At 46.9% G+C, this 570,283-nt stretch overlaps 4 protein-coding genes across 23 annotated transcripts; 3 read left to right on the forward strand and 1 right to left on the reverse strand.

Moving 5' to 3' along the window:
- Positions 1 to 6,335: 6,335 nt before the first annotated feature.
- Positions 6,336 to 414,474, reverse strand: LOC144123075 (uncharacterized). Of its 3 annotated transcripts, none has more exons than XM_077655979.1 (9): positions 414,327 to 414,474; positions 413,997 to 414,030; positions 407,238 to 407,386; positions 398,252 to 398,352; positions 393,490 to 393,682; positions 372,322 to 372,534; positions 366,405 to 366,499; positions 358,177 to 358,411; positions 6,336 to 6,451 (listed from the first exon to the last, which is right to left on the reverse strand). In XM_077655979.1, the coding sequence occupies exons 3-9, from the start codon at positions 407,340 to 407,342 to the stop codon at positions 6,428 to 6,430; spliced, it is 966 nt and encodes a 321-aa protein (XP_077512105.1). In that variant the 5' UTR covers positions 407,343 to 407,386; positions 413,997 to 414,030; positions 414,327 to 414,474; the 3' UTR covers positions 6,336 to 6,427. The 3 variants fall into 3 exon arrangements, with proteins under 3 accessions (XP_077512105.1, XP_077512102.1, XP_077512104.1); XM_077655976.1 differs by having other exon boundaries at positions 413,964 to 414,030; XM_077655978.1 differs by lacking the exon at positions 413,997 to 414,030.
- On the forward strand, positions 118,799 to 135,863 carry LOC144124673 (uncharacterized). Of its 10 annotated transcripts, none has more exons than XM_077657492.1 (7): positions 118,808 to 119,117; positions 120,139 to 120,262; positions 123,438 to 123,505; positions 126,269 to 126,428; positions 129,102 to 129,258; positions 130,540 to 130,697; positions 135,672 to 135,863. In XM_077657492.1, exons 2-5 carry the CDS (start codon positions 120,195 to 120,197, stop codon positions 129,232 to 129,234), a joined length of 429 nt encoding a protein of 142 aa, XP_077513618.1. In that variant the 5' UTR covers positions 118,808 to 119,117; positions 120,139 to 120,194; the 3' UTR covers positions 129,235 to 129,258; positions 130,540 to 130,697; positions 135,672 to 135,863. The 10 variants fall into 10 exon arrangements, 9 of the variants coding, with proteins under 9 accessions (XP_077513617.1, XP_077513620.1, XP_077513623.1 ...); XM_077657493.1 differs by lacking the exon at positions 118,808 to 119,117 and adding an exon at positions 119,138 to 119,791; XM_077657494.1 differs by lacking the exon at positions 130,540 to 130,697 and having other exon boundaries at positions 118,803 to 119,117.
- On the forward strand, positions 172,356 to 189,428 carry LOC144124674 (uncharacterized). Of its 8 annotated transcripts, none has more exons than XM_077657501.1 (7): positions 172,368 to 172,686; positions 173,708 to 173,831; positions 177,007 to 177,074; positions 179,834 to 179,993; positions 182,667 to 182,823; positions 184,105 to 184,262; positions 189,237 to 189,428. In XM_077657501.1, the coding sequence occupies exons 2-5, from the start codon at positions 173,764 to 173,766 to the stop codon at positions 182,797 to 182,799; spliced, it is 429 nt and encodes a 142-aa protein (XP_077513627.1). In that variant the 5' UTR covers positions 172,368 to 172,686; positions 173,708 to 173,763; the 3' UTR covers positions 182,800 to 182,823; positions 184,105 to 184,262; positions 189,237 to 189,428. The 8 variants fall into 8 exon arrangements, with proteins under 8 accessions (XP_077513626.1, XP_077513631.1, XP_077513629.1 ...); XM_077657502.1 differs by lacking the exon at positions 172,368 to 172,686 and adding an exon at positions 172,699 to 173,360; XM_077657503.1 differs by lacking the exon at positions 184,105 to 184,262 and having other exon boundaries at positions 172,366 to 172,686.
- A 67,433-nt stretch (positions 414,475 to 481,907) lies between the features above and the next one.
- On the forward strand, positions 481,908 to 523,127 carry LOC144124676 (uncharacterized). Of its 2 annotated transcripts, XM_077657506.1 has the most exons (10): positions 481,910 to 482,133; positions 485,224 to 485,389; positions 501,814 to 501,940; positions 503,117 to 503,256; positions 511,633 to 511,741; positions 513,945 to 514,117; positions 515,795 to 515,954; positions 517,723 to 517,862; positions 519,454 to 519,574; positions 522,734 to 523,127. In XM_077657506.1, exons 2-10 carry the CDS (start codon positions 485,266 to 485,268, stop codon positions 523,092 to 523,094), a joined length of 1,455 nt encoding a protein of 484 aa, XP_077513632.1. In that variant the 5' UTR covers positions 481,910 to 482,133; positions 485,224 to 485,265; the 3' UTR covers positions 523,095 to 523,127. The 2 variants fall into 2 exon arrangements, with proteins under 2 accessions (XP_077513633.1, XP_077513632.1); XM_077657507.1 differs by lacking the exon at positions 515,795 to 515,954 and having other exon boundaries at positions 481,908 to 482,133; positions 517,698 to 517,862.
- Positions 523,128 to 570,283: the final 47,156 nt, after the last annotated feature.

Genomic DNA, 570,283 nt, shown 5'->3' on the forward strand with positions numbered 1-570,283 from the left:
TCTGTGGACTGTACTGCGGGCAGGAGCACAATATATGGCCAATTGATTCTTCATGGCCGCAGTGGTCACAGGTTGGGGTGTCGGCCATCCCAATGCTGAAGCCATAGGCTTTAGTAAAGGCAACACCCAACCAAAGTCGATATAAAAGCGTGGCGTCTCTACGGCGAAGCTGTGATGGCGCTCGAAGACAATGTTGGATCAAGTGAGTACAGTGGCGTATTTCTTAAATGTGGCTCATTCCATTGCGACTCGGTGCACTGCCGAGCAAGTAGGCGGAGCTTCCGTGCCGCGTCAGTTCTAGAAAGAGGAATTGGGACGTGGGACGTGGGGTTGTATTAATTACCTACTGTCTAAGCCCGTGCTGCCTTAGGCGGTGCGGGCAGGGCAACAATATTTTTCCTTCTTTTTCTTTGTCCACACTAATATATGTCTGAGACAACGAATGCTTCCAAAAGTAATGGTTTTATAATACGGTTGGGTCGTTCCGCATATATTTTATGTAGTATTTATGGTACATGACACAATGAAAGCGGAGCTATTGTTACCGGATGCTTTATTACATTTAGGAGTGCTAAGAGCTTCTTGATTAAAACTATGCGCGAATATGTAAAAGGGGTAGTATATTAAACTAATGATTTCACATCAATCTGAAATGCAATTCTATAGAATAGCAGAAAGCAACTCACAGAGTAACAATAACTATAACAATTGTCTCATATATCGCCGGACACCTGAACCGCACCGTAAGGGAGGGGATAAAGGAGGGGCGAAAGAAGAAAGGAAGAAAGAGGTGCTGTAGTGGAGGGCTCCGGAATAATTTCAATCACCTGAGGATCTTTAGCGTGTACTGACATCGCACAGCACACGGACGCCTAAGCGTTTTGCCTCCATAAAAACGTAGCCGCCGTGGTCGGGTTAGAACCCGGGAACTCACGATCAGTAGCCGAGCGCCGTAACTACTCAGCCACCGCGGCGGGTACTCACAGAAGCGCCAGAAAGTTTTTTTGTAGACATCAGCCATCCTTCAATTTTGTTGTCGCACAGATAGGGTATCATTTTCACAGACAGTTTTCTACGCTCTGTTGTGTGAAAAACTTTAGCTGAAAGAAAATGTATGCTGGGTTGCCAAAAAAGTGGCCCTAAACGTAACGGTTCCTCAGAACTGTTGCACTTGGGGTTCAGTTTCGAGATGACGAAAAAGATATGCTCTCGGTTCGGTTCCGGACAGAAATGCGGGTTCGGTGCCAGTTTTGGTTTTCAGGTTCAGTTTCTGTTCGGCACCCTGGTTTAGAATGATTAACGGACACAACAGCGGAAGAGCAAAACGCAGAGGCAAAAAAAATTGGAGCGGACACTTAAGCTTCGTCTTAGGGGTATGGCGCGATAGCGTAGTGGGTTAATTGTCATATTTGCAGAAGGACATTGTCTACTTTGCATTCGTAGATCCCCGGGAGTCCTTATGCTCGTCCTTGCTCAGCGGTGCAGCGTAAAGTGATTCTGCACTGTGTTCCGATGGAAGGTGCTCCCGGCTGTGGGCCTTATGCAACAGAGTATGCTTTTACCGTGCTGCCAATCATTAATTAAACTGCCACCTGGCAATGTGGGCAGCGTGCCCATAGTCCGGTGAGTAGGTTGTGAAGGCGCCGGAAGGTCGCGTCACTAAAGTGACCCACCTGCCTCCCAGGCTGCCCTCTGGGGACCACCTACAAGATCCATGCTCGTGATTTGTCGCTCACAATGCCGACACCGGATTTTCTGGTGAACGGGGTCTCTAATGCTATCGTGGTCAGTAATGCCGGCGCTTTAAATGTACCTTGGTTGACGACGAGCTACCGTCATTGTCAAAACTAACCAGGCAGGTGCGAACGGTCCGGGAGGGGGGGGTGCGGTCCTGAGGAGGCATGGCGTTCGCCAGCTCTTGCTGCCCAGCGCTTGCCCCGAGACTGCTACTTATGATGTTACTTTGCGCCCTTACGCTCGCTGCGTGGATGATAAACTCCACACAGCATTCACGCAGCGCGTGCGAGGACTCAAAGCAACGTCATCAGCGGTAACAAAGGCAGCACGTGCCGGCGAACGCCGTGCCAACTCACGACCACGCTCACGCTCCAGGGCAGTTCGCACCTGCGCGGTCATACTTTTGGCAAGGGCTGTGCAATTTTGCGTGGACTACGGTTGCATCGCGCAGGCAATTACGACGAACATCGACGGCTATCGACGTTGTCGTTTAGTTGAAAGCAACGAAAGCTGTCATGACACCGATTCCTTACGTGACAAATGTAGTCTCCCAGAAAATGCCGCGAGCGGACGGCCATCGACTAGGTGACTGGCTTACCGATGCGCAGTGTCTGGGCCGAAAGCTGTCTTTTCTTCGGACTGTAAGGAGTGATTAAGCAAGCAATGAAATTATGCCTCCTGGCTTTTGCAACTCGCTGTCATACGAAAAGGCCAGCAGCAGACCTGCGAAGCTTTGTTTTTGCAACGATGCTCCGGGTACGACATCCGAAAGTGCTTGCTACGCAGCACCAGATGCACGCAGCGGGCCTCATTAGGAGGATTCTGTGTGACGGGATCGCTTGCGACCTCAGTATGTGGCGGCTTTGTCGTGAAAATCGGCAATATTCATAGCAAAAATATCCCACGTTCATCTCAATGCGCCTTCATCTGAATGACCAGTTCCCGGCGCCGGCGCAGCATGGCGTCAATTTCTTGAAAACTGCTAATAGGAAGGACGTGTAGCGCCATCAGTCTGCCCGTACCGCAGTTCTAGATTCGAAGAAGCGCTGGCGCACGACTTCCGTGTCAACGCATCTGACGTCCAGCCCCGGACTAGCGGCGCAGGGCAAGCCAGTCTTCGGGACGGCCACGTGGTGACCTTCCAGTCGTCGGACTGACGAACGCAGAGCTCGGTGAGCGAATTTCTTTTTTGTTTGCAGCTCTCATGTATTAGGGTACTGTAGGCGCAAGCTCTACCTTGTATTCTAGCTATCTTGTGTACTAGATTTGCAGATGTTGCATTGTTTTGTAGATCACTTTGTATGCGTTCTTGCGAACGATTTGAATTACTTCTGTATTGTCTCTTTGATAAAGTTTTTCTTTGCCAACGTCTGTCTCCCACGCATTCTCTGACTTGTGACTGGCGAAAGCTGGGCACAAATGACCAACCCCCTTTGTCAGTTAGGAACTTTCTCCTGTCTGAGCTTGTCACGTCGAATCGAGGCCATCCCGTTAGGCACCAGAACCGCTGCCCCACACGCTCTAATAGTGTCTGGGACCACACGCAACAAGTGCGCATCTGTGACAGGGGCGAAATACTCGAACACTGTAAGAGGCTTTGTTTTACGAAAGGGAGTGCTCTAGACGACAGTTTACTTCCTTCTTACCCCTTTCTGTTTAAAGTATACCTTCCACCACACGAGAAAATTAGCAAAGAACAGTTTGTAACACTGAGACAGGTGCTGACCCATTCTGATCACCTATGGAGTAGAAACATGGAGGGTAACAAAAGAGTCGTTTTAAACGTAGGACAACGCAGCAAAGCAAAATAAACTGACAAATGTAACGTAAAGAGACAGGAGCAGGAAAGAGGGCTTTAACGCAGGTTAATGACATCCAAATCCAAATCAAGAAGCAATGGGCTTGCGTAGGGGATATAATCCGAAGGCCAGATAAGTGATAGTCGTTAAGGAACTGAATAATTGATGAATAATTGAACACCTGATTTCCGCTCGATGGAAGGGTTCAGCATAAGTTAAGGAGAACACAGCGAGCTAGGGAGAGAAAAATGATAGGTGGACCGATAAGAGACCGGAAGCTGGTGGAGTGGTTGAGGGAACAAACTTGGGTTAATGACATCCTAGTCGATATCAAGAGGAAGAAATGGGCTTGGGCAGGGCATGTTATGCGAAGGCAAGATAACCACCGGGCCTTTAGGGTAAAGGACCGGATTCCATGAATATGAAAGCTTAGCATGGAGCCGTAGAAAGCTCGGTGGGATGGCGAGATTAAGAAGTTTAGGGGGTACAGTAGGAGTAGCTGGCAAAGAACAAGATTAATTGGAGAGACATAGAAGAGGCCTTTGTTCTGCAGTGGGTGTAGTCAGGCTGAGGATGGTGACTGGATTCTAAGCGTAGTCAAAGCGTAGCTGTGGTCACAGAATGTTAGGTGCGCCGATTAGATTAAGGACTTTGCGGGTGTAACATTACGGCACCTGACACAGGATAGAATTAATTGGAGATATATCAGAGAACTTTGTCCTACAGCGGGCGTAGTCACGCTAATGATCATAACCTATCGAGAACTCAGACTCCTAACCAAAATCCACCCAACTGTGTACAGTAATATATTACCACTATATGGCGGCTACCCCTCGGTATACTGTAATGCATGATCATGTACAAACGATGGCTGTCCCGATTCATTATAACCCTACCCTTGAGCAGCGGGAGTCCACGCTGATGAGCACGAACATTTAGAACCAACTCCGACTTATCAACATGGCGGCGCAGACAGAACAAATTGTTGGGGCCTTTGACTTCGGGTCGCGCCCATGGGGAGACAAACTATTTACTTTCCCCCGAAAGTTTTTCACTCAATCACTCACTCGATCACTCACTCTACTCACTCACTCACTCGGACACCACTGTCTGAGTCTGCTGGTGAACCGGACATGCAACGGAGGAAACGGCGTCGTTCCGCGCGTCGAACTTGTTAAACCAGTTCTCGTAGCCACCTCAGCATAGCGCAGTTCTGTTGGCCGCCGCAGTGGCTTAGTGTTTAGACCGTTTGGGTTCTAATGCAGAGTGCCTGGATTCGAATCCGGCGGCGGCTGCCAGGTTTAGATGGAGGAGGAACGCAATCAGCTTTTTTAGGGAGACAGATTCGTCGCATGACAAACCATAAGACGGTCAAATAAATTTGGTATTTTCTCCGAGTGGAAGGTGAGAAGAAGAGAGGGGAATTCGTAGCACAGGTACACAGCAGTACTAGTCTTAGGAGATGCGGTTGTGTTTGGGAGAGACGTGCTGCCAAACTTTACCTCTAGAGGGAAACTTTTCTTCATTTTTTGGAGGCCACGGAGATGATGATGGGGGTACAATGACTAAGCGAATCCCCCAAGGGAAAGTAGTTTCGTACTAAGGAAGTATAAAAAATCTATCGTCCACAAAAGAAAAAAAAATAAATCGTCCGACCGAAACCCGCCGCGCTGGCTCAGTGTTTAGGGCGCTCGGCTACTGATCCGGAGTTCCCGGGTTCGAACCCGACCGCGGTGGCTGCGTTTTTATGGAGGCAAAAGGCTAACATGGCCATGTACTGTGCGATGTCAGTGCACGTTAAAGATCCCCAGGTGGTCGAAATTTTTCCGGAGCCCTCCACTACGGCCCCTCTTTCTTCCTTACTTCTTTCACTTCATCCATTATCCCTTCCCTTATGGCACGGTTCAGGTGTCCGACGATACATGAGACAGATACTGCGCCATCTGCTTTCCCGAAAAATCAATTATTATTATTATTATTATCGTCCACCCAAACAGAGCCGCACGGCTAGAGAGTAAATATGTATAGCTTCCACAGAAACATCGGCATTAAAAGAAAATTGGTTGTGGTGGTCGGGCCTGGAACCCGAGACCACCGTCTCACCAGGACAGCCGCTCTACCATCGTAGCAAACCACGACGGCTAGCATACGGTATTAAGAGAGTGAATTGATCAATAACTCAAGTGGAAAATCGTCTTTTTCGAGTGGTTAGGGGAATCCAACAGTGTATAGTTGATTTGCACTAATAAAGCACTCAGCATCCACACAAGCGCAGCCATAGCGCTACGAAGAAAAGCTATATAGCTTCCACAGAAACTTCTTAGTTTAAGAAACATTCATCCTCTACTGGCGTTCAAACACAGGACCACCGATTCACCTGCACAGTCGCTCTATAAACTGAGCCTATCCTGATGGGTAGCATATAGTAGCGCAAGAGCAGGAGTGGGAGCGGAGTTGGTGGAGTGTTTAGGGGAATACCCCATGGTGGAGTATATTTCTTCCTTGACCGACTGTACAGGTGTGGCGGTGGTCCCGGGTTCAAACCCCAGACCGGGAGAAATTCTTTTTTACCGCGTAGTTTCTGTAGAAGCCGTATAGGATTTCTTTCTAGCCGTTGGCTGCGCTTGGGTGGACGATAACGAGTAATTACTCTCTTTTGACAATCTAGGTTTGTTTGTTTCAGCTGCATTGCTTGAGTAGTCGCTGGTACAGAAATAAAGGTCTACTAGAGGTACGAAACCGCGAACTTTAGTAGACCAAAAAGGTAATCGTTTATTTGCGCGTGGCGACTATTTTGCGAAGTATCTGAATTAATTTGATACCGGCAACTGATGGCTACTAGATCTTGCCGACTATCTTCAGCAGCATTGAAGACGGCGGTGATTCCGGTGTCAGATGATATCGCCCATGGTTTCCTGCATAGTGTTTCGCAGAAAAGAAGGAAAAATTAGGTGGGGTTCGAATGTAGGACAAATTTTATGGTCAATTGTTTTTCGCTCGTGGTGCCTTAGTTCAACCATCAGTAAAATTTATTCGTGAATGATGGAACACTTTTGCAAGGTGCTCAGCGAATAGAAATAACCTTCCAGATGTATCACAAAAGGAACACTAGTAGCAGATCATTTATACATCAAACTTTCAATATAGATAGGCCATACACTAAGGGCAACCGGCTCACCCAGTAGAGCGCTATCCTTAATAGAGAGCGCTTTTGCAGCCCGCGGAAGCGGTTTAGAAGAGAGTGAACGTTTTCTAATACTTTTCAGAAGTTTAAATAGGGTTGGCTTGGAGCACACTGTCCACGTTAGGCACTGCGTTTGAAGGCGTAGCGAAAACATTAACATATCAACAAAAAATAGTAACAATAGAAGATGAGAACTGGTTGCGAAAGGCAGGACAGAAAACTCTATGAGCTCTTACACAAATCTGCGCATTACAGTCCAAAATATAGGAAAACAAAGAGTGCAAAGTTTCCAGAACCAGACTATGACTTGCGATCAAATATAAGTCATAAGTGTGACAGAAATACATTACGACATCTGAATGGTGAGCACTCCCGTCTCGTCAACGGGGTAAGTGATCAGGACAGGAGCTGTACTGGTTAAGGATTTATCCTGTGTAGCATATCACAGGTACAGAGCTATTGACTATTTCGACACTTATATTGCCGCACGTAATGGCTTTAGCCACCTCCTCTAATAAAATCCACCCACTCATACATACGCTTCTATTTTGTACCAAACAAAAGAGCATTGTGTTTAGGCAAAGTGATGAGGGCGCCACTGGACGCGAGGGTGTGGCTGAGAGCTTCGGACACACTCTCTGTGATATCGTTTGGTATGTTTTTTTTTTCTGGGAAAGCTCATCGCTGCGAAATGGCGCTCGCGATCATTTATTTGTTTTGTGGTGAATGTAGGGGTGGAAATATTGGCGTGGAGAACCTTTAAAGAGTAGAAGTTGCGTAAAATTAGTCAATAATTAGTAAAATTAGTGTCCGGAGGGGTTACAGTAGAGCTGTTCTGACAATGTCGCCTACGAATTTCTCTTACTGGTCGGCACTGTGCTTGCAAGCTCGGAGAAACTTCAAAATGGCAAGCCCACTAACGACTGTTTAGAGTATTTTTTTTCTATGCACTTTTGTAGGATTGAAGTTGATTTCACTTTAACAGCTCCGGCATCTATCGTTCAAATCTGAGATTAACTCCTAAAAAGATGACATCGTCGACCCACCAATCGCTGTAGTTCAGTCTAAAAGCGAGTAGCGTGATTGTTAAATAGAACGTGGGTCATCAAGCTAAGAGTATTGAGTAGATACTTGGACACTTAGTCTAAATTGTAGAGCAGGTAGAGGAGGTGAATAGAGGCTGCTGTGAAACCTGTGGATACAAACTTTTAAACACAAATTTCAGGGCCTCTTTACACCAATAAATAATAATAATATTATTTGGTTTTGGGGTAAAGGAAATGACGCAGTATCTGTCTCATATATCGGCGGACACCTGAACCGCGCCCGTAAAGGAAGGGATAAAGTAGAGGGTGAAAGAAGAAAGAAGTGCTGTAGTGGAGGGCTCTGGATTTATTTCGACCACCTGGGGAATGTGAAGTGACATCGCCTAGCACACACCAATGAAATAAATTATAAAGTACAAAACGGTACTCAAAATTTTACAGTAGGCAAGCCTAAGAATACATCGGTTAGCGATATTCTTTGTACAAAATCAAAGACACCTTCAAAGAAATCGCTGAAACCGAAACAAACCACACGTGGTGTTTTTTTTTTTTACATCCTAGGATGCCTACGTCGCTTGCGGGCACAGTCTAGATTCCTATATCTTCAGTAAACTCATTCGATTGATGGGAAGTGCGTCCTCGATTATGAAGGCAGTAAAATTTTCGGAGCGTTCATCGTTCGTGCACTATTGCTTTTAATGGCCGACCGTGATTGATGCTATAGTGCATTCGTGGTAAATATTTCTGCTTTCCAGATAATCTTGCTTAGGCTTTCTTGCCTTGACTAAGCAGTGGACACAAAGTCTTAAGAGTTGCCGCTGGAACTGGAAGTTTAAAGGTACAAAATAGATGTTGACAAGATAAGGAAGAGCTCCGTCCATTTCATGTGAGATGACGACTAAGAAAGATTGTGATGCTCGCAAATAAAGTACATTTATCGCAAGCCGTTTTTCACCTGGGCTAAACTTTTACCGGCAAACATAAGGCGTAATCTCAAGCGTAATCTCAAGCATGCGCCTTCATACTTCAAAAAATACTTGCTTACATCACGCTAATCCGCCCGAAAGTTGAGTACGCTTCTGTCACATGGGATGATCAACAAGCATACGTCATAAACAATATTGAGTCACCGCAAAACCGCGTTGTTCGCTTTATATTTTCAGATTATTCACGCTTCACCTGTGTCACAGCATTAAAACAGCGTACCGAGTTGGAACCACTATCATGTCGACTGCATTTCGCTCCCCTAACCTTACTTCACAAATTGTACCATCATCACAATTTCCAGGATAACTTCTTTTTTCCACCATCGACAGTGTTTCCTCGCCGTGATCACGAAAGAAAATAAAATGCATAACGTGCCGTTCTTCGCTTTACGCGAAATCCTTCATGCCTCGCACCATAATAGACTGGAACAACCTGCCATAACAGATAGCTACTGAGGTTGACTCACAATCCTGTCAAGCACTCGTTAAAGCAAACCATGGAATAACACATTTTGTATTTTTGTTGTATTATGTGCATTACACTATTAGTGAGCATTTTATTTTGCGTTATTTGTTGTTTTATTTCTGTACTTTACAAGCTTTATTTCATACTTCGCCATTACATGCATTTTTCGCTCTGTTTCTGTATGCCTGTAATACCCTCCCCCTTGCGCAAGGACCCTTAGGGATATTGCAAATAAATAAATAATTGAATAATAAGTAAACAGGCGAAAAACTGTTATTACAACTCCGAATTTAATAAAGAACCTAATAATTATAAAAAGCAAGGAAAACTAAAATGTTTTTAAGCATACCTTCATGTAATCCTCTTACTTCAACATTCAAGTATAATGGAAAAACTGAGAAGAACGCTGCCTGCGTTGTCAATGCATTCAGCGAGTTTTCTGCTGTACTTCGGATTACTTAGCTGGTACATCTCATTTCAACTTGCATCGCTTTTCTTGTTTTTGTTTTTTTACTGGTCCCTGTACCTACCAAGGAAATGTCGTTAATCCTCGCAGACCTCAAGCCTACGAATTCGGGTATAGATAATATTAATCCTCAGGTTCTTGCTACTGCCTTTTCTTGCGTTGTGAGTCATGTGATCAATAACATCTTCAAAACCAGGATTTTCACACCTTTGGAATCTTGTTAATGATGATTCCGGCTTTCGAGGATTGTGACAAACATCTGATTGATAACTAGCGACGAATTTCAAATTATTCCTCACTAAATAAAATAAAATTACTGAGCATTTATTTCTGAACCGTCTAAAAAATTATTTCTCAAAATTCGATTTGTTAAATTCCTCCCACACAGGATTACCTCTTAAATCACGTAGTTATTTGGCTTTTATTTCAATAACTGACCATAAAAAATCTCTACTGATGTGGATGATGTTGGTTCTGTTTTACTTGATTTCACGAAAGCGTTTGACAGTACTTAATTACAGTAGCCTCTTTATCAAATTACAATATTTGGCATACATTGTCCACCACTAGCATTTTTAAAATATTACATATCCAATCGAGAACAGAGCTTTCATATAGCTGGTGCCTGTTTTTAAATTAAAATTATTCATCAACAATTTCCTCAGGGTTCTAAAAAAGGCTAATTACTTCTCACTATTTACATAAATCGTCTTACACCTTATCTCAGCCCATCCAGTTTTTTTATATGTTGCAGATACCACATTTATTTGCGCGAGAAATCAATTGCTGACCTAACCTACAATAAGTACATCTTGCTCATAAATGTAGTCAAATGGTTTTCAGACACAACTTAGCGGTTAATCATTCAAAACCATGTTCATGGTGTTTAGGTTAGTCAAAAAATCTTAACTTTGGTTTCTTTTCCTGAACCTAGATTCGTAATATATTTCCCCAGTGACCATGATTATTTTCTATATATTCAAATCGACGCTCACCTGATGTTTTATTCGCACATTGCTCATTAAAAAAACGCATTCGGCACAAGAGCCCATATCAAAGCACGGCCATTTTTTCCACCATCGTGCATTACTATCTCTTCGCCCCAGCACATTGTAAACTGACATAGAATTTTTGCTTTCGGTAATACTTATCACTGGCACATATCTTCGATCGAGCATATATAAAAATTAGCCATCCATATCATAGTAAACACCTCTTTTGAATATAACATTAGTTTTTTCGTTCAAACATGTTTTCAATTATTAATTCATTTCTTCACCACCGCGCCGCTCTGCTTTTTCAATTTCTCAATGTGAACTACGTTACAAATTAACCGATCATAATCTACTACAGAATGAAAATACCATTACGTTATCAAGAAAAAAGAATTTTCTGCTACCAAAGGATCATTGTTTGATTTGGGTCAGGGGTTATGCCCCAAAGCTAAAAGGGCTATTAGGGACGTCGAAATAGAGAGCTGCGGATAATTTCTCCCAGCTGGGTTTCTTCAACGTGCATTAACATCGTCCAGTGCACGGTCCTCTAGCATTTCGCCTCCACCGAAATCCGACCACCGCGGCCGGGATCGAACCTGGGTCTTTCGGCGCAGCAGCCGAGCACCACAACCACAGAGTCGCCCCGGTGGCCATAGAGGTTCATAGTAACTACGGCCAAAATTTTCCTTTGTTGCCAATAAATTTTGGAAACATTGCCGCTGCCATTGAAATCATAATCGTCTTTTCCAAAATTCAAAAGATGGTTTAGAGGATTTATTTTTAATATGCAAATTTTATTCGACTTCTACTTTTTTGCCTTCTCTCGTTTCGTTCATTCCTTAGGAATTACTTATCCCAATATTCCTTGCGGAGTTAGTGAACGGGATATTTCTTACCTTTTTATATATGCTACTCGTTCGTGGCAACCGTACAGTCTAAGAACTAGGGTACCTTATTCCATATATCAATATGTGTGGGTGCTTTTATGTGGATTCAATTATTGCGACTATATTTTATTTCGTCTTAGGAATTAGAGAAATTGATATATGTTTCACATAAAGAGTCAGCCGATATGCGCTTCTTTCTTGAGAGCTATCCGAGCGAAGTGTCCCATGCAACAAAAACGAGTCTTGAGCTCTTCGGCAAGACTTTTGATGAAATGACTTCTGTTTTCAGGAAATTGGAGCAAGAAAAGTGCAGACTCAGGAAAATAAATAGCTTCTTATCTACAGAGTGCGCGCTTTTGATGAGAAAGAGTGTAAGAAAGAGCAACAAGTTACTCAATAGCGTGAAATGCAGGGCTGGTACAGTCTAACCGTACAGTCTAAGAACTAGGGTACCTTATTCCATATATCAATATGTGTGGGTGCTTTTATGTGGATTCAATTATTGCGACTATATTTTATTTCGTCTTAAGAATTAGAGAAATTGATATATGTTTCACATAAAGAGTCAGCCGATATGCGCTTCTTTCTTGAGAGCTATCCGAGCGAAGTGTCCCATGCAACAAAAACGAGTCTTGAGCTCTTCGGCAAGACTTTTGATGAAATGACTTCTGGCTTCAGGAAATTGGAGCAAGAAAAGTGCAGACTCAGGAAAATAAATAGCTTCTTATCTACAGAGTGCGCGCTTTTGATGAGAAAGAGTGTAAGAAAGAGCAACAAGTTACTCAATAGCGTGAAATGCAGGGCTGGTTGGTTCATATTGCTAGGATGGTGGAACCAACGAAACTGACGCAGGACAAGAATAAGGAGGCAAACACACAACACTGCTGGAGTTACGACTTATTTATTCGGATGAATTAAGCCGCATTCATACGTCATTCCTGCGGAAGAACAAACACCGAACAAGGAGAATGAAAACTTTACAAAGGTAAAAAAAAACACCTTTTCGGTGATTACGATTGAAGGATCACTTAGCATATCTGCGTATTTATCCTGATTAACAACATTTCAAGGGGCTTGCGCTCACGTTTTGATTTCTCCCGACAGATAATCTGGGCAGGCGAAACCGAGGTGAACAGTGGGAGTCCTCGACATGCAAGGCTACATTGCATCCCGTGCCCGAGGACAGAGTTGTTCGGTGCTGCCTTTAAGCTTTCGTTTATGCACGCTCCAGTTTGCCCAATATATATTTTGCCGCAGGACAAGGAAATGGAGTAATCCACCCCCACTGCGCACGTGATGAAATTCGTCTGGTGCTTAGTGATGCAAGCGCCAGTCTGCGGCTGGCCACCAGAGATTTGGGTGGCCAACACAGAGAGCTTTCGCGAGGCAGAAAACACTAAAGTGACGCCAAGATTTGGACCCATCTACGCTTTCGAGCCGTTTCGGTTTTTGTAGCGGTTTGTGAATCCTTGGGGAAATTGAAAAGAAATGAAAAAGCGTTGCGAAGAGCCCGGATGCCCAGTGGAAGAGAATAGGAGGAATATCGAATTGGTCCCATACATTCACATACGTCACATGGGCTGAAAAAAGTGGCTCTGAAATTTGCGTTGCGAAGAGCCCGCATGCCCAGTTGAAGAGGATAGGAGGAAGATGGATGTGGTCCCCTACTTTTAGAAGACTTCACATGGGCTGAAAAAAGTGTCTCAAAAATTTGCGTTTTAGGAAAGCCCGCATGCCCAGTGGAAGAGGATAGGAGGAACAGCGATGTGGTCCCCTGCTTTCACAAGATGTCACATGGGCTGAAAAACGCGGCTCAAAAATTTGCGTTTTAGGGAAGCCCACATGTCCAGTGGAAGAGCATAGGAGGAAGATCGATGTGGTCCCCTACTTTCACAAGCCGCGATAGGCTGAAAATATGGCTCAAAAATTTGCGTTGGGAAAAGCCCGCATGCCCAGTGGAAGAGGACTCGAGGAAGGTCGGTGTGCTGCCCTACTTTCGCCAGACGACACATGGGCTGAAAAAAGTGGCTCAAACTTTGCGCTTTAGGAAAGCCCACATGCCCAGTGGAAGAGGATAGGAGGGAGATCGATGTGGTCTCCAACTTTCACAATACGTCGCATTGGCTGAAAAAAGGGGCTCAAAAATTTGCGTTCGGAAAAGCCCGCATGCCCAGTGGAAGAGGATAGGAGGAAGATTGATGAGGTCACCTACTTTGACAAAACGTCACAGGGGCTGAAAAAAGTGGCTCGAAAATTTGCGCTGGGAAAATCCCGCATGCCGAGTGGAAGAGGATAGGAACAAGATCGATGTGGCCCCTACTTTCACAATACGTCACATGAGCTGAATAAAGGGGCTCGAAAATTTGCGTTGGGAAAAGCCCGCATGCCCAGTGGAAGAGGATAGGAGGAATATTGATGTGGTCCCCTACTTTCACAGTACGTCACATGAGCTGAAAAAAAGGTGCTCGAAAATTTTTGTTGGGAAAACCCGCATGCCCAGTGGAAGAGCATAGGATGAAGATCGATGTGGTCTCCTACTTTCACAACACGTCACGTGGGCGAAAATAAGTGGCTCAAAAATTTGCGTTGGGAAAAGCCCGCATGCCATGTGGAAGAGGATAGGAGGAAGTTCAATGTGGCCCCTTGTTTCACAAGACGTAAATGGGTTGAAAAAAGTGGCTCGAAAATTTGCGTTAGGAAAAGCCCGCATGCCCAGTGGAAGAGGATAGGAGTAAGATTGATGTGGTCTCCCACTTTCACAACCCGTCACATGGGCGGAAATAAGTGGCTCAAAAATTTGCGTTGGAAAAAGCCCGCATGCCCAGTGGAAGAGGATTGGAGGAAGATCGTTGTGGTCGCCTGCTTTCAAAAGATGTCAAATGGGCTGAAAAAAGTGGCTCAAAAATTTGCTTTGGGCAAAGCCCGCGTGCCCAGTGGTAGAGGATAGGAGGAACAGCGATGTGTCCCCCTGCTTTCACAAGATGTCACAAGGGTTGAAAAACGTGGATAAAAAATTTGCGTTTTAGGAAAGCCCAAATTCCCAGTGGAAGAGGATAGAAGGACGGTCAATGTGGTCTCCTACTTTCAACAGACGCCAGATGGGCTGAAAAAAGTGGCTCAAAAAATTTGCGTTGCGAAAAGCCTGCTTGCTCAGTGGAAGAGTATAGGAAGAAGATCAATGTGGTTCCCTGCTTTCACAAGATGTAACATGGGCTTAAAAAAGTGGCTCAAAATTTGCGTTTTAGGAAAGCCGACATGCCCAGTGGAAGAGGATAGGAGGAAGATCGACGTGGTCCCCTACTTTCACCAGACGTCACATGGGCTGAAAAAAGTGGCTCAAAAATTTGCGTTGGGAAAAGCCCGCAGGCCCAGTGGAAGAGGATTGGAGGAAGATCGATGTGGTCTCCTACTTTTACAACATGCCACATGGGCGGAAATAAGTGGCTCAAAAATTTGCATTGGGAAAAGCCCGCATGTCCATTGGAAGAGGATAGGAGAAAGATCAATGTGGTCCCCTACTTTCTAAAGGTACCACATGGGATAAAGAATGTGGCTCAAAATTTGCTTTGCAAAGAGACCGCATGCCCAGTTGAAGTGGATAGGGAGAAGTTCGATGTTGTCCCCTACTTTCACAAGACGTTACATGGGCTGAAAAAAGTGGCTCAACAATTTGAGTCGCGAAAAGCTCGCATGCCCAGTGGAAGAGGATAGGAGGATGATCGATGTGGTACCCCACTTTCACAAGGCGTCACATGGGACCAAAAAAGTGGCTCGAAAATTTGCATTGCGAAGAGACCGCATGCCCAGTGGAAGAGGATAGGAGGAAGATCGATGTCGTCCCCTACTTTCACAAGACGTTACATGGGCTGAAAAATCTGGCTCAAAATTTTGCGTTGCGAAGAGGCCGCATGCCCAATGGAAGATGATAGGAGGAAGATCGATGAGTTCCCCTACTTACACAAGGCGTCACAAGCATAAAAAAAGTGGCTCAAAAATTTCCGTTGGGAAGAGAAAGCATGTCCAGCGGAAGAGGATAGGAGGAAGATCAATATGTTCCCATACTTTCACAAGGCGTCACATAGGATAAAAAAGTGGCTCAAAAAATTGTGTTGCGAAGAGACCGCATGCCAAGTGGAAGAGGATAGGGGGAAGATCGTTGTGGTCCCCTACTTTCACAAGGCGTCACATGGGATAAAAGAATGTGGCTCAAAAATTTGTGTTGCGAAGAGGCCGCATGCCCAGTGGAAGAGGATAGGAGGAATATCGATGTGGTTCCCTACTTTCACAATGCGTCACATGGGATAAAAAAAGTGGCTCAAAAATTTTGCGTTGCGAAGAGACCGCATTCCCAGTGGAAGTAGATAGGAGGAAGATCGATGTGGTCCCCTACCTTCATAAGGCGTCACATGGCATAAAAAAGTGGCTCAAAAATTTGCGTTGCGAAGAGACAGCATGTCCAGCGGAAGAGCATAGGAGGAAGATCGATATGGTCCCTTACTTTGACAAGGCGTCACATGAGATTAAATATTGTGGCTCAAAAATTTGCATTGGGAAGAGACCGCATGCCCAGTGTAAGAGATTAGGAGGAAGATCAATGTGGTCCTCTACTTTCACAAGGCGTCACATGGGCTGAAAAAAGTGGCTGAAAAATTTGTGTTGCGAAGAGACCGCATGCCCAGTGAAAAAGGATAGGAGGAAGGTCGATGTGGTCCCCGACTTTCACAAGATGTTGCATGGGCTGAAAAAAGTTGCTCAAAAATTAGCGTTGCGAGGAGACCGCATGCCCAGTGGAAGAGGATAGGAGGAAGATCGATTAGGTCCCCTACTTTCACAAGGCGTCACATGGGATAAAAAATGTGGCTCAAAAATTTCCCTTGCGAAGAGACCGCATGCCCAGTGGAAGAGGATACGAGGAATGTCGATGTGGTCCCCTACATTCACAAGACGTTACATGGGCTGAAAAAAGTGGCTAAAAAATTTGTGTTGCGAAGAGACCGCTTGCCCAGTGGAAGAGGATAGGAGCAAGATCGATGTGGTCCCCTACTTTCACAAGGCGTCACATGGGTTAAAAAATTGGCTAAAAACTGCGTTGCGAAGAGGCCGCATGTCCAGTGGAAGACGATAGGAGGAAGATCGATGTGGTCCCCTACTTGCACAAGGCGTCACATGGGATAAAAAAAGTGGCTCAATAATTTGCGTTGCGAAGAGACCGCATGCCCAGTGGAAGAGCATAGGAAGAAGATCGATGTGGTCTCCTACTTTCACAACACGTCACATGGGCGGAAATAAGTGGCTCAAAAATTTGCGTTGGGAAAAGCCCGCATGCCTTGTGGAAGAGGACAGGAGGAAGATCAATGTGGCCCCTTGTTTCACAAGACGTCAAATGGGCGGAAATAACAGGCTCAAAAATTTGCGTTGGAAAATGCCCGCATGCACAGTGGAAGAGGATTGGAGGAAGATCGAGGTGGTCCCCTGCTTTCACAAGATGTCAAATGGGCTTAAAAAAGTGGCTCAAAAATTTGCTTTGGGCAAAGCCCGCGTGCCCAGTGAAAGAGTATTGGAAGAAGATCGATGTGGTTCCCTGCTTTCACAAGATGTCACATGGGCTTAAAAAAGTGGCTTAAAATTTGCGTTTTAGGAAAGCCGACATGCCCAGTGGAAGAGGATAGGAGGAAGATCGATGTGGTTCCCTACCTTCACAAGACGTCACATGGGATAAAAAAAGTGGCTCAAAAACTTGCGTTGCGAAGAGACCGAATGCCCAGTGGAAGAGGATAGGGGGAATATCGTTGTGCTCCCCTACTTTCACAAGGCGTCACATGGGATAAAAAAAGTGGCTCAAAAATTTTGCGTTGCGAAGAGACCGCATGCCCAGTGGAAGTGGATAGGAGGAAGATCGATGTGGTCCCCTAACTTCACAAGGCGTCACATGGCATAAAAAAAGTGGCTCAAAAATTTGCGTTGCGAAGAGACAGCATGTCTAGCGGAAGAGCATAGGAGGAAGATCGATATGGTCCCTTACTTTGACAAGGCGTCACATGAGATTAAATATTGTGGCTCAAAAATTTGCATTGGGAAGAGACCGCATGCCCAGTGTAAGAGATTAGGAGGAAGATCAATGTGGTCCTCTACTTTCACAAGGCGTCACATGGGCTGAAAAAAGTGGCTGAAAAATTTGTGTTGCGAAGAGACCGCATGCCCAGTGGAAAAGGATAGGAGGAAGGTCGTTGTGGTCCCCTATTTTCACAAGATGTTGCATGGGCTGAAAAAAAGTTGCTCAAAAATTAGCATTGCGAAGAGACAGCATGTCCAGCGGAAGAGGATAGGAGGAAGATCGATATGTTCTCATACTTTCACAAGGCGTCACCTGGGATAAAAAATGTGGGTCAAAAATTTCCCTTGCGAAGAGACCGCATGCCCAGTGGAAGAGGATACGAGGAATGTCGATGTGGTCCCCTACATTCACAAGACGTTACATGGGCTGAAAAAAGTGGCTAAAAAATTTGTGTTGCGAAGAGACCGCATGCCCAGTGGAAGAGGATAGGAGCAAGATCGATGTGGTCCCCTACTTTCACAAGGCGTCACATGGGTTAAAAAAGTGGCTAAAAACTGCGTTGCGAAGAGACCGCATGTCCAGTGGAAGACGATAGGAGGAAGATCGATGTGGTCCCCTACTTGCACAAGGCGTCAAATGGGATAAAAAAAGTGGCTCAATAATTTGCGTTGCGAAGAGACCGCATGCCCAGTGGAAGAGCATAGGAGGAAGATCGATGTGGTCTCCTACTTTCACAACACGTCACATGGGCGGAAATAAGTGGCTCAAAAATTTGCGTTGGGAAAAGCCCGCATGCCTTGTGGAAGAGGACAGGAGGAAGATCAATGTGGCCCCTTGTTTCACAAGACGTCAAATGGGCGGAAATAACTGGCTCAAAAATTTGCGTTGGAAAATGCCCGCATGCACAGTGGAAGAGGATTGGAGGAAGATCGATGTGGTCCCCTGCTTTCACAAGATGTCAAATGGGCTTAAAAAAGTGGCTGAAAAATTTGCTTTGGGCAAAGCCCGCGTGCCCAGTGAAAGAGTATAGGAAGAAGATCGATGTGGTTCCCTGCTTTCACAAGACGTTACATGGGCTGAAAAAAGTGGCTCAACAATTTGAGTCGCGAAAGCCCGCATGCCCAGTGGAAGAGGATCGGAGGATGATCGATGTGGTACCCTACTTTCACAAGGCGTCACATGGGATCAAAAAAGTGGCTCGAAAATTTGCATTGCGAAGAGACCCCATGCCCAGTGGAAGAGGATAGGAGGAAGATCGATGTCGTCCCCTACTTTCACAAGGCGTTACATGGGCTGAAAAATCTGGCTCTAAATTTTGCGTTGCGAAGAGACCGCATGCCCTGTGGAAGAGGATAGGAGGTAGATCGACGTGGTCCCCTACATTCACAAGGCGTCACAGAAGCTGAAAAAAGTGGCTCAAAAATTTGCGTTGCGAAGAGACCGCAAGCCCAGTGAAAGAGAATAGGAGGAAGATCGATGTGGTCTCCCACTTTCACAAAACGTCACAAGGGATAAAAAAAGTGGCTCAAACATTTGCGCTGCGAAGAGACCGCATGCCCAGTGGAAGATGATAGGAGGAAGATCGATGAGTTCCCCTACATTCACAAGGTGCCACAAGGGATATAAAAGTGGCTCAAAAATTCGCGATGAGAAGAGACCACATGGCCAGTGGAAGAGGATAGGAGGAAGATCGATGTGGTCCCCTACTTTCACAAGGCGTCACATGGGATAAAAAATGTGGCTCAAAAATTTGCGTTGCGAAGATACCGCATGCCCAGTGGAAGAGGGTAGGAGGAAGATCGATGTGGTACCCTACTTTCACAAGACGTTATATGGCCTGAAAACGTGGCTCAAAAATTTGCGTTGCGAAGAGACCGCATGCCCAGTGGAAGAGGATAGAAGGAAGATAGATGTGGTCCCCTATTTTCAAATGGCGTCACATGGGATAAAAAATTGGCTCAAAAATTTTCGTTGCGAAGAGACCGCATGCCCAGTGGAAGAGGTAAGGAAGATGATCGTTGAGGTTCCCTACTATCACTAGACGTTACATGCGCTGAAATAAGTGGATCAAAAATTTGCGTTGCGAAGAGACAGCATGCCCAGTGGAAGAGAATAGGAGGAAGATCGATATGTTCCCATACTTTCACAGGGCGTCACATGGGATAAAAAAAGCGGCTCAAAAATTTGTGTTGCGAAGAGACCGCATGCCCAGTGGAAGAGGATAAGAGTAAGATCGGTGTGGTCCCCTACTTTCTCAAGGCTTTATATGGGATAAAAAAAGTGGCTCGAAAATTTGCGTTGCGAAGAGACAGCACGCCCAGTGGAAGATGATAGGCGGAAAATCGATGTGGTCCCCTACTTTCACAAGCCGTCACATGGGATAAAGGAATGTGGCTCAAAAATTTGTGTTGCGAAGAGCCCGCATGCCCTGTGGAAGAGGATAGGAGGAATTTTGATGTGGTTCCATACTTTCACAAGGCGTCACATGGGATAAAAAAAGTAGCTCAAAAATTTTGCGTTGCGAAGAGACCGCATGCCCACTGGAAGTGGATAGGAGGAAGATCGATGTGGTCCCCTACCTTCACAAGGCGTCACAAGCATAAAAAAGTGGCTCAAAAATTTGCGTTGCGAAGAGACAGCATGTCCAGCGGAAGAGGATAGGAGGAAGATCGATATGTTCCCATACTTTCACAAGGCGTCACATGGGATAAAAAAGTGGCTCAAAAATTTGTGTTGCGAAGAGGCCGCATGCCAAGTGGAAGAGCATAGGAGGAAGATCGATATGGTCCCTTACTTTGACAAGGCGTCACATGAGATTAAATATTGTGGCTCAAAAATTTGCGTTGGGAAGAGACCGTATGCCCAGTGTAAGAGAATAGGAGGAAGATCAATGTGGCCCCTTACTTTGACAAGGCGTCACATGAGATTAAATATTGTGGCTCAAAAATTTGCATTGGGAAGAGACCGCATGCCCAGTGTAAGAGATTAGGAGGAAGATCAATGTGGTCCTCTACTTTCACAAGGCGTCACATGGGCTGAAAAAAGTGGCTGAAAAATTTGTGTTGCGAAGAGACCGCATGCCCAGTGGAAAAGGATAGGAGGAAGGTCGATGTGGTCCCCTACTTTCACAAGATGTTGCATGGGCTGAAAAAAAGTTGCTCAAAAATTAGCGTTGCGAAGAGACAGCATGTCCAGCGGAAGAGGATAGGAGGAAGATCGATATGTTCTCATACTTTCACAAGGCGTCACCTGGGATAAAAAATGTGGGTCAAAAATTTCCCTTGCGAAGAGACCGCATGCCCAGTGGAAGAGGATACGAGGAATGTCGATGTGGTCCCCTACATTCACAAGACGTTACATGGGCTGAAAAAAGTGGCTAAAAAATTTGTGTTGCGAAGAGACCGCATGCCCAGTGGAAGAGGATAGGAGCAAGATCGATGTGGTCCCCTACTTTCACAAGGCGTCACATGGGTTAAAAAAGTGGCTAAAAACTGCGTTGCGAAGAGACCGCATGTCCAGTGGAAGACGATAGGAGGAAGATCGATGTGGTCCCCTACTTGCACAAGGCGTCAAATGGGATAAAAAAAGTGGCTCAATAATTTGCGTTGCGAAGAGACCGCATGCCCAGTGGAAGAGCATAGGAGGAAGATCGATGTGGTCTCCTACTTTCACAACACGTCACATGGGCGGAAATAAGTGGCTCAAAAATTTGCGTTGGGAAAAGCCCGCATGCCTTGTGGAAGAGGACAGGAGGAAGATCAATGTGGCCCCTTGTTTCACAAGACGTCAAATGGGCGGAAATAACTGGCTCAAAAATTTGCGTTGGAAAATGCCCGCATGCACAGTGGAAGAGGATTGGAGGAAGATCGATGTGGTCTCCTGCTTTCACAAGATGTCAAATGGGCTTAAAAAAGTGGCTGAAAAATTTGCTTTGGGCAAAGCCCGCGTGCCCAGTGAAAGAGTATAGGAAGAAGATCGATGTGGTTCCCTGCTTTCACAAGACGTTACATGGGCTGAAAAAAGTGGCTCAACAATTTGAGTCGCGAAAGCCCGCATGCCCAGTGGAAGAGGATCGGAGGATGATCGATGTGGTACCCTACTTTCACAAGGCGTCACATGGGATCAAAAAAGTGGCTCGAAAATTTGCATTGCGAAGAGACCCCATGCCCAGTGGAAGAGGATAGGAGGAAGATCGATGTCGTCCCCTACTTTCACAAGGCGTTACATGGGCTGAAAAATCTGGCTCTAAATTTTGCGTTGCGAAGAGACCGCATGCCCTGTGGAAGAGGATAGGAGGTAGATCGACGTGGTCCCCTACATTCACAAGGCGTCACAGAAGCTGAAAAAAGTGGCTCAAAAATTTGCGTTGCGAAGAGACCGCAAGCCCAGTGAAAGAGAATAGGAGGAAGATCGATGTGGTCTCCCACTTTCACAAAACGTCACAAGGGATAAAAAAAGTGGCTCAAACATTTGCGCTGCGAAGAGACCGCATGCCCAGTGGAAGATGATAGGAGGAAGATCGATGAGTTCCCCTACTTTCACAAGGTGCCACAAGGGATATAAAAGTGGCTCAAAAATTCGCGATGAGAAGAGACCACATGGCCAGTGGAAGAGGATAGGAGGAAGATCGATGTGGTCCCCTACTTTCACAAGGCGTCACATGGGATAAAAAATGTGGCTCAAAAATTTGCGTTGCGAAGATACCGCATGCCCAGTGGAAGAGGGTAGGAGGAAGATCGATGTGGTACCCTACTTTCACAAGACGTTATATGGCCTGAAAACGTGGCTCAAAAATTTGCGTTGCGAAGAGACCGCATGCCCAGTGGAAGAGGATAGAAGGAAGATAGATGTGGTCCCCTATTTTCAAATGGCGTCACATGGGATAAAAAATTGGCTCAAAAATTTTCGTTGCGAAGAGACCGCATGCCCAGTGGAAGAGGTAAGGAAGATGATCGTTGAGGTTCCCTACTATCACTAGACGTTACATGCGCTGAAATAAGTGGCTCAAAAATTTGCGTTGCGAAGAGACAGCATGCCCAGTGGAAGAGAATAGGAGGAAGATCGATATGTTCCCATACTTTCACAGGGCGTCACATGGGATAAAAAAAGCGGCTCAAAAATTTGTGTTGCGAAGAGACCGCATGCCCAGTGGAAGAGGATAAGAGTAAGATCGGTGTGGTCCCCTACTTTCTCAAGGCTTTATATGGGATAAAAAAAGTGGCTCGAAAATTTGCGTTGCGAAGAGACAGCACGCCCAGTGGAAGATGATAGGCGGAAAATCGATGTGGTCCCCTACTTTCACAAGGCGTCACATGGGATAAAGGAATGTGGCTCAAAAATTTGTGTTGCGAAGAGCCCGCATGCCCTGTGGAAGAGGATAGGAGGAATTTTGATGTGGTTCCCTACTTTCATAAGGCGTCACATGGGATAAAAAAAGTAGCTCAAAAATTTTGCGTTGCGAAGAGACCGCATGCCCACTGGAAGTGGATAGGAGGAAGATCGATGTGGTCCCCTACCTTCACAAGGCGTCACAAGCATAAAAAAGTGGCTCAAAAATTTGCGTTGCGAAGAGACAGCATGTCCAGCGGAAGAGGATAGGAGGAAGATCGATATGTTCCCATACTTTCACAAGGCGTCACATGGGATAAAAAAGTGGCTCAAAAATTTGTGTTGCGAAGAGGCCGCATGCCAAGTGGAAGAGCATAGGAGGAAGATCGATATGGTCCCTTACTTTGACAAGGCGTCACATGAGATTAAATATTGTGGCTCAAAAATTTGCGTTGGGAAGAGACCGTATGCCCAGTGTAAGAGAATAGGAGGAAGATCAATGTGGTCCTCTACTTTCACAAGATGTTGCATGGGCTGAAAAAAGTGGCTGAAAAATTTGTGTTGCGAAGAGACCGCATGCCTGGTGGAAAAGGATAGGAGGAAGCTCGATGTGGTCCCCTACTTTCACAAGATGTTGCATGGGCTGAAAAAAGTTGCTCAAAAATTAGCGTTGCGAAGAGACGGCATGCCCAGTGGAAGAGGATAGGAGGAAGATCGATTAGGTCCCCTACTTTCACAAGGCGTCACATGGGATAAAAAATGTGGCTCAAAAATTTCCCTTGCGAAGAGACCGCATGCCCAGTGGAAGAGGATACGAGGAATGTCGATGTGGTCCCCTACATTCACAAGACGTTACATGGGCTGAAAAAAGTGGCTAAAAAATTTGTGTTGCGAAGAGACCGCATGCCCAGTGGAAGAGGATAGGAGCAAGATCGATGTGGTCCCCTACTTTCACAAGGCGTCACATGGGTTAAAAAGTGGCTAAAAACTGCGTTGCGAAGAGACCGCATGTCCAGTGGAAGAGGATAGGAGCAAGATCGATGTGGTCCCCTACTTTCACAAGGCGTCACATGGGTTAAAAAAGTGGCTAAAAACTGCGTTGCGAAGAGACCGCATGCCCAGTGGAAGACAATAGGAAGAAGATCGATGTGGTCCCCTACTTGCACAAGGCGTCACATGGGATAAAAAAAGTGGCTCAATAATTTGCGTTGCGAAGAGACCGCATGCCCAGTGGAAGAGCATAGGAGGAAGATCGATGTGGTCTCCTACTTTCACAACACGTCACATGGGCGGAAATAAGTGGCTCAAAAATTTGCGTTGGGAAAAGCCCGCATGCCTTGTGGAAGAGGACAGGAGGAAGATCAATGTGGCCCCTTGTTTCACAAGACGTTAATGGGCGGAAATAACTGGCTCAAAAATTTGCGTTGGAAAATGCCCGCATGCACAGTGGAAGAGGATTGGGGGAAGATCGATGTGGTCCCCTGCTTTCACAAGATGTCAAATGGGCTTAAAAAAGTGGCTCAAAAATTTGCTTTGGGCAAAGCCCGCGTGCCCAGTGAAAGAGTATAGGAAGAAGATCGATGTGGTTCCCTGCTTTCACAAGATGTCACATGGGCTTAAAAAAGTGGCTTAAAATTTGCGTTTTAGGAAAGCCCACATGCCCAGTGGAAGAGGATAGGAGGAAGATCGATGTGGTTCCCTACCTTCACAAGGCGTCACATGGGCTTAAAAAAGTGGCTTAAAATTTGCGTTTTAGGAAAGCCCACATGCCCAGTGGAAGAGGATAGGAGGAAGATCGATGTGGTTCCCTACTTTCACAAGGCGTCACATGGGATAAAATAAGTGGCTCAAAAATTTTGCGTTGCGAAGAGACCGCATGCCCAGTGGAAGTGGATAGGAGGAAGATCGATGTGGTCCCCTACCTTCACAAGGCGTCACATGGCATAAAAAAAGTGGCTCAAAAATTTGCGTGGCGAAGAGACAGCATGTCCAGCGGAAGAGCATAGAAGGAAGATCGATATGGTCCCTTACTTTGACAAGGCGTCACATGAGATTAAATATTGTGGCTCAAAAATTTGCATTGGGAAGAGACCGCATGCCCAGTGTAAGAGATTAGCAGGAAGATCAATGTGGTCCTCTACTTTCACAAGGCGTCACATGGGCTGAAAAAAGTGGCTGAAAAATTTGTGTTGCGAAGAGACCGCATGCCCAGTGGAAAAGGATAGGAGGAAGGTCGATGTGGTCCCCTACTTTCACAAGATGTTGCATGGGCTGAAAAAAGTTGCTCAAAAATTAGCGTTGCGAAGAGACCGCATGCCCAGTGGAAGAGGATAGGAGGAAGATAGATGTGGTCTCCTACATTTACAACATGTCACATGGGCGGAAATAAGTGGCTCAAAAATTTGCGTTGCGAAGAGACAGCATGTCCAGCGGAAGAGGATAGGAGGAAGATCGATATGTTCCCATACTTTCACAATGCGTCACCTGGGATAAAAAATGTGGCTCAAAAATTTACCTTGCGAAGAGACCGCATGCCCAGTGGAAGAGGATACGAGGAATGTCGATGTGGTAACCCACATTCACAAGACGTTACATGGGCTGAAAAAAGTGGCTAAAAAATTTGTGTTGCGAAGAGACCGCATGCCCAGTGGAAGAGGATAGGAGCAAGATCGATGTGGACCCCTACTTTCACAAGGCGTCACATGGGTTAAAAAAGTGGCTAAAAACTGCGTTGCGAAGAGACCGCATGTCCAGTGGAAGACGATAGGAGGAAGATCGATGTGGTCCCCTACTTTCACAACACGTCACATGGGCGGAAATAAGTGGCTCAAAATTTTGCGTTGGAAAATGCCCGCATGCACAGTGGAAGAGGATTAGAGGAAGATCGATGCGGTCCCTTGCTTTCACAAGATGTCAAATAGTCTTAAAAAGTGGCTCAAAAATTTTCTTTGGGCAAAGCCCGCGTGCCCAGTGAAAGAGTATAGGAAGAAGATCGACGTGGTTCCCTGCTTTCACAAGATGTCACATGAGGTTAAAAAAGTGGCTTAAAATTTGCGTTTTAGGAAAGCCCACGTGCCCAGTGGAAGAGGATAGGAGGAAGACCGATGTGGTCCCCTATTTTCACAAGTTGTCACATGGGATAAAAAATTGGCTGAAAAACTTTCGTTGCGAAGAGACGCATGCCCAGTGGAAGAGGATAGGAGGAAGATCGACGTGGTCCCGTACTTTCACCAGACGTCACATGGGCTGAAAAAAGTGGCTCAAAAATTTGCGTTGGGAAAAGCCCGCAGGCCCAGTGGAAGAGGATTGGAGGAAGATCGATGTGATCTCCTACTTTTACAACATGCCACAAGGGCTGAAATAAGTGGCTCAAAAATTTGCATTGGGAAAAGCCCGCATGTCCATTGGAAGAGGATAGCAGAAAGATCAATGTGGTCCCCTACTTTCACAACGTGCCACATGGGATAAAAAATGTGGCTCAAAATTTACTTTGCAAAGAGACCGCATGCCCAGTTGAAGAGGATAGGTGGAATTTCGATGTTGTCCCCTACTTTCACAAGACGTTACATGGGCTGAAAAAGTGGCTCAACAATTTGAGTCGCGAAAAGCCCGCATGCCCAGTGGAAGAGGATAGGAGGATGATCGATGTGGTACCCTACTTTCACAAGGCGTAACATGGGATCAAAAAAGTGGCTCGAAAATTTGCATTGCGAAGAGACCCCATGCCCAGTGGAAGAGGATAAGAGGAAGATCGATGTCGTCCCCTACTTTCACAAGACGTTACATGGGCTGAAAAATCTGGCTCTAAATTTTGCGTTGCGATGAGACCGCATGCCCTGTGGAAGAGGATAGTAGGTAGATCGACGTGGTCCCCTACATTCACAAGGCGTCACACAAGCTGAAAAAAGTGGCTCAAAAATTTGCGTTGCGAAGAGACCGCATGCCCAGTGGAAGAGGGTAGGAGGAAGATCGATGTCGTACCCTACTTTCACAAGACGTTACATGGGCTGAAAACGTGGCTCAAAAATTTGCGTTGCGAAGAGACCGCATGCCCAGTGGAAGAGGATAGGAGGAAGATAGATGTGGTCCCCTATTTTCAAATGGCGTCACATGGGATAAAAAATTGGCTCAAAAATTTTCGTTGCGAAGAGACCGCATGCCCAGTGGAAGAGGTAAGGAAGATGATCGTTGAGGTTCCCTACTATCACTAGACGTTACATGCGCTGAAATAAGTGGCTCAAAAATTTGCGTTGCGAAGAGACAGCATGCCCAGTGGAAGAGAATAGGAGGAAGATCGATATGTTCCCATACTTTCATAGGGCGTCACATGGGATAAAAAAAGCGGCTCAAAAATTTGTGTTGCGAAGAGACCGCATGCCCAGTGGAAGAGGATAAGAGTAAGATCGGTGTGGTCCCCTACTTTCTCAAGGCTTTATATGGGATAAAAAAAGTGGCTCGAAAATTTGCGTTGCGAAGAGACAGCACGCCCAGTGGAAGATGATAGGCGGAAAATCGATGTGGTCCCCTACTTTCACAAGGCGTCACATGGGATAAAGGAATGTGGCTCAAAAATTTGTGTTGCGAAGAGGCCGCATGCCCTGTGGAAGAGGATAGGAGGAATTTCGATGTGGTTCCCTACTTTCACAAGGCGCCACATGGGATAAAAAAAGTAGCTCAAAAATTTTGCGTTGCGAAGAGACCGCATGCCCAGTGGAAGTGGATAGGAGGAAGATCGATGTGGTCCCCTACCTTCACAAGGCGTCACAAGCATAAAAAAAGTGGCTCAAAAATTTGCGTTGCGAAGAGACAGCATGTCCAGCGGAAGAGGATAGGAGGAAGATCGATATGTTCCCATACTTTCACAAGGCGTCACATGGGATAAAAAAGTGGCTCAAAAATTTGTGTTGCGAAGAGACCGCATGCCAAGTGGAAGAGCATAGGAGGAAGATCGATATGGTCCCTTACTTTGACAAGGCGTCACATGAGAATAAATATTGTGGCTCAAAAATTTGCGTTGGGAAGAGACCGCATGCCCAGTGTAAGAGGATAGGAGGAAGATCGATTAGGTCCCCTACTTTCACAAGGCGTCACATGGGATAAAAAATGTGGCTCAAAAATTTCCCTTGCGAAGAGACCGCATGCCCAGTGGAAAAGGATAGGAGGAATGTCGATGTGGTCCCCTACATTCACAAGACGTTACATGGGCTGAAAAAAGTGGCTAAAAAATTTGTGTTGCGAAGAGACCGCATGACCAGTGGAAGAGGATAGGAGCAAGATCGATGTGGTCCCCTACTTTCACAAGGCGTCACATGGGTTAAAAAAGTGGCTAAAAACTGCGTTGCGAAGAGACCGCATGTCCAGTGGAAGACGATAGGAGGAAGATCGATGTGGTCCCCTACTTGCACAAGGCGTCACATGGGATAAAAAAGTGGCTCAATAATTTGCGTTGCGAAGAGACCGCATGCCCAGTGGAAGAGCATAGGAGGAAGATCGATGTGGTCTCCTACTTTCACAACACGTCACATGGGCGGAAATAAGTGGCTCAAAAATTTGCGTTGGGAAAAGCCCGCATGCCTTGTGGGAGAGGACAGGAGGAAGATCAATGTGGCCCCTTGTTTCACAAGACGTTAATAGGCGGAAATAACTGGCTCAAAAATTTGCGTTGGAAAATGCCCGCATGCACAGTGGAAGAGGATTGGGGGAAGATCGATGTGGTCCCCTGCTTTCACAAGATGTCAAATGGGCTTAAAAAAGTGGCTTAAAATTTGCGTTTTAGGAAAGCCCACATGCCCAGTGGAAGAGGATAGGAGGAAGATCGATGTGGTTCCCTACCTTCACAAGGCGTCACATGGGCTTAAAAAAGTGGCTTAAAATTTGCGTTTTAGGAAAGCCCACATGCCCAGTGGAAGAGGATAGGAGGAAGATCGATGTGGTTCCCTGCTTTCACAAGATGTCACATGGGCTTAAAAAAGTGGCTTAAAATTTGCGTTTTAGGAAAGCCCACATGCCCAGTGGAAGAGGATAGGAGGAAGATCGATGTGGTTCCCTACCTTCACAAGGCGTCACATGGGCTTAAAAAAGTGGCTTAAAATTTGCGTTTTAGGAAAGCCCACATGCCCAGTGGAAGAGGATAGGAGGAAGATCGATGTGGTTCCCTACCTTCACAAGGCGTCACATGGGATAAAAAAAGTGGCTCAAAAACTTGCGTTGCGAAGAGACCGAATGCCCAGTGGAAGAGGATAGGGGGAAGATCGTTGTGGTCCCCTATATTCACAAGTTGTCACATGGGATAAAAAATTGGCTGAAAAACTTTCGTTGCGAAGAGACGCATGCCCAGTGGAAGAGGATAGGAGGAAGATCGACGTGGTCCCGTACTTTCACCAGACGTCACATGGGCTGAAAAAAGTGGCTCAAAAATTTGCGTTGCGAAGAGACCGCATGCCCATGGAAGTGGATAGGAGGAAGATCGATGTAGTCCCCTACCTTCACAAGGCGTCACATGGCATAAAAAAAGTGGCTCAAAAATTTGCGTTGCGAAGAGAAAGCATGTCCAGCGGAAGAGCATAGGAGGAAGATCGATATGGTCCCTTACTTTGAAAAGGCGTCACATGAGATTAAATATTGTGGCTCAAAAATTTGCATTGGGAAGAGGCCGCATGCCCAGTGTAAGAGATTAGGAGGAAGATCAATGTGGTCCTCTACTTTCACAAGGCGTCACATGGGCTGAAAAAAGTGGCTGAAAAATTTGTGTTGCGAAGAGACCGCATGCCCAGTGGAAAAGGATAGGAGGAAGGTCGATGTTGTCCCCTACTTTCAAAAGATGTTGCATGGGCTGAAAAAAGTTGCTCAAAAATTAGTGTTGCGAAGAGACCGCATGCCCAGTGGAAGAGGATAGGAGGAAGATCGATGTGGTCTCCTACATTTACAACATGTCACATGGGCGGAAATAAGTGGCTCAAAAATTTGCGTTGCGAAGAGACAGCATGTCCAGCGGAAGAGGATAGGAGGAAGATCGATATGTTCCCACACTTTCACAAGGCGTCACCTGGGATAAAAAATGTGGCTCAAAAATTTACCTTGCGAAGAGACCGCATGCCCAGTGGAAGAGGATACGAGGAATGTCGATGTGGTCCCCCACATTCACAAGACGTTACATGGGCTGAAAAAAGTGGCTGAAAAATTTGTGTTGCGAAGAGACCGCAGGCCCAGTGGAAGAGGATAGGAGCAAGATCGATGTGGTCACCTACTTTCACAAGGCGTCACATGGGTTAAAAAAGTGGCTAAAAACTGCGTTGCGAAGAGACCGCATGTCCAGTGGAAGACGATAGGAGGAAGATCGATGTGGTCCCCTATTTTCACAAGGTGTCACATGGGATAAAAAATTGGCTGAAAAACTTTCGTTGCGAAGAGACGCATGCCCAGTGGAAGAGGATAGGAGGAAGATCGACGTGGTCCCCTACTTTCACCAGACGTCACATGGGCTGAAAAAAGTGGCTCAAAAATTTGCGTTGGGAAAAGCTCGCAGGCCCAGTGGAAGAGGATTGGAGGAAGATCGATGTGATCTCCTACTTTTACAACATGCCACATGGGCGGAAATAAGTGGCTCAAAAATTTGCATTGGGAAAAGCCCGCATGTCCATTGGAAGAGAATAGCAGAAAGATCAATGTGGTCCCCTACTTTCACAAGGTGCCACATGGGATAAAAAATGTGGCTCAAAATTTGCTTTGCAAAGAGACCGCATGCCCAGTTGAAGAGGATAGGGGGCATTTCGATGTTGTCCCCTACTGTCACAAGACGTTACATGGGCTGAAAAAAGTGGCTCAACAATTTGAGTCGCGAAAAGGCCGCATGCCCTGTGGAAGAGGATAGGAGGATGATCGATGTGGTACCCTACTTTCAGAAGGCGTCACATGGGATCAAAAAAGTGGCTCGTAAATTTGCATTGCGAAGAGACCGCATGCCCAGTGGAGGAGGATAGGAGGAAGATCGATGTTGTCCCCTACTTTCACAAGACGTTACATGGGCTGAAAAATCTGGCTCTAAATTTTGCGTTGCGAAGAGACCGCATGCCCTGTGGAAGAGGATAGGAGGTAGATCGACGTGGTCCCCTACATTCACAAGGCGTCACACAAGCTGAAAAAAGTGGCTCAAAAATTTGCGTTGCGAAGAGACCGCATGCCCAGTGGAAGAGAATAGGAGGAAGATCGATGTGGTCTCCCACTTTCACAAAACGTCACATGGGATAAAAAAAGTGGCTGAAAAGTTTGCGCTGCGAAGAGACCGCATGCCCAGTGGAAGATGATAGGAGGAAGATCGATGAGTTCCCCTACTTTCACAAGGTGCCACAAGGGATATAAAAGTGGCTCAAAAATTCGCGATGAGAAGAGACCACATGGCCAGTGGAAGAGGATAGGAGGAAGATCGATGTGGTCCCCTACTTTCACAAGGCGTCACATGGGATAAAAAATGTGGCTCAACAATTTGCGTTGCGAAGATACCGCATGCCCAGTGGAAGAGGGTAGGAAGAAGATCGATGTGGTCCCCTACTTTCACAAGGCGTCACATGGGATAAAGGAATGTGGCTCAAAAGTTTGTGTTGCGAAGAGGCCGCAAGCCCTGTGGAAGAGCATAGGAGGAAGATAGATGTGGTCTCCTACTTTCACAACACGTCACATGGGCGGAAATAAGTGGCTCAAAAATTTGCATTGGGAAAAGCCCGCATGCATTGTGGAAGAGGACAGGAGGAAGGTCAATGTGGCCCCTTGTTTCACAAGACGTCAAATGGGCGGAAATAACTGGCTCAAAAATTTGCGTTGGAAAATGCCCGCATGCACAGTGGAAGAGTATTAGAGGAAGATCGATGTGGTCCCCTGCTTTCACAAGATGTCAAATGGGCTTAAAAAAGTGGCCAAAAATTTGCTTTGGGCAAAGCCCGCGTGCCCATTGAAAGAGTATAGGAAGAAGATCGATGTGGTCCCCTGCTTTCACAAGATGTCAAATGGACTTAAAAAAGTGGCTCAAAAATTTTCGTTGGGCAAAGCCCGCGTGCCCAGTGAAAGAGTATAGGAAGAAGATCAATGTGGTTCCCTGCTTTCACAAGATGTCACATGGGCCTAAAAAAGTGGCTTAAAATTTGCGTTTTAGGAAAGCCCACATGCCCAGTGGAAGAGGATAGGAGGAAGATCGATGTGGTCCCCTATTTTCACAAGGTGTCACATGGGATAAAAAATTGGCTGAAAAACTTTCGTTGCGAAGAGACGCATGCCCAGTGGAAGAGGATAGGAGGAAGATCGACGTGGTCCCCTACTTTCACCAGACGTCACATGGGCTGAAAAAAGTGGCTCAAAAATTTGCGTTGGGAAAAGCTCGCAGGCCCAGTGGAAGAGGATTGGAGGAAGATCGATGTGATCTCCTACTTTTACAACATGCCACATGGGCGGAAATAAGTGGCTCAAAAATTTGCATTGGGAAAAGCCCGCATGTCCATTGGAAGAGAATAGCAGAAAGATCAATGTGGTCCCCTACTTTCACAAGGTGCCACATGGGATAAAAAATGTGGCTCAAAATTTGCTTTGCAAAGAGACCGCATGCCCAGTTGAAGAGGATAGGGGGCATTTCGATGTTGTCCCCTACTGTCACAAGACGTTACATGGGCTGAAAAAAGTGGCTCAACAATTTGAGTCGCGAAAAGGCCGCATGCCCTGTGGAAGAGGATAGGAGGATGATCGTTGTGGTACCCTACTTTCAGAAGGCGTCACATGGGATCAAAAAAGTGGCTCGTAAATTTGCATTGCGAAGAGACCGCATGCCCAGTGGAGGAGGATAGGAGGAAGATCGATGTTGTCCCCTACTTTCACAAGACGTTACATGGGCTGAAAATCTGGCTCTAAATTTTGCGTTGCGAAGAGACCGCATGCCCTGTGGAAGAGGATAGGAGGTAGATCGACGTGGTCCCCTACATTCACAAGGCGTCACACAAGCTGAAAAAAGTGGCTCAAAAATTTGCGTTGCGAAGAGACCGCATGCCCAGTGGAAGAGAATAGGAGGAAGATCGATGTGGTCTCCCACTTTCACAAAACGTCACATGGGATAAAAAAAGTGGCTGAAAAGTTTGCGCTGCGAAGAGACCGCATGCCCAGTGGAAGATGATAGGAGGAAGATCGATGAGTTCCCCTACTTTCACAAGGTGCCACAAGGGATATAAAAGTGGCTCAAAAATTCGCGATGAGAAGAGACCACATGGCCAGTGGAAGAGGATAGGAGGAAGATCGATGTGGTCCCCTACTTTCACAAGGCGTCACATGGGATAAAAAATGTGGCTCAACAATTTGCGTTGCGAAGATACCGCATGCCCAGTGGAAGAGGGTAGGAAGAAGATCGATGTGGTCCCCTACTTTCACAAGGCGTCACATGGGATAAAGGAATGTGGCTCAAAAGTTTGTGTTGCGAAGAGGCCGCAAGCCCTGTGGAAGAGCATAGGAGGAAGATAGATGTGGTCTCCTACTTTCACAACACGTCACATGGGCGGAAATAAGTGGCTCAAAAATTTGCATTGGGAAAAGCCCGCATGCATTGTGGAAGAGGACAGGAGGAAGGTCAATGTGGCCCCTTGTTTCACAAGACGTCAAATGGGCGGAAATAACTGGCTCAAAAATTTGCGTTGGAAAATGCCCGCATGCACAGTGGAAGAGTATTAGAGGAAGATCGATGTGGTCCCCTGCTTTCACAAGATGTCAAATGGGCTTAAAAAAGTGGCCAAAAATTTGCTTTGGGCAAAGCCCGCGTGCCCATTGAAAGAGTATAGGAAGAAGATCGATGTGGTTCCCTGCTTTCACAAGATGTCACATGGGCTTAAAAAAGTGGCTTAAAATTTGCGTTTTAGGAAAGCCCACATGCCCAGTGGAAGAGGATAGGAGGAAGATCGATGTGGTCCCCTATTTTCACAAGGTGTCACATGGGATAAAAAATTGGCTGAAAAACTTTCGTTGCAAAGAGACGCATGCCCAGTGGAAGAGGTAAGGAAGATGATCGATGAGGTTCCCTACTATCACTGGACGTTACATGCGCTGAAAAAAAAGTGGCTCAAAAATTTTGCATTCCGAAGAGACAGCATGCCCAGTGGAAGAGGATAGGAGGAAGATCGATATGTTCCCCCACTTTCACAAGGCGTCACATGGGATAAAAAAGTGGCTCAATAATTTGTGTTGCGAAGAGACTGTATGCCCAGTGGAAGGGGATAAGAGTAAGATCGATGTGGTCCCCTACTTTCTCAAGGCGTTATATGGGATAAAAAAAGTGGCTCGAAAATTTGCGTTGCGAAGAGACAGCACGCCCAGTGGAAGATGATAGGCGGAAAATTGATGTGGTCCCCTACTTTCACAAATCGTCACAAGAGATAAAAAGTGGCTCAAAAACTTTCGGTTCGAAGAGACCGAATGCCCAGTGGAAGAGGATAGGGGGAAGATCGTTGTAGTTCCCTACTTTCACAAGGCGTCTCACGGGATAAAAGAATGTGGCTCAAAAATTTGTGTTGCGACGTGGCCGCATGCCCAGTGGAAGAGGATAGGAGGAATATCGATGTGGTTCCCTACTTTCACACTGTGTCACATGAGCTGAAAAAAGGGGTTCGAAAATTTGCGTTGGGAAAAGCCCGCATGCCCAGTGGAAGAGGATAGGAGGAAGATCGATGTGGTCTCCTACATTTACAACATGTCACATGGCCGGAAATAAGTGGCTCAAAAATTTGCGTTGCGAAGAGACAGCATGTCCAGCGGAAGAGGATAGGAGGAAGGTGGATGTCGTGCCCTACTTTCACAAGGCGTTACAAGGGATAAAAAAGTGGCTCAAAAACTTTCGGTTCGAAGAGACCGAATGCCCAGTTGAAGAGGATAGGGGGAAGATCGTTGTGGTTCCCTACTTTCACAAGGCGTCTCAGGGGATAAAAGAATGTGGCTCAAAAATTTGTGTTGCGAAGTGGCCGCATGCCCAGTGGAAGAGGATAGGAGGAATATCGATGTGGTTCCCTACTTTCACAATGTGTCACAAGAGCTGAAAAAAGGGGTTCGAAAATTTGCGTTGGGAAAAGCCCGCATGCCCAGTGGAAGAGGATACGAGGAAGATCGATGTGGTCTCCTACATTTACAACATGTCACATGGGCGGAAATAAGTTGCTCAAAAATTTGCGTTGCGAAGAGACAGCATGTCCAGCGGAAGAGGATAGGAGGAAGATCGATATGTTCCCATACTTTCACAAGGCGTCACCTGGGATAAAAAATGTGGCTCAAAAATTTCCCTTGCGAAGAGACCGCATGCCCAGTGGAAGAGGATACGAGGAATGTCGATGTGGTCCCCTACATTCACAAGACGTTACATGGGCTGAAAAAAGTGGCTAAAAATTTTGTGTTGCGAAGAGACCGCATGGCCAGTGGAAGAGGATAGGAGCAAGATCGATGTGGTCCCCTACTTTCACAAGGCGTCACATTGGTTAAAAAAGTGGCTAAAAACTGCGTTGCGAAGAGACCGCATGTCCAGTGGAAGACGATAGGAGGAAGATCGATGTGGTCCCCTACTTGCACAATGAGTCACATGGGATAAAAAAAGTGGCTCAATAATTTGCGTTGCGAAGAGACCGCATGCCTTGTGGGAGAGGACAGGAGGAAGATCAATGTGGCCCCTTGTTTCACAAGACGTCAAATGGGCGGAAATAACTGGCTCAAAAATTTGCGTTGGAAAATGCCCGCATGCACAGTGGAAGAGGATTGGAGGAAGATCGATGTGGTCCCCTTCTTTCACAAGATGTCAAATGGGCTTAAAAAAGTGGCTCAAAAATTTCCTTTGGGCAAAGCCCGCGTGCCCAGTGAAAGAGTATAGCAAGAAGATCGATGTGGTTCCCTGCTTTCACAAGATGTCACATGGGCTTAAAAAAGTGGCTTAAAATTTGCGTTTTAGGAAAGCCCACATGCCCAGTGGAAGAGGATAGGAGGAAAATCGATGTGGTCCCCTATTTTCACAAGGTGTCACATGGGATAAAAAATTGGCTGAAAAACTTTCGTTGGGAAGAGACGGATGCCCAGTGGAAGAGGATAGGAGGAAGATCGACGTGGTCCCCTACTTTCACCAGACGTCACATGGGCTGAAAAAACTGGCTCAAAAATTTGCGTTGGGAAAAGCCCGCAGGCCCAGTGGAAGAGGATTGGAGGAAGATTGATGTGATCTTCTACTTTTACAACATGCCACATGGGCGGAAATAAGTGGCTCAAAAATTTGCATTGGGAAAAGCCCGCATGTCCATTGGAAGAGGATAGCAGAAAGATCAATGTGGTCCCCTACGTTCACAAGGTGCCACATGGGATAAAAAATGTGGCTCAAAATTCGCTTTGCAAAGAGACCGCATGCCCAGTTGAAGAGGATAGGGGGAATTTCAATGTTGTCCCCTACTTTCACAAGACGTTACATGGGCTGAAAAAAGTGGCTCAACAATTTGAGTCGCGAAAAGCCCGCATGCCCAGTGGAAGAGGATAGGAGGATGATCGATGTGGTACCCTACTTTCACAAGGCGTCACATGGGATCAAAAAAGTGGCTCGAAAATTTGCATTGTGAAGAGACCGCATGCCCAGTGGAAGAGGATAGGAGGAAGATCGATGTCGTCAGCTACTTTCACAAGACGTTACATGGGCTGAAAAATCTGGCTCAAAATTTTGCGTTGCGAAGAGACCGCATGCCCTGTGGAAGAGGATAGGAGGTAGATCGACGTGGTCCCCCACATTCACAAGGCGTCACACAAGCTGAAAAAAGTGGCTCAAAAATTTGCGTTGCGAAGAGACCGCATGCCAAGTGGAAGAGAATAGGAGGAAGATCGATGTGGTCTACACTTTCACAAAACGTCACATGGGATAAAAAAAGTGGCTCAAAAATTTGCGCTGCGAAGAGACCGCATGCCCAGTGGAAGATGATAGGTGGAAGATCGATGAGTTCCCCTACTTTCACAAGGTGTCACAAGGGATATAAAAGTGGCTCAAAAATTCGCGATGAGAAGAGACCACATGGCCAGTGGAAGAGGATAGGAGGAAGATCGATGTGGTCCCCTACTTTCACAAGGCGTCACATGGGATAAAAAATGTGGCTCAAAAATTTGCGTTGCAAAGATACCGCATGCCCAGTGGAAGAGGGTAGGAGGAAGATCGATGTGGTACCCTACTTTCACAAGACGTTACATGGGCTGAAAACGTGGCTCAAAAATTTGCGTTGCGAAGAGACCGCATGCCCAGTGGAAGAGGATAGGAGGAAGATAGATGTGGTCCCCTATTTTCAAATGGCGTCACATGGGATAAAAAATTGGCTCAAAAATTTTCGTTGCGAAGAGACTGCATGCCCAGTGGAAGAGGTAAGGAAGATGATCGTTGAGGTTCCCTACTATCACTAGACGTTACATGCGCTGAAATAAGTGGCTCAAAAATTTGCGTTGCGAAGAGACAGCATGCCCACTGGAAGAGAATAGGAGGAAGATCGATATGTTCCCATACTTTCACAGGGCGTCACATGGGATAAAAAAAGCGGCTCAAAAATTTGTGTTGCGAAGAGACCGCATGCCCAGTGGAAGAGGATAAGAGTAAGATCGGTGTGGTCCCCTACTTTCTCAAGGCTTTATATGGGATAAAAAAAGTGGCTCGAAAATTTGCGTTGCGAAGAGACAGCACGCCCAGTGGAAGATGATAGGTGGAAAATCGATGTGGTCCCCTAGTTTCACAAGGCGTCACATGGGATAAAGGAATGTGGCTCAAAAATTTGTGTTGCGAAGAGGCCGCATGCCCAGTGGAAGAGGATAGGAGGAATATCGATGTGGTTCCCTACTTTCACAAGGCGTCACATGGGATAAAAAAAGTGGCTCAAAAATCGCGTTGCGAAGAGACCGAATGCCCAGTGGAAGAGGATAGGGGGAAGATCGTTGTGGTCCCCTACTTTCACAAGGCGTCACATGGGATAAAGGAATGTGGCTCAAAAATTTGTGTTGCGAAGAGGCTGCATGCCCAGTGGAAGAGGATAGGAGGAATATCGATGTGGTTCCCTACTTTCACAAGGCGTCACATGGGATAAAAAAAGTGGCTCAAAAATCGCGTTGCGAAGAGACCGAATGCCCAGTGGAAGAGGATAGGAGGAAGATCGATGTGGTTCCCTACCTTCACAAGGCGTCACATGGGCTTAAAAAAGTGGCTTAAAATTTGCGTTTTAGGAAAGCCCACATGCCCAGTGGAAGAGGATAGGAGGAAGATCGATGTGGTTCCCTGCTTTCACAAGATGTCACATGGGCTTAAAAGAGTGGCTTAAAATTTGCGTTTTAGGAAAGCCCACATGCCCAGTGGAAGAGGATAGGAGGAAGATCGATGTGGCTCCCTACCTTCACAAGGCGTCACATGGGCTTAAAAAAGTGGCTTAAAATTTGCGTTTTAGGAAAGCCCACATGCCCAGTGGAAGAGGATAGGGGGAAGATCGTTGTGGTCCCCTATATTCACAAGTTGTCACATGGGATAAAAAATTGGCTGAAAAACTTTCGTTGCGAAGAGACGCATGCCCAGTGGAAGAGGATAGGAGGAAGATCGACGTGGTCCCGTACTTTCACCAGACGTCACATGGGCTGAAAAAAGTGGCTCAAAAATTTGCGTTGCGAAGAGACCGCATGCCCATGGAAGTGGATAGGAGGAAGATCGATGTAGTCCCCTACCTTCACAAGGCGTCACATGGCATAAAAAAAGTGGCTCAAAAATTTGCGTTGCGAAGAGAAAGCATGTCCAGCGGAAGAGCATAGGAGGAAGATCGATATGGTCCCTTACTTTGAAAAGGCGTCACATGAGATTAAATATTGTGGCTCAAAAATTTGCATTGGGAAGAGGCCGCATGCCCAGTGTAAGAGATTAGGAGGAAGATCAATGTGGTCCTCTACTTTCACAAGGCGTCACATGGGCTGAAAAAAGTGGCTGAAAAATTTGTGTTGCGAAGAGACCGCATGCCCAGTGGAAAAGGATAGGAGGAAGGTCGATGTTGTCCCCTACTTTCACAAGATGTTGCATGGGCTGAAAAAAGTTGCTCAAAAATTAGTGTTGCGAAGAGACCGCATGCCCAGTGGAAGAGGATAGGAGGAAGATCGATGTGGTCTCCTACATTTACAACATGTCACATGGGCGGAAATAAGTGGCTCAAAAATTTGCGTTGCGAAGAGACAGCATGTCCAGCGGAAGAGGATAGGAGGAAGATCGATATGTTCCCACACTTTCACAAGGCGTCACCTGGGATAAAAAATGTGGCTCAAAAATTTACCTTGCGAAGAGACCGCATGCCCAGTGGAAGAGGATACGAGGAATGTCGATGTGGTCCCCCACATTCACAAGACGTTACATGGGCTGAAAAAAGTGGCTAAAAAATTTGTGTTGCGAAGAGACCGCAGGCCCAGTGGAAGAGGATAGGAGCAAGATCGATGTGGTCACCTACTTTCACAAGGCGTCACATGGGTTAAAAAAGTGGCTAAAAACTGCGTTGCGAAGAGACCGCATGTCCAGTGGAAGACGATAGGAGGAAGATCGATGTGGTCCCCTACTTGCACAAGGCGTCAAATGGGATAAAAAAAGTGGCTCAATAATTTGCGTTGCGAAGAGACCGCATGCCCAGTGGAAGAGCATAGGAGGAAGATCGATGTGGTCTCCTACTTTCACAACACGTCACATGGACGGAAATAAGTGGCTCAAAATTTTGCGTTGGGAAAAGCCCGCAAGCCTTGTGGAAGAGGACAGGAGGAAGATCAATGTGGCCCCTTGTTTCACAAGACGTCAAATGGGCGGAAATAACTGGCTCAAAAATTTGCGTTGGAAAATGCCCGCATGCACAGTGGAAGAGGACTGGAGGAAGATCGATGTGGTCCCCTGCTTTCACAAGATGTCAAATGGACTTAAAAAAGTGGCTCAAAAATTTGCGTTGGGCAAAGCCCGCGTGCCCAGTGAAAGAGTATAGGAAGAAGATCGATGTGGTTCCCTGCTTTCACAAGATGTCACATGGGCTTAAAAAAGTGGCTTAAAATTTGCGTTTTAGGAAAGCCCACATGCCCAGTGGAAGAGGATAGGAGGAAGATCGATGTGGTCCCCTATTTTCACAAGGTGTCACATGGGATAAAAAATTGGCTGAAAAACTTTCGTTGCGAAAAGACGCATGCCCAGTGGAAGAGGATAGGAGGAAGATCGACGTGGTCCCCTACTTTCACCAGACGTCACATGGGCTGAAAAAAGTGGCTCAAAAATTTGCGTTGGGAAAAGCTCGCAGGCCCAGTGGAAGAGGATTGGAGGAAGATCGATGTGATCTCCTACTTTTACAACATGCCACATGGGCGGAAATAAGTGGCTCAAAAATTTGCATTGGGAAAAGCCCGCATGTCCATTGGAAGAGAATAGCAGAAAGATCAATGTGGTCCCCTACTTTCACAAGGTGCCACATGGGATAAAAAATGTGGCTCAATATTTGCTTTGCAAAGAGACCGCATGCCCAGTTGAAGAGGATAGGGGGCATTTCGATGTTGTCCCCTACTGTCACAAGACGTTACATGGGCTGAAAAAAGTGGCTCAACAATTTGAGTCGCGAAAAGGCCGCATGCCCTGTGGAAGAGGATAGGAGGATGATCGATGTGGTACCCTACTTTCAGAAGGCGTCACATGGGATCAAAAAAGTGGCTCGTAAATTTGCATTGCGAAGAGACCGCATGCCCAGTGGAGGAGGATAGGAGGAAGATCGATGTTGTCCCCTACTTTCACAAGACGATACATGGGCTGAAAAATCTGGCTCTAAATTTTGCGTTGCGAAGAGACCGCATGCCCTGTGGAAGAGGATAGGAGGTAGATCGACGTGGTCCCCTACATTCACAAGGCGTCACACAAGCTGAAAAAAGTGGCTCAAAAATTTGCGTTGCGAAGAGACCGCATGCCCAGTGGAAGAGAATAGGAGGAAGATCGATGTGGTCTCCCACTTTCACAAAACGTCACATGGGATAAAAAAAGTGGCTGAAAAGTTTGCGCTGCGAAGAGACCGCATGCCCAGTGGAAGATGATAGGAGGAAGATCGATGAGTTCCCCTACTTTCACAAGGCGTCACATGGGATAAAAAATGTGGCTCAACAATTTGCGTTGCGAAGATACCGCATGCGCAGTGGAAGAGGGTAGGAAGAAGATCGATGTGGTCCCCTACTTTCACAAGGCGTCACATGGGATAAAGGAATGTGGCTCAAAAGTTTGTGTTGCGAAGAGGCCGCAAGCCCTGTGGAAGAGCATAGGAGGAAGATAGATCTGGTCTCCTACTTTCACAACACGTCACATGGGCGGAAATAAGTGGCTCAAAAATTTGCATTGGGAAAAGCCCGCATGCATTGTGGAAGAGGACAGGAGGAAGGTCAATGTGGCCCCTTGTTTAACAAGACGTCAAATGGGCGGAAATAACTGGCTCAAAAATTTGCGTTGGAAAATGCCCGCATGCACAGTGGAAGAGTATTAGAGGAAGATCGATGTGGTCCCCTGCTTTCACAAGATGTCAAATGGGCTTAAAAAAGTGGCCAAAAATTTGCTTTGGGCAAAGCCCGCGTGCCCATTGAAAGAGTATAGGAAGAAGATCGATGTGGTTCCCTGCTTTCACAAGATGTCACATGGGCTTAAAAAAGTGGCTTAAAATTTGCGTTTTAGGAAAGCCCACATGCCCAGTGGAAGAGGATAGGAGGAAGATCGATGTGGTCCCCTATTTTCACAAGGTGTCACATGGGATAAAAAATTGGCTGAAAAACTTTCGTTGCAAAGAGACGCATGCCCAGTGGAAGAGGTAAGGAAGATGATCGATGAGGTTCCCTACTATCACTGGACGTTACATGCGCTGAAAAAAAGTGGCTCAAAAATTTTGCATTCCGAAGAGACAGCATGCCCAGTGGAAGAGGATAGGAGGAAGATCGATATGTTCCCCCACTTTCACAAGGCGTCACATGGGATAAAAAAGTGGCTCAAAAATTTGTGTTGCGAAGAGACTGTATGCCCAGTGGAAGGGGATAAGAGTAAGATCGATGTGGTCCCCTACTTTCTCAAGGCGTTATATGGGATAAAAAAAGTGGCTCGAAAATTTGCGTTGCGAAGAGACAGCACGCCCAGTGGAAGATGATAGGCGGAAAATTGATGTGGTCCCCTACTTTCACAAATCGTCACAAGAGATAAAAAGTGGCTCAAAAACTTTCGGTTCGAAGAGACCGAATGCCCAGTGGAAGAGGATAGGGGGAAGATCGTTGTAGTTCCCTACTTTCACAAGGCGTCTCACGGGATAAAAGAATGTGGCTCAAAAATTTGTGTTGCGACGTGGCCGCATGCCCAGTGGAAGAGGATAGGAGGAATATCGATGTGGTTCCCTACTTTCACAATGTGTCACATGAGCTGAAAAAAGGGGTTCGAAAATTTGCGTTGGGAAAAGCCCGCATGCCCAGTGGAAGAGGATAGGAGGAAGATCGATGTGGTCTCCTACATTTACAACATGTCACATGGGCGGAAATAAGTGGCTCAAAAATTTGCGTTGCGAAGAGACAGCATGTCCAGCGGAAGAGGATAGGAGGAAGGTGGATGTCGTGCCCTACTTTCACAAGGCGTTACAAGGGATAAAAAAGTGGCTCAAAAACTTTCGGTTCGAAGAGACCGAATGCCCAGTTGAAGAGGATAGGGGGAAGATCGTTGTGGTTCCCTACTTTCACAAGGCGTCTCAGGGGATAAAAGAATGTGGCTCAAAAATTTGTGTTGCGAAGTGGCCGCATGCCCAGTGGAAGAGGATAGGAGGAATATCGATGTGGTTCCCTACTTTCACAATGTGTCACAAGAGCTGAAAAAAGGGGTTCGAAAATTTGCGTTGGGAAAAGCCCGCATGCCCAGTGGAAGAGGATACGAGGAAGATCGATGTGGTCTCCTACATTTACAACATGTCACATGGGCGGAAATAAGTGGCTCAAAAATTTGCGTTGCGAAGAGACAGCATGTCCAGCGGAAGAGGATAGGAGGAAGATCGATATGTTCCCATACTTTCACAAGGCGTCACCTGGGATAAAAAATGTGGCTCAAAAATTTCCCTTGCGAAGAGACCGCATGCCCAGTGGAAGAGGATACGAGGAATGTCGATGTGGTCCCCTACATTCACAAGACGTTACATGGGCTGAAAAAAGTGGCTAAAAATTTTGTGTTGCGAAGAGACCGCATGGCCAGTGGAAGAGGATAGGAGCAAGATCGATGTGGTCCCCTACTTTCACAAGGCGTCACATGGGTTAAAAAAGTGGCTAAAAACTGCGTTGCGAAGAGACCGCATGTCCAGTGGAAGACGATAGGAGGAAGATCGATGTGGTCCCCTTCTTGCACAATGAGTCACATGGGATAAAAAAAGTGGCTCAATAATTTGCGTTGTGAAGAGACCGCATGCCTTGTGGGAGAGGACAGGAGGAAGATCAATGTGGCCCCTTGTTTCACAAGACGTCAAATGGGCGGAAATAACTGGCTCAAAAATTTGCGTTGGAAAATGCCCGCATGCACAGTGGAAGAGGATTGGAGGAAGATCGATGTGGTCCCCTTCTTTCACAAGATGTCAAATGGGCTTAAAAAAGTGGCTCAAAAATTTCCTTTGGGCAAAGCCCGCGTGCCCAGTGAAAGAGTATAGCAAGAAGATCGATGTGGTTCCCTGCTTTCACAAGATGTCACATGGGCTTAAAAAAGTGGCTTAAAATTTGCGTTTTAGGAAAGCCCACATGCCCAGTGGAAGAGGATAGGAGGAAGATCGATGTGGTCCCCTATTTTCACAAGGTGTCACATGGGATAAAAAATTGGCTGAAAAACTTTCGTTGGGAAGAGACGGATGCCCAGTGGAAGAGGATAGGAGGAAGATCGACGTGGTCCCCTACTTTCACCAGACGTCACATGGGCTGAAAAAACTGGCTCAAAAATTTGCGTTGGGAAAAGCCCGCAGGCCCAGTGGAAGAGGATTGGAGGAAGATTGATGTGATCTTCTACTTTTACAACATGCCACATGGGCGGAAATAAGTGGCTCAAAAATTTGCATTGGGAAAAGCCCGCATGTCCATTGGAAGAGGATAGCAGAAAGATCAATGTGGTCCCCTACGTTCACAAGGTGCCACATGGGATAAAAAATGTGGCTCAAAATTTGCTTTGCAAAGAGACCGCATGCCCAGTTGAAGAGGATAGGGGGAATTTCAATGTTGTCCCCTACTTTCACAAGACGTTACATGGGCTGAAAAAAGTGGCTCAACAATTTGAGTCGCGAAAAGCCCGCATGCCCAGTGGAAGAGGATAGGAGGATGATCGATGTGGTACCCTACTTTCACAAGGCGTCAAATGGGATCAAAAAAGTGGCTCGAAAATTTGCATTGTGAAGAGACCGCATGCCCAGTGGAAGAGGATAGGAGGAAGATCGATGTCGTCAGCTACTTTCACAAGACGTTACATGGGCTGAAAAATCTGGCTCAAAATTTTGCGTTGCGAAGAGACCGCATGCCCTGTGGAAGAGGATAGGAGGTAGATCGACGTGGTCCCCCACATTCACAAGGCGTCACACAAGCTGAAAAAAGTGGCTCAAAAATTTGCGTTGCGAAGAGACCGCATGCCAAGTGGAAGAGAATAGGAGGAAGATCGATGTGGTCTACACTTTCACAAAACGTCACATGGGATAAAAAAAGTGGCTCAAAAATTTGCGCTGCGAAGAGACCGCATGCCCAGTGGAAGATGATAGGTGGAAGATCGATGAGTTCCCCTACTTTCACAAGGTGTCACAAGGGATATAAAAGTGGCTCAAAAATTCGCGATGAGAAGAGACCACATGGCCAGTGGAAGAGGATAGGAGGAAGATCGATGTGGTCCCCTACTTTCACAAGGCGTCACATGGGATAAAAAATGTGGCTCAAAAATTTGCGTTGCAAAGATACCGCATGCCCAGTGGAAGAGGGTAGGAGGAAGATCGATGTGGTACCCTACTTTCACAAGACGTTACATGGGCTGAAAACGTGGCTCAAAAATTTGCGTTGCGAAGAGACCGCATGCCCAGTGGAAGAGGATAGGAGGAAGATAGATGTGGTCCCCTATTTTCAAATGGCGTCACATGGGATAAAAAATTGGCTCAAAAATTTTCGTTGCGAAGAGACTGCATGCCCAGTGGAAGAGGTAAGGAAGATGATCGTTGAGGTTCCCTACTATCACTAGACGTTACATGCGCTGAAATAAGTGGCTCAAAAATTTGCGTTGCGAAGAGACAGCATGCCCACTGGAAGAGAATAGGAGGAAGATCGATATGTTCCCATACTTTCACAGGGCGTCACATGGGATAAAAAAAGCGGCTCAAAAATTTGTGTTGCGAAGAGACCGCATGCCCAGTGGAAGAGGATAAGAGTAAGATCGGTGTGGTCCCCTACTTTCTCAAGGCTTTATATGGGATAAAAAAAGTGGCTCGAAAATTTGCGTTGCAAAGAGACAGCACGCCCAGTGGAAGATGATAGGCGGAAAATCGATGTGGTCCCCTAGTTTCACAAGGCGTCACATGGGATAAAGGAATGTGGCTCAAAAATTTGTGTTGCGAAGAGGCCGCATGCCCAGTGGAAGAGGATAGGAGGAATATCGATGTGGTTCCCTACTTTCACAAGGCGTCACATGGGATAAAAAAAGTGGCTCAAAAATCGCGTTGCGAAGAGACCGAATGCCCAGTGGAAGAGGATAGGGGGAAGATCGTTGTGGTCCCCTACTTTCACAAGGCGTCACATGGGATAAAAGAATGTGGCTCAAAATTTGTGTTGCGAAGAGGCCGCATGCCCTGTGGAAGAGGATAGGAGGAATATCGATGTGGTTCCCTACTTTCACAAGGCGTCACATGGGATAAAAAAAGTAGCTCAAAAATTTTGCGTTGCGAAGAGACCGCATGCCCAGTGGAAGTGGATAGGAGGAAGATCGATGTGGTCCCCTACCTTCACAAGGCGTCACAAGCATAAAAAAGTGGCTCAAAAATTTGCGTTGCGAAGAGACAGCATGTCCAGCGGAAGAGGATAGGAGGAAGATCGATATGTTCCCATACTTTCACAAGGCGTTACATGGGATAAAAAAGTGGCTCAAAAATTTGTGTTGCGAAGAGACCGCATGCCAAGTGGAAGAGCATAGGAGGAAGATCGATATGGTCCCTTACTTTGACAAGGCGTCACATGAGATTAAATATTGTGGCTCAAAAATTTGCGTTGGGAAGAGACCGCATGCCCAGTGTAAGAGAATAGGAGGAAGATCAATGTGGTCCTCTACTTTCACAAGGCGTCACAAGGGCTGAAAAAAGTGGCTGAAAAATTTGTGTTGCGAAGAGACCGCATGCCCAGTGGAAAAGGATAGGAGGAAGCTCGATGTGGTCCCCTACTTGCACAAGGCGTCACATGGGATAAAAAAGTGGCTCAATAATTTGCGTTGCGAAGAGACCGCATGCCCAGTGGAAGAGCATAGGAGGAAGATCGATGTGGTCTCCTACTTTCACAACACGTCACATGGGCGGAAATAAGTGGCTCAAAAATTTGCGTTGGGAAAAGCCCGCATGCCCAGTGAAAGAGTATAGGAAGAAGATCGATGTGGTTCCCTGCTTTCACAAGATGTCACATGGGCTTAAAAAAGTGGCTTAAAATTTGCGTTTTAGGAAAGCCCACATGCCCAGTGGAAGAGGATAGGAGGAAGATCGATGTGGTTCCCTACCTTCACAAGGCGTCACATGGGCTTAAAAAAGTGGCTTAAAATTTGAGTTTTAGGAAAGCCCACATGCCCAGTGGAAGAGGATAGGAGGAAGATCGATGTGGTTCCCTACCTTCACAAGGCGTCGCACGGGATAAAAAAAGTGGCTCAAAAACTTGCGTTGCGAAGAGACCGAATGCCCAGTGGAAGAGGATAGGGGGAAGATCGTTGTGGTCCCCTACTTTCACAAGGCGTCACATGGGATAAAAGAATGTGGCTCAAAAATTTGTGTTGCGAAGAGGCCGCATGCCCAGTGGAAGAGGATAGGAGGAATATCGATGTGGTTCCCTACTTTCACAAGGCGTCGCACGGGATAAAAAAAGTGGCTCAAAAACTTGCGTTGCGAAGAGACCGAATGCCCAGTGGAAGAGGATAGGGGGAAGATCGTTGTGGTCCCCTACTTTCACAAGGCGTCACATGGGATAAAAGAATGTGGCTCAAAAATTTGTGTTGCGAAGAGGCCGCATGCCCAGTGGAAGAGGATAGGAGGAAGATCGATGTGGTCCCCTACCTTCACAAGGCGTCACATGGCATAAAAAAAGTGGCTCAAAAATTTGCGTTGCGAAGAGACAGCATGTCCAGCGGAAGAGCATAGGAGGAAGATCGATATGGTCCCTTACTTTGACAAGGCGTCACATGAGATTAAACATTGTGGCTCAAAAATTTGCATTGGGAAGAGACCGCATGCCCAGTGTAAGAGATTAGGAGGAAGATCAATGTGGTCCTCTACTTTCACAAGGCGTCACATGGGCTGAAAAAAGTGGCTGAAAAATTTGTGTTGCGAAGAGACCGCATGCCCAGTGGAAAAGGATAGGAGGAAGGTCGATGTTGTCCCCTACTTTCACAAGATGTTGCATGGGCTGAAAAAAGTTGCTCAAAAATTAGTGTTGCGAAGAGACCGCATGCCCAGTGGAAGAGGATAGGAGGAAGATCGATGTGGTCTCCTACATTTACAACATGTCACATGGGCGGAAATAAGTGGCTCAAAAATTTGCGTTGCGAAGAGACAGCATGTCCAGCGGAAGAGAATAGGAGGAAGATCGATATGTTCCCATACTTTCACAAGCCGTCACCTGGGATAAAAAATGTGGCTCAAAAATTTACCTTGCGAAGAGACCGCATGCCCAGTGGAAGAGGATACGAGGAATGTCGATGTGGTCCCTCACATTCACAAGACGTTACATGGGCTGAAAAAAGTGGCTAAAAAATTTGTGTTGCGAAGAGACCGCAGGCCCAGTGGAAGAGGATAGGAGCAAGATCGATGTGGTCCCCTACTTTCACAAGGCGTCACATGGGTTAAAAAAGTGGCTAAAAACTGCGTTGCGAAGAGACCGCATGTCCAGTGGAAGACGATAGGTGGAAGATCGATGTGGTCCCCTACTTGCACAAGGCGTCAAATGGGATAAAAAAGTGGCTCAATAATTTGCGTTGCGAAGAGACCGCATGCCCAGTGGAAGAGCATAGGAGGAAGATCGATGTGGTCTCCTACTTTCACAACACGTCACATGGACGGAAATAAGTGGCTCAAAAATTTGCGTTGGGAAAAGCCCACAAGCCTTGTGGAAGAGGACAGGAGGAAGATCAATGTGGCCCCTTGTTTCACAAGACGTCAAATGGGCGGAAATAACTGGCTCAAAAATTTGCGTTGGAAAGTGCCCGCATGCACAGTGGAAGAGGACTGGAGGAAGATCGATGTGGTCCCCTGCTTTCACAAGATGTCAAATGGGCTTAAAAAAGTGGCTCAAAAATTTGCTTTGGACAAAGCCCGCGTGCCCAGTGAAAAAGTATAGGAAGAAGATCGATGTGGTTCCCTGCTTTCACAAGATGTCACATGGGCTTAAAAAGTGGCTTAAAATTTGCGTTTTAGGAAAGCCCACATGCCCAGTGGAAGAGGATAGGAGGAAGATCGATGTGGTCCCCTATTTTCACAAGGTGTCACATGGGATAAAAAATTGGCAGAAAAACTTTAGTTGCGAAGAGACGCATGCCCAGTGGAAGAGGATAGGAGGAAGATCGACGTGGTCCCCTACTTTCACCAGACGTCACATGAGCTGAGAAAAGTGGCTCAAAAATTTGCGTTGGGAAAAGCTCGCAGGCCCAGTGGAAGAGGATTGGAGGAAGATCGATGTGATCTCCTACTTTTACAACATGCCACATGGGCGGAAATAAGTGGCTCAAAAATTTGCATTGGGAAAAGCCCGCATGTCCATTGGAAGAGAATAGCAGAAACATCAATGTGGTCCCCTACTTTCACAAGGTGCCACATGGGATAAAAAATGTGGCTCAAAATTTGCTTTGCAAAGAGACCGCATGCCCAGTTGAAGAGGATAGGGGGCATTTCGATGTTGTCCCCTACTGTCACAAGACGTTCGTTACATGGGCTGAAAAAAGTGGCTCAACAATTTGTGTCGCGAAAAGGCCGCATGCCCTGTGGAAGAGGATAGGAGGATGATCGATGTGGTACCCTACTTTCACAAGGCGTCACATGGGATCAAAAAAGTGGCTCGTAAATTTGCATTGCGAAGAGACCGCATGCCCAGTGGAGGAGGATAGGAGGAAGATCGATGTTGTCCCCTACTTTCACAAGACGTTACATGGGCTGAAAAATCTGGCTCTAAATTTTGCGTTGCGAAGAGACCGCCTGCCCTGTGGAAGAGGATAGGAGGTAGATCGACGTGGTCCCCTACATTCACAAGGCGTCACACAAGCTGAAAAAAGTGGCTCAAAAATTTGCGTTGCGAAGAGACCGCATGCCCAGTGGAAGAGAATAGCAGGAAGATCGATGTGGTCTCCCACTTTCACAAAACGTCACATGGGATAAAAAAGTGGCTCAAAAGTTTGCGCTGCGAAGAGACCGCATGCCCAGTGGAAGATGATAGGAGGAAGATCGATGAGTTCCCCTACTTTCACAAGGTGCCACAAGGGATATAAAAGTGGCTCAAAAATTCGCGATGAGAAGAGACCACATGGCCAGTGGAAGAGGATAGGAGGAAGATCGATGTGGTCCCCTACTTTCACAAGGCGTCACATGGGATAAAAAATGTGGCTCAACAATTTGCGTTGCGAAGATACCGCATGCCCAGTGGAAGAGGGTAGGAAGAAGATCGATGTGGTACCCTACTTTCACAAGACGTTACATGGGCTGAAAACGTGGCTCAAAAATTTGCGTTGCGAAGAGGCCGCATGCCCAGTGGAAGAGGATAGGAGGAAGATAGATGTGGTCCCCTATTTTCAAATGGCGTCACATGGGATAAAAAATTGGCTTAAAAATTTTCGTTGCGAAGAGACCGCATGCCCAGTGGAAGAGGTAAGGAAGATGATCGTTGAGGTTCCCTACTATCACTGGACGTTACATGCGCTGAAATAAGTGGCTCAAAAATTTGCGTTGCGAAGAGACAGCATGCCCAGTGGAAGAGAATAGGAGGAAGATCGATATGTTCCCATACTTTCACAGGGCGTCACATGGGATAAAAAAGCGGCTCAAAAATTTGTGTTGCGAAGAGACCGCATGCCCAGTGGAAGAGGATAAGAGTAAGATCGATGTGGTCCCCTACTTTCACAAGGCGTCACATGGGATAAAGGAATGTGGCTCAAAAATTTGTGTTGCGAAGAGGCCGCATGCCCTGTGGAAGAGCATAGGAGGAAGATAGATGTGGTCTCCTACTTTCACAACACGTCACATGGGCGGAAATAAGTGGCTCAAAAATTTGCATTGGGAAAAGCCCGCATGCATTGTGGAAGAGGACAGGAGGAAGGTCAATGTGGCCCCTTGTTTCACAAGACGTCAAATGGGCGGAAATAACTGGCTCAAAAATTTGCGTTGGAAAATGCCCGCATGCACAGTGGAAGAGTATTAGAGGAAGATCGATGTGGTCCCCTGCTTTCACAAGATGTCAAATGGGCTTAAAAAAGTGGCCAAAAATTTGCTTTGGGCAAAGCCCGCGTGCCCATTGAAAGAGTATAGGAAGAAGATCGATGTGGTTCCCTGCTTTCACAAGATGTCACATGGGCTTAAAAAAGTGGCTTAAAATTTGCGTTTTAGGAAAGCCCACATGCCCAGTGGAAGAGGATAGGAGGAAGATCGATGTGGTCCCCTATTTTCACAAGGTGTCACATGGGATAAAAAATTGGCTGAAAAACTTTCGTTGCAAAGAGACGCATGCCCAGTGGAAGAGGTAAGGAAGATGATCGATGAGGTTCCCTACTATCACTGGACGTTACATGCGCTGAAAAAAAGTGGCTCAAAAATTCTGCGTTCCGAAGAGACAGCATGCCCAGTGGAAGAGGATAGGAGGAAGATCGATATGTTCCCCCACTTTCACAAGGCGTCACATGGGATAAAAAAGTGGCTCAAAAATTTGTGTTGCGAAGAGACTGTATGCCCAGTGGAAGGGGATAAGAGTAAGATCGATGTGGTCCCCTACTTTCTCAAGGCGTTATATGGGATAAAAAAAGTGGCTCGAAAATTTGCGTTGCGAAGAGACAGCACGCCCAGTGGAAGATGATAGGCGGAAAATCGATGTGGTCCCTTACTTTCACAAATCGTCACAAGAGATAAAAAGTGGCTCAAAAACTTTCGGTTCGAAGAGACCGAATGCCCTGTGGAAGAGGATAGGGGGAAGATCGTTGTAGTTCCCTACTTTCACAAGGCGTCTCACGGGATAAAAGAATGTGGCTCAAAAATTTGTGTTGCGACGTGGCCGCATGCCCAGTGGAAGAGGATAGGAGGAATATCGATGTGGTTCCCTACTTTCACAATGTGTCACATGAGCTGAAAAAAGGGGTTCGAAAATTTGCGTTGGGAAAAGCCCGCATGCCCAGTGGAAGAGGATAGGAGGAAGATCGATGTGGTCTCCTACATTTACAACATGTCACATGGGCGGAAATAAGTGGCTCAAAAATTTGCGTTGCGAAGAGACAGCATGTCCAGCGGAAGAGGATAGGAGGAAGGTGGATGTCGTGCCCTACTTTCACAAGGCGTTACAAGGGATAAAAAAGTGGCTCAAAAACTTTCGGTTCGAAGAGACCGAATGCCCAGTGGAAGAGGATAGGGGGAAGATCGTTGTGGTTCCCTACTTTCACAAGGCGTCTCAAGGGATAAAAGAATGTGGCTCAAAAATTTGTGTTGCGAAGTGGCCGCATGCCCAGTGGAAGAGGATAGGAGGAATATCGATTTGGTTCCCTACTTTCACAATGCGTCACAAGAGCTGAAAAAAGGGGTTCGAAAATTTGCGTTGGGAAACGCCCGCATGCCCAGTGGAAGAGGATAGGAGGAAGATCGATATGTTCCCATACTTTCACAAGGCGTCACCTGGGATAAAAAATGTGGCTCAAAAATTTCCCTTGCGAAGAGACCGCATGCCCAGTGGAAGAGGATACGAGGAATGTCGATGTGGTCCCCTACATTCACAAGACGTTACATGGGCTGAAAAAAGTGGCTAAAAAATTTGTGTTGCGAAGAGACCGCATGGCCAGTGGAAGAGGATAGGAGCAAGATCGATGTGGTCCCCTACTTTCACAAGGCGTCACATGGGTTAAAAAAGTGGCTAAAAACTGCGTTGCGAAGAGACCGCATGTCCAGTGGAAGACAATAGGAGGAAGATCGATGTGGTCCCCTACTTGCACAATGCGTCACATATGATAAAAAAGTGGCTCAATAATTTGCGTTGCGAAGAGACCGCATGCCCAGTGGAAGAGCATAGGAGGAAGATCGATGTGGTCTCCTACTTTCACAACACGTCACATGGGCGGAAATAAGTGGCTCAAAAATTTGCGTTGGGAAAAGCCCGCATGCCTTGTGGGAGAGGACAGGAGGAAGATCAATGTGGCCCCTTGTTTCACAAGACGTCAAATGGGCGGAAATAACTGGCTCAAAAATTTGCGTTGGAAAATGCCCGCATGCACAGTGGAAGAGGATTGGAGGAAGATCGATGTGGTCCCCTTCTTTCACAAGATGTCAAATGGGCTTAAAAAAGTGGCTCAAAAATTTCCTTTGGGCAAAGCCCGCGTGCCAAGTGAAAGAGTATAGGAAGAAGATCGATGTGGTTCCCTGCTTTCACAAGATGTCACATGGGCTTAAAAAAGTGGCTTAAAATTTGCGTTTTAGGAAAGCCCACATGCCCAGTGGAAGAGGATAGGAGGAAGATCGATGTGGTCCCCTATTTTCACAAGGTGTCACATGGGATAAAAAATTGGCTGAAAAACTTTCGTTGGGAAGAGACGGATGCCCAGTGGAAGAGGATAGGAGGAAGATCGACGTGGTCCCCTACTTTCACCAGACGTCACATGGGCTGAAAAAACTGGCTCAAAAATTTGCGTTGGGAAAAGCCCGCAGGCCCAGTGGAAGAGGATTGGAGGAAGATTGATGTGATCTCCTACTTTTACAACATGCCACATGGGCGGAAATAAGTGGCTCAAAAATTTGCATTGGGAAAAGCCCGCATGTCCATTGGAAGAGGATAGCAGAAAGATCAATGTGGTCCCCTACGTTCACAAGGTGCCACATGGGATAAAAAATGTGGCTCAAAATTTGCTTTGCAAAGAGACCGCATGCCCAGTTGAAGAGGATAGGGGGAATTTCGATGTTGTCCCCTACTTTCACAAGACGTTACATGGGCTGAAAAAAGTGGCTCAACAATTTGAGTCGCGAAAAGCCCGCATGCCCAGTGGAAGAGGATAGGAGGATGATCGATTTGGTACCCTACTTTCTCAAGGCGTCACATGGGATCAAAAAAGTGGCTCGAAAATTTGCATTGTGAAGAGACCGCATGCCCAGTGGAAGAAGATAGGAGGAAGATCGATGTCGTCCCCTACTTTCACAAGACGTTACATGGGCTGAAAAATCTGGCTCAAAATTTTGCGTTGCGAAGAGACCGCATGCCCTGTGGAAGAGGATAGGAGGTAGATCGACGTGGTCCCCCACATTCACAAGGCGTCACACAAGCTGAAAAAAGTGGCTCAAAAATTTGCGTTGCGAAGAGACCGCATGCCCAGTGGAAGAGAATAGGAGGAAGATCGATGTGGTCTCCCACTTTCACAAAACGTCACATGGGATAAAAAAAGTGGCTCAAAAATTTGCGCTGCGAAGAGACCGCATGCCCAGTGGAAGATGATAGGAGGAAGATCGATGAGTTCCCCTACTTTCACAAGGTGTCACAAGGGATATAAAAGTGGCTCAAAAATTCGCGATGAGAAGAGACCACATGGCCAGTGGAAGAGGATGGAGGAAGATCGATGTGGTCCCCTACTTTCACAAGGCGTCACATGGGATAAAAATGTGGCTCAAAAATTTGCGTTGCAAAGATACCGCATGCCCAGTGGAAGAGGGTAGGAGGAAGATCGAAGTGGTACCCTACTTTCACAAGACGTTACATGGGCTGAAAACGTGGCTCAAAAATTTGTGTTGCGAAGAGACCGCATGCCCAGTGGAAGAGGATAGGAGGAAGATAGATGTGGTCCCCTATTTTCAAATGGCGTCACATGGGATAAAAAATTGGCTCAAAAATTTTCGTTGCGAAGAGACTGCATGCCCAGTGGAAGAGGTAAGGAAGATGATCGTTGAGGTTCCCTACTATCACTAGACGTTACATGCGCTGAAATAAGTGGCTCAAAAATTTGCGTTGCGAAGAGACAGCATGCCCACTGGAAGAGAATAGGAGGAAGATCGATATGTTCCCATACTTTCACAGGGCGTCACATGGGATAAAAAAAGCGGCTCAAAAATTTGTGTTGCGAAGAGACCGCATGCCCAGTGGAAGAGGATAAGAGTAAGATCGGTGTGGTCCCCTACTTTCTCAAGGCTTTATATGGGATAAAAAAAGTGGCTCGAAAATTTGCGTTGCGAAGAGACAGCACGCCCAGTGGAAGATGATAGGCGGAAAATCGATGTGGTCCCCTAGTTTCACAAGGCGTCACAAGCATAAAAAAAGTGGCTCAAAAATTTGCGTTGCGAAGAGACAGCATGTCCAGCGGAAGAGGATAGGAGGAAGATCGATATGTTCCCATACTTTCACAAGGCGTTACATGGGATAAAAAAGTGGCTCAAAAATTTGTGTTGCGAAGAGACCGCATGCCAAGTGGAAGAGCATAGGAGGAAGATCGATATGGTCCCTTACTTTGACAAGGCGTCACATGAGATTAAATATTGTGGCTCAAAAATTTGCGTTGGGAAGAGACCGCATGCCCAGTGTAAGAGAATAGGAGAAAGATCAATGTGGTCCTCTACTTTCACAAGGCGTCACAAGGGCTGAAAAAAGTGGCTGAAAAATTTGTGTTGCGAAGAGACCGCATGCCCAGTGGAAAAGGATAGGAGGAAGCTCGATGTGGTCCCCTACTTTCACAAGATGTTGCATGGGCTGAAAAAAGTTGCCCAAAAATTAGCGTTGCGAAGAGACCGCATGCCCAGTGGAAGAGGATAGGAGGAAGATCGATTAGGTCCCCTACTTTCACAAGGCGTCACATGGGATAAAAAATGTGGCTCAAAAATTTCCCTTGCGAAGAGACCGCATGCCCAGTGGAAGAGGATACGAGGGATGGCGATGTGGTCCCCTACATTCAGAAGACGTTACATGGGCTGAAAAAAGTGGCTAAAAAATTTGTGTTGCGTAGAGACCGCATGCCCAGTGGAAGAGGATAGGAGCAAGATCAATGTGCTCCCCTACTTTCACAAGGCGTCACATGGGTTAAAAAAGTGGCTAAAAACTGCGTTGCGAAGAGACCGCATGTCCAGTGGAAGACGATAGGAGGAAGATCGATGTGGTCCCCAACTTGCACAAGGCGTCACATGGGATAAAAAAAGTGGCTCAATAATTTGCGTTGCGAAGAGACCGCATGCCCAGTGGAAGAGCATAGGAGGAAGATCGATGTGGTCTCCTACTTTCACAACACGTCACATGGGCGGAAATAAGTGGCTCAAAAATATGCGTTGGGAAAAGCCCGCATGCCTTGTGGAAGAGGTCAGGAGGAAGATCAATGTGGCCCCTTGTTTCACAAGACGTCAAATGGGCGGAAATAACTGGCTCAAAAATTTGCGTTGGAAAATGCCCGCATGCACAGTGGAAGAGGATTGGAGGAAGATCGATGTGGTCCCCTGCTTTCACAAGGTGTCAAATGGGCTTAAAAAAGTGGCTCAAAAATTTGCTTTGGGCAAAGCCCGCGTGCCCAGTGAAAGAGTATAGAAAGAAGATCGATGTGGTTCCCTGCTTTCACAAGATGTCACATGGGCTTAAAAAAGTGGCTTAAAATTTGCGTTTTAGGAAAGCCCACATGCCCAGTGGAAGAGGATAGGAGGAAGATCGATGCGGTTCCCTACCTTCACAAGGCGTCACATGGGATAAAAAAGTGGCTCAAAAACGCGTTGCGAAGAGACCGAATGCCCAGTGGAAGAGGATAGGGGGAAGATCGTTGTGGTCCCCTACTTTCACAAGGCGTCACATGGGATAAAAGAATGAGGCTCAAAAATTTGTGTTGCGAAGAGGCCGCATGCCCAGTGGAAGAGGATAGGAGGAATATCGATGTGGTTCCCTACTTTCACAAGGCGTCACATGGGATAAAAAAGTGGCTCAAAAATTTTGCGTTGCGAAGAGACCGCATGCCCAGTGGAAGTGGATAGGAGGAAGATCGATGTGGTCCCCTACCTTCACAAGGCGTCACATGGCATAAAAAAAGTGGCTCAAAAATTTGCGTTGCGAAGAGACAGCATGTCCAGCGGAAGAGCATAGGAGGAAGATCGATATGGTCCCTTACTTTGACAAGGCGTCACATGAGATTAAATATTGTGGCTCAAAAATTTGCATTGGGAAGAGACCGCATGCCCAGTGTAAGAGATTAGGAGGAAGATCAATGTGGTCCCCTACATTCACAAGGCGTCACATGGGATAAAGGAATGTGGCTCAAAAGTTTGTGTTGCGAAGAGGCCGCAAGCCCTGTGGAAGAGCATAGGAGGAAGATAGATGTGGTCTCCTACTTTCACAACACGTCACATGGGCGGAAATAAGTGGCTCAAAAATTTGCATTGGGAAAAGCCCGCATGCATTGTGGAAGAGGACAGGAGGAAGGTCAATGTGGCCCCTTGTTTCACAAGACGTCAAATGGGCGGAAATAACTGGCTCAAAAATTTGCGTTGGAAAATGCCCGCATGCACAGTGGAAGAGTATTAGAGGAAGATCGATGTGGTCCCCTGCTTTCACAAGATGTCAAATGGGCTTAAAAAAGTGGCCAAAAATTTGCTTTGGGCAAAGCCCGCGTGCCCATTGAAAGAGTATAGGAAGAAGATCGATGTGGTCCCCTGCTTTCACAAGATGTCAAATGGACTTAAAAAAGTGGCTCAAAAATTTGCGTTGGGCAAAGCCCGCGTGCCCAGTGAAAGAGTATAGGAAGAAGATCGATGTGGTTTCCTGCTTTCACAAGATGTCACATGGGCTTAAAAAAGTGGCTTAAAATTTGCGTTTTAGGAAAGCCCACATGCCCAGTGGAAGAGGATAGGAGGAAGATCGATGTGGTCCCCTATTTTCACAAGGTGTCACATGGGATAAAAAATTGGCTGAAAAACTTTCGTTGCGAAGAGACGCATGCCCAGTGGAAGAGGATAGGAGGAAGATCGACGTGGTCCCCTACTTTCACCAGACGTCACATGGGCTGAAAAAAGTGGCTCAAAAATTTGCGTTGGGAAAAGCTCGCAGGCCCAGTGGAAGAGGATTGGAGGAAGATCGATGTGATCTCCTACTTTTACAACATGCCACATGGGCGGAAATAAGTGGCTCAAAAATTTGCATTGGGAAAAGCCCGCATGTCCATTGGAAGAGAATAGCAGAAAGATCAATGTGGTCCCCTACTTTCACAAGGTGCCACATGGGATAAAAAATGTGGCTCAATATTTGCTTTGCAAAGAGACCGCATGCCCAGTTGATGAGGATAGGGGGCATTTCGATGTTGTCCCCTACTGTCACAAGACGTTACATGGGCTGAAAAAAGTGGCTCAACAATTTGAGTCGCGAAAAGGCCGCATGCCCTGTGGAAGAGGATAGGAGGATGATCGATGTGGTACCCTACTTTCAGAAGGCGTCACATGGGATCAAAAAAGTGGCTCGTAAATTTGCATTGCGAAGAGACCGCATGCCCAGTGGAGGAGGATAGGAGGAAGATCGATGTTGTCCCCTACTTTCACAAGACGATACTTGGGCTGAAAAATCTGGCTCTAAATTTTGCGTTGCGAAGAGACCGCATGCCCTGTGGAAGAGGATAGGAGGTAGATCGACGTGGTCCCCTACATTCACAAGGCGTCACACAAGCTGAAAAAAGTGGCTCAAAAATTTGCGTTGCGAAGAGACCGCATGCCCAGTGGAAGAGAATAGGAGGAAGATCGATGTGGTCTCCCACTTTCACAAAACGTCACATGGGATAAAAAAAAGTGGCTGAAAAGTTTGCGCTGCGAAGAGACCGCATGCCCAGTGGAAGATGATAGGAGGAAGATCGATGAGTTCCCCTACTTTCACAAGGCGTCACATGGGATAAAAAATGTGGCTCAACAATTTGCGTTGCGAAGATACCGCATGCCCAGTGGAAGAGGGTAGGAAGAAGATCGATGTGGTCCCCTACTTTCACAAGGCGTCACATGGGATAAAGGAATGTGGCTCAAAAGTTTGTGTTGCGAAGAGGCCGCAAGCCCTGTGGAAGAGCATAGGAGGAAGATAGATGTGGTCTCCTACTTTCACAACACGTCACATGGGCGGAAATAAGTGGCTCAAAAATTTGCATTGGGAAAAGCCCGCATGCATTGTGGAAGAGGACAGGAGGAAGGTCAATGTGGCCCCTTGTTTCACAAGACGTCAAATGGGCGGAAATAACTGGCTCAAAAATTTGCGTTGGAAAATGCCCGCATGCACAGTGGAAGAGTATTAGAGGAAGATCGATGTGGTCCCCTGCTTTCACAAGATGTCAAATGGGCTTAAAAAAGTGGCCAAAAATTTGCTTTGGGCAAAGCCCGCGTGCCCATTGAAAGAGTATAGGAAGAAGATCGATGTGGTTCCCTGCTTTCACAAGATGTCACATGGGCTTAAAAAAGTGGCTTAAAATTTGCGTTTTAGGAAAGCCCACATGCCCAGTGGAAGAGGATAGGAGGAAGATCGATGTGGTCCCCTAGTTTCACAAGGTGTCACATGGGATAAAAAATTGGCTGAAAAACTTTCGTTGCAAAGAGACGCATGCCCAGTGGAAGAGGTAAGGAAGATGATCGATGAGGTTCCCTACTATCACTGGACGTTACATGCGCTGAAAAAAAGTGGCTCAAAAATTTTGCATTCCGAAGAGACAGCATGCCCAGTGGAAGAGGATAGGAGGAAGATCGATATGTTCCCCCACTTTCACAAGGCGTCACATGGGATAAAAAAGTGGCTCAAAAATTTGTGTTGCGAAGAGACTGTATGCCCAGTGGAAGGGGATAAGAGTAAGATCGATGTGGTCCCCTACTTTCTCAAGGCGTTATATGGGATAAAAAAAGTGGCTCGAAAATTTGCGTTGCGAAGAGACAGCACGCCCAGTGGAAGATGATAGGCGGAAAATTGATGTGGTCCCCTACTTTCACAAATCGTCACAAGAGATAAAAAGTGGCTCAAAAACTTTCGGTTCGAAGAGACCGAATGCCCAGTGGAAGAGGATAGGGGGAAGATCGTTGTAGTTCCCTACTTTCACAAGGCGTCTCACGGGATAAAAGAATGTGGCTCAAAAATTTGTGTTGCGACGTGGCCGCATGCCCAGTGGAAGAGGATAGGAGGAATATCGATGTGGTTCCCTACTTTCACAATGTGTCACATGAGCTGAAAAAAGGGGTTCGAAAATTTGCGTTGGGAAAAGCCCGCATGCCCAGTGGAAGAGGATAGGAGGAAGATCGATGTGGTCTCCTACATTTACAACATGTCACATGGGCGGAAATAAGTGGCTCAAAAATTTGCGTTGCGAAGAGACAGCATGTCCAGCGGAAGAGGATAGGAGGAAGGTGGATGTCGTGCCCTACTTTCACAAGGCGTTACAAGGGATAAAAAAGTGGCTCAAAAACTTTCGGTTCGAAGAGACCGAATGCCCAGTTGAAGAGGATAGGGGGAAGATCGTTGTGGTTCCCTACTTTCACAAGGCGTCTCAGGGGATAAAAGAATGTGGCTCAAAAATTTGTGTTGCGAAGTGGCCGCATGCCCAGTGGAAGAGGATAGGAGGAATATCGATGTGGTTCCCTACTTTCACAATGTGTCACAAGAGCTGAAAAAAGGGGTTCGAAAATTTGCGTTGGGAAAAGCCCGCATGCCCAGTGGAAGAGGATACGAGGAAGATCGATGTGGTCTCCTACATTTACAACATGTCACATGGGCGGAAATAAGTGGCTCAAAAATTTGCGTTGCGAAGAGACAGCATGTCCAGCGGAAGAGGATAGGAGGAAGATCGATATGTTCCCATACTTTCACAAGGCGTCACCTGGGATAAAAAATGTGGCTCAAAAATTTCCCTTGCGAAGAGACCGCATGCCCAGTGGAAGAGGATACGAGGAATGTCGATGTGGTCCCCTACATTCACAAGACGTTACATGGGCTGAAAAAAGTGGCTAAAAATTTTGTGTTGCGAAGAGACCGCATGGCCAGTGGAAGAGGATAGGAGCAAGATCGATGTGGTCCCCTACTTTCACAAGGCGTCACATGGGTTAAAAAAGTGGCTAAAAACTGCGTTGCGAAGAGACCGCATGTCCAGTGGAAGACGATAGGAGGAAGATCGATGTGGTCCCCTTCTTGCACAATGAGTCACATGGGATAAAAAAAGTGGCTCAATAATTTGCGTTGCGAAGAGACCGCATGCCTTGTGGGAGAGGACAGGAGGAAGATCAATGTGGCCCCTTGTTTCACAAGACGTCAAATGGGCGGAAATAACTGGCTCAAAAATTTGCGTTGGAAAATGCCCGCATGCACAGTGGAAGAGGATTGGAGGAAGATCGATGTGGTCCCCTTCTTTCACAAGATGTCAAATGGGCTTAAAAAAGTGGCTCAAAAATTTCCTTTGGGCAAAGCCCGCGTGCCCAGTGAAAGAGTATAGCAAGAAGATCGATGTGGTTCCCTGCTTTCACAAGATGTCACATGGGCTTAAAAAAGTGGCTTAAAATTTGCGTTTTAGGAAAGCCCACATGCCCAGTGGAAGAGGATAGGAGGAAGATCGATGTGGTCCCCTATTTTCACAAGGTGTCACATGGGATAAAAAATTGGCTGAAAAACTTTCGTTGGGAAGAGACGGATGCCCAGTGGAAGAGGATAGGAGGAAGATCGACGTGGTCCCCTACTTTCACCAGACGTCACATGGGCTGAAAAAACTGGCTCAAAAATTTGCGTTGGGAAAAGCCCGCAGGCCCAGTGGAAGAGGATTGGAGGAAGATTGATGTGATCTTCTACTTTTACAACATGCCACATGGGCGGAAATAAGTGGCTCAAAAATTTGCATTGGGAAAAGCCCGCATGTCCATTGGAAGAGGATAGCAGAAAGATCAGTGTGGTCCCCTACGTTCACAAGGTGCCACATGGGATAAAAAATGTGGCTCAAAATTTGCTTTGCAAAGAGACCGCATGCCCAGTTGAAGAGGATAGGGGGAATTTCAATGTTGTCCCCTACTTTCACAAGACGTTACATGGGCTGAAAAAAGTGGCTCAACAATTTGAGTCGCGAAAAGCCCGCATGCCCAGTGGAAGAGGATAGGAGGATGATCGATGTGGTACCCTACTTTCACAAGGCGTCACATGGGATCAAAAAAGTGGCTCGAAAATTTGCATTGTGAAGAGACCGCATGCCCAGTGGAAGAGGATAGGAGGAAGATCGATGTCGTCAGCTACTTTCACAAGACGTTACATGGGCTGAAAAATCTGGCTCAAAATTTTGCGTTGCGAAGAGACCGCATGCCCTGTGGAAGAGGATAGGAGGTAGATCGACGTGGTCCCCCACATTCACAAGGCGTCACACAAGCTGAAAAAAGTGGCTCAAAAATTTGCGTTGCGAAGAGACCGCATGCCAAGTGGAAGAGAATAGGAGGAAGATCGATGTGGTCTACACTTTCACAAAACGTCACATGGGATAAAAAAAGTGGCTCAAAAATTTGCGCTGCGAAGAGACCGCATGCCCAGTGGAAGATGATAGGTGGAAGATCGATGAGTTCCCCTACTTTCACAAGGTGTCACAAGGGATATAAAAGTGGCTCAAAAATTCGCGATGAGAAGAGACCACATGGCCAGTGGAAGAGGATAGGAGGAAGATCGATGTGGTCCCCTACTTTCACAAGGCGTCACATGGGATAAAAAATGTGGCTCAAAAATTTGCGTTGCAAAGATACCGCATGCCCAGTGGAAGAGGGTAGGAGGAAGATCGATGTGGTACCCTACTTTCACAAGACGTTACATGGGCTGAAAACGTGGCTCAAAAATTTGCGTTGCGAAGAGACCGCATGCCCAGTGGAAGAGGATAGGAGGAAGATAGATGTGGTCCCCTATTTTCAAATGGCGTCACATGGGATAAAAAATTGGCTCAAAAATTTTCGTTGCGAAGAGACTGCATGCCCAGTGGAAGAGGTAAGGAAGATGATCGTTGAGGTTCCCTACTATCACTAGACGTTACATGCGCTGAAATAAGTGGCTCAAAAATTTGCGTTGCGAAGAGACAGCATGCCCACTGGAAGAGAATAGGAGGAAGATCGATATGTTCCCATACTTTCACAGGGCGTCACATGGGATAAAAAAAGCGGCTCAAAAATTTGTGTTGCGAAGAGACCGCATGCCCAGTGGAAGAGGATAAGAGTAAGATCGGTGTGGTCCCCTACTTTCTCAAGGCTTTATATGGGATAAAAAAAGTGGCTCGAAAATTTGCGTTGCAAAGAGACAGCACGCCCAGTGGAAGATGATAGGCGGAAAATCGATGTGGTCCCCTAGTTTCACAAGGCGTCACATGGGATAAAGGAATGTGGCTCAAAAATTTGTGTTGCGAAGAGGCCGCATGCCCAGTGGAAGAGGATAGGAGGAATATCGATGTGGTTCCCTACTTTCACAAGGCGTCACATGGGATAAAAAAAGTGGCTCAAAAATCGCGTTGCGAAGAGACCGAATGCCCAGTGGAAGAGGATAGGGGGAAGATCGTTGTGGTCCCCTACTTTCACAAGGCGTCACATGGGATAAAAGAATGTGGCTCAAAATTTGTGTTGCGAAGAGGCCGCATGCCCTGTGGAAGAGGATAGGAGGAATATCGATGTGGTTCCCTACTTTCACAAGGCGTCACATGGGATAAAAAAAGTAGCTCAAAAATTTTGCGTTGCGAAGAGACCGCATGCCCAGTGGAAGTGGATAGGAGGAAGATCGATGTGGTCCCCTACCTTCACAAGGCGTCACAAGCATAAAAAAGTGGCTCAAAAATTTGCGTTGCGAAGAGACAGCATGTCCAGCGGAAGAGGATAGGAGGAAGATCGATATGTTCCCATACTTTCACAAGGCGTTACATGGGATAAAAAAGTGGCTCAAAAATTTGTGTTGCGAAGAGACCGCATGCCAAGTGGAAGAGCATAGGAGGAAGATCGATATGGTCCCTTACTTTGACAAGGCGTCACATGAGATTAAATATTGTGGCTCAAAAATTTGCGTTGGGAAGAGACCGCATGGCCAGTGTAAGAGAATAGGAGGAAGATCAATGTGGTCCTCTACTTTCACAAGGCGTCACAAGGGCTGAAAAAAGTGGCTGAAAAATTTGTGTTGCGAAGAGACCGCATGCCCAGTGGAAAAGGATAGGAGGAAGCTCGATGTGGTCCCCTACTTGCACAAGGCGTCACATGGGATAAAAAAAGTGGCTCAATAATTTGCGTTGCGAAGAGACCGCATGCCCAGTGGAAGAGCATAGGAGGAAGATCGATGTGGTCTCCTACTTTCACAACACGTCACATGGGCGGAAATAAGTGGCTCAAAAATTTGCGTTGGGAAAAGCCCGCATGCCCAGTGAAAGAGTATAGGAAGAAGATCGATGTGGTTCCCTGCTTTCACAAGATGTCACATGGGCTTAAAAAAGTGGCTTAAAATTTGCGTTTTAGGAAAGCCCACGTGCCCAGTGGAAGAGGATAGGAGGAAGATCGATGTGGTTCCCTACCTTCACAAGGCGTCACATGGGCTTAAAAAAGTGGCTTAAAATTTGAGTTTTAGGAAAGCCCACATGCCCAGTGGAAGAGGATAGGAGGAAGATCGATGTGGTTCCCTACCTTCACAAGGCGTCGCACGGGATAAAAAAAGTGGCTCAAAAACTTGCGTTGCGAAGAGACCGAATGCCCAGTGGAAGAGGATAGGGGGAAGATCGTTGTGGTCCCCTACTTTCACAAGGCGTCACATGGGATAAAAGAATGTGGCTCAAAAATTTGTGTTGCGAAGAGGCCGCATGCCCAGTGGAAGAGGATAGGAGGAATATCGATGTGGTTCCCTACTTTCACAAGGCGTCGCACGGGATAAAAAAAGTGGCTCAAAAACTTGCGTTGCGAAGAGACCGAATGCCCAGTGGAAGAGGATAGGGGGAAGATCGTTGTGGTCCCCTACTTTCACAAGGCGTCACATGGGATAAAAGAATGTGGCTCAAAAATTTGTGTTGCGAAGAGGCCGCATGCCCAGTGGAAGAGGATAGGAGGAAGATCGATGTGGTCCCCTACCTTCACAAGGCGTCACATGGCATAAAAAAGTGGCTCAAAAATTTGCGTTGCGAAGAGACAGCATGTCCAGCGGAAGAGCATAGGAGGAAGATCGATATGGTCCCTTACTTTGACAAGGCGTCACATGAGATTAAACATTGTGGCTCAAAAATTTGCATTGGGAAGAGACCGCATGCCCAGTGTAAGAGATTAGGAGGAAGATCAATGTGGTCCTCTACTTTCACAAGGCGTCACATGGGCTGAAAAAAGTGGCTGAAAAATTTGTGTTGCGAAGAGACCGCATGCCCAGTGGAAAAGGATAGGAGGAAGGTCGATGTTGTCCCCTACTTTCACAAGATGTTGCATGGGCTGAAAAAAGTTGCCCAAAAATTAGCGTTGCGAAGAGACCGCATGCCCAGTGGAAGAGGATAGGAGGAAGATCGATTAGGTCCCCTACTTTCACAAGGCGTCACATGGGATAAAAAATGTGGCTCAAAAATTTCCCTTGCGAAGAGACCGCATGCCCAGTGGAAGAGGATACGAGGGATGGCGATGTGGTCCCCTACATTCAGAAGACGTTACATGGGCTGAAAAAAGTGGCTAAAAAATTTGTGTTGCGAAGAGACCGCATGCCCAGTGGAAGAGGATAGGAGCAAGATCAATGTGCTCCCCTACTTTCACAAGGCGTCACATGGGTTAAAAAAGTGGCTAAAAACTGCGTTGCGAAGAGACCGCATGTCCAGTGGAAGACGATAGGAGGAAGATCGATGTGGTCCCCAACTTGCACAAGGCGTCACATGGGATAAAAAAAGTGGCTCAATAATTTGCGTTGCGAAGAGACCGCATGCCCAGTGGAAGAGCATAGGAGGAAGATCGATGTGGTCTCCTACTTTCACAACACGTCACATGGGCGGAAATAAGTGGCTCAAAAATATGCGTTGGGAAAAGCCCGCATGCCTTGTGGAAGAGGTCAGGAGGAAGATCAATGTGGCCCCTTGTTTCACAAGACGTCAAATGGGCGGAAATAACTGGCTCAAAAATTTGCGTTGGAAAATGCCCGCATGCACAGTGGAAGAGGATTGGAGGAAGATCGATGTGGTCCCCTGCTTTCACAAGGTGTCAAATGGGCTTAAAAAAGTGGCTCAAAAATTTGCTTTGGGCAAAGCCCGCGTGCCCAGTGAAAGAGTATAGAAAGAAGATCGATGTGGTTCCCTGCTTTCACAAGATGTCACATGGGCTTAAAAAAGTGGCTTAAAATTTGCGTTTTAGGAAAGCCCACATGCCCAGTGGAAGAGGATAGGAGGAAGATCGATGCGGTTCCCTACCTTCACAAGGCGTCACATGGGATAAAAAAGTGGCTCAAAAACGCGTTGCGAAGAGACCGAATGCCCAGTGGAAGAGGATAGGGGGAAGATCGTTGTGGTCCCCTACTTTCACAAGGCGTCACATGGGATAAAAGAATGTGGCTCAAAAATTTGTGTTGCGAAGAGGCCGCATGCCCAGTGGAAGAGGATAGGAGGAAGATCGATGTGGTCCCCTACCTTCACAAGGCGTCACATGGCATAAAAAAGTGGCTCAAAAATTTGCGTTGCGAAGAGACAGCATGTCCAGCGGAAGAGCATAGGAGGAAGATCGATATGGTCCCTTACTTTGACAAGGCGTCACATGAGATTAAACATTGTGGCTCAAAAATTTGCATTGGGAAGAGACCGCATGCCCAGTGTAAGAGATTAGGAGGAAGATCAATGTGGTCCTCTACTTTCACAAGGCGTCACATGGGCTGAAAAAAGTGGCTGAAAAATTTGTGTTGCGAAGAGACCGCATGCCCAGTGGAAAAGGATAGGAGGAAGGTCGATGTTGTCCCCTACTTTCACAAGATGTTGCATGGGCTGAAAAAAGTTGCCCAAAAATTAGCGTTGCGAAGAGACCGCATGCCCAGTGGAAGAGGATAGGAGGAAGATCGATTAGGTCCCCTACTTTCACAAGGCGTCACATGGGATAAAAAATGTGGCTCAAAAATTTCCCTTGCGAAGAGACCGCATGCCCAGTGGAAGAGGATACGAGGGATGGCGATGTGGTCCCCTACATTCAGAAGACGTTACATGGGCTGAAAAAAGTGGCTAAAAAATTCGTGTTGCGAAGAGACCGCATGCCCAGTGGAAGAGGATAGGAGCAAGATCAATGTGCTCCCCTACTTTCACAAGGCGTCACATGGGTTAAAAAAGTGGCTAAAAACTGCGTTGCGAAGAGACCGCATGTCCAGTGGAAGACGATAGGAGGAAGATCGATGTGGTCCCCAACTTGCACAAGGCGTCACATGGGATAAAAAAAGTGGCTCAATAATTTGCGTTGCGAAGAGACCGCATGCCCAGTGGAAGAGCATAGGAGGAAGATCGATGTGGTCTCCTACTTTCACAACACGTCACATGGGCGGAAATAAGTGGCTCAAAAATATGCGTTGGGAAAAGCCCGCATGCCTTGTGGAAGAGGTCAGGAGGAAGATCAATGTGGCCCCTTGTTTCACAAGACGTCAAATGGGCGGAAATAACTGGCTCAAAAATTTGCGTTGGAAAATGCCCGCATGCACAGTGGAAGAGGATTGGAGGAAGATCGATGTGGTCCCCTGCTTTCACAAGGTGTCAAATGGGCTTAAAAAAGTGGCTCAAAAATTTGCTTTGGGCAAAGCCCGCGTGCCCAGTGAAAGAGTATAGAAAGAAGATCGATGTGGTTCCCTGCTTTCACAAGATGTCACATGGGCTTAAAAAAGTGGCTTAAAATTTGCGTTTTAGGAAAGCCCACATGCCCAGTGGAAGAGGATAGGAGGAAGATCGATGCGGTTCCCTACCTTCACAAGGCGTCACATGGGATAAAAAAGTGGCTCAAAAACGCGTTGCGAAGAGACCGAATGCCCAGTGGAAGAGGATAGGGGGAAGATCGTTGTGGTCCCCTACTTTCACAAGGCGTCACATGGGATAAAAGAATGAGGCTCAAAAATTTGTGTTGCGAAGAGGCCGCATGCCCAGTGGAAGAGGATAGGAGGAATATCGATGTGGTTCCCTACTTTCACAAGGCGTCACATGGGATAAAAAAGTGGCTCAAAAATTTTGCGTTGCGAAGAGACCGCATGCCCAGTGGAAGTGGATAGGAGGAAGATCGATGTGGTCCCCTACCTTCACAAGGCGTCACATGGCATAAAAAAAGTGGCTCAAAAATTTGCGTTGCGAAGAGACAGCATGTCCAGCGGAAGAGCATAGGAGGAAGATCGATATGGTCCCTTACTTTGACAAGGCGTCACATGAGATTAAATATTGTGGCTCAAAAATTTGCATTGGGAAGAGACCGCATGCCCAGTGTAAGAGATTAGGAGGAAGATCAATGTGGTCCCCTACATTCACAAGGCGTCACATGGGATAAAGGAATGTGGCTCAAAAGTTTGTGTTGCGAAGAGGCCGCAAGCCCTGTGGAAGAGCATAGGAGGAAGATAGATGTGGTCTCCTACTTTCACAACACGTCACATGGGCGGAAATAAGTGGCTCAAAAATTTGCATTGGGAAAAGCCCGCATGCATTGTGGAAGAGGACAGGAGGAAGGTCAATGTGGCCCCTTGTTTCACAAGACGTCAAATGGGCGGAAATAACTGGCTCAAAAATTTGCGTTGGAAAATGCCCGCATTCACAGTGGAAGAGTATTAGAGGAAGATCGATGTGGTCCCCTGCTTTCACAAGATGTCAAATGGGCTTAAAAAAGTGGCCAAAAATTTGCTTTGGGCAAAGCCCGCGTGCCCATTGAAAGAGTATAGGAAGAAGATCGATGTGGTCCCCTGCTTTCACAAGATGTCAAATGGACTTAAAAAAGTGGCTCAAAAATTTGCGTTGGGCAAAGCCCGCGTGCCCAGTGAAAGAGTATAGGAAGAAGATCGATGTGGTTCCCTGCTTTCTCAAGATGTCACATGGGCTTAAAAAAGTGGCTTAAAATTTGCGTTTTAGGAAAGCCCACATGCCCAGTGGAAGAGGATAGGAGGAAGATCGATGTGGTCCCCTATTTTCACAAGGTGTCACATGGGATAAAAAATTGGCTGAAAAACTTTCGTTGCGAAGAGACGCATGCCCAGTGGAAGAGGATAGGAGGAAGATCGACGTGGTCCCCTACTTTCACCAGACGTCACATGGGCTGAAAAAAGTGGCTCAAAAATTTGCGTTGGGAAAAGCTCGCAGGCCCAGTGGAAGAGGATTGGAGGAAGATCGATGTGATCTCCTACTTTTACAACATGCCACATGGGCGGAAATAAGTGGCTCAAAAATTTGCATTGGGAAAAGCCCGCATGTCCATTTGAAGAGAATAGCAGAAAGATCAATGTGGTCCCCTACTTTCACAAGGTGCCACATGGGATAAAAAATGTGGCTCAATATTTGCTTTGCAAAGAGACCGCATGCCCAGTTGAAGAGGATAGGGGGCATTTCGATGTTGTCCCCTACTGTCACAAGACGTTACATGGGCTGAAAAAAGTGGCTCAACAATTTGAGTCGCGAAAAGGCCGCATGCCCTGTGGAAGAGGATAGGAGGATGATCGATGTGGTACCCTACTTTCAGAAGGCGTCACATGGGATCAAAAAAGTGGCTCGTAAATTTGCATTGCGAAGAGACCGCATGCCCAGTGGAGGAGGATAGGAGGAAGATCGATGTTGTCCCCTACTTTCACAAGACGATACTTGGGCTGAAAAATCTGGCTCTAAATTTTGCGTTGCGAAGAGACCGCATGCCCTGTGGAAGAGGATAGGAGGTAGATCGACGTGGTCCCCTACATTCACAAGGCGTCACACAAGCTGAAAAAAGTGGCTCAAAAATTTGCGTTGCGAAGAGACCGCATGCCCAGTGGAAGAGAATAGGAGGAAGATCGATGTGGTCTCCCACTTTCACAAAACGTCACATGGGATAAAAAAAAGTGGCTGAAAAGTTTGCGCTGCGAAGAGACCGCATGCCCAGTGGAAGATGATAGGAGGAAGATCGATGAGTTCCCCTACTTTCACAAGGCGTCACATGGGATAAAAAATGTGGCTCAACAATTTGCGTTGCGAAGATACCGCATGCCCAGTGGAAGAGGGTAGGAAGAAGATCGATGTGGTCCCCTACTTTCACAAGGCGTCACATGGGATAAAGGAATGTGGCTCAAAAGTTTGTGTTGCGAAGAGGCCGCAAGCCCTGTGGAAGAGCATAGGAGGAAGATAGATGTGGTCTCCTACTTTCACAACACGTCACATGGGCGGAAATAAGTGGCTCAAAAATTTGCATTGGGAAAAGCCCGCATGCATTGTGGAAGAGGACAGGAGGAAGGTCAATGTGGCCCCTTGTTTCACAAGACGTCAAATGGGCGGAAATAACTGGCTCAAAAATTTGCGTTGGAAAATGCCCGCATGCACAGTGGAAGAGTATTAGAGGAAGATCGATGTGGTCCCCTGCTTTCACAAGATGTCAAATGGGCTTAAAAAAGTGGCCAAAAATTTGCTTTGGGCAAAGCCCGCGTGCCCATTGAAAGAGTATAGGAAGAAGATCGATGTGGTTCCCTGCTTTCACAAGATGTCACATGGGCTTAAAAAAGTGGCCTAAAATTTGCGTTTTAGGAAAGCCCACATGCCCAGTGGAAGAGGATAGGAGGAAGATCGATGTGGTCCCCTAGTTTCACAAGGTGTCACATGGGATAAAAAATTGGCTGAAAAACTTTCGTTGCAAAGAGACGCATGCCCAGTGGAAGAGGTAAGGAAGATGATCGATGAGGTTCCCTACTATCACTGGACGTTACATGCGCTGAAAAAAAGTGGCTCAAAAATTTTGCATTCCGAAGAGACAGCATGCCCAGTGGAAGAGGATAGGAGGAAGATCGATATGTTCCCCCACTTTCACAAGGCGTCACATGGGATAAAAAAGTGGCTCAAAAATTTGTGTTGCGAAGAGACTGTATGCCCAGTGGAAGGGGATAAGAGTAAGATCGATGTGGTCCCCTACTTTCTCAAGGCGTTATATGGGATAAAAAAAGTGGCTCGAAAATTTGCGTTGCGAAGAGACAGCACGCCCAGTGGAAGATGATAGGCGGAAAATTGATGTGGTCCCCTACTTTCACAAATCGTCACAAGAGATAAAAAGTGGCTCAAAAACTTTCGGTTCGAAGAGACCGAATGCCCAGTGGAAGAGGATAGGGGGAAGATCGTTGTAGTTCCCTACTTTCACAAGGCGTCTCACGGGATAAAAGAATGTGGCTCAAAAATTTGTGTTGCGACGTGGCCGCATGCCCAGTGGAAGAGGATAGGAGGAATATCGATGTGGTTCCCTACTTTCACAATGTGTCACATGAGCTGAAAAAAGGGGTTCGAAAATTTGCGTTGGGAAAAGCCCGCATGCCCAGTGGAAGAGGATAGGAGGAAGATCGATGTGGTCTCCTACATTTACAACATGTCACATGGGCGGAAATAAGTGGCTCAAAAATTTGCGTTGCGAAGAGACAGCATGTCCAGCGGAAGAGGATAGGAGGAAGGTGGATGTCGTGCCCTACTTTCACAAGGCGTTACAAGGGATAAAAAAGTGGCTCAAAAACTTTCGGTTCGAAGAGACCGAATGCCCAGTTGAAGAGGATAGGGGGAAGATCGTTGTGGTTCCCTACTTTCACAAGGCGTCTCAGGGGATAAAAGAATGTGGCTCAAAAATTTGTGTTGCGAAGTGGCCGCATGCCCAGTGGAAGAGGATAGGAGGAATATCGATGTGGTTCCCTACTTTCACAATGTGTCACAAGAGCTGAAAAAAGGGGTTCGAAAATTTGCGTTGGGAAAAGCCCGCATGCCCAGTGGAAGAGGATACGAGGAAGATCGATGTGGTCTCCTACATTTACAACATGTCACATGGGCGGAAATAAGTGGCTCAAAAATTTGCGTTGCGAAGAGACAGCATGTCCAGCGGAAGAGGATAGGAGGAAGATCGATATGTTCCCATACTTTCACAAGGCGTCACCTGGGATAAAAAATGTGGCTCAAAAATTTCCCTTGCGAAGAGACCGCATGCCCAGTGGAAGAGGATACGAGGAATGTCGATGTGGTCCCCTACATTCACAAGACGTTACATGGGCTGAAAAAAGTGGCTAAAAATTTTGTGTTGCGAAGAGACCGCATGGCCAGTGGAAGAGGATAGGAGCAAGATCGATGTGGTCCCCTACTTTCACAAGGCGTCACATGGGATAAAAGAATGAGGCTCAAAAATTTGTGTTGCGAAGAGGCCGCATGCCCAGTGGAAGAGGATAGGAGGAATATCGATGTGGTTCCCTACTTTCACAAGGCGTCACATGGGATAAAAAAGTGGCTCAAAAATTTTGCGTTGCGAAGAGACCGCATGCCCAGTGGAAGTGGATAGGAGGAAGATCGATGTGGTCCCCTACCTTCACAAGGCGTCACATGGCATAAAAAAAGTGGCTCAAAAATTTGCGTTGCGAAGAGACAGCATGTCCAGCGGAAGAGCATAGGAGGAAGATCGATATGGTCCCTTACTTTGACAAGGCGTCACATGAGATTAAATATTGTGGCTCAAAAATTTGCATTGGGAAGAGACCGCATGCCCAGTGTAAGAGATTAGGAGGAAGATCAATGTGGTCCCCTACATTCACAAGGCGTCACATGGGATAAAGGAATGTGGCTCAAAAGTTTGTGTTGCGAAGAGGCCGCAAGCCCTGTGGAAGAGCATAGGAGGAAGATAGATGTGGTCTCCTACTTTCACAACACGTCACATGGGCGGAAATAAGTGGCTCAAAAATTTGCATTGGGAAAAGCCCGCATGCATTGTGGAAGAGGACAGGAGGAAGGTCAATGTGGCCCCTTGTTTCACAAGACGTCAAATGGGCGGAAATAACTGGCTCAAAAATTTGCGTTGGAAAATGCCCGCATTCACAGTGGAAGAGTATTAGAGGAAGATCGATGTGGTCCCCTGCTTTCACAAGATGTCAAATGGGCTTAAAAAAGTGGCCAAAAATTTGCTTTGGGCAAAGCCCGCGTGCCCATTGAAAGAGTATAGGAAGAAGATCGATGTGGTCCCCTGCTTTCACAAGATGTCAAATGGACTTAAAAAAGTGGCTCAAAAATTTGCGTTGGGCAAAGCCCGCGTGCCCAGTGAAAGAGTATAGGAAGAAGATCGATGTGGTTCCCTGCTTTCTCAAGATGTCACATGGGCTTAAAAAAGTGGCTTAAAATTTGCGTTTTAGGAAAGCCCACATGCCCAGTGGAAGAGGATAGGAGGAAGATCGATGTGGTCCCCTATTTTCACAAGGTGTCACATGGGATAAAAAATTGGCTGAAAAACTTTCGTTGCGAAGAGACGCATGCCCAGTGGAAGAGGATAGGAGGAAGATCGACGTGGTTCCCTACTTTCACCAGACGTCACATGGGCTGAAAAAAGTGGCTCAAAAATTTGCGTTGGGAAAAGCTCGCAGGCCCAGTGGAAGAGGATTGGAGGAAGATCGATGTGATCTCCTACTTTTACAACATGCCACATGGGCGGAAATAAGTGGCTCAAAAATTTGCATTGGGAAAAGCCCGCATGTCCATTGGAAGAGAATAGCAGAAAGATCAATGTGGTCCCCTACTTTCACAAGGTGCCACATGGGATAAAAAATGTGGCTCAATATTTGCTTTGCAAAGAGACCGCATGCCCAGTTGAAGAGGATAGGGGGCATTTCGATGTTGTCCCCTACTGTCACAAGACGTTACATGGGCTGAAAAAAGTGGCTCAACAATTTGAGTCGCGAAAAGGCCGCATGCCCTGTGGAAGAGGATAGGAGGATGATCGATGTGGTACCCTACTTTCAGAAGGCGTCACATGGGATCAAAAAAGTGGCTCGTAAATTTGCATTGCGAAGAGACCGCATGCCCAGTGGAGGAGGATAGGAGGAAGATCGATGTTGTCCCCTACTTTCACAAGACGATACTTGGGCTGAAAAATCTGGCTCTAAATTTTGCGTTGCGAAGAGACCGCATGCCCTGTGGAAGAGGATAGGAGGTAGATCGACGTGGTCCCCTACATTCACAAGGCGTCACACAAGCTGAAAAAAGTGGCTCAAAAATTTGCGTTGCGAAGAGACCGCATGCCCAGTGGAAGAGAATAGGAGGAAGATCGATGTGGTCTCCCACTTTCACAAAACGTCACATGGGATAAAAAAAAGTGGCTGAAAAGTTTGCGCTGCGAAGAGACCGCATGCCCAGTGGAAGATGATAGGAGGAAGATCGATGAGTTCCCCTACTTTCACAAGGCGTCACATGGGATAAAAAATGTGGCTCAACAATTTGCGTTGCGAAGATACCGCATGCCCAGTGGAAGAGGGTAGGAAGAAGATCGATGTGGTCCCCTACTTTCACAAGGCGTCACATGGGATAAAGGAATGTGGCTCAAAAGTTTGTGTTGCGAAGAGGCCGCAAGCCCTGTGGAAGAGCATAGGAGGAAGATAGATGTGGTCTCCTACTTTCACAACACGTCACATGGGCGGAAATAAGTGGCTCAAAAATTTGCATTGGGAAAAGCCCGCATGCATTGTGGAAGAGGACAGGAGGAAGGTCAATGTGGCCCCTTGTTTCACAAGACGTCAAATGGGCGGAAATAACTGGCTCAAAAATTTGCGTTGGAAAATGCCCGCATGCACAGTGGAAGAGTATTAGAGGAAGATCGATGTGGTCCCCTGCTTTCACAAGATGTCAAATGGGCTTAAAAAAGTGGCCAAAAATTTGCTTTGGGCAAAGCCCGCGTGCCCATTGAAAGAGTATAGGAAGAAGATCGATGTGGTTCCCTGCTTTCACAAGATGTCACATGGGCTTAAAAAAGTGGCCTAAAATTTGCGTTTTAGGAAAGCCCACATGCCCAGTGGAAGAGGATAGGAGGAAGATCGATGTGGTCCCCTAGTTTCACAAGGTGTCACATGGGATAAAAAATTGGCTGAAAAACTTTCGTTGCAAAGAGACGCATGCCCAGTGGAAGAGGTAAGGAAGATGATCGATGAGGTTCCCTACTATCACTGGACGTTACATGCGCTGAAAAAAAGTGGCTCAAAAATTTTGCATTCCGAAGAGACAGCATGCCCAGTGGAAGAGGATAGGAGGAAGATCGATATGTTCCCCCACTTTCACAAGGCGTCACATGGGATAAAAAAGTGGCTCAAAAATTTGTGTTGCGAAGAGACTGTATGCCCAGTGGAAGGGGATAAGAGTAAGATCGATGTGGTCCCCTACTTTCTCAAGGCGTTATATGGGATAAAAAAAGTGGCTCGAAAATTTGCGTTGCGAAGAGACAGCACGCCCAGTGGAAGATGATAGGCGGAAAATTGATGTGGTCCCCTACTTTCACAAATCGTCACAAGAGATAAAAAGTGGCTCAAAAACTTTCGGTTCGAAGAGACCGAATGCCCAGTGGAAGAGGATAGGGGGAAGATCGTTGTAGTTCCCTACTTTCACAAGGCGTCTCACGGGATAAAAGAATGTGGCTCAAAAATTTGTGTTGCGACGTGGCCGCATGCCCAGTGGAAGAGGATAGGAGGAATATCGATGTGGTTCCCTACTTTCACAATGTGTCACATGAGCTGAAAAAAGGGGTTCGAAAATTTGCGTTGGGAAAAGCCCGCATGCCCAGTGGAAGAGGATAGGAGGAAGATCGATGTGGTCTCCTACATTTACAACATGTCACATGGGCGGAAATAAGTGGCTCAAAAATTTGCGTTGCGAAGAGACAGCATGTCCAGCGGAAGAGGATAGGAGGAAGGTGGATGTCGTGCCCTACTTTCACAAGGCGTTACAAGGGATAAAAAAGTGGCTCAAAAACTTTCGGTTCGAAGAGACCGAATGCCCAGTTGAAGAGGATAGGGGGAAGATCGTTGTGGTTCCCTACTTTCACAAGGCGTCTCAGGGGATAAAAGAATGTGGCTCAAAAATTTGTGTTGCGAAGTGGCCGCATGCCCAGTGGAAGAGGATAGGAGGAATATCGATGTGGTTCCCTACTTTCACAATGTGTCACAAGAGCTGAAAAAAGGGGTTCGAAAATTTGCGTTGGGAAAAGCCCGCATGCCCAGTGGAAGAGGATACGAGGAAGATCGATGTGGTCTCCTACATTTACAACATGTCACATGGGCGGAAATAAGTGGCTCAAAAATTTGCGTTGCGAAGAGACAGCATGTCCAGCGGAAGAGGATAGGAGGAAGATCGATATGTTCCCATACTTTCACAAGGCGTCACCTGGGATAAAAAATGTGGCTCAAAAATTTCCCTTGCGAAGAGACCGCATGCCCAGTGGAAGAGGATACGAGGAATGTCGATGTGGTCCCCTACATTCACAAGACGTTACATGGGCTGAAAAAAGTGGCTAAAAATTTTGTGTTGCGAAGAGACCGCATGGCCAGTGGAAGAGGATAGGAGCAAGATCGATGTGGTCCCCTACTTTCACAAGGCGTCACATGGGTTAAAAAAGTGGCTAAAAACTGCGTTGCGAAGAGACCGCATGTCCAGTGGAAGACGATAGGAGGAAGATCGATGTGGTCCCCTTCTTGCACAATGAGTCACATGGGATAAAAAAAGTGGCTCAATAATTTGCGTTGCGAAGAGACCGCATGCCTTGTGGGAGAGGACAGGAGGAAGATCAATGTGGCCCCTTGTTTCACAAGACGTCAAATGGGCGGAAATAACTGGCTCAAAAATTTGCGTTGGAAAATGCCCGCATGCACAGTGGAAGAGGATTGGAGGAAGATCGATGTGGTCCCCTTCTTTCACAAGATGTCAAATGGGCTTAAAAAAGTGGCTCAAAAATTTCCTTTGGGCAAAGCCCGCGTGCCCAGTGAAAGAGTATAGCAAGAAGATCGATGTGGTTCCCTGCTTTCACAAGATGTCACATGGGCTTAAAAAAGTGGCTTAAAATTTGCGTTTTAGGAAAGCCCACATGCCCAGTGGAAGAGGATAGGAGGAAGATCGATGTGGTCCCCTATTTTCACAAGGTGTCACATGGGATAAAAAATTGGCTGAAAAACTTTCGTTGGGAAGAGACGGATGCCCAGTGGAAGAGGATAGGAGGAAGATCGACGTGGTCCCCTACTTTCACCAGACGTCACATGGGCTGAAAAAACTGGCTCAAAAATTTGCGTTGGGAAAAGCCCGCAGGCCCAGTGGAAGAGGATTGGAGGAAGATTGATGTGATCTTCTACTTTTACAACATGCCACATGGGCGGAAATAAGTGGCTCAAAAATTTGCATTGGGAAAAGCCCGCATGTCCATTGGAAGAGGATAGCAGAAAGATCAATGTGGTCCCCTACGTTCACAAGGTGCCACATGGGATAAAAAATGTGGCTCAAAATTTGCTTTGCAAAGAGACCGCATGCCCAGTTGAAGAGGATAGGGGGAATTTCAATGTTGTCCCCTACTTTCACAAGACGTTACATGGGCTGAAAAAAGTGGCTCAACATTTTGAGTCGCGAAAAGCCCGCATGCCCAGTGGAAGAGGATAGGAGGATGATCGATGTGGTACCCTACTTTCACAAGGCGTCACATGGGATCAAAAAAGTGGCTCGAAAATTTGCATTGTGAAGAGACCGCATGCCCAGTGGAAGAGGATAGGAGGAAGATAGATGTCGTCAGCTACTTTCACAAGACGTTACATGGGCTGAAAAATCTGGCTCAAAATTTTGCGTTGCGAAGAGACCGCATGCCCTGTGGAAGAGGATAGGAGGTAGATCGACGTGGTCCCCCACATTCACAAGGCGTCACACAAGCTGAAAAAAGTGGCTCAAAAATTTGCGTTGCGAAGAGACCGCATGCCAAGTGGAAGAGAATAGGAGGAAGATCGATGTGGTCTACACTTTCACAAAACGTCACATGGGATAAAAAAAGTGGCTCAAAAATTTGCGCTGCGAAGAGACCGCATGCCCAGTGGAAGATGATAGGTGGAAGATCGATGAGTTCCCCTACTTTCACAAGGTGTCACAAGGGATATAAAAGTGGCTCAAAAATTCGCGATGAGAAGAGACCACATGGCCAGTGGAAGAGGATAGGAGGAAGATCGATGTGGTCCCCTACTTTCACAAGGCGTCACATGGGATAAAAAATGTGGCTCAAAAATTTGCGTTGCAAAGATACCGCATGCCCAGTGGAAGAGGGTAGGAGGAAGATCGATGTGGTACCCTACTTTCACAAGACGTTACATGGGCTGAAAACGTGGCTCAAAAATTTGCGTTGCGAAGAGACCGCATGCCCAGTGGAAGAGGATAGGAGGAAGATAGATGTGGTCCCCTATTTTCAAATGGCGTCACATGGGATAAAAAATTGGCTCAAAAATTTTCGTTGCGAAGAGACTGCATGCCCAGTGGAAGAGGTAAGGAAGATGATCGTTGAGGTTCCCTACTATCACTAGACGTTACATGCGCTGAAATAAGTGGCTCAAAAATTTGCGTTGCGAAGAGACAGCATGCCCACTGGAAGAGAATAGGAGGAAGATCGATATGTTCCCATACTTTCACAGGGCGTCACATGGGATAAAAAAAGCGGCTCAAAAATTTGTGTTGCGAAGAGACCGCATGCCCAGTGGAAGAGGATAAGAGTAAGATCGGTGTGGTCCCCTACTTTCTCAAGGCTTTATATGGGATAAAAAAAGTGGCTCGAAAATTTGCGTTGCAAAGAGACAGCACGCCCAGTGGAAGATGATAGGCGGAAAATCGATGTGGTCCCCTAGTTTCACAAGGCGTCACATGGGATAAAGGAATGTGGCTCAAAAATTTGTGTTGCGAAGAGGCCGCATGCCCAGTGGAAGAGGATAGGAGGAATATCGATGTGGTTCCCTACTTTCACAAGGCGTCACATGGGATAAAAAAAGTGGCTCAAAAATCGCGTTGCGAAGAGACCGAATGCCCAGTGGAAGAGGATAGGGGGAAGATCGTTGTGGTCCCCTACTTTCACAAGGCGTCACATGGGATAAAAGAATGTGGCTCAAAATTTGCGTTGCGAAGAGACAGCATGTCCAGCGGAAGAGGATAGGAGGAAGATCGATATGTTCCCATACTTTCACAAGGCGTTACATGGGATAAAAAAGTGGCTCAAAAATTTGTGTTGCGAAGAGACCGCATGCCAAGTGGAAGAGCATAGGAGGAAGATCGATATGGTCCCTTACTTTGACAAGGCGTCACATGAGATTAAATATTGTGGCTCAAAAATTTGCGTTGGGAAGAGACCGCATGCCCAGTGTAAGAGAATAGGAGGAAGATCAATGTGGTCCTCTACTTTCACAAGGCGTCACAAGGGCTGAAAAAAGTGGCTGAAAAATTTGTGTTGCGAAGAGACCGCATGCCCAGTGGAAAAGGATAGGAGGAAGCTCGATGTGGTCCCCTACTTGCACAAGGCGTCACATGGGATAAAAAAAGTGGCTCAATAATTTGCGTTGCGAAGAGACCGCATGCCCAGTGGAAGAGCATAGGAGGAAGATCGATGTGGTCTCCTACTTTCACAACACGTCACATGGGCGGAAATAAGTGGCTCAAAAATTTGCGTTGGGAAAAGCCCGCATGCCCAGTGAAAGAGTATAGGAAGAAGATCGATGTGGTTCCCTGCTTTCACAAGATGTCACATGGGCTTAAAAAAGTGGCTTAAAATTTGCGTTTTAGGAAAGCCCACGTGCCCAGTGGAAGAGGATAGGAGGAAGATCGATGTGGTTCCCTACCTTCACAAGGCGTCACATGGGCTTAAAAAAGTGGCTTAAAATTTGAGTTTTAGGAAAGCCCACATGCCCAGTGGAAGAGGATAGGAGGAAGATCGATGTGGTTCCCTACCTTCACAAGGCGTCGCACGGGATAAAAAAAGTGGCTCAAAAACTTGCGTTGCGAAGAGACCGAATGCCCAGTGGAAGAGGATAGGGGGAAGATCGTTGTGGTCCCCTACTTTCACAAGGCGTCACATGGGATAAAAGAATGTGGCTCAAAAATTTGTGTTGCGAAGAGGCCGCATGCCCAGTGGAAGAGGATAGGAGGAATATCGATGTGGTTTCCTACTTTCACAAGGCGTCGCACGGGATAAAAAAAGTGGCTCAAAAACTTGCGTTGCGAAGAGACCGAATGCCCAGTGGAAGAGGATAGGGGGAAGATCGTTGTGGTCCCCTACTTTCACAAGGCGTCACATGGGATAAAAGAATGTGGCTCAAAAATTTGTGTTGCGAAGAGGCCGCATGCCCAGTGGAAGAGGATAGGAGGAAGATCGATGTGGTCCCCTACCTTCACAAGGCGTCACATGGCATAAAAAAAGTGGCTCAAAAATTTGCGTTGCGAAGAGACAGCATGTCCAGCGGAAGAGCATAGGAGGAAGATCGATATGGTCCCTTACTTTGACAAGGCGTCACATGAGATTAAACATTGTGGCTCAAAAATTTGCATTGGGAAGAGACCGCATGCCCAGTGTAAGAGATTAGGAGGAAGATCAATGTGGTCCTCTACTTTCACAAGGCGTCACATGGGCTGAAAAAAGTGGCTGAAAAATTTGTGTTGCGAAGAGACCGCATGCCCAGTGGAAAAGGATAGGAGGAAGGTCGATGTTGTCCCCTACTTTCACAAGATGTTGCATGGGCTGAAAAAAGTTGCTCAAAAATTAGTGTTGCGAAGAGACCGCATGCCCAGTGGAAGAGGATAGGAGGAAGATCGATGTGGTCTCCTACATTTACAACATGTCACATGGGCGGAAATAAGTGGCTCAAAAATTTGCGTTGCGAAGAGACAGCATGTCCAGCGGAAGAGGATAGGAGGAAGATCGATATGTTCCCATACTTTCACAAGCCGTCACCTGGGATAAAAAATGTGGCTCAAAAATTTACCTTGCGAAGAGACCGCATGCCCAGTGGAAGAGGATACGAGGAATGTCGATGTGGTCCCTCACATTCACAAGACGTTACATGGGCTGAAAAAAGTGGCTAAAAAATTTGTGTTGCGAAGAGACCGCAGGCCCAGTGGAAGAGGATAGGAGCAAGATCGATGTGGTCCCCTACTTTCACAAGGCGTCACATGGGTTAAAAAAGTGGCTAAAAACTGCGTTGCGAAGAGACCGCATGTCCAGTGGAAGACGATAGGTGGAAGATCGATGTGGTCCCCTACTTGCACAAGGCGTCAAATGGGATAAAAAAGTGGCTCAATAATTTGCGTTGCGAAGAGACCGCATGCCCAGTGGAAGAGCATAGGAGGAAGATCGATGTGGTCTCCTACTTTCACAACACGTCACATGGACGGAAATAAGTGGCTCAAAAATTTGCGTTGGGAAAAGCCCACAAGCCTTGTGGAAGAGGACAGGAGGAAGATCAATGTGGCCCCTTGTTTCACAAGACGTCAAATGGGCGGAAATAACTGGCTCAAAAATTTGCGTTGGAAAGTGCCCGCATGCACAGTGGAAGAGGACTGGAGGAAGATCGATGTGGTCCCCTGCTTTCACAAGATGTCAAATGGGCTTAAAAAAGTGGCTCAAAAATTTGCTTTGGACAAAGCCCGCGTGCCCAGTGAAAAAGTATAGGAAGAAGATCGATGTGGTTCCCTGCTTTCACAAGATGTCACATGGGCTTAAAAAGTGGCTTAAAATTTGCGTTTTAGGAAAGCCCACATGCCCAGTGGAAGAGGATAGGAGGAAGATCGATGTGGTCCCCTATTTTCACAAGGTGTCACATGGGATAAAAAATTGGCAGAAAAACTTTCGTTGCGAAGAGACGCATGCCCAGTGGAAGAGGATAGGAGGAAGATCGATGTGGTCCCCTACTTTCACCAGACGTCACATGAGCTGAAAAAAGTGGCTCAAAAATTTGCGTTGGGAAAAGCTCGCAGGCCCAGTGGAAGAGGATTGGAGGAAGATCGATGTGATCTCCTACTTTTACAACATGCCACATGGGCGGAAATAAGTGGCTCAAAAATTTGCATTGGGAAAAGCCCGCATGTCCATTGGAAGAGAATAGCAGAAACATCAATGTGGTCCCCTACTTTCACAAGGTGCCACATGGGATAAAAAATGTGGCTCAAAATTTGCTTTGCAAAGAGACCGCATGCCCAGTTGAAGAGGATAGGGGGCATTTCGATGTTGTCCCCTACTGTCACAAGACGTTCGTTACATGGGCTGAAAAAAGTGGCTCAACAATTTGTGTCGCGAAAAGGCCGCATGCCCTGTGGAAGAGGATAGGAGGATGATCGATGTGGTACCCTACTTTCACAAGGCGTCACATGGGATCAAAAAAGTGGCTCGTAAATTTGCATTGCGAAGAGACCGCATGCCCAGTGGAGGAGGATAGGAGGAAGATCGATGTTGTCCCCTACTTTCACAAGACGTTACATGGGCTGAAAAATCTGGCTCTAAATTTTGCGTTGCGAAGAGACCGCCTGCCCTGTGGAAGAGGATAGGAGGTAGATCGACGTGGTCCCCTACATTCACAAGGCGTCACACAAGCTGAAAAAAGTGGCTCAAAAATTTGCGTTGCGAAGAGACCGCATGCCCAGTGGAAGAGAATAGCAGGAAGATCGATGTGGTCTCCCACTTTCACAAAACGTCACATGGGATAAAAAAGTGGCTCAAAAGTTTGCGCTGCGAAGAGACCGCATGCCCAGTGGAAGATGATAGGAGGAAGATCGATGAGTTCCCCTACTTTCACAAGGTGCCACAAGGGATATAAAAGTGGCTCAAAAATTCGCGATGAGAAGAGACCACATGGCCAGTGGAAGAGGATAGGAGGAAGATCGATGTGGTCCCCTACTTTCACAAGGCGTCACATGGGATAAAAAATGTGGCTCAACAATTTGCGTTGCGAAGATACCGCATGCCCAGTGGAAGAGGGTAGGAAGAAGATCGATGTGGTACCCTACTTTCACAAGACGTTACATGGGCTGAAAACGTGGCTCAAAAATTTGCGTTGCGAAGAGGCCGCATGCCCAGTGGAAGAGGATAGGAGGAAGATAGATGTGGTCCCCTATTTTCAAATGGCGTCACATGGGATAAAAAATTGGCTTAAAAATTTTCGTTGCGAAGAGACCGCATGCCCAGTGGAAGAGGTAAGGAAGATGATCGTTGAGGTTCCCTACTATCACTAGACGTTACATGCGCTGAAATAAGTGGCTCAAAAATTTGCGTTGCGAAGAGACAGCATGCCCAGTGGAAGAGAATAGGAGGAAGATCGATATGTTCCCATACTTTCACAGGGCGTCACATGGGATAAAAAAGCGGCTCAAAAATTTGTGTTGCGAAGAGACCGCATGCCCAGTGGAAGAGGATAAGAGTAAGATCGATGTGGTCCCCTACTTTCACAAGGCGTCACATGGGATAAAGGAATGTGGCTCAAAAATTTGTGTTGCGAAGAGGCCGCATGCCCTGTGGAAGAGCATAGGAGGAAGATAGATGTGGTCTCCTACTTTCACAACACGTCACATGGGCGGAAATAAGTGGCTCAAAAATTTGCATTGGGAAAAGCCCGCATGCATTGTGGAAGAGGACAGGAGGAAGGTCAATGTGGCCCCTTGTTTCACAAGACGTCAAATGGGCGGAAATAACTGGCTCAAAAATTTGCGTTGGAAAATGCCCGCATGCACAGTGGAAGAGTATTAGAGGAAGATCGATGTGGTCCCCTGCTTTCACAAGATGTCAAATGGGCTTAAAAAAGTGGCCAAAAATTTGCTTTGGGCAAAGCCCGCGTGCCCATTGAAAGAGTATAGGAAGAAGATCGATGTGGTTCCCTGCTTTCACAAGATGTCACATGGGCTTAAAAAAGTGGCTTAAAATTTGCGTTTTAGGAAAGCCCACATGCCCAGTGGAAGAGGATAGGAGGAAGATCGATGTGGTCCCCTATTTTCACAAGGTGTCACATGGGATAAAAAATTGGCTGAAAAACTTTCGTTGCAAAGAGACGCATGCCCAGTGGAAGAGGTAAGGAAGATGATCGATGAGGTTCCCTACTATCACTGGACGTTACATGCGCTGAAAAAAAGTGGCTCAAAAATTCTGCGTTCCGAAGAGACAGCATGCCCAGTGGAAGAGGATAGGAGGAAGATCGATATGTTCCCCCACTTTCACAAGGCGTCACATGGGATAAAAAAGTGGCTCAAAAATTTGTGTTGCGAAGAGACTGTATGCCCAGTGGAAGGGGATAAGAGTAAGATCGATGTGGTCCCCTACTTTCTCAAGGCGTTATATGGGATAAAAAAAGTGGCTCGAAAATTTGCGTTGCGAAGAGACAGCACGCCCAGTGGAAGATGATAGGCGGAAAATGGATGTGGTCCCTTACTTTCACAAATCGTCACAAGAGATAAAAAGTGGCTCAAAAACTTTCGGTTCGAAGAGACCGAAGGCCCTGTGGAAGAGGATAGGGGGAAGATCGTTGTAGTTCCCTACTTTCACAAGGCGTCTCACGGGATAAAAGAATGTGGCTCAAAAATTTGTGTTGCGACGTGGCCGCATGCCCAGTGGAAGAGGATAGGAGGAATATCGATGTGGTTCCCTACTTTCACAATGTGTCACATGAGCTGAAAAAAGGGGTTCGAAAATTTGCGTTGGGAAAAGCCCGCATGCCCAGTGGAAGAGGATAGGAGGAAGATCGATGTGGTCTCCTACATTTACAACATGTCACATGGGCGGAAATAAGTGGCTCAAAAATTTGCGTTGCGAAGAGACAGCATGTCCAGCGGAAGAGGATAGGAGGAAGGTGGATGTCGTGCCCTACTTTCACAAGGCGTTACAAGGGATAAAAAAGTGGCTCAAAAACTTTCGGTTCGAAGAGACCGAATGCCCAGTGGAAGAGGATAGGGGGAAGATCGTTGTGGTTCCCTACTTTCACAAGGCGTCTCAAGGGATAAAAGAATGTGGCTCAAAAATTTGTGTTGCGAAGTGGCCGCATGCCCAGTGGAAGAGGATAGGAGGAATATCGATTTGGTTCCCTACTTTCACAATGCGTCACAAGAGCTGAAAAAAGGGGTTCGAAAATTTGCGTTGGGAAACGCCCGCATGCCCAGTGGAAGAGGATAGGAGGAAGATCGATATGTTCCCATACTTTCACAAGGCGTCACCTGGGATAAAAAATGTGGCTCAAAAATTTCCCTTGCGAAGAGACCGCATGCCCAGTGGAAGAGGATACGAGGAATGTCGATGTGGTCCCCTACATTCACAAGACGTTACATGGGCTGAAAAAAGTGGCTAAAAAATTTGTGTTGCGAAGAGACCGCATGGCCAGTGGAAGAGGATAGGAGCAAGATCGATGTGGTCCCCTACTTTCACAAGGCGTCACATGGGTTAAAAAAGTGGCTAAAAACTGCGTTGCGAAGAGACCGCATGTCCAGTGGAAGACGATAGGAGGAAGATCGATGTGGTCCCCTACTTGCACAATGCGTCACATATGATAAAAAAGTGGCTCAATAATTTGCGTTGCGAAGAGACCGCATGCCCAGTGGAAGAGCATAGGAGGAAGATCGATGTGGTCTCCTACTTCACAACACGTCACATGGGCGGAAATAAGTGGCTCAAAAATTTGCGTTGGGAAAAGCCCGCATGCCTTGTGGGAGAGGACAGGAGGAAGATCAATGTGGCCCCTTGTTTCACAAGACGTCAAATGGGCGGAAATAACTGGCTCAAAAATTTGCGTTGGAAAATGCCCGCATGCACAGTGGAAGAGGATTGGAGGAAGATCGATGTGGTCCCCTTCTTTCACAAGATGTCAAATGGGCTTAAAAAAGTGGCTCAAAAATTTCCTTTGGGCAAAGCCCGCGTGCCAAGTGAAATAGTATAGGAAGAAGATCGATGTGGTTCCCTGCTTTCACAAGATGTCACATGGGCTTAAAAAAGTGGCTTAAAATTTGCGTTTTAGGAAAGCCCACATGCCCAGTGGAAGAGGATAGGAGGAAGATCGATGTGGTCCCCTATTTTCACAAGGTGTCACATGGGATAAAAAATTGGCTGAAAAACTTTCGTTGGGAAGAGACGGATGCCCAGTGGAAGAGGATAGGAGGAAGATCGACGTGGTCCCCTACTTTCACCAGACGTCACATGGGCTGAAAAAACTGGCTCAAAAATTTGCGTTGGGAAAAGCCCGCAGGCCCAGTGGAAGAGGATTGGAGGAAGATTGATGTGATCTCCTACTTTTACAACATGCCACATGGGCGGAAATAAGTGGCTCAAAAATTTGCATTGGGAAAAGCCCGCATGTCCATTGGAAGAGGATAGCAGAAAGATCAATGTGGTCCCCTACGTTCACAAGGTGCCACATGGGATAAAAAATGTGGCTCAAAATTTGCTTTGCAAAGAGACCGCATGCCCAGTTGAAGAGGATAGGGGGAATTTCGATGTTGTCCCCTACTTTCACAAGACGTTACATGGGCTGAAAAAAGTGGCTCAACAATTTGAGTCGCGAAAAGCCCGCATGCCCAGTGGAAGAGGATAGGAGGATGATCGATTTGGTACCCTACTTTCACAAGGCGTCACATGGGATCAAAAAAGTGGCTCGAAAATTTGCATTGTGAAGAGACCGCATGCCCAGTGGAAGAAGATAGGAGGAAGATCGATGTCGTCCCCTACTTTCACAAGACGTTACATGGGCTGAAAAATCTGGCTCAAAATTTTGCGTTGCGAAGAGACCGCATGCCCTGTGGAAGAGGATAGGAGGTAGATCGACGTGGTCCCCCACATTCACAAGGCGTCACACAAGCTGAAAAAAGTGGCTCAAAAATTTGCGTTGCGAAGAGACCGCATGCCCAGTGGAAGAGAATAGGAGGAAGATCGATGTGGTCTCCCACTTTCACAAAACGTCACATGGGATAAAAAAAGTGGCTCAAAAATTTGCGCTGCGAAGAGACCGCATGCCCAGTGGAAGATGATAGGAGGAAGATCGATGAGTTCCCCTACTTTCACAAGGTGTCACAAGGGATATAAAAGTGGCTCAAAAATTCGCGATGAGAAGAGACCACATGGCCAGTGGAAGAGGATGGAGGAAGATCGATGTGGTCCCCTACTTTCACAAGGCGTCACATGGGATAAAAATGTGGCTCAAAAATTTGCGTTGCAAAGATACCGCATGCCCAGTGGAAGAGGGTAGGAGGAAGATCGATGTGGTACCCTACTTTCACAAGACGTTACATGGGCTGAAAACGTGGCTCAAAAATTTGTGTTGCGAAGAGACCGCATGCCCAGTGGAAGAGGATAGGAGGAAGATAGATGTGGTCCCCTATTTTCAAATGGCGTCACATGGGATAAAAAATTGGCTCAAAAATTTTCGTTGCGAAGAGACTGCATGCCCAGTAGAAGAGGTAAGGAAGATGATCGTTGAGGTTCCCTACTATCACTAGACGTTACATGCGCTGAAATAAGTGGCTCAAAAATTTGCGTTGCGAAGAGACAGCATGCCCACTGGAAGAGAATAGGAGGAAGATCGATATGTTCCCATACTTTCACAGGGCGTCACATGGGATAAAAAAAGCGGCTCAAAAATTTGTGTTGCGAAGAGACCGCATGCCCAGTGGAAGAGGATAAGAGTAAGATCGGTGTGGTCCCCTACTTTCTCAAGGCTTTATATGGGATAAAAAAAGTGGCTCGAAAATTTGCGTTGCGAAGAGACAGCACGCCCAGTGGAAGATGATAGGCGGAAAATCGATGTGGTCCCCTAGTTTCACAAGGCGTCACATGGGATAAAGGAATGTGGCTCAAAAATTTGTGTTGCGAAGAGGCCGCATGCCCAGTGGAAGAGGATAGGAGGAATATCGATGTGGTTCCCTACTTTCACAAGGCGTCACATGGGATAAAAAAAGTGGCTCAAAAACTCGCGTTGCGAAGAGACCGAATGCCCAGTGGAAGAGGATAGGGGGAAGATCGATGTGGTTCCCTACTTTCACAAGGCGTCACATGGGATAAAAAAATGTAGCTCAAAAATTTTGCGTTGCGAAGAGACCGCATGCCCAGTGGAAGTGGATAGGAGGAAGATCGATGTGGTCCCCTACCTTCACAAGGCGTCACAAGCATAAAAAAAGTGGCTCAAAAATTTGCGTTGCGAAGAGACAGCATGTCCAGCGGAAGAGGATAGGAGGAAGATCGATATGTTCCCATACTTTCACAAGGCGTTACATGGGATAAAAAAGTGGCTCAAAAATTTGTGTTGCGAAGAGACCGCATGCCAAGTGGAAGAGCATAGGAGGAAGATCGATATGGTCCCTTACTTTGACAAGGCGTCACATGAGATTAAATATTGTGGCTCAAAAATTTGCGTTGGGAAGAGACCGCATGCCCAGTGTAAGAGAATAGGAGAAAGATCAATGTGGTCCTCTACTTTCACAAGGCGTCACAAGGGCTGAAAAAAGTGGCTGAAAAATTTGTGTTGCGAAGAGACCGCATGCCCAGTGGAAAAGGATAGGAGGAAGCTCGATGTGGTCCCCTACTTTCACAAGATGTTGCATGGGCTGAAAAAAGTTGCCCAAAAATTAGCGTTGCGAAGAGACCGCATGCCCAGTGGAAGAGGATAGGAGGAAGATCGATTAGGTCCCCTACTTTCACAAGGCGTCACATGGGATAAAAAATGTGGCTCAAAAATTTCCCTTGCGAAGAGACCGCATGCCCAGTGGAAGAGGATACGAGGGATGGCGATGTGGTCCCCTACATTCAGAAGACGTTACATGGGCTGAAAAAAGTGGCTAAAAAATTTGTGTTCCGAAGAGACCGCATGCCCAGTGGAAGAGGATAGGAGCAAGATCAATGTGCTCCCCTACTTTCACAAGGCGTCACATGGGTTAAAAAAGTGGCTAAAAACTGCGTTGCGAAGAGACCGCATGTCCAGTGGAAGACGATAGGAGGAAGATCGATGTGGTCCCCAACTTGCACAAGGCGTCACATGGGATAAAAAAAGTGGCTCAATAATTTGCGTTGCGAAGAGACCGCATGCCCAGTGGAAGAGCATAGGAGGAAGATCGATGTGGTCTCCTACTTTCACAACACGTCACATGGGCGGAAATAAGTGGCTCAAAAATATGCGTTGGGAAAAGCCCGCATGCCTTGTGGAAGAGGTCAGGAGGAAGATCAATGTGGCCCCTTGTTTCACAAGACGTCAAATGGGCGGAAATAACTGGCTCAAAAATTTGCGTTGGAAAATGCCCGCATGCACAGTGGAAGAGGATTGGAGGATGATCGATGTGGTACCCTACTTTCACAAGGCGTCACATGGGATCAAAAAAGTGGCTCGAAAATTTGCATTGCGAAGAGACCGCATGCCCAGTGGAAGAGGATAGGAGGAAGATCGATGTCGTCCCCTACTTTCACAAGACGTTACATGGGCTGAAAAATCTGGCTCTAAATTTGGCGTTGCGAAGAGACCGCATGCCCTGTGGAAGATGATAGGAGGAAGATCGATGAGTTCCCCTACTTTCACAAGGTGCCACAAGGGATATAAAAGTGGCTCAAAAATTCGCGATGAGAAGAGACCACATGGCCAGTGGAAGAGGATAGGAGGAAGATCGATGTGGTCCCCTACTGTCACAAGGCGTCACATGGGATAAAAAATGTGGCTCAAAAATTTGCGTTGCGCAGATACCGCATGCCCATTGGAAGAGGGTAGGAGGAAGATAGATGTGGTCCCCTATTTTTAAATGGCGTCACATGGGATAAAAAATTGGCTCAAAAATTTTCGTTGCGAAGAGACCGCATGCCCAGTGGAAGAGGTAAGGAAGATGATCGTTGAGGTTCCCTACTATCACTAGACGTTACATGCGCTGAAATAAGTGGCTCAAAAATTTGCGTTGCGAAGAGACAGCATGCCCAGTGGAAGAGAATAGGAGGAAGATCGATATGTTCCCATACTTTCACAGGGCGTCACATGGGATAAAAAAAGCGGCTCAAAAATTTGTGTTGCGAAGAGACCGCATGCCCAGTGGAAGAGGATAAGAGTAAGATCGGTGTGGTCCCCTACTTTCTCAAGGCTTTATATGGGATAAAAAAAGTGGCTCGAAAATTTGCGTTGCGAAGAGACAGCACGCCCAGTGGAAGATGATAGGCGGAAAATCGATGTGGTCCCCTACTTTCACAAGGCGTCACATGGGATAAAGGAATGTGGCTCAAAAATTTGTGTTGCGAAGAGGCCGCTTGCCCTGTGGAAGTGGATAGGAGGAAGATCGATGTGGTCCCCTACCTTCACAAGGCGTCACAAGCATAAAAAAGTGGCTCAAAAATTTTGCGTTGCGAAGAGACCGCATGCAAAGTGGAAGAGCATAGGAGGAAGATCGATATGGTCCCTTACTTTAACAAGGCGTCACATGAGATTAAATATTGTGGCTCAAAAATTTGCGTTGGGAAGAGACCGCATGCCCAGTGTAAGAGAATAGAAGGAAGATAAATGTGGTCCTCTACTTTCACAAGGCGTCACGAGGGCTGAAAAAAGTGGCTGAAAAATTTGTGTTGCGAAGAGACCGCATGCCCAGTGGAAAAGGATAGGAGGAAGGTCGATGTGGTCCCCTACTGTCACAAGATGTTGCATGGGCTGAAAAAAGTTGCTCAAAAATTAGCGTTGCGAAGAGACCGCATGCCCAGTGGAAGAGGATAGGAGGAAGATCGATTAGGTCCCCTACTTTCACAAGGCGTCACATGGGATAAAAAATGTGGCTCAAAAATTTCCCTTGCGAAGAGACCGCATGCCCAGTGGAAGAGGATACGAGGAATGTCGATGTGGTCCCCTACATTCACAAGACGTTACATGGGCTGAAAAAAGTGGCTAAAAAATTTGTGTTGCGAAGAGACCGCATGCCCAGTGGAAGAGGATAGGAGCAAGATCGATGTGGTCCCCTACTTTCACAAGGCGTCACATGGGTTAAAAAATTGGCTAAAAACTGCGTTGCGAAGAGACCGCATGTCCAGTGGAAGACGATAGGAGGAAGATCGATGTGGTCTCCTACTTTCACAACACGTCACATGGGCGGAAATAAGTGGCTGAAAAATTTGCGTTGGGAAAAGCCTGCATGCCTTGTGGAAGAGGTCAGGAGGAAGATCAATGTGGCCCCTTGTTTCACAAGACGTCAAATGGGCGGAAATAACTGGCTCAAAAATTTGCGTTGGAAAATGCCCGCATGCACAGTGGAAGAGGATTGGAGGATGATCGATGTGGTACCCTACTTTAACAAGACGTTACATGGGCTGAAAAATCTGGCTCTAAATTTTGCGTTGCGAAGAGACCGCATGTTTGTGGAAGATGATAGGAGGAAGATCGATGTGTTCCCCTACTTTCACAAGGTGCCACAAGGGATATAAAAGTGGCTCAAAAATTCGCGATGAGAAGAGACCACATGGCCAGTGGAAGAGGATAGGAGGAAGATCGATGTGGTCCCCTACTTTCACAAGGCGTCACATGGGATAAAAAATGTGGCTCAAAAATTTGCGTTGCGCAGATACCGCATGCCCAGTGGAAGAGGGTAGGAGGAAGATAGATGTGGTCCCCTATTTTTAAATGGCGTCACATGGGATAAAAAATTGGCTCAAAAATTTTCGTTGCGAAGAGACCGCATGCCCATTGGAAGAGGATAGGAGGAATATCGATGTGGTTCCCTACTTTCACAAGGCGTCACATGGGATAAAAAAGTGGCTCAAAAATTTTGCGTTGCGAAGAGACCGCATGCCCAGTGGAAGAGCATAGGAGGAAGATCGATGTGGTCTCCTACTTTCACAACACGTCACATGGGCGGAAATAAGTGGCTCAAAAATTTGCGTTGGGAAAAGCCTGCATGCCTTGTGGAAGAGGTCAGGAGGAAGATCAATGTGGTCTCCTACTTTCACAAGACGTCAAATGGGCGGAAATAACTGGCTCAAAAATTTGCGTTGGAAAATGCCCGCATGCACAGTGGAAGAGGATTGGAGGATGATCGATGTGGTACCCTACTTTTAGAAGGCGTCACATGGGATCAAAAAAGTGGCTCGAAAATTTGCATTGCGAAGAGACCGCATGCCCAGTGGAAGAGGATAGGAGGAAGATCGATGTCGTCCCCTACTTTAACAAGACGTTACATGGGCTGAAAAATCTGGCTCTAAATTTTGCGTTGCGAAGAGACCGCATGTTTGAGGAAGATGATAGGAGGAAGATCGATGTGTTCCCCTACTTTCACAAGGTGCCACAAGGGATATAAAAGTGGCTCAAAAATTCGCGATGAGAAGAGACCACATGGCCAGTGGAAGAGGATAGGAGGAAGATCGATGTGGTCCCCTACTTTCACAAGGCGTCACATGGGATAAAAAATGTGGCTCAAAAATTTGCGTTGCGCAGATACCGCATGCCCAGTGGAAGAGGGTAGGAGGAAGATAGATGTGGTCCCCTATTTTTAAATGGCGTCACATGGGATAAAAAATTGGCTCAAAAATTTTCGTTGCGAAGAGACCGCATGCCCATTGGAAGAGGATAGGAGGAATATCGATGTGGTTCCCTACTTTCACAAGGCGTCACATGGGATAAAAAAGTGGCTCAAAAATTTTGCGTTGCGAAGAGACCGCATGCCCAGTGGAAGTGGATAGGAGGAAGATCGATGTGGTCCCATACCTTCACAAGGCGTCACATGGCATAAAAAAAGTGGCTCAAAAATTTGCGTTGCGAAGAGACAGCATGTCCAGCGGAAGAGCATAGGAGGAAGATCGATATGGTCCCTTACTTTGACAAGGCGTCACATGAGATTAAATATTGTGGCTCAAAAATTTGCATTGGGAAGAGACCGCATGCCCAGTGTAAGAGATTAGGAGCAAGATCAATGTGGTCCTCTGCTTTCACAAGGCGTCACATGGGCTGAAAAAAGTTGCCCAAAAATTAGCGTTGCGAAGAGACCGCATGCCCAGTAGAAGAGGATAGGAGGAAGATCGATTAGGTCCCCTACTTTCACAAGGCGTCACATGGGATAAAAAATGTGGCTCAAAAATTTCCCTTGCGAAGAGACCGCATGCCCAGTGGAAGAGGATACGAGGGATGTCGATGTCGTCCCCTACATTCAGAAGACGTTACATGGGCTGAAAAAAGTGGCTAAAAAATTTGTGTTGCGAAGAGACCGCATGCCCAGTGGAAGAGGATAGGAGCAAGATCGATGTGCTCCCCTACTTTCACAAGGCGTCACATGGGTTAAAAAAGTGGCTAAAAACTGCGTTGCGAAGAGACCGCATGTCCAGTAGAAGACGATAGGAGGAAGATCGATGTGGTCCCCTACTTGCACAAGGCGTCACATGGGATAAAAAAAGTGGCTCAATAATTTGCGTTGCGAAGAGACCGCATGCCCAGTGGAAGAGCATAGGAGGAAGATCGATGTGGTCTCCTACTTTCACAACACGTCACATGGGCGGAAATAAGTGGCTCAAAAATTTGCGTTGGGAAAAGCCCGCATGCCTTGTGGAAGAGGTCAGGAGGAAGATCAATGTGGCCCCTTGTTTCACAAGACGTCAAATGGGCGGAAATAACTGGCTCAAAAATTTGCGTTGGAAAATGCCCGCATGCACAGTGGAAGAGGATTGGAGGAAGATCGATGTGGTCCCCTGCTTTCACAAGATGTCAAATGGGCTTAAAAAAGTGGCTCAAAAATTTGCTTTGGGCAAAGCCCGCGTGCCCAGTGAAAGAGTATAGGAAGAAGATCGATGTGGTTCCCTGCTTTCACAAGATGTCACATGGGCTTAAAAAAGTGGCTTAAAATTTGCGTTTTAGGAAAGCCCACATGCCCAGTGGAAGAGGATAGGAGGAAGATCGATGTGGTCCCCTATTTTCACAAGGTGTCACATGGGATAAAAAATTGGCTGAAAAACTTTCATTGCGAAGAGACGGATGCCCAGTGGAAGAGGATAGGAGGAAGATCGACGTGGTCCCCTACTTTCACCAGACGTCACATGGGCTGAAAAAAGTGGCTCAAAAATTTGCGTTGGGAAAAGCCCGCAGGCCCAGTGGAAGAGGATTGGAGGAAGATCGATGTGATCTCCTACTTTTACAACATGCCACATGGGCGGAAATAAGTGGCTCAAAAATTTGCATTGGGAAAAGCCCGCATGTCCATTGGAAGAGGATAGCAGAAAGATCAATGTGGTCCCCTACGTTCACAAGGTGCCACATGGGATAAAAAATGTGGCTCAAAATTTGCTTTGCAAAGAGACCGCATGCCCAGTTGAAGAGGATAGGGGGAATTTCGATGTTGTCCCCTACTTTCACAAGACGTTACATGGGCTGAAAAAAGTGGCTCAACAATTTGAGTCGCGAAAAGCCCGCATGCCCAGTGGAAGAGGATAGGAGGATGATCGATGTGGTACCCTACTTTCAAAAGGCGTCACATGGGATCAAAAAAGTGGCTCGAAAATTTGCATTGCGAAGAGACCGCATGCCCAGTGGAAGAGGATAGGAGGAAGATCGATGTCGTCCCCTACTTTCACAAGACGTTACATGGGCTGAAAAATCTGGCTCAAAATTTTGCGTTGCGAAGAGACCGCATGCCCTGTGGAAGAGGATAGGAGGTAGATCGATGTGGTCCCCCACATTCACAAGGCGTCACACAAGCTGAAAAAAGTGGCTCAAAAATTTGCGTTGCGAAGAGACCGCATGCCTAGTGGAAGAGAATAGGAGGAAGATCGATGTGTGTCTCCCACTTTCACAAAACGTCACATGGGATAAAAAAGTGACTCAAAAATTTGCGCTGCGAAGAGACCGCATGCCCAGTGGAAGATGATAGGAGGAAGATCGATGAGTTCCCATACTTTCACAAGGTGTCACAAGGGATATAAAAGTGGCTCAAAAATTCGCGATGAGAAGAGACCACATGGCCAGTGGAAGAGGATAGGAGGAAGATCGATGTGGTCCCCTACTTTCACAAGGCGTCACATGGGATAAAAAATGTCGCTCAAAAATTTGCGTTGCAAAGATACCGCATGCCCAGTGGAAGAGGGTAGGAGGAAGATCGATGTGGTACCCTACTTTCACAAGACGTTACATGGGCTGAAAACGTGGCTCAAAAATTTGCGTTGCGAAGAGACCGCATGCCCAGTGGAAGAGGATAGGAGGAAGATAGATGTGGTCCCCTATTTTCAAATGGCGTCACATGGGATAAAAAATTGGCTCAAAAATTTTCGTTGCGAAGAGACCGCATGCCCAGTGGAAGAGGTAAGGAAGATGATCGTTGAGGTTCCCTACTATCACTAGACGCGACATGCGCTGAAATAAGTGGCTCAAAAATTTGCGTTGCGAAGAGACAGCATGCCCAGTGGAAGAGAATAGGAGGAAGATCGATATGTTCCCATACTTTCACAGGGCGTCACATGGGATAAAAAAAGCGGCTCAAAAATTTGTGTTGCGAAGAGACCGCATGCCCAGTGGAAGAAGATAAGAGTAAGATCGGTGTGGTCCCCTACTTTCTCAAGGCTTTATATGGGATAAAAAAAGTGGCTCGAAAATTTGCGTTGCGAAGAGACAGCACGCCCAGTGGAAGATGATAGGCGGGAAATCGATGTGGTCCCCTACTTTCACAAGGCGTCACATGGGATAAAGGAATGTGGCTCAAAAATTTGTGTTGCGAAGAGGCCGCATGCCCAGTGGAAGAGGATAGGAGGAATATCGATGTGGTTCCCTACTTTCACAAGGCGTCACATGGGATAAAAAAAGTGGCTCAAAAACTCGCGTTGCGAAGAGACCGAATGCCCAGTGGAAGAGGATAGGAGGAAGATCGATTAGGTCCCCTACTTTCACAAGGCGTCACATGGGATAAAAAATGTGGCTCAAAAACTTCCCTTGCGAAGAGACCGCATGCCCAGTGGAAGAGGATACGAGGAATGTCGATGTGGTCCCCTACATTCACAAGACGTTACATGGGCTGAAAAAAGTGGCTAAAAAATTTGTGTTGCGAAGAGACCGCATGTCCAGTGGAAGACGATAGGAGGAAGATCGATATGGTCCCCTACTTGCACAAGGCGTCACATGGGATAAAAAAAGTGGCTCAATAATTTGCGTTGCGAAGAGACCGCATGCCCAGTGGAAGTGGATAGGAGGAAGATCGATGTGGTCTCCTACTTTCACAAGACGTTACATGGGCTGAAAAATCTGGCTCTAAATTTTGCGTTGCGAAGAGACCGCATGCCCTGTGGAAGATGATAGGAGGAAGATCGATGAGTTCCCCTACTTTCACAAGGTGCCACAAGGGATATAAAAGTGGCTCAAAAATTCGCGATGAGAAGAGACCACATGGCCAGTGGAAGAGGATAGGAGGAAGATCGATGTGGTACCCTACTTTCACAAGGCGTCACATGGGATAAAAAATGTGGCTCAAAAATTTGCGTTGCGCAGATACCGCATGCTCAGTGGAAGAGGGTAGGAGGAAGATAGATGTGGTCCCCTATTTTTAAATGGCGTCACATGGGATAAAAAATTGGCTCAAAAATTTTCGTTGCGAAGAGACCGCATGCCCATTGGAAGAGGATAGGAGGAATATCGATGTGGTTCCCTTCTTTCACAAGGCGTCACATGGGATAAAAAAGTGGCTCAAAAATTTTGCGTTGCGAAGAGACCGCATGCCCAGTGGAAGTGGATAGGAGGAAGATCGATGTGGTCCCCTACCTTCACAAGGCGTCACATGGGATAAAAAAGTGGCTCAAAAATTTTGCGTTGCGAAGAGACCGCATGCCCAGTGGAAGTGGATAGGAGGAAAATCGATGTGGTCCCCTACCTTCACAAGGCGTCACATGGCATAAAAAAAGTGGCTCAAAAATTTGCGTTGCGAAGAGACAGCATGTCCAGCGGAAGAGCATAGGAGGAAGATCGATATGGTCCCTTACTTTGACAAGGCGTCACATGAGATTAAATATTGTGGCTCAAAAATTTGCATTGGGAAGAGACCGCATGCCCAGTGTAAGAGATTAGGAGCAAGATCAATGTGGTCCTCTGCTTTCACAAGGCGTCACATGGGCTGAAAAAAGTGGCTGAAAAATTTGCGTTGCGAAGAGACCGCATGCCCAGTGTAAGAGAATAGGAGGCAGATCAATGTGGTCCTCTACTTTCACAAGGCGTCACAAGGGCTGAAAAAAGTGGCTGAAAAATTTGTGTTGCGAAGAGACCGCATGCCCAGTGGAAAAGGATAGGAGGAAGCTCGATGTGGTCCCCTACTTTCACAAGATGTTGCATGGGCTGAAAAAAGTTGCCCAAAAATTAGCGTTGCGAAGAGACCGCATGCCCAGTAGAAGAGGATAGGAGGAAGATCGATTAGGTCCCCTACTTTCACAAGGCGTCACATGGGATAAAAAATGTGGCTCAAAAATTTCCCTTGCGAAGAGACCGCATGCCCAGTGAAAGAGGATACGAGGGATGTCGATGTGGTCCCCTACATTCAGAAGACGTTACATGGGCTGAAAAAAGTGGCTAAAAAATTTGTGTTGCGAAGAGACCGCATGCCTAGTGGAAGAGGATAGGAGCAAGATCGATGTGCTCCCCTACTTTCACAAGGCGTCACATGGGTTAAAAAAGTGGCTAAAAACTGCGTTGCGAAGAGACCGCATGTCCAGTGGAAGACGATAGGAGGAAGATCGATGTGGTCCCCTACTTGCACAAGGCGTCACATGGGATAAAAAAAGTGGCTCAATAATTTGCGTTGCGAAGAGACCGCATGCCCAGTGGAAGAGCATAGGAGGAAGATCGATGTGGTCTCCTACTTTCACAACACGTCACATGGGCGGAAATAAGTGGCTCAAAAATTTGCGTTGGGAAAAGCCCGCATGCCTTGTGGAAGAGGTCAGGAGGAAGATCAATGTGGCCCCTTGTTTCACAAGACTTCAAATGGGCGGAAATAACTGGCTCAAAAATTTGCGTTGGAAAATGCCCGCATGCACAGTGGAAGAGGATTGGAGGAAGATCGATGTGGTCCCCTGCTTTCACAAGATGTCAAATGGGCTTAAAAAAGTGGCTCAAAAATTTGCTTTGGGCAAAGCCCGCGTGCCCAGTGAAAGAGTATAGGAAGAAGATCGATGTGGTTCCCTGCTTTCACAAGATGTCACATGGGCTTAAAAAAGTGGCTTAAAATTTGCGTTTTAGGAAAGTCCACATGCCCAGTGGAAGAGGATAGGAGGAAGATCGATGTGGTCCCCTATTTTCACAAGGTGTCACATGGGATAAAAAATTGGCTGAAAAACTTTCGTTGCGAAGAGACGGATGCCCAGTGGAAGAGGATAGGAGGAAGATCGACGTGGTCCCCTACTTTCACCAGACGTCACATGGGCTGAAAAAAGTGGCTCAAAAATTTGCGTTGGGAAAAGCCCGCAGGCCCAGTGGAAGAGGATTGGAGGAAGATCGATGTGATCTCCTACTTTTACAACATGCCACATGGGCGGAAATAAGTGGCTCAAAAATTTGCATTGGGAAAAGCCCGCATGTCCATTGGAAGAGGATAGCAGAAAGATCAATGTGGTCCCCTACGTTCACAAGGTGCCACATGGGATAAAAAATGTGGCTCAAAATTTGCTTTGCAAAGAGACCGCATGCCCAGTTGAAGAGGATAGGGGGAATTTCGATGTTGTCCCCTACTTTCACAAGACGTTACATGGGCTGAAAAAAGTGGCTCAACAATTTGAGTCGCGAAAAGCCCGCATGCCCAGTGGAAGAGGATAGGAGGATGATCGATGTGGTACCCTACTTTCAAAAGGCGTCACATGGGATCAAAAAAGTGGCTCGAAAATTTGCATTGCGAAGAGACCGCATGCCCAGTGGAAGAGGATAGGAGGAAGATCGATGTCGTCCCCTACTTTCACAAGACGTTACATGGGCTGAAAAATCTGGCTCAAAATTTTGCGTTGCGAAGAGACCGCATGCCCTGTGGAAGAGGATAGGAGGTAGATCGATGTGGTCCCCCACATTCACAAGGCGTCACACAAGCTGAAAAAAGTGGCTCAAAAATTTGCGTTGCGAAGAGACCGCATGCCTAGTGGAAGAGAATAGGAGGAAGATCGATGTGTGTCTCCCACTTTCACAAAACGTCACATGGGATAAAAAAGTGACTCAAAAATTTGCGCTGCGAAGAGACCGCACGCCCAGTGGAAGATGATAGGAGGAAGATCGATGAGTTCCCATACTTTCACAAGGTGTCACAAGGGATATAAAAGTGGCTCAAAAATTCGCGATGAGAGGAGACCACATGGCCAGTGGAAGAGGATAGGAGGAAGATCGATGTGGTCCCCTACCTTCACAAGGCGTCACATGGCATAAAAAAAGTGGCTCAAAAATTTGCGTTGCGAAGAGACAGCATGTCCAGCGGAAGAGCATAGGAGGAAGATCGATATGGTCCCTTACTTTGACAAGGCGTCACATGAGATTAAATATTGTGGCTCAAAAATTTGCATTGGGAAGAGACCGCATGCCGAGTGTAAGAGATTAGGAGCAAGATCAATGTGGTCCTCTGCTTTCACAAGGCGTCACATGGGCTGAAAAAAGTGGCTGAAAAATTTGCGTTGCGAAGAGACCGCATGCCCAGTGTAAGAGAATAGGAGGCAGATCAATGTGGTCCTCTACTTTCACAAGGCGTCACAAGGGCTGAAAAAAGTGGCTGAAAAATTTGTGTTGCGAAGAGACCGCATGCCCAGTGGAAAAGGATAGGAGGAAGCTCGATGTGGTCCCCTACTTTCACAAGATGTTGCATGGGCTGAAAAAAGTTGCCCAAAAATTAGCGTTGCGAAGAGACCGCATGCCCAGTAGAAGAGGATAGGAGGAAGATCGATTAGGTCCCCTACTTTCACAAGGCGTCACATGGGATAAAAAATGTGGCTCAAAAATTTCCCTTGCGAAGAGACCGCATGCCCAGTGAAAGAGGATACGAGGGATGTCGATGTGGTCCCCTACATTCAGAAGACGTTACATGGGCTGAAAAAAGTGGCTAAAAAATTTGTGTTGCGAAGAGACCGCATGCCTAGTGGAAGAGGATAGGAGCAAGATCGATGTGCTCCCCTACTTTCACAAGGCGTCACATGGGTTAAAAAAGTGGCTAAAAACTGCGTTGCGAAGAGACCGCATGTCCAGTGGAAGACGATAGGAGGAAGATCGATGTGGTCCCCTACTTGCACAAGGCGTCACATGGGATAAAAAAAGTGGCTCAATAATTTGCGTTGCGAAGAGACCGCATGCCCAGTGGAAGAGCATAGGAGGAAGATCGATGTGGTCTCCTACTTTCACAACACGTCACATGGGCGGAAATAAGTGGCTCAAAAATTTGCGTTGGGAAAAGCCCGCATGCCTTGTGGAAGAGGACAGGAGGAAGATCAATGTGGCCCCTTGTTTCACAAGACGTCAAATGGGCGGAAATAACTGGCTCAAAAATTTGCGTTGGAAAATGCCCGCATGCACAGGGGAAGAGGATTGGAGGAAGATCGATGTGGTCCCCTGCTTTCACAAGATGTCAAATGGGCTTAAAAAAGTGGCTCAAAAATTTGCTTTGGGCAAAGCCCGCGTGCCCAGTGAAAGAGTATAGGAAGAAGATCGATGTGGTTCCCTGCTTTCACAAGATGTCACATGGGCTTAAAAAAGTGGCTTAAAATTTGCGTTTTAGGAAAGCCCACATGCCCAGTGGAAGAGGATAGGAGGAAGATCGATGTGGTCCCCTATTTTCACAAGGTGTCACATGGGATAAAAAATTGGCTGAAAAACTTTCGTTGCGAAGAGACGGATGCCCAGTGGAAGAGGATAGGAGGAAGATCGACGTGGTCCCCTACTTTCACCAGACGTCACATGGGCTGAAAAAAGTGGCTCAAAAATTTGCGTTGGGAAAAGCCCGCAGGCCCAGTGGAAGAGGATTGGAGGAATATCGATGTGATCTCCTACTTTTACAACATGCCACATGGGCGGAAATAAGTGGCTCAAAAATTTGCATTGGGAAAAGCCCGCATGTCCATTGGAAGAGGATAGCAGAAAGATCAATGTGGTCCCCTACGTTCACAAGGTGCCACATGGGATAAAAAATGTGGCTCAAAATTTGCTTTGCAAAGAGACCGCATGCCCAGTTGAAGAGGATAGGGGGAATTTCGATGTTGTCCCCTACTTTCACAAGACGTTACATGGGCTGAAAAAAGTGGCTCAACAATTTGAGTCGCGAAAAGCCCGCATGCCCAGTGGAAGAGGATAGGAGGATGATCGATGTGGTACCCTACTTTCAAAAGGCGTCACATGGGATCAAAAAAGTGGCTCGAAAATTTGCATTGCGAAGAGACCGCATGCCCAGTGGAAGAGGATAGGAGGAAGATCGATGTCGTCCCCTACTTTCACAAGACGTTACATGGGATGAAAAATCTGGCTCAAAATTTTGCGTTGCGAAGAGACCGCATGCCCTGTGGAAGAGGATAGGAGGTAGATCGATGTGGTCCCCCACATTCACAAGGCGTCACACAAGCTGAAAAAAGTGGCTCAAAAATTTGCGTTGCGAAGAGACCGCATGCCTAGTGGAAGAGAATAGGAGGAAGATCGATGTGTGTCTCCCACTTTCACAAAACGTCACATGGGATAAAAAAGTGACTCAAAAATTTGCGCTGCGAAGAGACCGCATGCCCAGTGGAAGATGATAGGAGGAAGATCGATGAGTTCCCATACTTTCACAAGGTGTCACAAGGGATATAAAAGTGGCTCAAAAATTCGCGATGAGAAGAGACCACATGGCCAGTGGAAGAGGATAGGAGGAAGATCGATGTGGTCCCCTACTTTCACAAGGCGTCACATGGGATAAAAAATGTCGCTCAAAAATTTGCGTTGCAAAGATACCGCATGCCCAGTGGAAGAGGGTAGGAGGAAGATCGATGTGGTACCCTACTTTCACAAGACGTTACATGGGCTGAAAACGTGGCTCAAAAATTTGCGTTGCGAAGAGACCGCATGCCCAGTGGAAGAGGATAGGAGGAAGATAGATGTGGTCCCCTATTTTCAAATGGCGTCACATGGGATAAAAAATTGGCTCAAAAATTTTCGTTGCGAAGAGACCGCATGCCCAGTGGAAGAGGTAAGGAAGATGATCGTTGAGGTTCCCTACTATCACTAGACGTTACATGCGCTGAAATAAGTGGCTCAAAAATTTGCGTTGCGAAGAGACAGCATGCCCAGTGGAAGAGAATAGGAGGAAGATCGATATGTTCCCATACTTTCACAGGGCGTCACATGGGATAAAAAAAAGCGGCTCAAAAATTTGTGTTGCGAAGAGACCGCATGCCCAGTGGAAGAAGATAAGAGTAAGATCGGTGTGGTCCCCTACTTTCTCAAGGCTTTATATGGGATAAAAAAAGTGGCTCGAAAATTTGCGTTGCGAAGAGACAGCACGCCCAGTGGAAGATGATAGGCGGAAAATCGATGTGGTCCCCTACTTTCACAAGGCGTCACATGGGATAAAGGAATGTGGCTCAAAAATTTGTGTTGCGAAGAGGCCGCATGCCCAGTGGAAGAGGATAGGAGGAATATCGATGTGGTTTCCTACTTTCACAAGGCGTCACATGGGATAAAAAAGTGGCTCAAAAACTCGCGTTGCGAAGAGACCGAATGCCCAGTGGAAGAGGATAGGGGGAAGATCGTTGTGGTCCCCTACTTTCACAAGGCGTCACATGGGATAAAAGAATGTGGCTCAAAAATTTGTGTTGCGAAGAGGCCGCATGCCCTGTGGAAGAGGATAGGAGGAATATCGATGTGGTTCCCTACTTTCACAAGGCGTCACATGGGATAAAAAAAGTAGCTCAAAAATTTTGCGTTGCGAAGAGACCGCATGCCCAGTGGAAGTGGATAGGAGGAAGATCGATGTGGTCCCCTACCTTCACGAGGCGTCACAAGCATAAACAAAGTGGCTCAAAAATTTGCGTTGCGAAGAGACAGCATGTCCAGCGGAAGAGGATAGGAGGAAGATCGATATGTTCCCATACTTTCACAAGGCGTCACATGGGATAAAAAAGTGGCTCAAAAATTTGCGTTGGGAAGAGACCGCATGCCCAGTGTAAGAGAATAGGAGGAAGATCAATGTGGTCCTCTACATTAACAAGATGTTGCATGGGCTGAAAAAAGTTGCTCAAAAATTAGCGTTGCGAAGAGACCGCATGCCCAGTGGAAAAGGATAGGAGGAAGCTCGATGTGGTCCCCTACTTTCACAAGATGTTGCATGGGCTGAAAAAAGTTGCTCAAAAATTAGCGTTGCGAAGAGACCGCATGCCCAGTGGAAGAGGATAGGAGGAAGATCGATTAGGTCCCCTACTTTCACAAGGCGTCACATGGGATAAAAAATGTGGCTCAAAAATTTCCCTTGCGAAGAGACCGCATGCCCAGTGGAAGAGGATACGAGGAATGTCGATGTGGTCCCCTACATTCAGAAGACGTTACATGGGCTGAAAAAAGTGGCTAAAAATTTTGTGTTGCGAAGAGACCGCATGCCCAGTGGAAGAGGATAGGAGCAAGATCGATGTGGTCCCCTACTTGCACAAGGCGTCACATGGGATAAAAAAAGTGGCTCAATAATTTGCGTTGCGAAGAGACCGCATGCCCAGTGGAAGAGCACAGGAGGAAGATCGATGTGGTCTCCTACTTTCACAACACGTCACATGGGCGGAAATAAGTGGCTAAAAAATTTGCGTTGGGAAAAGCCCGCATGCCTTGTGGAAGAGGACAGGAGGAAGATCAATGTGGCCCCTTGTTTCACAAGACGTTAATGGGCGTAAATAACTGGCTCAAAAATTTGCGTTGGAAAATGCCCGCATGCACAGTGGAAGAGGATTGGAGGAAGATCGATGTGGTCCCCTGCTTTCACAAGATGTCAAATGGGCTTAAAAAAGTGGCTCAAAAATTTGCTTTGGGCGAAGCCCGCGTGCCCAGTGAAAGAGTATAGGAAGAAGATCGATGTGGTTCCCTGCTTTCACAAGATGTCACATGGGCTTAAAAAAGTGGCTCAAAAATTTGCTTTGGGCAAAGCCCGCGTGCCCAGTGAAAGAGTATAGGAAGAAGATCGATGTGGTTCCCTGCTTTCACAAGATGTCACATGGGCTTAAAAAAGTGGCTTAAAATTTGCGTTTTAGGAAAGCCCACTAGCCCAGTGGAAGAGGATAGGAGGAAGATAGATGTGGTTCCCTACCTTCACAAGGCGTCACATGGGATAAAAAAGCGGCTCAAAAACTTGCGTTGCGAAGAGACCGAATGCCCAGTGGAAGAGGATAGGGGGAAGATCGTTGTGGTCCCCTACTTTCACAAGGCGTCACATGGGATAAAAGAATGTGGCTCAAAAATTTGTGTTGCGAAGAGGCCGCATGCCCAGTGGAAGAGGATAGGAGGAATATCGATGTGGTCCCCTACTTTCACAAGGCGTCACATGGGATAAAAGAATGTGGCTCAAAAATTTGTGTTGCGAAGAGGCCGCATGCCCAGTGGAAGAGGATAGGAGGAAGATCGATTAGGTCCCCTACTTTCACAAGGCGTCACAAGGGATAAAAAATGTGGCTCAAAAATTTCCCTTGCGAAGAGACCGCATGCCCAGTGGAAGACGATAGGAGGAAGATCGATGTGGTCCCCTACTTGCACAAGGCGTCACATGGAATAAAAAAAGTGGCTCAATAATTTGCGTTGCGAAGAGAACGCATGCCCAGTGGAAGAGCATAGGAGGAAGGTCGATGTGGTCTCCTACTTTCACAACACGTCACATGGGCGGAAATAAGTGGCTCAAAAATTTGCGTTGGGAAAAGCCCGCATGCCTTGTGGAAGAGGACAGGAGGAAGATCAATGTGGCCCCTTGTTTCACAAGACGTCAAATGGGCGGAAATAACTGGCTCAAAAATTTGCGTTGGAAAATGCCCGCATGCACTGTGAAAGAGGATTGGAGGAAGATCGATGTGGTCCCCTGCTTTCACAAGATGTCAAATGGGCTTAAAAAAGTGGCTCAAAAATTTGCTTTGGGCAAAGCCTGTGTGCCCAGTGAAAGAGTATAGGAAGAAGGTCGATGTGGTTCCCTGCTTTCACAAGATGTTACATGGGCTTGAAAAAGTGGCTTAAAATTTGCGTTTTAGGAAAGCCCACATGCCCAGTGGAAGAGGATAGGAGGAAGATCGATGTGGTCCCCCACTTTCACAAGGCGTCACATGGGATAAAAAAATGGCTCAAAAATTTGTGTTGCGAAGCGACTGTATGCCCAGTGGAAGGGGATAAGAGTAAGATCGATGTGGTCCCCTACTTTCTCAAGGCGTTATATGGGATAAAAAAAGTGGCTCGAAAATTTGCGTTGCGAAGAGACAGCACGCCCCGTGGAAGATGATAGGCGGAAAATCGATGTGGTCCCCTACTTTCACAAATCGTCACAAGAGATAAAAAGTGGCTCAAAAACTTTCGGTTCGAAGAGACCGAATGCCCAGTGGAAGAGGATAGGGGGAAGATCGTTGTAGTTCCCTACTTTCACAAGGCGTCTCACGCGATAAAAGAATGTGGCTCAAAAATTTGTGTTGCGACGTGGCCGCATGCCCAGTGGAAGAGGATAGGAGGAATATCGATGTGGTTCCCTACTTTCACAATGTGTCACATGAGCTGAAAAAAGGGGTTCGAAAATTTGCGTTGGGAAAAGCCCGCATGCCCAGTGGAAGAGGATAGGAGGAAGATCGATGTGGTCTCCTACATTTACAACATGTCACATGGGCGGAAATAAGTGGCTCAAAAATTTGCGTTGCGAAGAGACAGCATGTCCAGCGGAAGAGGATAGGAGGAAGGTCGATGTCGTGCCCTACTTTCACAAGGCGTTACATGGGATAAAAAAGTGGCTCAAAAACTTTCGGTTCGAAGAGACCGAATGCCCAGTGGAAGAGGATAGGGGGAAGATCGTTGTGGTTCCCTACTTTCACAAGGCGTCTCACGGGATAAAAGAATGTGGCTCAAAAATTTGTGTTGCGAAGTGGCCGCATGCCCAGTGGAAGAGGATAGGAGGAATATCGATGTGGTTCCCTACTTTCACAATGTGTCACATGAGCTGAAAAAAGGTGTTCGAAAATTTGCGTTGGGAAAAGCCCGCATGCCCAGTGGAAGAGGATAGGAGGAAGATCGATGTGGTCTCCTACATTTACAACATGTCACATGGGCGGAATTAGGTGGCTCAAAAATTTGCGTTGCGAAGAGACAGCATGTCCAGCGGAAGAGGATAGGAGGAAGATCGATATGTTCCCATACTTTCACAAGGCGTCACCTGGGATAAAAAATGTGGCTCAAAAATTTCCCTTGCGAAGAGACCGCATGCCCAGTGGAAGAGGATACGAGGAATGTCGATGTGGTCCCCTACATTCACAAGACGTTACATGGGCTAAAAAAAGTGGCTAAAAAATTTGTGTTGCGAAGAGACCGCATGCCCAGTGGAAGAGGATAGGAGCAAGATCGATGTGGTCCCCTACTTTCACAAGGCGTCACATGGGTTAAAAAAGTGGCTAAAAACTGCGTTGCGAAGAGACCGCATGTCCAGTGGAAGACGATAGGAGGAAGATCGATGTGGTCCCCTACTTGCACAAGGCGTCACATGGGATAAAAAAAGTGGCTCAATAATTTGCGTTGCGAAGAGACCGCATGCCCAGTGGAAGAGCACAGGAGGAAGATCGATGTGGTCTCCTACTTTCACAACACGTCACATGGGCGGAAATAAGTGGCTAAAAAATTTGCGTTGGGAAAAGCCCGCATGCCTTGTGGAAGAGGACAGGAGGAAGATCAATGTGGCCCCTTGTTTCACAAGACGTTAATGGGCGTAAATAACTGGCTCAAAAATTTGCGTTGGAAAATGCCCGCATGCACAGTGGAAGAGGATTGGAGGAAGATCGATGTGGTCCCCTGCTTTCACAAGATGTCAAATGGGCTTAAAAAAGTGGCTCAAAAATTTGCTTTGGGCGAAGCCCGCGTGCCCAGTGAAAGAGTATAGGAAGAAGATCGATGTGGTTCCCTGCTTTCACAAGATGTCACATGGGCTTAAAAAAGTGGCTCAAAAATTTGCTTTGGGCAAAGCCCGCGTGCCCAGTGAAAGAGTATAGGAAGAAGATCGATGTGGTTCCCTGCTTTCACAAGATGTCACATGGGCTTAAAAAAGTGGCTTAAAATTTGCGTTTTAGGAAAGCCCACTAGCCCAGTGGAAGAGGATAGGAGGAAGATAGATGTGGTTCCCTACCTTCACAAGGCGTCACATGGGATAAAAAAGCGGCTCAAAAACTTGCGTTGCGAAGAGACCGAATGCCCAGTGGAAGAGGATAGGGGGAAGATCGTTGTGGTCCCCTACTTTCACAAGGCGTCACATGGGATAAAAGAATGTGGCTCAAAAATTTGTGTTGCGAAGAGGCCGCATGCCCAGTGGAAGAGGATAGGAGGAATATCGATGTGGTCCCCTACTTTCACAAGGCGTCACATGGGATAAAAGAATGTGGCTCAAAAATTTGTGTTGCGAAGAGGCCGCATGCCCAGTGGAAGAGGATAGGAGGAAGATCGATTAGGTCCCCTACTTTCACAAGGCGTCACAAGGGATAAAAAATGTGGCTCAAAAATTTCCCTTGCGAAGAGACCGCATGCCCAGTGGAAGACGATAGGAGGAAGATCGATGTGGTCCCCTACTTGCACAAGGCGTCACATGGAATAAAAAAAGTGGCTCAATAATTTGCGTTGCGAAGAGAACGCATGCCCAGTGGAAGAGCATAGGAGGAAGGTCGATGTGGTCTCCTACTTTCACAACACGTCACATGGGCGGAAATAAGTGGCTCAAAAATTTGCGTTGGGAAAAGCCCGCATGCCTTGTGGAAGAGGACAGGAGGAAGATCAATGTGGCCCCTTGTTTCACAAGACGTCAAATGGGCGGAAATAACTGGCTCAAAAATTTGCGTTGGAAAATGCCCGCATGCACTGTGAAAGAGGATTGGAGGAAGATCGATGTGGTCCCCTGCTTTCACAAGATGTCAAATGGGCTTAAAAAAGTGGCTCAAAAATTTGCTTTGGGCAAAGCCTGTGTGCCCAGTGAAAGAGTATAGGAAGAAGGTCGATGTGGTTCCCTGCTTTCACAAGATGTTACATGGGCTTGAAAAAGTGGCTTAAAATTTGCGTTTTAGGAAAGCCCACATGCCCAGTGGAAGAGGATAGGAGGAAGATCGATGTGGTCCCCCACTTTCACAAGGCGTCACATGGGATAAAAAAATGGCTCAAAAATTTGTGTTGCGAAGCGACTGTATGCCCAGTGGAAGGGGATAAGAGTAAGATCGATGTGGTCCCCTACTTTCTCAAGGCGTTATATGGGATAAAAAAAGTGGCTCGAAAATTTGCGTTGCGAAGAGACAGCACGCCCCGTGGAAGATGATAGGCGGAAAATCGATGTGGTCCCCTACTTTCACAAATCGTCACAAGAGATAAAAAGTGGCTCAAAAACTTTCGGTTCGAAGAGACCGAATGCCCAGTGGAAGAGGATAGGGGGAAGATCGTTGTAGTTCCCTACTTTCACAAGGCGTCTCACGCGATAAAAGAATGTGGCTCAAAAATTTGTGTTGCGACGTGGCCGCATGCCCAGTGGAAGAGGATAGGAGGAATATCGATGTGGTTCCCTACTTTCACAATGTGTCACATGAGCTGAAAAAAGGGGTTCGAAAATTTGCGTTGGGAAAAGCCCGCATGCCCAGTGGAAGAGGATAGGAGGAAGATCGATGTGGTCTCCTACATTTACAACATGTCACATGGGCGGAAATAAGTGGCTCAAAAATTTGCGTTGCGAAGAGACAGCATGTCCAGCGGAAGAGGATAGGAGGAAGGTCGATGTCGTGCCCTACTTTCACAAGGCGTTACATGGGATAAAAAAGTGGCTCAAAAACTTTCGGTTCGAAGAGACCGAATGCCCAGTGGAAGAGGATAGGGGGAAGATCGTTGTGGTTCCCTACTTTCACAAGGCGTCTCACGGGATAAAAGAATGTGGCTCAAAAATTTGTGTTGCGAAGTGGCCGCATGCCCAGTGGAAGAGGATAGGAGGAATATCGATGTGGTTCCCTACTTTCACAATGTGTCACATGAGCTGAAAAAAGGTGTTCGAAAATTTGCGTTGGGAAAAGCCCGCATGCCCAGTGGAAGAGGATAGGAGGAAGATCGATGTGGTCTCCTACATTTACAACATGTCACATGGGCGGAATTAGGTGGCTCAAAAATTTGCGTTGCGAAGAGACAGCATGTCCAGCGGAAGAGGATAGGAGGAAGATCGATATGTTCCCATACTTTCACAAGGCGTCACCTGGGATAAAAAATGTGGCTCAAAAATTTCCCTTGCGAAGAGACCGCATGCCCAGTGGAAGAGGATACGAGGAATGTCGATGTGGTCCCCTACATTCACAAGACGTTACATGGGCTAAAAAAAGTGGCTAAAAAATTTGTGTTGCGAAGAGACCGCATGCCCAGTGGAAGAGGATAGGAGCAAGATCGATGTGGTCCCCTACTTTCACAAGGCGTCACATGGGTTAAAAAAGTGGCTAAAAACTGCGTTGCGAAGAGACCGCATGTCCAGTGGAAGACGATAGGAGGAAGATCGATGTGGTCCCCTACTTGCACAAGGCGTCACATGGGATAAAAAAAGTGGCTCAATAATTTGCGTTGCGAAGAGACCGCATGCCCAGTGGAAGAGCATAGGAGGAAGATCGATGTGGTCTCCTACTTTCACAACACGTCACATGGGCGGAAATAAGTGGCTCAAAAATTTGCGTTGGGAAAAGCCCGCATGCCTTGTGGAAGAGGACAGGAGGAAGATCAATGTGGCCCCTTGTTTCACAAGACGTCAAATGGGCGGAAATAACTGGCTCAAAAATTTGCGTTGGAAAATGCCCGCATGCACAGGGGAAGAGGATTGGAGGAAGATCGATGTGGTCCCCTGCTTTCACAAGATGTCAAATGGGCTTAAAAAAGTGGCTCAAAAATTTGCTTTGGGCAAAGCCTGCGTGCCCAGTGAAAGAGTATAGGAAGAAGATCGATGTGGTTCCCTGCTTTCACAAGATGTCACATGGGCTTAAAAAAGTGGCTTGAAATTTGCGTTTTAGGAAAGCCCACATGCCCAGTGGAAGAGGATAGGAGGAAGATCGATGTGGTCCCCTATTTTCACAAGGTGTCACATGGGATAAAAAATTGGCTAAAAAACTTTCGTTGCGAAGAGACGGATGCCCAGTGGAAGAGGATAGGAGGAAGATCGACGTGGTCCCCTACTTTCACCAGACGTCACATGGGCTGAAAAAAGTGGCTCAAAAATTTGCGTTGGGAAAAGCCCGCAGGCCCAGTGGAAGAGGATTGGAGGAAGATCGATGTGATCTCCTACTTTTACAACATGCCACATGGGCGGAAATAAGTGGCTCAAAATTTGCATTGGGAAAAGCCCGCATGTCCATTGGAAGAGGATAGCAGAAAGATCAATGTGGTCCCCTACGTTCACAAGGTGCCACATGGGATAAAAAATGTGGCTCAAAATTTGCTTTGCAAAGAGACCGCATGCCCAGTTGAAGAGGATAGGGGGAATTTCGATGTTGTCCCCTACTTTCACAAGACGTTACATGGGCTGCAAAAAGTGGATCAACAATTTGAGTCGCGAAAAGCCCGCATGCCCAGTGGTAGAGGATAGGAGGGTGATCGATGTGGTACCCTACTTTCACAAGGCGTCACATGGGATCAAAAAAGTGGCTCGAAATTTTGCATTGCGAAGAGACCGCATGCCCAGTGGAAGAGGATAGGAGGAAGATCGATGTCTTCCCCTACTTTCACAAGACGTTACATGGGCTGAAAAATCTGGCTCAAAGTTTTGCGTTGCGAAGAGACCGCATGCCCTGTGGAAGAGGATAGGAGGTAGATCGATGTGGTCCCCCACATTCACAAGGCGTCACACAAGCTGAAAAAAGTGGCTCAAAAATTTGCGTTGCGAAGAGACCGCATGCCCAGTGGAAGAGAAAACGAGGAAGATCGATGTGGTCTCCCACTTTCACAAAACGTCACATGGGATAAAAAAAGTGGCTCAAAAATTTGCGCTGCGAAGAGACCGCATGCCCAGTGGAAGATGATAGGAGGAAGATCGATGAGTTCCCCTACTTTCACAAGGTGTTACAAGGGATATAAAAGTGGCTCAAAAATTCGCGATGAGAAGAGACCACATGGCCAGTGGAAGAGGATAGGAGGAAGATCGATGTGGTCCCCTACTTTCACAAGGCGTCACATGGGATAAAAAATGTCGCTCAAAAATTTGCGTTGCAAAGATACCGCATGCCCAGTGGAAGAGGGTAGGAGGAAGATCGATGTGGTACCCTACTTTCACAAGACGTTACATGGGCTGAAAACGTGGCTCAAAAATTTGCGTTGCGAAGAGATCGCATGCCCAGTGGAAGAGGATAGGAGGAAGATAGATGTGGTCCCCTATTTTCAAATGGCGTCACATGGGATAAAAAATTGGCTCAATAATTTGCGTTGCGAAGAGACCGCATGCCCAGTGGAAGAGCATAGGAGGAAGATCGATGTGGTCTCCTACTTTCACAACACGTAACATGGGCGGAAATAAGTGGCTCAAAAATTTGCGTTGGGAAAAGCCCGCATGCCTTGTGGAAGAGGACAGGAGGAAGATCAATGTGGCCCCTTGTTTCACAAGACGTCAAATGGGCGGAAATAACTGGCTCAAAAATTTGCGTTAGAAAATGCCCGCATGCACAGTGGAAGAGGATTGGAGGAAGATCGATGTGGTCCCCTGCTTTCACAAGATGTCAAATGGGCTTAAAAAAGTGGCTCAAAAATTTGCTTTGGGCAAAGCCCGCGTGCCCAGTGAAAGAGTATAGGAAGAAGATCGATGTGGTTCCCTGCTTTCACAAGATGTCACATGGGCTTAAAAAAGTGGCTTAAAATTTGCGTTTTAGGAAAGCCCACATGCCCAGTGGAAGAGGATAGGAGGAAGATCGATGTGGTCCCCTATTTTCACAAGGTGTCACATGGGATAAAAAATTGGCTAAAAAACTTTCGTTGCGAAGAGACGGATGCCCAGTGGAAGAGGATAGGAGGAAGATCGACGTGGTCCCCTACTTTCACCAGACGTCACATGGGCTGAAAAAAGTGGCTCAAAAATTTGCGTTGGGAAAAGCCCGCAGGCCCAGTGGAAGAGGATTGGAGGAAGATCGATGTGATCTCCTACTTTTACAACATGCCACATGGGCGGAAATAAGTGGCTCAAAATTTGCATTGGGAAAAGCCCGCATGTCCATTGGAAGAGGATAGCAGAAAGATCAATGTGGTCCCCTACGTTCACAAGGTGCCACATGGGATAAAAAATGTGGCTCAAAATTTGCTTTGCAAAGAGACCGCATGCCCAGTTGAAGAGGATAGGGGGAATTTCGATGTTGTCCCCTACTTTCACAAGACGTTACATGGGCTGCAAAAAGTGGATCAACAATTTGAGTCGCGAAAAGCCCGCATGCCCAGTGGTAGAGGATAGGAGGGTGATCGATGTGGTACCCTACTTTCACAAGGCGTCACATGGGATCAAAAAAGTGGCTCGAAATTTTGCATTGCGAAGAGACCGCATGCCCAGTGGAAGAGGATAGGAGGAAGATCGATGTCTTCCCCTACTTTCACAAGACGTTACATGGGCTGAAAAATCTGGCTCAAAGTTTTGCGTTGCGAAGAGACCGCATGCCCTGTGGAAGAGGATAGGAGGTAGATCGATGTGGTCCCCCACATTCACAAGGCGTCACACAAGCTGAAAAAAGTGGCTCAAAAATTTGCGTTGCGAAGAGACCGCATGCCCAGTGGAAGAGAAAATGAGGAAGATCGATGTGGTCTCCCACTTTCACAAAACGTCACATGGGATAAAAAAAGTGGCTCAAAAATTTGCGCTGCGAAGAGACCGCATGCCCAGTGGAAGATGATAGGAGGAAGATCGATGAGTTCCCCTACTTTCACAAGGTGTTACAAGGGATATAAAAGTGGCTCAAAAATTCGCGATGAGAAGAGACCACATGGCCAGTGGAAGAGGATAGGAGGAAGATCGATGTGGTCCCCTACTTTCACAAGGCGTCACATGGGATAAAAAATGTCGCTCAAAAATTTGCGTTGCAAAGATACCGCATGCCCAGTGGAAGAGGGTAGGAGGAAGATCGATGTGGTACCCTACTTTCACAAGACGTTACATGGGCTGAAAACGTGGCTCAAAAATTTGCGTTGCGAAGAGATCGCATGCCCAGTGGAAGAGGATAGGAGGAAGATAGATGTGGTCCCCTATTTTCAAATGGCGTCACATGGGATAAAAAATTGGCTCAAAAATTTTCGTTGCGAAGAGACCGCATGCCCAGTGGAAGAGGTAAGGAAGATGATCGTTGAGGTTCCCTACTATCACTAGACGTTACATGCGCTGAAATAAGTGGCTGAAAAATTTGCGTTGCGAAGAGGCAGCATGCCCAGTGGAAGAGAATAGGAGGAAGATCGATATGTTCCCATACTTTCACAGGGCGTCACATGGGATAAAAAAAGCGGCTCAAAAATTTTTGTTGCGAAGAGACCGCACGCCCAGTGGAAGATGATAGGCGGAAAATCGATGTGGTCCCCTACTTTCACAAGGCGTCACATGGGATAAAGGAATGTGGCTCAAAAATTTGTGTTGCGAAGAGGCCGCATGCCCAGTGGAAGAGGATAGGAGGAATATTGATGTGGTTCCCTACTTTCACAAGGCGTCACATGGGATAAAAAAGTGACTCAAAAACTCGCGTTGCGAAGAGACCGAATGCCCAGTGGAAGAGGATAGGGGGAAGATCGTTGTGGTCCCCTACTTTCACAAGGCGTCACATGGGATAAAAAAAGTAGCTCAAAAATTTTGCGTTGCGAAGAGACCGCATGCCCAGTGGAAGTGGATAGGAGGAAGATCGATGTGGTCCCCTACCTTCACAAGGCGTCACAAGCATAAAAAAAGTGGCTCAAAAATTTGCGTTGCGAAGAGACAGCATGTCCAGCGGAAGAGGATAGGTGGAAGATCGATATGTTCCCATACTTTCACAAGGCGTCACATGGAATAAAAAAGTGGCTCAAAAATTTGTGTTGCGAAGAGACCGCATGCCAAGTGGAAGAGCATAGGAGGAAGATCGATATGGTCCCTTACTTTGACAAGTCGTCACATGAGATTAAATATTGTGGCTCAAAAATTTGCGTTGGGAAGAGACCGCATGCCCAGCGTAAGAGAATAGGAGGAAGATCAATGTGGTCCTCTACTTTCACAAGGCGTCACAAGGGCTGAAAAAAGTGGCTGAAAAATTTGTGTTGCGAAGAGACCGCATGCCCAGTGGAAAAGGATAGGAGGAAGCTCGATGTGGTCCCCTACTTTTACAAGATGTTGCATGGGCTGAAAAAAGTTGCTCAAAAATTAGCGTTGCGAAGAGACCGCATGCCCAGTGGAAGAGGATGGGAGGAAGATCGATTAGGTCCCCTACTTTCACAAGGCGTCACATGGGATAAAAAATGTGGCTCAAAAATTTCCCTTGCGAAGAGACCGCATGCCCAGTGGAAGATGATACGAGGAATGTCGATGTGGTCCCCTACATTCAGAAGACGTTACATGGGCTGAAAAAAGTGGTTAAAAATTTGTGTTGCGAAGAGACCGCATGCCCAGTGGAAGAGGATAGGAGCAAGATCGATGTGGTCCCCTACTTTCACAAGGCGTCACATGGGTTAAAAAAGTGGCTAAAAACTGCGTTGCGAAGAGACCGCATGTCCAGTGGAAGACGATAGGAGGAAGATCGATGTGGTCCCCTACTTGCACAAGGCGTCACATGGGATAAAAAAAGTGGCTCAATAATTTGCGTTGCGAAGAGACCGCATGCCCAGTGGAAGAGCATAGGAGGAAGATCGATGTGGTCTCCTACTTTCACAACACGTCACATGGGCGGAAATAAGTGGCTCAAAAATTTGCGTTGGGAAAAGCCCGCATGCCTTGTGGAAGAGGACAGGAGGAAGATCAATGTGGCCCCTTGTTTCACAAGACGTTAATGGGCGGAAATAAGTGGCTCAAAAATTTGCGTTGGAAAATGCCCGCATGCACAGTGAAAGAGGATTTGAGGAAGATCGATGTGGTCCCCTGCTTTCACAAGATGTCAAATGGGCTTAAAAAAGTGGCTCAAAAATTTGCTTTGGGCAAAGCCCGCGTGCCCAGTGAAAGAGTATAGGAAGAAGATCGATGTGGTTCCCTACCTTCACAAGGCGTCACATGGGATAAAAAAAGTGGCTCAAAAACTTGCGTTGCGAAGAGACCGAATGCCCAGTGGAAGATGATAGGGGGAAGATCGTTGTGGTCCCCTACTTTCACAAGGCGTCACATGGGATAAAAGAATGTGGCTCAAAAATTTGTGTTGCGAAGAGGCCGCATGCCCAGTGGAAGAGGATAGGAGGAATATCGATGTGGTTCCCTACTTTCACAAGGCGTCACATGATATAAAAAAAGTGGCTCAAAAATTTTGCGTTGCGAAGAGACCGCATGCCCAGTGGAAGCGGATAGGAGGAAGATCGATGTGGTCCGCTACCTTCACAAGGCGTCACATGGCATAAAAAAAGTAGCTCAAAAATTTGCGTTGCAAAGAGACAGCATGTCCAGCGGAAGAGGATAGGAGGAAGATCGATATGTTCCCATACTTTCACAAGGCGTCACATGGGATATAATAGTGGCTCAAAAATTTGTGTTGCGAAGAGACCGCATGCCAAGTGGAAGAGCATAGGAGGAAGATCGATATGGTCCCTTACTTTGACAATGCGTCACATGAGATTAAATATTGTGGCTCAAAAATTTGCGTTGGGAAGAGACCGCATGCCCAGTGTAAGAGATTAGGAGGAAGATCAATGTGGTCCTCTACTTTCACAAGGCGTCACATGGGCTAAAAAAAGTGGCTGAAAAATTTGTGTTGCGAAGAGACCGCATGCCCAGTGGAAAAGGATAGGAGGAATGTCGATGTGGTCCCCTACTCTCACAAGATGTTGCATGGGCTGAAAAAAGTTGCTCAGAAATTAGCGTTGCGAAGAGACCGCATGCCCAGTGGAAGAGGATATGAGGAAGATCGATTAGGTCCCCTACTTTCACAAGGCGTCACATGGGATAAAAAATGTGGCTCAAAAATTTCCCTTGCGAAGAGACCGCATGCCCAGTGGAAGACGATAGGAGGAAGATCGATGTGGTCCCCTACTTGCACAAGGCGTCACATGGGATAAAAAAAGTGGCTCAATAATTTGCGTTGCGAAGAGAACGCATGCCCAGTGGAAGAGCATAGGAGGAAGATCGATGTGGTCTCCTACTTTCACAACACGTCACATGGGCGGAAATAAGTGGCTCAAAAATTTGCGTTGGGAAAAGCCCGCATGCCTTGTGGAAGAGGACAGGAGGAAGATCAATGTGTCCCCTTGTTTCACAAGACGTCAAATGGGCGGAAATAACTGGCTCAAAAATTTGCGTTGGAAAATGCCCACATGCACTGTGAAAGAGGATTGGAGGAAGATCGATGTGGTCCCCTGCTTTCACAAGATGTCAAATGGGCTTAAAAAAGTGGCTCAAAAATTTGCTTTGCGCAAAGCCCGCGTGCCCAGTGAAAGAGTATAGGACGAAGGTCGATGTGGTTCCCTGCTTTCACAAGATGTTACATGGGCTTAAAAAAGTGGCTTAGAATTTGCGTTTTAGGAAAGCCCACATGCCCAGTGGAAGAGGATAGGAGGAAGATCGATGTGGTCCCCTATTTTCACAAGGTGTCACATGGGATAAAAAATTGGCTGAAAAACTTTCGTTGCGAAGAGACGCATGCCCAGTGGAAGAGGTAAGGAAGATGATCGATGAGGTTCCCTACTATCACTGGACGTTACATGCACTGAAAAAAAGTGGCTCAAAAATTTGCGTTGCGAAGAGACAGCATGCCCAGTGGAAGAGGATAGGAGGAAGATCGATATGTTCCCCCACTTTCACAAGGCGTCACATGGGATAAAAAAAGTGGCTCAAAAATTTGTGTTGCGAAGAGACTGTATGCCCAGTGGAAGGGGATAAAAGTAAGATCGATGTGGTCCCCTTCTTTCTCAAGGCGTTATATGGGATAAAAAAAGTGGCTCGAAAATTTGCGTTGCGAAGAGACCCCCAGTAGCACAAGGTGGCGGGCCCATGCGGGCCCGACATGGGTAATGAGGGCTGGTGGCTGCCCGCAATAAACCTACATGGGTCCCTCGTGGGCTCAATGCTGGCAAAAAAGTTTTGGGTTGCCCATTTTATGCCTGAGTGGGCCCCTCGTCAGCTACGCATGGGCTTAAAAAGAGCGGCCAGCCCACCTGGGTCCTACCACAGAAACATGCGGGCAACAGTGCGGGCTCTATCATGGCGAAGTGTGGGCAGCCCCTCTTGGGGCTGCCCCTGCAGCGCCTTGAGGAAACCACGGTGGTTTTGTGTGGGCAGAGAGATAGTATTCCCGCCTTCGCCCTACATGGGTCCTGTGTGGAAAATACAGGGGCTAAACTTTGGGCTGCACAGCGGCGAAGCGTTGTAGGCATGCACTTTGGGCTGTCTGAGCAATGCCTACATTGGTCCCGCATGGGCTAGGCGTGGGCACATTTGTCATTTCCGCATATTCCCCGCGCCTCTATCCTAAACAGGTTATGAAAGGGCTAAGTATGGGCTGTATGCATGCCACCACAGATACATGCGGGCAACAGTGCGGGCTCTATCATGGTTCAGTGTGGGCAGCCCCTCTTGGGGCTGCCCGTGCAGCGCCTTGAGGGAGCCACGGTGGTTTTGTGTGGGCAGAGAGATAGTATTCCCGCCTTCGGCCTACATGGGTCCTGTGTGGAAAATACAGGGGCTAAACTTTGGGCTGCACAGCGGCGAAGCGTTGTAGGCATGCAGTTTGGGCTGTCTGAGCAACGCCTACGTTGGTCCCGCATGGGCTAGGCGTGGGCACGTTTGTCATTTCCGCATCTTCCCCGCCTTTATCCTAACCAGGTTATGGAAGGGCTAAGCATGGGCTGCATGCAGTTCGTGTGCATAAAATATGGGGTTACTTAATGGTGAAGTGCGGGCAAACCCAATAGAGGCGGCCCCTGCAGCACCCACAAGGATCCAAGGAGGCTAGCTGCGTGTGGGCAAACATGCAATATTTCCGCCTACAGCCTACAAAGGCACTGCGTAGAAAATACGTGGACGGCGCATGGGCCTATATCAGCCATTCCCACACATTCCCTACATATCTGGTAGAAAAGGGCTATGTGTGGACTAGGCAGTGACAAAATGTGTGTGCGTGAACCTGGGCTATACGACGGTGAATTGCGGGCAACCGCGATGGGGGCTTGCCGTGCATCACTCTGACGACACTGTGTGTGGAAGCAGGAGTATATTTCAGCCTGTAGCCTTCGTAAGTCCTGCGTCGATTATTCTGGTGTTTGCGGTGCAGAAACATCACGCGTAATTTTACCGATCGTTGCCCGGCGACACCTATGGACATGTAGTTCCACTTACATTAGCCTGGCTGCATATCCTACATTACATGTAAAAGGGCTGCATGGGTACCACAGCGATGGAGCATGGGCGCATGGGTGAAGTGCAGGCATATATATATATGCTCAGTATATGGGCTGCCACTCAGCACGTTGATGAAGCCAGACGAATGTGGGCAAATAGCTTGCATTCCCGCCTTTAAGCTAAATATATTCTGCATAGAATATGCAATTAAGCATGTAATTTAAGTTATATGCGCTTCAAAATGGCAAAGCATATAGGTAGACGAATTCCGGCTGCCAGCAATAACTGAGGCGGTGCCCTCTTCCGACCTATACCCTGGTACAAATGGTTCTTGTCAGTTTTGTTGGAGGTCATTTGATAATTTGAACTTTTTATGGTCCCTTGGTGTTCGATTTAATGAGATTTTGCAGTAATACACATTTTGTTGAAATCTACAATAGCACCTTTGAGATTAACCTTTTTTTTTTTGAAGTTGAGTAAAGCAGACTTGTTCTGCAGATCATATCTTTGTAGCATAAGGCGAAATGTGGTTTACGAGAAACTTAGTGCTGTGCTAAAAAATATGCAGTGAAAGCTCTTTAATCCGGTCGGCAAAAGACCAGAAAGAAAAGAGAAAAGCTAAGAAAACAAATTGTAAAGTTGTTCTGCAAGGAGCTGAAACATTGTCGCCTGCTTTTGACATGAAAACTGCACGGCAATGATGCACGGAGGCGCGGAGCGCCTTAGTCTAGCTGCAAGTTTGTAACAGTTTGCAGTATATATTTACCATGACGCCACGCTAATAGCCACGCGCCAGCGCCTAGCGTGCTTCCCAACGCCGTTCAAATCCAGCGCGCTGCTGCCAGGTCACGTGGCAGGACGCAGCACACCTTCCTCCCATCCTCTCTCTCGGTGCATTCGGGAGTGATATCCGGCTAGGCCTTACGCCGCGCCGTGCCGTGCTCCGTGCTGCTGCTGTTCGTGTGCTGTTTTTGTCTGATTTCAAAATCGTTCCTTCAAACTTCCGTTTGGATTTTTTGCTTATAGTAGCTTGCGCCGCGTGTCAGCAATGCAGCCGTTCGCGTACTTTGTGAAAAGTGACAACGCCGAGAAGCATGGAGCCATTTCATATTGATAACACGTTCGGCTTCAACCGTAGCAACCGCGAAGCAAGAGAAGAAAGCGGTTACTGGAATGCGTCGAGTCCTCGTTTCCACAACACGTTCGACTTCAACCATAGCAGCCGCAAAGCAAGAGAAGAAAGCGGTTACTGGAATTCGTAGAGTCTTCGTTTCCAGGTGAGACCCATATTGTAGCGCAAGAGTGCGTGCAATTTGTGACCGCGAAAATAAACGAGCGAGCGCAAAGGCGAGAAGGAGCGGAAGGGACGAGGCTCTGTCAGCTCTGTCCTGTTCGTTTCCCTTCGGCATTGCGCGTGAGTCACTGGTTGTTTCCGCGGCAGCAAAGTGCATTCCACATCGAATCATCAAACTGCTGGTCCGTCAGTGTTCACAGTGTATGCGTTGCGACGCGAGCGCCGAGGTGTATGCATAGATGCGTTTGCTGAATGGCAGGCGCGCGTAGGAGTCCTAAATGTAAATGTGGCAATTGTATACCGCCCAGCAAGGCGCGTGACTATGTTTTGGGCTTTCGTTAAGGTGGTTGCCCGACTTCCTGTTCATTATTCGACGTGGGGCGTGATCGTGCACTGCCTGCACGCGTGTTTTTGACGCCAGTATCGGCCCGTTGCGAACTGCCGATAGCGTGCGCCGCTCGGTCTGTTTAGCGTTCTGTTATTCGCTACGCGTATGTGCGTCTTTATAGTAATCTGATGTGGCGTCTTAAGGTTAGAACACACCTCTACGAGCCGATTACACCAGCTGTCAAGCTCAGAGTGGGAGGGGTGTGACGCGTCAAGGCATGCAAGCGACTGAGTGAATTGAAGCGACGTGTCACTGCGATACCACAACAGGTAGCTGCCTGCTCGATCACTTTTGTAACGTTGGTACCGTTGCCTGCAGCTGTAAAGTTCTTTTAGTTGCTGGCGGCCGTGAATAAAAGTCGTTGCTAAATGATGACGAAGAAGTAGCCATAGAAAAAGAGCGCTTTGTAACCCTTTCAAATTAAGTTGTTTTGAATAACCTAAGTAGTACAGAGCTGATCATAAAAACTAGTGTGGGCAAGTGGCATTATGTATTTGAACTTTGGCTGTTTAAACATTTTCTTGTGGTTGTGTGAAATGCCAGCAATACAAATAATTATCAGGAAGTGCCAGGCATTGTGGGTGCAAAATACACAGCTGGAAATTCTGTTATGCAGGTGAAGTGCCTTCTCTTCAGTAATGAAGAGGTCTGAAAAGAGCTTCATCGGAGAAGATGTCTCCACTGTCGAGATTTGGGGCTGTTCTTGTCTGTGCCTGTTCAGCATACATTGCAGAGCACAAGTATGTGTCGAGTTTTCTCAGATCTGTTTTTTTTCACCTCTGCATTGAGATCAGTGTGTTGCAATGTCTGCTTTGGACCAGAACGTTGATGGCATGTATTGGCATTCCCCTATTCAAAATAACGTGTGTGTCTCTTCTCAATAGGTCATCATCAGATAGTGCCAGTTTCATGCTCAGAAAGAAGCAGTGCTTATATACAGGGGTGTCTCGGCTGGCCTCGGAACCCTTACAGAACTAGCGAGGAATCTGAGACTTCCTGTACTAGAATGCTTATAAGGAGCGTATGAATCCGAAGCAATCAACCAATTTTCTTTTTCTTGTTATTGGTGGTTGGAACATTTCTCCTGTCATTTCTAAAATTTCGTGGTGATTTTTAGCAAGAATCATTAACACGTTTTCTTATAGCCAAAACGCAAAAAATGCAACGTTGACAGCACAACACACAGGGTGGAAGAAAAAGGGAAACCCGCACCCTCATACCACGATTGAGTCCAGAGCTGGCCGCTCAACTCCAAGGCTACAAAGCAACAGCGAGCACAATGGCTTAGCCTCAGCTCAGCCGCTTTCTCTCTGTCCCTCTCTAGTTCCCTCCCCACCCGTTCTCGAGTCACTAGAGACCCCCTTTAATGCAGCCAGGCTTTAAGAAATGCCAATATGAAGTAATGGGCTACAAGGCAGCATTCTAAGGTGATATTACAGCATGAGAACAATGCTTTTATTCTTTTTTCCTCTAGTATCCATCTCCCATGGCACTCCTCATAGACACTCATAGTAGAAGGATAACCATGTCAAGCTTCTGCAGTAATGCCGGTGTCACATGGCACTCCTCAGAGACTGGTCCAGCAAATACGTTTTATTTCACTTGATGAAAAGAATATGAATGGTGTTATATAGTGCAGCTATGAATGCACCTCAAAGATGAGAAACATTAATTGGACTTGAAGCTTGGCAGCTTCTCTTCTGTGGCCTCTCACTGTATAACGAAAGTAAAAACAGCGCTAATTTTTGCACAAACCACACAGAAAGAACAGACAGGACAGCGCCCGTCCTGTCTGTTCTTTCTGTGTTGTTTATGTAAACATTAGCGCTGTTTTTACTTTTGTTACACAATGTTACACCAACTAGTCCAGCAAGAGGTACTGTTAAATGAACTTTTCACTGTAGTTGCAATATTTTTACTGCCTCTAGATCTGAGTGGAAAATAAGCACCGTCTACTGCAAACTACTTCAAGGTCTGTTGAATTATAGCCTGTGCACAAAAAAGCTAAAAGTGCTAAATGAAAAAAGGTGAATGTTCACCATAAATTGTTACCTCTGTGATTATCTTGGTCAGTTCTGATTTTTTTTTTGCCATTTCACTTGCTTGGTGATGACACTGTGCAAGTTCAGTGAATATACTTGCTCTGTTACACTTACAGGAAATTAGGAGCTTGTAGTGACCTGTTTGACTCAGCCTTTCGGCATGCTACCTGATATCATAGTTCAACAAAGCTTGAAAGAAACTGCATATACTATGGACACCAGATGTTTGCTTGCGTCTTTTTTCAAATGCCTTAGACATTAATGTGCAGGCGCGGACAGAAGTAAACGAAGCGCGCCGCACAAGAAAGAACTGCTTTTCAGCGCCGCCTAGCAAAACCACACGTAAGCTCAAAATCGCGACACGCATATGCAGGCCCCCTACCAGCGCAACTCTCATTGCTCCGCTCGCCTCTCATTCGGCCGTAGTCAGGGTCACGCTGATGATGGTTATGATCAGATGGTTGCGCCCTTAGTAGCGAGCGGGCATTTCGGAGCGCACAGACCGCTGCCTTGAAGCCAAAAATCCCGCGGGGGCGACGCTATCATTATGTTGTTTCATCTGTGACAGCTGTGGCGCGTTTCCATTGCAAATAGCACGCGTCCTTCGAACTTTAGTTGCTTCTGGGATTCATTTCCATCTCGCTATAGACCAAATAAACTCAAAAGCACTCGATCCACCACCGCAGTTTCGGGATCTTTTATACAGTTACTGTTCATTTTCGGCTTGCTCCTACGAGGAACCGACGGAGCGGCAAAGCATGCGCCCTGTGTGTCTGTACTGCACCACAGTGCTCCTGCATTGGAACCTCGCCTAAGAGGTCAGCTTAAAAGGAGATGAAACCGCCGCTCTTGGCGCTTTTTGCAGCGCGATCCAGCGTCTCAAGGATAGTGACTGCTTCCAAATGTGCTGGATGCAGCTGTTGGGTTTTCACACCTATATTCTCAAACAGACCAATGTCTATATGTAACCGGTAGCTGTGAAGTAATACAGCTCGTACAGAAGAGTTTGGATCACTTGCTGGGTTCTGTCGTGGCTCATACTCTGATTAGTGGGCGATCACGGATACTTACATGCCGAATTTCGCACGCGGGGCACGCAACAGTGACGCACTGCTGCCGCGGCATTCATGTGGGTGAGACAGCGGGTGCTTGTAGTCATCCTAAGATCCAAAGGTGCATGCAAAGTGATTACCATGAGCTCTGCTCCGCACATGACAGCGCGATACGCAGCGCACTGTCTCAGTGGTGATAAGAGCAGGATCCATTATAGGGGCAGTTTGTTTCGGGGGAGACAGGCAGGGTGCATACACTAGCGCTGCGTCAGCGCCTGGTAGGAACAAGGCGAATCATCAGTGATAACTGTAGAAAATTAACAAAAAACTCCGGCAGTATGCCGAGTGTTTCGAGCGCGTTTGCTTGCAAGTGAGACGCAGCAGAGTCCTAGCGGCAGCAAAAGTTCGAAACATGCGGGTTGTTTGCGGCGCAAACATGCCTCCAGCTGTCTCAAACGAAGCGGCTTAATGGTAGAGCTGTCCCCGCACAATTTGCCTTATCAAGACAGCGGTCTTTGTTTTCCGAAATGTTCACTAGCTACACAGAGCACGACCATCCAATCATGATCATCATCAGCACGACACAGACGCCGGACGAATGCGAGGCAAGCGGAGCATTGAGAGGGTCGCGCCGGAAGCGGGCCTGCACATGCGCGTGGCGATTTCCAGCTCTCGTCTGGTTTGGCTAGGCGGCGCTGACACGCAGTTCTTGTGTGGCACGCTCTGTTTACTTCTGTCCGCACCTGTACATGGACCACCCCGTGATATTTGCTCTATGACTGGTAAATAATTTATAATTGTCTTTCTCTTTGTTGTTTCAGTATTATCAACCGAACGATGGCTGCGACGTGTAGTTGGTTTTCAGGTCATGGCAAAAGCAAGAAAACTGGTAATATAACTGCTGCTATGGCATTTGTTGTCATTCCAGCTTTTGAAACAGGCTGTTTTAGGTGTTGTAGTGAATTAAAACTGCATATCAACATTTATATTGTAGCCTTTTCCATGCCTCAGCAGTCCTAAAGGCCAACTAGGCATCACAGCCATCATTTGGCTGATCAAGCCTAAACAACATCAGAGAAGGAAATGGAATTATAAATTATTTAATGATAGGCAAATACCATTTGGGTATTCGTGTATTCTAATGTCTAATGCAGCGTTTAAAAAAGTATGTGACCAAAGTTGCATTTTTATAGTCCTTGAAACTTATTTTTTAGGTGTTTTCTATTTCACTGTTCTCAATTTGCAGAGGTAGCAGTGTTCAGTACTGCTTACCTTCTTTTTGTTGTTCTCTTTTCATTCATTGGTTGGGCCCTGTTTTCCTGTGTTATTCTGTGTTGTGTAATCGCATAGTGCATCCCTTCTTTTTTGTTTGTGCACCACTTCTGTTCAGTTTTTTTTTTTTTTTTGTGGGAGGCCTCATGACAGCTGGCAGCTTTCCTTTCATTTTTGCCTTCTCCTCTGACGGTGCTCATGGTACTAGACAAATTATAGTTTACTGAAAGGCTGAATTCTAAATTGTACAACATCATTAAGGTGCCCTCTTCCTTTTTAGCACATGCCATTAATGGTGATGCCTACTGTTGCCAAGAATCTTACATTGACACAAATTTGTTTCACAAGTGCAGGGCATGCTTTGCTCTCATGTAGAGTTTGTGCATTTACAGTGTATAGCTTGTACATTGTCTCTTAGTTGGTGACTGACACAGTGGCCTCATTGGTTGGCTTTTATATTATTATGAAGGTTAGAATTCGTTTTTCTCACTGCTGATGAGCTTTACAGGAGCTTATGATGCCTTCAACAGTCATGTCTTTTTTATTGCTTTAGTTAGGATACTGAGGCTCAAATGAGCGAGCATCTGAGACCAAAATACCAGTATAACTTCGTGCCGTTTGTCAGCTTTCTTTATGATGTGCATAACTGTTCAAGTAGGAAATAATTTCAGGTCTTAGTGGTCCTTCATTTTCTTTTGCTTTTCAGCCTTTATGCCAGATGTCAGATTTTGGAGGATAGTTTGTCACATCCTTCATCATTGAAGTAGGTAGCACAATGTACCAGCCGTGACAATTGGTCATTATAACTAAGCACCCCACCTTCCCTTTATGAGCACACCAAAGCTGAGATCTGATGGCAACTTTGATGAGTATTTACACCTGAAGTTGTCTTGTTACAAGCATAATGTTACGGACCACTTTAAAATTTCCTTATGCTATTAGGTTCAAATCATGTTTTTGCTTGCTGTCAAACTCGCTCAACGGCACTTTCATTGTGAAAATTAGTATAACACTTGGAAAAGGCAGCCAGGTCCTTCATTGAATGTGAGTGGTGCACACTGGAATCCTGCTCCTGCAGGAAATCATGTGGGTCATATTGGAGGTTGTGTTAAAAAGTAATGAAGCATAGATATGATAATGGTGATACACAGTTATTACCATTTTGTGGCCCTTGACCAATTTCTGTCTTTTAAAGGCACTGTACTAAAAAGAAACTGAAGTGCACTGGAGCCGCTGGAAACCTTTTGTGTGAAGAAAAGGCATAATGACTGTGCTCATGACAATTTCATGATTGTGCAAAATTTCAAAATGACCATTTTACTACTTCTTTATGAATATGTACTCTCTAGTGTCACATAAGGTGTAATGACAGAACTTGTCTCTAATTTTTCTTTGCACTTCAGTTTTGTTTCTATTTATATTTTGTATTTCTTACCATGAACAGCACAGGCCATGCACTCCTGTATTACTTTGTATAAGGAAACAGTGGCAAGTCAAGTGTCTGCGTGTGGGCCCCTCGTTGAACACTATTCTAAGGCACTAAGTTGTTTGCCTTGGACTCAATAGTTCATGCGCTTCTAGCTGAAAAAATAAGTAATGTTTCGTTCAATTTTGACTACAAGAACTTTGCTAACCAGGCAGCATGTTGAGGATACATTAGATTTACTGCAGGTCAACCGGCATTAGTGCCTTGCTTGACAAGGGCATGGGCAAGAACTGCAATTAGAAAATTGCTCTTAGCAGTCACTGCGAAGCCGCCGCGGTGGCTGAGTGGTTATGGCACTCGGCTGCTGGCCCGAAAGACGCGAATTCAATCCCTGCCGCAGCGGTCAAATTTCGATGAAGGCGAAATTCTTGAGGCCCGTGTACTGTGCGGTGTCAGAGCACTCTAAAGAACCACAGGTGGTCGATACTTCTGGAGCCCTTCATTACGGTGTCTCTCATAGCCTGAGTCGCTTTGGGACGTTAAACCCATATAAACCAAACCAGTCACTGCGTGTTGATTTAAACACTGGCAGTGCTCCTACTATTTTTATTTTCAGCATTTGCTACCACACATACTAATCTGCGATTTTCAAGGATGAAGTCAATTCCTTTTCAATAATTGTGCAGTTAAAGTTGCATGTTCTAAAGTTCGAAGCAAGCAGTTGCCTTTTGTACTTCACACTCCTATCAGAACTCACCACTATTGCATGACACCATCAACATCAAGGTGCAAGTCTTGTGTTGGTAATAAACGAAATGGTTTCTACTTTCTTGTTTCAACAGGCGTTAAAGCATACTGCTGTTGTTGCTGTGAAGCATACAAATACAATTATTATCATATTCCTGGCTGCAAATATGGCTAAGAATTTTTATATGCGTGTTCTTTTTCCTTTAGGTGCATCTGAATTCAAGGTAGAGAAGGCAATGTATGACACCGTGAAGGGAATCTCAATGGATGCAGTATTTCACAAGAGAACTGCCATTCCCATCTGGTCAACAGAAGCAGTTGTACTATGCAGTTCCAGTGGCAAGTGCTCAGGAGGTGACAGCGGAAGGCAAGGAAAAGGTTCTCCACAAGGCTCAGAATAGAGGGCTGGGATAGTCGGTTCTGGGAAGAATTATGAGACATCATTCCAGCGCACAAAAATTATGTCCGGTGTCCGTGGTGTCTATCCTCTTCGTTCGTGTATTTTTGTGCGCTGGAGTGTGAAAAATGGATGCACTGAGAGGTAATTGCTAGCTGTAGCTGGATTTATCTCAGGGGCATATACTCACTCCATCAGTGTATGTGAGAATTACGACTGAGGTTTGTTAGTGGTTTATAATATGAAAGCGCCAAACAAAGGATAATGCCAGACATACAAGACGTGATCAAATAATTGTAGATGTCTTCATGTGAAAGTTTATTTACAGGAGGTTAATTGATGGGTTCAGTTAGCTCGTGTGAAGATAGAAGCAGCTTAAAAGCCTAGGCTCTATGTTCAGTGCGGCAGTGCATAGTCAATGAAATTACTCATAATGAACAACTTTTAGTGAATATGTACTTCTCATGCCATGGAAACAGAAGATGGACGGTACTTAGCAGTCATTTGCCCTGAAGCTTGGATTTTAGCTACTGAGGCCTAAGTGATGCTGATTCAGTATAGGCATACGTGGGTGCCGCCACATTTGCCATCATGAATCCTCTGGTTGCCTCTACTTAACAACGAAAATTTGTATGTTATAACTTGTAGCCATCACTGAAAGCATTTTGCATGAAAATAAGCTTAAATTGAATGCTAGCTGGCCTATTGTTTAACTGTCAGATGCCATGATGGAAGTGACTGTTAGAGTCCATCATGTAGCCCATAATGAACCCCTGTTTGCCCTTACCTTCTCTGCTCTCTTTTCTAGCTGTTATGCATACAGTTTTACAAGTCATGTTCTAACTTCAGCTACTTCATTTTACATGTAAAAAGATTTTGGCTACTTTTTACTCAAGCATAGGTGTGCTTGAGCACTCTTTTGCTAGCTTTGCTGCATGCTTTGTAAAAATAGTTTGCAGCATTGAATATGACAAAGCATATCTTAGCCACTTTTTTTCACACTTAGCACGGACGGCCCAGCGGGGCCTGTAGAGATGGCTCGAAGCGGTTGCAGTACTTTGTTGCATAAATGTTGGGAGGAATCATGCGACTAGTGAGTTACGTAGATGTGTGGCAGTAAACATTGCTACTTTGGAAAAGGCGCCAGTCTGCTATACAATGTCAGCGAAGCTTAACGAACCCCACTTGGTCTAAACTAATTTGGAGCCCTGCACTACAGTGTCCTAAGGCCATTATTGCTTTCTGCCTTGCTGTGAGAAGCGGATCTTGCAAGTGATCTGCCTGCTTAGAACCAGTCAACTTGTTAAGCTTATTCACTTAACTCATAATCAACTCAGGCATTTTTCATAATTGGAACCTTAACGCTTGGATGCACCAAAAGAAGTGCATCTCACTGGAAGACAGGGCGTGCTAGGCACTATAGTGGGCAATGCACAGTACGCAGAATCTAGTGTGGGTTTTGTATGTGTGCAAGTGTCTGCAGGTACTCTGCAGTCAACTGCACCAGAGGCTCAGGATGTGCATAGCAAGCTATACCTAAACAAAACTCGTGCGCTCAGGCAGCTTTGGTTTTAATACATTCAGCAGGAAAAATAATCTGGCAGCTTTTTTTGCGCTTCTGTTGGGGTTTTACCAGTGCCAGAGTTCATCGCATCTTGTTTAAGATTTCCTTTCGAATCATTAACATTCCACCCTTGTCATTTTGTATGTGGCATTCAGCTGAAAATAAATTTCCGCAGTCGGCTTTTTATGATTTGCTGCCACTTTTATGGAAGAAATTAAGAGGAATGGTCTTCTAAATAGATGCAGCCAGCCATGCAGTGCTTTACAGTTCTGCACCCTGTGCGCATAAAGTCTCAATACATGGATTTTGTCACCCTGAAATATACTCGCATCAGATATTTTTTTTGTCGAACTACATCTTGTCTCCTTTTTGTGCCCATCTTTATGGGCATCTTGTAATCATTGCTGTAATTCCTTAATTTCTCTTATTTTTGTTTTCTGCAGCAGTAGAATTTCCATATCAATTTATTTCTCTAGGCTACCAAGTATTAGTATCTCTGAGCCTGGTAATGAATCAAATTACCGGAGATGCTAGAGTGCTGTTGATTGTCTCAGAAAGCCTGACTGTGTTGGAAGGACTGTCATGCTCAATATCAGCTGCAATGCCAAAATATGACGAATTCAGATTATGATGCAGGCGTACCCAACTGTATTGTAAATATATGCAGTTAGCTATGAATACAAAAGAAAAACACAACGCAATAATTCACATTTTCATTCACACAGCATGATGACGAACAGGGGCAAGGGAGGAGGGACCTCAAAGTGTTTTTCGGTGTCTTCCCCCTTGTCCATGTTCATCGTTGTACTGTGTGAATGAAAGTGTGAAATACTTGCTCATCCAGATACTGATTTCAAGCAAATTAATGCAAGTGGGCTGCTTTATGTGAGTAGCATTGATTTACTATAAAGCAGAAGTCAGTTTATTTACTGTAGAGGCATTGCGAGTCGTATTGAATGTGTACTGTATAATTGCACCACTGAGCTATATTTAATAGCAGTATTTGCTGGTTGTCTTTGCACCGTGATTATTATAGTGTATTTCACACAAATTCGTGATTTTGTTCTGTTGTTCTTCAGGCATTGTGGCTACACAGCTGGAGTCAAGCTGCTATCAGGGAAATTCAACCTATTCGACTTTGCCAGAAAAGATGCATGCTATGATGCTTGGGGCCTCCATCTTGACTATACTGCCAATTTTGTCTACCAATGAAGCTAAGGACGCTTTTGTGCAAATGTGAGCACTTTTTCTTTCTTTACGATACGTGCTTGCTCTTCGGCAAGAACAGAAATGATGTGGTTATGTGCATGCTCCAGTGTACAATCATGTGGAAAATTATGACGCTGCGAGTGTGTGCCATACTATGCCTAACTGCGTGCAGGTGCCATCTGATGAAATGCTCGTGCCATCAAGGCCGGCGCAGCGCGATTGATGGATGTTAGTGCACCTGACTCGACATCAGGAGTGCTTGCTGTTTTACACCATTTGGCATGCATTCGCTGGTATCTCTTAATTTTTCTCACGATAGTATGTCCAAACTCACAGCATCTCAATCAAGACATTCTACGGTATACCAACCACACCAAATCGAATGGTACATCGACCACACCAGGAAACACCAAACGAAACCACACCAGAGCCGGTATTAGACAACCGGGTCACAGCACAGAAAACCAGACCAGAACACACTAAAGCACACCACACTACGCCACATCAGGACCCGTGTCTGAAAATCCTGGTCTGGTCGGAACACCAGACACGGTCACACCAGAACCCGTGTCTAAAAAAGCCAGTTTGGTGTAAACACCAGAAACGGGCTGGTGTTTTTTTTCGACTGGGTATATGGCATTTCTTTCAATTGTGCCTAGGAACTACTGGCAACGTATTGATTCCTTTCAATATAATTTTGATGCATAGTGTTTTGTTCAGCTGTAGGTTAATTTGAGCCCTCTACATATGGTGAGTCCACTTCAGATTAAGTTGGGACTTCGAAATTGCCTCATGTTGCATTTGGATTTGTAGACCTGAAAGCTTCATTTTGTACAAGTGTATTTGAAAGAGGATTTGCTGTATACAATATCTAGCCTACTACAAGAAATTAGCACAAGCATTAGCCTTGCTGTTCATAGTGGCAGCTGACGGTTATGTTCTTACATCACTCATTTAGCTCCAGACTACAATTTTGCCATGGTTCAAGGTGGCCTTAAAGTAATGGCTTCACTTTTTCGCCCGTCTTATTGTTTGGGAAGTGTATGCCATTGAGTCGTGCATAAAAGGAAGTTAATATGATGATGCAAAGATGGGCATTTAGAAGACAACAGAGAATTCTGTTATCATTAAGCTGAGTCACACCACTGTGATCATAGGTCTCTGAGTCCTCTGTATTATCCTGTTCTACATCCTTCTGATTTTTTGTTGACTTGCACATGGTTCCTCGAAGAGGGAGTCTTATGAATGGTTCAGTGTATGGTTTTCATGGCATAGTTCACTTTGTATAATCTGTATATTCTATTTCAGATCAAAAAGCTAGCACTCATTGGGAGTGAGCCAGCTGATGAGGCTACAAAACTTATTATGAAGACTAGTGAAGACTCCTGTGGCCCTTATGTACACATTGAAGGGGCGGGGCGAAAAAGAAGCATTTAAGAACCTACGGCTGTACAGCGCAATTTTTGGTGAGTACATGTGAATCTTCTGAAGGTTATAGACACTTTGTGAACACACCATCTAATTGCAGGAAAAAGCTACTTTCAATCTGCCTGGTGTGGTTTTCAGCACTTCCGTTATCAATTACTGAGTAGCCATCCAAATATAAAGGACTATAGGTACCAAATTTTTGCTTGTGCGTTTTTTTCTTTCAAACCATGCGTTAGACATTCTATACATGTACGACCACTAAATAATTTATTATTTAATTGCATAGTGGTGGTTCAAAAGTGCCAACACACACGGACCAAGAGACGAGACACACAAATCAGCACTGATCTTACAACTGATTTTTTTTTATTAGGAAGAAGCACATCATATATATACACACGGAAAAACAGCGCACATGTGCGATGTCAACAAGACTCCTAGTGCTAGTAAAAGGCAAAAACCGCTTTAAAAGCATGTGTGTATCTGCAGAACCGCTACCCACTATGTAGCATATTGACTTCTCGAAGCGATAATGTAACAGATGATGTACTCACGCACCAATTACTTTTTCTGATAATATGAAACGCCTCAGCTACTTCTCTAGTGGGCTGGTCAGAATGAGCGAACAAGATATCAGTATCGGTGCTTGAAATTTTCTTTAGTGCTAAGATGCACAAGCTTAAAGTTCGTTTCCGGGCAAGCGTATCTGAGCACAATTCTTGGCAATTGTTTGTGTCTATCTATCTTCGCAAACATTTGTCGTCACTTCACGTAAAGGATCCGTTTCTCGTACCTACAGTGGACTCCTCTTAAACGGAACTTGAAGGGGATTCAAAGTGTTCCATTTATCAGAAGTTTCATTTAAGCAAAGCACACATATTTCATGTAGAAATATTTATTTACTCTGCACCAGCCCTTACCGATCTGGGCATGAAGAAAAAAAGGAATCAGTTGTGGTCTGTTTTACATTCTTCAGTTGCTTTTTAACAAAGTAACTGTGCATATTTGAAAGGCTTTGCGAAAATTCTGCGCTCCCTTCACGTTCAAAGTACTGTAGCAAAAGTGCAACTGCATTCCTAGCTGCGCTGTCTGGCACCGCACTGGGCACAGGGTCCTCGCACTCATCACTGGAGGATGAGTGGTCCTCGGCTTGCACTTCTGCAATAATTTCTTCAAGGCTTTCCTCGCGACAGGTGCATACATTTGCATCTATGTCCTCATAGTCTTGTCGTGAGAAAGGGGCAGAGGGCACTATTTGATTAAGTATAGTGTCTGCTTCTTCATCAGCAGTACCTGCCTCTTCATGGGCTATTGGATCGTGTGCTTCGAAGCCTGCATGGTGGAAGCACTTCTGCACTGTTGTTGCCTGAACTTGTTCCCAGGCACGGGCCAATATGTGGATAGCAGACAGCAAGTCAATGACATAATCCTTTCCACTGTCAGCACAAAGCAGCATGCGGTGAAGCAGTTGGCGGCGGTAGTGAACCTCGACGTTCTGGATGACTCCTTGGTCGTTTGGTTGGATGACAGCAGTTGCATTGGCAGGGAGGAATTCAAGGCTGATGGACTTCAGCCCTTCCACCTGGCCATGGGCAGGGCAATTATCTAAGATGAAGACAACTTTCCTGCTCTGTCTCGTAAACCTTGCGTCCTCCTCCCGCAGCCAATTTTTGAAAATTGCTGTTGTCATCCACGCTCTCCCATTTGCAGTGTAGGCCATAGGTAGATTTCAAATGCCCTTGAAGCAATGTGGGTGTCTCGATTTTCCTACCACCAGCAGCTTTAACTTTTCATCGCCTGCCATATTAGCGCCCACCAGCACGGTAATGCGCTCTTTGCTGCGCTTCCCACCTGTACAGGCTTCGCCTCTGTAGGCGAGAGTCTTCGATGGAAGTTCCTTGTAGAAGAGGCCCATCTCGTCGACGTTGAATACGTCTCGTGGCTCATAGCTGTTTAAAATCTCCTGCAGCCGTCCGCGTTGCCAGTCAGCGCAGACTTCTCTATTCACTGCATTACTTTCTGCTGAGATGGTTTTGAAGACTAGACCATGGCGCTTTTTAAATCTGCTAAGCCATCCGTCGCTGACGCAGGAATTCTCAACCCCATTTGCAAGGCTATCTCCCGTGCCTTTTGCTCCAAAATTGGTCCACTTATGGGAAAACTGGCACTCCGCGCACGCTTAAACCACAGAAAAAGAACCTTTTCAAGTTCTTCATACGGTGTCGTCCTCATACGCATCCGGTTGGAAGCGAAGGTCCCAGACTTGACAGCTCCTTGAATGACGTCTTTGTTTTTCATGATCTGCGAAAGCGTCGACTTCGGTATGTCGAACTTCTTCGCAACTTCTGTTCTTGAAAGGGAACTTCGCTCAAGCTCCTGCAGAATTTGTAACTTCTTTTCAAGCAAGAGCGCTTTGTGCGGCCGCTTCTTAACGCTTTCCATCACGTCGACGCACCGACAACACCGGTCGCACGTAGGCCTAACGCAGAACGACGACAAAAACAAGATTATCAAGCGACTTACTGGATTGGCTTGTCCCGGCTATAGCGTTGGCTGCGAAGAATTTGTTCATGGTTGCGAGACTGCCGCTGACATATGCGAGCACAAATACGCTTGGGAGGATTCCAAATTTTTAACTTTTGTGCCGTTTAGCCGAGGGTAACACGTTAGTGGTGTTCCAATTATCCGAAGAATTTTACTGCTGCAGATATACGAAACCAACCAAGTAACCCTGCTTAATTTTGTTTATCCATAAGTTTCATTTAACCGAGTTTCGTTTATTGGGCGTCCACTGTAATTCTGAGGCAGTAGCGGATTTCCTCTGAAATCAGAGGCGGGCACTATGTGATGGTTTTAGTGTAGATGTGGTTGATTTGTTTTATTCTCTTCCACACTTTGAACTAATCCAGTATGTGCAGCATTGTATTACGGATGAGAGCGATGAATGCGTGTTCCAAAATGAGTGTGGAATCACAATGGGATTCTTTCTTTATCTCTTATCTTACTACCTGAGTAACACGTTTGTTGAGTGGGATGGTCGTCTTTATATGCAAAAATCGGGTGTGTGCATAGGTGCCAAGGTAGCTCCCATTCTCAGTAACATTTATCTAAGCAGGGTTGATATGAAAGTTGAGACTGATCTAGCCGGTTATTGCATATGCATTTTCTGTTATGTGGATGATTACCTGGTGCTGGCTAGGTCCGTGAATCCCAAATTTGTGTCAAATGTTCATAGTTTTGCATGTAATTGGTTGGAGCTGAGGTTCACACATGAAGTCCCTCAAGAAAGTCTTGCAGTTCCTTAATTAAAATTCTCTTTCGAACCCAACCATATCTGTTGGCAGTATTCCCCTAGAAGTGAAAAGTCCCTTTCGAATTACAGGTCCTTTCATTCAAAGCTTGCAAAAAGTGGCATCTTTACGGGATGCTTAGGCATGGCATTAAAAAAATCTTATCATAAAATGATGTCCTGTCTCTTAGCCCAAATAGACAGATGTAGGTAAGCTGGTTTCTGGGACTCAGTTCTCGTTTCAAGTGCAGACAGTCCTCCATGAGCTGAAATCGTATGCAAGTACCTCGGGGCTGGAAAAGGGGTCGGAAGAAGGGAGAAGAAAGGTAGTGGGTTATGCCATATGTCCACATGCTATCGCACCGGATTAAAAAGAGTGGGAAGCAAGCATGGGGCAAAGGTTCTGTTCCCTGCACATAACAAGCTAGAGAGTGGGGGCGGCAGTTCAAAGAAAGCATAAAGGGCGCAGAAGGAATGCTTGCAACATAAATCATGAAAATAGATGGTGTAAAAGAGAAGACTGGCGTAGCATATCAAATCCCTCAGTCCTGTGGCCTTACCTACATAGGTCGAATTGGCCGCTGCGTTAACGTGCGGCTCATGGAGCACGCTAATTCTTTAGGAAAGAAACTAACCTAGCTAAGCATTGTTTCACGTGCAAACGTGCGCCATTTTTTTGACGATACTGATGTCTTGTTCGCTCATTCTGACCAGCGCACTAGAGAAGTAGCTGAGGCGTTTCATATTATCAGAAAAAGTAATGGGTGCGTAAGTATGCATCTGTTACATTATCATTTCGAGAAATCAATAAGCTACTTAGTGGGTAGTGGTTCTACAGATATTCACGTGCTTTTAAAGCAGTTTTTTTCCTTGTACTAGCACTAGGAGTCTTGTTGACACTGCGCATGTGCGCTGTTTTTTCGTGTGTGTATATATGACATGCTTCTTCCTAATAAAAAATCTGTAGTAAGTTCAGCGCTGGTTTGTGTGTCTCGTCTCTTACATTGTCCGTGTGTGTTTGCGCTTTTGTATGGATCAACACCAACTAGCGCAATGTGCAGTTTTTCTGCAATTTAATTTCTTCTTGACGCTGTTTCGGTTTCATCAGTCGAACGATGACTGTGACATGTAGATGGTGTTTAATTCACATGAGGCATAAAAAATCGGTTATATTATTGCCGACAGGTCATTTTTGTCATTCCAGGTCTTGGAAGAGGCTGGATTAAATGTCGTAGTCAATTAAAGCTACATATCAGTGATTGTATTAGTTTTTCTAGTTGCATCGTGTGACCAAAACATCAACTTGACGACAGTCGGCGTTCGGTCGATGAAGCCAAAACAGCATGAGAGAAGAAATTCGATTATAAACTATTTAGCGGGGTTGTAGGCAAGTAATACCTGGTAATCCATGTATTTTATTATCTAACGCATCATTGGACAGAAGAAAGCACGCAATAAATTTAGGTGTCTATATTCCTTTAATGGCTCATGCACCTTTCGGTTATTCTTATTATGGATATTTATGTTTATTATGGTTACGGATATTAACAGCAAACGAAATTTGCTGATATTTCAAGCATTGCACATTGTAGCATTGCATACGGCTTTGAAGCATTTCCTGAAAGATGTGACTATAATACTTTGGAAAGTGATTTTTATCCACCATACTGAATATCAATTTGATGTGTGTGTTTATTTGTTCACTTTTACATCTGCTATGCAGCGCAGAATCCCAACAGCCACCATGGAAGGCAACAACAGAGTGGCTGCGTTCGTGCTGGGGGCGAGAGACTGGGATGGTGGTCGGAAAGTTCGGATGAAGGGGCGGACCCTTCACCCCAGTAATTGGGGCTTTGTATGCAAGAATGCCCAAAATGTCTTGCAAAAACAAATAAATAAATAAGAAGCATTCTTACTTGCATTGTAATTTCAGTAGTAACATGTACACAAAAAATACTGATGAAGTGAAGAAAGCCTCTCTGGGTTGGCAAGTTGGGCCTTAAGTCTAATTGGGTCGGTGGGCCCAAAGGCATACAGCTATTGGTTTTATATGGGTCATCTTTTTTGACTTCCTGCAAGTTATCACCTAAGAAGCCCACTGGGACCAGAACGGCTAAACCACAGGTGCCCAGTATGGGCTTGCCCACGGGTGCCCAGTACGGGCTAGCCCCCAAAGTCCCGACACGGGCCAGCCCACGGTGGCCCGGCACAGGCTAGCCCACAGAGGCCCGGCACGGGCTAGCCCACGGAGGCCCGGCACGGGCCTGCCCAAGGGGATCCAGCGCGGAGCCTTGTGGGGCTATGCAGTAAGCCAACTGGGCAGCCCTTGAGGGTCCCCCCTGATGCCGAGTTGCAAATCCCGCACATATCCCACGGCGGGCCCCTATGGGCAGCCCGTGCTGGGCCCACAAGGGCCCGCAGTTCAGAGCCCCATTTGTGCTACTGGGGACAGCACGCCCAGTGGAAGATGATAGGCGGAAAATCGATGTGGTCCCCTACTTTCACAAATCGTTACATGAGATAAAAAGTGGCTCAAGAAGTTGTGTTGCAAAGAGACCGCATGCGCAGTGGAAGAGGATAGGAGGAAGATCGATGTGGTGCCCTACTTTCACAAGGCGTTACATGGGATAAAAAAGTGGCTCAAAAACTTTCGGTTCGAAGAGACCGAATGCCCAGTGGAAGAGGATAGGGGGAAGATCGTTGTGGTTCCCTACTTTCACAAGGCGTCTCACGGGATAAAAGAATGTGGCTCAAAAATTTGTGTTGCGAAGTGGCCGCATGCCCAGTGGAAGAGGATAGGAGGAATATCGATGTGGTTCCCTACTTTCACAATGTGACACATGAGCTGAAAAAAGGGGTTCGAAAATTTGCGTTGGGAAAAGCCCGCATGCCCAGTGGAAGAGGATAGGAGGAAGATCGACGTGGTCTCCTACATTTACAACATGTCACATGGGCGGAAATAAGTGGCTCAAAAATTTGCGTTGCGAAGAGACAGCATGTCCAGCGGAAGAGGATAGGAGGAAGATCGATATGTTCCCATACTTTCACAAGGCGTTACCTGGGATAAAAAAGTGGCTCAAAAACTTGTGTTGCGAAGTGACCGCATGCCCAGTGGAAGAGGATAGGAGGAAGATCGATGTGGTCCCCTACTTTAACAAGGCGTCACATGAGATTAAATATTGTGTCTCAAACATTTGCTCTGGGAAGAGACCGCATGCCTAGTGTAAGAGAATACGAGGAAGATCGATGTGGTCCTCTACTTTCACAAGGCGTCACTAGGGCTGAAAAAAGTGGCTCAAAAATTTGTGTTGCGAAGAGACCGCATGCCCAGTGGAAGATCATAAGAGGAAGGTAGATTTGGTCCCCTACTTTCACAAGACGTTGCATGGGCTGAAAAAAGTGGCTCAAAATTAGCGTTGCGAAGAGACCGCATACCCAGTGGAAGAGGATAGGAGGAAGATCGATGTAGTCCCATACTTTCACAAGGCGTCACATGGGATAAAAAATGTGGCTCAAAAATTTCCCTTGCGAAGAGACCGCATGCCCAGTGGAAGAGGATACGAGGAATGTCGATGTGGTCCCCTACATTCACAAGACGTTACATGGGCTGAAAAAAGTGGCTAAAAAATTTGTGTTGCGAAGAGACCGCATGCCCAGTGGAAGAGGATACGAGGAATGTCGATGTGGTCCCCTACATTCACAAGACGTTACATGGGCTGAAAAAAGTGGCTAAAAACTGCGTTGCGAAGAGACCGCATGCCCAGTGGAAGAGGATAGGAGCAAGATCGATGTGGTGCCCTACTTTCACAAGGCGTCACATGGCTAAAAACTGCGTTGCGAAGAGACCGCATGCCCAGTGGAAGAGCATAAGAGGAAGGTCGATTTGGTCCCCTACTTTCACAAGACGTTGCATGGGCTGAAAAAAGTGGCTCAAAAATTAGCGTTGCGAAGAGACCGCATACCCAGTGGAAGAGGATAGGAGGAAGATCGATGTAGTCCCATACTTTCACAAGGCGTCACATGGGATAAAAAATGTGGCTCAAAAATTTCCCTTGCGAAGAGACCGCATGCCCAGTGGAAGAGGATACGAGGAATGTCGATGTGGTCCCCTACATTCACAAGACGTTACATGGGCTGAAAAAAGTGGCTAAAAAATTTGTGTTGCGAAGAGACCGCATGCCCAGTGGAAGAGGATAGGAGCAAGATCGATGTGGTCCCCTACTTTCACAAGGCGTCACATGGGATAAAAAAAGTGGCTCAATAATTTGCGTTGCGAAGAGACCGCATGCCCAGTGCAAGAGCACAGGAGGAAGATCGATGTGGTCTCCTACTTTCACAACACGTCACATGGGCGGAAATAAGTGGCTCAAAAATTTGCTTTTGGAAAAGCCCGCATGCCTTGTGGAAGAGGACAGGAGGAAGATCAATGTGGCCCCTTGTTTCACAAGACGTCAAATGGGCGGAAATAACTGGCTCGAAAATTTGCGTTGGAAAATGCCCACATGCACAGTGGAAGAGGATTGGAGGAAGATCGATGTGGTCCCCTGCTTTCACAAGATGTCAAATGGGCTTAAAAAAGTGGCTCAAAAATTTGCTTTGGGCAAAGCCCGCGTGCACAGTGAAAGAGTATAGGAAGAAGCTCGATGTGGTTCTCTGCTTTCACAAGATGTCACATGGGCTTAAAAAAGTGGCTTAAAATTTGCGTTTTAGGAAAGCCCACATGCCCAGTGGAAGAGGATAGGAGGAAGATCGATGTGGTCCCCTATTTTCACAAGGTGTCACATTGGATAAAGAATAGGTTGAAAAACTTTCGTTGCGAAGAGACGCATGCCCAGTGGAAGAGGTAAGGAAGATGATCGATGAGGTTCCCTACTATCACTGGACGTTACATGCGCTGAAAAAAAGTGGCTCAAAAATTTGCGTTGCGAAGAGACAGCATGCCCAGTGGAAGAGGATAGGAGGAAGATCGATATGTTCCCCCACTTTCACAAGGCGTCACTAGGGATAAAAAAAGTGGCTCAAAAATTTGTGTTGCGAAGAGACTGTATGCCCAGTGGAAGGGGATAATAGTAAGATCGATGTGGTCCCCTACTCTCTCAAGGCGTTATATGGGATAAAAAAAGTGGCTCGAAAATTTGCGTTGCGAAGAGACAGCACGCCCAGTGGAAGATGATAGGTGGAAAATCGATGTGGTCCCCTACTTTCACAAATCGTCACATGCGATAAAAAGTGGCTCAAGAAGTTGTGTTGTAAAGAGACCGCATGCCCAGTGGAAGAGGATAGGAGGAAGATCGATGTCGTGCCCTACTTTCACAAGGCGTTACATGGGATAAAAAAGTGGCTCAAAAACTTTCGGTTCGAAGAGACCGAATGCCCAGTGGAAGAGGATAGGGGGAAGATCGTTGTGGTTCCCTACTTTCACAAGGCGTCTCACGGGATAAAAGAATGTGGCTCAAAAATTTGTGTTGCAAAGTGGCCGCATGCCCAGTGGAAGAGGATAGGAGGAATATCGATGTGGTTCCCTACTTTCGCAATGTGTCACATGAGCTGAAAAAAGGGGTTCGAAAATTTGCGTTGCGAAAAGCCCGCATGCCCAGTGCAAGAGGATAGGAGGAAGATCGATGTGGTCTCCTACATTTACAACATGTCACATGGGCGGAAATAAGTGGCTCAAAAATTTGCGTTGCGAAGAGACAGCATGTCCAGCGGAAGAGGATACGAGGAAGATCGATATGTTCCCATACTTTCACAAGGCGTCACCTGGGATAAAAAAAGTGGCTCAAAACTTTGTGTTGCAAAGTGACCGCATGCCCAGTGGAAGAGGATAGGAGGAAGATCGATGTGGTCCCCTACTTTAAAAAGGCGTCACATGAGATTAAATATTGTGGCTCAAAAATTTGCTCTGGGAAGAGACCGCATGCCCAGTGGAAGAGCATAAGAGGAAGGTCGATTTGGTCCCCTACTTTCACAAGACGTTGCATGGGCTGAAAAAAGTGGCTCAAAAATTAGCGTTGCGAAGAGACCGCATACCCAGTGGAAGAGGATAGGAGGAAGATCGATGTAGTCCCATACTTTCACAAGGCGTCACATGGGATAAAAAATGTGGCTCAAAAATTTCCCTTGCGAAGAGACCGCATGCCCAGTGGAAGAGGATACGAGGAATGTCGATGTGGTCCCCTACATTCACAAGACGTTACATGGGCTGAAAAAAGTGGCTAAAAAATTTGTGTTGCGAAGAGACCGCATGCCCAGTGGAAGAGGATAGGAGCAAGATCGATGTGGTCCCCTACTTTCACAAGGCGTCACATGGGATAAAAAAAGTGGCTCAATAATTTGCGTTGCGAAGAGACCGCATGCCCAGTGCAAGAGCACAGGAGGAAGATCGATGTGGTCTCCTACTTTCACAACACGTCACATGGGCGGAAATAAGTGGCTCAAAAATTTGCTTTTGGAAAAGCCCGCATGCCTTGTGGAAGAGGACAGGAGGAAGATCAATGTGGCCCCTTGTTTCACAAGACGTCAAATGGGCGGAAATAACTGGCTCGAAAATTTGCGTTGGAAAATGCCCACATGCACAGTGGAAGAGGATTGGAGGAAGATCGATGTGGTCCCCTGCTTTCACAAGATGTCAAATGGGCTTAAAAAAGTGGCTCAAAAATTTGCTTTGGGCAAAGCCCGCGTGCACAGTGAAAGAGTATAGGAAGAAGCTCGATGTGGTTCTCTGCTTTCACAAGATGTCACATGGGCTTAAAAAAGTGGCTTAAAATTTGCGTTTTAGGAAAGCCCACATGCCCAGTGGAAGAGGATAGGAGGAAGATCGATGTGGTCCCCTATTTTCACAAGGTGTCACATGGGATAAAGAATAGGTTGAAAAACTTTCGTTGCGAAGAGACGCATGCCCAGTGGAAGAGGTAAGGAAGATGATCGATGAGGTTCCCTACTATCACTGGACGTTACATGCGCTGAAAAAAAGTGGCTCAAAAATTTGCGTTGCGAAGAGACAGCATGCCCAGTGGAAGAGGATAGGAGGAAGATCGATATGTTCCCCCACTTTCACAAGGCGTCACTAGGGATAAAAAAAGTGGCTCAAAAATTTGTGTTGCGAAGAGACTGTATGCCCAGTGGAAGGGGATAATAGTAAGATCGATGTGGTCCCCTACTCTCTCAAGGCGTTATATGGGATAAAAAAAGTGGCTCGAAAATTTGCGTTGCGAAGAGACAGCACGCCCAGTGGAAGATGATAGGTGGAAAATCGATGTGGTCCCCTACTTTCACAAATCGTCACATGCGATAAAAAGTGGCTCAAGAAGTTGTGTTGTAAAGAGACCGTATGCCCAGTGGAAGAGGATAGGAGGAAGATCGATGTCGTGCCCTACTTTCACAAGGCGTTACATGGGATAAAAAAGTGGCTCAAAAACTTTCGGTTCGAAGAGACCGAATGCCCAGTGGAAGAGGATAGGGGGAAGATCGTTGTGGTTCCCTACTTTCACAAGGCGTCTCACGGGATAAAAGAATGTGGCTCAAAAATTTGTGTTGCAAAGTGGCCGCATGCCCAGTGGAAGAGGATAGGAGGAATATCGATGTGGTTCCCTACTTTCGCAATGTGTCACATGAGCTGAAAAAAGGGGTTCGAAAATTTGCGTTGCGAAAAGCCCGCATGCCCAGTGCAAGAGGATAGGAGGAAGATCGATGTGGTCTCCTACATTTACAACATGTCACATGGGCGGAAATAAGTGGCTCAAAAATTTGCGTTGCGAAGAGACAGCATGTCCAGCGGAAGAGGATACGAGGAAGATCGATATGTTCCCATACTTTCACAAGGCGTCACCTGGGATAAAAAAAGTGGCTCAAAACTTTGTGTTGCAAAGTGACCGCATGCCCAGTGGAAGAGGATAGGAGGAAGATCGATGTGGTCCCCTACTTTAAAAAGGCGTCACATGAGATTAAATATTGTGGCTCAAAAATTTGCTCTGGGAAGAGACCGCATGCCCAGTGGAAGAGCATAAGAGGAAGTTCGATGTGGTCCCCTACTTTAAAAAGGCGTCACATGAGATTAAATATTGTGGCTCAAAAAGTTGCTCTGGGAAGAGACCGCATGCCCAGTGGAAGAGCATAAGAGGAAGATCGATGTGGTCCCCTACTTTAAAAAGGCGTCACATGAGATTAAATATTGTGGCTCAAAAATTTGCTCTGGGAAGAGACCGCATGCCCAGTGGAAGATCATAAGAGGAAGATCGATGTGGTCCCCTACTTTAAAAAGGCGTCACATGAGATTAAATATTGTGGCTCAAAAATTTGCTCTGGGAAGAGACCGCATGCCCAGTGGAAGAGCATAAGAGGAAGATCGATGTGGTCCCCTACTTTAAAAAGGCGTCACATGAGATTAAATATTGTGGCTCAAAAATTTGCTCTGGGAAGAGACCGCATGCCCAGTGGAAGAGCATAAGAGGAAGATCGATGTGGTCCCCTACTTTAAAAAGGCGTCACATGAGATTAAATATTGTGGCTCAAAAATTTGCTCTGGGAAGAGACCGCATGCCCAGTGGAAGAGCATAAGAGGAAGATCGATGTGGTCCCCTACTTTAAAAAGGCGTCACATGAGATTAAATATTGTGGCTCAAAAATTTGCTCTGGGAAGAGACCGCATGCCCAGTGGAAGAGCATAAGAGGAAGTTCGATGTGGTCCCCTACTTTCACAAGACGTTGCATGAGCTGAAAAAAGTGGCTCAAAATTAGCGTTGCGAAGAGACCGCATACCCAGTGGAAGAGGATAGGAGGAAGATCGATGTAGTCCCCTACTTTCACAAGGCGTCACATGTGATAAAAAAGTGGCTCAAAAATTTGCGTTGCGAAGAGACCGCATGCCCAGTGGAAGAGGATAGGAGGAAGATCGATGTAGTCCCCTACTTTCACAAAGCGTCACATGTGATAAAAAAGTGGCTCAAAAATTTGCGTTGCGAAGAGACCGCATGGACAGTGGAACAGAACAGGAGGAAGATCGATATGTTCCCATACTTTCACAGGGCGTCACATGGGATAAAAAAAGCGGCTCAAAAATTTGTGTTGCGAAGAGACCGCATGCCCAGTGGAAGAAGATAAGAGTAAGATCGGTGTGGTCCCCTACTTTCTCAAGGCTTTATATGGGATAAAAAAAGTGGCTCGAAAATTTGCGTTGCGAAGAGACAGCACGCCCAGTGGAAGATGATAGGCGGAAAATCGATGTGGTCCCCTACTTTCACAAGGCGTCACATGGGATAAAGGAATGTGGCTCAAAAATTTGTGTTGCGAAGAGGCCGCATGCCCAGTGGAAGAGGATAGGAGGAATATCGATGTGGTTCCCTACTTTCACAAGGCGTCACATGGGATAAAAAAAGTGGCTCAAAAACTCGCGTTGCGAAGAGACCGAATGCCCAGTGGAAGAGGATAGGGGGAAGATCGTTGTGGTCCCCTACTTTCACAAGGCGTCACATGGGATTAAAGAATGTGGCTCAAAAATTTGTGTTGCGAAGAGGCCGCGTGCCCTGTGGAAGAGGATAGGAGGAATATCGATGTGGTTCCCTACTTTTACAAGGCGTCACATGGGATAAAAAAAGTAGCTCAAAAATTTTGCGTTGCGAAGAGACCGCATGCCCAGTGGAAGTGGATAGGAGGAAGATCGATGTGGTCCCCTACCTTCACAAGGCGTCACAAGCATAAAAAAGTGGCTCAAAAATTTGCGTTGCGAAGAGACAGCATGTCCAGCGGAAGAGGATAGGAGGAGAGATCGATATGTTCCCATACTTTCACAAGGCGTCACATGGGATAAAAAAGTGGCTCAAAAATTTGTGTTGCGAAGAGACCGCATGCCAAGTGGAAGAGCATAGGAGGAAGATCGATATGGTCTCTTACTTTGACAAGTCGTCACATGAGATTAAATATTGTGGCTCAAAAATTTGCGTTGGGAAGAGACCGCATGCCCAGTGTAAGAGAATAGGAGGAAGATCAATGTGGTCCTCTACATTCACAAGACGTTACATGGGCTGAAAAAAGTGGCTAAAAAATTTGTGTTGCGAAGAGACCGCATGCCCAGTGGAAAAGGATAGGAGGAAGCTCGATGTGGTCCCCTACTTTCACAAGATGTTGCATGGGCTGAAAAAAGTTGCTCAAAAATTAGCGTTGCGAAGAGACCGCATGCCCAGTGGAAGAGGATAGGAGGAAGATCGATTAGGTCCCCTACTTTCACAAGGCGTCACATGGGATAAAAAATGTGGCTCAAAAATTTCCCTTGCGAAGAGACCGCATGCCCAGTGGAAGAGGATACGAGGAATGTCGATGTGGTCCCCTACATTCAGAAGACGTTACATGGGCTGAAAAAAGTGGCTAAAAAATTTGTGTTGCGAAGAGACCGCATGCCCAGTGGAAGAGGATAGGAGCAAGATCGATGTGGTCCCCTACATTCACAAGGCGTCACATGGGTTAAAAACGTGGCTAAAAACTGCGTTGCGAAGAGACCGCATGTCCAGTGGAAGACGATAGGAGGAAGATCGATGTGGTCCCCTACTTGCACAAGGCGTCACATGGGATAAAAAAAGTGGCTCAATAATTTGCGTTGCGAAGAGACCGCATGCCCAGTGGAAGAGCATAGGAGGAAGATCGATGTGGTCTCCTACTTTCACAACACGTAACATGGGCGGAAATAAGTGGCTCAAAAATTTGCGTTGGGAAAAGCCCGCATGCCTTGTGGAAGAGGACAGGAGGAAGATCAATGTGGCCCCTTGTTTCACAAGACGTCAAATGGGCGGAAATAACTGGCTCAAAAATTTGCGTTGGAAAATGCCCGCATGCACAGTGGAAGAGGATTGGAGGAAGATCGATGTGGTCCCCTGCTTTCACAAGATGTCAAATGGGCTTAAAAAAGTGGCTCAAAAATTTGCTTTGGGCAAAGCCCGCGTGCTCAGTGAAGGAGTATAGGACGAAGGTCGATGTGGTTCCCTGCTTTCACAAGATGTTACATGGGCTTAAAAAAGTGGCTTAAAATTTTCGTTTTAGGAAAGCCCACATGCCCAGTGGAAGACGATAGGAGGAAGATCGATGTGGTCCCCTATTTTCACAAGGTGTCACATGGGATAAAAAATTGGCTGAAAAACTTTCGTTGCGAAGAGACGCATGCCCAGTGGAAGAGGTAAGGAAGATGATCGATGAGGTTCCCTACTATCACTGGACGTTACATGCGCTGAAAAAAAGTGGCTCAAAAATTTGCGTTGCGAAGAGACAGCATGCCCAGTGGAAGAGGATAGGAGGAAGATCGATATGTTCCCCCACTTTCACAAGGCGTCACATGGGATAAAAAAAGTGGCTCAAAAATTTGTGTTGCGAAGAGACTGTATGCCCAGTGGAAGGGGATAAAAGTAAGATCGATGTGGTCCCCTTCTTTCTCAAGGCGTTATATGGGATAAAAAAAGTGGCTCGAAAATTTGCGTTGCGAAGAGACAGCACGCCCAGTGGAAGATGATAGGGGGAAAATCGATGTGGTCCCCTACTTTCACAAATCGTTACATGAGATAAAAAGTGGCTCAAGAAGTTGTGTTGCAAAGAGACCGCATGCCCAGTGGAAGAGGATAGGAGGAAGATCGATGTGGTGCCCTACTTTCACAAGGCGTTACATGGGATAAAAAAGTGGCTCAAAAACTTTCGGTTCGAAGAGACCGAATGCCCAGTGGAAGAGGATAGGGGGAAGGTTGTTGTAGTTCCCTACTTTCACAAGGCGTCTCACGGTATAAAAGAATGTGGCTCAAAAATTTGTGTTGCGAAGTGGCCGCATACCCAGTGGAAGAGGATAGGAGGAATATCGATGTGGTCCCCTATTTTCACAAGGTGTCACATGGGATAAAGAATTGGCTGAAAAACTTTCGTTGCGAAGAGACGCATGCCCAGTGGAAGAGGTAAGGAAGATGATCGATGAGGTTCCCTACTATCACTGGACGTTACATGCGCTAAAAAAAAGTGGCTCAAAAATTTGCGTTGCGAAGAGACAGCATGCCCAGTGGAAGAGGATAGGAGGAAGATCGATATGTTCCCCCACTTTCACAAGGCGTCACTAGGGTAAAAAAAAGTGGCTCAAAAATTTGTGTTGCGAAGAGACTGTATGCCCAGTGGAAGGGGATAATAGTAAGATCGATGTGGTGCCCTACTCTCTCAAGGCGTTATATGGGATAAAAAAAGTGGCTCGAAAATTTGCGTTGCGAAGAGACAGCACGCCCAGTGGAAGAAGATAGGCGGAAAATCGATGTGGTCCCCTACTTTCACAAATCGTCACATGCGATAAAAAGTGGCTCAAGAAGTTGTGTTGTAAAGAGACCGCCTGCCCGGTGGAAGAGGATAGGAGGAAGATCGATGTCGTGCCCTACTTTCACAAGGCGTTACATGGGATAAAAAAGTGGCTCAAAAACTTTCGGTTCGAAGAGACCGAATGCCCAGTGGAAGAGGATAGGGGGAAGATCGTTGTGGTTCCCTACTTTCACAAGGCGTCTCACGGGATAAAAGAATGTGGCTCAAAAATTTGTGTTGCGAAGTGGCCGCATGCCCAGTGGAAGAGGATAGGAGGAATATCGATGTGGTTCCCTACTTTCACAATGTGTCACATGAGCTGAAAAAAGGGGTTCGAAAATTTGCGTTGGGAAAAGCCCGCATGCCCAGTGCAAGAGGATAGGAGGAAGATGGATGTGGTCTCCTACATTTACAACATGTCACATGGGCGGAAATAAGTGGCTCAAAAATTTGCGTTGCGAAGAGACAGCATGTCCAGCGGAAGAGGATAGGAGGAAGATCGATATGTTCCCATACTTTCACAAGGCGTCACCTGGGATAAAAAAAGTGGCTCAAAACTTTGTGTTGCAAAGTGACCGCATGCCCAGTGGAAGAGGATAGGAGGAAGATCGATGTGGTCCCCTACTTTAACAAGGCGTCACATGAGATTAAATATTGTGGCTCAAACATTTGCTCTGGGAAGAGACCGCATGCCCAGTGTAAGAGAATACGAGGAAGATTGATGTGGTCCTCTACTTTCACAAGGCGTCACTAGGGCTGAAAAAAGTGGCTCAAAAATTTGTGTTGCGAAGAGACCGCATGCCCAGTGGAAGAGCATAAGAGGAAGTTCGATGTGGTCCCCTACTTGCACAAGGCGTCACATGGGATAAAAAAAGTGGCTCAATAATTTGCGCTGCGAAGAGACCGCATGCCCAGTGGAAGAGGATAGGAGGAAGATCGATTAGGTCCCATACTTTCACAAGGCGTCACATGAGATTAAATATTGTGGCTCAAACATTTGCTCTGGGAAGAGACCGCATGCCCAGTGTAAGAGAATACGAGGAAGATTGATGTGGTCCTCTACTTTCACAAGGCGTCACTAGGGCTGAAAAAAGTGGCTCAAAAATTTGTGTTGCGAAGAGACCGCATGCCCAGTGCAAGAGCATAAGAGGAAGTTCGATGTGGTCCCCTACTTTCACAAGACGTTGCATGAGCTGAAAAAAGTGGCTCAAAATTAGCGTTGCGAAGAGACCGCATACCCAGTGGAAGAGGATAGGAGGAAGATCGATGTAGTCCCCTACTTTCACAAGGCGTCACATGTGATAAAAAAGTGGCTCAAAAATTTGCGTTGCGAAGAGACCGCATGCCCAGTGGAAGAGGATAGGAGGAAGATCGATTAGGTCCCATACTTTCACAAGGCGTCACATGAGATTAAATATTGTGGCTCAAACATTTGCTCTGGGAAGAGACCGCATGCCCAGTGTAAGAGAATACGAGGAAGATTGATGTGGTCCTCTACTTTCACAAGGCGTCACTAGGGCTGAAAAAAGTGGCTCAAAAATTTGTGTTGCGAAGAGACCGCATGCCCAGTGCAAGAGCATAAGAGGAAGTTCGATGTGGTCCCCTACTTTCACAAGACGTTGCATGAGCTGAAAAAAGTGGCTCAAAATTAGCGTTGCGAAGAGACCGCATACCCAGTGGAAGAGGATAGGAGGAAGATCGATGTAGTCCCCTACTTGCACAAGGCGTCACATGGGATAAAAAAAGTGGCTCAATAATTTGCGTTGCGAAGAGACCGCATGCCCAGTGGAAGAGGATAGGAGGAAGATCGATTAGGTCCCATACTTTCACAAGGCGTCACATGAGATTAAATATTGTGGCTCAAACATTTGCTCTGGGAAGAGACCGCATGCCCAGTGTAAGAGAATACGAGGAAGATTGATGTGGTCCTCTACTTTCACAAGGCGTCACTAGGGCTGAAAAAAGTGGCTCAAAAATTTGTGTTGCGAAGAGACCGCATGCCCAGTGCAAGAGCATAAGAGGAAGTTCGATGTGGTCCCCTACTTTCACAAGACGTTGCATGAGCTGAAAAAAGTGGCTCAAAATTAGCGTTGCGAAGAGACCGCATACCCAGTGGAAGAGGATAGGAGGAAGATCGATGTAGTCCCCTACTTTCACAAGGCGTCACATGTGATAAAAAAGTGGCTCAAAAATTTGCGTTGCGAAGAGACCGCATGCCCAGTGGAAGAGGATAGGAGGAAGATCGATTAGGTCCCATACTTTCACAAGGCGTCACATGGGATCAAAAAATGTGGCTCAAAAATTTGCGTTGCGAAGAGACCGCATGCCAAGTGGAAGAGCATAGGAGGAAGATCTGTTACAGGTTCTATTTACAAATAATATTTACAAGGCTGGTCGAGAGGAGCCTGGTGCGCCGGCGGCAGGATACTTGACTTTCTCTTTCTCTTCTACTTCCAGCCGCCGCACGTCTTCTTTATTCCTGAGAGCCCATGCGCAGCACGTGACATTTCCCCGTTCGCAGACGAAGCCCTCTGGGCCAGTCAATCAATCGGGGTCCCGAGAGTGGAATGGCTTCAGCCGTGCGACATGCACGACCTGGGTTGTCCTTGAGCGGCGTCCTTGCGTTGATTGGGGAGAGATGACATAGTTGAGGTCATTGAGGCGAGCAACAACGATGAACGGGCCTGTGTAGTGGTATAGCAGCTTTTCTGATAAGCCACGCTTGCGTAGGGGCGTCCACAACCATACAACGTCACCGGGCAGGTAGGAGACATCCTTGCGCCGGCGGTCATAACGCTGCTTAGAGCGATGCTGTGATGCCAAGGTGCGTATCCGGGCAATCCGACGGGCTTCTTCAGCGCGACATAGAGTGTTGGCAATAAAAGGCTCGGTGTCGAGAGAGAAAGGTAAGATGCTGTGGAGGGAGCTTCGAGGCGGACGGGCATAAAGAAGGAAGAATGGGCTGTAACCAGTTATTTCATGCCTCGACGTGTTATAGGCGTATGTAATGAAGGGAAGCACGTCGTCCCAGTTCTTATGGCGGGAATCGACATACATGGCCAGCATGGTCGTGAGTGTCCGATTGGTACGTTCAACCAGTCCATTAGTCTGGGGGTGGTACGGCGTCGAGTGGCGAAAATGGCATGAACTAAGACGCAGAAGCTCTTCCACAACGTCTGCCGTAAACTGGCGACCGCGGTCACTGATAACAACTCGAGGAAGTCCATGCCGGAGGATGACAGCACGAAGAAGGAAGAGCGAGACCTCAGCAGCGGTGGCGCAAGGTAGGGCGGCGGTCTCACAGTAACGGGTGTGGTGATCAACGCACACTATAATCCAGCGGTTACCGTTGGACGAGCGGGGAAACGGGCCGAGCAGATCGAGTCCAACTTGTTCATATGGCGTGCTTGGAGGTGGCAAAGGATGCAGGCGTCCAGGCGGAGAAGTCGTGGGAAGCTTGAACCGCTGACACTGCACGCAGGTGGCCACGTAGCGCTGAACCATGTGACGCATTTTTGGCCAGTAAAAACGTTCTTTGATGCGGTTAAGGGTCCTCGCAAACCCCAAGTGCCCAGCCGTGACGTCATCGTGCATTGCCTGCAGAACAGAGGAGTACAGAGTAGCCGGAACGACGAGGAGAAAGCGCGCACCTCCAGGCGAGTAATTCGTTCTGTAGAGTAAACCGTCGCGAACGCAGAAAGGGCTTGCGGATGTCGGGTCACGGGCTTCGGCAAAAAGCGACGCCAAGTGCTGATCCTTGCGTTGTTCCATCTGGAAAGTGCCAAGATCTGGAAACTCTCGGGAAACGGCAGCGAGATAGTCATCGAAGTTTTCATCATCGGAAGTAGTAACCGTGAGCGGCAGCCGCGAGAGGCAATCTGCGTCGGCGTGTTGGCGGCCACTTTTGTAAGACACTTTGAAGTTAAACTCTTGGAGGCGTAACGCCCAGCGGGCCAACCGACCGCAGGGGTCGCGTAGATTGACCAGCCAGCACAGAGAGTGATGGTCTGTGACGACTGTAAAAGCACGTCCATAAAGGTACGAACGAAACCGTTGTACGCCGAAAACAACGGCGAGACACTCTTGCTCTGTTACAGTGTAATTGCGTTCCGACTTGCTGAGGGTGCGACTTGCATAAGTGAAAACGTGTTGATTGCCCTCATGGCGTTGGATAAGCACCGCACCCACGCCGATGCCGCTGGCGTCAGTGTGGAGTTCAGTCGGTGCTGTCGGGCAGAAATGACGCAATATTGGCCGCGAGGTGAGGAGAAACTTGAGCTGCCGAAACGCGGAGTCGCATTCGGGAGTCCAGTGGAAAGGGGTGTCTTTCTGCAGGAGACTTGTAAGCGGGTAGGCTAAATCAGAAAACTTGGGAACGAAACGCCGAAAATATGAGCAAAGTCCTAGGAAACTCCTGAGCTCTTTCACTGATTAGGGTTCTTAGACACTGCTTACAGCTTCAACCTTCTGCGGGTCGGGTCTGAGGCCCTCCTTGTCAACAAGATGACCAAGCACAGTAATTTGGCGTTCACCGAAGCGACACTTCTTCGAGTTCAGCACGAGGCCCGCTCTCTCTATGCAGTCTAGGACAATGGCTAAGCGGCTGTTATGTTCGGCGAAGGTTCTACCAAAAATAACAACATCGTCCAGATAACACATGCAAACTTGCCACTTCAGGCCACGTAAAAGCCTATCCATAAATCGTTCAAAAGTGGCAGGAGCGTTGAAAAGGCCGAAAGGCATAACATTAAATTTATACAACCTGTCAGGTGTCACGAATGCTCTCTTCTCTTTGTCTTGCGGGTGCATCGGGATCTGCCAGTACCCGGACCGTAGATCCACCGAGGAAAAGTAGGAGGCTGAGTGGAGGCAGTCAATGGCATCATCAACGCGCGGGAGCGGGTAAACATCCTTCTTTGTGACAGTGTTAAGCCGGCGGTAGTCGACACAAAATCGCCAAGTGCCATCTTTCTTTTTGACAAGGATCACTGGAGCAGCCCACGGGCTTGAAGATTCCTGAATGATGCCGCGGTGCAACATGTCACGGACTTGTTCATCGATTATCTGACGTTCGGAAGGCGAGACGCGGTATGGCTTCTGGCGAATCGGCTGTGCAGATCCAGTATTGATCATGTGATGGGTACGGGAAGCTGGAATCGGCGGTGGTTGGTCGCGACCAAAGTCAAACACGTCCGCATGCTTCGTAAGAACGGCCACTAGTACCTGGCGGTCGCTAGTGGGTAGGGATTTGTTGACCATGGCTAGGAATTGAGAGTCGCTCAGATCGCGGCGTCTAGTTGGACGAGACACGTTGTCAGTGATCGCGGCAACTGGTACAGAAAAACGTTCTTCAAAGCTAGCAAGTTTTAAACCACATGGCAATACTGCAGGTTCGTTGGAATGATTGAAAGTCCAAAGAGTGGCATGGCCCTTGGTCACATGGACGACGCTGCGGGGTACTAGCACACTTTTCTTTGCACAGTTAAGGGAACAAGGTTCCACCACAGCATCGAAGGCATCAGAAATCGTGCTCGAGGACACAACGGGAACGAATATGGCAGACATTGCTGGAACGACGGTATCTTCAGAGACAGAAAACACTTGGGCAACCACTGGCGAGTCTTCTATGAGAGCTGACCGAAGGCCAGGACTTAACGATATGCCACCACTGCGGAAGTCGAGAGTAGCGCCGCACTGGTGCAAAAAGTCAATACCGAGGATGATGTCATGCGTAGAACGAGGGAGCACCGTGAATTCAGTTCGGAACATGTGGCCAGCGATCACTACATTCACAGAACAAATACCAATCGGAACCAATGATTCTCCCCCTACACCCCGGAATATAACAGCACGATCCCAAGCGAACATTATTTTACGACCCAGACGGTTCTTGAAAGTTGAACTCATCACTGACACCGTGGCACCAGTGTCCACTAAGGCCATGACGCAAATACCGTCCACTAAAACTTCAAGGCGGTTCCTTAACATAACAATGGGCAGAGGAATTGGCACTATCGATGATCCGGCGACCGCACCTCCATCGGCCGCACACGCTAGTTTCCCGGGGACGGTGGGGAATGACGTTGGGGGGAAGGCGAGCGGCGAGAGCGGTGCGGAGGTGGAGTCAGACTTCGGTCAGAGGCAGGGGAGTTGTTCCGTGGTGGCGCGTAACTGGATGGGCGCTGAGACGATGTGAAGACACGGTCATGAACAGGCGCATTGAAACTCAGGCGAGGGTTCGACCATTGGCGCTGGGAGCGGGAAAACTGGCCCCGGCGACGGCAGAATCTAGAGATATGACCGATCATACCACAGCGGTAACAAAGTGGTGGGTCGGGGGGGCACTCGGGATAACACTCCTCGTAGCCAGTGTCGAAACGACCATCGTACTCCGGCTGCCGCAGGTGGCGTTGCGGATGAGATGGCGCCCTGGGGCCGGGGCGGGCGATCCGGGGAGCGTCGCTGTAATCAATGCGAGTAGCACTGGTAGGGGCCTGGGCAGACAAACTCCAAGGGGAGGAGCGGGAGGCGGGAGCCGCCTGCAGAGAACAGCTCCCATACGGGACCTCACTGCGGCGCGCAAGATCTTGATGCCGGGAGAGTTCGTCACGCACGATTTGACGAATCACGTCAGGGAGAGTCGCCGCATTCACAGGCTCGTGGAAATCCACGCTGGCGACGGTGGTGACGTTAGGCAGGCGACCGAACTTGGGAGTAATTCGACGCAGTTTTAGAGCTTCAAAGGTGCGGCAGTGCTTGATGATATCCGTGGGCGAGTCTAAATTTTCTTTACTAATAAGAAAGCTGTAGACGTCCTCTGCGATGCCCTTGAGGAGATGACCAACGCTATCTTCGTCGGACATACTGGGATTAACGACGTTGCACAGCTTCAAGACCTCTTCTATGTAAGTCGTGCAGGTCTCTCCAGGCACTTGCGCTCTCTGAAGCAAAGACTGCTCAGCGCATTTTCGTTTGGCAACAGTATCCCCGAAGCAGCTGCGGAGCTCTTCCATGAAGCGGTCCCAACTTGTTATTGTGCCTCATGGTTTTCGAACCAAGTTAGCGCTGTGCCATCGAGAAAGAAGACGACATTGGCCAGCTGAAGAGTGGCATCCCAGCCGTTGTATTTGCTCACCCGCTTGTAATGGGTGAGCCAATCATCCACGTCTTCGCCAGCCTTCCCGGAAAACGTCCGCGGCTCACGGTAGTGCTGCCAAGCGGGCGTTGCGGCGCCGGTCGGACGTGCGTTGGCTTCCTTGGGCATTTGCACGGGCAACGGTGGCAATCCGGCGATTCTTCGGCTGAAGCAGTTGCGAGAGGGGTCCGTGGTGATCGACCCAGCACCTCCACCACACTGTTAAAGGTTCTATTTACAAATAATATTTACAAGGCAGGTCGACAGGAGCCTGGTGCGCCGGCGGCTGGATACTTGACTTTCTCTTTCTCTTCTGCTTCCAGCCGCCGCACGTCTTCTTTATTCCTCAGAGCCCATGCGCAGCACGTGACAGATCGATGTTGTCCACTACTTTCACAAGGCGTCTCATGAGATTAAATATTGTGGCTCAAATATTTGCGTTGGGAAGAGACCGCATGCCCAGTGTAAGAGAATAGGAGGAAGATCGATGTGGTCCTCTACTTTCACAAGGCGTCACATGCGCTGAAAAAAGTGGCTCAAAAATTTGCGTTGCGAAGAGACAGCATGCCCAGTGGAAGAGGATAAGAGTAAGATCGGTGTGGTCCCCTACTTTCTCAAGGCTTTATATGGGATAAAAAAGTGGCTAAAAAATTTGTGTTGCGAAGAGAACGCATGCCTAGTGGAAGAGGATAGGAGGAAGATCGATGTGGTCCCCTACTTTCACAAGGCGTCACATGGGATAAAAAAGTGGCTAAAAACTTTGCGTTCCGAAGAGACCGCATGTCCAGTGGAAGACGATAGGAGAAAGATCGATGTGGTCCCCTACTTGCTCAAGGCAACAAAAGGGATAAAAAAAGTGGCTCAAAAATTTGCGTTGCGAGGAGACCGCATGCCCAGTGGAAGAGCATAGGAGGAAGATCGATGTGGTATCCTACTTTCACAACACGTAACATGGGCGGAAATAAGTGGCTCAAAAATTTGCATTGGGAAAAGCCCGCATGCCATGTGGAAGAGGACAGGAGGAAGATCAATGTGGCCCCTTGTTTCACCAGACGTCAAATGGGCTGAAATAACTGGCTCAAAAATTTGCGTTGGAAAAAGCCCGCATGCCCAGTGGAAGAGGATTGGAGGAAGATCGATGTGGTCCCCTGCTTTCACAAGATGTCAAATGGGCTTAAAAAAGTGGCTCAAAAATTTGCTTTGGGCAAAGCGCGCGTGCCCAGTGGAAGAGTATAGGAAGAAGATCGATGTGGTTCCCTGCTTTCACAAGATGTCACATGGGCTTAAAAAATGGCTTAAAATTTGCGTTTTAGGAAAGCCCACATGCCCAGTTGAAGAGGATAGGAGGAAGATCGATGTGGTCTTCTATTTTCACAAGGTGTCACATGGGATAAAAAATTGGCTCAAAAATTTTTGTTGCGAAGAGAACGCATGCCCAGTGGAAAAGGTAAGCAAGATGATCGATGAGGTTCCCTACTATTACTGGACGTTACATGCGCTGAAAAAAAGTGGCTCAAAAATTTGCGTTGCGAAGAGACAGCATGCCCAGTGGAAGAGGATAGGAGGAAAATCGATATGTTCCCATACTTCCACAAGGCGTCTCATGGGATCAAAAAATGTGGCTCAAAAATTTGCGTTGCGAAGAGACCGCATGCCCAGTGGAAGAGGATACGAGGAATGTCGATGTGGTCCTCTACATTCACAAGACGTTACATGGTCTGAAAAAAGTGGCTAAAAAATTTGTGTTGCGAAGAGACCGCATGCCCAGTGGAAGAGCATAAGAGGAAGGTCGATGTGGTCCCCTACTTTCACAAGACGTTGCATGGGCAGAAAAAAGTGGCTCAAAAATTTGCGTTTTAGGGAAGCCCACATGCCCAGTGGAAGAGCATAGGAGGAAGATCGATGTGGTCCCCTACTTTCACAAGCCGCCATAGGATGAAAATATGGCTCAGAAATTTGCGTTGGGAAAAGCCCGCATGCCCAGTGGAAGAGGACTGGAGGAAGGTCGATGTGCTGCCCTACTTTCGCCAGACGTCACATGGGCTGAAAAAAGTGGCTCAAACTTTGTGTTTTATAAAGCCCACATGCCCAGTGGAAGAGGATAGGAGGGAGATCGATGTGGGCTCCAACTTTCACAATACGTCGCATGGGCTGAAGAAAAGAGGCTCAACAATTCGCGTTCGGAAAAGCCCGCATGCCCAGTGGAAGAGGATAGGAGGAAGATTGATGAGGTCACCTACTTTGACAAATCGTCACAGGGGCTGAAAAAAGTGGCTCGAAAATTTGCGCTGGAAAAATCCCGCATGCCGAGTGGAAGAGGATAGGAACAAGATCGATGTGGCCCCCTACTTTCACAACACGTCACATAGGCGGAAATAAGTGGCTCAAAAAATTGCGTTGGGAAAAGCCCGCATGCCATGTGGAAGAGGATAGGAGGAAGATCAATGTGGCCCCTTGTTTCACAAGACGTCAAATGGGTTGAAAAAAGTGGCTCGAAAATTTGCGTTGGGAAAAGCCCGAATGCCCAGTGGAAGAGGATAGGAGTAAGATTAATGTGGTCTCCCACTTTCACAACCCGTCACATGGGCGGAAATAAGTGGCTCAAAAATTTGCGTTGGAAAAAGCCCGCATACCCAGTGGAAGAGGATTGAAGGAAGATCGATGTGGTCCACTGCTTTCACAAGATGTCAAATGGGCTGAAAAATGTGGCTCAAATATTTGCTTTGGGCAAAGCCTGCGTGCCCAGTGGAAGAGGATAGGAGGAACAGCGATGTAGCCCCCTGCTTTCACAAGATGTCACAAGGGTTGAAAAACGTGGCTCAAAAATTTGCGTTTTAGGAAAGCCCACATGCTCAGTGGAAGAGGATAGGAGGAAGATCGACGTGGTCCCCTACTTTCACCAGACGTCACATGGGCTGAAAAAAGTGGCTCAAAAATTTGCGTTGGGAAAAGCCCGCAGGCCCAGTGGAAGAGGATTGGAGGGATATTGATGTGGTCCTCTACTTTCACAATGCGTCACATGAGCTGAAAAAAGGGGTTCGAAAATTTGCGTTGGGAAAAGCCCGCATGCCCAGTGGAAGAGGATAGGAGAAAGATCGATGTGGTCTCCTACTTTTACAACATGCCACATGGGCGGAAATAAGTGGCTCAAAAATTTGCATTGGGAAAAGCCCGCATGTCCATTGGAAGAGGATAGGAGAAAGATCAATGTGGTCCCCTACTTTCACAAGGTGCCACATGGTATAAAAAAGTGGCTCAAAAATTTGCATTGCGAAGAGACCGCATGCCCAGTGGAAGAGGATAGGAGGAAGATCGATGTCGTCCCCTACTTTCACAAGACGTTACATGGGCTGAAAAATCTGGCTCAAAATTTTGCGTTGCGAAGAGACCGCTTGCCCAGTGGAAGAGGACAGGAGGAAGATCGATGTGGTCCCCTATTTTCACATGGTGTCACATGGGATAAAAAATTGGCTCAAAAACTTTCGTTGCGAAGAGACGCATGCCCAGTGGAAGGGGTAAGGAAGATGATCGATGAGGTTCCCTACTATTACTGGACGTTACATGCGCTGAAAAAAAGTGGCTAAAAAATTTTCGTTTCGAAGAGACAGCATGCCCAGTGGAAGAGGATAGGAGGAAGATCGATATGTTCCCACACTTTCACAAGGCGTCACATGGGATAAAAAAGTGGCTCAAAAATTTGTGTTGCGAAGAAACCGCATGCCCAGTGGACGGGGATAAGAGTAAAATCGATGTGGTCCCCTAGTTTCTCAATGCGTTATATGGGATAAAAAAAGTGGCTCGAAAATTTGCGTTGCGAAGAGACAGCACGCCCAGCGGAAGACGATAGGCGGAAAATCGATGTGGTCCCCTACTTTCACAAATCGTCACATGAGATAAAAAGTGGCTCAAGAAGTTGTGTTGCAAAGAGACCGCATGCCCAGTGGAAGAGCATAAGAGGAAGGTCGATGTGGTCCCCTACTTTCACAAGACGTTGCATGGGCTGAAAAAAGTGGCACAAAATTAGCGTTGCGAAGAGACCGCATGCCCAGTGGAAGAGGATAGCAGGAAGATCGATGTAGTCCCCTACTTTCACAAGGCGTCAACTGTGATAAATAACTGGCTCAAAAATTTGCATTGGAAAAAGCCCGCATGCCCAGTGGAAGAGGATTGGAGGAAGATCGATGTGGTCCCCTGCTTTCACAAGATGTCAAATGGGCTTAAAAAAGTGGCTCGAAAATTTTCTTTGGGCAAAGCCCGCGTGCCCAGCGGAAGAGTATAGGAAGAAGATCGATGTGGTTCCCTGCTTTCACAAGATGTCACATGGGCTTAAAAAAGTGGCTTAAAATTTGCATTTTAGGAAAGCCCACATGCCCAGTGGAAGAGGATAGGAGGAAGATCGATGTGGTCGCCTATTTTCACAAGGTGTCACATGGGATAAAAATTGGCTCAAAAATTTCCGTTGCGAAGAGACCGCATGCCCAGTGGAAGAAGTAAGGAAGATGATCGATGAGGTTCCCTACTATCACTGGGCGTTACATGCGCTGAAAAAAGTGGCTCAAAAATTTGCGTTGCGAAGAGACAGCATGCCCAGTGGAAGAGGATAGGAGGAAGATCGATATGTTCCCATACTTTCACAAGGCGTCACATGGGATAAAAAAAGTGGCTCAAAAATTTGTGTGGCGAAGAGACCGCATGCCCAGTGGAAGAGGATAAGAGTAAGATCGATGTGGTCCCCTACTTTCACAAGGCGTCACATGGGTTAAAAAATGTGGCTCAAAAATTTCCCTTGCGAAGAGACCGCATGCCCAGTGGAAGAGGATAGGAGGAAGATCGATGTGGTCCCCTACTTTCACAAGGCGTCACATGGGATAAAAAAATTGCTAAAAAACTTTGCGTTGCGAAGAGACCGCATGCCCAGTGGAAGAGCATAGGAGGAAGATCGATGTGGTCTCCTACTTTCACAAGGCGTCACATGGGCTGAAAAAAGTGGCTCAAAACTTTGCGTTGGGAAAAGACCGCATGCCATGTGGAAGAGGATAGGAGGAAGATCAATGTGGCCCCTTGTTTCACAAGACGTCAAATGGGCGGAAATAACTGGCTCAAAAATTTGCGTTGCAAAAAGCCCGCATGCCCAGTGGAAGGGGATTGGAGGAAGATCGATGTGGTCCCCTGCTTTCACAAGATGTCAAATGGGCTTTAAAAAGTGGCTAGAAATTTGCTTTGGGCAAAGCCCGCTTGCCCAGTGGAAGAGTATAGGAAGAAGATCGATGTGGTTCCCTGCTTTCACAAGATGTCACATGGGCTTTAAAAAGTGGCTTTAATTTACGTTTTAGGAAAGCCCACATGGCCAGTGGAAGAGGATAGGAGGAAGATCGATGTGGTCCCCTAGTTTCACAAGACGTTGCATTGGCTGAAAAAAGTGGCTCAAAAATTTGCGTTGGTAAAAGCCCGCATGCCCATTGGAAGAGGATAGGAGGAAGGTCGATGTGGTCTCCTACATTTACAACATGTCACATGGGCGGAAATAATTGGCTCAAAAATTTGCGATGCGAAGAGAGAGCATGTCCAGCGGAAGAGGAAAGGAGGAAGATCGATGTGGTCCCCCACTTTCACAAGACGTTGCATTGGCTGAAAAAAGTGGCTCAAAAATTAGCGTTGCGAAGAGACCGCATGCCCAGTGGAAGAGGATAGGAGGAAAATCAATGTGGTCGCCTACTTTCACAAGGCGTCACATGGGATAAAAATAGTGGCTCAAAAATTTGCGTTACGATGAAACCGCATGCCAAGTGGAAGAACATAGAAGGAAGATCGATTAGGTCCCCTACTTTCACAAGGCGTCACATGGGATCAAAAAATGTGGCTCAAAAATTGCCGTTGCGAAGAGACCGCATGCCCAGTGGAAGAGGATACGAGGAATGTCGATGTGGTCCCCTACATTCACAAGACGTTACATGGGCTGAAAAAATGTGGCTAAAAAATTTGTGTTGTGAAGAGACCGCATGCCCAGTGGAAGAGGATAGGAGGAAGATCGATGTGGTCCCCTACTTTCAGAAGGCGTCACATGGGATAAAATAGTGGCTAAAAACTTTGCGCTGCGAAGAGACCGCATGTTCAGTGGAAGACGATAGGAGGAAGATCGATGTGGTCCCCTACTTGCACAAGGCATCACATGGGATAAAAAATGTGGCTCAAAAATCTGCGTTGGGAAAAGCCCGCATGCCATGTGGAAGAGGATAGGAGGAAGATCAATGTGGCCCCTTGTTTCACAAGACGTTAATGGGCGTAAATAACTGGCTCAAAAATTTGCGTTGGAAAATGCCCGCATGCACAGTGGAAGAGGATTGGAGGAAGATCGATGTGGTCCCCTGCTTTCACAAGATGTCAAATGGGCTTAAAAAAGTGGCTCAAAAATTTGCTTTGGGCGAAGCCCGCGTGCCCAGTGAAAGAGTATAGGAAGAAGATCGATGTGGTTCTCTGCTTTCACAAGATGTCACATGGGCTTAAAAAAGTGGCTCAAAAATTTGCTTTGGGCAAAGCCCGCGTGCCCAGTGAAAGAGTATAGGAAGAAGATCGATGTGGTTCCCTGCTTTCACAAGATGTCACATGGGCTTAAAAAAGTGGCTTAAAATTTGCGTTTTAGGAAAGCCCACTAGCCCAGTGGAAGAGGATAGGAGGAAGATAGATGTGGTTCCCTACCTTCACAAGGCGTCACATGGGATAAAAAAGTGGCTCAAAAACTTGCGTTGCGAAGAGACCGAATGCCCAGTGGAAGAGGATAGGGGGAAGATCGTTGTGGTCCCCTACTTTCACAAGGCGTCACATGGGATAAAAGAATGTGGCTCAAAAATTTGTGTTGCGAAGAGGCCGCATGCCCAGTGGAAGAGGATAGGAGGAATATCGATGTGGTCCCCTACTTTCACAAGGCGTCACATGGGATAAAAGAATGTGGCTCAAAAATTTGTGTTGCGAAGAGGCCGCATGCCCAGTGGAAGAGGATAGGAGGAAGATCGATTAGGTCCCCTACTTTCACAAGGCGTCACAAGGGATAAAAAATGTGGCTCAAAAATTTCCCTTGCGAAGAGACCGCATGCCCAGTGGAAGACGATAGGAGGAAGATCGATGTGGTCCCCTACTTGCACAAGGCGTCACATGGAATAAAAAAAGTGGCTCAATAATTTGCGTTGCGAAGAGAACGCATGCCCAGTGGAAGAGCATAGGAGGAAGGTCGATGTGGTCTCCTACTTTCACAACACGTCACATGGGCGGAAATAAGTGGCTCAAAAATTTGCGTTGGGAAAAGCCCGCATGCCTTGTGGAAGAGGACAGGAGGAAGATCAATGTGGCCCCTTGTTTCACAAGACGTCAAATGGGCGGAAATAACTGGCTCAAAAATTTGCGTTGGAAAATGCCCGCATGCACTGTGAAAGAGGATTGGAGGAAGATCGATGTGGTCCCCTGCTTTCACAAGATGTCAAATGGGCTTAAAAAAGTGGCTCAAAAATTTGCTTTGGGCAAAGCCTGTGTGCCCAGTGAAAGAGTATAGGAAGAAGGTCGATGTGGTTCCCTGCTTTCACAAGATGTTACATGGGCTTGAAAAAGTGGCTTAAAATTTGCGTTTTAGGAAAGCCCACATGCCCAGTGGAAGAGGATAGGAGGAAGATCGATGTGGTCCCCCACTTTCACAAGGCGTCACATGGGATAAAAAAATGGCTCAAAAATTTGTGTTGCGAAGCGACTGTATGCCCAGTGGAAGGGGATAAGAGTAAGATCGATGTGGTCCCCTACTTTCTCAAGGCGTTATATGGGATAAAAAAAGTGGCTCGAAAATTTGCGTTGCGAAGAGACAGCACGCCCCGTGGAAGATGATAGGCGGAAAATCGATGTGGTCCCCTACTTTCACAAATCGTCACAAGAGATAAAAAGTGGCTCAAAAACTTTCGGTTCGAAGAGACCGAATGCCCAGTGGAAGAGGATAGGGGGAAGATCGTTGTAGTTCCCTACTTTCACAAGGCGTCTCACGGGATAAAAGAATGTGGCTCAAAAATTTGTGTTGCGACGTGGCCGCATGCCCAGTGGAAGAGGATAGGAGGAATATCGATGTGGTTCCCTACTTTCACAATGTGTCACATGAGCTGAAAAAAGGGGTTCGAAAATTTGCGTTGGGAAAAGCCCGCATGCCCAGTGGAAGAGGATAGGAGGAAGATCGATGTGGTCTCCTACATTTACAACATGTCACATGGGCGGAAATAAGTGGCTCAAAAATTTGCGTTGCGAAGAGACAGCATGTCCAGCGGAAGAGGATAGGAGGAAGGTCGATGTCGTGCCCTACTTTCACAAGGCGTTACATGGGATAAAAAAGTGGCTCAAAAACTTTCGGTTCGAAGAGACCGAATGCCCAGTGGAAGAGGATAGGGGGAAGATCGTTGTGGTTCCCTACTTTCACAAGGCGTCTCACGGGATAAAAGAATGTGGCTCAAAAATTTGTGTTGCGAAGTGGCCGCATGCCCAGTGGAAGAGGATAGGAGGAATATCGATGTGGTTCCCTACTTTCACAATGTGTCACATGAGCTGAAAAAAGGTGTTCGAAAATTTGCGTTGGGAAAAGCCCGCATGCCCAGTGGAAGAGGATAGGAGGAAGATCGATGTGGTCTCCTACATTTACAACATGTCACATGGGCGGAATTAGGTGGCTCAAAAATTTGCGTTGCGAAGAGACAGCATGTCCAGCGGAAGAGGATAGGAGGAAGATCGATATGTTCCCATACTTTCACAAGGCGTCACCTGGGATAAAAAATGTGGCTCAAAAATTTCCCTTGCGAAGAGACCGCATGCCCAGTGGAAGAGGATACGAGGAATGTCGATGTGGTCCCCTACATTCACAAGACGTTACATGGGCTGAAAAAAGTGGCTAAAAAATTTGTGTTGCGAAGAGACCGCATGCCCAGTGGAAGAGGATAGGAGCAAGATCGATGTGGTCCCCTACTTTCACAAGGCGTCACATGGGTTAAAAAAGTGGCTAAAAACTGCGTTGCGAAGAGACCGCATGTCCAGTGGAAGACGATAGGAGGAAGATCGATGTGGTCCCCTACTTGCACAAGGCGTCACATGGGATAAAAAAAGTGGCTCAATAATTTGCGTTGCGAAGAGACCGCATGCCCAGTGGAAGAGCATAGGAGGAAGATCGATGTGGTCTCCTACTTTCACAACACGTCACATGGGCGGAAATAAGTGGCTCAAAAATTTGCGTTGGGAAAAGCCCGCATGCCTTGTGGAAGAGGACAGGAGGAAGATCAATGTGGCCCCTTGTTTCACAAGACGTCAAATGGGCGGAAATACCTGGCTCAAAAATTTGCGTTGGAAAATGCCCGCATGCACAGGGGAAGAGGATTGGAGGAAGATCGATGTGGTCCCCTGCTTTCACAAGATGTCAAATGGGCTTAAAAAAGTGGCTCAAAAATTTGCTTTGGGCAAAGCCCGCGTGCCCAGTGAAAGAGTATAGGAAGAAGATCGATGTGGTTCCCTGCTTTCACAAGATGTCACATGGGCTTAAAAAAGTGGCTTAAAATTTGCGTTTTAGGAAAGCCCACATGCCCAGTGGAAGAGGATAGGAGGAAGATCGATGTGGTCCCCTATTTTCACAAGGTGTCACATGGGATAAAAAATTGGCTAAAAAACTTTCGTTGCGAAGAGACGGATGCCCAGTGGAAGAGGATAGGAGGAAGATCGACGTGGTCCCCTACTTTCACCAGACGTCACATGGGCTGAAAAAAGTGGCTCAAAAATTTGCGTTGGGAAAAGCCCGCAGGCCCAGTGGAAGAGGATTGGAGGAAGATCGATGTGATCTCCTACTTTTACAACATGCCACATGGGCGGAAAGAAGTGGCTCAAAATTTGCATTGGGAAAAGCCCGCATGTCCATTGGAAGAGGATAGCAGAAAGATCAATGTGGTCCCCTACGTTCACAAGGTGCCACATGGGATAAAAAATGTGGCTCAAAATTTGCTTTGCAAAGAGACCGCATGCCCAGTTGAAGAGGATAGGGGGAATTTCGATGTTGTCCCCTACTTTCACAAGACGTTACATGGGCTGCAAAAAGTGGATCAACAATTTGAGTCGCGAAAAGCCCGCATGCCCAGTGGTAGAGGATAGGAGGGTGATCGATGTGGTACCCTACTTTCACAAGGCGTCACATGGGATCAAAAAAGTGGCTCGAAATTTTGCATTGCGAAGAGACCGCATGCCCAGTGGAAGAGGATAGGAGGAAGATCGATGTCTTCCCCTACTTTCACAAGACGTTACATGGGCTGAAAAATCTGGCTCAAAGTTTTGCGTTGCGAAGAGACCGCATGCCCTGTGGAAGAGGATAGGAGGTAGATCGATGTGGTCCCCCACATTCACAAGGCGTCACACAAGCTGAAAAAAGTGGCTCAAAAATTTGCGTTGCGAAGAGACCGCATGCCCAGTGGAAGAGAAAACGAGGAAGATCGATGTGGTCTCCCACTTTCACAAAACGTCACATGGGATAAAAAAAGTGGCTCAAAAATTTGCGCTGCGAAGAGACCGCATGCGCAGTGGAAGATGATAGGAGGAAGATCGATGAGTTCCCCTACTTTCACAAGGTGTTACAAGGAATATAAAAGTGGCTCAAAAATTCGCGATGAGAAGAGACCACATGGCCAGTGGAAGAGGATAGGAGGAAGATCGATGTGGTCCCCTACTTTCACAAGGCGTCACATGGGATAAAAAATGTCGCTCAAAAATTTGCGTTGCAAAGATACCGCATGCCCAGTGGAAGAGGGTAGGAGGAAGATCGATGTGGTACCCTACTTTCACAAGACGTTACATGGGCTGAAAACGTGGCTCAAAAATTTGCGTTGCGAAGAGATCGCATGCCCAGTGGAAGAGGATAGGAGGAAGATAGATGTGGTCCCCTATTTTCAAATGGCGTCACATGGGATAAAAAATTGGCTCAATAATTTGCGTTGCGAAGAGACCGCATGCCCAGTGGAAGAGCATAGGAGGAAGATCGATGTGGTCTCCTACTTTCACAACACGTAACATGGGCGGAAATAAGTGGCTCAAAAATTTGCGTTGGGAAAAGCCCGCATGCCTTGTGGAAGAGGACAGGAGGAAGATCAATGTGGCCCCTTGTTTCACAAGACGTCAAATGGGCGGAAATAACTGGCTCAAAAATTTGCGTTGGAAAATGCCCGCATGCACAGTGGAAGAGGATTGGAGGAAGATCGATGTGGTCCCCTGCTTTCACAAGATGTCAAATGGGCTTAAAAAAGTGGCTCAAAAATTTGCTTTGGGCAAAGCCCGCGTGCCCAGTGAAAGAGTATAGGAAGAAGATCGATGTGGTTCCCTGCTTTCACAAGATGTCACATGGGCTTAAAAAAGTGGCTTAAAATTTGCGTTTTAGGAAAGCCCACATGCCCAGTGGAAGAGGATAGGAGGAAGATCGATGTGGTCCCCTATTTTCACAAGGTGTCACATGGGATAAAAAATTGGCTAAAAAACTTTCGTTGCGAAGAGACGGATGCCCAGTGGAAGAGGATAGGAGGAAGATCGACGTGGTCCCCTACTTTCACCAGACGTCACATGGGCTGAAAAAAGTGGCTCAAAAATTTGCGTTGGGAAAAGCCCGCAGGCCCAGTGGAAGAGGATTGGAGGAAGATCGATGTGATCTCCTACTTTTACAACATGCCACATGGGCGGAAATAAGTGGCTCAAAATTTGCATTGGGAAAAGCCCGCATGTCCATTGGAAGAGGATAGCAGAAAGATCAATGTGGTCCCCTACGTTCACAAGGTGCCACATGGGATAAAAAATGTGGCTCAAAATTTGCTTTGCAAAGAGACCGCATGCCCAGTTGAAGAGGATAGGGGGAATTTCGATGTTGTCCCCTACTTTCACAAGACGTTACATGGGCTGCAAAAAGTGGATCAACAATTTGAGTCGCGAAAAGCCCGCATGCCCAGTGGTAGAGGATAGGAGGGTGATCGATGTGGTACCCTACTTTCACAAGGCGTCACATGGGATCAAAAAAGTGGCTCGAAATTTTGCATTGCGAAGAGACCGCATGCCCAGTGGAAGAGGATAGGAGGAAGATCGATGTCTTCCCCTACTTTCACAAGACGTTACATGGGCTGAAAAATCTGGCTCAAAGTTTTGCGTTGCGAAGAGACCGCATGCCCTGTGGAAGAGGATAGGAGGTAGATCGATGTGGTCCCCCACATTCACAAGGCGTCACACAAGCTGAAAAAAGTGGCTCAAAAATTTGCGTTGCGAAGAGACCGCATGCCCAGTGGAAGAGAAAACGAGGAAGATCGATGTGGTCTCCCACTTTCACAAAACGTCACATGGGATAAAAAAAGTGGCTCAAAAATTTGCGCTGCGAAGAGACCGCATGCCCAGTGGAAGATGATAGGAGGAAGATCGATGAGTTCCCCTACTTTCACAAGGTGTTACAAGGGATATAAAAGTGGCTCAAAAATTCGCGATGAGAAGAGACCACATGGCCAGTGGAAGAGGATAGGAGGAAGATCGATGTGGTCCCCTACTTTCACAAGGCGTCACATGGGATAAAAAATGTCGCTCAAAAATTTGCGTTGCAAAGATACCGCATGCCCAGTGGAAGAGGGTAGGAGGAAGATCGATGTGGTACCCTACTTTCACAAGACGTTACATGGGCTGAAAACGTGGCTCAAAAATTTGCGTTGCGAAGAGATCGCATGCCCAGTGGAAGAGGATAGGAGGAAGATAGATGTGGTCCCCTATTTTCAAATGGCGTCACATGGGATAAAAAATTGGCTCAAAAATTTTCGTTGCGAAGAGACCGCATGCCCAGTGGAAGAGGTAAGGAAGATGATCGTTGAGGTTCCCTACTATCACTAGACGTTACATGCGCTGAAATAAGTGGCTGAAAAATTTGCGTTGCGAAGAGGCAGCATGCCCAGTGGAAGAGAATAGGAGGAAGATCGATATGTTCCCATACTTTCACAGGGCGTCACATGGGATAAAAAAAGCGGCTCAAAAATTTTTGTTGCGAAGAGACCGCACGCCCAGTGGAAGATGATAGGCGGAAAATCGATGTGGTCCCCTACTTTCACAAGGCGTCACATGGGATAAAGGAATGTGGCTCAAAAATTTGTGTTGCGAAGAGGCCGCATGCCCAGTGGAAGAGGATAGGAGGAATATTGATGTGGTTCCCTACTTTCACAAGGCGTCACATGGGATAAAAAAGTGACTCAAAAACTCGCGTTGCGAAGAGACCGAATGCCCAGTGGAAGAGGATAGGGGGAAGATCGTTGTGGTCCCCTACTTTCACAAGGCGTCACATGGGATAAAAAAAGTAGCTCAAAAATTTTGCGTTGCGAAGAGACCGCATGCCCAGTGGAAGTGGATAGGAGGAAGATCGATGTGGTCCCCTACCTTCACAAGGCGTCACAAGCATAAAAAAAGTGGCTCAAAAATTTGCGTTGCGAAGAGACAGCATGTCCAGCGGAAGAGGATAGGAGGAAGATCGATATGTTCCCATACTTTCACAAGGCGTCACATGGAATAAAAAAGTGGCTCAAAAATTTGTGTTGCGAAGAGACCGCATGCCAAGTGGAAGAGCATAGGAGGAAGATCGATATGGTCCCTTACTTTGACAAGTCGTCACATGAGATTAAATATTGTGGCTCAAAAATTTGCGTTGGGAAGAGACCGCATGCCCAGCGTAAGAGAATAGGAGGAAGATCAATGTGGTCCTCTACTTTCACAAGGCGTCACAAGGGCTGAAAAAAGTGGCTAAAAAATTTGTGTTGCGAAGAGACCGCATGCCCAGTGGAAAAGGATAGGAGGAAGCTCGATGTGGTCCCCTACTTTTACAAGATGTTGCATGGGCTGAAAAAAGTTGCTCAAAAATTAGCGTTGCGAAGAGACCGCATGCCCAGTGGAAGAGGATGGGAGGAAGATCGATTAGGTCCCCTACTTTCACAAGGCGTCACATGGGATAAAAAATGTGGCTCAAAAATTTCCCTTGCGAAGAGACCGCATGCCCAGTGGAAGATGATACGAGGAATGTCGATGTGGTCCCCTACATTCAGAAGACGTTACATGGGCTGAAAAAAGTGGTTAAAAATTTGTGTTGCGAAGAGACCGCATGCCCAGTGGAAGAGGATAGGAGCAAGATCGATGTGGTCCCCTACTTTCACAAGGCGTCACATGGGTTAAAAAAGTGGCTAAAAACTGCGTTGCGAAGAGACCGCATGTCCAGTGGAAGACGATAGGAGGAAGATCGATGTGGTCCCCTACTTGCACAAGGCGTCACATGGGATAAAAAAAGTGGCTCAATAATTTGCGTTGCGAAGAGACCGCATGCCCAGTGGAAGAGCATAGGAGGAAGATCGATGTGGTCTCCTACTTTCACAACACGTCACATGGGCGGAAATAAGTGGCTCAAAAATTTGCGTTGGGAAAAGCCCGCATGCCTTGTGGAAGAGGACAGGAGGAAGATCAATGTGGCCCCTTGTTTCACAAGACGTTAATGGGCGGAAATAACTGGCTCAAAAATTTGCGTTGGAAAATGCCCGCATGCACAGTGAAAGAGGATTTGAGGAAGATCGATGTGGTCCCCTGCTTTCACAAGATGTCAAATGGGCTTAAAAAAGTGGCTCAAAAATTTGCTTTGGGCAAAGCCCGCGTGCCCAGTGAAAGAGTATAGGAAGAAGATCGATGTGGTTCCCTACCTTCACAAGGCGTCACATGGGATAAAAAAAGTGGCTCAAAAACTTGCGTTGCGAAGAGACCGAATGCCCAGTGGAAGATGATAGGGGGAAGATCGTTGTGGTCCCCTACTTTCACAAGGCGTCACATGGGATAAAAGAATGTGGCTCAAAAATTTGTGTTGCGAAGAGGCCGCATGCCCAGTGGAAGAGGATAGGAGGAATATCGATGTGGTTCCCTACTTTCACAAGGCGTCACATGATATAAAAAAAGTGGCTCAAAAATTTTGCGTTGCGAAGAGACCGCATGCCCAGTGGAAGCGGATAGGAGGAAGATCGATGTGGTCCGCTACCTTCACAAGGCGTCACATGGCATAAAAAAAGTAGCTCAAAAATTTGCGTTGCAAAGAGACAGCATGTCCAGCGGAAGAGGATAGGAGGAAGATCGATATGTTCCCATACTTTCACAAGGCGTCACATGGGATATAATAGTGGCTCAAAAATTTGTGTTGCGAAGAGACCGCATGCCAAGTGGAAGAGCATAGGAGGAAGATCGATATGGTCCCTTACTTTGACAATGCGTCACATGAGATTAAATATTGTGGCTCAAAAATTTGCGTTGGGAAGAGACCGCATGCCCAGTGTAAGAGATTAGGAGGAAGATCAATGTGGTCCTCTACTTTCACAAGGCGTCACATGGGCTAAAAAAAGTGGCTGAAAAATTTGTGTTGCGAAGAGACCGCATGCCCAGTGGAAAAGGATAGGAGGAATGTCGATGTGGTCCCCTACTCTCACAAGATGTTGCATGGGCTGAAAAAAGTTGCTCAGAAATTAGCGTTGCGAAGAGACCGCATGCCCAGTGGAAGAGGATAGGAGGAAGATCGATTAGGTCCCCTACTTTCACAAGGCGTCACATGGGATAAAAAATGTGGCTCAAAAATTTCCCTTGCGAAGAGACCGCATGCCCAGTGGAAGACGATAGGAGGAAGATCGATGTGGTCCCCTACTTGCACAAGGCGTCACATGGGATAAAAAAAGTGGCTCAATAATTTGCGTTGCGAAGAGAACGCATGCCCAGTGGAAGAGCATAGGAGGAAGATCGATGTGGTCTCCTACTTTCACAACACGTCACATGGGCGGAAATAAGTGGCTCAAAAATTTGCGTTGGGAAAAGCCCGCATGCCTTGTGGAAGAGGACAGGAGGAAGATCAATGTGTCCCCTTGTTTCACAAGACGTCAAATGGGCGGAAATAACTGGCTCAAAAATTTGCGTTGGAAAATGCCCACATGCACTGTGAAAGAGGATTGGAGGAAGATCGATGTGGTCCCCTGCTTTCACAAGATGTCAAATGGGCTTAAAAAAGTGGCTCAAAATTTTGCTTTGCGCAAAGCCCGCGTGCCCAGTGAAAGAGTATAGGACGAAGGTCGATGTGGTTCCCTGCTTTCACAAGATGTTACATGGGCTTAAAAAAGTGGCTTAGAATTTGCGTTTTAGGAAAGCCCACATGCCCAGTGGAAGAGGATAGGAGGAAGATCGATGTGGTCCCCTATTTTCACAAGGTGTCACATGGGATAAAAAATTGGCTGAAAAACTTTCGTTGCGAAGAGACGCATGCCCAGTGGAAGAGGTAAGGAAGATGATCGATGAGGTTCCCTACTATCACTGGACGTTACATGCACTGAAAAAAAGTGGCTCAAAAATTTGCGTTGCGAAGAGACAGCATGCCCAGTGGAAGAGGATAGGAGGAAGATCGATATGTTCCCCCACTTTCACAAGGCGTCACATGGGATAAAAAAAGTGGCTCAAAAATTTGTGTTGCGAAGAGACTGTATGCCCAGTGGAAGGGGATAAAAGTAAGATCGATGTGGTCCCCTTCTTTCTCAAGGCGTTATATGGGATAAAAAAAGTGGCTCGAAAATTTGCGTTGCGAAGAGACCCCCAGTAGCACAAGGTGGCGGGCCCATGCGGGCCCGACATGGGCAATGAGGGCTGGTGGCTGCCCGCAATAAACCTACATGGGTCCCTCGTGGGCTCAATGCTGGCAAAAAAGTTTTGGGTTGCCCATTTTATGCCTGAGTGGGCCCCTCGTCAGCTACGCATGGGCTTAAAAAGAGCGGCCAGCCCACCTGGGTCCTACCACAGAAACATGCGGCTAACAGTGCGGGCTCTATCATGGCGAAGTGTGGGCAGCCCCTCTTGGGGCTGCCCCTGCAGCGCCTTGAGGAAACCACGGTGGTTTTGTGTGGGCAGAGAGATAGTATTCCCGCCTTCGCCCTACATGGGTCCTGTGTGGAAAATACAGGGGCTAAACTTTGGGCTGCACAGCGGCGAAGCGTTGTAGGCATGCACTTTGGGCTGTCTGAGCAATGCCTACATTGGTCCCGCATGGGCTAGGCGTGGGCACATTTGTCATTTCCGCATATTCCCCGCGCCTCTATCCTAAACAGGTTATGAAAGGGCTAAGTATGGGCTGTATGCATGCCACCACAGATACATGCGGGCAACAGTGCGGGCTCTATCATGGTTCAGTGTGGGCAGCCCCTCTTGGGGCTGCCCGTGCAGCGCCTTGAGGGAGCCACGGTGGTTTTGTGTGGGCAGAGAGATAGTATTCCCGCCTTCGGCCTACATGGGTCCTGTGTGGAAAATACAGGGGCTAAACTTTGGGCTGCACAGCGGCGAAGCGTTGTAGGCATGCAGTTTGGGCTGTCTGAGCAACGCCTACGTTGGTCCCGCATGGGCTAGGCGTGGGCACGTTTGTCATTTCCGCATCTTCCCCGCCTTTATCCTAACCAGGTTATGGAAGGGCTAAGCATGGGCTGCATGCAGTTCGTGTGCATAAAATATGGGGTTACTTAATGGTGAAGTGCGGGCAAACCCAATAGAGGCGGCCCCTGCAGCACCCACAAGGATCCAAGGAGGCTAGCTGCGTGTGGGCAAACATGCAATATTTCCGCCTACAGCCTACAAAGGCACTGCGTAGAAAATACGTGGACGGCGCATGGGCCTATATCAGCCATTCCCACACATTCCCTACATATCTGGTAGAAAAGGGCTATGTGTGGACTAGGCAGTGACAAAATGTGTGTGCGTGAACCTGGGCTATACGACGGTGAATTGCGGGCAACCGCGATGGGGGCTTGCCGTGCATCACTCTGACGACACTGTGTGTGGAAGCAGGAGTATATTTCAGCCTGTAGCCTTCGTAAGTCCTGCGTCGATTATTCTGGTGTTTGCGGTGCAGAAACATCACGCGTAATTTTACCGATCGTTGCCCGGCGACACCTATGGACATGTAGTTCCACTTACATTAGCCTGGCTGCATATCCTACATTACATGTAAAAGGGCTGCATGGGTACCACAGCGATGGAGCATGGGCGCATGGGTGAAGTGCAGGCATATATATATATGCTCAGTATATGGGCTGCCACTCAGCACGTTGATGAAGCCAGACGAATGTGGGCAAATAGCTTGCATTCCCGCCTTTAAGCTAAATATATTCTGCATAGAATATGCAATTAAGCATGTAATTTAAGTTATATGCGCTTCAAAATGGCAAAGCATATAGGTAGACGAATTCCGGCTGCCAGCAATAACTGAGGCGGTGCCCTCTTCCGACCTATACCCTGGTACAAATGGTTCTTGTCAGTTTTGTTGGAGGTCATTTGATAATTTGAACTTTTTATGGTCCCTTGGTGTTCGATTTAATGAGATTTTGCAGTAATACACATTTTGTTGAAATCTACAATAGCACCTTTGAGATTAACCTTTTTTTTTTGAAGTTGAGTAAAGCAGACTTGTTCTGCAGATCATATCTTTGTAGCATAAGGCGAAATGTGGTTTACGAGAAACTTAGTGCTGTGCTAAAAAATATGCAGTGAAAGCTCTTTAATCCGGTCGGCAAAAGACCAGAAAGAAAAGAGAAAAGCTAAGAAAACAAATTGTAAAGTTGTTCTGCAAGGAGCTGAAACATTGTCGCCTGCTTTTGACATGAAAACTGCACGGCAATGATGCACGGAGGCGCGGAGCGCCTTAGTCTAGCTGCAATTTTGTAACAGTTTGCAGTATATATTTACCATGACGCCACGCTAATAGCCACGCGCCAGCGCCTAGCGTGCTTCCCAACGCCGTTCAAATCCAGCGCGCTGCTGCCAGGTCACGTGGCAGGACGCAGCACACCTTCCTCCCATCCTCTCTCTCGGTGCATTCGGGAGTGATATCCGGCTAGGCCTTACGCCGCGCCGTGCCGTGCTCCGTGCTGCTGCTGTTCGTGTGCTGTTTTTGTCTGATTTCAAAATCGTTCCTTCAAACTTCCGTTTGGATTTTTTGCTTATAGTAGCTTGCGCCGCGTGTCAGCAATGCAGCCGTTCGCGTACTTTGTGAAAAGTGACAACGCCGAGAAGCATGGAGCCATTTCATATTGATAACACGTTCGGCTTCAACCGTAGCAACCGCGAAGCAAGAGAAGAAAGCGGTTACTGGAATGCGTCGAGTCCTCGTTTCCACAACACGTTCGACTTCAACCATAGCAGCCGCAAAGCAAGAGAAGAAAGCGGTTACTGGAATTCGTAGAGTCTTCGTTTCCAGGTGAGACCCATATTGTAGCGCAAGAGTGCGTGCAATTTGTGACCGCGAAAATAAACGAGCGAGCGCAAAGGCGAGAAGGAGCGGAAGGGACGAGGCTCTGTCAGCTCTGTCCTGTTCGTTTCCCTTCGGCATTGCGCGTGAGTCACTGGTTGTTTCCGCGGCAGCAAAGTGCATTCCACATCGAATCATCAAACTGCTGGTCCGTCAGTGTTCACAGTGTATGCGTTGCGACGCGAGCGCCGAGGTGTATGCATAGATGCGTTTGCTGAATGGCAGGCGCGCGTAGGAGTCCTAAATGTAAATGTGGCAATTGTATACCGCCCAGCAAGGCGCGTGACTATGTTTTGGGCTTTCGTTAAGGTGGTTGCCCGACTTCCTGTTCATTATTCGACGTGGGGCGTGATCGTGCACTGCCTGCACGCGTGTTTTTGACGCCAGTATCGGCCCGTTGCGAACTGCCGATAGCGTGCGCCGCTCGGTCTGTTTAGCGTTCTGTTATTCGCTACGCGTATGTGCGTCTTTATAGTAATCTGATGTGGCGTCTTAAGGTTAGAACACACCTCTACGAGCCGATTACACCAGCTGTCAAGCTCAGAGTGGGAGGGGTGTGACGCGTCAAGGCATGCAAGCGACTGAGTGAATTGAAGCGACGTGTCACTGCGATACCACAACAGGTAGCTGCCTGCTCGATCACTTTTGTAACGTTGGTACCGTTGCCTGCAGCTGTAAAGTTCTTTTAGTTGCTGGCGGCCGTGAATAAAAGTCGTTGCTAAATGATGACGAAGAAGTAGCCATAGAAAAAGAGCGCTTTGTAACCCTTTCAAATTAAGTTGTTTTGAATAACCTAAGTAGTACAGAGCTGATCATAAAAACTAGTGTGGGCAAGTGGCATTATGTATTTGAAGTTTGGCTGTTTAAACATTTTCTTGTGGTTGTGTGAAATGCCAGCAATACAAATAATTATCAGGAAGTGCCAGGCATTGTGGGTGCAAAATACACAGCTGGAAATTCTGTTATGCAGGTGAAGTGCCTTCTCTTCAGTAATGAAGAGGTCTGAAAAGAGCTTCATCGGAGAAGATGTCTCCACTGTCGAGATTTGGGGCTGTTCTTGTCTGTGCCTGTTCAGCATACATTGCAGAGCACAAGTATGTGTCGAGTTTTCTCAGATCTGTTTTTTTTCACCTCTGCATTGAGATCAGTGTGTTGCAATGTCTGCTTTGGACCAGAACGTTGATGGCATGTATTGGCATTCCCCTATTCAAAATAACGTGTGTGTCTCTTCTCAATAGGTCATCATCAGATAGTGCCAGTTTCATGCTCAGAAAGAAGCAGTGCTTATATACAGGGGTGTCTCGGCTGGCCTCGGAACCCTTACAGAACTAGCGAGGAATCTGAGACTTCCTGTACTAGAATGCTTATAAGGAGCGTATGAATCCGAAGCAATCAACCAATTTTCTTTTTCTTGTTATTGGTGGTTGGAACATTTCTCCTGTCATTTCTAAAATTTCGTGGTGATTTTTAGCAAGAATCATTAACACGTTTTCTTATAGCCAAAACGCAAAAAATGCAACGTTGACAGCACAACACACAGGGTGGAAGAAAAAGGGAAACCCGCACCCTCATACCACGATTGAGTCCAGAGCTGGCCGCTCAACTCCAAGGCTACAAAGCAACAGCGAGCACAATGGCTTAGCCTCAGCTCAGCCGCTTTCTCTCTGTCCCTCTCTAGTTCCCTCCCCACCCGTTCTCGAGTCACTAGAGACCCCCTTTAATGCAGCCAGGCTTTAAGAAATGCCAATATGAAGTAATGGGCTACAAGGCAGCATTCTAAGGTGATATTACAGCATGAGAACAATGCTTTTATTCTTTTTTCCTCTAGTATCCATCTCCCATGGCACTCCTCATAGACACTCATAGTAGAAGGATAACCATGTCAAGCTTCTGCAGTAATGCCGGTGTCACATGGCACTCCTCAGAGACTGGTCCAGCAAATACGTTTTATTTCACTTGATGAAAAGAATATGAATGGTGTTATATAGTGCAGCTATGAATGCACCTCAAAGATGAGAAACATTAATTGGACTTGAAGCTTGGCAGCTTCTCTTCTGTGGCCTCTCACTGTATAACGAAAGTAAAAACAGCGCTAATTTTTGCACAAACCACACAGAAAGAACAGACAGGACAGCGCCCGTCCTGTCTGTTCTTTCTGTGTTGTTTATGTAAACATTAGCGCTGTTTTTACTTTTGTTACACAATGTTACACCAACTAGTCCAGCAAGAGGTACTGTTAAATGAACTTTTCACTGTAGTTGCAATATTTTTACTGCCTCTAGATCTGAGTGGAAAATAAGCACCGTCTACTGCAAACTACTTCAAGGTCTGTTGAATTATAGCCTGTGCACAAAAAAGCTAAAAGTGCTAAATGAAAAAAGGTGAATGTTCACCATAAATTGTTACCTCTGTGATTATCTTGGTCAGTTCTGATTTTTTTTTTGCCATTTCACTTGCTTGGTGATGACACTGTGCAAGTTCAGTGAATATACTTGCTCTGTTACACTTACAGGAAATTAGGAGCTTGTAGTGACCTGTTTGACTCAGCCTTTCGGCATGCTACCTGATATCATAGTTCAACAAAGCTTGAAAGAAACTGCATATACTATGGACACCAGATGTTTGCTTGCGTCTTTTTTCAAATGCCTTAGACATTAATGTGCAGGCGCGGACAGAAGTAAACGAAGCGCGCCGCACAAGAAAGAACTGCTTTTCAGCGCCGCCTAGCAAAACCACACGTAAGCTCAAAATCGCGACACGCATATGCAGGCCCCCTACCAGCGCAACTCTCATTGCTCCGCTCGCCTCTCATTCGGCCGTAGTCAGGGTCACGCTGATGATGGTTATGATCAGATGGTTGCGCCCTTAGTAGCGAGCGGGCATTTCGGAGCGCACAGACCGCTGCCTTGAAGCCAAAAATCCCGCGGGGGCGACGCTATCATTATGTTGTTTCATCTGTGACAGCTGTGGCGCGTTTCCATTGCAAATAGCACGCGTCCTTCGAACTTTAGTTGCTTCTGGGATTCATTTCCATCTCGCTATAGACCAAATAAACTCAAAAGCACTCGATCCACCACCGCAGTTTCGGGATCTTTTATACAGTTACTGTTCATTTTCGGCTTGCTCCTACGAGGAACCGACGGAGCGGCAAAGCATGCGCCCTGTGTGTCTGTACTGCACCACAGTGCTCCTGCATTGGAACCTCGCCTAAGAGGTCAGCTTAAAAGGAGATGAAACCGCCGCTCTTGGCGCTTTTTGCAGCGCGATCCAGCGTCTCAAGGATAGTGACTGCTTCCAAATGTGCTGGATGCAGCTGTTGGGTTTTCACACCTATATTCTCAAACAGACCAATGTCTATATGTAACCGGTAGCTGTGAAGTAATACAGCTCGTACAGAAGAGTTTGGATCACTTGCTGGGTTCTGTCGTGGCTCATACTCTGATTAGTGGGCGATCACGGATACTTACATGCCGAATTTCGCACGCGGGGCACGCAACAGTGACGCACTGCTGCCGCGGCATTCATGTGGGTGAGACAGCGGGTGCTTGTAGTCATCCTAAGATCCAAAGGTGCATGCAAAGTGATTACCATGAGCTCTGCTCCGCACATGACAGCGCGATACGCAGCGCACTGTCTCAGTGGTGATAAGAGCAGGATCCATTATAGGGGCAGTTTGTTTCGGGGGAGACAGGCAGGGTGCATACACTAGCGCTGCGTCAGCGCCTGGTAGGAACAAGGCGAATCATCAGTGATAACTGTAGAAAATTAACAAAAAACTGCGGCAGTATGCCGAGTGTTTCGAGCGCGTTTGCTTGCAAGTGAGACGCAGCAGAGTCCCAGCGGCAGCAAAAGTTCGAAACATGCGGGTTGTTTGCGGCGCAAACATGCCTCCAGCTGTCTCAAACGAAGCGGCTTAATGGTAGAGCTGTCCCCGCACAATTTGCCTTATCAAGACAGCGGTCTTTGTTTTCCGAAATGTTCACTAGCTACACAGAGCACGACCATCCAATCATGATCATCATCAGCACGACACAGACGCCGGACGAATGCGAGGCAAGCGGAGCATTGAGAGGGTCGCGCCGGAAGCGGGCCTGCACATGCGCGTGGCGATTTCCAGCTCTCGTCTGGTTTGGCTAGGCGGCGCTGACACGCAGTTCTTGTGTGGCACGCTCTGTTTACTTCTGTCCGCACCTGTACATGGACCACCCCGTGATATTTGCTCTATGACTGGTAAATAATTTATAATTGTCTTTCTCTTTGTTGTTTCAGTATTATCAACCGAACGATGGCTGCGACGTGTAGTTGGTTTTCAGGTCATGGCAAAAGCAAGAAAACTGGTAATATAACTGCTGCTATGGCATTTGTTGTCATTCCAGCTTTTGAAACAGGCTGTTTTAGGTGTTGTAGTGAATTAAAACTGCATATCAACATTTATATTGTAGCCTTTTCCATGCCTCAGCAGACCTAAAGGCCAACTAGGCATCACAGCCATCATTTGGCTGATCAAGCCTAAACAACATCAGAGAAGGAAATGGAATTATAAATTATTTAATGATAGGCAAATACCATTTGGGTATTCGTGTATTCTAATGTCTAATGCAGCGTTTAAAAAAGTATGTGACCAAAGTTGCATTTTTATAGTCCTTGAAACTTATTTTTTAGGTGTTTTCTATTTCACTGTTCTCAATTTGCAGAGGTAGCAGTGTTCAGTACTGCTTACCTTCTTTTTGTTGTTCTCTTTTCATTCATTGGTTGGGCCCTGTTTTCCTGTGTTATTCTGTGTTGTGTAATCGCATAGTGCATCCCTTCTTTTTTGTTTGTGCACCACTTCTGTTCAGTTTTTTTTTTTTGTGGGAGGCCTCATGACAGCTGGCAGCTTTCCTTTCATTTTTGCCTTCTCCTCTGACGGTGCTCATGGTACTAGACAAATTATAGTTTACTGAAAGGCTGAATTCTAAATTGTACAACATCATTAAGGTGCCCTCTTCCTTTTTAGCACATGCCATTAATGGTGATGCCTACTGTTGCCAAGAATCTTACATTGACACAAATTTGTTTCACAAGTGCAGGGCATGCTTTGCTCTCATGTAGAGTTTGTGCATTTACAGTGTATAGCTTGTACATTGTCTCTTAGTTGGTGACTGACACAGTGGCCTCATTGGTTGGCTTTTATATTATTATGAAGGTTAGAATTCGTTTTTCTCACTGCTGATGAGCTTTACAGGAGCTTATGATGCCTTCAACAGTCATGTCTTTTTTATTGCTTTAGTTAGGATACTGAGGCTCAAATGAGCGAGCATCTGAGACCAAAATACCAGTATAACTTCGTGCCGTTTGTCAGCTTTCTTTATGATGTGCATAACTGTTCAAGTAGGAAATAATTTCAGGTCTTAGTGGTCCTTCATTTTCTTTTGCTTTTCAGCCTTTATGCCAGATGTCAGATTTTGGAGGATAGTTTGTCACATCCTTCATCATTGAAGTAGGTAGCACAATGTACCAGCCGTGACAATTGGTCATTATAACTAAGCACCCCACCTTCCCTTTATGAGCACACCAAAGCTGAGATCTGATGGCAACTTTGATGAGTATTTACACCTGAAGTTGTCTTGTTACAAGCATAATGTTACGGACCACTTTAAAATTTCCTTATGCTATTAGGTTCAAATCATGTTTTTGCTTGCTGTCAAACTCGCTCAACGGCACTTTCATTGTGAAAATTAGTATAACACTTGGAAAAGGCAGCCAGGTCCTTCATTGAATGTGAGTGGTGCACACTGGAATCCTGCTCCTGCAGGAAATCATGTGGGTCATATTGGAGGTTGTGTTAAAAAGTAATGAAGCATAGATATGATAATGGTGATACACAGTTATTACCATTTTGTGGCCCTTGACCAATTTCTGTCTTTTAAAGGCACTGTACTAAAAAGAAACTGAAGTGCACTGGAGCCGCTGGAAACCTTTTGTGTGAAGAAAAGGCATAATGACTGTGCTCATGACAATTTCATGATTGTGCAAAATTTCAAAATGACCATTTTACTACTTCTTTATGAATATGTACTCTCTAGTGTCACATAAGGTGTAATGACAGAACTTGTCTCTAATTTTTCTTTGCACTTCAGTTTTGTTTCTATTTATATTTTGTATTTCTTACCATGAACAGCACAGGCCATGCACTCCTGTATTACTTTGTATAAGGAAACAGTGGCAAGTCAAGTGTCTGCGTGTGGGCCCCTCGTTGAACACTATTCTAAGGCACTAAGTTGTTTGCCTTGGACTCAATAGTTCATGCGCTTCTAGCTGAAAAAATAAGTAATGTTTCGTTCAATTTTGACTACAAGAACTTTGCTAACCAGGCAGCATGTTGAGGATACATTAGATTTACTGCAGGTCAACCGGCATTAGTGCCTTGCTTGACAAGGGCATGGGCAAGAACTGCAATTAGAAAATTGCTCTTAGCAGTCACTGCGAAGCCGCCGCGGTGGCTGAGTGGTTATGGCACTCGGCTGCTGGCCCGAAAGACGCGAATTCAATCCCTGCCGCAGCGGTCAAATTTCGATGAAGGCGAAATTCTTGAGGCCCGTGTACTGTGCGGTGTCAGAGCACTCTAAAGAACCACAGGTGGTCGATACTTCTGGAGCCCTTCATTACGGTGTCTCTCATAGCCTGAGTCGCTTTGGGACGTTAAACCCATATAAACCAAACCAGTCACTGCGTGTTGATTTAAACACTGGCAGTGCTCCTACTATTTTTATTTTCAGCATTTGCTACCACACATACTAATCTGCGATTTTCAAGGATGAAGTCAATTCCTTTTCAATAATTGTGCAGTTAAAGTTGCATGTTCTAAAGTTCGAAGCAAGCAGTTGCCTTTTGTACTTCACACTCCTATCAGAACTCACCACTATTGCATGACACCATCAACATCAAGGTGCAAGTCTTGTGTTGGTAATAAACGAAATGGTTTCTACTTTCTCGTTTCAACAGGCGTTAAAGCATACTGCTGTTGTTGCTGTGAAGCATACAAATACAATTATTATCATATTCCTGGCTGCAAATATGGCTAAGAATTTTTATATGCGTGTTCTTTTTCCTTTAGGTGCATCTGAATTCAAGGTAGAGAAGGCAATGTATGACACCGTGAAGGGAATCTCAATGGATGCAGTATTTCACAAGAGAACTGCCATTCCCATCTGGTCAACAGAAGCAGTTGTACTATGCAGTTCCAGTGGCAAGTGCTCAGGAGGTGACAGCGGAAGGCAAGGAAAAGGTTCTCCACAAGGCTCAGAATAGAGGGCTGGGATAGTCGGTTCTGGGAAGAATTATGAGACATCATTCCAGCGCACAAAAATTATGTCCGGTGTCCGTGGTGTCTATCCTCTTCGTTCGTGTATTTTTGTGCGCTGGAGTGTGAAAAATGGATGCACTGAGAGGTAATTGCTAGCTGTAGCTGGATTTATCTCAGGGGCATATACTCACTCCATCAGTGTATGTGAGAATTACGACTGAGGTTTGTTAGTGGTTTATAATATGAAAGCGCCAAACAAAGGATAATGCCAGACATACAAGACGTGATCAAATAATTGTAGATGTCTTCATGTGAAAGTTTATTTACAGGAGGTTAATTGATGGGTTCAGTTAGCTCGTGTGAAGATAGAAGCAGCTTAAAAGCCTAGGCTCTATGTTCAGTGCGGCAGTGCATAGTCAATGAAATTACTCATAATGAACAACTTTTAGTGAATATGTACTTCTCATGCCATGGAAACAGAAGATGGACGGTACTTAGCAGTCATTTGCCCTGAAGCTTGGATTTTAGCTACTGAGGCCTAAGTGATGCTGATTCAGTATAGGCATACGTGGGTGCCGCCACATTTGCCATCATGAATCCTCTGGTTGCCTCTACTTAACAACGAAAATTTGTATGTTATAACTTGTAGCCATCACTGAAAGCATTTTGCATGAAAATAAGCTTGAATTGAATGCTAGCTGGCCTATTGTTTAACTGTCAGATGCCATGATGGAAGTCACTGTTAGAGTCCATCATGTAGCCCATAATGAACCCCTGTTTGCCCTTACCTTCTCTGCTCTCTTTTCTAGCTGTTATGCATACAGTTTTACAAGTCATGTTCTAACTTCAGCTACTTCATTTTACATGTAAAAAGATTTTGGCTACTTTTTACTCAAGCATAGGTGTGCTTGAGCACTCTTTTGCTAGCTTTGCTGCATGCTTTGTAAAAATAGTTTGCAGCATTGAATATGACAAAGCATATCTTAGCCACTTTTTTTCACACTTAGCACGGACGGCCCAGCGGGGCCTGTAGAGATGGCTCGAAGCGGTTGCAGTACTTTGTTGCATAAATGTTGGGAGGAATCATGCGACTAGTGAGTTACGTAGATGTGTGGCAGTAAACATTGCTACTTTGGAAAAGGCGCCAGTCTGCTATACAATGTCAGCGAAGCTTAACGAACCCCACTTGGTCTAAACTAATTTGGAGCCCTGCACTACAGTGTCCTAAGGCCATTATTGCTTTCTGCCTTGCTGTGAGAAGCGGATCTTGCAAGTGATCTGCCTGCTTAGAACCAGTCAACTTGTTAAGCTTATTCACTTAACTCATAATCAACTCAGGCATTTTTCATAATTGGAACCTTAACGCTTGGATGCACCAAAAGAAGTGCATCTCACTGGAAGACAGGGCGTGCTAGGCACTATAGTGGGCAATGCACAGTACGCAGAATCTAGTGTGGGTTTTGTATGTGTGCAAGTGTCTGCAGGTACTCTGCAGTCAACTGCACCAGAGGCTCAGGATGTGCATAGCAAGCTATACCTAAACAAAACTCGTGCGCTCAGGCAGCTTTGGTTTTAATACATTCAGCAGGAAAAATAATCTGGCAGCTTTTTTTGCGCTTCTGTTGGGGTTTTACCAGTGCCAGAGTTCATCGCATCTTGTTTAAGATTTCCTTTCGAATCATTAACATTCCACCCTTGTCATTTTGTATGTGGCATTCAGCTGAAAATAAATTTCCGCAGTCGGCTTTTTATGATTTGCTGCCACTTTTATGGAAGAAATTAAGAGGAATGGTCTTCTAAATAGATGCAGCCAGCCATGCAGTGCTTTACAGTTCTGCACCCTGTGCGCATAAAGTCTCAATACATGGATTTTGTCACCCTGAAATATACTCGCATCAGATATTTTTTTTGTCGAACTACATCTTGTCTCCTTTTTGTGCCCATCTTTATGGGCATCTTGTAATCATTGCTGTAATTCCTTAATTTCTCTTATTTTTGTTTTCTGCAGCAGTAGAATTTCCATATCAATTTATTTCTCTAGGCTACCAAGTATTAGTATCTCTGAGCCTGGTAATGAATCAAATTACCGGAGATGCTAGAGTGCTGTTGATTGTCTCAGAAAGCCTGACTGTGTTGGAAGGACTGTCATGCTCAATATCAGCTGCAATGCCAAAATATGTCGAATTCAGATTATGATGCAGGCGTACCCAACTGTATTGTAAATATATGCAGTTAGCTATGAATACAAAAGAAAAACACAACGCAATAATTCACATTTTCATTCACACAGCATGATGACGAACAGTGGCAAGGGAGGAGGGACCTCAAAGTGTTTTTCGGTGTCTTCCCCCTTGTCCATGTTCATCGTTGTACTGTGTGAATGAAAGTGTGAAATACTTGCTCATCCAGATACTGATTTCAAGCAAATTAATGCAAGTGGGCTGCTTTATGTGAGTAGCATTGATTTACTATAAAGCAGAAGTCAGTTTATTTACTGTAGAGGCATTGCGAGTCGTATTGAATGTGTACTGTATAATTGCACCACTGAGCTATATTTAATAGCAGTATTTGCTGGTTGTCTTTGCACCGTGATTATTATAGTGTATTTCACACAAATTCGTGATTTTGTTCTGTTGTTCTTCAGGCATTGTGGCTACACAGCTGGAGTCAAGCTTCTATCAGGGAAATTCAACCTATTCGACTTTGCCAGAAAAGATGCATGCTATGATGCTTGGGGCCTCCATCTTGACTATACTGCCAATTTTGTCTACCAATGAAGCTAAGGACGCTTTTGTGCAAATGTGAGCACTTTTTCTTTCTTTACGATACGTGCTTGCTCTTCGGCAAGAACAGAAATGATGTGGTTATGTGCATGCTCCAGTGTACAATCATGTGGAAAATTATGACGCTGCGAGTGTGTGCCATACTATGCCTAACTGCGTGCAGGTGCCATCTGATGAAATGCTCGTGCCATCAAGGCCGGCGCAGCGCGATTGATGGATGTTAGTGCACCTGACTCGACATCAGGAGTGCTTGCTGTTTTACACCATTTGGCATGCATTCGCTGGTATCTCTTAATTTTTCTCACGATAGTATGTCCAAACTCACAGCATCTCAATCAAGACATTCTACGGTATACCAACCACACCAAATCGAATGGTACATCGACCACACCAGGAAACACCAAACGAAACCACACCAGAGCCGGTATTAGACAACCGGGTCACAGCACAGAAAACCAGACCAGAACACACTAAAGCACACCACACTACGCCACATCAGGACCCGTGTCTGAAAATCCTGGTCTGGTCGGAACACCAGACACGGTCACACCAGAACCCGTGTCTAAAAAAGCCAGTTTGGTGTAAACACCAGAAACGGGCTGGTGTTTTTTTTCGACTGGGTATATGGCATTTCTTTCAATTGTGCCTAGGAACTACTGGCAACGTATTGATTCCTTTCAATATAATTTTGATGCATAGTGTTTTGTTCAGCTGTAGGTTAATTTGAGCCCTCTACATATGGTGAGTCCACTTCAGATTAAGTTGGGACTTCGAAATTGCCTCATGTTGCATTTGGATTTGTAGACCTGAAAGCTTCATTTTGTACAAGTGTATTTGAAAGAGGATTTGCTGTATACAATATCTAGCCTACTACAAGAAATTAGCACAAGCATTAGCCTTGCTGTTCATAGTGGCAGCTGACGGTTATGTTCTTACATCACTCATTTAGCTCCAGACTACAATTTTGCCATGGTTCAAGGTGGCCTTAAAGTAATGGCTTCACTTTTTCGCCCGTCTTATTGTTTGGGAAGTGTATGCCATTGAGTCGTGCATAAAAGGAAGTTAATATGATGATGCAAAGATGGGCATTTAGAAGACAACAGAGAATTCTGTTATCATTAAGCTGAGTCACACCACTGTGATCATAGGTCTCTGAGTCCTCTGTATTATCCTGTTCTACATCCTTCTGATTTTTTGTTGACTTGCACATGGTTCCTCGAAGAGGGAGTCTTATGAATGGTTCAGTGTATGGTTTTCATGGCATAGTTCACTTTGTATAATCTGTATATTCTATTTCAGATCAAAAAGCTAGCACTCATTGGGAGTGAGCCAGCTGATGAGGCTACAAAACTTATTATGAAGACTAGTGAAGACTCCTGTGGCCCTTATGTACACATTGAAGGGGCGGGGCGAAAAAGAAGCATTTAAGAACCTACGGCTGTACAGCGCAATTTTTGGTGAGTACATGTGAATCTTCTGAAGGTTATAGACACTTTGTGAACACACCATCTAATTGCAGGAAAAAGCTACTTTCAATCTGCCTGGTGTGGTTTTCAGCACTTCCGTTATCAATTACTGAGTAGCCATCCAAATATAAAGGACTATAGGTACCAAATTTTTGCTTGTGCGTTTTTTTCTTTCAAACCATGCGTTAGACATTCTATACATGTACGACCACTAAATAATTTATTATTTAATTGCATAGTGGTGGTTCAAAAGTGCCAACACACACGGACCAAGAGACGAGACACACAAATCAGCACTGATCTTACAACTGATTTTTTTTTATTAGGAAGAAGCACATCATATATATACACACGGAAAAACAGCGCACATGTGCGATGTCAACAAGACTCCTAGTGCTAGTAAAAGGCAAAAACCGCTTTAAAAGCATGTGTGTATCTGCAGAACCGCTACCCACTATGTAGCATATTGACTTCTCGAAGCGATAATGTAACAGATGATGTACTCACGCACCAATTACTTTTTCTGATAATATGAAACGCCTCAGCTACTTCTCTAGTGGGCTGGTCAGAATGAGCGAACAAGATATCAGTATCGGTGCTTGAAATTTTCTTTAGTGCTAAGATGCACAAGCTTAAAGTTCGTTTCCGGGCAAGCGTATCTGAGCACAATTCTTGGCAATTGTTTGTGTCTATCTATCTTCGCAAACATTTGTCGTCACTTCACGTAAAGGATCCGTTTCTCGTACCTACAGTGGACTCCTCTTAAACGGAACTTGAAGGGGATTCAAAGTGTTCCATTTATCAGAAGTTTCATTTAAGCAAAGCACACATATTTCATGTAGAAATATTTATTTACTCTGCACCAGCCCTTACCGATCTGGGCATGAAGAAAAAAAGGAATCAGTTGTGGTCTGTTTTACATTCTTCAGTTGCTTTTTAACAAAGTAACTGTGCATATTTGAAAGGCTTTGCGAAAATTCTGCGCTCCCTTCACGTTCAAAGTACTGTAGCAAAAGTGCAACTGCATTCCTAGCTGCGCTGTCTGGCACCGCACTGGGCACAGGGTCCTCGCACTCATCACTGGAGGATGAGTGGTCCTCGGCTTGCACTTCTGCAATAATTTCTTCAAGGCTTTCCTCGCGACAGGTGCATACATTTGCATCTATGTCCTCATAGTCTTGTCGTGAGAAAGGGGCAGAGGGCACTATTTGATTAAGTATAGTGTCTGCTTCTTCATCAGCAGTACCTGCCTCTTCATGGGCTATTGGATCGTGTGCTTCGAAGCCTGCATGGTGGAAGCACTTCTGCACTGTTGTTGCCTGAACTTGTTCCCAGGCACGGGCCAATATGTGGATAGCAGACAGCAAGTCAATGACATAATCCTTTCCACTGTCAGCACAAAGCAGCATGCGGTGAAGCAGTTGGCGGCGGTAGTGAACCTCGACGTTCTGGATGACTCCTTGGTCGTTTGGTTGGATGACAGCAGTTGCATTGGCAGGGAGGAATTCAAGGCTGATGGACTTCAGCCCTTCCACCTGGCCATGGGCAGGGCAATTATCTAAGATGAAGACAACTTTCCTGCTCTGTCTCGTAAACCTTGCGTCCTCCTCCCGCAGCCAATTTTTGAAAATTGCTGTTGTCATCCACGCTCTCCCATTTGCAGTGTAGGCCATAGGTAGATTTCAAATGCCCTTGAAGCAATGTGGGTGTCTCGATTTTCCTACCACCAGCAGCTTTAACTTTTCATCGCCTGCCATATTAGCGCCCACCAGCACGGTAATGCGCTCTTTGCTGCGCTTCCCACCTGTACAGGCTTCGCCTCTGTAGGCGAGAGTCTTCGATGGAAGTTCCTTGTAGAAGAGGCCCATCTCGTCGACGTTGAATACGTCTCGTGGCTCATAGCTGTTTAAAATCTCCTGCAGCCGTCCGCGTTGCCAGTCAGCGCAGACTTCTCTATTCACTGCATTACTTTCTCCTGAGATGGTTTTGAAGACTAGACCATGGCGCTTTTTAAATCTGCTAAGCCATCCGTCGCTGACGCAGGAATTCTCAACCCCATTTGCAAGGCTATCTCCCGTGCCTTTTGCTCCAAAATTGGTCCACTTATGGGAAAACTGGCACTCCGCGCACGCTTAAACCACAGAAAAAGAACCTTTTCAAGTTCTTCATACGGTGTCGTCCTCATACACATCCGGTTGGAAGCGAAGGTCCCAGACTTGACAGCTCCTTGAATGACGTCTTTGTTTTTCATGATCTGCGAAAGCGTCGACTTCGGTATGTCGAACTTCTTCGCAACTTCTGTTCTTGAAAGGGAACTTCGCTCAAGCTCCTGCAGAATTTGTAACTTCTTTTCAAGCAAGAGCGCTTTGTGCGGCCGCTTCTTAACGCTTTCCATCACGTCGACGCACCGACAACACCGGTCGCACGTAGGCCTAACGCAGAACGACGACAAAAACAAGATTATCAAGCGACTTACTGGATTGGCTTGTCCCGGCTATAGCGTTGGCTGCGAAGAATTTGTTCATGGTTGCGAGACTGCCGCTGACATATGCGAGCACAAATACGCTTGGGAGGATTCCAAATTTTTAACTTTTGTGCCGTTTAGCCGAGGGTAACACGTTAGTGGTGTTCCAATTATCCGAAGAATTTTACTGCTGCAGATATACGAAACCAACCAAGTAACCCTGCTTAATTTTGTTTATCCATAAGTTTCATTTAACCGAGTTTCGTTTATTGGGCGTCCACTGTAATTCTGAGGCAGTAGCGGATTTCCTCTGAAATCAGAGGCGGGCACTATGTGATGGTTTTAGTGTAGATGTGGTTGATTTGTTTTATTCTCTTCCACACTTTGAACTAATCCAGTATGTGCAGCATTGTATTACGGATGAGAGCGATGAATGCGTGTTCCAAAATGAGTGTGGAATCACAATGGGATTCTTTCTTTATCTCTTATCTTACTACCTGAGTAACACGTTTGTTGAGTGGGATGGTCGTCTTTATATGCAAAAATCGGGTGTGTGCATAGGTGCCAAGGTAGCTCCCATTCTCAGTAACATTTATCTAAGCAGGGTTGATATGAAAGTTGAGACTGATCTAGCCGGTTATTGCATATGCATTTTCTGTTATGTGGATGATTACCTGGTGCTGGCTAGGTCCGTGAATCCCAAATTTGTGTCAAATGTTCATAGTTTTGCATGTAATTGGTTGGAGCTGAGGTTCACACATGAAGTCCCTCAAGAAAGTCTTGCAGTTCCTTAATTAAAATTCTCTTTCGAACCCAACCATATCTGTTGGCAGTATTCCCCTAGAAGTGAAAAGTCCCTTTCGAATTACAGGTCCTTTCATTCAAAGCTTGCAAAAAGTGGCATCTTTACGGGATGCTTAGGCATGGCATTAAAAAAATCTTATCATAAAATGATGTCCTGTCTCTTAGCCCAAATAGACAGATGTAGGTAAGCTGGTTTCTGGGACTCAGTTCTCGTTTCAAGTGCAGACAGTCCTCCATGAGCTGAAATCGTATGCAAGTACCTCGGGGCTGGAAAAGGGGTCGGAAGAAGGGAGAAGAAAGGTAGTGGGTTATGCCATATGTCCACATGCTATCGCACCGGATTAAAAAGAGTGGGAAGCAAGCATGGGGCAAAGGTTCTGTTCCCTGCACATAACAAGCTAGAGAGTGGGGGCGGCAGTTCAAAGAAAGCATAAAGGGCGCAGAAGGAATGCTTGCAACATAAATCATGAAAATAGATGGTGTAAAAGAGAAGACTGGCGTAGCATATCAAATCCCTCAGTCCTGTGGCCTTACCTACATAGGTCGAATTGGCCGCTGCGTTAACGTGCGGCTCATGGAGCACGCTAATTCTTTAGGAAAGAAACTAACCTAGCTAAGCATTGTTTCACGTGCAAACGTGCGCCATTTTTTTGACGATACTGATGTCTTGTTCGCTCATTCTGACCAGCGCACTAGAGAAGTAGCTGAGGCGTTTCATATTATCAGAAAAAGTAATGGGTGCGTAAGTATGCATCTGTTACATTATCATTTCGAGAAATCAATAAGCTACTTAGTGGGTAGTGGTTCTACAGATATTCACGTGCTTTTAAAGCAGTTTTTTTCCTTGTACTAGCACTAGGAGTCTTGTTGACACTGCGCATGTGCGCTGTTTTTTCGTGTGTGTATATATGACATGCTTCTTCCTAATAAAAAATCTGTAGTAAGTTCAGCGCTGGTTTGTGTGTCTCGTCTCTTACATTGTCCGTGTGTGTTTGCGCTTTTGTATGGATCAACACCAACTAGCGCAATGTGCAGTTTTTCTGCAATTTAATTTCTTCTTGACGCTGTTTCGGTTTCATCAGTCGAACGATGACTGTGACATGTAGATGGTGTTTAATTCACATGAGGCATAAAAAATCGGTTATATTATTGCCGACAGGTCATTTTTGTCATTCCAGGTCTTGGAAGAGGCTGGATTAAATGTCGTAGTCAATTAAAGCTACATATCAGTGATTGTATTAGTTTTTCTAGTTGCATCGTGTGACCAAAACATCAACTTGACGACAGTCGGCGTTCGGTCGATGAAGCCAAAACAGCATGAGAGAAGAAATTCGATTATAAACTATTTAGCGGGGTTGTAGGCAAGTAATACCTGGTAATCCATGTATTTTATTATCTAACGCATCATTGGACAGAAGAAAGCACGCAATAAATTTAGGTGTCTATATTCCTTTAATGGCTCATGCACCTTTCGGTTATTCTTATTATGGATATTTATGTTTATTATGGTTACGGATATTAACAGCAAACGAAATTTGCTGATATTTCAAGCATTGCACATTGTAGCATTGCATACGGCTTTGAAGCATTTCCTGAAAGATGTGACTATAATACTTTGGAAAGTGATTTTTATCCACCATACTGAATATCAATTTGATGTGTGTGTTTATTTGTTCACTTTTACATCTGCTATGCAGCGCAGAATCCCAACAGCCACCATGGAAGGCAACAACAGAGTGGCTGCGTTCGTGCTGGGGGCGAGAGACTGGGATGGTGGTCGGAAAGTTCGGATGAAGGGGCGGACCCTTCACCCCAGTAATTGGGGCTTTGTATGCAAGAATGCCCAAAATGTCTTGCAAAAACAAATAAATAAATAAGAAGCATTCTTACTTGCATTGTAATTTCAGTAGTAACATGTACACAAAAAATACTGATGAAGTGAAGAAAGCCTCTCTGGGTTGGCAAGTTGGGCCTTAAGTCTAATTGGGTCGGTGGGCCCAAAGGCATACAGCTATTGGTTTTATATGGGTCATCTTTTTTGACTTCCTGCAAGTTATCACCTAAGAAGCCCACTGGGACCAGAACGGCTAAACCACAGGTGCCCAGTATGGGCTTGCCCACGGGTGCCCAGTACGGGCTAGCCCCCAAAGTCCCGACACGGGCCAGCCCACGGTGGCCCGGCACAGGCTAGCCCACAGAGGCCCGGCACGGGCTAGCCCACGGAGGCCCGGCACGGGCCTGCCCAAGGGGATCCAGCGCGGAGCCTTGTGGGGCTATGCAGTAAGCCAACTGGGCAGCCCTTGAGGGTCCCCCCTGATGCCGAGTTGCAAATCCCGCACATATCCCACGGCGGGCCCCTATGGGCAGCCCGTGCTGGGCCCACAAGGGCCCGCAGTTCAGAGCCCCATTTGTGCTACTGGGGACAGCACGCCCAGTGGAAGATGATAGGCGGAAAATCGATGTGGTCCCCTACTTTCACAAATCGTTACATGAGATAAAAAGTGGCTCAAGAAGTTGTGTTGCAAAGAGACCGCATGCGCAGTGGAAGAGGATAGGAGGAAGATCGATGTGGTGCCCTACTTTCACAAGGCGTTACATGGGATAAAAAAGTGGCTCAAAAACTTTCGGTTCGAAGAGACCGAATGCCCAGTGGAAGAGGATAGGGGGAAGATCGTTGTGGTTCCCTACTTTCACAAGGCGTCTCACGGGATAAAAGAATGTGGCTCAAAAATTTGTGTTGCGAAGTGGCCGCATGCCCAGTGGAAGAGGATAGGAGGAATATCGATGTGGTTCCCTACTTTCACAATGTGACACATGAGCTGAAAAAAGGGGTTCGAAAATTTGCGTTGGGAAAAGCCCGCATGCCCAGTGGAAGAGGATAGGAGGAAGATCGACGTGGTCTCCTACATTTACAACATGTCACATGGGCGGAAATAAGTGGCTCAAAAATTTGCGTTGCGAAGAGACAGCATGTCCAGCGGAAGAGGATAGGAGGAAGATCGATATGTTCCCATACTTTCACAAGGCGTTACCTGGGATAAAAAAGTGGCTCAAAAACTTGTGTTGCGAAGTGACCGCATGCCCAGTGGAAGAGGATAGGAGGAAGATCGATGTGGTCCCCTACTTTAACAAGGCGTCACATGAGATTAAATATTGTGTCTCAAACATTTGCTCTGGGAAGAGACCGCATGCCTAGTGTAAGAGAATACGAGGAAGATCGATGTGGTCCTCTACTTTCACAAGGCGTCACTAGGGCTGAAAAAAGTGGCTCAAAAATTTGTGTTGCGAAGAGACCGCATGCCCAGTGGAAGATCATAAGAGGAAGGTAGATTTGGTCCCCTACTTTCACAAGACGTTGCATGGGCTGAAAAAAGTGGCTCAAAATTAGCGTTGCGAAGAGACCGCATACCCAGTGGAAGAGGATAGGAGGAAGATCGATGTAGTCCCATACTTTCACAAGGCGTCACATGGGATAAAAAATGTGGCTCAAAAATTTCCCTTGCGAAGAGACCGCATGCCCAGTGGAAGAGGATACGAGGAATGTCGATGTGGTCCCCTACATTCACAAGACGTTACATGGGCTGAAAAAAGTGGCTAAAAAATTTGTGTTGCGAAGAGACCGCATGCCCAGTGGAAGAGGATACGAGGAATGTCGATGTGGTCCCCTACATTCACAAGACGTTACATGGGCTGAAAAAAGTGGCTAAAAACTGCGTTGCGAAGAGACCGCATGCCCAGTGGAAGAGGATAGGAGCAAGATCGATGTGGTGCCCTACTTTCACAAGGCGTCACATGGCTAAAAACTGCGTTGCGAAGAGACCGCATGCCCAGTGGAAGAGCATAAGAGGAAGGTCGATTTGGTCCCCTACTTTCACAAGACGTTGCATGGGCTGAAAAAAGTGGCTCAAAAATTAGCGTTGCGAAGAGACCGCATACCCAGTGGAAGAGGATAGGAGGAAGATCGATGTAGTCCCATACTTTCACAAGGCGTCACATGGGATAAAAAATGTGGCTCAAAAATTTCCCTTGCGAAGAGACCGCATGCCCAGTGGAAGAGGATACGAGGAATGTCGATGTGGTCCCCTACATTCACAAGACGTTACATGGGCTGAAAAAAGTGGCTAAAAAATTTGTGTTGCGAAGAGACCGCATGCCCAGTGGAAGAGGATAGGAGCAAGATCGATGTGGTCCCCTACTTTCACAAGGCGTCACATGGGATAAAAAAAGTGGCTCAATAATTTGCGTTGCGAAGAGACCGCATGCCCAGTGCAAGAGCACAGGAGGAAGATCGATGTGGTCTCCTACTTTCACAACACGTCACATGGGCGGAAATAAGTGGCTCAAAAATTTGCTTTTGGAAAAGCCCGCATGCCTTGTGGAAGAGGACAGGAGGAAGATCAATGTGGCCCCTTGTTTCACAAGACGTCAAATGGGCGGAAATAACTGGCTCGAAAATTTGCGTTGGAAAATGCCCACATGCACAGTGGAAGAGGATTGGAGGAAGATCGATGTGGTCCCCTGCTTTCACAAGATGTCAAATGGGCTTAAAAAAGTGGCTCAAAAATTTGCTTTGGGCAAAGCCCGCGTGCACAGTGAAAGAGTATAGGAAGAAGCTCGATGTGGTTCTCTGCTTTCACAAGATGTCACATGGGCTTAAAAAAGTGGCTTAAAATTTGCGTTTTAGGAAAGCCCACATGCCCAGTGGAAGAGGATAGGAGGAAGATCGATGTGGTCCCCTATTTTCACAAGGTGTCACATGGGATAAAGAATAGGTTGAAAAACTTTCGTTGCGAAGAGACGCATGCCCAGTGGAAGAGGTAAGGAAGATGATCGATGAGGTTCCCTACTATCACTGGACGTTACATGCGCTGAAAAAAAGTGGCTCAAAAATTTGCGTTGCGAAGAGACAGCATGCCCAGTGGAAGAGGATAGGAGGAAGATCGATATGTTCCCCCACTTTCACAAGGCGTCACTAGGGATAAAAAAAGTGGCTCAAAAATTTGTGTTGCGAAGAGACTGTATGCCCAGTGGAAGGGGATAATAGTAAGATCGATGTGGTCCCCTACTCTCTCAAGGCGTTATATGGGATAAAAAAAGTGGCTCGAAAATTTGCGTTGCGAAGAGACAGCACGCCCAGTGGAAGATGATAGGTGGAAAATCGATGTGGTCCCCTACTTTCACAAATCGTCACATGCGATAAAAAGTGGCTCAAGAAGTTGTGTTGTAAAGAGACCGCATGCCCAGTGGAAGAGGATAGGAGGAAGATCGATGTCGTGCCCTACTTTCACAAGGCGTTACATGGGATAAAAAAGTGGCTCAAAAACTTTCGGTTCGAAGAGACCGAATGCCCAGTGGAAGAGGATAGGGGGAAGATCGTTGTGGTTCCCTACTTTCACAAGGCGTCTCACGGGATAAAAGAATGTGGCTCAAAAATTTGTGTTGCAAAGTGGCCGCATGCCCAGTGGAAGAGGATAGGAGGAATATCGATGTGGTTCCCTACTTTCGCAATGTGTCACATGAGCTGAAAAAAGGGGTTCGAAAATTTGCGTTGCGAAAAGCCCGCATGCCCAGTGCAAGAGGATAGGAGGAAGATCGATGTGGTCTCCTACATTTACAACATGTCACATGGGCGGAAATAAGTGGCTCAAAAATTTGCGTTGCGAAGAGACAGCATGTCCAGCGGAAGAGGATACGAGGAAGATCGATATGTTCCCATACTTTCACAAGGCGTCACCTGGGATAAAAAAAGTGGCTCAAAACTTTGTGTTGCAAAGTGACCGCATGCCCAGTGGAAGAGGATAGGAGGAAGATCGATGTGGTCCCCTACTTTAAAAAGGCGTCACATGAGATTAAATATTGTGGCTCAAAAATTTGCTCTGGGAAGAGACCGCATGCCCAGTGGAAGAGCATAAGAGGAAGGTCGATTTGGTCCCCTACTTTCACAAGACGTTGCATGGGCTGAAAAAAGTGGCTCAAAAATTAGCGTTGCGAAGAGACCGCATACCCAGTGGAAGAGGATAGGAGGAAGATCGATGTAGTCCCATACTTTCACAAGGCGTCACATGGGATAAAAAATGTGGCTCAAAAATTTCCCTTGCGAAGAGACCGCATGCCCAGTGGAAGAGGATACGAGGAATGTCGATGTGGTCCCCTACATTCACAAGACGTTACATGGGCTGAAAAAAGTGGCTAAAAAATTTGTGTTGCGAAGAGACCGCATGCCCAGTGGAAGAGGATAGGAGCAAGATCGATGTGGTCCCCTACTTTCACAAGGCGTCACATGGGATAAAAAAAGTGGCTCAATAATTTGCGTTGCGAAGAGACCGCATGCCCAGTGCAAGAGCACAGGAGGAAGATCGATGTGGTCTCCTACTTTCACAACACGTCACATGGGCGGAAATAAGTGGCTCAAAAATTTGCTTTTGGAAAAGCCCGCATGCCTTGTGGAAGAGGACAGGAGGAAGATCAATGTGGCCCCTTGTTTCACAAGACGTCAAATGGGCGGAAATAACTGGCTCGAAAATTTGCGTTGGAAAATGCCCACATGCACAGTGGAAGAGGATTGGAGGAAGATCGATGTGGTCCCCTGCTTTCACAAGATGTCAAATGGGCTTAAAAAAGTGGCTCAAAAATTTGCTTTGGGCAAAGCCCGCGTGCACAGTGAAAGAGTATAGGAAGAAGCTCGATGTGGTTCTCTGCTTTCACAAGATGTCACATGGGCTTAAAAAAGTGGCTTAAAATTTGCGTTTTAGGAAAGCCCACATGCCCAGTGGAAGAGGATAGGAGGAAGATCGATGTGGTCCCCTATTTTCACAAGGTGTCACATGGGATAAAGAATAGGTTGAAAAACTTTCGTTGCGAAGAGACGCATGCCCAGTGGAAGAGGTAAGGAAGATGATCGATGAGGTTCCCTACTATCACTGGACGTTACATGCGCTGAAAAAAAGTGGCTCAAAAATTTGCGTTGCGAAGAGACAGCATGCCCAGTGGAAGAGGATAGGAGGAAGATCGATATGTTCCCCCACTTTCACAAGGCGTCACTAGGGATAAAAAAAGTGGCTCAAAAATTTGTGTTGCGAAGAGACTGTATGCCCAGTGGAAGGGGATAATAGTAAGATCGATGTGGTCCCCTACTCTCTCAAGGCGTTATATGGGATAAAAAAAGTGGCTCGAAAATTTGCGTTGCGAAGAGACAGCACGCCCAGTGGAAGATGATAGGTGGAAAATCGATGTGGTCCCCTACTTTCACAAATCGTCACATGCGATAAAAAGTGGCTCAAGAAGTTGTGTTGTAAAGAGACCGCATGCCCAGTGGAAGAGGATAGGAGGAAGATCGATGTCGTGCCCTACTTTCACAAGGCGTTACATGGGATAAAAAAGTGGCTCAAAAACTTTCGGTTCGAAGAGACCGAATGCCCAGTGGAAGAGGATAGGGGGAAGATCGTTGTGCTTCCCTACTTTCACAAGGCGTCTCACGGGATAAAAGAATGTGGCTCAAAAATTTGTGTTGCAAAGTGGCCGCATGCCCAGTGGAAGAGGATAGGAGGAATATCGATGTGGTTCCCTACTTTCGCAATGTGTCACATGAGCTGAAAAAAGGGGTTCGAAAATTTGCGTTGCGAAAAGCCCGCATGCCCAGTGCAAGAGGATAGGAGGAAGATCGATGTGGTCTCCTACATTTACAACATGTCACATGGGCGGAAATAAGTGGCTCAAAAATTTGCGTTGCGAAGAGACAGCATGTCCAGCGGAAGAGGATACGAGGAAGATCGATATGTTCCCATACTTTCACAAGGCGTCACCTGGGATAAAAAAAGTGGCTCAAAACTTTGTGTTGCAAAGTGACCGCATGCCCAGTGGAAGAGGATAGGAGGAAGATCGATGTGGTCCCCTACTTTAAAAAGGCGTCACATGAGATTAAATATTGTGGCTCAAAAATTTGCTCTGGGAAGAGACCGCATGCCCAGTGGAAGAGCATAAGAGGAAGTTCGATGTGGTCCCCTACTTTAAAAAGGCGTCACATGAGATTAAATATTGTGGCTCAAAAAGTTGCTCTGGGAAGAGACCGCATGCCCAGTGGAAGAGCATAAGAGGAAGATCGATGTGGTCCCCTACTTTAAAAAGGCGTCACATGAGATTAAATATTGTGGCTCAAAAATTTGCTCTGGGAAGAGACCGCATGCCCAGTGGAAGAGCATAAGAGGAAGATCGATGTGGTCCCCTACCGTAAAAAGGCGTCACATGAGATTAAATATTGTGGCTCAAAAATTTGCTCTGGGAAGAGACCGCATGCCCAGTGGAAGAGCATAAGAGGAAGATCGATGTGGTCCCCTACTTTAAAAAGGCGTCACATGAGATTAAATATTGTGGCTCAAAAATTTGCTCTGGGAAGAGACCGCATGCCCAGTGGAAGAGCATAAGAGGAAGATCGATGTGGTCCCCTACTTTAAAAAGGCGTCACATGAGATTAAATATTGTGGCTCAAAAATTTGCTCTGGGAAGAGACCGCATGCCCAGTGGAAGAGCATAAGAGGAAGATCGATGTGGTCCCCTACTTTAAAAAGGCGTCACATGAGATTAATAATTGTGGCTCAAAAATTTGCTCTGGGAAGAGACCGCATGCCCAGTGGAAGAGCATAAGAGGAAGTTCGATGTGGTCCCCTACTTTCACAAGACGTTGCATGAGCTGAAAAAAGTGGCTCAAAATTAGCGTTGCGAAGAGACCGCATACCCAGTGGAAGAGGATAGGAGGAAGATCGATGTAGTCCCCTACTTTCACAAGGCGTCACATGTGATAAAAAAGTGGCTCAAAAATTTGCGTTGCGAAGAGACCGCATGCCCAGTGGAAGAGGATAGGAGGAAGATCGATGTAGTCCCCTACTTTCACAAAGCGTCACATGTGATAAAAAAGTGGCTCAAAAATTTGCGTTGCGAAGAGACCGCATGGACAGTGGAACAGAACAGGAGGAAGATCGATATGTTCCCATACTTTCACAGGGCGTCACATGGGATAAAAAAAGCGGCTCAAAAATTTGTGTTGCGAAGAGACCGCATGCCCAGTGGAAGAAGATAAGAGTAAGATCGGTGTGGTCCCCTACTTTCTCAAGGCTTTATATGGGATAAAAAAAGTGGCTCGAAAATTTGCGTTGCGAAGAGACAGCACGCCCAGTGGAAGATGATAGGCGGAAAATCGATGTGGTCCCCTACTTTCACAAGGCGTCACATGGGATAAAGGAATGTGGCTCAAAAATTTGTGTTGCGAAGAGGCCGCATGCCCAGTGGAAGAGGATAGGAGGAATATCGATGTGGTTCCCTACTTTCACAAGGCGTCACATGGGATAAAAAAAGTGGCTCAAAAACTCGCGTTGCGAAGAGACCGAATGCCCAGTGGAAGAGGATAGGGGGAAGATCGTTGTGGTCCCCTACTTTCACAAGGCGTCACATGGGATTAAAGAATGTGGCTCAAAAATTTGTGTTGCGAAGAGGCCGCATGCCCTGTGGAAGAGGATAGGAGGAATATCGATGTGGTTCCCTACTTTTACAAGGCGTCACATGGGATAAAAAAAGTAGCTCAAAAATTTTGCGTTGCGAAGAGACCGCTTGCCCAGTGGAAGTGGATAGGAGGAAGATCGATGTGGTCCCCTACCTTCACAAGGCGTCACAAGCATAAAAAAGTGGCTCAAAAATTTGCGTTGCGAAGAGACAGCATGTCCAGCGGAAGAGGATAGGAGGAGAGATCGATATGTTCCCATACTTTCACAAGGCGTCACATGGGATAAAAAAGTGGCTCAAAAATTTGTGTTGCGAAGAGACCGCATGCCAAGTGGAAGAGCATAGGAGGAAGATCGATATGGTCTCTTACTTTGACAAGTCGTCACATGAGATTAAATATTGTGGCTCAAAAATTTGCGTTGGGAAGAGACCGCATGCCCAGTGTAAGAGAATAGGAGGAAGATCAATGTGGTCCTCTACATTCACAAGACGTTACATGGGCTGAAAAAAGTGGCTAAAAAATTTGTGTTGCGAAGAGACCGCATGCCCAGTGGAAAAGGATAGGAGGAAGCTCGATGTGGTCCCCTACTTTCACAAGATGTTGCATGGGCTGAAAAAAGTTGCTCAAAAATTAGCGTTGCGAAGAGACCGCATGCCCAGTGGAAGAGGATAGGAGGAAGATCGATTAGGTCCCCTACTTTCACAAGGCGTCACATGGGATAAAAAATGTGGCTCAAAAATTTCCCTTGCGAAGAGACCGCATGCCCAGTGGAAGAGGATACGAGGAATGTCGATGTGGTCCCCTACATTCAGAAGACGTTACATGGGCTGAAAAAAGTGGCTAAAAAATTTGTGTTGCGAAGAGACCGCATGCCCAGTGGAAGAGGATAGGAGCAAGATCGATGTGGTCCCCTACATTCACAAGGCGTCACATGGGTTAAAAACGTGGCTAAAAACTGCGTTGCGAAGAGACCGCATGTCCAGTGGAAGACGATAGGAGGAAGATCGATGTGGTCCCCTACTTGCACAAGGCGTCACATGGGATAAAAAAAGTGGCTCAATAATTTGCGTTGCGAAGAGACCGCATGCCCAGTGGAAGAGCATAGGAGGAAGATCGATGTGGTCTCCTACTTTCACAACACGTAACATGGGCGGAAATAAGTGGCTCAAAAATTTGCGTTGGGAAAAGCCCGCATGCCTTGTGGAAGAGGACAGGAGGAAGATCAATGTGGCCCCTTGTTTCACAAGACGTCAAATGGGCGGAAATAACTGGCTCAAAAATTTGCGTTGGAAAATGCCCGCATGCACAGTGGAAGAGGATTGGAGGAAGATCGATGTGGTCCCCTGCTTTCACAAGATGTCAAATGGGCTTAAAAAAGTGGCTCAAAAATTTGCTTTGGGCAAAGCCCGCGTGCTCAGTGAAGGAGTATAGGACGAAGGTCGATGTGGTTCCCTGCTTTCACAAGATGTTACATGGGCTTAAAAAAGTGGCTTAAAATTTTCGTTTTAGGAAAGCCCACATGCCCAGTGGAAGACGATAGGAGGAAGATCGATGTGGTCCCCTATTTTCACAAGGTGTCACATGGGATAAAAAATTGGCTGAAAAACTTTCGTTGCGAAGAGACGCATGCCCAGTGGAAGAGGTAAGGAAGATGATCGATGAGGTTCCCTACTATCACTGGACGTTACATGCGCTGAAAAAAAGTGGCTCAAAAATTTGCGTTGCGAAGAGACAGCATGCCCAGTGGAAGAGGATAGGAGGAAGATCGATATGTTCCCCCACTTTCACAAGGCGTCACATGGGATAAAAAAAGTGGCTCAAAAATTTGTGTTGCGAAGAGACTGTATGCCCAGTGGAAGGGGATAAAAGTAAGATCGATGTGGTCCCCTTCTTTCTCAAGGCGTTATATGGGATAAAAAAAGTGGCTCGAAAATTTGCGTTGCGAAGAGACAGCACGCCCAGTGGAAGATGATAGGGGGAAAATCGATGTGGTCCCCTACTTTCACAAATCGTTACATGAGATAAAAAGTGGCTCAAGAAGTTGTGTTGCAAAGAGACCGCATGCCCAGTGGAAGAGGATAGGAGGAAGATCGATGTGGTGGCCTAGTTTCACAAGGCGTTACATGGGATAAAAAAGTGGCTCAAAAACTTTCGGTTCGAAGAGACCGAATGCCCAGTGGAAGAGGATAGGGGGAAGGTCGTTGTAGTTCCCTACTTTCACAAGGCGTCTCACGGTATAAAAGAATGTGGCTCAAAAATTTGTGTTGCGAAGTGGCCGCATACCCAGTGGAAGAGGATAGGAGGAATATCGATGTGGTCCCCTATTTTCACAAGGTGTCACATGGGATAAAGAATTGGCTGAAAAACTTTCGTTGCGAAGAGACGCATGCCCAGTGGAAGAGGTAAGGAAGATGATCGATGAGGTTCCCTACTATCACTGGACGTTACATGCGCTAAAAAAAAGTGGCTCAAAAATTTGCGTTGCGAAGAGACAGCATGCCCAGTGGAAGAGGATAGGAGGAAGATCGATATGTTCCCCCACTTTCACAAGGCGTCACTAGGGTAAAAAAAAGTGGCTCAAAAATTTGTGTTGCGAAGAGACTGTATGCCCAGTGGAAGGGGATAATAGTAAGATCGATGTGGTGCCCTACTCTCTCAAGGCGTTATATGGGATAAAAAAAGTGGCTCGAAAATTTGCGTTGCGAAGAGACAGCACGCCCAGTGGAAGAAGATAGGCGGAAAATCGATGTGGTCCCCTACTTTCACAAATCGTCACATGCGATAAAAAGTGGCTCAAGAAGTTGTGTTGTAAAGAGACCGCCTGCCCGGTGGAAGAGGATAGGAGGAAGATCGATGTCGTGCCCTACTTTCACAAGGCGTTACATGGGATAAAAAAGTGGCTCAAAAACTTTCGGTTCGAAGAGACCGAATGCCCAGTGGAAGAGGATAGGGGGAAGATCGTTGTGGTTCCCTACTTTCACAAGGCGTCTCACGGGATAAAAGAATGTGGCTCAAAAATTTGTGTTGCGAAGTGGCCGCATGCCCAGTGGAAGAGGATAGGAGGAATATCGATGTGGTTCCCTACTTTCACAATGTGTCACATGAGCTGAAAAAAGGGGTTCGAAAATTTGCGTTGGGAAAAGCCCGCATGCCCAGTGCAAGAGGATAGGAGGAAGATGGATGTGGTCTCCTACATTTACAACATGTCACATGGGCGGAAATAAGTGGCTCAAAAATTTGCGTTGCGAAGAGACAGCATGTCCAGCGGAAGAGGATAGGAGGAAGATCGATATGTTCCCATACTTTCACAAGGCGTCACCTGGGATAAAAAAAGTGGCTCAAAACTTTGTGTTGCAAAGTGACCGCATGCCCAGTGGAAGAGGATAGGAGGAAGATCGATGTGGTCTCCCCTACTTTAACAAGGCGTCACATGAGATTAAATATTGTGGCTCAAACATTTGCTCTGGGAAGAGACCGCATGCCCAGTGTAAGAGAATACGAGGAAGATTGATGTGGTCCTCTACTTTCACAAGGCGTCACTAGGGCTGAAAAAAGTGGCTCAAAAATTTGTGTTGCGAAGAGACCGCATGCCCAGTGGAAGAGCATAAGAGGAAGTTCGATGTGGTCCCCTACTTGCACAAGGCGTCACATGGGATAAAAAAAGTGGCTCAATAATTTGCGTTGCGAAGAGACCGCATGCCCAGTGGAAGAGGATAGGAGGAAGATCGATTAGGTCCCATACTTTCACAAGGCGTCACATGAGATTAAATATTGTGGCTCAAACATTTGCTCTGGGAAGAGACCGCATGCCCAGTGTAAGAGAATACGAGGAAGATTGATGTGGTCCTCTACTTTCACAAGGCGTCACTAGGGCTGAAAAAAGTGGCTCAAAAATTTGTGTTGCGAAGAGACCGCATGCCCAGTGCAAGAGCATAAGAGGAAGTTCGATGTGGTCCCCTACTTTCACAAGACGTTGCATGAGCTGAAAAAAGTGGCTCAAAATTAGCGTTGCGAAGAGACCGCATACCCAGTGGAAGAGGATAGGAGGAAGATCGATGTAGTCCCCTACTTTCACAAGGCGTCACATGTGATAAAAAAGTGGCTCAAAAATTTGCGTTGCGAAGAGACCGCATGCCCAGTGGAAGAGGATAGGAGGAAGATCGATTAGGTCCCATACTTTCACAAGGCGTCACATGAGATTAAATATTGTGGCTCAAACATTTGCTCTGGGAAGAGACCGCATGCCCAGTGTAAGAGAATACGAGGAAGATTGATGTGGTCCTCTACTTTCACAAGGCGTCACTAGGGCTGAAAAAAGTGGCTCAAAAATTTGTGTTGCGAAGAGACCGCATGCCCAGTGCAAGAGCATAAGAGGAAGTTCGATGTGGTCCCCTACTTTCACAAGACGTTGCATGAGCTGAAAAAAGTGGCTCAAAATTAGCGTTGCGAAGAGACCGCATACCCAGTGGAAGAGGATAGGAGGAAGATCGATGTAGTCCCCTACTTGCACAAGGCGTCACATGGGATAAAAAAAGTGGCTCAATAATTTGCGTTGCGAAGAGACCGCATGCCCAGTGGAAGAGGATAGGAGGAAGATCGATTAGGTCCCATACTTTCACAAGGCGTCACATGAGATTAAATATTGTGGCTCAAACATTTGCTCTGGGAAGAGACCGCATGCCCAGTGTAAGAGAATACGAGGAAGATTGATGTGGTCCTCTACTTTCACAAGGCGTCACTAGGGCTGAAAAAAGTGGCTCAAAAATTTGTGTTGCGAAGAGACCGCATGCCCAGTGCAAGAGCATAAGAGGAAGTTCGATGTGGTCCCCTACTTTCACAAGACGTTGCATGAGCTGAAAAAAGTGGCTCAAAATTAGCGTTGCGAAGAGACCGCATACCCAGTGGAAGAGGATAGGAGGAAGATCGATGTAGTCCCCTACTTTCACAAGGCGTCACATGTGATAAAAAAGTGGCTCAAAAATTTGCGTTGCGAAGAGACCGCATGCCCAGTGGAAGAGGATAGGAGGAAGATCGATTAGGTCCCATACTTTCACAAGGCGTCACATGGGATCAAAAAATGTGGCTCAAAAATTTGCGTTGCGAAGAGACCGCATGCCAAGTGGAAGAGCATAGGAGGAAGATCTGTTACAGGTTCTATTTACAAATAATATTTACAAGGCTGGTCGAGAGGAGCCTGGTGCGCCGGCGGCAGGATACTTGACTTTCTCTTTCTCTTCTACTTCCAGCCGCCGCACGTCTTCTTTATTCCTGAGAGCCCATGCGCAGCACGTGACATTTCCCCGTTCGCAGACGAAGCCCTCTGGGCCAGTCAATCAATCGGGGTCCCGAGAGTGGAATGGCTTCAGCCGTGCGACATGCACGACCTGGGTTGTCCTTGAGCGGCGTCCTTGCGTTGATTGGGGAGAGATGACATAGTTGAGGTCATTGAGGCGAGCAACAACGATGAACGGGCCTGTGTAGTGGTATAGCAGCTTTTCTGATAAGCCACGCTTGCGTAGGGGCGTCCACAACCATACAACGTCACCGGGCAGGTAGGAGACATCCTTGCGCCGGCGGTCATAACGCTGCTTAGAGCGATGCTGTGATGCCAAGGTGCGTATCCGGGCAATCCGACGGGCTTCTTCAGCGCGACATAGAGTGTTGGCAATAAAAGGCTCGGTGTCGAGAGAGAAAGGTAAGATGCTGTGGAGGGAGCTTCGAGGCGGACGGGCATAAAGAAGGAAGAATGGGCTGTAACCAGTTATTTCATGCCTCGACGTGTTATAGGCGTATGTAATGAAGGGAAGCACGTCGTCCCAGTTCTTATGGCGGGAATCGACATACATGGCCAGCATGGTCGTGAGTGTCCGATTGGTACGTTCAACCAGTCCATTAGTCTGGGGGTGGTACGGCGTCGAGTGGCGAAAATGGCATGAACTAAGACGCAGAAGCTCTTCCACAACGTCTGCCGTAAACTGGCGACCGCGGTCACTGATAACAACTCGAGGAAGTCCATGCCGGAGGATGACAGCACGAAGAAGGAAGAGCGAGACCTCAGCAGCGGTGGCGCAAGGTAGGGCGGCGGTCTCACAGTAACGGGTGTGGTGATCAACGCACACTATAATCCAGCGGTTACCGTTGGACGAGCGGGGAAACGGGCCGAGCAGATCGAGTCCAACTTGTTCATATGGCGTGCTTGGAGGTGGCAAAGGATGCAGGCGTCCAGGCGGAGAAGTCGTGGGAAGCTTGAACCGCTGACACTGCACGCAGGTGGCCACGTAGCGCTGAACCATGTGACGCATTTTTGGCCAGTAAAAACGTTCTTTGATGCGGTTAAGGGTCCTCGCAAACCCCAAGTGCCCAGCCGTGACGTCATCGTGCATTGCCTGCAGAACAGAGGAGTACAGAGTAGCCGGAACGACGAGGAGAAAGCGCGCACCTCCAGGCGAGTAATTCGTTCTGTAGAGTAAACCGTCGCGAACGCAGAAAGGGCTTGCGGATGTCGGGTCACGGGCTTCGGCAAAAAGCGACGCCAAGTGCTGATCCTTGCGTTGTTCCATCTGGAAAGTGCCAAGATCTGGAAACTCTCGGGAAACGGCAGCGAGATAGTCATCGAAGTTTTCATCATCGGAAGTAGTAACCGTGAGCGGCAGCCGCGAGAGGCAATCTGCGTCGGCGTGTTGGCGGCCACTTTTGTAAGACACTTTGAAGTTAAACTCTTGGAGGCGTAACGCCCAGCGGGCCAACCGACCGCAGGGGTCGCGTAGATTGACCAGCCAGCACAGAGAGTGATGGTCTGTGACGACTGTAAAAGCACGTCCATAAAGGTACGAACGAAACCGTTGTACGCCGAAAACAACGGCGAGACACTCTTGCTCTGTTACAGTGTAATTGCGTTCCGACTTGCTGAGGGTGCGACTTGCATAAGTGAAAACGTGTTGATTGCCCTCATGGCGTTGGATAAGCACCGCACCCACGCCGATGCCGCTGGCGTCAGTGTGGAGTTCAGTCGGTGCTGTCGGGCAGAAATGACGCAATATTGGCCGCGAGGTGAGGAGAAACTTGAGCTGCCGAAACGCGGAGTCGCATTCGGGAGTCCAGTGGAAAGGGGTGTCTTTCTGCAGGAGACTTGTAAGCGGGTAGGCTAAATCAGAAAACTTGGGAACGAAACGCCGAAAATATGAGCAAAGTCCTAGGAAACTCCTGAGCTCTTTCACTGATTAGGGTTCTTAGACACTGCTTACAGCTTCAACCTTCTGCGGGTCGGGTCTGAGGCCCTCCTTGTCAACAAGATGACCAAGCACAGTAATTTGGCGTTCACCGAAGCGACACTTCTTCGAGTTCAGCACGAGGCCCGCTCTCTCTATGCAGTCTAGGACAATGGCTAAGCGGCTGTTATGTTCGGCGAAGGTTCTACCAAAAATAACAACATCGTCCAGATAACACATGCAAACTTGCCACTTCAGGCCACGTAAAAGCCTATCCATAAATCGTTCAAAAGTGGCAGGAGCGTTGAAAAGGCCGAAAGGCATAACATTAAATTTATACAACCTGTCAGGTGTCACGAATGCTCTCTTCTCTTTGTCTTGCGGGTGCATCGGGATCTGCCAGTACCCGGACCGTAGATCCACCGAGGAAAAGTAGGAGGCTGAGTGGAGGCAGTCAATGGCATCATCAACGCGCGGGAGCGGGTAAACATCCTTCTTTGTGACAGTGTTAAGCCGGCGGTAGTCGACACAAAATCGCCAAGTGCCATCTTTCTTTTTGACAAGGATCACTGGAGCAGCCCACGGGCTTGAAGATTCCTGAATGATGCCGCGGTGCAACATGTCACGGACTTGTTCATCGATTATCTGACGTTCGGAAGGCGAGACGCGGTATGGCTTCTGGCGAATCGGCTGTGCAGATCCAGTATTGATCATGTGATGGGTACGGGAAGCTGGAATCGGCGGTGGTTGGTCGCGACCAAAGTCAAACACGTCCGCATGCTTCGTAAGAACGGCCACTAGTACCTGGCGGTCGCTAGTGGGTAGGGATTTGTTGACCATGGCTAGGAATTGAGAGTCGCTCAGATCGCGGCGTCTAGTTGGACGAGACACGTTGTCAGTGATCGCGGCAACTGGTACAGAAAAACGTTCTTCAAAGCTAGCAAGTTTTAAACCACATGGCAATACTGCAGGTTCGTTGGAATGATTGAAAGTCCAAAGAGTGGCATGGCCCTTGGTCACATGGACGACGCTGCGGGGTACTAGCACACTTTTCTTTGCACAGTTAAGGGAACAAGGTTCCACCACAGCATCGAAGGCATCAGAAATCGTGCTCGAGGACACAACGGGAACGAATATGGCAGACATTGCTGGAACGACGGTATCTTCAGAGACAGAAAACACTTGGGCAACCACTGGCGAGTCTTCTATGAGAGCTGACCGAAGGCCAGGACTTAACGATATGCCACCACTGCGGAAGTCGAGAGTAGCGCCGCACTGGTGCAAAAAGTCAATACCGAGGATGATGTCATGCGTAGAACGAGGGAGCACCGTGAATTCAGTTCGGAACATGTGGCCAGCGATCACTACATTCACAGAACAAATACCAATCGGAACCAATGATTCTCCCCCTACACCCCGGAATATAACAGCACGATCCCAAGCGAACATTATTTTACGACCCAGACGGTTCTTGAAAGTTGAACTCATCACTGACACCGTGGCACCAGTGTCCACTAAGGCCATGACGCAAATACCGTCCACTAAAACTTCAAGGCGGTTCCTTAACATAACAATGGGCAGAGGAATTGGCACTATCGATGATCCGGCGACCGCACCTCCATCGGCCGCACACGCTAGTTTCCCGGGGACGGTGGGGAATGACGTTGGGGGGAAGGCGAGCGGCGAGAGCGGTGCGGAGGTGGAGTCAGACTTCGGTCAGAGGCAGGGGAGTTGTTCCGTGGTGGCGCGTAACTGGATGGGCGCTGAGACGATGTGAAGACACGGTCATGAACAGGCGCATTGAAACTCAGGCGAGGGTTCGACCATTGGCGCTGGGAGCGGGAAAACTGGCCCCGGCGACGGCAGAATCTAGAGATATGACCGATCATACCACAGCGGTAACAAAGTGGTGGGTCGGGGGGGCACTCGGGATAACACTCCTCGTAGCCAGTGTCGAAACGACCATCGTACTCCGGCTGCCGCAGGTGGCGTTGCGGATGAGATGGCGCCCTGGGGCCGGGGCGGGCGATCCGGGGAGCGTCGCTGTAATCAATGCGAGTAGCACTGGTAGGGGCCTGGGCAGACAAACTCCAAGGGGAGGAGCGGGAGGCGGGAGCCGCCTGCAGAGAACAGCTCCCATACGGGACCTCACTGCGGCGCGCAAGATCTTGATGCCGGGAGAGTTCGTCACGCACGATTTGACGAATCACGTCAGGGAGAGTCGCCGCATTCACAGGCTCGTGGAAATCCACGCTGGCGACGGTGGTGACGTTAGGCAGGCGACCGAACTTGGGAGTAATTCGACGCAGTTTTAGAGCTTCAAAGGTGCGGCAGTGCTTGATGATATCCGTGGGCGAGTCTAAATTTTCTTTACTAATAAGAAAGCTGTAGACGTCCTCTGCGATGCCCTTGAGGAGATGACCAACGCTATCTTCGTCGGACATACTGGGATTAACGACGTTGCACAGCTTCAAGACCTCTTCTATGTAAGTCGTGCAGGTCTCTCCAGGCACTTGCGCTCTCTGAAGCAAAGACTGCTCAGCGCATTTTCGTTTGGCAACAGTATCCCCGAAGCAGCTGCGGAGCTCTTCCATGAAGCGGTCCCAACTTGTTATTGTGCCTCATGGTTTTCGAACCAAGTTAGCGCTGTGCCATCGAGAAAGAAGACGACATTGGCCAGCTGAAGAGTGGCATCCCAGCCGTTGTATTTGCTCACCCGCTTGTAATGGGTGAGCCAATCATCCACGTCTTCGCCAGCCTTCCCGGAAAACGTCCGCGGCTCACGGTAGTGCTGCCAAGCGGGCGTTGCGGCGCCGGTCGGACGTGCGTTGGCTTCCTTGGGCATTTGCACGGGCAACGGTGGCAATCCGGCGATTCTTCGGCTGAAGCAGTTGCGAGAGGGGTCCGTGGTGATCGACCCAGCACCTCCACCACACTGTTAAAGGTTCTATTTACAAATAATATTTACAAGGCAGGTCGACAGGAGCCTGGTGCGCCGGCGGCTGGATACTTGACTTTCTCTTTCTCTTCTGCTTCCAGCCGCCGCACGTCTTCTTTATTCCTCAGAGCCCATGCGCAGCACGTGACAGATCGATGTTGTCCACTACTTTCACAAGGCGTCTCATGAGATTAAATATTGTGGCTCAAATATTTGCGTTGGGAAGAGACCGCATGCCCAGTGTAAGAGAATAGGAGGAAGATCGATGTGGTCCTCTACTTTCACAAGGCGTCACATGCGCTGAAAAAAGTGGCTCAAAAATTTGCGTTGCGAAGAGACAGCATGCCCAGTGGAAGAGAATAGGAGGAAGATCGATATGTTCCCATGCATTCACAGGGCGTTACATGGGATAAAAAAAGTGGCTCAAAAATTTGTGTTGCGAAGAGACCGCATGCCCAGTGGAAGAGGATAAGAGTAAGATCGGTGTGGTCCCCTACTTTCTCAAGTCTTTATATGGGATAAAAAAAGTGGCTAAAAAATTTGTGTTGCGAAGAGAACGCATGCCTAGTGGAAGAGGATAGGAGGAAGATCGATGTGGTCCCCTACTTTCACAAGGCGTCACATGGGATAAAAAAGTGGCTAAAAACTTTGCGTTGTGAAGAGACCGCATGTCCAGTGGAAGACGATAGGAGGAAGATCGATGTGGTCCCCTACTTGCTCAAGGCAACACAAGGGATAAAAAAAGTGGCTCAAAAATTTGCGTTGCGAAGAGACAGCATGCCCAGTGGAAGAGAATAGGAGGAAGATCGATATGTTCCCATGCATTCACAGGGCGTCACATGGGATAAAAAAAGTGGCTCAAAAATTTGTGTTGCGAAGAGACCGCATGCCCAGTGGAAGAGGATAAGAGTAAGATCGGTGTGGTCCCCTACTTTCTCAAGGCTTTATATGGGATAAAAAAAGTGGCTAAAAAATTTGTGTTGCGAAGAGAACGCATGCCTAGTGGAAGAGGATAGGAGGAAGATCGATGTGGTCCCCTACTTTCACAAGGCGTCACATGGGATAAAAAAGTGGCTAAAAACTTTGCGTTGTGAAGAGACCGCATGTCCAGTGGAAGACGATAGGAGGAAGATCGATGGGGTCCCCTACTTGCTCAAGGCAACACAAGGGATAAAAAAAGTGGCTCAAAAATTTGCGTTGCGAAGAGACAGCATGCCCAGTGGAAGAGAATAGGAGGAAGATCGATATGTTCCCATGCATTCACAGGGCGTCACATGGGATAAAAAAAGTGGCTCAAAAATTTGTGTTGTGAAGAGACCGCATGCCCAGTGGAAGAGGATAAGAGTAAGATCGGTGTGGTCCCCTACTTTCTCAAGGCTTTATATGGGATAAAAAAAGTGGCTAAAAAATTTGTGTTGCGAAGAGAACGCATGCCTAGTGGAAGAGGATAGGAGGAAGATCGATGTGGTCCCCTACTTTCACAAGGCGTCACATGGGATAAAAAAGTGGCTAAAAACTTTGCGTTGTGAAGAGACCGCATGTCCAGTGGAAGACGATAGGAGGAAGATCGATGTGGTCCCCTACTTGCTCAAGGCAACACAAGGGATAAAAAAGTGGCTCAAAAATTTGCGTTGCGAGGAGACCGCATGCCCAGTGGAAGAGCATAGGAGGAAGATCGATGTGGTATCCTACTTTCACAACACGTCACATGGGCGGAAATAAGTGGCTCAAAAATTTGCATTGGGAAAAGCCCGCATGCCATGTGGAAGAGGACAGGAGGAAGATCAATGTGGCCCCTTGTTTCACCAGACGTCAAATGGGCTGAAATAACTGGCTCAAAAATTTGCGTTGGAAAAAGCCCGCATGCCCAGTGGAAGAGGGTTGGAGGAAGATCGATGTGGTCCCCTGCTTTCACAAGATGTCAAATGGGCTTAAAAAAGTGGCTCAAAAATTTGCTTTGGGCAAAGCGCGCGTGCCCAGTGGAAGAGTATAGGAAGAAGATCGATGTGGTTCCCTGCTTTCACAAGATGTCACATGGGCTAAAAAAATGGCTTAAAATTTGCGTTTTAGGAAAGCCCACATGCCCAGTTGAAGATGATAGGAGGAAGATCGATGTGGTCTTTTATTTTCACAAGGTGTCACATGGGATAAAAAATTGGCTCAAAAATTTTTGTTGCGAAGAGAACGCATGCCCAGTGGAAAAGGTAAGCAAGATGATCGATGAGGTTCCCTACTATTACTGGACGTTACATGCGCTGAAAAAAGCGGCTCAAAAATTTCCGTTGCGAAGAGACAGCATGCACAGTGGAAGAGGATAGGAGGAAAATCGATATGTTCCCATACTTTCACAAGGCGTCTCATGGGATCAAAAAATGTGGCTCAAAAATTTGCGTTGCGAAGAGACCGCATACCCAGTGGAAGACGATACAAGGAATGTCGATGTGGTCCTCTACATTCACAAGACGTTAAATGGTCTGAAAAAAGTGGCTAAAAAATTTGTCTTGCGAAGAGACCGCATGCCCAGTGGAAGACCATAAGAGGAAGGTCGATGTGGTCCCCTACTTTCACAAGACGTTGCATGGGCAGAAAAAAGTGGCTCAAAAATTTGCGTTTTAGGGAAGCCCACATGCCCAGTGGAAGAGCATAGGAGGAAGATCGATGTGGTCCCCTGCTTTCACAAGCCGCCATAGGATGAAAATATGGCTCAGAAATTTGCGTTGGGAAAAGCCCGCATGCCCAGTGGAAGCGGACTGGAGGAAGGTCGATGTGCTGCCCTACTTTCGCCAGACGTCACATGGGCTGAAAAAAGTGGCTCAAACTTTGCGTTTTATAAAGCCCACATGCCCAGTGGAAGAGGATAGGAGGGAGATCGATGTGGGCTCCAACTTTCACAATACGTCGCATGGGCTGAAAAAAAGAGGCTCAACAATTCGCGTTCGGAAAAGCCCGCATGCCCAGTGGAAGAGGATAGGAGGAAGATTGATGAGGTCACCTACTTTGACAAATCGTCACAGGGGCTGAAAAAAGTGGCTCGAAAATTTGCGCTGGAAAAATCCCGCATGCCGAGTGGAAGAGGATAGGAACAAGATCGATGTGGCCCCCTACTTTCACAATACGTCACATGAGCTGAATAAAGGGGCTCGAAAATTTGCGTTGGGAAAAGCCCGCATGCCCAGTGGAAGAGGATAGGAGGAATATTGATGTGGTCCCCTACTTTCACAATACATCACATGAGCTGAAAAAAAGGGGCTCGAAAATTTGTGTTGGGAAAACCCGCATGCCCAGTGGAAGAGCATAGGATGAAGATCGATGTGGTCTCCTACTTTCACAACACGTCACATAGGCGGAAATAGGTGGCTCAAAAAATTGCGTTGGGAAAAGCCCGCATGCCATGTGGAAGAGGATAGGAGGAAGATCAATGTGGCCCCTTGTTTCACAAGACGTCAAATGGGTTGAAAAAAGTGGCTCGAAAATTTGCGTTGGGAAAAGCCCGAATGCCCAGTGGAAGAGGATAGGAGTAAGATTAATGTGGTCTCCCACTTACACAACCCGTCACATGGGCGGAAATAAGTGGCTCAAAAATTTGCGTTGGAAAAAGCCCGCATACCCAGTGGAAGAGGATTGAAGGAAGATCGATGTGGTCCACTGCTTTCACAAGATGTCAAATGGGCTGAAAAATGTGGCTCAAAAATTTGCTTTGGGCAAAGCCTGCGTGCCCAGTGGAAGAGGATAGGAGGAACAGCGATGTAGCCCCCTGCTTTCACAAGATGTCACAAGGGTTGAAAAACGTGGCTCAAAAATTTGCGTTTTAGGAAAGCCCAAATTCCCAGTGCAAGAGGATAGGAGGACGGTCGATGTGGTCTCCTACTCTCAACAGACGCCACATGGGCTGAAAAAAGTGGCTCATAAAATTCGTGTTGCTAAAAGCCTGCTTGCTCAGTGGAAGAGTATAGGAAGAAGATAAATATGGTTCCCTGCTTTCACAAGATGTCACATGGGCTTAAAAAAGTGGCTCAAAATTTGCGTTTTAGGAAAGCCCACATGCCCAGTGGAAGAGGATAGGAGGAAGATCGACGTGGTCCCCTACTTTCACCAGACGTCACATGGGCTGAAAAAAGTGGCTCAAAAATTTGCGTTGGGAAAAGCCCGCAGGCCCAGTGGAAGAGGATTGGAGGAATATTGATGTGGTCCTCTACTTTCACAATGCGTCACATGAGCTGAAAAAAGGGGTTCGAAAATTTGCGTTGGGAAAAGCCCGCATGCCCAGTGGAAGAGGATAGGAGAAAGATCGATGTGGTCTCCTACTTTTACAACATGCCACATGGGCGGATATAAGTGGCTCAAAAATTTGCATTGGGAAAAGCCCGCATGTCCATTGGAAGAGGATAGGAGAAAGATCAATGTGGTCCCCTACTTTCACAAGGTGCCACATGGTATAAAAAAGTGGCTCAAAAATTTGCATTGCGAAGAGACCGCATGCCCAGTGGAAGAGGATAGGAGGAAGATCGATGTCGTCCCCTACTTTCACAAGACGTTACATGGGCTGAAAAATCTGGCTCAAAATTTTGCGTTGCGAAGAGACCGCTTGCCCAGTGGAAGAGGATAGGAGGAAGATCGATGTGGTCCCCTATTTTCACATGGTGTCACATGGGATAAAAAATTGGCTCAAAAACTTTTGTTGCGAAGAGACGCATGCCCAGTGGAAGAGGTAAGGAAGATGATCGATGAGGTTCCCTACTATTACTGGACGTTACATGCGCTAAAAAAAAGTGGCTAAAAAATTTTCGTTTCGAAGAGACAGCATGCCCAGTGGAAGAGGATAGGAGGAAGATCGATATGTTCCCACACTTTCACAAGGCGTCACATGGGATAAAAAAGTGGCTCGAAAATTTGCGTTGCGAAGAGACAGCACGCCCAGTGGAAGACGATAGGCGGAAAATCGATGTGGTCCCCTACTTTCACAAATCGTCACATGAGATAAAAAGTGGCTCAAGAAGTTGTGTTGCAAAGAGACCGCATGCCCAGTGGAAGAGGATAGGAGGAAGATCGATGTGGTCCTCTACTTTTACAAGGCGTCACTAGGGCTGAAAAAATTGGCTCAAAAATTTGTGCTGCGAAGAGACCGCATGCCCAGTGGAAGAGCATAAGAGGAATGTCGATGTGGTCCCCTACTTTCACAAGACGTTGCATGGGCTGAAAAAAGTGGCACAAAATTAGCGTTGCGAAGAGACCGCATGCCCAGAGGAAGCGGATAGAAGGAAGATCGATGTGGTCCGCTACCTTCGCAAGGCGTCACATGGCATAAAAAAAGTGGCTCAAAAATTTGCGTTGCAAAGAGACAGCATGTCCAGCGGAAGAGGGTAGGAGGAAAATCGATATGTTCCCATACTTTCACAAGGCGTCACATGGGATAAAAAAGTGGCTCAAAAATTTGTGTTGCGAAGAGACCGCATGCCAAGTGGAAGAGCATAGGAGGAAGATCGATGTGGTGCCCTACTTTGACAATGCGTCACATGTGATTAAATATTGTGGCTCAAAAATTTGCGTTGGGAAGAGACCGCATGCCCAGTGTAAGAGATTAGGAGGAAGATCAATGTGGTCCTCTACTTTCACAAGGCGTCACATGGGCTGGAAAAAGTGGCTCAAAAATTTGTGTTGCGAAGAGACCGCATGCCCAGTGGAAAAGGATAGGAGGAATGTCGATGTGGTCCCCTACTCTCACAAGATGTTGCATGGGCTGAAAAAAGTTGCTCAAAAATTAGCGTTGCGAAGAGACCGCATGCCCAGTGGAAGAGGATAGGAAGAAGATCGATTAGGTCCCCTACTTTCACAAGGCGTCACATGGGATAAAAAATGTGGCTCAATAATTTGCGTTGCGAAGAGAACGCATGCCCAGTGGAAGAGCATAGGAGGAAGATCGATGTGGTCTCCTACTTTCACAACACGTCACATGGGCGGAAATAAGTGGCTCAAAAATTTGCGTTGGGAAAAGCCCGCATGCCTTGTGGAAGAGGACAGGAGGAAGATCAATGTGGCCCCTTGTTTCACAAGACGTCAAATGGGCGGAAATAACTGGCTCAAAAATTTGCGTTGGAAAATGCCCGCATTCACAGTGAAAGAGGATTGGAGGAAGATCGATGTGGTCCCCTGCTTTCACAAGATGTCAAATGGGCTTAAAAAAGTGGCTCAAAAATTTGCTTTGGGCAAAGCCCGCGTGCCCAGTGAAAGAGTATAGGAAGAAGGTCGATGTGGTTCCCTGCTTTCACAAGATGTTACATGGGCTTAAAAAAGTGGCTTAAAATTTGCGTTTTAGGAAAGCCCACATGCCCAGTGGAAGAGGATAGGAGGAAGATCGATGTGGTCCCCTATTTTCACAAGGTGTCACATGGGATAAAAAATTGGCTGAAAAACTTTCGTTGCGAAGAGACGCATGCCCAGTGGAAGAGGTAAGGAAGATGATCGATGAGGTTCCCTACTATCACTGGACGTTACATGCGCTGAAAAAAAGTGGCTCAAAAATTTGCGTTGCGAAGAGACAGCATGCCCAGTGGAAGAGGTTAGGAGGAAGATCGATATGTTACCCCACTTTCACAAGGCGTCACATGGGATAAAAAAAGTGGCTCAAAAATTTGTGTTGCGAAGAGACTGTATGCCCAGTGGAAGGGGATAAAAGTAAGATCGATGTGGTCCCCTACTTTCTCAAGGCGTTATATGGGATAAAAAAAGTGGCTCGAAAATTTGCGTTGCGAAGAGACAGCACGCCCAGTGGAAGATGATAGGCGGAAAATCGATGTGGTCCCCTACTTTCACAAATCGTTACATGAGATAAAAAGTGGCTCAAGAAGTTGTGTTGCAAAGAGACCGCATGCCCAGTGGAAGAGGATAGGAGGAAGATCGATGTGGTGCCCTACTTTCACAAGGCGTTACATGGGATAAAAAAAGTGCTCAAAAACTTTCGGTTCGAAGAGACCGAATGCCCAGTGGAAGAGGATAGGGCGAAGATCGTTGTGGTTCCCTACTTTCACAAGGCGTCTCACGGGATAAAAGAATGTGGCTCAACAATTTGTGTTGCGAAGTGGCCGCATGCCCAGTGGAAGAGGATAGGAGGAATATCGATGTGGTTCCCTACTTTCACAATGTGACACATGAGCTGAAAAAAGGGGTTCGAAAATTTGCGTTGGGAAAAGCCCGCATGCCCAGTGGAAGAGGATAGGAGGAAGATCGACGTGGTCTCCTACATTTACAACATGTCACATGGGCGGAAATAAGTGGCTCAAAAATTTGCGTTGCGAAGAGACAGCATGTCCAGCGGAAGAGGATAGGAGGAAGATCGATATGTTCCCATACTTTCACAAGGCGTCACCTGGGATTAAAAAAGTGGCTCAAAAACTTGTGTTGCGAAGTGACCGCATGCCCAGTGGAAGAGGATAGGAGGAAGATCGATGTGGTCCCCTACTATAACAAGGCGTCACATGAGAATAAATATTGTGTCTCAAAAATTTGCTCTGGGAAGAGACCGCATGCGCAGTGTAAGAGAATACGAGGAAGACGGATGTGGTCCTCTACTTTCACAAGGCGTCACTAGGGCTTAAAAAGTGTCTCAAAAATTTGTGTTGCGAAGAGACCGCATGCCCAGTGGAAGAGCATAAGAGGAAGGTCGATTTGGTCCCCTACTTTCACAAGACGTTGCATGGGCTGAAAAAAGTGGCTCAAAATTAGCGTTGCGAAGAGACCGCATACCCAGTGGAAGAGCATAGGAGGAAGATCGATGTAGTCCCATACTTTCACAAGGCGTCACATGGGATAAAAATGTGGCTCAAAAATTTCCCTTGCAAAGAGACCGCATGCCCAGTGGAAGAGGATACGAGGAATGTCGATGTGGTCCCCTACATTCACAAGACGTTACATGGGCTGAAAAATCTGGCTCAAAATTTTGCATTGCGAAGAGACCGCTTGCCCAGTGGAAGAGGATAGGAGGAAGATCGATGTGGTCCCCTATTTTCACATGGTGTCACATGGGATAAAAAATTGGCTCAAAAACTTTTGTTGCGAAGAGACGCATGCCCAGTGGAAGAGGTAAGGAAGATGATCGATGAGGTTCCCTACTATTACTGGACGTTACATGCGCTGAAAAAAAGTGGCTAAAAAATTTTCGTTTCGAAGAGACAGCATGCCCAGTGGAAGAGGATAGGAGGAAGATCGATATGTTCCCACACTTTCACAAGGCGTCACATGGGATAAAAAAGTGGCTCGAAAATTTGCGTTGCGAAGAGACAGCACGCCCAGTGGAAGACGATAGGCGGAAAATCGATGTGGTCCCCTACTTTCACAAATCGTCACATGAGATAAAAAGTGGCTCAAGAAGTTGTGTTGCAAAGAGACCGCATGCCCAGTGGAAGAGGATAGGAGGAAGATCGATGTGGTCCTCTACTTTTACAAGGCGTCACTAGGGCTGAAAAAATTGGCTCAAAAATTTGTGCTGCGAAGAGACCGCATGCCCAGTGGAAGAGCATAAGAGGAATGTCGATGTGGTCCCCTACTTTCACAAGACGTTGCATGGGCTGAAAAAAGTGGCACAAAATTAGCGTTGCGAAGAGACCGCATGCCCAGTGGAAGAGGATAGGAAGAAGATCGATTAGGTCCCCTACTTTCACAAGGCGTCACATGGGATAAAAAATGTGGCTCAATAATTTGCGTTGCGAAGAGAACGCATGCCCAGTGGAAGAGCATAGGAGGAAGATCGATGTGGTCTCCTACTTTCACAACACGTCACATGGGCGGAAATAAGTGGCTCAAAAATTTGCGTTGGGAAAAGCCCGCATGCCTTGTGGAAGAGGACAGGAGGAAGATCAATGTGGCCCCTTGTTTCACAAGACGTCAAATGGGCGGAAATAACTGGCTCAAAAATTTGCGTTGGAAAATGCCCGCATTCACAGTGAAAGAGGATTGGAGGAAGATCGATGTGGTCCCCTGCTTTCACAAGATGTCAAATGGGCTTAAAAAAGTGGCTCAAAAATTTGCTTTGGGCAAAGCCCGCGTGCCCAGTGAAAGAGTATAGGAAGAAGGTCGATGTGGTTCCCTGCTTTCACAAGATGTTACATGGGCTTAAAAAAGTGGCTTAAAATTTGCGTTTTAGGAAAGCCCACATGCCCAGTGGAAGAGGATAGGAGGAAGATCGATGTGGTTCCCTATTTTCACAAGGTGTCACATGGGATAAAAAATTGGCTGAAAAACTTTCGTTGCGAAGAGACGCATGCCCAGTGGAAGAGGTAAGGAAGATGATCGATGAGGTTCCCTACTATCACTGGACGTTACATGCGCTGAAAAAAAGTGGCTCAAAAATTTGCGTTGCGAAGAGACAGCATGCCCAGTGGAAGAGGATAGGAGGAAGATCGATATGTTACCCCACTTTCACAAGGCGTCACATGGGATAAAAAAAGTGGCTCAAAAATTTGCGTTGCGAAGAGACAGCACGCCCAGTGGAAGATGATAGGCGGAAAATCGATGTGGTCCCCTACTTTCACAAATCGTTACATGAGATAAAAAGTGGCTCAAGAAGTTGTGTTGCAAAGAGACCGCATGCCCAGTGGAAGAGGATAGGAGGAAGATCGATGTGGTGCCCTACTTTCACAAGGCGTTACATGGGATAAAAAAGTGGCTCAAAAACTTTCGGTTCGAAGAGACCGAATGCCCAGTGGAAGAGGATAGGGCGAAGATCGTTGTGGTTCCCTACTTTCACAAGGCGTCTCACGGGATAAAAGAATGTGGCTCAAAAATTTGTGTTGCGAAGTGGCCGCATGCCCAGTGGAAGAGGATAGGAGGAATATCGATGTGGTTCCCTACTTTCACAATGTGACACATGAGCTGAAAAAAGGGGTTCGAAAATTTGCGTTGGGAAAAGCCCGCATGCCCAGTGGAAGAGGATAGGAGGAAGATCGACGTGGTCTCCTACATTTACAACATGTCACATGGGCGGAAATAAGTGGCTCAAAAATTTGCGTTGCGAAGAGACAGCATGTCCAGCGGAAGAGGATAGGAGGAAGATCGATATGTTCCCATACTTTCACAAGGCGTCACCTGGGATAAAAAAAGTGGCTCAAAAACTTGTGTTGCGAAGTGACCGCATGCCCAGTGGAAGAGGATAGGAGGAAGATCGATGTGGTCCCCTACTATAACAAGGCGTCACATGAGAATAAATATTGTGTCTCAAAAATTTGCTCTGGGAAGAGACCGCATGCGCAGTGTAAGAGAATACGAGGAAGACCGATGTGGTCCTCTACTTTCACAAGGCGTCACTAGGGCTGAAAAAGTGTCTCAAAAATTTGTGTTGCGAAGAGACCGCATGCCCAGTGGAAGAGCATAAGAGGAAGGTCGATGTGGTCCCCTACTTTCACAAGACGTTGCATGGGCTGAAAAAAGTGGCTCAAAATTAGCGTTGCGAAGAGACCGCATACCCAGTGGAAGAGCATAGGAGGAAGATCGATGTAGTCCCATACTTTCAGAAGGCGTCACATGGGATAAAAATGTGGCTCAAAAATTTCCCTTGCGAAGAGACCGCATGCCCAGTGGAAGAGGATACGAGGAATGTCGATGTGGTCCCCTACATTCACAAGACGTTACATGGGCTGAAAAAAGTGGCTAAAAAATTTGTGTTGCGAAGAGACCGCATGCCCAGTGGAAGAGGATAGGAGCAATATCGATGTGGTCTCCTACTTTCACAACACGTCACATGGGCGGAAATAAGTGGCTCAAAAATTTGCGTTGGGAAAAGCCCGCATGCCTTGTGGAAGAGGACAGGAGGAAGATCAATGTGGCCCCTTGTTTCACGAGACGTCAAATGGGCGGAAATAACTGGCTCAAAAATTTGCGTTGGAAAATGCCCGCATGCACAGTGGAAGAGGATTGGAGGAAGATCGATGTGGTCCCCTGCTTTCACAAGATGTCAAATGGGCTTAAAAAAGTGGCTCAAAAATTTGCTTTGGGCAAAGCCCGCGTGCCCAGTGAAAGAGTATAGGAAGAAGATCGATGTGGTTCTCTGCTTTCACAAGATGTCACATGGGCTTAAAAAAGTGGCTTAAAATTTGCGTTTTAGGAAAGCCCACATGCCCAGTGGAAGAGGATAGGAGGAAGATCGGTGTGGTCCCCTATTTTCACAAGGTGTCACATGGGATAAAAAATTGGCTGAAAAACTTTCGTTGCGAAGAGACGCATGCCCAGTGGAAGAGGTAAGGAAGATGATCGATGAGGTTCCCTACTATCACTGGACGTTACATGCGCTGAAAAAAAGTGGCTCAAAAATTTGCGTTGCGAAGAGACAGCATGCCCAGTGGAAGAGGATAGGAGGAAGATTGATATGTTCCCCCACTTTCACAAGGCGTCACATGGGGTAAAAAAAGTGGCTCAAAAATTTGTGTTGCGAAGAGACTGTATGCCCAGTGGAAGGGGATAATAGTAAGATCGATGTGGTCCCCTACTCTCTCAAGGCGTTATATGGGATAAAAAAAGTGGCTCGAAAATTTGCGTTGCGAAGAGACAGCACGCCCAGTGGAAGATGATAGGCGGAAAATCGATGTGGTCCCCTACTTTCACAAATCGTCACATGCGATAAAAAGTGGCTCAAGAAGTTGTGTTGTAAAGAGACCGCATGCCCAGTGGAAGAGGATAGGAGGAAGATCGATGTGGTCCCCTACTTTAACAAGGCGTCACATGAGATTAAATATTGTGGCTCAAAAATTTGCTCTGGGAAGAGACCGCATGCCCAGTGTAAGAGAATACGAGGAAGATTGATGTGGTCCTCTACTTTCACAAGGCGTCACTAGGGCTGAAAAAAGTGGCTCAAAAATTTGTGTTGCGAAGAGACCGCATGCCCAGTGGAAGAGCATAAGAGGAAGTTCGATGTGGTCCCCTACTTTCACAAGACGTTGCATGAGCTGAAAAAAGTGGCTCAAAATTAGCGTTGCGAAGAGACCGCATACCCAGTGGAAGAGGATAGGAGGAAGATCGATGTAGTCCCCTACTTTCACAAGGCGTCACATGTGATAAAAAAGTGGCTCAAAAATTTGCGTTGCGAAGTGACCGCATGCCCAGTGGAAGAGGATAGGAGGAAGATCGATTAGGTCCCATACTTTCACAAGGCGTCACATGGGATCAAAAAATGTGGCTCAAAAATTTGCGTTGCGAAGAGACCGCATGCCCAGTGGAAGAGCATAAGAGGAAGTTCGATGTGGTCCCCTACTTTCACAAGACGTTGCATGAGCTGAAAAAAGTGGCTCAAAATTAGCGTTGCGAAGAGACCGCATGCCCAGTGGAAGAGGATAGGAGGAAGATCGATGTGGTCCCCTACTTTAACAAGGCGTCACATGAGATTAAATATTGTGGCTCAAAAATTTGCTCTGGGAAGAGACCGCATGCCCAGTGTAAGAGAATACGAGGAAGATTGATGTGGTCCTCTACTTTCACAAGGCGTCACTAGGGCTGAAAAAAGTGGCTCAAAAATTTGTGTTGCGAAGAGACCGCATGCCCAGTGGAAGAGCATAAGAGGAAGTTCGATGTGGTCCCCTACTTTCACAAGACGTTGCATGAGCTGAAAAAAGTGGCTCAAAATTAGCGTTGCGAAGAGACCGCATACCCAGTGGAAAAGGATAGGAGGAAGATCGATGTAGTCCCCTACTTTCACAAGGCGTCACATGTGATAAAAAGTGGCTCAAAAATTTGCGTTGCGAAGAGACCGCATGCCCAGTGGAAGAGGATAGGAGGAAGATCGATTAGGTCCCATACTTTCACAAGGCGTCACATGGGATCAAAAAATGTGGCTCAAAAATTTGCGTTGCGAAGAGACCGCATGCCAAGTGGAAGAGCATAGGAGGAAGATCTGTTACAGGTTCTATTTACAAATAATATTTACAAGGCAGGTCGAGAGGAGCCTGGTGCGCCGGCGGCAGGATACTTGACTTTCTCTTTCTCTTCTACTTCCAGCCGCCGCACGTCTTCTTTATTCCTGAGAGCCCATGCGCAGCACGTGACATTTCCCCGTTCGCAGACGAAGCCCTCTAGGCCAGTCAATCAATCGGGGTCCCGAGAGTGGAATGGCTTCACCCGTGCGACATGCACGACCTGGGTTGTCCTTGAGCGGCGTCCTTGCGTTGATTGGGGAGAGATGACATAGTTGAGGTCATTGAGGCGAGCAACAACGATGAACGGGCCTGTGTAGTGGTATAGCAGCTTTTCTGATAAGCCACACTTGCGTAGGGGCGTCCACAACCATACAACGTCACCGGGCAGGTAGGAGACATCCTTGCGCCGGCGGTCATAACGCTGCTTAGAGCGATGCTGTGATGCCAAGGTGCGTATCCGGGCAATCCGACGGGCTTCTTCAGCGCGACATAGTGTTGGCAATAAAAGGCTCGGTATCGAGAGAGAAAGGTAAGATGCTGTCGAGGGAGCTTCGAGGCGGACGGGCATAAAGAAGGAAGAATGGGCTGTAACCAGTTATTTCATGCCTCGACGTGTTATAGGCGTATGTAATGAAGGGAAGCACGTCGTCCCAGTTCTTATGGCGGGAATCGACATACATGGCCAGCATGGTCATGAGTGTCCGATTGGTACGTTCAACCAGTCCATTAGTCTGGGGGTGGTACGGCGTCGAGTGGCGAAAATGGCATGAACTAAGACGCAGAAGCTCTTCCACAACGTCTGCCGTAAACTGGCGACCGCGGTCACTGATAACAACTCGAGGAGGTCCATGCCGGAGGATGACAGCACGAAGAAGGAAGAGCGAGACCTCAGCAGCGGTGGCGCAAGGTAGGGCGGCGGTCTCACAGTAACGGGTGTGGTGATCAACGCACACTATAATCCAGCGGTTACCGTTGGACGAGCAGGGAAACGGGCCGAGCAGATCGAGTCCAACTTGTTCATATGGCGTGCTTGGAGGTGGCAAAGGATGCAGGCGTCCAGGCGGAGAAGTCGTGGGAAGCTTGAACCGCTGACACTGCACGCAGGTGGCCACGTAGCGCTGAACCATGTGACGCATTTTTGGCCAGTAAAAACGTTCTTTGATGCGGTTAAGGGTCCTGGCAAACCCCAAGTGCCCAGCCGTGACGTCATCGTGCATTGCCTGCAGAACAGAGGAGTACAGAGTAGCCGGAACGACGAGGAGAAAGCGCGCACCTCCAGGCGAGTAATTCGTTCTGTAGAGTAAACCATCGCGAACGCAGAAAGGGCTTGCGGATGTCGGGTCACGGGCTTCGGCAAAAAGCGGCGCCAAGTGCTGATCCTTGCGTTGTTCCATCTGGAAAGTGCCAAGATCTGGAAACTCTCGGGAAACGGCAGCGAGATAGTCATCGAAATTTTCATCATCGGAAGTAGTAACCGTGAGCGGCAGCCGCGAGAGGCAATCTGCGTCGGCGTGTTGGCGGCCACTTTTGTAAGACACTTTGAAGTTAAACTCTTGGAGACGTAACGCCCAGCGGGCCAACCGACCGCAGGTGTCGCGTAGATTGACCAGCCAGCACAGAGAGTGATGGTCTGTGACGACTGTAAAAGCACGTCCATAAAGGTACGAACGAAACCGTTGTACGCCGAAAACAACGGCGAGACACTCTTGCTCTGTTACAGTGTAATTGCGTTCCGACTTGCTGAGGGTGCGACTTGCATAAGTGACAACGTGTTGATTGCCCTCATGGCGTTGGATAAGCACAGCACCCACGCCGATGCCGCTGGCGTCAGTGTGGAGTTCAGTCGGTGCTGTCGGGCAGAAATGACGCAATATTGGCCGCGAGGTGAGGAGAAACTTGAGCTGCCGAAACGCGGAGTCGCATTCGGGAGTACAGTGGAAAGGGGTGTCTTTCTGCAGGAGACTTGTAAGCGGGTAGGCTAAATCAGAAAACTTGGGAACGAAACGCCGAAAATATGAGCAAAGTCCTAGGAAACTCCTGAGCTCTTTCACTGATTTGGGTTCTTTGACACTGCTTACAGCTTGAACCTTCTGCGGGTCGGGTCTGAGGCCCTCCTTGTCAACGAGATGACCAAGCACAGTAATTTGGCGTTCACCGAAGCGACACTTCTTCGAGTTCAGCACGAGGCCCGCTCTCTCTATGCAGTCTAGAACAATGGCTAAGCGGCTGTTATGTTCGGCGAAGGTCCTACCAAAAATAACAACATCGTCCAGATAACACATGCAAACTTGCCACTTCAGGCCACGTAAAAGCCTATCCATAAATCGTTCAAAAGTGGCAGGAGCGTTGAAAAGGCCGAAAGGCATAACATTAAATTTATACAACCTGTCAGGTGTCACGAATGCTCTCTTCTCTTTGTCTTGCGGGTGCATCGGGATCTGCCAGTACCCGGACCGTAGATCCACCGAGGAAAAGTAGGAGGCTGAGTGGAGGCAGTCAATGGCATCATCAACGCGCGGGAGCGGGTAAACATCCTTCTTTGTGACAGTGTTAAGCCGGCGGTAGTCGACACAAAATCGCCAAGTGCCATCTTTCTTTTTGACAAGGATCACTGGAGCAGCCCACGGGCTTGAAGATTCCTGAATGATGCCGCGGTGCAACATGTCACGGACTTGTTCATCGATTATCTGACGTTCGGAAGGCGAGACGCGGTATGGCTTCTGGCGAATCGGCTGTGCAGATCCAGTATTGATCATGTGATGCGTACGGGAAGCTGGAATCGGCGGTGGTTGGTCGCGACCAAAGTCAAACACGTCCGCATGCTTCATGAGAATGGCCACTAGTACCTGGCGGTCGCTAGTGGGTAGGGATTTGTTGATCATGGCTAGGAATTGAGAGTCGCTCAGATCGCGGCGTCTAGTTGGACGAGACACGTTGTCAGTGATCGCGGCAACTGGTACAGAAAAACGTTCTTCAAAGCCAGCAAGTTTTAAACCACATGGCAATACTGCAGGTTCGTTGGAATGATTGACAGTCCAAAGAGTGGCATGGCCCTTGGTCACATGGACGACGCTGCGGGGTACTAGCACACTTTTCTTTGCACAGTTAAGGGAACAAGGTTCCACCACAGCATCGAAGGCATCAGAAATCGTGCTCGAGGACACAACGGGAACGAATATGGCAGACATTGCTGAAACGACGGTATCTTCAGAGACAGAAAACACTTGGGCAACCACTGGCGAGTCTTCTATGAGAGCTGACCGAAGGCCAGGACTTAACGATATGCCACCACTGCGGAAGTCGAGAGTAGCGCCGCACTGGTGCAAAAAGTCAATACCGAGGATGATGTCATGCGTAGAACGAGGGAGCACCGTGAATTCAGTTCGGAACATGTGGCCAGCGATCACTACATTCACAGAACAAATACCAATCGGAACCAATGATTCTCCCCCTACACCCCGGAATATAACAGCACGATACCAAGCGAACATTATTTTACGACCCAGACGGTTCTTGAAAGTTGAACTCATCACTGACACCGTGGCACCAGTGTCCACTAAGGCCATGACGCAAATACCGTCCACTAAAACTTCAAGGCGGTTCCTTAACATAACAATGGGCAGAGGAATTGGCACTATCGATGATCCGGCGACCGCACCTCCATCGGCCGCACACGCTAGTTTCCCGGGGACGGTGGGGAATGACGTTGGGGGGAAGGCGAGCGGCGAGAGCGGTGCGGAGGTGGAGTCAGACTTCGGTCAGAGGCAGGGGAGTCGTTCCGTGGTGGCGCGTAACTGGATGGGCGCTGAGACGATGTGAAGACACGGTCATGAACAGGCGCATTGAAACTCAGGCGAGGGTTCGACCATTGGCGCTGGGAGCGGGAAAACTGGCCCCGGCGACGGCAGAATCTAGAGATGTGACCGATCATACCACAGCGGTAACAAAGTGGTGGGTCGGGGGGGCACTCGGGATAACACTCCTCGTAGCCAGTGTCGAAACGACCATCGTACTCCGGCTGCCGCAGGTGGCGTTGCGGATGAGATGGCGCCCTGGGGCCGGGGCGGGCGATCCGGGGAGCGTCGCTGTAATCAATGCGAGTAGCACTGGTAGGGGCCTGGGCAGACAAACTCCAAGGGGAGGAGCGGGAGGCGGGAGCCGCCTGCAGAGAACAGCTCCCATACGGGACCTCACTGCGGCGCGCAAGATCTTGATGCCGGGAGAGTTCGTCACGCACGATTTGACGAATCACGTCAGGGAGAGTCGCCGCATTCACAGGCTCGTGGAAATCCACGCTGGCGACGGTGGTGACGTTAGGCAGGCGACCGAACTTGGGAGTAATTCGACGCAGTTTTAGAGCTTCAAAGGTGCGGCAGTGCTTGATGATATCCGTGGGCGAGTCTAAATTTTCTTTACTAATAAGAAAGCTGTAGACGTCCTCTGCGATGCCCTTGAGGAGATGACCAACGCTATCTTCGTCGGACATACTGGGATTAACGACGTTGCACAGCTTCAAGACCTCTTCTATGTAAGTCGTGCAGGTCTCTCCAGGCACTTGCGCTCTCTGAAGCAAAGACTGCTCAGCGCATTTTCGTTTGGCAACAGTATCCCCGAAGCAGCTGCGGAGCTCTTCCATGAAGCGGTCCCAACTTGTTATTGTGCCTCATGGTTTTCGAACCAAGTTAGCGCTGTGCCATCGAGAAAGAAGACGACATTGGCCAGCTGAAGAGTGGCATCCCAGCCGTTGTATTTGCTCACCCGCTTGTAATGGGTGAGCCAATCATCCACGTCTTCGCCAGCCTTCCCGGAAAACGTCCGCGGCTCACGGTAGTGCTGCCAAGCGGGCGTTGCGGCGCCGGTCGGACGTGCGTTGGCTTCCTTGGGCATTTGCACGGGCAACGGTGGCAATCCGGCGATTCTTCGGCTGAAGCGGTTGCGAGAGGGGTCCGCGGTGATCGACCCAGCACCTCCACCACACTGTTAAAGGATCTATTTACAAATAATATTTACAAGGCAGGTCGAGAGGAGCCTGGTGCGCCGGCAGCTGGATACTTGACTTTCTCTTTCTCTTCTGCTTCCAGCCGCCGCACGTCTTCTTTATTCCTCAGAGCCCATGCGCAGCACGTGACAGATCGATGTTGTCCACTACTTTCACAAGGCGTCACATGAGGTTAAATAGTGTGGCTCAAATATTTGCGTTGGGAAGAGACCGCATGCCCAGTGTAAGAGAATAGGAGGAAGATCGATGTGGTCCTCTACTTTCACAAGGCGTCAAATGCGCTGAAAAAAGTGGCTCAAAAATTTGCGTTGCGAAGAGACAGCATGCCCAGTGGAAGAGGATAAGAGTAAGATCGGTGTGGTCCCCTACTTTCTCAAGGCTTTATATGGGATAAAAAAGTGGCTAAAAAATTTGTGTTGCGAAGAGAACGCATGCCTAGTGGAAGAGGATAGGAGGAAGATCGATGTGGTCCCCTACTTTCACAAGGCGTCACATGGGATAAAAAAGTGGCTAAAAACTTTGCGTTCCGAAGAGACCGCATGTCCAGTGGACGACGATAGGAGAAAGATCGATGTGGTCCCCTACTTGCTCAAGGCAACAAAAGGGATAAAAAAAGTGGCTCAAAAATTTGCGTTGCGAGGAGACCGCATGCCCAGTGGAAGAGCATAGGAGGAAGATCGATGTGGTATCCTACTTTCACAACACGTAACATGGGCGGAAAAAAGTGGCTCAAAAATTTGCATTGGGAAAAGCCCGCATGCCATGTGGAAGAGGACAGGAGGAAGATCAATGTGGCCCCTTGTTTCACCAGACGTCAAATGGGCTGAAATAACTGGCTCAAAAATTTGCGTTGGAAAAAGCCCGCATGCCCAGTGGAAGAGGATTGGAGGAAGATCGATGTGGTCCCCTGCTTTCACAAGATGTCAAATGGGCTTAAAAAAGTGGCTCAAAAATTTGCTTTGGGCAAAGCGCGCGTGCCCAGTGGAAGAGTATAGGAAGAAGATCGATGTGGTTCCCTGCTTTCACAAGATGTCACATGGGCTTAAAAAATGGCTTAAAATTTGCGTTTTAGGAAAGCCCACATGCCCAGTTGAAGAGGATAGGAGGAAGATCGATGTGGTCTTCTATTTTCACAAGGTGTCACATGGGATAAAAAATTGGCTCAAAAATTTTTGTTGCGAAGAGAACGCATGCCCAGTGGAAAAGGTAAGCAAGATGATCGATGAGGTTCCCTACTATTACTGGACGTTACATGCGCTGAAAAAAAGTGGCTCAAAAATTTGCGTTGCGAAGAGACAGCATGCCCAGTGGAAGAGGATAGGAGGAAAATCGATATGTTCCCATACTTCCACAAGGCGTCTCATGGGATCAAAAAATGTGGCTCAAAAATTTGCGTTGCGAAGAGACCGCATGCCCAGTGGAAGAGGATACGAGGAATGTCGATGTGGTCCTCTACATTCACAAGACGTTACATGGTCTGAAAAAAGTGGCTAAAAAATTTGTGTTGCGAAGAGACCGCATGCCCAGTGGAAGAGCATAAGAGGAAGGTCGATGTGGTCCCCTACTTTCACAAGACGTTGCATGGGCAGAAAAAAGTGGCTCAAAAATTTGCGTTTTAGGGAAGCCCACATGCCCAGTGGAAGAGCATAGGAGGAAGATCGATGTGGTCCCCTACTTTCACAAGCCGCCATAGGATGAAAATATGGCTCAGAAATTTGCGTTGGGAAAAGCCCGCATGCCCAGTGGAAGAGGACTGGAGGAAGGTCGATGTGCTGCCCTACTTTCGCCAGACGTCACATGGGCTGAAAAAAGTGGCTCAAACTTTGTGTTTTATAAAGCCCACATGCCCAGTGGAAGAGGATAGGAGGGAGATCGATGTGGGCTCCAACTTTCACAATACGTCGCATGGGCTGAAGAAAAGAGGCTCAACAATTCGCGTTCGGAAAAGCCCGCATGCCCAGTGGAAGAGGATAGGAGGAAGATTGATGAGGTCACCTACTTTGACAAATCGTCACAGGGGCTGAAAAAAGTGGCTCGAAAATTTGCGCTGGAAAAATCCCGCATGCCGAGTGGAAGAGGATAGGAACAAGATCGATGTGGCCCCCTACTTTCACAACACGTCACATAGGCGGAAATAAGTGGCTCAAAAAATTGCGTTGGGAAAAGCCCGCATGCCATGTGGAAGAGGATAGGAGGAAGATCAATGTGGCCCCTTGTTTCACAAGACGTCAAATGGGTTGAAAAAAGTGGCTCGAAAATTTGCGTTGGGAAAAGCCCGAATGCCCAGTGGAAGAGGATAGGAGTAAGATTAATGTGGTCTCCCACTTTCACAACCCGTCACATGGGCGGAAATAAGTGGCTCAAAAATTTGCGTTGGAAAAAGCCCGCATACCCAGTGGAAGAGGATTGAAGGAAGATCGATGTGGTCCACTGCTTTCACAAGATGTCAAATGGGCTGAAAAATGTGGCTCAAATATTTGCTTTGGGCAAAGCCTGCGTGCCCAGTGGAAGAGGATAGGAGGAACAGCGATGTAGCCCCCTGCTTTCACAAGATGTCACAAGGGTTGAAAAACGTGGCTCAAAAATTTGCGTTTTAGGAAAGCCCACATGCCCAGTGGAAGAGGATAGGAGGAAGATCGACGTGGTCCCCTACTTTCACCAGACGTCACATGGGCTGAAAAAAGTGGCTCAAAAATTTGCGTTGGGAAAAGCCCGCAGGCCCAGTGGAAGAGGATTGGAGGGATATTGATGTGGTCCTCTACTTTCACAATGCGTCACATGAGCTGAAAAAAGGGGTTCGAAAATTTGCGTTGGGAAAAGCCCGCATGCCCAGTGGAAGAGGATAGGAGAAAGATCGATGTGGTCTCCTACTTTTACAACATGCCACATGGGCGGAAATAAGTGGCTCAAAAATTTGCATTGGGAAAAGCCCGCATGTCCATTGGAAGAGGATAGGAGAAAGATCAATGTGGTCCCCTACTTTCACAAGGTGCCACATGGTATAAAAAAGTGGCTCAAAAATTTGCATTGCGAAGAGACCGCATGCCCAGTGGAAGAGGATAGGAGGAAGATCGATGTCGTCCCCTACTTTCACAAGACGTTACATGGGCTGAAAAATCTGGCTCAAAATTTTGCGTTGCGAAGAGACCGCTTGCCCAGTGGAAGAGGACAGGAGGAAGATCGATGTGGTCCCCTATTTTCACATGGTGTCACATGGGATAAAAAATTGGCTCAAAAACTTTCGTTGCGAAGAGACGCATGCCCAGTGGAAGGGGTAAGGAAGATGATCGATGAGGTTCCCTACTATTACTGGACGTTACATGCGCTGAAAAAAAGTGGCTAAAAAATTTTCGTTTCGAAGAGACAGCATGCCCAGTGGAAGAGGATAGGAGGAAGATCGATATGTTCCCACACTTTCACAAGGCGTCACATGGGATAAAAAAGTGGCTCAAAAATTTGTGTTGCGAAGAGACCGCATGCCCAGTGGACGGGGATAAGAGTAAGATCGATGTGGTCCCCTAGTTTCTCAATGCGTTATATGGGATAAAAAAAGTGGCTCGAAAATTTGCGTTGCGAAGAGACAGCACGCCCAGCGGAAGACGATAGGCGGAAAATCGATGTGGTCCCCTACTTTCACAAATCGTCACATGAGATAAAAAGTGGCTCAAGAAGTTGTGTTGCAAAGAGACCGCATGCCCAGTGGAAGAGCATAAGAGGAAGGTCGATGTGGTCCCCTACTTTCACAAGACGTTGCATGGGCTGAAAAAAGTGGCACAAAATTAGCGTTGCGAAGAGACCGCATGCCCAGTGGAAGAGGATAGCAGGAAGATCGATGTAGTCCCCTACTTTCACAAGGCGTCAACTGTGATAAATAACTGGCTCAAAAATTTGCATTGGAAAAAGCCCGCATGCCCAGTGGAAGAGGATTGGAGGAAGATCGATGTGGTCCCCTGCTTTCACAAGATGTCAAATGGGCTTAAAAAAGTGGCTCGAAAATTTTCTTTGGGCAAAGCCCGCGTGCCCAGCGGAAGAGTATAGGAAGAAGATCGATGTGGTTCCCTGCTTTCACAAGATGTCACATGGGCTTAAAAAAGTGGCTTAAAATTTGCATTTTAGGAAAGCCCACATGCCCAGTGGAAGAGGATAGGAGGAAGATCGATGTGGTCGCCTATTTTCACAAGGTGTCACATGGGATAAAAATTGGCTCAAAAATTTCCGTTGCGAAGAGACCGCATGCCCAGTGGAAGAAGTAAGGAAGATGATCGATGAGGTTCCCTACTATCACTGGGCGTTACATGCGCTGAAAAAAGTGGCTCAAAAATTTGCGTTGCGAAGAGACAGCATGCCCAGTGGAAGAGGATAGGAGGAAGATCGATATGTTCCCATACTTTCACAAGGCGTCACATGGGATAAAAAAAGTGGCTCAAAAATTTGTGTGGCGAAGAGACCGCATGCCCAGTGGAAGAGGATAAGAGTAAGATCGATGTGGTCCCCTACTTTCACAAGGCGTCACATGGGTTAAAAAATGTGGCTCAAAAATTTCCCTTGCGAAGAGGCCGCATGCCCAGTGGAAGAGGAAACGAGGAATGTCGATGTGGTCCCCTACATTCACAAGACGTTACATGGGCTGAAATAAGTGGCTAAGAAATTTGTGTTGCGAAGAGACCGCATGCCCAGTGGAAGAGGATAGGAGGAAGATCGATGTGGTCCCCTACTTTCACAAGGCGTCACATGGGATAAAAAAATTGCTAAAAAACTTTGCGTTGCGAAGAGACCGCATGCCCAGTGGAAGAGCATAGGAGGAAGATCGATGTGGTCTCCTACTTTCACAAGGCGTCACATGGGCTGAAAAAAGTGGCTCAAAACTTTGCGTTGGGAAAAGACCGCTTGCCATGTGGAAGAGGATAGGAGGAAGATCAATGTGGCCCCTTGTTTCACAAGACGTCAAATGGGCGGAAATAACTGGCTCAAAAATTTGCGTTGCAAAAAGCCCGCATGCCCAGTGGAAGGGGATTGGAGGAAGATCGATGTGGTCCCCTGCTTTCACAAGATGTCAAATGGGCTTTAAAAAGTGGCTAGAAATTTGCTTTGGGCAAAGCCCGCTTGCCCAGTGGAAGAGTATAGGAAGAAGATCGATGTGGTTCCCTGCTTTCACAAGATGTCACATGGGCTTTAAAAAGTGGCTTTAATTTACGTTTTAGGAAAGCCCACATGGCCAGTGGAAGAGGATAGGAGGAAGATCGATGTGGTCCCCTAGTTTCACAAGACGTTGCATTGGCTGAAAAAAGTGGCTCAAAAATTTGCGTTGGTAAAAGCCCGCATGCCCATTGGAAGAGGATAGGAGGAAGGTCGATGTGGTCTCCTACATTTACAACATGTCACATGGGCGGAAATAATTGGCTCAAAAATTTGCGATGCGAAGAGAGAGCATGTCCAGCGGAAGAGGAAAGGAGGAAGATCGATGTGGTCCCCCACTTTCACAAGACGTTGCATTGGCTGAAAAAAGTGGCTCAAAAATTAGCGTTGCGAAGAGACCGCATGCCCAGTGGAAGAGGATAGGAGGAAAATCAATGTGGTCGCCTACTTTCACAAGGCGTCACATGGGATAAAAATAGTGGCTCAAAAATTTGCGTTACGATGAAACCGCATGCCAAGTGGAAGAACATAGAAGGAAGATCGATTAGGTCCCCTACTTTCACAAGGCGTCACATGGGATCAAAAAATGTGGCTCAAAAATTGCCGTTGCGAAGAGACCGCATGCCCTGTGGAAGAGGATACGAGGAATGTCGATGTGGTCCCCTACATTCACAAGACGTTACATGGGCTGAAAAAATGTGGCTAAAAAATTTGTGTTGTGAAGAGACCGCATGCCCAGTGGAAGAGGATAGGAGGAAGATCGATGTGGTCCCCTACTTTCACAAGGCGTCACATGGGATAAAATAGTGGCTAAAAACTTTGCGCTGCGAAGAGACCGCATGTTCAGTGGAAGACGATAGGAGGAAGATCGATGTGGTCCCCTACTTGCACAAGGCATCACATGGGATAAAAAAAGTGGCTCAAAAATCTGCGTTGGGAAAAGCCCGCATGCCATGTGGAAGAGGATAGGAGGAAGATCAATGTGGCCCCTTGTTTCACAAGACGTCAAATATGCGGAAATAACTGGCTCAAAAATTTGCGTTGGAAAAACCCCGCATGCCCAGTGGAAGAGGATTGGAGGAAGATCGATGTGGTCCCCTGATTTCACAAGATGTCAAATGGGCTTAAAAAAGTGGCTCGAAAATTTGCTTTGGGCAAAGCCCGCGTGCCCAGCAGAAGAGTATAGGAAGAAGATCGATGTAGTTCTCTGCTTTCACAAGATGTCACATGGGCTTAAAAAAGTGGCTGAAAATTTGCGCTTTAGGAAAGCCCACATGCCCAGTGGAAGAGGATAGGAGGAAGATCGATATGTTCCCATACTTTCACAAGGTGTCACATGGGATAAAAAAAGTGGCTCAAAAATAAGCGTTGCGAAGAGACCGCATGCCCAGTGGAAGAGGATAGGAGGAAGATCGATGTGGTCCCCTACTTTCACAAGGCATCTCATGGGATAAAAAAGTGGCTCAAAATTTTGCGTTACGATGAGACCGCATGCCAAGTGGAAGAGCATATAAGGAAGATCGATGTGGTCCTCTACTTTCACAAGACGTTGCATGGGCAGAAAAAAGTGGCTCAAAAATTTGCGTTTTAGGAAAGCCCGCATGCCCAGTGGAAGAGGATAGGAGGAACAGCGATGTGGTCCCCTGCTTTCACAAGATGTCACATGGGCTGAAAAACGCGGCTCAAAAATTTGCGTTTTAGGGAAGCCCACATGCCCAGTGGAAGAGCATAGGGGGAAGATCGATGTGGTACCCTACTTTCACAAGCCGCCATAGGCTGAAAATATGGCTCCAAATTTTGCGTTGGGAAAAGCCCGCATGCCCAGTGGAAGAGGACTGGAGGAAGGTCGATGTGCTGCCCTACTTTCGCCAGACGTCACATGGGCTGAAAAAAGTGGCTCAAACTTTGCGTTGTATGAAAGCCCACATGCCCAGTGGAAGAGGATAGGAGGGAGATCAATGTGGTCTCCAACTTTCACAATATGTCGCATGGGCTGAAAAAAGAGGCTCAACAATTTGCGTTCGGAAAAGCCCGCATGCCCAGTGGAAGAGGATAGGAGGAAGATTGATGAGGTCATCTACTTTGACAAAACGTCACAGGGGCTGAAAAAAGTGGCTCGAAAATTTGCGCTGGGAAAATCCCGCATGCCGAGTGGAAGAGGATAGGAACAAGATCGATGTGGCCCCCTACTTTCACAATACGTCACATGAGCTGAATAAAGGGGCTCGAAAATTTGCGTTGGGAAAAGCGCGGATGCCCATTGGAAGAGGATAGGAGGAATATTGATGTGGTCCGCTACTTTCACAATACGTCACATGAGCTGAAAAAAAGGGGCTCGAAAATTTGCGTTGGGAAAAGCCCGCATGCCATGTGGAAGAGGATAGGAGGAAGATCAATGTGGCCCCTTGTTTCACAAGACGTCAAATGGGTTGAAAAAAGTGGCTCGAAAATTTGCGTTGGGAAAAGCCCGCATGCCCAGTGGAAGAGGATTGAAGGAAGATCGATGTGGTCCCCTGCTTTCACAAGATGTCAAATGGGCTGAAAAAAGTGGCTCAAAAATTTGCTTTGGGCAAAGCCCGCGTGCCCAGTGGAAGAGGATAGGAGGAACAGCGATGTGGACCCCTGCTTTCACAAGATGTCACAAGGGTTGAAAAACGTGGCTAAAAAATTTGCGTTTTAAGAAAGCCCAAATTCCCAGTGGAAGAGGCTAGGAGGACGGTCGATGTGGTCTCCTACTTTCAACAGACGCCACATGGGCTGAAAAAAGTGGCTCAAAAAATTTGCGTTGCGAAAAGCCTGCTTGCTCAGTGGAAGAGTATAGGAAGAAGATCAATGTGGTTCCCTGCTTTCACAAGATGTCACATGGGCTTAAAAAAGTGGCTCAGAATTTGCGTTTTAGGAAAGCCCACATGCCCAGTGGAAGAGGATAGGAGGAAGATCGACGTGGTCCCCTGCTTTTACCAGACGTCTCATGGGCTGAAAAAAGTGGCTCAAAAATTTGCGTTGGGAAAAGCCCGCAGGCCCAGTGGAAGAGGATTGGATGAATATTGATGTGGTCCTCTACTTTCACAATGCGTCACAGGAGCTGAAAAAAGGGGTTCAAAAATTTGCGTTGGGAAAAGCCCGCATGCCCAGTGGAAGAGGATAGGAGGAAGATCGATGTGGTCTCCTACTTTTACAACATGTCACATGGGCAGAAAAAAGTGGCTCAAAAATTTGCAATGGGAAAAGCCCGCATGTCCATTGGAAGAGGATAGGAGAAAGATAAATGTGGTCCCCTACTTTCACAAGGTGTCACATCGGCTCAAAAAAGTGGCTCAGAAATTTGCATTGCGAAGAGACCGCATGCCCTGTGGAACAGGATAGGAGGTAGATCGACGTGGTCCCCTACATTCACAAGGCGTCACACAAGCTGAAAAAAGTGGCTCAAAAATTTGCGTTGCGAAAAGACCGCATGAAGAGTGGAAGAGAATAGGAGGAAGATCGATGTGGTCCCCCACTTTCACAAAACGTCACATGGGATAAAAAAGTGGCTTAAAAATTTGCGCTGCGAAGAGACCGCATGCCCAGTGGAAGATGATAGGAGGAATATCCATGAGTTCCCCTACTTTCACAATTCGTCACAAGGGATAAAATAACGGCTCAAAAATTCGCGATGGGAAGAGACCACATGGCCAGTGGAAGAGGATAGGAGGAAGATCGATGTGGTCCCCTACTTTCACAAGGCGTCACATGGGATAAAAAATGTGGCTCAAAAATTTGCTTTGCGAAGAGACCGCATGCCCAGTGGATGAGGTAAGGAAGATGATCGTTGAGGTTCCCTACTATCACTTGACGTTACATGCGCTGAAAAAAGTGGCTCAAAAATTTGCGTTGCGAAGAGACAGCATGCCCAGTGGAAGAGGATAGGAGGAAGATCGATATGTTCCCATGCATTCACAGGGCGTCACATGGGATAAAAAAGTGGCTCAAAAATTTGTGTTTCGAAGAGACCGCATGCCCAGTGGAAGACGATAGGAGAAAGATCGATGTGGTCCCCTACTTGCTCAAGGCAACAAAAGGGATAAAAAAAGTGGCTCAAAAATTTGCGTTGCGAGGAGACCGCATGCCCAGTGGAAGAGCATAGGAGGAAGATCGATGTGGTATCCTACTTTCACAACACGTAACATGGGCGGAAATAAGTTTCTCAAAAATTTGCATTGGGAAAAGCCCGCATGCCATGTGGAAGAGGACAGGAGGAAGATCAATGTGGCCCCTTGTTTCACCAGACGTCAAATGGGCTGAAATAACTGGCTCAAAAATTTGCGTTGGAAAAAGCCCGCATGCCCAGTGGAAGAGGATTGGAGGAAGATCGATGTGGTCCCCTGCTTTCACAAGATGTCAAATAGGCTTAAAAAAGTGGCTCAAAAATTTGCTTTGGGCAAAGCGCGCGTGCCCAGTGGAAGAGTATAGGAAGAAGATCAATGTGGTTTCCTGCTTTCACAAGATGTCACATGGGCTTAAAAAATGGCTTAAAATTTGCGTTTTAGGAAAGCCCACATGCCCAGTTGAAGAGGATAGGAGGAAGATCGATGTGGTCTTCTATTTTCACAAGGTGTCACATGGGATAAAAAATTGGCTCAAAAATTTTTGTTGCGAAGAGAACGCATGCCCAGTGGAAAAGGTAAGCAAGATGATCGATGAGGTTCCCTACTATTACTGGACGTTACATGCGCTGAAAAAAAGTGGCTCAAAAATTTGCGTTGCGAAGAGACAGCATGCCCAGTGGAAGAGGATAGGAGGAAAATCGATATGTTCCCATACTTCCACAAGGCGTCTCATGGGATCAAAAAATGTGGCTCAAAAATTTGCGTTGCGAAGAGACCGCATGCCCAGTGGAAGAGGATACGAGGAATGTCGATGTGGTCCTCTACATTCACAAGACGTTACATGGTCTGAAAAAAGTGGCTAAAAAATTTGTGTTGCGAAGAGACCGCATGCCCAGTGGAAGAGCATAAGAGGAAGGTCGATGTGGTCCCCTACTTTCACAAGACGTTGCATGGGCAGAAAAAAGTGGCTCAAAAGTTTGCGTTTTAGGGAAGCCCACATGCCCAGTGGAAGAGCATAGGAGGAAGATCGATGTGGTCCCCTACTTTCACAAGCCGCCATAGGATGAAAATATGGCTCAGAAATTTGCGTTGGGAAAAGCCCGCATGCCCAGTGGAAGAGGACTGGAGGAAGGTCGATGTGCTGCCCTACTTTCGCCAGACGTCACATGGGCTGAAAAAAGTGGCTCAAACTTTGTGTTTTATAAAGCCCACATGCCCAGTGGAAGAGGATAGGAGGGAGATCGATGTGGGCTCCAACTTTCACAATACGTCGCATGGGCTGAAGAAAAGAGGCTCAACAATTCGCGTTCGGAAAAGCCCGCATGCCCGGTGGAAGAGGATAGGAGGAAGATTGATGAGGTCACCTACTTTGACAAATCGTCACAGGGGCTGAAAAAAGTGGCTCGAAAATTTGCGCTGGAAAAATCCCGCATGCCGAGTGGAAGAGGATAGGAACAAGATCGATGTGGCCCCCTACTTTCACAACACGTCACATAAGCGGAAATAAGTGGCTCAAAAAATTGCGTTGGGAAAAGCCCGCATGCCATGTGGAAGAGGATAGGAGGAAGATCAATGTGGCCCCTTGTTTCACAAGACGTCAAATGGGTTGAAAAAAGTGGCTCGAAAATTTGCGTTGGGAAAAGCCCGAATGCCCAGTGGAAGAGGATAGGAGTAAGATTAATGTGGTCTCCCACTTTCACAACCCGTCACATGGGCGGAAATAAGTGGCTCAAAAATTTGCGTTGGAAAAAGCCCGCATACCCAGTGGAAGAGGATTGAAGGAAGATCGATGTGGTCCACTGCTTTCACAAGATGTCAAATGGGCTGAAAAATGTGGCTCAAAAATTTGCTTTGGGCAAAGCCTGCGTGCCCAGTGGAAGAGGATAGGAGGAACAGCGATGTAGCCCCCTGCTTTCACAAGATGTCACAAGGGTTGAAAAACGTGGCTCAAAAATTTGCGTTTTAGGAAAGCCCACATGCCCAGTGGAAGAGGATAGGAGGAAGATCGACGTGGTCCCCTACTTTCACCAGACGTCACATGGGCTGAAAAAAGTGGCTCAAAAATTTGCGTTGGGAAAAGCCCGCAGGCCCAGTGGAAGAGGATTGGAGGGATATTGATGTGGTCCTCTACTTTCACAATGCGTCACATGAGCTGAAAAAAGGGGTTCGAAAATTTGCATTGCGAAGAGACCGCATGCCCAGTGGAAGAGGATAGGAGGAAGATCGATGTCGTCCCCTACTTTCACAAGACGTTACATGGGCTGAAAAATCTGGCTCAAAATTTTGCGTTGCGAAGAGACCGCTTGCCCAGTGGAAGAGGATAGGAGGAAGATCGATGTGGTCCCCTATTTTCACATGGTGTCACATGGGATAAAAAATTGGCTCAAAAACTTTCGTTGCGAAGAGACGCATGCCCAGTGGAAGGGGTAAGGAAGATGATCGATGAGGTTCCCTACTATTACTGGACGTTACATGCGCTGAAAAAAAGTGGCTAAAAAATTTTCGTTTCGAAGAGACAGCATGCCCAGTGGAAGAGGATAGGAGGAAGATCGATATGTTCCCACACTTTCACAAGGCGTCACATGGGATAAAAAAGTGGCTCAAAAATTTGTGTTGCGAAGAGACCGCATGCCCAGTGGACGGGGATAAGAGTAAGATCGATGTGGTCCCCTAGTTTCTCAATGCGTTATATGGGATAAAAAAAGTGGCTCGAAAATTTGCGTTGCGAAGAGACAGCACGCCCAGCGGAAGACGATAGGCGGAAAATCGATGTGGTCCCCTACTTTCACAAATCGTCACATGAGATAAAAAGTGGCTCAAGAAGTTGTGTTGCAAAGAGACCGCATGCCCAGTGGAAGAGCATAAGAGGAAGGTCGATGTGGTCCCCTACTTTCACAAGACGTTGCATGGGCTGAAAAAAGTGGCACAAAATTAGCTTTGCGAAGAGACCGCATGCCCAGTGGAAGAGGATAGCAGGAAGATCGATGTAGTCCCCTACTTTCACAAGGCGTCAACTGTGATAAATAACTGGCTCAAAAATTTGCATTGGAAAAAGCCCGCATGCCCAGTGGAAGAGGATTGGAGGAAGATCGATGTGGTCCCCTGCTTTCACAAGATGTCAAATGGGCTTAAAAAAGTGGCTCTAAAATTTTCTTTGGGCAAAGCCCGCGTGCCCAGCGGAAGAGTATAGGAAGAAGATCGATGTGGTTCCCTGCTTTCACAAGATGTCACATGGGCTTAAAAAAGTGGCTTAAAATTTGCATTTTAGGAAAGCCCACATGCCCAGTGGAAGAGGATAGAAGGAAGATCGATGTGGTCGCCTATTTTCACAAGGTGTCACATGGGATAAAAATTGGCTCAAAAATTTCCGTTGCGAAGAGACCGCATGCCCAGTGGAAGAAGTAAGGAAGATGATCGATGAGGTTCCCTACTATCACTGGGCGTTACATGCGCTGAAAAAAGTGGCTCAAAAATTTGCGTTGCGAAGAGACAGCATGCCCAGTGGAAGAGGATAGGAGGAAGATCGATATGTTCCCATACTTTCACAAGGCGTCACATGGGATAAAAAAAGTGGCTCAAAAATTTGTGTGGCGAAGAGACCGCATGCCCAGTGGAAGAGGATAAGAGTAAGATCGATGTGGTCCCCTACTTTCACAAGGCGTCACATGGGTTAAAAAATGTGGCTCAAAAATTTCCCTTGCGAAGAGGCCGCATGCCCAGTGGAAGAGGAAACGAGGAATGTCGATGTGGTCCCCTACATTCACAAGACGTTACATGGGCTGAAATAAGTGGCTAAGAAATTTGTGTTGCGAAGAGACCGCATGCCCAGTGGAAGAGCATAGGAGGAAGATCGATGTGGTCCCCTACTTTCACAAGGCGTCACATGGGCTGAAAAAAGTGGCTCAAAACTTTGCGTTGGGAAAAGACCGCTTGCCATGTGGAAGAGGATAGGAGGAAGATCAATGTGGCCCCTTGTTTCACAAGACGTCAAATGGGCGGAAATAACTGGCTCAAAAATTTGCGTTGCAAAAAGCCCGCATGCCCAGTGGAAGGGGATTGGAGGAAGATCGATGTGGTCCCCTGCTTTCACAAGATGTCAAATGGGCTTTAAAAAGTGGCTAGAAATTTGCTTTGGGCAAAGCCCGCTTGCCCAGTGGAAGAGTATAGGAAGAAGATCGATGTGGTTTCCTGCTTTCACAAGATGTCACATGGGCTTTAAAAAGTGGCTTTAATTTACGTTTTAGGAAAGCCCACATGGCCAGTGGAAGAGGATAGGAGGAAGATCGATGTGTTCCCCTAGTTTCACAAGACGTTGCATTGGCTGAAAAAAGTGGCTCAAAAATTAGCGTTGGTAAAAGCCCGCATGCCCATTGGAAGAGGATAGGAGGAAGGTCGATGTGGTCTCCTACTTTTACAACATGTCACATGGGCGGAAATAATTGGCTCAAAAATTTGCGATGCGAAGAGAGAGCATGTCCAGCGGAAGAGGAAAGGAGGAAGATCGATGTGGTCCCCCACTTTCACAAGACGTTGCATTGGCTGAAAAAAGTGGCTCAAAAATTAGCGTTGCGAAGAGACCGCATGCCCAGTGGAAGAGGATAGGAGGAAAATCAATGTGGTCCCCTACTTTCACAAGGCGTCACATGGGATAAAAATAGTGGCTCAAAAATTTGCGTTACGATGAAACCGCATACCAAGTGGAAGAACATAGAAGGAAGATCGATTAGGTCCCCTACTTTCACAAGGCGTCACATGGGATCAAAAAATGTGGCTCAAAATTGCCGTTGCGAAGAGACCGCATGCCCAGTGGAAGAGGATACGAGGAATGTCGATGTGGTCCCCTACATTCACAAGACGTTACATGGGCTGAAAAAATGTGGCTAAAAAATTTGTGTTGTGAAGAGACCGCATGCCCAGTGGAAGAGGATAGGAGGAAGATCGATGTGGTCCCCTACTTTCACAAGGCGTCACATGGGATAAAATAGTGGCTAAAAACTTTGCGCTGCGAAGAGACCGCATGTTCAGTGGAAGACGATAGGAGGAAGATCGATGTGGTCCCCTACTTGCACAAGGCATCACATGGGATAAAAAAAGTGGCTCAAAAATCTGCGTTGGGAAAAGCCCGCATGCCATGTGGAAGAGGATAGGAGGAAGATCAATGTGGCCCCTTGTTTCACAAGACGTCAAATATGCGGAAATAACTGGCTCAAAAATTTGCGTTGGAAAAAGCCCGCATGCCCAGTGGAAGAGGATTGGAGGAAGATCGATGTGGTCCCCTGATTTCATAAGATGTCAAATGGGCTTAAAAAAGTGGCTCGAAAATTTGCTTTGGGCAAAGCCCGCGTGCCCAGCAGAAGAGTATAGGAAGAAGATCGATGTGGTTCTCTGCTTTCACAAGATGTCACATGGGTTTAAAAAAGTGGCTGAAAATTTGCGCTTTAGGAAAGCCCACATGCCCAGTGGAAGAGGATAGGAGGAAGATCGATATGTTCCCATACTTTCACAAGGTGTCACATGGGATAAAAAAAGTGGCTCAAAAATAAGCGTTGCGAAGAGACCGCATGCCCAGTGGAAGAGGATAGGAGGAAGATCGATGTGGTCCCCTACATTCACAAGGCATCTCATGGGATAAAAATGTGGCTCAAAATTTTGCGTTACGATGAGACCGCATGCCAAGTGGAAGAGCATATAAGGAAGATCGATGTGGTCCCCTACTTTCACAAGACGTTGCATGGGCAGAAAAAAGTGGCTCAAAAATTTGCGTTTTAGGAAAGCCCGCATGCCCAGTGGAAGAGGATAGGAGGAACAGCGATGTGGTCCCCTGCTTTCACAAGATGTCACATGGGCTGAAAAACGCGGCTCAAAAATTTGCGTTTTAGGGAAGCCCACATGCCCAGTGGAAGAGCATAGGGGGAAGATCGATGTGGTACCCTACTTTCACAAGCCGCCATAGGCTGAAAATATGGCTCCAAATTTTGCGTTGGGAAAAGCCCGCATGCCCAGTGGAAGAGGACTGGAGGAAGGTCGATGTGCTGCCCTACTTTCGCCAGACGTCACATGGGCTGAAAAAAGTGGCTCAAACTTTGCGTTGTATGAAAGCCCACATGCCCAGTGGAAGAGGATAGGAGGGAGATCAATGTGGTCTCCAACTTTCACAATATGTCGCATGGGCTGAAAAAAGAGGCTCAACAATTTGCGTTCGGAAAAGCCCGCATGCCCAGTGGAAGAGGATAGGAGGAAGATTGATGAGGTCATCTACTTTGACGAAACGTCACAGGGGCTGAAAAAAGTGGCTCGAAAATTTGCGCTGGGAAAATCCCGCATGCCGAGTGGAAGAGGATAGGAACAAGATCGATGTGGCCCCCTACTTTCACAATACGTCACATGAGCTGAATAAAGGGGCTCGAAAATTTGCGTTGGGAAAAGCGCGGATGCCCAGTGGAAGAGGATAGGAGGAATATCGATGTGGTCCGCTACTTTCACAATACGTCACATGAGCTGAAAAAAAGGGGCTCGAAAATTTGCTTTGGGCAAAGCCCGCGTGCCCAGTGGAAGAGGATAGGAGGAACAGCGATGTGGCCCCCTGCTTTCACAATATGTCACAAGGGTTGAAAAACGTGGCTAAAAAATTTGCGTTTTAAGAAAGCCCAAATTCCCAGTGGAAGAGGCTAGGAGGACGGTCGATGTGGTCTCCTACTTTCAACAGACGCCACATGGGCTGAAAAAAGTGGCTCAAAAAATTTGCGTTGCGAAAAGCCTGCTTGCTCAGTGGAAGAGTATAGGAAGAAGATCAATGTGGTTCCCTGCTTTCACAAGATGTCACATGGGCTTAAAAAAGTGGCTGAGAATTTGCGTTTTAGGAAAGCCCACATGCCCAGTGGAAGAGGATAGGAGGAAGATCGACGTGGTCCCCTGCTTTTACCAGACGTCTCATGGGCTGAAAAAAGTGGCTCAAAAATTTGCGTTGGGAAAAGCCCGCAGGCCCAGTGGAAGAGGATTGGATGAATATTGATGTGGTCCTCTACTTTCACAATGCGTCACAGGAGCTGAAAAAAGGGGTTCAAAAATTTGCGTTGGGAAAAGCCCGCATGCCCAGTGGAAGAGGATAGGAGGAAGATCGATGTGGTCTCCTACTTTTACAACATGTCACATGGGCAGAAAAAAGTGGCTCAAAAATTTGCAATGGGAAAAGCCCGCATGTCCATTGGAAGAGGATAGGAGAAAGATAAATGTGGTCCCCTACTTTCACAAGGCGTCACATGGGATAAAAAATGTGGCTCAAAAATTTGCGTTGCGAAGATACCGCATGCCCAGTGGAAGAGGGTAGGAGGAAGATCGATGTGGTACCCTACTTTCACAAGACGTTACATGGGCTGAAAACGTGGCTCAAAAATTTGCTTTGCGAAGAGACCGCATGCCCAGTGGATGAGGTAAGGAAGATGATCGTTGAGGTTCCCTACTATCACTTGACGTTACATGCGCTGAAAAAAGTGGCTCAAAAATTTGCGTTGCGAAGAGACAGCATGCCCAGTGGAAGAGGATAGGAGGAAGATCGATATGTTCCCATGCATTCACAGGGCGTCACATGGGATAAAAAAGTGGCTCAAAAATTTGTGTTTCGAAGAGACCGCATGCCCAGTGGAAGAGGATAACAGTAAGATCGGTGTGGTCCCCTACTTTCTCAAGGCTTTATATGGGATAATAAAAGTGGCTCGAAAATTTGCGTTGCGAGAGACAGCACGCCCAGTGGAAGATGAAAGGCGGAAAATCGATGTGGTCCCCTACTTTCACAAAACGTCACATAAGATAAAAAAGTGGCTCAAGATGTTGTGTTCCAAAGAGACCGCATTTCCAGTGGAAGAGGATAGGAGGAAGATCGATTTGGTCCCCTACTTTCACAAGGCGCTACATGGGATAAAAAAGTGGCTCAAAAACTTTGCTTTGCGAAGAGACCGAATGCCCAGTGGAAGAGGATAGAGGGAAGATCGTTGTGGTCCCCTACTTTCACAAGGCGTCACATGGGATAAAAGAATGTGGCTCAAAAATTTGTGTTGCGAAGAGGCCGCATGCCCAGTGGAAGAGAATAGGAGGAAGATCGATGTGGTCCCCTACCTTCACAAGTCGTCACATGGCATAAAAAAGTGGCTCAAAAATTTGCGTTGCGAAGAGACCGCATACCCAGTGGAAGAGGTAAGGAAGATGATCGATGAGGTTCCCTACTATCACTAGACGTTACATGCGCTGGAAAAAGTGGCTCAAAAATTTGCGTTGCGAAGAGACAGCATGTCCAGCGGAAGAGGATAGGAGGAAGATCGATATGTTCCCATACTTTCACAAGGCGTCACATGGGATAAAAAAGTTGCTCAAAAATTTGTGTTGCGAAGAGACCGCATGCCCAGTGTAAGATAATAGGAGGAAGATCGATGTGGTCCTCTACTTTCACAAGGCGTCACATGGGCTGAAAAAAGTGGCTCAAAAATTTGTGTTGCGAAGAGGCCGCATGCCCAGTGGAAGAGAATAGGAGGAAGATCGATGTGGTCTCCTACTTTCACAACACGTCACATGGGCAGAAATAAGTGGCTCAAAAATTTGCGTTGGGAAAAGCCCGCATGCCATGTGGAAGAGGACAGGAGGAAGATCAATGTGGCCCCTTGTTTCACAAGACGTCAAATGGGCGTAAAAAAGTGGCTCGAAAATTTGCTTTGGGCAAAGCCCGCGTGCCCATTTGATGAGTATAGGAAGAAGATTGATGTGGTTCCCTGCTTTCACAAGATGTCACATGGGCTTAAAAAAGTGGCCTAAAATTTGCGTTTTAGGAAAGCCCACATGCCCAGTGGAAGAGGATAGGAGGAAGATCGATGTGGTCCCCTATTTTCACAAGGTGTCACATGGGATAAAAAAGTGGCTCAAATATTTTCGTTGCGAAGAGACTGCATGCCGAGTGGAAGAGGTAAGGAAGATGATCGATGAGGTTCCCTACTATCACTGGACGTTACATGCGCTTAAAAAAAGTGGCTCAAAAATTTGCGTTGCGAAGAGACAGCATGCCCATTGGAAGAGGTTAGGATGAAGATCGATAAGTTCCCATACTTTCACAAGGCGTCACATGGGATAAAAAAGTGGCTCAAAAATTTGTGTTGCGTAGAGACCGCATGCCCAGAAGAGGATAAGAGTAAGATCGATGTGGTCCCCTACTTTCTCAAGGCGTTATATGGGATAAAAAAGGGGCTCAAAAATAAGCGTTGCGAAGAGACCGCATGCCCAGTGGAAGAGGATAAAAGGAAGATCGTTGTGCTCTACTTTCACAAGGCGTCTCATGGGATAAAAAAAGTGGCTCAAAAATTTGCGTTACGATGAGACCGCATGCCAAGTGGAAGAGCATAGGAGGAAGGTCGATGTGGTCCCCTACTTTCACAAGATGTTGCATGGGCTGAAAAAAGTTGCTCAAAAATTAGCGTTGCGAAGAGACCGCATGCCCAGTGGAAGAGGATAGGAGGAAGATCGATTAGGTCCCTTACTTCCACAAGGCGTCACATGGGATCAAAAAATGTGGCTCAAAAATTGCCGTTGCGAAGAGACCGCATGCCCAGTGGAAGAGGATACGGGGAATGTCGATGTGGTCCCCTACATTCACAAGACGTTACATGGGCTGAAAAAAGTGGTTAAAAAATTTGTGTTGCGAAGAGACCGCATGCCTAGCGGAAGAGGATAGGAGGAAGATCGATGTGGTCCCCTACTTTCACAAGGCGTCACATGGGATAAAAAAGTGGCTAAAAACTTTGCGTTGCGAAGAGACCGCATGCCCAGTGGAAGAGCATAGGAGGAAGATCGATGTGGTCTCCTACTTTCACAACACGTCACATGGGCGGAAATAAGTGGCTCAAAAATTTGCGTTGGGAAAAGCCCGCATGCCATGTGGAAGAGGATGGGAGGAAGATGAATGTGGCCCCTCGTTTCACAAGACGTGAAATGGGCGGAAATAACTGGCTCAAAAATTTGCGTTGGAAAAAGCCCGCGTGCCCAGTGAAAGAGTATAGGAAGAAGATCGATGTGGTTCCCTGCTTTCACAAGATGCCACATGGGCTTAAAAAAGTGGCCTAAAATTTGCGTTTTAGGAAAGCCCACATGGCCAGTGGAAGAGGATAGGAGGAAGATCGATGTGGTCCACTGTTTTCACAAGGCGTCACATGGGATAAAAAATTGGCTCAAAAATTTTCGTTGCGAAGAGACCGCATGCCTAGTTGAAGAGGTAAGGAAGATGATCGATGAGGTTCCCTACTATCACTGGACGTTACATGCGCTGAAAAAAAGTTGGTCAAAAATTTGCATTGCGAAGAGACGGCATGCCCAGTGGAAGAAGATAGGAGGAAGATCGATATGTTCCCATACATTCACAAGGCGTCACATGGGATAAAAAAAGTGGCTCAAAAGTTTGTGTTGCGAAGAGACCGCATGCCCAGTGGAAGAGGATAAGAGTAAGATCGATGTGGTCCCCTACTTTCTCAAGGCGTTATATGGGATAAAAAAAGTGGCTCGAAAATTTGCGTTGCGAAGAGACAGCACGCCCAGTGGAAATGATAGGCGGAAAATCGATGTGGTCCCCTACTTTCACAAATCGTCACATGAGATAAAAAAGTGGCTCAAGGAGTTGTGTTGCAAAGAGACCGCATGCCCAGTGGAAGAGAATAGGAGGAAGATCGATGTGGTGCCCTACTTTCAAAAGGCGTTACATGGGATAAAAAAGTGCCTCAAAAACTTTCGGTTGCGAAGAGACCGAATTCCCAGTGGAAGACTATAGGGGGAAGATCGTTGTGGTTCCCTACTTTCACAAGGCGTCACATGGGATAAAAGAATGTGGCTCAAATATTTGTGTTGCGAAGTGGCCGCATGCCCAGTGGAAGAGGATAGGAGGAAGATCGATGTGGTCCCCTACTTTCACAAAGTGTCACATGGGCTGAAAAAAGTGGCTCAAAAATTTGTGTTGCGAAGAGACCGCATGCCCAGTGGAAGAGGATAGGAGGAAGGTCGATGTGGTCCCCTACTTTCACAAGATGTTGCATGGGCTGAAAAAAGTTGCTCAAAAATTAGCGTTGCGAAGAGACCGCGTGCCCAGTGGAAGAGGATAGGAGGAATATCGATGTGGTCCCCTACTTTCACAAGGCGTCACATGGGATAAAATAGTGACTAAAAACTTTGCGCTGCGAAGAGACCGCATGTCTAGTGGAAGACGATAGGAGGAAGATCGATGTGGTCACCTACTTTCACAATACGTCACACGAGCTGATAAAAAGGGGCTCGAAAATTTCTGTTGAGAAAACCCGCATGCCCAGTGGAAGAGCATAGGATAAAGATCGATGTGGTCTCCTACTTTCACAACACGTCACATAGGCGGAAATAAGTGGCTCAAAAATTTGCGTTGGGAAAAGCCCGCATGCCATGTGGAAGAGGATAGGAGGAAGATCAATGTGGCCCCTTGTTTAGCAAGACGTCAAATGGGCGGAAATAACTGGCTCAAAAATTTGCGTTGGAAAAAGCCCGCATGCCCAGTGGAAGAGGATTGGAGGAAGATCGATGTGGTCCCCGGCTTTCACAAGATGTCAAATGGGCTTAAAAAAGTGGCTCGAAAATTTGCTTTGGGCAAAGCCCGCTTGCCCAGCAGAAGAGTGTAGGAAGAAGATCGATGTGGTTCCCTGCTTTCACAAGATGTCACATGGGCTTAAAAAAGTGGCTTAAAATTTGCGTTTTAGGAAAGCCCACATGCCCAGTGGAAGAGAATAGGAGGAAGATCGATATGGTCCCCTATTTTCACAAGGTGTCACATGGGATAAAAAATTGGCTCAAAAATTTTCGTTGCGAAGACACCGCATGCCCAGTGGAAGAGGTAAGGAAGATGATCGATGAGGTTCCCTACTATCCCTGGACGTTATATGCGCTAAAAAAAGTGGCTGAAAAATTTGCGTTGCGAAGAGACAGCATGCCCAGTGGAAGAGGATAGGAGGAAGATCGATATGTTCCCATACTTTCACAAGGCGTCACATGGGATAAAAAAGTGGCTCAAAAATAAGCGTTGCGAAGAGACCGCATGCCCAGTGGAAGAGGATAGGAGGAGGATCGATGTGGTCCCCTACTTTCACAAGGCGTCTCATGGGATAAAGAAAGTGGCTCAAAAATTTGCGTTACGATGAGACCGCATGCCAAGTGGAAGAGCATATGAGGAAGATCGATGTGGTCCCCTACTTTCACAAGGCGTCACATGAGATTAAATATTGTGGCTCAAAAATTTGCGTTGGGAAGAGACCGCATGCCCAGTGTAAGAGAATAGGAGGAAGACCGATGTGGTCCTCTACTTTCACAAGGCGTCACATGGGCTAAAAAAAGTGGCTCAAAAATTTGTGTTGCGAAGAGACCGCATGCCCAGTGGAAGAGGATAGGAGGAAGGTCGATGTGGTCCACTGTTTTCACAAGGCGTCACATGGGATAAAAAATTGGCTCAAAAATTTTCGTTGCGAAGAGACCGCATGCCTAGTGGAAGAGGTAAGGAAGATGATCGATGAGGTTCCCTACTATCACTGGACGTTACATGCGCTGAAAAAAAGTTGGTCAAAAATTTGCATTGCGAAGAGACGGCATGCCCAGTGGAAGAAGATAGGAGGAAGATCGATATGTTCCCATACATTCACAAGGCGTCACATGGGATAAAAAAAGTGGCTCAAAAGTTTGTGTTGCGAAGAGACCGCATGCCCAGTGGAAGAGGATAAGAGTAAGATCGATGTGGTCCCCTACTTTCTCAAGGCGTTATATGGGATAAAAAAAGTGGCTCGAAAATTTGCGTTGCGAAGAGACAGCACGCCCAGTGGAAATGATAGGCGGAAAATCGATGTGGTCCCCTACTTTCACAAATCGTCACATGAGATAAAAAAGTGGCTCAAGGAGTTGTGTTGCAAAGAGACCGCATGCCCAGTGGAAGAGAATAGGAGGAAGATCGATGTGGTGCCCTACTTTCAAAAGGCGTTACATGGGATAAAAAAGTGCCTCAAAAACTTTCGGTTGCGAAGAGACCGAATTCCCAGTGGAAGACTATAGGGGGAAGATCGTTGTGGTTCCCTACTTTCACAAGGCGTCACATGGGATAAAAGAATGTGGCTCAAATATTTGTGTTGCGAAGTGGCCGCATGCCCAGTGGAAGAGGATAGGAGGAAGATCGATGTGGTCCCCTACTTTCACAAAGTGTCACATGGGCTGAAAAAAGTGGCTCAAAAATTTGTGTTGCGAAGAGACCGCATGCCCAGTGGAAGAGGATAGGAGGAAGGTCGATGTGGTCCCCTACTTTCACAAGATGTTGCATGGGCTGAAAAAAGTTGCTCAAAAATTAGCGTTGCGAAGAGACCGCGTGCCCAGTGGAAGAGGATAGGAGGAATATCGATGTGGTCCCCTACTTTCACAAGGCGTCACATGGGATAAAATAGTGACTAAAAACTTTGCGCTGCGAAGAGACCGCATGTCTAGTGGAAGACGATAGGAGGAAGATCGATGTGGTCACCTACTTTCACAATACGTCACACGAGCTGATAAAAAGGGGCTCGAAAATTTCTGTTGAGAAAACCCGCATGCCCAGTGGAAGAGCATAGGATGAAGATCGATGTGGTCTCCTACTTTCACAACACGTCACATAGGCGGAAATAAGTGGCTCAAAAATTTGCGTTGGGAAAAGCCCGCATGCCATGTGGAAGAGGATAGGAGGAAGATCAATGTGGCCCCTTGTTTAGCAAGACGTCAAATGGGCGGAAATAACTGGCTCAAAAATTTGCGTTGGAAAAAGCCCGCATGCCCAGTGGAAGAGGATTGGAGGAAGATCGATGTGGTCCCCGGCTTTCACAAGATGTCAAATGGGCTTAAAAAAGTGGCTCGAAAATTTGCTTTGGGCAAAGCCCGCTTGCCCAGCAGAAGAGTGTAGGAAGAAGATCGATGTGGTTCCCTGCTTTCACAAGATGTCACATGGGCTTAAAAAAGTGGCTTAAAATTTGCGTTTTAGGAAAGCCCACATGCCCAGTGGAAGAGAATAGGAGGAAGATCGATATGGTCCCCTATTTTCACAAGGTGTCACATGGGATAAAAAATTGGCTCAAAAATTTTCGTTGCGAAGAGACCGCATGCCCAGTGGAAGAGGTAAGGAAGATGATCGATGAGGTTCCCTACTATCCCTGGACGTTATATGCGCTAAAAAAAGTGGCTGAAAAATTTGCGTTGCGAAGAGACAGCATGCCCAGTGGAAGAGGATAGGAGGAAGATCGATATGTTCCCATACTTTCACAAGGCGTCACATGGGATAAAAAAGTGGCTCAAAAATAAGCGTTGCGAAGAGACCGCATGCCCAGTGGAAGAGGATAGGAGGAGGATCGATGTGGTCCCCTACTTTCACAAGGCGTCTCATGGGATAAAGAAAGTGGCTCAAAAATTTGCGTTACGATGAGACCGCATGCCAAGTGGAAGAGCATATGAGGAAGATCGATGTGGTCCCCTACTTTCACAAGGCGTCACATGAGATTAAATATTGTGGCTCAAAAATTTGCGTTGGGAAGAGACCGCATGCCCAGTGTAAGAGAATAGGAGGAAGACCGATGTGGTCCTCTACTTTCACAAGGCGTCACATGGGCTAAAAAAAGTGGCTCAAAAATTTGTGTTGCGAAGAGACCGCATGCCCAGTGGAAGAGGATAGGAGGAAGGTCGATGTGGTCCCCTACTTTCACAAGATGTTGCATGGGCTGAAAAAAGTTGCTCAAAAATTAGCGTTGCGAAGAGACCGCATGCCCAGTGGAAGAGGATAGGAGGAATATCGATTAGGTTCCTCACTTTCACAAGGCGTCACATGGGATCAAAAAATGTGGCTCAAAAATTACCGTTGCAAAGAGACCGCGTGCCCAGTGGAAGAGGATACGAGGAAAGTCGATGTGGTCCCCTACATTCACAAGACGTTACAAGGGCTGAAAAAAGTGGCTAAAAAATTTGTGTTGCAAAGAGACCGCATGCCCAGTGGAAGAGGATAGGAGGAAGATCGATGTGGTCCCCTACTTTCACAAGGCGTCCCATGGGATAAAAAAGTGGCTAAAAACTTTGCGTTGCGAAGAGACCGCGTGCCCAGTGGAAGAGCATAGGAGGAAGATCGATGTGGTCACCTACTTTCACAATACGTCACATGAGCTGATAAAAAGGGGCTCGAAAATTTGTGTTGGGAAAACCCGCATGCCCAGTGGAAGAGGATAGGAGTAAGATTAATGTGGTCTCCCACTTCCATAACCCGTCACATGGGCGGAAATAAGTGGCTCAAAAATTTGCGTTGGAAAAAGCCCGCATGCTCAGTGGAAGAGGATTGAAGGAAGATCGATGTGGTCCCCTGCTTTCACAAGATGTCAAATGGGCTGAAAAAAGTGGCTCAAAAGTTTGCTTTGGGCAAAGCCCGCGTGCCCAGTGGAAGAGGATAGAAGGAACAGCGATGTGGCCCCCTGCTTTCACAAGATGTCACAAGGGTTGAAAAACGTGGCTAAAAAGTTTGCGTTTTTGGAAAGCCGAAATTCCCAGAGGAAGAGGATAGGAGGACGGTCGATGTGGTCTCCTACTTTCAACAGACGCCACATGGGCTGAAAAAAGTGGCTCAAAAAATTTGCGTTGCGAAAAGCCTGCTTGCTCAGTGGAAGAGTATAGGAAGAAGATCAATGTGGTTCCCTGCTTTCACAAGATGTCACATGGGCTTAAAAAAAATTTGCGTTTTAGGAAAGCCCACATGCCCAGTGGAAGAGGATAGGAGGAAGATCGACGTGGTCCCCTACTTTCACAAGACGTCTCATGGGCTGAAAAATGTGGTTCAAAAATTTGCGTTGGGAAAAGCCCGCAGGCACAGTGGAAGAGGATTGGAGGAATATTGATGTGGTCCTCTACTTTCACAATGCGTCACATGAGCTGAAAAAAGGGGTTCGAAAATTTGCGTTGGGAAAAGCCCGCATGCCCAGTGGAAGACTGTAGGAGGAAGATCGATGTGGTCTCCTACTTTTACAACATGCCACATGGGCGGAAATAAGTGGCTCAAAAATTTGCATTGGAGAAGCCCGCATGTTCATTGGAAGAGGATAGGAGAAAGATCAATGTGGTCCCCTACTTTCACAAGGTGCCACAAGGGATCAAAAAAGTGGCTGAAAAATTTGCATTGCGAAGAGACCGCATGCCCAGTAAAAGAGGATAGGAGGAAGATCGATGTCGTCCCCTACTTTCACAAGACGTTACATGGGCTGAAAAATCTGGCTCAAAATTGTGCGTTGCGAAGAGACCGCATGCCCTGTGGAAGAGGATAGGAGGTAGATCGACGTGGTCCCCTACATACACAAGGCGTCACACAAGCTGAAAAAAGTGGCTCAAAAATTTGCGTTGCGAAGAGACCGCATGCCCAGTGGAAGAGAATAGGAGGAAGATCGATGTGGTCCCCCACTTTCACAAAATGTCACATGGGATAAAAAAAGTGGCTCAAAAATTTGCGCTGCGAAGAGACCGCATGCCCAGTGGAAGATGATAGGAGGAAGATCGATGAGGTCCCCTACTTTCACAAGGCGTCACAAGGGATAAAAAAACAGCTCAAAAAATCGCGATGAGAAGAGACCACATGGCCAGTGGAAGAGGATAGGAGGAAGATCGATGTGGTCCCCTACTTTCACAAGGCGTCACATGGGATAAAAAATGTGGCTCAAAAATTTGCGCTGCGAAGAGACCGCATGCCCAGTAGAAGAGGATAGGAGGAAGATAGATGTGGTCCCCTATTTTCAAAAGGCGTCACATGGGATAAAAAATTGGCTCAAAAATTTTCGTTGCGAAGAGACCGCATGCCCAGTGGAAGAGGTAAGGAAGATGATCGTTGAGGTTCCCTACTATCACTAGACGTTACATGCGCTGAAAAAAGTGGCTCAAAAATTTGCGTTGCGAAGAGACAGCATGCCCATTGGAAGAGGATAGGAGGAAGATCGATATGTTCCCATGCTTTCACAAAACGTCACATGAGATAAAAAAGTGGCTCAAGAAGTGGTGTTCCAAAGAGACCGCATTTCCAGTGGAAGAGGATAGGAGGAAGATCGGTGTGGTCCCCTACTTTCACAAGGCGTTACATGGGATAAAAAAGTGGCTCAAAAACTTGCGAAGAGACCGAATGCCCAGTGGAAGAGGATTGGAGGAAGATCGTTGTGGTCCCCTACTTTCACAAGGCGTCACATGGGATAAAAGAATGTGGCTCAAAAATTTGTGTTGCGAAGAGGCCGCATGCCCAGTGAAAGAGGATAGGAGGAATATCGATGTGGTTCCCTACTTTCACAAGGCGTCACATGGGATAAAAAAAGTGCCTCAAAAATTTGGTGTTGCGAAGAGACCGCATGCCCAGTGGAAGAGGAAAGGAGGAAGATCGATGTGGTCCCCTACCTTCACAAGTCGTCACATGGCATAAAAAAAGTGGCTCAAAAATTTGCGTTGCGGAGAGACCGCATACCCAGTGGAAGAGGTAAGGAAGAAGATCGATGAGGTTCTCTACTATCACTAGACGTTACATGCGCTGAAAAAAGTGGCTCAAAAATTTGCGTTGCGAAGAGACAGCATGTACAGCGGAAGAGGATAGGAGGAAGATCGATATGTTCCCATACTTTCACAAGGCGTCACATGGGATAAAAAAGTGGCTCAAAAATTTGTGTTGCGAAGAGACCGCATGCCAAGTGGAAGAGCATAGGAGGAAAATCGATGTGGTCCCCTACTTTGACAAGGCGTCACATGAGATTAAATATTGTGGCTCAAAAATTTGCGTTGGGAAGAGACCGCATGCCCAGTCTAAGAGAATAGGAGGGTGATCGATGTGGTCCTCTACTTTCACAAGGCGTCACATGGGCTGAAAAAAGTGGCTCAAAAATTTGTGTTGCGAAGAGACCGCATGCCCAGTGGAAAAGGATAGGAGGAAGGTCGATGTGGTCCCCTACTTTCACAAGGCGTCACATGGGATAAAAAAGTTGCTCAAAAATAAGCGTTGCGATGAGACCGCATGCCCAGTGGAAGAGGATAGGAGGAAGATCGATGTGGTCCCCTTCTTTCACAAGGCGTCTCATGGGATAAAGAAAGTGGCTCAAAAATTTGCGTTACGATGAGACCGCATGCCAAGTGGAAGAGCATATGAGGAAGATCGATGTGGTCCCATACTTTCACAAGGCGTCACATGAGACTAAATAATGTGGCTCAAAAATTTGCGTTGGGAAGAGACCGCATGCCCAGTGTAAGAGAATAGGAGGAAGACCGATGTGGTCCTCTACTTTCACAAGGCGTCACATGGGCTGAAAAAAGTGGCTCAAAAATTTGTGTTGCGAAGAGACCGCATGCCCAGTGGAAGAGGATAGGAGGAAGGTCGATGTGGTCCCCTACTTTCACAAGATGTTGCATGGGCTGAAAAAAGTTGCTCAAAAATTAGCGTTGCGAAGGGACCGCATGCCCAGTGGAAGAGGATAGGAGGAATATCGATTAGGTTCCTCACTTTCACAAGGCGTCACATGGGATCAAAAAATGTGGCTCAAAAATTGCCGTTGCAAAGAGACCGCGTGCCCAGTGGAAGAGGATACGAGGAAAGTCGATGTGGTCCCCTACATTCACAAGACGTTACAAGGGCTGAAAAAAGTGGCTAAAAAATTTGTGTTGCGAAGAGACCGCATGCCCAGTGGAAGAGGATAGGAGGAAGATCGATGTGGTCCCCTACTTTCACAAGGCGTCACATGGGATAAAAAAGTGGCTAAAAACTTTGCGTTGCGAAGAGACCGCATGCCCAGTGGAAGAGCATAGGAGGAAGATCGATGTGGTCACCTACTTTCACAATACGTCACACGAGGTGATAAAAAGGGGCTCGAAAATTTCTGTTGAGAAAACCCGCATGCCCAGTGGAAGAGCATAGGATGAAGATCGATGTGGTCTCCTACTTTCACAACACGTCACATAGGCGGAAATAAGTGGCTCAAAAATTTGCGTTGGGAAAAGCCCGCATGCCATGTGGAAGAGGATAGGAGGAAGATCAATGTGGCCCCTTGTTTCGCAAGACGTCAAATGGGTTGAAAAATTTGGCTCGAAAATTTGCGTTCGGAAAAGCCCGCATGCCCAGTGGAAGAGGATAGGAGTAAGATTAATGTGGTCTCCCTCTTTCATAACCCGTCACATGGGCGGAAATAAGTGGCTCAAAAATTTGCGTTGGAAAAAGCCCGCATGCACAGTGGAAGAGGATTGAAGGAAGATCGATGTGGTCCCCTGCTTTCACAAGATGTCAAATGGGCTGAAAAAAAGTGGCTCAAAGGTTTGCTTTGGGCAAAGCCCGCGTGCCCAGTGGAAGAGGATAGGAGGAACAGCGATGTGGCCCCCTGCTTTCACAAGATGTCACAAGGGTTGAAAAACGTGGCTAAAAAATTTGCGTTTTTGGAAAGCCCAAATTCCCAGTCGAAGAGGATAGGAGGACGGTCGATGTGGTCTCCTACTTTCAACAGACGCCACATGGGCTGAAAAAAGTGGCTCAAAAATTTTGCGTTGCGAAAAGCCTGCTTGCTCAGTGGAAGAGTATAGGAAGAAGATCAATGTGGTTCCCTGCTTTCACAAGATGTCACATGGGCTTAAAAAGTGGCTCAAAATTTGCGTTTTAGGAAAGCCCACATGCCCAGTGGAAGAGGATAGGAGGAAGATCGACGTGGTCCCCTACTTTAACAAGACGTCTCATGGGCTGAAAAAAGTGGCTCAAAAATTTGCGTTGGGAAAAGCCCGCAGGCACAGTGCAAGAGGATTGGAGGAGTATTGATGTGGTCCTCTACTTTCACAATGCGTCACATGAGCTGAAAAAAGGGGTTCGAAAATTTGCGTTGGGAAAAGCCCGCATGCCCAGTGGAAGAGGGTAGGAGGAAGATCGATGTGGTCTCCTACTTTTACAACATGCCACATGGGCAGAAATAAGTGGCTCAAAAATTTGCATTGGGAGAAGCCCGCATGTTCATTGGAAGAGGATAGGAGAAAGATCAATGTGGTCCCCTACTTTCACAAGGTGCCACATGGTATAAAAAAATTGGCTCAAAAATTTGCATTGCGAAGAGACCGCATGCCCAGTGGAAGAGGATAGGAGGTAGATCGACGTGGTCCCCTACATACACAAGGCGTCACACAAGCTGAAAAAAGTGGCTCAAAAATTTGCGTTGCGAAGAGACCGCATGCCTAGTGGAAGAGAATAGGAGGAAGATCGATGTGGTCCCCCACTTTCACAAAACGTCACATGGGATAAAAAAAGTGGCTCAAAAATTTGCGCTGCGAAGAGACCGCATGTTCAGTGGAAGATGATAGGAGTAAGATCGATGAGATCCCCTACTTTCACAAGGCGTCACAAGGGATAAAAAAACGGCTCAAAAATTCGCGATGAGAAGAGACCACATGACCAGTGGAAGAGGATAGGAGGAAGATAGATGTGGTCCCCTACTTTCACAAGGCGTCACATGAGATAAAAAAAGTGGCTCAAAAATTTGCGTTGCGAAGAGACCGCATGCCTAGTGGAAGAGGGTAGGAGGAAGATCGATGTGGTACCCTACTTTCACAAGACGTTACATGGGCTGAAAACGTGGCTCAAAAATTTGCGTTGCGAAGATACCGCATGCCCAGTGGAAGAGGATAGGAGGAAGATAGATGTGGTCCCCTATTTTCAAAAGGCGTCACATGGGATAAAAAATTGGCTCAAAAATTTTCGTTGCGAAGAGACCGCATGCCCAGTGGAAGAGGTAAGGAAGATGATTGTTGAGGTTCCCTACTATCACTAGACGTTACATGCGCTTAAAAAAGTGGCTCAAAAATTTGCGTTGCGAAGAGACAGCATGCCCAGTGGAAGAGGATAGGAGGAAGATCGATATGTTCCCCCACTTTCACAAGGCGTCACATGGGGTAAAAAAAGTGGCTCAAAAATTTGTGTTGCGAAGAGACCGCATGCCCAGTGGACGGGGATAAGAGTAAGATCGATGTGGTCCCCTAGTTTCTCAATGCGTTATATGGGATAAAAAAGTGGCTCGAAAATTTGCGTTGCGAAGAGACAGCACGCCCAGCGGAAGACGATAGGCGGAAAATCGATGTGGTCCCCTACTTTCACAAATCGTCACATGAGATAAAAAGTGGCTCAAGAAGTTGTGTTGCAAAGAGACCGCATGCCCAGTGGAAGAGCATAAGAGGAAGGTCGATGTGGTCCCCTACTTTCACAAGACGTTGCATGGGCTGAAAAAAGTGGCACAAAATTAGCGTTGCGAAGAGACCGCATGCCCAGTGGAAGAGGATAGCAGGAAGATCGATGTAGTCCCCTACTTTCACAAGGCGTCAACTGTGATAAATAACTGGCTCAAAAATTTGCATTGGAAAAAGCCCGCATGCCCAGTGGAAGAGGATTGGAGGAAGATCGATGTGGTCCCCTGCTTTCACAAGATGTCAAATGGGCTTAAAAAAGTGGCTCGAAAATTTTCTTTGGGCAAAGCCCGCGCGCCCAGCGGAAGAGTATAGGAAGAAGATCGATGTGGTTCCCTGCTTTCACAAGATGTCACATGGGCTTAAAAAAGTGGCTTAAAATTTGCATTTTAGGAAAGCCCACATGCCCAGTGGAAGAGGATAGGAGGAAGTTTGATGTGGTCGCCTATTTTCACAAGGTGTCACATGGGATAAAAATTGGCTCAAAAATTTCCGTTGCGAAGAGACCGCATGCCCAGTGGAAGAAGTAAGGAAGATGATCGATGAGGTTCCCTACTATCACTGGGCGTTACATGCGCTGAAAAAAGTGGCTCAAAAATTTGCGTTGCGAAGAGACAGCATGCCCAGTGGAAGAGGATAGGAGGAAGATCGATATGTTCCCATACTTTCACAAGGCGTCACAAGGGATAAAAAAAGTGGCTCAAAAATTTGTGTGGCGAAGAGACCGCATGCCCAGTGGAAGAGGATAAGAGTAAGATCGATGTGGTCCCCTACTTTCTCAAGGCGCTATATGGGATAAAAAAAAGTGGCTCAAAAATTAGCGTTGCGAACAGACCGCATGCCAAGTCTAAAAGAATAGGAGGAAGATAGATGTGGTCCTCTACTTTCACAAGGCGTCACATGGGCTGAAAAAAGTGGCTCAAAAATTTTTGTTGCGAAGAGACCGCATGCCCAGTGGAAAAGGATAGGAGGAAGGTCGATGTGGTCCCCTACTTTCACAAGGCGTCACATGGGTTAAAAAATGTGGCTCAAAACTTTCCCTTGCGAAGAGGCCGCATGCCCAGTGGAAGAGGATACGAGGAATGTCGATGTGGTCCCCTACATTCACAAGACGTTACATGGGCTGAAATAAGTGGCTAAAAAATTTGTGTTGCGAAGAGACCGCATGCCCAGTGGAAGAGGATAGGAGGAAGATCGATGTGGTCCCCTACTTTCACAAGGCGTCACATGGGATAAAAAAGTGGCTAAAAACTTTGCGTTGCGAAGAGACCGCATGCCCAGTGGAAGAGCATAGGAGGAAGATCGATGTGGTCTCCTACTTTCACAACACGTCACATGGGCGGAAATAAGTGGCTCAAAAATTTGCGTTGGGAAAAGACCGCTTGCCATGTGGAAGAGGATAGGAGGAAGATCAATGTGGCCCCTTGTTTCACAAGACGTCAAATGGGCGGAAATAACTGGCTCAAAAATTTGCGTTGCAAAAAGCCCGCATGCCCAGTGGAAGGGGATTGGAGGAAGATCGATGTGGTCCCCTGCTTTCACAAGATGTCAAATGGGCTTTAAAAAGTGGCTAGAAATTTGCTTTGGGCAAAGCCCGCTTGCCCAGTGGAAGAGTATAGGAAGATCGATGTGGTTCCCTGCTTTCACAATATGTCACATGGGCTTTAAAAAGTGGCTTTAATTCGCGTTTTAGGGAAGCCCACATGGCCAGTGGAAGAGGATAGGAGGAAGATCGATGTGGTCCCCTATTTTCACAAGGCGTCACATGGGATAAGAAATTGGCTCAAAAATTTTCGTTGCGAAGAGACCGCATGCCCAGTGGAAGAGGTAAGGAGGATGATCGATGAGGTTCCCTACTATCACTGGACGTTACATGCGCTGAAAAAAAGTGGCTCAAAAATTTGCGTTGCGAAGAGACGGCATGCCCAGTGGAAGAGGATAGGAGGAAGATCGATGTGGTCCCCTACTTTCACAAGGCGTCACATGGGATAAAAAAGTGGCTAAAAACTTTGCGTTGCGAAGAGACCGCATGCCCAGTGGAAGAGCATAGGAGGAAGATCGATGTGGTCTCCTACTTTCACAACACGTCACATGGGCGGAAATAAGTGGCTCAAAAATTTGCGTTGGGAAAAGACCGCTTGCCATGTGGAAGAGGATAGGAGGAAGATCAATGTGGCCCCTTGTTTCACAAGACGTCAAATGGGCGGAAATAACTGGCTCAAAAATTTGCGTTGCAAAAAGCCCGCATGCCCAGTGGAAGGGGATTGGAGGAAGATCGATGTGGTCCCCTGCTTTCACAAGATGTCAAATGGGCTTTAAAAAGTGGCTAGAAATTTGCTTTGGGCAAAGCCCGCTTGCCCAGCAGAAGAGTGTAGGAAGAAGATCGATGTGGTTCCCTGCTTTCACAAGATGTCACATGGGCTTAAAAAAGTGGCCTAAAATTTGCGTTTTAGGAAAGCCCACATGCCCAGTGGAAGAGAATAGGAGGAAGATCGATATGGTCCCCTATTTTCACAAGGTGTCACATGGGATAAAAAATTGGCTCAAAAATTTTCGTTGCGAAGAGACCGCATGCCCAGTGGAAGAGGTAAGGAAGATGATCGATGAGGTTCCCTACTATCCCTGGACGTTATATGCGCTAAAAAAAGTGGCTGAAAAATTTGCGTTGCGAAGAGACAGCATGCCCAGTGGAAGAGGATAGGAGGAAGATCGATATGTTCCCATACTTTCACAAGGCGTCACATGGGATAAAAAAGTGGCTCAAAAATAAGCGTTGCGAAGAGACCGCATGCCCAGTGGAAGAGGATAGGAGGAGGATCGATGTGGTCCCCTACTTTCACAAGGCGTCTCATGGGATAAAGAAAGTGGCTCAAAAATTTGCGTTACGATGAGACCGCATGCCAAGTGGAAGAGCATATGAGGAAGATCGATGTGGTCCCCTACTTTCACAAGGCGTCACATGAGATTAAATATTGTGGCTCAAAAATTTGCGTTGGGAAGAGACCGCATGCCCAGTGTAAGAGAATAGGAGGAAGACCGATGTGGTCCTCTACTTTCACAAGGCGTCACATGGGCTAAAAAAAGTGGCTCAAAAATTTGTGTTGCGAAGAGACCGCATGCCCAGTGGAAGAGGATAGGAGGAAGGTCGATGTGGTCCCCTACTTTCACAAGATGTTGCATGGGCTGAAAAAAGTTGCTCAAAAATTAGCGTTGCGAAGAGACCGCATGCCCAGTGGAAGAGGATAGGAGGAATATCGATTAGGTTCCTCACTTTCACAAGGCGTCACATGGGATCAAAAAATGTGGCTCAAAAATTACCGTTGCAAAGAGACCGCGTGCCCAGTGGAAGAGGATACGAGGAAAGTCGATGTGGTCCCCTACATTCACAAGACGTTACAAGGGCTGAAAATGTGGCTAAAAAATTTGTGTTGCGAAGAGACCGCATGCCCAGTGGAAGAGGATAGGAGGAAGATCGATGTGGTCCCCTACTTTCACAAGGCGTCCCATGGGATAAAAAAGTGGCTAAAAACTTTGCGTTGCGAAGAGACCGCGTGCCCAGTGGAAGAGCATAGGAGGAAGATCGATGTGGTCACCTACTTTCACAATACGTCACATGAGCTGATAAAAAGGGGCTCGAAAATTTGTGTTGGGAAAACCCGCATGCCCAGTGGAAGAGGATAGGAGTAAGATTAATGTGGTCTCCCACTTTCATAACCCGTCACATGGGCGGAAATAAGTGGCTCAAAAATTTGCGTTGGAAAAAGCCCGCATGCTCAGTGGAAGAGGATTGAAGGAAGATCGATGTGGTCCCCTGCTTTCACAAGATGTCAAATGGGCTGAAAAAAGTGGCTCAAAAGTTTGCTTTGGGCAAAGCCCGCGTGCCCAGTGGAAGAGGATAGAAGGAACAGCGATGTGGCCCCCTGCTTTCACAAGATGTCACAAGGGTTGAAAAACGTGGCTAAAAAGTTTGCGTTTTTGGAAAGCCGAAATTCCCAGAGGAAGAGGATAGGAGGACGGTCGATGTGGTCTCCTACTTTCAACAGACGCCACATGGGCTGAAAAAAGTGGCTCAAAAAATTTGCGTTGCGAAAAGCCTGCTTGCTCAGTGGAAGAGTATAGGAAGAAGATCAATGTGGTTCCCTGCTTTCACAAGATGTCACATGGGCTTAAAAAAAATTTGCGTTTTAGGAAAGCCCACATGCCCAGTGGAAGAGGATAGGAGGAAGATCGACGTGGTCCCCTACTTTCACAAGACGTCTCATGGGCTGAAAAATGTGGTTCAAAAATTTGCGTTGGGAAAAGCCCGCAGGCACAGTGGAAGAGGATTGGAGGAATATTGATGTGGTCCTCTACTTTCACAATGCGTCACATGAGCTGAAAAAAGGGGTTCGAAAATTTGCGTTGGGAAAAGCCCGCATGCCCAGTGGAAGAGGGTAGGAGGAAGATCGATGTGGTCTCCTACTTTTACAACATGCCACATGGGCGGAAATAAGTGGCTCAAAAATTTGCATTGGAGAAGCCCGCATGTTCATTGGAAGAGGATAGGAGAAAGATCAATGTGGTCCCCTACTTTCACAAGGTGCCACAAGGGATCAAAAAAGTGGCTGAAAAATTTGCATTGCGAAGAGACCGCATGCCCAGTAAAAGAGGATAGGAGGAAGATCGATGTCGTCCCCTACTTTCACAAGACGTTACATGGGCTGAAAAATCTGGCTCAATATTGTGCGTTGCGAAGAGACCGCATGCCCTGTGGAAGAGGATAGGAGGTAGATCGACGTGGTCCCCTACATACACAAGGCGTCACACAAGCTGAAAAAAGTGGCTCAAAAATTTGCGTTGCGAAGAGACCGCATGCCCAGTGGAAGAGAATAGGAGGAAGATCGATGTGGTCCCCCACTTTCACAAAATGTCACATGGGATAAAAAAAGTGGCTCAAAAATTTGCGCTGCGAAGAGACCGCATGCCCAGTGGAAGATGATAGGAGGAAGATCGATGAGGTCCCCTACTTTCACAAGGCGTCACAAGGGATAAAAAAACAGCTCAAAAAATCGCGATGAGAAGAGACCACATTGCCAGTGGAAGAGGATAGGAGGAAGATCGATGTGGTCCCCTACTTTCACAAGGCGTCACATGGGATAAAAAATGTGGCTCAAAAATTTGCGCTGCGAAGAGACCGCATGCCCAGTAGAAGAGGATAGGAGGAAGAGAGATGTGGTCCCCTATTTTCAAAAGGCGTCACATGGGATAAAAAATTGGCTCAAAAATTTTCGTTGCGAAGAGACCGCATGCCCAGTGGAAGAGGTAAGGAAGATGATCGTTGAGGTTCCCTACTATCACTAGACGTTACATGCGCTGAAAAAAGTGGCTCAAAAATTTGCGTTGCGAAGAGACAGCATGCCCATTGGAAGAGGATAGGAGGAAGATCGATATGTTCCCATGCTTTCACAAAACGTCACATGAGATAAAAAAGTGGCTCAAGAAGTGGTGTTCCAAAGAGACCGCATTTCCAGTGGAAGAGGATAGGAGGAAGATCGGTGTGGTCCCCTACTTTCACAAGGCGTTACATGGGATTAAAAAGTGGCTCAAAAACTTGCGAAGAGACCGAATGCCCAGTGGAAGAGGATAGGAGGAAGATCGTTGTGGTCCCCTACTTTCACAAGGCGTCACATGGGATAAAAGAATGTGGCTCAAAAATTTGTGTTGCGAAGAGGCCGCATGCCCAGTGAAAGAGGATAGGAGGAATATCGATGTGGTTCCCTACTTTCACAAGGCGTCACATGGGATAAAAAAGTGCCTCAAAAATTTGGTGTTGCGAAGAGACCGCATGCCCAGTGGAAGAGGAAAGGAGGAAGATCGATGTGGTCCCCTACCTTCACAAGTCGTCACATGGCATAAAAAAAGTGGCTCAAAAATTTGCGTTGCGGAGAGACCGCATACCCAGTGGAAGAGGTAAGGAAGAAGATCGATGAGGTTCTCTACTATCACTAGACGTTACATGCGCTGAAAAAAGTGGCTCAAAAATTTGCGTTGCGAAGAGACAGCATGTACAGCGGAAGAGGATAGGAGGAAGATCGATATGTTCCCATACTTTCACAAGGCGTCACATGGGATAAAAAAGTGGCTCAAAAATTTGTGTTGCGAAGAGACCGCATGCCAAGTGGAAGAGCATAGGAGGAAAATCGATGTGGTCCCCTACTTTGACAAGGCGTCACATGAGATTAAATATTGTGGCTCAAAAATTTGCGTTGGGAAGAGACCGCATGCCCAGTCTAAGAGAATAGGAGGAAGATCGATGTGGTCCTCTACTTTCACAAGGCGTCACATGGGCTGAAAAAAGTGGCTCAAAAATTTGTGTTGCGAAGAGACCGCATGCCCAGTGGAAAAGGATAGGAGGAAGGTCGATGTGGTCCCCTACTTTCACAAGGCGTCACATGGGATAAAAAAGTTGCTCAAAAATAAGCGTTGCGATGAGACCGCATGCCCAGTGGAAGAGGATAGGAGGAAGATCGATGTGGTCCCCTTCTTTCACAAGGCGTCTCATGGGATAAAGAAAGTGGCTCAAAAATTTGCGTTACGATGAGACCGCATGCCAAGTGGAAGAGCATATGAGGAAGATCGATGTGGTCCCATACTTTCACAAGGCGTCACATGAGACTAAATAATGTGGCTCAAAAATTTGCGTTGGGAAGAGACCGCATGCCCAGTGTAAGAGAATAGGAGGAAGACCGATGTGGTCCTCTACTTTCACAAGGCGTCACATGGGCTGAAAAAAGTGGCTCAAAAATTTGTGTTGCGAAGAGACCGCATGCCCAGTGGAAGAGGATAGGAGGAAGGTCGATGTGGTCCCCTACTTTCACAAGATGTTGCATGGGCTGAAAAAAGTTGCTCAAAAATTAGCATTGCGAAGGGACCGCATGCCCAGTGGAAGAGGATAGGAGGAATATCGATTAGGTTCCTCACTTTCACAAGGCGTCACATGGGATCAAAAAATGTGGCTCAAAAATTGCCGTTGCAAAGAGACCGCGTGCCCAGTGGAAGAGGATACGAGGAAAGTCGATGTGGTTCCCTACATTCACAAGACGTTACAAGGGCTGAAAAAAGTGGCTAAAAAATTTGTGTTGCGAAGAGACCGCATGCCCAGTTTAAGAGGATAGGAGGAAGATCGATGTGGTCCCCTACTTTCACAAGGCGTCACATGGGATAAAAAAGTGGCTAAAAACTTTGCGTTGCGAAGAGACCGCATGCCCAGTGGAAGAGCATAGGAGGAAGATCGATGTGGTCACCTACTTTCACAATACGTCACACGAGCTGATAAAAAGGGGCTCGAAAATTTCTGTTGAGAAAACCCGCATGCCCAGTGGAAGAGCATAGGATGAAGATCGATGTGGTCTCCTACTTTCACAACACGTCACATAGGCGGAAATAAGTGGCTCAAAAATTTGCGTTGGGAAAAGCCCGCATGCCATGTGGAAGAGGATAGGAGGAAGATCAATGTGGCCCCTTGTTTCGCAAGACGTCAAATGGGTTGAAAAATTTGGCTCGAAAATTTGCGTTCGGAAAAGCCCGCATGCCCAGTGGAAGAGGATAGGAGTAAGATTAATGTGGTCTCCCTCTTTCATAACCCGTCACATGGGCGGAAATAAGTGGCTCAAAAATTTGCGTTGGAAAAAGCCCGCATGCACAGTGGAAGAGGATTGAAGGAAGATCGATGTGGTCCCCTGCTTTCACAAGATGTCAAATGGGCTGAAAAAAAGTGGCTCAAAGGTTTGCTTTGGGCAAAGCCCGCGTGCCCAGTGGAAGAGGATAGGAGGAACAGCGATGTGGCCCCCTGCTTTCACAAGATGTCACAAGGGTTGAAAAACGTGGCTAAAAAATTTGCGTTTTTGGAAAGCCCAAATTCCCAGTCGAAGAGGATAGGAGGACGGTCGATGTGGTCTCCTACTTTCAACAGACGCCACATGGGCTGAAAAAAGTGGCTCAAAAATTTTGCGTTGCGAAAAGCCTGCTTGCTCAGTGGAAGAGTATAGGAAGAAGATCAATGTGGTTCCCTGCTTTCACAAGATGTCACATGGGCTTAAAAAGTGGCTCAAAATTTGCGTTTTAGGAAAGCCCACATGCCCAGTGGAAGAGGATAGGAGGAAGATCGACGTGGTCCCCTACTTTAACAAGACGTCTCATGGGCTGAAAAAAGTGGCTCAAAAATTTGCGTTGGGAAAAGCCCGCAGGCACAGTGCAAGAGGATTGGAGGAGTATTGATGTGGTCCTCTACTTTCACAATGCGTCACATGAGCTGAAAAAAGGGGTTCGAAAATTTGCGTTGGGAAAAGCCCGCATGCCCAGTGGAAGAGGGTAGGAGGAAGATCGATGTGGTCTCCTACTTTTACAACATGCCACATGGGCGGAAATAAGTGGCTCAAAAATTTGCATTGGGAGAAGCCCGCATGTTCATTGGAAGAGGATAGGAGAAAGATCAATGTGGTCCCCTACTTTCACAAGGTGCCACATGGTATAAAAAAATTGGCTCAAAAATTTGCATTGCGAAGAGACCGCATGCCCAGTGGAAGAGGATAGGAGGTAGATCGACGTGGTCCCCTACATACACAAGGCGTCACACAAGCTGAAAAAAGTGGCTCAAAAATTTGCGTTGCGAAGAGACCGCATGCCTAGTGGAAGAGAATAGGAGGAAGATCGATGTGGTCCCCCACTTTCACAAAACGTCACATGGGATAAAAAAAGTGGCTCAAAAATTTGCGCTGCGAAGAGACCGCATGCCCAGTGGAAGATGATAGGAGTAAGATCGATGAGGTCCCCTACTTTCACAAGGCGTCACAAGGGATAAAAAAACGGCTCAAAAATTCGCGATGAGAAGAGACCACATGACCAGTGGAAGAGGATAGGAGGAAGATAGATGTGGTCCCCTACTTTCACAAGGCGTCACATGAGATAAAAAAAGTGGCTCAAAAATTTGCGTTGCGAAGAGACCGCATGCCTAGTGGAAGAGGGTAGGAGGAAGATCGATGTGGTACCCTACTTTCACAAGACGTTACATGGGCTGAAAACGTGGCTCAAAAATTTGCGTTGCGAAGATACCGCATGCCCAGTGGAAGAGGATAGGAGGAAGATAGATGTGGTCCCCTATTTTCAAAAGGCGTCACATGGGATAAAAAATTGGCTCAAAAATTTTCGTTGCGAAGAGACCGCATGCCCAGTGGAAGAGGTAAGGAAGATGATTGTTGAGGTTCCCTACTATCACTAGACGTTACATGCGCTTAAAAAAGTGGCTCAAAAATTTGCGTTGCGAAGAGACAGCATGCCCAGTGGAAGAGGATAGGAGGAAGATCGATATGTTCCCCCACTTTCACAAGGCGTCACATGGGGTAAAAAAAGTGGCTCAAAAATTTGTGTTGCGAAGAGACCGCATGCCCAGTGGACGGGGATAAGAGTAAGATCGATGTGGTCCCCTAGTTTCTCAATGCGTTATATGGGATAAAAAAAGTGGCTCGAAAATTTGCGTTCCGAAGAGACAGCACGCCCAGCGGAAGACGATAGGCGGAAAATCGATGTGGTCCCCTACTTTCACAAATCGTCACATGAGATAAAAAGTGGCTCAAGAAGTTGTGTTGCAAAGAGACCGCATGCCCAGTGGAAGAGCATAAGAGGAAGGTCGATGTGGTCCCCTACTTTCACAAGACGTTGCATGGGCTGAAAAAAGTGGCACAAAATTAGCGTTGCGAAGAGACCGCATGCCCAAAGGAAGAGGATAGCAGGAAGATCGATGTAGTCCCCTACTTTCACAAGGCGTCAACTGTGATAAATAACTGGCTCAAAAATTTGCATTGGAAAAAGCCCGCATGCCCAGTGGAAGAGGATTGGAGGAAGATCGATGTGGTCCCCTGCTTTCACAAGATGTCAAATGGGCTTAAAAAAGTGGCTCGAAAATTTTCTTTGGGCAAAGCCCGCGCGCCCAGCGGAAGAGTATAGGAAGAAGATCGATGTGGTTCCCTGCTTTCACAAGATGTCACATGGGCTTAAAAAAGTGGCTTAAAATTTGCATTTTAGGAAAGCCCACATGCCCAGTGGAAGAGGATAGGAGGAAGATTGATGTGGTCGCCTATTTTCACAAGGTGTCACATGGGATAAAAATTGGCTCAAAAATTTCCGTTGCGAAGAGACCGCATGCCCAGTGGAAGAAGTAAGGAAGATGATCGATGAGGTTCCCTACTATCACTGGGCGTTACATGCGCTGAAAAAAGTGGCTCAAAAATTTGCGTTGCGAAGAGACAGCATGCCCAGTGGAAGAGGATAGGAGGAAGATCGATATGTTCCCATACTTTCACAAGGCGTCACATGGGATAAAAAAAGTGGCTCAAAAATTTGTGTGGCGAAGAGACCGCATGCCCAGTGGAAGAGGATAAGAGTAAGATCGATGTGGTCCCCTACTTTCTCAAGGCGCTATATGGGATAAAAAAAAGTGGCTCAAAAATTAGCGTTGCGAACAGACCGCATGCCAAGTCTAAAAGAATAGGAGGAAGATAGATGTGGTCCTCTACTTTCACAAGGCGTCACATGGGCTGAAAAAAGTGGCTCAAAAATTTGTGTTGCGAAGAGACCGCATGCCCAGTGGAAAAGGATAGGAGGAAGGTCGATGTGGTCCCCTACTTTCACAAGGCGTCACATGGGTTAAAAAATGTGGCTCAAAAATTTCCCTTGCGAAGAGGCCGCATGCCCAGTGGAAGAGGATACGAGGAATGTCGATGTGGTCCCCTACATTCACAAGACGTTACATGGGCTGAAATAAGTGGCTAAAAAATTTGTGTTGCGAAGAGACCGCATGCCCAGTGGAAGAGGATAGGAGGAAGATCGATGTGGTCCCCTACTTTCACAAGGCGTCACATGGGATAAAAAAGTGGCTAAAAACTTTGCGTTGCGAAGAGACCGCATGCCCAGTGGAAGAGCATAGGAGGAAGATCGATGTGGTCTCCTACTTTCACAACACGTCACATGGGCGGAAATAAGTGGCTCAAAAATTTGCGTTGGGAAAAGACCGCTTGCCATGTGGAAGAGGATAGGAGGAAGATCAATGTGGCCCCTTGTTTCACAAGACGTCAAATGGGCGGAAATAACTGGCTCAAAAATTTGCGTTGCAAAAAGCCCGCATGCCCAGTGGAAGGGGATTGGAGGAAGATCGATGTGGTCCCCTGCTTTCACAAGATGTCAAATGGGCTTTAAAAAGTGGCTAGAAATTTGCTTTGGGCAAAGCCCGCTTGCCCAGTGGAAGAGTATAGGAAGATCGATGTGGTTCCCTGCTTTCACAATATGTCACATGGGCTTTAAAAAGTGGCTTTAATTCGCGTTTTAGGAAAGCCCACATGGCCAGTGGAAGAGGATAGGAGGAAGATCGATGTGGTCCCCTATTTTCACAAGGCGTCACATGGGATAAGAAATTGGCTCAAAAATTTTCGTTGCGAAGAGACCGCATGCCCAGTGGAAGAGGTAAGGAGGATGATCGATGAGGTTCCCTACTATCACTGGACGTTACATGCGCTGAAAAAAAGTGGCTCAAAAATTTGCGTTGCGAAGAGACGGCATGCCCAGTGGAAGAGGATAGGAGGAAGATCGATGTGGTCCCCTACTTTCACAAGGCGTCACATGGGATAAAAAAGTGGCTAAAAACTTTGCGTTGCGAAGAGACCGCATGCCCAGTGGAAGAGCATAGGAGGAAGATCGATGTGGTCTCCTACTTTCACAACACGTCACATGGGCGGAAATAAGTGGCTCAAAAATTTGCGTTGGGAAAAGACCGCTTGCCATGTGGAAGAGGATAGGAGGAAGATCAATGTGGCCCCTTGTTTCACAAGACGTCAAATGGGCGGAAATAACTGGCTCAAAAATTTGCGTTGCAAAAAGCCCGCATGCCCAGTGGAAGGGGATTGGAGGAAGATCGATGTGGTCCCCTGCTTTCACAAGATGTCAAATGGGCTTTAAAAAGTGGCTAGAAATTTGCTTTGGGCAAAGCCCGCTTGCCCAGTGGAAGAGTATAGGAAGAAGATCGATGTGGTTCCCTGCTTTCACAAGATGTCACATGGGCTTTAAAAAGTGGCTTTAATTTGCGTTTTAGGAAAGCCCACATGGCCAGTGGAAGAGGATAGGAGGAAGATCGATGTGGTCCCCTATTTTCACAAGGCGTCACATGGGATAAGAAATTGGCTCAAAAATTTTCGTTGCGAAGAGACCGCATGCCCAGTGGAAGAGGTAAGGAGGATGATCGATGAGGTTCCCTACTATCACTGGACGTTACATGCGCTGAAAAAAAGTGGCTCAAAAATTTGCGTTGCGAAGAGACGGCATGCCCAGTGGAAGAGGATAGGAGGAAGATCGATATGTTCCCATACTTTCACAAGGCGTCACATGGGATAAAAAAGTGGCTCAAAAATTTGTGTTGCGAAGAGACCGCATGCCCAGTGGAAGAGGATAAGAGTAAGATCGTTGTGGTCCCCTACATTCTCAAGGCGTTATAAGGGAAAAAAAAGTGGCTCGAAAATTTGCGTTGCGAAGAGACATTACGCCCAGTGGAAAATGATAGGCGGAAAATCGATGTGGTCCCCTACTTTCACAAATCGTCACATGAGATAAAAAAGTGGCTCAAGAAGTTGTGTTGTAAAGAGACCGCATGCCCAGTGGAAGAGGATAGGAGGAAGATCGATGTGGTGCCCTACTTTCACAAGGCGTTACATGGGATAAAAAAGTGCCTCAAAAACTTTCGGTTGCGAAGAGACCGAATGCCCAGTGGAAGAGTATAGGGGGAAGATCGTTGTGATTCCCTACTATCACAAGGCGTCACATGGGATAAAAGAATGTGGCTCAAATATTTGTGTTGCGAAGTGGCCGCATGCCCAGTGGAAGAGGATAGGAGGAAGATCGATGTGGTCCCCTAGTTTCACAAGGCGTTGCATTGGCTGAAAAAAGTGGCTCAAAAATTTGCGTCGGTAAAAGCCCGCATGCCCATTGGAAGAGGATAGGAGGAAGGTCGATGTGGTCTCCTACTTTTACAACATGTCACATGGGCGGAAATAATTGGCTCAAAAATTTGCGATGCGAAGAGAGAGCATGTCCAGCGGAAGAGGATAGGAGGAAGATCGATGTGGTCCCCTACTTTCACAAGACGTTGCATTGGCTGAAAAAAGTGGCTCAAAAATTAGCGTTGCGAAGAGTCCGCATGCCCAGTGGAAGAGGATAGGAGGAAAATCAATGTGGTCCCCTACTTTCACAAGGCCTCACATGGGATAAAAAAAGTGGCTCAAAAATTTGCGTTACGATGAAACCGCATGCCAAGTGGAAGAACATAGAAGGAAGATCGATTAGGTCCCCTACTTTCACAAGGCGTCACATGGGATCAAAAAATGTGGCTCAAAAATTGCCGTTGCGAAGAGACCGCATGCCCAGTGGAAGAGGATACGAGGAATGTCGATGTGGTCCCCTACATTCACAAGACGTTACATGGGCTGAAAAAATGTGGCTAAAAATTTGTGTTGCGAAGAGACCGCATGCCCAGTGGAAGAGGATAGGAGGAAGATCGATGTGGTCCCCTACTTTCACAAGGCGTCACATGGGATAAAATAGTGGCTAAAAACTTTGCGCTGCGAAGAGACCGCATGTTCAGTGGAAGACGATAGGAGGAAGATCGATGTGGTCTCCTACTTGGACAAGGCATCACATGGGATAAAAAAAGTGGCTCAAAAATTTGCGTTGCGAAGAGACCGCATGCCCAGTGGAAGAGCATAGGAGGAAGATCGATGTGGTCTCCTACTTTCACAACACGTCACATGGGCGGAAATAGGTGGCTCAAAAATCTGCGTTGGGAAAAGCCCGCATGCCATGTGGAAGAGGATAGGAGGAAGATCAATGTGGCCCCTTGTTTCACAAGACGTCAAATATGCGGAAATAACTGGCTCAAAAATTTGCGTTGGAAAAAGCCCGCATGCCCAGTGGAAGAGGATTGGAGGAAGATCGATGTGGTCCCCTGATTTCACAAGATGTCAAATGGGCTTAAAAAAGTGGCTCGAAAATTTGCTTTGGGCAAAGCCCGCGTGCCCAGCAGAAGAGTATAGGAAGAAGATCGATGTGGTTCTCTGCTTTCACAAGATGTCACATGGGCTTAAAAAAGTGGCTTAAAATTTGCGCTTTAGGAAAGCCCACATGCCCAGTGGAAGAGGATAGGAGGAAGATCGATATGTTCCCATACTTTCACAAGGTGTCACATGGGATAAAAAAAGTGGCTCAAAAATAAGCGTTGCGAAGAGGCCGCATGCCCAGTGGAAGAGGATAGGAGGAAGATCGATGTGGTCCCCTACTTTCACAAGGCATCTCATGGGATAAAAAAGTGGCTCAAAATTTTGCGTTACGATGAGACCGCATGCCAAGTGGAAGAGCATATAAGGAAGATCGATGTGGTCCCCTACTTTCACAAGACGTTGCATGGGCAGAAAAAAGTGGCTCAAAAATTTGCGTTTTAGGAAAGCCCGCATGCCCAGTGGAAGAGGATAGGAGGAACAGCGATGTGGTCCCCTGCTTTCACAAGATGTCACATGGGCTGAAAAACGCGGCTCAAAAATTTGCGTTTTAGGGAAGCCCACATGCCCAGTGGAAGAGCATAGGGGGAAGATCGATGTGGTACCCTACTTTCACAAGCCGCCATAGGCTGAAAATATGGCTCCAAATTTTGCGTTGGGAAAAGCCCGCATGCCCAGTGGAAGAGGACTGGAGGAAGGTCGATGTGCTGCCCTACTTTCGCCAGACGTCACATGGGCTGAAAAAAGTGGCTCAAACTTTGCGTTGTATGAAAGCCCACATGCCCAGTGGAAGAGGATAGGAGGGAGATCAATGTGGTCTCCAACTTTCACAATATGTCGCATGGGCTGAAAAAAGAGGCTCAACAATTTGCGTTCGGAAAAGCCCGCATGCCCAGTGGAAGAGGATAGGAGGAAGATTGATGAGGTCATCTACTTTGACAAAACGTCACAGGGGCTGAAAAAAGTGGCTCGAAAATTTGCGCTGGGAAAATCCCGCATGCCGAGTGGAAGAGGATAGGAACAAGATTGATGTGGCCCGCTACTTTCACAATACGTCACATGAGCTGAATAAAGGGGCTCGAAAATTTGCGTTGGGAAAAGCCCGTTTGCCCAGTGGAAGAGGATAGGAGGAATATTGATGTGGTCCGCTACTTTCACAATACGTCACATGAGCTGAAAAAAAGGGGCTCGAAAATTTGCGTTGGGAAAAGCCCGCATGCCATGTGGAAGAGGATAGGAGGAAGATCAATGTGGCCCCTTGTTTCACAAGACGTCAAATGGGTTGAAAAAAGTGGCTCGAAAATTTGCGTTGGGAAAAGCCCGGATGCCCAGTGGAAGAGGATAGGAGGAATATTGATGTGGTCCGCTACTTTCACAATACGTCACATGAGCTGAAAAAAAGGGGCTCGAAAATTTGCGTTGGGAAAAGCCCGCATGCCATGTGGAAGAGGATAGGAGGAAGATCAATGTGGCCCCTTGTTTCACAAGACGTCAAATGGGTTGAAAAAAGTGGCTCGAAAATTTGCGTTGGGAAAAGCCCGCATGCCCAGTGGAAGAGGATAGAAGTAAGATTAATGTGGTCTCCCACTTTCACAACCCGTCACATGGGCGGAAATAAGTGCTCAAAAATTTGCGTTGGAAAAAGCCCGCATGCCCAGTGGAAGAGGATTGAAGGAAGATCGATGTGGTCCCCTGCTTTCACAAGATGTCAAATGGGCTGAAAAAAGTGGCTCAAAAGTTTGCTTTGGGCAAAGCCCGCGTGCCCAGTGGAAGAGGATAGGAGGAACAGCGATGTGGCCCCCTGCTTTCACAAGATGTCACAAGGGTTGAAAAACGTGGCTAAAAAATTTGCGTTTTAAGAAAGCCCAAATTCCCAGTGGAAGAGGCTAGGAGGACGGTCGATGTGGTCTCCTACTTTCAACAGACGCCACATGGGCTGAAAAAAGTGGCTCAAAAAATTTGCGTTGCGAAAAGCCTGCTTGCTCAGTGGAAGAGTATAGGAAGAAGATCAATGTGGTTCCCTGCTTTCACAAGATGTCACATGGGCTTAAAAAAGTGGCTCAAAATTTGCGTTTTAGGAAAGCCCACATGCCCAGTGGAAGAGGATAGGAGGAAGATCGACGTGGTCCCCTGCTTTTACCAGACGTCTCATGGGCTGAAAAAAGTGGCTCAAAAATTTGCGTTGGGAAAAGCCCGCAGGCCCAGTGGAAGAGGATTGGATGAATATTGATGTGGTCCTCTACTTTCACAATGCGTCACAGGAGCTGAAAAAAGGGGTTCAAAAATTTGCGTTGGGAAAAGCCCGCATGCCCAGTGGAAGAGGATAGGAGGAAGATCGATGTGGTCTCCTACTTTTACAACATGTCACATGGGCAGAAATAAGTGGCTCAAAAATTTGCAATGGGAAAAGCCCGCATGTCCATTGGAAGAGGATAGGAGAAAGATAAATGTGGTCCCCTACTTTCACAAGGTGTCACATCGGCTCAAAAAAGTGGCTCAGAAATTTGCATTGCGAAGAGACCGCATGCCCTGTGGAAGAGGATAGGAGGTAGATCGACGTGGTCCCCTACATTCACAAGGCCTCACACAAGCTGAAAAAAGTGGCTCAAAAATTTGCGTTGCGAAAAGACCGCATGAAGAGTGGAAGAGAATAGGAGGAAGATCGATGTGGTCCCCCACTTTCACAAAACGTCACATGGGATAAAAAAGTGGCTTAAAAATTTGCGCTGCGAAGAGACCGCATGCCCAGTGGAAGATGATAGGAGGAAGATCCATGAGTTCCCCTACTTTCAAAATTCGTCACAAGGGATAAAATAACGGCTCAAAAATTCGCGATGAGAAGAGACCACATGGCCAGTGGAAGAGGATAGGAGGAAGATCGATGTGGTCCCCTACTTTCACAAGGCGTCACATGGGATAAAAAATGTGGCTCAAAAATTTGCGTTGCGAAGATACCGCATGCCCAGTGGAAGAGGGTAGGAGGAAGATCGATGTGGTACCCTACTTTCACAAGACGTTACATGGGCTGAAAACGTGGCTCAAAAATTTGCTTTGCGAAGAGACCGCATGCCCAGTGGAAGAGGTAAGGAAGATGATCGTTGAGGTTCCCTAGTATCACTTGACGTTACATGCGCTGAAAAAAGTGGCTCAAAAATTTGCGTTGCGAAGAGACAGCATGCCCAGTGGAAGAGGATAGGAGGAAGATCGATATGTTCCCATGGATTCACAGGGCGTCACATGGGATAAAAAATGGCTCAAAAATTTGTGTTTCGAAGAGACCGCATGCCCAGTGGAAGAGGATAACAGTAAGATCGGTGTGGTCCCCTACTTTCTCAAGGCTTTATATGGGATAATAAAAGTGGCTCGAAAATTTGCGTTGCGAGAGACAGCACGCCCAGTGGAAGATGAAAGGCGGAAAATCGATGTGGTCCCCTACTTTCACAAAACGTCACATAAGATAAAAAAGTGGCTCAAGAAGTTGTGTTCCAAAGAGACCGCATTTCCAGTGGAAGAGGATAGGAGGAAGATCGATTTGGTCCCCTACTTTCACAAGGCGCTACATGGGATAAAAAAGTGGCTCAAAAACTTTGCTTTGCGAAGAGACCGAATGCCCAGTGGAAGAGGATAGAGGGAAGATCGTTGTGGTCCCCTACTTTCACAAGGCGTCACATGGGATAAAAGAATGTGGCTCAAAAATTTGTGTTGCGAAGAGGCCGCATGCCCAGTGGAAGAGGATAGGAGGAATATCGATGTGGTTTCCTACTTTCACAAGGCCTCACATAGGATAAAAAAAGTGCCTCAAAATTTTTGCGTTGCGAAGAGACCGCATGCCCAGTGGAAGAGAATAGGAGGAAGATCGATGTGGTCCCCTACCTTCACAAGTCGTCACATGGCATAAAAAAGTGGCTCAAAAATTTGCGTTGCGAAGAGACCGCATACCCAGTGGAAGAGGTAAGGAAGATGATCGATGAGGTTCCCTACTATCACTAGACGTTACATGCGCTGGAAAAAGTGGCTCAAAAATTTGCGTTGCGAAGAGACAGCATGTCCAGCGGAAGAGGATAGGAGGAAGATCGATATGTTCCCATACTTTCACAAGGCGTCACATGGGATAAAAAAGTTGCTCAAAAATTTGTGTTGCGAAGAGACCGCATGCCCAGTGTAAGATAATAGGAGGAAGATCGATGTGGTCCTCTACTTTCACAAGGCGTCACATGGGCTGAAAAAAGTGGCTCAAAAATTTGTGTTGCGAAGAGACCGCATGCCCAGTGGAAGAGAATAGGAGGATGATCGATGTGGCCCCTTGTTTCACAAGACGTCAAATGGGCGTAAAAAAGTGGCTCGAAAATTTGCTTTGGGCAAAGCCCGCGTGCCCATTTGATGAGTATAGGAAGAAGATTGATGTGGTTCCCTGCTTTCACAAGATGTCACATGGGCTTAAAAAAGTGGCTTAAAATTTGCGTTTTAGGAAAGCCCACATGCCCAGTGGAAGAGGATAGGAGGAAGATCGATGTGGTCCCCTATTTTCACAAGGTGTCACATGGGATAAAAAAGTGGCTCAAATATTTTCGTTGCGAAGAGACTGCATGCCGAGTGGAAGAGGTAAGGAAGATGATCGATGAGGTTCCCTACTATCACTGGACGTTACATGCGCTGAAAAAAAGTGGCTCAAAAATTTGCGTTGCGAAGAGACAGCATGCCCATTGGAAGAGGTTAGGAGGAAGATCGATAAGTTCCCATACTTTCACAAGGCGTCACATGGGATAAAAAAGTGGCTCAAAAATTTGCGTTACGATGAAACCGCATGCCAAGTGGAAGAACATAGAAGGAAGATCGATTAGGTCCCCTACTTTCACAAGGCGTCACATGGGATCAAAAAATGTGGCTCAAAAATTGCCGTTGCGAAGAGACCGCATGCCCAGTGGAAGATGATACGAGGAATGTCGATGTGGTCCCCTACATTCACAAGACGTTACATGGGCTGAAAAAATGTGGCTAAAAATTTGTGTTGCGAAGAGACCGCATGCCCAGTGGAAGAGGATAGGAGGAAGATCGATGTGGTCCCCTACTTTCACAAGGCGTCACATGGGATAAAATAGTGGCTAAAAACTTTGCGCTGCGAAGAGACCGCATGTTCAGTGGGAGACGATAGGAGGAAGATCGATGTGGTCCCCTACTTGCACAAGGCATCACATGGGATAAAAAAAGTGGCTCAAAAATTTGCGTTGCGAAGAGACCGCATGCCCAGTGGAAGAGCATAGGAGGAAGATCGATGTGGTCTCCTACTTTCACAACACGTCACATGGGCGGAAATAAGTGGCTCAAAAATCTGCGTTGGGAAAAGCCCGCATGCCATGTGGAAGAGGATAGGAGGAAGATCAATGTGGCCCCTTGTTTCACAAGACGTCAAATATGCGGAAATAACTGGCTCAAAAATTTGCGTTGGAAAAAGCCCGCATGCCCAGTGGAAGAGGATTGGAGGAAGATCGATGTGGTCCCCTGATTTCACAAGATGTCAAATGGGCTTAAAAAAGTGGCTCGAAAATTTGCTTTGGGCAAAGCCCGCGTGCCCAGCAGAAGAGTATAGGAAGAAGATCGATGTGGTTCTCTGCTTTCACAAGATGTCACATGGGCTTAAAAAAGTGGCTTAAAATTTGCGCTTTAGGAAAGCCCACATGCCCAGTGGAAGAGGATAGGAGGAAGATCGATATGTTCCCATACTTTCACAAGGTGTCACATGGGATAAAAAAAGTGGCTCAAAAATAAGCGTTGCGAAGAGACCGCATGCCCAGTGGAAGAGGATAGGAGGAAGATCGATGTGGTCCCCTACTTTCACAAGGCATCTCATGGGATAAAAAAGTGGCTCAAAATTTTGCGTTACGATGAGACCGCATGCCAAGTGGAAGAGCATATAAGGAAGATCGATGTGGTCCCCTACTTTCACAAGACGTTGCATGGGCAGAAAAAAGTGGCTCAAAAATTTGCGTTTTAGGAAAGCCCGCATGCCCAGTGGAAGAGGATAGGAGGAACAGCGATGTGGTCCCCTGCTTTCACAAGATGTCACATGGGCTGAAAAACGCGGCTCAAAAATTTGCGTTTTAGGGAAGCCCACATGCCCAGTGGAAGAGCATAGGGGGAAGATCGATGTGGTACCCTACTTTCACAAGCCGCCATAGGCTGAAAATATGGCTCCAAATTTTGCGTTGGGAAAAGCCCGCATGCCCAGTGGAAGAGGACTGGAGGAAGGTCGATGTGCTGCCCTACTTTCGCCAGACGTCACATGGGCTGAAAAAAGTGGCTCAAACTTTGCGTTGTATGAAAGCCCACATGCCCAGTGGAAGAGGATAGGAGGGAGATCAATGTGGTCTCCAACTTTCACAATATGTCGCATGGGCTGAAAAAAGAGGCTCAACATTTTGCGTTCGGAAAAGCCCGCATGCCCAGTGGAAGAGGATAGGAGGAAGATTGATGAGGTCATCTACTTTGACAAAACGTCACAGGGGCTGAAAAAAGTGGCTCGAAAATTTGCGCTGGGAAAATCCCGCATGCTGAGTGGAAGAGGATAGGAACAAGATTTATGTGGCCCGCTACTTTCACAATACGTCACATGAGCTGAATAAAGGGGCTCGAAAATTTGCGTTGGGAAAAGCCCGGATGCCCAGTGGAAGAGGATAGGAGGAATATTGATGTGGTCCGCTACTTTCACAATACGTCACATGAGCTGAAAAAAAGGGGCTCGAAAATTTGCGTTGGGAAAAGCCCGCATGCCATGTGGAAGAGGATAGGAGGAAGATCAATGTGGCCCCTTGTTTCACAAGACGTCAAATGGGTTGAAAAAAGTGGCTCGAAAATTTGCGTTGGGAAAAGCCCGCATGCCCAGTGGAAGAGGATAGAAGTAAGATTAATGTGGTCTCCCACTTTCACAACCCGTCACATGGGCGGAAATAAGTGCTCAAAAATTTGCGTTGGAAAAAGCCCGCATGCCCAGTGGAAGAGGATTGAAGGAAGATCGATGTGGTCCCCTGCTTTCACAAGATGTCAAATGGGCTGAAAAAAGTGGCTCAAAGATTTGCTTTGGGCAAAGCCCGCGTGCCCAGTGGAAGAGGATAGGAGGAACAGCGATGTGGCCCCCTGCTTTCACAAGATGTCACAAGGGTTGAAAAACGTGGCTAAAAAATTTGCGTTTTAAGAAAGCCCAAATTCCCAGTGGAAGAGGCTAGGAGGACGGTCGATGTGGTCTCCTACTTTCAACAGACGCCACATGGGCTGAAAAAAGTGGCTCAAAAAATTTGCGTTGCGAAAAGCCTGCTTGCTCAGTGGAAGAGTATAGGAAGAAAATCAATGTGGTTCCCTGCTTTCACAAGATGTCACATGGGCTTAAAAAAGTGGCTCAAAATTTGCGTTTTAGGAAAGCCCACATGCCCAGTGGAAGAGGATAGGAGGAAGATCGACGTGGTCCCCTGCTTTTACCAGACGTCTGATGGGCTGAAAAAAGTGGCTCAAAAATTTGCGTTGGGAAAAGCCCGCAGGCCCAGTGGAAGAGGATTGGATGAATATTGATGTGGTCCTCTACTTTCACAATGCGTCACAGGAGCTGAAAAAAGGGGTTCAAAAATTTGCGTTGGGAAAAGCCCGCATGCCCAGTGGAAGAGGATAGGAGGAAGATCGATGTGGTCTCCTACTTTTACAACATGTCACATGGGCAGAAATAAGTGGCTCAAAAATTTGCAATGGGAAAAGCCCGCATGTCCATTTTAAGAGGATAGGAGAAAGATAAATTTGGTCCCCTACTTTCACAAGGTGTCACATCGGCTCAAAAAAGTGGCTCAGAAATTTGCATTGCGAAGAGACCGCATGCCCTGTGGAAGAGGATAGGAGGTAGATCGACGTGGTCCCCTACATTCACAAGGCCTCACACAAGCTGAAAAAAGTGGCTCAAAAATTTGCGTTGCGAAAAGACCGCATGAAGAGTGGAAGAGAATAGGAGGAAGATCGATGTGGTCCCCCACTTTCACAAAACGTCACATGGGATAAAAAAGTGGCTTAAAAATTTGCGCTGCGAAGAGACCGCATGCCCAGTGGAAGATGATAGGAGGAAGATCCATGAGTTCCCCTACTTTCACAATTCGTCACAAGGGATAAAATAACGGCTCAAAAATTCGCGATGAGAAGAGACCACATGGCCAGTGGAAGAGGATAGGAGGAAGATCGATGTGGTCCCCTACTTTCACAAGGCGTCACATGGGATAAAAAATGTGGCTCAAAAATTTGCGTTGCGAAGATACCGCATGCCCAGTGGAAGAGGGTAGGAGGAAGATCGATGTGGTACCCTACTTTCACAAGACGTTACATGGGCTGAAAACGTGGCTCAAAAATTTGCTTTGCGAAGAGACCGCATGCCCAGTGGAAGAGGTAAGGAAGATGATCGTTGAGGTTCCCTACTATCACTTGACGTTACATGCGCTGAAAAAAGTGGCTCAAAAATTTGCGTTGCGAAGAGACAGCATGCCCAGTGGAAGAGGATATGAGGAAGATCGATATGTTCCCATGCATTCACAGGGCGTCACATGGGATAAAAAAGTGGCTCAAAAATTTGTGTTTCGAAGAGACCGCATGCCCAGTGGAAGAGGATAACAGTAAGATCGGTGTGGTCCCCTACTTTCTCAAGGCTTTATATGGGATAATAAAAGTGGCTCGAAAATTTGCGTTGCGAGAGACAGCACGCCCAGTGGAAGATGAAAGGCGGAAAATCGATGTGGTCCCCTACTTTCACAAAACGTCACATAAGATAAAAAAGTGGCTCAAGAAGTTGTGTTCCAAAGAGACCGCATTTCCAGTGGAAGAGGATAGGAGGAAGATCGATTTGGTCCCCTACTTTCACAAGGCGCTACATGGGATAAAAAAGTGGCTCAAAAACTTTGCTTTGCGAAGACACCGAATGCCCAGTGGAAGAGGATAGAGGGAAGATCGTTGTGGTCCCCTACTTTCACAAGGCGTCACATGGGATAAAAGAATGTGGCTCAAAAATTTGTGTTGCGAAGAGGCCGCATGCCCAGTGGAAGAGGATAGGAGGAATATCGATGTGGTTTCCTACTTTCACAAGGCCTCACATAGGATAAAAAAAGTGCCTCAAAATTTTTGCGTTGCGAAGAGACCGCATGCCCAGTGGAAGAGAATAGGAGGAAGATCGATGTGGTCCCCTACCTTCACAAGTCGTCACATGGCATAAAAAAGTGGCTCAAAAATTTGCGTTGCGAAGAGACCGCATACCCAGTGGAAGAGGTAAGGAAGATGATCGATGAGGTTCCCTACTATCACTAGACGTTACATGCGCTGGAAAAAGTGGCTCAAAAATTTGCGTTGCGAAGAGACAGCATGTCCAGCGGAAGAGGATAGGAGGAAGATCGATATGTTCCCATACTTTCACAAGGCGTCACATGGGCTTAAAAAAGTGGCTTAAAATTTGCGTTTTAGGAAAGCCCACATGCCCAGTGAAAGAGGATAGGAGGAAGATCGTTGTGGTCCCCTATTTTCACAAGGTGTCACATGGGATAAAAAAGTGGCTCAAATATTTTCGTTGCGAAGAGACTGCATGCCGAGTGGAAGAGGTAAGGAAGATGATCGATGAGGTTCCCTACTATCACTGGACGTTACATGCGCTGAAAAAAAGTGGCTCAAAAATTTGCGTTGCGAAGAGACAGCATGCCCATTGGAAGAGGTTAGGAGGAAGATCGATAAGTTCCCATACTTTCACAAGGCGTCACATGGGATAAAAAAGTGGCTCAAACATTTGTGTTGCGTAGAGACCGCATGCCCAGAAGAGGATAAGAGTAAGATCGATGTGGTCCCCTACTTTCTCAAGGCGTTATATGGGATAAAAAGGGGCTCAAAAATAAGCGTTGCGAAGAGACCGCATACCCAGTGGAAGAGGATAAAAGGAAGATCGTTGTGCTCTACTTTCACAAGGCGTCTCATGGGATAAAAAAAGTGGCTCAAAAATTTGCGTTACGAAGAGACCGCATGCCCAGTGGAAGAGGATAGGAGGAAGATCGATTAGGTCCCTTACTTGCACAAGGCGTCACATGGGATCAAAAAATGTGGCTCAAGAATTGCCGTTGCGAAGAGACCGCATGCCCAGTGGAAGAGGATACGAGGAATGTCGATGTGGTCCCCTACATTCACAAGACGTTACATGGGCTGAAAAAAGTGGCTAAAAAATTTGTGTTGCGAAGAGACCGCATGCCCAGTGGAAGAGCATAGGAGGAAGATTGATGTGGTCTCCTACTTTCACAACACGTCACATGGGCGGAAATAAGTGGCTCAAAAATTTGCGTTGGGAAAAGCCCGCATGCCATGTGGAAGAGGATGGGAGGAAGATCAATGTGGCCCCTCGTTTCACAAGACGTGAAATGGGCGGAAATAACTGGCTCAAAAATTTGCGTTGGAAAAAGCCCGCGTGCCCAGTGAAAGAGTATAGGAAGAAGATCGATGTGGTTCCCTGCTTTCACAAGATGTCACATGGGCTTAAAAAAGTGGCTTAAAATTTGCGTTTTAGGAAAGCCCACATGGCCAGTGGAAGAGGATTGGAGGAAGATCGATGTGGTCCACTGTTTTCACAAGGCGTCACATGGGATAAAAAATTGGCTCAAAAATTTTCGTTGCGAAGAGACCGCATGCCTAGTGGAAGAGGTAAGGAAGATGATCGATGAGGTTCCCTACTATCACTGGACGTTACATGCGCTGAAAAAAAGTTGGTCAAAAATTTGCATTGCGAAGAGACCGCATGCCCAGTGGAAGAAGATAGGAGGAAGATCGATATGTTCCCATACATTCACAAGGCGTCACATGGGATAAAAAAAGTGGCTCAAAAGTTTGTGATGCGAAGAGACCGCATGCCCAGTGGAAGAGGATAAGAGTAAGATCGATGTGGTCCCCTACCTTCTCAAGGCGTTATATGGGATAAAAAAAGTGGCTCGAAAATTTGCGTTGCGAAGAGACAGCACGCCCAGTGGAAATGATAGGCGGAAAATCGATGTGGTCCCCTACTTTCACAAATCGTCACATGAGATAAAAAAGTGGCTCAAGGAGTTGTGTTGCAAAGAGACCACATGCCCAGTGGACGAGGATAGGAGGAAGATCGATGTGGTGCCCTACTTTCACAAGGCGTTACATGGGATAAAAAAGTGCCTCAAAAACTTTCGGTTGCGAAGAGACCGAATTCCCAGTGGAAGACTATAGGGGGAAGATCGTTGTGGTTCCCTACTTTCACAAGGCGTCACATGGGATAAAAGAATGTGGCTCAAATATTTGTGTTGCGAAGTGGCCGCATTCCCAGTGGAAGAGGATAGGAGGAAGATCGATGTGGTCACCTACTTTCACAATACGTCACATGAGCTGATAAAAAGGGGCTCGAAAATTTGTGTTGGGAAAACCCGCATGCCCAGTGGAAGAGCATAGGATGAAGATCGATGTGGTCTCCTACTTTCACAACACGTCACATAGGCGGAAATAAGTGGCTCAAAAATTTGCGCTGGGAAAAGCCCGCATGCCATGTGGAAGAGGATAGGAGGAAGATCAATGTGGCCCCTTGTTTCACAAGACGTCAAATGGGTTGAAAAAAGTGGCTCGAAAATTTGCGTTGGAAAAAGCCCGCATGCTCAGTGGAAGAGGATTGAAGGAAGATCGATGTGGTCCCCTGCTTTCACAAGATGTCAAATGGGCTGAAAAAAGTGGCTCAAAAGTTTGCTTTGGGCAAAGCCCGCGTGCCCAGTGGAAGAGGATAGAAGGAACAGCGATGTGGCCCCCTGCTTTCACAAGATGTCACAAGGGTTAAAAAAAGTGGCTAAAAAGTTTGCGTTTTTGGAAAGCCGAAATTCCCAGAGGAAGAGGATAGGAGGACGGTCGATGTGGTCTCCTACTTTCAACAGACGCCACATGGGCTGAAAAAAGTGGCTCAAAAAATTTGCGTTGCGAAAAGCCTGCTTGCTCAGTGGAAGAGTACAGGAAGAAGATCAATGTGGTTCCCTGCTTTCACAAGATGTCACATGGGCTTAAAAAAAATTTGCGTTTTAGGAAAGCCCACATGCTCAGTGGAAGAGGATAGGAGGAAGATCGACGTGGTCCCCAACTTTCACAAGACGTCTCATGGGCTGAAAAATGTGGCTCAAAAATTTGCGTTGGGAAAAGCCCGCAGGCACAGTGGAAGAGGATTGGAGGAATATTGATGTGGTCCTCTACTTTCACAATGCGTCACATGAGCTGAAAAAAGGGGTTCGAAAATTTGCGTTGGGAAAAGCCCGCATGCCCAGTGGAAGAGGGTAGGAGGAAGATCGATGTGGTCTCCTACTTTTACAACATGCCACATGGGCGGAAATAAGTGGCTCAAAAATTTGCATTGGGAGAAGCCCGCATGTTCATTGGAAGAGGATAGGAGAAAGATCAATGGGGTCCCCTACTTTCACAAGGTGCCACAAGGGATCAAAAAAGTGGCTCAAAAATTTGCATTGCGAAGAGACCGCATGCCCAGTGGAAGAGGATAGGAGGAAGATCGATGTCGTCCCCTACTTTCACAAGACGTTACATGGGCTGAAAAATCTGGCTCAAAATTGTGCGTTGCGAAGAGACCGCATGCCCTGTGGAAGAGGATAGGAGGTAGATCGACGTGGTCCCCTACATACACAAGGCGTCACACAAGCTGAAAAAAGTGGCTCAAAAATTTGCGTTGCGAAGAGACCGCATGCCCAGTGGAAGAGAATAGGAGGAAGATCGATGTGGTCCCCCACTTTCACAAAATGTCACATGGGATAAAAAAAGTGGCTCAAAAATTCGCGCTGCGAAGAGACCGCATGCCCAGTGGAAGATGATAGGAGGAAGATCGATGAGGTCCCCTACTTTCACAAGGCGTCACAAGGGATAAAAAAACAGCTCAAAAATTCGCGATGAGAAGAGACCACATGGCCAGTGGAAGAGGATAGGAGGAAGATCGATGTGGTCCCCTACTTTCACAAGGCGTCACATGGGATAAAAAATGTGGCTCAAAAATTTGCGTTGCGAAGAGACCGCATGCCCAGTGGAAGAGGATAGGAGGAAGATAGATGTGGTCCCCTATTTTCAAAAGGCGTCACATGGGATAAAAAATTGGCTCAAAAATTTTCGTTGCGAAGAGACCGCATGCCCAGTGGAAGAGGTAAGGAAGATGATCGTTGAGGTTCCCTACTATCACTAGACGTTACATGCGCTGAAAAAAGTGGCTCAAAAATTTGCGTTGCGAAGAGACAGCATGCCCATTGGAAGAGGATAGGAGGAAGATCGATATGTTCCCATGCTTTCACAAAACGTCACATGAGATAAAAAAGTGGCTCAAGAAGTGGTGTTCCAAAGAGACCGCATTTCCAGTGGAAGAGGATAGGAGGAAGATCGGTGTGGTCCCCTACTTTCACAAGGCGTTACATGGGATAAAAAAGTGGCTCAAAAACTTGCGAAGAGACCGAATGCCCAGTGGAAGAGGATAGGAGGAAGATCGTTGTGGTCCCCTACTTTCACAAGGCGTCACATGGGATAAAAGAATGTGGCTCAAAAATTTGTGTTGCGAAGAGGCCGCATGCCCAGTGAAAGAGGATAGGAGGAATATCGATGTGGTTCCCTACTTTCACAAGGCGTCACATGGGATAAAAAAAGTGCCTCAAAAATTTGGTGTTGCGAAGAGACCGCATGCCCAGTGGAAGAGGAAAGGAGAAAGATCGATGTGGTCCCCTACCTTCACAAGTCGTCACATGGCATAAAAAAAGTGGCTCAAAAATTTGCGTTGCGGAGAGACCGCATACCCAGTGGAAGAGGTAAGGAAGAAGATCGATGAGGTTCTCTACTATCACTAGACGTTACATGCGCTGAAAAAAGTGCCTCAAAAATTTGCGTTGCGAAGAGACAGCATGTCCAGCGGAAGAGGATAGGAGGAAGATCGATATGTTCCCATACTTTCACAAGGCGTCACATGGGATAAAAAAGTGGCTCAAAAATTTGTGTTGCGAAGAGACCGCATGCCAAGTGGAAGAGCATAGGAGGAAGATCGATGTGGTCCCCTACTTTGACAAGGCGTCACATGAGATTAAATATTGTGGCTCAAAAATTTGCGTTGGGAAGAGACCGCATGCCCAGTCTAAGAGAATTGGAGGAAGATCGATTTGGTCCTCTACTTTCACAAGGCGTCACATGGGCTGAAAAAAGTGGCTCAAAAATTTGTGTTGCGAAGAGACCGCATGTCCAGTGGAAAAGGATAGGAGGAAGGTCGATGTGGTCCCCTACTTTCACAAGGCGTCACATGGGATAAAAAAGTTGCTCAAAAATAAGCGTTGCGAAGAGACCGCATGCCCAGTGGAAGAGGATAGGAGGAAGATCGATGTGGTCCCCTTCTTTCACAAGGCGTCTCATGGGATAAAGAAAGTGGCTCAAAAATTTGCGTTACGATGAGACCGCATGCCAAGTGGAAGAGCATATGAGGAAGATCGATGTGGTCCCATACTTTCACAAGGCGTCACATGAGACTAAATAATGTGGCTCAAAAATTTGCGTTGGGAAGAGACCGCATGCCCAGTGTAAGAGAATAGGAGGAAGACCGATGTGGTCCTCTACTTTCACAAGGCGTCACATGGGCTGAAAAAAGTGGCTCAAAAATTTGTGTTGCGAAGAGACCGCATGCCCAGTGGAAGAGGATAAGAGGAAGGTCGATGTGGTCCCCTACTTTCACAAGATGTTGCATGGGCTGAAAAAAGTTGCTCAAAAATTAGCGTTGCGAAGAGACCGCATGCCCAGTGGAAGAGGATAGGAGGAATATCGATTAGGTTCCTCTCTTTCACAAGGCGTCACATGGGATCAAAAAATGTGGCTCAAAAATTGCCGTTGCAAAGAGACCGCGTGCCCAGTGGAAGAGGATACGAGGAAAGTCGATGTGGTCCCCTACATTCACAAGACGTTACAAGGGCTGAAAAAAGTGGCTAAAAAATTTGTGTTGCGAAGAGACCGCATGCCCAGTGGAAGAGGATAGGAGGAAGATCGATGTGGTCCCCTACTTTCACAAGGCGTCACATGGGATAAAAAAGTGGCTAAAAACTTTGCGTTGCAAAGAGACCGCATGCCCAGTGGAAGAGCATAGGAGGAAGATCGATGTGGTCACCTACTTTCACAATACGTCACACGAGCTGATAATAAGGGGCTCGAAAATTTCTGTTGAGAAAACCCGCATGCCCAGTGGAAGAGCATAGGATGAAGATCGATGTGGTCTCCTACTTTCACAACACGTCACATAGGCGGAAATAAGTGGCTCAAAAATTTGCGCTGGGAAAAGCCCGCATGCCATGTGGAAGAGGATAGGAGGAAGATCAATGTGGCCCCTTGTTTCGCAAGACGTCAAATGGGTTGAAAAAATTGGCTCGAAAATTTGCGTTCGGAAAAGCCCGCATGCCCAGTGGAAGAGGATAGGAGTAAGATTAATGTGGTCTCCCACTTTCATAACCCGTCACATGGGCGGAAATAAGTGGCTGAAAAATTTGCGTTGGAAAAAGCCGGCATGCACAGTGGAAGAGGATTGAAGGAAGATCGATGTGGTCCCCTGCTTTCACAAGATGTCAAATGGGCTGAAAAAAAGTGGCTCAAAGGTTTGCTTTGGTCAAAGCCCGCGTGCCCAGTGGAAGAGGATAGGAGGAACAGCGATGTGGCCCCCTGCTTTCACAAGATGTCACAAGGGTTGAAAAACGTGGCTAAAAAATTTGCGTTTTTGGAAAGCCCAAATTCCCAGTGGAAGAGGATAGGAGGACGGTCGATGTGGTCTCCTGCTTTCAACAGACGCCACATGGGCTGAAAAAAGTGGCTCAAAAATTTTGCGTTGCGAAAAGCCTGCTTGCTCAGTGGAAGAGTATAGGAAGAAGATCAATGTGGTTCCCTGCTTTCACAAGATGTCACATGGGCTTAAAAAGTGGCTCAAAATTTGCGTTTTAGGAAAGCCCACATGCCCAGTGGAAGAGGATAGGAGGAAGATCGACGTGGTCCCCTACTTTAACAAGACGTCTCATGGGCTGAAAAAAGTGGCTCAAAAATTTGCGTTGGGAAAAGCCCGCAGGCAAGTGGAAGAGGATTGGAGGAGTATTGATGTGGTCCTCTACTTTCACAACGCGTCACATGAGCTGAAAAAAGGGGTTCGAAAATTTGCGTTGGGAAAAGCCCGCATGCCCAGTGGAAGAGGGTAGGAGGAAGATCGATGTGGTCTCCTACTTTTACAACATGCCACATGGGCGGAAATAAGTGGCTCAAAAATTTGCATTGGGAGAAGCCCGCATGTTCATTGGAAGAGGATAGGAGAAAGATCAATGTGGTCCCCTACTTTCACAAGGTGCCACATGGTATAAAAAAATTGGCTCAAAAATTTGCATTGCGAAGAGACCGCATGCCCAGTGGAAGAGGATAGGAGGTAGATCGACGTGGTCCCCCACTTTCACAAAACGTCACATGAGATAAAAAATGTGGCTCAAAAATTTGCGTTGCGAAGATACCGCATGCCCAGTGGAAGAGGGTAGGAGGAAGATCGATGTGGTACCCTACTTTCACAAGACGTTACATGGGCTGAAAACGTGGCTCAAAAATTTGCGTTGCGAAGATACCGCATGCCCAGTGGAAGAGGATAGGAGGAAGATAGATGTGGTCCCCTATTTTCAAAAGGCGTCACATGGGATAAAAAATTGGCTCAAAAATTTTCGTTGCGAAGAGACCGCATGCCCAGTGGAAGAGGTAAGGAAGATGATCGTTGAGGTTCCCTACTATCACTAGACGTTACATGCGCTTAAAAAAGTGGCTCAAAAATTTGCGTTGCGAAGAGACAGCATGCCCAGTGGAAGAGGATAGGAGGAAGATCGATATGTTCCCATGCTTTCACAGGGCGTCACATGGGATAAAAAAGTGGCTCAAAAATTTGTGTTGCGAAGAGACCGCATGCCCAGTGGAAGAGGATAAGAGTAAGATCGGTGTGGTCCCCTATTCTCACAAGGTGTCACATGGGATAAAAAATTGGCTCAAAAATTTCCGTTGCGAAGAGACCGCATGCCCAGTGGAAGAGGTAAGGAAGATGATCGATGAGGTTCCCTACTATCACTGGGCGTTACATGCGCTGAAAAAAGTGGCTCAATAATTTGCGTTGCGAAGAGACAGCATGCCCAGTGGAAGAGGATAGGAGGAAGATCGATATGTTCCCATACTTTCACAAGGCGTCACATGGGATAAAAAAAGTGTCTCAAAAATTTGTGTTGCGAAGAGACCGCATGCCCAGTGGAAGGGGATAGGAGGAAGATCGATGTGGTCCCCTACTTTCACAAGGCGTCACATGGGCTGAAAAAAGTGGCTCAAAACTTTGTGTTGCGAAGAGACCGCATGCCCAGTGGAAGAGGATAGTAGGAAGATCGATTAGGTCCCCTACTTTCACAAGGCGTCACATGGAATAAAAAAATGTGGCTCAAAAATTTCTGTTGCGAAGAAACCGCATGCCCAGTGGAAGAGGATACGAGGAATATCGATGTGGTCCCCTACATTCACAAGACGTTACATGGGCTGAAAAAAAGTGGCTAAAAAATTTGCATTGGGAAAAGCCCGCATGCCATGTGGAAGAGGACAGGAGGAAGATCAATGTGGCCCCTTGTTTCACAAGACGTCAAATGGGCTGAAATAACTGGCTCAAAAATTTGCGTTGGAAAAAGCCCGCATGCCCAGTGGAAGAGGATTGGAGGAAGATCGATGTCGTCCCCTGCTTTCACAAGATGTCAAATGGGCTTAAAAAACTGGCTCAAAAATTTGCTTTGGGCAGAGCCCGCGTGCCCAGTGGAAGAGTATAGGAAGAAGATCGATGTGGTTCCCTGCTTTCACAAGATGTCACATGGGCCTAAAAAGTGGCTAGAAATTATCGTTTTAGGAAAGCCCACATGCCCAGTGGAAGAGGATAGGAGGAAGATCGATGTGGTCTCCTATTTTCACAAGGTGTCATATGGGATAAAAAATTGGCTCAAAAATTTTCGTTGCGAAGAGACCGCATGCCCAGTGGAGGAGGTAAGGAAGATGATCGATGAGGTTCCCTACTATTACTGGACGTTACATGCGCTGATAAAAAGTGGCTCAAAAATTTGCGTTGCGAAGAGACAGCATGCCCAGTGGAAGAGAATAGAAGGAAGATCGATATGTTCCCATACTTTCACAAGGCGTCACATGGGATAAAATAAGTGGCTCAAAAATTTGTGTTGCGAAGAGACCGCATGCCCAGTGGAAGAGGATAAGAGTAAGATCGATGTGGTCCCCTACTTTCTGAATGCGTTATATGGGATAAAAAAGTGGCTCGAAAATTTGCGTTTTAAAAAAGCCGACATGCCCAGTGGAAGAGGATAGGATGAAGATCGATGTGGTTCCCTACCTTCACAAGACGTCACATGGGATAAAAAAAAGTGGCTCAAAAACTTGCGTTGCGAAGAGACCGAATGCCCAGTGGAAGAGGATAGGGGGAAGATCGTTGTGGTCCCCTACTTTCACAAGGCATCACATGGGATAAAAGAATGTGGCTCAAAAATTTGTGTTGCGAAGAGGCAGCATGCCCAGTGGAAGAGGATAGGAGGAATATCAATGTGGTTCCCTACTTTCACAATGCGTCACATGGGATAAAAAAAAGTGGCTCAAAAATTTGCGTTGCGAAGAGACCGCATGCCCAGTGGAAGAGCATAGGAGGAAGATCGATGTGGTCTCCTAAATTCACAACACGTCACATGGGCGGAAATAGGTGGCTCAAAAATTTGCGTTGGGAAAAGCCCGCATGCCATGTGGAAGAGGATAGGAGGAAGATCAATGTGGCCCCTTGTTTCACAAGACGTCAAATGGGCGGAAATAACTGGCTCAAAAATTTGCGTTGGAAAAAGCCCGCATGCCCAGTGGAAGAGGATTGGAGGAAGATCGATGTGGTCCCCTGCTTTCACAAGATGTCAAATGGGCGTAAAAAAGTGGCTCGAAAATTTGCTTTGGGCATAGCCCGCGTGCCCATTAGAAGAGTATAGGAAGAAGATCGATATGGTTCCCTGCTTTCACAAGATGTCACATGGGCTTAAAAAGGTGGCTTAAAATTTGCGTTTTAGGAAAGCCCACATGCCCAGTGGAAGAGGATAGGAGGAAGATCGATGTGGTCCCCTATTTTCACAAGGTGTCACATGGGATAAAAATTGGCTCAAAAATTTTCTTTGCGAAGAGACTGCATGCCCAGTGGAAGAGGTAAGGAACATGATCGATGAGGTTCCCTACTCTCACTGGACGTTACATGCGCTGAAAAAAAGTGGCTCAAAAATTTGCGTTGCGAAGAGACAGCATGCCCAGTGGAAGAGGATAGGAGGAAGATCGATATGTTCCCATACTTTCACAAGGCGTCACATGGGAAAAAAAAGTGGCTCCAAAATTTGTGTTGCGAAGAGACCGCATGCCCAGAAGAAGAGGATAAGAGTAAGATCGATGTGGTCCCCTACTTTCTCAAGGCGTTATATGGGATAAAAAAGGGGCTCAAAAATAAGCGTTGCGAAGAGACCGCATGCCCAGTGGAAGAGGATAGGAGGAAGATCGATGTGGTCCCCTACTTTCACAAGGCGTCTCATATAATAAAAAAAGTGGCTCAAAAATTTGCGTTACGATGAGACCGCATGCCAAGAGGAAGAGCATAGGAGGAAGATCGATGTGGTCCCCTACTTTGACAAGGCGTCACATGAGATTAAATATTGTGGCTCAAATATTTGTGTTGCGAAGAGACCGCATGCCCAGTAGAAGAGGATAGGAGGAAGGTCGATGTGGTCCCCTACTTTCACAAGATGTTGCATGGGCTGAAAAAAGTTGCTCAAAAATTAGCGTTGCGAAGAGACCGCATGCCCAGTGGAAGAGGATAGGAGGAAGATCGATTAGGTCCCTTACTTCCACAAGGCGTCACATGGGATCAAAAAATGTGGCTCAAAAATTGCCGTTGCGAAGAGACCGCATGCCCAGTGGACGAGCATAGGAGGAAGATCGATGTGGTCTCCTACTTTCACAACACGTCACATGGGCGGAAATAAGTGGCTCAAAAATTTGAGTTGGGAAAAGCCCGCATGCCATGTGGAAGAGGATAGGAGGAAGATCAATGTGGCCCCTTGTTTCACAAGACGTCAAATGGGTGGAAATAACTGGCTCAAAAATTTGCGTTGCAAAAAGCCCGCATGCCCAGTGGAAGAGGATTGGAGGAAGATCGATGTGGTCCTCTGCTTTCACAAGATGTCAAATGGGCTTTAAAAAGTGGCTCGAAATTTGCTTTGGGCAAAGCCCGCTTGCCCAGTGGAAGAGTATAAGAAGAAGATCGATGTGGTTCCCTGCTTTCACAAGATGTCACATGGGCTTTAAGAAGTGGCTTAAAATTTGCGTTTTAGGAAAGCCCACATGGCCAGTGGAAGAGGATAGGAGGAAGATCTATGTGGTCCCCTATTTCCACAAGGCGTCACATGGGATAAAAAATTGGCTCAAAAATTTTCGTTGCGAAGAGACCGCATGCCCAGTGGAAGAGGTAAGGAGGATGATCGATGAGGTTCCCTACTATCACTGGACGTTACATGCGCTGAAAAAAAGTGGCTCAAAAATTTGCGTTGCGAAGAGACGGCATGCCCAGTGGAAGAGGATAGAAGGAAGATCGATATGTTCCCATACTTTCACAAGGCGTCACATGGGATAAAAAAAGTGGCTCAAAAATTTGTGTTGCGAAGAGACCGCATGCCAAGTGGAAGAGGATAAGAGTAAGATCGATGTGGTCCCCTACTTTCTCAAGGCGTTATAAGGGAAAAAAAAGTGGCTCGAAAATTTGCGTTGCGAAGAGACAGCACGCCCAGTGGAAGATGATAGGCGGAAAATCGATGTGGTCCCCTACTTTCACAAATCGTCACATGAGATGAAAAAGTGGCTCAAGAAGTTGTGTTGCAAAGAGACCGCTTGCCCAGTAGAAGAGGATAGGAGGAAGATCGATGAGGTGCCCTACTTTCACAAGGCGTTACATGGGATAAAAAAGTGGCTCAAAAACTTTCGGTTGCGAAGAGACCGAATGCCCAGTGGAAGAGTATAGGGGGAAGATCGTTGTGGTTCTCTACTTTCACAAGGCGTCACATTGGATAAAAGAATGTGGCTCAAATATTTGTGTTGCGAAGTGGCCGCACGCCCAGTGGAAGAGGATAGGAGTAAGATCGATGTGGTCCCCTACTTTCACAAGACGTTGCATTGGCTGAAAAAAGTGGCTCAAATATTTGCGTTGGTAAAAGCCCGTATGCCCATTGGAAGAGGATAGGAGGAAGATCGATGTGGTCTCCTACTTTTACAACATGTCACATGGGCGGAAATAATTGGCTCAAAAATTTGCGTTGCGAAGAGAGAGCATGTCCAGCGGAAGAGGATAGGAGGAAGATCGATGTGGTCCGCTACTTTCACAAGAGGTTGCATTGGCTGAAAATAGTGGCTCAAAAATTAGCGTTGCGAAGAGACCGCATGCCCAGTGGAAGAGGATAGGAGGAAAATCGATGTGGTCCCCTACATTCACAAGGCGTCACATGAGATAAAAAAGGGGGTCAAAAATTTGCGTTACGATGAGACCGCATGCCAAGTGGAAGAGCATAGGTGGAAGATCGATTAGGTCCCCTACTTTCATGAGGCGTCACATGGGATCAAAAAATGTGGCTCAAAAATTGCCGTTGCGAAGAGACCGCATGCCCAGTGGAAGAGGATTGGTGGAAGATCGATGTGGTCCCCTGCTTTCACAAGATGTCAAAAGGATTAAAAAGTGGCTCGAAAATTTGCTTTGGGCAAAGCCCGCGTGCCCAGTGCAAGAGTATAGGAAGAAGATCGATGTGGTTCCCTGCTTTCACAAGATGTCACATGGGCCTAAAAAAGTGGCTTAAAATTTGCGTTTTAGGAAAGGCCACATGGCCATTGGAAGAGGATAGGAGGAAGATCGATGTGGTCCCCTATTTTCACAAGGTGTCACATGGTATAAAAAATTGGCTCAAAAATTTTCGTTGCGAAGAGACAGCATGCCCAGTGGAAGAGGATAGGAGGAATATTGATATGTTTCCATACATTTAAAGGCGTCACATGGGATAAAAAAAGTGGCTCAAAAATTTGTGTTGCGAAGAGACCGCATGCCGAGTGGAAGAGGATAAGAGTAAGATCGATGTGGTCCTCTACTTTCTCAAGGCGTTATATGGGTTAAAAAAAGTGGCTCGAAAATTTGCGTTGCGAAGAGACAGCACGCCCAGTGGAAGATGATAGGCGGAAAATCGATGTGGTCCCCTACTTTCACAAATCGTCACATGAGATAAAAAAGTGGCTCAAGAAGTTGTGTTGCAAAGAGACCGCATGCCCAGTGGAAGAGGATAGGAGGAAGTACGATGTGGTGCCCTACTTTCACAAGATGTTGCATGGGCTGAAAAAAGTGGCTCAAAAATTAGCGTTGCGAAGAGACCGCATGCCCAGTGGAAGAGGATAGGAGGAAGATCGTTGTGGTCCCCAACTTTCACAAGGCGTCACATGTGATAAAAAAGTGGCTAAAAAATTTGTCTTGCGAAGAGACCGCGTGCCCAGTGGAAGAGGATACGAGGAATGTCGATGTGGTCCTCTACATTCACAAGACGTTACATGGGCTGAAAAAAGTGGCTAAAAAATTTGTCTTGCGAAGAGACCGCATGCCCATTGGAAGAGCATAAGAGGAAGGTGGATGTGGTCCACTACGTTCACAAGACGTTGCATTGGCTGAAAAAAAGTGGCTCAAAAATTAGCGTTGCGAATAAACCGCATGCCCAGTGGACGAGGGTAAGAGGAAGATCGATGTGGTCCCCTACTTTCACAAGGCGTCACATGGGATAAAAAAGTGGCTAAAAAATTTGCGTTACGATGATACCGCATGCCAAGTGGAAGAGAATAGGAGGAAGATCGATGTGGTCCCTTACTTTCACAAGGCGTCACATGGGCTGAAAAAAGTGGCTCAAAAATATGCGTTGGGAAGAGACCGCATGCCCAGTGTAAGAGAATAGGAGGAAGATTGATGTGGTCCTCTACTTTCACAAGGCGTCACATGGGCTGAAAAAAGTGGCTCAAAAATTTGTGTTGCGAGGAGACCGCATGCCCAGTGGAAAAGGATAGGAGGAAGGTCGATGTGGTCCCCTACATTCACAAGATGTTGCATGGGCTGAAAAAAGTTGCTCAAAAATTAGCGTTGCGAAGAGACCGCATGCCCAGTGGAAGAGGATAGGAGGAAGATCGATGTGGTTCCCTACTTTCACAAGGCGTCACATGGGATAAAAAAGTAGCTAAAAACTTTGCGTTGCGAAGAGACCGCATGTCCAGTCGAAGACGATAGCAGGAAGATCGATGTGGTCTCCTACTTTCACAACACGTCACATGGGCGGAAATAAGTGGCTCAAAAATTTGCGTTGGGAAAAGCCCGCATGCCATGTGGAAGAGGATTGGAGGAAGATCGATGTGGTCCCCTGCTTTCACAAGATGTCAAATGGGCTTAAAAAAGTGGCTCGAAAATTTGCTTTGGGCAAAGCCCGCGTGCCCAGAGGAAGAATATAGGAAGAAGATCGATGTGGTTCCCTGCTTTCACAAGATGTCACAAGGGCTTAAAAAGTGGCTTAAAATTTGCGTTTTAGGAAAGCCCACATGCCCAGTGGAAGAGGATAGGAGGAAGATCGATGTGGTCCCCTATTTTCACAAGGTGTCACATGGTATAAAAAATTGGCTCAAAAATTTTCGTTGCGAAGAGACAGCATGCCCAGTGGAAGAGGATAGGAGGAATATCGATATGTTTCCATACATTTAAAGGCGTCACATGGGATAAAAAAGTGGCTCAAAAATTTGTGTTGCGAAGAGACCGCATGCCGAGTGGAAGAGGATAAGAGTAAGATCGATGTGGTCCCCTACTTTCTCAAGGCGCTATATGGCATAAAAATCTGGGTCAAAAATTAGCGTTGCGAAGAGACCGCATGCCGAGTGGAAGAGGATAGGAGGAAGATCGATGTGGTCCCCTACTTGCACAAGGCGTCACATTGGATAAAAAAAGTGGCTCAAAAATTTGCGTTGCGAAGAGACCGCATGCTCAGTGGAAGAGCATAAGAGGAAGATCGATGTGGTCTCCTACTTTCACAACACGTCACATGGGCGGAAATAAGTGGCTCAAAAATTTGCGTTGGGAAAAGCCCGCATGCCATGTGGAAGAGGATTGGAGGAAGATCGATGTGGTCCCCTGCTTTCACAAGATGTCAAATGGGCTTAAAAAAGTGGCTCGAAAATTTGCTTTGGGCAAAGCCCGCGTGCCCAGCGGAAGAGTATAGGAAGAAGATCGATGTGGTTCCCTGCTTTCACAAGATGTCACAAGGGCTGAAAAAGTGGCTTAAAATTTGCGTTTTAGGAAAGCCCACATGCCCAGTGGAAGAGGATAGGAGGAAGATCAATGTGGTCCCCTATTTTCACAAGGTGTCTCATGGGATAAAAAAAGTGGCTCAAAAATTTGCGTTGCGAAGAGACCGCATGCCCAGTGTAAGAGAATAGGAGGAAGACCGATGTGGTCTTCTACTTTCACAAGGCGTCACATGGGCTGAAAAAAGTGGCTCAAAAATTTGTGTTCCGAAGAGACCGCATGCGCAGTGGAAGAGGATAGGAGGAAGATCGATTAGGTCCCATACTTTCAAAATGGTCACATGGGATAAAAAAATCTGGCTCAAAAATTTGCGTTGCGAAGAGACCGCATGCCCAGTGGAAGAGGATACGAGTAATGTCGAGGTGGTCCTCTACATTCACAAGACGTTACATGGGCTGAAAAAAGTGGCTAAAAAATTTGTCTTGCGAAGAGACCGCATGCCCAGTGGAAGAGGATACGAGGAATGTCGATGTGGTCCTCTACATTCACAACACGTTACATGGGCTGAAAAAAGTGGCTAAAAAATTTGTCTTGCGAAGAGACCGCATGCCCAGTGGAAGAGCATAAGAGGAAGGTGGATGTGGTCCACTACTTTCACAAGACGTTGCATTGGCTGAAAAAAGTGGCTCAAAAATTAGCATTGCGAATAGACCGCATGCCCAGTGGACGAGGATAGGAGGAAGATCGATGTGGTCCCCTACATTCACAAGGCGTGATGTGGGATAAAAAAGTGGCTCAAAAATTTGCGTTACGATGAGACCGCATGCCAAGTGGAAGAGCATAGGAGGAAGATCGATGTGGTCCCCTACTTGCACAAGGCGTCACATGAGAATAAATATTGTGGCTCAAAAATTTGCGTTGGGAAGAGACCGCATGCCCAGTGTAAGAGAATAGGAGGAAGATTGATGTGGTCCTCTACTTTCACAAGGCGTCACATGGGCTGAAAAAAGTGGCTCAAAAATTTGTGTTGCGAAGAGACCGCATTACCAGTGGAAAAGGATAGGAGGAAGATCGATGTGGTCCCCTACTTTCACAAGATGTTGCATGGGCTGAAAAAAGTTGCTCAAAAATTAGCGTTGCGAAGAGACCGCATGCCCAGTGGAAGAGGATAGGAGGAAGATCGATGTGGTCCCCTACTTTCACAAGGCGTCACATGGGATAAAAAAGTGGCTAAAAACTTTGCGTTGCGAAGAGACCGCATGTCCAGTGGAAGACGATAGGAGGAAGATCGATGTGGTCCCCTACTTTCACAAGGCGTCACTTGGGATAAAAAAGTGGCTCAAAAATTTGCGTTGCGAAGAGACCGCATGCTCAGTGGAAGAGCATAAGAGGAAGATCGATGTGGTCCCCTACTTTCTCAAGGCGTTATAAGGAAAAAAAAAGTGGCTCGAAAATTTGCGTTGCGAAGAGACACCACGCCCAGTGGAAGATGATAGGCGGAAAATCGATGTGGTCGTCTACTTTCACAAATCGTCACATGAGATAAAAAAGTGGCTCAAGAGTTGTGTTGCAAAGAGACCGCATGCACAGTGGAAGAGGATAGGAGGAAGATCGATGTGGTGCCCTACTTTCACAAGGCGTTACATGGGATAAAAAAGTGCCTCAAAAACTTTCGGTTGCGAAGAGACCGAATGCCCAGTGGAAGAGTATAGGGGGAAGATCGTTGTGGTTCCCTACTTTCACAACGCTTCACATGGGATAAAAGAATGTGGCTCAAATATTTGTGTTGCGAAGTGGCCGCATGCCCAGTGGAAGAGGATAGGAGGAAGATCGATGTGGTCCCCTACTTTCACAAGACGTTGTATTGGCTGAAAAAAGTGCCTCAAAAACTTTCGGTTGCGAAGAGACCGAATGCCCAGTGGAAGAGTATAGGGGGAAGATCGTAGTGGTTCCCTACTTTCACAACGCTTCACAAGGGATAAAAGAATGTGGCTCAAATATTTGTGTTGCGAAGTGGCCGCATGCCCAGTGGAAGAGGATAGGAGGAAGATCGATGTGGTCCCCTACTTTCACAAGACGTTGCATTGGCTGAAAAAAGTGGCTCAAAAATTAGCGTTGCGAAGAGACCGCATGCCCAGTGGAAGAGGATAGGAGGAAGATCGATGTGGTCCCCTACTTTCACAAGGCGTCACTTGGGATAAAAAAGTGGCTCAAAAATTTGCGTTGCGAAGAGACCGCATGCTCAGTGGAAGAGCATAAGAGGAAGATCGATGTGGTCCCCTACTTTCTCAAGGCGTTATAAGGAAAAAAAAAGTGGCTCGAAAATTTGCGTTGCGAAGAGACACCACGCCCAGTGGAAGATGATAGGCGGAAAATCGATGTGGTCGTCTACTTTCACAAATCGTCACATGAGATAAAAAAGTGGCTCAAGAGTTGTGTTGCAAAGAGACCGCATGCACAGTGGAAGAGGATAGGAGGAAGATCGATGTGGTGCCCTACTTTCACAAGGCGTTACATGGGATAAAAAAGTGCCTCAAAAACTTTCGGTTGCGAAGAGACCGAATGCCCAGTGGAAGAGTATAGGGGGAAGATCGTTGTGGTTCCCTACTTTCACAACGCTTCACATGGGATAAAAGAATGTGGCTCAAATATTTGTGTTGCGAAGTGGCCGCATGCCCAGTGGAAGAGGATAGGAGGAAGATCGATGTGGTCCCCTACTTTCACAAGACGTTGTATTGGCTGAAAAAAGTGCCTCAAAAACTTTCGGTTGCGAAGAGACCGAATGCCCAGTGGAAGAGTATAGGGGGAAGATCGTAGTGGTTCCCTACTTTCACAACGCTTCACAAGGGATAAAAGAATGTGGCTCAAATATTTGTGTTGCGAAGTGGCCGCATGCCCAGTGGAAGAGGATAGGAGGAAGATCGATGTGGTCCCCTACTTTCACAAGACGTTGCATTGGCTGAAAAAAGTGGCTCAAAAATTAGCGTTGCGAAGAGACCGCATGCCCAGTGGAAGAGGATAGGAGGAAGATCGATGTGGTCCCCCACTTTCACAAGGCGTCACATGGGATAAAAAAGTGGCTCAAAAATTTGCGTTACGATGAGACCGCATGATAAGTGGAAGAGCATAGGAGGAAGATCGATGTGGTCCCCTACTTTCACAAGGCGTCACATGAGATTAAATATTCTGGCTCAAAAAATTGCGTTGGGAGTAGACCGCATGCCCAGTGTAAGAGAATAGGTGGAAGATCGATGTGGTCCTCTACTTTCACAAGGCGTCACATGGGCGGAAATAACTGGCTCAAAAATTTGCGTTGGAAAAAGCCCGCTTGCCCAGTGGAAGAGGATTGGAGGAAGATCGATGTGGTCCACTGCTTTCACAAGATGTCAACTGGGCTTAAAAAAGTGGCTCGAAAATTTGCTTTGGGTAAAGCCCGCGTGCCCAGTGGAAGAGTATAGGAAGAAGATCGATGTGGTTCCCTGCTTTCACAAGATGTCACATGGGCTTAAAAAGTGGCTCAACATTTGCGTTTTAGGAAAGCCCACATGCCCAGTGGAAGAGGATAGGAGGAAGATCGATGTGGTCCCCTATTTTCACAAGGTGTCACATGGTATAAAAAATTTGGCTCAAAAATTTTCGTTGCGAAGAGACCGCATGCCCATTGGAAGAGGTAAGGAAGATGATCGATGAGGTTCCCTACTATCACTGGACGTTACATGCGCTGAAAAAAAGTGGCTCAAAAATTTGCGTTGCGAAGAGACAGCATTCCCAGTGGAAGAGGATAGGAGGAATATCGATATGTTTCCATACATTCACCAGGCGTCACATGGGATAAAAAAGTGGCTCAAAAATTTGTGTTGCGAAGAGACCGCATGCCGAGTGGAAGAGGATAACAGTAAGATCGATGTGGTCCCCTACTTTCTCAAGGCGCTATATGGCATAAAAAAATTGGCTCAAAAATTAGCGTTGCGAAGAGACCGCATGCCCAGTGGAACAGGATAGGAGAAAGATCGATGTGGTCCCCTACTTTCACAAGGTGCCTCATAGGATAAAAAAAGTGGCTCAAAAATTTGCGTTACGATGAGACCGCATGCCAAGTGGAAAAGCACAGAAGGAAGATCGATGTGGTCCCCTACTTTCACAAGGCGTGACATGAGATTAAATATTGTGGCTCAAAAATTTGCGTTGGGAAGAGACCGCATGCCCAGTGTAAGAGAATAGGAGGAAGACCGATGTGGTCCTCTACTTTCAAAAGGCGTCACATGGGCTGAAAAAAGTGGCTAAAAAATTTGCGTTACGATGAGACCGCATGCCAAGTGGAAGAGCATAGGAGGAAGATCGATGTGGTCCCCTACTTTCACAAGGCGTCACATGGGCTGAAAAAAGTGGCTCAAAAATTTGTCTTGCGAAGAGACCGCATGCCCAGTGGAAGAGCATAAGAGGAAGGTGGATGTGGTCCACTACGTTCACAAGACGTTGCATTGGCTGAAAAAAGTGGCTCAAAAATTAGCGTTGCGAATAAACCGCATGCCCAGTGGACGAGGGTAGGAGGAAGATCGATGTGGTCCCCTACTTTCACAAGGCGTCACATGGGATAAAAAAGTGGCTAAAAAATTTGCGTTACGATGAGACCGCATGCCAAGTGGAAGAGCATAGGAGGAAGATCGATGTGGTCCCCTACTTTCACAAGGCGTCACATGGGCTGAAAAAAGTGGCTCAAAAATTTGCGTTGGGAAGAGACCGCATGCCCAGTGTAAGAGAATATGAGGAAGATCGATGTGGTCTTCTACTTTCACAAGGCGTCACATGGGCTGAAAAAAGTGGCTAAAAAATTTGCGTTACGATGAGACCGCATGCCAAGTGGAAGAGCATAGGAGGAAGATCGATGTGGTCCCCTACTTTCACAAGGCGTCACATGGGCTGAAAAAAGTGGCTCAAAAATTTGCGTTGGGAAGAGACCGCATGCCCAGTGTAAGAGAATATGAGGAAGATCGATGTGGTCTTCTACTTTCACAAGGCGTCACATGGGCTGAAAAAAGTGGCTCAAAAATTTGTGTTGCGAGGAGACCGCATGCCCAGTGGAAAAGGATAGGAGGAAGATCGATGTGGTTCCCTACTTTCACAAGGCGTCACATGGGATAAAAAAGTGGCTAAAAACTTTGCGTTGCGAAGAGACCCCATGTCCAGTGGAAGACGACAGGAGGAAGATCGATGTGGTCCCCTAATTGCACAAGGCGTCACATTGGATAAAAAAAGTGGCTCAAAAATTTGCGTTGCGAAGAGACCGCATGCTCAGTGGAAGAGCATAAGAGGAAGATCGATGTGGTCTTCTACTTTCACAACACGTCACATGGGCGGAAATAAGTGGCTCAAAAATTTGCGTTGGGAGAAGCCCGCATGCCATGTGGAAGAGGATTGGAGGAAGATCGATGTGGTCCCCTGCTTTCACAAGATGTCAAATGGGCTTAAAAAAGTGGCTCGAAAATTTGCTTTGGGCAAAGCCCGCGTGCCCAGCGGAAGAGTATAGGAAGAAGATCGATGTGGTTCCCTGCTTTCACAAGATGTCACATGGGCTTAAAAAGTGGCCTAAAATTTGCGTTTTAGGAAAGCCCACATGCCCAGTGGAAGAGGATAGGAGGAAGATCGATGTGGTCCCCTATTTTCACAAGGTGTCACATGGTATAAAAAATTGGCTCAAAAATTTTTGTTGCGAAGAGACCGCATGCCCAGTGGAAGAGGTAAGGAAGATGATCGATGAGGTTCCCTACTATCACTGGACGTTACATGCGCTGAAAAAAAGTGGCTCAAAAATTTGTGTTGCGAAGAGACCGCATGCCAAGTGGAAAAGCACAGGAGGAAGATCGATGTGGTCCCCTACTTTCACAAGGCGTCACATGAGATTAAATATTGTGGCTCAAAAATTTGCGTTGGGAAGAGACCGCATGCCCAGTGTAAGAGAATAGGAGGAAGACCGATGTGGTCCTCTACTTTCACAAGGCGTCACATGGGTTGAAAAAAGTGGCTCAAAAATTTGTGTTGCGAAGAGACCGCATGCCCAGTGGAAGAGGATAGGAGGAAGATCGATTAGGTCCCATACTTTCAAAATGGTCACATGGGATCAAAAAATGTGGCTCAAAAATTTGCGTTGCGAAGAGACCGCATGCCCAGTGGAAGAGGATACGAGGAATGTCGATGTGGTCCAATACTTTCACAAGACGTTGCATTGGCTGAAAAAAGTGGCTCAAAAATTAGCGTTGCGAAGAGACCGCATGCCCAGTGGAAGAGGATAGGAGGAAGATCGATGTGGTCGCCTACTTTCACAAGGCGTCACATGGGATAAAAAAGTGGCTCAAAAAATTGCGTTACGATGAGACCGCATGCCAAGTGGAAGAGCATAGGAGGAAGATCGATGTGGTCCCCTACTTTCAGAAGGCGTGACATGAGATTAAATATTGTGGCTCAAAAATTTGCGTTGGGAAGAGACCGCATGCCCAGTGTAAGAGAATAGGAGGAAGATCGATGTGGTCTTCTACTTTCACAAGGCGTCACATGGGCTCAAAAAAGTGGCTCAAAAATTTGTGTTGCGAGGAGACAGCATGCCCAGTGGAAAAGGATAGGAGGAAGGTCGATGTGGTCCCCTGCTTTCACAAGATGTTGTATGGGCTGAAAAAAGTTGCTCAAAAATTAGCGTTGCGAAGAGACCGCATGCCCAGTGGAAGAGGATAGGAGGAAGATCGATGTGGTTCCCTACTTTCACAAGGCGTCACATGGGATAAAAAAGTGGCTAAAAACTTTGCGTTGCGAAGAGACCCCATGTCCAGTGGAAGACGATAGGAGGAAGATCGATGTGGTCCCCTAATTGCACAAGGCGTCACATTGGATAAAAAAAGTGGCTCAAAAGTTTGCGTTGCGATGAGACCGCATGCTCAGTGGAAGAGCATAATAGAAAGATCGATGTGGTCTCCTACTTTCACAACACGTCACATGGGCGGAAATAAGTGGCTCAAAAATTTGCGTTGGGAAAAGCCCGCATGCCATGTGGAAGAGTATAGGAAGAAGATCGATGTGGTTCCCTGCTTTCACAAGATGTCACATGGGCTTAAAAAGTGGCTTAAAATTTGCGTTTTAGGAAAGCCCACATGCCCAGTGGAAGAGGATAGGAGGAAGATCGATGTGGTCCCCTATTTTCACAAGGTGTCACATGGTATAAAAAATTGGCTCAAAAATTTTCGTTGCGAAGAGACCGCATGCCCAGTGGAAGAGGTAAGGAAGATGATCGATGAGGTTCCCTACTATCACTGGACGTTACATGCGCTGAAAAAAAGTGGCTCAAAAATTTGCGTTGCGAAGAGACAGCATGCCCAGTGGAAGAGGATAGGAGGAATATCGATATGTTTCCATACATTCACAACGCGTCACATGGGATAAAAAAAAGTGGCTCAAAAATTTGGGTTACGATGAGACCGCATGCCAAGTGGAAAAGCACAGGAGGAAGATCGATGTGGTCCCCTACTTTCACAAGGCGTCACATGAGATTAAATATTGTGGCTCAAAAATTTGCGTTGGGAAGAGACCGCATGCCCAGTGTAAGAGAATAGGAGGAAGACCGATGTGGTCCTCTACTTTCACAAGGCGTCACATGGGTTGAAAAAAGTGGCTCAAAAATTTGCGTTGCAAAGAGACCGCATGCCCAGTGGAAGAGGATAGGAGGAAGATCGATGTGGTGGCCTACTTTCACAAGACGTAGCATGGGCTGAAAAGAGTAGCTCAAAAATTAGCGTTGCGAAGAGACCGCATGCCCAGTGGAAGAGGATAGGAGGAAGAGCGATGTGGTCCCCTACATTCACAAGGCGTCACATGGGATAAAAAAAGTGGCTCAAAAATTAGCGTTGCGAATAAACCGCATGCCCAGTGGACGAGGGTAGGAGGAAGATCGATGTGGTCCCCTACTTTCACAAGGCGTCACATGGGATAAAAAAGTGGCTAAAAAATTTGCGTTACGATGAGACCGCATGCCAAGTGGAAGAGCATAGGAGGAAGATCGATGTGGTCCCCTACTTTCACAAGGCGTCACATGGGCTGAAAAAAGTGGCTCAAAAATTTGCGTTGGGAAGAGACCGCATGCCCAGTGTAAGAGAATACGAGGAAGATCGATGTGGTCTTCTACTTTCACAAGGCGTCACATGGGCTGAAAAAAGTGGCTAAAAAATTTGCGTTACGATGAGACCGCATGCCAAGTGGAAGAGCATAGGAGGAAGATCGATGTGGTCCCCTACTTTCACAAGGCGTCACATGGGCTGAAAAAAGTGGCTCAAAAATTTGCGTTGGGAAGAGACCGCATGCCCAGTGTAAGAGAATATGAGGAAGATCGATGTGGTCTTCTACTTTCACAAGGCGTCACATGGGCTGAAAAAAGTGGCTCAAAAATTTGTGTTGCGAGGAGACCGCATGCCCAGTGGAAAAGGATAGGAGGAAGATCGATGTGGTTCCCTACTTTCACAAGGCGTCACATGGGATAAAAAAGTGGCTAAAAACTTTGCGTTGCGAAGAGACCCCATGTCCAGTGGAAGACGACAGGAGGAAGATCGATGTGGTCCCCTAATTGCACAAGGCGTCACATTGGATAAAAAAAGTGGCTCAAAAATTTGCGTTGCGAAGAGACCGCATGCTCAGTGGAAGAGCATAAGAGGAAGATCGATGTGGTCTTCTACTTTCACAACACGTCACATGGGCGGAAATAAGTGGCTCAAAAATTTGCGTTGGGAGAAGCCCGCATGCCATGTGGAAGAGGATTGGAGGAAGATCGATGTGGTCCCCTGCTTTCACAAGATGTCAAATGGGCTTAAAAAAGTGGCTCGAAAATTTGCTTTGGGCAAAGCCCGCGTGCCCAGCGGAAGAGTATAGGAAGAAGATCGATGTGGTTCCCTGCTTTCACAAGATGTCACATGGGCTTAAAAAGTGGCTTAAAATTTGCGTTTTAGGAAAGCCCACATGCCCAGTGGAAGAGGATAGGAGGAAGATCGATGTGGTCCCCTATTTTCACAATGTGTCACATGGTATAAAAAATTGGCTCAAAAATTTTTGTTGCGAAGAGACCGCATGCCCAGTGGAAGAGGTAAGGAAGATGATCGATGAGGTTCCCTACTATCACTGGACGTTACATGCGCTGAAAAAAAGTGGCTCAAAAATTTGTGTTGCGAAGAGACCGCATGCCAAGTGGAAAAGCACAGGAGGAAGATCGATGTGGTCCCCTACTTTCACAAGGCGTCACATGAGATTAAATATTGTGGCTCAAAAATTTGCGTTGGGAAGAGACCGCATGCCCAGTGTAAGAGAATAGGAGGAAGACCGATGTGGTCCTCTACTTTCACAAGGCGTCACATGGGTTGAAAAAAGTGGCTCAAAAATTTGTGTTGCGAAGAGACCGCATGCCCAGTGGAAGAGGATAGGAGGAAGATCGATTAGGTCCCATACTTTCAAAATGGTCACATGGGATCAAAAAATGTGGCTCAAAAATTTGCGTTGCGAAGAGACCGCATGCCCAGTGGAAGAGGATACGAGGAATGTCGATGTGGTCCAATACTTTCACAAGACGTTGCATTGGCTGAAAAAAGTGGCTCAAAAATTAGCGTTGCGAAGAGACCGCATGCCCAGTGGAAGAGGATAGGAGGAAGATCGATGTGGTCGCCTACTTTCACAAGGCGTCACATGGGATAAAAAAGTGGCTCAAAAAATTGCGTTACGATGAGACCGCATGCCAAGTGGAAGAGCATAGGAGGAAGATCGATGTGGTCCCCTACTTTCAGAAGGCGTGACATGAGATTAAATATTGTGGCTCAAACATTTGCGTTGGGAAGAGACCGCATGCCCAGTGTAAGAGAATAGGAGGAAGATCGATGTGGTCTTCTACTTTCACAAGGCGTCACATGGGCTCAAAAAAGTGGCTCAAAAATTTGTGTTGCGAGGAGACAGCATGCCCAGTGGAAAAGGATAGGAGGAAGGTCGATGTGGTCCCCTGCTTTCACAAGATGTTGTATGGGCTGAAAAAAGTTGCTCAAAAATTAGCGTTGCGAAGAGACCGCATGCCCAGTGGAAGAGGATAGGAGGAAGATCGATGTGGTTCCCTACTTTCACAAGGCGTCACATGGGATAAAAAAGTGGCTAAAAACTTTGCGTTGCGAAGAGACCCCATGTCCAGTGGAAGACGATAGGAGGAAGATCGATGTGGTCCCCTAATTGCACAAGGCGTCACATTGGATAAAAAAAGTGGCTCAAAAGTTTGCGTTGCGATGAGACCGCATGCTCAGTGGAAGAGCATAATAGAAAGATCGATGTGGTCTCCTACTTTCACAACACGTCACATGGGCGGAAATAAGTGGCTCAAAAATTTGCGTTGGGAAAAGCCCGCATGCCATGTGGAAGAGTATAGGAAGAAGATCGATGTGGTTCCCTGCTTTCACAAGATGTCACATGGGCTTAAAAAGTGGCTTAAAATTTGCGTTTTAGGAAAGCCCACATGCCCAGTGGAAGAGGATAGGAGGAAGATCGATGTGGTCCCCTATTTTCACAAGGTGTCACATGGTATAAAAAATTGGCTCAAAAATTTTCGTTGCGAAGAGACCGCATGCCCAGTGGAAGAGGTAAGGAAGATGATCGATGAGGTTCCCTACTATCACTGGACGTTACATGCGCTGAAAAAAAGTGGCTCAAAAATTTGCGTTGCGAAGAGACAGCATGCCCAGTGGAAGAGGATAGGAGGAATATCGATATGTTTCCATACATTCACAACGCGTCACATGGGATAAAAAAAGTGGCTCAAAAATTTGGGTTACGATGAGACCGCATGCCAAGTGGAAAAGCACAGGAGGAAGATCGATGTGGTCCCCTACTTTCACAAGGCGTCACATGAGATTAAATATTGTGGCTCAAAAATTTGCGTTGGGAAGAGACCGCATGCCCAGTGTAAGAGAATAGGAGGAAGACCGATGTGGTCCTCTACTTTCACAAGGCGTCACATGGGTTGAAAAAAGTGGCTCAAAAATTTGCGTTGCAAAGAGACCGCATGCCCAGTGGAAGAGGATAGGAGGAAGATCGATGTGGTGGCCTACTTTCACAAGACGTAGCATGGGCTGAAAAGAGTAGCTCAAAAATTAGCGTTGCGAAGAGACCGCATGCCCAGTGGAAGAGGATAGGAGGAAGAGCGATGTGGTCCCCTACATTCACAAGGCGTCACATGGGATAAAAAAAGTGGCTCAAAAATTAGCGTTGCGAATAAACCGCATGCCCAGTGGACGAGGGTAGGAGGAAGATCGATGTGGTCCCCTACTTTCACAAGGCGTCACATGGGATAAAAAAGTGGCTAAAAAATTTGCGTTACGATGAGACCGCATGCCAAGTGGAAGAGCATAGGAGGAAGATCGATGTGGTCCCCTACTTTCACAAGGCGTCACATGGGCTGAAAAAAGTGGCTCAAAAATTTGCGTTGGGAAGAGACCGCATGCCCAGTGTAAGAGAATATGAGGAAGATCGATGTGGTCTTCTACTTTCACAAGGCGTCACATGGGCTGAAAAAAGTGGCTAAAAAATTTGCGTTACGATGAGACCGCATGCCAAGTGGAAGAGCATAGGAGGAAGATCGATGTGGTCCCCTACTTTCACAAGGCGTCACATGGGCTGAAAAAAGTGGCTCAAAAATTTGCGTTGGGAAGAGACCGCATGCCCAGTGTAAGAGAATATGAGGAAGATCGATGTGGTCTTCTACTTTCACAAGGCGTCACATGGGCTGAAAAAAGTGGCTCAAAAATTTGTGTTGCGAGGAGACCGCATGCCCAGTGGAAAAGGATAGGAGGAAGATCGATGTGGTTCCCTACTTTCACAAGGCGTCACATGGGATAAAAAAGTGGCTAAAAACTTTGCGTTGCGAAGAGACCCCATGTCCAGTGGAAGACGACAGGAGGAAGATCGATGTGGTCCCCTAATTGCACAAGGCGTCACATTGGATAAAAAAAGTGGCTCAAAAATTTGCGTTGCGAAGAGACCGCATGCTCAGTGGAAGAGCATAAGAGGAAGATCGATGTGGTCTTCTACTTTCACAACACGTCACATGGGCGGAAATAAGTGGCTCAAAAATTTGCGTTGGGAGAAGCCCGCATGCCATGTGGAAGAGGATTGGAGGAAGATCGATGTGGTCCCCTGCTTTCACAAGATGTCAAATGGGCTTAAAAAAGTGGCTCGAAAATTTGCTTTGGGCAAAGCCCGCGTGCCCAGCGGAAGAGTATAGGAAGAAGATCGATGTGGTTCCCTGCTTTCACAAGATGTCACATGGGCTTAAAAAGTGGCTTAAAATTTGCGTTTTAGGAAAGCCCACATGCCCAGTGGAAGAGGATAGGAGGAAGATCGATGTGGTCCCCTATTTTCACAAGGTGTCACATGGTATAAAAAATTGGCTCAAAAATTTTTGTTGCGAAGAGACCGCATGCCCAGTGGAAGAGGTAAGGAAGATGATCGATGAGGTTCCCTACTATCACTGGACGTTACATGCGCTGAAAAAAAGTGGCTCAAAAATTTGTGTTGCGAAGAGACCGCATGCCAAGTGGAAAAGCACAGGAGGAAGATCGATGTGGTCCCCTACTTTCACAAGGCGTCACATGAGATTAAATATTGTGGCTCAAAAATTTGCGTTGGGAAGAGACCGCATGCCCAGTGTAAGAGAATAGGAGGAAGACCGATGTGGTCCTCTACTTTCACAAGGCGTCACATGGGTTGAAAAAAGTGGCTCAAAAATTTGTGTTGCGAAGAGACCGCATGCCCAGTGGAAGAGGATAGGAGGAAGATCGATTAGGTCCCATACTTTCAAAATGGTCACATGGGATCAAAAAATGTGGCTCAAAAATTTGCGTTGCGAAGAGACCGCATGCCCAGTGGAAGAGGATACGAGGAATGTCGATGTGGTCCAATACTTTCACAAGACGTTGCATTGGCTGAAAAAAGTGGCTCAAAAATTAGCGTTGCGAAGAGACCGCATGCCCAGTGGAAGAGGATAGGAGGAAGATCGATGTGGTCGCCTACTTTCACAAGGCGTCACATGGGATAAAAAAGTGGCTCAAAAAATTGCGTTACGATGAGACCGCATGCCAAGTGGAAGAGCATAGGAGGAAGATCGATGTGGTCCCCTACTTTCAGAAGGCGTGACATGAGATTAAATATTGTGGCTCAAAAATTTGCGTTGGGAAGAGACCGCATGCCCAGTGTAAGAGAATAGGAGGAAGATCGATGTGGTCTTCTACTTTCACAAGGCGTCACATGGGCTCAAAAAAGTGGCTCAAAAATTTGTGTTGCGAGGAGACAGCATGCCCAGTGGAAAAGGATAGGAGGAAGGTCGATGTGGTCCCCTGCTTTCACAAGATGTTGTATGGGCTGAAAAAAGTTGCTCAAAAATTAGCGTTGCGAAGAGACCGCATGCCCAGTGGAAGAGGATAGGAGGAAGATCGATGTGGTTCCCTACTTTCACAAGGCGTCACATGGGATAAAAAAGTGGCTAAAAACTTTGCGTTGCGAAGAGACCCCATGTCCAGTGGAAGACGATAGGAGGAAGATCGATGTGGTCCCCTAATTGCACAAGGCGTCACATTGGATAAAAAAAGTGGCTCAAAAGTTTGCGTTGCGATGAGACCGCATGCTCAGTGGAAGAGCATAATAGAAAGATCGATGTGGTCTCCTACTTTCACAACACGTCACATGGGCGGAAATAAGTGGCTCAAAAATTTGCGTTGGGAAAAGCCCGCATGCCATGTGGAAGAGTATAGGAAGAAGATCGATGTGGTTCCCTGCTTTCACAAGATGTCACATGGGCTTAAAAAGTGGCTTAAAATTTGCGTTTTAGGAAAGCCCACATGCCCAGTGGAAGAGGATAGGAGGAAGATCGATGTGGTCCCCTATTTTCACAAGGTGTCACATGGTATAAAAAATTGGCTCAAAAATTTTCGTTGCGAAGAGACCGCATGCCCAGTGGAAGAGGTAAGGAAGATGATCGATGAGGTTCCCTACTATCACTGGACGTTACATGCGCTGAAAAAAAGTGGCTCAAAAATTTGCGTTGCGAAGAGACAGCATGCCCAGTGGAAGAGGATAGGAGGAATATCGATATGTTTCCATACATTCACAACGCGTCACATGGGATAAAAAAAAGTGGCTCAAAAATTTGGGTTACGATGAGACCGCATGCCAAGTGGAAAAGCACAGGAGGAAGATCGATGTGGTCCCCTACTTTCACAAGGCGTCACATGAGATTAAATATTGTGGCTCAAAAATTTGCGTTGGGAAGAGACCGCATGCCCAGTGTAAGAGAATAGGAGGAAGACCGATGTGGTCCTCTACTTTCACAAGGCGTCACATGGGTTGAAAAAAGTGGCTCAAAAATTTGCGTTGCAAAGAGACCGCATGCCCAGTGGAAGAGGATAGGAGGAAGATCGATGTGGTGGCCTACTTTCACAAGACGTAGCATGGGCTGAAAAGAGTAGCTCAAAAATTAGCGTTGCGAAGAGACCGCATGCCCAGTGGAAGAGGATAGGAGGAAGAGCGATGTGGTCCCCTACATTCACAAGGCGTCACATGGGATAAAAAAAGTGGCTCAAAAATTAGCGTTGCGAATAAACCGCATGCCCAGTGGACGAGGGTAGGAGGAAGATCGATGTGGTCCCCTACTTTCACAAGGCGTCACATGGGATAAAAAAGTGGCTAAAAAATTTGCGTTACGATGAGACCGCATGCCAAGTGGAAGAGCATAGGAGGAAGATCGATGTGGTCCCCTACTTTCACAAGGCGTCACATGGGCTTAAAAAAGTGGCTCAAAAATTTGCGTTGGGAAGAGACCGCATGACCAGTGTAAGAGAATATGAGGAAGATCGATGTGGTCTTCTACTTTCACAAGGCGTCACATGGGCTGAAAAAAGTGGCTAAAAAATTTGCGTTACGATGAGACCGCATGCCAAGTGGAAGAGCATAGGAGGAAGATCGATGTGGTCCCCTACTTTCACAAGGCGTCACATGGGCTGAAAAAAGTGGCTCAAAAATTTGCGTTGGGAAGAGACCGCATGCCCAGTGTAAGAGAATATGAGGAAGATTGATGTGGTCTTCTACTTTCACAAGGCGTCACATGGGCTGAAAAAAGTGGCTCAAAAATTTGTGTTGCGAGGAGACCGCATGCCCAGTGGAAAAGGATAGGAGGAAGATCGATGTGGTTCCCTACTTTCACAAGGCGTCACATGGGATAAAAAAGTGGCTAAAAACTTTGCGTTGCGAAGAGACCCCATGTCCAGTGGAAGACGACAGGAGGAAGATCGATGTGGTCCCCTAATTGCACAAGGCGTCACATTGGATAAAAAAAGTGGCTCAAAAATTTGCGTTGCGAAGAGACCGCATGCTCAGTGGAAGAGCATAAGAGGAAGATCGATGTGGTCTTCTACTTTCACAACACGTCACATGGGCGGAAATAAGTGGCTCAAAAATTTGCGTTGGGAGAAGCCCGCATGCCATGTGGAAGAGGATTGGAGGAAGATCGATGTGGTCCCCTGCTTTCACAAGATGTCAAATGGGCTTAAAAAAGTGGCTCGAAAATTTGCTTTGGGCAAAGCCCGCGTGCCCAGCGGAAGAGTATAGGAAGAAGATCGATGTGGTTCCCTGCTTTCACAAGATGTCACATGGGCTTAAAAAGTGGCTTAAAATTTGCGTTTTAGGAAAGCCCACATGCCCAGTGGAAGAGGATAGGAGGAAGATCGATGTGGTCCCCTATTTTCACAAGGTGTCACATGGTATAAAAAATTGGCTCAAAAATTTTTGTTGCGAAGAGACCGCATGCCCAGTGGAAGAGGTAAGGAAGATGATCGATGAGGTTCCCTACTATCACTGGACGTTACATGCGCTGAAAAAAAGTGGCTCAAAAATTTGTGTTGCGAAGAGACCGCATGCCAAGTGGAAAAGCACAGGAGGAAGATCGATGTGGTCTCCTACTTTCACAAGGCGTCACATGAGATTAAATATTGTGGCTCAAAAATTTGCGTTGGGAAGAGACCGCATGCCCAGTGTAAGAGAATAGGAGGAAGACCGATGTGGTCCTCTACTTTCACAAGGCGTCACATGGGTTGAAAAAAGTGGCTCAAAAATTTGTGTTGCGAAGAGACCGCATGCCCAGTGGAAGAGGATAGGAGGAAGATCGATTAGGTCCCATACTTTCAAAATGGTCACATGGGATCAAAAAATGTGGCTCAAAAATTTGCGTTGCGAAGAGACCGCATGCCCAGTGGAAGAGGATACGAGGAATGTCGATGTTGTCCAATACTTTCACAAGACGTTGCATTGGCTGAAAAAAGTGGCTCAAAAATTAGCGTTGCGAAGAGACCGCATGCCCAGTGGAAGAGGATAGGAGGAAGATCGATGTGGTCGCCTACTTTCACAAGGCGTCACATGGGATAAAAAAGTGGCTCAAAAATTTGCGTTACGATGAGACCGCATGCCAAGTGGAAGAGCATAGGAGGAAGATCGATGTGGTCCCCTACTTTCAGAAGGCGTGACATGAGATTAAATATTGTGGCTCAAAAATTTGCGTTGGGAAGAGACCGCATGCCCAGTGTAAGAGAATAGGAGGAAGATCGATGTGGTCTTCTACTTTCACAAGGCGTCACATGGGCTCAAAAAAGTGGCTCAAAAATTTGTGTTGCGAGGAGACAGCATGCCCAGTGGAAAAGGATAGGAGGAAGGTCGATGTGGTCCCCTGCTTTCACAAGATGTTGTATGGGCTGAAAAAAGTTGCTCAAAAATTAGCGTTGCGAAGAGACTGCATGCCCAGTGGAAGAGGATAGGAGGAAGATCGATGTGGTTCCCTACTTTCACAAGGCGTCACATGGGATAAAAAAGTGGCTAAAAACTTTGCGTTGCGAAGAGACCCCATGTCCAGTGGAAGACGATAGGAGGAAGATCGATGTGGTCCCCTAATTGCACAAGGCGTCACATTGGATAAAAAAAGTGGCTCAAAAATTTGCGTTGCGATGAGACCGCATGCTCAGTGGAAGAGCATAATAGAAAGATCGATGTGGTCTCCTACTTTCACAACACGTCACATGGGCGGAAATAAGTGGCTCAAAAATTTGCGATGGGAAAAGCCCGCATGCCATGTGGAAGAGTATAGGAAGAAGATCGATGTGGTTCCCTGCTTTCACAAGATGTCACATGGGCTTAAAAAGTGGCTTAAAATTTGCGTTTTATGAAAGCCCACATGCCCAGTGGAAGAGGATAGGAGGAAGATCGATGTGGTCCCCTATTTTCACAAGGTGTCACATGGTATAAAAAATTGGCTCAAAAATTTTCGTTGCGAAGAGACCGCATGCCCAGTGGAAGAGGTAAGGAAGATGATTGATGAGGTTCCCTACTATCACTGGACGTTACATGCGCTGAAAAAAAGTGGCTCAAAAATTTGCGTTGCGAAGAGACAGCATGCCCAGTGGAAGAGGATAGGAGGAATATTGATATGTTTCCATACATTCACAACGCGTCACATGGGATAAAAAAAAGTGGCTCAAAAATTTGCGTTACGATGAGACCGCATGCCAAGTGGAAAAGCACAGGAGGAAGATCGATGTGGTCCCCTACTTTCACAAGGCGTCACATGAGATTAAATAATGTGGCTCAAAAATTTGCGTTGGGAAGAGACCGCATGCCCAGTGTGAGAGAATAGGAGGAAGACCGATGTGGTCCTCTACTTTCACAAGGCGTCACAAGGGTTGAAAAAAGTGGCTCAAAAATTTGCGTTGCAAAGAGACCGCATGCCCAGTGGAAGAGGATAGGAGGAAGATCGATGTGGTGGCCTACTTTCACAAGACGTAGCATGGGCTGAAAAGAGTAGCTCAAAAATTAGCGTTGCGAAGAGACCGCATGCCCAGTGGAAGAGGATAGGAGGAAGAGCGATGTGGTCCCCTACAATCACAAGGCGTCACATGGGATAAAAAAAGTGGCTCAAAAATTTGCGTTGCGAAGAGACCGCATGCTCAGTGGAAGAGCATAAGAGGAAGATTGATGTGGTCTCCTACTTTCACAACACGTCACATGGGCGGAAATAAGTGGCTCAAAAATTTGCGTTTGGAAAAGCCCGTATGCCATGTGGAAGAGGATAGGAGGAAGATCAATGTGGCCCCTTGTTTCACAAGACGTCAAATGGGCGGAAATAACTGGCTCAAAAATTTGCGTTGGAAAAAGCCCGCATGCCCAGTGGAAGAGGATTGGAGGAAGATCGATGTGGTCCCCTGCTTTCACAAGATGTCAAATGGGCTTAAAAAAGTGGCTTGAAAATTTGCTTTGGGCAAAGCCCGCGTGCCCAGCGGAAGAGTATAGGAAGAAGATCGATGTGGTTCCCTGCTTTCACAAGATGTCACATGGGCTTAAAAAGTGGCTTAAAATTTGCGTTTTAGGAAAGCCCACATGCCCAGTGGAAGAGGATAGGAGGAAGATCGATGTGGTCCCCTATTTTCACAGGGTGTCACATGGGATAAAAAATTGGCTCAAAAAGTTTCGTTGCGAAGAGACAGCATGCCCAGTGGAAGAGGATAAGAGTAAGATCGATGTTGTCCCCTACTTTCTCAAGGCGTTATAAGGGATAAAAAAAGGGGCTCGAAAATTTGCGTTGCGAAGAGACAGCACGCCCAGTGGAAGATGATAAGCGGAAAATCGATGTGGTCCCCTACTTTCACAAATCGTCACATTAGATAAAAAAGTGGCTCAAGAAGTTGTGTTGCGCAGTGGCCGCATGCCCAGTGGAAGAGCATAGGAGGAAGATCGATGTGGTGCCCTACTTTCACAAGGCGTTACATGGGATGAAAAAGTGGCTCAAAAACTTTCGGTTGCGAAGAGGCCGAATGCCCAGTGGAAGGGGATAGGGGGAAGATCGTTGTGGTTCCCTACTTTCACAAGGCGTCACATGGGATAAAAGAATGTGCTCAAACATTTGTGTTTCGAAGTGGCCGCATGCCCAGTGGAAGAGGATAGGAGGAATATCGATGTGGTTCCCTACTTTTACAATGCGTCACATGAGCTGAAAAAAGGGGTTCGAAAATTTGCGTTGGAAAAAAGCCGCATGCCCAGTGGAAGAGGATAGGAGGAAGATCGATGTGGTCTCCTACTTTTAAAACATGTCACATGGGCGGAAATAAGTGGCTCAAAAATTTGCGTTGCGAAGAGACAGCATGTCCAGCGGAAGACGTTAGGAGGAAGATCGATATGTTCCCATACTTTCACAAGGCGTCACCAGGGATAAAAAAAGTGGCTGAAAAATTTGCGTTGCGAAGAGACCGCATGCCCAGTGGAAGAGGATAGGAGGAAGATCGATTAGGTCCTATACTTTCACAAGGCGTCACATGGGATCAAAAAATGTGGCTCAAAAATTTGCGTTGCGAAGAGACCGCTTGCCCAGTGGAAGAAGATACGAGGAATGTCGATGTGGTCCTCTACATTCACAAGACGTCACATGGGCTGAAAAAAGTGGCTAAAAAATTTGTGTTGCGAAGTGACCGCATGCCCAGTGGAAGACCATAAGAGGAAGGTCGATGTGGTCCCCTACTTGCACAAGGCGTCACATGGGCGGAAATAAGTGGCTCAAAAATTTGCGTTGGAAAAAGCCCGCTTGCCCAGTGGAAGAGGATTGGAGGAAGATCGATGTGGTCCACTGCTTTCACAAGATGTCAACTGGGCTTAAAAAAGTGGCTCGAAAATTTGCTTTGGGTAAAGCCCGCGTGCCCAGTGGAAGAGTATAGGAAGAAGATCGATGTGGTTCCCTGCTTTCACAAGATGTCACATGGGCTTAAAAAGTGGCTTAAAATTTGCGTTTTAGGAAAACCACATGCCCAGTGGAAGAGGATAGGAGGAAGATCGATGTGGTTCCCTATTTTCACAAAGTGCAACATGGGATAAAAAATTGGCTCAAAAATTTTCGTTGCGAAGAGACCGCATGCCCAGTGGAAGAGGTAAGGAAGATGATCGATGAGGTTCCCTACTATCACTGGACGTTACATGCGCTGAAAAAAAGTGGCTCAAAAATTTGCGTTGCGAAGAGACGGCATGCCCAGTGGAAGAAGATAGGAGGAAGATCGGTGTTCCCATTATTTCACAAGGCGTCACATGGGATAAAAAAAGTGGCTCAAAAATTTGTGTTGCTAAGAGATCGCATGCCCAGTGGATGAGGATAAGAGTAAGATCGATGTGGCCACCTACTTTCTCAAGGCGTTATATGGGATAAAAAAGTGGCTCGAAAATTTGCGTTGCGAAGAGACAGCACGCCCAGTGGAAGATGATAGTCGGAAAATCGATGTGGTCCCCTACTTTCACAAATCGTCACATGAGATAAAAAAGTGGCTCAAGAAGTTGTGTTGCGAAGAGATCGCATGCCCAGTGGAAGAGCATAAGAGTAAATTCGATGTGGTCCCCTACTTTCACAAGACGTTGCATGGGCTGAAAAAAGTGGCTCGAAAATTAGCGTTGCGAAGAGACCGCATGCCCAGTGGAAGAGGATAGGAGGAAGATCGATGTGGTCCCCTACTTTCATAAGGCGTCACATGTGATAAAAAAGTGGCTCAAAAATTTGCGTTGCGAAGAGACCGCATGCCCAGTGGAAGAGGATAGGAGGAAGATCGATTAGGCCCCATACTTTCACAAGGCGTCACATGGGATCAAAAAATGTGGATCAGAAATTTGCGTTGCGAAGAGACCGCATGCCCAGTGGAAGAGGATACGAGGAATGTCGATGTGGTCCTCTACATTCACAAGACGTTACATGGGCTGAAAAAAATGGCTAAAAAATTTGTGTTGCGAAGAGACCGCATGCCCAGTGGAAGAGCATAAGAGGAAGGTCGATGTGGTGCCCTACTTTCACAAGGCGTTACATGGGAGAAAAAAGTGGCTCAAAAACTTTCTGTTGTGAAGGGACCGAATGCCCAGTGGAAGAGGATAGGGGGAAGATCGTTGTGGTTCCCTACTTTCACAAGGCGTCAAATGGGATAAAAGAATGTGGCTAAAAAATTTGTGTTGCGCAGTGGCCGCATGCCCAGTGGAAGAGCATAGGAGGAAGATCGATGCGGTGCCCTACTTTCACATGGCGTTACATGGGATGAAAAAGTGGCTCAAAAACTTTCGGTTGCGTAGAGACCGAATGCCCAGTGGAAGAGGATAGGGGGAAGATCGTTGTGGTTCCCTACTTTCACAAGGCGTCAAATGGGATAAAAGAATGTGGCTAAAAAATTTGTGTTGCGCAGTGGCCGCATGCCCAGTGGAAGAGCATAGGAGGAAGATCGATGCGGTGCCCTACTTTCACAAGGCGTTACATGGGATGAAAAAGTGGCTCAAAAACTTTCGGTTGCGTAGAGACCGAATGCCCAGTGGAAGAGGATAGGAGGAATATCGATGTGGTTCCCTACTTTTACAATGCGTCACATGAGCTGAAAAAAGGGGTTCGAAAATTTGCGTTGTAAAAAACCCACATGCCCAGTGGAAGACGACAGGAGGAAGATCGATGTGGTCCCCTAATTGCACAAGGCGTCACATTGGATAAAAAAAGTGGCTCAAAAATTTGCGTTGCGAAGAGACCGCATGCTCAGTGGAAGAGCATAAGAGGAAGATCGATGTGGTCTTCTACTTTCACAACACGTCACATGGGCGGAAATAAGTGGCTCAAAAATTTGCGTTGGGAAAAGCCCGCATGCCATGTGGAAGAGGATTGGAGGAAGATCGATGTGGTCCCCTGCTTTCACAAGATGTCAAATGGGCTTAAAAAAGTGGCTCGAAAATTTGCTTTGGGCAAAGCCCGCGTGCCCAGCGGAAGAGTATAGGAAGAGGATCGATGTGGTTCCCTGCTTTCACAAGATGTCACATGGGCTTAAAAAGTGGCTTAAAATTTGCGTTTTAGGAAAGCCCACATGCCCAGTGGAAGAGGATAGGAGGAAGATCGATGTGGTCCCCTATTTTCACAGGGTGTCACATGGGATAAAAAATTGGCTCAAAAAGTTTCGTTGCGAAGAGACAGCATGCCCAGTGGAAGAGGATAAGAGTAAGATCGATGTTGTCCCCTACTTTCTCAAGGCGTTATAAGGGATAAAAAAAGGGGCTCGAAAATTTGCGTTGCGAAGAGACAGCACGCCCAGTGGAAGATGATAAGCGGAAAATCGATGTGGTCCCCTACTTTCACAAATCGTCACATTAGATAAAAAAGTGGCTCAAGAAGTTGTGTTGCGCAGTGGCCGCATGCCCAGTGGAAGAGCATAGGAGGAAGATCGATGTGGTGCCCTACTTTCACAAGGCGTTACATGGGATGAAAAAGTGGCTCAAAAACTTTCTGTTGCGAAGAGACCGAATGCCCAGTGGAAGAGGATAGGGGGAAGATCGTTGTGGTTCCCTACTTTCACAAGGCGTCACATGGGATAAAAGAATGTGCTCAAACATTTGTGTTTCGAAGTGGCCGCATGCCCAGTGGAAGAGGATAGGAGGAATATCGATGTGGTTCCCTACTTTTACAATGCGTCACATGAGCTGAAAAAAGGGGTTCGAAAATTTGCGTTGGAAAAAAGCCGCATGCCCAGTGGAAGAGGATAGGAGGAAGATCGATGTGGTCTCCTACTTTTAAAACATGTCACATGGGCGGAAATAAGTGGCTCAAAAATTTGCGTTGCGAAGAGACAGCATGTCCAGCGGAAGACGTTAGGAGGAAGATCGATATGTTCCCATACTTTCACAAGGCGTCACCAGGGATAAAAAAAGTGGCTGAAAAATTTGCGTTGCGAAGAGACCGCATGCCCAGTGGAAGAGGATAGGAGGAAGATCGATTAGGTCCTATACTTTCACAAGGCGTCACATGGGATCAAAAAATGTGGCTCAAAAATTTGCGTTGCGAAGAGACCGCTTGCCCAGTGGAAGAAGATACGAGGAATGTCGATGTGGTCCTCTATATTCACAAGACGTCACCAGGGCTGAAAAAAGTGGCTAAAAAATTTGTGTTGCGAAGTGACCGCATGCCCAGTGGAAGACCATAAGAGGAAGGTCGATGTGGTCCCCTACTTGCACAAGGCGTCACATGGGCGGAAATAAGTGGCTCAAAAATTTGCGTTGGAAAAAGCCCGCATGCCATGTGGAAGAGGATAGGAGGAAGATCAATGTGGCCCCTTGTTTCACAAGACGTCAAATGGGCGGAAATAACTGGCTCAAAAATTTGCGTTGGAAAAAGCCCGCTTGCCCAGTGGAAGAGGATTGGAGGAAGATCGATGTGGTCCACTGCTTTCACAAGATGTCAACTGGGCTTAAAAAAGTGGCTCGAAAATTTGCTTTGGGTAAAGCCCGCGTGCCCAGTGGAAGAGTATAGGAAGAAGATCGATGTGGTTCCCTGCTTTCACAAGATGTCACATGGGCTTAAAAAGTGGCTTAAAATTTGCGTTTTAGGAAAACCACATGCCCAGTGGAAGAGGATAGGAGGAAGATCGATGTGGTTCCCTATTTTCACAAAGTGCAACATGGGATAAAAAATTGGCTCAAAAATTTTCGTTGCGAAGAGACCGCATGCCAAGTGGAAGAGGTAAGGAAGATGATCGATGAGGTTCCCTACTATCACTGGACGTTACATGCGCTGAAAAAAAGTGGCTCAAAAATTTGCGTTGCGAAGAGACGGCATGCCCAGTGGAAGAGGATAGGAGGAAGATCGATGTTCCCATTATTTCACAAGGCGTCACATGGGATAAAAAAAGTGGCTCAAAAATTTGTGTTGCTAAGAGATCGCATGCCCAGTGGATGAGGATAAGAGTAAGATCGATGTGGCCACCTACTTTCTCAAGGCGTTATATGGGATAAAAAAGTGGCTCGAAAATTTGCGTTGCGAAGAGACAGCACGCCCAGTGGAAGATGATAGTCGGAAAATCGATGTGGTCCCCTACTTTCACAAATCGTCACATGAGATAAAAAAGTGGCTCAAGAAGTTGTGTTGCGAAGAGATCGCATGCCCAGTGGAAGAGCATAAGAGTAAATTCGATGTGGTCCCCTACTTTCACAAGACGTTGCATGGGCTGAAAAAAGTGGCTCGATAAATAGCGTTGCGAAGAGACCGCATGCCCAGTGGAAGAGGATAGGAGGAAGATCGATGTGGTCCCCTACTTTCATAAGGCGTCACATGTGATAAAAAAGTGGCTCAAAAATTTGCGTTGCGAAGAGACCGCATGCCCAGTGGAAGAGGATAGGAGGAAGATCGATTAGGCCCCATACTTTCACAAGGCGTCACATGGGATCAAAAAATGTGGATCAGAAATTTGCGTTGCGAAGAGACCGCATGCCCAGTGGAAGAGGATACGAGGAATGTCGATGTGGTCCTCTACATTCACAAGACGTTACATGGGCTGAAAAAAATGGCTAAAAAATTTGTGTTGCGAAGAGACCGCATGCCCAGTGGAAGAGCATAAGAGGAAGGTCGATGTGGTGCCCTACTTTCACAAGGCGTTACATGGGAGAAAAAAGTGGCTCAAAAACTTTCTGTTGTGAAGGGACCGAATGCCCAGTGGAAGAGGATAGGGGGAAGATCGTTGTGGTTCCCTACTTTCACAAGGCGTCAAATGGGATAAAAGAATGTGGCTAAAAAATTTGTGTTGCGCAGTGGCCGCATGCCCAGTGGAAGAGCATAGGAGGAAGATCGATGCGGTGCCCTACTTTCACAAGGCGTTACATGGGATGAAAAAGTGGCTCAAAAACTTTCGGTTGCGTAGAGACCGAATGCCCAGTGGAAGAGGATAGGGGGAAGATCGTTGTGGTTCCCTACTTTCACAAGGCGTCAAATGGGATAAAAGAATGGGGCTAAAAAATTTGTGTTGCGCAGTGGCCGCATGCCCAGTGGAAGAGCATAGGAGGAAGATCGATGCGGTGCCCTACTTTCACAAGGCGTTACATGGGATGAAAAAGTGGCTCAAAAACTTTCGGTTGCGTAGAGACCGAATGCCCAGTGGAAGAGGATAGGAGGAATATCGATGTGGTTCCCTACTTTTACAATGCGTCACATGAGCTGAAAAAAAGGGTTCGAAAATTTGCGTTGTAAAAAACCCACATGCCCAGTGGAAGACGACAGGAGGAAGATCGATGTGGTCCCCTAATTGCACAAGGCGTCACATTGGATAAAAAAAGTGGCTCAAAAATTTGCGTTGCGAAGAGACCGCATGCTCAGTGGAAGAGCATAAGAGGAAGATCGATGTGGTCTTCTACTTTCACAACACGTCACATGGGCGGAAATAAGTGGCTCAAAAATTTGCGTTGGGAAAAGCCCGCATGCCATGTGGAAGAGGATTGGAGGAAGATCGATGTGGTCCCCTGCTTTCACAAGATGTCAAATGGGCTTAAAAAAGTGGCTCGAAAATTTGCTTTGGGCAAAGCCCGCGTGCCCAGCGGAAGAGTATAGGAAGAGGATCGATGTGGTTCCCTGCTTTCACAAGATGTCACATGGGCTTAAAAAGTGGCTTAAAATTTGCGTTTTAGGAAAGCTCACATGCCCAGTGGAAGAGGATAGGAGGAAGATCGATGTGGTCCCCTATTTTCACAAGGTGTCACATGGTATAAAAAATTGGCTCAAAAATTTTTGTTGCGAAGAGACCGCATGCCCAGTGGAAGAGGTAAGGAAGATGATCGATGAGGTTCCCTACTATCACTGGACGTTACATGCGCTGAAAAAAAGTGGCTCAAAAATTTGTGTTGCGAAGAGACCGCATGCCAAGTGGAAAAGCACAGGAGGAAGATCGATGTGGTCCCCTACTTTCACAAGGCGTCACATGAGATTAAATATTGTGGCTCAAAAATTTGCGTCGGGAAGAGACCGCATGCCCAGTGTAAGAGAATAGGAGGAAGACCGATGTGGTCCTCTACTTTCACAAGGCGTCACATGGGTTGAAAAAAGTGGCTCAAAAATTTGTGTTGCGAAGAGACCGCATGCACAGTGGAAGAGGATAGGAGGAAGATCGATTAGGTCCCATACTTTCAAAATGGTCACATGTGATCAAAAAATGTGGCTCAAAAATTTGCGTTGCGAAGAGACCGCATGCCCAGTGGAAGAGGATACTAGGAATGTCGATGTGGTCCAATACTTTCACAAGACGTTGCATTGGCTGAAAAAAGTGGCTCAAAAATTAGCGTTGCGAAGAGACCGCATGCCCAGTGGAAGAGGATAGGAGGAAGATCGATGTGGTCGCCTACTTTCACAAGGCGTCACATGGGATAAAAAAGTGGCTCAAAAAATTGCGTTACGATGAGACCGCATGCCAAGTGGAAGAGCATAGGAGGAAGATCGATGTGGTCCCCTACTTTCAGAAGGCGTGACATGAGATTAAATATTGTGGCTCAAAAATTTGCGTTGGGAAGAGACCGCATGCCCAGTGTAAGAGAATAGGAGGAAGATCGATGTGGTCTTCTACTTTCACAAGGCGTCACATGGGCTCAAAAAAGTGGCTCAAAAATTTGTGTTGCGAGGAGACAGCATGCCCAGTGGAAAAGGATAGGAGGAAGGTCGATGTGGTCCCCTACTTTCACAAGATGTTGTATGGGCTGAAAAAAGTTGCTCAAAAATTAGCGTTGCGAAGAGACCGCATGCCCAGTGGAAGAGGATAGGAGGAAGATCGATGTGGTTCCCTACTTTCACAAGGCGTCACATGGGATAAAAAAGTGGCTAAAAACTTTGCGTTGCGAAGAGACCCCATGTCCAGTGGAAGACGATAGGAGGAAGATCGATGTGGTCCCCTAATTGCACAAGGCGTCACATTGGATAAAAAAAGTGGCTCAAAAATTTGCGTTGCGATGAGACCGCATGCTCAGTGGAAGAGCATAAGAGGAAGATCGATGTGGTCTCCTACTTTCAGAACACGTCACATGGGCGGAAATAAGTGGCTCAAAAATTTGCGTTGGGAAAAGCCCGCATGCCATGTGGAAGAGTATAGGAAGAAGATCGATGTGGTTCCCTGCTTTCACAAGATGTCACATGGGCTTAAAAAGTGGCTTAAAATTTGCGTTTTAGGAAAGCCCACATGCCCAGTGGAAGAGGATAGGAGGAAGATCGATGTGGTCCCCTATTTTCACAAGGTGTCACATGGTACAAAAAATGGCTCAAAAATTTTCGTTGCGAAGAGACCGCATGCCCAGTGGAAGAGGTAAGGAAGATGATCGATGAGGTTCCCTACTATCACTGGACGTTACATGCGCTGAAAAAAAGTGGCTCAAAAATTTGCGTTGCGAAGAGACAGCATGCCCAGTGGAAGAGGATAGGAGGAATATCGATATGTTTCCATACATTCACAACGCGTCACATGGGATAAAAAAAAGTGGCTCAAAAATTTGCGTTACGATGAGACCGCATGCCAAGTGGAAAAGCACAGGAGGAAGATCGATGTGGTCCCCTACTTTCACAAGGCGTCACATGAGATTAAATATTGTGGCTCAAAAATTTGCGTTGGGAAGAGACCGCATGCCCAGTGTAAGAGAATAGGAGGAAGACCGATGTGGTCCTCTACTTTCACAAGGCGTCACATGGGTTGAAAAAAGTGGCTCAAAAATTTGCGTTGCAAAGAGACCGCATGCCCAGTGGAAGAGGATAGGAGGAAGATCGATGTGGTCCTCTACTTTCACAAGACGTAGCATGGGCTGAAAAGAGTGGCTCAAAAATTAGCGTTGCGAAGAGACCGCATGCCCAGTGGAAGAGGATAGGAGGAAGAGCGATGTGGTCCCCTACATTCACAAGGCGTCACATGGGATAAAAAAAGTGGCTCAAAAATTTGCGTTGCGAAGAGACCGCATGCTCAGTGGAAGAGCATAAGAGGAAGATCGATGTGGTCTCCCACTTTCACAACACGTCACATGGGCGGAAATAAGTGGCTCAAAAATTTGCGTTTGGAAAAGCCCGTATGCCATGTGGAAGAGGATAGGAGGAAGATCAATGTGGCCCCTTGTTTCACAAGACGTCAAATGGGCGGAAATAACTGGCTCAAAAATTTGCGTTGGAAAAAGCCCGCATGCCCAGTGGAAGAGTATTGGAGGAAGATCGATGTGGTCCCCTGCTTTCACAAGATGTCAAATGGGCTTAAAAAAGTGGCTTGAAAATTTGCTTTGGGCAAAGCCCGCGTGCCCGGCGGAAGAGTATAGGAAGAAGATCGATGTGGTTCCCTGCTTTCACAAGATGTCACATGGGCTTAAAAAGTGGCTTAAAATTTGCGTTTTAGGAAAGCCCACATGCCCAGTGGAAGAGGATAGGAGGAAGATCGATGTGGTCCCCTATTTTCACAAGGTGTCACATGGTATAAAAAATTGGCTCAAAAATTTTCGTTGCGAAGAGACCGCATGCCCAGTGGAAGAGGTAAGGAAGATGATCGATGAGGTTCCCTACTATCACTGGACGTTACATGCGCTGAAAAGAAGTGGCTCAAAAATTTGCGTTGCGAAGAGACAGCATGCCCAGTGGAAGAGGATAGGAGGAATATCGATATGTTTCCATACATTCACCAGGCGTCACATGGGATAAAAAAGTGGCTCAAAAATTTGTGTTGCGAAGAGACCGCATGCCGAGTGGAAGAGGATAAGAGTAAGATCGATGTGGTCCCCTACTTTCTCAAGGCGCTATATGGCATAAAAAAATTGGCTCAAAAATTAGCGTTGCGAAGTGACCGCATGCCCAGTGGAAGAGGATAGGAGAAAGATCGATGTGGTCCCCTACTTTCACAAGGTGCCTCTTAGGATAAAAAAGTGGCTCAAAAATTTGCGTTACGATGAGACCGCATGCCAAGTGGAAAAGCACAGAAGGAAGATCGATGTGGTCCCCTACATTCACAAGGCGTCACATGAGATTAAATATTGTGGCTCAAAAATTTGCGTTGGGAAGAGACCGCATGCCCAGTGTAAGAGAATATGAGGAAGATCGATGTGGTCTTCTACTTTCACAAGGCGTCACATGGGCTGAAAAAAGTGGCTCAAAAATTTGTGTTGCGAGGAGACCGCATGCCCAGTGGAAAAGGATAGGAGGAAGATCGATGTGGTTCCCTACTTTCACAAGGCGTCACATGGGATAAAAAGTGGCTAAAAACTTTGCGTTGCGAAGAGACCCCATGTCCAGTGGAAGACGACAGGAGGAAGATCGATGTGGTCCCCTAATTGCACAAGGCGTCACATTGGATAAAAAAAGTGGCTCAAAAATTTGCGTTGCGAAGAGACCGCATGCTCAGTGGAAGAGCATAAGAGGAAGATCTATGTGGTCTTCTACTTTCACAACACGTCACATGGGCGGAAATAAGTGGCTCAAAAATTTGCGTTGGGAAAAGCCCGCATGCCATGTGGAAGAGGATTGGAGGAAGATCGATGTGGTCCCCTGCTTTCACAAGATGTCAAATGGGCTTAAAAAAGTGGCTCGAAAATTTGCTTTGGGCAAAGCCCGCGTGCCCAGCGGAAGAGTATAGGAAGAAGATCGATGTGGTTCCCTGCTTTCACAAGATGTCACATGGGCTTAAAAAGTGGCTTAAAATTTGCGTTTTAGGAAAGCCCACATGCCCAGTGGAAGAGGATAGGAGGAAGATCGATGTGGTCCCCTATTTTCACAAGGTGTCGCATGGTATAAAAAATTGGCTCAAAAATTTTCGTTGCGAAGAGACCGCATGCCCAGTGGAAGAGGTAAGGAAGATGATCGATGAGGTTCCCTACTATCACTGGACGTTACATGCGCTGAAAAAAAGTGGCTCAAAAATTTGTGTTGCGAAGAGACCGCATGCCAAGTGGAAAAGCACAGGAGGAAGATCGATGTGGTCCCCTACTTTCACAAGGCGTCACATGAGATTAAATATTGTGGCTCAAAAATTAGCGTTGCGAAGAGACCGCATGCCCAGTGGAAGAGGATAGGAGGAAGAGCGATGTGGTCCCCTACATTCACAAGGTGTCACATGGGATAAAAAAGTGGCTCAAAAATTTGCGTTGCGAAGAGACCGCATGCTCAGTGGAAGAGCATAAGAGGAAGATCGATGTGGTCTCCTACTTTCACAACACGTCACATGGGCGGAAATAAGTGGCTCAAAAATTTGCGTTGGGAAAAGCCCGTATGCCATGTGGAAGAGGATAGGAGGAAGATCAATGTGGCCCCTTGTTTCACAAGACGTCAAATGGGCGGAAATAACTGGCTCAAAAATTTGCGTTGGAAAAAGCCCGCATGCCCAGTGGAAGAGGATTGGAGGAAGATCGATGTGGTCCCCTGCTTTCACAAGATGTCAAATGGGCTTAAAAAAGTGGCTTGAAAATTTGCTTTGGGCAAAGCCCGCGTGCCCAGCGGAAGAGTATAGGAAGAAGATCGATGTGGTTCCCTGCTTTCACAAGATGTCACATGGGCTTAAAAAGTGGCTTAAAATTTGCGTTTTAGGAAAGCCCACATGCCCAGTGGAAGAGGATAGGAGGAAGACCGATGTGGTCCTCTACTTTCACAAGGTGTCACATGGGTTGAAAAAAGTGGCTCAAAAATTTGCGTTGCAAAGAGACCGCATGCCCAGTGGAAGAGGATAGGAGGAAGATCGATGTGGTGCCCTACTTTCACAAGACGTAGCATGGGCTGAAAAGAGTGGCTCAAAAATTAGCGTTGCGAAGAGACCGCATGCCCAGTGGAAGAGGATAAGAGGAAGAGCGATGTGGTCCCCTACATTCACAAGGCGTCACATGGGATAAAAAAAGTGGCTCAAAAATTTGCGTTGCGAAGAGACCGCATGCTCAGTGGAAGAGCATAAGAGGAAGATCGATGTGGTCTCCCACTTTCTCAAGGCGCTATAAGGCATAAAAAATTGGCTCAAAAATTAGCGTTGAGAAGAGACCGCATGCCCAGTGGAAGAGGATAGGAGGAAGAATGATGTGGTCCCCTACTTTCACAAGGCGTCTCATGGGATAAAAAAAGTGGCTCAAAATTTTGCGTTACGATGAGACCGCATGCCAAGTGGAAGAGCACAGGGGGAAGATCGATGTGGTCCCCTACTTTCACAAGGCGTCACATGAGATTAAATATTGTTGCTCAAAAATTTGCGTTGGGAAGAGACCGCATGCCCAGTGTAAGAGAATAGGAGGAAGACCGATGTGGTCTTCTACTTTCACAAGGCGTCACATGGGCTGAAAAAAGTGGCTCAAAAATTTGTGTTGCGAGGAGACCGCATGCCCAGTGGAAAAGGATAGGAGGAAGATCGATGTGGTTCCCTACTTTCACAAGGCGTCACATGGGATAAAAAGTGGCTAAAAACTTTGCGTTGCGAAGAGACCCCATGTCCAGTGGAAGACGACAGGAGGAAGATCGATGTGGTCCCCTAATTGCACAAGGCGTCACATTGGATAAAAAAAGTGGCTCAAAAATTTGCGTTGCGAAGAGACCGCATGCTCAGTGGAAGAGCATAAGAGGAAGATCTATGTGGTCTTCTACTTTCACAACACGTCACATGGGCGGAAATAAGTGGCTCAAAAATTTGCGTTGGGAAAAGCCCGCATGCCATGTGGAAGAGGATTGGAGGAAGATCGATGTGGTCCCCTGCTTTCACAAGATGTCAAATGGGCTTAAAAAAGTGGCTCGAAAATTTGCTTTGGGCAAAGCCCGCGTGCCCAGCGGAAGAGTATAGGAAGAAGATCGATGTGGTTCCCTGCTTTCACAAGATGTCACATGGGCTTAAAAAGTGGCTTAAAATTTGCGTTTTAGGAAAGCCCACATGCCCAGTGGAAGAGGATAGGAGGAAGATCGATGTGGTCCCCTATTTTCACAAGGTGTCGCATGGTATAAAAAATTGGCTCAAAAATTTTCGTTGCGAAGAGACCGCATGCCCAGCGGAAGAGGTAAGGAAGATGATCGATGAGGTTCCCTACTATCACTGGACGTTACATGCGCTGAAAAAAAGTGGCTCAAAAATTTGTGTTGCGAAGAGACCGCATGCCAAGTGGAAAAGCACAGGAGGAAGATCGATGTGGTCCCCTACTTTCACAAGGCGTCACATGAGATTAAATATTGTGGCTCAAAAATTAGCGTTGCGAAGAGACCGCATGCCCAGTGGAAGAGGATAGGAGGAAGAGCGATGTGGTCCCCTACATTCACAAGGTGTCACATGGGATAAAAAAGTGGCTCAAAAATTTGCGTTGCGAAGAGACCGCATGCTCAGTGGAAGAGCATAAGAGGAAGATCGATGTGGTCTCCTACTTTCACAACACGTCACATGGGCGGAAATAAGTGGCTCAAAAATTTGCGTTGGGAAAAGCCCGTATGCCATGTGGAAGAGGATAGGAGGAAGATCAATGTGGCCCCTTGTTTCACAAGACGTCAAATGGGCGGAAATAACTGGCTCAAAAATTTGCGTTGGAAAAAGCCCGCATGCCCAGTGGAAGAGGATTGGAGGAAGATCGATGTGGTCCCCTGCTTTCACAAGATGTCAAATGGGCTTAAAAAAGTGGCTTGAAAATTTGCTTTGGGCAAAGCCCGCGTGCCCAGCGGAAGAGTATAGGAAGAAGATCGATGTGGTTCCCTGCTTTCACAAGATGTCACATGGGCTTAAAAAGTGGCTTAAAATTTGCGTTTTAGGAAAGCCCACATGCCCAGTGGAAGAGGATAGGAGGAAGACCGATGTGGTCCTCTACTTTCACAAGGTGTCACATGGGTTGAAAAAAGTGGCTCAAAAATTTGCGTTGCAAAGAGACCGCATGCCCAGTGGAAGAGGATAGGAGGAAGATCGATGTGGTGCCCTACTTTCACAAGACGTAGCATGGGCTGAAAAGAGTGGCTCAAAAATTAGCGTTGCGAAGAGACCGCATGCCCAGTGGAAGAGGATAAGAGGAAGAGCGATGTGGTCCCCTACATTCACAAGGCGTCACATGGGATAAAAAAAGTGGCTCAAAAATTTGCGTTGCGAAGAGACCGCATGCTCAGTGGAAGAGCATAAGAGGAAGATCGATGTGGTCTCCCACTTTCTCAAGGCGCTATAAGGCATAAAAAATTGGCTCAAAAATTAGCGTTGAGAAGAGACCGCATGCCCAGTGGAAGAGGATAGGAGGAAGAATGATGTGGTCCCCTACTTTCACAAGGCGTCTCATGGGATAAAAAAAGTGGCTCAAAATTTTGCGTTACGATGAGACCGCATGCCAAGTGGAAGAGCACAGGGGGAAGATCGATGTGGTCCCCTACTTTCACAAGGCGTCACATGAGATTAAATATTGTTGCTCAAAAATTTGCGTTGGGAAGAGACCGCATGCCCAGTGTAAGAGAATAGGAGGAAGACCGATGTGGTCCTCTACTTTCACAAGGCGTCACAAGGGCTGAAAAAAGTGGCTCAAAAATTTGTGTTGCGAAGAGACCGCATGCCTAGTGGAAGAGGATAGGAGGAAGATCGATGTGGTCCCCTCCTTTCACAAGATGTTGCATGGGCTGAAAAAAGTTGCTCAAAAATTAGCGTTGCGAAGAGGCCGCATGCCCAGTGGAAGAGGATAGGAGGAAGATCGATGTGGTCCCCTACTTCACAAGGCGTCACATGTGATAAAAATGTGGCTCAAAAATTTGCGTTGCGAAGAGACCGCATGCCCAGTGGAAGAGGATAGGAGGAAGATCGATTAGGTCCCACACTTTCACAAGGCGTCACATAGGATCAAAAATGTGGCTCAAATTTTGCGTTGCGAAGAGATCGCATGCCCAGTGGAAGAGGATTGGAGGAAGATCGATGTGGTCCACTGCTTTCACAAGATGTCAACTGGGCTTAAAAAAGTGGCTCGAAAATTTGCTTTGGGTAAAGCCCGCGTGCCCAGTGGAAGAGTATAGGAAGAAGATCGATGTGGTTCCCTGCTTTCACAAGATGTCACATGGGCTTAAAAAGTGGCTTAAAATTTGCGTTTTAGGAAAACCACATGCCCAGTGGAAGAGGATAGGAGGAAGATCGATGTGGTTCCCTATTTTCACAAAGTGCAACATGGGATAAAAAATTGGCTCAAAAATTTTCGTTGCGAAGAGACCGCATGCCCAGTGGAAGAGGTAAGGAAGATGATCGATGAGGTTCCCTACTATCACTGGACGTTACATGCGCTGAAAAAAAGTGGCTCAAAAATTTGCGTTGCGAAGAGACGGCATGCCCAGTGGAAGAGGATAGGAGGAAGATCGATGTTCCCATTATTTCACAAGGCGTCACATGGGATAAAAAAAGTGGCTCAAAAATTTGTGTTGCTAAGAGATCGCATGCCCAGTGGATGAGGATAAGAGTAAGATCGATGTGGTCACCTACTTTCTCAAGGCGTTATATGGGATAAAAAAGTGGCTCGAAAATTTGCGTTGCGAAGAGACAGCACGCCCAGTGGAAGATGATAGTCGGAAAATCGATGTGGTCCCCTACTTTCACAAATCGTCACATGAGATAAAAAAGTGGCTCAAGAAGTTGTGTTGCGAAGAGATCGCATGCCCAGTGGAAGAGCATAAGAGTAAATTCGATGTGGTCCCCTACTTTCACAAGACGTTGCATGGGCTGAAAAAAGTGGCTCGAAAATTAGCGTTGCGAAGAGACCGCATGCCCAGTGGAAGAGGATAGGAGGAAGATCGATGTGGTCCCCTACTTTCATAAGGCGTCACATGTGATAAAAAAGTGGCTCAAAAATTTGCGTTGCGAAGAGACCGCATGCCCAGTGGAAGAGGATAGGAGGAAGATCGATTAGGTCCCATACTTTCACAAGGCGTCACATGGGATCAAAAAATGTGGATCAGAAATTTGCGTTGCGAAGAGACCGCATGCCCAGTGGAAGAGCATACGAGGAATGTCGATGTGGTCCTCTACATTCACAAGACGTTACATGGGCTGAAAAAAATGGCTAAAAAATTTGTGTTGCGAAGAGACCGCATGCCCAGTGGAAGAGCATAAGAGGAAGGTCGATGTGGTCCCCTACTTTCACAAATCGTCACATTAGATAAAAAAGTGGCTCAAGAAGTTGTGTTGCAAAGGGACCGCATGCCCAGTGGAAGAGGATAGGAGGAAGATCGATGTGGTCTCCTACTTTTACAACATGTCGCATGGGCGGAAATAAGTGGCTCAAAAATTTGCGTTGCGAAGAGACAGCATGTCCAGCGGAAGAGGTTAGGAGGAAGATCGATATGTTCCCATACTTTCACAAGGCGTCACATGAGATAAAAAAGTGGCTCAAGAAGTTGTGTTGCGAAGAGACTGCATGCCCAGTGGAAGAGCATAAGAGTAAATTCGATGTGGTCCCCTACTTTCACAAGACGTTGCATGGGCTGAAAAAAGTGGCTCGGAAATTAGCGTTGCGAAGAGACCGCATGCCCAGTGGAAGAGGATAGGAGGAAGATCGATTAGGTCCCATACTTTCACAAGGCGTCACATGGGATCAAAAAATGTGGCTCAAAATCTTGCGTTGCGAAGAGACCGCATGCCCAGTGGAAGAGGATACGAGGAATGTCGATGTGGTCCTCTACATTCACAAGACGTTACATGGGCTGAAAAAAGTGGCTAAAAAATTTGTGTTGCGAAGAGACCGCATGCCCAGTGGAAGAGCATAAGAGGAAGGTCGATGTGGTCCCCTACTTTCACAAGACGTTGCATGGGCTGTAAAAAGTGGCTGAAAAATTAGCGTTGCGAAGAGACCGCATGCCCATTGGAAGAGGATAGGAGGAAGATCGATGTGGTCCCCTACTTTCACAAGGCGTCACATGGGATAAAAAAGTGGCTCAAAAATTTGCGTTACGATGAGACTGCATGCCAAGTGGAAGAGCATAGGAGGAAGATCGATGCGGTCCCCTACTTTCACAAGGCGTCACATGAGATTAATTATTGTGGCTCAAAAATTTGCGTTGGGAAGAGACCGCATGCCCAGTGTAAGAGGATAGGAGGAAGATCGATGTGGTCCTCTACTTTCACAAGGCGTCACATGGGCTGAAAAAAGTGGCTCAAAAATTTGTGTTGCGAAGAGACCGCATGCCCAGTGGAAAAGGATAGGAGAAAGATCGGTTAGGTCCCCTACTTTCACAAGGCGTCACATGGGATCAAAAAATGTGGCTCAAAAATTGCCGTTGCGAAGAGACCGCATGTCCAGTGGAAGAGGATACGAGGAATGTCGATGTGGTCCCCTACATTCACAACACGTTACATGGGTTGAAAAAAGTGGCTAAAAAATTTGTGTTGCGAAGAGACCGCATGCCCAGTTGAAGAGGATAGGAGGAAGATCGATGTGGTCCCCTACTTTGACAAGGCGTCACATGGGATAAAAAAGTGGCTAAAAACTTTGCGTTGCAAAGTGACCGCATGTCCAGTGGAAGACGATAGGAGGAAGATCGATGTGGTCCGCTACTTGCACAAGGCGTCACATGGGATAAAAAAAAGTGGCTCAAAAATTTGCGTTGCGAAGAGACCGCATGCCCAGTGGAAGAGCATAGGAGGAAGATCGATGTGGTCTCCTACTTTCACAACACGTCACATGGGCGGAAATAAGTGGCTCAAAAATTGGCGTTGGGAAAAGCCCGCATGCCATGTGGAAGAGGATAGGAGGAAGATCAATGTGGCCCCTTGTTTCACAAGACGTCCAATGGGCGGAAATACTGGCTCAAAAATTTGCGTTGGAAAAAGCCCGCATGCCCAGTGGAAGAGGATTGGCGGAAGATCAATGTGGTCCCCTGCTTTCACAAGATGTCAAATGGGCTTAAAAAAGTGGCTCGAAAATTTGCTTTGGGCAAAGTCCACATGCCCAGTGGAAGAGGATAGGAGGAAGATCGATGTGGTGTCCATTTTCACAAGTTGTCACATGGGATAAAAAACTGGCTCAAAAAGTTTTGTTGCGAAGAGACCGCATGCCCAGTGGAAGAGGTAAGGAAGATGATCGATGAGGTTCCCTACTATCACTGGACGTTACATGCTCTGAAAAAAAGTGGCTCAAAAATTTGTGTTGCGAAGAGACCGCATGCCCAGTGGAAGAGGATAGGAGGAAGATCGATGTTCCCATTATTTCACAAGGCGTCACATGGGATAAAAAAAGTGGCTCAAAAATTTGTGTTGCTAAGAGATCGCATGCCCAGTGGATGAGGATAAGAGTAAGATCGATGTGGTCACCTACTTTCTCAAGGCGTTATAAGGGATAAAAAAAGGGGGTCGAAAATTTGCGTTGCGAAGAGACAGCACGCCCATTGGAAGATGATAAGCGGAAAATCGATGTGGTCCCCTACTTTCTCAAATCGTCACATGAGATAAAAAGAGGCTCAAGAAGTTGTGTTGCAAAGAGATCGCATGCCCCGTGGAAGAGGATATGAGGAAGATCGATGTGGTGCCCTACTTTCACAAGGCGTTACATGGGATAAAAAAGTGGCTAAAAACCTTTCGGTTGCGAAGAGACCGAATGCCCAGTGGAAAAGGATAGGGGAAAGATCGTTGTGGTTCCCTACTTTCACAAGGCGTCACATGGGATAAAAGGATGTGGCTGAAAAATTTGTGTTTCGAAGTGGCCGCATGCCCAGTGGAAGAGGATAGGAGGAAGATCGATGTGGTCTCCTACCTTTACAACATGTCACATGGGCGGTAATAAGTGGCTCAAAAATTTGCGTTGCGAAGAGACAGCACGTCCAGCGGAAGAGGATAGGAGGAAGATCGATGTGGTCCTCTACTTTCACAAGGCGTCACATGGGCTGAAAAAAGTGGCTCAAAAATTTGTGTTGCGAAGAGACCGCATGCCCAGTGGAAGAGGATAGGAGGAAGATCGATTAGGTCCCATACTTTCAAAATGGTCACATGGGATCAAAAAACGTGGCTCAAAAGTTTGCGTTGCGAAGAGACCGCATGTCCAGTGGATGAGGATAGGAGGAAGATCGATGTGGTCCTCTACTTTCACAAGGCGTCACATGGGCTGAAAAAAGTGGCTCAAAAATTTGTGTTGCGAACAGTTCGCATGGCCAGTGGAAGAGGATAGGAGGAAGGTCGATGTGGTCCCCTACTTTCACAAGATGTTGCATGGGCTGAAAAAAGTTGCTCAAAAATTTGTGTTTCGAAGAGACCGCATGCCCAGTGGAAGAGGATAGGAGGAAGGTCGATGTGGTCCCCTACTTTCACAAGATGTTGCATGGGCTGAAAAAAGTTGCTCAAAAATTAGCGTTGCGAAGAGACCGCTGCCCAGTGGAAGAGGATAGGAGGAAGTTCGATTAGGTCCCATACTTTCACAATGCGTCACATGGGATCAAAAAATGTGGCTCAGAAATTGCCGTTGCGAAGAGACCGCATGCCCAGTGGAAGAGGATACGAGCAATGTCGATGTGGTCCCCTACATTCACAAGACGTTAGATGGGATAAAAAAAGTGGCTCAAAAATTTGCGTTGCGAAGAGACCGCATGCCCAGTGGAAGAGCATAGGAGGAAGATCGATGTGGTCTCCTACTTTCACAACACGTTACATGGGCGGAAATAAGTGGCTCAAAAATTTGCGTTGGGAAAAGCCCGCATGCCATGTGGAAGAAGATAGGAGGAAGATCAATGCGGCCCCTTGTTTCACAAGACGTCAAACGGGCGGAAATACCTGGCTCAAATTTTGCGTTAGAAAAAGCCCGCATGCTCAGTGGAAGAGGATTGGAGGAAGATCAATGTGGTCCCCTGCTTTCACAACATGTCAAATGGGCTTAAAAAAGTGGCTTAAAATTTGTGTTTTAGGAAAGCCCACGTGGCCAGTGGAAGAGGATAGGAGGAAGATCTATGTGGTCCCCTATTTTTACAAGGTGTCACATGGGATAAAAAATTGGCTCAAAAATTTTCGTTGCGAAGAGACATAATGCCCAGTGGAAGAGGATAGGAGGAAGATCGATATGTTCCCATACTTTCACAAGGCGTCACATGGGGTAAAAAAAGTGGCTCAAAAATTTGTGTTGCGAAGAGACCGCATGCCCAGTGGAAGAGGATAAGAGTAAGATCGATGTGGTCCCCTACTTTCTCAAGGCGTTATATGGGATAAAAAAAGTGGCTCGAAAATTTGCGTTGCGAAGAGACAGCACGCCCAGTGGAAGATGATAGGCGGAAAATCGATGTGGTCCCGTACTTTCACAAATCGTCACATGAGATAAAAAAGTGGCTCAAGAAGTTGTGTTGTGAAGAGACCGCATGCCCAGTGGAAAAGGATAGGAGGAAGATCGATGTGGTCCCCTACTTTCACAAGGCGACACATGGGATAAAAAAGTGGCGAAAAACTTTGCGTTGCGAAGAGACCGCATGCCCAGTGGAAGATGATAGGCGGAAAATCGATGTGGTCCCCTACTTTCACAAATCGTCACATGAGATTAAATATTGTGGCTCAAAAATTTGTGTTGCGAAGAGACCGCATGGCCAATGGAAGAGCATAAGAGGAAGGTCGATGTGGTCCCCTACTTTCACAAGACGTTTCATGGGCTGAAAAAAGTGGCTCAAAAATTAGCGTTGCGAAGAGACCGCATGCCCAGTGGAAGAGGATAGGAGGAAGATCGATGTGGTCTCCTACTTTCACAAGGCGTCACATGTGATAAAAATGTGGCTAAAAAATTTGTGTTGCGAAGAGACCGCATGCCCAGTGGAAGAGGATAGGAGGAAGATCGATTAGGGCCCCTACTTTCACAAGGCGTCACATGGGATCAAAAAATGTGGCTCAAATATTGCCGTTGCGAAGAGACCGCATGCCCAGTGGAAGAGGATACCAGGAATGTCGATGTGGTCCCCTACATTCACAAGACGTTACATGGGCTGAAAAATGTGGCTAAAAAATTTGTGTTGCGAAGAGACCGCATGCCCAGTGGAAAAGGATAGGAGGAAGATCGATGTGGTCCCCTACTTTCACAAGGCGACACATGGGATAAAAAAGTGGCTAAAAACTTTGCGTTGCGAAGAGACCGCATGTCCAGTGGAAGAGGTAAGGAAGATGATCGATGAGGTTCCCTACTATCACTGGACGTTACATGCGCTGAAAAAAGTGGCTCAAAAACTTGCGTTGCGAAGAGACAGCATGCCCAGTGGAAGAGGATAGGAGATAGATCGTTATGTTCCCATTATTTCACAAGGCGTCACATGGGATAAAAAAAGTGGCTCAAAAATTTGTGTTGCTAAGAGACCGCATGCCCAGTGGATCAGGATAAGAGTAAGATCGATGTGGTGCCCTACTTTCACAAGCGTTACATGGGATAAAAAAGTGGCTAAAAACCTTTCGGTTGCGAAGAGACCGAATGCCCAGTGGAAGAGGATAGGGGAAAGATCGTTGTGGTTCCCTACTTTCACAAGGCGTCACATGGGATAAAAGGATGTGGCTCAAAAATTTGTGTTTCGAAGTGGCCGCATGCCCAGTGGAAGAGGATAGGAGGAAGATCGATGTGGTCTCCTACCTTTACAATATGTCACATGGGCGGTAATAAGTGGCTCAAAAATTTGCGTTGCGAAGAGCCAGCCCGTCCAGCGGAAGATGATAGGAGGAAGATCGATGTGGTCCTCTACTTTCACAAGGCGTCACATGGGCTGAAAAAAGTGGCTCAAAAATTTGTGTTGCGAAGAGGCTGCATGCCCAGTGGAAAAGGATAAGAGGAAGATCGATGTGGTCCCCTACTTTCACAAGGCGTCACGAGGGATAAAAAAGTGGCTAAAAACTTTGCGTTGCGAAGAGACCGCATGTCCAGTGGAAGACGATAGGAGGAAGATCGATGTGGTCTCCTACTTTCACAACACGTCACATGGGCGGAAATAAGTGGCTCAAAAATTTGCGTTGGGAAAAGCCCGCATGCCATGTGGAAGAGGATAGGAGGAAGATCAATGTGGCCCCTTGTTTCACAAGACGTCAAATGGGCGGAAATAACTGGCTCAAAAATTTGCGTTGGAAAAAGCTCGCATGCCCAGTGGAAGAGGATTGGAGGAAGATCGATGTGATCCCCTGCTTTCACAAGATGTCAAATGGGCTTAAAAAAGTGGCTCGAAATTTTGCTTTGGGCAAAGCCCGTGTGCCACGTGGAAGAGTATAGGAAGAAGATCGATGTTGTTCCCTGCTTTACAAGATGGCACATGGGCTTAAAAAAGTGGCTTAAAATTTGCGTTTTAGGACAGCCCACATGCCCAGTGGAAGAGGATAGGAGGAAGATCGATGTGGTCCCCTATTTTCAAGGGTGTCACATGGGATAAAAAATTGGCTCAAAAATTTTCGTTGCGATGAGACCGCATGCCCAGTGGAAGAATTAACGAAGATGATCGATGAGGTTCCCTACTATCACTGGACGTTACATGCGCTGAAAAAAAGTGGCTCAAAAATTTGCGTTGCGAAGAGGCAGCATGCCCAGTGGATGAGGATAAGAGTAAGATCGATGTGGTCCGCTACTTTCTCAAGGCGCTATATGGGATAAAAAAAGTGGCTCAAAAATTACCGTTGCGAAGAGACCGCATGCTCAGTGGAAGAGGATAGGAGGAAGATCGATGTGGTCCTCTACTTTCACAAGGCGTCACATGGGCTGAAAAAAGTGGCTCAAAAATTTGTGTTGCGAAGAGACCGCATGTCCAGTGGAAGAGGATACGAGGAAGATCGATGTGGTCCTCTACTTTCACAAGGCGTCACATGGGCTGAAAAAAGTGGCTCAAAAATTTGTGTTGCGAACAGTTCGCATGGCCAGTGGAAGAGGATAGGAGAAAGGTCGATGTGGTCCCCTACTTTCACAAGATGTTGCATGGGCTGAAAAAAGTTGCTCAAAAATTAGCGTTGCGAAGAGACCGCATGTCCAGTGGAAGAGGATACGAGGAAGATCGATGTGGTCCTCTACTTTCACAAGGCGTCACATGGGCTGAAAAAAGTGGCTCAAAAATTTGCGTTGCGAAGAGACCGCATGGCCAGTGGAAGAGGATAGGAGAAAGGTCGATGTGGTCCCCTACTTTCACAAGATGTTGCATGGGCTGAAAAAAGTTGCTCAAAAATTAGCGTTGCGAAGAGACCGCATGTCCAGTGGAAGAGGATACGAGGAAGATCGATGTGGTCCTCTACTTTCACAAGGCGTCACATGGGCTGAAAAAAGTGGCTCAAAAATTTGTGTTGCGAACAGTTCGCATGGCCAGTGGAAGAGGATAGGAGAAAGGTCGATGTGGTCCCCTACTTTCACAAGATGTTGCAAGGGCTGAAAAAAGTTGCTCAAAAATTAGCGTTGCGAAGAGACCGCATGCCCAGTGGAAAAGGATAAGAGGAAGATCGATGTGGTCCCCTACTTGCACAAGGCGTCACATGGGATAAAAAAGTGGCTCAAAAATTTGCGTTGCGAAGAGACCGCATGCCCAGTGGAAGAGAATAAGAGGAAGATCGATGTGGTCTCCTACTTTCACAACACGTCACATGGGCGGAAATAAGTGGCTCAAAAATTTGCGTTGGGAAAAGCCCGCATGCCATGTGGAAGAGGATAGGAGGAAGATCAATGTGGCCCCTTGTTTCACAAGACGTCAAATGGGCGGAAATAACTGGCTCAAAAATTTGCGTTGGAAAAAGCTCGCATGCCCAGTGGAAGAGGATTGGAGGAAGATCGATGTGATCCCCTGCTTTCACAAGATGTCAAATGGGCTTAAAAAAGTGGCTCGAAATTTTGCTTTGGGCAAAGCCCGCGTGCCACGTGGAAGAGTATAGGAAGAAGATCGATGTTGTTCCCTGCTTTACAAGATGGCACATGGGCTTTAAAAAGTGGCTTAAAATTTGCGTTTTAGGAAAGCCCACATGCCCAGTGGAAGAGGATAGGAGGAAGATCGATGTGGTCCCCTATTTTCAAGGGTGTCACATGGGATAAAAAATTGGCTCAAAAATTTTCGTTGCGAAGAGACCGCATGCCCAGTGGAAGAGGATAGGAGGAAGATCGATATGTTCCCATACTTTCACAAGGCGTCACATGGGGTAAAAAAAGTGGCTCAAAAATTTGTGTTGCGAAGAGACCGCATGCCCAGTGGAAGAGGATAAGAGTAAGATCGATGTGGTCCCCTACTTTCTCAAGGCGTTATATGGGATAAAAAAAGTGGCTCGAAAATTTGCGTTGCGAAGAGACAGCACGCCCAGTGGAAGATGATAGGCGGGAAATCGATGTGGTCCCGTACTTTCACAAATCGTCACATGAGATAAAAAAGTGGCTCAAGAAGTTGTGTTGTGAAGAGACCGCATGCCCAGTGGAAAAAGATAGGAGGAAGGTCGATGTGGTCCCCTACTTTCACAAGACGTTGCATGGGCTGAAAAAAGTGGCTCGAAAATTAGCGTTGCGAAGAGACCGCATGCCCAGTGGAAGAGGATAGGAGGAAGATCGATGTGGTCCCCTACTTTCACAAGGCGTCACATGTGATAAAAAAGTGGCTCAAAAATTTGCGTTGCGAAGAGACCGCATGCCCAGTGGAAGAGGATAGGAGGAAGATCGATTAGGTCCCATACTTTCACAAGGCGTCACATGGGATCAAAAAATGTGGCTCAAAAATTTGCGTTGCGAAGAGACCGCATGCCCAGTGAAACAGGATACGAGGAATGTCGATGTGGTCCTCTACATTCACAAGACGTTACATGGGCTGAAAAAAGTGAATAAAAAATTTGCGTTGGGAAGAGACCGCATGCCCAGTGTAAGAGAATAGGAGGAAGATCGATGTGGTCCTCCACTTTCACAAGGCGTCACATGGGCTGGAAAAAGTGGCTCAAAAATTTGTGTTGCGAAGAGACCGCATGCCCAGTAGAAGAGCATAAGGGGAAGGTCGATGTGGTCCCCTACTTTCACAAGACGTTGCATGGGCTGAAAAAAGTGGCTCGAAAATTAGCGTTGCGAAGAGACCGCATGCCCAGTGGAAGAGGATAGGAGGAAGATCGATGTGGTCCCCTACTTTCACAAGGCGTCACATGTGATAAAAAAGTGGCTCAAAAATTTGCGTTGCGAAGAGACCGCATGCCCAGTGGAAGAGGATAGGAGGAAGATCGATTAGGTCCCATACTTTCACAAGGCGTCACATGGGATCAAAAAATGTGGCTCAAAAATTTGCGTTGCGAAGAGACCACATGCCCAGTGAAACAGGATACGAGGAATGTCGATGTGGTCCTCTACATTCACAAGACGTTACATGGGCTGAAAAAAGTGAATAAAAAATTTGCGTTGGGAAGAGACCGCATGCCCAGTGTAAGAGAATAGGAGGAAGATCGATGTGGTCCTCCACTTTCACAAGGCGTCACATGGGCTGAAAAAAGTGGCTCAAAAATTTGTGTTGCGAAGAGACCGCATGCCCAGTAGAAGAGCATAAGGGGAAGGTCGATGTGGTCCCCTACTTTCACAAGACGTTGCATGGGCTGAAAAAAGTGGCTCGAAAATTAGCGTTGCGAAGAGACCGCATGCCCAGTGGAAGAGGATAGGAGGAAGATCGATGTGGTCCCCTACTTTCACAAGGCGTCACATGTGATAAAAAAGTGGCTCAAAAATTTGCGTTGCGAAGAGACCGCATGCCCAGTGGAAGAGGATAGGAGGAAGATCGATTAGGTCCCATACTTTCACAAGGCGTCACATGGGATCAAAAAATGTGGCTCAAAAATTTGCGTTGCGAAGAGACCGCATGCCCAGTGAAACAGGATACGAGGAATGTCGATGTGGTCCTCTACATTCACAAGACGTTACATGGGCTGAAAAAAGTGAATAAAAAATTTGCGTTGGGAAGAGACCGCATGCCCAGTGTAAGAGAATAGGAGGAAGATCGATGTGGTCCTCCACTTTCACAAGGCGTCACATGGGCTGGAAAAAGTGGCTCAAAAATTTGTGTTGCGAAGAGACCGCATGCCCAGTGGTAGAGGATAGGAGGAAGGTCGATGTGGGTCCCTACATTCACAAGATGTTGCATGGGCTGAAAAAAGTTGCTCAAAAATTAGCATTGCGAAGAGACCGCATGCCCAGTGGAAGAGGATAGGAGGAAGATCGATTAGGTCCCCTACTTTCACAAGGAGTCACATGGGATCAAAAAATGTGGCTCAAAAATTGCCGTTGCAAAGAGACCGCATGCCCAGTGGAAGAGGATACGAGGAATGTCGATGTGGTCCCATACATTCACAAGACGTTACATGAGCTCAAAAAAGTGGCTAAAAAATTTGTGTTGCGAAGAGACCGCATGCCCAGTTGAAGAGGATAGGAGGAAGATCGATGTGGTCCCCTACTTTCAAAAGGCGTCACATGGCATAAAAAAGTGGCTAAAAACTTTGCGTTGCGAAGAGACCGCATGTCCAGTGGAAGACGATAGGAGGAAGATCGATGTGGTCTCCTACTTTCACAACACGTCACATGGGCAGAAATAAGTGGCTCAAAAATTTGCGTTGGGAAAAGCCCGCATGCCATGTGGAAGAGGATAGGAGGAAGATCAATGTGGCCCCTTGTTTCACAAGACGTCAAATGGGCGGAAATAACTGGCTCAAAAATTTGAGTTGGAAAAAGCCCGCATGCCCAGTGGAAAAGTTAACACGTTTTGGCGGGCTAGGTGGTTAAGCATCTTGAATAAGCAGCGCGAACAAAGACGAGCACAAAAGACAAGAAAGCGGAAGAGGATTGGAAAGTGGAAGAGGATTGGAGGAAGATCGATGTGGTCCGCTGCTTTCACAAGATGTCAAATGGGCTTAAAAAAGTGGCTCGAAAATTTGCTTTGGGCAAAGCCCGCGTGCCTAGTGGAAGAGTATAGGAAGAAGATCGGTGTGGTTCCCTGCTTTCACAAGATGTCACATGGGCTTAAAAAAGTGGCTTAAAATTTGCGTTTTAGTAAAGCGCACATGCCCAGTGGAAGAGGATAGGAGGAAGGTCGATGTGGTCCCCTATTTTCACAAGGTGTCACATGGGATAAAAAATTGGCTCAAGAAGTTTCGTTGCGAAGAGACCGCATGCCCAGTGGAAGAGGTAAGGAAGATGATCGATGAGGTTCCCTACTATCACTGGACGTAACATGCGCTGAAAAAAGTGGCTCAAAAATTTGCGTTGAGAAGAGACAGCATGCCCAGTGGAAGAGGATAGGAGGAAGATCGATATGTTCCCATACTTTCACAAGGCGTCACATGGGATAAAAAAAGTGGCTCAAAAATTTGTGTTGCGAAGAGACCGCATGCTCAGTGGAAGAGGATAAGAGTAAGATCGATGTGGTCCCCTACTTTCTCAAGGCGTTATAAGGGATAAAAAAGGGGCTCGAAATTTTGAGTTGCGAAGAGACAGCACGCCCAGTGGAAGATGATAGGCAGAAAATAGTTGTGGTCCCCTACTTTCACAAATCGTCACATTAGATAAAAAAAGTGGCTCAAGAAGTTGTGTTGCAAAGAGACCGCATGCCCAGTGGAAGAGGATAGGAGGAATGTCGATGTGGTCTCCTACTTTTACAACATGTCACATGGGCGGATATAAGTGGCTCAAAAATTTGCGTTGCGGAGACAGCATGTCCAGCGGAAGAGGTTAGGAGGAAGATCGATATGTTCCCATACTTTCACAAGGCGTCACCTGGGATAAAAAAAGTGGCTCAAAAATTTGAGTTGCGAAGTGACCGCGTGCCCAGTGGAAGAGCATAAGAGGAAGGTCGATGTGGTCCGCTACTTTCACAAGACGTTGCATGGGCTGAAAAAAGTGGCTCAAAAATTAGCGTTGCGAAGAGACCGCATGCCCAGTGGAAGAGCATAAGAGGAAGGTCGATGTGGTCCCCTACTTTCACAAGACGTTGCACGGGCTGAAAAAAGTGGCTCAAAATTTAGCGTTGCGAAGAGACCGCATGCCCAGTGGAAGAGGATAGGAGGAAGATCGATATGTTCCCTTACTTTCACAAGTCGTCACATGGGATAAAAAAAGTGGCTCAAAAATTTGTGTTGCGAAGAGACCGCATGCCCAGTGGAAGAGGATAAGAGTAAGATCGATGTGGTCGCCTACTTTCACAAATCGTCACATGAGATAAAAAAGTGGCTCGAAAATTTGTGTTGCAAAGAGACCGCATGCCCAGTGGAAGAGGATAGGAGGAAGATCGATGTGGTGCCCTACTTTCACAAGGCGTTACATGGGATAAAAAAGTGGCTCAAAAACTTTCGGTTGCGAAGAGACCGAATGCCCAGTTGAAAAGGATAGGGGAAGATCGTTGTGGTTCCCTACTTTCACAAGGCGTCACATGGGATAAAAGAATGTGGCTCAAAAATTTGTGTTTCGAATTGGCCGCCTGCCCAGTGGAAGAGGATAGGAGGAATATCGATGTGGTTCCCTACTTTCACAATACATCACATGAGCTGAAAAAAGGGGTTCGAAAATTTGCGTTGGGAAAAACCCGCATGCCCAGTGTAAGAGGATAGGAGGAAGATCGATGTGGTCTCCTACTTACAACATGTCACATGGGCGGAAATAAGTGGCTCAAAAATTTGCGTTGCGAAGAGACAGCATGTCCAGCGGAAGAGGATAGGAGGAAGATCGAAATGTTCCCATACTTTCACAAGGCGTCAGCTGGAAAAAAAAAGTGGCTCAAAAATTTGTGTTGCGAAGTGACCGCATGCCCAATGGAAGAGGATAGGAGGAAGATCGATGTGGTCCTCTACTTTCACAAGGCGTCACTAGGGCTGAAAAAAGTGGCTCAAAAGTTTGTGTTGCGAAGAGACCGCATGCCCAGTGGAGGAGCATAAGAGGAAGGTCGATGTGGTCCCCTACTTTCAAAAGACGTTGCATGGGCTGAAAAAAGTGGCTCAAAAATTAGCGTTGTGAAGAGACCGCATGCCCAGTGGAAGAGGAAATGAGGAAGATCGATGTGGTCCCCTACTTTCACAAGGCGTCACATGTGATAAAAAAGTGGCTCAAAAATTTGCGTTGCGAAGAGGCCGCATGCCCAGTGGAGAGGATAGGAGGAAGGTCTATGTGCTCCCCAACTTTCTCAAGGCGTTACATGGGATAAAAAAAGTAGCTAAAAAATTTGCGTTGCGAAGAGACAGCATGCCCAGTGGAAGAGGATAGGATGAAGATCGATGTGGTTTCTACTTTCACAAGACGTTGCATGGGCTGAAGAAAGTGGCTCAAAAATTAGCTTTGCGAAGAGACCGCATGCCCAGTGGAAGAGGATAGGAGGAAGATCGATATGTTCTCATACTTTCACAAGTCGTCACATAGGATAAAAAAGTGGCTCAAAAATTTGTGTTGCGAAGAGAGCGCATGCCCAGTGCAAGAGGATAGGAGGAAGGTCTATGTGCTCCCCAACTTTCTCAAGGCGTTACATGGGATAAAAAAAGTAGCTCAAAAATTTGCATTGCGAAGAGACAGCATGCCCAGTGGAAGAGGATAGAATGAACATCGATGTGGTCCCCTACTTTCACAAGGCGTCACATGGGATAAAAAAAGTGGCTCAAAAAATTTGCGCTGCGAAGAGACCGCATGCCCAGTTGAAGATCATAGGAGGAAGATCGATGTGTTCCCCTACTTTCACAAGGCGTCACAAGGGATAAAATGTGGCTCAAAATTTTCCGTTGAGAAGAGACCACATGGCCAGTGGAAGAGGATAGGAGGAATAACGATGTGGTCCCCTACTTGCACAAGACGTTGCATGGGCTGAAAAAAGAGGCTCAAAAATTAGCGTTGCGAAGAGACCGCATGCCCAGTGGAAGAGGATAGGAGGAAGGTCGATGTGGTACCCTACTTTCACAAGGCGTCACATGTGATAAAAGAATGGCTAAAAAATTTGCGTTCCGAAGAGACCGCATGTCCAGTGGAAGAGGATAGGAGGAAGATCGATTAGGTCCCATACTTTCACAAGGCGTCACATGGGATCAAAAAATGTGGCTCAAAAATTGCCGTTGCGAAGAGACCGCATGCCCAGTGGAAGAGGATAGGAGGAAGATCGATGTGGTTCCCTACTTTCACAAGGCGTCACATGGGATAAAAAAGTGGCTAAAAACTTTGCGTTGCGAAGAGACCGCATATCCAGTGGAAGACGATAGGAGGAAGATCGATGTGGTCCCCTACTTGCACAAGGCGTGACATGGGATAAAAAAAGTGGCTCAAAAATTTGCGTTGCGAAGAGACCGCATGCCCAGTGGAAGAGCATAGGAGGAAGATCGATGTGGTCTCATACTTTCACAACACGTCACACGGGCGGAAATAAGTGGCTCAAAAATTTGCGTTGGGAAAAGCCCGCATGCCATGTGGTAGAGGATAGGAGGAAGATCAATGTGGCCATTTGTTTCACAAGACGTCAAATGGGCGAAAATAACTGGCTCAAAAATTTGCGTTGGAAAAAGCCGGCATGCCCAGTGGAAGAGGATTAGAGGAAGATCGATGCGGTCCCCTGCTTTCACAAAATGTCAAATGGGCATAAAAAAGTGGCTCCAAAATTTGCTTTGGGCAAAGCCCGCGTGCCGAGTGGAAGAGTATAGGAAGAAGATCGATGTGGTTTTCTCCTTTCACAAGATGTCACATGAGCTTAAAAAGTGGCTTAAAATTTGCGTTTTAGGAAAGCCCACATGCCCAGTGGAAGAGGATAGGAGAAAGATCGATGTGGTCCCCTACTTTCTCAAGGCGCTATATGGGATAAAAAAGTGGCTCCAAAATTTGCGTTGCGAAGAGACAGCACGCCCAGTGGAAGATGATAGGCGGAAAATTGATGTGGTCTCCTACTTTCACAAATCGTCACATGATATAAAAAAGTGGCTCAAGAAGTTGTGTTGCAAAGAGACCGCATGCCCAGTGGAAGAGTATAGGAGGAAGATCGATGTGGTTCCCTACTTTCACAATGCGTCACATGAGCTGAAAAAAGGGGTTCGAAAATTTGCGTTGGGAAAAGCCCGCATGCCCAGTGTAAGAGAATAGGAGGAAGATCGATGTGGTCTCCTACTTTTACAACATGTCACATGGGCGGAAATAAGTGGCTCAAAAATTTGCGTTGCGAAGAGACAGCATGTCCAGCGGAAGAGAATAGGAGGAAGATCGATATGGCCCCATACTTTCACAAGGCGTCATCTGGGATAAAAAAGTGGCTCAAAAATTTGTGTTGCGAAGTGACCGCATGCCCAGTGGAAGAGGATAGGAGGAAGATCAATGTGGTCCCCTACTTTCACAAGGTGTCACATGTGATAAAAAAGTGGCTCAAAAATTTGCGTTGCGAAGAGAGCGCATGCCCAGTGGAAGAAGATAGGAGGAAGATCGATTAGGTCCCATACTTTCACAAGGCGTCACATGGGATCAAAAAATGTGGCTCAAAAATTTGCGTTGCGAAGAGACCGCATGCCCAGTAGAAGAGCATAAGGGGAAGGTCGATGTGGTCCCCTACTTTCACAAGACGTTGCATGGGCTGAAAAAAGTGGCTCGAAAATTAGCGTTGCGAAGAGACCGCATGCCCAGTGGAAGAGGATAGGAGGAAGATCGATGTGGTCCCCTACTTTCACAAGGCGTCACATGTGATAAAAAAGTGGCTCAAAAATTTGCGTTGCGAAGAGACCGCATGCCCAGTGGAAGAGGATAGGAGGAAGATCGATTAGGTCCCATACTTTCACAAGGCGTCACATGGGATCAAAAAATGTGGCTCAAAAATTTGCGTTGCGAAGAGACCGCATGCCCAGTGAAACAGGATACGAGGAATGTCGATGTGGTCCTCTACATTCACAAGACGTTACATGGGCTGAAAAAAGTGAATAAAAAATTTGCGTTGGGAAGAGACCGCATGCCCAGTGTAAGAGAATAGGAGGAAGATCGATGTGGTCCTCCACTTTCACAAGGCGTCACATGGGCTGGAAAAAGTGGCTCAAAAATTTGTGTTGCAAAGAGACCGCATGCCCAGTGGTAGAGGATAGGAGGAAGGTCGATGTGGGTCCCTACATTCACAAGATGTTGCATGGGCTGAAAAAAGTTGCTCAAAAATTAGCATTGCGAAGAGACCGCATGCCCAGTGGAAGAGGATAGGAGGAAGATCGATTAGGTCCCCTACTTTCACAAGGAGTCACATGGGATCAAAAAATGTGGCTCAAAAATTGCCGTTGCAAAGAGACCGCATGCCCAGTGGAAGAGGATACGAGGAATGTCGATGTGGTCCCATACATTCACAAGACGTTACATGGGCTCAAAAAAGTGGCTAAAAAAATTTGTGTTGCGAAGAGACCGCATGCCCAGTTGAAGAGGATAGGAGGAAGATCGATGTGGTCCCCTACTTTCAAAAGGCGTCACATGGCATAAAAAAGTGGCTAAAAACTTTGCGTTGCGAAGAGACCGCATGTCCAGTGGAAGACGATAGGAGGAAGATCGATGTGGTCTCCTACTTTCACAACACGTCACATGGGCAGAAATAAGTGGCTCAAAAATTTGCGTTGGGAAAAGCCCGCATGCCATGTGGAAGAGGATAGGAGGAAGATCAATGTGGCCCCTTGTTTCACAAGACGTCAAATGGGCGGAAATAACTGGCTCAAAAATTTGAGTTGGAAAAAGCCCGCATGCCCAGTGGAAAAGTTAACACGTTTTGGCGGGCTAGGTGGTTAAGCATCTTGAATAAGCAGCGCGAACAAAGACGAGCACAAAAGACAAGAAAGCGGAAGAGGATTGGAAAGTGGAAGAGGATTGGAGGAAGATCGATGTGGTCCGCTGCTTTCACAAGATGTCAAATGGGCTTAAAAAAGTGGCTCGAAAATTTGCTTTGGGCAAAGCCCGCGTGCCTAGTGGAAGAGTATAGGAAGAAGATCGGTGTGGTTCCCTGCTTTCACAAGATGTCACATGGGCTTAAAAAAGTGGCTTAAAATTTGCGTTTTAGTAAAGCCCACATGCCCAGTGGAAGAGGATAGGAGGAAGGTCGATGTGGTCCCCTATTTTCACAAGGTGTCACATGGGATAAAAAATTGGCTCAAGAAGTTTCGTTGCGAAGAGACCGCATGCCCAGTGGAAGAGGTAAGGAAGATGATCGATGAGGTTCCCTACTATCACTGGACGTAACATGCGCTGAAAAAAGTGGCTCAAAAATTTGCGTTGAGAAGAGACAGCATGCCCAGTGGAAGAGGATAGGAGAAAGATCGATATGTTCCCATACTTTCACAAGGCGTCACATGGGATAAAAAAAGTGGCTCAAAAATTTGTGTTGCGAAGAGACCGCATGCTCAGTGGAAGAGGATAAGAGTAAGATCGATGTGGTCCCCTACTTTCTCAAGGCGTTATAAGGGATAAAAAAGGGGCTCGAAATTTTGAGTTGCGAAGAGACAGCACGCCCAGTGGAAGATGATAGGCAGAAAATAGTTGTGGTCCCCTACTTTCACAAATCGTCACATTAGATAAAAAAAGTGGCTCAAGAAGTTGTGTTGCAAAGAGACCGCATGCCCAGTGGAAGAGGATAGGAGGAATGTCGATGTGGTCTCCTACTTTTACAACATGTCACATGGGCGGATATAAGTGGCTCAAAAATTTGCGTTGCGGAGACAGCATGTCCAGCGGAAGAGGTTAGGAGGAAGATCGATATGTTCCCATACTTTCACAAGGCGTCACCTGGGATAAAAAAAGTGGCTCAAAAATTTGAGTTGCGAAGTGACCGCATGCCCAGTGGAAGAGCATAAGAGGAAGGTCGATGTGGTCCGCTACTTTCACAAGACGTTGCATGGGCTGAAAAAAGTGGCTCAAAAATTAGCGTTGCGAAGAGACCGCATGCCCAGTGGAAGAGCATAAGAGGAAGGTCGATGTGGTCCCCTACTTTCACAAGACGTTGCACGGGCTGAAAAAAGTGGCTCAAAATTTAGCGTTGCGAAGAGACCGCATGCCCAGTGGAAGAGGATAGGAGGAAGATCGATATGTTTCCCTTACTTTCACAAGTCGTCACATGGGATAAAAAAAGTGGCTCAAAAATTTGTGTTGCGAAGAGACCGCATGCCCAGTGGAAGAGGATAAGAGTAAGATCGATGTGGTCGCCTACTTTCACAAATCGTCACATGAGATAAAAAAGTGGCTCGAAAATTTGTGTTGCAAAGAGACCGCATGCCCAGTGGAAGAGGATAGGAGGAAGATCGATGTGGTGCCCTACTTTCACAAGGCGTTACATGGGATAAAAAAGTGGCTCAAAAACTTTCGGTTGCGAAGAGACCGAATGCCCAGTTGAAAAGGATAGGGGAAGATCGTTGTGGTTCCCTACTTTCACAAGGCGTCACATGGGATAAAAGAATGTGGCTCAAAAATTTGTGTTTCGAATTGGCCGCCTGCCCAGTGGAAGAGGATAGGAGGAATATCGATGTGGTTCCCTACTTTCACAATACATCACATGAGCTGAAAAAAGGGGTTCGAAAATTTGCGTTGGGAAAAACCCGCATGCCCAGTGTAAGAGGATAGGAGGAAGATCGATGTGGTCTCCTACTTACAACATGTCACATGGGCGGAAATAAGTGGCTCAAAAATTTGCGTTGCGAAGAGACAGCATGTCCAGCGGAAGAGGATAGGAGGAAGATCGATATGTTCCCATACTTTCACAAGGCGTCACCTGGGAAAAAAAGTGGCTCAAAAATTTGTGTTGCGAAGTGACCGCATGCCCAATGGAAGAGGATAGGAGGAAGATCGATGTGGTCCTCTACTTTCACAAGGCGTCACTAGGGCTGAAAAAAGTGGCTCAAAAGTTTGTGTTGCGAAGAGACCGCATGCCCAGTGGAGGAGCATAAGAGGAAGGTCGATGTGGTCCCCTACTTTCAAAAGACGTTGCATGGGCTGAAAAAAGTGGCTCAAAAATTAGCGTTGTGAAGAGACCGCATGCCCAGTGGAAGAGGAAATGAGGAAGATCGATGTGGTCCCCTACTTTCACAAGGCGTCACATGTGATAAAAAAGTGGCTCAAAAATTTGCGTTGCGAAGAGGCCGCATGCCCAGTGGAGAGGATAGGAGGAAGGTCTATGTGCTCCCCAACTTTCTCAAGGCGTTACATGGGATAAAAAAAGTAGCTAAAAAATTTGCGTTGCGAAGAGACAGCATGCCCAGTGGAAGAGGATAGGATGAAGATCGATGTGGTTTCTACTTTCACAAGACGTTGCATGGGCTGAAGAAAGTGGCTCAAAAATTAGCTTTGCGAAGAGACCGCATGCCCAGTGGAAGAGGATAAGAGGAAGATGGATATGTTCTCATACTTTCACAAGTCGTCACATAGGATAAAAAAGTGGCTCAAAAATTTGTGTTGCGAAGACAGCGCATGCCCAGTGCAAGAGGATAGGAGGAAGGTCTATGTGCTCCCCAACTTTCTCAAGGCGTTACATGGGATAAAAAAAGTAGCTCAAAAATTTGCATTGCGAAGAGACAGCATGCCCAGTGGAAGAGGATAGAATGAACATCGATGTGGTCCCCTACTTTCACAAGGCGTCACATGGGATAAAAAAGTGGCTCAAAAAATTTGCGCTGCGGAGAGACCGCATGCCCAGTTGAAGATCATAGGAGGAAGATCGATGTGTTCCCCTACTTTCACAAGGCGTCACAAGGGATAAAATGTGGCTCAAAATTTTCCGTTGAGAAGAGACCACATGGCCAGTGGAAGAGGATAGGAGGAATAACGATGTGGTCCCCTACTTGCACAAGACGTTGCATGGGCTGAAAAAAGAGGCTCAAAAATTAGCGTTGCGAAGAGACCGCATGCCCAGTGGAAGAGGATAGGAGGAAGGTCGATGTGGTACCCTACTTTCACAAGGCGTCACATGTGATAAAAGAATGGCTAAAAAATTTGCGTTCCGAAGAGACCGCATGTCCAGTGGAAGAGGATAGGAGGAAGATCGATTAGGTCCCATACTTTCACAAGGCGTCACATGGGATCAAAAAATGTGGCTCAAAAATTGCCGTTGCGAAGAGACCGCATGCCCAGTGGAAGAGGATAGGAGGAAGATCGATGTGGTTCCCTACTTTCACAAGGCGTCACATGGGATAAAAAAGTGGCTAAAAACTTTGCGTTGCGAAGAGACCGCATATCCAGTGGAAGACGATAGGAGGAAGATCGATGTGGTCCCCTACTTGCACAAGGCGTGACATGGGATAAAAAAAGTGGCTCAAAAATTTGCGTTGCGAAGAGACCGCATGCCCAGTGGAAGAGCATAGGAGGAAGATCGATGTGGTGTCATACTTTCACAACACGTCACACGGGCGGAAATAAGTGGCTCAAAAATTTGCTTTGGGAAAAGCCCGCATGCCATGTGGTAGAGGATAGGAGGAAGATCAATGTGGCCATTTGTTTCACAAGACGTCAAATGGGCGAAAATAACTGGCTGAAAAATTTGCGTTGGAAAAAGCCGGCATGCCCAGTGGAAGAGGATTAGAGGAAGATCGATGCGGTCCCCTGCTTTCACAAAATGTCAAATGGGCATAAAAAAGTGGCTCCAAAATTTGCTTTGGGCAAAGCCCGCGTGCCGAGTGGAAGAGTATAGGAAGAAGATCGATGTGGTTTTCTCCTTTCACAAGATGTCACATGAGCTTAAAAAGTGGCTTAAAATTTGCGTTTTAGGAAAGCCCACATGCCCAGTGGAAGAGGATAGGAGAAAGATCGATGTGGTCCCCTACTTTCTCAAGGCGCTATATGGGATAAAAAAGTGGCTCCAAAATTTGCGTTGCGAAGAGACAGCACGCCCAGTGGAAGATGATAGGCGGAAAATCGATGTGGTCTCCTACTTTCACAAATCGTCACATGATATAAAAAAGTGGCTCAAGAAGTTGTGTTGCAAAGAGACCGCATGCCCAGTGGAAGAGTATAGGAGGAAGATCGATGTGGTTCCCTACTTTCACAATGCGTCACATGAGCTGAAAAAAGGGGTTCGAAAATTTGCGTTGGGAAAAGCCCGCATGCCCAGTGTAAGAGAATAGGAGGAAGATCGATGTGGTCTCCTACTTTTACAACATGTCACATGGGCGGAAATAAGTGGCTCAAAAATTTGCGTTGCGAAGAGACAGCATGTCCAGCGGAAGAGAATAGGAGGAAGATCGATATGGCCCCATACTTTCACAAGGCGTCATCTGGGATAAAAAAGTGGCTCAAAAATTTGTGTTGCGAAGTGACCGCATGCCCAGTGGAAGAGGATAGGAGGAAGATCAATGTGGTCCCCTACTTTCACAAGGTGTCACATGTGATAAAAAAGTGGCTCAAAAATTTGCGTTGCGAAGAGAGCGCATGCCCAGTGGAAGAAGATAGGAGGAAGATCGATTAGGTCCCATACTTTCACAAGGCGTCACATGGGATCAAAAAATGTGGCTCAAAAATTTGCGTTGCGAAGAGACCGCATGCCCAGTGGAAGAGGATACGAGGAATGTCGATGTGGTCCTATACATTCACAAGACGTTACATGGGCTGAAAGAAGTGGCTAAAAAATTTGTGTTGCGAAGAGACCGCATGCCCAGTGGAAGAGCATAAGAGGAAGGTCGATGTGGTCCCCTACTTTCACAAGACGTTGCATGGGCTGTAAAAAGTGGCTCAAAAATTAGAGTTGCGAAGAGATCGCATGCCCAGTGGAAGACGATAGGAGGAAGATCGATGTGGTTCCCTACTTTCACAAGGCGTCACAAGGGATAAAAAAAGTGGCTCAAAAATTTGCGTTACGATGAGACCGCATGCCAAGTGGAAGAGCATAGGAGGAAGATCGATGTGGTCCCCTACTTTCACAAGGCGTCACATGGGAATAAATATTGTGGCTCAAAAATTTGCGTTGGGAAGAGACCGCTTTCCCAGTGTAAGAGAATAGGAGGAAGATCGATGTGGTCCTCTACTTTCACAAGGCGTCACATGAGCTGAAAAAAGTTGCTCAAAAATTAGCGTTGCGAAGAGACCGCATGCCCGGTGGAAGAGGATAAAAGGAAGATCGATTAGGTTCCCTACTTTCACAAGGCGTCACTTGGGATCAAAAAATGTGGCTCAAAAATTTCCGTTGCGGAGACCGCATGCCCAGTGGAAGAGGGTATGAGGAATGTCGATGTGGTCCCCTACATTCACAAGACGTTACATGGGCTGAAAAAAGTGCCTAAAAATTTGTGTTGCGAAGAGACCGCATGCCCAGTGGAAGAGGATAGGAGGAAGATCGATGTGGTCCCCTACTTTCACAAGGCGTCACATGGGATAAAAAAGTGGCTAAAAACTTTGCGTTGCGAAGAGACCGCAAGTCCAGTGGAAGACGATAGGAGGAAGTTCGATGTGGTGCCCTACTTGCACAAGGCGTCACATGGGATAAAAAAGTGGCTCAAAAATTTGCGTTGCGAAGAGACCGCATGCCCAGTGGAAGAGCATAGGAGGAAGATCGATGTGGTCTCCTACTTTCAGAACACGTCACATGGGCGGAAATAAGTGGCTCAAAAATTTGCGTTGGGAAAAGCCCGCATGCCCAGTGGACGAGGATTGGAGGAAGATCGATGTGGTCCCCTGCTTTCACAAGATGTCAAATGGGCTTAAAAAAGTGCATTAAAATTTGCATTTTAGGAAAGCCCACATGCCCAGTGGAAGAGGATAGGAGGAAGATCGATGTGGTCCCCTATTTTCACAAGGTGTCACATGGGATAAAAAATTGGCTCAAAAATTTTTGTTGCGAAGAGACCGCATGCCCAGTGGAAGAGGATAAGAGTAAGATCGATGTGCTCCCCTAATTTCTCAAGGCGTTATAAGGGATAAAAAAAGTGGCTCAAAAATTTGTGTTGCGAAGAGACCGAATGCCCAGTGGAAAAGGATAGGGGGAAGATCGTTGTGGTTCCCTACTTTCACAAGGCGTCACATGGGATAAAAGAATGTGGCTCAAAAATTTGTGTTGCGAGGTGGCCGCATGCCCAGTGGAAGAGGATAGGAGGAATATCGATGTGATTCCCTACTTTCACAATGCGTCACATGAGCTGAAAAAAGGGGTTCGAAAATTTGCGTTGGGAAAAGCCCGCATGCCCAGTGGAAGAGGATAGGAGGAAGATCGATGTGGTCTCCTACTTTTACAACACCTCTCATGGGCGGAAATATGTGGCTCAAAAATTTGCGTTGCGAAGAGACAGCATGTCCAGCGGAAGAGGATAGGAGGAAGATCGATATGTTCCCATACTTTCACAAGACGTCATCTGGGATAACAAAAGTGGCTCAGAAATTTGTGTTGCGAAGAGACAGCACGCCCAGTGGAAGATGATAGGCGGAAAATCGATGTGGTCCCTTACTTTCGCAAATCGTCACATGAGATAAAAAAGTGGCTCAAGAAGTTGTGTTGCAAAGAGACCGCATGCCCAGTGGAAGAGGATAGGAGGAAGATCGATGTGGTGCCCTACTTTCACAAGGCGTTACAGGGGATAAAAAAGTGGCTCAAAAACTTTCGGTTGCGAAGAGACCGAATGCCACGTGCAAGAGCATAGGAGGAAGATCGATGTGGTCCCCTACTTTCACAAGGCGTCACATGAGATTAAATATTGTGGCTCAAAAATTTGCTTTGAGAAGAGACCGCATGCCCAGTGAAAGAGAATAGGAGGAAGATCATTGTGGTCCTCTACTTTCACAAGGCGTCACTAGGGCTGAAAAAAGTGGCTCAAAATTTTGTGTTTCGAAGAGACCGCATGCCCAGTGGAAGAGCATAAGAGGAAGGTCGATGTGGTCCCCTACTTTCACATGACGTTGCATGGGCTGAAAAAAGTGGCTCAAAAATTAGCGTTGCTAAGAGACCGCATACCCAGTGGAAGAGGATAGGAGGAAGATCGATGTGGTCCCCTACTTTCACAAGGCGTCACATGTGATAAAAAAGTGGCTCAAAAATTGCTTTGCGAAGAGACCGCATGCCCAGTGGAAGAGGATAGGAGGAATGTCGATGTGCTCCTCTACTTTCACAAGACGTTACATGGGCTGAAAATAGTGGCTAAAAAATTTGTGTTGCGAAGAGACCGCATGCCCAGTGGAAGAGAATAAGAGGAAGGTCGATGTGGTCCCCTACTTTCACAAGACGTTGCATATGATAAAAAAGTGGCTCAAAAATTAGCGTTGCGAAGAGACCGCATGCCCAGTGGAAGAGGATAGGAGGAAGATCGATATGTTCCCATACTTTCACAAGGCGTCCCATAGGATAAAAAAGAGGCTCAAGAATTTCTGTTGTGAAGAGAGCGCATGGCCAGTGCAAGAGGATAGGAGGAAGATCGATATGTTCCCATACTTTCACAAGGCGTCACATGGGATAAAAAAAGTGGCTCAAAAATTTGTGTTGCGAAGAGACAGCATGCCCAGTGGAAGAGGATAAGAGTAAGATCGATGTGGTCCCCTACTTTCTCAAGGCGTCACATGGGATCAAAAAATGTGGCTCAAAAATTTGCGTTGCGAAGAGACCGCATGCCCAGTGGAAGAGGATACGAGGAATGTCGATGTGGTCCTCTACATTCACAAGACGTTACATGGGCTTGAAAAAGTGGCTAAAAAATTTGTGTTGCGAACAGACCGCATGCCCAGTGGAAGAGCATAAGAGGAAGGTCGATGTGGTCCCCTACTTTCACAAGAAGTTGCATGGGCTGAAAAAAGTGGCTCAAAAATTAGCTTTGCGAAGAGACCGCATGCCCAGTGTAAGAGGATAGGAGGAAGATCGATATGTTCCCATACATCACAAGGCGTCACATAGGATAAAAAAGTGGCTCAAAAATTTGTGTTGCGAAGAGACAGCATGCCCGGTGGAAGATGATAGGAGGAAGATCGATGTGTCCCTCTACATTCACAAGGCGTCACAAGGGATAAAATGTGGCTCAAAATTTTCCGTTGAGAAGAGGCCACATGACCAGTGGAAGAGGATAGGAGGAATATCGATGTGGTCTCCTACTTTCACAAGACGTTGCATGGGCTGAAAGAAGTGGCTCAAAAGTTAGCGTTGCGAAGAGACCGTATGCCCAGTTGAAGAGGATAGGAGGAAGATCGATGTGGTGCCCTACTTTCACAAGGCGACACATGTGATAAAAAAGTGGCTCAAAAATTTGCGTTGCGAAGAGACCGCATGCCCAGTGGAAGAGGCTAGGAGGAAGATCGATTAGGTCCCACACTTTCACAACGCGTCACATGGGATCAAAAAATGTGGCTCAAAAAGTTGCGTTGCGAAGAGACCGCACGCCCAGTGGAAGAGGATACGAGGAATGTCGATGTGGTCCTCTACATTCACAAGACGTTACATGGGCTGAAAAAAGTGGCTAAAAAATTTGCGTTGCGAAAAGACCGCATGCCCAGTGGAAGAGGATAGGAGGAAGATCGATGTGGTCCCCTTCTTTCACAAGTCGTCATATGGGATAAAAAAGTGGCTCAAAAATTTGCGTTACGATGAGACCGCATGCCAAGTGGAAGAGCATAGGAGGAAGATCGATGTGGTCCCCTACTTTCACAAGGCGTCACATGAGATAAAAAGTGGCTCAAAAATTTGCGTAGCGAAGAGACCGCATGCCCAGTGGAAGAGTATAAGAGGGAGATCGATGTGGTCCCCTACTTTCTCAAGGCGTCACATAGGATAAAAAAATGTGGCTCAAAAATTTGCGTTCCGAAAAGTCCGCAGGCCCAGTGGAAGAGGTTAGGAGGAAGGTCGATGCGGTTCCCTACTTTCACAAGGCATCACATGGGCTGAAAAAAGTGGCTGAAAAATTTCGCTTCACTTTGGTATTTTCTACCCCGCGACAGATCTCTGGTTTTTGCACCCAATTCTCTGGAGGCCACCAGCAGACTGGCGTGTGCATTACTAAGCGCCAGAAGAAGTTCACCAAGTTCCCAGTGGCGGTAGATTACTCCTGCGGCAAAATATATTGGCGCAATCTGGACCGCGCCCAAATTAACGTTAAGGCAGCTCGGAACAAATTTGGACTCGACCACGGAAAGGAATTTAGCATTGCATTGCAATGAGTCCCACTGTTCCCCTCTGTTTCACATGCTTAGTATTATCGGTCGGGGGTAATCAAAACTTGAGCGCGAGCTGTTCGAAGCGTTTTTGTCAGGAAAACAGAAGCAGATATGCGTGAGCGATCCTTCATTCCTAATCACCGAAAAGTAATTCCAGTTTTTACGTTTGCAAAGTTTCCCTTCCTCTTGTTCAGTGTGTGCTCTTGCGCAGAAATGATGTATAAAAGTGGCTGAATTAACCCGAATAATTCAGTTGTAATTCCAGCGGTGTTGTGTGTGTGCATACTTGTTTTTCTCCTGCAACAGCTTCGCTGGTTCCACCAGGTGTCTAAACGATTACTCAACTGCAACAATTTGTCAGCGACAAAAGTTCTGAAATCAGAAGAATTGCAACTTCTCGGAACGAATGCCTGCCTGACATTATAGCCGCAGGGCGGGGGGAGAGGGGCACCGTAAGAGAACCGTGTTTTAAAAATAATGCCGAAATATGCCATAGGGCATGCGTATTAAACATTACTCTCGTCAGAACATGGCAGTTCTGTGCTTGAAACGGAATGCCCTTTTTCAGAAGGCTAGAAAGAAGTGACTCTCTACCGCAGATTTACAGCGCTAAGCACGCCAGCCGATATATAGAATTTCAATGAACATCGTTGTCCTGCAATGAAAGCACGGCTGGGAAGGAGGATAGAAAGAAAACGAGGAGGAAAGCTGGTTGGCCTGGACGAGACGTGGCGATGCATTTGCAAGCAAGAATGAGTAATACGTTAAGGAAGTGTAAGAAGTAAGATAAAGAAGAGAACGATGAGTAATAATACAAAGAAGTTAAGATAAACAAAAAATAAATCAAACCTTAACCTAGTGTTTTATGAATGATGTAGCAGTCTTCCGTATCGTCATTTGAGTTGGTGGCAGAGTTGCAAATGGTCTTTCACCTAAGCGCACTGTCAGCTCAAAATAGGGAAGATAAATCGACTTGCAATTTTATAGCCTGGATGAAAGAGGGATTTCATTAGAATAACCGGAACCAGGTACCGCTACGATTTTGGAGAAATGAAAGCTCGCTGCTAACATGTACTTTCTAAGCCGGCACGAAAAGAAGGATAGCGCTGCGATGATGCTGTTGAAGAAAACCGCATCATGTTCGGTACTTGCAAAATTTTTCAACAAGACACTCCGGGATGCTAACAATTAGATCACGCTGAAAATTTTAGCCAGTAGTGCGCCACTCACATAGTAGTTTCTTTTCTACACTTCTTTCCGTCCGTAAACCCGCAAGCTACCCGCAGGCAATCCTTGAAATGTCGAGCCTGTCGCCAGTACTCAGAGGTCATGATACGGCACAACCTTCTGATGTGCACGGCGTACGGTTCTGCTGTGCCCGGCGGACGGTGTGCCCGGCTTGCGGGCTTCCGGACGGACAAAGAGCAGTGAGGTCGTCCCGTGGATCATGCGCAACGTCAGACCAGCTCACCGAGTTCCTTTGGAACACAGTGCGTCCCCGACTGCCGCCCAAGAAGAAAAGGAACTACCCCCAAGAAGGCAAGGTTTTCATCTTTTCCAATGAACAGGTCCCGCTGGACATAACTGACGTTCTCAAGCTCGGCCCCAAGCATGCCTTCAAGTCTAGACTAGACCGGGCGGAAAAACTTTCAATGTCAATATCAATTGCAAGAAACGTGGAGGATAACGAAAGACACCGGTGTATTACAGAGTGTGTGCAAGTCCTTTACCGCACAAAGCAGGCAGCGCTCGTCCCGTGTCCTTCTTGTTCGTGTCCGACGTTGTTCGCGCTGTTTTACAAAAGATGCATATATACGAACTCATGCAACTGAACGTTCTCATTAAATTATGCATACAGGCATAGTTTCGAATGGCATATACGGTCTATTATTTGCCTTGAATATACATAATATTGCAGAAATTGTCAGTAGCTTCATATTTATTCTCTCCGTCAGCGATATGTCTATTATGAATGTAACTAACCTGTCCGATCTAAAGAAAAGAAGAAATTTGCATCTTCATCGACTGCTCACGTGGAGCAACCAAATTTGTCTAATAAAAATTGCGAAAACAGAGGTATTTTCCAATGGCCGAAAGAACGTGTCAGTCAAAGAAATCTAAATCTGAAACTTTTTTTTTTCAACTTAACGTGTTTGCGCATATATAAGATACTTTTTGAGCAGGAAGAGGTCATGCTAAAAGCTTTTAAAGCAGTTGGATTACTGGGAAAGCTGGGTTTCGTTCTGCATCATAACGTCAGGCTATTTTTGCAAGCCGCTACTTTTGTCCCATCTTAATTATTATTATCAGTTTCGGGTAACACAATACAAAGAAGAATGAGTAGCACAAACTGCGAATACTACTAGTGGGAACAGCTTCTCAAGGCTCTAAACCTTGCACATGTCACTCTACTGTACGACAGTACGCTGCTGAAACATTTTTAAACATGGGTAAAACAAAATGGCACATACATTTAGCATCTTTCGCGTCCGAGTGCGAACGATGTCCGTTTATTGCGAGTGAACACGCACGGGTGAGTTCCAGGAATGCGCACCGAATACGGATACAAAATAACGTACAATCGGCCTATACTGGTGAACTCACATGCTTAAATGTTTTTAAGCGGTTGTAAATGATGCAAATGTTGTTGTTTTTAGACAATATTAAGACATGTAGTGGCTGGTTTTTGTAAGCTACAGTGTTTTGTTCTCTTGTTTGTAAATTAAGGGAGCGCAAACCTGGTATATCATGCTATGGCTTTTTTGTGCACGCTTCTTCAGTATTTCTGATACACATGCATACACATACACATTGTTTAGCTTAGAATGATGTGATCCTGGCGGACAACTTACACTTATAGTGTTGAAGGAAAGTCCCTTGCTGCGATCCGTAACATTTGCAGACTAATCACGAACATAATTTTTCAATAAAGAAACATTTGCTAAGGCGCGCTTAAAGCCACATCCTGAAAAAGCAAATGTGGAATTTATATCTTGTCTTTATTGAGGCACGTACAGTCAAGCTACTAATTCGGTGGTGAAAAGTAATGTAATCAGTTCCCTACAAAACACACCTAACACCTAGCTCAGAAGGTGATTTTTTCTGCAATCATGAGCAGATCGAAATCGGTGTTGAGTGCCCATTACTACTGCTTCATTTTAGTAAATTTGCTCCACCTCCTCCGAACCGAAAGCTGTCGTTTTGCCATATGTTAAATGTTTACAGGAGCGCGTGCAAGATTTAAATATGTTCTGTGTCAGACAATGTTTGGGAGCTAATAATGAAGTGCAATGTTTTCTGGCTGTTGAATCGAAAATTTGCAGTTTCACAGAATTTGTGAGAATGAGAGCAACAAAACAAAGTGCAATAAAAACTCACCACGAAGACTCGGACTGGCTCTATTGCGTCGAAACGAATCGCGACGGCGGACTTCGTATGGCTTGATATACCCGTACGCACGAACTCTATACCTGGTGTGAACTGCGCAAAGACGCTGCTGTCGCTGACGTTCACTCTCGTCCATTTCATCACGACATTTTCATCCTGCGACCTCAGCTTCGTCTGATAAGGCAGTTTAGTTGGTTCACTTGTGTACCCTTCCATAGCCATGAATCTGTAAATGGGCGAATATACGATAGTTAGTCCACTGTCTGAGTAATATGTTATGGAAGCGTACAGCCCGAAAGTATACAATAAAACAAATTGTTTGGCTGTGAGATATGCAGATTTTGGGATTTTGAACGGCAATCAGAACACAAGCAAGCGACAGCTTTCAAGATCTTTGGAGCATTCCCCAAAGGTCATCACCTGCCCTCTTAATTTCTTTTTTGTTCTCTTGGCGTTTTAACTTATGGACCGTGGAAAATGGAATAAGCAAGCATATTACAGTTAAGATTATTGCGAACATCCCAGAATGGCCGATCATTTTTTTTCAGAAGCCTCAATGATTGAAGCTTTAACACTTGATGTCACTGGATGCGGAAGGAAAATTGGAACTGCTCCTCTGCTTATACTGTAAATCTTAACAAAATAGATTGCATTCCGCACTGGAACGCGAACGTTGTCAGGAGACTAATCAAGCCAAACAAACGTTTCCCATATTTCGCAATTTTAAGCGACATTCGCTGGTAGCAGAATCCACCGTGCACACCCATATTAGGAGCGCTTGTCGATCCTCCCTTCTGCTGGAAAACATCCGGCTTTGTATCCATTACAAGCTTTGGCTTTGCTGGCGTAAAATGTTTAGGAAACAGGCCTTCAGTTTATTCCCCTAAGACGGGTCGTTGCCATGCTGAATCCTGAAAGCCGCTATGTCGGTAAAATTCGTCTGAGATCCATTTGAGGCGCAGTCACAGCGCGTTCTGCACTCGTGTTGCAGTGCGGCTACGCCGCTGCGCTGTCCTCAGCGCCGCGACAGGAGGCTTTCAGGACACATTTTATTTTAGCGTAGTGCCTTTTCTTCCGTAGCCTGCTATCCATACTACAGAGTGATCTTTCCTCATTTCGCTACCGATCATTCTCTTCTGGAGTCGCGCGCGTTCCTGTTTACTACAGCGTCGCGAACATGCAGCTGCCGTGATATCGGCGTCAAGAGAAACAAGTAAAAGCGAAAGAATACAAGATAAGCGTCTACGCGTGGTATAGTGTTCTTCCAAAGCCGTTAACACGACCTTGCCACAGATAGCATTGGGCCTACGTTGATGTAGCGCGCCTTGACGCTTGTCTGCCACTCGGCTGTATTGCTTGCTCGACATTTATGGACGAAACACCTTTGTGCGCTGCCTGGAGCTCACCAAAAAGCGTGAGAAATTCCTGGCGTATCTATGGCAACAACAAGAAGCACTGATATTAGTTATCCTGAATAAGTGCCCCAGTCACCCTGTGAATCTCTTCGACATTTTCTCCGCCACTGCTACGTAGTGGTAAGGGAACGCCAGTTGATCGCCGTCTGTGAATGTTGTCCCGAAGAGGGAAACACTCTCGCTAACTGGCGATACAAACAGAGGCACTGCACCAGTAGGCAGTGCCGTTTATATACATAGCGACCGCACCTCCTACTCGCTTTCCGTGCTGCTCTGTTGCCCGCACCTTGTCCTCTCCGTGAAGGCTGACGAACCGTTATTCATCGACGAGGAAAAAGCCAGGCAATAACATAGAGATATGGGCACCCTTGCGAGAGCGAGCGCTCAGCACAGCGTCCTCATCTCGTGAGTTCTTTACTCACGAGGTGAGGAGCGAATAATTCACTCTGTGAGGCGAGGATGAGGGAGAATTGGTGCAGAAAAATGTGCGAGGCCAATGTAGGGTAGAGGTGGTGAGGAGAGAGCGAAGGAGGGAAAGGTGCCCGTGTTGAGGGTTACGGTGTTTCTCAAAGTTCCTGCTTGCTCTTTAGTTTTTCCGGTCCGGGGCGTAGCCTTTTTCGCAACAGGCGGGGATGACGAATAAAGGAAAAGATGTAAACAAGAACCAGTTTGAAACGAGGCTGCACAAACCGCACAGCCCATTCACTCCAAGCTGCTTACTAAGTAAACACGATATGTGAGGCGGCGATCGACAACACAATGGAACTAAGAGAAGCAAGCAGGTGGCACATGATTCGGCATCCATTTCTAACAGATGAGCCACGTAAGTTGCGCTGAATGCACAAATGCTCACCACCGAGAAAAAGCTTTTCAGCCAAATACATAGTGATTTTACAAATGAGTGGCGATTGCAGTCATATTGAACCGATTTCCGATACAAACGACGGCCAGCGAGGATCAGTTGTCGGATACCAAAAGTGACAAAGTATACATGGGAGCCTGATTGATGCCGAGGAAATGGGATGACATTCTTGTTTCACACGGCAATCTTTTGGAGCCCTGATTAGATACCTATTATGATTCTATTTCCGTTCTGTGTTCTTTGGCTGTCTTTCACTCCTCAGTGTAGACCAATTCTGACTATTTTAATTCCCCCTCTGCAACTACGGAAAATGTATAACATTGTTAGATCGCGGAGAGTCCTCATACCACTACCTTCGCAGTGGCGCAGCTGTCAAGTGATGCGCCACTGCACTGGCTGGCGGCTATTCGTGTTGGGGCTTCAGAAACCCAGGCTCCTGTACAAAGCGACAACGAAAAAAAACTTGTGGCGGGAAAAAAGTAGCAGTGATGAATTGGGTTGATGCGCAAGAAATGCGATCGCATTCCTTCTACCACTCGCTAATCTACCCCAGTCCTGAATATGTTTCCGTTGGCAGTCCATTGTCTTTCACTCATATATCTATTCTGATTCTATTGTAACCAGAACAGCGCGCACTAAGACACGGACACGAAGGGAGACACGACACACACGAGCGCTGACTTTCAAATGGTGTTTATTGTTTGGAACGAGGCATATATACAGTTCCCACAACACAAGGAAACCATACCATCCATTCATAGATTCATAGTCAATTCATGCATGTCGCACAGAACAAGGATTATAACAACATTATCATTTTCCCTTCGCTAAAAATGCCAATTCTTTAGGACTGATTGCTAAAGATGGGCTACTGACGCATGCGTCATTAGACCAGGCGATGTGCGCTGCTTCGATTATTTCGCGTGTTAATTGGTCACTGTGTTTACTTAAAATTTGTGTGCTAGTGAAGTCAGGGTGGCAAGTTTTGCTTTCACAGTCTCTACAATGGATCCCGAGATGCCCTTTTACTGTGTTATGCACGTTGTTATTGTGCTCCTTCAGGCGTTCATTGAGGCATCTCCCCGTCTGACCTACATACAGCTTGCCGCATGACAAGGGAATGGCATACACTACACCTTCTTCACATGATACGAATTGATTTTCATGCTTGATGTCGCAATCTCTGAGAACATATTGAGTGTTAACCATTTTGCACATCTTCCCAAGCTTATCCGGCGCCGAAAACATAACCTTGACACGTGCTCTATTCGCTATGTTTTTTAGTCTGTGGGAGAATTGATGAATGTAAGGCACAACAGCAGTTTTTTATTTTTCCTTCCGCGTCTCTGCCTGCTCCCATTTTTCATTTTTGCTTAAACTACTGAGAAGAGATTCGGACACTGATACTAGTAGCCGCTAGGAATAACCAGCCTTAACGAGCCGATAAGTTTGGAGAAGGGAACTATCTTGCATGGAGTGCATGCAAGATTTGTTAAGCGCGTTGTGGTAGCATGACTTCGCCACGACACGTTTTACCAGTTTAGAATGCGATGACATAAAAGAGAGCAATGACTTTCTGCTTCGTGGCTGGTAAGACCAACACATGTGATGGTGCATTAATCTGAGTTTGAGGTCTAAAAATTGGATGACATTGTTTTCTGGCACTTCAGTAGTTAGTATTAGGGGGTGAAGGCACTCAACAAAGTTAGCTTTGATCTGCGTAAAGACTGCGTCAAATTCTTCCACGTTAGAGTCTATAAGAACAAGAAAGTCATCAACATAGCGAAAACATTGTACAACCTTTTGCCCTTTCAATTTTTCCTGAAGCCTTCTACCCTTTTGTGCTAACAACAAGTCACTAAGCACAGGAGCTATGCATGACCCGATGCAAACTCCTCGTTTTTGCAGGTAAAACTCGCCATCCCAGGAAATTAAGGTAGAAGTTAAATACACTTCAAGTAGTTCTGAAAAGCCCTCGGCGGATATCCCGTTCTTGTTTAGGAATTCAATTAATCCTTGCTGGTCAATACATTCTGCTAAGCACGAGAAAAACTCATCATGTGGTAGTGAATAATAGAAGTCCTTGACGTCAAGAGAGCAGGCCTTCAGTCCCTTGTTCTTGTTAGTTTCTAAAAACTGGATTACATCCTGCGAATTTTTTACCTGGAAAGGATCGTCCAACGTAAGCGAATTTAAGATCTTCTTTAGAAAAACGGCTAAAGTTTTCTGCCATGTGCCTCTCTCAGATACGATCACTCGAAACGGACACTCTGGTTTGGGGGTTTTTGCGCTAAAAAACACTTCTAAACTAAGTCCTTTACTTTTATCGGCTCTTTTCGTTAACAGTTCAAGGTTAAGTTTTTTGCACACTCTCTTGGCCTTAGCTTTAATTCTTTTCAGGTTAAGGTTCTTGGCCACAGAAAACGAAGACAAAATAGCTTCCCTACCCTTCTTGACGTACGTCAAGAACTACTTCAGAACTACTTCAAATGTATTTAACTTCTACCTTCTACCTTCTACCGTCAAAGGTTGTACAATGTTTTCGCTATGTTGATGACTTTCTTGTTCTTATAGACTCTAACGTGAAAGAATATGACGCAGCCTTTACGCAGATCAAAGCTAACTTTGTTGAGTGCCTTCACCCCCTCATACTAACTACTGAAATGCCAGAAAACAATGTCATCCAATTTTTAGACCTCAAACTCAGAATAATGCACCATCATATGTGTTGGTCTTACCAGCCACGAAGCAGAAAGCCATTGCTCTCTTTTATGTCATCGCTTTCTAAGCAGGTAAAACGTGCCGTGGCGAAGTCATGCTACCACAACGCGCTTAACAAATCTTGCATGCACTCCATGCAAGATAGTTTCCTTCTCCGAACTGATCGGCACGTTAAGGCCGGTTATCCCAAGCAGCTACTAGTATCAGTGTCCGAATCTATTCTCAGTAGTTTAAGCAAAAATGGAAAAGGGGAGCAAGCAGAGACGCGGAAGGAAAAATAAAAAAACTGCTGTTGTGCCTTCCATTCATCAATTCTCCCACAGACTAAAAACGATAGCGAATAGAGCACGTGTCAAGGTTATGTTTTCGGCTCCGGATAAGCTTTGGAAGATGTGCAAAATGGTTAACACTGAATAAGTTCCCAGAGATTGCGACATCAAGCATGAAAATCAATTCGTATCATGTCAAGAAGGTGTAGTGTATGCTATTCCCTTGTCATGCGGCAAGCTGTATGTGGGTCAGACGGGGAGATGCCTCAATGAACGCCTGAAGGAGCACAATAACAACGTGCATAACACTGTAAAAGGGCATCTCGGGATCCATTGTAGAGACTGTGAAAGCAAAACTTGCCACCCTGACCTCACTAGCACACAAATTTTAAGTAAACACAGTGACCAATTAACACGCGAAATAATCGAAGCAGCGCACATCGCCTGGTCTAATGACGCATGCGTCAGTAGCCCCTCTTTATCAATCAGTCGTACAGAATTGGCATTTTTAGCGAAGGGAAAATGATAATGTTGTTATCATCCTTTTTCAGTGCGACATGCATGAATTGACTATGAATCTATGAATGGATGGTTTGGTTTCCTTGTGTTGTTGGAACTGTATATATGCCTCGTTCCAAACATTAAACACCAGTTGAAAGTCAGCGCTCGGGTGTGTCGTGTCTGCCTTCGTGTCCGTGTCTTAGAGCGCGCTGTTCTGGTTATAATGAGTTACCAACTCGCCCAAGCATCTGTTTTAACTGATTCTATTGTTTCTCTTTTTTTCCACTGGTGTCTGCAATCGCTTCTCGCCATGCGGAGAAGGAATGGCTCCCGCAAGGATATTTTCTGCTCAGGTAATTCTTCGCGAGGCTGTCTACTACAGCGTACGCAGACCTGCTGTTTGAGAAATTCGTCTTTTACTCCAGCTGTTATTTTTACTCTCTGCATTTTGTGATCTCCGGTTGTTCGTTCATTCCGGATATGGTAACTGTGCAGTGTCATATTGAGAGATCGCTGCGAGTCCTCATACCACTACCGGGGCAGCGCTTCAGCGGTTAAGCAATGCGCCACTGCACAGGCAGGCAGCTGTATGAAACAAAACTGTGGGGCTTCTGAGTCCCAGGGTGCTTTCCCCTTAATTTTGCGCAGATAGTTCTTTGGGAGGGTGATTTTTGCGCGTAGGCCTGTTGTTGTTCAAGACATTTTTATATTTGCTGAGTGTTTCTTAGTTACGCCCCTCTCCTTCCTGCTCCCCACTAGTAGGGACGGGCCTTTCCTCAGTCCACCTGCCAACTGTGGCAGTTGAAGAGAGGCCACCTACCACTATAGGCACCAGGCGGATTGTTCCCGTGGCAACCTGCCTAAAGTTGCGTATTCCTCCACTTTCGTCAGAACTTCCTCTGTCCACGCTGCGCGCCTTTTAGGTGCTTCCCGTGTCAGCCACCTTGCAGCCTCTCCCTACTCTCTAATACTAGCCGGGAGGAGGAATTCCCTCTTTAACAAGCGTCCTGCCAAGCGTGGATATTGGTCTTGCGTGGTAGTGTTTTCTTGCAACTGGTTTCGGAGTACAGTTTTTGTGTGTGCCAATGTTCCGTGTGTGCCCCAAGCGTGCAAAGGTAGTCAAGTCGACACAAATAATTACGGCAGTCTCTTTTCTACCACAGGCGGGAGAATGTCTTGTCTGAAATTCTCGCGGCCCAGTTCATTTAGCCGCGCTCGTAAGTACCGGACTGACCTGGTTCTTGCCAGTGATCGGCTGCAGCATGATCATAGTCCCTCTGTTATTTCTTGCTGGTATTCTTGGCTACTGAGAACATAAAAGTGCTAAGCAAGATCCAACCTGCTCGGCACAGTGGGAAGCGGACGCAGTGAACAATAGTTTGCGCCTAGTGGGACTCACTGCTTGGACACTTATCTGTAAAAACGAAAAATAGCCCCAATGTCAAAAGCGCTGATTTTGAGGGCGACGGTGAGGGAGAGCAGTCGAAGAGAGGTTGAGGGCGAGAGACGGTTAGATAATATTGCGAAGTGAAGATGAGGGCCGGTGAAGGCCATTGATATGTACAGAATGAGGGTGAGGGAGTGACTGCGCGTAGACGGCTGGGCTAGTTGGCGGTTTGTAACAATATGATTCTTTCCAGCACTCATAAAACACAGGGAGAGAGAGAGAGTAGATGCCGTGGACTCTGTAGTTCAACTCGATTTTATTCCACTAAACTAAGTATTCATTTACAATACGCCGCGCTGGTGGCCTCTAGCGCATGCATCCGTTCACGAAACAAAATGATTAAACAGCAACACCAAACAATTGTTTATGTGCCCGACAACTCACGTTCAATTTTTCACATCTGCGTATTTTTTCTACTTTTTGTGTCTCTGAAGCGACCGACAAGTTTGGCTACAGGGAACCTATTTATTTTTTTCCTGAGTGGAACATACGGATCACCGATACAGTCCTTCTCTCCCCGTCTTTTATGTCCACGGGACAGAAGTCACAGAGTGAAGGAGGGCCAATGACTTAATTCTGAGGGAGGAAAGAGAAAAATTAGGGCATTTGCTCAACTCTGCTGGCAGCAGATCTGCCGCTGTGTCTGTGGAAGAAGTTTTCGAACCGAGCTCATAAGCGCCCGTTCCTCGGTTGAGCGTCGGCGCCGGTCTCGGCATAGAGATAACTGTGACCAAAGCGGAGGATGAAACTATGGCAGTAGCACAGAAAACGCCAGAAGGAAAGGGTAGGGCGGGACGATCTTATGACAGGAGTAGAGAATAGCTACGCTAGCGATACGACTGCGGCAGATGCTGCGAAGCGCTTCTGCTGAGCAGAGACATTCTGTACAGCGTGTTTCGTGTGCATTGGCCTAGGGATGAAATGCCTAAGCACGAGAGCTCACATTTTGTACTACCGAGTGTCGTAGTCGGAGGCGAATTTTTGCTTGTAAAAAAACGACTTACCTGTGCTTTTCTGCTTGTTTCCGTATCGACTTGGCTTGTACTGTTATGATACTGCCCGAACGTATGGCCAGGAGACCAGAAGCAGTGAAGTCCACCTAGGTTCATTGTGACAGAGCGAAAGACATTGTGGGGTATTTTATTTTGGAAAAAGCAGTGCGCGTCGGTACGATAAACTGCATACAGCCGCTGGTGTTAGAGTAGGTCAAGGCTTTTAAGGGGAGTTAGAGAAAAACTGATCAAAAAGGGTATTTTACATCGCTCGTTTACAATTTCTATAGAACAGATCCGCGCTTGTACGAGCGATAGAAGCCATTTATTAACAGTGCCAACCATGCCCGCGTGCTCCGTACATAAAGCGCGTCTTCTAGCAGATATTGCCAGAATCGCTGCTTTTGGCCTGAGAACAATAATATCAGAAATGAAAAAGGTAAAAGGGAGTGTAAGAGATTTGAGTAAGCATATTGCGAAAAAGCTTCTGCTTTCTAGTACTTCACTATTGAGCGTATTCGTTCTTTTTCGCAGCGTTGGTCTGCCATGAACTGTTTCGTCTTCTGTGCCGCCTTAAGATTGGAGGTTACAAAACTTTCCAGCTGCGATTAGTACCTTCGTAGGAAAGGATTGCTGAGACATCAAGGAGAGATGCAGCACTGTTCACTGCTTTTACATTGCGGAACTAGCCAAAGCTTGTTTTTCCGCTGATGCACAAAACTTCTCGTTGTACGGAAAACAGTGTGTTACACGAGATACGCTTTGCGTTGTGGCGCTAAAGCGCATAAGACAAGAAAAGAAATGTTTCAAGCCGCCGCAGAGAGCAACCGCAATAAATGGATGAAGCCACCTGTCATTTGAAGGAAATGACTCTGTATGCTGCACACCAGGGAGATTTCACAATAGAATTTAAGCAATCAAACTTCAAACTACTGTGTCTTACCTTTGGGCGCACTGCACGTGTTATTTTCTTTCTTTAGCACCTTTCAGTGATATTTTTTTCATTCTACTCCACAACGTTTGTCCGTGCGCAATGTAAGCGATTGTATCTTCATTCACAGTTAATACGATAATTTTTGCTGCGTCTAAGAATCATTGCCTCTCGTTGGCAAGCAGGTTTCACTACTAGTATTTGCAGAAAAGTCTCATTGCTCCGGTTTGGATAAACATTTCAACAATATTAAAAAATAAAAGAGGCAAAAATTAAACATTTTTTCCCATATTACCAGTATCCTTGAGATTTGAAAGCAAATTCGACTCGAGAGAGCTTGAAAATGAAACATTTATATGAAGTAAATGAGAGTGTTTTTAGGGCAAGTTGAAATGTTCGCTCAACATGAAGAGAGATTTGAAGACCAGTTGTATAAGTTGCAGGCTGTAAGCATGCAACTTTTATAGGTAATACGAGAAGGTGTCCATTGGAAACAAAGCTGGCAATGTGGAATCGTTAAGTGGCAGAGGACGTTCCTAAAAAAGGCAACTAACAAGAACCTGGACACGGCCTACATTGACCGAGAACACGAGGGACAGAGAGCACGCGCCAAGCATGAACACTTCGCTCACTTCCCTTCCGCTCACATCGTCTGTTGCTGGTCGCCGGCTGCAAAACCACCGCCCTGGTGTCGATTACGGAGTTTCAGGGCACACCGAGTCATAGGGCTTCAGGCGCAGGACGATATTGCCAAAAATCTTCGTAGTGTTTGTTTGTTGATTCTTTAAAGTGGCCGCCTCGCCGCTTTATCGCTTTGTTTGTGAATACAAGACGCGACCAGATTTATCTGGATTTTTTGCATCTAAGCGGAGCCAATTCCACATTTTTCCTGAATGTTCTAGTAATTATGACCGCTTTATCTCGAAAGTTAACTATCAGCTTTAAATTGATCACAGCCAGGAGCGCCTGGCATTCTCTGGTCGACAACCGCCGAGCACGCTTGTTGCTACGCCGCCGCGGAGTGATTCGGTCCATTTTGGGCGCAAGTCAGCACAGTAAACAGTTTCCTTTTAAAAGAACTTTTGGCTGCCTTCCTTCCTGCTTCGACTACCCTCACCACTACGTGATAATATGATGCTGAGTGGGACGTGTTGTCGTCTACAGGACGACCACAGCGTTCTCACATATAAATGCGCTGACCTGGAGCACCCCTGTGTACGCGTGATGATAACCGAAAATAAGTTTTGTGAGTGCGATGAGGCGTGGTGACGCCCGCAGCAAACACGAGGCACACCGGTGAGAAGCAGGCCACACACTCGCAGCGGTCAAAGTATCATTTCTTCTGCAAAGCTTGCGATGCCAGTACTCTCGAAATAACGTCGCGAGTATATACATTCCCAGCAATTCTGGACGAAAACATTTTTTAACGGGCAAGTTTAAGAACGCAACTTGTTTTATATATTGTAAAATTTCACTTCAAGAATCAATTTATCGGCAGATATTCCGTCGGCATTCTAGCTTTTTTGCTATTAACGTTTTTGCTTCCGTCAAAAGCGTTTCTCATTGTCTTAACTACTCAATGCGAGCAATGCAGACACTAAAAAAGGATTTTTTCTACATTTCAGGCGACTAGATAATTCTCTCGAAAATTTTTACATAAACACCTTACAGTTTTTCAACATTCCAAATTTTTGTCCTATAATGTTTGATACGTAGAAGGCGAAGCACCATAGATACAAAGGAGCGTGTGTCGGCCTCAAAATAAGATCACGGTTTCGTACGAGGGTGTCCACGCACTAGCACAGGAAACCAGACACAAGGCATGGTATGAAGCAAGCAAGTTCAATCATAAAGTAATTAGTCGGGCAAGTGTTGCTTTTGCGGCGCACCCAAGAGTGGGGGGGGGGGGGGGTTGTTTGCAAGTCCCTCGTAGTGAGGGCACACACGATGTCTTCTGCGGTAGTGGTGGTTAGCGGTTTGATAATTACTTAATCGGCAGAACGGGTAGGTGGGCCCCGATATGCGTCCAGGTCTAGCTCTGAGTTTCGTAGCGGAATGCGTCAAACCGCTCTCCAATTTCTCCCACGGCGTGTTTTTCTTCACCAGGAAGCGGAGTGCTGAGATTCCCTCCTCCGCGTTCCATGATCTCCCCTTTCGTCGCCTCCTCGAGGGTCGGCGTCCTCCTCGCTGGTGTGAGGTGGCACTCGCTGACATGACAACTTCACACTAGGATTTAGTTACGTGGAGGTTTCTCTCTCGCATTGTCATAGCAGCCGTGGCACGACTTGGCACTCGCAACAGTGTTAACCTCACACGTGGTTCTGGCTACGTGGCGGTTTCTCTCTCTCAGCGCAATCGCAGCCGTGGCATGATTTGGCACTCGCTGACGTGGCAACCTCATACGTGGATTTGGCTACGTGGCGGTTTCTCTTGCTCCGCCATCGCAGCCGTGGCGTTCCTTGGCACTCTCTGATGTGGCAACCTGAGAGGTGGATTTGGGCAAGTGGCGTTTTCTCTCTAGCACTGTCATCGCAGCCGTGGCAAGTCATGGCACTCGCTGACGTGGCAACCTCGCACGTGGGTTTGGCTATGTTGCGGTTTCTCTCTCGCGCCATCATCGCAGCCCTGGTGTGATTTGGCACTCGCGGAAGCGGCGACCTCATAGATGGACCTCGCTGGCCCAGCTGTTGCCCCACACACGGCATACATATAAGGCCGGTTACGCTCGTCACAACCGCGCCTCCTTAGAGAAGGCTTTTGTCACTGAAAACATTGTCTGAACAGGGCGAGAACGCACTGATTTTGGCCCACACATCACGGAATCCTGCTGGTCTAGTACGTACGTCGTCACAGGCGAACATTTGGCCCAAGGTTGCTCTCAAAGGCACAGTGGAACCTAAGTGTTTTAAATTTCAGAAAAATAAATCCCAACCGCACGCCACCCAGAATTCTATGACGCAGATTATAATATATAATGTATTCCTCGACAATAATGTATTCCTCGAAATGTTTGAGACGGATGGGCGCACAGTCGGTGGGTCGGTGGGTCCCCTTGATTTGAGTGAAAACCCGTGCGTCGGCCAATTAGTCCGCCTGAGTCGCAAGGAAACCAGGTAACGCCTAATACGACAGCTCCATCTCAATCCACCCATTCCACCTCAACAAGTCTTACACCAGACATGATTTCTTTGCGCACACAGGACCACACATACCCGAAGCCCCTACCGCGCAATATGTCGCTCTGGCCTCCATCAGGGTTGGCGGCAGGCTGGAGCGAGCTAATGCACCAAAACATACAGCAACCGCTCCGATATCCTTTATGTCGAAGCGACAGAAAATTCAAAGTATCATTTTCCACGGCAGTCGCAGCCTGTGAAGACGGCACAATGGGGCCGCCGCCACTATTCCGACTAATTCGCCTGCATAGGCGGAAGGAGCTGCGATCGCACTTGCGATGGCCCATTGCATCATGGGCCCAGTCCACCGTACCGGAAATTTCCACAGACTCCCAGGCCGTATACCGCCACGCCACTACCTAGAGGGCGTGGCGACGCCGACCACAGATCATATTCTTGCCAGAGTCACATCTCTCGACCGAACGGTAACTCTGTCGTGGATCCCTGGGCATGCCTCGATCCCTGGTAATGAGCGCGTTCATGCGCTGGCCCGAGAACTCTCCTCCTGAACCCCAGACGATCAGGCACCCAACCCCGCGCAAAACGCCACACCGGTGGTTTCTAGATATCATACAATAACCACATTCTGCGAACTCAGCCGCATGACACTGCCACCACCCCACAGTACCTTGTACTGTACCTTAACTTAACCACAGTACCTTAAGCAGCGCCACGTGGCGACAATTACAGACGGGCTGCTTTATTTCGTCGTACCCTCTCTCATGCTTTCATTCGAGCTTCCCTTCTCATGCGAACACCTGTAGCGTGCCCAGGTCCACACTTTTCCACTACCTAGGGGAATGTCCTTCCACAGAGGCAGTACCCCTCCTCCCCAATCCCACTCTCTCCTCCTGGGAGGCTGCTTTACGGGCCGCTCAGCCCGCCGGCCAGAAACGGCTAGTGGATCGGGCTTCATGTGAAGCACAAACCTGTAGATATTTTTCGTCTAATAAAAGTTGTTTCCATACATTCAGAAGTCAGTATGCAAAGCCGGCGAAAAATTAGCCCGACCCCTCTCGCCTCCTGCCGCCGTACCCTTTTTCCATCTTGCCCTTCTGCCTTTGTTTTCTGCCGCTCCCCCTTCTCCGCATTTTGACCCAACCCCTCCCCCGCAATACAGTAGGACCACATGTCACCTGGTAGATGGGGCACTTAGTGCCGCAATTTTATGAACATCGCTTCAGGTTTTCCCATGAGTGCGGTGGTCGAATAGCGCGAGAAATGGCAAAATCGAGCAATAGCGGCTACAATAATGGCGTTTTCGAAATTTTTATAACTGATATGGCTACTGCTAACGGTCAACTGAGACCTTCATTTGCAATGAGGCGCCCATCAGTAATAGTAATAAAGTTAACCTTTATAATTTACTTAACCACTTCACTGTGTTACCAGATTTCTTTGTTTTTGACGTCCGGCAACACTGGTAGCCTCTCTTGAAAAAAAAATATGCAAAATTTTTCCTGAAGCATTTCCTAACTTTTCCTGAGATGGCGTTTTTCTCAACGTCACCTGTAAAACCTGTTCTTCTGTCTGGCGGTTTTATATGTAAAAGGCTTGAATGTGAGCAAATAAGTTTTTAAGGGCTCTCTTTTTAAGGCCGTTGCGTTCAGCCTTGGTTTGAAAAAAATCAGTTTTTGAAAGCCCGCTTGGAGATGCCAACCGTAAGCGACAGGGACAAGGTCATGTTGCAATTCCGTCACTATAGGTTGGCGTCTAAGCCGCGAACCCCGCGGTGGCGGCTAGGGGTGTCGGTGTCTTGAGAGAAATATATCTTTAAATCAGGACAACAATAAAAATGGGCGCCGCAGCTGCGCAGACATACTTTGTTAGAACTGTTGCGAGTTTGATTCCAGAAAGCATCCATAATTGAGGGGCTGGGGCTTCCGTCGGAATTATGCAGCCCGTTCCAAGGGACCCAGTGAACCTCGAGGATTTGTACTTCGTGGTAGCCGGGTAGGCCAAGCTTAATGGTTTTCGAATTCGGCAGGTCCTGGACGGGGTAATTGGCTTTGAGAGGGAGGTCGTCGATGCACGGCTGTGTGAACGAAAAAAATACATACGCCTGAATTAGCAACCACCGACCTAGAAAACCCGTTTCAACAGCTCAGTCTCAGTTTCTCTGGTGAGGGTGTACGTTCCATTTGTGCTGCTACGCTTGGGTACAGCAGCAGGTATTTAGAAACGAAACATCACCCGTCCTAAAATTACTCAGAATTCCAAATTCGGAATGGTCATACACGAAATTCTTCCGTAATCAAGGCATCAAATCTTAACTCTTGTTGCCCTCTCCCATCTCCAGTCACCCAACTTGCACGATCTGATTTGTTATTTCAATTTTCTAGTAAGGAATTTGTATTTTTTCAAAGATACGTCTTCGAGTATCTGTTAGTCGTGGCCGTGTTATGGCGAGTCCGCCTATGTGGGCATGCGCCGTTTTTCTTTTGTGGACGACTGCGCTGAACAGCCTGCGCTCTCATCTTAATCGCAATAGACAGCTACTATTTCGGTCTCAACAGAAACTGCGCCATGCTCGGAATAGGCGTCACGGCTGCGCCACTCGGGAATTGCGCGAAACGTGCGCCGTGCGCTTGGTGGCGGCTGACCAAGTGCCTTCTGTTCATAGCACCAGTCCCCGGAATAGCAGAGCTGTGTTCAACTGGGTGCGTTGCTGATTGAGGCAGTGAATTTGATTTCAACGAAAAGATGCACGCTAGTCGGATGGCTTGTTGAGATTTTTTCGAGCAATAAGAAAACCACCATTAAAGAGGCTACACACAGGCGCAGTGGCTCTGCGAGCATAAAAATGCCGCAGGAAGTTATAGGGCAGCTGGTTTTAATTTTACAGATGATTTCCTAGCATGCAAGAGAGCACTAGCGCAAAATCAGAAACGGCTAAAGTAAACAGTCATAATGGCTTTGCATATCTGCTTGTTCTCACGCGTGCGAAAACCCAAGATGGGGATAAAAGCCACCATGGAAATAATTGCATATAATTTGCATAAAGGTGAGTTGTCACTTAAAAGTGAGGAGCGTGTTCATATGGCACAGCATTGTCTAACATACAAGCAACACGATATGCGGAGAGATATAGTGGGGGTGATTGTTTCTCGCCTAAGCTTTGTAGTGCAACAGCGCAACAGCATGAGGCCAAAGAAAGAGAAGGGACAATGGACATTACGGACCCGCTACGGACCAGCCGCGGTGACTACGTGGTTAAGGCGCTCCTGAGCCAGAGTAACCTGGTTCGAACTCGGCCACGGCGGCTGCGTTTCGATGGAGGCGAAACGAAAAAAGTGGCAGTGTCTTAACTTGGCTAAACCTGGAATTCAGCGAAAAGCAAGCACGCTTGCTAAGCGCCTGAGGCTTCTCCATGGTAGCACCGCTACACGCTAGCGACAAGCGTTCTATATATATACCCACATGATCACGTGGCTATGACGTGTATCGCATGGCCTTACGACACCCCCATCGGATGTCATCACTTGACTTCACATCACCCCACCTAATGGTCATGAGGTCAGAGGTCAATATGAATGTCACGTAATCTCAAACGTCAGAGGTTAACTCAAGGACAGAGGCCAAAAAAGGTCACGGGTCAGGGTCATGGGTGAAGGGTTCGACACCATAACTGTAGCACATCTGGCCATACATGGCTAAAATGGTTGGCTGAAGTTCGTTCAAGGTCATTATGCGGCCTTCGCGACAACTGCTGTACCTAGCATAGTGAGAGCTTTTCGCTTCAAAAACAAAAAAAAATATGAACAGCAACAGAAATCCCTTTGAGCATGCATATTTTTCGAATATATAAGGCTAAACTATCGGTCTATAAAATCTAGGTATTTCTTAGAGATAGCGACAAAAGGCGTGCTTGCACAACACCAACCTAGCTTCATAACCTCAGATGCTTTGATGATTCGTTTCGTGATCTTTTCATTGTTTTCATCTAAAATTTGACGGTTTCCATACAATGGTGGAGTGGAACAATGAATTCCAATGTGGCGAGTGGCGTTCTTGGCATTTTATTTGTGCTCCGTGAGCCGGTCTTCCAAACAACGACCAGTTTGGCGAAAAAACAATGTACAAAAACATACAGAAACATCTGTGAAGTGCCCAGAAAGCCTTGTTTATTCAGTCCCTTTGACTTCTGGCGGATCCTATGTTGGAAACTGGTCATCGTGTGTATGAGTGGCTGAGGAAGCTTGTAGACAGCGTCAAGAACGCCGCCCGCTACATCAGAATTCACTGCCGCGATTGCTCCTGTCAGCCATGGTATGAAAACAGTCGAATTGTGGATAAAAGCAAAGACCAGCTCACAAGAGAAATAATCGAGGCATTTGAGAAAATGAAGTTATGTCCGAGTTGTGCAAGCACCCCATCTGTCACTAACCCTTGGAGCTAGATTTTATAAATTGGTAGTTTTGTTTTGTGGATTCATAAAATATGCATGCTCCCAGAGATTTCTCTTGCGACTCTCTATTTTTTGTTTTATCACTGTTTCCTGCGCTCTTATAAGCGTTGGCATCCTGAATTAAATATCTGTCGTTAGTAAGCGCTGCGTATCGTCCCTTCCCTTCCTTTGGCCTCGTGCCGCTGCAAATCACTACGAATCATTCTGACCAACGTACCCACCAGTTGAAGTTGTATAGCCGAAGGTTACCATCGGAAATGTAGCAATGTCTTCTTTTTTTTGGTGTGATTTAACTGATTTCAAAGTGATTATTTATTAACACTGCATCTCCACAATAAGACATTACATGGCTAGAAATGTCTTTATTTAGATTAAAGTGAACTTCATATTTTCTGTACAATTGAAAGGGAATACACTGCTCCTCACTTGTTACCTCCCACCACTCTGACGGCATTGACATGGCCAGCAGTATTTTTTAAGTAAATAAATAAATAAAACTTTTGCAGTGGAACATTACAGGCCGAGTACTTCTTCAAGGATACTTTATTCTTAAAAGCGCGGATTGCACAGACGGTACAGAAATGTGCCGTCGGAGCAGCCAAATGCGCTTCTTCCAAACTGCGAATAAAATATTTTTTTTACATATCTTTTTCCGCATTTTATTATTTCCTCACCGAAAATTTCTTGTGCCTGTGCAGTCCCCTTATGCATGTTTGGGTGAGCCTTGAATAAAAATCAGCTGCAGCTCACAGCATATGTAGTAGTAGACTTTTGCAGCTTTGGCCTTGAAGTAGAGCTTCCGCCCTAAAATCAAATATGGGGAGGTTCAGAGATCTGCTACCCTTGCTTTGCCAGGGTGCACAGAGATACCCACATCCAGAACCTAACCTAACCTAACCTTCTCGAGAGCTTTTTTTTTTTTGGGGGGGGGGGGGGGTACCTCTTGGCCATAGCTGTCGCGTATGTCTGCCCTATGGAGACAGCACCCGAGGGAAAGAGCGCGCAGGGAGAGCAAAAGAAAAAAGAGTGGAAGGACTACGAGGCTATGGTTTATGGTGGTTTATCGTCGCAAGGCGACTTATGCTATGCACTACGCCGTAGTGAAGGGCTCAAGAAATTTCGACCACCTGGTGTTCTTTATTGTGCACTGACATCGCGTAGCACAGGGATCTCTGGAATTTCGCCTCCAACGAAATTCGACCGCCGCGGCAGGGATCGAACCCGCGTCTTACAGGTCAGCAGCCTAGCACCATAACCACTGAGCCACCGCGGCGGCCGACTCCGGGGCTAAATGATGCCATTCCTGCCCGCATCAGCACAGGCCGCAGAGAGCCGGCTGAAAACTGTCAAAAGCTAGCCCAACAGGACCGTCCTTTGTCTAAATAGAACGCTTTGCTTTCTCAATGATACACATTTATTCTGGGTACGGTACCCTACGTGAATAACATTGAGAGATGAGTTCATTGAGAGCTGAACTGATTTCGGCACACAAAAAAATCTAACAGTCGTATTAATGAAATATCTGCTCTGATAAGATGCGGTGTCATAGAGAAAGAGAATGCAGAGAAATGTGCCTTCCCTGGCATGTGTTGGACGCGAGATTACATGATACATATGGTGGTGAAGGTTTCATTTAACAGTTTTAATTGCCTGCTGATTAATTCATTTGTTTTGCCGTCAGAACTCACAAAACAGTTGTAAAAAGAAGATGAATAATAGAAAAGTACGCTGAAATTTCATGTAAGAAATACGGGCCCTTATCAAGCATACAAACGACATTTCAAAATGGGCTATAGACTGAACGCAACAAAATTAATGCAGATGCACTAAAAAGCATTCTCTGCCATGTATCACGAAACACGAAAGCGATGTTTGTCGGTGATTGTGCCTGAGTCACTAGGTGCTAAAGAGTTTCCGATCATTGTATGTTTTCTCTGGAAGTGAATGTGCGCAGCTAATCGTCTTTTTGCTAGGTCTGAAAAGTCTCAAATGTGTAGAAACCTAAGTGGTGTTTCAGATAAAGCTCGTTCTGAGTCGGTCGTTGTGATGATCGATCTCATAGACAAATTCTAGAAACCTTACAACTTGCAGCGAGAGGGAAAATTGTGAATTTATTTTATGTATGTTTTTTGGTAATACGGTAACAATTTGAGATTGAAATTAAGTTAACGATTTTGTACACCCTCTAGAGTCTTTAACAACGATATATGTCTGCAGCCTAAACACGAATGAGCATGCGTGGAATTAAAAGGGGAGTAATCTGCCCTCCCTTTTCAGAGCAGAGTATGCTGCCCAAGTCCGGGGGTAGATTTCGATCACTATTTTTTTTTTTTTGGTAATACATTGTGGGTGGCACAGCGCGAACTAGACGGATTAAAGCAAGATGACAACACAGAAGAGCACTGACTCGAAATAAAATTTTCCATTGAAAAGATTAAATATCTATACGTGAAAATCACGTGACACGACAGATCGTCTAGCACTTTGACAAGCAAAACCGGGAAAGTACCACTACTGCCACTCATCTGACATGCGGCTATGTCCACCAAAGGGGCATTCCAGAAGAATGTGCTTCAATGAGTCCTTGTGGGTGGCGTGAGAGGGTGTACAAGGAGTCCCTCATCACCTCACAGCAGAAAACGAAGTTTTCGTGGGCATCCGCTCCTCCACTCCTTCCTAGGAAGAAGACAGAGGTACCCGCTGGTAAAGGGCAGCTGTTGGGCGACGCTCATCTTCCACCGCAACACCGGAAGACACTTGAGCAAGGTCCAAAGCAAGCCAACAAATCTGTCCTCTCGCCCGTTGAAAGGTAGGCCTTGGCGAGAAGCATCTCCAGGCAAGTCGTTGATTGGGTACGCTCGAGATTCCTGGATGAGTACAAGCTTAACTTCGAGGTATAAAGGTATACGATTGTCTCTATCAGTAGAAAAATCCGGCTTTGTTCTGTTTCCAGGTGTAGGAAGACGTCAAGCACGGTTACAGACAGGCCTTGCTCACTGTTGCATCCACCAATTTAATCACACGAGTTTTCTGGGCGTCATTATTGGCTCCCGTCTACAGTGGCGAAAAGCTGTCTTCGCGACTGTCTCCTCTTTATCTTCGCGTCTAAATGTGATCCGTAGAATTGCAAGTGAGATGTTTGGAAACAATCCTTCTTGAATGATCTATCTTCATGAAGCGCTTGTGGTCAGTCGCATAATGTATCAATTACCTTTTATTTCCCCCTCGGCATCACAGCTTGAACCTCTCGAAGGTTTGCATAAAAACGGCCTATGAAGAGCAATTGGAGTTCCTCAGGCGGCTGCGAACAAGGCAATAGTACTTCATGAGTCTCTATCAAAACATCTTATCCTTGTCGCTTCTCAGAGGCTACTAATGCATCTTGGGCGTCTAGGAGAGACGGTAGCTGGGCAATACCTTCTCCAGCGGCTCTGCAAGAGATGTGAGTCGAAGGCCTACTTGGCACTTAATACACTTAGTTCTTTAGATCTTATTGTTCGAAGGCAAACAAAACTGTCAAAACCTCCCTGGTCTTTCCGACCCTCGACTGTAAGCTCACAATTCCCCATGTGAGCGCAAACCGCAGCTCTCCTTTGGCAGCAACGCGTTTGCTCGTACTTCAACATTTGGAAACAGAGTATGTCCGCCATCTTTAAATTTTCATGGATGGTTCTGTGGACAAGGTCAAACAAGCTAGTGTAGCGGCGTTTTACATTCCTTCTCTGGACTGTAAGTGGTCTGTACGCTTTACTGCTGTCGTATCTCCACTACGGACAAAAGTGGTGCTATTGAGGCGCCTTTACGGAAGTTAGGGTTGTGTCCAGCTCAACCTTTGTCATCGTAAATGATTCAAAATCTGCCCTTCAGAGGTTAGAGCGCGGTTTCCATACTGATGCCTTGTCTATAAGCTCTCCACGCTTGGTGCAGAATCTGCACAGCAGAGGCTTTACTCTATACTTCGAATGGGTGCCCTCTGACATAACAGTCAGAGGCAATGAGGTGGCATACTGTCTCGCCAATACAGCTATGTCAAAAAATTCATCACAAAAGCACCTGAAGATGGAGAAAGTCTCTTCAGAGAAACGGTGCTCCGTCATTTTAGTGCCCTTTGAAGTGCGACGCCCAAGCCATGTGTGACGAAGGCACTGAGAAGATCCCAGTCCACGCTGCTGCATCGAATTCGTACGGGCTCTGCTCGTACTCCTGCCTGGATGCGTAAGACGGGCACAGAATCGTCTCCGTTATGTTGTTTATGTGGAGTGTTGGGGATATAGAACAACATATTATGTACTGCCCAGAGTACAACGCGGAAAGGTATGTGATGTTCGCTTGCTTCAAGAAGACAGGAGCCCTTCACGGTACAGTTCAGGACATTCTCTACGGGAGTGGAAACGACATCCAGAAGGGAGGCTGCATGCCTTCTGTTAACTTTTCTGCAGGACACTGATCTTGCGTAAAAATGGTGACAGTAAGAATGAACTTTGGCCTACTGTGATTAAATGTGTGCGTAGATGGTGTCTTCCGGAGGGGACCATGCTATACTGTGAGTGTATATGTGCATGGATGGTGGCACTGCAATGGACTGTGTACTACTGTGACTGAATATGTGCATAGATGGCGACTTCTGGAGTGGAATTTGTCTGCTGTAAGTGAATGTGTGAAAAGATCGTGACTGCGAGAGTAGAATATGTACTATTATAAGTGACTATGCGCATAGCGGGGCAGATCTTACAGGTTTTAGGTCGTTATTAATATATTAGTGACGCGACGGAGGAGCAATGACCGGCAGACTAAGCACGGATAATGCCACCTGTAGCGTACAAGTCAACTCAACTGAACTCAACTTTGCTAAATTCTTACTGGGTGTAGCTGAAAAAAACGCATTGATTCAGAGAAAGCTAAAGGATTGGTGACTATTGTACGCTGGAATATTTTCCAGCGTATTAATCTCAGGGAGATGGAGGCGATGCCTGGATGGTTTTTGTGAGCCGCCAGTTCTGTGTACTGTTTTCCCATCATTGCGTAAGCACCGGCCTTTCAGGTGCTTAGTGAAAATTAAGTATAAGAAATTCGAGCTGTGTTCAGGAGCGTCCTGAAGAAGTTTTGATATCATTTAATTGTCACAACATGACAACGATTGCTTTAGTTTGCAAATAATTGGTCTATTTCCGGCAGAGTGATATACAACGGATTGCAACAGGAGAATGTCAACATGAAGAAAGGCAGGTACTGCCTGGCTGTAGTATTGCATAGCGAGGTTGCAAACGCATTATTAATAAAAATAATGAGGTTTTAAATGCATTATTAAGTAAAGCAGCACGTAAAAGTTTTGGGGCCTTGTTGCCAGATCTTCTAACTACGGTGACTTTGCCCATTTGGTGGCAACTCGTTCTTCTCCGGTCGCTGCGCTCAACGTAACTCAGTGCTGCTTCGGTACATCATTGGGGAGAAAGTGAATTTAAAATATAAAATTTCAACTTCACCCCGCAGCCACTGGGTAGAGATTGTTGCTTGTATGCAGGGCATCGCCCAGTGTATTACCGCAATCACTCATTTCTTTCCAGTGGAGTACACAGGGAAGCTGCTGAGTGCATCCATACCTAACTACGAGAGACCTCAGTTGCATTTAATTTGCCTCAGAAATCGTTCACCTCTCATTATCGTCGTTTTGTGACACACGGAGTAGGGCAGGACCGTCTCTAGGACCGTTAAGGCCTAAACGAATCCGACAGGTCTAATAATAGCCTCCGGCGCATGAGCTCACAACCGCACTTGGGGAGGCGTAACTAAAACTCGCGTTCTGTAATCTGTGAATACCAAAATTTGGTTATTGTTGACAAACATGACGCATACGGGCCTACGTATATTGCATTTTGAGTCTCCTATGGTCTTTTAACCCGATAGCAGTACAGATTTCGTCACACCATAAACCCACCGATGGATCAGACAAAAATTCCTGAATGGTCGAGAGAAGTCACGTGACTTAGGGACATCACAACCTGCCGTTATGGGCTAAGCTGATGGGTCGAGAGAGGTCACGTCACCTTGTGAGGTAATAAGAACGTGCCAAATATGGTAGGTGGCAACCTGGCCACAGGATTTTCAGGAAGCTATACATCGTGGCAGGAGGCAATTTTTGGCCGCGAGAGGGCACGTGACCTTGTGAAGTCATGGCCACCTGACCACCGGGTTCTGAGCAACCTAGTTTCCATACATCAGCCTAGATAGATAATAAATGAAAAATTACACAAACGTGATATAAGTAAGGATGCAAATATCGGCATCGCCACAGCATAGCAGCTACCTGCTATGGTTAGACGTGTGGTGATGTGATTTTGTGATGTCATTACAATGTGCCCGCTGTAGTCGGAGACAATTAGTAGAGACAAGTCACGTGACCTTGGTACGTCATCAAAGCCTTCCCATCGGGTAGTGTGCAATCTAGCTTTTAAACGGCTAGCCTAGATAGATAACCGACATTCAAATTCTGTAAAAAATGTGATGTTACGTGGCGGCCAGCCCAAGAACGAGGCGCGATGAACTATGGCAATGAGGTGTTTGAAATGCCGTTGGTTTGGCGCGAGCGCTCCGTCCCGCGCCACTGCGAGCTTCATCTTCGTCACACTACCCGGGGCTACCGAGCGACCGTCCCGATCGCTGACAAAGAGACGGATGCGCGAAATGGTGATAGACTTGAGAGGATAATTGAACAGTAAGCAGAAAGAGGTGAGGTGCTGGCCCCCACACTGAGAGCGAATGAGTCCCGGTACACGAAGCTTCTGGGCCGCAGGTTGCTAGGATTTGACGGCCGAGGCCCCGGGACGCGCCTGAACGGCCTGGGCACGGTAACGGTGTTTTCACGCTTGGGCTACGCCTCGTGTTAGTTAGGGCACAGATTCTGGTCGCGGGAGCGTGGTAATTTCGTCGCGTTTTCTGGTCGGGGTGGTGGACAGGGCTGGGGTGAGTAGCGAGTTCGCTTCAAGTCTGGAAGGCAGGGGCGCGGGAACCCGACGAAGGCCAAGAAGTCACGGCGGACGAGCATGGCTCACACAAGAAGCTTCAGGTTAAGGATGCCGATGAATACTGAGCACCTTACATCAAATGTAATTTGGCGGCCAGGCAAAGCATCACGCAATGTGAACGATGGCAGCGAGATGATTTAATGGCCTCTGGCCTAGCGCAAGCGTTCCTTCCCGCGCCACTGCCAGCTTCGTCTTCATCAAAATATGCAAATTTCGGCACCATCAGAGCATAGTAGATATTTGCTACTGTAACAAGCAGTCCAAATGTGGCTGCTGGCGTAGAAAAAATGCCAAGAAGCTGACACAAAAAAGTCAATTTACACCAGAAGCTTCAACAAATGTGATAACTAATGCTATCGAATTCCATTATTAGGGTGCCTTAAGCCTCCCCGTAGTTTTGTCCGCTTAGTTCTGTCGGCAAAAATTGCGAGGCAGGATAATGGGCACAGTTTCATCGGACAGACGTGGTATAATTATTTTGCGTTGTGGAGAGAAACCTGGCGTAAAGAGGTTACGCCCAAAACTAGATTCGTTGCGTAAAGACTGCCGAAATTCTTCTATGGGTTTTGCATACATTAACCTTAAGGTCTTGCATTAACCTTAATACATTAAACTTACATTAACCTGCAGCATACATCAACCTTAAGAGACCTTAATGTCTGCTTTCATCTTGTCAAGTGAAAAGTTTGGTTCATGTTGACATCGCGAGGAGATTTCATGATGGGAACATATCTTCCCCTCGTGCTACTTGGCGACGCTTTTTCGTTCTGGCTCGGGCTGTTGTTGGGGGCAATTGTTGAAGCTCCTTCATCCTACAAGAGGTCATCATTGTGCTCACTTTTCGGACTGAGCCAGAAGTGGCTCGGGTCAGGTAGTATGTGCCGATGATCCTTCTGTCCAGACATGTGAAGAACAGCATCATGGAGCTCATGGGGCGGTTAGATCTAGTGAGCAACGTGGCACAAAACCTGGTGTAGGCCTAAGTTTGTGTCGCAGTGCAACTTTTATTGACTTTCTGCACAGGCACGCTGGACTTGTGATGTGGTGCAAACTGTCGCAAGACGCTCTTTTTTTTTTAAGCGAAAAGCGCTTCTGTGCTAACTAAACTAGTCTTATTTTACCTTCCTGTGGGTAAAGCAGCTTTACTCTGGCTCAGCTTTCAATTGGCAGTCATTATTGTCTTCAATGGCATCTCATCTTGCACACCACACGTTTGTTACAGTGTACCTGAAGAGGGAGAAATTATACGCGCCACTTTTTTCAAAACTGTGAAGATCAATCAACCTGCTGTCCTAGATTACCGTATGTTCCATGATTATAGAATGTTTCTTGGTGTTACATTATGCGCAGTTTAACCATTTTTGCGCATCGACTTTTTAGGCGCGATTTATTTTAGGGCAGGCTACATGAGAGGGTAACTCGAAGTTGCGATGTCGTGAAAGAGCTAAAATGAATATGATGGTATCATTTTTTGCTTGATGGTAATAAAGAAATTATAGTTACATTAAAGATATTTCCTCTTTTTTCTATTTTCTGGGAAGGTACTTATGTAGAAGCGGGAAACACAGAACGCCGAATTCCGCTCAGACGACATGAAAGTTCTGCCTAGGCATCGCCGGTATCATCAAGCATTTTGGTGGCCTCGAACGCGCCACTGGACAGCCAGGGGACCGCAGAAAAGGTCTCGCGAACATGAGGTTAGCAGTTTTCCCGCTGGGCAACAACTTCAAAGTACACAGCCGTGAGCAATATAAAGAGAACAAGCTTTCTGCACAAAATTGCGAATTTTCTGGTCATTTTTCCCTAAACTTCACCATGTCTTTCACAGTATACGCCAGGAGGAAAGCTAGCTATAATACAGAAATACCTGCGCTAGTCACAAACAGTTATTTAGCCATCGATAAATGAATGCTCGAATTTTGTGTCCCTCCTTACGTTCATGAATGCCCATTACGTTCTGACAAAGGAGCAAGAATAGTTCGGTGTGACATTGAATCACGTTCAAAATCTCCTGGTGATATGCCTTGAATCGAAGTGAATTGCATGTTCATTCAACTGGGCTGAACGAAAGGGCAACAAATACGAAACTAAAACCGAAAAAGATCGCAACGAAGGCAGGAAACTAAAAAATATCGCATAGCCAGGCTAGGAGCACAGCCCAATTATGAGGGCGCCTAGACAGCAGTGAGCCATTGAGAAAAACCGTGACGGGTTTTGCATTCCAAAGCCCTCACCTGTAGACGCACTCTCTCTACACTGGGGTGCTGACTCGACATGCCGCCCGGTATGCAGTCATGAAAGGATCTTCCGCGGATGCTCGGCGCTGGACACTGAGAGGGCGTCGTCAGTTACGGCTCGGTTTATTCTGTGTAATTTTGGAACATTTGCACGATGGTGAGGGAGTTGGCCTTAACGTCTACGCAGTTACAAGATGAGATTTTGACAAGAGACGGCTGCAGACATTTTCCTCTCTAGGCATGCTCTCATTTCAATATGCGCAGTTGCGATCGCGACATATTTTCGATAAAGACCGTTGCGCGCATGCATGTTGGCAATGATTATTAAAAGCGATCTCACTTTTGCTGCCAAGACTAGAGCTCTCTAACCGTATGCTCGGTCAGACTTGTTTGACGAGGCTGGCCCAACGACAGCGAGCCTATTGAGTCCTGGTTCTATACGACACCGAAATGGACCTTTTAGCACTGAAACAGGCTCTCGTTTTCTAACGCACCCGTGGTTACGGCGCGTTGTTCACAACTGGAACCTCGCAAATGTTCTTAACGAATTCAGTGTTCACCAACGCTGAGATTTTGGACGGCCATACCGTCAATTTCTGAAGCAGGCGAGCAATATGCTAAATATGCAATGAGCGCTGACGCCAGCCGTTTGAGAACAGTGCGCTCAATTGGCAGCCGTTTCGTGAAATCAGTAACACTATCTCAGCGCAATTGGCACACCCTTTAACTAAGGAGGGTAGCGTACAATGCTTATTTACTTTTGTATAATTCGTAAATTTTCAATATAGGCCCTGATTGGGAACAGCTGGGGATAAAAGCTAATCAAGGTTACCCAAGGCGGTTCTCTGATAACAGTGACATGCTAAGTCACTCAGGAGATGAGGTACAAAGCCTGCTCAATGAATTAGAAAGGTATAGCTGGACAGTGGGTCTGAAAATCAACATGCGGAAAACAAAAAAAATACTTCCGGGGGTTCAACGTCCCAAAGCGACTCAGGTTTTGAGAGACGCCGTAGTGAAGGCCTCCGGAAATTTCGACCACCTGTGGTTCCTTAACGTGCACTGACATCGCACAGTACACGGGCCTCTAGAATTTTGCGTGCATCGAATTTTCACCGCCGCGGCCATGATTGAACCCGCGTCTTTCGGGTCAGCAGCCGAGCGCCATAAGCACTGAGCTGCCGGTGCGGCTCCAAAGTAATGTTGAACAATCTGCCATGGGAACAGCAGTTCACAACTGGTAGCGAGGTGCTGGAAGTAGTAAGGAAATGTCTATTTAGCGCAGGTAGTGACCGCTGATCCGGATCATGAGGAAAATACCTAGAAGAATTAGAATGGGGTGGAGCGCATATAGCAGGTTCTCTGAGATCATGAATGACAATTTAGCAATGTCCCTCAAGAAAAATTATAAAACACTTGCATCTTGTCGGTACTCACCTATGGGACAGAAACGTTGAGGATAACGAAAAGGGTTCAGCTAAAGGTAAGGAAAACGCCGCGAGCTATAGAAAGAAAAATGATGGGTGTGACGCTAGGAGACCGGAAGCGGGCAGGGTGGGTGAGGAAACAAACGCGGGTTAATTACATGCTAGTCTCAATCAAGAGGAAAGAATTGGCTTGGGTAGCACATGTAATGCGAAGGCAAGATAACCCGCGCGTTCTTAAAGGTAACGGAGTGGAAATCAAGCGAAGGCAAGCATAGGAGGGGGCCGCAGAAAGCCAGGTCGGCGGATGCGATGAAGTTTGCGGGCGTGCGGTGGCCGCAGCTGGCGCAGGACAGGATTAATCGGAGAGACAATGGAGAGGCCATTGCCTTGCAGCGGGTTTAGTCAGGCTGACAATGATGATGAATTACTGAATTCGTTGTAATATTATGGATGTATTGTATAGATGCCAAGATAATTAGGAAGGAACAAGGGCGCATATTTTTAAGAACAGAGCAGTTTTGACTGTGTGTAAATAGGATGGTGCACTGAATAAAAAAAATCCCAATCAATGTCATACATTCGTCAGAGTATGCATTAGCATTAGCGTTCCCTCTCGAACGGAGCAGCCGCTGAGTGGCTTAGGGAGTCGGGTGATTCGTGATCAAATCCAGAAATCACAGTGACACGCTCTACTTTCTCTGCACTCTCTTCTCTCCTCGACTCTGACTGGCGACCGCACTTCCCATCTCACCACCTGTCGCCTCCCCTCTATTGCCTTTCCGCCCATCCTCAACCCTTTAATATGGGAAAGGGATTTCCTTCCTCCATTTCGCCTCCTGCAAATCGGGGATTCACACACTAATGCTGCACACTTTTTCTGATGATGAAGGTTGTAATGATAACGCATTAAAAGTGGTGGCTTGCAAACAATGAAGTGCTTTCATGACAAGTTCTTATTACATAAGCGTCTGAAAATGACCACGTGAGGCGTCCAGAATATTTTTCAGCAGTTTCAAAGGCTCCCATCTAGTTTACCTCCTCAAGTGATTCTGTGTGCGAAATGAGCCTCCAGGTGCAGGTGCCTTGTGCTAATCGCGTCGCATTTTTTCTTGTGTCCAACGTCTACGCGCAAGCGAAAAGGAGATATCCATCCGTGCTCCCCCACTACGCGAAACCCTCTCTTCCCCAATGGCCGGCGTGGATGGCCTCGGCAGCGTATGTCGCAGGGAACAATTAAATAATTTTGAGTAGGACGTTCTTGCGGGCTAGTTGGTTCGTAGTTCAAGAATTGCTTAAAACTGTGCAAAAGACGAGGACAAAGGCAACGTGTGTTGTATGTTCCTCGTTGCCTTCGTCCTCGTCTTTTGCGCAGTTTTAAATATTTCTCGCAGTAATTTTCAACATTGGGGTTTTTTTGGGTAATACCATGCCTTTTGCGGCATAGCATTACCAGTACTGGCGGTCATCGGAAAGCCGATGAATTCTCTTAAGCACTAAGCTGGTCAAATAATTTTTATAATTAGCATTTTAACTATCACAGCTTGGAGACTGGTTGTAATTAGAGATTTGTAGCCGATCGTTGCTAACAGCCTTGTCAGTGTTTAGATCCTCGGCGCTTTGTCTGGACAAAATCTGGCTAAACTAAATATGCTTTCCAAAAGCATGCACATAGCAGCCTTTCCAGTGCACAAAGCTAGTTAAGAAAACCAAATTTTCTCTATCCGCTAAAAATGATATGGCTGTTACTAAAACCGGCTACAAATTTTTACTTGCGACTGGACGCCCAACTCTAACAGTTTAAAGTTAATTATTTAAAATAACTTTATTTATTTTATTTTATTTATTTATTTCATAATACTGCAGGCCAATAGATTGGCCCATGCAGGAGGGGCTATACAAGGCATTGAAAATGACAAATACTAAGAAAATACATGGGGTTACAAACAATGAGCGGAATAACGAAATACAACGCTCATTTACTCGAGAAAATGCTTCTCAAGAGCTTTACTAAAATTTGAGGACTGGAAAATGGCCTCGGGAAGAGAGTTCCAGTCGGAAACAGTCCGTGGAAAAAAACTGTGCTTGAATGAGTCAGTCTTTGCAAAAATGGGTTCCAGCAAATGAATTCGTGAATGGTGTGTTCGGCGCGACAATTGTTTGAGAATTTCAGGGCGGGATATGTTTAGTTTATGTGTTAAAAGGCTATGCATAAACAACAGACGGGAAATATTTCTGCGTACTTCAAGGAATGGAATATGGTTGGTTTTCATTAGTGTTGTAGGTGAGTCTAACCTCCTGTATTTGTTATAAATAAAAATAACCGCTTTCCTGTGCACCATCTCTATCTTGTATATGTCTTTCTTTTTGAATGGATCCCATAATACCGAAGCGTACTCTAATTTGGACCTAATGAATGTTGAGTATGCGAGGAGTTTAACTTTATTGGGGCATCTTTGAGCTTCCGCCTTAAGGAGCAAAGCTTAGAAAAGGACGAGGAGCAAATGTCTGCAATGTGTGAAGTCCATGTTAAGTCATGAGTTAACGTTACCCCTAAATATTTATATTGTGTAACCTCGTGGATTACATGATTTTGCAGGGTGTAAGAGAAAGGACTAAGATGTTTTTTGCGCGAAATGCGTAAGAGAATAGTTTTATCAAGGTTTAGTTGCATATCCCATTTTACACACCACTGATGAACAGCTAGAAGCGCATTTTGCAAGAAGTAGTGATTGTTCTGGTTATTTATGGTCTTAAAAAGTATGCAATCATCTGCAAAAAGCTTTAAAGAGACATTTCCGGGGATGGAAGCAGACAGATCATTTATATAGATTAGGAAAAGCAGTGGCCCTAAGACGCTGCCTTGAGGTACGCCTGCAGTAATTGGAAGATCGTTAGATCTGCAGCCATTAACGTCTACGTATTGTTTCCTATGTTTAAGATAAACATGAATCCAGTTGACAAGGTAAGTAGGGACACCAATACTATCTAATTTAGAAATGAGTTTGCCATGAGAAACAGTGTCAAAAGCTTTGCGGGAGTCTAAAAAAAAGGACATCAACCTGCCCGGATTTATCAAGAACAACTTGGAATTCATTAACAGTGGAAACCAACTGCGTCACGGTGGACATACCCTTTCTGAAGCCGTGTTGCAAAGGGGATTAAATGTTATTTTCAGCTATAAACGAAATAAGGTACCCAGAGACTATGTGTTCTATTAACTTACAACAAGAAGTAGTTATTGAAATCGGTCTGTAGTTAGAAATACTTAGCTTATCTCCTTTTTTATGGATTGGTACAACGCGGGCTATTTTCCAGTCCTCAGGCACATCACCAGAAGTTAAAGAGACTTGAAATATCTGTGTTAAAAACTCGGACAATTGCGTTGCAAAACGTTTAAGAAAAGCATTTGCAAGCCCATCAGGACCAGAACATTTCTTATCATCAAGTTTACGCAGCATCGACAGAACACCATTCACAGAAATAGCCGGTACGTTACCAAGATTATCACCTCGAATTCTAGCTGTGGTTTCCCTCTCCGTCAGAAATACGCTTTGAAAGTAAGAGTTAAAACCTTCTGCAATCACTGTGCAGTCGGTCACAATGTCGTCAATAATTCGAACCTTACTCAACTGCTCATTCTTTCGACCTAAAATTTCCAAAACTTTTGGGGATTGCTTCTGGTGAATTCGGGGAGCGTCATTTCAAAATAATGAGACTTTGCTGATTTTAACTTTAAGGCAAGTTTGTTTTAGTAGTTGGAACTGTTGTAATGAAGATATATTTTTCTTCCTAAATCGCGTCCACTTTGCGTTTCAGTTGAAGTTCTCGACTTATCCAAGGATTGCGACGGTTGATATGAACTTTTCTAAGTGGAATAAAATGTTCGGTACAGTACTGCACTGCATTCTTAAAGTGATGCCACAAACTATGAGCGTCATTCCCGGAGGAGTTGCTTAACAGCGACTGTAAGCCATCGATGACTGCATTATCATTAGCACGAAGTCCTTTATCATTTTAGCCTGACGCACCCCAGAAGCACCAGGCGAAACAACAAAAGTATAAAAGACAATGATTTTATATTCCCGGTTCAACGTCAAGCACTCCATCAAAAAAGGTTTGGCTAACAAAGAATAGGTCTAGTACAGATGACTGTCTGGTGTATTCACGAACAGCTTGCTTAAGGTTTAAAGAAAACATCAGATCTAAAACAATATCACATGAGGCACATAGGCCATACGATGGTTTGTCCCAGTCGATGGCAGGTAGATTGAAGTCACCGGTAAGGATAAGATTCCGATTCTGGTAATGTAATTAATGATCGAAAAGACTAGACATAAAAGAATCCGTTGCATCAGGTGGACGATACACAGCGCAAAGGTAAAAGGTGAAGCCATGCGTTACAAGGCGCAAAAATAAGCTTTCATGCTGATCAATTTGGTCAAGGAGCGTTACGTTCACTTCACACCTAGCAATCACAGCAACCCCACCACCACGTGAACCGCGATCACGTCTGTAAATGACGTAGCCCGGTGGCACAATTTCTTCATTAAAAATACCACTGTAACCATGTCTCGCTTATCACCAGTACATGGGGATCATAAGAGAAGAGCACTACCTCAAGGCTGTCTGTTTTATTAACAATGCTTCTGGCATTCAAAGATATCACAGGTAGTTGGCGAATCTCAGGTGGTGGTTTCGTCCGACTGCCAAGTCCGACTGCCTGTCAAGTAGAAGAAGCGGGAGCACATTTCCTTCGCGGACGCCCGGCATTTTTCACTGATTTAGAGGAAGTTGCGTCATTACTCGGGGCGTTTTGACCGATATCACCTGAAACTGCACCACTTACTTTATACATTTGGTTGTTCTTTTCGTCCCAAGCGTACACCTCTTTATTGACAACTAATTTGTCATATTTGAGGTACACTTTATCCTCAGGCTTCTTAACATCCTTAACAGTAGCCCAAAGTAGCTTTCTCGTTTTCCGTAGCGTAGGTGAAAAGTCCTCTGAGATGGACGTTTGGGAACCCTTCAATTTTGAAGCATTCCGGAGAACCTCTTCCTTTTCAGCGAAATCAAAAAACCTCATAATCACGGGACGCTTTTTATCTTCAGCTTTTTTCCCCAAGCGGTGCACCCTCTCCAAACTCCCTACTTTGACTTCAAGTTTGCTTTCAAATATTTCCGTCAGAACATGCTTCTTAAGGTCATCTACTGTTTTAGTTTCTGACTCTTCAATGCCATAAATGAGCAGGTTGTTACGACGAGAGTAGTTTTCAAGGTAGTCCACCTTTGTTCTTAGCGAAACTATTTCTCTGTTCAATCCTGCTAACGAGTGCTCGCATGCTTCCACCCTTTGGGCTGTTTGCGATTGTACTTCCAGTTTGCTTTCAATTGAAGCAAGTCTCTGATTTGTTTCTCATATATGCAAGTCAAGTTTTGCCCCTAGAGATTGAAGTTGGCATGAAGAGACCTTTTGATTCTCGATAATTTCATCGAGTTTCTTTTCTACCTCTGGGCCTGGATTAAGCTCAACGTCACCGCTAAGCAAAAGTGCAAGTAAACAAAATCAATCAAAACACTCTGCAAATGTTTCAAGCAAGACGCCTGGGCAAGGCAGCACGACCAAACAAAGAGAATCGCTTTTAAATTCATAGGAGTAGCGATATCTACTAACCTGCATAAAAATACGAACGGGTTTAGCTGCGACTGCATCCCACGGGTGCTGCCTTGCCCACTGGTGAAGAAAACCTTAGGGGCGGTTCCCGAAAGATTCGATGATGCCGATGTTCCTTGGGATAGCCACTGCGGGCGTCGAAAAAGTTCTGCACAGCGGCCGTCGGTGTCGTTGAAAATTCCGGTGTTGGCGGGGAAAAGCACTGTCACTGGCACATGCTGGTATCGTTCATTCCAAGAAGCAGCACATTCGCCGCCGCCGAGCTGAACAGAAACAGGGTCGATGCACGAAGCAAGGACCTGCACAAAAAAGACGAACGGGTTTAGCTGCGACTGCATCCCACGAGTGCTGCCTTGGCCACTGGTGAAGAAAACCTTAGGGGCGGTTCCCGAAAGATTCGATGATGCCGATGTTCCTTGGGATAGCCACTGCGGGCGTCGAAAAAGTTCAGCACAGCGGTCGTCGGTGTCGTTGAAAATTCCGGTGTTGGCGGGGAAAAGCACTGTCACTGGCACATGCTGGTATCGTTCATTCCAAGAAGCAGCACATTCGCCGCCGCCGAGCTGAACAGAGACAGGGTCGATGCACGAAGCAAGGACCTGCATAAAAAAGACGAACGGGTTTAACTGTGACTGCATCCCACGGGTGCTGCCTTGCCCACTTTACCAGCTTACTACTCAAGACGATTCATCAGTTTTCCGGTGCCCTTCAACAGTGGTAATATTATGCTGAAAAAACCATATCTTTGAGTGTTACTCAAATTCTTACATTAAACACCCTGAATACGACCTCTTATACTGTGCCTCGGCACTGCTTTGTCTTCATCGCTTCTTTTCTGTAAGGCACCGAGTCTCGCCGAGGAAGCGAATAACACCAGCGAGGCATCTGCTGTTGTTCTTCGGGTTCATGTTTGCTTTATTGAACAATGGCAAAGCATATGCGCAGAAGCCGTCATTTTTTAATTTATTTCATGTGCGTGTATGTTATGCTTGTGATTTCGGTCTACATAGTAAATTATTTCTTACTGCTGTAATTCTCGCGTGTAAGCTTCTTCTCTTCCTTCTATCCTGTCCCTTTTGTTCGCGCCAGCTGCTCTTCAGTGCATGGCTTCAGGAAAATATGTAGCAGTTTCGGCTGCTGGCACATGTTGTTTGCCTGCCTGCCTAATTCTTTTATCAACATGGCAAAACACGTTACTAGTCAGCAACATATGTATCCCATCCGTTCGTCGGCATGCTCCTTTATTTTACCTGGTTTAAATATAAACTAGCCAGCCTTCCTGTTCTACACGCGTGCGCGAAGAGCAGCGGGACTGAAAGAACAGGGCTCAAAAAGATGTCGGGCGTACGTCGGCATGAGGCTAGAGCACATCAGCAATGTTATGTCCTCAGAACCCTTACAGCGTGCGCGAGCTGAGTACCGCGTGAAGGCGAAAGAAACTTCGGAGACACTTCAAAAACACTGGCAGCGTTGCAGCTGTCGGAAGTGACATCATGTCATTTGACTGCATTATGTGTGTCGCCTCGAGTCAACAGGAAGTCCAGAGGGTGCTGCTCGAATGCGTTTTCGGCACAACGTTCGGCAATAATCTGCCGGGTACGGCCTGGGTACTGTGTTTCTCATTTGAATGCGATCGAATAGATTGTTTAGGTGCCCATGAAACAAATATCATGTGCATCCACTGCAACGATGAATGATGTCTTGATTTCAGAAACGCATCTCATTTTTCATCGGCCAGTGTGCCATTTTGCCCCATATGTACGGGGTAGGGCACAATGCGACCTTTTAAAGTTTTAAATTTCATTACATCTTACAATATTCCTCTCCACATTACCTTTCCGTATTTAGTTACCATAAAGGCAACGATTTGCGAATGTGGATCGCATTTTATCCCGCTCTCCCCTACATCTTGCCACCAAGCATTGCACTATGGCGCAATGATCACCTTTGTATTCTTTCGAAATGAGAAAGTTTGCTGAACGGTTAAAAAGGAAGATTTTTTATTTACACATTCATTGCTTCTCGAGCATTGAAATATAGCCTTAAAGCTGTGGAAATATAAAAACATATTCTCCAATTGCGCAGAACCCTGAAAGGCAGCACTGTTTATTGTTTTATTAAAAATAGGAAAACTGGTTCAAAGCCATTTTGCTGCTCCTCATCTCATGGTAAGGACATTTGCCGCAAAATGATTGAGTAATATGTTTTGGCCGTTAACTCACCTGAAATCCCGTCTTGCTTGGAAAGTAGAAATAGATGTAATGGTACGTGTTAGCTTCGAATCCCTCGTGTTTTTTATTGTTGTACCCACTCCCCCCATCACGATCACCAGGCTCCTTGACATTGCCAAATAGGCCCGAGAGACCGTTGGCGTTGAAGCCGATGGAGTAGGTGCCGGCAACTATTATGTCAAACCTGCGCAGATATCATGTGGTCTACATTTAGCTCACATTGCCATTTACTTTGAATCTAAAAAAACATGTTTCCTTGTTTATGAACAATATTACTGCATTCCTAATTGTTTCTTATGATATGTACAGAAAGCGCAAGAAAGATTGCCTTTTTTTGGCCAAACCTTTTGGACGTTCGAAACGGGGTCTCCACGATAGAATTGCTTTAGCCGAAGAAATAGCATGATCTGCGTCTGACCAGGGCATTGGCCGCTGATACTGAGGCTTATAGGACGTAGAAGAAGGGCTCTAACGAGCACCAGTAGAAGGAACGGTTGGGGATGATGTGAGAGCTGCCGATCAACACGCTTGAGCAGAGGCGTCCGGAGCTAAATTTCTTAAGTACGCAGCGGATATGCTGGCGTCCGCTATTGAAGTAATACTTCAAACAGTTCTGTGACTACAGTGTATCTCCGAGCCAGAATGTGAGGTTGTTCGTTACCTTCGAAGGCATGTCGGAAAAAAAAAAAGATATTAGAGAGATCTTCAAACAGATACCATCAAAGCGGGTGAACGCAAAGACGTAAAAATGTGCCTGAACCAGTTGTATTGTGTTGCGCAGCACTATGGGCAAATAATGAAACAAAAAGCCGCTACCCTAGTTCTTTCGGGAGGAGGCGATATATACCACGCACTTCAGGAAAGCCCATCAATAATTTTAAAGTACTCGCAGACCGTTCATGAGGCGAAGAGAATTTTTCTACGGCATGGTAATACCTATGTTTGCAGACGTCAAAAAGAGAGTCATATGTTTATTAATAAAGTGAAGAAGTGAGTAATAACAGTTCACTTTGTAACTATTAGGGTGTATTGGCATCTGTGGAAAGACTCCACGGCAAATGTGTTCTACCATGGCCTTTGTCATCACATCTAGACAACCGAAAGTGGCGCTTATTGCCGGCTGTTGAATAGTCTATACCACTTGAGCCATAGCTTCGGGACAATAGAACTGCTTACCGCGAAAAGCTGTTTCAGGGAGCTCACCCACACCGGAAGGTAGGTTCCATCTCGGGCGCGATCTCGCCCTGCGCCGAACTGCAAGTGCTACAGAGAAGGGGGGGGGGGGCATCGCAGTATACCGACAGATGCTTTTGCCACAAATTGGCTGCAGTTGCGGGATCGGCCTGGCTGGTGTGTCTCCGTATCAGCGTTTCGGGCAAGCCCTCTCCCCCCCCCCCCCCCCCCCTTCGGCCAGCGCCCTCCCCGCGCGGAAGGCTCGCAGTTTTTCGTGCCCTCGTTTCGGAGCACTCTGCATTGCTCCCTTGGCCATCACCCCTGAAAAGGCAAATACGGGTAGAGGGAACAGTCTTGGCTTGCAGCAGGGAAACACCACGATTTGCTCTGCTTACTCTACTATAGCATATGGCGGTCAAATCGCAGACGCCGCTGTCGGCCGGCTTCAGAGAGGAACCTGCTGCCCGGGAGGATGTGGGCTGAGACTCAATGCAACTGACTGCGCTAAGAGCGCCTGCTCATATTGGCTACAAATCTTGCGTTTGCCCGTCAACACTCTCCTTCGTTTTAATAAAGACTCTTGGTTGTCATTTAGGCCAAACGCACTGAATTCAGTACTGGTAACTGTCATTCACTCTTCGAATTTCTGTCGCTGGAAGAAGGCAGCTGGTCCGGCCGGCTCTTGGAAGCCGCGGCAGCCATGAAGGAGTCGGGCAGCAGCAGGAACGCAACCGCTGGGACATCTTTTTGCTCAGTTGTACTGTCGGGCACAAAAGTCTCCAGGACCTGTCATCGGGAACCGAAGCTGATAGCTCTGTGATTAGCCACTGGCTGGAGACCACACTTGTCGAGGTGAAAGTCGGACTCGCGTGTTATGATGTGTGCTGGTGACAGTAGCTGACCGCTGAAAAACATGGCACCTATTAGCCAAAAGCGCTTGTCGCGCGTCCTGGAGAAATTTGTCCGCCATAGTGTGTGCTAACCAACTGCTTAGCCAATGTAATTATATAGCTCTCTAGAGAAAATTATGCCCGCCTGAAACTGCTGCTAAAGATGGCCAGAGAAGATGATATAGGAACTTGGGCCAATTATCTTTAACCGGGCACAGGGTAATTGTGTATGCGATAGGAGCCTGACTGGTGATACAATGAGTACAAGCCGCCTGCTGCTTGGCTTCTTCAGGGTGAAATGCTTAGGAAACGGGTCTTTGACCTCACCTTGAGTATGAGAAAAACCTCGTGCCATGGCGCTCTTCGGCCACGGATGCCCTTGAGCCATAAAAATCCATAATAAGCATTTATTTATTTAAGATACCCTCAGGGCCTTTGCGGGGCATTACATAGAGGGTACCGATAAGGCATGCCTATGATCACAGAAGATCAAGAAGAAAGAAAAATAAAGCAAAAATGATGCAGCATTTTGCGACGCATATCAACACATATCTAAACAGCTTTAAAGAATGAAATTTGAATATATGACACATAATAAACGAGTAAGGAATCGCACTAAGATATGTATACACGCGAATCCACTTTGAATTAGAGACTTGTAGTCGCTATTAGTAATAGCACTCAACAAATTTGGGAAATTGCTTCCGTATCTCGAAAACCGTGCGGCTGTGGAGAACGCACAGCGAATTAGCGCCACTGCGTAGTGGAGGTGGTCACTTGACATTCTCTGCCGAGCCCGACGGTGGTGCTCTCCGCTTATCGCCACTTCCCTGCACCAGCACGGGCATAGCAGAGGATATCATGCGGAATGTGCACCATGTGAGATTGTTAAGCGAATGTTTAAGTGTGCTTTTAACAAGACGCCTGCATTTACCGCTTGCGTCATTTCTATCACGTATTTTGACAAGCCAGAACTGGAAAAGCAGAATGCATTGGTGCTGTTAGTGTTGAAAAGAGCGTCGTTTTCGTTAATCTTGACTTGCGACCTCCCGGGCGATAATTTTTCAGTAGGTCTTGTGGTATGTTAGTTGGTACACGATCATTGAAAAAAAGGCGCTTCTGTGCAGTTGTCTTTATGGTTTCGGTGTGTATTCGTCATCTATGCGCACGCTATGTATCTAAAATTAATTCTTCAAGGTATTTAGATTTTGATTTTACTGTTCAAGGTTTTTATTTATCATGATTTCTCGTTTGCTCGGGTCTACATCCAACAGCAATTAAACGCACCCCTTTGTTTCGAATCATCCCCTCGAAAAGCAGTAAAAACAGGCATCGTTCAATGTTGCCTTCAATTGCTCTCGAGAAGTCATGTGTGCATCGGCTACAAAGAAATTTCCACTATCAAATGCAAAGCTTCAGTGGGGTGGGGTTTCCTCATTATTTTGTCAGATCTGTCACAGAAAAAAAATATTTAGGAAGCTTAGGGAATCAAAAACTTATTGCTTCTGAACCATACTCTTAAAGGAAATGCAATAGCAGATGGAGGTTAACCCACCCCTCAATATTCCAAGCGGCTCCCAGAATCTCGGGAGCAGGTACACTACATCAAATTGCTTAGGATAATTTCGTACTGATTAGTGGGTAGTTGAATGTGGATTTGTTGGTGAATTACTGAGGATTAGTGGAGATCAGAAGAGAACAATAGCTGGATTAAGGTGGTAGAGTAGGTATGGTTAATATAGCACCTTATGATAATCTGAACGGAAGGTGCTCGAAGATTCTCGTGCTCAAATTTACAAATTTCGCGGTGATGATAACGCCAGCAGCCCTCGACCAAACAAGGAATTTCGTTGCAAAGAAACCTCATAATTTTTGCAAGACAACCTAAATGCTGTCGCACTATAAATGAAGGTCCCGTTCAAGCAGTCCCTTCTCCAAGAAAGTTTGCTTTTATTCCCAATCTTTGTCATATCTCACAATCTTGAAAAAGTGGGAGACCGAGCTACAAGTGGGAGACCGAGCTGGTGCCAGCCTTTTTTTGCGCACTGAACGGCCTTACAACGATGTGTGCAGCAGGGAACGGATAGCGTAAAATCAAACTAACCATGCGGGACGAAATATGGCCATAAGAATGTTAGCTGCGTAAAGGAAGAGGTTAATACTGTTAAGCTTACATGTGGCGCAGCATATATAGGACAAACAGGAAGATATATAAATGATGGATTGTGTGAGCATCAGCACTAGCATGACAATCATTTTCGCGCCCTCTAATTGTAAACAGCAGGGCACTTAAGTGCACGCCACACATAGAAAGGATCCGCTTCCTATGCTAGACGCACTGTCGTTATCAGCGAAGGAGCTAGCATACTTTGCGAACACTACGTAAACAGAATAACGGTACTGTGTCGCTTTTTCATGCGTGTTCTGCATGATGATAAAGGTTATTTTCTTGATGTTTATCTCTTGGCCGCAGTAATTTTTTGTGTGCAACAATAAATAAAGTATCAAATAGCAGTGCGCCTTGGTGCGTTGTCAACGCTCCGGTTACGTTTGGCGCCGGCAAGTAAAAAGCGTCAAAGCATGTCGACCAACAGCATGTGTTAAACCTAAAGCGGGAACAGAAGTGCGCTCGACTACGCAGACGCAGATGAGAAAAAAAGTATGTATCTCAGTATGAACGATGCACTTACATGGCCTTGGCCTTCGGCATGTACACTAGAAAGGCGATGCAGAGCCCAGGCAGAGGCGGACTCGGGCCATCGTGCTCAAAGCCTGCCCTCGACAAGGGAATCTGCGAGAAGTTATCCGGTGCGCAAATCAACAGGCTCATTTGTACGCACTTGACCTGTACTATTTCATTCTCGGGTCGTCCTAGAGCGAAGCCTATAACATCCCTTGTGAGGTTGCATAAAGAACCTATATGCATGGGTGCCGTGTTGTGCAGGCACTCCATATAAGCTCCATTGCTCACCGCTTTTCGGATCATGCTGTTAGCCGTAGTCTATCTCTACAACTTTATTAGCATATGTTGTCATAGGCTTGGCTCCAGGTGGTTTCTTGCGAGTTTTTTTTCTAGCAGTCACATTTCAATACTTTCAAATTCCCACAAAGTTCTCCCAATTATGCGCCCTTCATGCACTCGAAAACTAGAAAAATTAGCCTCTTTGTTTTGGGACAAAATGTTAACGAACATTAAGAATTTCTGCTCTCTTCTCATTCTGAAATTTTTATTCCGTAATTTCGTTTGTAATAAATATCATTGATATATTTTGAGAGAATAAGGCAGGCCTGGGGCCACGTAAGATGCGCTACCGAATAAAAAATATTGATACTATAGAAAATATAACAATAATTATATTGAGATTAACAATAATAATAGAATTTCGTTTGCATCATTTTACCTGATCCAGAAAGCCTACTGAAAAAGCTAAAGAAGAAAACATAAAGTCTTCAAATCTTGTGCAGAAAAAGAAAATATGTCGACCTAAAATTATTTATACAATAATAACTCTCAGCAAATGTTGGTTGTGTTACACCACTAAACACAACTGATCATTTTCTCAGGCACCTAAAATTTACGGGCGGCACTTATGGCTGCTTACGTGCAATAAATGGGAGAGCACGAACGTGGAGTGTTGTGATTGCGGCGAGGGCGTGCTACTCTAAAGCAATGACCAGAGTCGTTTATCTGCTCGCGCCGCCCGCACGGAAGCTGTAAAAGACAACGATACCCATGCCCAGCGCGATACACTGCCAGTCCGAAGTGTCCATTACTCGGTCTTCGTCACCGCCTGCCTGCTTCGTTTCCTGGTGGTGCCAGGCGTTTCTTTTGCTTGAGCCCTGCCACATTCATGGGTTTTTCGCAAGTGTTCAAGGTAGCACTGCTGACTCGGGTGACGTAAGGTCACCGTCGCGCTGTATGTAGGCATGTCTTTACCCTCCCCGGGAGGAGGCTGGGCAGCTTGGTTCTCCAGCCTGCCGGTCGAAATCTTGCCTTTGATTTCGTTTCAAAAGAATGGTGATGATTCAATTCGGGTGGCGCGTGTACTGAGAGGAGATGGAATTCTGGAAATGAAGAATCTGGAAACAATACAGCAATAACTGAAGAGTCTAACAAGTCACACTGTTTCTACACCTCTGAGGTGCGACCTTTCGGGAGGCGTAGCATTGTCTGTAAATCAGCAAACATTTAGTGTGTGTCCGATCTGCTCCAGTGTAATACCTTCAGTTCGCTGCAGCTTAAAGCCTCCATTCCTGAGCAGCTTGCGTGCATTAAAGGCATTGTACGTGGGGTGGACCCGGCATCTTCCACTCAAGAAATTTTGGAGGAAGTGCAGGATGCCGGAGCAGGAATTATTTCTGTATAACGTTGATCTCGCGCGGCGGCTGTAGTGCGCGTTGCTACGGAGTCAGTCATAACTCTGTTGGTAATGTGCGACCAGCAAAAGTTAAAATTTGGCCACTTGTCTACCGCGCGGACCCACTTCATCCTCGTCCCCTGCAATGTACCAACTGTTGTCAATTTGGACATAGTGGTAGAGCCTGTGAGTCAGTGACCAGATGTAGGGTGTGTGGTGAAGGCCACTTTTCCGGCAGCTGCTCTGCTGGACAACCAAGCTGTAGTCTATGCAGTAACGTCCACAGCGTCAATGACCCCACTTCCGAAAAACGGTCACAGCAGCATAATTTATTGTAAATAATTGAGCAGAATCACTGCTCCAGAGCAGACGCTTGTGCACTCCTTAACCACTAAAAACACTCTTCCGTCAGCCTTGTGCGTTCCTCTGCTCCTGACCTGGAGGCCACATTGCGTGCCTCAATAGTGTCCACCGTCGAAGAAGCCCTCTCAGTAGTGGTCGAGCGCATTCTCAGCAGCTTCACGCAGGCGTTCTCTGATATTGTTGCAAATCAAGTTGCTTCTCAACATCAGCCTGTAGTTTCGCCAGCATCAACATAACATCAAGCCTGTGCCGAAAGTTACACTGCTACATCATCATCAAAAGAGTCCCGGTCCAAAGCGTCCCTGCTATTCAAAGCATCTCTGTCAGTCTTTCTCGCAACAGTGTTTGCCCTACTGAGGAAATGGCTTGTCCTACGCAGAAGCGTCCTGCTTCCACGTCTCCATGTGAGTCTTCCGTTCTCGAGGTCAAGAGTGAAAAAGGCCCTCTAAAGTGTCTTCCAAGTCAGATATGCTGCAAGAGGCTGTCACAGCCTCTATTCTCGAATAGTCATCAAGGCGGATGTAAATGTCTACAATTGTATTGCCGCTCGGTTGCATCTTCTCTTCCTGACTTAAAAACTCTTTTATTTTCTCATAACCCAGATATTGTGCTCTTGCAAGAAACTTGGCTCACCTCTGTAAAGTCATTTTCTTTAAAAAGGTTTCATTTTTTTCTCTAGCGGAACGCATTAATGGTAGGGGCGGCGGGTTAGTGACCCTGATGTCTTCAAAATTGTGTCACCGGGCATTAATAACTAAAAAAGTATTGCATTCTGATTGCGAGATTCTAGCTGCAGATCTCACTTTGCCGCAATTCGCTACTGTCACAGTCGCTAATTTCTATTTCCAACTGGAGTATGCAGAACAGACTATATTGACAGCTTACGTGTTAAGTCTAGCTGGGTCATAATTGCGGGAGACTTTGTCTCAAACTTGTAACGCGTTCCCGACTGCCGAAGGTGAACGCTATTGCGTGCAGGTTAGAACAAGGCCCCAAACAGATCAAACCAAACGAAACCGTATTTATATTTCAAAAGAAAGCCAATAAGAAAAGAAAGCACCAAGAAAGACACACTGAACACGCATACAATACCACACAATAAAAGAAAGAGTTCACCCTATATTGAGTGTCCCTGGTGAATAAGGTATGCCTTGTAGACAGGACGGACGCGGGTTGTAGAACTGCGACGTGTCGCTGGCGTTGGTCGAAGGAACCGGCGGAAAAGGGCCCGATGGTAGTAGGAGCGGAGAGGACCACAGGAAGACGCCGGTGGACTCCCGTCAGCCGGCCCATGAACTTGACAGCAGCAGGAGGACCGTAGCTAGGACCCATCGATGGCGTCGCGAAACGTCGTATGCTTATACAGGCTATCCAATGGAGACTTTCGGCAGCACGGGCCCAACGCCCGACGGCTGTCACCTCCACTCTTGATTGACACGATCTCCGTCGCGCTGTCCCCCTTCACACCTGGGTTTTCTGGCACGTCAGCTCTGCGCTCCTTGTGCTCGCCTCGCACCCACCATTCGCATATCCACACGCACAACGCTGCGCTGGCACGCGCAGCGCTCCGCTGTCCGACGCGCCACTGGGGACGCACCGCGTTCGAAAATCCCTCGACGATTTGGTGTGCACCTCACATATGCCCCCTTCGGAAAAAGGTTCTTCGCAGAAAAAAAAAAACTGACGTCGGTGCACACAACAGAAATATCCACGCGGGAAGCCGGCAAGTTACACGCCATTGAAGTCACCAAAGGCACTTTACAGAGTAACACGTGAAGGCACATAGAGACGCGCACAGAGGGAACTTGTGGCCGAACATTATACATATGACAAAAGGAAAACTAAAACAGCTTACAAATCATCGCGATAACCGTTTTCGTAGAACTAAGAGAAACAAAAACAACTGTGGACAATAGCGGACCGACAATATCGACAGCGACCCGAACAAATGGAGCTCCATCCGTTGCTGCTGTTATCAATTTCCTTCGCAGTTTTGCAGCTGGAGGCTCGTATTCTCAACCTTAACTCCCGTTTTTACCTTTTAACTGTATGATATTTTTGCAGGCATTTGAGTGTGCACATGGTGTGCCTACACCTATTTTTTTCTCCCACCCAGCCCATTTTTCTCACTCCTCATTGGCCAATGTTCCGCATGCCTCAAGTTGATTTTCCTCAGAACCGTTTATCGAACATTGGTGTGCCTATCAATTTTGTATGCAGAGTTGGTTGCGCAACGTCCCCCGTGGATATTGCTTTTAATTATATTATTATATTTTTCTCCAAATGCGAAGCATCTGCCATCTGGGGCACTAACTGGACTCCTCTCGGATCACCTTGACCAATACCCGCACCATAGAGTGATTGCTACATATTCATCTGGGGCCTGCCAGAAGGCAGCGGTTGGTATTTTTTTCATTCTCTCTCGTGGAGCTTTTTGATTCGAGTCGCAGACTACACACCCATATTTGTAGCACAGCTTATGGCTCTCGGGCTGGTCGCTTTGAAACTTCCCACAACTGTTTCTCAGGTGATATTCCTCTCAAATTGTCTCTCCGTTTTGCTGGCTCTGAAGTGCAGATGGGACACTTTGTTGGGCCGCTCAATTAAGTTTTTTTTTTTATTTCTGGATGGGTGAAGGTGTTCCGCTTCCTTTGGATACTAGGTCACTGCGGAATTTTACGAAATGAAGCAGCAGACTTTTTGGCAAAATCAGCTCTGGATGCTCCTCTTGCCTGTATCGTCCCTAATCTTATTCCTTTCGCAACGCCTGGTTTTTAGCGTTTTTTGTTTATAACCGCCACGTTCTACGATCTTTTACTCTATACTATTGACTGGTAACATCTCATGTACCAATGGAAGACACTCACGCGGTGGCACTAACGCGGTGCAGGATATCCTCGCTTATATCTTTACTTATGTAGATGCGGGGTCAGTAACACAATCCTTTGTGCGGCTTGTGGAAAAGTTAATACATTGGAGCATTTCTCTACTCTCTTTACGGAGGCTTGCACATCAGAAGAGAGCGCACCTAGAAATTCCCATTGCAAAGTTAGGACTCACTTTGTCGGTCCCACTTATCCTCTCTGTCGGGGTGAGCTACAGAGGTTTTGCATTGCATCGAGTTTGTGAAAATCTCCACAATTACATAACTGCTATCGGCAGAATGCCTTGCTAAATGTATCCAAATTTGTATCCAAAAAGTAATCTGAATGTATAATTTTCTCAGATATTCTCCCGTTAGTTTTTCCTTCCTTTTTAATTATTCTGGTATATCACCCAAGGCACAATCATTAGCTTGGCACCAGTTTACCTTCTTCTTTCGGCTCTCCTTAGTGAACCCTGACCGATCCCCTACAGCGGGTATGTGCCATGTCACGAAGGCAACAACCGCAACACTGCCAGTTATACACTTGGGGTGTTGTGCTTGCGGCGAGGGCGCGCTACTGAAACGCAGCGGCCAGCGTAGCTGATCTGCTTGCGCAGCCGGAACGGAAGCAGATGACGACACCGTACCCAGCGCGATACACGTGCAGTTTACGTGTTGGGCTGATATATTTAGGCGAGGACCTACAATTCTTATGCAATGGTCAGTGAGCCTGATCTGTTCGCGCCGCCGAACAGAAGCTGATGTAGGCGACGATACACAACCCAGCACGATACACTTGCAGTTCAGCTCCTTGGATGTTGCGCTTGTAGCCAGGGCCAACTATTCTAATGCAGCAGTCAGCGAAGTTGATCTGTTCGCGCCGCCCGAATTGAAGCTGATGAAGACGATGATACCCACAGCCAGCTCGCTACTCTTCGCTGTTTCTTTTAAGAGCGTTAGCTCTTACTCATCACTTTTCGAGATTTAGTGGGGTCTGCTACAACGCTTGATCACAGCGCCATCTGTGGCAGCAACTACTCCTCCCGTTTCGAGACTTTGTGATGTCCCCTACCACCCTGAGATGAAAGCGCCATCTGTGGCTACAACTAGGAAACAGCGCGTCTCGCATTTAGACTTATAGCGCCATCTACAATAGCATTGTAGAAACAACCACCAGCCGTGTGACATTGATGTAGGCCGAGAATTCGGCTTGCGGTACGATATGGTAACACTTAAATTAGTTACTCCACGTGTACAATGTGCACCTATTATGTAATTGTTCTTTTATTTCTATACCACAACCCATACGGTTTTATTTGCCTACTATATTCGGTATACAACTGTCTCGGGATGGGTGCCGGTTGTTGTCGGAGTATATATAACGAAACGAATGTAGGAATGTATAGCGGTCGCGTAACGGGACAGAGTTCTTACCCGTCTAAGGTATTTTTTAAGCAGTGAAGGGGGGGGGGGGAGAGATGAGAGGGCACAAGAAATTTTAATGAGCGCCATATTGGATTCGAGAAACCGAAACTATGCCGCCATTTCGTCCCCTGACGTCACACTCACATAGTTCTACCTCTATCCACCATACTGGACCGTGACGTCGATATTGGCTCGCGGCAGGCGGTTGTTTCTACAATGGTACTGTAGACGACGCTGAATTCTCAATGCGATATGCGCTGTTTTCTAGTTGCAGCCACAGATGGCTCTTTGAGGTAAGTGTGGTCGGAGACCTCACGAAATCCCGAAACGTGATGAGTAGTTGCTTCCACAGATGGAGCTGTGATCAAGGGTTGTAGCAGACCCCACGAAGTCTCAAAACGTGATGAGTAAGGGCTAACGCTCTTTAAAGCCAACAACAACGATTGTTGTTGTGTTTGCGGTGAGGTTCTACTATCCTAATGCAGTGGTCAGCGAACTTGATCTGCTCGCGCCGCCCGAATGGGAAGCTGATGACGACGACCATACGCACAACTAGCACGATACACTTGCAGTTTAGCCTCTGGGGTGTTGCGCTTGCGGCGAGGGCCTACTGTCCTAATGGAGGGGTCAGCGAACCAACCTGATCCTATCGCGCTGCCCGAATGGGAAGCTGATGAAGACGACCATACCCACCACTAGCACGATACACTTGCTGCTTAGCGTTTGAGGTGTTGAGCTTGCGGCCAGGTACTGCTATTCTAATGCAGTGGTCAGCGAACCTGATCTGTTCACGGCGCCCGAATTGGTGCTGATGCAGACGATGATACCCAGTCAAGCACGATACACAAATGCAAAAACAAGAACGATTGCTGTTGCGTTTCTGACGAGGGCCTACTATTCTAATGCAGCGGTCATCGAACCTGATCTGCTCACGCCACCCGAATTGAAGCTATTGTAGATGACGATAACCAATCTAGCACAATACAAAAAGCCAACGACAACAACGATGGGTGTTGCGCTTGCGTCGAGGGCCTACTACTCCAATGCAGCGCTCAGCAAACCTGACCTGCTCGCGCCGCCCGAATGGAAGCTGATGTAGACGGCGATATCCAACCTAGCACGGTATACGCGCAGTTTAACCCGTGGGGTGTAGCGCTTGCGGCGTGGGCCTACTCTTCTAATGCAGTGGTCAGCGAACGTGATCTGCTCACGCCGCCCGAATTGAAGCTGTTGTAAACGACGATACCCAAACCCAGAACGATACACTGTACAAGGCAGCCTGGCCGATCCCCCACTGTGGGTAAGTGCCACTCCAACAGAGGACATCAACAACCTCAACACTTGCCGTTGAGCCCTTGGGGTGTTGCGGTTGCGGTGAGGGCCTAATATTTTAGTGCAGTGGTCAGCGAACTTGATTGGTTCGTGCCGCCTTAATGAAACCTGATGAAAACGACGATGCCCATACCCGGTACCATAGACTTGCAGTTTAGAGCCTAGGAGTCTTGCGCTTCCCGCGAGGAAATAATTTTCTAATGCGGTGGTCAGCGAACCAAATCTGTTCGCGGCGCCCAAATGGAAGCTGATGACAACGACGATGAACCAACCCAGCCCGATACACTTGCGGTTCAGCTCTTGGGGTGCTGTGCTTGCCTCGAGTGCGTACTTCTCTAATGGAGTGGCCGTCGAAGCAGATCTGATCGTGCCAACGAATGGAAGCTGCTGAGGATGACGATACGCTAAACCAGATTGAAAGACTGGCGGCTGAGCGCGCGGCATTTTGCGCTGCGATGATGACGCAGAGCTGTAATTAAGCGGCCAGTGAAGTTTATTTGTTCGCTGCAGCCTGGATTACAAATCAACTTCGGGAGTAATTTTGTTTAAGCAATTTTTTATTTCTTTGCTGATGATGCAGGCACTGAAGTTAATGTAACAAGGTCAGTTGGGACTTCCAAGCGTCTGCCGTGGACAGCACCGAATTTTCCGCCTCATGAGCCAAATAATGAGTTCGCATTTATATCCCTGCAGAAAATTCTTATAATAACAATGCACTTATTGTTGAGCTCCTGGTCCTGCTAACTGAGAAAAGTGGTTTTCTCCCTATAATGTAAAACAAGTCCGGTTTTCTTGGGAATCGCATTCAATTGTGATGCAACCGTGTAACATTGTAAGACACTGTTATGTATATATTATTTAGAATAGTCTAAACTAGCGATGCGCAACAAAACCTTTCTTTTGAGATTGTCCTGCGCTCGCACCGAGTAGCTAAGACTGCCGCTTGAAACCAAATAGGTGCGTTTTTTACAATGAATAGTAGAAAACTACTAGCGTCCCAAGGGGGATCTGTGGATATACTGATTGTTATTCCTTATCTTGCGATGGGCTATACTGCACTCATAAACAAATCCGATTTGAGACGATGCATTAATAGGCAAAGATTTTTCAGGTTACTGTCTAATGGTAGAGAACGTAATAATTAAATACTTTCCATGTATGCACACAACTTTTCACGTGTTTTATATAGCAGTCATTGCCGGTGATTTCTTTGTATCGGCGGGAAGAGTCGATAAAAGCGATTTATGTTTGCGTAGAGGCCGCGGGCGTTGCCTTCAGTACTTCACTCAGTACTGCGTTGTCCAGAAACTTGGAGGGGCGGGGGGTACTCACGTTGTAGATGAGGTGTACCCCTTCTAATTGCATAAGCTCCGAGCGTAAGCTGAGATTTTTGGCGCTCATGGGCCTGAGCAAGTCCTCGCCATATGTTTCAGCCATGTCTCCAGCTATTCCTGGTGTTGGCGTTGCCTTTAGAGGTGGCGCTGCATCAAAATGCGAAGAGAAAATGAGCTCGTCAGCAGTATTAGCACAGGGGCAACGGGCGTCGCACCTAGGCGCCACAGACCTCCGTGCGCTATGAGCGAATGCTAGGAGACTTTAGAACAGGATGTCGAAACATAACCGGAAACAAAACAGAAATTTCGCCTCGAATCGGAACCTCACCACAGCAATAGTTTTTCGCCATCTTGGAACTGAAACGAAACAAATGGGACGAGAAATTCCGAAGCAGTTCTGAATAACGTTCAGCATACTTTTTAGTGCATGTAATGATATATTTTGTTCTTGCCAAATCGGATATGTTACAGCACAGACTTAGCCAATGAATACCATGCCGGGTGGTGAGAAAATGTCACCTCCTGCGTGAGTTGAAAAAATTGTATATTGAGCGGAGCCCAGAAACATACTTGGCGCTTCTAAATTGCGAATTCAACGATTTTAAATTCGTTAATTGTGCAGCGATTGATAAGCTTGACTTCATTAGAATCTGTTCCGTTCACTTGTACTTAGATATAACAGGACTGATGAAACTTCTCGAACTCATAAAGCACCGTAGTGCCAATTGCTTCTCAGCATCTGTACCATGTACCATCACTATTTAAAAAAGGTGCAAAGAACCTACCGCACATTTGCATTATACGAAAATTGCCGTACATCAGCAGTAAGCAACGAATTAAAGGCTGCCCCAATGGAAACTTTTTTTTTCATATTACGAATACACGTTGCTGCAAGCGACAGATGTGAGCACGTAAAGGTGGGATCAGAGATTTGGACAACGCTTGAAGAAGCAAGAATGAAAAGAAACAGCCAGAGCAAACTGTATTTCAGTGACACTTGTCACGTCAGGTTCGTCGTGGTCGGGCCATGGCCTTCTAGTTTTGCCGTCTGGCCACTTAGCGGTCTGGTAATTTTTGCCTTTGCCTTTGTATTGATGTCGGTGGTTTTCTTTTAGGAGCGAAGCTGTTCGTGATCGATGCTTTCATGGGACAAGGCGCGGTAACTCGGGCGTAGCAGTGTGGAGAGGGCAAAGCCTAACGCGGGGGAGAGCAAGCGCCAAGCACAGGTGCAGCGTAGCGGGGAGATGGGGAGCGGGCCCCAGGCACATTTGGGCAGAGCCAGGGCACGGATGAGAGCACGCGTCGAGCGCAGGTGGGCGGAGGGAGTGAAGCAGAGGAGAGAGAGTCGCCAAATTGGAGAGCGTTTCGCCCAGCAGATGGTTCGGAGGAGAATTCATACACTAGTGAGTGCGCTTGGCGGTTGTTTATGAAATGTTCGGAAAATGTGTTTTTAAAATCGCGCGCTGTCCGAAAGAAAAAGCCGGCGATCGGGAGCCCCAGCGAGATATTGCGCGCGAACGGGCACAGCGTCGTCAGCCGAATCCAGAATACCGCGAGAGGGACACCGAAGCCATGCACAAGCGGAGGGTGGAAGATCCCGAGATTTCAGCGAGACAAGCCAAGCGCGAAAGTATTGCGACGAACCTCGAGTTTAAAGCAAGGCAAGTCGAAGCGCGACGGCTTTATGAGGAAGCCAACTGAGAGAAGGGGACCGAATCAAATCGACGACAAAGAAACGCGAACCAGCGTCGTCGAATGCTCGAAGCAGTCGGTAAGGAAAGAGAGATAAGCTTTAGTGGTAAGAAAAGAGCGTATCGTTGACAGATAACCACTCAGCCAATAGAGTTGCTGGCTTTGAGAAGTTCTATGAAGCTTAGCCTTGCGATTAGGGAACGCCAGGCAGTTGCGCTGTCAACATCAGCATTCTCGATGTTAAGTCAATGAAGCTGTGCTACTTTTTCCTTCTTTCTCTGCCGTTTCTTCTTAATAACGAATAGGAAATAACAGGCCTACCTAGCAAGTTTTCTTCATATTACGTTCACAATGGGTTTCGCATTTCGTCCCAGCGGAACTCGGCGACTATGTGCTCGTGGGACGCATTTATTGACTGTCGTCCTCGGTTTCTCTTAAATTACCCTCTGTTTTCCACTTTCTGGAAATGTAGCCTAACTCACTTCAATTCTCTTTCGTTATAAAGACATTCAAAGATAGCACGCTTCCTTGGAGCTAAATTTTCAACATTTCGGAAAAGGCATGTATATAACACAGAAATCGACAATCATACCGGAGCAGGTTTAAGGAAATGTAGGTGCCTGCAAAAAAATTCCGCAATTTCCCACCAAGACATATTGCCACACTCCTGACAATCTGCCGGCGCCACCTGCTGGCCGCACCTTGTCTTCTAGCGCGTAGCCGAGCGTCGTCTTCGTCTCAAATGAGCACTGCTGTTCGCCGAGCCTCGCCTTAGTAAACGGCTCTGCTTCCCACTCCCTGCTACGCTTGTCGGTGACATTTGGTAGAGCCGTGCGGGGTACTATCCCAAGCACACTGACCCCGACAATATCCTTGACGCTTCTCCCCGACGCGCGGTCGCCACTCCTGTCCACAAAGTGAGCCGCCGCCTGCAAGGCCTGTAACCCGAGTTTTAGCCAATGATAAGGCCTGTGCGAGCTACGGCTTCCACGACTGGCAGCCAGACAGGTCAGTACTCCGGCAGTGCCCCGCCGTACGTCCTTCTCGCATCGCGGTCGCCACCATCCTTCCACGGCGACCAGTTCGAAGACGTAGACGATTGGTTGGCCAGTTCTGACCGTGTGGCCGCATTCAACTATTGGGAGGATAAGCGGGAGCTGATCGATGTGTATTTCGCACTGCAAAGATTGGGGAAAACGTGGTTTTGGAACCACGAGGCGTCGTTCTCAACTGGGCAGCTTTCTGCCTTGAGTTGCTCGCCACATTCAGGTCGAGCGAGATGAAGGAAAATGCAATTTTAAAATTCCCTTCGCTCCAGGTCACAGCACTCCAACGAGAGCATGCCCATGTTTATAGAGGGCATGACACGCCTCTTCAATCGGGCGGACCCATCCATGCCCGAAGCTACAAAGGTACGGCACCTTATGCGTGGGGTGCAGCTGTTTGTTGGCCTCATGTGTAACCTTCCTAGAGCCATCGCCGCCTTCCTCAAGAAAGCTACGAGCATGGAACATTCATTGCAGGAACGGGGTGCCCAATACGGCCGTCAGGCATATGTAGCGGCCGCTCTCTACGACGCGTCCTTGCCAGCGCCCGGGGATGAGAAACAGCGGGAGCTTGTGGGGAGCACTGTCCGCGAACTGCGATACCTCCACATGGATGCTCCGTCGGCAAGGATAGCTTTTACAGGGGACGTCCGTAAGCGGCGACCGGGAAATCCCTCGCTCCGTGAGCCGTGAGCGGCGAGCGGGGGGAGGGGGGAAATCCGGCGAGCGGTGCAGCCATCACCAGCACCACTATCGGAGCCGCACGTGATGTCCTACAGCGATGCCCTGAGCGGACCTGCTTCCGCGCCGCAAGCGTATCGCCCCTTCGCCGGACCACGACATCCCCACCGTTACCTGCGTCCCATCGAGCAGCAGCAGGACCTGTGCCCTCCTATCAGTAAATCGCACTTCCAACAATCGCCCGCTCTGCTGCTACTGCGGGGAGCCCTGCCATATTTTTTTGCAGCATTCCATTTCATAAGAAGGTTAGTCCTCACTGGCGTCAAAGGACATAACTGTCACCTCTCCGCGAACGTCTGAGTTTGAGAATAATGCGAACGTGAAGTGGTGCAATAAAACGTGTGGTGCAGGAAGCCGCAAAAACAGGGCGCAGAAAGACGGCGAAAAAACTGCACCAGCTGTAACAGAAGTGAAGCAAACAAAAAAAAAGTTCCGAAAAGGAGGCGCAGGAACGCGAGAGCGTAAGAATGCGTATCTTGGCGGGAAATAATTCCTTAGAGTGAGGGACGCTGCGACGCAAATAAGGGGCGTGGAAGCGGACAGCGAGGCCGATTTGCAGATATGCAACCGCAAGAAAAGCGCACCAGCGACGCACACGCAGGGCGCTGCCGAGCATAAAGAAAAACTACGCGCTGACATGGGATACTAAGTGATCGGCGCGGTTGGTGAGTCGCGTTGTCAGCAGTGTCATGCATAACATGTACCAACGCCGTGTGAGTTCTTGTGGGCGTAACGTGGCATGTAAGGTGCAGAAAACGCAGGTAAATGTGAAGAAGTGGACAACAGATTTCGTGCAGTTATGCAAGACAATGTGTAAAGGAAAACAAGCAAATGCAAAGCGAATCGTAACTTAAAAGACGCTATCTACTGCCCTCAGTCACCTCTGATAAAGGAGCCGAGTCGGCTTCGAAACGTTAGGTTAAAGTTAAAATTTTTGGTTGAAGATGTACAGTTTCTTATAAGTCGTCAAACCCAACCAGACTGGCAAATCTGTCAAAATGTTTAGTTTTCAAAGTGAATCGTGAACATGCTACGCTTATGATCAGCGTTACCACACGTTTAATCGCTCTTAAGTATATTTTTCTGCTCAGTAGTAGCATTTCTGGACAAAATATTTGCAGATCCCTTCTTTTAAGTCATGAGGGAATGACATATCAGAGCCTAGCAAATCATAGAACTGTTATCAATAAAAAAGAATACACTCCAGAAAAAAATCACCACTAAAACTGTGCAGTGTGCCGAGAGCGCAAACGCAGAAAGCAACCTGTAAAAGCCTACACCTAAGACCCCAGCTTATGGCGCTCCCTCCCTTATTACTCAAGCTTGCCACTACAAATGTGCTTAATGACAACCCTAAAGAATTCGTACTGGAAGCAAGATCAGGTAGCATTTGGAAGTTTTGTATATTTGATATTTAACAACGTATAAAATTTTACTGAATATGTGTGGCGAAACCACCACATTGCCTCGTTGGAGTTAGGTAGAATGTACCCATGAAAGAAAGCGGCGGATCCATGCCCCATTCTAATCTAAGTCAGCAGTTTCGGTACAACAAGCAATTCAGGTCACACGATTCGTTACGTTTGCAATTAAAGCAGGTCTCCAAACAACTTTGATGATGATAGTGGATTTTTATTATGCAGTGCTGATAAGGAGGCTGGAACATTACGGTTTTCGTGGAAAAGACAGTGCTTTTATCAATTCCTGCCTATAACACCGTACCCAAACAGTAGCCATAGATGATTCTTTGTCCGACCCACTTCAAGTTTTCTACGGCGTACCACAAGGGAGTATTCTGGGCCCCTTTCTTTTTAACTTGTATGTGAACGATGTGTGCAACATAGCCCCATCCGCTGTATTTATAAACTATGCAGATGACACAAGTATATTTTTTACAGGAGAATCCAGGAATAAGATAATAGCTTCAGCCAATGTAGCGCTAATGAAGCTTGATGAATGGACACAAAAAAATAGCCTGAGGATAAACGCTGATAAAACGAAAGCGGTTCTGTTTCATAGCAGAAACAAAAACATCGGTACACAAAATAAAATTTCACTACACTCAACTGTCATAGAGATTGTGCCTAGCTTTAAGACTTTGGGCGTCATTCTTCAAGACACAATGTCATGGGATGTGCACGTCGATTCCATTGCGAAAAAAGTTGTAACAAATAGTCGGTATAGTTTCTCGAAAACGTCATGTATTGCCTCGCCACATTTTAATATTAACTTACAATACTCCTCTCGACTAAACTATTGTCATTTGGTATGGGCATCAACTAATAAATCCAACATTGAAAGGTTGCTCATTTTGCAGAAAGTTTTTAAGAGCTGTAGAAATTGTTCCAGTGCACTCTCATACGCGTGCGTTATTCACAAAGTAAAACGTTATTCCGGCTGCAAACTGTTACGAACACCGGCTTTGCAAACTCTTCAAATAATATGCTAAATATAATAATGATTTTATTCAGGAAATAGCTAAACTACAAAAAATCTATAGAGTCACAATACACGCCATTTCGAGCCATGGAAAGTTAAAACAAACAGAACATACGGCCTTGAAATGTTGCAGAACAAACTTCCAAGGATAATAAACAGTTTAGAAGCTAGAAACATACAAATTGAAAAAATTACGTTCAAGACATTGCGTGCATTTTTCAAATTGTAGTACACATTTTTTTTTGCATGAGAAATGTAGTTATATGTAATGCCACTTTTCAGTTATCATGTATGCACCTCGTCTTCTTTTATGCACTGCTCCCGCGATTGCTTTTGTTATGACTTAGGTGCTATTTATCTCTACTGAGTACTGCCAACGCAAGGGGGCCTGCGGTCCAGACAAGCTGGCTACTGGAAGCTTTTTCTGCAGGCCTCCTACATCATGTATAGTGATGTAAATAAAGTTTTATTCTATTCTATTCTATTCTTATGGTACAAGGGCATCTGTGGCCAAAGAGCGCCATGGCACAAGGTATTTTCGTTCGCTCAAGGTGAGGTCAAATACCCATTTCTAAAGCATTTTTACCCTGAGTAAGCCGAGCACCGGGCCGGGGAAAGCTTGCACCAATTTATCAACGGCGTGTACCAGGCGGCACTGGGAATCGAACTCCGCCCCTCCCGCATGTGAGGCGGATGCTGAACCACTAGGCCACCGCTACGGGCCCCAGTTTTCAGAAAAATATATACCCTAATGAGAATATTCGAGGGAGGGTTTTTTTTTTCGCAGAGGTTTAAAATATGATTACCAAAGAGGAAGAGTTGCTGAGAATTACCAGTACCAGTTGATGTGGTCGTACTACTGCTGGTTTCTTACTGAAAAAAATTGAAGGAAAAACAAGTCGCCATCTATGTAAAACCACTGCGATCTATGTTAAGCACCTGAGCTACGGCCGGGGGAATTAAGGGGAGGAGAAGTTGGGCGGCGCGAACACAGTGATAGAAGGGAAAGAGACAAGGGACGGGGATAGAGATACATTTGCTATTTACAAACAAACACGATAGAATCACACAGTGCTGAGTAAAAGCGACAACATGGCGAATATAGGCAGACATTGTTGAGTTCTCCAAGCACTGGATTTAAAAAAGTATGACTTAAATTCGGCACTTACAGCAGCTCTCGAGAGTGAACCGCAGAAAGGAAGGAATGAAGGAGTCTGCTCTGTTCGGTGACACTAGCAAAACTACGCAGGAGATCCGGAATGCCGCTCAGGATCGTATGCAAAGCTAATGTGTGCTGGAATAATGACCTAGCAGCAGTCCTTCTCATGGGTTATAATAATATACACAGAATTCTAGAGCATTTGGCGCTCCCGGGAAATGCGCATGGGCATTTCATTTGCGGTAAGCAGATTCAGGAGAATGAAGACGGGCATGTTTACTGCTCCCATCACTCGATGAAGCAGTGTCAGAGGGGGCGCCATAAAATCTCTGCGCAGAAGGAATAACGGGGAAGCCGAATGGTTGAAGCTAGCATACATAATATTCAATTCATCTGAGCTGAATTATTCGACCTTCTGGTGGGTTTCTTTGGATAATATTAGCGGAAAGTTCATTTACTGAACGCAAGTAACGCATACAACTCATAGTTAAAAAAACTAATACGAGATAAAAAATGGCGTTTAAGAGTCAAATTGATATCCTTGTGTTCATAGTATGGTCGCAGCCACATGCCATAACCGGCCAAGTGTGATATCTCTTTATTTTACTGCCTTATCGACGTTCCAGTCTCGAGGTAGGTAGCAGTCATGGTCTTTCTGGCCGATGCCATTGTGCTAATGTGGCCGATGCCGATGCCACGTTGGCACCGCCATGGCGCCTGCGGGGTGACCGGCGTTTTGAATTGCAGCACGAATGGATCGTACAGGACGAAGATGACTCAACGCACAAGTCAACACGCTGTCGGTTGCTGCACGTATGATGAGAGGCTGGAGCAGTATAATGCATTTAACACGTTTTCTGTCTGGATCAGATCCTCGACTGGACAGCATGCGCGGATATTAGGCGCAGCCGATATTTATGCGCGATGAGTGCATGGTTTCTCCTCAGATGATAAGGTACGATTAGTACATTATGAAAGTACGGTGTGCGCTGCAGAAGCTTAATAATTTCTTCGTTGAGATGTAAATTCTATCCGCGCAGTAACAATTAAAATATAATTGGGCGCGTGAACATATCTCGGTAGTTAAAAGATGTATCTTTCACCTTCAGGCGCTGGTTCCACAAATGGGGACGCGACCTAAGCATGCTCATATTTTCGAATAAAAGGTGAATTTCCACCTTTCAATTGCGCACCCAAACATTTTGAGACACCCCCCCCCCCCCCCCCCAAACCTGTAACGGGCGCTTCTATCGCCAGCACAGCTTTCGAGGTGAAGACACACTCTTGAAGACGGCATGTTGGACCCCGCTCCCTCGTTCAGCTGCACTGAGCGCAATGCGGCGGCGGCCTGTTTGGAAGAAAAAACTGCCGTGGCAGAGCGCAATTACGCACATTTGGTGTTCTGCCAAGGCAGGATGGTATCGGAGATTGTTTGAACCATGAATCGCAGTACGTTACGCTAAAGAATATCATCTTTCGCCACTTATCTGCCAAAAAAAAATTGGCGTCTGTGAACAGTCGATAGACTCTGACAACGGGTGTATCATGTTCCAATGCCGGCTCTTGATCCGGATACTCTAATTTCGAATATTTCTCCGACAGTCAGAATTACTTTTTCGAGCTGGTGCTGCATATTCGCCACGCTCTACAATTTACACAGCTTCTTGCTCTCCACTAAATCAAGTGCGAGAAGTCGCCGTTGACAGCTGCCAATTTCAGTAATTATGAAGAAACGTTAATGTGCAGCATTATACCTCCATCCTCAGCAAAAATTGCTCCGGAATGCAAGCGTTCTGCATGCTTCAACCCGCATACCTTGGAGCTGTTGCTAACTTCCAGTCGTCTCGCTTCACCTGCGATTACAAATTTTTCTGGTTGCGCTGTCCCGAGGAAAGTGAAATAGCCACTGGCATTTTCGCAGTAACGGCACAGCACCCGGGAGCACAAAGCCCGTCATAGCTTGGTCTCCAACTGCGGCATTACATGCTCATCGCAAACTCACTTCAAGCAGCCGGATCGGTGAATTATCTTTAATAGATTGGCTTGGTTTGTTTTTTGGAGTTTAGCGTGTCAAAGCGACTCAGCCTATGAGTGACGTCGCTGTGAAGGGCTCTGCATATTTCGACGGCCTGGCGTTCTTTAACGTGCACAGACATCGCAAAGTACACGGGCCTCTAGAATTTCGCCTCCATCGAAAATGGTACGCCGCGGCTGGGATGGAACCCGTGTGTTTCGGGTCACCAGCCGAGCGCCACAACCACTGATCCACCGCGTATCTTTAATAGATTTCTCCCTATTGTAAACAACGCGACGTAAAATGGTTGTGTCCCGACGGGCAAAATCGTCGACTTTCGCCTCGGTTTTGCATGTTTCGTGCGTGTGTCACCGCCTTTCTTCTCCTGATAGCAAATACTACGGTAGACGCCGCGCCTTCTGCACCAGGCTCTCTGAAGTCGCATGTTTCGTCCACCAGAGCAGAACCAAATGCGGCGATCAAGTACGGCGGGAAAGCTGTAATCGTCCCGCAGCTGCACAAATATCAAATGGTGGTTCTTTGTTCGACGTGTGGTCGGCGCTGTGGCATTTGACGTCTTCAGTAGAAACTATGGCGCCTAGAGGAGGCGCTCGAGGGTTAAAACTTGACAGGCCACGACCAAATTTTCCGATCCCTTTCTTCAGAGCCTGCTGACAAGGATTTTTTTTTCCTGTAAGACAGTCGTGATGTTTTGGCACTTTCGATTGTATGCGAGTATGTAAAACTTTCTTCGATGCATTTCGATCAATTTATTTTATCTTTATGCCCCAAAGGCACCGATTACACACACCGAATATACTGGGCCCGTACCTACCTTTTTCGTGCTGGTAACCAAAGTCGTGGCGGCGAGGCGGCAACCAAGGGAGCCTTTTCCCCCATGTAGTGGTTCATTTTCTTTCTTTTTCGTATTGCTCTTAAATAAATCAATACTGAGGAATAAAGGCTCCTTTCGTTGGCGTCACGCAGTCACATCAGCAGAATTTCCCACGCGTGTTTAAGGGCACCCACGGCCTAAAGTTTACTTTTTCTGCCTCTCGATGACCGCAGCGGAATGAGAGCTTGTCTGTCGTGTTCACGCGTCTGTGTCTTTCTGCGCGCTAAACGCCAAACGCAATTTTCCAACTAGCCCAGAGCCATAACTTAATGGCAGATCTATTGCCTTTCCCGGCAATCATCGAGTGAGGTGGCAAGCCAGTGTCTCCTGGCTGCTGGAGCAGACGGTTCCGCGGAAGCGAGGAACGTGGCCTGTGCTGCTCCGACTCCCCTTTGTTAGATCAAGTTGCCAGCACAATGGGACTCGAAGTTTTTATCAGAGACTGGTTTTTTAGATATCTTTGTGATTAATCATGCAATATAAATTGTTTTTTTATTGATGATTTGAAAAGAAGTTGTAGAGAAATATTTCCTCGAATAACGCAACTACGAAAAAACAAGATATCGACGCATCGTATCATCATCTACGTCTATTTAAGAACACCCACGGCAAAGCTCAACCGTCAGCATCATTTCGCTGCCGACCAAACGGCTAAAAAAAGCTATTGAGAAAATATGACCATTTGGTTCCGGGGGTTTCTCAGCTGTCCACCCCAGAGCAGTGTGGCGATAGACCGTTTTCAACAGAAATTTGCGATCACTGAGTAAGACTCGCTGTATATGATGCAGCAATAAGAAACAAATATGCGAGAGCACGTTGTAAAAGGCTGTAGTAACTACGCAAAAACAGTTATATATGGCAGGTCATCCTCCACGTCGCTGGAGAGAGAGTGAGAGAAAGGAATTTGAATGAGAGGAAAGCAGATGTCCGCCGGTGGTAACATGACCCTGGCCTGCTAAACTACACTGGGGAAAGGGTAACGGGAGGAAAGAGAAAGCGCGAATGAAGGTTTATGATGACTTAATACAATAGGTTTCATGGGGTGACGTCGAGACACACACACGGGCTGCCACTCGCGGTGATTAGACGTACGCGAAATTCATGTCTTGAGCACACACCGACACATGCCATTAACACATACTGGAGTAGAAGCTCCATGAAAACACAAATCTGCACACTCACGCATGATGCCAGAGCTGCCACTGTGTATGCACTAACGCGGTACGCTCTTTAAACCGTGTAGGCAGTGCACAGGCGGTCACAGACGAGCATTCAGGCCTGCTTCACATATAAACCTGAGCATGGCCTTCGTCACACACCACTCATCAGTACGTTTCGCCCTGGCGCCTATGAGTTTCTTTACATAGAGTGCGAGAGCCCAGTTGTTTCACGGGCGCTTGCAGTGTTTTCATTTCATAAGTGTAGTTCGGGCATTCGCAAAGATGTCCAGTAGTCTCTGGAGTGTGGCACTGTACGCAATTTTGATTAGTTTCTATTCCGATCTTGTGAAGTTAGTGTTTGGTGTTGGCAATGGCAAGCCGTAACCGGCGGAATAAAATCCCTTGACGTCGCATTACTCTAGATGGCAGATGAAGCTGTGAGTCAACGTCAAGCTTAGAAATACTGTCCTGTTGATGGCTCGAATCGCTCCAGTGCAACCGCATTGCGGCTTGCAATAAATGCGCCAGCAAGGCCCCAATGTCAGATCTGGAAAAGGCTTATTTCAATGAAGGCTCTATCAGCATGAGCTAGCCGAGCCTCGGCATCAGCACGCTCGTTTCCCGCTATGCCGCAATGGCTCTGTATCCACCGAAGCTTTATGATATGGTCGCGGTGAAGAGCCTCAGCTAACAAAAGCACAATCACTTGAAATAGCTGCTCGTATGTCCTGGGTTTTATTTAAGATTGTATTACCTGTAACGCCGATCTCGAATCGCTGAATATTGTGCATTGGCGCGGACTGGTGACCAATACAACGAACGGCCTCTTGTATGGCTGCCAATTCTGTTGCTGTGGAAGATGTTTGATGCATTAGCCTGAAACAGTGACCTTGAAACGGTGATAGTACATTTCTAGGTACTATCACCGCTGCAGCTGAAGAGGTGGTCATCACGGATCCGTCCACAAAACATGCTGGCTGTCACCATACATAGAATAAATATATTGCAGAGCCAGCTGTTTCAGACCAACTGGTGGGATGTGCGTCTGATTTGTTATGCCTGGAATGGTTGTGCGTATGTACGGCTTCGGCACTGTCCAAAGTTTCAGCTCCGCTATCTGGTGAGGCATGTATTGCTTAGGCACCGCATTCCACTGAATCCCGAGAGCTTTGCAAAAGGCTTAATCTGGACGCACGGTACTAATATTGGTCAGGGGATGATGACGCTTCCTGGTCACATGTTGCATATGCACACGAAGTGGCTGCGGTTGAAAATGAAATCGCGCTGGGCGGGCGCGGGCCTCGTAAGATGTGCCCCATGTAGAGTTTTTGCATGGCAAACGCAAGCATACCCTTAAAGCACGAGCATATGCGCTTTGAAGCGCACGCGGGACTGATAGTCGGACCATGTCACATGTCATAGGAAGTTCGAAATAGAAGCATGAACTAAAGAAGTTTGGGGAAGACGACGAGGCTGACGATAAGCATGACGTGTATTAACCCAAGAACAAAGAAGATGAAGAAGTATTCGGTGAGGTAGGAAGACATGACTGGTGGAGAAGATAAGACGAAGACGACAACGACAAGGATGACGTGTACCAACGCCAAGGTTATAAAAGAGTGTGGGAAAGCATGGCACAGGGGGAAGAACAGAAATGCGGAGGTTCCGGCGGGTCAGGAACATCTCGGATGGAAGAGAACAATACCGGCTACTGCTCCGGTTATCTCGAGTTCTACGGTGTCGCACCGTAGACGTCCTGCCGTTCTTGAGCTCGTTCCTGGGAGTCATCAGCTGACGCAACCAACTTCTACAGCCAGGGGCGTCTCCAGCGCTGTTGCCACCCATCCGGGTGGTGTCCATAACGCCAAAATCATCAGCATCCCCTCCACGGGCACTTAGCTCGTACGGTGCCGCCACCGAGGCCAGCCTGAGAACTTCGAATTTCACCTCGACGCCGGCTACCTGGATCATCAGCACCATACCGCTTCATCAGCACCAAACCGTGAGCACGAACGTTGAATTCTAGTATACTGGGTGTTCCCAGGTCGTGTGTATTGGTAGTCCTTGTGTTTTGTGTTTGTTTTGTTAGTTTACTTTGTGTGCTAGTGTTTGTGTCACGTAGGGTGTTTTAAATGTGCGTCTGTGTGGGTACACCTGTCGCCTAGTCCATTCTGTCGGCCCAAGTGTTCTTTGGGGATCCGTGGCAGAGTTAAGCAGGGCTCCCTTTCTGAAGAGATTTTCCATAAAGAACTGCTCACATCATCCCCTTCTTCAAGTGTTCCAGACAACCGACTATCTTCTGTGGGGATTCTGGGGCCAGCACATAACACAGTGCAGATGACAAGCACACACGAAAAGCTCACCACTAACACAGCCCACCAAACTGCATTTACGGTACACTAACACAGCACTGCCGTAGTCCGTACGCCGTCCTTAATATACACGTTAATGCCCACCACACACTCCGTTGTATAAGCACAAAACAAGAACAATAACAAAACATTCGAAGCACGCTTATGCTTCCTCTTTAAGATTGAGACGTGACAGCATGTTGCCGCTTTGGCATGCAGTGCACGGAACGCCATCAACCGTTCGGCGCGACGCGTGGCCCGTTGGACTATTTTAGGAAAGGACGCCTGTCTCACATATCCCGGTAGACACCCGAACCGGGTCGTAAGGTAAGGAAAATGAAATTAAAATTGGTTTTAAGGAAAGGAAATGACGCCTGTCTCATAATTCTCGCTGGACATCCGTACCGCGCCGTAAGGGAAAGAAAATCCCTTCCTCTACGGCGCGGTTCAGGTGTCCGCCGAGATGCGCCATTTTTCGCTGACGGGAAACGCCGCCGACGACACCGGCTTTTCTGCAAAACGAGCTCCTTAACGCTGTCGCGTTAAAAGATCCATCCCAGAGATCGCTAAAGCGGTTAAGTTGGCTCTATCTGTATAGGGATCTAATTTGCATCATATGACCTCCATTTTCCCCGGCACATCCGAAAACACATCCCCCTTCACTTGGTGTAGAGCTGTGATCCTCTGTCATCATTCAAATTGGGGTTCATTAGCACCTCATTCCATCCTACACTTTTCTTTGCACTGCACGTGGGCACCTCGGCTGCCGAGAGTGAACCGCAGACCGGCACGAATCAAGTCGTCTGATCTTCTCAGTGCCTATACCAGAACTGTGAAGATCAGAAATGCCGCAAAGGATCGGATGTAAAAGTAATGTGTGATGGATGAAAGCTGTAGCAGCATGGATTAGCGAAGCATTACTCAAGAATTATATACGCCGCTTTCAAGAGCATTTTCCGCTCAGGATGGTCTCCCCCTTGGGGAATTCAATTTTGTGCAGGAGAATGAAAACACGCATGTTTACCCCTCCCGTCACTTCATGAAGCGTTAACAAAAAGGGGCCCAGAAAAACCTCTATACAGGAAGAATAAAGAAAAAGCCGTATGGTTAACGTTTGCATAAAATCCAATTAATCTGAGGTATTTTATTAAACCTTCTGGGAAATTTTTGTGGAAAAATTACAGGAAAGCGTATCTGCAGAACCTCCGTAAAGCATTCACCGCAATAGTTAAAAAGCTGATACCGTACAAAAAAGGCGCTTGAAAATGAAATCCATATCCTTGTGTTCTAGGTCACTGCAAAATGTTTTGAGAGGAAAAAAAAATGGAAATAAATAATTGCAGTCTACTTCAACCCGAACACTGGCTACAAGCATAAATGCGCTGCTTAGAAGCCACAGCGGATTCTAGACGAGTTAGTACGGTCGCAGCCACACTGAGGTGTCGACAAAATTTACTGCCTCCTCAACACGACCCCTCTCCAATCGACGTTCCGGACTTCTATGGAGCCAGCAGGCACGGTCTCCCTGACCACTGCCGCATCCTCGACACACCTCAGTCATGAGCCATTTTTATTAGCTGGACGATGTCTTCGCATGCTATTGCTGCTTCAGGGTGGGTTCAGGTCCTACTGCTGTCATTTTTGAAAAGAGCGTTCATCACCTCTCGCTGCTTGGTACTAGAAAGCACTCGCCCGCTTTTCACGGAGTTTAGCGATGTGTATAGCCTCCTCCTCACTTTTGTATGCTGCTACATAAAAGCGCATTTTGCAACACCGGCTACCATGGCTGTCTATGGCACAACCACCACATTAGCACCGCCACGGTTGCAGCTGGGCAACCAGCTTAGAATCCAGTACAAATTGATCATAGATTTTGATTTTCATAAATTGCTGATAGATGTTGATGTTCAAAGTGCCACTCGAGACGCTGTCACCTTCCTCACGTACGGTGAAAGGCTGTGGCTGCAGAATAAAATTAACACATCTCCTGCATTCACCAGGTGCTGGGCTAGAAAGGATCTTTTTTTTAGCCGTCTATTCTAGTGTGCGTGGATATCATGTACAAACGAGTTCTTCAGCGATAACTGCATGGTGTCGGCTCAGATATTAAGGTACAGTATCTGTATCATCCAACCTGGACCGGCGCTACAGAAGGTTAATAATTGTAAACTTCGAGGCTTAAATTTCAGGTTTAGTTATCAATAGCTAAAAGATACTTAGTCGCTAGAGTATAACCCGGTCTCTGAAAGATTCCTATATTTAATCGAGAAGACAACCATTTTGTGGTTCAAGCACCAAAAACGAGATATATGTTCGCGAGCTCCGTGAGATGCAGAGTTATTCCATATGGATATGTTATCTTCATCACAAATATTAAATCGCAGTTACCACAGTTATCACATAAAATATTGTCACGAACTAGACGACGAGAAAGCGGGCAAGGGCGTGGCATGGAGTGCTCGCGCTAGGCTCACCGCCATTAAATCGTGTCGTAGCCATCTGCCATGTCCTGTTTTCATCGGCTTCCCGTCACGTAACATTTGGTGTGAGCTACGGTGTAATGATCGCCCTGCTGGTTCTGGAGCTTCGGCGTGCTGCGTGAGCCGGGCTCGTCGTCCTTGTGTTCCTGGTCCGTGCCGGCCAGCTGTACCCATCCCGCCTCACCAGGACCGACCTCATCGTTCGCCCCAGCCCCGTCCCCTGCCGCGACCACAAGACACAAAGAACTGATCCTACTGAACAGACCCTAAGCAATCCGACCGATCCAAGACACTTGAGCAAACAGTCGCTCTCGCTATGCCGTTTGGTGCGCCCATGGTCCTGGGCCGTCGGCACAAGGTGACCTGTGTGCCGCAAGTTTTGTGGACCCAGTGCTCATCCGATCATCTCCTCATGTCTTTCGTCGCCAAGGCAAGCCCTTCGTCTTCTTCTCTTCTGTGTTCACCTCTCCTGTATCGACCATTGTCCCGTAATAGGTTTCATCACCACTGCCATCCTTCTAGATCACGCGATCGGCATGAACGATCGGTGGCCCTGCGTAGTATCCCTGACTATAATACAACAAAGTGGGCAGTGGCGCGGCACGCAGCGGTCGCGCTAGGCCCACGACCATTAAATCGTGCCATAGATATCTGTGATGTAGTCCTGTCTTCATCGGCTTGCCGTCACGTAGCAATATCATCACCATCTGTATCCTAAGTACGTTCACTACAGGGCAAAGGGCTTTATGGCTGCGACTGACCTTGTCTTCCGACAGTCGGAGTCCCATATTACTGAAAATTTTATGATCTCATCCGGCCATCTGGCCTTTGAAGCCCCTTCCACGCTTGCCCACTCTTGGAATCAACTCCGTTACCTTAAGGCACTATCGTTAATATCCCCTTTGACTAATATCAGTTGTCACGGCCTTTTCATTTTGATGACTACTAGCTCACTCTTTTTCTCTATGGTATTGTGCTCTCTTCCTATCGATTATATTGCACCTACCATTTTTCTTTCCATATCTCGTTGCACTGTCATCAAAGAAAGTTCAACCTCTTTCTTTTTTTGAACCTTTTTGCCTCATTGGTTAGTACCAGTAAGATCCTCTCTGAGTCTTCTATAATGTATTATAATTAGGTCCCTTAGTTCGCAAGGAATAAAATGAGCAGTTCGGAGATTACAAATGCATTCTCCATTAACATTTAGCTCCAACTCTTCCTAGTTCAGTTGTCTAAGTATCTCCTGTAAACAAGCGGTAACAGCATTGAAGAGATCGTTTGCTGCTCTCTGGCACTCTTCCTGATTGAGACCATTTCGCTTTCTATATTTTTATTTATTTACTTATCCCTGATACTTCGATCCTTTTGACGAGGCTTTCTTGTGATGGCGCTCTGCACAGGACAAGACGTACACAGGAAAAAGCAGAAGATGATAGATAGGGCGCAATCTACTGCTTTTTTCTGTGTACGGCTTGTCGTGTGCGCAACGCCATGCCAAGAAATTTATGCACCTAATCGCCCAGCAAGAAGTTCTACGTTACTTGACGAGGCTGTGTCAGGTTTGGCGGACAGACGCTAAAAAAGGATGTTCGCAAGAATCAGAACAATACAATTCAAATCGAAAAGACCGAAAAATTCATTGAGGTGAGTAGACAGTGTTTACATGACCTAGTTCGAGATGGTTCAAATTACTGCTTGGAACTGAGTACTTACCTAGAAACGTTGGCTAAGAATGTTGTAGTAGTAAGTACATAAATCAATTAGGTCTAGGGGAAAGCGCTCGATTCAAAAAATGCATATAGAAAAAATGAAAAACGAAACCTCTATTCTTGCATATGCTTCTTTTGTGTTGTGCCTAGTGGTTATTGCCGCTATATAGATAGATACTTGCTACTGTCGATTTGCAATAGTTTGTTGTAAAGCTAGTGAAGTAGTTTTAAGCTGAAGAACTTAGCCCGCGTGCTAATTGTAGGTGAACCTGCCCGAGTCAGGAATCATACAGGTGAAGTGTAACGGTCGTATTTGCTGTAAATATGTCTGGCTGCTTCGTGCTGAATGCTTTTCAATTTAGTTAACTCTGGTTTTGTATATGGCAATAAATATTCTATGCCGTACACAAGCACCTGTCGAACAAATGAGCTATGCGCAAGGAGTTGTGTATCTGCGAAGGCGGCTTTTAACGTCAGTTTCATGGAAAAGTGGTCGAGATGGCTTTGCTAGTAGCGTATAATACAACTTTCTCCCCCTTCAGGCCTTCGGGAATAATTACACAACGATATTTAAAATGAATAATTTTCGGTATTTGAACTTCTGGAGGTCGTAGTAGGGCAGGAAATTCTCTTTTTTTTTTCTGGGTGTGGGCATGCAAGCTGGTTTGGTTACGTTGATAACCATTTCCTACGTTCGCACAAGGCTGGTATCTGCTCAAGTATATTGTTTAGAGCTCGTTCTTATTCGCAGCTATTTATTATCTTATATATGATACATTCATCTATAAAAAGGCAGACAGTAGCGTCGGCGTTTTAAGCGACATCACATCTAGAAGGCAAAAACGCGACTTAGAGCCAGAATTGTACCTTGAAGGACGCAAGCAGACACCTGTGATAAGTTGGAACGTTGGCTATTTATAAATACCTATTAGTAACGTTACGGCAAATAATCTTTAAAACGATTAGTTAGGGATTTGCACCAAGAAGTCTGGTCATTTTTACAGAAGCTTAGCATCCGAAACGCGATTGAATGCTTTTCATAGGCATGAAAATCTCACGTTCACCAGTTCCCTATAGTATAAAGCCAGGGCATAACTACGAATTGCTTCAATTAGTTGTGTCTCGTGCAAACGCCTTTTCTACAGCGATGTTCTTTAATGTCGATTAAATTATTAGCCTGCACAAATGCAGTGATAAGCTTCAGTATGATGTGCTCCAAAATTTTCCTCATAGCGCGTACTAACGTGGTGGGCCTGTAGTTAGAACATTGACATTGTGCCTTTATAGATAGGAATAAGTTGAGCGATTTTCTATTCAGAAAGGATACGACTGTTATGTAAAGATTTCGTATAAATGAGGAATAAATACTTCACAATAAAATCAGTGAACCTTCTCAGATATATTATGGTATATTATTTGGGCCAGTAGACTTTTTGGTGTGGATGTTTAAAAGTAAAGCAGGAATTTATTTCTCCAAAAGGGCTATCTCTTCCAAGGCATTTCAGCCAGTCCAAGACGGCTCTTCAGCTTCTTGTAGAAACCTATTGAGAGTCGTGAACACTGAGCAGTAGTAGTAATGAAATTGTGTTAATTTACGTAAATATTTTGCTGGAGGAAAACAAATCTTAATGTTCTTTGTAGTCATAATAAATCGCCAAATTATTTTGACGATTTTAAAGTATTTAGTGTTTTGCTCAAACAATAAAATTTGTCTTGATTGCTGACCTCAAAGTACGAGACTGAGTTCTCGCATATTCTTATTATATAAATTTTTGAGCTTCCTCCGTCTGGATATTTTTTCCTTCCAATGCATGATGTGTCCAGTCATCCAGGGGTTCGCTTCCTGCTTCTCTTTCTTTTTGGGAAAATGTTGAATGACGGACAGTGCTCGACCCAGCCTTTAAATATACACCGGAGGGCTCATATGTAGTCACCTTTGAATCGGCAGCACTTTTCTGGAAGAGCGAAAAATATTAATCAAGCATGTCGAGAACACACACATCGTTCGCCTTTGCCCAGTCGTAAACACGAGGTATGGATTTCTTTGTATAATTCGGCATGGGTAGCAGTTACCTGCACTTCTACTATTATAGCTACTGTTAGAGATGAGGGGTCCTTGAGCGAGCTGACTCTTTCAGCGCCGCAGGTCCCTTTTCCGAATGACGTTGTCGGACTTGGTTATGAAGGAAACTGTACAGGGGGCTTATTTTACATTATTTACAAGATTTAGGAACCCATTGGTGGGTGATGGGGGAAGGTCGGAGGATCTGAGAAGATCTGAGGATGATCGAGGATTCCTCCCTCACGGCACTCGTCGTCCGGTTTGAAAAGGGTCCGGTCCCTAGGATTCTCCAGGTTCGAGGAGGTCTTCGCCAGGTTGGGCGTGGCCTAACTTGCGTTGTCGCGCGCACACACACAAACACGCACGCACACTCACACACACACACACACACACATGCGCGCGCGCGCGCGCACACACCACTTCACATAGGGACACGCCCCCGTCACATGCCTCGCCGGAGAGAGAGGGTGCCGCTGGACAATCGCCCCCACCAGAGAGCATTGTCTTCGCGTCCGAACAACAGTTCTCACGCTGTCAAGTCGGACACGTCTTCCGGGAAGTCCGAATGGGCGAGGCGCCGGCGAGCAGGCAGAGTTGAAGGGGTATGATCATGGAAGACAGTTGGGCTAGTTGGTGTGTATTCGTAGGCAGGGTGACAGGGAAATATTTGAGGCATTTTGCATTGACAAGGCAGGGGACAAGTGCGTGAGCACACCCTCAGTAGCCCTCACAAAAAAGGAGATAATCTATCTGTTGAAAAACTTGCGCATCAATTTGGTTGAAATGTTTATTCCTTGTTTTGACAACCTGCTTCTTGATAAAGTGGAGGGGGGTGGGGGCACAGTCTCCTGAGCATGCACCGAAAGCAAGTGTTAAAATCTGTTACGTGTGCATTAAACGTCAGCTGAAGTCTAGCGTGCTGTCTCGTCTGTTCCTTTTGCCTCTGTCCTTGTGCTTTTCACGCTAGTTGCAATGTCGCAGTCACTAACGAAAGTTGAAGGGGTGAGCCACTCCTGCTTGCTTTTGGCGGTCGCTAACTGCCTCCGTACCGCACGGTCGATCTTCCAGGAACAATGTTGCTTACAAAAGGCAGCAAAATCCTACGTCTCGAATCCAATAAACCCAGCGAGGACCGGCCGTGGGAACAAAGATGCCTATCGCCGTGCAGTGACCCCGGTTGCAGGTGTCCCGGGCAGAATACGCAGCTGAATCAGACCGGCTGTCGCCAGAAACCTTACACTACCTACTCCCTCTATGACCTCATATGACACTAGAAATACGATCTATGGTGCGTGTGGAGACGCTATAGATATTCTTCACTACGTTGAAGAATCTACACTTCGATTTCATACTACCTGCATGATTGCTGAAGTTTCACGTGATTCCTATGCTTCCTCGTCGTCTAGGAACCTTATATAGATATAATGGTTATGTTGTCCGCATCTATAACTCACCATAGTATGGGTATTTACGTGATCTATTGTTGAGTAGTCGTTAATAAGCAAGCCTGGTCCTTTCGTTGTCTTAAGTGTGAAGTTTATCGCAGCCACCCTGTATACGCAATGCCTTATGACCTCGACCGTATCAGAAGATTGTAAGAACGCAAACATTCTCTTGTTTCGTAAGAAAGGAGACGCCAAGGACATTAAAGATTACAGACCGACCAGCATGCTGTCTGCTGCCTACAAGGTATTTGCTAAAGTAATCGCTAATACAGTCAGGGCAACCTTAGACTTTTACCAACCAAATTATCCAGGCAGGCTTTCGTAAAGGATATTCCACAATAGACCATATTCACACTATCAATGACGTGATAGAGAAATGCGCAGAATATATCCCAACTCCTATATATAACCTTCATTCGTTAAGAGAATGCATTGGACTCAGTCGAAACCTCAGCAGTCATACAGGCAAGATGACAGGATCTCGCCAATGATATTTACCGCTTGTTTACAGGAGGTATTCCGAGGACTGAATAGTAAACAGTTGGGGACAAGAGTTAATGAAAAATACATAAATAATCTGCGATTCACTGATGACATTGCCTTTCTGAGTCATTGAGGGGGTGAACTGCAAATCACGATCAGTGAGTTAGGCAGGCAAAGCAGAAAGGTGGCTCTAAAAATTTGCATGCAGAAAACGTAAGCAATGTTAAACAGTCTATCAGGGGAAGAGCAGTTCACAATTGACAGCGAGGTGCTGGAAATGGTGAAGGAATGCGTCTACTTGGGGCAGGCAGTTACAGCTGATCCAGATCATGAGAGGGAAATAATTAGAAGGATAAGAATGGGATGGAGCGCATATGGCAGTTCCGCTGCGATCCTGAATGGCAGTTAACAAATACCCCTCAAGAGGGAAGTGTACAACAGCTGTATCTTACTGGCACTCACCTACAGGGCAAAAACGTGGAGGCTAACGAGGAAAATTAAGGACAGCGCAGCGAGCTGTGGAAAGAAAAGTGATAGGTTGAACGTCAAGAAACCGGCAGCGGGCAGAGTGGACGAAGGAGCAAACGCTGGTTAATAACATCCCAGTCGGAGAGGAGCAAATGTGCTTGGGCAGGGCATAGAATGCGAACGCAAGATGACCGCTGGCCTTTAAGGCTAACTGATTGGATTACAGGAGAAGGCAAACGTAACAGGGGGCGGCAAGATGTTAGGTGGGTGGATGAGATTAAAAGGTATGCAGGCATAAGGTGGGCGCAGTTGCCAAAGGACAAGGTTAATTGGAGAGACATAGGAGAGGTATTTGCCGTGCAGTTGGTGTAATCAGGCTGTTGATCATGATGGTGAAGGGAGAGTAAGCTGGCTAACGTATCACTGAGATGATATTTGCGTTATTCAAAGATATCGGTAGTTTAGGGTTCGTGAGGCGCGGTGTTAGCAGGGTGGGTGGTTTTGATTTCACAAGGCCCCCACGGTCCTCCAACAATCCTGCAGTTACTTGATCCTCACCTACCGCTTTCACCGTTCCTTTTGCGTTAAGGCCTTCTTTAATTCCTTTTTCTTTACCAGCAGTATGCAAAGTTCGTCCACATCTTTTACTGTTTTATCAGCATCCTGATTAGTTCGGCTACTTGACACCAGTGTAGAAATAACTTTCGTACTTTAACTATTTTAACAATATTGGTAATCACCTGCTCTCCTTGTAGCTTGTGGCATAGTTTTGATTTTATCAAATGATGAATTTCTATTTGACTGCGTTTAGGCCACCTCAGTTTTGTAAAGCAGGGGTTATGCAAACGCATATTCTGTTCAAATGATACCTTGCAATTTGCCTTAATATTCTAAGCAGGACGTCTAATAAAATAGCTGAGATGAATGGAACGATATGTGTGCCGTCATTAATCCAACGGCTTTCCCTGTAATATTCCTGTCCATAGATTGTGTGGGGACTCCCTCGAATACTGCTTTATGGGATGACGAGAGCAGTAAATACGCCTGTCTTCATTCTCCTACATTTTCTTAGCATAAATGAATTGGCCTCGTGGAGAGCAGCACCTGGCAGCGCCGTATGCTGGAAAGTCTCGTATTGATTAATACTTGGCAAGTCCATTGTAGGCCTGATGCTGCGGCATTCATCAGTCACACATTAGCTTTATTGCCGAAGTCTCCTGAGATGCCTGGCCAGTGTCCGACCAAGCCTACCTACCACCTGCGTTCGTTTTGTGCTCCTCAACGGCATCTCTGAGATTATTATTAATCTCCTGAGCACTCAGTTGACTTTTCTGTGTTAAAGCGGAATATCTCTTCCCCAGAAGAATTCCGAATTCTATTTTCTTGATACTGCTATCTCATTCAAGTGCTGCCGCCTCACTAGGTGCTGCTTTAAAAATCTCGCGTAGCGTGTCCAAATTATGCCCTGTGTCGGATGCGAGCAGGTTTTGAAGTCAATTTCATTTTCAGTCTCCCCGTTCGGGCTCTTTTGGGTGACGTTATAAAACCTGGGTGTGTGACGTCATAAAACCACATGACATGGCTCCGCTCTCATTGGTCCACGGAGTTATTCACAAGAGCTGTAACGATGCTGCTACTTTCTATGTTTCGGATTAAGTAACACCTTGAGAAAATCATGATGTTTAGTTTCACGTAAAATACTCCACATTATCTGCTGTACCTCTGCCCTCGCATATAAGTCAAGTCAGTGCATATATGCAATGCGCACTTTCAGTGCTGCTTTTACCCAGTAAGCAATCAATTTTTTGACTACGTCAAGACAAACAAGATGCATCTAGTATATGGAAAAAACTGTGACCATTGGAATGCCAACAGAAGTGAGGGGTGAAATACCGGTATGGTGCTTCTTTCGCTCTTGGCTTGCAAAGAGTCATCAGACGGCAGCGGACTATATAAGTTTTGATAGGTCATGCGTCCAATATAGACTCCTTTTGACAACATTTATCACATACAAAATATCCAGAGTACAACTTGGTAGCTTTCACAAAAGCCTTTGCTGGTGCATTACACAATTGCTTTCAGATGAGCAGTATAGTGAACACCCTTGTGAGAGACTCCATCTCAAAGCAGAAGCTGCAACTCTTCAACAAATTTGATGAGGAAGTCAATGCGAGAAAGCGGCTTTGACGAACCACAGAACAAGCCCACGACGAACACAGAATCAAAACGCTTATTAGAACGGCGATGAAGTTGAACAAAAATAGGCAAAACTTACTGATGGCTGCTTTTGTATAAAGGTAGCCCATCAATGTTCACAGAAAAGAAGAGGCCTGTAATATCTTTCAAAGGAGGGCCGGCATCCAATGTCTGCAAAAAACCCTTGGAAAGTCTAACATGCACATATTCTCCTCTGCCCATCTTCACAACTGGCATAGTGCGGGGAGTAGACAGAAGGCGTTTGTAGTCACCGGGGAGATTGGGAAAATGAGGCGTCTGGAGTTTTAGCAATTGAGCCAATGGCTGTTCTTGTAATGTGATGTTTTGCTGCCCAGGATGCCAGCTGGCTCCGATTACTATCATGAGATCCCTGTGTGGCTAGTAGCAAATGATCTTGAGCAGACTCCGAGGTTCTGCAAGACCTGATAATGAATCCTCAGAATGATATGAAATAGACAATGCATAAAAGTCATCATCTTTGGGCTCTGCAAGATTTGGCAGATAATCCTCAGAATGATCCTGAGAGGTTAATAATGAATGAAAGTCATCGCCTTCGACGTTTTATTCAGAAGCACTCTCTGAAAGCCTACTTCTTGGAGAATCTGTTACTGCTGCGACACCTTTTGAGACCCCTTTCAAGCACTGCAGAGTCGCTTTCGTTGCTATTCTAAGCTCTCGACGACGGTTAGTTTGTAAAATCTTCTCCACGATGTCACGAATGTTAACCTGGTCATACTTGCCCTGCCACGTTGAAGATGGGAGGTCTGTGACAGCCTGAAATAGATCAGAATACTCATTCTTGAAAAGAATGAAGCTGATGATGATTATGGATTTTTATGGCGCAAGGGCAGCTATGGCCAAAGAGCGCCATGTCACAAGTATTTTTTCTTTTTCTCAAGGTGGGGTCAGAGACCATTTCCCAAGCATTTCACCCTAAATAAGCCGAGCACCAGACCAGGGGAAAGCTTGTACCCATTGTATCACCGGTGGGTACCCGGCGGCACTGGGGATCGAGCCCCGCACCTCCCGCATACGAGGCGGATGCTCAACCACTTGGCCACCGCTGCGGTCAAAGAAAAGAATGAAGCAAACTTGTCAATAGCATACGAATCTGAAGACGCTGTCCCAACCGCAGCGAAACGCAAGGTGCCCGTGTACTGTACGAACTCAGAACACGTTTAAGAATCCAGGTGGTCAAAATATCCGAAGCCCTCCACTACCGCGTCCTCATAACCTTAGTTACTTTGGGACATTAAAATGCAACACAACCTGAAACATACTGTACATTCTCCTGTAGTTGGTCACTGCGTTTTGCAAGCAAAAGTGAATGTTCATTGAGATTGTGTGAAATCTGCATATACGTAGCAGGCCTGTAGCCTGTATTGTTCATCGGGGGGGGGGGGGGGGGGGGCAAATGTAATTTCTTGTAAAGGGGATTGAAGTGTTGGCACGATGCAAGCCGACCAAACCTCTGCTAAGAGAATTGCGGATTGCCTGATACATAGCATCAAGAAAGCACTGCACATGGTGAATGAAACAGCAGAAGGAACTTCTGTCCTGTCCTGAAGAGAGTATCAAAAGCTTCGACACAGCAAGAACTTTCACTAGATTTAGCGATGGAATATTTCAAAAATAACATTATATGTTAAAGGTGCTATAACTGACACACTTAATGACATTAATGGCACCGTATGGGCGAAACACTGGCGGCAGAACAATAGGGAGAAAAATATTTGGTGTAGTTGAAAAGTATCGAGATTAATCAGAACCATTTTAGGTTTTTACATGCACTCACGTCGCAGCTAGAACACCAATGTCCCCTACACTTGAATTCTGCATGCAAAAAACATCAGCTAACAGGTTATGAGTTGAAGTGCACAATAGTGTCATTTTTAAATAACTGTACGTGGCATGATCACAAAAAAATGATAGCAATCAGAAAATGTCTGATCTGAGCTCTTAGCAGCACATGCTTAGTGCTGGAAAAGCATTTTCTGCACCGCCTATGGCGCCACAGTGCGACTCTAAATGCAGAGAAATTAGGCGGCGATCGGAAACGGAAACTCCACAGAAAACTCCAGTTTTAAGCAGAACCACGGTAGGTAAAGGTCTAGCTAGGAAATTATTGTACGCCAGAAAAGCACTGCATGCTTGTACTCTCGTGTGCTGTTCAAGTAGCACTAGCTGCGTCCATGAAGTTTTAAGTTTATAAATCACAGCGCAAAAGGTGTTTAGGATAATGATGCGTGTGGCTGAATGGTAAACGACGATCAGCGCAAAGATAAAATCGGTCGCCGCATATATATTTAAGGAACAGGGCCGGGGTGCTACACACACAGCTAGGACCCTAGCATACCAATTCCATCAGATTATATGGTCACCTAACACACATACGCACTACTGAGTGGCAAAAATAAAATTTTAATGCAGCTCCTAACTCGCAAACCTGGTAGCGCACGTTTACCGAGCGGCATGATGCATGCAGTGTATAAGGACAGAAGCGTTCAGCGGCAATTTACTTATTCATGATAGCAACGAAACATATAAATGCCTGGAGAGGACAGAAACAACATGCGCGTTAGAATATTTGACAGCAAGCGAGACATTAAGAGGTGGTCTCTAATCGCACTAAAGCATTAGGCAATACGAAAGTTTGCAGAAGGACAACTGCGCATAAAGGTACTCGATCCTGCTATTCATTCAATCCTCTTACGTTTTCCCCTCATGCCAACAACTTCATCAAGCCCTAAACTTATAAATCTAGATAAAAATTCCCAGACAAAAAAAAATAAATGCACTTGCCTTGCCAGGAGAACCTGGCTGAGTGCTTCCAGCCGCCGGAACACTGAAAGTAACGCAAGATCGGCAAGCACGCGGGAAAGTGATCACGTGGGGCGTTATCAGACACCGACAACAGCCCGCAGTTTCGCGATTCACTTTAGTTGCACAGACAAGTAATTTCGTGGTCAAAAAATATTCAAATTCAGATTCTAAAATTTTGATTTGCATCAATTGTGGTCACGCTTTCTCTTGCCGACCGGGCTCTAGGAACCGAAGTCGGAGAGGGCTATGTGCCCCCCGAAGAGGGCTTGTTTCCAAGCCTCCTCCGCAAGACGGAGTGTCGTCTGCTCTTCCGATGTTCAGACTTTCAGAAGAGCGTCCCACTTTTGTTTATTTTTTATGATGGGATTATTTGGTGATTTTGGTCATTACCTGAAAATGTGGTCTGTAGAGGCCCTGCGGACACATGGAATGCAACGGATGTTTCCTAATTCTGATGTGCCGAATTTTCATAGCAGCCTGAGGCGAATAAAGACACGTGCTTATTCAGCGGCGACTCCTGATAGAGACAAATATCGCTAACCTGGATACTCGGAAAATATGCATTTCCACCAAAAATACGTTATTTGCTAACTTTCATTTTTTATGTATTAGACAGCAAGACATTCACTGAAGCTTGCGGTAAACTGCGGCTGCGTTATATGCGCGGTTTGTGGCGGATCAAGTTGGTTGAGTACTGCCTAAAAGAGATTAGTAAGCACGACGGGCAATTGGTTTCCGCAAGATGTCAAGCCAACCTATCACTCCAACTCCCGGCTGACATGGTCAGTAGCCAACCACATGCCAAGCCTTGCCCATGCATGCCTGGCCAACCAAACTAACCATCAACTAGCCCCGGACCTTCTGCCAACCGTCGGCAAGCGGTCAGCAGTCGGCCTTGTCCGCTTGGGTTCTGGGTTCGCTCCCGAAGATCATCGTCAACTCAAGCATTTTAGTTGCGAACTGAACGAGTGATGGGGACACGTGCATTTTTTATATTCGTCTTTTCTAGCGTATTAGAGCTGCGTTGTCGGTGACAGTGCTCTTTTTGTGATTACTTGGAGGTACCCTATCAGTAAGCAAGGCAGCAATGTGGGCTAGTTGGTTGTACATTTTGGTTGGAATAGCGCGCTACATCCTATCAGTACTAGCCAACTACAGTTTGCCCTCACTTTTCCTTCATTATGCACTTGAAACCTGCGTACGTGTAGATATCGGCTATGTTCGGTTTCGAACACTCTCTTCCGATGCAAATTTCTTCACTAAAATTGTCATTAATGAAGATGCGAGTTCACACGGACAAAACATTTGTGAGTTGTGCGGGTAAGTTGAATCACTACAACAGCGTACACCGTTTTCGTGGCGAGAAAGAATAGAGCCCTGAACTCTGCGCGCGCAGCGATGCTGCTCCTCTCTGGTATCCGCCTGCGGTGAAGACATCCAAGGTATAGTGCGCTGTGTACGAGCGTGCTGAGCGGCCTTTTGCACGATGAAGTAATTACAAACGCTGGCGGTCGACATATCGCCATCAGTCTAGACTCATGGTCGCACGATAATCACGGTGTTGTTGTCGGCTTCGATTACAACCGTCAGAAGCTGAAAATATCATCTGCAGAACTGTGCAAATGCATCGGCAGCCGCGGTGTGCGTGTGTGTGGATGCAGACTGAGTTGCACCGCTTCACATCGGAAGAAGACGAGGGGTGACTTTGGCTTGCTAGCATCAGCTTTTAGCCTAGTATACCTTTCAGATGTTTCTGGAAGAATGAACGAATGAACAGAACGAGTTTCATCCTATAAGCCGCATTTCATGCTTGCGCTAACGCAGTGTTTGTGTAGAGCACACGGTTAAACATTAAATGCCATTTTTTAAGTTTGAGTTTTAATTTTTTAAGTGTAACTATTGGCAACAAGATTTCGAGATGCAGCACGGCTGAAAAAAATCCTTTCGGCGCAGTCACTTATGCTGATCGCCCGGAATTTATGAACGTGCGAGAGGACTTGCGTCTCCACTAGGCGACTTTTTGCAAGGACCACTTACAAAAAATTTAGGAAAACACGAATCCGTTTTTATTTCGTATTGCCGACTTAATCCGTATCAAATACCCCAGAAATTAACCGCGCATGAAGGCGACTTTAGCATATATCAAAACTAGCACGAGACGTGTCATAACGACTGGCTACCTGCGGGGAAAAAAAAGAAAAGCGGTTTAAGCATTTTTCGGAGAGGCTTGGACCTAGATTTGTTCTTCGCACATTTAAAGCAGCGTGTTTTTCATGAGAATTTCGATGAAACATTTCGATGCGCTTTTAATTCACTTTAAATACCAGCTATATCTGCTACATTTCGCAAAGCCATTTGACAAAGCAACTGGGTTACAGCTCACTGACCCTAATTGACAGTGGCTGGTACATTTGAAAGAACACATGCAGTATCCCCTGCCTGGTGGTTTGATCTAGAGTACCATAACTGTTTGTGCAAAGTTTTCAGCAACCGCAAAGCCTTTGCATCCGTGACGGAGATGGCAGGGGCAAAACGCCGCTTGTCACATAGATGCGTTGGCATTTACGAAAAAAAATAAACAACTCTTTGCCGTAGCTACTAGAGCAGCAAACTGGCTGTATGCACACTAAACCCACTCGACAAATTAGGTCCGACTAACATCGCTCTTAAAAACTCGACGAAACGATTAGTTCCGCTAACGTCCAACTGCTTTCCTTCTACCTTTCGCACTCAGTCAGATATTATGCAAAATATATCGACAGCTGCCCTGCATCACTCCCGGTGCTGCCATCTGAAACAGCACTGCGCCTACGGCGCTTAGCACCACGTAGTTAACAAGCGATATTTAGTCATAATTTACTGACTTAAGTTGGTCATGAGAACGATGGCGGAAGCTCCTGCGGCCGGTTTCCGGCCCAGTTGCAGCCTTTTATTGATCTAAATGCATCACTGCTGACTGAAAAGCTGTTTCTATTCGTCGCCGTTTGTGTCGTCCGGATCCACACAACACTAGTCCAGCTGCACCAAAGTAGCAGGAAGTATCAGCTTAGCCGGCACAGCAGCATGAGCCTAAAAACGACAACAAGACACCTGCGGCAGTGTTCCATGTTACCGCAGTGGCTCAGTCTGATGCGTTTGTGTTAACTTGTAGAGGAAGTTAACACAAACGGGAACACAAAGAGGGAGAACAAGCCATTCGGCATCTCTGATGCTGAATGGCCTGTTCTGCCATCTAAGGACGTCGCCACGGCAAGACCAAGACTGGTTGCGACTCCAGCTGACACTGCTGGCAAGCCTGAAAGTCAGGAGGTGAGCACTATGTTAAAACGGCTTGTGCGTTGAATGCGCGTGCTGCTTTCAGGCATTAACACGCCAACATCAAAGATTGTTGTGCAGTTTTTGGATGCACTTGAGCCGCTCTTGGCGAAATTGCTGTAATTCACTATGGCACAACCAAAACCCACGTCCTTTGTGGCATTACATGTGCGCAGCAGTGTAGTAGTGCAATGGGATGCCCGAGGCCAACGTGGTCGTCTGAGTGACTTCCGGCAACGTGTCCACAAGTACCGCTTCCCTGTGCTTTTTATACGTGAGCCCAATATGCTGTCTCCTTTCCGCTTTCTGGGCACATGCTGCTGTGGTCTCGCGAAGAAGACGAAACAAGCAAAGTGTTAGTTGCATACGCCAATACAATGCCCACGTCCGCCACGTCCTACAGCCACACAACACAAACCATTAAATCTGTTTGACAGTCACACTAAAATGAAGGATCTTTTCGATAATCGGGGCCTACATTCCACGTAGAGATGCGTTTGATATTTCGTACCTATATTCAGCTATCCAGACTTGCACAGCTGGTCATATAATAGTGGGCAATTTTAATGATCATCACCCTCAGTGGGGCGGTGCTGTTATGAATAACCGAGGCAGGAACCTTTTTGACTTTATGCACTCACAGAATTTCGTCAAAATCAACGATGGTTCACGTACGTTTCTGCGTGCGCATCGTACAGAAAGAAGCTCCTTGGATCTGGCGTTATGGCGTTTGTTTCAGCAAGTCTGAAGTCTTACGTCAGGTGGTGCAGTGACGTGGAAGCACATGGGAGCGACCCCGTTCCAACGTATCTATGCGTCAAGTGGTACGCACCTACTACTTCGTCTCGCGTACGATATACAGACTGGCCCGCCTTTAGAACGACTGTGGAGAATTCTTGTGCGGGCCTCACAACACCTTCCAAAATAAAAGGCTTGATTACGTCCTCTCTCGGTAAGACTACGTGGTATATATGTGCGCCTACACCAGGATCTGCTATTGACGTGGAATTCGAAAGACTACGAGCAGTCTGTCGGAACGCCGAAAGGAAACACAGAACTAAATCCACGTATGATATCGCCCTTTGTCGCCGAGCTCAATGACAAATAAAGCGCCACCTCGCGAGATTAGGGAGACAACGTTGGAGGCAGTTCTGTTCATCGCTTGACCCTCGCAAACCACTGTCGCGTATTTGGCATGTAGCCAGGAGCTTGCGTTCACCCTCACAAGAACGGTATCCTTTCCATGCCCTCTCCATTTAACAGCGCCGTAATAATGTAGAGGTAACAAAAGAATTCTGCAAAATGGCTGTGGGCAGAGTTGCGGTAGCATCAAAGGGTTTGGGGGCCTTTTTCCCACCTTCACCAGATGAGAGCTACGACATGCTATTTACGATGCCTGAACTAGAACCTGCTCTTTCATTGTGTAGGCGTGGATCTACATCTGGTCCTGACGCGATTTCGTACGCGTCTTTCCCTCACCTTGACATGGAAGGCCGAACTGTGCTGCTTAGGTACTACAGTGATACATGGGCTTCCGGAATCGTTCCAGAACACCAGAACATCAGCCGTCTGGTTGCTCTTTTGAAGCCTGGAAAGCCTCCTTATGAGCTTACCTCATACCGGCTAGTTGCACTAGCAAGCAGCGTCGTTAAGGTTATGGAACGAATGATGCTGGCACGGCTCGAATGGTTTTTAGAGCAGAATGCTCTCTATCCGGATATGGTGACCGGGTTCTTGCGGGGACGTTCTTGGATTGACAGCGTAATCGACCTCATATCGACCGTGGAACATGGAAAACGTAGTCGCCGACTCGTCGCTGCTGTCTTCTTGGACATCAAAGGGGCCTACGATAATGTACTTCATGACGCCATCCTTGATGCCCTTGACGACATAGGCGTTGGTGGCCGGATGTACACGTGGATTGTGAGCTACCTTAACGGCCGGTCCGTTTACATGTCTGCGCTTGATGGAGAGACTACCCGTCATCAGGTTTGCCGTGGTGTTCCTCAGGGAAGAGTTCTCAGCCCAACCCTATTTAACGTGGCATTGATTGCACTGGTGAGTGAACTTCCCACTCACATTCTCATCAGTGCCTATGCTGATGATGTCTGCATTTGGACTTCGGGTTCGACACGTCCGCAAATACGCACGACATTACAACGTGCCGCCTCATCTACTTCAAGGTACCTACGACGTCAGGGTTTGCACTTAGCAGCTGAAAAATGTGCTGTGGTCGCATTCACGCGCGAGTGTGTCTTCCGCATCCCGGTAACGTAACACTTCAAGGGGTTGCAATAACTTATGTCCCCACCAAAGATTTTTGGACATTATTATTGACCGCAATCTGTCATGGTCGAGGCATATATTTATGCTAAAGAAAATACTCACTCTTTTTTGTCATGTCCTTCGCTTCGTAGCAGGCATTAAATGGGGCCCAACGAAGCGCTCCTTGCTAAGACTTTAAGACACTCTCTTTATAGGCTACATTCGTTACAACCTTCCTGTACTCTCTACCATGAGCATTTCCTGCTTGCGGACATTACAGAGTGTCCAAGCACAGGCGCTCAAGATATGCCTCGGATTACCACGTTGTGCTTAGAACAAAGGCACGATTGAGGAACCTCGTGCGTGCCCAATATCGATCTACTTGTCACATGAACCACTTCGTGTATATTTACGCGCGCTTACACGGCACCGCTGTCACCCGCTGACAGAGATTTTTGAAGAGCGGCCGGACAGCAGTTTTGCACGTACACTGCGCTTCCTTCGATCCCAATTGTCATCAAACCATGCCCTGCCGCATTATTCTTTGCAGCCACCATGGGTGATGGCTCAGCCTTCAGTATGCCTGCATGTCCCTGGCATAATCCAGAAATCTGTGATGCCGGTTAGCGGACTGAAGCAACTTGTTCTTGCCTACATTTGGTCAGACTACCAAAACTGTGTTCACGTATACACCGATCGATCTGCTTCACCAGAGGCATCAACAGCAGCTTTCGCAACCCCCGCTCAGCAGACAACCCGCAGATTCATTTTAGGACACCAGTGTACTTCAACCGCTGCAGAGCTTGCGGGCCTTCGGGAAGCAATCCGCCACATCTGCGGAGAACCCCCTCAGGAGTGGTGCATTTTCACTGACTGTAAACCTGCGCTACAAATTTTGGGATGCTTCCTACGCCACACCGCCTACCAAGCTCTGGCTCTTGATATCTTTAGTCTCCTGTCATTTGCTCAGAAAAAGGCCATCGTATAGTGTTTCAGTGGATCCCTGGACACTGCGGACTCGATGGAAATGAGACCGCCGACGCTGAAGCAAGGAGCGCCTTCAGTATTGGCTTGCTTACAGCTGTGCCGTTCTCTAGACCGGACACCACTTGTCTCCTTTCGGAGTCAATGGGGAGTGCGACGGCTAGGTACTGGGCCCTACCTGACAATCGACACATCGGCGTTGACCTTTTCTGTTCCTCGCAGAATACCACGCCCTATTGCGTGCGTAATCCATAGATTACGTTTAATCCTCGCCTTTACGCGCAACTACTTGCACTTAATAGCACAAGCGGACTCCCCGGACTGTACCACATTCGGGATGCAAGAGACTATAGAACATGTTTTAGTGGTGTGTCCAGCATATACACGTGAAAGTCTTATTTATGCTTGCATCTGTTTTGAGGTCTATGGACACAAGGCGCCTCTTGGAGGATTTTATCTTCGGTGTTTGGCCAGATAGTTTGAAAACTGTACAGGCAACGCGAATGCTCTTTAGTTTTTTTAAGCGACACGGACCTTGCCTCGCGTTTGTGATCTCAGAAAGTGTGCATTTTTTATGTAGTTTTCCATCTGCCTCCTGCCATCATCATCACCCCCCATCGTGACCCTCTTTTTTCTCCTCTTCCCGCTCCCCATTGCAGAGTAGCATGCCAGATATCTTTCAGGCCAACCTCTCTACCTTGCAAGTCAGTAAATCCTCTCTCTCTATCAGTCTGGAATATAAGAACAAAAAAAATGAATGTGAAAGCTGGGAAATGTCGGTTTGTGCAACTGCCTACCGCTTGGTGCATGTACCACAAATGTGATTGCTCGTACCAATATAATGGTTGTTGCCGGCCTAGACACTAGATGGCCCCACATTCCCAATATCGCCGTTACCTTGACAAAATGGTCTCTATACTGTACTGCCGACTGTTCGCAGTACATTGCAACAATTGCCTGGAGATCCCCATCACAAGGTCAGTTCTTACTCCATCAGTTCCTGCTCTTCTCTCTGTGCGTCCGCCAAAGGTTTTAATTTGAACATGGTTTGTGAGTATATTCAGAACTTCATCATTGCAGTAAGCCGATTTGCTTATACTGTCACATATATTAAGGGGTCTAAAATAAAATTATGAAGGAAAGAGGTGTGAAGAAGACGACGTAGATTAAGCGAAGAATAAAGACGAAGCATTCGGTGAGGTAGACAGAGATGATTGGTGGAGAAGAGAAGAAGGAGAAGACGACGACAAGGCTTACGTGGACTAACACCAAGGCTATAAAAGGGCGAGGAAGAGCGAGGCACGGGGGGGAAGAACACAGAAGCGGAGGCTCCGGCGGATCAGGGACGCTTCGGCTGGAAGAGAGCGGCGCCGGCTACTTTTCCGGTGAGCTCGCGTTCTACAGATTCGCATCGTGGACTTCCTGCCGTGCCTGAGCCTGTTCCGTGGAGTCAACGGAGGACGCTACCACCTGCTACTGCCAGGGGTGTCTCCAGCGCTGTTGCCATCCATCCGGGTTGTGCCCCCAACGCCAACAACACCGGCATCACCTCCATGGGCGCTTGGACAGGGCACTTATACGACGCAGCCAGCGACGCCGCCAGCGACGCCAGCCCAAGCACGTCGAACGCCGCCTCGACGCCGGCTACTGGATCCATACAACGCCGCAGCCGATCCGAACCAACCGTGAGCACGAACGCCGACCATTAACAGTAGAACGCTAGTAGTAGACGCGGGTAGCAGTGTCCCCAGGTCGTGTGTATTTATAGTCTGTGTTTTGTGTTAGTTTTGTTAGTATTGTGTTCTAGTGTGTGTTTGTCAAGTTGGGTGTATTAAATGTGCGTCTGTGTGGGTACACCTGTGTCCTAGTCTATTCTTTCGGTCCAAGTGTTCCCCGGGGAGATCCGTGACAAAGATAAGTGGCGAGCCTGCCAGGCTCCTCACCGAATGCTTCTTGTTCTTTATTCTTCGGTCAATTCACGTCGTCTTCTTCGCACCTCTTTCCCTCATAATTTTATTTTAGACTCCTTATTATATGTTACTTATTCACACCGCTCAAAGTGGACTGAAATTCTTTCTTGATTTTATTGCTTTTTGCTTGTTCCCGGGCAATTGTGTGATTTTAACATTATTCTTCAATTCCTTTTCAGTTTTAATTGTAATTTTCTTTATGTCTGTACCAATTATTCCTCAACGTTTCGTGCCACTAGAGTCAGCTTCCTCTGCATGCATCAGTACACACTGGCCAGTCGCCCCACATGGTTGTATGCAATGTGAGATGCGGTAAATCAAAGCAAATACTGTCTGTCCTCAGTTCCTGGACCTAAAAATCACAAGTACTCTTAAGGTAAGCAGGGTTATCACAACCATGTAAGTGCAATGCCGCTTTTGAATCGCACCTGGTTTCGTTTTTTCCACAGCCTCAGTCAGAGTTATCATCGCGCCAAATGTCTCTATATAAGGGTCCGTTCGGCAACGGAAGCTGTGTTCACAACAACGCACTGGCTATGTTGCCCAGTTTAACAGCAGGTGATCCCGTGACGTGTTCACACGCGCAGAACGGCATGTGCGGATTTCACCAAGTTTATGTACTGTGAAGTTGCCAAATCTGCAGAACTGAAAGGCGAGGGCATGGGCAGCTATCTCCAGAAACCCATGAAGACTGGTATCTTCGCGCTCGCCTCGGGAACGAACATTGCGGCACTATCTCTTATTATGTAACAAAAACCATGCGTCGAAAGAGCCCTGGTGCCTGAAACATTTTTTTATTACTTCCCTGTGCACCTCGGGTCACGTAGAAACGGTCAAAGGCAACAAATTGTGGAGAGCACTCAAGGCAACTTACACGGTTATATTAAGAAAGATTTTGATTTAATAATTGATTTAATAAATTTTTCCTTCCTTTCTTATGACACAAGAACTTCATCAGTTGGTGCGACTGGCTAAATCTTTTGCATAGAACATGTATTTAATGTAGTATGTTGCGCCCTCTGCAAGCGTGTTTCGAAGCAGCGAAAATGCGCCGACGAAAGGAGTGCCATCCTGCCCTCCATGGCGTCTCAGCTTTGTGACTTCCGAGCGCAGCTATTTTGAGCCGCAAAAAAACATTTCGCGCATTTCATGGAACAACTCGTAAAATAATAGAATCAGAGCGCTATAACTTCAAGAACCTATTCATTCGCACTTTTATGATCGCTCGGTAACAATCCAAAGAGGATTATTAGTTTGTGATATCTTCGTAATAAAGGTTCGAGAATTTCTTCTCTTCTAGCAGCCGATAAATTTCTTGTGTATACATTGCTGCAATTTTTTGTATTAGTTGTTTGTTCAGTCTTCGAAGCTGCCGGCACGGGGCTTTATAGCTTTGTTTGTGATGCAAGACGCGACAAAATTTGTCTCGACTGACCGCATCCAGGCGTAGCCGACTACGTTTATCCGGAATGTTCTGGTAACTTTGCGTGCCGCATCTTGAAAGTTCGCTATGAACATTAATCTGAGCAATGCCTAGGGCGGCGGAACTTCTGAGAGACGACCGCCGAGCACGCTTCTTGCTATGCTTCCCCCGAATCATTCAGTTCTTTGCGGGGGCAAGTCATCCCAGGTAAACAGTTTCTTTTGGAAGTCATTTTCACTGTATGCCTGCTCGACGGACTGCATTCACCACTACGTGACATCTGGTGGTGGTGCTAACGAATGTCTCTGTCACCCTCACCCGTTGGGAGCTGCCAAAGCAGCCCGAGCCATCCCGAATAAGTAGATCACGAGAAAGCCACAGAAGCCATCCGAACCGAAAACGAAGTGCAAAGCAGCCGTCGTCTACAGAGGCGTTCACCCTAATACGGACTATTACCGGACCCTGCGTGAGCAAAGCAGGAGTCCTCAACGCCTACGTCAACCATGGCTACTACTCCAGCCCACATTATTTTGCACCAGCCCCGACTGCCGCCCGCGTTTAAAGGTTCACCGGGCGAGGATCCTCATGAATTGTTGGAAGAGCTTGACGGTGTGGCCTTATTCAATAGTTGGGAGGACCAGACCAAAGTGAGCCACGTTGCTTCACCCTGGAAGGAACAATCAGAATTTGGTTTGAAAACTACAAAAGTTTCTCTACCGACGTAGGAATCATTTATGAGAAAGTTCCTGAAGGCATTCACAATCATCCTAAGGAAAAAAAGAGATCAACTGCTTCTACTGTCACGCGTCCAGCATCCGAATGATACAGTCACGGCATGCGTAGAAGATGTGAAGCGCCTTTTTTCGTCGCGTCGATCCTGACATAACGGAAGAGAAGATGGTGGAGCTTTTTCTGCGATATCGTACGCTATCGATGTAAGAAGCCAGCTCTTCGATGCAACCACGGAGCAGCATGTTGCCTCTGTGTCCTGGATGAACAAATGAGCATCCCGCCCCGATCAAGTGTCATGGTCGTTGTAGCAGGGCGCAATGGAGGGCCTGTTGGTATGGCATGTTAAAGAACAAATATACCAGCCAGAAAAAGACGAACGCATAGCTGCTGAAGTGGTCACCGTAGATAACACGAATGAAAATAACACGGAAGCTGACATCGACGAGAAAAACAGTTTTCTTCTAAAGCAAGGAATCGGCATCGCAAGAGATACTGCATAATGGCAATTTCGGCAGTGGCCAACCTGAAGTGCTGTTGACGAGCTTCCGCAAAGAGTACCGGCGCTTTAACAAAGGGAAGACCATTGCTTTATTCGACGAACTATCTGACGTTCGCGAAGCCTTCGCCCTCTCCTATGGAGCCCCCGAACATTCACGCAACGAATATCACAAAAACACGTCTTCGAGATGAACGCAGCCCTGCCCCGGAACAAATAAGACTGCTTTGAAGCTACAGCGAGTGTTTCTTGTCATCAGCGAGGGTTCGACAAACGCCGAATAACAAGGAACGCATTTTAACCGACCAGCACGCCCGACCTCTCCACCGGTGACCCTACTGTGTGTCTTCGCGAGAACGACAAGCTATAAGGCTTCCAACAGGAATAAATGCTTCGCGACGACGTCATCAAGCCATCGAAGAGCTTTTGGTGAGCACCGGTTGTTCTTGTGAGGCATAAAGACGGCGCACATCGATTCTCCGTCGATTACCACCGCTTGTACGATGTAACACAAATAGACGTCTACCCCCTCCCTAGAATCAACGGCGCACTGGATGGGCTCTGCAATTCCGAGCATTTCTCATCGATGAACTTGAAGAGCGGCTACTCGCAAGTTGAGTCCGATGAAAGAAATCGCGATAAAACCGCATTCATCACTCCGGATGACCTTTTCGAGTTCAAGGTGACGTCATTTGGCATGTGTTGTGCACCAGCAACTGTCGAGAGAGTAATTGATAAGATAATGGCATTCGTGAAGGGCCACATTTCTCTAGTAAATTTAGGCGACGTCGTTGTCTTCACCTCAAACTTTGAAGAACACTAAAAAGGCTTTGAGCGGTACTAAAGGCAATCATGTCGTCTGGCCTAGCCCTGAAAGCACAGAAGTGCACATTGTCTACGAAGAGCTAGTGTTTCTAGGCCACATCGCTAGCAAGGAGGCAGTGCGCCAGACCCGCAGAGAACAGCTGCTATCGGACTGTTTCCGCGGTCGGCCGATAAGAAAGCTGTGCGCCGATTCCTCGGACTGTGCGCGTATTACCAACGATTTGTCAATTACTTTTCACGCATCGCCAAACCTCTGGCCCACCTCACAAAGATAGACTTACCATTTAAATGGGAAGAGCTGCAACTGGAAGCTTTAAAGGAACTTCAGCGTTGTTTACAGCCCCCAACGATCCACGCGCACTTTGATGAAAACGCCGAGACTGAAATTAATTCCGAGGACTGGAAAGTGGGCGTAGGCATCGGCCTCTTTAAGAAAATTGACGGACTGGAGAGAGTAATCGCATGATCTAGCCTTTCCCTGTCCAAGGCCGAGGCTAACTATTCGAAAACTGAGAAGGACTGCCTTGCCATTACGTAGGCTATATCAAAGTTCCACCCCTTCCTGTATAGCCGAGCGTTTAAGGCGGTCAGCGATCACCACGCACTGTGCTGCCTTGTAAGTCTGAGAGACCCCTCCGTTCGCCTCGCTCGATAGTCTGCGTCTAAAGCAGTGTTACGTCTCTGTCGCTTACAAGTCCAGACGCAAGCACTCTAACGCTGACTGGCTGTCACGAGCACCTGTAGGTGCACCGCCGCCGGACGACGATCAGGCTGCATTCCTGGGACCCATCACCTCCAGCTCTTTTGCACAGCAACAGCGCTCGGATCACGACTTAAAACACCTCATCGAGTACATAAAAGGCAAGGTTTCTTCCCCCTCCGGCTTGTTCAAGAAAATATTGTCTTCCTTCTGTGAACAGAATGATGTCCTCATGATGAAGTTCACAGCGAACAAAACTGCCTACCTGCTCGCTGTACCTGCAAGTCTCCGAGAAGAATTCTAGAGGCTGCACACGACCAGCCGACAGCTGGACAACGCGGGTTGTCTCGCACCTTCCGCCGCATAGAAAACAAATATCACTTGCCCTTGCTTTCTGCAGATGTCGCACATTATGTGAAAACCTGCCGAGATTGTCGGCGACGAAACACCCGTCCCAACCGACCAGCAGGATTTCTGAACCCTATTGAATCCCCATGAAGACCCTTTAAGCAGATCGGTATGGACCTGCTTCGCCCGTATTTGAAGTCAACGCCAGGAAATAAGTGGATCATCAATGCGACCGGCTACCTGACCCGCTACGCCAAGGCAATGCCCTACCGAACGGATCAGCCGCAGATGCCGCCAAATTTTGTGTGGAGTGCGTTCTTCTGCGCCACAGAGCCTCCGATGTGCTCCTCACAGACAAAGTAACAGCGTTCATGGCAGAACTGTTGCAAGCCATCCTGCGCTGCAGCCATACAAGCCACCGGAAGACAAATGCATACATTCGCAGATAAACGGACTGACAGAGTGCGAGAGCAAAACCGTCGCTGACATGATCGCCATGTATGTCGTTGCCGAAAACAAGACCTGAGATGTCATCCTGCCGTAAATCGTCTTCGCCTACAACACCGCGGTGCAGAAGACCACCCAGGTGACGGCTTCTAGGCTCGTTCATGGAAAGGAGGCCACTACCACGCTATACTCCATGCTCCCCAACGTTACAAAGCAAAGTAATGGCGACGTCGCTGCCTGCCTTCAGCGCGTAGAAGCCCACCGGCAGGACATATTACGGATCAAAGACCGGCAGCACACGGACGCCAGACGCTACAACCTGCGTAGGCGCAACGCGGAATACAAACTAGGAGACAAAGTCTCGGTTTGGAAGCCCATTGGCCGCTCCGGATTCAGTGATAGACTTTTGCGCCGCAATTTGGGCTCGTACAAGGCTCTTCGCCGGGTTGGTGAACTGGACTATGAAGTCGTCCCTTAGGAATTGACAGCATCCAGGTGACACCTCGCACGACCAAAATTTTTTTCAAGTCGTCCGTCTAAAGCCCAATTATACGCGCTAAATGACGCCGTGTTTCCACTGCTGGTGTTTCTTGTGCACAGTCTGTTTTATTTGTTTGTCTTCACCTTGCTTTAAAGCATCACGTCGATGCTTCTTCAAGATGGGAGTAATGCTGCAATATCTGTTTTCTTTGTTCAGTTATTAAATATGCCGGCTGGCGTCTTTATCGCTTTGTTTTTGAGTGAAGACGCCACCAGATTTATCCCAATTGAGTGCATCCAGGCGGAGCCAGTTCTACGCTGTTTCAGAATGCTCTGGTAATTTTGCACACGGTATCTCGAAAATTCGCTATTAGCTTTAAATTGAGCACGGCCGAGAGCCGCGGGGATTCTGTTCGACGACCGCCGAGAACGCTTTGCTAGGTCGCCGCCGAGTCGTTCAGTTCTTTGCGGATGCAAGCAAGCCCAAATGGGGAGTATCATTTGGAAGCAATTTTCGCTGCCTTCCTGCCTGGCCGGACTGCACTCACCACGACGTGATAATATTTCGTAATTTTTAGGTTGCGAAACGTTTTTCTCAACGTGCGGTATTTCACCGGTGCTTCTCAACATAAGAGTGCCGTGAGAATCTGCTTGAAACCCTGGGATCTATCGCATCCTAAGGACATTGGCTCCTCTAATCGGCACCGTTTTTTGAGGATGATGCTCATTCTCTGCACACCGCACAATACGAAAAAGTACAGAGGCGTCTAAACCTGTCGCATTGCCACCACATAACAGCATTGCAGTAACTAGCTCCGGGTACACGTTCAGACGCGCGCATTTATGCACGTGCTGAACGTGTTTGGCGAGGTGTTAGTTGAGCGCGATGCGAGACCGTATGGTCTTCATTGCGTTCTACGCAGTGGAGAGGCGATCATACTTTGAGGAAAGCTTGATTGATCAAACGTGTCCTTTATCAAAATCCCTCACGAGCACATTGCTCGAGGGATCTCTGCGGGCATATATGTGGCCACACAGTTGCCACTTACGGCAGCCGATCAAGGCGAGCGTTCATTCTGTCGTCGCCGACTGTCGTCCAGCTTGACACTCAGGTGTTCTGGCACAAATGCTTAAAATATCTGAGAAGTACCGTACGCACGCATCTTCTGGCGTTTGGCTCATTGAAGAGATAAAAAGAATTTAACACCTAGGATCATCATGCAAGCACACGCAAGGCCAGAATACTGCACCGTTCGTTCGAGTGCAGCCCTTCACAGTAAAGCTGTATTATTACACACATGATACGCCGCTACGTTTGTAACAGTACACCCACTTGCTCTAGATGAACATTCAACAAGCTGATATGCACTTTTGTCGAGAATATATGCGTGCATTCCTTGCCGGCAGCAAAAGCCGGCGGCCGATAGACTACAGTTTAACGGAACGTATCCCGACTTTTTTTTTATTACAGCCCTCAGAAAGCAGTTCACGACCGAACAAATTGCAACGACCACAGAAGAGTGAATCACCATCCAGGGCGATCGTCTGCGGGCATATGAGTCATATTAACTGCGTTGTAAACAAATGCGCGACAGTCCGAGAGTACGGCATGTCGTTTCATGAATAACGCATGGGTAATTTTTCCATCGATGTGGCGTCGACTGAAAGACGTTAGATAGCGATTGCTCATCAGATGCTATTGAGGATTTCTCGAAGCTTACACAGCACGCTGTGCACCGAAGGCACACGCTCACGTTGTCGTCGCTGATGTATATGGGTGCGAGCACGATAAGCTCTTTGTTCTGAAGTCTACGGCAGCCCTCATTAAATTGAGGCCGTTGTTTTCAATTTCAAGCAGCCAATACGTATGCGTGCGTTTGCCCTCCGTAATCCGTGACGGGCTTGGCGCCGTCATTGACGGTGAGGCTCCGGTGGCCGCCAGCCCATGTGACCTTGAGGCGCTTTCCTTTCAGGGGCGAACATTCTGACAGCCAGCGAGCTGGCCGAGTGCGGTAAATAGAAGAAGCCCTATAACCAATGGACTTAGTTAATGCCGTGTGCTCCCTTTGTGCGCTTCGGACTGAATTGCACACAGGGTGGAAAAATATTCAGATGACGCATCCCTGTCCCTCATAGATATTTTAAGACAACATTGTGAAGAACAGCTGAATTCTCTTAAAGACCAACTTAGTAATAGGGAACTAATATAGGACGAAAAAGAGGTACCAGAAGATAGACAAGAATGTAAACATAGACGTAAACGTAAACATAACAACGCTAGACAACAACGTAAATATAACAACGCTAGAAAGCAACGTAAACACATTCGAGTTAAATTTACGCTAGAAACGAAGACAGCTATACAGCTCAACAGCCCCGCATCAATTTCGATAGGGCCAGAAGATACGCCGTTGACGCTGGAGAGCCCTAATTACGAAATAAGCTCCAAAGTCACAGAGCGTGATGTCAAAATGGCGACAGCATGGCGTGAGACGCCAAAGCGTGACAAAACGGGGAATCAACCAGTTACCAGCAGAGCACCGCCCCGGAAACCTTTCTTTGCAGAAGAGGCTTATTTGAACGTCAAGGGGCCGTATGCTGACTTCATGAAAACATTCATGAATAAAATGAGTAATTTTATTTTTTTTTCAAGGAACTGTATTTAAAGTTTAACAACGTCAAGCAGAACACGAAACATTTATACCTTTCCAATTAACAGTTTTCATAGTAGATTGGTCGCCATAAGGGCGTGCCGGCCAGGTAAACCGTAAACATGGTGGCCTACAGAAAAATAGCTGATCGCACGATTGTTCCTAGCTTTTTTACGCATCGTCTGAAATCAAGGAGCTGTGGCTTCTAACAAGTGCGCGAAGAAATCTGTTCGAAGTCATAGAAGGCCACGGGCCTCCAGAAAGAAACTTGCAAGAAATGCCGGGCGCGAAAATTGACGGAGACAACTTGCTGAGGTTAGTCTGTTATCGGTCGGCCCTTACTACTGATGGCAAAAGTGGTCAGAGAGTAGCATGTGCCAAGTATGTGATTGTGGTTCCGTTTCTGTTGCTTTGGGAAAAACAAGACGACCATGATTCACGGTGTCTTCGATAAAATAAACTTTTTTGCCCGCATGAACATTTGACACGAAAGTAATTTCGTTGAGTACGAGCAAGAAAACAAGTAAGGCTGTTGGGCGCACACCAACAACCTTGCTTGTTTTCGTTCGTTCGTAACGTGTGGTATAAATCGCTGCAACGCAGCGCACACACGTTTCTGTAAGCATACTATGCATTTCTTTCTTATTTACATTGCTTTCTTCTCTGCCAGCCGCAGAGCCATGGTACCATTTTTAGTTTTTTTTATTCATTAAATACAAGCTCTACCAGGTGCGGAAGCTTCATATACTGCATTTTTTTCAATCCTGTATTTAAACATCTGCAAGGTGTGGAAGGTTCATGTTTCATTTTTCATTCTTGTTAGGTATTTTTTGCTCTTTCGGGAGAAGTTCATGTACTGTTTTTTTAATTTTTATTTCGTCCGACTGTATGCCTGCAGCTTTGCCACACGCATAGGGTGCTATTTCAAGTGATCATTATTTTATCTACAACTACAAGTTCTGCAGTCTAATATCCTGAAGCAACTGTGGCTTTGAGGGGCATGACAATGGAAGGTAGTGAATAAATTTCCACCACGTCGGTTTTTTAACGCGCATGGAACTTATAAAGTTCACTGGCCTTTTGCATTTCACATTAATTGAAATGTGGTCAGTGCCATCAGGATTGAACCTGCGTCCACAGTATAAGCATCTGAGCGCCGTAGCCTCAGGCCTACCGTAGCAGTTGGGTTCCTTTTTAGTTTATTCGTATGCTCATGAATCATTCTGCTCGCATTGATTTTTCGTACATCCAATGTGCACGTTGTAGCATATTACATCTTCCACAGACCAGCGAAAAAATCAGTCTTACCCGCATCCACTCAAACCATTTCTGAATTCTGGTTTCAAATTAAATGCAAAAAAAACACGTTCGGGAACGCTAAAGCCGCGCCTTAGAGGGTATGATGCGGCAGTGTTAGTCAATCCTTTCTGCAGCTCGCCTTACAACTTCAGATGTGGCCATGTTGGCAACATGATCTGTGATATTCGTGCGCCTTGTAAGTACATGTAACGTTGTTTTCGACTCCATTGAAATGCACTAAGTGCAATGTTCCGTCTAACGCTTGCTGTATATAACATCAGTTATGTAATATCTTTGGGCACAGTTAAGTGCGAAACTGGGCCTACTATGTAAGCAGAGCATGGCGAAAGTGAAATTGTGGGCACGTAAGCTTGCAGTAAAAATACAAATGTTTCTGTGCACTCTCTTCTCATCATATTTTGTGCGGCAGTTGAAAAAGCACGTATGATTTATTGTTCATTCCTTGTGTTTCCCCGCTGTGTTTTGCAACAGGAAAACTTGTACAAATTGCTGTGGCAGAGAAAATTAAAGCGCACAATTAATAATAAATACGGTGCAAAAACAAACGCTCTGTTGGCGCTTTCCAATCTGCACACTACATTTTTTTGCTTGTGCGCATTCGTCAAACACGTAGTGGCCGCACACAACTCTATAGTTTAATGGGCAGGTCGACGTAAGCAACGGCGAAAGACGGTATACAAGGACACATTTCACTTGTCCGACAAGCTGTTCCGGCGCCTATTTCGACTTGAGAAGGAGAAAGTGCAGTGGCTGCATCGCAAACTTGCCCGATGCACTGGGAGGCACACTGGTAAACACTGCCGGTGACGCAGCAGTGCGCTCTTGATTGCTTGCCACTGAAGCCTTTCAAGCACACGTAGGAACAAAATAAGGCTACAAATGCTGGCACATGGCTACCTGTCGCCAGGGGCACGATGTCACACAGCTGCTCACACACTAACACACGGCGATGGCATCGTCAGTAGCAAGAGTGGCTGTGACAACTCGCCACGCTAGCGCGGTCAGTTTTTTGCAGCCACAGCTGCCAGGTGCTGTGGAGCTTACTGCCAGTGACGCTGCTGTTTCCGCATCTACTGCCGCCACACCATCCGAGGTATGCTTGCCTCTGCAGACGAGTTGTGCCAAACAGGTTAATGATGTGGTCTCGCATGGCTCTACCACGCTGGTAGGCAATCCGGGATCCTGTCCTCACCAACTAACCAGCATGCAGAGGTGGCCGTTGTTGCCGTCAGCAGTGCCGCCTGAATCGTCTGCAGCCATGCGTTCCCCCAGGAAGATGTGCGCGCGGCACCCGCTGCAAAGATGATCACCATTCGCTCCGGATCATAGTGCAGTGTCCAGTACCTTCCTCTGCAAGCACCGGAAGCGGCTTTTGAGAACGCCCATGCAGAGATCCATTACACATCGCATTGAGGCGTGTGCAGCACTGCACTGCCCTTCTGCCAATTTAGCTCCAGGATGTCCCGACACTGGCGTGACGAGCCACAGCTCAAGTGGATATCTACTGTCTTCGGGACAGCAAAAATACGATGTGCACTAAAGCGTGTTATCTAGGTAATGATTAACTTATACCAAGTATCCACAGCCGGACTGCTGAACATAGCATTCACAGACATGCAGGATAAGCTTGACTAAGCAGTACCTATGCCATAGGCAGGCATACCTCGGATGATGTGGCGGCAATGGAACGATGCGCTTTGATAGCCTACACAACACTAGTGAAGTACACCCACTTTTTGCCGTGGTGTTTAAGCAGGGTGTACTATTTATTTTTTTATAATGTGTGTAAATTTTGTATATCTGCTAAAATACGCGACCCACTCGTTATATCGTAGTTAGGTCTTCCGTAGTATTACTAAGGTGCCTGCGCAGTACTGTGGCTTAATTTATGTTATCGAGGTGGCACGATGCTCGACAGGCATGGTAAGATCCCGGCCAGCGAGGGTCAACCGCTAGGAGTTTGAAGAAAACAGGCGCAGCATAATCTCAGCCGTGAACTTGCATTGTCGAGGACCCCGCTCGCGAACACATGGGGTCAAAAAGGCAGTCTACTCATAATCATGGTCTTCACCGTGTAGAGTCCTTTGCTGCTGCAGAATGCTGCTCTTTTTCCAGCATCACCCCGCTGAGTTTTGACTGCAATAACTGTGCCGTCGACGCAGGCGACGACGCGGGGTTGGTGCCGTGAACAAACGAAGGTCGCATGCGCCACCGCCTTTTTCTCAGGGTAGACCGGGAAGCGCACCAATTCCTTCTGTGCATATGGCCTCAGCCACTCGACGAACGCACTTGCTTACCATCGATTGTGTGAGGCCGATGGTCTGCTCGTTGCCTATGAAGACTTGAAGCGTCCGGAGGACAAAAGGAAACGAAGTGCGCAGAGTACCTGCCGCCGCACCGACCGAGCACTCATTCCCACGCCTCGCAGTACGTCGGCAAGTTCGTCGCACAAGCACTCCACTTGATCCTTATCCAGAAGAAATACGCGTAGGAACAGCAGGGCCGACAAGCCGTATGTGTCCTTGTACACTCTCCTTCGTCGTTGCTGGAGCAGACGTTGCCGCCTCCGCCACCAATAGATGATGAACGCCACCGCAATTTTCGCTTTGAAACCGTTTAGAACTACTCGTCGCGCTCTCAAAAAGCAGTCTAAAACCGCGGGCACAATTACGGCGGCAACGTCATGTTTTTTTCTCATCCACGACGCAATCACAGCTTCCCGTGACGCAACTTTTCAATATTGTGCCGGCGGCCGATGGGAGTGGGAATTTTAGAGCGCTCTCAGTTTCAGAGGGTTATATAGAGGGTCATAATTCGGCACCAGAACGATGACAGCAATGTAGAAGGGGTATTTCGGAATCCCTAAATGATAGTGACCAATACGTTTTGCAGCTTGGCCTCACGTTTTGCCCAACGAACAATAATTTCAACGACTATGAATTTTGCCTACATCTCGCACAATTTTCTCGTAGAACGCGTATTAAGGAGCACTTCACCGAATAAACTAAAAACCCGATTCTTAATTCACAAGCAGCCTCTAAAACGTGGCCAACTCGTGTTCACCAAACTGAAGCGGCCACCCTTAACTATATCGCTCTCAAAGCCCACAGCACGTGGACTCCGGACGCGGTACAGATTTCCGAACGAGACTTCTATATTAAATCTGTGTCCAAATAAATTATAGAAAAAACGAGGCAAGCTCTGAAGGGAAAAAAAACCCTCCTCAACAAAACATGCCACTCTAAGGTAGTTTAGCTTCTAGAACAGACATAGTCATTAAGCCGGAAGACAATGTTGGCAGCATAGTCATCATACCAGCCGAAAAATACAAAAAAGTGGCCAGAAGGCAACTGAGCAGCCCTTGCCATTATAAAAAAATTAGATTTCCATCCCACTTTCTCGTCCTTGAATAAAATTGTGACCAAGCTGGCAGACTCATTATCGAGGGAACAAATAACGGAATCAAACTGCACCTTCTTGAATCAGTCAAACAAACAAGCCGGACGCTGCTACTTCCTAAAATTCATGATGTTTCCGCAGAAGACTTGTTTTCAGCAAATATCTCGGGCAGCCATATTGTTTAGAAAAATAACATGACTACCGAGTGCTTGTAAATTTTTCTGAACCACCACATTCCGGACATTTCAAGCCTCCTTCTTTCCTATGTCCAGGACACACTACACTTTCTACGAATAATAGAATAGCTTAATCACGTAGCCATTATCTCAGCAGATGACATTCTGGTTACACTCGACGTCGCCGCTTTGTACAGAAATATTCCTTAAATGAAGAGATCGATTTGCTCTCCAACGCTCTAACTCAGACTCCACACCCGCATGAAGCTCAAGTGTAACTGAATTGGTGCTCACGGTAAACTATCTTAACTTATATTCTTCTTACTACCTTGAAGTGCTTGCAACAAGTACGGGCACTTTCTTCGCTCGAACCTATGGAAACATTTTATTGGGCGGCTGGAATTTAAAATGCTAAATTCATTTTTAAAAAGTTCCTCATATACCTGCGTTACATAGACGACATTTTTTGTGATATGAAAACACGGACCTGTGACCATAAAAGCACTCGTATCGCACCTCGCACTCGTCGCGCATCCAATCTAGCATTAAATTTAGCGTTCATTATTCTACAACGCCAGTAAATTTTCTCGACCCTACCACCCGTTTAGAAAATAGCCAGCTTAAAACCACACTCTACAGGAAGGCTACTGACCGACAGCAATACTTGTATTTCACTAGCCATCGCCGAAGACGCTGTAAGCAAGGCATGATTGTGGGGCAGGCAATGCGCCTAAGAAGAATACGTACCGACGACGACGACGACTATTTGAAACACATTAACTCATTAAAAAACACTCTAATTGGTGGTAACCATCCTCAGAACTTCATTATTAATTCTTTCCAATGAGCACCCAACCTAAAACGAGTGAGGTGCCTAAAAAACGAACGCAAGCTAACAGTGAGCGGCCTTCTGCACATATAACAAAATGCTCGAACGTTTGCGGAATATTCTGCGGAAATACCGCCCTATTTTAACTGGGAACGATCGTCCCAAGGAAACATTTTTCTATGTACCAAGGGTAACATACAGATGAAACAAAAGCCTGAAATATATCCTAATACACGCTAGTCTTCACAAGAAACCCCCGGCGACAGTAAGCCCATGATCTCGACTTAGATGCAATACATACAAGCTTTTACAAAGCGACACTATTGGTGGAAGAACAGCAAGCGCCTTAAGCTTCGATATAAAGACTTGCTTAATTGTGCGTCGTCTAATGTGATCTACATGCTTCAATGCTCCTCTTGTCATAAACAATATTTCGGAGGAGCCGGGGTATCAATGGGCACCAGACTAAACGGTCATGGAGCTGACACACCAAGTAACCTACCGAAGGTATTGGAGGAACATTTTAATCATCGCAGTCACAACATCAATCCAGTTAAAACGTTCATTCTTCAAGGCGGCTTCAAATCTGCTAAGTATTCCTAATCCACAAATTTAAAACCTTCCAACCGGCAGGGGTTAATATATCTAGAAGAAAATTGGAACCTCTCAGCTACATTCCTACACTGGCGCAATTCATTATAAAGGTCTTGCGCATGGTCAGACCATTTACAAGCACTTCAAACCAACGTTCTATCGTTTCTGTCACCTTACCTTCCCACCCCGACCAGTCCTTTATCCTTCAATCACAATTCCTTTACTCTCTTTCTCTCTCTCTTTGTTAAATTTTTAAATTTAGCTTGAGCCAGCTGCTTCTCTTGCAATCAATTGCCACCTACCCTTGGATTTCACATTCTTTTCCATCTCCCGTCCCCTTCCTTTCATGCTTTCTCTGAACTCGCCCTTATGTTTTCTTTCCTTTATTTTTTCCTGCATTTCGTTCTGTCATTGTGACTAACACTTTATCTGAGTATTTCGAATCAACGCAGCCAGTCATTCCAAGCCACCTGTCGCAACTGGATGCACAGCTTTTCAAGCTCATGCTCACTATCCCTCTACCCTCGACGCACCCGGATATACTTTTCGGCAAAGCTGGCATTTTTAGTCACAGTTTCGCAAGTGAACCGGTCAGCCATCATGCGTAGACAACATTCATCCTCCCCATCTTAACATCATTCCCACTCCACACCCACCCCTCCTCACCGGGCCTTCGTCCTCGTAGGGATGAGCCTATTTGAACCCCATAAGTATTGAATGCTTATGTCAGAGGAAGACAAGTCCTCTTATAGAAAGGCTGGCAAGCACCCTGAGGTTCTCTCTCCCCTGGTCCCTTTGTGATCATCAAGAACCATCTGTCCAACCACTCTCTACATTTGGAATTTTACTCATTAATCGCCCTCTCCGTAAGGGCTCTCGCATGACGGTTCACAGTGTCTTTAAATGAATAAATAACTAAATAAATTGTTCCCTCCACCCAATGCTTTTCGGGGCCTGTGACGTACAAATAAATAAATAGATATAATGAAGAGCGGTAATATAAGCGCAAGAATCAATACAATTGCATAATACGGACTGTAAGCATCGCGAGAGATTAATTTCACGAATCAGATTTCCTGTCGCATAAGAATTCGTTAAATATTTCGTGCGATTTCAGAGAACTTCGATTATATTATCCTTATTTACAGCATGACGAATGATTAGAGACAAGGAATTGATGGTACATCGACATTTAACTGCACGTATTTCTGGAGGGCAGTGGTCGGGCTAGGTAGGATAGAAAACTTGTTTTCAGGCCACGAGTACTTTTTGCACAACTTGAGGCAAAGAACGAAGGATTGTGTAAAAGTGAGAGCTTACCTAGAGCATGGTCGTTGCTGTCTTCAGCGCATAAGTGTCATTCTAATTTTCGAAATTGCTGCTTAGTCCTCCGATTGTGGTTCAGCTACCAGTGTAGCCTACATGCTGATGGATCATGTTTTTCGGCCTTCTTGTGCTCAATCAGCTTATCACTCATCAACCAAACTTCGAAGAGGTATTTATATACGAAATTGCATCTGTCGCAAAAGCCTGAATTACAGGAACTTGAGAGGCTTGTTTTGCAATGCTGTTCCTTCTTGCAATCCTGGCTACTTTCCGCTACTTGCCGCTTAAGGAAAAATCCGTGCTAGCTTAGCACGGTTATTATCGGCTTTCTTCTGAGACAGGAAAGTCACATATGGCGGCAAGACGCTTCTCACATCTAATCGCTGCATCCCGTCATGGAAATGGGTCGTTTCTTGTCTTCTGCATTTTTCAGGGGCTGTTGCTTTTGCTTGCACTGATTAAGCCAGGAGTTGACTCAGCCGCACTTGTATTCCAGTGAAAGTCATGGATTGAAATTCTGCCTTCGCAGAGCCTGGAGACAATTTAAAGACTTGCTCAAACTCACATCGGCCGCCGGTTTCTGCCACCACGTTTTATTTAGTGGCACCAACTGTTTCCTGAAACTGAGACCTCCTCAGGAGGGCGGCAATAAATAAAAGACTTCAAGAGCTGTGTACGATATGTCTCAAATCAGAGGCCCAACGGCGAACTATTTCAATCATTTTTCGCACCTAGAAAGTAGCATACAATTCGGGTGTCTACCATGAGACCAAAAATTGTACCCCGCAGTTCACAGCACCGCTGAAACCGCCATTTAGCATTCATAGAATGTCACCTAGGCAGGGCATTCTTCCCACCGCGGAGCTATTATAAGACATCACCATCACTGCTTTGTACTCAACGCTGCAGCATGCAGCCTGTAAATGGGCTAGTTGATTATGCATAAAGCAGGGTGTGTCATAGTACCTTTTTATTTATTTTGCGTTTTCAGTTACCTGTAAAGAAACTAGAGTCCCAGACAAAAGGTGCTTACTTGCATCTAAGTCCGAGACCCTATATAGACGGTAAGCAGCGGAAACGGCGCCATACAACTAGACATATAATTTAACTTCTACTCACACACAGGAGAAAAAATAAGGAAAAGCAAAACATACACAAAAGCATATATACCAACCATGCATATTGTCACGGAAGACAGGGCGGTAGTTCACTGACAGACAGAATTCGGCAGCTAGCCAGCGCAATACACATCAACGTCCTCACTTTCATGCGCCACCTGATAACACCAGGCGGCATTACTCCCCCTATCAAAAAACAAAAATACAAAGGCGGGGCTGGAGATTCAGCGATGGAATGGAAACAAAAAGATCAGCAGAAGAACAGAATGGACAAGCGGGGCAGGCGAAGGTGTCCCACGGGACAACTAGACGAACGCTGAGCGTACTGCACACTACCACGTGAAGTACGGTTTCATGCAGACGACGTGCACGACATAAGAGCGGGGTGGGCGACGCTGAAGCAGCACAGTCCCGTCCGAACGAACTTCATAGGTCACTTCTGTGACACAGCGCATAACTCTGTAAGGTCCAAAGTAACGGCGCATCAGTTTTTCAGACAAGCCTGGGTGGCATACCGGGGTCCACACCCAAACATGGTCACTGGGATGGTATGTGGCATACCGATTACGAAGGTTGTAGCGGCGCGCATCCATGCGCTGCTGCTGCTGAATGTGAATACGGGCCAGTTGACGTGCTTCCTCGGAGCGCTGAGCGAACTGCTCGGCGTCTGGCGTGAGCGGGTTGTAATCAGTGCAGCATAGAAGCATGGCATCCAACATCGTCTGGACATCACGTCCGTAGATCAGACGAAATGCAGTAAAGCGTGTTGCCTCTTGGACAGACGAGTTGTAGGCGTAGGTGACGCACGGGAGAATCTCGACCCTGGTTTTGTGCTGCGAGTCTATGTAAATTTGTCGCGAATTGGCAGTGCGTCATTGAATTTTGGAAGGGGAACGCTATCGCGTGCACGTTCGAACGACAGAACAAGATAACAGAGAGATCAAACAAACCAAAAGGAAGCCGTAATTATAATTAAAAGGAAGAGGGGCCGATAAGAAACGGACAGGAAAACAAGAAAAACACTCAGTATCAACACGCGTACAAAACTACAGAATAATAGAAAGGAGTTCACCAGGTACTGAGCGTCCCAGGTGAAGCCGGGATGCCTTGCAGACAGGGCAGATGCGGATGGTTGTAGTGCGGCGCGTCACTGATCTTGCGTCGAAGGAGGCGGCGGAAGGGAGCCCGGTGGTAGTAGGAGCGGAGAGGAACACAGGGAGACGCCTGTGGTCGAACGTCAAGAGCCCGAAGAGCTTGGTAGCGGCAGAAAGAACGAGTGTATCAAGGTCCCATAGACAGCGTCACGAAACGCCGGAGGCTTAAACCAAGCTATGCAAGAGCACCTTACGGCAGCACACCCCCACAGTCCATCGACGGCTACCTCCACGCTTGCAAAGAACGCAGGAGGCTTGCGTCGGTGATACAAGGGAGGTCCACGGTAGCACGGACCCAACGTCCGATGGCTGCCGCCTCCACGCATGAATGACGCCACCTCCGCTGCGCTGTCTCCCTTCACATCGCGATTTTCTGACACATCAGCTATCCGCTCCTCGTGCTCGCCACGCTCTTTTTCGCCGTTGCCTTGCATAAACACTTCTCACGCGAAGACGCGCAACACGTCTGGCACGCGCAGCGCTCCGCTGTCGGACGCACTACTGTCGACGCACCGCGTTCACAAATCCTCCGAGGATCTTTTGAGCAACTTCACATATTCCGCTCCGCCCCCCCCCCTTTCAGAAAACTTTTTTCAAATAGAAAAAAACTGCCGTTGGTGCACACAACACCTATGTTCCTGTGGTAAGCAGACAAGTTAAACGCTGCCGAAGTCACCGAAGGCACTTTACACAGTGACACATGGAGGCACATGAAAACGCGCACAGAGGAAACATTGGGGCAAACAATATACATCTAGAAATGGGGAAAACAAAAACCATACAAAACCTCAGACATAAACATTAAACACGTATGTACCAAAAAGGTTAGCTTGTACACAAGCAACAACACATAACCGGAGAACGAAAGGAGAAAAACAACCCACAGACAATACCCCATGCGTTTGCACAGGTAACCATTCCAAACACACCGGACAGTAGCAGTGTACATAGGGCATAACCTGCCGTTAATTTACAACCGACTCAAGCAATCAACGCCTACGTTTTTGGAGCCCTTGGTGTACTCTACCCGAGAGGTATACTCTTGTAATGTTAAGCTCCAACGCAGTGCCCTGCTGTTCAAACACATAGCCGTTGTTAAATATTGCAAGGGTTGGTGGTCAGTCTGAATGATGAAGAATGTCCCGTACAAGAATATATGGAATTTCTCAACCGCCCAAACTATCGCCTAACACTTGCGTTCAGTCGCTGAGTAGCGAAATGCGCGAGGTAACAATTGTCCACTCGCATATGATACCGGGTGGAGGATTCCATCATGCTTCTGCAGAAGAACGGAGCCTATGCTGACCTAGGAAGGGGTCCAGCACGCGCTGTACGCCGACGACATCAAGAGGACCATAATGGCAGGTGCCAGGCGCGGGCGGAAGCCTTGGACCGCCATTTTGGGAATAATCCAGGAGTCTTCTACGTGGACGCCTCCGGTCCGGACCCCAAGGGATGGTACACGGCCGCGGTCGTCCACGAGGGCAAAACAGTAGACGTCCTTACTTTCAAGGCCCAGTCAGCAATTCACGCAGAAGAGGTCGCCATCGCCCTGGTAGCCTCCGACTCCTCCTCCAAATACATAATCACCGACTCTCGAAAGGCTTGTCGAAGCTTCGAGCAAGGGTGGGCTACTCCCCTGGCTTATCGCATCTATCAAAATTGTAGCCGAGACTCCGATCCTGCGCACCGATCTATTATTTGGGCTCCAGGTCACCAAGGCCTCCACGGAAACGAAGCAGCCGACGCCGCCGCCCGCGCGCTCTCTCTCCGGGCGTTTCCCTCGGGACCCGACGATGACCAGGACTCCGATTTCAATCCGGTTTACACTTTTAAGGAAATATGCGATTACTACGAATCCACCCACCAAACTCTTCCCACTCCTTGAAAAGGGCTGGGGAAGGCCAACGAGCGGGTACTCCTGCGCCTGCTCACTAACACGATGCTGTGCCCGGCAACCCTAAAGCATTTCAATCCTCAATTCGACGGGCGGTGCTCACACTGTGGGGAGGTGTCGGACACCTACCACATGGTGTGGGCCTGCCAGCAGAACCCATCTCTACCCCCTATTCCAAACCCCACCCGAGAGGACTGGGAGGCGACCCTGTCCGGCTGCTGCACCCTCCAGGCCCAAAGAGCCTTAACGCAGCGTGCCCGGGCTGCGGCAACCGCCAATGGGGTGTCTGACTAGGCAACCCCACCTAGTGGTTGTAAGGGCGTGACCCTTCAGGTCAAGGACCCCAACACCTCTCTCTATAATTAATAAATGTTTTTACCACCACCACCACCACCTAGGAAGCATCTGTGCGAAGCGCGCACTGCTTACTGGAGCTCTTAATACCGGTTTCTGAAGAATCACGTTGCGCATTCAAGAGACAAACACAGGAAAATGCCAAGGAGACAGAAAGAGCGCAACTTGGCTTTTTCTTGGCTTTTGGTCTTCTTGCCTTTTCCTGTCTTTGTCTCTTTTGGATGCGCAACGTGGTTGTTCAAAGCAATGCACCAACTAGCCCAACAAGTAGTTCTAAACTATCTTAATACCGGCCTGGAGGTTAATGCGTTCTTGAGCTCGTCAAAAGCGGCTTGCCGCTGTGGTGTCCAAGAGACAAAGTTGCGTTACGTTTGGCGTGTCAACTCCACGAGTGGTTGAACTTTGTCGGCATAGCCAGGGATGAAATCACGATAGTATCCGACAAGCCCTAAGAATGAACGCACTTGCTTCTTCGCCTTTGGAAGCAGTACGTTGACAAGCTTTTCCACCACCGTTTCCAATGGTCGGATGGTCCCTTCTCCAAGCTGGTGTCCAAGAAAAGAGTTGTAAGTGGCTCCGATTGCACTCTTCTGCGGCTTGATCGTGGAGCCGGCCTCGCGCACCCTGCTAAATAGCCGGTTTAAAGTTCAAAGATGTCGTTCCCAGGAAGGGGTAGCTACGAGAACATCGTCGACGTAATGAACGACATTGTCCATGCCATGTAATAGAATGCGCATCAGGCGCGTAAATATAGCCGATGCTTTCTTAATGCCGAAGGGCATATAGACGAACTGATAGTAACCGGATTGGGTAGACAACGCTGTTATCCGTCTCGAAGCTTCTTCAAGGGGTACTTACCAGTAGCCTTTAGCAAGGTCAAATTTTTAAAGGTACACCTTGGTTCCAACCTCGGTAAATATTACATCTGTCCTTGGAATGGGCTCTGCAGCAGACACAAGAACATCATTGAAGCGTCGAAATTGGACGCAAGTCCGATAGGTGTTGTCTTTCTTTCTATTCAGAATGAGAGGGGAGTTGTATGAAGATTTCGAACGTTCAATTACTCCTAATTTGATCATCTCGTCTATCTACTTTTCGACCACGTCCTTCATGGCGAAAGGCAACTGGTACTGCAGGGTTTTAACGACTACCGAAGTCGAGAGCCTGAGTTGACACTCCACTAGATTAGTCTTCCCGGGAATCTCGGAATATATGTCTGCATACATGTCAAGTAAGCTCTGAGTCTCCTACTGTTTGTCGTCATCGAACTTGGTGGAGATCTGCACGGCTTCATTTCCTGTGCCGTGGTCCGTGCTTACGGTAGGCAGTTGTTCTTCTGAGTCACCTTCTTCGATTACGACAAAAGGTGACGTCTGCATGGTCTCTTGGGAAGCACGCCCTTCGTACCATTTCAGCATATTAATGTAGAATAGATTCTTAGTCTGGCCCAGGTCAATCCAATAATGCACATACGTTCTTTTTGCCACAAACCACAAATGGACTGCATTGGCAGTTTATTGTGGCTGCTCGGCAGATAAATGAGGGCACGGTCTACAACCCTTAAATGCCGGTTCTTGCTGTTTCTGTAATAGTATTTCTTGTGAGACTGCTGGCACGCAACAAATTTTGATGTGCCGCTCTCACAGTTTGCTCGTGACGTTCTCTTAGATCGAGAACGTAACCATAGGTTGTCTTCGTTTCTTCTCGCAGCTCTTCCCTGGTCCAGAGTTCTCTGAGGACTGCGAGCGGTACTCGCACGTGACGTCCAAATATCAACTGAAATGTATAAAATTCCAGACTCGCCAGCGGCACCTCTCTGTGTGCGAACAGAAGCGGAGCGATATAATGATTCCATGTTTTGGGCTGCTCCTGACTGAGCTGCCGCAGCATCTGCTTGAGTGTGCCGCTAAATTTCTCTACTATCCCATTGCACATTGGATGGTAAGGGGTTGTTCCGAGATGTTTCACCGAAAAGAAATCATTGAGCTCCCTCGTCATTTCGGAAGTGAAACAGGAGCCCAGGTCACAAATTATCTCTATCGAAAGACGTATTCGTGAAAACATCTCGACCAAACCTTCTGCCACGGTTGCTGAATCTATCTTTGGCAGAGCCACGGCGTCGGGATACCGCGTGGCAAAATCGACGAGAGTGAAAATATATCTATTCCCTCTCACCGATGTGGGCGACAGCGAACCGACAATATCGACTGCAACCCGATAAAATGGAGTGTCGATAAGAGGCATGCGTCCCAACGGAGCCCTCTCTACTTTGCCTTTCGCGCACGTCCTTTGGCAAATGTCGCACGACCTGACATACATCTTATTCTCCTCCTGCACTCCCGGCCAGTAGAATTCTTCCAGAACTCTATCTGTAATCTTCTTAATGCCCTGATGCCCCGCCAACAGGCTATCATGGGCAAGGCTTAATACCTGTGATCTACAAGACTTTGGAAGTACTGCCTGTCGAACCTCTCTGAGGAAGCGAGATGATAAGGGCGGTACAGCAAACCCTTTTCAACAAAATACGAGTGTGAGGTGCCGTGCTTGCAATGGAACACCCTTACTACTTTCAACCAACACGCCCTCAATGACTCATTGTTTCTTTGCTCTGCTTATAGCATTTGCTTGGTGAACCTCATGGGACCAACGCTTACAGAAGTACTTTCCTTCCTTCGTCCAGAAACTTGCCTTCCAGCCAACACCACTTTAGAGCCCTCCCCCTCACCCTTTTTACTGGCGACCACGTCACTGAATACGCCAGGACATAATTTAGCAATGCCCTTCGATTTCTTCTAATAATTGTCTGGATTGGACGGCTCTCGGGCCTCCGGTATATTTCCAATTATGACACCGTACAACGGTTTCTCCATGCACTTTACGAGGGCCGTGCCAGTGAAATAAGGGGAAGCGATATAGACTTCTGCCTCAGGAACTTCCAGACTACTGCCATCAACAAGGAACACCGTAGATGTCGAGCCAGTAAGAGCAGAGTCAGCAACTAGCGCTCTCCGCACCACCACTGTGTTGCTCCCCGTGTCCCGTAAAACACGTACGGGTAGGCCTCGCAGCTCGCCCAGGCTTTTTCCGGAGAAGTCCGACCACCACCCTATCCTCAGCTAGTTCAAGACTGTCTGCAGCTGTGGACACCGTTTCGGGCGCAACACACTCTGGGAGAACACAAGAGGACGATTGCTTTTGGTTTTCATGGTTTTTATTTAGCAGGAACTTACATCATCCCCTTTTTTCCGGAAATAAATGCTATAAAGCTGCTTTGGCTTAGACCGAGTGTAGACAGTCTTGTATCCCGGTCGGTTACAAATGAGGCACCTTCCTAACTGTCTACTTGATGGAGCATCCTTCTCTCTCGGGATGCCCACCTCGAACGATTCATTGAACGAAGGCAAGTTTCTTTGCCGCTGGGCCTTTAGATAGTTGTCTGCTGCCTCAGCCATTTTGTCCAGCGTCTTGCACTCTCTTTCTCGAAGAAAAATCGCCAGACGGCTATGGCAGTTCCTCATGGACTGTTCGGCCACCACCAACATTATACGTTGTGGCCGTTCGCGACATCTCGACCCATCGATCAAAAAGAGTGAGCAAACGTGCTGCGTATTGCTTGTCTGTTTCTATATCAAGCGGCTTACTTTCATGAAACTTTTCGCGATAACCTTCGGCTGTGAACCGAAAATGTTGGAGCAGGGCTTGTTTTAACTTATCATGATCCATTGAATTTGTTGGGGACAATCGACTGGACACACGGAGTGCTTCCCGAGTCAAAGACATACCCATTATACCCATATATCCCATTTTTCTTTGCGCCAGCTGTGCCTTTCTGCGTTACGCTCAAAACGTTTGAGGTATGCATCCAAGTCATCCCTGTGATCTTCGATAGGCGCGGGATCAATTTGTGCGGGCTAACCGCTGCTGAGGGCCCCGATGCGGGTTCACGATTACCCCCACCAGCTGCTGTGAGCCTTAACTGGAGCGGCGTGTTGTGTTGTGTTGGGTTTTGTGGCACATAGGCAGCTAAGGCCATCATGCGCCAAGCTCAAGGTATAAAAATGGTTTTCCGTTGAATGTTCAAGAATATTAAAAATCGTCGCTGGTGTAGATGGCCTAAAAATTTTGAACTGCTTGGAAAAAAACAGAGAAGAGAAAAATGTGGAAATAGTTAATAGTAAAAGCCCCAAAAACGGTAAGGTAGCCTCAGCAGCTATCCTTGGCTGGGCAAGGACCCTGAGGCTCCCAACCAATCAAATAAAGAACTTCAGCCTTTTTCTTATGAATAATAAAGTGGCTGAGGTTTACCATGCAACAAAGTGAACCAGTGGTTTAAAATTTAGTTTTTCAAGTGCCGCTGCTTCTTTTAAAAAGCTAAAAACGGAAGCTATGTTAGCATCAGCATTATCATCTAAGAGCCGTGCTGGATGAAAAGGAATGCATTCATTATAAAATTGAGTAGAATACTTCTTTCTTAGTGTTTCAAGTTTCACACATGAAAATAAAATGTGATTAACAGTAAGAACATCTCCGAATTCGGAAACAGGTTTGTCTTGTTTTGTTAGCAGGAAGTTGTGCGTAAGGTGCGTGTGGCCTATCCGAAGACGGCATAAAATGACTTCCTTAAAACGTTCCTGGTGAACACATGATTTAAATTCTCCTAAAACCGGTTTTACCAAACGTAGTTTATTATTCACTTCGCCGTTCCATGTGGACGGCCATTTTTTGTTAATTTACGCTGTACTAAGTTTATGCGGCCCCGCCGCGGTGGCTCAGTGGTTAGGGCGCTCGACTACTGATCCGGAGTTCCCGGGTTCGAACCCGACCGCGGCGGCTGCGTTTTTATGGAGGAAAAACGCTAAGGCGCCCGTGTGCTGTGCGATGTCAGTGCACGTTAAAGATCCCCAGGTGGTCGAAATTATTCCGGAGCCCTCCACTACGGACCTATTTGTTGCTCTCTTCTTTCACTCCCTCCTTTATCCCTTCCCTTACGGCGCGGTTCAGGTGTCCAACGATATATAAGACAGATACTGCGCCATTTCCTTTCCACCAAAAATCAATTATTATTAATTATTAAGTTTATTCAATCCTTAAAAGGTATATTTTCTTTTGTTATATCCTTCCCACGAGCCCTTGGAGCGCAGAAATCTGCCTTCTCGTTGCCTCTTATCCCGACATGACTGGGAACCCAGCAGGGTTTTATGTTTTGTCCTCTAGCTTTCGCTGTTACTATCTTGTGTATGGTGTCACCAAGAATCGGAGTGACTGCATTTCTAGAGTGCAGAGCTGTAAGTATACTGATGGAGTCTGTGTAAATAATACTGTTGGTGAGGTTTTCGTTTTCTATTTTTTCTTTGGCCACACAGACTGCGTAAAATCCTGCAGTGAAGATAGATGAGCACTGTGAAAGTCGTACTGTTTTCTCCGACTTCCCTCGGACCACTGCGCTTCCTACGTAAACGTCTGTTTTCGAACCATTTGTATAAAACTGCGTAAAACTACTGTATTTTTCTTCGAGTGCAAGAAATTTTTGTAGTACATGCTGTTGCGTAGTTCGTTTTCTATGCAACTGAGTAAGCGTGAGATCCCAGATTGCAAGAAAATTGTACCAAGGAGGTAGTGAATCTTGTCTCCGAGCAATGTCAGGTAATGTGTCTAGTACGCCGAGGTTTTGGCACATCGCTTCAAAACACAGGAGGCGTGGCTTAATAACGAGTGGTTTATTGTTAAACAATGTTTTAGATGAGCACTTTGTGACTATTGGGTAACATAAGTGTTTGGGCAGTGAACGGAGTTTTAAAATGTATGAACAGGTAAGCATGGTTCTTCTATCTGTACGTGACGATTCGTTGATTTCTACATAAAGACTATTTATCGGCGACGTTCTTTAAGCACTAGAGGAAAGACGCAAACCTAAATTATGTATTGGATCTAGTCGTTTCAGGTACGAAGCTCTCACTGACCCATAAACAATACATCCATAGTCTAAGGTGGAGCGCACCACTGTGCTATAGATTTGTAAGACATCTCCTGTCAGCTCCCCACCGTTTACGTGACAGTACTTTGTGTATATATAGAAATCCGGAGCCTTTCTTTTTCAGTGCGTTTATATGAGGCAGGAAGTTGTGTTTTTTTGTCAAAATTTATCCCTAGAAATTTATGCTCATTTTTGACGGGTATCTGTGTTCCGTTCAGGCGTGTAAATGGGTCGGCTTTTATGCCTCGTTTCAGCGAGAAAAGAATTGCTACTGTTTTCTGTGCCGAGAACTGGAAACCGTTCTGATCTGCCCATGTCACAAGTTTATTCATTGTCAACTGTATTCGTCTCTCGCATGTTGCTGCGTTTGAGGATGTGCAGGCTATTTGAAGATCATAGACGTACACTGCATACAGGATAGACTTTGGGATTATTTTACTCATCCAATTCATTTTTATAATACAAAATGTGCTTAAAATACACCTGAGGAACCCTTCTTCTAGACAGGGTTCATCCCAGGCGTACTGAGAAAATAACGGTCTGAAAGCAAGTCAGTGAGGCAGTTTAACATTCTACCGTGGATACCTAGGTTGCCCAGGTCGCGGAGGATCCCAAACCTCCAGGTTGTATCATACGCCTTCCCCATGTTGAAGAAAACGGCGAGTCAATGCTGTTTGTGTATAAAAGATTCTCTTATTGTGTTTTCGAGGCGAACTAAATGATATGTTGTTGAGCGTCCCTTTTTGTAACCGCGCTGATGGACATCATGAAGTTCGCGGGATTCAAGGACAAATGTTAATCTTATATTAAGTACACTTTCGAAAGATATCGCGAAACAGCTTGTGAGGGCTATCGGCGTATAGCTACTTAGGGAAGTTGGTGGTTTTCCAGGTTTCAGGAATGGCACTATGATGGCTTTCTTCCACTCTTTAGGTATTTTTCCTGCTGTGAATATTTTGTTAAATAAATTCAAGAGTGCCTCTTTGGGAGGCTGGGAAAGATGGGCAAGCATTTGATAGCGTATCTGGTCTGGTCCCGGCGCAGTTTTTTTGCCGGCAGACAATACAGCATAGATTTCTTGGAGAGTGATTAAATTTTTGTATTGTTGGTTTGCACCTCCACTGGATGGAAGTTTTGTTTTTCGGCAATACTTTTGTATTTCAGGAAGGACTGCATATAGTGAGATGAACTAGAAACTGCAGCGAAATGTTCCCCCCAAGATGTCTGCCTGTTCCCCTATGCTTGTTTGTATGCCAGGTGGTGTCAAAATCGTGAATGGTGAGAAGTGGCCATGTAATTTCCGAACCTGTTCTCACATTTTCTTTGATGTTATTTGACAGCTTATAGATGAGATTTAACTCTGCCTTGAGGCTTTCTCGGCACTGCGACGGATGTACTGAGCTTTTGCTCTTGCCTTTTTAAAACGTACTAGATTCTCATGTGTAGGGTACCTGCGAAATTTGCCCCAAGCACTATTTTGTTGTTTTTTTTTGCTTCCTTGCATTTCTTTGTCCATCACATTTTGTTTTTTTGCCGCACCACTCCTGAAGACTGAGGAATAGCTAAGTGTGCGGCATTAATGATACAATTCGTGAACATTTCATTTATCTCATCGATGCTGAGGTTTTCTAAAACTATATCCTCTAAATTGGCTTGTGCTCTAAAAATTTCTGTCTGCTGAATGCAGCTTCCAACGTCGTGGTTTAGATGGGATGATTTCTGGCGCGGATGTAAAACTGATTAATAACGGAAGGTGATCGCTGCCATATGGGTTGTCGGTAACCTCCCATTTAAAATCGTTAAAAACAGATGGAGAACTAAAAGACAGATCTAAACAGCTGATATTTCCTGATGTTGGAGAGCAGTATGTGCCTTTCCAGGGTTTTAAAGGCATATATACTTTGGGAGAATAAAATCTTCGATTAGTTGCCCCTAGAGTCGCAGCGCTCGCTTCCCCAAAAAGGGGAGTGAGCGTTAAAATCCCCAACTACCAGATATGGCTCTGGAAGTTCATCTATCAGTTCTTCTAGATTATGGACTGTTATTCTAAAATGTGGATGAATGTAAACGGAACAGATTGTTAGTGTTTTATAGCTGACGATGCTGATTGCAACCGCCTCAAGTTTTGTATTGAGGTTGATTTCTTGAGCAGGGACGTCGCTTTGGACAATACGACGCCTCCCGAGAGTCTATTTGCCTGCTCGCGATCGTGTTTAAAATTTTTATAATGTTTCAGGATACGCACATATAGTGTACCAAGATTGGTCTCCTGAAGACATAAAACTATGAGTAACATTGACCGTAAAATATGTGTTATGTCACTGTAATTCCGCATAAGTCCTCTACAATTCCAGTGAACTAAAAAGACCATGTTTATGCTTTTGAGGGGAAATGAAAGGGGATTTACTTATGTAGTGGGCCCGTTATGAGGGGCCTGTCTTTTTTTCGCTCAAGAGAGCTGTTCCGCCGCTGTAATAGAGGCGGAGCCATCACCTCAACAGAGGTGCTGGAGGACCGCGTAGCCGCGGTTGTTTCAGTTTCAGGCCTCTCTCCCGACGGGGAGAGGTCCTGTGGGATGCCGACCCATGTACCGGCGCTCCCTGCATTGGCAATGACTGCCTGGGGCGTGAATGGCCCTGCCATAGGCTCGGTGGAAGCGGCCTTGACAGGTGCCGGAGTGCTGTGTGGTGCTACGCCCCTGCGCACCAGGTCAGCGAAGTTTTGTTTTCGGTGAAGGAGAATGTGTTTGTAGGCGCAAAACCCCTTCTCGCTTCTTTAAATGAAATGTTTTCTTTTGTCTTTATGGTGATTCTCTTTTTCTTTCTTGCAGGACGGACACGCCCTGGAGTATGCAGCATGTTCTCCTTCACAGTTTGCACAGCACAGGGCTGCGTCACATACATCAGACTGGTGATCATTCGAAGCACATTTTGCGCAAGTTTTGCGACCGCGGCAGCTCTGTGAGCCGTGGCCGAACCCTTGGCAGTGGAGACATCGGCGTGGGTTTGGTATGTATGGTCTTACATTGATTTTCAAATATCGCACGTCGATTTTGTCGGGCAGGGTGCTGGTGTTGAACGTCAGGATCATGTGTTTTTTGCCTATTTCCTTATTGTCGTTCCGGATTTTAATTCGGTGGACATCTATGACGTCTTGGTCGATGAGCCCTTCGAGCATTTCTTTTTCAGTTATGTGAACAAAATCATTTTCCGATATTACGCCTCGGACAGTGTTATGTGAGCGATGAGAAGTCACGGAGACCGGGATTTCCCCTATGGACGTTAGTTTGGAGAGCTTACAGTGTTGGACATGGTCACACAGTTCGAGCAATAAGTCGCCGCTGGCCATTTTTGACAGCTTATAGCCAATGCCTAAGGTTTCAGTCAAGCACTTTGACACAAGGAAGGGGATATCATTCTTGCCTGTTTATCTTGTTGTTCATTGTAGATCACCTGATACTTGGGGAAAGGTGCTTTTCTTTTTGAAAGAAGTTGTCTGCTTCAATCCGCCCTCTTTTGAGAGAGCGATCAGGCTTTGAAAGTAGGGGATCCATAAAAAAAGTTTTGTTTTTCGGTCATGGTGCCAGGCACCCACCACGAAGCCCAATAAGGGGACGGGACAGGAACTTGATAGCAAGTCCTGCCCACGCCAGCTGTACATCTCAAATATAATCAAATATAACGCAACTCAGCGTATTTGGTCAAACAAGGTTAACCCTCGCCGTCAGGAAAGAGGGAAAAACCAAGAAGTGAGTAGGATATAGGAGAGTTTTCAGAAAGAGATAGGAAAGTGAGAGATGTAGGGGAGGATAGGAAAAGGCGACTGCCGATTTCCCCCGGTCGGGTCAGGCCGGAGGTGCCGTCTACAGGAAGATGGGGCCAAAGTGGTGTGTTGCCACCACCGAGGGGCCTTAAAGGTCCAAACGCTCGGCATCGGCTCAACCACCAGGATCCCCTTTTCCCCGGATACGGCGATGCCACGCACGGCTAGGCGCGGGTGCTCGGGTCCGTGGTGATGCACTGTTCACCATCATCCCCCTGCGGGGATGTCCCTGCGGATTCTCGGGAAACCGTGGTGTCGCCACTCACCAACGCTTGGAAGCTGCAGGCGCCCCCCTGCGGGGGAACTGGAGCTGCAATCTACGCTCTTCCGCCTGTGCCAGTGATTTTGTATGCTCGCGTTCGGCATGTGGTTTACGCTCCTCAGCCTGTGCTTGCGCCTTGGATGTTCGCCTTCGGCTTCTGCTTGGACCTTGGCATGCTCGCCTTCGGCTTCACGTGCAGCGCGTTTCTTCTGCTCAGCGGCAACCCACGCACGCATCTCGCCATCTCTCAACCCCATTCGCTCTCCCAACTCGATCAAATCCTTTAGTGTTGCCATCGTTTCTCTTTACAGACCCACGAAAGGGGGAAAGACACGGCTTCGTCCTGTCGCGGACGCGAATTTTCGCGAATTGCTAGCGTTTCCCCGACTTTTCGAAGAGGAACGCTATCGCGTGCAGTTTCGAACGAGAGAACAAAGATATCAAACAAAACAAAACGAAGCCATAGGTATAACTTAAAGGAAAAGGAGTCAATGAGAAATGGACAGGAAATCACGAAAAACACACACTCAACACGCGTACAACAATGCAGAATAAAAGGAAGGAGTTCACCAAGTAATCAGCGTCCCAAGTGAAGCGGGGATGCCTTTGTAGACATGACGGAACGCGGGTGGTTGTATCGTGACGCTTCGCTGGTCTTGCGTCGAAGGAGGCGATGGAAGGGAGCCCGGTGGTAGTAGGAGCGGGGAGGAACACGGGGAGAGGCCGGTGGTCTCTCGTCAAAAGCCCGAAGAGCTTGGCGGCAGCAGAAAGAGCGAGCGTATCCAGGTCCCGTCGACGGCGTCACGAAACGCAGGAGGCTTAAAGCAGGTATCTAAGAGTGCCTTACGGCAGCACAGACCCTCAGTCCATCGGCTTCCACTTCCACACTTGCAAAGAACGCAGGAGGCTTGCATAGGTGATCCAAGGGAGGTCCACGGCGGCACGGACCCAACGTCCGACAGTTGCCACCTCCCCGCTTGATTGACACCGCCTCCGCTGCGCTGTCTCTCTTCACACCTCGGTTTTCTGACACGTAAGCTCTCCGCTCCTCGTGCTCGCCACGCTCTTTGTCGCCGTTTCCTTGCACACACCCTTCTCACGCGCAGACGCGCAACGCTGGGCTGGCACGCGCAGCGCTCGGCTGTCCAACGTACCGCTGTCGACGCATCGCGTTTACAAATCCTCCGAGGATCTTTTGTGCACTTCACAACATTGCAATCATGTCAGCGATTGTACTGTTGAGTCTCTCTGTGAGCCCGTTCGTCCGTGGGTGATAGTCAGTGGCTTTGCGATGGCTCGTGTGACTGAGATCAACACGTCGCACATGAGCTGTGCCGGAAGCGCCGTGCCTCGATCAGTGATTACGTTGGACGGTGCGCCATGACGCAACATGATTTGCTGCACAAATAACTAGGCGATCTCAGATGACGTGCCACTCTGCACTGCCTTATTTTCCGCATACCTTGTTAAATAGTCGGTCTTGAATATAATCCATTTGTGACCGGCCGATGACACAGGACATGGAACCAGAAGATCGATGCCGACTTGGTTAAACAGCGTCGGCAGTTCAATAAGTTGTAGCAAACCCCGGGTCTTGAGAGGGGGCGCCTTACGACGTTGGCACTCGCGGCAGCCTCTGATGTAACGTTGGACGGCGTCCTAAAGTTTGGGCCACTAATACGCCTGGCGCACGAGAGCAAGTGTGCGTGCAAAGCCCAAGTGGCTGGAGGTGGGCTCGTCGTGGCAAGCAAAAAGGATATCGGCACGGAGGTCTGCCGGCACGACGAGGATGTGCGCTCGGTCAACAGTGCTGGAATTTTTCTTAAGCAAAATGCCGTTCCGTAGGCAGAAGGCCTGCAAGTTCCTATAAAACTGTCTAGGTACGTCAGAATGTCGGCCTTCCAGATAATCAATGGCAGTTCGCTGGTCTGGGACAGATTGCTGTCGGATGATTCAGTCTGAGTCACTGACAACTCCAAGAAAACCACTCTCGTCCTCCGTGCTATCATATGCCAACCCGACGGGTGCGCGCGTGAATGCGTCAGCGTCTACGTGCGTCTGGCCTGTTTTATGCACAATAGTGTAGTCGATTTCTTGGAGGCGTAGTCTCCACCGGGGCTAGGCGCCCCTGTGAGTCGCGAAAATTGGCCACCCAGCATTTAGAATGGTGGTCGGTAACCATTTTGAATGGGCGTCCGCAGAGGTAAGGACGAAATTTCATCGTTGCCCACGCAACCGCGAGGCATTTCTTTTCAGTACTCGAGTAGCTTTTTTGAGCGCGAGAGAAGTGTCGCTTGCATACGCGATGACACTTTCCATGCCACCTTGGTTTTGGACGAGTTGGCGCCAAGGCCGATGTTTCTGGTGTCGGTGGGGACTTCGGTGTCAGCCTCTTCATCGAAGTGCGCAAGAACAGGGGTTGTTTGCAGTCGTCGGCGCAGCTCGGCAAAAGCCTCCTGTTGCTCGGCGGCTCACACGAACTGTGTATCATCGCGCGTGAGGCGGTACAGGGGTGCGGCAATCTTTGAAAAGTCGGCGATGAAGCGGCGGCAGTATGCGCACGGACCCAGAAAGCGTTGCACACTTTTCTTGGTTGTCGAAACGGGAAAATCGGCGACAGCAGCATTTTTTTCGAGGTCGGGCTTAACGCCGTTGGCACTCACAAGATGACCGAGAAACTTGAACCCTTTGTGCCCAAAGTTGCACTCCTCGGCCTTGAGCGCTAAGTCGGCCGACAGGAGGGCATCTAATACTGTCCTCAGGCGTTCAAGGTGCTCGTGAAAGGTTTACGAAAACACAAGGATGTTATCGAGATAAAGCAAGCAAGTTTGCAGTTTGGGTCCAGCGAGAGCTGTAGTCATCATGCGCTGGAAAGTTGCTGGAGGGGAACATAGCCCCAAAGGCAGCACCTTAAATTTGTACAGTGCGTCGGGGTTAGCGAAAGCCATTTCTTCGCGGTCCCGCTCGTCGACCTCTATCTGCCAGTACCCGCTCTTTAAGTTAGCTGTGAAGTACTGTGCGCGACGAAGTCTTTCGAGTGAGTCGTCGCTACGAGGAAGCGGGTAGACGTCTTTCTAGTGATGTTTTTGAGCTTTCGATAATCAACGCAGAAGCGGAGTGTCCTATCCTTTTTCTTCACCAGCACGACAAATTACGACCAGGGGCTGTTGTAAGGGTGAATGACTCTATCTGAAAGCATGTCCTTCACATCAGTTTGGATTCGCTCACGCTCCTTTGGTGAGGTACGGTACGGCTGCTGGCGGGTACTGCGGGCATCGTCGGGCGTAAAGATGCGGTGCTTCAAAAGAGCTGTTTGCCGTACTTTAGACGAAGACGCGAAACAGGTAGTATACCCGAGTAGGAGGGCACGTAGTTCTCGCTATAGAGTCACGAAGAGGTCTGGACTGATGTCAAGACCGTCAAGGGACGGGCGCACTGGTATAACAGTTTCGAACGCGAAACATTCAGAAATCTCCGCTAAGGTGTCGGCGAATGCGATGGCAGTAGCAAGAAAAAAATGGCGTGCTCGTTAGTGCAGTTAGTCCCCAGAAGCTCAGACCAGCCGTCGCGGAGATGGATGAGGCTTCGCGGAAAGCAGATGCCGTGGGTGAGCAAAAGGGACAGGTTGTGTTCAGTTACGTAGTCCGTCGCAGTGAACACTCACAAAAGCACTGGCGCGTGGCGAAATCCAAGCGCTCGGAAATTGGAAAGGCGAACGGCGTGGACGGTCCTTGGTGTAAACATCTGCTTTCTCGGCCGAAGATGTGACAGTGCGCTTTCGGACGTCGATAATAGCTCCATACTCCCGAAGAAAATGAACGCCAAGGATACAGTCACGGGAGCAGTGAGGTAGAACTAGGCAGCTGACAACAAATACAGAGCTACGAATTTGGACATTTGTGCACAAGCCAAGCCGGGTAACGACATGTCCGCCAGCCCCGCGAACCTGCGTGCCCGATCATGGCATCATTACCCTTTTAAGAAGCACCGCTAGTTTTCCGCCTAAAATTGAGAAATCAGCACCAGTGCCCACCAATAAGCTAATCTCATAGCCGTCGCGAAGCACCGGGTACACCCAGAGCGAATCGATCTCTGAGTTCAGGAACTGCAGTCGCTGCCTTTAAGTCCCGGTCGGCCGCTGTTCGCGTTGTCGGGGGGGTCTTGTTCGCATCGACTGCCAGCGGCCACGTCCCCGGAGGTCGCTCTTTTTAGTTTTCCCGGCGGGGCATGGCGACCGTCACTGCGCCAATCAGGCGGAGTAGGATGGAAAGTTGGGCTAGTTCGGTTATGTTCATTTTAAAGGAAAACTACAGCGCGATCAGAGACCATGGACAAAGAAGAGGTGCACAACACAAGCGCTGTCTCGCAACTAAAATTTAATTCAGGAGGAAACACATATAAAAGCGACCGAAAAAACGGCGAAGCCCGCAATCACATGAGGCAATCAACACCAGGAACAACTCAAAAACTGAAAAGATAGCGCGGGGTGCCCTTTTCTATGACCCATGACAAATCAGGTATTGTCTAGGAACCGTATATTCGCATCAAATAATGTGATAGAGGGTTCGCTGATGCACGCGCTAAGTTTCTTCTTTATGAAAACGCTTCCATAATCTCTCTGGTACGCTTGTCCCGGTGCCGGTACTGTACCTCGGTTTTCTGAAATATCGCCTTACAGTTATTTTATCTTCGCACTGAGTGCAATGTTTCGATACATCTGGCGATGCTTGTTCGTGTTCTTTTAGGCGAATATTTAAGCAGCGCCCGGTTTGTCCTATATACACCTTTTGGCAAGTGAAAGGAATCTGGTACACAACCAAACACACACAATCCACAAATCTTGATCTGTGCCACACCGAACACGTAAAGGGGTGCATTTTTTCTTCCATTCTTGGACATCTCTTCCAGTCAACGGACACAGGCGTTGAAGCTTTAGGGGTGCTGAACAGACCCCGTCAACACTAAAACGACGAGCAACATTCTTCAGATTCTGCGCCATGCGATGCACGGGTACAAAAAGGAAAGCAGCGCTCCATTCCGTACGTGCATCCCATGGCGCTCAATATCCGGAGTGTTGCTCGTTGTTTCAGTGTTGACGTGGTCTGTTCATCACCCCTTAAAGCTTCAACGCCTGTGTCCGATGACTGGAACAGATGCCCAAGAATGGAAGAAAAAATGCACCCTTTTACTTGTTCGGTGCGGCACAGATCAAGATTTGTGGATTGTGTGTGTTTGGTTGTGTACCAGATTCCTTTCACTTGCCAAAAGGTGTATATAGGACAAACCGGGCGCTGCTTAAATATCCGCCTAAAAGAACACGAACAAGCATCGCCAGATGTATCGAAACATTGCACTCAGTGCGAAGATAAAAAAAACTGTAAGGCGATATTTCAGAAAACCGAGGTACAGTACCGGCACCGGGACAAGCGTACCAGAGAGATTATTGAAGCGTTTTCATAAAGAAGAAACTTAGCGCGTGCATCAGCGAACCCTCTATCACATTATTTGATGCGAAGATACGGTTCCTAGACAATACCTGATTTGCCATGGGTCATAGAAAAGGGCACCCCGCGCTATCTTTTCAGTTTTTGAGTTGTTCCTGGTGTTGATTGCCTCATGTGATTGCGGGCTTCGCCGTTTTTTTGGTCGCTTTTATATGTGTTTTCTCCTGAATAAAATTTTTGCTGAGAGACAGCGCTTGTGTTGTGCATCTCTCATTCGTTGGTCGTCTCTGTTCGCGCTGTATTTTTCTTTAAAAGCGAATCAGGAGGAGCTTTGGGGCTATGGCGAACGGCGGCGTCTAGACGGAGATCGGGACTGCCGCTGGGAAATTGTCGCCATGCGCTCCTGGGCCACGTAGTCCTCAATCTCCCAGGGTCGTTGACCTAATGGTGGGCAAGGCATGTCGACGGGAAACCCCTGCAGCCCAAGCTGTCGATATAGGGACTGGCGATATAGATGACCGGATTCCCTGCAGTGAACCCACACACGCCGCCGATATGGGGCACGCCACAGGTCCGTCGTCCGCTGGATTTGTCGTCAATTATCGATGTACGTGTCGGGCTTTTCGGAAAACAATGAGCCTTCGATGGACGGAGGAAGCGGCGCCGAAGAGGGTGCAGAATGTTGCTAGGCTTCAGCATACGTTGGCCGACGTTACTCCGTGCGAAAAGACGGTGGGTCAGCAGACGATAACGAAGCCCTGAGCGCTTGAACCTCTTCGCGGACGAGGCTAGCGAGAGACCCGGCCTTCGGCTGGGGAGCACTCAAAAGCGTCTGGTGCTCTTCGCGCACAACGGAGTAGGTCAGCTCGCGGAGAAGTTCAGGGTTAGCCCCAAAGGCAGAAAACGGCTCTGTAGCCGAAGCGGCGAGTATCGGCCTGTCGTAGGTGGTAGACCGCCGCAGGAGCTCCTTCTCCATCATGACTGCTTCCGCAAGGATCTCGGCAGCAGTCCCTTATGGACTGCGCACGAGGCCAGCGAACAGTTGCTCCCATCCAGTACATGGACCAAAATTTGTCGCGGAAGACAGGGCGACAGTTCACTGACAGACCGAATTCGGCAGCTAGCCAGCGTGATACGCTTCAACGCCGTCAGTTTCTTGCGCCACCTGACAACACCAGGTGGTAATAGAAAGCAGAAAACCAGAAACAAAGTTTATTATACTAACAATATCGACCTCTTGGCGGCCCACAGGCAACTACCCATAAAGAATGAGGCAGAAAAAAATGAAACCGCATAATGCATGTCTTGAAAAAGTGCATATTTGATTTCTTCGTTAATAGAGTAAGTACATTAAATAAGCCTATAAAAGCGTTTTCTGGTCAAAGCTCACTTAAAAGTAGCTGCTGACGAGTGCAGTTCTAATATTGTCATAAGAATCTTGTTGTTATTTAAAAAACTCAGGTATTTGATATTTTAAACTTGGTTCACTATAATTTGTTCGCAGCTTCGGTTCTTTGTAGCTTATCGTTCAAAGCTCGAAGATCTGATCCGTTACTATAAACGTTAGTTCGAAATTTTGATGATTGTTTATTTCCGTATGCATGTACGTCGCAAGCATGCGTTTGTAAAGATGCTCAACCATCAATATTTCGTTGTGGTCTCGTTAGAACTGCGTACTTTTCTTACAGCTTGATCCTTCTAGGGCTCTAATTGATTTTTTGTGCGTTAAATAGGTTTTCCAAATTGCAAGCAGTAGTGGTTCCCCGTATCAGGAGACAATGATAAATATGAGAATGAATAATTGAAAAGTATAAAAGTGTTAAGAATTTCTTCGGAATTGGATTCCTTATTTTCGAGAAAGGTCTTTGTACTCTGGATAGCTTAACTTTGAGGTAATAAATATCTGTATCCATGATAAGGGCTCCTGAAAAAAGACGCCTAGTAATTTAACAGTGTTCGTACGCTCTATCACGTCATTACGAAAATGTAAGGAAAGATTGGTGCCGATATTGATATTACGGGTTCTAAAATGACACATTTTGTTTTAGTTGTACTCAGCTCTAATTAATTTGCAGCAAGACATTCATAAAGTTCATGCAGCCAGCTATTCGCATCTATTTCAAGTTTTGATATGTTAGTGCCAGAGAAGAAAATATTGGTCTCATCGGCATGCTGTACTATTTTTTTTTTGTGTGTGTGTGGGATACAGCATATATCGTTTATGTAAAGAAGAAAAAGCAGCGGTCCTAAAATCGAACACTGATGTACACCCAATAATATAGGCTCAAGGGTTGAGGAGATTGCGCCGTATATCACACACTGATCCTATCTTTTAGGCAGCTTTCTATAAGCTCAAGTGCGAGTCATCTTATGACGTATCACGGAATTTTGTTTATTAATATATCGTGTTTGACGGAATCGAAGGCTTTCCTTATATCAAGGAGAATTCCAATCGTTAATATTTTTTCTTCAATATTTTCTATGAGCCTTTCTTCCACATACAAAAAGCGCTAGTTGTGTACATTTCTTCCTTTGGAATCCAAACCGGTATATTGAAATTAACTTGTGTTCATCTAAATAATCAGACAGTCGACAATAGATAACGCGTTATATAAATTTTCATCCGTTCACGTCACAACACACGCTCTTCCTACGAAAATTTTTTACCTTACGTGCTTCCTTCCGATGCCACGAATGGATTAAGCATAATGGCGTCGTTAACGGCAATAATTTAGTTATTACTCATTGGCTTGGCACGCGCAAAATGGAAAACACAAGTGATGACATTACGTCGTCCCCATCGAAATTGCTGCACAACTTTATAATACAGAACACATATGAGCTTCCTTCTTTCTAGACGCACGTTTCTGGGGAAACCATGGACTGTATCGAGGGGCTCTGAGTGCTATCGGATGTCGAAAGCTTTAAACAGCGATCGATTCGAAAGGTGTTTGTACACTCCCCTCCCAATTAGGGTTTGTTGACATCGCTAGTAGGACACATATACTGCATACAGATACTTTATACACACTCTGGGATTCGTTGCGCCCCGTGGCACAAGGAACTGAATGTAAAGTGCCAGCGCCTGCGCAGATAACGCTCACGGGACCGGAAGTTGCGGCAGCGCGTCCGCCGTTATTTCTCTCTTTTTTTGTCGTCGGTTCTTCTGCCGACAGTCAGCTTCCTGTGTCGTGGAAGCCCGAATCAGGAGCGGTTTCTTGCTGCTGCCCTTAGCGCAAGATTTAGCAAAGCGAGAGTGAGCGGCGTGTCGGTTGCGCCTGCGGCGTCTCCACTCCGTCACCGACGAGGACTATGTGCAACCTTGGGCGTCTGCACACCAGAAGAGGACTTACTGCAGCCTGCCAGTGAGCCAGAGGACGTCTGCAAGCCTACAGTGTGGAAAGGGTGAGCATGTTACTCTTTGTGCGATTACCGACCAACGTCCGAACGGCTCGGTGCTCCAGGGCTGGCTATAAAGGTCGCTCGCCTCCTAAATAGCTACCCAAAGAGTGCAGGTGATCGGCCCAATCCACTCTAGTGCTTTTTAGGACCGGCCTTTGCAAATACGTTTAAATATTGGGCCCATTACAAGCGCTTCTTGGGATTCCGCTTCCCTATCGGGAACAGAGCTCATAACCAGGCCTAATTTAGCGCCGTAGAGCAAATTCTCCCTTTAACTATCGTCCTGCTAAAAAAACAAACAAATGAAGAATTAAAGTCTTCCAGACATGCCTACCTTACATTGAACACCCGTTCCATTTTCGTTTTTTTTTTGTGACAATAACAAGGCAGGAATGGCGAATTGTTTGTGCAGTTGTGGAGTGATATATAATATATATTATAATTGGTTTTTGGGGAAAGGAAATGGCGCACTATCTGTCTCATACATCGTTGGACACCTGAACCGCGCCGTAACGGAAGGGATAAAGGAGGGAGTGAAAGAAGAAAGGAAGAAGAGGTGCCGTAGTGGAGGGCTCCGGAATGATTTCAACCACCTGGGGATCTTTAACGTGCACTGACATCGCACAGAACACGGGCGCCTGAGCGTTTTTTCTCCATAAAAACGCAGCCGCCGCGGTCGGGTTCGAACCCGGAAACTCCGGATCAGTAGTCGAGCGCCCTAACCACTGAGCCACCGCGGCGGTGGAGTGATTGCAAAACTAATTTTAATGACAATTAAGTGGACACTCATTAGCTGTTCGTTTGGTAGTCGAGACATTTTTCTTGGCAGCCATGACGCAAACAACGTGGTCACGGGAGGAGGAGCAACAATGCAGCGATATATGTCCTCTGCTACACAGCGACTTTGTTGTTTTTTACACTCCGAAACCTACCCCCACTTGGGCGTATACATCGGCGGCAGAAATCGCTCGTGTGTTCTAACAGAAGTCTGGGAGCGCGAAATACAATTTACATTAGCAGAATTTCGAATTTCTGGAGGTGTAATTTTCATTGCTTCACGAACTGAACATGTCTAGTGTGAAATATACGAGTGACATTAAATGAGGGTCGCTCTCGTTGCATGAGAATAACCACGACTTCTAAAAAAGGCCACCACTCAGAACATGAAGATAGAATAAGAACATACATATACGGAGCTTGAACGTTGTCTGCTGCCCAGTGGAAATGGCGCTGATCAGAAAAAAGCAGCACGAATAGCGCAGAAGAACAACTTTCTTAGAACACAGAGAAATACACCACTTTCACCGCAACAAAAGTACAGTACCAAGCAAGGACACTAGCATCATAACGATAACAATAAACAATAAACCTATGTCTTTTGTCATTTCGCTTTTAGAATGAAATAAATATAAACTGAAAGCCGTGAAAGTTAAAACATAGCTGGTGTTTACACAAAAGCTTTACTTACTATATGCGTTCGTGAATAAGACCATGACTAATATCCTTCCCGTAGTGAGTAAATAAGGCATTCGATATTTAAATAATTCACCCCGTGCCGCGTCAAAAAGCCATGATTGTCTTTTCGTGATCATGATAAACCTAGCTTGTGCCTGCATTGCAATACCACATGGGCAAGTTCCCTTCACAAGCAGTCGCACTTATTAAGAATCGGTGGGCTGCGAAGGGTCGAAAGTACGCGAAATCAATTTGTTATAGTGATTTGCTAGGTGTAAAATTTGACTTCATTTCTTTGCAAACAGTGCCCTAAGTACTGCATTGACGCATCGGCCTCACAACGTCTTTGTGTCTTTGAACCTCGCCCGGAACTAATTCTTTCTGCTGTCGTTTTGGGTAATCCAGTAAAGCATCCTAATCTCTCCGTCCTCCAGAAGATTTTTTCTTTTAGGCTTCGTTTTGTTCACGGGCAAATATCCGGTGGCCTAACGAACGACTGGCACTGCATATTGAGTGGGAGTACTACTGCACGACGAGAAAAGATTAGCCATGATGCACTAGACCAGACGCGATGTTTTGCTCTCTGGGTGCTTCCTTCTTACCTGGTACAGGGCACCTTGAAAATTTGTAGCATGGCGACGCATTTCCTAACTGCAGTTCAGCGACACTTTTGTGATAACTGAGCCCTCTGACATGAGGAGAGTGGACATTTGTGTCTTTAGATGTGGTGAATGTTCGTCTTAATCCATGGTGACTCAAACGCCGCTGAATTTTTGTGAACAACCTCAACGTTGAGTGTGACTCCTAATCACATGGCGAAACGCTGTTTTACAGGAGTATGCCTGAATTATAAACATACACAAATGCTTTGTTATTTCATGTCAGTTTTAACGGATAACGCAAAGCAGCTTAAATAAGCGCTCATCAAAAAAGACGATCAATAAATGCAAACATGATTTGTTCAGGCAAACACTATTAAGCCAGTTTCTTACTGGCTCGGTAAATCCTACTCTTCGCACAGAGTTGCAGCACTCAGCACTGGGATGGAACTTGACGCATTTTTCTCAGTTCTTTGTGCGTGTCTTTAGTTCTCAGAGTTTATGAGTGTTTGTCACATTACCTTTTCTGAAGTGTACATGTTCTGCTTAAAAGGACACATCAAGGGTAATTTGGCCTGTGAAGTTGTCGCGTGTCTGAACCTTCCTGCTTGATCACAGTGGTCAGTGCGAGCAGGCACTTCAATCATATTTTTGCACATTTCATAGACTTTTGTCATGGAGGGACCGCTTGCACTTACGTTTTATTGCCTTCCTATCAGCTTCAGTGACATGCATACTAGGTCTATACTAATGAAAGCACAAGCACAGAAAGCACAGTAAACAGGTCATGGTCATTTGAATAACAAAGGTGCGTGATTAGACTGAACGATAACTTATCTAGTCCGTGAAAGACAATAATCGATTGTACATGTGCACAATCCTTGCTCACCTCGGCGGTTTTTCCAATTCTTTGCCAATTCCCGCTCAGAAAGACAGTGACTCAAGCTACCGCCATATCGGCCAGGTGGGTGCTTTATCGGCTTCGCTGCTGTCTCTGCCCGAGAGCTTCTCGCGGTTTTTTTTTTTCCTTTCTCGGTAGTTGACACGCGGAGCCGCTATCTGACAGCCTGGGCGTCAGATAATGCAAGAGAAGGCTTGGCGTCCAGTAGCCATGCGGTCGCTGCCGGCAGGCTGCGCGATGAACGCGGGAAAAGTACTCCTTCTGCGGTGTCTGCTGGTCCTCCTGCTCGCCGCGCCGCTTGACGGTAAGGGTCCTGCAATTCCAGCGTGGTACTACCGAGTGTTTCTACCATACTCTGGGACAGCTTTCTGTGGCTACGCAGGGAAAGCTACGAGCGCGCGCCGCCACCTTAAAAGCCCCTTCTCTCTCCCTCGTGAGCGCGTGATAAGAGCGCACTTGTGGAAGCCTCGCGCCTTATTGCCATCGTAGCTTCCACTGCATAGCCACAGAAAGCTCTCCCCGTGTACATACATACAGCTTTCAGCTTTTTGAAAGCAGCGAACCACGTGCCTTGGGAAGTAGTGCTCCTCGCGTGCGTCTCTTATGCGGGCACACAGATGGCGCCAAAGGTGCTTCCCTCCGACCTTTAGCTGGGAAAATACTCTCTTTTGCTTAGGCCAGTGACGCCAGGTTACTATGAATTATCAGAGGATAAATTGTGATTTATTTCCTCAAAATACGCCTAAAAGTTATTACATAGGACGATAAAGAAGTATTTATTATTGAGCACCAATACAAACAGATGTACAGCAAAAATATGTACACAACAGGAATGAATAGCCAGGGAATTAATGCAAAACGTGCCTGTCATTTAAGCTGATTAGAAGCTGAGCAAAATTACCGAAATAAATTATTTGCTCTGAAATCTCACACACGAAATCTCTTATATATACAATATACAGGGGTGTCCAGGCTAACTTGAGCCAATAGTTAAAAAGAAAATATTTGAGGTAGACCAGGGAAACCACTTACATACACATACCAACCGGCTTACGCATCATAGGCATCTTTTTGCTTTGCAATTAATTAACAATTTAGACAAATTTTCTAAATGCGCAAATATTGACTGGCTCGCGCGGGTGTTGCCACCACCAGCGACATATAGGCCTGCCGGAGCAACGGGGTCGTCGCACCTTGCCAGCAGCTGATTTCGCTCACTCAAACCAGGATTGAGAGCAACACAATCTTGGCTTGCGAACGCGCTGGTCACGGGATAATTTTTGTATTTCGCAGGCTTTCTTTCGAGCTCAGGAAAAAGATACACGTGAGGCTTTCCTTTCGCAAATAAATGAAATGGCGGTTTCTGAAGGCGCTCTCCAACTTTGCTATTCACAACTGCTGTCTAAAGTCAATATTTATAAGCATTTAAAGAAAATTACCTTAATTATTATTTTATTATGGCAATTCTAAAGAATTGCCTACATGCGCAATCCAGCTGGTAGCTGTATGTAAGGGGTTTCTCTGGCGTACCTACAATATATTTGTTTTTTAATCCTTGGCTAAAGTTAGCCTGGAAACCCTGTATACAGGCGATGATAATTTTTAGCCACAACATGGCTTTATGAAAATAAATCATACCTGCTATGTGGGCCCAGTCTTTTGCTACTAGTGTGCGAAGCTCGGCGGTCATTGAAATTGTTGGTAACTGTCGCAGTTTCTTTGTGAATTAATTAGTATGAATAATGGTTTATCGCCGTTTTAAACGACGCTGTGACAATGTCAGATTACAAGGTGCACCAGTGGTTGTGATTCAGAAGCCGTTTACTAGAAGGGAAGTTTCCTGCAGATCATTCCCTTTTTAATAATTTGCATTCCTGATGTTCTGGTTTAAATAGCTCCGCCTTTTGTTGGAGATTATCAAGATGCTGCGCTGTCTTTTGACTATGCTGCATCATATGAATGAGATACTGCTGTGGTTATCTCCTTAAGTGAGAGCAGCAGCTGCAGCTATGACGGCGTAAATTTTGTTCTTTAGCGCTTCTACGTTATTTCACGGCAAAAGTTTCTAGAAAGGGGGTGTAAGGATACCTCTTCTTGGCTGGGCATAAGAAGCAGTACGGATTCATGTGTAGTGCCACGTCACTCACGCTGTAATTCACTTCAAGGTTGCGACTAAATTTAGCGCAGCATAAATGAAATCGCTTTTTAAGAACCGCTTGCTTGGTTATATACAGGAATTTTTCAGCCCTTATGTGGTCAAGGCTCACAAATTCCGGTTGTTGTGTCGCATATTGTTCACCGCAGGAGTTGACGTGGCCGGTGATTGACAGCATAGTCGCCAGTAAAAAATATTAGGTCAAGTGACTGGCGACCAGAGCTGTGATATCTCAGCACGTGGCGCCCCGTTTCGCATACCTGCCTGTCGGGCCGTTCCCATGTTTGCAACACAGGGGGAGGGTGGGACGGAAGGAAGGAACCTTTATCTAGCGTGACGCCACCCCAGCGTCGAAGTGCCGGCTTTACGTGACTGTGCATGCGGCCCTTCCTTTTGGCAGATTCATCATAAGCAACGATGGCTTCCGTTACCGTTTTTTTAGGCCCTTGATGGCTTGTCAGCAGGAACTCGCGGGAACCGTAGACGAGAGCGCTTCTTTTAGCCTGTATTACACAAGCTCGACATCCACATATAGTTTATTTTTTAAGCGCAAATAATTCACACGCCAATTTGCCGGGAAGGTGTAGGCACAAAATGAACAGGAACACTGTGCCATCTATTCGGGAAACGAAGAAAGAACGATAACCGAAGAGTAGTCATTTGGGCTAGTTGGCGTGAGTTCATCTTAATAAATAGCGCAAAGGACGGAACAAGAAAGAGACAACAGTTCCTCCTGTATCTCGGCAGCGGTAATATGAGGGCTGCGGAAGGCGGCGGCTATGGTCAGCCGATCTTATTGCTCAGTGAGTGCTCTCGGACGTTTGGAACGCGCCGCGTCGCCAATCCTCTCTTCTAGGCAGACACGCACAGTGCGGATTAGGGTCCCAACTGCGCACCCTACCCCCGCAGCAATGCTTAACCGGGGCCTGTCTTCCTGGACTAATGTCACGATTTTGAGTATTGTAGCCAAGTTGACACGTGGCGTGCCTTTCTTCCTTCTGCCGAGATTCTTAGGACGCGCATATAACTTATAACACCTGTCATCGTCCATCGCAAGCACCCAATAGTCCACCCTATTTCAGTTGCGCCCTAGTAAGTACAGTCATAGAGAAACATACGTAACAAGCGGACACTCCCGTAGGGCCCTGCGGCCGATCTACTACACTGCCGAAAACTCCCCGAGCGGGTGGTCAAATCGCTAATTTCGTACTCTGTGATTTTAGGCGCGTGCTTCAGCTTTTTCAGTTTCGGTAGCAATGCTTTAGATTCTGATTTACCTTTGGCTATTAAAATATTCAACTACATCGTCTAAGTGGAGCACAAGGGCTTTAATATATTTTTTTTTGAAGTATGCCTTACCCATAGACGTAATAAGCTCGCCGATCGCAGAGTATCGCAGACTTTTAGTGGAAATACAACCAAGCTTCTCGAAGAACCTACGCAAGCTAAATTAGTTGATGTAGGTTGGAATATTGCAATCAGAGCTGTTCTTTAATTCTGTGCCTCCATTGAGCCGCCTCCTTCAATTGCAGACATAGCAGGCAGTGGTTTCAAAAAGAGTTTATTTTTTCTTTTTACAATTTGAACTGTACAGAAAAAAATTCTAGATCACACATATTTTATAAAATACATCATTATACAAAGAGCAACCAGAAAGATGTTAGGGTAAACCCGGTGGCACCATGTCACGAACAAGAGAGAGAGAGGGTTTATTGATAAGAAAGGCAGAGAGGTTGGCCTGAAAAATAAATATCTGGCCTGCTACTCTGCTCTGGGGGATGGGAAGAGGAGATAAAAGAAGGTCACGATGGGGGACGATGATGATGGGAGAAGGCAGATGAAAAAAAAAACAAGCCACACTTTCTGACATCCCAAACGCGAGACAAGGTCCGTGTCGCTCAAAAAGCGTGAGACCGCTCGCGTTGCCTTTACAGTTCTAAAACTACCTGGCCAAGCGCCGAGGATCAAATCCTCAGAGAGGAGCGATGTGTCCATAGGCTTCAGAGCAGATGCGAGTATGAGTCTTTCACGTGCGTACGCTGGACACGCCACTAAAACATGTTCTATAGTCTCTAGCACGCCACATGTGGTACATTCCGGGGAGTCCGCTTGTCCTATTAAGTGCAACTATTTGCGCGTGAATGCCACATTTAAACGTAGTCTACGGATAACGCATGCAATAGGGCGAGGTATTCCGCGAGGAACTGAAAAGGTCATCGTCGGATCTAGACGTTTAAGGCGGATGTGGCGGGTGTCTGGCAGGGCCCAGTACCTAGCCGTCGCCCTCAATTCCGAAAGGAGACAAGTTGTGTCCACTATAGAGAACGGTACAGCTGTACGCAGGCCACTGCTGAAGGCACTCCTTGCTTCAGCGTCGGCGGTTTCATTGCCAGCGAGTCCGCAGTGTCCGGGGATCCAATGAAACAATATACGGTGGCCGTTTCCCTGAGGAAATGATACGGGACTAATGATATCAAGAGCCAGAGCTTGGTAGGCTGTGTGGCGTAGGAAGCATCCTAAAATGTGTAGCGCAGGTTTACAGTCGGTGAAAATGCACCACTCCTGAGGCGGTTCTCCGCAGATGTGGCGAATCGATTCCCGAAGGCCCACAAGCTCTGCAGCGGTTGAAGTAGACTTGTGTCCCAAAATGAATCTGCGGGTCGTCTGTTGTGCAGGGATTGCGAAAGCTGCTGTTGATGCATTTGGAGACGCAGATCCATTCGTGTAGACGTGCACACATTTGTGGTATTCTGACCAGATGTAAGCAAGTGCGAGTTGCTTCAGTCCGCTAACCGGCATCGCAGGCTTCTTGATTATGCAAGGGACATGCAGGCAAACTGAAGGCTGAGCCATTACCCATGGGGCTGCAAGGAATGATGCGGCAGGGCATAGTCTGATGGCAATTCGGAGCGATGGAAGCGCAATGCGCGTGCAAAACTGCTGTCCGGTCGCTCATTAAAAATCTTCGTCAGCGGGTGACAGCGGTGCCGTGTAAGCGCACGTAAATATACACGAAGTGGTTCGTGTGACAGGTAGACCGATATTGGGCACGCACGAGATTCCTCAATCGTGCCTTTGTTCGAGGCACAACGTGGTAATCCGAGGCATATCTTGAGCGCCTGTGCTTGGACACTCTCTAATGTCCGCAAGCAGGAAATACTCATGTTAGATAGTACAGGAAGGCTGTAACGAATGTAGCCAATAAAGAGGGTATAGTAAAGTCGAAGCAAGGAGCGCTTCGTTGGGCCCCATTTAATGCCTGCCACACAGCGAAGCACATGGCGAAAACAAACATGTCACGAACAAAAAAAAATATTGCACATACGCTCTGCGCGTTTCTCACCTAAACCTTAACCCGTGCTAACAACACAAGAGTTGTGAACAGCTAGACACAAATAAGGGGTGAAAAAGTCACGTATAGCACGCTCGACTCCTGCACATCAGCAGCTTTGAGCAATAGGTTCTCAGGCTGTTCAGAAATACAAGCACAACAGATTCAATGTATCATAGTAACACAATAGTAAGATTGCACTCTCCCTAAAAGGCGATTATTGCGTTTTTTGGTCAAGGTGTAGACGGCACGTAAAAAAATCCACCTTGGGTGAGCTGACAATCCCAGTATCCTGCAGGCTGAACTGTAGGAATAGCCGTCTTCTTCAGCGACGTCATCGCGGGGTCCATGAAGTCATCTGCGGTGAAATGGTCCCCGCAGCTGGGCCGGCGACTTTCCTAACAGGTCGTCCCTCTTGGCATACTCGATCCAAGCCTTCGACCTGAAACAATCATTTCACAGTATGACCTGTAACTATTCGCTTTACTGGCTGACTAAAAAACAACATGCACATAGTAGGCGGACCTATCAAGAGATTGACAGCACTGTTTTATATTTTATTTAAAATACACAGAAAAGGCCTCAATCGCCTGCTGTCACGAGGAATGCGGAAGAACTTCGTCCCGGGCTTCTTTTGCCTTCGCCCGTTGTTCCCACAACAAGAAATGCAGCAGTAGCTCCCGTAATTTAATCGACTCCGTGACATATTAGTGTGGGTTCGTGTACGTACTGTCGAGATTGTTGCAGTCATCAAACGGCAAAGAGGAATATATCGCAGCCAAAAACATAGAAAAGAAAAATAAACTCGCTAGTTAAAATATCGTTCATGAAAAATTCTGTCTAACTAGCTTGAATCCCTTGCGGAAGCGAGCTGATGTAAGCTGATTATTTGTCTATAAAGCAGTGACTGTTCTCAATGATTGTCTCTATTGTTTTCATCCAGACTGTACCTATATGCGGCACGGACCAGTGATAAACTTTCATTTTACAGTGATTGCACACTGTCGTAATGATTGCATAGATCGCAGTATCCGCCACAATTTTCTTATAGCCCTTCACGTTGGCACTTTGGATTGTGATCGAGCCCTCGACCGGGATACGACTTTCAATCACAATGCAAAATGATCGCTGATATAGCGGTACAAGGATAGCGAGTAAGAACAGCCCTAAAGCAACATATCACTAAGTAGGTCTGAAACACGCAACACAATTTGCGACGTTGGGAGAAAAAAGTCCTTGTATATTACTTCTTCCAGAAAAAAATATTCCAATTTGGTATTATGACTAAAAAACGTACCTATAAATGCTGATAACCTGAAATTCTCTGAAACACATCATGTCGGCGGTATTGACACAGATATGAGAAATTATGCCTGAATAAAACGTATTAGCAGTCGTTGTACTGCAGTCTAAAACAACCTTTTCGGTTTACATTTTAAGCTCCTCTCTTTCGCTGTTCATTTCCTAGCAGTCTATGACAATTAAAAAGGTAATAGTACGTTTCGAACGCAATCGAACAGCTCGATTCTGATGCTCTGATGGCAGTCAACTATTCCTAAACGTGTCTCAAACGCGATCAGGGCATATTGAGGCCCGATTATGATCTGAGCGATCACGATTACAAGTGCCCGCTTCCCGTGCGACAGAGGTATTTTCACGTGGTCGAGTTCAAATGCGCATTACACTGTTCGACCCACGCCATTTAAAAGGTTTGTGACACGATGCGGGTGAGTCGTCAATAAATTGTGTGTTTTAAACCGAACGTGTTGCGAGTGACTTTAGGAAAATTACGCTTTCGAAGTAATGCACATGCTCTTCCGGAAAAGACAGTACAAGAACAATCGGATGGCTCACGGCTCGTATTATATTCTACACGTGAAAAATACGTTCACGCAGCATCACAAACGACTTGTTGCAATGTTCTTAGCTCAGGAAACATAAGAATTAATCCTGCAGACAAAAGGAAACGGCTTACCGGAAAATTGAGGCGACGCGTTGAAAAGCGCGGTGAGGTGGGCGTAACCGGCGGCACATGACCGGCGCAGAACCAACTTCTATATGAAAATGGAACGCTTGGATGGAACTCGATGGACGTGTGATAAGCTGTCGACCTTTTAAGTAGAGTGGAAGCAAACATAGGCCGCCTGGCGGGTGGTCAGACCCTTTTTTACTCGGCCGCGAAACGACTTGAGTGTCCGCTCTTTACGTAAGTGTTTCTGTTCGGTACGTGCTCACATCAAAGCGATTACAACATGATCAGACGACCAGTTGTCAGTTGTTTGTTTCGAATATCACTGAAAGAATCTCAGTATTTTTTATCAAGGGTGTCGAACCGGAATTTTCTCGGGTTCTGTTTGGGTTCACGCCTTTCGTGCTCTGTTCCGGGCACATTCCGATCTTGTTCAAATCGGTTCAAACAGGCTCAAAAGAGTTCGACGACAGCAAAGCTTTTTTTCTTATCGTGCACAGGGTTTCTAATCAGCCGTGATGATGCTCTGCTTTTTTTTTTCTACTAATGTCAGTACACAAGAACAGAACGTTAAAATTCTATAATTTGAAACCTTCAGACGTCAGCGACTTGAATTTTCGTTCTGCACTAACTAGCATACAAATGTACTGTCGGGAGAAAAAGTGATACATTCCGCTCGGCGCGCGGCGGGGCGAGCAAAAGCCGGATCGCAAAGCCATCTACAGGCGACAGCTGCGATCGAAACAGGCGATCAGGAACTCTTTTGAATCTGCAGGCATCTAGCTTCACTCGTTTGGGTAGAACCCGCTGCAGCACGCCGAAATACCGAGCATCGCCGCTGCAGTAGTGATCCATGGAAATTAAGCTTATTTTTCTTGTTCTCATTTCCGTTTCGATATATAAGCGCCATTGCGCGCCGGTTCATGACATGATAAAATTCTTGGGCGCGATTACGCTGTCGTGAATGCAACTGATATCTTAACGGCGTTCGCGACGTACTGCATTGGCTTGTAGGATCACTGTCGCAAAATATGTCGCTTAGCCGAATGTATTAAAAGCGTCGCCGAAGGCTTTAGTATTTACTTTCCCAATGGTGCTTATGGCGCCAGTGAACGAGAGACGGTTTGTTGTCGAGCTTAATATCGAGGTGATATAACAATTTCTACCTTATAGCTTTGTTTTTAGAAGTCAGATGCTAATCAATAAAATCACCAGGTCGCTACACTAACCACCTTGCGTTCGTTGTTGATATAGAGCGAAAATCGTATAACGTTTTTTAAGATGTAAGGTCTCTCTAGGTTGAGCCGTTTGAGTCGTGATTGTAATGATGCAAATCATTGCGGTCTGTCACGAGTACCGTTCAAAGTATCATCAGCTGCTTCCACATGCAGGTTTTGCATGCGAGTGCACGGAATGCGCCGGCCGGCTGTCATATATCTCTAACACGTAGTGAAAAAATAGAAATCAGACAAGTTCCCTTAGATCGCTACTGCTGCTGCACTCGGCACTTCAGCGAGCTACAGAGCGTTGCTGACTAAGGACTCCAGCCACATGCCTGCAGAAGATAGGATTCCCCATCGCCCGTCTCGACCCAGGCGTCCCCTGTAGGTAGCACTGTGATGCAGTAATCGGTAAAGTCGTTCCAGTGACTTTAGTTAACGGTCGTTTCGCCACGCGGCGGACAGAGTATACTATTTTTTTATTTATATATTACAGATGCGTCAAGGGCCCTTGGATGAGGGCTTTACACGAATGGTTTAAATGAGAACTTTACTTTTTCTCCCGACAGTACTTCTGGAGCCATAAATTCAAATAAACTAACAGTTTGGCAGACTTACTGTGCTGTTGGCGTATTTCAAATTCGACCACCACTTATTTGTTATTTCTAAGCTGAGTTGCCTGCTGTGTTGTACCTTATTGCAAAAACCCCTTTTAAAATGAGCTAAATTGATTGGCAGTATGAAAAAAATAGATTGGAGGGGACAAATAACTAAACAAATCTGAGCCAGGATAAGGCTTTCTATTTTTATTATAAATTTTCAAAACCAGTACACAGAGAATTGGTTGGACCCACAGCATTTAGGGCTAGTGATGGGTCCAAGTACTTAACAGGCACAATAATACTGGCCGACCGTACCATGACAGGACACAATCAGAGCACACTTCAGTAATGCGCAAAAAAAAGTTAAAGAGCTTAAGAACAAGACTATGGCCTATGGTTGATGACATCAGGCTAATAAAGAACAGTAATGCTAGACGTGAACTAGGTGCTGGAATAAGGCAGCGCAATACATAGGCGCCAAAAAGAGGCGCATCTTTTGTTTATTGAAGCAGCCAACCAGGGACATGTTTTCTTAACACATGACCAGGTGTTGGCGACTTGGTGGTTGGTGATTTGTGAGTGTCTTTCCCAAATTCTATTTCTGTATGGATAAGCATAAATAGAGTTAGGCGGAAATAACTGTAAAATGGAGTAGTATGGTGATTTATAATACGCCTCAGAGTTGTTAGGTAATCAAAACTTCCGAGTGTTCTACTGGAATATACCAGGAGTGCGGAGTATTTGCGTCAAGTATATCTGCGCAAAGCGTTTCATCTGTTGTGCGAGAATACATGAGGAAAAGCTCGTGATTTGCGCATGTAAACACCAGTTCACCATTCTCGGAAACCATGTCGCGCGACTATACAACGTCGCCCACTGAGCCCAGGTTTTTGTTAGTGCCATTTTTAACTTTTACTAAAGATATGTAAGTGGACTAGGCTAGAAGGTTAAACAGCATAAAAATAACACAATGAACTGGGAGATTTCCAAGCAGCTCAAAGTGCTTTTGTGTGCTCGAAAAAATAAGCAGCCAAGAGATCAGAGATATGCACACTTCTGCGGACATAAGACTCGAGGGTCGGCGGAGGCGTTGTTCTAGAGAAACTTGCCACCATGTTTATGCAGTGCATGGCCCCAGTCGTGCAGGAAACGCGGAATAGGCGAACATCATACTTTCTGGCTACGAAAGCAATGTCAGAAACATTTAAAAATTTTTTACCTTAGTGCCCCTTGCTTACAATTTAGGGGCTAGGGTAATCGCTGATAGTATGTTAGAACCTATAGATTTCAGTCTATCGGAACACGCGTATTTTCGAAAAGATTACTCTACAATAGACGATATTCATATAATAAACTCTAACGCATATCCAAACAAAACATTTCATTTAAAATCCAACGTTTTTGATTAGCTAGTGCTCCAGTCACCGCTGAAGATGGAGCGAAGGCGCCTCCGAAACGTTAGGTTTGAAACTGCAAGATTTTTTTGTAGTTATGTTAGAGTTCACTATAAATCTACAAACTCAACCAGGCAGGCAAATCTGTCAAAATGTTTCGCTGTTTGACTGTATCCTGTTTATCAATGTCATTACAGATAACCTTTTATATTATCACCAGTGTTTTACAGAACATTCACAATTTATCAAAAAATTAGTTGTAGATCTCTTCAATACAGTAAGATCGTTTATGCACAATTTCAGCCAGACGCAGAAGCCGCTTTCTGCGGGATTATTCTAAAGTTCAGCAGTCGGCGTTTCATTTGCCACCAGTGTGGTCACCGCTTTTTTTGGGGGGGGCCCTGCTATTCTTCCGCCAGTGAATGCCCGCTCTCGTGGATAAAAAACGCCATTAAATTCCTCAGGTTTTTACCAGCTAATAAAGTATGACATAAGAGGAAGTTCCATCCGTCAGACAGTACAAAACCTGGCATTTGAGAAATAGCCTGTGATAGATGGTCACTGCCGTTCGTGACGCAATGCTACTGGAGCGCTGACATAGCGGGATTGAAGCCGCCGCGATGGCTCAGTGGTTACGCTGCTCGGCTGCTCACCCGAAAGACGACGGTTCGATCCCGGCCACGGCGGTATAATTTCGATGGAGGTGAAATTTTAGAGGTTCCGGTACTGTTTGATGTCAGCGCACGTTAAAGAACCCCAGTTGGTCGAAATTTCTGGAGCCTTTCACTACGGCGTCTCGCATTGCCTGAGTCGCTTTAGGACGTTAATTAAACCCCCATAAACCACATAGCGGGATTGCAATTAAAGGTGTATGTGTTCTCTTTTGGAACATTTAATGGCAGCCACTCTTGATACTTTACAGGAAAAGTAAAAAGAAAAGAACAGGTTGTTAGCGTAGCACTTTAACGCTTAGCACTCGTGGTCCATGTGTTGCACGCACAGATACGCACATCACTTACACTCGGTTAAGAGGCTGGCCTCGATGCGCAATCAACACAGCAGACCCATGATTGGTAACACAGCTTAAGCAATGCAACACGGATTCTGCAGCTGTGCATTGGTAACACAGCTTAAGCAATGCAACACGGATTCTGCAGCTGTGCGGTACGCGTACAGCTGCACAGAGGGGCGGTTGGCATACGCACAGACGGATGTTCAAGTGTTTTCCGCAGTGCAAATAGCGTTCTGCACCGCATGTTGCAGAAACCGGCATTTAGGACTGTCTCACAAATAAACATACGAACAGGCATAGCGGCGCACCAGCCACGATTTTCAAGAACCGGAGCGATTTTCGCGACGGTTTCTCGTGCGGTACTCAATTCGCGGGCATTAATATTAACCTATACTCACGAGGTAACGCAAGCTTCAACGTTGACGGAGTATTATTCGAGTTTTATGAAGCATTCAGCCGGCTTCCTTGTCACGGGCTTCTGCAGAAACTAACGAAGCTTAATACGCACTCGGAGGTTCTCGCCTCTATTGAAAGGTTCCTCTCGTCGCGAAAACAGTACACCTTATTTAGTAACCGTCGGCCAGCTGTACCATATTCTGTCTGGTATAGCATAAGGTAACTTGCTCGGTCTGTTCCTCTTTCTAAAGTGTATTATTGACCTACCTGGCAGTGCAGCGTCTCGAGCTCACTTATACATTTATGTTTTTGTAATATATTTTAAGATACTGATGACACTAGCGGACTATGCGTTTAATCAAACCGGAATGTCGAAAGCACATGCTGTTCATCCTAGCTAATGGCATTAAATGACACTGAAACAAAGCCTGTGCATTTTATTCGTAGCAGACCTCTCATTCCAACCACTTAAGTTATGGACAGTACTTTTTTGACAATATACCGTATTCCAATATTCCAACCGCTTACTTTATTGACAATATAACGTAAGTTACTGATGACACTAGTGGGCTGTGCGTTCAATAAAACCGGGATGTCTTAAGAACGTGCTTTTCACCCTAGTTATTGGTATTAAACGATACTGAAACAAAGCCTATTTATTTTACTCGTAGCAGACCTCTCATTCCAACCACTTACTTTATTGACAATAAAAACCGCCCGCCGCGGTGGCTTAATACAGTGAGCCTGAATACAGGGGTTCGATCTCGGCCGCGGGGGTGCATTTCGATGTAGGCAGAACACAAAAGGCGCTAGTGTGTAGTGCGATGTCCGTGCACATTACAGAACCCCAGGCGGTCTAAATTAATTAAGAGCCCGGCACTACAGCGTTGCCGCTTCCGGGCGTTAAATCCCACATTTCACGGTTAAAAAAATTATTCACAGCAATATTATCGAACTTACGACTACATAGGACGTCACCTCACATGGCGTCAGCATATTACTACTATTGTAGCACCTGCTAAACGCGAACTCCGTCTTCTCAAGCGCTCAAAAGCTTCCCTACACCACTCTAATCCAGCCTAATAAACAATACGCCGCAGCCACTTGAGACCCTGACCAAGCTATAACCAATACTTCACAAATAAAAAGCATTCAATAGCCATGCTTTATTAATTCATCCTTTCACACTGCTCGCGCTTCACCATTGCTGTATCCTCAAAGGAACCTACCGAATCAGGAGACTTGTCATGCAAACATCATTGTAAGCGTGCTTTTATCGCACTTGTACGTAAAATTTTATCATCATTTATCACTTAGGGACTACTTTTTGGTCATCCCATGACGTCCTTCTAAGACATCATAAGACTCCGACATCACCAAATTGCTACTTCGACGCCAACGCTAATGACCTCGCGCAAGAAATTATGTGAAAAACGAATGCGAAGCTACGAACACATATGTTTCTTATAACATTGCATGACCGCATGGCAATATTTTTTTTATTATACTTATAACCTCTACTCCTGCCTCAATCCTGCCTATGTGTGCTCATCTCCATAGTATGCAACAAATAATATCTGAATTATAAAATAAACTGGTATGATTATAAAGTATTTACTCCGATCTGCTGTCTCAGGCACCGAATGCGTTCGATTCGAAATGTTGCATAACACGTTTGGATCGATGGAACTTTGTTTAACTCATAGATGGCACCGCACCAGAGAAGGGAAAGATATTCTTACAACAACTGTAAGAACAACTGTTAGAACAACTGTAAAAATTACATTAACATTTTCTTCCAAAAGGTGTAAAGCGATACTGCAATAAACGTCAGGTTTCCCAACGGTCTGGTGTAAAATAATATAGGATTGCTGAGTGCGCATGATAGAAGCTTGAAGCGGTTTCTAGCTGCCACATCTTTCCCGTTTTTGTTATCTAGTGAATAATTGTCATTTTTCCACTGCGCAGCGCAGCTGTCAGTGCAATAAATCTGCCCAGCAATATATGTCATCTTCTCTAAAAAAATATGCGATGTTTCGCGAAAAATGTGCCTGAACCGTGTACCGAACGGCTCGGAACAGTTAATTTGAATCGTTCCAGATCGTCGGGTTCAAATTAAAGATGGCGAAAGAAATACGGGTTCGGTTCCGGTTTCCGGCTTGTGGTAGAGGATCTGTTCCGGTTAAATGTCATTTTTTAAATCCGTACTAAAGGGAGAAAAACTAGTGTGTGCCACGCAAGCTTCTCCGAATCTGTTGCAATCATGCTTTTCAAAAGCTTCGAAAAGGTTGCATTGAAGGGGCTTGGTGATTATTTTGGCCCAGTTTAAGTAAAAAAAAAAAAACGAGCGATAGGTATCCTATGACGTCACTTCACCGCAAGCATTTTTGAGCTAGCTTCGGCGACACCGATGTCAACGGCTAGTGAAAATGATGTTCCTCCTCTCCCCCTTCAACTAATATACTCTGGCGCGTCCGAAAAATGAAGAAAAGAGGCTAATACTGGATCCCCGCCCGTGAGAACGTCACGCGTCGCCACCCGGTTTGTTTACCTCCGAGAGAGCGCGCCCACTTTCCCGCCCGTGGGCGCAATCGCTCGAGAAATTTATAGCCTTGTCGTTGCGCGCGCATCGTGGACCCGGATCGCAAGGCGTTGCTTTTACTAGTTACCACCGCGACACGCTTCAAGCCCTACACGTATGCCATGCGTAGAAACCTGGTACTGAACGCCACCGATGGCAGCAACGACTGGTCGCCCGGAGCAAGGGACAGTATAGGCGCCGGCACTGATTCCTCATTCCAACTCCCTTTCAGGATGACCGCTCGCGGTGGTAGCGGAGACGACTGCTGAGTTACGGGGGATTTAGCTACCGTGGCAGAGAAGACGCCTGTCCCCCAACCGGAAGTGTGTCTCCCCATTCGAAGCCCCGGGCTGCCTGCCGCTCTCCATTACATCGTCATACCAGTGATGTATAGCTCTCAGAAAACTAATTAAATAAACCGTGCCCAAGCGGACAGGAATCGGCCCGTGAATAAAAAATGCGGAATGTAAAAATTCACAATAAATAGCCGGCTGCGTTCAAGGACCTATTATTGGTACGAATGGTAAGAACATTCAAAAACAGTCAAAAACACGGCAATGTTCCAGCCAATTTCCTAGTCCATTTGAGGTTGCATGGTATGCACCACAATTAGGGCACAAAGTGCGTTGCTCCTACATTTTTTTTTCATGCATACGCATCTAGCACAAATCCTGCATCAGTTATAGTGTAATGGTTCAGCACATTCTCAAAGAAATATTTGTCTTCTCTTTCGCGGGGTCGGGTCAAGAGCGGCGCCTTCGACTCAGCCAGTTCGGTCTTCGCACACTACAACACCTGGGAAGATAACCACACGAAGAGCAACTCCGAACTCCCGCTACACAAAAGACCCGCCCCACCCTGGAGACCAGGGAGGAGTACCGAGTGCTACCACTTCGGACCAATATTGATCCCCAACATCACCTGTACAAGATAATAATTTAAGATGATTCAGACAGGTGAACAGATGCGATGATATTCGTTTTGCTTATAGCTTCAGGAAGCCCGAGACTTCCAACGATTGAGCCACTTCTGTTGAGAGAGGGAGGCGATGTTAGGGATCACTGTGCAGTTGTGAACTGGTGACCATGGAGTTGTGGCTAGGGATTCAACACTTGCGCAGAGCTGACCGGCAGTGTATGCTTGATGGATTCCTGTGAATCTTGAGAAAGGGATAATCCTCTTGTCTGTGTGCTTAGGCTAAAGCGCCTTTTTCACACAGTCGCTGTGCGCATGCGCGCTTCAGTTAATCTGCCCCCGCAGGGCTCTGTTGGTTGAAAACAAACAGCCAGCTTGTAGCAAGCATGCGCAGTCTGCTCTGGACGCAGGTGCGAGAGGCAGCAGCAGCCACACACCTGCTGCACGGAATGCTCTGTTGGCACCCCGCGGAACGGGATTGCACGAGCAGTATTCACAAGCATGTGCTATCTAACTGGTTTTGGGAAGCAGACGAATTTTGGCACTCACCCCATACGGCACCACATCTTGTTAAAAAAGCAAGTTTATAAGATAAGAATGAGCAGAAATGTGTCGAAGCAGTTTTCGCAGAAAATGCTTTTTCAAACAGATAACCACTTTGAATTACAGAACGCCGGGCCATTCAGTCTTGCGTAGTTTAAATTTCAAATATATTTTAGATATCGGCTGAATGCAATCATGGGTACTCCGATCAACAAGCGGGAAGGGTCGTGATTGGTCATTTTAAGAGAATACGCGCTGCTCGAGCTGCAGCTTCTATCCTATGACGAGATATGTGCGACAATTTACTTCACTTCCCGCCATTAACAGTTTCATAAAACGCATAAACATGGAGCACATTATTCACATACATAGCACATCTGCTTCTGTATTTGCGGCATGCTAAGTTGGTTATTAAAACTGAACTCGTTATCAATTTTCGCTTCATCCTAATTTCTTCAAATGGGCCACTACAAGCTTTGTCACGCATAGTAACCTGGTCAAAACAAATGCAAATATTTGTAAAAGGTATTTATGAACAAACAGAATTTCCTCATTGGTGACCCCGTTGAGACAGTTCAGGTTTACGCATGCTTTTATGTTTCTATCGCAGCTTTCGGCGCTGACCAACCGTGCAACTTGACGCAAGTCCGGGAGTGTTACAGCAACATCCTCGACAGTGTCATCGGGGAGTTGAGCCAGAAACAATCTGATGCGAGCGTGCACGAGAATCTCTGCAAGTAAGTGTCAATAGCACATTCACAACATTAGTGTGTCGTTTAATTTAAATATGTTGGTTTCACATTGCATGAAAATGGCAGATTAATTGCCATTTTGAGACTTCGACGTCTTTTGATCCGCTCATTCATGAGCAGGTTTTGAGCTTTTTTAAAGATGCTGTTTTTTCCAGGGACAGCTGATGGGATTTGCGGCGTAGCAGCGGGGTTCCCACACAACGCAGAACAGTGAAAGAATGCGAGAGGTTTGGGCAGTGCGATAACAAGTGATAGGTACGCTGCGAGAAAGAAAATCACATGCGTGACACAACAGGGAGGAAGGGAAGCACTGCAGCAAAAGCGGACAGAGAAAATATCGGCTATGAAAGGAAAGGTCTTCTAGGTTGACACCTTAGGGGCGCCCGGAGGAAAGTAAGGGAGGAGGGAGTGAAAGAGAGAGTGAAATAATGAAACAAAGAGGCGCCGTAATCATGCGCTTCGTATTAATTTCGACCATCGGAGTTTCTCTACCGTCTACGCACAGTCACGGGCGTTGCTGCTTGTCGTTTTCACCGAAACGCAGCGGATGCGGGGAAAGACTAGAATTACCTACACGATGGTTACGACTATGTAACACGATATTCAGCCATAGCTCATGTAGGGGCTAAGTAGTGCACCTTTGCACTGGCAGGCGGCTGTTTCAAACAGTGCCACCCGTAGACTTAGCGACCCAGAGACCAGCGCCTAAAGCTCTCGCTGTAAAAACTGGTAGAAATTAATGCAGCCGGGGCCCCTTAGCCCAGGATCCCTCCAGCCGCTCGCTGCAGCATTGCACGCTCGATTAGTTGATCGTTGGGGTGTGTGGCGCGAAGAGAGGCTTTCCTCGATGAGGAGGGGATTGGAGGAGCGCGCAGCGCAGGGTATGCAGGCACTCCCAAAGGCAGCGGTAGAGGACGGTTGGGGTGGTTGGGATGGCGGGAAACGTTCATGCGAGTGGCATGTTTGAAAAGAAAATTTGCTGAGTCATGTTTTGCTCATTTAAAATTTTTCAGACTCTCAACATAATTCAAGGCTTACTCACTCGCTCCATGAACAGTACTTAATTTGAGATGTTTGTCAATATACCTGCTTTCCAAATATAACTGAGCACGCTCCTTACTCACCTACGCATGAGGACGCCATTTTCCCCACGTCTTGCAGGAAGTACGCTGCCACGTCCCAGTGCAAAGCGGATGCCGCGCAGTGCCTTCCATCTTTACCTGCACTGCAAGACATGGAGATGCTGTACAGCAGTATCCGCCAGGAAGCATGCGGAGATGTCGCCTTCACTCTGCTGAGATGTGAGTCGGCCGCAGGCGTTCATTTGAGAAAAGTCAGTTCAAAACCCTGTGTCAGCAGGGTTCAACTTTTCGGACGCTCTGTGAAGGGAGTTAGCCCGAAAAAGTCGCTTGAAACAGGACGAAATGGTCAACAGTGTTCGCATACACCAGTGAAAAAGATGAGGAATCAAAACGGTTCACTCGTTGATAGCCCGCATCATATAGGAAATTCCTCTCACTGCCGTTCTTCCGCAGATCTATTTGCCGTCTTTTAACATGCTAACTGTCCACTGATGCAGTACACGCTGGCCGTGAATGTTCTGGGGAGCAGTCATTGGCAAACACCGCTCGACAACCATCGAAGCACAGTGGAACGAGTGTTCAGCCTCTGATCACTCGGCAATTAAAGGCTCAGCCACGCTTCCAGCGCTGACCCGCGTGGATGAAGCATGGACGTGGAGATGGGGCAGTCAGTTTCAATCAGCGAGTTACAAGTGCTATTTTCGAGTTTCATAACACCAGCACAGCAGTGATTTGCATAGGTGTATTGTACTGAATATGAGCAGAGTATGCGTGTCTCTCTGACAGCACAGCACATGGAGGTTCTGCTACGCATTTTAAAATATTATTCTAAAATAATATAATACGTATCAATATTGTAACAGTTGTACACTGAAAAGTAACTGCAGCGGCTGAACGAGGGCCCCAGAGAAACGGACCTACACTTCAGCGTCGTCTACTTCTAGAGGCTGCGATCTCTTCTTCTACTTCCAATCCTCGTGTCACTGCCCCCTCTTCAGGAGCATCGCCCCGATGCGGTGTTACCGTCAGACCGAATAGCGGGGAGAAAAAGTGTTCAAGAGGTAGACCACGAGTCTGACATCAGCCGGAAAGTCACTCGGGGGGTCGCTTGTAGTACGGCTTCATTCGCACCACATGCACAACGTCGCTGCGCTTGCCGTTGTGCGATGAACGAGCTGGCGAGGCTGGTGCAACTTCGTACGTTACGTCGCTGAGGCGGCGGACAACAAGCTAAGGGCCGAAGTAGCGGCGCAGTAACTTTTCGGACAGCCCGCGACGACGAACGGGCGTCCAAACCCACACATAGTCGCCTGGGTGGTAGGTAACGTAGCGGCGTCCAAGGTTGTAGCGGTCAGCATAGATCTGCTGCTGACGGTGAATTCGGTGTCTGGCCAGTTGCCGTGCTTCTTCCGCGCGCTGAACATAGGAGGCGACGTCGACAACAAGTTCACTCTCACTGTCAGGGGTGTCCACGGGTAGCATAGCATCGAGGGGGGTGGTAACCTGTCGACCGAAGACTAATTCGAACGGAGTGGACTGCGTCGTATCTTGCTGCGCGGTATTATACGCGAATGTCTTGTGCTCGATATCAATATACATGGAAAGCATGTCGGTCAAGGTCCTGTTGAGGCGTTCTACCAAGCCATTTGTCTGCGGGTGGTAGGCTGTTGTACGTCTATGGCTGGTGTGCGTGAGCTTGAGTACAGCCTGAGTGAAGCGGGCCGTAAATGCAGCTCCATGGTCAGTAATGATAGCTTCAGGAGCGCCATGACGCAGGACGATGTTGTGGACGAAGAAGTCGGCGACTTCAGCAGCAGTACCGTTTGCAAGTGGCGTGGTCTCAGCGTATCGGGTCAAATAATCTGTCGCGACCGCAATCCACCGGTTTCCTCTGGTCGACTTCGGAAAAGGGCCGAAGAGGTCTATGCCAATTTGCTGAAAAGGGGTCTTTGGTGGTGCTATGGGCTGTAGAAAGCCGGCTGGCTTCAGAGGAGGAGATTTGCGCTGTTGGCAGTCCCGGCATGTTGTTACGTATCTACGCACGGATGGGAGTAAATTGGGCCAGTAATACTTAAGCCGAATCTTTGCCAGTGTGCGACTAACCGCCAAGTGGCCGGCGGATGGTTCATCATGACAAGCGCTTAAGATTTCGGAGCTTAACTGGGATGGCACAACAAGCAGAAACGTCTCTTTGTTGCTGTCAAAGTTGCGCTTGTAGAGGACTCCACGCCGCAGAATGAAGGTCCGTAGTCCACGGCGAAACACACGAGGTACATGTGAATTCAAACCCTCCAGATACTTAACGAGTGGCGCCTACTCAGAATCTGCTCGTTGAAGCTGCGCCATACGGGAGATGCTAATGGCACAAAGAACAGGGCAATCTTCGGGGATGTCTTGCGTAGCCGGTTCCACGGGCGCTCGTGATAAACAGTCCGCGTCCTGGTGCTGCCGACCCGATTTATAGACGACCGTAACGTCGTACTCCTGTAAACGGAGGCTCCATCTGGCCAACCGGCCAGAAGGGTCTTGAATGCTGGCCAGCCAGCATAGCGAGTGATGATCGCTGACAACACGAAACGGTCGGCCGTAGATGTAAGGTCGAAACTTACTCAGAGCCCAGATGACGGCAAGGCACTCTTTTTCGGTCGTCGAATAGTTCCGTTCCGATCGAGAAAGTGTGCGGCTCGCGTAGGCGATTACTCGCTCTGCGCCGTCCTGCCACTGTACGAGGATCGCTCCGAGGCCGACATTGCTGGCGTCAGTGTGGACATCAGTCTCTGCATTCTCGTCAAAATGAGCTAGTACTGGTGGACTTTGAAGGCGGCAGCGGAGTTCCTCGAAGGCTGCGTCTTGGGCACTTCCCCATACGAAGGGTGTGTCATCTCGAGTCAAGGCAGTCAATGGCTCAGCTAGGCGAGAAAAATCTTTAACAAAGCGGCGGTAATACGAGCAGAGGCCCAAAAAAACGTCGGAGGGCCTTCTTGTCGGTTGGGCGTGGGAAACTGGAGACGGCGGAAGTCTTGTCGGGATCTGGAAGAACACCTTGAGCGCTGACAACATGTCCTAAGAAACGGAGCTCCTCGAAGGCGAAATGGCATTTCTCTGGCTTGCTCGTTAGTTGTGCAGACTGAAGAGCTTGAAGGACAATGCGCAATCGCTGCAAGTGTTGTTCGAAGCTAGACGAAAAGATGACCACGTCGTCCAGGTACACAAGGCACGTCTGCCACTTCAAACGAGCTAAAACAGTGTCCATCATGCGTTGAAATGTGGCCGGAGCGGAGCAAAGTCCAAACGGGAGCACCTTAAATTCGTACAGACCGTCGGGTGTCACGAAAGCCGTTTTCTCGCGGTCTCGCTCGTCCACCTCGATCTGCCAATATCCGCTTTTCAGATTTAAGGAAGAGAAGAACCTGGCATCCCGGAGTCGGTCAAGGGCATCATCGATCCTCGGGAGTGGGTATACGTCCTTTTTGGTAACATTATTCAGTTTCCTGTAATCAACACAGAATCGCAACGTGTTGTCTTTCTTTTTCACCAGGACCACCGGCGACGCCCACGGACTTGTTGACGGCTGTATAACGTCGTCTGCAAGCATTTCATCGACTTGCGTCTTAAGAGCTTCGCGCTCTTTAGGCGAAACGCGGTATGGACGCTGACAAACTGGTGGCGTGGCCGAATCGGTGACAATGCGATGCTTGGCTACCGGCGTACGTCCGACCTTGAAGCTCGCCGCGAAGCAATCTTTAAAATCAAGTAGCAGCGACGACAGAAGGTTCTTCTGATGAGGTGACAACTCCGGGTTGATTTTAACCTTCTGAAGGGCGTTACTTGGTGCGGCACCGTCGTGAAGATTCACCTGTACGGGGCACAGATTCGGCAACCTATCCACGTCGTCGAGGAAGGCGATGGCCGTTCCCTTGGCGAGGTGCTGAATTTCGTTCGTGAAATTCGTCAGAAAAACTGTCGCACAGCCGTCATTCAGTTCAACAAGACCGCGCGCGATAGCCACACCCTTCTCGAGCAACAGCGAAGGGTGACTGTCCGCAATACCTTCGTAGTCGTGAAGCGAGTCGTTCCTCACTAACACCAGCACACTGGACCGTGGTGGCAGCATTACGTCGTCTTCGACTATACGCCGAGCGTTGACTCCTGGGCCTTCTGTGTTACTCTGCGCCACGGCTTGCTTCGTCGAAAATGTGACTCGCGCCTCGTGTAGATCGATCACAGCACCGTTTGCCTGTAGAAAGTCGAGGCCCAGGATCAAATCTCTCGAACACTCGCTCAACACGACGAATTCACCCACGTAGACGAAACCGCGGATGCCGACTCGGGCTGTGCACCTTCCGGCCGGGCTAATGAGGTGACCTTCAGCCGTGCGAATGCTAGGGCCCATCCATGGTGTCAAAACTTTTCTCAATTCCTGGGCGAGGGTGTGGCTCATCACGGAATAGTCAGCCCCAGTATCAACTAAAGCGATGGTGTCAGTTCCGTCAATCGTCACACGCAAATCAGAAGTAGCGCTTCGGATGCTGTCGCTACCCTGCCCCGGTGAGGAATCAGCGTATCGGTATATCGGCGGCGGAGGATATTCAGTTTTCCCGACAGCAGCGGCCTTGCCTCCGGAGACCGCTGGAATTAGTTTTCGCGGCGTGGACTGGGAGAACGCCGCTCAGGGTAGCCGGCGTCTCGGCGAGGGCTTGGGGAACGGTAACGCAGCGGAGATGACGACCTAGGATCGTAGCGACCGTATGTCCCAGGCCTCTGACGGGCCGACAGATGAGCTTCAATTTCGAATGGTCGTTCGCCATTCCGGGGGCAAGGGTCGTCGGGCGCGAAACCACGCAGACCCACTCGGCGGTACAGGTAGGCCCTGTAAAGATGTCCCGCCCCACCACAGCGGTAGCAAAGGGGCCGCCGGTCCGGTGCACGCCACACATCACACTTCCGTGGCCGCTGATAAGCTGGTCGAGCAGGCACACGGGAAAGACCAGACTGCTGCGCTGCGTGAGTCACGGTATTCACGTCGTAGCCTGGCGTTGGGGCCCGGCAGAGGACAGATGCATAGGTTGGTCTGACCTCAGTCTGTCTTGGGATCTCAGGCAGTTGTTGCTGCTGTGCTGCTAGGCGCACCTCGTCCCGGACGACTTCAGACAGCGATGTAACAGATGGCGCGCTGGGAGGCAGCTGGAGGGCTTGTAATTCCTCCCTGACGATCGACCTGATTAGGTCCCGTAAAACGGCCGCATCACTCCCTAGCGGCATCGAAGAAACAGCGGGCCCAAGCGTGCTTACATCCCGATTGTATTGCCGGGCTCGTTGCAGGAGCGTCGTCTCCATGGTAGTCGCTTCCGTGAGGAATTCGGCAACAGTACGCGGTGGACTGCGCACAAGACCGGCGAAAAGTTCCTGCTTGACCCCGCGCATGAGGTGGCGAAGCTTCGTCTCCTCCGCCATGGATGGGTCAGCACGCTTGAAGAGGCGCGTCATGTCCTCTACATACATGCGGACGTTTTCGTTAGTCCCCTGGTTACGGGAGCGAAGCGCAGCTTCAGCTTTCTCCCGGCGGTCTGCGTTGGAGAATGTAGCGATGAGATTTTGGCGAAATGTCTCCCAGGTGGACAGGTTGCTCTCGTGGTTCTCGTACCATGTCCTAGCGGAGTCCTCGAGCGCAAAATACACATTAGGGAGCTTACGGTCGTCGCTCCAACCGTTGTAGCGGGCGACACGCTCGAAGGTGTCCAGCCAGTCTTCCGCATCTTCGTACACGTCGCCGTGAAAAGATGGCGGTGTGCGCGGCGTGTGGTAGAGGATGGGCGCCGGGAACCTACTGTCTGTGGCCATTTCCGGTGGGACCGTCGGTCGAGGCTGCGTCTTCGTCGTCGGGTTGTCAAGAGGCCCGAACTCAGGTGTCTCACCGCGGAGGCGGCGGCTTGGGCGCTGATGGACCGGTGTGAGTGCCGTCTTTACCTCGTAGACGTACCCAGGTCGGGAAGCGCGCCCAGCACCTCCACCAGATGTGTAACAGTTGTTACACTGAAAAGGAACTGCAGCGGCTGAACGAGGGCACCAGAGAAACGGACCTACACTTCAGCGTCGTCTACTTCTAGAGGCTGCGATCTCTTTCTTCTTCAACTTCCAATCCTCGTGTCAATATTAGCGATAACATCAACATAAATGCCGATGTCACGCTTGAAAAATCCGAATTCAATAGCGAATCGAGCCGAAGCACGTTGGGAGCAAGACAAGGGTTAGACGTGTTTTTTACTAGTGCTTTCGCATAATTCTAACGAATTCGTTGCACGAAGGCACGCCAGAGACATCAAGGTTCTTTTTTGACGAAGTTTCTGCGCTCTGACTTCCCACAGATCTGCTCCCAGGGAAGTAATTAGGAGCCATGGCGCTTTTGTGCGCGATGAAATAAGCGCTAGTGTCGCATGCCCGCACAACAGACCGAGAAATTTCCACTGAGTCAAACGCCTGCACAGTTTGAACGCCGCAGCATTCTCAGCATAAAAATAAGCGTTCTCAGCATAGAAATAAGGTTGTGAAGTTATACTGCAAAATTTAGCATATTGACAGATAGTCAACACAGCTTTCGGCGCGGACTATCTACAGATACTGCGATAGCGTCTCTCATAGATTACGTTATGCTGGCTATTGATAAAGAAATCTTTTCAAAAGCAGTATAGATAAATTTTAGTAAAGCATTTCATTCCAATGATCACTCCATCTTGTTTCACAAACTAGAATCACATGGTATCTGGATCTCCCCTAATGCTCTTGAAGAGCTTTCTTTGTGACCGATAGCACCTAGTCTCTATTAATGACCACGCATCTAACATACCTTTAATTAACAAGGGTGGTCCACGAGGTACTATTCTAGACCCTGTATTGTTTTTACTCTACAATAATGATTTACCGCCCAGTTGAATGCATTGCAATAGTATATATACGCAGGTGACTCTATCATTATATCATCGCACCAGGACATTAATCAGCTCATACATAACCTACAATATGACCTTAATTCTCTTGAGCGCTGGTGGCACATAAACCGCCTCTCCGTAAACGTCGCAAAGACTTGTTTTCAGATTTTCCATCCCCCTCAGAAGCCATTACCCATTAGACCACTATTATACCACAATTCTGCTACTATTTCATCGCAGGGTCGAGTTTCTTCTCTGGATGTTATCATTGACCCTCAATTAAAATTCCATTATCATGTAACTGAAACGTGAAAGAAAATTTAGTGTGGCTTACGCGCACTAATTAAAGCCGGAAGCTATTTCCCAATCCAAACTTTGTTATCCCTTTATTACGCATTCATCCACAGCCACTTGAACTACGGTATCTCATCTTCGGTTAATACCTATCATATTCATCACTGGCCTTTTATAAAATTGCAAAAGCAAGCAATGCGCATCACAACCTATACCCCTCGAATCTCACCCTCACGCATTTTGTTCATAGATTTAAATGTTCTACCTATATCGGCCCTTTATTTTTACAACATTGGTATCCTATTCTTTAAGATTGTTCATCATCAGTTGCCGCTAAGCATATTTTTCCCGGCAAGATAATAAGCAACATCATCACACGTTTTGCGCTGCGCAATAACTTTTTTACTACCTAAGGTCCCAACTAACTACTGGAAACATTGTCTTCATTTTTCATTCATAATATTTTGGAATTCTTCGAACTTAGACATCCAACAAACTAATACGTTTTTTTTTGTTCAAGGTCACATTAAAGCTTTTCCTTCTTAATGTGTGATTTTTTCTTCTTTTTGGTTATTGAGCCTATGTATCGCAGCATCCGTGAGTGTTTTATTGTACATTCTCCTGCATTATATTGTTTGTATTTAAATATTTCGGTAACTCATATTACACTATGTATCGATCTATTTATTTCCTGCGTCGCTAATTAAAGTGTTGGGTTTTTCCCATTTTGCTGCTTACTGAAATTTATTGTCATGGGAGGCCCCACCCGCTTTCTTGCACCGTGAGACTTCTCGCTGTATACGCTTGTAAGTTTTTTGAATTCCTTAATAAACTTTCAACTTCAACTTCAACTTCTGTGGAAACTTGTACTCTGCGATCATATGGAGGCTGGAAAATGTGTACGCCCGAGGCGGGCAAAATGCCGAACTTTGTTATCAAAGTAGCAAAGACAGGGAACTTATCAAGTACATTCTGATGTGGGTGGCTCTTATCGCGCTTAGTCTACAACAAAAGATTTTGCTTCACGATTTCTGAGCTTAATCAGCCTCGTTGAGTACGCGCCACAAAACATCTTTGTTTACTTTCTATAAGGGTACGGTGTCGCAAAAAACTCATTGCGGTAATTATGTCACATATATCTATTTATCCCAGCATATCACATCAAGTTAACCACGTATGTTTTATTACATGTCCATAGTAAGTTGCCGCTAAACACGCCTCTTGTCCTCCAAACGAGGAGGGTAACATTGCATTATTAACCTGTTTATCTTTCTGTCTGGCTGATCCTATACAGCTTTGAGCAATGCCCCCAAGTGTAAGCCGTGATGTTCTAGACTCCTTCATATTTGTGCATGGTTCCTGAATTCTTCAAAAGCACTCGGGCCGACAGGGGAGTGTACTCCGCTGCCTTTCATCGTGAGTTGTGTGCAAAGAAGGCAGCTACAGTTCGACAACTCCACTGAAGACACAAAGGCAAGGTGCAAGTGAGTAGTCAGCAGCGCACTTTCTGGCACCGTTGCAATGCGACTGAACATATGTGGAGGCCGCTGCGGTGGCTCAGTGGTTATGGCGCTCGGCTGCTCACCCAAAAGGTGCGGGTTCGATCCCGGCTGCGGCTGTGGAATTTAGATGGAGGCGAAATTCTAGAGGCCCGTGTACTGTGCAATGTCACTGGACGTTAAAGAACCCCAGTTGGTAGAAATTTCTGGAGCCCTTCACTACGGCGTCCCTCATAGCCCGAGTTGCTTTGGGACGTTAAACCCCCCCAAACCATAAACCAAACCTGTACATACGTGGACAAGCTCATCTTCACCTATCGTCCCTAAAGTTGACCTGAAGTTATTTGCGGTTGTCTCTAAACACTTGGGCATTAAATTTATGTATTGTCAACAGCAATGATGGCTACATCAGCTGCAGACAGGGCTTAATTCAGCAGGCATGTACTAGGTTATTGGAGCGAAACCTATTTAGCGCTATGAAGCGGGAATAATTGCCTCAAACCGGTATCAAAATTGGAGCAATATTACATAGCACAACGACGAGTGTCAAATAGCTGAATAGTTCCTACAGGCAGGTCTGGCAGAGAGCCTCCGTTTGAGACAACAGTCGTTAACATCAACCCCTCAGCCCAAGTTTCAACGGCTTGAAGTTTTGCGCTGATATAACGCATTTCGCTGCTGACGGGAAGGCTCTTTACGGGTCCCTATCGCTGCAACCCAGCATCCGCAACTCATGGAGGTAATTAATACAGCTTGGCTGCTTACAAGAAGTGAATGAAGGAAGAGCTCTTACCAAATATCAGCGGGAAAGAGTGGATTTCGGGCTTACACAGTGCACAACACACTTCCGAGTACTGAGGCAACACTTGAAAGAGTTTAAGCAATTTTAAAGCAAATTTTGCGGATACTCGTGGAGTTCTTGCGTAATGTCAATACAATGGTTTTGTGGCCTCATCTGGACCGAGTAGGCCAGCAGCGCACCTTTACTGTAGCTTTATCTTTCCTCTCATTCGCCCTGGGCGAAATTACGTTTTTTAGTGCTGAAGATATAGTAAAAAGAGTTTGAGGGTCATTACTAGAGACTTACCATAAGCTTGTAGTACAATAAGGTACTTGAAAACCGTCTTCATAAAGGAAGCTTGTTTAGCCAATTTGGAAAGTACATAAGGATGTCAAGCAACACCCGAATGAAAAACCTGCCGACAATTTTAACTCATGGTAGCCCCTCTGGGCAACATTTGTGTTTCCAAAGGACTTAATAAGCCAGGCGCTGCTCAGCAGTGTTTCCACGGGCTCTGTCCGGAGTCCAACGTAAATTTACAAAACTAGTATGCATGAGGGCGGGGTTCAATTCCTAGTACCTTCTTGGATTCTTACCAAGATGTTTGCCTGATCTGAGATATACATAAAAAACAACGGTATTTGACACCAACTCGTTAAGTTCAAAAACCTGTTAGTGCTCCTTGGCCAAGCTATATTAAAATCTTAATTGCCACCGCTATCAAAACGAGGTTCACATAGTCACCTTTGCGTTCGTGGTATGGTTCTGTCTCGAAAACCCATTTTGAAACTTCGCATGTAGCCCAGAAAAGAGCGGCCGCATCATTTTCGACACTAAATATGAATCTACATGCAAGCGCATCCAGTTTATAAGTGCGCGGTCAGTATGCAACCCTCATGTTAAAGGTTATGGCTTTGCGGATTGCTAAGAAAGGTTTTCATGAAATTAGTAGCTTATAAGAAAGGGAACGGTGAGATCAAGATTATCGAAGAAACTTCTTTGCAGTCCGTAAATTTAATCAAGCAATCCTTAAATTATCTCAAGAATTGCAAAACGAACGCCAGTGCCCTTATTCGCTAGACTTCCTGGAAGAAAGCGTAATTGCCAAGTAAGCAGAGCGAAGCTCAATTGACCTGCTCTACGTACGAGATGTCTTTCAAACTAAGTCTGTAGCAGGCAAGAATTTCTTTGCTTGAGAACGTATGCATTCACCTCAACCTATTCGTTTGTGTTTTTGCGTGTTGCGAAGCCCCTTTTCACCTGTTTCCGCCTACTACGAGCTTAAATTCGTTGTGTAACTCACGGAACTTTTCTCCAGATTTATGTTACCACAAGAAAAGATATTCGATAAATATTCCTTTGGTTTAAAATCTGAAAGACTGAGTTAAAATGTATCTGTACTCGCAGCGAGCTGGCAGCAGGTCTGCTCGGCTGCCTAAATGCTCCAGACGTGATGTGCGCCAAGAACCGGAAGAGGGCTACGTACGCAAGGAAGACTTTAGGCACTTTGATGAAGATCGGGGGCTGCGATGCCGGCGATGGAAGCTCATCCACGCAGCACGGAGGCCGGCCACGCGACGGTGAGTGCGCCAGTGCGAACAAAAGTGTGAAGGACGATTGCGAATGATCGGCCCCTTGGAGGGAATAATGGATGAATTTATTTGCCACTAGTAACTCGCCACCTCATGGCCTGTTTTCCTTGTGACGGAACCGTTGCTGCTGGCAAGTAATCCCGCCGGGTAAAGCAGGCACTGATGGGATGTCGCAGTGGTCTCAGTAAGCCGCTATGCACGGAAGGAGAGTGTGGGATTAGGAATAAAAGAAGCAGGGTGAATAACATCCCAACAAGACCACAAGAAGAGCGTGAAAGCGGTCTATAGTACAGGCACTGCAAAATAGGCTGAGAGCAAAACAGGGTGGGGGCAAAGGGCCAACTAGAATTTACGTGACGAACCAGGTTGCGTTGGTTAAAAAAAGGACGTGAACGATGTTTAGACATCAAGACAAATAGAAGTGATAACCTGCATCTAGGATGCCTAGTTCCTATACCTGTCAACCCGGTGGCTTAGCTTTCAAGAAGGTGTACCAGTTCACTCAATGCCAGGTGTGCTGGCTGATGATGAAAATAGTGGAAAAGCAATGTGGAGTATGAAATGGGTTTCGTGAAGAGGGAGCTAAACATCGGTTGTATATATATGAGTCCAATGCAGTTTGCCGAAAGTATATAGTTTTGCCTCATGCGTTGGTGTGTTCTTTCATAAATAGACTGTTGACGTGATCGCAGACACTCGTGATAATGTCAGGTGGTCAGCTGCGGTTCAAAACGTTTCGTGAAGACGCTTGCTTCTTGTGCAGACCGTTCCCCACAGAAGAAGAAAGCTCGATTGTACCTGATACGAAAATAAAATTGGCAGCACCATTGCGCTGGGGTCCCCTGGCTGAAAGCGGGCGATGAAAGACATGACGGAAGCTGGGATGGGAGGGCAAGATAATGTAACCTTCAGTCTTCCGTTTCCAATAAAATTCCGCCGGCGGTGACGAATTAATGTCGTCGAATTTCTTCTCAGCACAGAAAGCCAGAGCATATATAGCTCGAGGAACGAGTGTTCTAAAAATAATACTGCGCAAAGGAACGACGATTAGATAGGATAAACACGAATCACAGCATGACAGCCATCCTGTGTTTTGTGTTTCTCCTATCTTGTCCTCATTCCGTTGCGTTGTGTTGATATGTTTCGTTGAAAGTATGAACCAACTAGCCCACACCAGATTTCTCTTAGAACGTATTTCTCCTATATTGGGCTCTTTTTTTTCTATCAACGACCTAAGCACGATTCTGCTGTAGCCCTGGTCAATCTGGTCGCTGTCACCACCTGCCTGTCACAGCGCCCGTCCCGTGTTTTAGTTTTTCTATCTTGTCCTCGTTCCGTTGCCCTGTGTTAATATGCTTCGTTGAAACTATGAACTAAGTTGCCCATATCAGAATTCTCTCAGAGAGTATTCTCGCCGGCCGAATCTATCAGGAGTGCGCGCATACATAGGGAACATCAAGCAGTTTAAGGAAAGGCGCGCTCACTAGTTTCTAGCGGCTAGACATTACAGTGACGTGAACAAGGGGGCTAAGAAAGTGGAGAAGAGGGCAAGAATTAGAAAAGAAAGTCACAACGACCAGATAAGCTCCCGCTCAATTTAGAGGTGCCCGCAACAAGCGTAAACGTTCAGAATTTTTTTCGGTTGTGCTTTTTTCTTCTCGGCAGGCATTGGTGGCAGTCAGGATAGCACCGGTGCCGAGAAGTGTTGGTACAAGCAGCTGAAACGATGCAATGAGAAGCAAATCAAAGAAATGCGGAAGAAGAGGACCAAACTGCTTGTCAGGAACATGCTGCCAAATGACAGCTTCAGTGCCGGAATATGCAGGTATACATGCTGAGATGATCACGTGACCCTGCGCTCACGCTCCGGATGGAACCGCGTCGCCAACCCAATTCTATCGCGTGCGTTAGCAAGATGGCCTACGTGTGGAAAAGGTCTGCTTATACCATTACCTGTATCTATATCATTTGTCAACAGCTCAAAGTCATGGAATCTGTTTCTGCGTTATGCTGCGTGACTCATTATGCATCACCTACGCCCCAAATCTCTGGAAGGTGAGAGCAGCTCTAGCTCTCACATGTCCATAGTTAGGACTTCTCCGCTTGTTAAGAGCCACCGCATACGGCTTACAAGCAAGCACTTCGGGTCTTTTCTCCTGAAGAAGGCTGTACCTGTCGAATGCTAAAGATTGTCTATGAAGACTGCACATCGTCCTATCTAGGCTGCTGCATCAACAGCTAATCTGTCTAAAATTTAGGCTAACATGCACGTCAATATTCGTTTTCACCCGCACTCCGGACACTCTGGTGTCGTCACCATTCAGAAGGTCAGGAATGAGCTTGAATCAATTGATAGGCGAGCTTAGAAAATGTCACATTTAAAAAGAAACATTTCGTCCAGCACAATTTGAAAAAAAGAACTTGTTCAGCGTCAACAGGTATTTCAATCGATAATGTTTTCTGGGAATAAAAATGCGCAAAACTTCTTCGTTCAGCAGTGTGAAGAAATGAGGGAAGGTTCCTTATTTTCGTAGGTAAGGAGTACCCCGGATCAACGAAGGTCGTATGACAATTACACTCATCGCCTCAGTAGGTCCTTAGTAAGCCCAGGACTTCCCGGCCAGAGCATGAAAGCGGAAGCTTTTGGTTACAGAACAGTAATGAATCTTTAAAGCAACCGAAATTAAAACCGTATATATCTCATTTTTCAATTGGACATGACTTTTCGATCCAGTTCACGTCAGCAACAAAGCACATCCACTACCTGTGGAACGATGCCTTTATGAAGCTGCAGAACGTTGCGACCGCATTTTGGGAGTACGAGTGCCGCTCGGAACAAATTACTGTTTCGCAGGACGCAAATCCCATTGCCTGCGGACACTGATATAAACTGTATCGTACTTTAACCTTAGCAAAAAATTCTTTTGGGTGCTCACTGTAGCCATATTGATGTTTGTTCGGCAGTAAAGAAGACATCGCCTCTAAGAAATATCGACCGTAAGAAAGAATGTTTCCCTTGCCACTGTATTCTAACACGTGACGTCATTAGTGAAAACGATCTAGATCAGGGTCAGAGACAGAGCGTGGTGAGGCATAGCCTCAGGAGTCCGAGCAAACAAAACACCATCAGGTCATTGCAGTTCGCTTTTGAAAACTGACGGTGGTGGCGGTACTTGTACTTTAAATTTTTGGGTGAATTTAAGTTCATAAAAAATCTGTTTGCAGTGAAAGCAGAGTGTTGGTCATTACAGCGCGGACACTTCAACACAGGAACACGTAAATTTGTCCTAGGCGTCCTTTTAAGATGTTTATATTGAGCAACAGCCAAAAGTTCAGTAACGGGACCTGCGGTCTGTAATGTTGCTGGCTACCAACGCCCAGCCCTGATTCTTGAATAACAGAGCGTAACGAGCCGTTCACGTGCGGCTGAAGTGTATCGCTGCTGGTCGGGGTGTTGTATATGAAGTCAGGAGCTTTCAGTCATGGCACTTGTCGTGACATTTCCTATGTAATTCCAGGAGCAGAAACCTCACGCGTACGCGTCTGGTCGCATTTCTTCACACCTTAGTTTCTTCCCCCTGCCGTGTGCTCAGGAAGACCCGGAAAGTGTGCCACCAGCACAGCACGGTGGAGTCGTGTGCGGCGCATGAGCAGGACGCAATCCGGCGACTGGAGGAAGCCATGAACGAGGCGCAAGCTCTGCTCTGCAAGGACGAAAGGGCGCTGCTAAAGAGTGAGCCCACGCGTTTTCTTTGGGAATACATGTATTCGGGCTATCTCGGAGCGAGCAGGTCAGCCACCAACTTCAGAATAGCTGGATTCCTTGCTCCCAAAAGCAACCGTAGCCTTAGAAAAATGAAGCAGCAAGTCTCAGGACAGAAGAGAAATAGCAGGGAAATATTACGGTTATTGTGGTTCTTTGTATAGAGAGGAAAGGAATTGAGGATGTATTTTAAATCTAAGGCAATTTACCCGAGAGGAAAGCACAACGTGACACTGGCGGGAGTCGCACCCACGTCCTTCTCATTTCGCTTGCTGAGCGCTGTTAACAAAACTACCGCAGTGGCTGTCCTTCATCGTATGTGAGGGTATTGTGAGGTTATATGTGTAACCTAAACTGCAGGGTAGTCAGCGGCGCCATACACAAGGATGACATCCTTTGATTAGTGTCTAGGGCGGAATTCGAGATGAAGTAAGTCAACATATCGCAGCCACCATCGTTTAGTATGCAATAGTTTCGGTCGGTGGTTCGACTTTCTTGAATGTAAACGGATTGCTAACCATGACGGTTCCATGCGCACACAGCCTTTTGCCGGCAAGGTTAATTCTGGCACTTCCTGAAGCGTACCGTCTGAAGCAAAAGTTTATAGGACATGAGTCAGCGCGAAAACGTATTTCGGGGCAGTTGCGCAAACTAATCGCTGCAAAGTGCCTGCTAGGATAAGGGGACGTGCAGTCGCCACCCGCTGGCACCAAAACTTGGCGACAGGAATGCGACGGAGCACCAAATAAACTGCTCGCTGAGCAGAGCCCAGACATGAACATTTGCTAGCGATTGTCTTTCTTTTGTGTTTAATTATCTTTCAAGTTGTATAAAAAAAAACACCTGCGAAATCTTCAGGCCGTATGCGCAAAGCTAGCACTAGCCCATTGTGTACATTCGTTATTTTAGTAACACACTACACAGGAAGCTCGAGCGTTCCCAAAAACGTAAACACTATTGCTTTTCCTCTGGGCTGTGTTATATGACCAACCTTTGCGAGCGCTTGAAATTATATCGGGACTCAACAGATACCGTCCTAAGCCGCGGGTAGGTAACGAGTAGTGGCAAATGAGCCCCGTTTTGAATCACCGTGCGGTAGTTATATTTGCCTTTGACTAATTTCTGCACTTAAAGCGTCAGGCTGTCGCAGAAAAAGTGCAAAAATTGACACTTCTCTCCAAGGAATGACCCTCCTATGCCTCTGGCACAAGCAGTAGCGATGAAATATATACAGTTCTACGGGCTTACACCTAAGTCAGCAAGTGAAGCGCCTGTAGCATTCCTGGCAGTTTTGAACCTCCGAACGGCGAGGGCGAAACTTGCTTTCACCTTTGAGACTCAGAAGACTGCTGATGCACATCGAGCGAAATTGGAATCCTGGTGGACTGCATATTTTTGAAAAAGGCTGCACACTGTCTGAACAATAGCTGGGACATCCGTGTGATGGGTGCTAACAAAGCGGCGCTTTGTGTGGAATGTACTCACTGATTTTTCGGTTCCCGAGAATTCACTGAAGGCCATGTTTAATGCTTTTGTTCAATTATATATCCATCTCGTGCAGACCTACTGCTCAGCTACAAGTGGTGGGATATCAAACACTTCACAAAGTGCTCAAGTGACATTCAAGTGAACTCTATCACGGATTTCCTGTTTAACAGACCAAGGATTCACAGTGACTGCAGGTGAGAGCGTCTGTATTTTAATGCTGCAGTGTGTTTACTGAGGCGAAAGTTGCAAAAGAAATATCCCGGCAGCAAATTTTCAGAACGCACTCACTAAATGCAAGGGATGGGGGACTAGGGAAGCCAGCCGTAAATCAATTTTTTTCCCTGCTCCTTTTAAAACTAACTTTTTCTGCGGTTATTGCGTAACATGGGACGAAGAGTTCAGGCATTTGAAATAAAGTAAACCGGCCGGTTAAGCAGCATAAAGCGCATACAACCACAATGAATAAAAATTTAAATTGCAGTGTAAACAGTGCATTAGCTCGGTCGCTATATTACGGAGCTCCACGCAGCGATTAAACGAGCATTTCGCGTCGTAAAACAAAATATGCAGGCTTCTTGCTCTTGTGATCGTCGTTGCCCCTGATACTGCCTCAAATAAACAGTTTGACCCACTTCCACTAGGATAACCAACAAAGACAGAAAACAACGCGAAAATGGAAATCCTCGGCCATATTGTGCGCTCCGGCGTGTTAAACGGTTTGGAGTCCAGCTAAAAGAAGGTTTGAGAGGGCAATACAAAGGTAGAAGCGCCTCCAATTGAAAGTGGGGTGTGTAGCAGTGCAAGTAGTTTTGTGGTCCTTTAGGTGTTAATGAAGTAAAGAAAGATGAAGTAAAGAAAGCCTTAGAAGCAATGAAAAGGGGAAAAGCAGCTGGGGAGGATCAGGTAACAGCAGATCTGTTGAAGGATGGAGGGGACATCGTGCTAGAAAAACTAGCCACCCTGTATACGCAATGCCTTATGACCTCGACTGTACTAGAAGCTTGGAAGAATGCAAACATTATCTTAATTCATAAGAAGGGAGACGCCAACGACTTGAAAAACATTACAGGCCGATCAGCTTACTATCCGTTGCCTACAAAGTATTTACTAAGGTAATCGCTAATAGAGTGAGGGCCACGTTAGACTTTAATCAACCAAATGATCAGGCAGGCTTTCGTAAAGGATATTCCACAATAGATCATATTCACACTATCAATCAGGTGATAGAGGAATGCGCAGAATATAACCAACCTCTATATATAGCTTTCATTGATTACGAGAAAGCATTCGACTCAGTGGAAACCTCAGCAGTCATACAGGCATTGCGTAATCGGGGGGTAGAAGAGCCTTAAGTCAAAATACTGGAAGATATATATAGCAACTGCACAGCTACTATATTCCTCCATAAAGTCAGCAATAAAATTCCAATAAGGAAGGGCGTCAGGCAAGGAGACACGATCTCGCCAATGCTGTTCACCGCATGTTTACAGGAGGTATTTCGAGGCCTGAATTGGGAACAGTTGGGAATAAGAATAAATGGAGAATACCTAAATAATCTACGATTTCTGGTGAGATTTCCTTGCTGAGTCACTCAGGAGGTGAACAGCAAATCATGATCAATGAGTTAGACAGGCAGAGCAGACCGATGGGTCTAAAAATTAACATGCAGAAAACCAAGGTAATGTTCAACAGCCTAGCAAGTCAACAACAGTTCACAATCGGCAGCGAGAGCCTAGAAATTGTGACGGAATACGTCTACTTAGGGCAGGTAGTGACAGCTGATCCGGATCATGAGAGGGAGATAACTAGAAGAATAAGAATGGGGTGGAGCGCATATGGCAAATTCTCGCAGATCATGAGTTGCAGTTTACCAATTTCCATCAATAGGAAAGTGTACAACAGCATAATTTTACCGGTACTCACCTACGGGGCAGAAACGTGGAGGCTAACGAAAAGAGTTCAGCTTAAGTTAAGGACAACGCAGCGAGCCATGGAAGGAAAAATGATAGGTGTAACGTTAAGAGATCGGAAGCGGGCAGAGTGGGTGAGGGAACAAACACGGGTTAATGACATCCTAGTCGAAATCAAGAGAAAGAAATGGGCTTGGGCAGGGCATGTAATGCGAAGGCAAGATAACCGCTGGTCCTTAAGGGTAACGGAGTGGATTCCAAGAGAAAGTAAGCGCAGCAGGGGGCGGCAGAAGGTTAGGTGGGCGGATGAGATTGAGAAGTTTGCAGGCAAAGGGTGGATGCAACTGGCAAAGGATAAGGTTAATTGGCGAGACATGGGAGAGGCCTTTGCCCTGCAGTGGGTGTAGTAAGGCTGCTGCTGATGATTATGAAGAGGTGTTAACGACTTGGTGGCTGGTGGCTTGCATTTAAAGCCACATATATTAACGACAACGATGTAATAGCGGTGAACGAGTGATGCTGATAGGCGACGTTTTAAGCCTCAGCGTAATAATAATAGTAATGATTGGTTTTTGGGGAAAGGAAATGGAGCAATGGCGCGCCGTAAGGGAAGGGATAAAGGAAGGAATGAAATAAGAAAGGAAGTGAGAGGTTCCGTAGAGGAGGGCTCCGAAATAATTTCGACCACCTGAGGATATTTAACGTGCACGGAGATCGCATACCACAAGGGCGCCTTAGCGTTTTGCCTCCATAAAAAACGCAGCCGCCGCGGCAGGGTTCGAACCCGGGAACTCCGGATTAGCAGCCGAGCGCCCTACGCATGGCATTTTTTTCAACGCGGAGCTGCATGGTGTAAATAACGAAAATTACAGGACTATCAGACATAAGTTGCGACAATTCTGAGAGAAAGTTCGGTTTGCCCTCGGTCATTACTTTTATGCTTTTAATCGAAGGGACGCTCGACACACGAGATAGAATTTTTCAGGATTGTAAAGGTGGGTGGTGCTTCTAGAGGACAGTTGGCTTTCCGAGTGCACCTTTGAATCCGATTTTGCTGTAGCCTTTCTATTTCGCTGCTAAGTAAGCTTCTAATGAGTGGAGGCCTTGTGGAAGGTATGGTAGGTGGGTTGGTGGTGGGTGCGGTGAGGATTTGGCTGGAAGCTGGTGGGTTTTGCTTCTGGAGGGCGTAGGTTTCACTCTCCGAAGCTACAGATAGGCAGACGCCGGCCTTTTCCCAATGTGACACTAGCAATTCTGAGGCAGTAAAATAGGCAAACCTATCATGGTAGGTGTACCATCAGTGATTATCACCAATAAGCTAACCTCAATTCCCTGCTCCACCCCCACAAAAAAGGAAGTTATACGATCATTTATTGGTTGATTTCATCAATTCAGAGCTACTGAGTGAATACAATATCTGTATTATGGTCGCTTCCCCTTCAGGCTCCTGAAGTCCCGACTGTTTCGCTGCCTGAATGAGAGCTACGCAGCAGCCGATGAGGCTGATCCAAAGCCCGATGTGGACGGTGCCCGCCAGGTGCTGGCGATCTTCTTGGACAGGATGACGTGCGTCGACGCCAGAGACTTGCCGCACGTTCACGACGCAACGACAGCGCCTGACGACGCAGGCGAAGCTGACTATCCGGCTGACGAAGCCGAAGGCAACGCGACGGACGCCAATGGCTCCGCAATGCCCGTACTGTCACATGGTGCAGAAAGCGGCACCACTGCTCCCGCAGTCCGGAAGCCGGCTCTCGCGGGCTTGGTTTTATTGATGGTGATGTCGACACGGTATAAGCCGTGACACTGAACTAAATAAAACATTTCAGGCTACCCATCTCTAGTGTCCTTTTTGTTCAGATCTGTGGGGGAATGGAAATCTTAGCAGAGAAGTAGAATCGATACGGACTAGTGTCTAAGGTCAGACAGGACGGCATTTTGGGTTCATATTTCAGAAGTGAAGTTCTTAACCAAACAGGTAAGCATCAGAGTATGAGAGCTTCGTAGTTCCTGTTATTTATTTTAAAAAAAACAGCTATATGAAATGGTGACACTACCTTCAGTACCCCCAATCTCTAACCGGCAAACATTGAGAGCATATAACAACAATTTGAGGCGTATTGTTTTAAGCGGTAAATGAAATCTGCGGCAGATGTGTGGTTAAAGGTAAGATACGAACGATTGCGGCGATGTACGTCGCACAGAAGCGGATGCGCATTTTATCTACAAAAAGAAGAATCGCCACAGCTGTATCGCTAGGATCGCTTTGCCGGAGCCTAAAGGGCGGGATACATGGAACGTTTTTACGGCGGCAATTCCGCGTTTTTCCACCGACGGCGTGCACTCGACGCCCGACGTCAAAGAAAACGCTCGCCGCTGTCGATCTAGACAAGCCAGATTTTTGACGCGCGGCGTCTGCCGGCCGCCGGAAGCGGCCAGCAGGAGCAGCCAATCGGCGCTCAGACTGCCTCCACCGGTTCCGCCTTCTCGCCCGCGCGGTCTCTTGTGTTCACGGTGTGTTTGGGTTGAGCTCCTAGCGCGAGGGATACATCTGCTCAACCGGAATCGGAATCGCCATGTCCTCTAAAGCACTTCGTCTCGAATACAACGAGAACTTGATCAGCGCAGTTCAAAACAATCCCATATTGTGGGACTCTTCGAGGACAGACTATAAGGATCAGAGAAAAAATTTCTGGCGTGGGCCGAAGTCTTCAGCGAAATAGGATGATACACAGAAGTTATGTTTACATTGCTATGAATGTTCATTTTTAAACGCTCGTAATGCTCGCAAGAAACGAATTTCGTGCTGGCAGCGGCCAGGAACCTAGCTTACCGCCGAGCGCAGAGCATGCAGGGCGGTGGCTCCGGAAGCACGTTGCAAAAGGGAGCGCTTCGACGGGTCAGCCAGCCAACAGTGACGTGCTTGCGCACAACGCTGTGACACTTATTTGCCTGTGATATTTTTACATACGCAGGTAAGCACGCTTGTTCACAATGCTGAAGCGGGCGTCCGCTAATCTAACGAATGAAATCTAAGGTACCGTACTTGAGAAACAATGATTGCACTCGATCGACGCCACAAATACATACGTGAGATGAAGCCCAAGAATCGTGCAGCAAGGAACGCAAATACAAAATTATTTCATTTCGTCCATGGCGCATTGCGCCTGTCTGAATAATCCTGCTCATAGGTGCGCAGCTAATTCGGCCGCACGTAGTTGTTTACGCGCAAACGTTTAGGCATTCGATTTCGTACACCAGCTTTGCACTAAATGCATTATATTTCAGACTGTAACATAACGAAAACAACGTCAGCTGGCAGTATGTTAACGAGACAGCTAGTGTTGAATGTGGTGCGAGAAATATTCGTGATAGCATTTGCACTTGCGATGGCAATGTGGTGAGGAGCGGGATTTAATCTGTGAAACTTGCGTATAAATTGCTGTTCTCTCATGTAACGTACTGTCACCTTGTACGGGACTCCAAGACTGTAAGAAACCAAAAAAGAATTTATATGATCCAAAGATAGCTACAGAGAGTATTGTCTTGTTTTGCTGTGACCAAAGTACAAAAAAGCATTCTAATGACGCAAGCATAATGGGGATTTCTTCTGTCTACAGTTTTCGACTAATTTGCATAAACTGCTTTTTCAGCACACAGAACGTTTTGAAACATTAGCCTATCGAACACCGAATGAAACACAGATTTTAGACGTAATCCACCATGGCACATTGAAACTGCTAGGAATAATTATGACCACGCAATGGTTCCTTATCGGCTACCCATAAAAACATGTTACATGAAAATAATGTTGGTGGAGTGGATAAGTCTACCGACGAGCTTTTCGATCATTTTCTGCATTCACACGAGGAGCTTGAGCTGCATTTCATTTTCATGAAATGTTTGTATCACTTACTTTGTACTTCTTTCCTTTCAGTGTGATGTCGCCTTTTTATATCTGTAACAAATTCTCGCGTGTTGTATGTTTACATGGGTAAACGGCTGGTCAAGCCAGTGAGGCTTTTTCTTCAGCCCTTTTCATCCTTTTAGGTGAATAAATGTGGCGTTCTTAAACTCTACTTGCAGGCTGCAATGTCCAGGCGCGGTGAAAGGTGAAAGAGTCTGAGCGGCACAATCAGGAAAAAACACCACGCCTGGAAGGATGGCGCTCCGAGTGGCTCGAGAGCTGACGCTGTGAATGAAGCAGGTGCGATGCACATATTTTCACCTGCTCATGTTTTAGAAGGACCGGTGGATATCGGCAGGTATGTCTTCATTGCTTGGTGCTCATTTTCAAAATCATTTATGCTCTCATTTGGGCCCATAGAAGAGTGTTACATAAGGGGCTGGGGGATTCACATGACAACAAGCAAGTGGTTTAAAAGGAGTTTTAAAAATACAAAGTTAAAGAAGTTGCAAAAATAAGGCAGAATGTATTCACCAGCTTCAGGTTTTACACTGCAGTGAATTCAGTCCTTCGTTTTATTTATTTATTTATTTATTTATTCATACTGCCGGCACAGACCAAGGCAGGAGTTGCAGTTTTACAAAGTACACATCTTGTTAGAACTTTTGGATGTAAAATACAATCAAAAACAGAAAAAGAAACTCTGAACATTAGGAATTTTGCACGTCACTGACGGCAGGAAGAAAAATGTTTGAATAGCGCACAAAAACGTCAACCGCTGTGGTGCAATGTGAAGAACAAAAGGCGCGTGGCCGTAATAGCAAAGTACAACAATTGTAATTAAGAGTAGGTCCGACTGGCAACAGTTAAATAAAAGAAAACAGAGAGCAATGTACATAGATCACTTAGAGGGTGACAGGTGGCAAGGCTAGTATACAATACATTTTTTTTATGCACTCATAGAATATTCCCGTAGTGCAGCTTCAAAGCCCTTAGTCTCAGAATTTATAACTTCATTGGGTAGTTTGTTCCAGTCATCTATTGTCCTCACGAGAAAAGAATAATGAAAAGAGTCTGTCTTGTAAGTCAATGGTTTGATACTGTGTTTTGTCCTTGACTGGATGGAACTGTCTGCTACAATGTACCTTTCGAGGTTTACTTTGTAATAGCCACGTAAAATATGATAAAAGAAAACAATCCTATTGTGTTCCATTTTCTTCTTAACAGGGGTTAATCCAGCCTTTATTCTTAGTTCTGAAACTGACTGCATTCTAGAATAAGCGTTATAAATGAACCTAAGAGCCTTGTTCTGCACACGTTCACATTTCAAAATATTCTGCTCAGTGTATGGCTCCCAAATGGGGCTTGCATAGGTAAGTAGTGGCAGGACTGTCATTTTATATGCTAACAACTTGACATCTGGCGTGGCATCAGTTAGCTTCTTCCGTAGCGTCCAAAGCTTTCTTATCGCCTTATCACAAACTTGATCTACATGCGATGACCAATTTAGATCATATCTGAGACACAAGCCCAAGTACTGAACTCAGCGACATCTTTTAGAATGACATCACGAATTTTATAAGAAAATACAAAGGGTTGTTTTTTACGCGTCATATGCGTACAAACGGTCTTCTCTGTGTTCATGTCCATTTGCCACCGTTTGCACCAGTTACTGATTATGTCCAGATGGTCATTCAGTCTCTTCTGATCATCAAAAGATTTTACAATACAATAAATAATAGTATCATCTGCGTAATGTTTAATCGTTATCTCTGGTGAAAAGTCGGTGCTCATATCGCTAACATACAAAGAGAAAAGCAATGGACCTATCACAGAACCTTGTGGAACACCTGATCGTACATTTTTATTTGAGCTGGCAACGTTATTAAGAAAAACAAACTGCTGTGTATGCGTTAGGTACGCCTCAATCCATTTTATTACAGTATTATTTTTCAATAAGTTGGGAAGTTTCAATAGTAGCTTTTGGTGGGATATTCTATCAAACCCTCTCCTAAAATCGATAAAGATTATATCTATTTGCCCTCTTTCATCGATACATTTGACAATGTCATGTACAACTTCACCTAATATGGTAATAGTTGAATATCCGCGCCGGAAACCATGCTGGTGGCTTCCCAGTACCCCATTTGCTTCAGCAAATTCTATTAAGTGTTTAGTTAAAATGTGTTCAAATGTTTTGCAACACGTACTCGTCAAAGATTTTGGTCGGTAGTTTGTTACATCATGTTTTACTCCTTGCTTATGTATTGGTATTACTTTGGCATATTTCCAGTCGCCAGGGACGTCACCAGATAGAAGAGACTTGTTAAATATTTCTACAAGATAGAAGGAACACCATTCTGCGTACCTTTTTAGGAAGGTATTAGGAATTTCGTCCGGTCCCACGGATTTTTTCGTGTCCAGATTAAGAAGAAGGTTAAGAACTCCGTCGTGACTAATTTTTATATCCGGTAAAGACGGTATGTTTGGTGAATCTTCTAGATGCGGTGTTGTACCATCATCCCAGGTAAATACGGACTCGAAATATTCGTTGAAAAGGCATGCCATTTCACTACTATCACTAACTGTGCAAGTAGCATTTTTTAAGAACGGAATGAGGGATTTCTGTTTTGACAGGTACCGCCAGAATTTTCCCGGATATGTTTTAATGAACGTAGTCAATGATTCATTCATAAACCGCTGTTTTGCTCTCGCAATCTCTGCTTTAAATGCCTGGGAAAGGTTTTTAACCCTTTCATCTGTTGCATTTGAGGTTGTATTTGCGCATCTTGTTCTCATACGTTTCAACTGGCGCTTCATGTGAATAATATCCCGTGATATCCACGGATTTCTCCTGCAAACTTTGTTGATGCGCATAGGAATGAAGGATTTTATGCATTTGTGAATTACTTTTTTAAACCGTTCCCATGCTTAATTTACAGATGTTGATTCAAGAGTTACAAAATTACTGAAACCGTCGAAGCCTTGTTCTAGACAATCCAGTACTCCTACATCGTCTGCTCTAGCAAAATCAGGAACTAGCGCAGTTTTGGGCGGAAATGGTCGGAATGGTCGGAAAGACCACTCATAACGTCACAGCGTGAATGATATTGTGTTGCTGACTGACTCAGAAAGACTAAATCAAGTAGGGATTTTCCGAATTCATGCATTCGTGTAGGCGTGCTGACAAGTTGAACGAAATTCATGGAAAATACGAGATCTAAAAAGGCGCGGGATGTTGCCACGTCAACCGTACCCTCCTTATAATTTACCCAGTCTATATGGGGCAGATTGAAATCCCCAGCCATTATAATTTTCTTTGTTGTGTTAGCAAACAGGGGTATTAAATAATCATTTAGTGACTGTATATAATCTTCAGTGGTACCCGGAGGTCTATACACCGCAATGACTGTGAAAGAGATAGTACCGATTTTCATACTGCACAAGACGCACTCTAGTTCTTGTGCTGACGGTATTTCAACGCAGAAAATACTGGATTTGTAAACAATGGCAACACCTCCACCTCTAGTTCCACGGTCTTTACGACAAGCTGTGTAATTAGGCGGGAGAAGTTCTGTACTATCCATAAACTCGTTAAGCCACGTTTCAGTGACAACGACTATGTCTGGTTCATGCTCAAGAAGGATTCTTTCAAAATGTGAAGTCTTGTTCACTAAACTTCGCGCATTCAAATTTATTACGGTTAGCAAGTCAGGAAGGCGACTCCGCTTGCTCCGGGGTGTTATCGTTTGAGCTGTGAGGAGCTACGTGATAAGCCACATGCGTCGCAGCATCATCGTCCCAGTAGTACGCCTTATCATTGACATATAACTTGTCGTGCACTAGACGCACACGTGCTCCATTCAACTTCTCGTTTTAGGCACTTTCCCAGAGGCATTTTCTGCGATAAACCACACCCTTTGAAAAATCTTCCCTAACAGAAACGCCCGTGTTTTTAAGCTTTTTGCAGTTTTGTAAAATTGCAATCTTTTCTATGAAGTCGTATAATCGGAAAATCACCGGCCGGCGTGATGCTCCTTTTTTTCCTATGCGATGCATTCACTCTATACTCGTAGGGCAGACACCAATCACAGTGAATAATTTTTTATTTACAGGTTTTGACAGATCATCAGGGGTTTCATTTTCTTCTTCGGGCAGTCCAAATATGATCAGGTTATTACTCCGCTGGCGATTTTCCAAATCATCTACCTTTTTCGAAAGCTGAGTGATATCTTTTCTTAACTCGTTGACTACTTCTTGTGTCTTAGTTACACTGGAAAGTGCACATTCAAGATTATTTAGATGGTCTTCGAGAATTTTTATACCAGTACCATTTTCTTTAACGTCCTTTTGTACTGCTCGCTGGTCGCGCTTAATATCACCAAGCGTTTTCGTATGTTCCTTTAGTGTTTGAAGAATTTGTTCCAGCTTCTCATCAACGGTAGGGGGACCCGGGTTCAATTCAACATCCCCACTTGTCACAAGCTTAACAAATACAGACCAGCATTCACACAAAATCAAAAACAGTGTGCGGGGGCACGGCGCGACAATAAGAGACAAATGGTTGCTTCGAAACGAACGTGCACTCTGTCTTACCTGCAGGCAGGCAAAGATGAGCACATTTGAGGCCATGTTCGGATGCGTACCGTGCCCGCAACTGAGTTTGTGAGGATCCAGGTGTTTGCTTATATAGACAATCGGCAGGACCGTGGTCGACGGTGTTTGGTGAAAACGTCTGGGGTAGATTCCGTTGTAGACAGCGCACCTCGCCCTCACTGAGAACGGCTGAAGATAAGGCTCGGCGATCGGCTTGTACTCCAGCTCGCTGAACATAGTTGATGGCGTTGTAAATGCACCGGTCAGTAGCGGAACCTGCAGGCAGGGAAAGATGAGCACATTTGAGGCCATGTTCGGATGCGTACCGTGCCCGCAGACTTGAATGGCATTGAAACATGGTTCGAAAATGACATGCTATTGAACTTACGATTCTCTGAAACTGTGAGGATGGTGACTGGGCTAAACGAAACCAAAACACGGCACAGTACTGGAGCTGCTGTGTTTCCAAACGTTCATGAAGGAATGTTTGCAAAGCTAAGGTGTGAAAAGTAGCGTGCGCTGATTAGCCTCACGTTGCATACAATTTTTTTCCGCACCTTCTCCAACAGCCACCAGTCGGACGAATAAGGCTGCGGAGAAACTGCTTAGACAGTGCTGAAAGCAATGGTCAGTGACTGTGACGGTAAAAACGTGCATTCGAGGTTTTTACTGCATATTTGCAAAGATATATAAAACATCCAAGGGTCCACACATAAAGCAGACACAGGCATTACTGAAGCAATACAGAGACATAAAATACACTTGAGCTTTTCACAAGAACCATCCACAAACACCACAAGCTGGTTTTAAGAAGAAGAAAATAAAATTTTCATGCAGTGCAGTCATCCTGGCCGAACTTCATCTTTGCTCATGTGCGCTCAAGTCTGGAATGCATGTTTATTATAGAGAAGCTTTGCAGAGCATGTTCTTGAATAGCCATTTTGCTCTACTGAACTCTGTGGCATCATATAAAATGTTTTGCAGTGGTTCAGTCCTACACTTCTATTTTTTATTTCTATACGCACTGCTAGAACCGGCACAGGAGAGCTGCGTCCATGAGAAAACCAAAAGCCCAGAATCAACCACATCCAACGGCTGCCCACAGACTGCCCCGACAACCCCTCGACAAGTGCAACGCACTTCATAAAGGAAGCGACGGGATGACGAGAGGGTACGGTTAGACGACGACATAGAGACAATCGACCAACTCTTCAAGGATGGCCGAGACCAGGCCCCTCTGAATGGCCAAATTGTGAACCACAGGCTGCGCAACTGCCCGAGATAACTCAAACAGGAAATGGAACTTGAACTGCTTAGCCGCGGAACCAAACCTGTTCAAGAGGCGACATGTAAAGTCATGGCACATCCGGATCACAAAGGAAGTGATGAATAGGACTCCTGCAACGCTCCCCTCAGCGTACGTTAGTGGACTGCGCCACGTGCTAACAAAGGGAGAGCGAAGGCAGCAACCCGCAGCTGCTGCTGGCACACTTTAGTCATCCTTGAAAAAGGGACCAAATTGGTCCCGAAACGTTAAAAAAGGGGTATCACTACAGTTAAAAATATTGCTTGGCGTCAGTTTTCTCTCAACAATCCCAAGTGTACGTTTAGTGACACGGAGTGAAGTTCAATAAATAACATATTTTCGCTAGCACAGAGCAGCACGAGCACAGAGAACGAAGACGGCAACACAAAACAAGCATTGAACTTCAACTTAGTTCGAATAATTGCAAAGCCACTGCGTATACACCTGCTGAAATACCCCCCCCCCCCCCCCCCCCCTGTATTTCAAGACAAAGTTTGTAACGTTGGTAGGCGTTTTTTTTGTGGGAGTATATATGCATTGTTTTGGCAGTTCTACGAATTAAAGTAGAAGTTCAGCGCTGGTTTTGTCTTCAAGTCTTCTTGCTCTACCCTCGTGTTAATACATGCTGCTGAAAATGATGCAACAGCAACTACTCAGACCGCCTGTTTTATTAAATTTTTCGTCAAGCAAAATGCAATGTGTCAGAGCAGATGGACACAATAGGAGGCAGCAAACAGTGCCTGCGATTCATTTTCTTGTGTTTCAGTTTGATATGGACTATCACCTAACCCCTTCTAAGACTAAAAATGTGGCAGTAGGTGCATTTTGCATTTGTATTTAGTAGAAACTGGGTACATACCATGAACAAGAAAGTATACAAGAAGGACATTCTACCAAGGTAAATGAGACAACAGGCTCTTCAGACACACTTGATAAGGCCTCGCCTCCTAGAACAGTGAACACTTAAATCTAAGGGATATTACTAGACAAAACAAATTTTATACAAGGTACTGCACACCTGCATGAAGACACCTTTCGAAGCATGACTGTCATTACAGCAATGGGTGAGCACTTAGTCACAATGGCTCTTGCTAAGCAGAACATGCATTTTAAACAAAGAACAACATAGCTAATCAAAAGGCACGCAGCACAAAGTATAATAGATTTGCAACAAGAGTGAAATGTTATTGAAGCATAAAAAATTCAAGAAAACAGTAACAAATAGTATTATAGAGTGCAGAGGCTCCCAAGCAAGTTATAAGTAAATTTATGGTAGCACTTCTTAAATAAATATGACATATTTGAGCAAGATAGGCACGGCCAGGATTGCATAATGAGATCGAAAATTTGTGAAAACCTTTCTACACATTCCAAGGTGCTGGAAGCCAGGTGTGTGCCAACTGCCATGGTACAAAACCTTCGTTCACAAAGTAACTTGCAATAATGTTCTTGGTTAAGGCAGCAGCTGGTTTATAGGTCCTTGACTGTGTGGTTTCCATGTCGCGGAGGGCACCGGATTCGCCTTCTGACCTCCACTGGCCTAGGACAGCGTTTCTATAATCATTTTCTTCGTGTGCATAGCGTGGTGGCCAATATGGTGTGTTCTTTGTCACGGAAAGTTGTGAAGAGCACAGCATGCTAAAACAGCAAATGCTGCATTACGAGACAGGAGGTGCAACGGCCAAAGAACTCTCCACCGAGCAGTAAGCATGCCAAAGACGTTTTTCACAATGCGTCTGCAATATGCACGGTAAATCTATGATAATCTTTAAACTTGCCACAGAGGTTTTCATAGTCATTGCGATACAGGTAGAAATATCGAACAAATACATTTCACTGGATAAAGTGACTAGCATTATATATTGCAGAAACCAGTTGTACAGGCCAGGTGTAGCATATCTGATTTCGTGAAAGGCTTTATCTTCACAAATCTGCTTCACCCACCTCAAATCGTCTTCATCAGTGGTCTTTTTTTTTCGAGAAGTGTGCCATGAGGCATAAGTTGAAAAAGGTAGGGGGGGAGGGGGGGAGGAATGCACGGGATTGAAAGTTAAAAGAAGGAGTGAAGAGTCGTTGCGCTGAGGTAGTCGCACAGGTTGCTAATGAAACGGTTGTCCATAGTCCACTTCACGTAGTCACATTCGCGGTTCCACCGCAGGCCCACCTCCCTGAGGAGCCGTTTTCTGATAGCAGCCGTCGCTAGGCACGTCCATAACAAGTGCCGCACATCACAAATGTCCGGTGCAGTGCTACAGTGAGGGCACCTGTCAGGTGCTGGCAGATCTTTGGCACGCCACCGATGACGGACAGATCGGAGTCAGAGCCGCCCCTGCCCGAATCCGGCGCACGCATACCTCCTCCTGCCGAGTAAGACTACGGGGGAGAGGGTGCGAACACCGAGGAATCAGAGCGCGTGTTCGCTGGCGCAGAACTTCGGACTCGGAAACATGGGACAGGAACGGATCTGGGGGAAGAGGGGAAGGTGTCAGATCGTTTAATGTATGAAGATGAGTCATATGATCCGCTTGAATGTTATGTGGATCCTGGGCATGGCCGGGAATCCAGTGTATGCGCATAGGACATGGATACTTTGCGCAGAGCACATGAATTGATTGTGAAATCTGGAACGTTCGTCGAACAGCCTTAAGCTGTTTAAGGGCGGCGCGGGAGTCGGTATAAATATGAACTGTAGTGAACGTTGAAACGAGCGGAAGGGAAGCATTGGAATTATAAATGGACTGAAGTTCCAATGCCAGGGGAGTGCATGTATCCGCAGTATACGTCGCGCGAGAGTTGAGATGCGGATGAGATGGACTATATATACACAGCAGTAACTCCCCTCTCTGCAGAATGTGATGCATTCCTGTATAATATGCGCCCTTCAGGCAGATACGCTGCTGATACCGTCGGGGAAACAGTGGGGCAATTATCAGTGAGCTGGCAATAGGACCACGGTGGAAGTGTCATTAAACGATGAAGTTTGAGAGACTGTTTTCGAGCTCTATTTGCCACCCGTTGGTCGATGATTTCACTGAGTGTATTAAGTTGTGCGAACTCCTGTAGCACATGTATGGGTGTTAAACGAGGCAGATATGTTATGACGCGCATAGATTCACGATTGATAGCTTCAAGGGAGTCCCACTGACTGCGTTTGAGACGTTGAAATTGTGCCTGATATACTATCCGTGGCTGAAGGATAGAGCGCACAAGCTGGCGGGTGGTATGAGCACGTGCGCCACCAGAGCGCATAGCTATGCGGCGAATCAGACCTAGAGTAGCATGAGCCGATTTACGGGTGGCTGTCAGCCACGTATGGAGCCACGTATGTCCCAGATGTATAGAGGACAAGACCAAGAATACGAACAGTTTCTACCTGAGGAATCAGAGAATTATGTACCGTAAAATTTAAACGGGGAGCTTTCCGTAAGCCGGCTTTATTTCCAATTCGAATGAAACATGATTTTGTAGGAGAGGGTGTTAGACCCATAGGTGGGAGGCGAGATGTCAATACATCCAGCGCGTGTTGAAGGACCGACTGATGATAGACGCATCTGGTTGACAGCACCACAAGGTTATATCATCGGCATACGCGAGCACGCGGATAGAAGGAATGGACTCTAGGGCTCGAACAAGAGGAATTAAAGCGATATTAAATAATGGAGGGGCGACAACGGAGCCTTGCGGCACTCCTCTATTGGAAGCGAAGTTACCAAAGGGCTTTCGGAGGACACGCACTCTGAAGGTTCGATTTGCTAAAAAGGCGTGAATAGAGAGGAGCAACCGGTGAGGGAGACCAAGAGTTTGAAGGGAGGCAAGAATGGCAGAGTGAAGGATGTTATCATATGCCTTTGTTATGTCTGTAGCGATTACGGTTCGTACAAGGTGACTCTGCGGAGAGTGGTCAAGCACGTCAGGAGCCAAAGTAGCAAGGCCGTCCTCCGTTCCAATTTGTGGGCGGAAACCAATTTGGGAATCTGGGTAACAATCATGGGTTTCCAGCCACCACGACAAGCTTGCGGCTAGAATGTTTTCATAAAGGTTGCAGATAGTAGGCGTAAGGGAAATTGGACGAAGGGCCGAGAGAGATACTGGACGCTGACCTGACTTGGTATTGGAACCACAATAGAATGCTTCCAGTCTCCCGGCATGACGCCAGAAAGCCACACTTCGTTAAAAATATCAAGTAGGGTTTGCAAAGCCCTCCCTTCCAAGTTACGGAATAAAAAGTTAGGTATGCCGTCGTTCCCGGAAGTAGTAGTAGTTATTAAACGTTCAATGGAGGCCAGCAGCTCTGCCATGGTGAGGTCAGAAGTAATCCCATCGGGGGGCTCATTAACCGATAAGTCAGGTGGATACGTAGCGGTGCAGTCATGGTTTGGAAAAATTTGACGGGCCGCTTGTTGTGCAAATGTGTCCTCATCCACATTTAGAGCGAGACGAATGCTCTCTGTGTAATCTGTAACCTGAGAAGGGCGCTCCATGGCGTGAAACACTCTCCAAAGATGTCGATTGCCCTGCGTAGAGGACAGGCGGGCACACCATGCAGCCCAGCGTTGCCTGCCTAGCCGCTTTGCATAGCGCCGCGCCCGGGCGGTTGCACGGTGAAGAGTAGGAAGAGCCGATGGGTCATCGGAGTGACGAGTAGCGTAAAGATCCGCCTGGCGACGAAGAGCCCACATATTCAAGAGATGTATGTCTGGGTTTGGGTCGTCTTCATTTACAGTAGTGGTAATAGTGTTAGTAGCGAGAACAGCAGAGAGAGTAGACAGTGCTGAGGAGGGGTTGAATGTAGATAAATGATTGTCTGCGCGTAGAGTCCCATGACGTTATTCGTACAGTGCGGCGTATTTTCCGTAGACGCGTAGGCGTGAGGGAGATAAAAATAGGGCTGTGATCGCTACCCCAAGGATCAGAATCAACAGCCCAACGAGGGTTACCGGGGCCTAACCACCAAGTCAAATCAGGTGAATACGGGCCACCTCGTGGGCGGGAGAAGTATTCGGGTGGTTTAAAAGTTGAAAGGAATGATCCGGAAAGCTCCCTTCGATGTGTGCACCCCTTGAGGAATCCAACGGGTAACCCCACACAATGTGTGCGCCGTTGAAGTCACCACCAACTAGAATAGAGATACCCGAGTTGGTAGAACGTACAAAATGAACCCATCCCAGATTGGGAGATGCGGAGCCAGGACGACTATAAAAAGAAACTAGGACAAGGGATGTGCGTGCAGGTTTTACGACAAGGGCGACAACCTCTTGACGTGTGTTGTACCACCGTGAAAGGTCGAGCGGAGTGTGCGGAACTGAACTGTGAATATAAATTGCAGATTTTCCTGGGCTGAGAGAGGAGGCGGTGCAACGGCGATCAGAGATAGAGGGTGAATGGTAGGCGCAGAAACCTCAAAGGCGTGCGAGTGCATTATGCTCTTGCAGTAGGAACGCCCATGCCCTCAGCTTTCCGTCGCGAAGGCGGATGTTCACTTCAGAGGCGTTATTAGCGAATCCTCGACAGTTCCACTGCACTGCCTCCGATGATGATGCGCTATCCATGATGAGGCCGAAGATCTGCCACGATGAGGGATGTCACCTGCTTCATCAGCGCTAATATCTTATCCACTGTCGGGGTAATCACGGCTAACAGGTGGTCGGCACCTGATTGTGGCCCAGTGCTTACCATAAGTGATTCCTCTGATGATTGCTCCCGAGTTATTAGAATTCTTCGAGAGGATTGAGAACGACGCTGTTCCCGGCGCTGGGTGAGTTCGTCTAGTCGGCGGCGAGCCTCCGCAATTGCATTGTCTAAAGCTGTGTCTTCATCTGTGGTATCCACATGTGATGGATGCACTGGACGTTTTGGCGTACCATTTGATCCGGGGAGGTGAGCCGCTTGTGCATATGTACGCTGGTGAGGAAACGTTTGGTGAGCAGCGGGCTCAGATAAAGGAAGTTCAGGGAAGTCGTTGTCGTCGCTTGCGAGAGCTGCAAAGCGATTACGTGTAGGGACATCCATTTTTGCAGGCGACTTTTGAAACTTCTTCGCTTGCTTCTTCTTTGGACAAGCGGGGGAGCGAATGTCATGGTCCGGCGATTTGCACAGTGCACAAGGAACTGTTGGTTCATTCATGCCGGCCACAGCTGCTGTATTAGGGCAGGTATTTTGCATATGTCCTTCTTTGTGGCAGTGATAACAAAAAATACGACGAGGCCTGAAGGGCTGTGGTTTGACGATCGCACCGTAGTAGGTAAGGTACTTCGGGAGAGTCAACGGGCCTTGCAGGATGAGCAGGTATGAACCCCGGCGACCCATAGGTCGTGCTTGCAGTACAACGTGAGTTGAGCAGCGAATATCTGCGCGCACCTCCTCGGGAGGGCTCGTGCTGTCGACATGATAAACCATGCAGCGGAGTGTGTCAGGACCAGATGCAAAATATATTTGCACCGGGACAAGCTTGCTGTCATCGAGGGGGATCCGCGTAACTGCGCAAAGTTTCTGCGCGTCCATCAAGAATGACAAGTTTACCGTGATGGTGTTCGATGGGCGATGGACGACAAGCCCGCAGTAGTTCGAAGAGCCAAGAGCGTGGTCAATTGTGACTTGAACATTCCGGGCAGGGATGGCAGTCATATCAAAGCGCAATGTAGGCTTGATGGTAACGCGGAACGAGTTCGCAGCAGGCGGAAGAGAGCCTTGACTCACGGGAGGCATCTGTGGAGGAGGCTCAGACGCTGGTGACGGCCCTTGGTTTCGAGGCTGCCGCAATCGAAAGAACTGGACCTGAAAGCTGCGTCAGCAGTCCGTCATTGTCGCTGACAAGGAAAGATAAGGCATTTTTGGACTCGGAGCAGTATGCCAACCGGTGAAATGTGTTGCACGTGCTTTTAAAGCTTTTTTTCACAAATTATCGTGTCTAATCTGACAGGTATCGTTCTTTTCTTCATGTACAAATTCTGTGTGCATCAAATAAAGCCTTAGTGGAAGTTTAGCGCTTGTGTTTGTCCCCTGTTTTGATGCTGCGCTATGGATCATAAAACATAATCAGATACATTATTTGATTCGTTCGATAATCGAAGAGAAGAATATTCGATTCGCCATTCGAAATTTTCGAGTATTCGCAAGCTTCTACTTCTAATTAGGGGTCGGTAATTAGATGTTACTAATAAGTACTTTACTACCTCCTGCTCAGGTACTGTTCATTTGTTTATATTCGGAGCAATTTGGACATTTGATCCTCTAATTTCTTCTCAGTAATGATGCGTCAGTAATTAAGCACTACAATTAGGTTCTTTAACACGAAGCGTTTTTAGCCGCTGTATTCACTAATTAGGGGTCACAACATTGACTAGTACTACTCAAGTAATAACAATTTCATTTACCTTCAGTGCATTTTTGAATTTCTGGCCGTTTATATTCGCTAATTACACTTAAATATTAAGAGCTACTATTTAGTAGTCATTACCGGTTCACTTATTACCTATGTACTCTTAATCAGTACTGCTCTTACGCTTCTCTTTTATGGACCACATCACACTGGCCATGGTACCACCGCCCTCAAACGACGCCATCGGACGCACGGCGCCGGATTTTCCAATGAACGGCGCATAAAACGATTTCACATAAAAGTTCAGCAGGTCGTGTCGGCCAGGTCCTATTACTGTGGTTGATGACTGGTTATCGGTGCCGCTGGCACTGCCCCATACGACACTCTGTCATATGGTTCAGATGCATTTCCCTAGAGCCATGTTCACATAACCAAAACCGAGCACTTGGTGTTGCTCTGCACGCGCGACAATTTTATCATAAGGCCTGCCAAAAGTAGTGCAAGCGCTTTATATGCGCGCACGGACTTAACGAAGCCTAACACAGATAGCTATTTCCAGCGGCAAAACTAAGTTCTATACACGCAATTCAACATCGTAATTCGTGGCACAGAAAGTTTATGAAGCTTCAAATACACAAAACTAAAATTGTTTCGCATAAGAACGCCCTATTAAAGTTCCATAAATAGAAAGCAAGACTACCGACAAAGAAACTTTCAGCATTTCCAATGCGTTTACCACCATATATGAAGATCTGCTAACTCAGTAGGCCCCCAGGCAGCCTCAAAACACGCGCCAACATTCAAAGCTGCGGATGGCCTACGGCGCCTGGACGAAAAAGCGTGCCGTGTGCAGCGTTGGGAGCCGGCGTGCGAGCAGACAGGAGGAGGAAAGCGCCGCGCGGAGGAGAGTGTCGAGACTTTACATTAAGGGGATTTAGCGTGCGCTAAGGCAAACAAACAGAGGAAGCTTTGCGTGCCCCAGCGTACCCTAGCGCGCCGTGCGCGCTGTCGTTCACCACTGCATGAGCGGGGGTAGGGTGGCTAGGGGAGGGGATTTTTTTTCCGGTGGTGGTGGTGAAAAGCCTTTATTAAAAGAAAGAGGCGAGGCTCTATTAAGAGCCCCGCAATGGGTGGAGTCCTTATTCCGGGACGCCATTGGTCGAAACCGCCAGCTTAGCCCTCTTGACCAAAGCCTTTTGGGCCTGAAGGTCCGAACAGCCAAGCCGGGACGCCTCCCATTCCTCTCTGGTAGGGTTGGGGGGGTGGGGAGAGCTGAGTGGCGCTGGCAAGCCCAAACCATGTAGCAAGTGTCAGCAACATCCCCACAGTGTTTGCACCTGCCAATCAAAGCGGGATCGAAGTGTTTTAGTACTGCAGCACGCACTACCCCATCGCAGTCGCGCCACGCTCCGTTCCATTGCCGGGCGTTGCTCTGAAATCTGCTCGGCCGTTGTCTTCCTAACATAAACAGTCTGCGCCCAAGAGGAGCCCCAATGTTTACCGTGCCGAAGTAGAGGCTAGGCGGCGCCTTCGAGAGGACCCTGCTAGGGTGCCTCGATGCCAGCGCCGCCCAGCACCGGGTGGAGACAACCTAAGCGACGCCGCCATATTGAATCACAACTGGCCTCTCCCATGTACCACGAAATGCTCGACTGGTAGCCCAGTGTAGCTCTCGCTGCAAAAGGCCGTTCAAGTTAAAGCACTTTGACGCGCGCCGAGAGCATGAACGGCGCCGTTACAAACGCTGGCGCCGCTGATCCCGTGTGCTTCAATATGGCGGCGTCGCTTAAGATGTCTCCACCCGGTGCTGGGCGGCGCTGGCATCGAGGCACCCTAGATCCTGCCGTTCGCGCCGCCGAAGAAAGACTAGCTGCGCTCAAATTTCGCATTAGGGAGTATCGTAACCGTATTTGCAATTTTAAGGAGCTCGTGTCGCAGAAAAGCCGGTGTCGTTGGCGTCTTTGGCCGTGAGCGAAAAATTGCGCATCTCGGTGGACAACTGAACCACGCCGTAAGGGAAGGGATTTTCCTTCCCTTGCGGCGTGGTTCGGGTGTCCACCAAGATATGTTTCCTTTCCTTAAATTGTCCGGGCAAGGGGTCGCACCGAAGGACGATGGCGTTCCGTGGATTCCTTGACAACGCTGCAACACGCTGTCGTGTCCTGCTCTTAAAGGCGAAGCTTAAGCGTCCTCCAAATTATTTACTTGAACTCATGCCCGCTGCTCTCTGAGCATGCGAAGCGTTCCTATAGCGACGGAGACAAGGCATGGCACGTCGTCTGCTGCCTGAGGCGCCGGGGTCCCAAGGTAGTTTACGATACTATCGTGCTCTGCAAAATCGTCACGTGCTTGAGCATTCCCGCCAGCTTTGCGGGCGGCGGTACAGCTATAGCGTGCAAGCAATGTCCGTTACCAGGATTGTGCTTTCCCATGGTGGGCTTCGTGTCAACGGGATGTGAAGAAATTCTCAAATGGCCTTTGTTGGACATAAAGCTCTCTGAACCCGTATAACTGCCCGGAACCGAACCGAACCAGTATTTTTTTCGCCATTCTGGAACTGAACCCGAACCAGAACGATTCAGAGGAACCATTCCGAACCAGTTCGGGGCTCTGTTCAGCACTTTTTCAACACCCCGGCAAACTTTTTTTTCCTTTAGACAAGAGATGCGCCAGCACGCAGATTTATCCGCCGAAAGCTGTCTGCGCTAGGCAGTGCGAAAATGGAACCCACTCTATGCGACAACGAAACTAAAGGAAGTTTGATAGCCAGGAAGAAACCTAATTAGAGATTATTTAAAGTAATTTAGTTAATTCAAAGCATTATGCGCCAGATTGATGTGAAACCTTCAGATTGAGTCTCCTCCTTTCACTTCTTTGCGTAAAGGTTAAAACGAATGGTATGAATTGCTATAACGCATAAAGGACTGAGTGAGAATGGCTTCCCCTGCTTTGTGTTATGTACCCTAAATATGGAAAATAGGCGGAAAGTCCCAACCACGTTTTGGAACATTTACTTGTGGAGGCAGTGGTTTTCTCAGACAGCAGATAAAAATAAGAACCATCACAATGGCGCAGTGGCTGTGGCGCTCTGTTGCTGATGCTAGGTCGAGGGTTCGACCCTTGCCGCGGGGACAGCATTGTGACCGCAGCGAAACGCAAAAACATCCGTTTGGTGCTCGAAATGAGCTCTCGTTGAGGAACTCCAGGCGGTCTACGTTACTCCGGAGTACTCCACTACAGTGCCCCTGGTAGCTCACATATGGCTTGGACCCGCTAAACCCAAGACATTTCTACCATTATTGCAAAGTAAAGACTGTATGAATTGGTGCTTTTTTCATAATTTGGAATATTCTTTGTTGCATCCGACACAAATAAGCGAGGAAAGGCGGGCTTGTAGCAGCGCGTTCGTGGCCTAGTGGTATGGGCTTCCGCTTCGGCTACGGGAGGTGGTTGGTTCGAAACCCACCACCGGACACCTACCGGTAAAACTGGGTACAAGCCACCCTCGGCCCGGCGCCCGGTTTCTTCAGAGGTGTGTCCTTCGAGGAGGCTCCGCAAACCCCGCTGCGGCCTTTCGGGGGCAAAACCAGTTTCGAACACTCAGCCTGCAAAGGTGCTTCGTGTTTCACTCCAAAGTGAAGAGTTCGACACAAAGCTCGTATGCTCTAACCAGCGTCTAGGGTTCAATACTAAGCGTTCCTTCGGCAGAAGCAATTCAGAGTATCACTACTGTCCTGGGCAAGTCTGGTTTTTCCGGTAGTGAGGAAACGCTTGTACTCACTGGCATGTGAAAAAGATTAGGCCCAAACAGATGCTGCTTCATTGAAATGTAACTGCGATGAATAGATTTTCTGTTATGCCGAAGCACTGAAATTGCCCATTATAAAAGAACAAATGCCAATCACTAGTGTGCGGCTTCGTAACGCTGTTCTCGAACAGCTGGATCTTCAACTCGGTCGGGCCGTTTATATGTCCTTCTCGCAGCTGCACTTGGGGATATTGGCTTTGGTTCGCTTTTGAGCTTAACGTCCCAAGGATTCTCAGGAAATCAGGTACGCTGTAGAGGAGGGCTCCTGAAAATTTCGAGCGCCTAGGGTTCTTTAACGTGCACAACCATCGCACAGTACACGAGCCTCAAGCGTTTCGCCTTCACCGAAATGTAGGTGAAACGTCTCCATTTCACCTGCATCGAAAGCGTTTAGCCTACATCGAACCTGTGTCTTTCGGGCCAGCAACCGAGCACCATAACGACTCAGCCACAGCGGCGGCCGGGTTGTTGACGTCTAAGACGGGATGTTTCTGTTTTGTCGGCGTTCTTTCGTAGAAACCTTTGACGTGGGCAGAAGTGGAGCATGTACAGCAATCTGTCTCGGCTGCACCCGCTTCAGGTGGGTGGGGGCGAAGGTGGGTGAAGATGCATTTTAACCCATTGAGTGTCTGTATGTGCGCCCACCTGTGTGAGCATAAAGGGTGGAGGTGGCACACGCACATGCGCGGGTGCATGCACGTGCAGAGGCGCGCGGGCGCACGCACGCACGTGCATGCACCCGCGCGCGCGAACACACACACACACACACACACACACAAACGCGCACGCACACACACATGCGACGATAACTTTTAGTAAAGGAGGTTTTACTGCTAACGCAACAAAGAAAACTACCACTATACTCTAACCCAGAGTGCGATTAGAATCAGTGGCGACGCAACAGAGCTTTGTTTACCGATGCCTGAGGCTACTCGGCCATCTCTTGAAGCTCCTTCTTATTGTTGTTGCATGAAATGTCAGGAACATCCCTACCATTCTCCTATCAGTTCTAGCGCATCGCTACAACTGTCGCTGTCCCTATTTTCACCGCGCTAACAAGCAAAGGAACTGCGGTTCCTTCCCGTGAGTGTTGCACGTTACTTTGTTTTTTTACATACTCATTTTTAGACCAACCGTTCTGCTCTGCATATTTAAGTCACTAATCCTGCTGTGCAATTCATCCCCTGAGTGACTTAGCAAGGCTGTGTATTCAGCGAATTGCAGATTACTAGGTTATTCTCTGTGAGCTGTTATCTCAAAATGTTCGAATACAGGCCTCTGAATACCATGTGTCAATACAGTGAATAGCACTGGCGAGGTCATGCCTCTCTGCCCGACTGCCTTCCTAATTGCAAAGTTACTGCTGTTTTTGTGGAGGACTAGATGACTCTGCAGGGGTAATCGATATCTTCCAGTATTTTTTACATGAAGTTCATCTAAACCCTAATTCTGTAATACCTTCATGGCTGCTGAGGTTTTGACAGAATCAACCGCTTTCTTGTACTCGATTAAGCGGTTGGTTATATTCTGCACATTTCTTTATCGCCTGACTGATACTGCGAATATGGTCAAGTGTGGGGTAGCCTTTACGGAAGCCCGACTGATCATTTGGTTGATTGAAGTCTTAGGTTGTCCTGAATCTATTAGCGATTACCTTAGCAAAATACCTTTTTGTCAACGGAAAAAAAATTGCGGCTGAGCAAACAGCAGGTCATTGAGACGTGGAGCATAATCAAATTTAACACACAATTCAAACCCACCCTTGTCTTTGATTTGGTTGTGCGGCTGAAGCAGTCACGGAATTAAAACATCCATGGGCCAATAGGCGCCATAGAACCTGAAGGCTCTATAGCCCAGCACACCTATCCAACGAGCGCATTTATCCGACCAATGCACCTATATTACCAAATAAAAATGTGATACCAATACATCTGCTGTCGTCAAGAGCCATTACGCTATTTGTATTTAAATATAAAATTTTTACTGCCCAGCAGTGCTGATGCCGTTTTGTGAGTTTGAATATATTGACGACTCGTAAGCTGCCCGGGCAATAAAGCAGCCGCTGTTATGTGTTTCGCGGCAGAGATTCGTTGGTGTAAAAGTGGACACCTCTTTGCGACATTGTGTACGCCATAGTAAGATTCCTTAGCCCTGTGGTTGGTACCGTCAATTTTTCTCATCATACCGGCAATACGGAATCTTACCATAAGTTAAGCCATGAACAGAGTGCCGTTGATAATGGTAGAGAGCAGAACCTGATGATTTATAGGAATCCTATGAACGAAGGCCACTTGAAAAACTAATTTCCAGCCAATCGTCAGGAAGCTTCGAGGGTGGTGGTAATGGTGTTGTGTAAGCAGATAAAAAGATCCTCGAAATGGTTCGTACGATAAACAGACCGATATCGGGCAGGCAAGAGCATCCTTGAACCTGGCTATAGGTACACTGGCAGAGGCTTTTTCTCAGCATCTGGGCCTGGACGCTCTGCAACTTGCCACACAAGAAGAATATACTTGTCACGGAAATCCCCGGAGAACACTCGGGCCGAAAGAATGGGCTAGGCGACAGGTGCACCCACACAGACGCACATTTATTACACCCTACGTGACGCACACACTAGGACACAAAACTAACAAAACTAACACAAAACACAAATACTATAAATACACACGACCCGGGAGCACTGCTGCCAGCGTCTGCTACTGACGTTCTACTGTTAGTGGTCGGCGTTCGTGCTCACGGTTGGTTCGGTGCGGCTGCGGGGTTGTATGGGTCCAGTAGCCGGTGTCGAGGTGGCGTTCGACGTGCTTGGGCTGGCGTCGCTGACGTCGTCGTTGGCTGCGTAGTACAAGCTCCCGGTCCAAGCGCCCCTGAAGGTGATGCCGGTGGTGTTGGCGTGGGGGCTCCACCCGGATGTGTGGCAACAGCGCTGGAGACACCCTTGGCCGTAGCAGGTGGTTGCGTCCTCAGTTAACTCCCCGGAACGGGCTCAGGAACGGCAGGAAGTCCACGATGCGAAGCCATAGAACGGAGCTCACCGGAGCAGTAGCCGGCGTCGCTCTCTGCCCGCCGAAGCGCCCGTGACCCGCTGGAGCCTCCGCTTCTCTGTTCTTCTCCCCTGTGCCTCGCTCTCCCTCGCCCTTATAGCCTTGGAGTTAGTCCATGTAAGCCTTGTCGTCATCCTTTCCTTCTTCCCTTCTCCACCAATCATCTCTCTCCACGTCACCGAATGCTTCTTCTTCTTTAGCCTTCGGTTAATCCACGACATCCTTATCACCAACCTCTTCGTCTTCTTCACACCTCTTTCTTTCAAAAATTTATTTTAGACTTCCTATTATATGTGACAAGGGCCCCCTCCCTCAAGAGTTTTTCTATAAAAAACTGCTCACGTCATCCGCATCTTCAGGTCATCCAGCCAACGGACTATCTTCTGTGGTGGTTCTGGACCCAGCACACAACACACCCCAGATGTCCAGCACACACAAAAAACCCACCACCAATAATGCACATCAAACTGCAATTTCGGAACATACACACACCACCGCCGTTGTCCGTACGGTGTCCTTAATACACATGTGATGTCCACAACACACTCCCTTGTATAATTACATAACACCAACAACAACAGCAACAAGATAAATCCCAGAGATACATTAGCACAGCAACAACAAGATATATCCCAGAGATACCTAGAGCTGTTCAGTTGGCTCTACTCATGAATTCTGCTCCAACGTTATTCTGCCTTGAATATATGCTACCTGAAATGAGTATTCTTGCAAGGGGAAACTCCATCTCATGACTTTACTATTGCTCATTTTCGCCTTGGCTAAGTATTCAAGCTGCTGATGATCCGTTTGAATTCTGAAATGTCTCCCATAAAGATAAATGTGGAATTTCTTTACTGCCCACACTACCGCCGAACATTCCTTTTCAACACTGGAGTATTTGAGCTCACTAGCCGATAATCGCTTAGTTGCAAAAAATACCGGATGTAGCACGCGATTCTCTTCTTGCAAGTGTACGGCTCCTAAAGCTCGGTCTGAAGCGTCAGTGCGAAGCGCAAACTCTTTATCCTGATTCGAAGAAAGCATCACGGGCGGTTTTATTATACGCCCTTTTAACATCACGAATGCTTTTTTATGTTCAGCAGTCCAATTCAGCTTATTGCTTGCCCCCTTAGTGAGTTCGAACAGCGGATCGGCTATGTGGGCATAATCGGAAATTAAGTCCCTGTAGTATCCCGTCAAACCCAGGAACGATTTTACCCCTTTCTTGGTCGTCGGTGTCTTGGCCTGCTGTATTTTGACCAAGATGTCTTTCGTCGTGATGCGGCCCATCCCCAGCTTGTGTCCGAGAAAAGAAATGGCTTCGAAACCCACCTGACATTTTGCCGGTTTTATGGTCAACCTGGCTTGCTGAATTCTATCAGATTGTTTTACAGCGTAATTTTATGCTCTTCCCACGTATCTGTTGCCACAAGGATGTCATCAATATAGTGTTCTACATTTTGGAGCCCATCCAAAACCTTTCTGATCAGCTTCGTGAATATTGCAGATCCTGTCTTCAAACCAACAGGCATAAATTTATACTGGAATAAACCCACTGAGCACGAAAAGGCTGTCTTCTCTTTCTTGTGAGCCACCTTAGCGAATCTTTCATTGGTATTTTCTAATACCCTTTAGCTCAGTCAAATTTTGAAAAAGAAACCGTTTGTGAGCCACCTTAGCGAACACCACGTCCGCTCTTGGTATGGGTTCGGCATCGGGTATTATGATGTCATTTAGCCCCACGAAAATCTACACACAGTCGGTTAGTACCATAGGATTTTTTGACAACCACGAGATGCGCATTGTATGCTGACCACGACCTCTCAATAACACCAAGCTCTAACATAACCCGCACCTCATTTTAAATTGATTCTTAAACTACTAAAGGTAGTGGGTATTCCTTCACGCTGATTGGTCTATCTTTAGAGAGATCTAGCTTGCAACATATACCGTTTTGCCCGGCACGTCCCAAAAAACCTCCCCCTTAATTGGGAGTAGAGCTGTGACCTTCCGTTTTCGTTCAGATTAGGCTTTATTAGTACCTCATCCCATCCTACCCTTTTCTTCTCAGTGCACGTGGGCACCTCGGCAACTTCACCTATCTTCTCGGCCCCTAGCGGACATGCTACCTCGGGGGCAATCCCTTACGGGACCTCTTCGTATTTTTTCAAAATATTTATATGAAAGTCCTTCTTGGTGTTCTTTATCAATAATTCGTAATCCATATCACGTTTCTTCAGCGTCACAAGGTAAGGGCTCTTCCAATAAAAGTGACTTATTTTGATCCGTGGGTAGCAAGATAAGAACCGCCTCGCCCAGATTCATATTTCTGTGAGTGGCTTTCTTGTCATACTATACCCTTTAGCGTTCGAGCGCCCTTTCAGGCCTTCATGTGCCAGCGTGCATGTTTCCTCCAACTTTCCCCGCAACTCAAGAACACATGTGTATATTGTCTTTAGATCTGATGCAATCTCCTTACTAGCCCACAGCTTCTTGAGCATTGTAAGTGGACCTCTAACGGTTGTCCCATACAACATATCGAAGGGCGAGAAACGAAGACTCGTTTGCGGTACTTCGCGGTAAGCGCAGAAAAGAGCTGGGAGATATCTACACCAATCAGTAGGTCTCTCCTGGCACATTTTCTTGATCATATTTTTGAGGTTGCCGTCGAACCGCACTACACATGGGATAGTAAGGCATTGTCAGTAACTGCCTTACTGACAAAAGGCGGTTAACCTCCTTCATTAGTTCCGAGGTGAAGTTCGAGCCCTGGTCCCTCAAAACTTCCCTCTGGAAGTGATAACGCGAGGACATCTCCACAAGACCCTCCACCACTTGGATACTAACAATAGCCTTCAATTGAATAGCGTCAGGATAACGAGTGGCCACGTCTACCAGAGTAAGCACACATCTATTGCCTCTGGCGGAAACTCGAGAAATAGGCCCCACAATGTCAATAGCCACTCTTTGAAACGGTAGATCGATGGCTGGCATCTTGCCCAAAGCTACGGGACCAACTCTTCCCTTAGGAACTGTGCGCTGGCACACGTTAGATGAGCGAACAAAGCGCTTAACGTCACTTTGGACACCTGGCCAGAAGAACTCCTCGGTGATCCTAGACACCTTTTTTGAACACCCTGGTGTGCGGCCATAATGGCGTCATGTCCTTAGCGTAGCACTGTATTTTGCATATCCCTCGGTGACACCAGCTGTTGGTCCCGCCTTCCTGAGCTAAATGTGCATTCTCTGTGCAGAAGACCATTTACCAATTGATATTCGAATGACGTAGGACTCTTCTTTCTTTTTACTTTTTCCCCGACCAATTCGAAGCATGCCTTCAAGGGCGGGTCTTCTCTTTGCCTAATTGCTTTTTCGCCCGGCGTTACGCTTAGGCACATCGTAACAGGAGTAGAGAGCGGACGCTGCCTTGCTCGGGCTGTCGCTTGAGCCCTTGTCTCCAAGGCCGGCGAGAAACTAACTTCTCCATCACCCGCCTGAACTATCGAGAGCCATCCCTCCTTTGGGTGTTCTTCAACGTCGAGCATCCTCCACTCGGGACTGGGGTCTTCGACACGTCTTGCACCTGCATTGTTTCCCAAGATGAGATCGTAGATGGGTTGGTCTATGCATGTTGCCACTACATGTCCAGTACATAATGGCGTGGATACTGGAGTCCCGGCTTTAGGAAGGTACCTTACGGTGCTATCTACAAGAGTGATGGTTGACGCTTCCCCTCTAAGATCCTCGTCCTTCACCAGGCTTCTCCGAACCAAACTTGTGTTGGCTCCGCTGTCTCTAAGCACCAATATAGCATGGCCTCCTATTTACCCAACCACCGCTAGCAATGCTGCTTTCGACTTGGGTGTTCCACTCACCGCCTCATTTCCCAGCGGCGATTGCTGTCCTTTCAGCTGTGGAACTTCAGGTGGCGTGACAGGTTCTACCCTTGAGTCTACAACGCATGCAGCTCGGTCCTGCGTTCTATATCGGCCCTCATCCAGAGTATGACCCCTCATCTTTCAACATTGCCGCATAACCTGTGTCTTTTGGGAAACGCTACTAGTCAACTCCACGGTGTCCCACCTTGCCGCAGAGAAAACACTTTATTGGCGTCTTACTTGCACCATCATAAGCTCTTGGTTTTGTCGCATCTGTCTCTGGGAACTTTTGTGTTTCCTAATTTCCCTTACTCAAATTTCTCAGCCCTTGAGCCTCGAGGAATTAGTCTGCAGTGTCGGCGAACTCTTCCAATGGACACAAATTTCTTTCAGGAATAGCGCTACCTTTGAGCTGCAACATGCTAAAAATTGCTCTGTAACCAACTTGTCATGCACCCCTTCAAAACACTTTTCTGTGTTTTACATATCAAGTCACCTATCAAAATAGTTGGACAACCTGCAGGAAAACTGCTGAGCGTTTTCAGAATCCTCCGATCCCGCGGTACGAAATCTCTCACGAAAACCCTGTGTCTTTGCAGGAGTGCCTTTTTGACTTTCTCGTAGTCAATGGAATCCGCTGCAGGCATCCTTCCAAACACATTCAGCGCCCCTCCGTCTAAACACATGCCCAATGCAGTGACCCATTCACTGCGCTCTCAGTCTTGCCCCAAAGCTATTTGCCCGAATCGTTGCAGATATCGGTCCAGATAATCTATTTGTCATCGAAGTGAGCCTCCAAATTGCTTGGACAAACTCTGGCCGGTCTAGGAGAATCTCTACCCGCTAAGGAACGCTTATCACTGTCCGTGATCTCCTCATATTCTCCCGCGACATGCACCTGTTTCCACAAAAGAAACTCCTTCTCCCGTTCTAACCTTCTTTTCTCTTCCTTTCGAGATATTTTATCTTCTCGCTCTTTTGCCTCGCGAGCGTATGCGCGTGCTAGCGCGCTTTCCTCTCTCAGCCTTTCTGCCTCCTCATTCTGCCTCTTTCCCTCGTCCTCTTAGAGACGCATCGCCTCTTCCTTGCTTAACCCTAGCTTGAGCGCCAGTTCTCACGTTTTTGACAAATCCATATTTCTGCCGTCGAGAGATCGGAAAAATCCGAGACAAAGCAAAAAGAAATAGGAAATGAATCGTGGCACAGGCTCGCCACTTATCATTGTCACGGATCTCCCCGGGGAACACTCGGACCGAAAGAATGGACTAGGCGACAGGTGTACCGACAAAGACGCACATTTAATACACCTACGTGACACACACACTAGCACACAAAACTAACAAAGCTAACACAAAGACTATAAATACACACGACACGGGAACACTGACAGCAGCGTCTCCTACTACAGTTCTACTGTTAGTGGTCGGCGTTCGTGCTCACGGTTGGTTCGGAGGGGCTCTGGCGTTGTATGGGTCCAGTAGCCGGCGTCGAGGTGGCATTCGACGTGCTTGGGCTGACGTCGCTGGCGGCGTCGTTGGCTGCGTCGGACAAGCTCCCGGTCCAAGCGCCCGTGGAGCTTATGCCGGTGATGTTGGCGTGGGGGCACCACCCGGATGTTTGGCAACAGCGCTGGAGACACCCCTGGTCGTAGCAGGTGGTTGCGTCTTCAGTTAACTCCCCGTAACGGGCTCAGGAACGGCAGGAAGTCCATGATGCGAAGCCGTAGAACGCGAGCTCACCGGAGCAGTAGCTGGTGTCGCTCTCTTCCAGCCGAAGCGTCCCTGACCCGCCAGAGCCTCCGCTTCTCTGTTCTTCTCCCCCGTGCCTCGCTCTCCCTCGCCCTTTTATATCCTTGGCGTTAGTCCACGTAAGCCGCATCGCCATCCTTTCCTTCTTCTCTGCTCCACCAATCATCTCTCTCCACCTCGCCGAATGCTTCTTCATCGTCTTTAGCCTTCCGTTAATCCACGTCATCCTTATCGCCAACCTCTTCGTCTTGTTCACGCCTCTTTCCTTCGTAATTTTATTTTATACTCCCTATTATATGTGACATTAATCACTAAACACCATACCAAAAGAACATCAACATCTATATCGACTATATCAAAGCTTGGCAGGACGTGTTTGCTGGCTAGTTGGCGCATTGCTGGAACTGGGATGATGGGATCTCAGTTGAACTGATATGTCCATGTGTGATTGATTTTCTTTCATTTTTTTCATAAGAGCTGACGCATAAAAGCAAGCAGTCTGTCAATAAAAACCTGAGAAGTTAGTTGGCGCTCTGTCTTGTCAAGTGCGTTTTAACCTGTGCTTTCTATATGCGCTTAAATAAACCAATTCTAATTCCAGTAAAGCAATTCACAATATACATCGCCTACTACTGGAAACCCATCTACATCACATTATAATAGAATCCTATAACCTGTATCCGAACAATACAATTAGCGTGCGCAGGCAACATTCCCATGCTGGGATCAGGGTAAATGAGTTGGTTTATAAAAGGGCCCAGGAAACTAACATTCGGTGGCCCTCGATCTCTGGGAAAAATCACCATCCGGGTGCCGTCGATCCGTTGGCCCTGTCCTATGTCAGTGGAAGAAGCCGCGTTATAGAGGGAGAAAATTGTTGAACAGTGCTTGGCAGCAAGGGAAAACCGCACAATTTTAGTCCACCTCCATGGTCACTGCACACAAAAGTAGCACAAGCGCTTCGCAAGGTTGTAACACTTCCGTCACCACACTTATGCTCTACAACTTCGAATGGTGTGACACAACACACTGCTAGAGCTTTCCGGAGACCAGAGCAGACAGAGAACAAATTCTGTACTCATGTAACATTGCCATTACTTCCTCTTATTTCCTTTATTCTCCCCTCCACCTTCTCAGGTGCTTGGCTTCACCCAGGCTGGGCAGATGGAGCAAGCGCTCTTTTTCCTGATCCTTAGTGCTGGCCTTAAATAAAGCATTTTCCTCCTCCTCCTCCTTTTTAGAAGTACTGAATGGCTCTACCGAATGTAGCCTACGAAACGTGCCTGCTATACACGAAAGAAATTTGATAGCGGCAATTTTGAAAGCACTGTGGCATCATCTGTTGAACGCGGACTTTCGGCCTGCCACGTGAGGCAACACGACACAGGGCGCATACTTTAGCAGCTGCTGTGTAAATGCCGCAGGAAGCCGGAACTGAACAATTCATTTGCAGGGATCGAGTTTATTATCCTGAAACTTTCATCGAGGCCGTTGAGTTCACTGGCGATGAGTTTTGCAGGCCTCTTACGCACAAACAGGGCAAATGCCTCCTGTGAATGCAAGATATTTGCATGCGTATTCCTCAAACCCTGTTATAGAAGTCCGCGTAACAATGAGGCGTGCCTGATAGCGGGAGTTGCTTTGGGTCGTCAAACTCCATAAAACCAAACGAGACGATGAGACAGGGTTCAGTCATGGAGCGAGCATAGCAACGAACTCCTGATCAGCATGCCTGCTCTGCGCGGTAATACGGGAATACCCGAACAGGTAATAGGTGTGATATGGTATATTCAAGTCACTATCTCAAACCCTCCGAGGCTGGAACTTGTTTATAATCACGAATAAAGAACGTCCGTAGCGGCATTACCACGAAATCTGCGGTATACGATAATTAGGGACAACTTGACAAAACACCATCTACTTATATACCAATTTAGCACTCGAGCTACATATTACGAGACGATTCTAGCCACTAAAGTTGGCTCATGGCGGATCGCCCCACTCCGCCAAGTTCACTGGCATGTATCGGTAATACAGCGCCACAGCGCTATTTCAGCGTGACCACATAGATCGATGCTGCTAACGGGCACACCATGAGGGCCAACGCTGTAGCATCGGGCTGCACTTGTCCTTCTTGATTGCCCGAGAAACAGCATTGTCATACCGAGGGTTTCGCTTGGTCGGCGTTCTGTCACTACGATGGGTACAGGCTATCAACAACCGTGGGTTCGAATTTCGCGCGAGACGAAGGCCCCAACCAGCCGTCACTGCACGTGTACAGTAAGGCACCGCTCCGGGGCACGCAACTTCCGCGGGGAGGCGAGTGGCAGAGCGGCTCGCAGCATAAAAACAGGCTCCAGGCTCGCAAAGGAGACGTATATTTACCCCATCCCGAATACTCCTAGTATACCTGCATGTTCCCATAACAAGGTTACTGAATGCTAGATACACTACGATCGCCACGCAGTTAGGTCGATCATTTCAAACACACTACTTACTCGTGCTTTCGTACTTGCCTTGTATATTGTGCTATGCACCGGAGCAATCTATATCTGACGCAGGTCGGCACCTTTAAGGCCTGACTGGAAACGATGCAGGTTGAGCAAACTGCGGCCGTTGAGCTCTCGACATACGTCGCGCACATCGGACACAGCGTTCTATAACCCAGCTGCTCCTTTTACGCTGGCTGTCAACACGTCCGTGGGAAACTCAGTGGTGCCCAGATGACTTCTTGCACTTGAAGGGGGACCATAGGGACGTGTATAAGCGCTATCAGATCATACAAAGCCCGCTTGTTGTGCATGGTGAAAACGCACATGGTACCGTTCTGGCAGCTCGGCCAAAGATGGCACCCGATGCTCGGGTTTGAGATTATGTTGGAAGCGGTCCCGGTGCGAGAGTACCGTATTCTGGTCTAGAGCAGGAGCCAGGAGTGCTCGTATGGGCCTTGTTTGATACCTACAGCGCAGAGACATGACAGTCACAAGAATTATGTGTTCAGCGTGGACGTCGAGGATTTATACTATTCAATTCCTCATGAGTGTTTGCTCCTCTTTGTAAGGGAATGTATAAGTGAGGACAATGACGAAGTGCGCTTCCGAAATGTTTGCGGTGTATCTGTTGATGCTTTCCTTGAAGTGCTGTGTGTGTACCTCCGGTCCACCATTGTTGCGTGGGATGACAGTGTGTTTATACAGTGTTCCGGGATATGCATTGGGTCTCGCGTGGCTCCGCTGCTAAGTGACTTGTTCCTTAGCAGAATTGACAAAGCAATTGCAGGAGAGTTACCGGGCGGTGTACTGAAAGTACACAGATACGTGGACGATTATCTCGATTTTGTTGAAAACGAAGGATGCACGCAAGATGTCGTGAACACATTTGTCAGAAATGGTCAAGGGCTTGCTTTCACCACGGAGACCGTTAACCAAGGTAGGATACAATTCTTGGATGTGGGGCTGAGACTTGAGCCCGGACAAGTTTGCTGGCTGTATTCGCCTCGTTTCGTCAAGCCCCTACTCAGATTTCAGCCTGGGCACTCTAAGGTGGTCAAGGATGGCATCGCCCTGTCTTGTGTTCGCGCCGCCCTCAACAGGTCGTGTGTCCATATCATTGAGGAAGGTGTGCAAGGCCAGATTTCTAGGCTTAAGGACGCTGGTTTTCCTGAGGCAACTATCGGAAGGTTATGCGAAAGGCTGATGGCCAAAATCAAATCGGAGCATAAGCGTGCTCCTCAGGAAGATGAGGTCACGAATCGCCGGAAGATTGCTATCATCCCTTATGTCCATGCATTATCACACCTTCTGAAGAAAGTGGGGTGAAAATTTCTTGTTGATGTTGTATTTTCGTCTCGCAGAAAATTACGCAACATATGCCGAGCTGTGCAGGGGAAGCGAGAGTCCCTACTAGGAAGGATGATTGGTGGCGGTTGTACCACAGCTCACGCAGAGAGGAGGGTTGTGTGCGTCGAAGGTGTAGTATACAAGATCCCTCTTTCATGCGGTGGGTGGTATGTTGGCCAGACTGGGCGATGTCTTAACGAACGGCTGAGGGAGCATCACAATTCTTTGGACAGGGTAGCCGGTTTGAATTTGGCACTGCGCTGCAGGCAACCTAAGCAAACGTGCGCCCTTTTGCTTCATCAGACATCCGTCATCTTCAAACATAAAGATCAGATAGTAAGAGAACTAGTAGAGGCATATCATATTGACAAGGGGGGTGCAGCATGCATTAGCAAGCCCTCATTATCATTGGCTAACCACGAAATCACCTGTTTGGAGCATGCATTTGCAGCAAGGAAGATTTATTGTGTTCAGTGATGACGCAGTGTTTCTTGAATATTTTTTGTTCTGTGCAGTGTTTTTTTCGGGAATAGTTTATGTAAACACGTGCGTAATAAATCATCAGTTGAAAGTCAGCGCTCGTGTCGTCGTGTTTGTTCCGTCCTTGTGTTTTTTCCGCGCTGTTTTACCATGGATAACAGTAACCAACTTGCTGAGCTTTCCGTACTTCCAAGCAATATTTACGTGAGTTTACCATGACAAACCGCGGTCAGTGATATTAGCCAAAAGATAGGATGGGCAACATGTTGTCACCGAGAGTCGGCAGAAAAGACCGAAAGGCACGCCAGGACTAGCCAGGCAGACACACTCCGCGAACGAACGCACGAGCCGGGGAAGACAAAGACCAGCGGGTGCTGTCCCACCGCATGGTGGCGCCAGCAAATGGCTAACAATGTGGCATTTCCCCTCCTCTTGGAAAGGGCATTGCCCCGATGGCGCGGAATCACGGAAATCTGGAATAAAGTCTGTAGTGCCGGACTTGGCAGAATAAGTCCTAGCGGGCGTGATAGGGCTTCATCCTGGCAACGTGGACGATTCCGAATGCCGCCTGCCTCCTGGAGGAGCGAACAGACTCTTGCGGAAGCGCTTCGTATTTAACGTCACTAAGTTCGCGCAGTACCTCGTTGGGGCTGAAGTTGCGGCGCAGCAGTTTTTCGCAGCGACCTCGCAGAAGGATTGGGGTTCAAACCCAAACTTGATCGCCAGGGTAGTAAAGCACCGCCCGGTGATTAAGGTTGTAACGTTGAGCGTCGCTTTCCTGCTGGGTACGGTTTCGCTGTCTAGCTAGCTGGCGAGCGGCTTCTGCTTGCCGAACGAACTCTTCAGCGCCAACGACGGAGGGACGTGCACCGTCTGGCAGTAACATTGCGTCCAGCATAGTCGTGGCTTCGCGACCATGCAACAAACGAAACGGCGTGGAGCGCGTCGTCTCTTGAAAAGCAGTGTTCTATGTGAACGTGACGTAAGGCAAGATCTGGTCCCAGTTCTTATGGTCGGTGTCGACGTACATGGAAAGCATGTCGGCAATGGTCTTATTGAGTCGCTCAGTCAGTCCATTTGTTTGAGGATGGCTGGCAGTGGTTCGACGGTGATTGGTGCCACTGAGACGCATAACTTCTTTAGTAAGGGCTGATGTAAAAGCCGTGCCTCGATCAGTTAAAACGACTGCAGCGGCACCGTGACGGAGGACAATGTTAACGATGAAAAAGTTCGCAATTTCGGCAGCGATTCCGCAGCGAAGGGCTTTCGTCTCACAATACCAGGTGAGGCAGTCGTTGGTAACAGTAATGGACCTGTTGTCCAATGATGATGTCGGAAATGGTTCCAAAAAGTCCATGCCGACCTGGTGGAAAGGAATTCGTGGCGGATCAATCGGTTTCAATAGGCCGACCGGCTTCACAGGCGGTGTCTTCCGACGTTGACACTCGCGGCAAGACAAAGTTCTGCTGGACAGCTGTAGCAAGCCGGGGCCAGTAATTCTTCTGCCGTATCCGCGCCAACGTGCGAGAAAAGCCGAGGTGGCCGGAAGAAAGGTCGTCGTGGCATGCGCGCAGAACTTCGTCTCGATGCTCCATTGGGACCACGAGCAGGTACGGAGTGTCCATGGCACCGTAGTTTCTCTTGTAGAGGATCGCACCCCGCAAGCATAAGGACGATAACCCGCGTGTGAAGAAGCGGGGCGGCGACGAGGTGCGACCTTCGAGGTGCTGTATGAGGGGTCGTAGCTCGGCGTCATCTCGTTGTTGTTGAGCCAGGACGGACGCGGTTAAAGCGCCAAGAAAAGCGGGATCGTCTTCCTTGTTAGCAATGGTGTACGGGAGAGGAGAACGTGACAGGTAGTCTGCGTCGCTCTGTTTGTTACCAAACTTGCACAAGATGGTAACATCGAATTCTTGCAAGCGGAGACTCCAACGCGCCAGCCTTCCCGATGGGCCTTTAAGGTTCGAGAGCCAACAAAGCGAGTGGTGATCGCTCACGACTCGAAATGGGCGACCATACAAGTATGGGCGAAATTTCGTTACCGCCCAAACGACAGCAAATCACTCCTTTTCCGTGGTAGAATAATTCGCTTCAGATCACGACAGAGTGCAGCTTGAATAAGCAAACACGCGCTCAACATCACCTTGCCACTCAACGAGGACGGCACCCAGACCAACTTTGCTGGCATCGGTCTGTAGTTTCGGTTCCGCCTGCTCGTCGAAGTGGCCAAGAATGGGCGTAGTTTGGAGGTGGTTCTTGAGGTTGTCGAGGCCGTCTGCTGTTCTTGGGCCCAGATGAAAGGTTGGTCGTCCTTTGTCAAGCGAGTTAGAGGCTCGGCTAGTCGGGAGAAGTCTCGCACAAATCGTCGGTAATAGTAGCAGAGAACCAAAAAACGGCGCACAGCACGCTTATCAGGGTGGTCGTGCGTCGGAAAGGGAAGGCAAAGTCGAAAAGCGTTGATGCTGTGCAGAAGAAGCAGGGCAGTAAAACGCCAGTGGGGCTGACGCAGAGCTGCGCAACGCTTCACTGTACGTCAGGGCATACGGCTCAGACAGCGGCTCAGACAGGCCATTGGCTTCACCGTTCGACGGACTTCGTCGCGAATGACATCCGAGATGGCTCCCACACCCGGGTGTTGCTCGACAGGGCGCAGCTTCTATAGCTACTCGCGCACAATGCTCCTGACAAGCTCACGGAGGGCCTCATTCTCGGTTCCTAGCTCCGGTATGTTGGCGCCCATAGCAGTTATATTCACCGGACGGCCGTATTGCGCGAACCTCTGCTGCAATGCGCGCTCCGTGCTCGTCGCCTCCCGAGCAAAGTCAACCCCTGTGCTAGGAAAGTCGCGCACAATTCGTACGCAAGCTGCTCTTTCACTCTTCGCATAACATGACGCACCTTCTTCGTTTCAGACATGGTAGGATCTGCGCAGTTGAACAGCCGCGTCATGTCTTCAACGAAAATGGCTACGCTCTCATTTGGCCGCTGCGCTCGGGACTGCAGGGCGACTTTAGCTCGCTCCTTCCGTTCGTTTCTGCCGAAGGTGTCGAGCAACTGTCGCCGGAAGTCTCGCCAGGTGGGGATAGCGGACTCGTGATTTTGAAACCACACGTCTTGGCGGAGTCTTCCAGGGCAAAATAGACATTGCGTAGCTTGCGGTCCTCGTTCCAGAGGTTAAACGCTGCGACTTGGTCGTAGCTGGCCAACCAGTCTTCCACGTCTTCAAACTTGGCGCCATGAAACGACATGGGAGTGCGCGGCGCATGGAGAAGCTGCGGGGGGGGGGGGGAACTGGCGGCATTCTGGGTGGTCTGACTTGTCGCAGTGGACATCATTGCGCGGGGTTGTGCCGTCAAGGGCCGGAACTCAGGATTTAAGCCTCGCAAGCGGCGGCTTGCCTTCTGGACAGGTCTCGTGTCCACGGGGTGTAGCTGGGCGTCGTCGGAGGCTCCCGGGAGCTCTTCGTGCATTGGGGAGCCACCCAGCACCTCCACAAATATGTCACCGAAAGCCAAGAGAAAGGGCAGAAGGGCACACCAGGACTAGCCAGGCAGACACACTAAGCGAATGAACGCACGAGCTGGGGACGACAAAGAAGACCAGCGGGTGCTGTCCCACCGCGTGGCGGCGCCAGTAAATGGTTAACACTGTGGCAATATGTATAGCATCTCTGTCAACTGTTAATGGGTAAAGGCAAACTGATTCGCGCTTGAATGCAATCACAGCCCATTTTCCTGTTTCTGTAAGTAATCCCTGACGACATACGTACCTTCATGTCGATGACACCACTTGTTGCAGTCTTACATGATTTTGTGGGTATGTGTCACCAGAAGCCCAGACGCACATGCAAGTACAGCGGATTTTGCAATTCCAGAATTCGTATCTAGCAGCGCTACAAAAACTTCTTGCCTTAAAAACTATCCTGGTACGTAGCATCAACAAGATTTGTATTTGCGAGCTGCTTAAGTTCGAAATGAATACGAAATAACAGGCCAGCTTCATCTCTCTCCAGCCTCCACTTTACGAATGCAGAGCAACGGCAGCAAAACCTCTCTCCGGGACTAGCTTCACCTCAGCCTTCCCTTCTTTTGCACGGTGACGCCAGCAATCAACACGATGCGTTCGCTATTCCGATTTGAGCCCTGTGCGAGCAGCGCAGCTCGGATATTCACGTTTGTCAATAGCCGAAAATAAACAAAGGCGTCATGGGTGAGAGTGGAAAGAAGTTGTACTTCTCATAGCATTCGAGCAAGCGCAGCATGCTAAAACGGGACGTTTTCTAACGGGAGGCGAGAATAGCGTAACAGACCCCAGTATTTCCCCTTTTTTTTCAGTTCAGGGCAGTCCACAGAGCCAAAGTTATGCATGCCCTAGAACTACGACGCTTTTTTGAAAAGTTGTTCATAATATATGCGCCATCACTTGTCACAGGCACCACAGTCGTGCGCTACATTCATACTTTAGCCATCACCATTACGAAAGAGTAAACTCATGCCTGAAATATTGTCATTGAATCTCTTCGTTCTGTTTGCTGAACTAACAATTTAAGAACGCGTATTTTCCAAACTCATTCGGATCTAATTACTTATTTGACCTGTAGCGAAGCACAGGTCGACATGTCTTCTCTCGGACTCGTTGTCCAAGCATAAATTTTCACATTTGCAATATAGGTAGCGCGTTGAGCCATGCCTGTGCCGCTAGCGGTGGTTTCGTAACCCAGAATCAGAACACACTCTTTGCTACAAACAACACACCGGAACCATACTGCTCCCAGTACCATATCATGCACAGGTTATTGAGAGGAAATTCTTTTTCCCAAAACTGCCACTGGTACTACTCCGAAGCATCCACCTCACTTTTAGCCCGCAGAACCAGTGTGCAGCTTAAGTGGCTGACAGACTTCTTGCCAAATGTGTGTTTGTTAACAAGGATCACTTAACATCGTTTACCGATGTTATTTTTCTCGGTACAGCATTTGGATCCTATATGACAGAATAGAACCCAGGGCCAAGGTTCTCGTCGCAACAAGTATTTGCTCAGGAGAGCGAAGGGCATGCTATTCTTTCATCGATATCCAAACGAATACATTTTATGAGTTTTCTAAAAATGTCGCAGACTTCACGCTAGCGAAACACTATAAAAGAAAACATTTCTGCCCTTTCAATACCACTCACTCAATTTTTAAAGCAAATTTACACAATTTCCTCTCGAAGGCTCATCTCACAAGACATTAATACACCATCCACCTCATGTTGCCCCTAGTTGGCGGCAGGTACCCTTGCGCCAAGAAATTCGTATCTCTACTGCTCTTCATGGAATGGTGGCGGATCAAACAATGACGACGATGCAATGCGCTGTCGAAAATATTGCGAATAAATGAGATTAATTAAGCTGTTGAGCTTTGTAACCTTTGTTTTGACGACACGTTGTTCGTTATATGCCCGGGATGTCTGGGACGTTAAGCGGTAACTCGTCGGCTGCGGTACCGAAAACGGCCGCACTAGCGGCCGCGTGGAAAAGAAATAGCATAAAATACTGTCGTGGTTTCATTGTTGTCCATTCACCAAGGAGGATATACACATTTTTTGGCGTCTTAAAATATTTTATTGAGGAATTGAACACCACAGATTTTTACCACTGCTACGTCGTCATGGTGTCTTGGTACATGTGAACGCAGATTCGAAATCCGAATAATTCTTTAGGGCAAAATTGACCCTGGAAAAATAAAATGAGCAGCATTAACAAAGTACCCTCAATACCACAGTAAGAGTTTGTAATGCACCGTTGTTTCCGAATTCGCTAAAATATCGCCTCCCCGACTTGTTCTTGCTTTTACGCTTATGTTAATCGCCGCCAGCCCACAACCTTATCTCTATCCGGTCAACAGTTGACTAGGCGTTTGAAAATTCGTAAACTGACCATTCTAGAACCATGCGGTTATGCGCTGCACCATCTGTGATGTTCGGCATCGTTTAAAACATTGCAGAGGCTCAACTCCCAAGGTTCGGCGTCATATCCAAATAGAGCGTAGCCAAGAGGGACAGGATTGCCATCGAAATGACCGGCGAGTGTGTATTACTATCGCTGCCACTTCTGTGTCTTTGTAGGCACAAGTTTGCCCAATAATGAATTCCTGTGTGCTGCAGCATCTTTTTTTGTGTTCTGTACGTCGACCTTTTTAGTGTCGTAACAAACAAGAAGCACTGTTCTAAGCGGCCGAAAGACACGCCACCGGTTTCCGTGATTTCAGCCGCGTTACTGCTCAAGCGTACGAAAACGGATAATACTTTTGGCACGATGCAAAGTCGAGAGCACAGTGTCAAAACTTTTCACGTAAAGCGCGCAAACCAACACAGATTAAACTTAATATGTTGCTGCTCCAAACTCCAATGCCCTCTATTAGCTTCCGATGATTTCCTGACACAAACTTTCGTAAAGACTCGAGGACGCTCGAATGACGAGCCGCAATCTGAGCGAGTCCTATCGGTTCAGGCTACGGCCGGTAGGGATCCTTCAGCCAGACAGGACGCGCTCGTGCGAGGCATTAGAAGCTACGTCCGCCTGGAGCCACGCTGAACGGAGGCCGCACAGCCCGAATTGCCCTTAGCCGCCCGCATCAGAACTACAGACGAAAACCAAAGTTTCTATGTTATGTGAGCTGCAGACGAAGCCGATAGCACTATTATTAGCGCTCTGGCGAGGTCACACTCGCAGAGGTGAAAATCAATAATCCTTTAATCTCTGGTGTCGACTTGATGTGATCGCAGACAAACATGGCGCCTATGGGACTAAATTGCTTTCCGGCGTACTATAGATTTTGTCCCTTGTAGTACTCATTGCATTTTGGAGCATGTCGGTGCAAGTTGCCTTCAAGAGTTTTTAGGACCGCGTAAAGAGTATCCTTCTTGCCAGAATGGCTTTTTAAAAGGAATGCCTACTGTTACTCTGTTGATTTGAACCGCGCTTGAGTTTTGAGTATACTTGAGGTTTGTCGTGAGATAGATAATCTTTTAGAGATTTCTAACGCGTTCAGTGCAGTACCTCACAGTAAAATACTATATAAATTAAAACGTCTTTAATTACTTTCCTTCATTCGTCGATGGATTATGCCATATCTCTCCGTAGAACGCCATTTGGGGAAATCAAGAATTTCTCATCGCGCGTGCTTCCTCTCAAGTGGCGTGTACCACAGCGCAGTGCCTTAGGTCTGTTATCTCTTCTGATCTATGCTAACTACTTCTTACACTGAGAGAAGCAACCTTTAATTAAAAAGCAGAGAATTAAGCCGGCGTTTGAAAATCACTGGCATGCTACTCTGTATGGCAAAGGAGTTTTTGGAGACAACGACGGAAGGAGAGCGGTGCGGAAAAGATAATATAAACGAAATAACAGAGGGAGAAGATAAAATGCGGACATTAAATGCCTATTTAGGTGCATCCGCGAGTAATGACGTAACATGTGAAATGATGAAGTGCATAATCCAACGAATGGGCTAGCAAAGTTCACTGAGTATGCACTGCGCGTGCGTATGCGTATAAATGCATGGGAAACTGTTGATTTTGTTTTTTCAAAAATATATGTGGTGCTATTGACAATATCTAGCTACAATATAGTATTGTTGCTACTGCACAATGGTGCTATTTTGGGGGATGGTAATAAAAACAAACAAGACGGTACCTTTTCCTGTTACAAATAAAACGTGACTTAGTGTTTCTATGTTAGCTCCATAACGGCGGTATCTCAGAAGTCATTAGTATTGTAGCTATGTATACTTTTACGGAAATATTGAAGATAAGGGTCCGTTCTCTTGAAACGTAGCAAAATCTTCCTTTCAAAGTGTTTTCATAGATCGCGTCGAACAGTTAAAAATTCCATGGATAACCTGTGGGGAACATTTTTATGTTAGCATAAACATTGAGAGAGAAAAATCACCGTAGGGTGATGTGCTTATGTACTGATTTTTATAGTGAAGTCTTATATTATACGAGAAAACTGCATTTATAAAAGGTTTCCCACTCAAAAACGCTTTTGTCCAGAATTGTTGCGTATGGCTTACCCTGCCGATGCCGTGTGAACCTGCACGCGCGTACAACTGTGAAGTCGAAGGTTGCAGACACCGTTTGAAGTATCAACTAGCCTTCTGTTGTACACATGCTCTGCATAATGCTTAGCAAGGGCTGTAGTCCCCGAAGAGATGCTCAATAATGATACCTGCTACGAAGAAAACCCACCAAATCTGCGGTGTAGTGGTGATTCCCAAGCCTGTAGACAGAGTGTAGGCAACACCGGATTTGGGGACTCCGGATTAAGAAATTTTATAGATACGTGGGCGGTGAATACGCTATATAAGGTAACTGCGACCGCAAGGTATAAGCGGATAGGCAATTCGACAACGGCGGGAAAAACAGTGCAATACCATACGGGTCGTACCAGCCGTACGCCCGTGCTTAAATCTCTATAACTTTAACCGCTCGGTATTCATTAACGCGCACTGACATCGCGAACGGCTTTTCGTATTTCGCCCAAATCTAAATGCGGCGAGATTCGACCCACGACCTTGGTCTCAGCAGTGTAGTGCCAAAGGCACTGAAACACTGCAGAAAGGAAAAAGAAAAAGTAAGAGGAAGATATGATGAGCGCATGCGGAGGAAACTAGCAGAGCGAGCACAGCAAGCACAATATGCCGACACTAAAAGAAACGCCAAACGCATTCATACCGAAGATTCGTTAGGGGCAAGCATTTAAATTTTCGTTCCATGTAGCGCGTGCTTATGCACTATTGACTGAAAATTAGTCTTGTTGACAATGAATGAGTGAATGAATGAACGAACGAACGAACGAACGAACGAACGAACGAACGAACGAACGAACGAACGAACGAACGAACGAACGAACGAACGGACGGACGGACGGACGGACGGACGGACGGACGGACGGACGGATGGTTGGATGGATGGATGGATGGATGGATGGATGGATGGATGGATGGATGGATGGATGGATGGATGGATGGATGGATGGATGGATGGATGGATGGATGGATGGATGGATGGATGGATGGATGGATGGAAGGGCGTGCGGGCGTGCGGGCGTGCGGGCTAGCGTAATGTACCTATCGCTGCAAAAATCGGGCGCAGCGCATATCCTCCTTCGAAACAATATGGGCGGCATTGTTAGGTTGGTCAGCTATGTGGCAAAGCCGGAAATTCTTTCACCCCACGGGGTAAGCAGGACAGAAGAGAGGTCAGAAAGCTGTTAGTTTCTAAAGCGTGCTTCGAAGCTGGTGCAAACAGGAACGAATTTCCTGCGTTATCAGAAGCACAATTATGGCGCACAACATTATCGCCTATGTGCACTTAAATGTTATACTCAATACTTGCACTGACGTCTGTGGTGAAAGTACAGCCTTTTCAATAGAAACTGCCGACACAGCCAAATAAAATGACTGTGGTTTAGTTCTGCTTAAACTTGGAGTGATGTGATAGCTAAGCTGGCCGAGTGGAACTCGCTCAGTATGAATCCGATGTCAATCTCCCAGACGGCCAACAATGTCCGACGGACATCCTATTTAGGTCCGTACATCCAAAGCCGTATCAGGACATCCAAAGGAAGAACGAAGCAGAGCAGAAAGCGGACATCCGAATCAGTCTTCAGTCTAACTGCGATGTCAGTCTCCCAAACGGCCAGCAATGTCCGGCGGATGTCCGATTTAGGTCCGTACATCCAAACCGGAATACGGACATCCGATGGTAGAACGAAGCAGATCCGAGAGCGGAAATCCGGATCCGGATGTCCAGTGGGCATTAGAAAATCCGGACATCCGACTCCGGATGTCCGGTGAGCTTATGAGAGGCGTCCTACTAAGGACCGATTTTGAAAACGGGCAGAACGGAAAAATCACTGATCCATTCGGTAGTAAACCGGTATATTTCGGTAAAGATGCCCACTGAGGACTCTTATTAGAAGCTCCAATTAGCTCGGCGACCTCTAGCCTTATTTATTTTGTGTTGCAACACTGTTGGCGCTGAAAAACTTATCCATATTGTAGGCTGTAAGAGCAGCACATGGCATTGTGTCTGCAATTTTTATTTCAGCTGCTTGAACACAGACGCAGCGCTAACTTCGTATTCGGCACGCGGTGACCCGTACACCTAAGCGAGAAACCTTTCAGTGGGAAATTCCTTCTACAAAAAGGTCTCTGCGGAGCTCCGCTTGTGCATTGAATCCATCGCATGGACGTAACCTTTCCGGAGGTCTAACTCGCTGTGAGGACGTTGCATTGAGAATACGAGTGGGTGCAGTGCCGCAACCTGGACATCACAGCCACCTCCACGGACATGTGCTTTCTGCCCTACTTCAACCAAGGAGGCAGTGCTTAGTCACTTTTTTGACAGCTTGATCCAGTCTTAGTGCAACGCCCGCGACTGACTACGCAGACAGAGCTACCACCTAAACCGCAAGCCAGATGCACGCATGTGGACACATGCGCCTCACATCGAGCCCTAATTTGTGCCGAAAGGTTAATTTGCGCAATGAACGAAAAGCAAGCCTCGGACAGCGCGAACGATTGATTTTGATATAGTGCCCCAGTAATCTAGAGCACATTAATTTTTGTCCGCTATGTTTATATTTATCGCATTCTTGCCAGACTTGACTTGAATCTTGAATCCAGTATTGCTTTTAACCAAAAAGAAATGCCGTCTAGTGATTCCGAACGTTAAGCTACAATGTTGAACACTTTAGGACCTACTTATACACTTTATTTTATTTTTATTTCTGGTTGTTAAAGAAAAGGCCGGCTTAAAAGTCAAAACTTGTCAAAGCCGATCGCGAGCAGCGCTTAAGGAAACAACAAATATGGGCGGCGTTCTTTGTGGTTGTGTGCCTGGAGTTCGATTTACCGATTTTTTTTTTGTCGTCAAGCGCTGTTCGCGGACGGTGTGACTCTTGAAACCGACGAATAAGTATCCCGGGCATCTGTAGGTGAAAACTGTTTTTGGCAAAGAACATTTCACAGGAAGAGAAAGGATCAATTTTCCATTAAGCTTCGTTGCTACTACGAAGTTGCGCAGTGTGTCGTCGTCAAGCGCTGTTCGCGGACAGCGTGACTCTTGAGATCGATGAATAAGTATCTCGTGCATTTGTAGGCGACATCTGTTTTCGGCAAAGAACATTCGACAGGAAGAGAGAGGAGCAATTTTCCATTAAGCGTCGTTGTACTACTGTGAAGTTTGGCAGTGGAATATTTCTTTTGAGAGTCGTTACTGAAAGGAAGCAAATGTGTGACAATGCACCCTTGGGCGGTCAAGTAATACCGGTGATTGAAAAAAAGCTTGAAATTTAGAAAAATTTTCCCTGCGTTGCATCGTCGTCTTACGCCCGCACACCTAGCCTGTACTGCCGAACTCAACTGGAATGCGCGAAATGCAGCGAAAGGGGAGCCCATTTGTCTGAAGCGCTCGAGCGGTGCTCAACGAAGCAAAAGAAAGCGAATTTATAGAACAGTTACTGGAATTCAAAAACATTCGCGCTCAAGCCCAGCCTGATATGAATGCAACCCCGTGCAGGAACGAGCCCTTCATCCTTTTGCAGCGTGAAATCTTCCTTCATACGCTCTCCGTGCCACCGCTCGAGAGTTAAAGGAAAACGTGCTCACCTCCGTATTCGTGGAGAGTTCACCGTGACTGTGCTAGCTGCGAATTTGTGATTTGCCATATACGTATATTTTGTGTCATGTTTGTCGCTTCAGAAGCAGCCCTCTCGTGCAATAAGTATTTTTATTGCTAGTTATTTTTGTTCTTAATGATAACAGAGGCCTACCCAGGCCGTGCCGCAAAAAGCATGCAGAAACCGCTCGAATAACCTGGGTATGCACGGTACCCTGCGATGATCCGAGAAATGTCCGCACGTCCGCGTTCGGACGTCCGTCGGAGGAACTACACATTGTCCGCCGTTTTGCATCGGATGGTCCGGCGGACGTCCAGTGGTCGACATTGCGTAAAAAATGGGTGTTCCGACAGACATCCGAAAGTCCGAAGCAGGATAACCGTCGGACTTCCGTCGTATGTGAATGGCCGTGTGGGTCTTTAGCCGCTCCGCTTCGCTGGGCATTCCTCCTTCATTTTCGTCCCACTTGACACGGCGCATGCGCACAGCTGTTGCAGCCGTTGCGCGCCGCGCCGCCGGCAGTAGCAGCTGCTCCGCACCACGAGAGTAACCACTAATGCAATGACCGCACCACTTGATCAACCCATATTACCAACGGCGCTGCCACTCTGAAGGCTCGAAATGCTAGCGTAATGTAGCTATCGCTACAAAATCCAGATCCGGGCTGCACTACTGTTCTCTTGTGAGTGGAGCAGTCCAGCCCATCACATTATGCTTATTTTTCATGAGTTCGTTAGCCTAATAAAATACAGTGCTCGGCTGGCTTCGGCACCTTCATAAATTACACTGTCGGTTCTGCCAAAACGGCTGTACCAAACAGCTCAGTTTTCTGTATCCGCTCGGGACTGGACACCGGAAATCTCATGCGAACCACTGCAGAACGCCTTTAATTTTATTGCTCCTCGAGACGCTGTCAGTATCAGTATCGTCCTTCAACGCGATTTGCTGCCTCAGCCTAAAGAACAGGCTATGTGGCTTGCGAGAACTAGATACACTTTTTTAAAGCATACGTCTTGCTGACGCAACCAGGGTCCAATTGCTGAACCGGACGTTTAGAGGGGAGCACTGAATAACTACATGTTCTTCATGCAGAAACAGCGTAGAGGAAAGAACCCTAAACAGGCACCAGCTCTAGTAGCTGCGCTTTTATCAGCTCTCATAGAACTGCGCCGCTCGCACGCTGCATAGTGGGCACGCTTTCAGAGCTTCTGTCTTTATTCCAGCGTGGTCGCCTCCAGTGCACATAAAATGGAGTTCGTGAACAAATATCTCCTTTCTCTTTCTCCGGTGGGTGTGGCGCAATCGCTAGGCTCGCACTATAGCTGCCTTATACGTTATCTTGACGGACGGCAGATCTGACCTGCCGTGAACGGGGACGGCTTGGACGGAGGATCCACCTCGAAGCAACCGAACTTCTGCTCCGGCAATAGTCTTCACCGAAAAAACCATTGATCCTAGTTATTTTCAAGCCCAAACAGGGGTAGCGGTGAATATGTGATGTGCCCTTTCTGGTTACTCTTTACAACTGCTCCGAACTTTGTATTCTCGTAATGCTTGCTACTGGCGTATAGTATTGTAGTTGCGTGGCTCTTGTAGTGCCCTGTGGGGGTGAGTTTGCCTGCATGCCTCTGTGTTATTTGCTGTGCTCACAAACTTGGCAACGAGTGGAATGAAGCTAAAAGAGGCTCTTACCCCTGAAGAACTCAAACTGATTCCGAAAGAAGCAAGGAAAAACTATGTATGCAAAAGATTTCTCCAAAATCTTTATGTCAGCATCTGTCACCGGCAGGAAAAGTGCAGTGAAAAGAAGGCAAATTTTTTTCCGCATATGCGATGGTGGGAAGACAGAACGTCGGACTTGATCCACCGTAAATGAAAGCCAGAAGGCTGCTTCGCAATCGCCACTTTTTAACAGCAGTGTGCGTTGTGTTACGCAAATGATATGAGACCTTAGATATTGTAAGCGCTGACGGTTTCTTGAAAGTTGCCAGTGAGTTGATCTGTACTGGTGCGCGATATGGGAATGTGCCCGCCAAGAACATTCTCCCGCACACCGTGATTGTTTCATCAAGTTTCTGAAGTGGCTGCTACAGTTCGAGAGGCGATAATTCCCGACTTTAAATCAGCAATGGACGAAAATCGTGTCTGTATGACCGTTGACATATGGACCGACGAATGCAGGAAGGTGGCCTAAATTACTGAATCTGTCCATTTCATGGAAGACAAGGGGGAATCGAAGAACCTATTGCTACACACCAGCCATTTGCTCCGCAAAACGCAAAAGAAAGCGGGCGACGAGTTCAGCAACCAAACTGTGCGCAGGCGTGCGAGGATGGCAATAGACGAAAGCATGATAAGTAATCGGGTATTTCTTACCCATCAATAGAATAATGTCACTAATGTGCCAGAGTCTTATGTGAGGGTGAGGTGCAGTGTCCATATATTAAATAGCATTTAAGGAGAACACTTTTGATGACGACATTCTCGCTAAAAAGCCTCCTGACTTGCGAGAACATCTGCTGAAAGTTAAGGTGGTTGCAGATTTCCTTGAACAAACCGACCTTGCTAGCCAGCTGCTACATGAAGTGCGCCAGGCAATAACTACTAGATGAAATTTGAAGCTTACGACAATAAACTAGGTTTGGAAACAGCATGACGCCGTAGAAAACTGCTTGGGGGAGAGAGATGATCAACCTATGGAGGACATCAGCAATGCAGTGCCCGAAGAAAATCGAGTTTTTAAAGCTGTTCAAGACCAGCAATAAACTTGCGACCGACTGGGAAAGTAGTGATTTTGAAGCTTGTACTTATTTACGTCACAAAAACCCAAAACGATCTTGTTACTATTTATAAACTCAACTGCAAGCTAGACGACAGGAATTTCTTGACGCTTGCTAAGTGCGCGACGTTTCTGTGGCAATACTTTCGCCACCTGCGCATGCTCAGTGAAAATGAGGGGCGAACCGCTAATGTTACAGTCTGCAAATTGCTGTATTATTTGTGTCCATCTTTCACCGAGAAGAAAAACAAAAGTAACGAGGAACTAGTCAGTGAAAATCCACCCATACGCAGTAGGCTTCTTGATGAATTTTGGAACTGGCGCTATTCCACTGAACCAAAAGTACATGGCGATCAACTAAAATTATCTTCATACCGGTAGAGCACGCCTGCCACCGTCAACGCCGCCGCAGGGGCAGCTGGGTGCAGAGCCTCCACACTCGGGAACACAAGGTTAACCACCGCAGGAAGAGCTCTGTTAAGTAGGGGGTGGTACGAAGACGCAGAAGAGGTCGCCACGCAGTGGAGTTGACGCCAAAGACAGCAAAATTATCGAAAGAGAGCCATTGTGTGACTGGTGGCATCTGCAGAGGCGGTGATGCCTGGGACGAACAGGAGCGG

This window comes from Amblyomma americanum, chromosome 3, assembly GCF_052857255.1.
Source record: "Amblyomma americanum isolate KBUSLIRL-KWMA chromosome 3, ASM5285725v1, whole genome shotgun sequence".
NCBI lineage: Eukaryota > Metazoa > Arthropoda > Arachnida > Ixodida > Ixodidae > Amblyomma > Amblyomma americanum.

Coding starts and splice junctions, on each gene's coding strand:
- LOC144124676 (XM_077657506.1), top strand. CDS start 485,266: ATGCAAGAGAAGGCTTGGCGTCCAGTAGCCATGCGGTCGCTGCCGGCA. Junction 501,941..503,116: donor GTGCACGAGAATCTCTGCAA/GTAAGTGTCAAT, acceptor CACGTCTTGCAG/GAAGTACGCTGCCACGTCCC. Junction 514,118..515,794: donor CGGAGGCCGGCCACGCGACG/GTGAGTGCGCCA, acceptor TCTTCTCGGCAG/GCATTGGTGGCAGTCAGGAT.
- LOC144124673 (XM_077657491.1), top strand. CDS start 119,014: ATGCGTCGAGTCCTCGTTTCCACAACACGTTCGACTTCAACCATAGCA. Junction 123,506..126,268: donor TGGCAAAAGCAAGAAAACTG/GTAATATAACTG, acceptor TTTTTCCTTTAG/GTGCATCTGAATTCAAGGTA. Junction 126,429..129,101: donor TCAGGAGGTGACAGCGGAAG/GCAAGGAAAAGG, acceptor GTTGTTCTTCAG/GCATTGTGGCTACACAGCTG.
- LOC144124674 (XM_077657500.1), top strand. CDS start 172,583: ATGCGTCGAGTCCTCGTTTCCACAACACGTTCGACTTCAACCATAGCA. Junction 177,075..179,833: donor TGGCAAAAGCAAGAAAACTG/GTAATATAACTG, acceptor TTTTTCCTTTAG/GTGCATCTGAATTCAAGGTA. Junction 179,994..182,666: donor TCAGGAGGTGACAGCGGAAG/GCAAGGAAAAGG, acceptor GTTGTTCTTCAG/GCATTGTGGCTACACAGCTG.
- LOC144123075 (XM_077655978.1), bottom strand. CDS start 407,342: ATGGCTGAAACATATGGCGAGGACTTGCTCAGGCCCATGAGCGCCAAA. Junction 393,683..398,251: donor ATGCCGAAGGCCAAGGCCAT/GTAAGTGCATCG, acceptor ATATCTGCGCAG/GTTTGACATAATAGTTGCCG. Junction 6,452..358,176: donor AGCCAGTCCGAGTCTTCGTG/GTGAGTTTTTAT, acceptor AACACTATGCAG/GAAACCATGGGCGATATCAT.